General features: G+C 39.0%; 10 protein-coding genes and 2 pseudogenes across 36 annotated transcripts in view; 8 read left to right on the forward strand and 4 right to left on the reverse strand.

Annotated features, from left to right (window-relative positions):
- Positions 1-109,104: 109,104 nt before the first annotated feature.
- LOC131693459 (MAP/microtubule affinity-regulating kinase 3-like) lies at positions 109,105-320,211 on the forward strand. 19 transcript variants are annotated; one of them, XM_058981277.1, is made up of 18 exons: positions 109,105-110,169; positions 188,513-189,821; positions 215,488-215,700; positions 226,745-226,965; positions 227,035-227,316; positions 227,381-227,574; positions 234,813-234,925; positions 246,801-246,981; positions 247,361-247,586; positions 247,670-247,794; positions 247,861-248,035; positions 248,870-249,025; positions 270,709-270,761; positions 271,046-271,160; positions 300,192-300,227; positions 301,324-301,476; positions 301,572-301,690; positions 316,134-320,211. In XM_058981277.1, exons 2-18 carry the CDS (start codon positions 188,658-188,660, stop codon positions 316,190-316,192), a joined length of 3,585 nt encoding a protein of 1,194 aa, XP_058837260.1. In that variant the 5' UTR covers positions 109,105-110,169; positions 188,513-188,657; the 3' UTR covers positions 316,193-320,211. The 19 variants fall into 19 exon arrangements, with proteins under 19 accessions (XP_058837260.1, XP_058837258.1, XP_058837259.1 ...); XM_058981275.1 differs by having other exon boundaries at positions 109,107-110,169; positions 247,667-247,794; XM_058981276.1 differs by having other exon boundaries at positions 109,107-110,169; positions 247,667-247,794; positions 301,327-301,476.
- A 21,642-nt stretch (positions 320,212-341,853) lies between these two features.
- Positions 341,854-358,858, forward strand: LOC131690305 (limbic system-associated membrane protein). Of its 3 annotated transcripts, none has more exons than XM_058975971.1 (7): positions 341,855-342,488; positions 351,072-351,275; positions 351,866-352,075; positions 357,485-357,603; positions 357,670-357,814; positions 357,873-358,514; positions 358,594-358,858. In XM_058975971.1, exons 2-7 carry the CDS (start codon positions 351,080-351,082, stop codon positions 358,824-358,826), a joined length of 1,545 nt encoding a protein of 514 aa, XP_058831954.1. In that variant the 5' UTR covers positions 341,855-342,488; positions 351,072-351,079; the 3' UTR covers positions 358,827-358,858. The 3 variants fall into 3 exon arrangements, with proteins under 3 accessions (XP_058831956.1, XP_058831954.1, XP_058831955.1); XM_058975972.1 differs by having other exon boundaries at positions 342,481-342,612; XM_058975973.1 differs by lacking the exon at positions 351,866-352,075 and having other exon boundaries at positions 341,854-342,488.
- Positions 358,859-369,856: 10,998 nt separating this feature from the next.
- LOC131690944 (ell-associated factor Eaf) lies at positions 369,857-373,039 on the reverse strand. The gene is made up of 7 exons (XM_058977032.1): positions 372,733-373,039; positions 372,224-372,670; positions 372,016-372,157; positions 371,749-371,946; positions 371,225-371,690; positions 371,052-371,163; positions 369,857-370,784 (listed from the first exon to the last, which is right to left on the reverse strand). The coding sequence occupies exons 2-7, from the start codon at positions 372,423-372,425 to the stop codon at positions 370,666-370,668; spliced, it is 1,239 nt and encodes a 412-aa protein (XP_058833015.1). The 5' UTR covers positions 372,426-372,670; positions 372,733-373,039; the 3' UTR covers positions 369,857-370,665.
- A 15,720-nt stretch (positions 373,040-388,759) lies between these two features.
- On the reverse strand, positions 388,760-392,319 carry LOC131689019 (RNA polymerase-associated protein Rtf1). 2 transcript variants are annotated; one of them, XM_058973745.1, is made up of 5 exons: positions 392,128-392,319; positions 391,796-392,073; positions 390,001-391,725; positions 389,516-389,942; positions 388,760-389,451 (listed from the first exon to the last, which is right to left on the reverse strand). In XM_058973745.1, the coding sequence occupies exons 2-5, from the start codon at positions 391,871-391,873 to the stop codon at positions 389,342-389,344; spliced, it is 2,340 nt and encodes a 779-aa protein (XP_058829728.1). In that variant the 5' UTR covers positions 391,874-392,073; positions 392,128-392,319; the 3' UTR covers positions 388,760-389,341. The 2 variants fall into 2 exon arrangements, with proteins under 2 accessions (XP_058829728.1, XP_058829727.1); XM_058973744.1 differs by having other exon boundaries at positions 391,796-391,971; positions 392,128-392,318.
- A 5,366-nt stretch (positions 392,320-397,685) lies between these two features.
- LOC131688972 (sodium-dependent phosphate transporter 2-like) lies at positions 397,686-399,487 on the forward strand (annotated as a pseudogene).
- Positions 399,488-399,757: 270 nt separating this feature from the next.
- On the reverse strand, positions 399,758-400,499 carry LOC131687127 (enoyl-CoA delta isomerase 1, mitochondrial-like; annotated as a pseudogene).
- Positions 400,500-402,478: 1,979 nt separating this feature from the next.
- On the forward strand, positions 402,479-419,543 carry LOC131688973 (deubiquitinase DESI2). Of its 2 annotated transcripts, none has more exons than XM_058973666.1 (6): positions 402,479-402,910; positions 403,112-403,546; positions 417,270-417,436; positions 417,502-417,643; positions 417,705-417,793; positions 417,850-419,543. In XM_058973666.1, exons 2-6 carry the CDS (start codon positions 403,412-403,414, stop codon positions 417,926-417,928), a joined length of 612 nt encoding a protein of 203 aa, XP_058829649.1. In that variant the 5' UTR covers positions 402,479-402,910; positions 403,112-403,411; the 3' UTR covers positions 417,929-419,543. The 2 variants fall into 2 exon arrangements, with proteins under 2 accessions (XP_058829649.1, XP_058829650.1); XM_058973667.1 differs by having other exon boundaries at positions 403,453-403,546.
- A 7,632-nt stretch (positions 419,544-427,175) lies between these two features.
- Positions 427,176-468,451, forward strand: LOC131689417 (cofilin/actin-depolymerizing factor homolog). 4 transcript variants are annotated; one of them, XM_058974489.1, is made up of 5 exons: positions 427,176-427,439; positions 427,760-427,807; positions 458,454-458,644; positions 458,722-458,827; positions 467,610-468,451. In XM_058974489.1, exons 2-5 carry the CDS (start codon positions 427,805-427,807, stop codon positions 467,754-467,756), a joined length of 447 nt encoding a protein of 148 aa, XP_058830472.1. In that variant the 5' UTR covers positions 427,176-427,439; positions 427,760-427,804; the 3' UTR covers positions 467,757-468,451. The 4 variants fall into 4 exon arrangements, with proteins under 4 accessions (XP_058830472.1, XP_058830470.1, XP_058830471.1 ...); XM_058974487.1 differs by having other exon boundaries at positions 427,176-427,364; XM_058974488.1 differs by having other exon boundaries at positions 427,176-427,313.
- Positions 468,452-470,030: 1,579 nt separating this feature from the next.
- LOC131687128 (uncharacterized) lies at positions 470,031-471,660 on the forward strand. The gene is made up of 4 exons (XM_058971178.1): positions 470,031-470,044; positions 470,197-470,392; positions 470,446-470,462; positions 471,195-471,660. Exons 1-4 carry the CDS (start codon positions 470,031-470,033, stop codon positions 471,658-471,660), a joined length of 693 nt encoding a protein of 230 aa, XP_058827161.1.
- Positions 471,661-472,095: 435 nt separating this feature from the next.
- LOC131690623 (putative nuclease HARBI1) lies at positions 472,096-476,104 on the reverse strand. 2 transcript variants are annotated; one of them, XM_058976540.1, is made up of 4 exons: positions 475,347-476,104; positions 472,769-472,935; positions 472,567-472,711; positions 472,096-472,504 (listed from the first exon to the last, which is right to left on the reverse strand). In XM_058976540.1, the coding sequence occupies exons 2-4, from the start codon at positions 472,907-472,909 to the stop codon at positions 472,122-472,124; spliced, it is 669 nt and encodes a 222-aa protein (XP_058832523.1). In that variant the 5' UTR covers positions 472,910-472,935; positions 475,347-476,104; the 3' UTR covers positions 472,096-472,121. The 2 variants fall into 2 exon arrangements, with proteins under 2 accessions (XP_058832523.1, XP_058832524.1); XM_058976541.1 differs by lacking the exon at positions 475,347-476,104 and adding an exon at positions 473,276-474,000 and having other exon boundaries at positions 472,769-473,210.
- A 6,617-nt stretch (positions 476,105-482,721) lies between these two features.
- On the forward strand, positions 482,722-493,510 carry LOC131690865 (craniofacial development protein 2-like). Its single transcript, XM_058976938.1, has 2 exons — positions 482,722-482,771; positions 492,626-493,510. Exon 2 carries the CDS (start codon positions 492,637-492,639, stop codon positions 493,456-493,458), a length of 822 nt encoding a protein of 273 aa, XP_058832921.1. The 5' UTR covers positions 482,722-482,771; positions 492,626-492,636; the 3' UTR covers positions 493,459-493,510.
- A 6,470-nt stretch (positions 493,511-499,980) lies between these two features.
- The window catches only part of LOC131689555 (heterogeneous nuclear ribonucleoprotein L), an 803,699-nt gene continuing 726,963 nt past the window's right edge, over positions 499,981-576,716 (forward strand). Inside the window, exon 1 of the mRNA XM_058974744.1 lies at positions 499,981-501,228. Coding sequence (XP_058830727.1) covers positions 501,118-501,228 — 111 coding nt within the window. The 5' untranslated portion in view covers positions 499,981-501,117. The remainder of the gene's footprint in view (positions 501,229-576,716) is intronic.

The raw sequence follows: 576,716 nt of genomic DNA on the forward strand, positions 1-576,716 counted from the left end.
GTTCCTCTACCATACACTGAAAATGTCCGCGCGCGATCGTTCGAGAATACACGTGAATGTGCGAATGGCCACACGAATCTAAAATCAGATTTATGCACGCAAAGTTGGAGACACGCTTGCATTCAAATGCTCGAGCCTTTAGCGATCACAGTTAGTAAACGCCCACGCTAACCCAGACAGATATGCACTCCTGGACTCAAACGCTAAAAACCACACCTTCCACGCATACACCACCCAGGACTGAACATTAGATTCATACATACAAAGCAACAAGTAATCATTACAGGTATTCGTCTGGCAACCGGGGGAAGTACATCTCAAACGCAGAACTTATCATTTCAATGATGGCCTTGGATCTGCGTTGCCTGTGTTCAAGGCACCATAGCTTTGTCCGTCAGGTCAAGGATGTATGAAACCCGCTAGCCACCACCCTCGGCCCTAGCTGCCCATAAAGGGATAAAAAAAGAAGTACTTTAGAGTGTTTTGTTTACACTGTATTCTTATAGCTTTCAGTTTTTCGAAAATTATTGCCGATATATTGAAATCTGCGTGTGTTATAACAAATACGGTCGTGGAATGCATGGCTGTTTAACCCTCCGGAAGTCGCGCTTATGGCCCACAGAACTAGCACCCGCTGGTGTCCTAAGACGATTTCGCTAGATTTTAAAAGCAGCGTGAACTCACTGCACTAGCGCGACTGCCGGAAGGTTAAAACAAATGAAGTTCAACGCGGCCACCGCGATTGCGGGAGACTTTTCTGGAAGTTCAATACTAACAATTAAGCGGATAAAAAAGAAGTCGATTATTTTTGCCCTCTACACAAGACGCCCCCCTTAATTCTACTTCCTCCCTTTTCCTTTCCTTCCAATTAGGGATGAGGAGAAGACACGACAAGGCACAAATCCCCGACTATACACAGGGAACGCTCTATTTGATCCAATATATTCTGATTCCTGATACCAATGCGCTAGCTTCACTGCCTTATAGCGTTAAAAAAAGGTATTAGTTTCTTCCCGGCGTCATCCTCATCTGATGCCCTGAAACTGCCAATAATCACAACGTAGTTAGAATTTATTTTCCGAAATTTTTACTGTATTATCGGTTCTTTTTTATCTTTTATTAGCTCAATTAAAGTATATGTTCGATAAGATCATTTCATCTAAACATTGATATTATTGTAAACACGCTCAACTTCTGTCCATATGGTACATTTTTTGTATATTTTCAATTAATTAAAATAATAAAGATTCAATAGAGTTATCTAAATATAAGGACCTTTATTTTTACCATTTTTTGTTAACGACCTATTGAGTCAATTTGTCAACTGTTGTTACGGCATACAAGTTTACTGGCGATTTAACCCTTTGTCTGCTACCGTAGGAGTCAGTATCTTTTGGCATTAGAAATGCGAATCACCTGAGTCTACGGCATGTCCAGACAAGCGTAAAGTAACTTGTTACTTCATGCTGTCGGAACCGACAAAAAGTTAAGTCACAGTAAACTTCCACACTAAGCATTTGCGACGTTGGAACTCATTGAATGAGCGATTACGAATCGGTCCGGAAGTCTATCATTGATCCTAGAAGCCTAGGTATATGCCTTCAGCTGGACCAATTAAGAGGATACGCTCATACCTATTAGACAATACGTCTCATGGCGACATGACCGGGAACCCTATCGATATAAGGGATCCCAATCTTTGCCAGAGTTTTAATCGCACACTGAAAATTTGATATCAGACTCATGATTCGCGCGACCATTCAGGAACATACGCAAATATGTTACAAAATCACGTCAGCGAACAAACGTTAGAGCCCCTCGCGATTTTCCAAGCAACCTACGCCCACGAACTCACAAACATGATTACACCCCGGTGATAAGGTGAACGTCTCAGCACTTCATAAACTTACCAACGCGATCTCAAGCGTCAACCTATAAACTCCTGCGCTCGCGCCATCATGAGTCGGGATCGTCCGGAAGTCTCTATCCTCGGTACCAACAGTCTAGGTCCATATTAATAAAAAAAATAAAATTGAAAAATTAAGAAAAATAACTCCCATATCCACTAGACAAAACTCACTCACTGTCAAAATGTGATCCGTACACTGAAAACTAAATGAATGACGGTCCGCGAATATGTGAATGTCCGCGGATTTGTGAATGAATTTATACAAGCGAAGTCACATACAAGCGAGCACACGCGACAAACATGTCGACATATGAACGCTTCGCGATTATCCACGCACAGCTATGCCCGCGATCGCGCATGCGTGGTAACACTCCGGTAATTATGTGAACGTTTTAGTACATACGAAGTTACAAACGCGGACTCAAACGCGAACCTGCAAACGCGCGAGATCATGAATCGGTCACGTTTGGAAATCTTTACTCTTCATTCTAGCAAGTTAGGTCCATATATCCAGTTGGACCAATCAAAAAATCAAGCTCATATACACTAGACCACACGTTCTACTGTGACATGACTGGAAACTCTAGTGATATTGAAGAACCCACTTTCTTCTAGAATCTGAACCGTGCACAAAAACATAAGTATTAGATTCACGGTCCGCGCTCGATTATCCAAGAACAAACGTGAATATGCGAAAAGCATACGGTTATAGAATGGAATTCATACACGCGAAGTTACATACACGTTAGCACACGCGACATACAAACGCACACGCGTTCGAACACGTTAACGTACAAATGCTCGAGCTCTTCGCGATGATACACGCGATCGCGAGTCCCTTCGCCCGCACATACCTGAACCGTACAATTGGCCTAAAGCTGTGTTTTAGTGGGTGCCATTCGCCTGTCTAGTCTGCAAATTGTAGTATGTGATTCTGACTGGGAGCCCTTCCGAAAACCTAGCTCTACAGCTCCAGTAGGACAACTCTCGAAAAAAGCAAACAATTAAGTCAATTAAATCTCCAAAATTACAATTTTTGGTGTTTGATGGTTAATTTTGATTATTTTCCTTTAAAAGCAATATACTATATACTCAGATACAAATTACTCATTTATTGTTTAAATGGTTAGGCATCTATGGAAAGTTTGTAGGGAATATTTCCAAATTCGTAAAATGCCTCTTTTAAAAGAAATGTTTTAAAATTAAACAAAAGTATATCGAGATACCCCCTAAAAAGTTTTTTGCTCTAGCTTTTTGCCTTTCTCTTATAGAAATGTTATGCAATCGGTCGAAATTTCGACTTTTTAACCGAAGCCCGCAGGGTCGATTCTCTTGTACCATTCGACTCAATTCGTCGAGATCGAAAAATGTTTGTATGTGTGTGCGTGTGTGTATGTATCCGGTTCCAGAGTGACAGGTTGAAGAGTACGATCACACAGCAAATTCCTATATAAACTGGTTCCACCACGATATCAAAACGATGCAAAACTGCATGCATATATTTTTAGATTAGCCAGTCTAGATAAATAATGATTAACCAAAGTCGCTTTGCCCACATTAATTAGCCAGCTACGACGATTCTTGATTCCATATACCTAAGCAGAAACTGAAAAATATTGAAAGGGGAGAGTAAAGGAAAATTTCAAAATTGAATTTGTGTTTTTGATGCCAAATGTCTTTAAAATGCATGGAACGTCGAGATTTGATGTAATTTCGAAAAAATAGCGAAAATTGACTTTTTTGGACACTAAACATTTCTTTGACTTTTTGGACACTCTGAACATGGACAACATAATCCCGGCCATTTTTTTTCACTAATACAGATTTTCTGTTTAACAGGGGCGTACCTATGGGTATGTAGTGGGGTTGCCCCCCATTACACATTACCCTTCCCTAAACCCCCTCCTCCCCCTTAATGAATCGTAGTTTGGACAAATGAGAAAGGCACAATTCCTCCACTAGGTGGATTAAAAAGCTTTTTTCTCGATATCAATAGCAATCAACTTTACAATGTCAATCTCTTTGTGCATTCTCGTTAAATGTCCAGCCTACCGCAGTCTGCCGTACTTTATCAGTCTGCCGATATCAGCATGTTCATACAAAAAGAGCTGTGTGTGTCTGTGTGTCAAATCATGTCACTCAATGTCCTCAGAGATGGCTGAATCAGTGCACAAACTTAGGTGCAAATGAACGATACAACACTCCCATGAAGTTGAATGCTACTGAAGTTTTAGTTGATCTGACTTCCGATTCCGGAGTTACAGATCTCTGAGTGTGGTCACACTGGAATTTCCTATATAAACTGGCAACACTATGATATCTGAATGATGTAATACATATTGAACTCCGTTCAACCATTCTTTGATTTGCGGAAGTAGATCGCGAATGATCAATCAAAGTGGCTTTGACAACCCTGGCGTTTCTTTATGCTTCCGGGGAGCTCACCCAGTTACTAAGATTATGTCGTATCTATTTTCCAGTAAACTCTGAACTTAGTTATACAAACTTGATTTCAAATGAATGATAAATATAATACTCCCATTGATTGCTATTGAATTTCATTCAGTTCTGGCTTTTGGTTCCGGAGTTACAGGTTGGTTATCACACAGGCATTTATCATATAAACCGATACAATCGGGTTCTGGACATATTCCAAAACTAAAGTCACTTCGGTGATGACTGAACCAATTTTCACTAACATTAATCTCAAATGGAAGAAGGCATAATATGCGGTTGGGTGTCGCACCTCCTGTCCACTCTCCCTCTCGTTCCTCTCACACCTCCCCCACATTCTCAGCCCACCCCCTTCGTTCCTCTCACCTCCCCCCCCCCCCTTCTTAGTTCATCCACACACCCGCATTCCCATCATCCACCCCGTATACCAAAATAAGCTTGATGATTCCCGACTAACAATTAAGCGGATAAAAAAGAAGTCGATTATTTTTGCCCTCTACACAAGACGCCCCCCTTAATTCTACTTCCTCCCTTTTCCTTTCCTTCCAATTAGGGATGAGGAGAAGACACGACAAGGCACAAATCCCCGACTATACACAGGGAACGCTCTATTTGATCCAATATATTCTGATTCCTGATACCAATGCGCTAGCTTCACTGCCTTATAGCGTTAAAAAAAGGTATTAGTTTCTTCCCGGCGTCATCCTCATCTGATGCCCTGAAACTGCCAATAATCACAACGTAGTTAGAATTTATTTTCCGAAATTTTTACTGTATTATCGGTTCTTTTTTATCTTTTATTAGCTCAATTAAAGTATATGTTCGATAAGATCATTTCATCTAAACATTGATATTATTGTAAACACGCTCAACTTCTGTCCATATGGTACATTTTTTGTATATTTTCAATTAATTAAAATAATAAAGATTCAATAGAGTTATCTAAATATAAGGACCTTTATTTTTACCATTTTTTGTTAACGACCTATTGAGTCAATTTGTCAACTGTTGTTACGGCATACAAGTTTACTGGCGATTTAACCCTTTGTCTGCTACCGTAGGAGTCAGTATCTTTTGGCATTAGAAATGCGAATCACCTGAGTCTACGGCATGTCCAGACAAGCGTAAAGTAACTTGTTACTTCATGCTGTCGGAACCGACAAAAAGTTAAGTCACAGTAAACTTCCACACTAAGCATTTGCGACGTTGGAACTCATTGAATGAGCGATTACGAATCGGTCCGGAAGTCTATCATTGATCCTAGAAGCCTAGGTATATGCCTTCAGCTGGACCAATTAAGAGGATACGCTCATACCTATTAGACAATACGTCTCATGGCGACATGACCGGGAACCCTATCGATATAAGGGATCCCAATCTTTGCCAGAGTTTTAATCGCACACTGAAAATTTGATATCAGACTCATGATTCGCGCGACCATTCAGGAACATACGCAAATATGTTACAAAATCACGTCAGCGAACAAACGTTAGAGCCCCTCGCGATTTTCCAAGCAACCTACGCCCACGAACTCACAAACATGATTACACCCCGGTGATAAGGTGAACGTCTCAGCACTTCATAAACTTACCAACGCGATCTCAAGCGTCAACCTATAAACTCCTGCGCTCGCGCCATCATGAGTCGGGATCGTCCGGAAGTCTCTATCCTCGGTACCAACAGTCTAGGTCCATATTAATAAAAAAAATAAAATTGAAAAATTAAGAAAAATAACTCCCATATCCACTAGACAAAACTCACTCACTGTCAAAATGTGATCCGTACACTGAAAACTAAATGAATGACGGTCCGCGAATATGTGAATGTCCGCGGATTTGTGAATGAATTTATACAAGCGAAGTCACATACAAGCGAGCACACGCGACAAACATGTCGACATATGAACGCTTCGCGATTATCCACGCACAGCTATGCCCGCGATCGCGCATGCGTGGTAACACTCCGGTAATTATGTGAACGTTTTAGTACATACGAAGTTACAAACGCGGACTCAAACGCGAACCTGCAAACGCGCGAGATCATGAATCGGTCACGTTTGGAAATCTTTACTCTTCATTCTAGCAAGTTAGGTCCATATATCCAGTTGGACCAATCAAAAAATCAAGCTCATATACACTAGACCACACGTTCTACTGTGACATGACTGGAAACTCTAGTGATATTGAAGAACCCACTTTCTTCTAGAATCTGAACCGTGCACAAAAACATAAGTATTAGATTCACGGTCCGCGCTCGATTATCCAAGAACAAACGTGAATATGCGAAAAGCATACGGTTATAGAATGGAATTCATACACGCGAAGTTACATACACGTTAGCACACGCGACATACAAACGCACACGCGTTCGAACACGTTAACGTACAAATGCTCGAGCTCTTCGCGATGATACACGCGATCGCGAGTCCCTTCGCCCGCACATACCTGAACCGTACAATTGGCCTAAAGCTGTGTTTTAGTGGGTGCCATTCGCCTGTCTAGTCTGCAAATTGTAGTATGTGATTCTGACTGGGAGCCCTTCCGAAAACCTAGCTCTACAGCTCCAGTAGGACAACTCTCGAAAAAAGCAAACAATTAAGTCAATTAAATCTCCAAAATTACAATTTTTGGTGTTTGATGGTTAATTTTGATTATTTTCCTTTAAAAGCAATATACTATATACTCAGATACAAATTACTCATTTATTGTTTAAATGGTTAGGCATCTATGGAAAGTTTGTAGGGAATATTTCCAAATTCGTAAAATGCCTCTTTTAAAAGAAATGTTTTAAAATTAAACAAAAGTATATCGAGATACCCCCTAAAAAGTTTTTTGCTCTAGCTTTTTGCCTTTCTCTTATAGAAATGTTATGCAATCGGTCGAAATTTCGACTTTTTAACCGAAGCCCGCAGGGTCGATTCTCTTGTACCATTCGACTCAATTCGTCGAGATCGAAAAATGTTTGTATGTGTGTGCGTGTGTGTATGTATCCGGTTCCAGAGTGACAGGTTGAAGAGTACGATCACACAGCAAATTCCTATATAAACTGGTTCCACCACGATATCAAAACGATGCAAAACTGCATGCATATATTTTTAGATTAGCCAGTCTAGATAAATAATGATTAACCAAAGTCGCTTTGCCCACATTAATTAGCCAGCTACGACGATTCTTGATTCCATATACCTAAGCAGAAACTGAAAAATATTGAAAGGGGAGAGTAAAGGAAAATTTCAAAATTGAATTTGTGTTTTTGATGCCAAATGTCTTTAAAATGCATGGAACGTCGAGATTTGATGTAATTTCGAAAAAATAGCGAAAATTGACTTTTTTGGACACTAAACATTTCTTTGACTTTTTGGACACTCTGAACATGGACAACATAATCCCGGCCATTTTTTTTCACTAATACAGATTTTCTGTTTAACAGGGGCGTACCTATGGGTATGTAGTGGGGTTGCCCCCCATTACACATTACCCTTCCCTAAACCCCCTCCTCCCCCTTAATGAATCGTAGTTTGGACAAATGAGAAAGGCACAATTCCTCCACTAGGTGGATTAAAAAGCTTTTTTCTCGATATCAATAGCAATCAACTTTACAATGTCAATCTCTTTGTGCATTCTCGTTAAATGTCCAGCCTACCGCAGTCTGCCGTACTTTATCAGTCTGCCGATATCAGCATGTTCATACAAAAAGAGCTGTGTGTGTCTGTGTGTCAAATCATGTCACTCAATGTCCTCAGAGATGGCTGAATCAGTGCACAAACTTAGGTGCAAATGAACGATACAACACTCCCATGAAGTTGAATGCTACTGAAGTTTTAGTTGATCTGACTTCCGATTCCGGAGTTACAGATCTCTGAGTGTGGTCACACTGGAATTTCCTATATAAACTGGCAACACTATGATATCTGAATGATGTAATACATATTGAACTCCGTTCAACCATTCTTTGATTTGCGGAAGTAGATCGCGAATGATCAATCAAAGTGGCTTTGACAACCCTGGCGTTTCTTTATGCTTCCGGGGAGCTCACCCAGTTACTAAGATTATGTCGTATCTATTTTCCAGTAAACTCTGAACTTAGTTATACAAACTTGATTTCAAATGAATGATAAATATAATACTCCCATTGATTGCTATTGAATTTCATTCAGTTCTGGCTTTTGGTTCCGGAGTTACAGGTTGGTTATCACACAGGCATTTATCATATAAACCGATACAATCGGGTTCTGGACATATTCCAAAACTAAAGTCACTTCGGTGATGACTGAACCAATTTTCACTAACATTAATCTCAAATGGAAGAAGGCATAATATGCGGTTGGGTGTCGCACCTCCTGTCCACTCTCCCTCTCGTTCCTCTCACACCTCCCCCACATTCTCAGCCCACCCCCTTCGTTCCTCTCACCTCCCCCCCCCCCCCCTTCTTAGTTCATCCACACACCCGCATTCCCATCATCCACCCCGTATACCAAAATAAGCTTGATGATTCCCGACGCATCCTACCTTCCCCAATTATCCCTCCCTCTTCCTCCGCCACCTCGCATTTCAAAATATGTTAACATGAAGACAACATAGTTTGGATAAATGAGAAAGGCACTATTGCACCACAAGGTGGTTTAAAACAGGTTTTTTTTGTTAAGCACTCAATTTTCGAAATAATTTTGATAAGGATTGATGTAGAGGAGAGTGGGGATACAGTAAGCTGTGGCATGACATCCAAAATGAAAACCATTCATAGTGGTTCCCCTATCCCCTGGTTCACCTATCCCCACTTTAACGACAAAAACTTATTTATTTTTGAAAGCTTCAAACATAGTTTGACGCTATCGCAAATTCGAGTGAGGGTAGGTTATCGAAAGGGCCAATAAGAAAAATAATAAAAGCGGCCAAATCATCAGGATGTGACGTAGTATACTTAGTGGTTCACCTATCCTCGTGTAAGTTATAATAATTTTGTAACTATAGCCGATTTACCAATAAATCTTAAATGTCACAAGAATTCATTTGTCTTCTTTTGATCTACGTTTTAATCAACATATGTTTCGCAGTTTTTTAATTTTGTTGCTTAATTTTTTTACAAGATAGATGTAACATGGTGCTAAAACCAATTATCTTTGCCGTGCTTCTTGATTCCAAGAATCAACATCAGTAATGCGTGCAACAATATTCGCCTGTCTAATACTCATAAACACGAAAGTAATCTAATAACAATAGGTGTTATTTCAGAAAGCATCTAACAAGCGATATTCATGAAAGTAACTTATACCAATAAAACACAATCCCGCGTTCCATTAGCAAGCTTTCGATTCAACCTGCCAGCATAAATTCCCATTCAACGCTTAAGGGATTACTTAACCAGTAAAGTTACGATCTATAAGTATACATATATTGCATGAGCCACCCTTTTCAGTGTGCACTAATGATGACGCGTCGGTACTGATTGACTGACTTTAGCTACTGGACAGGCAACATGGCAACTACTTCGTTTCAAGAAAAAGTAATAACCGTAGTAGTTACTGCTAAAGCAACGACGTCAGTAACACGTTTTCGTACTTTTGTTTGTGTTCGAAAGCACTTTTGATGTTTTGTTATGCGAAAGGCTAACGTGGAAAGAAACCTTTTAATTAGGAACCATGGCATCATTCAAGGATACGCGGACATGAAAATTTCAAGCTATGAACTGGAATAGCGTTTGGTCTCGCTGAAATAGCTTCTGACAGAGAGCTTGGTTTAAGAAATTAAGTTAGAATTATTTCGAATCGTCCAACCGAACCAGAATAAGGACTTTGTCTCTAACAGATTTTTTTCTGGATTATTCGCAATTTAACAACTCATACCATTTTGAAATTTGAAATATCTGGGCACTATAAAAAATAAACCAGTTGGCACCCGTCAACGGTGCCCTTGAACCGACTGACATGGTAACATCGTGCAAGTACACCATTATGTAATTTAATCGGAACTAATCCCTTACGTGCCACCTGCTGTGCATCGAACTGTGGATTTATCAGTTCCAACGCACGCATTGCAAGGCAGCCAGCAGTCGGCCAGTGCAACGCAACAACAACAACAGCAACGGAAAGGGGTACGGCGTTACAGTTTCATATTGCGCTGATGTTGTTCGATAGAAGTAAAACAACGGCGTGCAATAATATTCAATAAAATCCAGCATAGCATAGACTGACTGGGGCTGCATTTAGAGCGTTAATCGCCGGCCTGCCTCGCAAAGGTTAGCAGCGTGTAAATTTAGAGCACCCGTAGCCAAGGCAAATGAAAACAACACACCGGGACCAACATAAATACCTCCAGCACTTGGCGGTGAATGGTGATGGTTGTATTGTAGGCTGCGGTAACGATTGCCGTAAAATATTAAATTTATCTGATTTTAAAGCTTCAATCGTTAGTATAACTAACGTATCAGAAATCGCCATAAATTGATTCAGATGGAACTTTTTTACGGATTTTGGGAGCATTATATTTTTGTTAGTAAAATCAGAACAACATATATTTATTAAGGGGGTCACTCTGAAATGTTTACCGAATATTAAAAAAAAAAATATTGAAATCGAACCAACACTTTTATGAAAAGTCTTACTCGACAGTAGTTTCAACATCAACGTAATCAATGACGTTTCAAGGTCGCCAATTTTTTTGTGCTGGTCTTCAAAATAAAAATAAAAATTTTATTTCTATTACTTTGCAATTTTTTCCCCCAAAAACAGCTTAATTTCGGCTCTCGAGAGGTCAATATAAATGAATGTTTGTTTTACACCGTTTTCTAATGGCAGCTCATTGCTGGAACTTTTGCGTAAACACTCATCATTATCCGTTTTAATTCATACAGTTGCATTATTCTTTCTCAAGATACACTTCTCAACCAAACAGAATCGGATTGAGCTTAAGGTTTTTATTGAGATGTGTTCCTGATTTATTGTTTCCAAAGAGACTAAAAGTTCGCTTTATAGTCAGCAGCTATACATTGCTTGCCGAACAAGATACATTTTTGGTAACTTATTGTTTTTATTGTTATTCTAGTTTCTGGTGCCACTTTCAGTTCATATGCGTGGTACAAATCTGGTTTATTAATTTGCACAGTGTGTTTTCAGAATATTACGACATAATCGAAATTTATCCAAAATATTTTTCGGTGAGTGAAGTAACTTATTTCAATTTTCTCTAGAAGTCTGACAAAGTATGTTATAACATTGTTACAATGAAACGTCAGCGCCTGGAGATGCTGTTGTTTTTGACACATCGATTACCAACCTCACTCATAACAACTCAATCTTTTGGTGAAAATGTGCAATTTTGGTGCGCTTTTGTGTTAAATTAATAATTCTAGTGCATCCTAAAAAATCCGGGTTTAATTTTGAATGGAAAAGATTTATTAGTGTGTGTTTACAATATTGTAAGAAAAAATAGTGAAACTAGTATTTGGTAATTGATCATTATTTGAAGCATCGGAAAAGGTTTGACTGCACCTGACAATATTCAAAGCCAGGGTTTTTTTTCTTTTTGCACGGAGGTTTATCGAGCATGAAAATACTAAGTTGCGGATGATTGAAGAGTGTTAAAAAATACTCTTATCTTGTGGTCCTACTACCCAATTCTCAAACGATTATAGATATCAGACTAGCTCACAGTTTTAGCAACGCTCCCACGGCCGGCTGTTTGGTGTTCAAATTGCTGTAGTTTAGGGAAAAAATAAATCACTCTCGATGGCCGGCTATCCAGAGTTTAAACGCAAGAAAAACATAACTAAATATCTCCTTGCTCTGAGTATACGTGTTCTAGTCGCACTGCCTGCTTGTGGCGTATCCTAGACCTATACCTGTCGTTCAATCCAACTCCGAAATACCTATGGAGCGCTGAGTCGTTGGTTTTCCTTAAGTATGTATTGGATCAAAATTTCCTACTCTATCCATAGTATCGGTGAAAATGGTCGTGGCCGACAATGACGATGCTCATGCTATGAATTTGCTGGACTTAAAAGAGATAAAGTGCATTCCCGATCATTTATCTCACAAGCAAAATGAGTTGAACTACCTATAGGCAACATGATAATCGTTAGTATGCAATCTACGAATAGCTCCATGCTTCCCAACGCATTGATTATCATCATCACTTATTAACCCTCCGAAAGTCGCGCATATGGCCCACTGAACGAGCAACCGCTGGTACCCTAAGACGATTTTGCTAGATTTCCAGAGCAGCGTGCATCCAGTGCACTAGCGCGACTGCCGGAAGGTTAAATGATCCGCCTACGTTATAAATTACTTTAAGTGTTCCTCAAGGAAGTCACTAAAGATTACACATATTTATTTTATTTATCAATGATATTGGTTGCATAAGTCCTACAATTTGCTAACTAATCCTAACCCTTTCATGCTCAACATTTTTTAGCGTACATAGGATTCCACAACTATTATTCCTTAAACCTGTTGAGGTAAAAAACACAAATCTTGAGACGATTTTTCCAAAACGGCCCCTTCTATACTAAAAAAAAATCCTTTAAAGATTCATAACATTGCACAGTGGTCCAGAATGCAAATTTTGCAGGAACTTTAAGTTTTTTTGTGCTTTAACAATACAGCGTTATTAAGTCCAAGGACTTAACTTTCCCAAAGGATAGTTTTCATAGTTTGTAAGTCCCTCCTTTTTGTTAAAACATAAATTAGGGTGGATCTAATTTTACCAAAATCAAACAATTTAACTGCTTAATCATTCTAGATAGAACCATACTACTTTCAGCTAAATTACATACCGACTCATTTCAGAAAAGTTTGCTGAAGATATGTAAGCTCTAGATGTCAACCTTTTCATTTTTGCAAGAACTTAAAAATCAAGGCTTAGGGTGTTTCCTAGAAAAAAACTGTTTTATTCATATAACTATGATTTATATTGAAGTAAGCATTAGACAACTTTAAGATCGTTTCAGGGCGAAAAAATTTGTATCATGACATGCCTAACACATACCTAAATTTCCTAGTCTTTCAGAAGATTGAAGAAAATCGAATTTTAATAAACTTCATCAAAGACACTGAAACTCTATGCCTTGTACTTTTTATTTTATAAGATATCTACCAAAAAATGCAGTGTTTCTTTAAAAATGATTTTTTATATAACTTATATAGTTTTGGTTTTTTCCTAAAATAAACTTTTTTACTAAATATAAACTATTATTTGAGCGAATATTGCAAGATATAAAAAATATCATCATTGCCATTTTTGGTGTGCATACTAACACAATTGATTGTATATTTTGTCATATACACTCACAATATCTCCCATTCCAAACGTACAAACGCTCGTTTCCTTCGCGATAACACAAACCCTGCCGCAAACGCGAACATGCAATCATCTACTTATATTCAAGCAAACCCACCGCTCGCGCGATCATGAATCGGTCACATCCGGAAGTCTACCCTCGGTTAAGGAAAGCCTAGACTCATACCTTCAGTTGGATCAATCAAACAATGACGATCATACTCACTAGACAAAACGTTCCATGGCGACATGACCGGAAACTCTAGTGATTTGGGGAAACTGACTCTTCTAGCATCTAGCACTAAAAATTAAGCATCAGTCTTACGCGCGCAATCATTCAAGAATATATGCGAATATGCGAATGGCCACACGATTATAGCATCGAATTTATGCACGCGAAGTTACACACACGCTAGCGCAAGCGACAAACATATTAACATACAAACACTCGAGCCCTTCGCGATCACACTATTCACGCCAACAGACAGATAAACACTCCTGGATTCGAACGCTAAAACTCACACCTTCCACGCACACACCACCACAGGACTCATAATTAGGCTTTACATACAATGTCACACGCAATAATTACAGGTTTTCGTCTGGCAACCGGAGGAAGTACATCTCAAACGCAAAACTTATCATTTCAATGATGGCCTTGGATCTGCGTTGCCTGTGTTCAAGGCACCATAGCTTCGTCCGTCAGGTCAAGGTTGTGTGAAACCTGCTGACCACCACCCTCGGCCCTAGTTGCCCTTAAAGGGAAAAATGTTGTTTAGTTTTAGTAAATAGTCAAAATTTCTGTTAAATTCACATTCTGGTCCACTGTGGATTGATATGAAAAATTAGACGAACGAATGGAATCATTCAAGGATACGGCAAATAAATTACAAAGAATTTGAAAGAGGAAATTGAAATCCGTCCAAAACTTTTTCGGCAAACCTAGCCATCGCAGCGACGTTGCCATGATTTCGAGATAATCGTGTTTAAAGTTTCAAGTATATGCCACGGCCTCCTAAGAGAGCAAGATGAAAAATGCTATAACTTTGCATCTACTTGATAATACTCCCTTCTCTTCATACATACATACAAGGTAAACATTGATTACCTTTTTATATTTTTATACTATTTCGTAAACGATCAGCGCGAGATATCATGAGATTCTTGACATCAACATGATTAGCGTTGATCGCAGAGCAGTGGAAGAGGCAATTGCGTCTTGTAAAAAGGGAGGCTTTGAAAATCGGACTGACTATAAACTCTGAAAAGACAAAGTTCATAATAGATAATGGAGAGCTAGTCAATCGGAACGATGCGGTACTGTACGAGATTATCGACGAATTCATACATCTTGGTACACTAGTGTAAGAATGATGTTATTCGTAAGGTTAAAGGGCGTGCTGCGGCTGCGAAGAGGACATTCTGTGTTGTGAGTAATCAGCTAAAGAGCTGTTGCCTAGGGAAGCACATAAAAATTGCACTGTAAAAATCACTGTAAGGGAGGTCAAATAAATTAAAAAGTAATAAATAATAAAAAGATAAACAGCAATTTTAAAGGAACTTGTTTTAAAGCGTTTTTCACAAATTGCCGAAAGTATCCAAATACTATGAACACAGAGCTTTCATGTATTCGACATAGTTGTTTGTAATAGAATTATTCGCAGTATTGCACCAAGTATGTGACTGAGTTTGTTTGAATAGTTCATTTTTTCGTAATTACTTTTAGGAGGATTAATCACCGAAACTTTTCCATCAGAAGATGCATTGTTTACTGTTGGCAAAATTCGTGGAAGATAAAAGCCTTTAAAGTTGGAAGGTTTCTGGACCATAAAAACTCCTATACCTCGAATATACCTACACTTTTCTTCTCTTTAGAAATTCATAAATTGAGAGCGGAACCTTGTAACCAAATTCAATTTCGCCAATCAGCACATTAATGTACGGCACAATGAGTTAAGTGCGTCTTGTGAGTCCTTCGAGTTAACTATAATTTCAGTAATCAACTTATTAAAATTTAGACAGCAGCTGCAAACGTCCAACCAAACCATATAATTGTGTGCCAATTTACAGCTCACCTGTATTCGATTTTCAATCCTCCCATATAAGGTTTGAGATTTTCCTAACCCGGGAAAAGCGACGAAAAACCTTAAGATTAAAACTTCTACAACGAAACCGAGCCTCCGGCACACACACTTTTCAAACAACAATCAGTAATCGGGGACAAGTTGCAATAGTATTTGATTTCTCGCTTCTGTTATTAAAACAAAACAGCCAACCCTGCGTGACTTCCAGACATCGTTTCTTTAATTCGTGCCGTGTGGACAAAGAAGGTCGACAGCCAAACCAGCGATTGGTGCTTCCAAATCGTACGGTAGCTCACCGGCACCTGATGCCAGTGGCGCTTTGTAACCGTTCCAAGTTAGGCTTCTAACTAGCACACATCAACACAAATCCAATACTTGAAGCAAGGCTTGTTTTTGGCTCAACAGCCAAGTTTTGCCCATGGCCGAAAACGGTAGGCTCAAATATAATGAGTGTGAATGTTTGATGAAGGAAGTCAAAACAAAAATATATTGATTCCGGATGTTTTACGCCGGATCTGAACGTGGCCAAGTAAGCTTGAATAAAAGATGTCGACCTACGAACCCTTAGCTAGCACAGTCTAGTTTCTGAATTTAATAAATAAAATTCAGGTAACTGTAGCAAAGCAAAAATTCTCTGCCGCCTTTAGTGTTATACTTTTATGTTCTAATAAATTAACATCGACGAGAACTAAAATGTTTGTGTCAGTGGAATATTTAAACACAGCTCATGGACTCTAACGCCGTTTCAATCTTACGAGTAATCTGATTTGGTCCAGATCTCGACCGAGCTGCTGTCGTCGTGAGAAATTTATTTCACACACATACGACCTAACACTTTTTTTTCCTATGGTCAATCATTAACACCGGCTAACAGAGGATTCTCACTGGAAGCCATCTAAAGGCCGAATAGGAACGCGTGGGTCGTAGAAACCACTGAATTGGCTTGCTTTACCTGCGCGCCGTTCCTATGAAACACAAAGACCGGTTTGTAATGGGAACCGATGGGACAAGGTCTCGGTGATGCTGCCGATGCCGTTTGCTGTTGTAGGCAAGGTAACAACTATACCCGCGGGCTGCGGTAGTTGCAATGGTGCAGCAGTCAGCCGCCGGAACGAGTCATTACACTTCGTAGGTGTTAGGTTTCTTTGCGTATGCGCTAATATAGAATGCGTAGCTTAGGCGGTTTCAGTTTTTTTTTTGTCTTGACCAATTCAAATGTACTGTTATTGGTTCTGAGTTCAGGGTTGACCACCGCGGTTTGATTTGGTTCGTGTGTGTTTGTTAGAGTGATGATTTGTTTAACAGTCTGCCTGCATTGACTTCCTATCACCGACTCCAGAGAGGTGACTCCACCATCTGGACCCTAGATATCAACCCATGGAGCGGGAATAACGGATTTATTTCCCTTCTGAAGGAAGACGTGACCTAAGATTTTTCACCATAAAAAAAATCTCAAAGACCTCGGCTGGAACATGTACCAGATCCACAGGGTCGTTTAATTCGGAGTTTTTCTAGGTACCGCCTTAGATCCCCCAATATGTTATACAGTGTCGTGAGGGTATATACACTCAGGTTTTTTTCAAGATTTTTTCCGTGCCCGGAGGGCCGAGTTTTATATATCAATCGACTCAGCTCGACGATTTGGGACAATGTCTGTGTGGTTATGTAACGGACAAATTCTCATTCGTGTTTCTCAGCAATGGCTGAACCGATCTTATCCAAACAAATTTTAAATGAAAGACCTATCACACAGATAGAACGCTATTGAATGGTTTTTGATTCTGATGTTTAGTTTCCAAGATATGAATGTTTGAAGGTGTAAAAATCGCGTTTTTTACAGTTTTTTGAAATTTGCTGCCGAAATTGACGACGTAGCTAAACAATTGATATATTTTTAGAAAGCTTATACGAATACCTTTCAAACGAAATATAGATTGTTGAGTGTTATCAGAAGAGATATTTAGCATTAAATTCGGACAAAAGATTTTTATCATTTCCCATAGCCAGAAATAAGACCAAAACATTCAATGTATTATTAGCGCCAAAACGGCTCATTTTAGGTCAATAGTATCTTCGGAGAATTTAAAGCATCCAATATTCCCTTTTTTGGAATTGTGATTTTACTGATTAATCCCCTTAAGAGTGAGAAAAACGAATTTCGTATTTCATTTTTCTATCTACAACCGCTAGAATAACCACCGAACAATTCCAAGTTGTCTAGATGGAACTTGATCACTTATCGGTGCAAAAATTTTCATTTGCTCGAACCTTCTGACTTATGACCATCGGATCGATCTGAAACATATTTCGGCAAATGAAAAGCGAAAACTCCAAGCAGTGGTGTAGCCAAGAGGATGCTTTGGGGTTTAACCACACCTTCCCCCATCACAAAAAAATAAATTGGATTGAAGTTAAAAATTTATTGAAGCTGTGTGATTTAATTCAATATTACAATGATAATTATCTGATCAGTACATTGATAACCTAATGTTTGAAACATCATGACGATCTTTGAAAAATTGTGGGAATGCGATCCTGATCTGTAACTGATCTATTGGTCTTGATCTCACAGTTGTTTAATAACATCAATATCAAATACTTGCCTAAAACATTAAATAGAAACTCATTCCAGAGTTCTGAAATCAATCATAATCATAATCATAATTTCCTATCATATTGAGTTCAGTTTTGAAGGGGTGTACTGTAATATGGATTAGGGTCTTTTTTAAATAGGAAGCGAAACTGGAATTGCTTTAATGTCTATGAAGCTTAGAACTGCTCACCGAAAAATTGCATAATTCCCAACATTTACTGAAAATGTTTTTATTTTGGGAATGCGTCGAGTTGAGATGAAAACGTTATAGAATTAATAACGAGAAAACCACCTTCCAAAAGTAGGTGAATTTATGAAAAATGGCGTTTTCCGTTACGCCAATTTCGCAGGTTTAGTATCTTCGATGAATGCTATAAACGTTAAACAGCACATCATTTGATAAAATAATTTTGGCGTTATATCCTTCAAGAAGTATTTATGTCGAATTTACTTCTCAAACATATTTAGTTCCAGACTTAATGTCTTCAGCAAAATTTTGGGGAGTGCTGTTACAAACCACTTTGTTGAAGACATGAAGGCTACATGTGTTCAAGGTATTAACATGTTTTAGGCAATTTCTATTTAATTTTAAATTAAATTATTATGATTTTACTGTTTATGATAAATCTCTTCTATTGTTTATAAACGATAAAATTTACATTTTATTCAAAGCTTGAGTTTGTGAAGCTCACAATAGAAAGTTATTTTAGAAAAAAACTAGATTAAGGAACACTTCGTAAACATCATTTTATAACTCGATATACTCCATATACGTAGTATTCATGCCTACAAAAATATTTGATATAGTCCAAAATTTTCCCATTTGGGAATTTGCATACAAAAAAGTTGTTTTAAATGAAAGTCTCAACAAATTCGCTAAAGACAGGAACTCTGTTACAATTTTTTGAAAAACTGATTCTCCATAATTTTACAACTTCAAAGCTGGCGGTTTCGTAATTATGCCATTTGGGCAGTAAGTTAGATTTTCACCAAATCCCCACCAAACCGAATTTCTGACTACGCCGCTGACTCCAAGTAAGTAGAAACAAAGTCGTTCTACATTCGTCCACGAGAAACTTCTTCGAATACTGCCTATCTATTATAATACATTGAAGACCCGATTTTATCGGCCTCATACGAAAATATGTTAGATGGGCTCTAGCAGACAAACAAGGCTGAACTTGAGTAAATCCTTTCTTGACCATGTTTTCCTTATCTTAAAGATGCAAATATGCAAAAACAAAAAAATCATTTTTTTTTTAATTTTTGCGCTAGAGGACTATATTAAATAATAAGAAATAGTTATTAGACTACATCAAGGGAAGGGAAGAATATTTTATCAGCTTCAGTTTATTATGAAGAAAAAATATGTCGCGATTTAGTCAATGTCCCCATTTTGAGATGATAAAAACGGGTCTTTACTGTACTTATTATTCACAGTAATAGGTACATCCCATTTTCTGAGGATATTTTCTTTCAATTGCATCGAACTACACCAATTTTTAGATAGTTTACAAGTTTATTTTATCGATTTTTTCCAAAATTCGGCGAACCTATTCCCATTCTTGCGAAAGTTTATGTTAAAAGGGTATCCTAAATTAATTGGTATACTTAAGGGTTTATATGTTGCAGATCGAGAAAATTCATAAATTTTTAGCTTTTACTACACAATATTACAAAACTGTTCCTAATAAGATTATGTAAATTATAAAGTATTTTTAATAGAAGTGACGGAAGGTTATCGAAAAGTTTCGTGAAAAAGAAAATTCCAGTAATTTTGATGCCATGTTGAAATCCAAGGTGGCGACTTCCTATTTATCGACATTCGCTATAACCCAGTCAATATGAGTATTTTCAGAATGGTCTTGACGAATTGGAAACAAAGGTCGATGTTTGAAGCCATGTTGAATTCCAAGATGGCGACTTTCGGTTTAGCCGCTATAACCCAGTCAATATGGGTATTTTCGGAATGTTCTTAACGAGTTGGTTCCAAAAATTGATTTTAGGCGCCATTTTGGAATCCAAGATGACGACTTCCGGTTTAGCGAAATTCGCTATAACCCAATCAATATGGATATTTTCGGAATGGTCTTGACTAGTAGATGCCAAAAATTGCTTTTTAACGCCATTTTAAAATCCAAGATGGCGACTTTCGGTTTAGCGAAGTTCGGTATAACCCAATCAATATGGGTATTTTCGGAATGTTCTTGACGAGTAGAAGACAAAGGTCGACTATTGACGCCATGTTGAATTCCAAGATGGCGACTTCCAGGTTAGCCACATTCACTATAACCCAGTCAATATGGGTATTATCAGAATGTTCTTAACGAGTAGGTTCCAAAAATTGATTTTTGACGTTATTTTGGAATCCAAGATGGCGATTTCCAGTTTAGCGAAATTCGCTATAACCCAATCAATATGGGTAGTTTTGGAAGTTGAAGTTGTAGTACAAATAGTCTTCATTAAACAGTTAAATTTACTTGAATTACAGCAATGTGTTTAATTTGAGTCAATTCAAACCCCCAACACACACCACATACGTCTCTTTCTTCTCTCGCATCCATTCTCACCACACTCTTCTGGATGAACACATAAAAATATTTTGCATTTCGCTGGTTTATGACTAGATCTTATATTCGAGGATGTTTTGGATGATCGCCCTGATTTTTCATGCGGGAATTTCAGTGAACCGGAAGTTGCCATCTACAATTTCAAAATGATGTCAAACATCAACAATTTGTCTCCTACTCATCAAAAGCATTTCGAAAATACTCATATTGAGGACTGGTGGTATCCAACGGGGAAAAACGATCGAAAATGGTGAGTGAAGCTAAGCAATCATGTGAAAAAAAATTCCACCCCAGAGGCGAGATTCGAACTCGCAACCTTTGAGACTCCGGCCCAATGCACTAACCCTTATGCTATCCCTGGGTATGGCGACATCCCAGAAAGAACATATGATTATCCCACTGGCGACGGTGATCGTACTCTGCCTGCAAAGCGAGAATCACACACAACGGCAGCTGATCACCCCAACACATTTGATCTATTTAATTTCCCCGCTAGATACCAAGGCCCGGGTTTTTATTATCGTGTGATGTCTAATTTTTAGTTCATTACCCATCGCACTTCGGTGGGCGACAGAGCTAATGAAGACTGTTGATTTCTGGTCCCTTGCCCAGTGAACAGAGGTATGACGGGAGCGAACCCGCCCGTTCGAATTAAACTAATAATTCATATTGATTGAGTTGTAGAGAATCTCACTAAGCCGTAAGTCGCCATCTTAGATTTCAAAATGGCGTCAAAATTCAATTTTTCACTGTCAACCTTGTACGGAAGATGCAGATTTATTTATTTATTTCTGGCACCTTCTCTTCAAGACCATTCCGAAAATACCCATATCGCATGGGTAGCGAAGTTCGTTAAATCAGAAGTTGCCATCTTGGATTTCAAAATAGCGTCAAAAGTCAATTTCTGGCACCTACTCCTCCCGAATATTCCGCAAATCCCCTTATTGATTGGGTTATAGCGAGTTTAACTAAATCGGAAGTTGCCATCTTGTATTTCAACATGACATCAAACATAAATTTCTGGCACCTACTCGTTAAGATTATTCCGCAGATATCCATACCGCATGGGTTACCGGATATCGCCATCTTGGATTTCAAAATGGCGTTAAACATAAATTTCTGGCACCTACTGGTCAAGACCATTCCGAAAATATTGTTAATGTGTGGGCCATAAGGAGTCCAGAGCCGTCTCTTCCATCTTTCCGAAAATCTACTAAGTCTTTTGCCTTCAAAAGGCCAAAATTCTTCTAAGTTCTTTACATTTAAAAGAATTTAGAATTTTTGTTCAGTAAAAAGTCAAAGTCTTTTGCATTCAAAAAGACAGGATCCGCGCAAAAAAAACTTTCTTTTGTTGAGGATTTTTTAAGCGGATTTTCCAATCAACGCGGTTTTTTTACGCGTTTTGTTACGCGGTACACATCCCCCGCGTAAATAAAGCCTGGGTGTACTATATAGGGCCTCTTGCCGTAACAAGTGTCGGACTAATATTCCTATCCTTTTCTGGTTGCGATCTACATTCCGTCCTGGTCGGCGTCAACATTGATCAATAATGAAGTTGGGATTACCAACAGTTGTACATACCGTAAACCGGGGTGACTTTGATCATCGGGGTGACTTTGAAGACTCGAAACTTTTTTCGTAGATCGCTTATTAAACCAGAATAGTCTACCGAATCATTTTAATTTGAAATGATTTTTACGCTAAACTTTTGAAATACTGATTTGTTATACTTTTTGAGTATATTGTTCGGTTTTAGGGTACAAAAACTACAAAAAACCGAAATTTGACTTTATCTTATTTTTACGAAGCTTCGTAACGTGTCTATTTTTTATAAAACAAATAAATCTCAGATTTGAGCAAGAGTAATAAATTACAAGCAAGTTTTTATTTTCCTTTACATTGGGATGTGCCAAATGTAATTTTAAAAGTTTGTTTATTTTAAATACATTTTTGTCAAGCTAGTTGGCAATTATTTCTAATTATTTTAAGCTAAAATTCGCAACATTTTTTTATTGTTCAATATTCCAACGTGTTAAAATGGATGAAACTTTTTGTACATTGATAAAGCACTGAAATAAATTTTTTTTTAGCAGTTTTAAATTAAGTTTTTAAAAAAAGTTCAGAATCTTTTATGCTAGTTGGACACAAATTATACGAATTTTGGTTACTCGAATTTTACAGTACATTGAAATACGTTTTATAATACCAATTAACATCTTTTTAACAATGAGTATCTTTTCAGAATTAGTTTAAACAAACATTTGAATGAAAAACATTGAAATCAATAACTTAATGTGGGTGAACATGCAGGTTATCAAAGTCACCCCGGACTACGAAAACGGACATTTTTGGAAAAATAGCTGTAAGCGGACTATTTTAGGTAAAATCATCCAATCTTGTTCTCCCTACATCAGTACATGGTTTAAAAATATTAAACTTGAAAAAAAATGTGTTGCGTTTAAAAATATGTAATGATTACTTCGAAAAGTGATCAATGTCACCCCGGTTTACGGTACATTGAAGGATGATTTGTTACTCAGAGGAATTATCATCTATTGATTCTGTATGCAATTTTAGTTTGTTCCGATCAATAACGCATCTTTAATCAGGGGTGGTCCCCTAGTATCAATTTAGGTTTTAAGGTAGTTTTATAGCCACTCGTAAAACTTAGATTGCACTTGTAGTGTGCTATAAAACTTCAATTGTTACTTCGGTCGCGCAAGCTCGAACTAAAAAAGATTTCATATGTTTATTCAAAAAAATATGTAAAACAATTTATTTGAACATGGTGATCATATTCGTTGCCATTTTCCCAATTGACCCCACATCCGCTGTAATCGTAGATTAAATCCTTCACTTGGTGTTCCTCATTGTACGTTACACCTGTTCCTCATCAGAATGCATATAAGATCATAAATCAATCATCCAACGCAAAACATGGTTTCCTACTGTGATCCCACGCTGTCCCCACCCACCACCAACGAGCAGGATCGGTTGCTTTGGTCACCATTCACCAGCTGTCAACGGTTATTGTTTGCTCTGACAATTTCACTGTTTTGTGTTGCCAGGCAAAATAAATGGCAGTATCGTACCAAGTGGCTCATATCCTGTGGAGGTTGAAATAATTTGTCAAACGGTGAGTGATGTTTAGCGAACACCACCACAGCTGAACAATAAGTCACTGTGGCCCTCTGTATGTTGCTCGCAGCACCTTGCTGATCGGAAATCGAATATCATACATTTGGTTTTCGAAGGGGAATCAAAGACGTAAGACAGCACACACACACGTCGTATGTAAGTGCCCAACGACGATGACGACCGGCATTTGTTCTAGAGGCAACCTCAAAACTCACCCAGCCAGCAAGCTCAGACCAATCAGATGACTCATAGTTCTCACTGATTTTTAGTCATACAAAAGTGAATGTTAGTAAACAGTCGGGCACCAGTTGAGGAAGGATTATTGACGGCCGCCGGCGACAGGTGAACCGTAACCGAACGTGAAGCAATTGAGTAGGACGAAAAAATATCAATTTTGGAATAAATTATCCGTTTGATGTTGGAACGACAACTACCGAAGGATATGAGCAGATAGGAAATCACTGAACAAACAAAACAGCGGATGTTGTTCAAAAAAAAGACTGCGTTATTTTTAGTGTTCATTTTTGTATACGCGAAATTTGGGGAATCTTAATCATCTATTTTCTGAACGTAGTGTTTCTGTGTAACTTTAGCAACAATCTCGCGTCGTATTTGAAGTTGAATGTTTATTACTCGGGCTGTGAAGCACTCAACGCAGTCTGCCTTATTTTGGAATGATAAAGGGAACACACTTTGAATTATTTGTCATCGTTAGCCGCCGAGCCGTTCGAGCTCAGATTGGCTTCCATGTACCGCCAATGAACATCAATCTACCCGGATATACATCGCATCCAAGAACGCACAAAATATGTTATACTAATTCATAGCCCAATGCTGTCACGTGAGACCAAAATTAATTACCAATTATGTAATCCACTAAGCTGGAAGGATTCAACGACCTTCGGAAACAGTCCGTCGCATCGCCATCCTAGGAAATTCAATCCCGTTACGCTGAGTATCGTCGGAAGGCGGAACATCCTCTCCTTGCCTTTAATTGGATGCTAGCGAGCAAACAGACCCTAGTCCTTCACACCCCCAAGACAAAGTGAAATGAACTCATCCATCTTCAATGCCACCAAATTCATGTTTGTTGTAGCTGTTCCAAACAAACAGTAGGAGAGTTCAAATTATCAATCCAGTACCGCCGCCTTACTTCGCCTTTGCCAAAAGCTGCCCCACCCACAGAAAACAATCCACGGAGCTGATCGAAGAGCCTACTGTCGTCTCCTTGAGGAAGTAGAAGTAGACGATTAAAATATCTGGCGAATATCCCTGCCGTAGTTGTCAACCCCTTTGTCTAACCGTACCAACCGTCCCGGAAACAGAATGCCGCCGGAGTTTTGTTTGCGCAGCAAGTCGCTGTCGCCGTCGTCGTTGTCATCGTATCGTGAGTGGGTAAATGGAAAATCAATATTTTCCAGCGAAATGGTTCGTCCCAGCACTCACACACATACACACACGCACACTCGTAGTCACCGAGTAGCTTTACATTATAAATAGATGCGGGTTTTGAGGCGTTGAGAGCATCGTGTGAAGTTGTGAGGAAAACTGTTTCCAATTGCGGTGTATTCTCTCAACAGTTCACTAATGCCGAACAGGTGGGAATTTTGCGTGTTACCAAATTAGGACGTTTGTTGTAATACTCTCTCACCCGTCGTTCAGTATTTCGGCATTGATTAAATATTTCGCTAAGTCTGATATTTTTGTAAATGTATTGCTTTTCGAAAGTCAAACATGAATGGGCGGGTTTTAGCTATCTCTAGTTTCAAAACAGCTTTAAACAGACCAATCTACTGAATTGATAATTTTCGACAGACTTCAACGGGTCTCTAGCGAAATTCAGTATTTTTGATGAATTTCCGGAAAAACAAAAGTTCGCCGTTGTAAAAAAGAATTTAAATACATATTAGTACCGTGACTTTGCATTCTACGCTGCTATGATTTTGGTGATCTGAATTTTCGCTCTAAGACTACACACTGTAGAATAATTTCAATCCAAGAAATTATTTTGAAATTGGGTTGACTTGATTTCATTATGCTAGTCATTTAAGGTCATTTGGCATGTTTGTCATTACATGATTTACGTGCTGATCACATTGGGGATCATAACGAAGCGGACATCAAAGTTTGGCATATCATTTTTTAACCGTGTGACTAAAAAGCTCTGTAAATTTGTGCCAAACTAGTTTGAATTGTATTATTTCTATTTGGCAAGTTTCTGAATAGTTCTACCAGTCATGTCCACGAAGAAATTGTGTACCTTTACAATAGAAGCCCAAAAGCTTCGATTGATCGGTTAGAAGCTTGGAATCACAGTCTGTTTCCAACCACCGACGGTAACCGTCACGATTATCAGTCTATTTTCCACTTCTGTCAGTGTGTGAAGCGAACGTCCTTGTCACCGAGTCGTATGTTAATATTTTTGCATAGAAAAATTACAGAATGTTATTGAAATGATAAATTATAATGTATAAAAGTTTTTATAAATTCCTTTCACGCGAAGTTCTAAAAAAATCGAAAAAGAAGTGTTTTTTCACGCTGAAAAACTCTAAACTAGGAGGTCACAATGTTGAATTTTTTTTATAAAAGAGGAAATTTTTTACAGCTATCTTAAAACTAGAAATACAATGCTATATACAACAGTGGGATACAATAGTTTGTTTGAATTTTTTTTTTGCAGCTATTTTAAAACCAGGAATCCAGTTTAATATACAAAAGAGGGACATAAATTTATTTCACGAAAAATTTTACAGCTAAAACTAAGAATTCAGTTTGATATATGAGAAGGGGAACAAGTTTTTATGAGAAATTTAACAACAATCTTTAAACTAAGAATACAATTCGATATACAAGGTGGGAAATTTTAGTTTTTTATGACAAAATACAGCTCTCTTAAAACTAGGAATACATAATGAAGTTTTGGTTTATTTCCAACATCGGTGTTGCAGGAGGTCTATCAGGGACAGAAGAGAGTAGTCAGACATGGGGACAGGTAAAGAAGACCAAACTTTTTTAGTTTTCAGGCAAACGGGAGATCAGCGACATAACGTAGAGCCTCAGGCTAGCCAGACGTCAAAACCCGGATTGATGGGAGGGATTCATCGGACCTGCGGAGAATCGGGTCGCTCTCGCTTCGAATTTAGTGGTAAGCGCGACGACGGTCACATAGTGGCACTTTGGTGCTGATCGGCTCTACAAGGCAGGACAGGGAACTTCTAAAAACGAGAAATAAAAGAAAGGGGCTAAATTGGGATATTTATAGTTTTGATGAAAATATAAATAAGGGACATTTGGGAGAGATCGCGATTTGCCAGCATATCACGAACTGGAACATTGGGTGGTCTACCTCGGGCCCGAAGGGAATATTTCAACTGAGACCTGGCGTCACAATACCCGGCGCATATCCAGACAACGTGCTCGATGTCGTGATAGCCATCGTCACAAGCGCACAGACTACTCTCCGCAAGCCCAATACACTGGAAATGCGCATCCAACGTGTAGTGGTTGGACATAAGCCGAGACATTACACGAATGAAATCCCGACCCACATCCATCCCCCTGAACCAAGGCTTCGTTGATAGCTTCGGGATAATCGAATGTAGCCATCGAAGTTGCCCATTGCTCTACGAGGTTTGTCAACTGTTGAGTGTCCTCTGACGACATATACTAAAAAATTTGTCGAAGCAGATTGGTCTTTCGTATGTCACCATCTAATGCGCCCACCTTTGCTAAAGAGTCGGCCTTTTCATTGCCCGGGATAGAGCAATGAGAGAGAACCCAAACAAAGGTAATCTGGTAAAAAATTTCAGATAACTTACACAAGAACTCCCGCTTCTTCCCCAGAAAATCCGGGAAATGCAGATTTGATCCGTCAGTGTAAAACATTTTGTCACAGTCGACTTCTCGGAATTCATTATAAAATATATTGGGGATCACTTGCGGACGTACACTGCTGGTCACTAAAATAGGTGTGAGATAAAAATACATGAAATTTTGCGTTTTCTCTAAAAATATTTCTATATTCAAATATTTTATAGTTAGGCACAGTCGTAAATATGAAAAAGAACACTTTTATTTGTAAATTAAATGTTATGCTTTATCGTAACTCTTTCTTCTCTATGAAATCCAAAAAAAGACCTGGTTAATGAAATAGGTGTATTGTAATCCATTGCATTAAAATTTTTCAAATCCAATGATTTTAAGACTTCAACATTTTTAGCAACTAGTAACCTGTGTAAGCTCCCTTATTCAACCAAATTTTATCCATTTGTCTTGACATTGAGTCATTCAAACGCTGATAAGTTTCCGTTGGTATAGGGTAGCATTCCTTTTAAGCTGCTTCCCACAAACGATCCTTATTTGTGAAATTTCGATCGAATAACTTCTTTTTAAGTACATTCCGTAAATTTTCTACGGGATTGATGACAGGAGATTGGCATGGTCCGAAATTGTAGTCACTTTACTATCCCGAAATCATTCCTTTACATACTTCGATGTGTGTTTTTGGTCAATATCTTGCAGAAACTGTCATGTAAAGGCACGTTATCTTTGGCATAGGACTGCATGACATCCTTTAGGATGTCCATCCTTTAGCCATGCATTCGAATCTTGCCATTATAGTGGCGTTGCGAAGAATAGGACCTGCGCAATTCCACGAGAAGCAAGCTCCAAACTTCATTGTTCTCGCCTCCGTGCTTTACCATATTTTGCGTGTGGCGCAGATCAAACTGTTTGCACTTTGGACGTTTAACGTTTCGTTGTGCATCGGAGGAAAACAGGTTTACCTTTGATTCGTCCCTTCGAAGGATATGTCGCCATTTTTTGATTCCTTTTGAACCAGGCCTATTAACGCTGTTGAAAAGCAAATTGCTTTTTTCTTCAAAGGCTTCGAAATAGTGGAACCTTCTTAGAAATTCTTTCTGGAAGATTGGAATGTTACGGTCTACAGCGAACTGTTCTCGGACCTGCCACTTTTCCAATTTGTGCTGAATTGGTTTTGGATGACGCGAATGGATCAGATTTCGCTAAAATTGCAATACGATGGTCAGCTGCTGTAGATGTTTTCTTGGGTTTTTTGCGTGTTTCCTTTTTTCAAAGATTTTAAGGCATTTGTAACGAAGTTTTCGGAACGCCGCAGTGTATTCGCGATTTATTTATACGTCTTATCTTCTTGAACAAAATTTCTTAGCACTGTACTTCGTTCCACTTGAGTACAGTGAGATGCTCGACCCATTCTATAACAAATCTTTGACTTATTCAACATTTGAATACATTTATTAACACGCAGAATTCAAACTTCACCAAATAAAACGTATAATGGAATCATGTGAAATAATAACACGTTAATATATTTCACACACCTATTATATTGACCACACGAAAAAGCCTGCGGTAGTCTTGTTTTGCATCTTGACAAAGATTGCAAATATAATCTGCGCCAACAACCCACTAGTAACTTGACAGATCCCAAGGCTTCTGTGTGCGGTAGGTGTGATTGAGACTGCTGCAACTTGGTATGCGTAATTGAGAGAAAAACAAAATAATCTATCACACACCTATTTTATTGGCCAGCAGTATATGGTCCGGAATTCCCCGAATCTCTTCCTTCGTGGATGTGTCGAAGAATACAGTAGAATTATAAGTATCTTTGAGATGGACACGGTTGGGATTATACGGAGAAGGATTGATGCTCTGTGCCATGTAGTCCAAGTACAAGGACAAAAATCGGGTTTGAGAGTTAAGCTCGACGAGCCTTTCGAAGTTTTTAATCACCAACGGGTTCAAAATGTCGCATCAGATGAGCAATCGATATGAGAGTTCCCAAAGTCGATTTTTGGCGGGAAAACGCCCGCCAGCACTTCGAGACTCATCGTATGGGTCGAATGCATGCAACCCCAGGGCAATGCGCAAGCAACGATACTGCATCACCGACAATATCCGTTGTTTGGTATAACCTGATCAGGTCTCCTGGGTGGGCACCCCAGCATGTTCCAGTTATTGTCCGGAGAAAATTGATCATTTGTTTGCATTTCTGTTTCAGATACCTAATGTGACATCCCCAGGTCCCTTTAGAGTCGAACCAGACCCCGAGATATTTAAATTTATTTATTTATTTTCGTCAAGCATATGTAGACTACATATACTTGACGAAATTACAATATTTGCTTATATACTATACATTATATCTACGATTAAGCTCAAATTTAATTTGTTTTCTGGGCATGGAAAGGTCGATTATTGCACAATTTTCATTATAATTCTATTGATGGGGCTATTTTAGCATAGTTTGTCCTAAAAGATTGTTCTTGGAATAAATTACGAGTTCTTAGTTGACGGCTTGGTACATAAAATTTGCGAGAGTAATGATGCGGATTGTACACGTTGAGAAATAATGTCGTTGATAAAGCAAAGCATGGCACATTCGCGGCGTTCTTTGAGTGTTTGTATATTAATGAGCATACAACGTGATTTATAGGATGGAAAAGGAAATGTTGTCCAGTTTAGTTTACGAAGTGCATACAACAGTACATAAACATTGTTTTTGGACTGATTCGATGCGTTCTTCGTACAGGGCAGTGTACTGTGGTGGTTCCATACTACGCTGCAATATTCCAAACTTGGCCTGACATATGTATTGCATAATGATTTCATTGTGTAGGGGTGTTCAAAATTATAACTGAAGCTTTTAATAAAGCCCAGCATACTATTTGCTTTATTTATTATTGTATTGTAATGTTCAACAAATGTGAGCTTGGAGTCTAAGATTACGCCTAAGTCACGTACAATTTTGCAGTTTTATACTAGTTTGTTGCCTAAGTGTTTTTCTGCTGAATATTATTGTGTTACATTTCTTTACGTTAAGTTGGAGTAGACTTTTGCTACACCATGTGTGGAATAGGTTGATTTCGTTTTGGAATACTTCAGCGTCTTTGACATTTCTTATATCCATGAAAAGTTTCATGTCGTCTGCATATATAAGCACTTTTAGATGTTTGAGTATAAAGGTAATGTCATTTACGTACAAAATAAAAAGAAGAGGGCCTAAGTGGGAACCCTGGGGTACGCCAGAGGTGACACGAATTGGTTCAGAGAGTATATTCTGAAAGCGAACTGTTTGTTCGCGTTCCGTTAAATATGATTCGAGCCATTGTGAAGACCTGATTGATCGTTACACCCATTAATAAAAGCTGGAGTTGCGCCGGCTCACGCTTGCTAGAAAAAACCAACTCAGTTTTCTCTGTGGAGAACTCGATACCCAGCTGAAGAGCCCAAGCAGACAAATTGTCTAAGGTATCTTGTAATAGTCCTTGCAAATTGGCACCTTTGGGCCCTGTAACAGAGACCACCCCGTCAATGTCATTCACGTAAAAATTGAAGAGCAAGGGAACTTAGACATGAGCCTTGGGGAAGACCCATGTAGCTATATCGCAATGTTGTTAAATCGCCATGCGATAAGTGCTTTTCAGACAACAGGTTTAGCAAAAAGTTATTTAAAATCGGTGAAAGATCATGCTGCTGCAGCTTATCTGACAGAATGTTGATAGAAACTGAGTCGAAAGCCCCCTTAATATCCAAGAAGACTGATGTCATCTGCTCTTTGTTAGCATAGGCCAATTGGATTTCTGTAGAAAGCAGCGCAAGGCAATTGTTCGCTCCTTTGCCTTTGCGGAAACCAAATTGTGTATCTGACAGTAAGCCATTTGCATCGATCCAATTGTCGAGGTGAAACAAGATCATTGTCTCGAACAACTTCCGAATATAGGACAGTATTGCAATCGGTCGATACGAGTTGTGGTCGGAGGCTGGTTTTCTTGGTTTTTGGGTGGCGATGACCTTCACTTGCCTCCAGTCATGAGGGATAATGTTACTCTCAAGAAACTTGTTAAATAAGTTCAACAAGCGTCTTTTTGCAGTGTCAGGCAGATTCTTCAGTAAGTTGAATTTGATTCTGTCTAACCCTGGGGCGTTATTGTTGCATGACAAGAGAGCAAGTGAGAACTCCACCATCGAAAAGGGTGTTTTGTTCGCGGTGTCGTGAGGAAACGCGGTACGGTACGTTTTCTGTACTGGAACAGAGTTCTTGATCTTCTTGGCGAAAGCGAATATCCAGCGGTATATAGAGAAGAGTAGATAAAATTTGAATGAAATTAGTACTCTTTTGAACGATGCTGGGTAATACAGCAAAAAGAAAGTTTTTTTTCTGTCAGATATATTTGTTTCTTCTTTTTTATTTCTTCACTCATTCTGGAGTATGCTTGAGGTAATCTTAAATCAATATGCTTTCTCGTTAGCATCTTGTGGGATACATTTGGCCTAAATTCAAACTTTATATTTGACCAAACTCGATAAGATATTCAGTCATTTGATTTGATTTCCATTGAGAATCCTGATTTACAGTTTCATGAAGGATAGAAAAATAATTCGATGATATTTATGTTTAGTTTTGTTAACTTTTGGGATTCGCTATACACTGAACAGAAATCGCAGTAGTAAATGAGAAATGAAGGTTTTATTTATTGTACGAAGATGGCGATCTCAATATAAAAGTAGATATAGAATAGAAAGTATCACCTTCACCCGAAAGACGTGTTGCTGTTATTGTCTCCAGATTCTAAACTGAACTGGGAACTCTGTCTTCTTGATATGTGGTCTTTGCTCTCTCATATTATGAGGGAAATCTTTAATAAAAAGACTTGTATTACTTTTAGAATTTGAGAATTATTTGGTCCAGCACGGTATTTTCATGTTCTTTTTCTGTTCTGATCCGTGTTCAGCGAGTAACGACTCTGGAATTTCTTCTTATAGGAAATTGTGAAACATGGTTTTGTTCCTTTTTTCTAAGATTATGGGAAGTGTGTTCGATTTGGAAATGAGGCGTTATTTGACAGCAGGCAAAACTCTGCATCTAAAAATTCTGATGAAATGAATCTACTCCAAAGATAACAAACATGGATTTTAGTAACTTTCTCGGGTGATTTTACATTATAGCTTTCTACAAAGTTGTAGACAATGAGATTGTTCATCAGATTCACACATTTAGTATTTTTTGAATGTCTATAGTACCAATTAGTAGCAAAAATTCGAATTAGTTTCATTAAAAAACATAAGTTTTCAATCAAAAAAACTTTAAAATAAAAAGATGTTCTAGACCTCCCGACGGATTATTTTGCCCTTGGTTTCAAATGAAAGGGAAAAGACCATTCTTTCAAAGTTTTACAGATGCCGAATTTTTTTGAATAAATTTGTTCGACAAAGACACCGTGATCCATCACCTGAGATAACATCTGCTTCACTTAGAATCCGGACATTTCATTTATTTAGTGGTCGGCTGTTTAACAGCGATCAATTTTATTTCTCTTCTTCCATCTAGTACACATTTTTTATTACTGCACGTATCGAGACGAAATTTCCCTAATGAAAGACGCGTATTTTCCTAACAAATACATGTTTTGGTAGCGATCAAAACATTAAGAATCCGACCACTAGAGGCGCTGCTACAGAATAAATAAATTGCCCGGATTCTAAGTGAAGTAGACTTTAGTAATTAAAGAACTAGAGAGTCCCTCATCAAATTGTATCACGGAAAAAACGCTGTAGAAAATTACCTGCACGGAAAACCGATTCATCACAATTTCAACTAAAAAATTAGTTGAGTTTTTGGTTTCGTCTAGTTAATATTTGGGCGAACTAAATTTTTGTTGCAAACAATAATCCAACGTTGTTGGTTTGATGCTGTCAGTTTCAGTCTGGACACGAACGTTTCATCCTAGCACAAAACTTAAAAAGCTAAAACACAAAACTTGAAAAGCTACATGAGCTAAAGCTTGAAACGCTTGTCTCAGATTCTAACGCTTGTTTTAGTCCAGACACAATTGCATATGCCGTTACACTACCTTTTCAGCCAAGACACAAACGACTAGAATTCAACTAATCTCATTGTTGAATTAAACTGCTTCATCGTAAAATACAACATAGGATATTTCAAACGTTTTGTTTCACCGACCGACGGATGAAAGGTATGGAATTAAATTGTTGAAAAATTCCGTATGTCAGTAATTCACACGTAAATATAATACAGAGTTATGTTTCTCATAATGTTATCTTTTTATAAACTGCAATCTTAAATGAGACGAAATAGCCAAAGGTATTTAAGGATTGTTGGAAATTGATTGATTTGAATTTTAGAATAAAGGTATATTTTTTTCTATTTAGTCACAAACACTATCCAGCACTACAAAAAAAACTTCATACTTATTCCACATCTAGTTAGGAATCTCAAACGATGAAAAATAATTATCATATTACATATTACATTGGTTAATAATTGAAATGTTACTATATAATCGACTAAATCCGAAATAGAATGATTTTGACAATTTTCGACAATACTTTCAATTTTCAGTGCACATGTATTGAAAAAAATGTCAATAAAAATCATCCCTTTATTGAAATGTTTTTAAAGAAAAACTAGGTAAAACCAAAATGAGGTCAGTTGAATTTCTGTTTTTTTGTGTACTGGTTCAGGTAGTTGCGTCCAGGATAAAACAAGCTTTCCAAGCTGAGACAACTACCTACGTGCTTAACCGTTATGCCCAGCGTGTATGAACATAGTTGCTGTCGCTACCTTGATGTATTTCAGTAAGGTGTGCATCTTAGCTACTTGCTGTCATTTCGTATGATGTGCGTCTTGAATCAAAATCAATAATAATTTTCAATAACTATTATTTGAGAATTTCTCAAAATTAAGAGAAAATTTAGTTACGTTATTCATTTTTCTGTTGAAATCAACTAATTAGGAAAACAAAAATTTGTTTTGTTATTTTCTTCATCGAATGGCTTTCAGTGTGATGGACCGATCTTCTTCAAACTTTCAGACAAAATATAACCCATTAGTAAGCTTTTGACCTATTTTTTCATTCAACTTCAATACTATGATTGTACGCTCGCACCTTACGCTTAGCTCCACTCATTAGGTTCTGTACATCATCTGGCTGCTGCTTCTTCTATACGGAAGCCCACTTTTTCGTCGTGTTTTGCTCAGATTTGTCAGCCTTGGGATGTCTTCGTACTGCCTACTTCATAATTGGCCAATATTTTTCGATGAGTCTTAGTTCCGGTGCGTTGACAGGTTTCATATCGTTATAGGTACAAAAGTGACCCCGTTGGCTTCGTGCCAGTCCAGGACAACTTTTGAATTATGGCGGCCAGAAGATCATAGGTGTTGCTTCAACAGAAAAAGCAGACACTTCTGTAGACATCCCTTGAGGTAGATCTCCCCGTTTACAGTCCCGGTAGTCACAAACGGCGCACTCCGTTTACCACATGAGCAGATCGCTTGCCAAATCATCTATTTAGTGGCAAATTTTTAAAGTTTCTGCTTCCTTACTTCTTCCGGAACATCAAACTACTGCTGGGCGGTGACGAACAGTAGCCCCGGAAGCTGCCGGAAGTCCGCCTTAACGTAAGTCTCATCATCCACGATGAGACAATGAGGCTTCGTCAGCATCTAGAAGTACAGTTTCCAGCCCGTTCCCACCGTATTTTGTCGAAATCCAATAACTGTAGAAAATCATGGCAGTCGATTCGTGATTGAAGTAGATCGGCGATAAAAGATGTTTTGGAAACCCACGACGAATGGATAGGAAATCGATATCGATGAGGATGCAGCGATCAGGGTAGGACGGGAGATTTTGCGGGTCTCTTCATGGAAGTCGCCGAAGTGTGAATCGGACAAATTTGCGTTGGACAGCTTCGATGCGTTGAATATCGTTTTGGTAACAAGGTGCTCAAACAAACAGCTGCATATTCAAGCGTAGAACGAACCAAAGCACAATATAACGCCTTTAAACAGTGTACAGCAACGAACACTTTTGTAACGCGAAAAATAAATCCTAAAAGTTTGGAAGCTTTGGAAATAGTGTATTCTATGTGTTCCTTAAAATTCAGTTTTGAATCTAGCAGAACTCCCATGTCCTACGAACGATTCACGTTGAAGATTGCTCTGAGAAATATTGTAGTCGAATTTGATCATGGAATGTTTGGGAGTGAAAGAGATGACTGAGCATTTAGAAGCATTCAGTTGCATCCTGTTGACCTGACACCAATTTATGAATATATCTAACTGAGTCTGTAAGAATTCAGCATCAACGGATGTTTTAATGAGGTGAAATAGTTTAAAGTAGTCGGCAAATGATAATTTCATACGTTTTATCGAGAGATTCAATTTGTTGAAGTTGAGCAAGAATATAAAAGGTCCAAAATGACTACCCTGAGGAACCCCAGAGCTGGCAGCAAATGGAGAGGTCATGCAGTCCTCCGATTTCCAATTTTGTGGCCTTCCGTGACAACCCTGCATAAATGCTCCCATTCAATTTTATTATTTTTCGATCTGTTTTTCGTTGAATATTACCGAATATCTTGAAAAATTACATGAATATGAAGTCTAATTGAACTAGGTCCCAGATATTATGAAAAGAGAACTCTGTAACTGTAGCTCGAGTTGGTAATTTATAGCTCATTTTCAAATATAATAATTCATTAATCATATTTTCATTCATAATTCCAAATTCGTCATGACCAACTAAACTCACATACACTAACGCGTTTTTAATATTGTCTCAATTACAGATCCGATCAACATCTACAGAGCCCACCCTGTTAGGCGCCCCGGCAGCACAACCAGCAGCTTCAGACCAAATGAGTTCTTCAAGAGGTGCGAGCGCCAGGCATTGCCCACGCTAATGCCACGACGCTATTGCGATTACCGTGCGGCTCTTTGAAAGTTCACCACCGCATATTGCACTACGATTAGTACTAGCTGTTCAACGGTGCTCCTCTTTCGACGTGATCGTGACTCAGGCTCCTCTCCAAAGTGTCCCGGAAATGCAACCGTCAAGTGTGTCGATCCAAACTTGACTACCAAGTGCGTGTGCGTGTGTGTGTTGGTACTCATGTGGGAGTGTGTCATTGCACCCTTGTAGAGAGCTTTGCGTGAACAAAGCAGAAGAAAGCCAAAGCCTTCAAATTGGGTAGCATTTCCTGCGGAAATCAAGAGCATATGAGTGGTGCGTTCGAATGGACCGGGGGATCTTTTACTGGTTGCAAACAATAAGATCGTGTGACCCCGAAAAAAAAGAAAAGAAGTGAGAAACGGAAAGTGTGTACGCTTGGCGTGATTAACCGGAAAACTAGCCGGCATTAGGTGATTAAAATCAATTTCAGCTCACCGCTGTCCCAATTTTGGGGCACCCGGGTATGAGCGAATTTGCTGTCTGGTGAAAAGTACCTACCCATAAGAAAAAAGTTGCGAATAGTGTCCGGAGCAAATAGTACCACCTTACAGCACAAACGGTAGCTTGTGAGTCGTGCCGCCGCAGTTTATCTTTTCCCGGTGGTGTCAAGCGCTGCGCAGGCAGAGAACCAGGTCAAACTGACGGACGTCAAGATTGCTGCCGTGTCAGCCAGTGTCAGCGCTAACAGCAGCACGATGTCGGCCACGATGAGAACTACACTGCAAACGGTTCCCGAGTCGCTGCCGGCCGACCATGTCACCAATGCCGCTGCACCGGTTCAAGGCTCCCAGACCCAAACCGAGGTCAAGTCCCATTCGCATGCCAACGCGGCCACCGCCGTCAAAAACCGTTCGTCCTCGAGCAAGGTAAGTGATCCAAAATGTGGCTGTACACAGGGAAATGACCGTTTGCTCTCTCATCTTGGTGAATGGATCCATTCCGTTCCGTCCGTCAATTGTTACGCGTGAATCACGTGTGTTGTTTTAGATTCGGGGTGGTCCGTCCTTGGTGGGAGCGGTTGCGGTTCATTGTGTTTTCGTTGGGTTGTGCGAAAAAAAATGCTGTCGAATACTGTGACTATTTTTACATTTCCCCATGGATTATGCCTACATTATCCGTTTGCTTATCGATCAGTGGAGCTGCATCCATTGATTGGAACTTGGTTCATGGAATTGTGTACGGTTTTGATTGTGTAATGTGATAAATAATCCGATAATCCTATTGGATTTCATTTGCTTACTGTGAAACAATAGCTCGCTTATTTATCGTGTTTCACAGCCAGCCGCGGTGCACTATTTTTAATCACCTGTGCAAAGTCACGTATCATACAATCACAAAAAAAAGTTGTTTTCTCTACCATGCTTCCTCTGACGCAAAATAGCATGACCCAGTTCGGATATCGGACAGTCACGATATTCCCACCGGCGATGGAACGATAAACGAGCAGGTAGAATAAGTTGAGCGATTATCCTTATTTGTGACTGGGTAATTTAATTTATTTGTTCGATGTTTATGTATTTACTTATTTGTTGGATATGGTGGTCCTTCTGATTTGTATGTAAGCCCATTTTGCTTGCTATTTCTACTAATAAGATAATTAATATTTTATGAATTCGTTCACATATGCACCGTGCAAACAATTGCCAGCTTATCGTTCTTAACTCAGAGAAATTGGTCGATCGATATTTCTTTAGTTCCTACATCGGTTGTCATCCTCGAGGCTCTACCATCAAGTTAAATTCATCCCAACTTTCCTGCTACTCAAGGACGCTTCATCCCCTCTGTGACCAGCAACACCGCCTTGTACGGGGGGAGTGCTTCCTAGAAATCCTATAATATAGCATAATCCTAGAAGTGCAACCGGTGAACTGGAAATGTCCGTTCACTCATTTCAAGCACCCATCCGTTCATCCATCCATCCATATTTTAGTTCAGATAGCAAACCGTTGTCGGTCGATTGCCTTGCTTCCTATTTGCGACTCTAGCATCGTAGCCCGAAGGAGTATGTACTTGCGTTTGCAACTTATCTCGCTTCCCATTCCGCTACCCCGCATTGAATCGTCGGCAGGCTGTTGTTTCGTTCCAATTATGTGAAGAAAGTTTTCCGAAACTTTTTCGAAACTGAACGTAACGGATTGTTTGAATGGTGACAACTTCGAATCCGAAGGATATTAAATTCCGAAAACAATTCAACCTAATATGGTATATGGAACAAATGAACACACGAGTAACGCAACATCTAACCAATACATGGGATCGATAAATTAAACCCCTCCGGAGAACTGCTACCGGGGGGGGGGGGGGGGGGGGGGGGGGTTCAACTTGTTATTCGTTGAGATATTCATGAATGGTCGTATCGATGCATGGTGGGGGAGGTGGTTCGGTCCAGCTTTCCTAATGGCTTGCTGCTACTGTTGTTGGTAACTCAATATCAAGTTTGCTATAGCTGACATCTTGAGACTAAGAGTGATGCAGCGGAACAGGGAAGGTGTAAACTTTAATTGAATTCCCTCGATAAATGTCAGATCTGGACACGCGAATGATGGATGCTTGTTGATTGATGGTAGTAGAATATTTAGGAATGAATGATTTGTGCTGAAAGGCTTTGAAAAAACTATTTAGAAACATGCGTACAAGAAATGATGCACGTGTTAAATTAACAGCAAATACTAATGATAACTGTGAAAGGGAGCACGACTTAATCAGTTCGTTTGCGTTGCGTTAGCTTGACGGTGCCAATTTTTTTGTTTGCATTTTACATTTTTTAAAGCTAGAAAATTACAATCTAAAATTATCTTTATATTAAATCAAAGAGAAACAATTTTACAGCTATTTTAAACTAGGAATATGTTTACTTTACTTAGACGTAATTTATAACACAATATGATACAAAAATTGTGTTCTGTTATAACCTTGTTATTTCATTCTGATCGGGAACTGTCGGAATAAACATGTTTAATTGAATCAAACAGCATTTGAATAATTCTATAATTCCTTGTTTCGTTATACTCCACAGTGGGACGAAATAAAAAAAAACCGGGCATATATTGCTGAACAAAAATAAAATAATGTTACCACCAGCTATCTGCAATCTCTGGTATCTCTTTAAAGTTAGTGTAAAATTGCATCCCCTTAAAGTTAGTGTGAGAAATCTCAAAATTCGGTCATACACCCTAAAACAAAGAGATGTCGGCTTTCTCGATCACTGTCCGAATGGCGTCCACTTGCGCTTCCGGAATCCGAACGGGTTTTTCGACAACCCGTTACTGCTTTCCGTAAATATTGTCAGCCTGTTAAGGACAACCCTTCCCAATGCATATTGGTTTATACGACGAGATATCTTCGGGTGACTTACTTTGTTTAGGCAGTAGCATTAACTTCTGTATCTTTCATTTGTCAGGGAAGTGGCCATCATCTAGAAGCTTTTGAAAACACTTTCTAGTCCCGGCACATGCATAACCTTTAAACCCTTTGCCAATTCTCGTGGGAAACTTGTATCACTCTGGCATTGTCCCGCTCTACCTTGCCATACGGTATAATCGGCTGTATCATTGGATCGTGCTCCGAAGAAAAAACCCTTCTACGATAACTTTCAGTTTATTAAGGAACATTACCAGGGGCGTCCAAAGGGTTTTTACGGCAAACAATCAGTCGACTGTCAGAGTAAAAATAAATCCGTTTACCACAAATGTCCTGTTAATGGGTCGATTGTACGCCACACCGAATCATGAAAATTTCTGCTAAGAATACTGTGCAATATATACCTAGCAAATGAAATTGGTCTAATCTCATTTCGGGACAGTAGACACCAGTGAGTGTAAGGTCACTGGGAGCAAGTATGTACTCATCCCAAGTAACCATTCGAGGCCACAAACTTGTGATGCTGGTGCACAAGAAGGTGCTTCTCGTTTCAGAGTTCACATATTGTGGTTGTTGTCGTGAACGCACCAATCATCGCCATCAGAACCATCCTCTAAAGATGGTTTAAGGGACGATCCATAAATGACGTAGCATTTTGTGAGTGATTTTTAACACCCCCCTCGTAGCATCTCGTCACAAACCTCTAAATACCCCCTGGTAATTACGTAGCTTGATGGTAATTCTCTCCCCTTGTTCCGTAAAATTGAAAAATATAAAAACGATGTTAGTTATTCCCCTTTAAAAAAGTTACGTAGCATGACATGACCCCCTGTCGTCACACATCATCACAAAATACAAAACTCCCCCTCCCCCATAAAATACTGCGTCATTTATGGATGATCCCTAACTTTGACAGAATTGTATGACTTTCATCCTGCCACCACACAATTACCAATGTTTAATGTTAGATATTACAATTTTCCAGAATTGTAATATCTAACATTAAACATGAATTATAACAAAAATTAATTTTGAATTTACTGTCACTTAGTCCGGTCTGACCTAACACCGACCAATTGTTGAGTAGATCCACTGAATCTATTCAGGTTTGAGTCCTCATCCAGCAGCAACCCAATTAAGTTTTGGTCAAGAATTACCACAAACGTACTTGATCTGACACAATAATTTCAGAGTCAAAGAACTGCAAGTGTCACCTGTAATCTTCTATTACGTGAAAAACATAAGGTTTGCTTCAGCAAATAAAAACTGTGTTAATGCAAATACCGATGATCATTATGTGATAATCATCGGCGAAACCATATGTCGGAAATCCAAGCTCATAAAGTTTTCTCAATCAGCCATGGGCTGCAAGGTTCCATAATACTGGTGACAGCACACCACCTTGAGGACATCCGCAGACAATCAGTTTCCTAAGCTGTACTCCTCTTACCGATAAGCACAGATGTGGATTCGAAAGATACATAGTCAATTTGAAAAGAAAGAAGAAGAAAGGCCAGACCGATCCTTTGCCCTCATAGGTAAAACGGACACCTGCTTGGAGTGCTCATGTCCTCTGGAATGATTACCAGAGGAGCAAAACTTGCGCTCATTTCATCGATTCGTTCATCACAAGCCCAAGAATCAGAAATACGTGGAGAAAACTCAGGGGAAGTCGGCGGTGATGGCTCCCTACAGTCCGGGAAGTGTGGGTTGAAAAGACAACTGAGCATTTCATCTTCACCAGAGTACTATTCATCAAGAGCAGTTCTAATCGAACTGACATGTAAGTCTATCGATATTGGAAGCAACTTATTTAATCCATTAGCTTCGTTGACACTTGTGCAGAGGCGTTTCCAACCACTTCGCTCAAAGGATCGAAGGACATTTCTGTAAGTTTTGCGGGCCGACTTAAATGGCTCAGTAGCGCCTCTGCATCTGCGATTCCAAGCTCTTCTGTATAACTTTCCGAGTCTAACAAGTTCGGCATTCCGCCAATGGGTTCCTCTAGAAGTTCGCATAACTAGACGTGGACAAGTCTTTTGATATGCTGCTACTATGAGTGAGTTTGTTTTATCCACGACCTGTTTGCCTACTCATACGTAATACTGTCGGAGCAGAGAGTTACATCTAACAGCTCTTTCCTACCAGGTTGTGCAAATTTTAAGCGTTTTATTTTACATTGAGTATTTGCAGACCTGTACTGCTTAAATATTCTGTCCATTCAGTGTCGTTCAAATTGATATCTGAGTTATTTGAAATTATGTGATAGGCATGTGTAATCATTGGAAGGGCACAGTTCATTATGCAACAAATATGCCGAACAGTGGATTTATTTCCTGTTTATGATATTCACTGTGAAAGACCAAATATTGCGAGTTGTGATGTCGGATATAAAAGATGATATCGAATGGTTTTAGTAGCTTTTCAACATAGATGTTTCCTTTATGGAAATAAGGTTTCTGAACCAAAGCTATGAAGACTTTTTCTTTCTGCATAAGGCAGAACAAATAGATTCATAGTTAGGGACGATCCATAAATGACGTAGCATTTTTTGAGTGATTTTTAGCACCCCCTCCCCCATCGTAGCATCTCGTAACAAACCTCTTAATACCCCCTGGTAATTACGTAGCTTTATGGTAATTGTCCCCCCTTGTTCCGTAAAATTGAAAAAAACGATGTTAGTTATTCCCCTTTAAAAAAGCTACGTAGCATGATATGACCCCCTATCCCCCTCTCGCCACACATCATCACAAAATACAAAACTTCCCTCTCCCCCATATAATGCCACGTCATTTATGGATGATCCCTTAGGGTACATTTAAACTGAAAATTAATGTGTGCTACTTACTTCACATCTACTGTTTTCAGTCGCCTCTTACGACATGGGAGCAGTTCATCGATTCTTGGCTTAGATACTTCAATCTGTCAGGTACCACACAGCCTCTAAGTTGGTTTTGTTCGGAAAAAGATAATACACTATTAGCCCTCCTCCTAGTGTACCACAACCACCTACAGCCTCTAAATAAATTATTATTATTATTATTATTTATTGGGCTTTAACCACACAGGGTCATTCGCCGTCAGAAAGGAGATAGTTGTAATACATATCACTGATTTAGTTTTTCTTCTTTGAGATCAATTGGCTATTGAATTGATGAGGTGTTGAGCTCCGGAATGGAGGCAGCTTGCCAGGGCCGAGGGAGAGCCTCCCCAGCTGCAGCGCCCGGTTTTGGCATGTCAGTGGACCCACTGAACGATGGTGGTGGGTGACTTGCTTATTTGCGGTTAGACGAGAGACCTCCCCAGCATCCGGTTTGGATGTGGCGGGAGGCCCGTTGAGCGTTCCTGATTGATGAGTTGGCAGATTGTCGCTGTCGAAGGGCCGCTGGAGAACCTCCTCAGCACCCGGTCCGGGTGTGGCGAAGGGCCCCACTGGGCGTTAATAGCAATTGGGCTGATGAATTGCGGTTGTAGAAGGGCCGCGGGAGAACCTCCCCAGCACCCGGTCCGGGCGGTGGCTGAGGGCCCACTGGGCGGTGGTGGTAGTTGGGTTGACGGGTTGCCATTGTAGAAGGGCCGCGAGAGAACCTCCCCAGCACCCGGTCCAAGTGTGGCGGAGGGCCCGCAGGGCGGTGGTAGTAATAGTGCTGACGGATTGCAGTTGTAGAAGGGCCGCGGGAGAACCTCCCCAGCACCCGGTCCTGGCGGTGGCGGAGGGCCCGCTGGGCGGTGGTGGTAGTTGGGCTGACGGGTTGCCATTGTAGAAGGGCCGCGGGAGAACCTCCCCAGCACCCGGTCCGAGTGTGGCGGAGGGCCCGCAGGGCGGTGGTAGTAATAGTGCTGACGGATTGCAGTTGTAGAAGGGCCGCGGGAGAACCTCCCCAGCACCCGGTCCGAGTGTGGCGGAGGGCCCGCTGGACGGTGGTAGTAATTGGGCTGGCAGATTGCGGTTGTAGGAGAGCCGCGGGAAAACCTCCCCAGCACCCGGTCCGGGCGGTGGCGGAGGGCCCGCTGGGCGGTGGTAGTAGTTGGGCTGACGGGTTGCCATTGTAGAAGGGCCGCGGGAGAACCTCCCCAGCACCCGGTCCGGGTGTGGCGGAGGGCCCGCTGGGCGGTGGTAGTAGTTGGTCTGACGGATTGCGGTTGTAGAAGGGCCGCGGGAGAACCTCCCCGGCACCCGGTCCGGGTGTGGCGGAGGGCCCGCTGAGCAGTAGTGGTAGTGGTTGCAGTAGAGGATGGTGTGGAGTTGGCCGGTTCGCGGTCTGTCTCAGATGGATTCGAAAAGATTGGCATCTTTCAGGAAGGCAAGTAGTGCCTCTTCGTGCACTGGGTCGTTTGCCAGTGTTTCTCGAATCGAGGAGGGCAAGTTGTGATGTCGTCGTAGGTTGTCGAACTCCCTGCAGTTTATTAGTAGATGCTCCACCGTGAGTCTAGTGCTGCAAGATGTACATATTGGAGGATCGACGCGGGTAATGGTGTGGGCATGGGTGAGCCTCGTATGACCCACGCGGAGGCGGGATAGCGCTCTTTGTTCGACTCGGTTTTCGCGGTCTGTCCACTTTTCGAGGTCTCCCTTTACCTTTTGAGGGTAGCCTCGGAGAGTCCTCCAGTGAGTGATGAAGTGCTCAGAGGTCTTCGCCTTGAATTCCCTGATGATGTCGGATGACGGTACCTCATTAGAGAACAGGGCGCGAGAGCGCCGGCCGAGCGCGGCCAAGTGGTCAGCATCCTCGTTACCGCGGATTCCGCTGTGTCCGGGTACCCAGCATATGGTAGTTAATGAGTCACAGGATTGTTCTATGGCTTGGACATAGGGGTGCTTGGACTCCCCTGATTCCAGCGCTTTGATGACTGAGAGGGAATCGGAGAAGATCACTGTGGGTGTGTCTTCAGGTTTGTTGGTCACCGCAATGACGATGGCGGCGGCTTCCGCGGAGAACACGGAACACACGGAGAGTAGACGACGGGCAAGGCCCGCTCCGATTCCGCTCACACCCGCGCCCACCTCCTCGCCAAGTTTCGAGCCGTCGGTGTAGATGTGCAGATGGTTTGAGTATTTTTGATCGACCATCTGTAGGAATTTGGCTCTGGCAGCCCGGGGAGGATCTCCTGCTCTGGTGGATACAGCCAGACTGATGTCTATGTTTGGGCCGCGCTCGTGCCATGCGCGGTTGTTGACCCGATGTAGCTGGGCGACTGTGGGAAGAGGGGCATTGGCAAACATGGTGTGTATGCTCTTAGCTGTCTGTAGTAGATGGCATTCATCGCCCGATGTTTTTTCTAGGAACCCCATGGCTCGTCTTAGAACGGCTACTGCCACTGCCCACCGACAGGGAAGGACGCCGGTTTCCACGCAGGCAGCTTCGGCGGGGGTGCTTGGCAGCAGGTTTGAGGCTGATCTGATTGCTCCGTGATACAGCGGTGCGAGGGTATCGATTAAACCCTCCCAGTTACGACTGGTTATTTCAAGGCCATAGAACAGACGACTGTGGATGAGGGCCTGGCTGATGTTAAGTGCGCTTTGCCTGTTCCACCTTGGGTGTCTCGAGCTGATGGTGCGGACAAGACGTTTCCTGCTTTCGCAATCCTTTTTCACCCGTCGAAAGTGTGGAAGGAAAGTCATCTTACGGTCGATTATCACGCCAAGGATTTTTGGCTCTTTACGGAATGGTATTACTGTTCCGGCGAGTTTGACCGGCCGGTCGGTGGCTAAGTGGTAAGAGTTGCAACAGTGTGAAATAGCGCATTTTGGGGCGGAGATGCTGAAACCGACCGAGTTGGCCCACCGACCAACGGCGTTTACGGCAGCCTGCAGCTTCAGTCTGGTGCGGCCGGTCGTTTTCCCGATCGCTACAAGAATCACGTCGTCTGCGTAGATGAATACGAATATGCCTTTCGGGAGCGTGGCAAAGAGGGAGTTCATGCTGACTAGGAATAGTGTAACTGCCAGCGCCGATCCTTGGGGTACCCCGTTTGCCTCCCAAAATAGGTCCGATTGGTTTCCACCGATACCCACCCTGAAGCTTCGATCACTAAGGTATTGTTTTATGAAGCAGCCGAGGTTTCCGCGGATGCCCCATTGATGTAGCTGGCGAAGCACTCCTTCGCGCCATACCGTGTTGTATGCTTTGGCGAGATCAAGGATGGCAATGTCCGCATGAAGGTCGTTGGCTATGGCGTCGCTTAAAGTTTCGCCGAGGCAGCCTAAATGAACGCTTGTACCGAGTCCCTTTCGGAAAGCGAACTGCCGACGATCAAGAAGATCTTGTTCCTCGAGGAGGGTTAACAGGCGTCTGTTCACCATTTTTTCCATCGTTTTCCCAATGCAGGGGAGGAGACTGATGGGTCGGAAGTCATTCGGGCTTCTGGTTCCTTCGCATTTCTTCGGGATGGGGATCATGAGGGCGGTTCTCCAGTTGTCTGGTAGAGGCTCGCCTCCCCAGATCCTGTTGAATCCGTCTAGTAGCGCTCGCTTGGCAACTGGAGGTAGATGTCTTAACAGGGGATAACCGACGTCGTCGAGTCCGGCAGAGTTGCCTTTTGCTGTGCTTAGTGCAGTGGCAAGTTCCACCCCGGAGAAAGGTATGTTGTAATTTTGACTCGCATCTGGCGTGAAGATTGTAGGAGTAGCTTCTGTGGCCGTCTTCGTTTTGAGAAAGGAGGGTGGGAGGGAAGAGTCCCCCGAGATCAATGCGAAGTGCTTCCCGATTTCGTTTGCAATTTCGGAAGGTTCAACTGTCGTGGTACCATTGAGCGATAGTGCAAAACCGTTTTGTCTTCTTTTGCCACTAAGGGCATTTACCCTTCTCCACAGTTCCGCGGTCGACGATTCGGAACTTATCCCGCCCAGGAAGGCTGTCCAGCTGGCCTCCTTGGCTTTCGCGATGGCTTGCCTGGCCTGATTCCTAAAATGTCGAAAAACCGCCGATCGCTCATCCCATTGATGATGGTCAGGGGGAGTATTTTTAAGAGCTCGAAGAGCTTTTCGTCGTTCTTTAATTGCCTTAGCTACTTCTGGGTTCCACCAGTGAACCGACCGGTTTGGTGGTGCTCCGCTAGTTCGCGGGATGCATGATTTTGCGGCCTGAGTGATAACTTCTACGAGTTCCTCTGGGGAGTAATTGCGGTCTCGATCGAGGGCGTCCGAAATGTTGTCTTCGTAGGTGGGCCAATCCGCTCGATCGTAGATCCAACGGCGGCGTCGCGACGTTAATGGGGGCAATCGACCATGAGAGATTGTGATAGGAAGATGATCACTGTTCCCGATGTCGGCTAGGACCGACCATCCGCAGGCTCCGGCGATGGAGCTAGAGCATATAGTTAAGTCTATGGCGGGTGTGGCTCGGCCCCGGAGAAAGGTTATACTGCCATCGTTTAGCGTCACGGCATCGCTATCTTCAACTGCGTCGATAATGGCGTTGCCACGATGGCAACACCTTTTTGATCCCCACACTGTGTGATGCGCGTTGAAGTCACCCATTAGTATGAACGGGGTCTGCAGTTGCTTGAACAGATTCCGCAATTTGTTTCCGACGTCTTTTACTTCTTGGGGGATATATATGGATGCCACCGTGCATTTTATGGGAAAGTTGATCTTTCTGGCGACGACGATCAGGTCGGTGTCCAGTTTTACCAGCTCGGACGGAAGGTCAGCTCTGGTTCCTAGGCCGACCGTCTGGTAGATGTTCGATCCTTTAGCTGAATCCCAGGTGTAACGGTGCCCGAACCACGGTGATGGATCCGTGTCACCTTTTATGTGTGTCTCTTGGATAGCGAGACAGATGGGCGCTGAGCGAGCAATCATGTGTTGGAGGTCACCTAGGTTTGTTCTCAGGCCGTTGGTGTTCCACTGGATGGCCAAGGTGTAGTTTGTTCGTACGGGTAGAGGGTCAGAGCTATGGTTGGGACCACGATTCCTCGCCGGTCGACTACTGGGTCTTGTCGAAGTTGGTAGAACGGGCGGTGGGGGGACCGCCGGTGTTTTGCTTATCGGGAGCGTTTGGCCTGTTTGTGCTTTTGTGGAAAGGGTAGAGGCGACAGCAATTGGGATCTGGTGAGTTATAGTATGGTGGGAACTTACCCGGGAGGGACCCGGGTTCCCCGCGCCGGCAACCGTCGGGGACTCTTCGGATGTCTCCGGCACTTCCCGAGTCGGGGGCGGCGCGGGGAGGTGGGCTTTTTTGATGCACGATGAGCAAGTTGTGTTGTAGGTGGATTGAAGTCTGTTGCTTTCTTTGGTAACGCTGGCGTTCTGCAATGATGCGGCTGATTTTGTACCGTGGGACTCTGTAGAGGAGAAGAGTGCGACAGATGGATCCGTTCGGGTTATGGGGTTGGTAGAGCTTACCCGAGGAAGCCCCGGGTTCCCCGCGCCGGCAACCGTCGGGGACTCATCGGATGTTTCCGGCACCTCCCGAGTCGGGGGCGGCGCGAGGAGGGGGGCTTTTTTGATGTATGCGTTTTTGTTGTTATTGCTGATCTGGTGTGAATCCAAACAAACGGATTCTGCTGACGAACTAGTGGAACAGGTGTTGATGTTCCGTTGCGGCTCGTTCGAATCGCTGTTCCCGTAGTGAAACCGTACTGGGTGCCACGAGCATCCGGCTATAGGGCTTGGGTGGCGGGGATAACGGTTGATGTTGCTGTGGTCTAGGGTTTTGGGGGTGGAGTCCAAGTTGTTGAGTTCTTTGTGTGCTATTGATCGTGTTGGCGTGTCGGGCGAGTGATTGTAGTTCAGGGTATCGATGGTTGACGGCTGGGTGCCGTCTGGTAGGTGTTGGCTGGAAGGGTTTAGGGGCAGTCGGTTGTTTGCTGTTGCATTTAGTCTAAAAGTACTTGCCTGGGTAAAACCCGGGCCCGCGTCAACAGCCGCCGGGGGTGCATCGGGAGGACCCGGAACGTCCCCGGTCGGGGTCGACGCGGGAGGGTTGTTTGTTTTGTTTCGGCTGTTGAATTTAATTGCTTTTGTTGTTTGCTGACTGCCGGGTTAGGCGTTTGCGAGCTGTTGTGTTTATTCCGAGATGGTGAATGGGTTGTCAGGGTCCGATGAGGGTACCTGATTTAGGTTATTCAGTGATGCTGTTGAGCTGGAGCGGGACCAAGACATTGCGGAGTCATTGTTGGGTGTTAGCAGAGTCATGTCGGGAGTTGCTTTGGAGTTGGGGCTTCTGGATTTATCAGTGCCACTTTTTCGGGAGTCTTTTTCTTTTTGGCGATTGGATCTTCTAGGTTCGGACAGGCTGAATGGGCCGATAGAAGTACCCGCTACGGAGGTTGGTTCAATAAACTTGCCCTTTTTGGCTTTCGTTCCCGTAAAAGCGTTTTCGTTGGTGTTCTCCGAGAAGTGAGCGGACTGATGTTTGTAGAGCTCGGTTACAGCTTGTCGGAGTTTGGCTATTTCGGCGGAGGCTGCTTGCAGCTGTTTGGCCTGCTTGGCACAGTGTTCCTTAAGAATATTGATTACCTGGTCTTTATTGTCTTCCGCGCTTTGAGCTTTGCTTTCCTTCAGGGTTGCTAGTTCTTTTTGTAGCTGGGCTATGATTGTGTCCTTTTCGTCGTCCTTGGTGTTTCCTTTGATGGTACTGGCATAGGTTGGGATTTGCGATCGTTTGGTTATTAGGGCTCTGGCTTCGGGATAAGTGATGTTGTTGTCGATTTTTGCTTTGGTGATCATTTCCTCCTCAATGAATTTGGGACACTCCCGGCTACGTGTCGGGTGTCCTTGTCCGCAGTTGATACAGAGGCTTGGGTTGACACAGGGGTTTTCCTTTGATGTTTCGTGTTGTTGGCTGCAGTTCAGGCAGGCGGCGGGGTTGGGGCAGAAACGACTGCCGTGCCCGAAGTGCCCGCACTTGAAGCACATCATCGGCAGTGGGTAGTACGGGCGAATACTGGTGCGCAGTAGACCAATATACACGTGCTCCGGAAGGATGGAACCAGAGAATGATAGGATAACCAGTGGTGTGTTGGTCGGTTTTTTGTCGACCATTTTTGTAATTCTCCGAACGTTCGTGACCCCCTGAGTCTTCAGCTCTTCCAGAAGTCTAGCTTCTTCTACGTCTTTTGTGTCGGGATCGTAGATAACGCCTTGTACTATGTTGAGTGTTGGGTGGGGGATGATCTCCACCTTTTGGCCGCCTATTAGCTGGTTCATTTTCTGTAGTGCTATATAGGTTTTCTTGGATCGGGTTCTCAATACGTATCTGTATCCCTTTGCCTCTTTTGTTGCGCTCACCAGGTTTCTGGGGTCAGTCTCCAGCACTGCCTGTACCGATTTCAGGATAAGAAAGGGATCGGCGGGGAGACGTTGTTCCGTGTTTCCTGGCTCGTCGATTGCCCTTAATAGTAGGGTCTGTTGGTCGATTATGTCCCCGGAGTTCATGTAGCCGGGGAGAGATCGACTAAGGGGTGGTTCCCCGCCCCAATCGGGGGGAGGAGGGCGCGGCATTTTGTTATTGTTGGTGGGGTTCGTCACAAAACTCTCGTACAAGTCACTACACACGCGAGTACCGGTTCGACTCGAGGGTTCGCAGCTTCACACTCATACAAATCGCCGACGGTCGGCAATTTAATGGGGGCGCAAGTTTTTAACTAAGTTTGAAAATTCGATTTGGTGGAGACGCAAGTTTTTCACTTAGTTTGAATATTTGGTTTGGTGGAGGCGCGGTCGCGTTTATCGATTTGTAGTTGAAGTTTCGGTGGAGGCGCGAGTTGTTTACCTACTTGTGAGTCTGCGCTCCTGTTACCTGGTACAACTTTCGATGTCCAATTTTCTCGCGGAAATGCCGTAGTAGGCTTGGAATTTTGCTAAATTGGGTCGGGAGTGACCCTTTGGCGGCTCCGCGGCCCCTTGGGGTGGGACGGACCCGTAGGGAAGCGACTTTCGCTGCACTTGATATTCGCACTACTGATCGGGAGAATTAACACTGCACTCGCGAGAACTATCGCTGGGAGAGCGAAATACGATTGGAGCCGGATGGCTGAGGCCGAGATTGAAAGAAAGATCCGGGTGGCGTAGGCCGAGCACTTATTTTCCAGGCAATCACGGGCCAGAACGAGAAAAAGGTAAACTCAACCGATCACTCCGAGTGATTGGTACGATCTGTCTAAATAAATTACCTTAACCAAATAAATGAAATCAATGAAGCAAATGCTATAAATAAAACTAATAAAACGAATAGAATGAATAAGGTAAATTAAATAAAATGAAGAAAAGAAATAAAATAAGTAGAACAAATAAAATGGATAACGTAAATAACAATAAATAAAATACATTAAATAAATTTACAAACTTTATGGTATCCTTCCTCCTTCCCTAAATTGTCAACATGGCCTATGAATGGCTCATAATATGAAAAAAAATAATAAAAACAATGAAATTAAATAACTTATAATAAAAAAATGGTTGAAACTATCAGAAATGAGAAGACGGACATCAGGCCGATATATTTGGTCAAACGGAGAGTTGGCGTAACAACACATTCGGCTAACCGACTTATTCAAAAAAATCGTTAAAAAAACATATGGGAGTAAATATTTGACGAAAAGTATGATGTAACGCAAAAATTACCCAAAATTTACTCCCCCTCCCCCATGCAACAGATAGTCACAAATTTCTTAATCCCCCAACCTTATTACGTAATAAATCCTTTAAAAATGTTCTTTTTTGTAGTGAAAACTGTTACGTTACGTTCTAACTTATTCCCCCTCCCCCATATGTCACAACATGTCACAATTTATTGCGTACCCCCCCCCCCCCCTAACGTAATTTATAGGTGATCCCATACAGTGTGGCCTGGACAAAACCTCTATTTTATGTTGGCCACTTCATAATTTAACATTTTTTATTTTTTTCATATTTGTAAATAGGTTGAGTAGAGTTTCCTCAAAATATTAAGTCTTGAGGAAGAGAATTCGATTTTTTGCAGCAGTTGAATAGTGAAATAAATATGAATTCAGAAGAAAAATACACTGTTATTCAAATAAGTATATCTTTTTAGTTAAAAGTCCGATTAAGCTCAAACGAGTTTCATTTCAAAGGTTAAGCTACCGTTCGATTTGACCAAAATAGGCCGTCCTTCTTCTGCAGACACGCACAATAAATGATAAATCGTGCATTAAATTAGGCATCATATTATTAGAAGTGGTAGGGCAATTTTGAAACAGTTTGGAATGATCGTTTGTAGTATTTTGAGTATTTCCTTTCTTGATCATATTTTTTTGTCTTAGAGATCCGAAATATGCAAAAATTAAAATATTATTTTTTAAATTTTGCGCTACCCTTAAGGAACATTTACACTAAATAATCAGAAAAGCTAATAATGGCTATTTCTAGGGACTAAAGAATAATATTTTAAGAGCTTTGATTTATTAAAAAGAAAGAAAAATATTTGTACCGGTTTTCAATTTTGTCAATGTCCCCGTTTTATCAGCCAAAAATTCACCAAGGGGCTGACAAAAACGTGTCTTTACTGTATATGATACTTGAAATTTATTGTTCTTTCCGGATTGTCTTGTTTTGTCCCGTTTTGCCCCGAAATATGAAAAATGTTGCTTTTTATGATAAGTCCAAAGGAGACGCAGTGTTTGATTACCTAGTATCTGTCATGTAAATTATGTATATCTCTCAAGTTTATCAAAAATTGAAAAAAACGGGTACGTTATTGAAAGTTCATTCCACTAATTTTTTTTTAAATATATTTTCAGATATATTGCACTTAATATTCGTAAATGTTGATTTTTGAGCCACCCTACACGTCAAAATATTGAGTGACCAAATAATTTAAAAAACTTCAAATATGAATCCCGCGTCACAAAATTTTTGTGGTGGTATCCAACGAGGAAACGGATCACACACACACAATTTCTGTTCCAACCAACACATGTGTGTGCTTTCTTTTTTTAGAGGCAGTGCACTGTCGCTATTGCAATAATTATGTTGTTTCTGAAGTCAAAACTCGCAAACAGAGACACTTACGAGCGCTTCGCGGGGAGGGAAGAATCTCTTCCAACAGCAATAATATACAGATAAATGATAATACATTTTGCCATACGTTTTTGAACATACCTGCTGGTTTGTGTTGAGAAGGACGCGAATAACTCTTATAGGATCTTCTGAGATTTGTTTCAAGTGAGCTAGGCTGGCTTCTCACTTTCCCTCGTTTAGTCATCTATTCGTTGGATATCCTGATGCCCCCAGAGCTCTCAACCAGAGCTTAAAAAAATTGACATCGTTGCCTGAACTTGAAAGAAAACAAAATTCAATTCACGCCCGCAGCGATGAATGAAATTTTTGGTTCGTTTCAATCGTCATTCGTTCGGCCGACGCAGCGCTTTCAGGTACGGACATGTTCGGTTTCAGAAGCAAAGTGAATTTTATTTCTATTCTAGCTCTGAGAGGGATTATTGATCAAAAGTGCAGCAAATATAGATTACGCAGTTCCCTTATGCTCGAAAATGTAGAAGATGCTAACTTCTGCCTTGAAACTGTCCACATAATAACAAATGAATGCTTTGGTTGGTGAATGAATTTATATTTCCTCTGCACTCAAGCATTCGATTCTGCATGAAATTTCAGTCAGCTGGAAAGTAAATGAATGAGGGAGGCGTTGAATCTGAATGTCGGTTTCGGTAAATGCAAGCAGAAATAGGTAACTGATTTTGAAATTTCGTAACACTGCTCTCAACACTTATATAGTGAATCTATAATATATATGGTGTAATATAAACTGTATATCATGTATTGTTTACTATTAATTAGTGATTTTTACAGATTTGATTCTATGCGTGTAGGGCTTTATCGATACTGTTGACGCGCCCTAGTTACTGCTAGGGCAAATTGAGACAGTTGATTTGGTTTAGCAAGCCAATGTAAAATGCACCATGCTGTTTTTCTGCTTAGTGAAGAAAACTTATGTAAAAACTATTTTATCACTACTAATCAAAAAATTGTTTAAAACCACATTTGCGTGTTAAGGGCGCAAAACCTATAACTAAATTACTTATAGAATTTGCGTTTCGACATCGTCTCATCAAAATCCGACATTAACTTAGTGACAGGACTAAACTAGCGCTGTATTCGATGTTTCGATTTCACTAGTTCTCATCAGTCTAAACTGAGCTCCTTGTATTGCGCGATCGTGTTTTCGTTTTTTGGAAATAGCGTCAATCCGGCGCAGGCTTAGTCCTGTCACTAAGTTAGTATCGGGTTCTGATGAAACGAAGTGGAACTGCAAATTCCATAGCTTAATTAGCTTTTAATCAAATAATTGGTGATCGAGAGAGAACCAGTTTTTTCAGTTTGTGTTTATATTATAACGCAAAATTTAAAAATATTTTCGCGTTATCATTGAAAAAATGAAAATTAAGCGAGAGAGGGAGACATTTGAAACGAATGCGGTGTACATCATAGCTCAAAAGCTGCTTGATCAACCTTTTGAAATTTGACGCAGTTCTTCTTCATATGAATACGCAGGGCACTACGGAAGATTTTTTATTTATTTAAATATCAAATATGCCGATTTTTTCTGTCAAAAACCTTTTTTTTTTTTGGTGAAATGAGACAATTTTAATTCGAGGCGCTCAGCGTATTTGCAATGAAAATTTATGGTTAATATTTTTGAAATGTTGCATTATCATACCGAAAATAAATAGATATAGGGGAACCCGGGACTATTTGGACCTACCTGATCAAATCGCCCTTTTAGGTGGATAGATGTAAAACGAATTTCTCGCTCAAAGGTCCCAATTGTTAGTTTGAAACCTCAGCTACATTTTGGAACCATAAAAGATTTATTTGCATCACTGGGCGACGATTTGATTTTACAATGTAGGGGTAATTCGGATCTCCTTACGGGGCAATTCAGGTAGTCATTTTTTTTTTTCCTTTTTTACGAGGCAATTATGTTTACTTATGAAATATTTATTGGAGAAACTCCTTAAGAAGCAAAAATAAAATAAACTGTTAAAAAAATTAATCTGGGTAGTCACGTCTGACGATTGGGGCGTGTGCATTTGTGTGCGCTGCCGCAAGCCGCTGTACGGTGGTTGACGGAATAGGGGGTCCGAATAGCTCCGTACGCTCATTTTGCACAAAAGTGGTGAGTGTCTTGAAAATATCTGTGTTTTAACTCAAACAAAAAAATTCCATAAAATAGGATTCTCAAGCTTTCCAAAACATTTATCTGTTATTTTTTCACTTTTATTTATTGCTTTAATCACGGTTTTACCATTATTATGATTTTTGTTTTGAGGATGGCAAAAAAAATGAAACAGGTTGTATCTCCTTTCTAAAAAAAACTGAACAAAGAGATTCATTTGTTAAGATTAATGTTTTGAAATAGCGGTTCCACGAATATGTACGACAGTCAGAAAGACAGAAAGATTTTCTGAGAAATCAGTAGGGGTCCGAAGTACCCCCACTGTTTAAATAGCCCTGGGTCCTCCTACTAAAAATATAATCGCACTAAAAACTAAAAAAAAATTCGTTAATATACTATATGTTTGATGTAAAGTGTGATATGATATGAGGCCACCATCAATTCAAGGTTTTACCAATGGGTACAGATAGACTTGCTGTAGCCCTAAAATGGTTTATCAAGTCACCTTAACATTATTGTTGTTTCTAGAATCAAAAGTGATTTTACGGATCTGCAAACAGAAACACTTACGAGCACTGCGCAGAGAGAGAAGAATTTCTTCCAACAGTAATAATACCCCGTCAAACGATAAAACATTTTGCAATACGTTCCTAAACCTTGCAATCTCCGCAGATACAATGATCGTTTTAACGCGCCGTAGTGATCGTTCATGCATAATAATTGATGGCACGGGAAAGAGAGGGGGAAATGCAGTGTACATCATGACTCAAAAGCTACTTGATCAATCTTTTGAAATTTTACACAAGTCATCTTTATATGAATACCCAGATAACCACAAGAACTTTTTAAAAAAATTTTTAGATATGAATAAACCAATTTTACTATCAAGAACCACTTGCTACGAAAGATTGAAACAAAACAAATTCGAGACAAGAGATGCACTGTGTCACTGCTCAATTTTTAATATTTTGCAATGAAAACTTCGGATTATGTTTTTGCATTATTATACAGAAAATAAACTTTTATCCTAACACACGCTGTTTCGCCAAAATATTTTTTTAAATATACCTTATTTTTACCGAATTTATCTTACCCCTTAAACAAGTTAAATATGTTGTTACGCACCTGAGCTAATTATATCGAGCTTCTGCGTTAACTCTGTAGGTTTTATCGATTAAGCAACTTACCTAACAGGAAACCCCAGACTCAGTGACAATCCCATATGCATCAATATTGAAAAATATATTGGTTCTGATATCTATAACTGTCTGTGGTTTATTTTATTTATTTCGTTTATTTGATAGACACAAATGCGTTAGATTGGCGGTGCCAAATTCTTTTGTTTTTACCTTTAGGATATCTTAAAAAAATATTTTTTTATAAAAGAGAATTTTTTTTACAGCTATCTTAAGACTAGAAAGAAGATTCTATAGAAACTGTCTGTGGTTGAACCATTTTGATAAACAAACGCCGAATAGTTCATCCAATATATAAATCAGATAGCGGAAAATATACTCGTATTTTTCTGGCAATTGCCCAATGTCGTAAAATCTCCGACGCACGCAGTCAACTGTCGTCAACCCCACTGTGTTGTCAGTTTCAAACTATTCTGGCATCACAGGACAGGGTGCAGAGGTGCATCGGGAAAATTGGGTACACTCTTACATGCGGCTACTATCCGGAGCACTTCCATTGAATTTCTTCCCACCAGACAAACACTCTCGCACACCCATACACTGCTCTGTCACTTTCAGTAGTTGTGGCAGCAAACAATCGGCAGAGTAGGTAGAAGCTGTGGGGCGGCGGCTCTTGTGACCTGGATCATTTTCGAAACTGCACACACGCAGTTCATCGCTGGTGGCAGCATCAACAGCAGCAGCAGCAGGAAAACCCATACACCATTATATAACAGCGCACCAATTTCGGCCGTGCGGAAGTAGTGGAAAGTAGGTGCTCAAGAGAAAAAGCTTAAGAGAGACAGCCAACTTTCCATGTTATTATGCAGCCAGCCGCCGTCGCCCGCCGCCTGGCAGAGCTACCGTTCGTGTTTTGTTTGACGGAAAATAGTGGAAATTTACTCAGCACCACCCAACTCCACTCCATAGGCAAGCGGGGTAAACTGGCAGTGAGCTCTGAAATGAGATGGTAATTCGGTTATGTTAGTTTGAGAATTTCCACTACTGATTCAGAATTCGGTAAAATTTTCGGTTCTTATTTCCAAATTAACAGTTTACCTGGGGGAGCGGTCCATTAGATAACTCCCGGGTGTCCGAACGATTATGAAATCGTACAAGAAATGACGTCAAATTCGTTACCTAAACGGAATGAAAGTGCTGGTTGTATCCCGGTAAAATAGTACTGCTATCTGCTTGGCAGCCTGTTGCTGCTCAGGTGGTACAGCTATGCCGGGATGATTGGCTCGATGGAAAAGCATCCAGACTGTCGTCGGTGCAGTAACGTTTCACAATTTATGTGCCCAACATACATTTTTCATGATGGAAGTAGAAAAACATTTACGGTGTGCATTTTAAAACGCCTAATGCCTGAGAAAGTGCTGTGGACAAAGAATCAAGTGGGTTTTCAAATATCCCGCCATGAACGCATACTTGCAAACATAAATCGTGTCATTCCTGGACAAGAGTCCTCCATTTTCCGTGCTGTTCCTGCAAGGGATTAGTGTCGGCTTCGGTGGGCTTCCACCGTCTCGCAGAACTCTGACGACGACGAGTGTGTAATTATGATACCTTTTCCAGAGCACTTAGACTGCAAGGATGAAGCTTCGCCTAATGGAAGCAGGTATCTGGCTTAGATAATGGAAAATGTTCGCTTGGACATTTTTTGTTTCTGGACTAGAGATGTTATCCAAACAAAATTTTCCTGTTGAATTATTCCTTGACACAACACCATTTTGAAATTTTGTTAAATTTGTGGAAAGCCTTTCAACGGAATACTCTGAAGAGTACTGCTTTTCCCAGCTGTACTTAGCTCCAAAGTTACTTCCGGTAATTAAGCTTCCTAGTTCTGTTCAACAACTTTTAGGTTGAGGGATTCTTTCTCTCGTCTGACACAAATGTTCCCCTTCCCATCATTGTACCGCCTGAGATACGGAATGAACATTGCTTACTCTCTTGTCTGTTTGTATGTATGTAAATAAAGGACATCAGCAGCACAAGCTGTAGCCTAGACAATTTAACCAAGGAAACATGTACAAATACTAAACAGACAATCCTAGTTGGGAGTCGGCTCGGGTGAATTTCAACATTCTCATGCTGGTACTCGTGACGCAAAATTGTGTAGAACGAAGCCAAGGAAATATATCGTTAAGGTGTAACTGCGAATCCGAAGAAGAAAACCTACTTACTATGTCATCTTACAATGTTTAACTTTGAAAACACTCGCTGTTATGTGTAACAACAACGATTGCGACGACGACGACGCCAGTGATGATGATGATGATGACAATGACGCAACAATAAAACCCACCTCTGTTCAACAGAGCAGCACCGAAAGGGCGTGTTGTGCCCCGGTGGGGCAAAATTAGAAATTCAATGGAATCCAAACACACATCTTTGCCCATCTATCTTGTGGGTGTTCTTTCTTCTTTTAATTAAGAATGCTTAAATTGCGGGAAAGTTGTATTTTTGGGTACGCTCGCTATAGAAAGAGGCGGGGAGATGCTTTCATAATTTACTCAGCGATGCAAGAGCGGTGTCTGGGAGAGGTTGAAGCCCCGGGTAAAAGTTGAATAATCACTGTTATTGAAGAGAATTTAATTAGTAGGGCAAGGTGAGGAAAGTTGAGTAGGAGCTCGGTGGGTTAACGGAACAATTGTAAGAAGTTAACCTTTATACCGATTATATAGAAACTTTGGGGAAATAAAGTTTGAAGTGTTGGGTCATGACTGGCTATTTTAGTATCGTTTTATTAAAGTTTACGGACGTATGTTTATTTTCTCTCAATCAATACGTCCTTTATCTATGACGAGTTTTCTACTGAATTGGATAGGGAATCTGTAGGAATGAAAGGCATAGAAGCTTTGGGAGTATGCTTGTCCATCGACCGATCACATTTGTCACTGTAAGTGCTTTCTGAACGAACGGATCGCTTGACAAATCACATAGTTTTGTAATTAATTTTTGAAGACGATTTTTTATCATCTAATCTCTCACATCAATCTTGAATAGTAGCATAATAAGCCCAGAAGTGCTTCAAATTACACACTTATTTTTATACATTAGCTGCAGTTTCTATATTAATTCTAGTCAGATTGACACTGCAAATGACGCAGACTTCTCTCGAACAAACGCGCTTCTTATAATCGCTTAAAACCTATACCACAATGCACTATGGTGCTTATTAGAAAGACAAAAACGTTTACACCCAATTAGTGTCCAAGAAATATTACGGGTATGTCAACGAGTAAATAAATAAAATTGAAGCGATCATAAACACAGAAACCTCTCTGAGCAAACGATTGTGTATTAACAAATTCAAAGCTTCAACTACTGCCAGTTTGGAGCATGGAAACGATTTTTATATAAACACTGTCTAAAACATTGTAAAAAGTTTGACACTTATGTATGGACGTATGGCAGTTTGATTTTCGTACGCACAAGAGGTTTCCTGAGCGTAACTAGTACATTGCGCACAGCTGATGGACGATGGAATAGTCACATGCGCAATACTCGAGCTCCGTTTGTTCTTGATTACATCGTTATCATCATCATCATCGTCGTGGCTAAAAAAATCCAGGTTGCTCGATCTTTACAGGGTGCGCCAGGTGGATGTATCCTTTTTCAACGTTGAACAACTCCGCCATTTTTCAACCGATTTTCAGAAGTAAACAAGTTTTTCTACGATATTTTATGCCATTTATTATAAACCAGTCTTAGAATACAACGTCGATAAAATGACCACCCCCATTTGATACACAAAAAACAGCTCTTTTGCGAGCATTTTGCATGACATTGCACATCATTTCGGGCTTAATCGCAACAATTTCAGCTGGTATATTAGCTTTGAGTTCGTCAAGGTTCTTAGGTTTGCTAGAATAAACTTTTCTTTTCAAGTAACCGCACAGAAAAAAATCTGGTACCGTTAAATCCGGAGAACGAGAAGGCCATTCCAAATCACCATTTTTTGAGCTAACGCGTCCTGGGAATTTGCTCTGCAAGAACTTGATAGTAGCGGTTGCGGTGTGGCAAGAAACCCCGTCTTGTTGAAAATAGAAGTTTTTCAGACCTTTTTTCTGCATTTGTGGACAGACAAAGTGCGCTAAAATCCAGCGGTAGCGTGCGCCGTTGATGGTCTCTCTCTCTCTTTGAAAAAATAAAGACCGATTATTGTTTTGGAGCACATCCCGGCGTCGTCCGTCATTAAAAAAATTTCAGCGCGTTCTTTTGGTGTAAATCGATTCAAAGCCAAATGACGTTTCAGAATTGTGTTTATATGTCAAAATCGGCTGGAAAATGGCGAAGTTGATCAATGTTGAAATAGGATACATCCAGATGGCGCACCCTGTACTAACTACACAACATGCTCGACCTTGAGTCGGCATCCCGTGTGCACGTCGACGCATGCGCATCTTCCTCGATTACACATAACCAGTGCACACAAAAGTAACTGGGGTCGAATCAAGGCTAAAATCATTTACTGCTGTTATTGGCGTTATTCTACCTTAATCTTTATCAGTGTGACCCAACAATCAGGATACTCCGAATTATAACCGAATGTATACTAGATTTCCAGCTTACTCGATCTTAGGCCGCCAGTCTGCTTGAACGCCCACCTCACGCTCATCTTCCTCGAATCATATCTATGAACTTTTTAGGGGGTTGTGTGGTGTGTGAATCCACGAGAATTTGTCAACGGGGCAACACGGAGCAAGTTTAGTACGCAAGCTGACTACGTAAACCACGGAAGCTACAGAACCTACAGCTGACTACATAAACCATAAAAAGTCCTATTCGCAGTCGCATCCCACCTTTTTACTTCGCGACTAACTTCGTTATCACATGCCACTAGTGTTCCAAGATATACGAATTGGTAGACAACCTCGGATCGTATCCCATTGATTTCGCTACTTGGAACCAACACCGTGCTGACTACCTTGCCCTCTACCGGTTACCGTGTCTTTATTTTGTCAGAGTCTATAGTTAATCTGATTCTCGCAAGCATCCCTTTTAGTAGCAAAACTGACTCTCCCACTGTTCGGCGATCAACGCCGATGATGTTTATGTCATCTACGAAGGTAGTGATATCTCGCTGTGATGTGGCTTAGTTTTTTTGTTCATCAGATCTTCTTACCGCACCTTCGAACGCTATGGTTGAACACTAAAGAGTACATCCCCCTGCTTCAATCCATCTAGCATCACAACCGAGTCGGATATCTCTCGGGCTATTTTGACGCTTGATTTTGGTCCATACAGCACCATACGGATCAGCTTCATCTTGTCTGAATTTTGTCTGAAAGCCATGTTCTATCTGCCCCAGTTCGTTTCGTTTCACTGAATCGTACACCGCCTTGAAATGCACAAATAGTTAGTGTGCAAGGGTGTACTTCTTAAAATTTATCCAGCCTTTGGTCCGTCATTGATCATCTTTCTCAAACCAAACCACTTTGTTACTCGCCTACAATGGATTCAGCAAACGGGCGCAGTTTGCTAAACAGAACACATTGTGGGGCGGCATTAAGGATCGTTATACCTTGATAGTTATTACACTCGAGTTTGAGGTCCTTCTTAAAGATAGGTCATATGAGCACATCCACCAATCCGACGACAGTCCTTCTTCCACCCAGATCATCCCGCTAATGCAGTGGATTGCCTTAATATGAACTAAAATAGCAACAATCAGTAGCGTCTGGCTCAGATGGTACATTCCCCATGTTGATCGGAGATTTGTGCCTTGTCAAGAATCGTCTTTTCATCATTTCCTGATGGGAAGGATTGAGGAAGTGGTAAGGTTAGGGGTAAGGAACATAAAGACACAGAACAATTAAAACAGAGCATTCTGCACCCCCGGAGAGATGCTGAACGATCTGCAGGTGCCTACAATAGCAGGAATTAAACTTCCAACCCCGGGAGGGATTTAGGATTTTTATTCAAACAGTGAGCGGATATATCAACACCCCCGAGGGGATATTGTCATTCAAATACGGCTAAAACTATAGCTATTTACCATACTGGGTTAGGAACAATATCATATCCTTCAGTTTCAGCTTTCTGTACATGGGTTTTTCTAAGTATAGAGAACCAAACGAATCCAGATATGTAATTGCATTACTACAGGGCAGTTGCATATCAAATGATATCGGATTCACATAGACCACATGAATAACACTCGGCACGCAGAATAGTAGCCATGTGATAATTGAGTTGGCAATGCCCAGTCAGTGCCATGACTAGAATACTGCTGTTGTGCTTGGAAGAATGCAACAAATTGTTTGACATTTTCGGACTCACATCCGGCTGAAAAGTCTGTTTGAACGCAAGTTTGCAAGCTACGCCAAAGGTTGGTATGTTCGGATGCAGCCCAAGAGCGAATCTTGTGCTTTATTCAACTTATCGACAGTGGTAGAACTGGTTCTGGACCAACGAAGTCAGTAGCAGCGCACGCTCTCGCCAATTCGTCTGCCCAATCATTTCCAATAATACTGGAATGACTGGATATCCATAGAAGGTAGATAGCATTTGAAATGCTAAGTTCTTCGATTTGAGTTCGACATGCGATTACTAATTTCGATCTAGAATCTGCCGAACTAAGTGCTTTCAGGGCAGCCTGGCTGTAAGAGTAAAAATAGATTATTTTATCGCTAATTTCCTGTTGAAGTGCTGATTGTACGCCAGACAGAATCGCAAAGATTTCTGCTTTAAATACGGTACAGCATCTACCAAGCGAATGAGATTGGTTTAATCTCATTTCATGACAATTGACACCAGCACCGGACCGGCTCGGCCCTCCAACAAAGAACCGTCAGTATAACAAACTACGTATTCTTCAAGTGGTCTCTCCATCCAGCCAGACAGCCATGCCTCGCGAAGAGGAATTCTCACATTGAAAGTTTGAAAAGGAACACTACATGTGAGTGTAAGATAACTGGGAGCAAGTGTATACTCATCCCAAGTAACCATTTGGGGCCATAGTCTTGTGTGGTTAGTTGCACGATAGTCTTGTGTGGCTAGTTGCACTATTCCAGAGCCCGAATTAAGTGTTCCATTAATTCGGTGCCTCTCAAACTGATATCTGAGCTGCCCCAAATTATGCGGTGGGCATTTGCATCACTGCCGATAATGAGAGGAAACCCATTTCTGCCACAGTATGATACAACCCTTTTGAAATCATCAGAAGGTTATGGTTCATTATGCGGCAAATATGCCGAGCAATAGACGTATTTCTTGTTTATATTGTCAACAGTCATATTTTCCGTGACAGCACACATATCGCGAGTTGTGAGGTCGGATATAAGACATGCATCAATAGCACTATTTGCAAGTACACATGCACGAGGCAGTTCACGTGGATTTGTCATTTGGATCTTGGTTGAACCCGCCGAACGCCAGACGGCCTGGTTTTGTCCGGAGAAAGTTATCAACCTCCTAGCGAACCACAGTCGGTACATCATACATCATTGGAGTCTTCAAAAAAGTTATGTGTTTCAGTAATAAGAGATGGCGTTTGGTCACGGATTTCTTACAATAATATTTTATTGCGTCTATCACCAACGTTTCGAAAATCTATGCCTTCATCTTCTGGGCAAAAAACACGAACAATATTATCTTAGTCAAGTTGTGCTAATGCTATTGTTCGTGTTTTTGCCCAGAAGATGAAGGCATAGACCTTCGAAACGTTGGTGATAGACGCAATAAAATATTATTGTAAGAAATCCGTGACCAAACGCCATCTGTTATGCGTTTTGACGATATCTAAAGCTTTCTGAACATACTAATCTAGAAAAAATTAAGATGCAGAAGACAAAGTTAAAAAAAACTGATTTAAAGGTGCAACGTACATATCTCTTAATGAAAAATTTATAGATGGCGGATATATTCATCAAAGTTTGTTCAAAATAAATTGCTCTACAAGATTCCGTTCAAAAAAGATTTTTTTGTTGTTGAGCTAAAAAAAACTTAAATGACATTTAAGCAAAATGAATGTGCTTATCCTAAAAGATGTAGGATGTAATGCTCCCAGATCCAGATACTTCTCTGTGTCCAAGCGGTAAATCTGAGCCTGCTTCGGGCTCAGACAAGATCCGTTGAATGGGGATGGCGCAGATCTGGAATCTGGTTTGGATCTGGATCGAAATCAGGTAAATAGAACCGAATGCTAGAACTCGGTTCCAAGCTTCATAACGATTTAGAGAATCTTATTTGAACCGTTCGACCTGCTGATTCAGGCACAAGGAACGATCGAATTGTCCCACAATCGAATAAAGCCAAAGGCGACAGATACTAAGAAACTGTATAGTTATGTGGCCCACATGAATTCATGTACAGCTTTCTTAGTTAATCACCGATTTATTATCTTTTCTGTAATAGAAGTTTTTTTTTATTGAAATGTGTAATTCCACGTGTAGTTGTACAGGTTGAAATGGTCTTGAAATAAACCACACGGAAAACATTCGTTCATAAATTCATGAACGATTTCGTGAACTGAACGATTTACGAAAATTGTGACCAAGTTCCTGAATTTATGAATAATAAACCTCGTACTCATGAAACTATTTGTGTTTTCTAAAAACCAGTTCGCCCCGAATATGTGCATGGCTTTACATTAGAATGTTTGGTTGCGTTACTGTTGTTGTTCCCTGGACATGTTTAGTTTTTATTGTGATTCTTGTTCATGATATGGGAAAACACAGTCGACAGTCAAACGTTGTTCATGATTTCCAGAGTTTATTCGCGATTCTTCTGAATTCTCATGACGTTAGCGGGAATAATATTCATGATTTCAAGATCTTAGTCGCGATGTTCGTAATTTCCGTAATTCCGTGATATTTTTGTCATGAGTAGAGTGATTCATGTTCATGATTTTAGGATCTTTGTCACGATTTAAAATATTTTTGTCGCGAGTTGTGTGATTTATGTTCATGATTTCAGGATCCTAGTCGCGATTTTTGTAACTTCTGTTCTTGTTTTCGTGATATTTTAGTCATGAATAGAGCAGTTTATGTTCATGATTTCAGGATCTTAGTCACGATTTTAGATATTTTTGTCACTAGTTGTGGGATTTGTGTGTTCATGATTTCAGGAACTTAGTCACGATTTTCGTGATTTCTGTTCATGTTATCATGATACTTTATTTGAGCGCTCACTTTCAAAGAGTAATGTAACTAATGTTCATGATATCAGCAGTTTTATCATGGTATTCGTAAATTCTCTTCGCCTTATCGTGATCTATTATATTTTGGTTACTAAATAGTTTTTTTTACTCGGAATAACGTGACAATATGATCTGGATCATTAAAAGAAGACTCATTCGCGATATCTGGTTCTGTGAACTTTATCACGCACACTATTTGGGGTTCTCAGTACAGTTTTGTTTTCTGTCCGGACATCACAATGAACCTTATCAAATGAATAATCCTGTTAGAGGTTTTAAAAGTTTTTTTTTATATCTACTGCTCGTACCTATTACTGGTCGCTAGCAGCTAGGTATTTCATAAAAAAAGCATGGAACAAAAATGATTCTATGAATAATAATCCAATTTTTGTGAAAGAGTTCACGTAAAAATTTCATTACCATGTTGTATGAAATTGTATATGATTAGAGATATCTTCTAAATATCACAAGCGTGAAAATAGATACTAGATAGATCGTAAACAATGTACTAGGAATCATGAACCAGTTCACGAATACATCAATAATATTTTATGATTTCGTGAACTTTTTCACGAAAACGAATGATATGTTGTGACTATAATGCTAGAGGTATCATGAACCAGTTCACTAATACATGAATAATATTTCATGATTTCGTGAACTATTTCACGAGCACAGAAATTGGATCGTAACTAATTTATTAGGAATCATGAACCAGCTCACGAATACATAAATAAAATTTTATGATTTCGTGAGCTTTTTCACGAAAACGAATGATAAGTTGTGACTATAATGCTAGAGGTAGCATGAACCAGTTCACTAATACATGAATAATATTTCATGATTTCGTGAACTATTTCACGAGCACAGAAATTGGATCGTAACTAATTTATTAGGAATCATGAACCAGCTCACTAATACATAAATAATATTTTATGATTTCGTGAGCTTTTTCACGAAAACGAATGATAAGTTGTGACTATTATACTAGGTATGAACCGGTTCACGAATACATGAATAATATTTCATGATGTCGTGAACTATTTTACGAGCACGGAAGTTGGATCTTAACTAGTATTTTAGGAATTATGATCCAGTTCATGAATGCATGAATAATATTTTATGATTTTATGAACCATTTCACGAGCATGGATACTGGATCGTGACTAATATATTAGGGATCATGAATTAGTTCACGAGGATTGAATGGATTCATGAAAAAATTCCGAATTTCGTGAAATAGTTCACGGAAAAATAGCCATAATATTTTGATTTTGTGAACTTTTGTTCCTAAAACTATGAAAAAATCATGAGTCAACCTTTGGTTTTATGAATAATGTTCATAAAGTTGTGAACTAGTTCTTGGCGGAAACCGTGACTGAAATTCACAAAATGAAAACAAATATTTCCAGAAATTAAAGCATTATGCGGGCGGTACCAAAGGGAAATTGAACATAATTATAAAAGCCATGATTTTTGGTCATGGTCCTATTTTCGTAACGTAAAAACGTACGGACGCTTGTCCCATTTTTCTCAGTCTCCACATGCGACACAATAGCACAATTTGATCTTGAGATCGATTGCCTTGATTGATAGCTTGCAGTGTTTGATAGTTATGGATCGGGATAATAAACTGAAATCGATTTATTTATTTACCTACCAAGTGACACAAGACAACATTTGATTGATCTTATTCTTCATTGGATGGCATTAATGGTCGCAGGTTGATTTATCTCCGTCTTATTTGAAAATGTCGTAAGGTACCTATGTGTTTACAATAGAACATATCTTCACATCTTGCAGCCCTGACATCAACCGCGAATGCTCATTTCATTTGATTTTGCTCTGCTGCTGCATCTTTTCGAGGTTATTAGGATGAATTGTGCCACTGTTCGAGAAAAGCAGAATATATATTGACTGTCAACGTTAAGCGTGGTAAGAATTAACTACCCACACTACAAGCTACTGTTGGTAAAAAATTTTCTTAATCGTTTGTGCCGAACCAATTCGCCAAAAATCAACAAAATTCGGTTGCACAATTTTAAGTGCCACAAAATAACAACTCAACGTCATCTTTCTGCACCTAATCTTCCGCGCATTTTGGCTGATGGGTAGCCACTTTGGATCACTTAGCAGCTACAACGAAATTTTCCACTTTTACCTCGCACGCACATTCATTTGCACATTCAATCTGTTTGATCCCCGACAGCTCCCTTCCTCGTGCCGCGTCTTCTGTCTGCTTGCTTTCCAGCCGAAGGACGGTCCCGTCCGTGTATGTTGTTATTTTTTCGCCTGGTGAAAAGTTCACGGCACTTTCCTCCGCCTAGTGTTGGCTGTTTAGTATTTATTGCCAGCCATTACGCGTCCGAGGTGTAAACAAGCTCAATCCGATGACGTCACAGTCCGCTTTCCGTGTGCGCAAGCTCTCGTCTTCAACCCCGACGGTTCTGTCTGTGTGCACGTGCTGTGTTTTTCCTCATCCCAAATCGTGCTGTCAGTTTAAAAATAGTTTGCACTGATGGGTCCGCTGTTTTTTTTTGCGATGCCGAAGCTGGGAACAGGTTGAAGATGGGCATGATGTAGACATCAGGATGGCAGGGCCATTTTATAGACGATTTCCTGAGTTTAAGAAAGGAACTGTAGTTTTGCAGGGAGAATGTATACCCTCAATAACAATTTTCAGTGCAAAAAACTATTATCGCCTAGCCGTTTCACCAAAGTGGCAAAATTTGCACAATCAATTGCAGCATTTTACCAACCAATTCACGCGCATGCTCCAGTTATTCCATTGATTGCATTCGCAAACATATGTACACACATATGTATCTCAAGCAACACATGCTCGACGTGTCTATAGCAAAGACCGCCAACAAGCGACTGTTGTTATCGCATCAACTGCAAGCTCACAGCAAACCGGGCACCGCTGTATCGTACATTGTCAGTGCTTAAACGGGGCAATTAAAAATCATACGTACCTCCAATCCGATTTAGAAAGCTCCTGCGAAACGGACAGATGTGATGATTGATGGTAAATTAAAGCGGCTGAAGAAAATTCCATGAAAGCTTGGAAATCTGTATGCTGTCACTTTCACCTCGCACTTCGCAACGGTCCTGCGCCGAAAATACGCGCGACCCTACTGTAATCGTGCAGCAATCGTTGAACAACCGAAACGAGTATCAATATTTACAAACTGTTTCGTCATTTAGCACCGTTTATTGCTTCATTCGTCCGATCGTTGCCGGCGAAAGGTACCGCCTAGCATCATATTATTGATGGCTCAGGTCAGCCGCTATAGCACCAATTCCATTAGCATTCAATGTGTATACACATGCGAATGAGAGCTGCCATGGCTACGGACAAATACATGCAGCAACCGATCTCACAGCATACGATTCCACGAGAATGATTCATCATCCCTAACAATGACCCGCCGTCGGTAAGGCATTAGCTCATCCCTGTCGACGAGGTTTATGACTTGCCCTGGAGCCATAGGTAGGTAGTAAAAAATAACAGTGACCCCTACTGAACAACGTAATCGGAGAAAAAGACATCAAATCACCAACACAGCGAGCCGATCGCGCTGTGTGAGGATCAATGTAGCCTTCTGATCGTTCTCTCTCGCCTCGACGAACGAACGCGATGATTCACTTTTATTTGCTCCACCGAACCATTCGACATGCTGTCAGTTGATCCACAACCACTTTGCCCGGCGCGCTCGCTTGACCGGCGAAAGTTGTCGCACACAGCATCGCGCATTAGTGTGATCTTTTTTTCTACAGGTATTTTTTCTTCTTTTGAATGAATTGCATTGCGACGCTTTCTAATGCGAGGAGATGTTTCGAATGCCAGCGTTCGAGGAGAAACTGACCCATCACCGCTTCGCGTTTGATTTATGCGAGATGAAACTGTCATCTGCAGCAATCAGTCACTTCTTGTGATTGGTCGGCGGTCGATCGGTCAACCAACAGCTGGCTTGTGCCGAAGGGGGCTCCGTTCGTTCCGCCGTGATGGAACTGATAACATCATAATTGACGGCTGGCTGGTTGCAATGTTTTAACTAGCGCGCGGCAAAGCGTGCAATTATCGAAAACTGGAAATGAAAAGTGACAGCAGTCTGGTTGTAGTGATGTAATCCTGCAGATATAATGACAGCGTAGCTGTCGATTCTGTTGTATATGGTGGTGGATGTCAGGTAGATAATTAATTGATGTTTGCAGTTATCTTTACGGCGATGGAAACACCTGGCTATGTTCGATCGGAGCGATAGTAGTTATTAGCAAAGGATTCGACATCCGCAGACAATGCATTACTAAGTTGGACTGATTGTTACGGTAGCGGCAAATTTATAATTATTTATGGTTTATAATTATTTATGGTTTGTAAAATAAGGCAAAGTAATTTTTGACATGCTGTTTATTGCATTCAGAGTGAATTGCAAAGAGGACGATGATAGTTTACTTTCACACTGAAATTATTTCATAAAATTCAGCACTCTTCTTGAAAACAAAGAGCTTATCTACGAATGAAGACTTCAAAAAGCAACAAATACAGAGCATTTTTCATTTAAAAGTATAATATAATGGACAACCTAAGTCAAAAAATAAATCATTCCTTTAATTTACACTCCAAAACTAAAAAAAATTGTTGGAATACGTTATGAAGTTTGTATTCTGATCAATAATCAATAAATGATTGATAAAAAAAAATACAATCATCTTTAAATGCTTTATTGATATCGTATTGCACGTTCGAGGGCTATGTTGAACAGTAAAATAGAGAGTGCATCGGTCTGCTTGAGTTTTACTCATCCGGTGTCACACGAATCAGCTTAATCAGTTTAGTTATAATGCCTTGTTCAAGCATTATCTGCTACCGTTCGTTTCGTTTCATTGAATCGTACACCGTCTTGAAATTCACAAAAAGATGGCAAGCCCACAAATTTTATTCCCGGTATTTATCCAGAAGTTTTAGCTAGGTTAACATCTCCGGCGTTATTCGCCCTTCTCAAAACCCTTTTTGGTAGGTATTTATCAACAAAGTGTTCAAACTATTTGTTTTCAGCCGCTAAGTTGTGCAGTTTTAGAATGAGTTCGACTAAAACGCTCGGCATTTTTGATTGACGCTCTCCATTAGATAATACAGTCGTTTTCGGTACGTTTTCTTTGGTTTTGTTCACTTTCTAATCATGTTTTTTCTTCCTTCACCTCTCTTTTGGTCTTTCGCAGTTCGCGCTTCATCATGGCCCACTAGGTTTCGATCAAAATAACTCAGTGGGGTCATGCCTTTCGGCACAAAACCAACAAAACTGGCCACTTATCACTTTTGCACGGTTTTGAAATTGTCGCATCACGCCAAATCAGACCAAAACAAAGGTTTTTCATCATGCTATCTCAAAAACAGCGAACCCTGGAACCTTCGGAGGACATTTGCTTGAGCTTGGGCTTGAAAGATCACTCGTGGTTGCTACTCATTCTTCAATATACAACTCCTGGAAATCCCAAGTTGTTTATTGATCAATACCGGAGCCGTCGAGGCCCGAATGTAGATCTCAGTAGGAATGTTAGTCCGACGCTTTTTTTCACTAGAGTCCGTATATACTACTGCGCGCACCATAAGTGTCACAGAAGGAAGGAAATTAGTAGTAAAGATAGGATCCGAAATTGTGCTGGAGATCGCGCGCGATTCCAGATTGTAGGAGTCCCTGGGCTCGCGACCATTAAGAGGCTAATTATGTGATTAAATTTCGTTTTAGGAATATCGTATTGGCGCATAACGAGACAATGCCATAGATAATATTTAATTCGAATATTATTTTTACTTAGCTTAGCTTAGGTTGAGTGCCCGTAGTTGCACTTCGTGATTGACCTGTGCATTTTGAATGACTCGACATTTTCATAAAATGGTCAATAACGACACCGGCCACGTCCAATGTTGTTCTATCGGGGAAAGAATGGAATGTTAGTTCAATACTCGCTGTTAATAGAGACCGAGACTACCTCTGCATCTCCACGAGCATCATGGAAAAAGAATTGCGTTAGTAGGAGAGGGAAAAGATCGGGCGATGTCTTGGTAGACAATACGATCTTAGCAATAAGCACGAAATTCGAGAGCGTTCAATTTCCGAAATTTTTTATCGAACGACTTGAACTCCGGACAGCCGGCTATCGGAAGTGTTGCTTCTTATTTATACTTCAACGACCGTTTCCACCTTTTTAGTTCGGGTTTTTAGCATTAGTTTTTTAATTCTTGTTTAGCTTGAGCTTGTGCGACTGGTCCTACTAACAAAAGGAAGAGTTAACCGCGAAAAATTTAATTGAAGGTCGTGAACAAAATGAAGCTATAACAGGAAGCTATCGAATTTATTCATGAAGAGCCAATGAAAAAAATTGAGCGGCCAAAAATAGGTTAAAATAAAATACACTAGTAGATCACGCGCACGTCGTTTGTTCCTTTTCCATGTCAGCATACAACCACAGATTCCACCGGTTCGTCAACAATGCCGCTTCCTCTCGAAACGAAACTGAGCTAGGCTCCAACCCCAACCGCTGTCAAAATATAGGAACTGACAGCGGTTGATGCCAAAACCGGACCCAGCCCCGGGCTAAAACAAAAACGGCATAAGGCAGGTTGTACCTCGGTTGGTGCCAGGGGGGAAGTAAGGGATAGGAGTTCTGTATCAGAGGTGAATGGCGGCATAGTGGGGGCTCATGTTGTACAATAATACAGCTTTTCCAACCATAATTCGAATATTATTTTTACAGAAGACAAACTAGTAAAAGGAAAAACAACAAAAAAAAATCGAATAGAAGAAAAAGAGTGGAAAACAAACCGGAGATACAACTGATAAATATCGATTATGTTCGGCACGGCTATGAAAAAATTTTTGAGCGGTATAAAATTAACTGAACTGAAAACCTTACATTATTATTATCCTAGATAATCAATTACCTCCAAAAAAAGCGAAGCGCGTAGGGTTATTACGAATAGACATTCAGTTAGCGCTCAACCTCCGAGCCAAGCAGACATATATTGTATCGCTAGTATTCGGAAGTCGTGCACAGGCTTTTTTACAAACTTTTCTCTCGCTCAAGCGGCTTTCGGGCATCGCCGGCCCCTATTCGAGTGAAATCCGCGATCAGTGTCGAAATGAGACGTCGCGAAAACACGTTTCGCATTGACTATGCGCATCTACCACGAAAGCCGTTGTGTATCGAGGAGGCCGGGAGGGCTGGTGTGAGCCTTTTTTCTGTTCTGTTCTATTTACCAGCTCACAACCAACAATCAACCAATAACAAATAGGTAATTGAGAAAGGATGTGCTTAGTGTGGTGGTTGGTTATTCAAGTATTAGTAGTGTTTGAAGTACTAATGTATATTTTTCATGTGATGATCATATCTTCAGCTGTTCCTGTCTAATCTATTACGTGTCTCATCTATTGTCTTTTATTTCTTCTTTTCGAGTCCTATACTGCCACTCTACACCAGCCTTCAGCTGGGTCAGCAAAGCTGGTGATAATGTACGTCTTAACAGTCACACATTCTCAAAATCGATCTCAAGCGGGAACCTACAAAAATGCCCTCGCGCACGCGATCACGAATCGGTCACGTCCGGAAGTCTATCCTTGATCTTAGAAGCCTAGATCCATGCATTCAGCTGGACCAATTAAGAGGATACGCTCGTACCTATTAGACAACACGTCTCATGGCGACATGACCGGGAACCTTAGCGATATAAGGGAACCCACTCTCTGCTGGAAACTGAACCGTACACCGAAAATTTAATACCAGACTCACGGCTCGCGCACCCATTCAAGAACACAAGCAAATATGTTACAAAATCATGTCAGCATACAACCGTTAGAGTCCCTCGCGATTATTCAAGCAACCTACGCCCACGAACTCACAAACATGATTACGCCCCGGTGATTGGTTGATTAGCGATTTACAGAAATCCGGCTATACGACATTTTGTTTGTGAACAACTGCGCAATTTGAGGTTAACAGTGCAATAGGAGTTTCATCTAAGTGTGACAACTGCTCGTTTAAGCAGTATAATGGACACCTGAATTTAGTAGAAAAACTATTCGAGCAAATGTTATTTTTTGGGCAAAATTAAACCCATTGTAGAATTCATAGCAAAAAAAACACATCTGAATAATTCAAGGAACCTAGACACAATCTTTTGGTGGAAAAACTTTAAAATAATTGAGATATTTTCTAAAAAGCTATATTAACTTTACCTGAACGATAAAAAGTAAACTTTTTCCGAAAATAAACCATTTGTCCCTTGTATTGAGTGCTGCTTTAAACCGCGAACTCCGCAAATCATCAGATGTTTGATCGTATATGAATAAACAGAAGGGTGGAGGAAGCTTTCTCATAGCTCATATTCATATTTTACTCAAGGCATCATTGTGTATCGGAAACATATCCATCTGTATCGAAAACACTTAAAGGAAATTAGTCTTATACTACACTATTCAGGTTATATTGGTCATTAGGGCACCACAAAACAAAATATTTTTGATTCTCAAAGGCTCGCCAATCTATTGAAGTGAATTTTAATGTTTTATGATAAACCGAAACCACCATCTTCAATTCCAATGGAGTCTAGCCTTCTGCTTATTACCACGTTTCAAATGAACCCTATGTTGTACTACAACATTTTTAGTTGTCATATTGGACTTCAAAATGGCTCCAATCATCAATTTCCGTCTCATACATGCCAACCCCTCTCTTGTGACTTTCATATTGATGTAAATTTTAATGTTAGATGGTAACTGGAAACTGCCCTCTTGGATTCAAAGAAGAGTTCCAATCATCAATTTTTGATTACCTTTCATGGTAACCGAAAGCAGTCATTTTGGATTTCAAAATGATTCTGATAATCGATTTCCGGCATGTACTTACCGACGCCTTTCAACTAAACCACTATTGATGTAAATCTGTGTGTTTTATGGTATCCGGCAGCAGTTATGTTGGATCTCAAAATGAATACAATTGCATATTTCCTACTTTTACTAAGTTTGGGAGCACGGATTTTCGAATTACGCGATTTTTTAAACGGGTTTCCAGTAAACGTGTAGTTTTACGCGGTACGTATTCGCTCTGGTCTGGTTGATTACAGAGTAAGGGGATGGTCTCATAAGCCAATCGTCATATATTCGTGCCCCAGCCAGAAAGGATTCTTAGTAATCTGTGGGATTAGCTTTAACCCTGCAATTGTCCGGTACACTTACAATCGCCTGCGAAATTTGTCGAAGCAATGGGTCAAGCAACGGAATGTAGTACCAAGGCTTTGACTTGCTTTAAGTGGCTGTGTAGGTATAGACTAGACTAGAAAGGATCTGTTGTGAATATGTCTGTCCATTTCTTCCTGGCAAACTCGTTCATCCACCGGTTCCAGTGTACTTCATTTTAACTTCGTTACTATATCGCACTCGAGTGGTTATCCAATATTTGATCACCAACTAGACCGAATTTTTACTGCCAGTATGATTGTTGCACTGGTACTGCAGTTGTGTTGTACGCTATGAATAACCGAATTCTGTCAAAATAGAAGGTCAATTTCTGTAATGGGATCTAGCACCAATGTTTTGCTTTACACACTAACTCTCGGCAAACTGACTATATTTTACAACCCGCTTTCCTCGATTCCCCCTGCACCAATTTAACCTAAACTAAGTCACTAACTTTACAGCAACAAGCTGTGAGTCATGCTTACCATCTAGCTAGAAAAAAAAATCAGATTCGGTTCGTCAGTACCAACCTACCTATACACACAAGTACACGCAAACGTTGATCACAAGCAGCAACCTAGCAAGAGTTGGTCTCCCGACGAACGCTTCGCGGCACTAACAGCCGTGCAGCCTGATATCGGTCTCTGGTGGTGCTGTGTTTGCCAAGTGCGCGCCTACTCAACCGTTACAGGCTTCACCGCGCGCGGGCTGTCATATTTGCGTGTACAGTTGTACATCTACTTACTTGCACGTACACACGCAGAAGACAGGTAGGTGGTAGGGAAGGAAAAACTCGTTTTCTCCGCCTTACCGTTTACCCGGTGCCACGGGTATGTTTCTTAGATGATGCAGTTCAGAGACAGACAGACAGACAGCTTACAGCAAACATGCATACCGAGTGTGAGTGTTGAGTGAGGTGATATGCTGGGTGTCGTATGTAACTCGGGCGAGAACTCACTCTCTTCGCTAGCTCTGGGGTAAATACAACTCGAGCTATAAAGCTCTCACAAAAAGAAAAAGGGTGCTGCCACTCGAACAAAGTTTTCCTTTTCGGAAGTATACTCTCAGGCGAATGCTGTCAGTTCGTTGTGCAACTCTGCTCATCGATTTTTTAGTTTCGTCGATTGCTGGTCTGCTTGGTCGTCTGTCGGACTGTGGAATGCTGTCAGTAATGATGGTCTGTGTTTGTATATCGCCTCAGGCGCAGCTGATGGGTACCTCCTCTCTCTCTCTGTTTATTTTTGATAAGCGAAATTTCTCCACTTCGGTTGGAAGAAGATTATTTGACGAACGAAGGTTGAAAATTCATCAAAATTTTAGGAAATTTGGAATTAAATTATATTTTTCGATAAACGTCAGTCTTAGTTAAGCTAGAGCTACGCCTCTTTTTCAGATACATGGATGTTAAAGTGAACCACAAATTGACGAGCTACTAGAATACCTACACATCGGGTTGGTGCTTAAATATATTAATACAGTTTTTATCAGCCCCTTGGCGAATTTTAAGCTGATAAAACGGGGACATTGTCAAAATCGGCACATATATTTTTCTGTCTTTTTAAGAAACCGAAGCTATTAAAGTATTCTTCTTTGGTCCTTAGATATAGCCTCACATCCTTTCCTGATTATTTACTTTAAGTTCCCGTTAAGGGGGTCTGACAGCGCAAAACTAAAGAAAAAATTATATTTTTTTGAATTTTTCGAATCTCTAAGATAAGAAATATATGCTCGAGAAAGGATTTACTAGAATTCAATTTAGTTCGTCTGCCCATCAAACCATTAACTGTCAATATTCATATGAAGCTGATAAAATCGGGGGCTGATAAAATCGGGTGCTTATAAAATCGGGTCTCCACTGTATATAAAATATCTAAAATACAGAAAAACAAAATACATGAAATATATGAAACACAGAAAATAATAAAAATAGGCATTATACATAAAATACACAAAAAATAAAATTCCATGGAATACATTAAATGCATAAATACATAATATATAAATTACATGAAGTATTTAAAATACACAATATACATAAAATACACAAAAAACTCAAATTACATGAAATACATCAAATACATGAAAATAAAATATAAACTTTTTGTTTTGTTTTGACTATAGCGGTTTTTACCTTTTTGACAATTCGCCTCTTTTTCGGGTTAGAAAAAATTCTATCTATGTGCGGGATTGGGAATTGAGCCCAGGTGAGCCATGTTTAAGACAATCGACTTATACAAACTTGCTCATTTCCAAATACGCGAAATACCTAATGTACTTAAAATACACAAATCAGATTGAATTTTTTTATTTCAATTGTAGAGGTTAAGATCATTCGCCTCTTCGGGTTAGAAAAATCTCTTGGGAAAATTTCTAACCCCATGTGCGGGGTCTGGACTCGAACCCAGGTGCGCTGCGTACAAGGCAATCGATTTACCAATACGCAACGTCCACTCCCCAACAGATAGAATACATAAAATACGTAAAATACTTAAAATTCATAGAAATAATAAATAAATTACACATAAATCTATCTCTATTAAATTACTAAAACTAGTCCAATTGAAAACAAATAACGAAGTAAGTGCTATTAATAAAATGAATGAAATAAAATATGGCGAAGATCCGGAAATAGGAAATTTGCCAATAATAATTTGCTTCCGACTGGTTTTATTTCACATGTTTATCTAGAAGCACATAAACTTAACCCTAAAAAAACAACTTCAAATATTGTTATTCTATTGTAGTTGAAATTTTTCGATGACAAATGAGATCATCACCAAAAATGGTATATGCTGAATCAGAATGTGTCTTCATACATATCAGTTATCCATTCGGTTCGTAGTAACCTCGTTTAGAGGTATCATCCTCTGACTCGTAAGTTCATAAACTACTGAGCAAATGTAGAGCAAGAAAATGCTTGTTGTTTCGGATTTTCTGCGTGACATATTTGCGAATGTGCTTATCGAAGTGTTCAAGCTTGTTTATACCATACTAACTGCCTCCTTTTCCAAGCCCTGGCTACAGAGCCAAAAGATACTGATTCAGTCAAATTAATAAATTAATCAATCATTAATTTCACTTTACTGCAATGAACACATGAAAGTGTGACTTGTTATCGTATTATACCCCCGCATGCTGTCAGTTGGCAACAACCTATTCGGATCGTTTTCGCACCACCCCTAGCCATCACACCACATAGACAGTATGTTGGTTCGTTCAATTGAAGCTAATTGAATTACAATTGCATTGGTAATTCTAGGGTACACCTTTTGTAGTTTGCCCAGGCACACTTTCTTCCAACGTGCTTGGAACTTTCTTTCCCAGTCTATTGTCAGGGAGCACGTACCATGTTTGCCCATCCCTGCGAAATGCAGTGATGTACGTCAACCGACGAACAAGATAGTCAGTCGGCTAACGGTTCTAATACTACTGCTTTGCTTTGTCGTTTAGTGTCGTACCATTCCATGAATTTCAATTAGCGCAAACATTGTCGATGCCAGCCCACTTCTGTGCATGCTGTCAGTGTGAGTTAGTAACGTACCTGCTCGTCTTATGTCATGGTGCTGTAAGTTACGATATATCTACTGAAGAATAAACAGTTTTTATTGTAGCTCCAAAATATTTGCTTTCTGCGGCTCTGAACCCTCTCCATCCACGCCATCCGCGGTTACCCTTTCTAACCACCGGTAAGTGGTTAAGATTTATGGTTTTTTTGGTAAATGTTAGTGCAAACTGGTGACAACCCCACGCTTGCTGAAAATCATACCAAAAACTGTACCAAACAAGTTCAGTTCAGCCCAACTGATCTCAATCCCTTATCAGCTCGAACGGAGATAATCGGATTTTTATGAGAGGCTGATCGGCTGACAACATCCACTTGTCACATGTTGATAGCGGTGTCAGATTTACATATACGAGGGTGTCTAACTGTACTTTGCAATGCAAGAGTAAAGTAGTGATTATTTTCACTAAATGCTAGGAAAAACACCCCTATTCCGGTGTTCGATCGGGTGGCTCTTTCTAGAAGATCGAACTAGTTGTCTCTTGGAAACCTCGAACTTCTTGAAAAAAATAAGTGATATCAAGACAAACATACATTGTTCGATAAAAAAAAACCTGAGACCGCATATTGTTCTTCGACATGTGGACGATAAATGGCTTTTTATAATTGTATCTAGTACGCCAGGATCATTTTTATGAGCATTTGAAGTTGTTTTGTGCTATCAATCAAAAAAACGAATCAATTTGCTAATTATGGTGTACATTTGAAAGCTGCATTGAATGCCGTGATATTTAGAAACCGTCACCTTTGGAGGTTTAGTATTCTTCACAGCATAATACAGCACATCTTCTGATAAAGTAGTGATCGATCTTACTAGTAATTACGATAAATTACACATTAAAAGAATAAGATATAGACTTGGTGTCTTCATCAAAGTTATTGAGGCTGTTATTCGAAGTAACTTTGTTGAATGCATGCAAGTTTTGTGTATGCAGTATAGATATACATAGAAGAACATATGGATGACATTTTTGTAAATCCTTTTTTTTAATAATAACTTGAATAAAAAAGTGTATTTTATTGTTCTAAATAACCTTGCAGAAGGCCAAACAAATTTAAGAGTGATCATAAACAGTAAGATTACAACAGTTTTCTTAAAAGGTTTTTTTCGGACATAACCTTACCCCGAAACCCCGAATACAAAAAGCATTCAGGTGTTTCAACAAAATTATTTGCAATAAAATTCCTAACAACTTTATTGAAGACACCAGCTTTCTATTTTTTTTCGGAGGAGTAAATCCTCCTTGAGTACTTCTAGGAGGATCAATTACCTGATCTATGTTATTAGAACACTTTTTAAATGTAGGTATAAACTGATGAAAATATTTGAAGAAAAATGTATTTGCAGTTTTCACGGAATTGACAGAAAAATTTAAACTGATAGAAATTCAATTAAAGTTTCAAGAAACTTCATACAGAATTATTCGAACTTTTTAACAAATTAAGAGAATGAAAATATACGCTGATAAAATACCTCGATCAAACTTACACCAAATTTAAATCAAAATTTACTAAAAAAGGTACTTGAATACAAAAAGTTGACAAAATTTCACGCTATATCATCTACAATTTTTTATGCATGATTTTACAAATCGTCGCTGTTGTGCTATCTTATGACAAGCGCCATTTTGCACATTTCGAGAAAAACAATTTTTAAAGTTTGAGATTGAATATCTTGAAACTTATAAATAGTGTAAACAATTCAAAGAATACAATAGATGCTGCTATCTGTCCTGTATTAATCTCTTAAATATTACGTAGATCGGTTGACTATGTTGCGAGTTTTTACTATAAATGTAAACAAAAGTCGCACTCACACGTGTCATAGGTGTGTATTGATGACAAAATTTGTATGGCGTGTCTTAATCGTGCATGGAAAATTTTCCATAGAAAAAAATCATCAATTATAAACTTTTATTCATATCTTTGGCTTCATTTGGACTATACACAATCGGTGAGATGCATTTTGAAGGAAATGAGTCAGGGAATCTAGAAAAAATAATTATTTTTGCATACAGTGTTGCCAAGTATGCTATATTTCCAGTTTAAAACTTAAATTGCATTTTTCTCACAATTCTTGCATTTTTTGTTTTGAAAATGATTATGCCATTGTGTTTCTGAGATAGTTTCACATATAAAAACATCTTATACATCAAGATAATTTGAGCTAATTCCCAGACACAGTCATTTGAAGCAAAAAAATAAAAATTTCTCAGCACGTTTCTCGCTATATCTCAGTAACCAAGCAGAATGTCAAAATTCTGTAAACGCCACTTTGTAGAGATTTTTTAGACAAGTAATGTGGCATATCTAACTCAATTCACCCCAAAATGGCGTTTGTCATAAGATAGCACAACAGCGACGAAATGAGATATGATTTTTACTGTTTCATGGCCAGCTTTTTTCTAGCGCATATAAAGCTTCAATACTATTTTTCCGTAAGTCGGTTGGAGCCAGGTAACACGAATATCCTGTTTTGATCAAGATATGTTCTTCTCTCGCATTGCTACACACAGAAAAATAATGTTGGTAGAAATAAGAGTTTTTCACTCTTAACAAAAAACAACCAACGCATACTCTTAGTTTAAAAATAAAACTTTTGTTTTGAGTACTATTCTTCATTTGCCTAAAAGGAAAACTTTTACTTTGACTATTATTCTAGATTAATTTAAAAGTTTTACTTTCAACCTAATAGTTGGCGTTGGTTGTTTTTTGCTAAGAGCGGAACACTCTTACTTTTACCAATATTTTTTTTCTGTGTGTACTACTTGCAACTTTCAAAATCAAAATTCTTGACGCTCAATACAATTCCCCTAGAATATTCACAGTAGTCTAAATGCATGAAAAGCTTGGTTTTATCAGTTTTCATTTATATTTTACGACAATGTTTTACCAAAACTTTATTTTCCACCGTTAATTAAAACTGCCTATCTGATAATCTAAAACCAAAATATTTGCATTTTATTCTAATATTCGATTATATATCTGATAAAATAGTTCACAAAATGTATACTAAGATAAAACGCCCAGGTAATAAAAAAGAATGCGCATAATAGAATACGGACGCTCGAACTTTTCACGATAATATAAACCTGGGAACAAACGCAACCATTCATGCATAATTACGCCCACAATCTCGCAATCATTAAAACACTCCGGCAATTGAGTCAACGTGTTGGCACCTGCGAACGCTCATACCCTCGGTTCTAGCAACCTAGGTCCAAGCCTTCAGTTGGATAAATTCATAGTGTTCTTAGCTAAAGTCGTGCGATCTATTAATTACTCCTAAATCGTTAAATTTAGGTCAATGACGTCTTCGGAAGAATTTGGGACATTAAAAGCCCTTTTTATTAGGTGTTGTAATTTTAATTATTAATCTCCCTAAAAGTGAGATATTTTCCTACTTCCTGACAAGTACATATATATTAGGATTATGTCTTCAGCAAAGTTGTTATTGTGCCTTTGCAAACAACTTCGTTGAAGACACAAAATTTGTATCTTTAATTGTCTGTTGTTTGTGGATGACCCCTTAAAAGCCAATTCAGATTTGCTCACAAAAACAAATAAGGCTCATTAATTTGAGTATTAAGAGTTACAAGGATCAGCTCTAAAACTGAAGTTATTGCAATTAGTCTGATTAGATTCCGATGGACCAGTGCTGCCAGGGACAGTTTACGTTGACGGCGGAAAATGTGTTTGTCATATATCTTCGTTATGGTGCAATATTTCTGAAAACTAATAAACTTATCAATTTAGGCTGTCGTTGGCTACGTTTTCCTCGTAATTGGACTGTTGTCATTATTCTAGGAGAATTGTATTGAGCATTAGAAGGTGAAAATTGATCAGCTTCTAGCACTGCCGTGGAAGCACCTATCTTTATGAAAATAGGCTTTTCGTGTTTCTTGACCCCACCGTCTTCAAGAAAAAATAGTTTTGAAACGCTACATGCACTAGAAAAAATTTTGGCATGAAAGGGTTAATATAGCTATTTATATACCATCCGGACAAGTTCGGTATGTTCCAAGAAAAGGATTAAATAATCAAAATCGACAACTTTCTGCATTACAACATTGGCTTACTTGGTGTATTTCCGAAGTTATCCGGAAATTTTTGACAAACTTAGTGATTCAAGTGGAAAATGCTTGTTCACATTGTAACGACTGAGTTTACGTCAATAGTGTCTTCTGAATATTTCTCAAAATTAGCATGATTTTTCATTTGCTGCTATGCTTCTAGTAATTAAATGAGATTTTTCCATTAGTTCTTTTTGTGGAAGACATAAGCTGACATTGCTTTCACGAATATCTTTGCTAAATGTATTGCCTTTTCTTTAAATGTTTTAGAAGGTATAAGTCGTTATATTTTGAAGGCTCCTAAAACTTTTTTGAATATCTTTCCAAATATTCTTACATGTTTTACATATGCGATGAATCGTCGAAACACATTACGTTCTTCGTCGCATTTTTTATCACAAGTATTTTCAAAGGTTGGACATTTAAAAACAAACAATAGTTTTTTAAATCGTCCTTAACTTTACTGACAAATGAAATTATGGTATTGATATAGTTCTGTTAGTCGCTGCTATAGCTTTTGTCTACCCAAAAGTTTTTACTATTGGAACATTCGCTCATTTTATCAAAACTTAACAAGTCGCAAAAGATATATTATTGATGATCTCTTTTGGAAAGAGAACTATCCTGACAATACGAATAACTTTCAGAAACCTGCTGAAGCTCTATCTACGATATTTGTGTTTTAAAAATAGTTTTGTAGGGGTCATTCTCAAAGAACGGCCTATAACATCTAGTGTACTATAAATAGAGATTTTCCGTCTTCTGTAAAGTTGTTAGCGAAAACAAACTTCAATATTTCGCGAAAACAAACTCTACATTATTTCAGAAGACTACAACTTTTTTTTCATACCTTAAAAACTTGCAACAAATATCTCGCATCGAGGGGGATTAATCAATGTAACTATGTCAGCAAAATGGAGGTCTTAGATCAATATAAAACACCCTAAAAGACAACATTGTGGTATACTTTAACATTTTCGCGTGAATAATTTATCACGCATTTTTGGGAAAAGCACTGTGCCATTTCAAGAAAAAATAACGTTCATATACACTAGAAAGCAAGTTTTAGGGCGCCATTGCTGGCTACTTTTTTCGTTTCATATACAAACAAATTATTCAATTTTCTGCTTGTCACGTAAGTGCCAATACCTTATTAAAGACTTTTTTGTGGTATCCAAAGGGGTATCTAGTGGGGAAATTAAATAGATCAAATGTGTTTGGTAGTAGTTACGGTTGGGTGTGATATCGCTTTAGAGGCAGGTTACGATCACTGTCCCTAATGTGATAATCATTCTTGGGACGTCATCATATCCCACAGATAGCGAGAAGGTTTGTGCATTGGGTCGGTGTCCCAAGGGTTGCAGGTTCGAATCCTGCCTCTGGGAGATGTTTTTTCACATAATTGCTTTTGTTTAACTAACCATTTCAATCTGTTTCCCCGTTGGCTATTATTTAAAAGCTGTTTCATGTACCCCTTTCCAAATATTGATCTCCATCATGAGGCCCTTTCTGAAATTTGCTTAGTCCCATTACACTGCCGTAAAAGACAAAACAATTTTCAAAAAGATTAGCACCCTGTTCCTGTACATTCTCACCCTGCATTTTAAATCTTTACACACTGAAATAATATGTAACAAGAAATATCCAACGAGAAGGTTAGGAAAACTACTTCTAAATCATACGATTTAGAATTCATCCCTTGAATAGTCTAATTCGCCTCTCGGAGTGAAAACCCCCGGCAGAATCACGGCCCGCGAACATTCAAAAGCTCATGTGAGTTTGTAAACAGCCGCAACGTTATACAAACAAATTTATTTACGGGACAAACGAACGCTCATACGATCAATCCGGTAATATAGAAACGGTGATTAACTCATCGAGTGAGCCCTTTCGAATTTATAAACGCGGTTTCAAGCTCCAACAGACAAGGAAAAATATGTCATAAATTCATAAAAAAAATCAAGATTTCATCAAATGAATCGTTTTCGAAAGTCGTGAACAAGGTTCTTGAATTATGAGTAATCAAACCTGTATTCATGAAACTAGTTATGTTTCCACAAAACTAATCCACCATTATCATTTGGGCATACACTGATTTATACTAACTATACCGACTAAAAGAACCGAAAATTGAGCGTTGTTCATGATTTCAGTAGGTTAGTCAAGATTTTCGTAATTTCCATGTAAATCTAACGATAACATATTTGGTCATGAGTTTACTATCATGTTTTTCTGGCAGAGTAATATGATTACATTCATGATTTCAGAACCTTAGTTACGATTTTCGTATTTTCTCTTCATGTTTTCGCGATATTTTATTCATGAACTCACGATTGTTTTGTTCGCATAGAGTTATGTGATTCATGTTTATGATTTTAGAAGCTTAGTCGCGATTTTCGTAATTTCTATGTACGTTTTCGTGACACTTTATTCATGATTTTACTATCGCATTTTTACGCAGAGGATATTGTATGATGCGAGTATAGACCTTATGGTTTTGTGAACTATATTACGGCCATGATTTGTGACTCTTTAATGTACTTTGGGAGCTCAGCGCAGTTTACGTTTTCTTTCCGAGCATTGCGCTGATCCTTATTAAATTAATAATGAGGTCCTAATAGTTTTTCTATATGTATTGCTCGTTCCTATAACCGGTCGCTAGCTGCTAGATACAATATTTCACACAACAAAATCTATGAATAATATTCTACATTTTTTGAAATAGCTTAGGTGAAAATTTCAAGACCATGTGCAGAGTTTCATAAAAGAGGTAATAAAGATATCTTCTAATTTTCACAAGCACACGATCCTGAACATTCAAATATGAACTATGTTATGATTTTATGAACTGTTTCCCGAGTACGACTAGTCGTGACTAATATTCTAGGAATAATGAACCAGTTCACGAATCCTTGAATCATTTTTATGGGTTTATGAATTAGTACACGAATACGAATGATGAATTGTGATGAATATACTTGGAATCATGAACCAGTTTACAAAGCATGATCCATGAATAATATTTTGAGTTTCGTGAAATAGTTAACGAGAAAATATGCAGACTGTTTTGATTTTGTGAACTAATTCACATCCAGTTGTTATAAATCACGTGTCATGTTCACATCGTACAGTTGGACCGTAAACATTGCTCCTAACCTTGCATTATGCATAAATACGTTAGGCATATGGACGCTTATCATAACGTACGTTAGGCATAATGGACATTTAACATAAATACAGTAGGAATAATGGACGTTAGGTATAATATACGTTAAGTATAACGGACGTTCGACATAATGGACATTAGGCATAAATTATCACGTTGATGTATCACTTAGCGGAACTTATTGTTAGGCGGTGATGACCTCGGGTGGTAAGAGCGTGAGAGCTTGAACTTTTTGCCTTTCTCATATAGAAAGGTTATGCAATCACTCTGAAAAACGTCAACCTAATCCCGGCCCGGAGGGCCGAGTGTCATATCCCATTCGATTCAGTTCGTCGAGATCGGAAAAAGTCTGTATGTGTGTGTATGCGTGTGTATGTGTGTGTGTATGTATGTGCGTATGTGTCAAATAATGTCACTCATTTTTCTCAGAGATGGCTGGACCGATTTGCCCAAACTTACTCTCAAATGAAAGGTGCAACCTTCCCGTCGGCTGCTATTGAATTTTGGATCGATCGGAATTCTGGTTCCGGAATTATGGGTTTCAGAGTGCGGCCATACAGAAATTTCTCATATAAACTATAGGAAAAATTAAAAATAGAATATTTATTTTTGATGCTAAATGTGTTCAAGGTGCATGAAACGTCGAGATTTGATGCAAACTCGAAAAAAATTTGACGACGATTCACTTTTTTGGATTTTGGCACATTTTTGCCTTTCTTATATAGAAAGGTTATGCAATCACTCTGAAAAACGTCAACTTAATTTTTTTTTCGACTCGCATAAGGTTTCTGGATTCTAACAGGGGCGTAGTTGATGGTTTCTGGAGAGGGGTTCCACCCCCCCCCCTCATCTAGTGTTCACTCCCCTCCTTTAAAAATCTCCTTAAATCACCCCTCAGACCACCACCCCATCCAGCCCTCATACCCCTACCTTTCAACCCCATCATCTTTAAACCACCACTATATCACAAAGCATACCAATTTAAGCTGGGGAGTCGTTCGTTCATGGGACTTTCGCCCTCCTGACATACCTACCCCCGCATGACAAAATGAGTTAGCAAGCAGATAACATTGATCTAATGCTGATTAGGCTAATGGAGTATGATATTTTTTTGTTTCAAGTGTTTCACCGTCGACAAGTAGCTCATCAAGTTCGTGGCTGGCATGCCATTGTGTATTAGTGCAAAGTGTACTAAGAATGTAATGGATATTTCCACAATTATGTTGAACATAAAAAGCCTCCGTGCCATAGTTTAGAGAAATGAGAAAGGCACAATTGCACCGCTAGGTGGATTAAAACAGGTTTTTTGCCTTTCTCATATAAAGAAAGGCTATGCAATCACTGTAAAAATCGACTTTTTAACCGAGGCCCGGAGGGCCGAGTATCATACACCATTCGATTCAGTTCGTCGAGATCGGTAAATGTCTGTGTGTGTGTATGTATGTGTGTGTGTATGTGTGTGTGTATGTGTGTGTGTGTCATTTAAACTCACACACTTTTCTCAGAGATGGCTGAACCGATTTTCGCAAACTTAGTTTCATTTGAAAGGTATAACGCTCCCATAAGCTGCTATTGAATTTTTAGTAGATCCGACTTGCGGTTCCGGAGTTACGGGTTGAAGAGTGCGGTCACACAGCAAATTCCCATATAAACTGGTACCACCATAATGTTCAAATGATGTAAAACATATTAAAATTGATGTAACATTACTCTAGTTTGCGGGTCTGGATCACTAATGATCAATCAAAGCAGCTTTGACCACATTGGCCACCTATGACGGTTCATGACGCCCTCGGGGAACCCGCCAAGTTCCTAAGCTAATATCACACCCATTCCACAACGAATTCTCTACCGATTTTTACGAACTTAATTTCAAATGAAAGATACAGTAATGCCATTGACTGCTGCTGAATTTCATTCGGTTCTGACTCTTGCTTCCGGAGTTACAGGGGTGTTAGTAAGGATACACTGGAATTTCCCATATAAATCGGTACAATCGTAATACCTCAGAGGCTAAAAACTATTGAAATGGTCACCAAATTACTTCTAATCGTAGATCTAGATCACTGATTGCCAATCAAACATTCTTTGAATATATTGTCCACTATCGACGATTCCGGAAGTCCGGAATTCCGGGCATATTCCACAATTAAAGTCACATCGGTTCATCGGTGACGACTCAACCAAGTCTCAAATGGAAGGCAAAATATGCAGTTGAGTATTGCGTAGCCGCCCCTTCCGCCCCCCCCCCCCTCCCCACCTTGCCCTTACACCTCCCTCCTTCATCACTCCCCTCTTCTTGGATCACCCTCACGCCCAGATTTCCTTCATCCACCCCGTATACCGAAATAAGATGAAGGATTTCTGACGCATCCTCCACACCCACTCTACTAAACCCCCATTCGCTACACGTTCAAACGCATTCCACCAACCTTTGCAAATTATAATCACATGAAGATAACATTGAACTCATGCTTATTAAGCTAATTAAATACTATTCTTTTGCCTTTCTTATATAGAAAGGTTATGCAATTGCTCCAAAAACCGACTTTCTAACCGAGGCCCGGAGGGCCGAGTCTCATATAACATTCGACTCAGTTCGCCGAGATCGCAAAATATCTGTGTGTATGTATGCGTGTATGTATGTATGTGTGTATGTGTATGTGTGTATGTATGTGTGTGTATGTGCGGATTTGTTAACAAAATGTCCACATCGGTTACTCGGAGATGGCTGAACCGATTTTTACAAACTAAGATTCAAATGAAAGGTATAATATTCCCATAGGTTGCTATTGAATTTCATTTTCAACCGACATCTTGTTCCGAATTACGAGTTGAAGAGTATGGTTACAAAACAAAATTTGTTGATTTTTCCAAATCGGTTTCTCGGAATTTTCTGAACCGATTTTGACAAACTTAATTTTAAATGAAAGGTCCATCAGCTGCTGTTGAATTTTGTGTGGATCCGAGTTCTGGTTCCTGAATTACAGGGTGATACGTACGATCACGCAGCAAATCCCGATTCTAACGAATTCTGCGATGAATGTAAAAAGGTGATTTTTTTTTTCCAAAATGTAAACACAACTGTTGAATTTGTAGATCTAGGTCCCCAACAGTCATTCAAAGTCTCTTTGGCCACACTGGCCACCATCGACGGATCCGGAAGCATCCAAAGTCAGAATAACGGTTATATTGGTTTCTCGAAAATGGCTAGATTTGCTCAACTTAGTCTCAAATGAAAGGTGTTGCGTCCCCAGAAACTGATATTAAATTCCATCTCCATCCGACTTCCAGCACCGGAGTTACGGGTTGTGGAGGTCGATCACATAGAAAACTCCGATTCAAACCGATACCGCGATGAATGCAAAAAGGTGCTCTTATATATACTTACCAAGTGTAATAAGAATGAAAGACATTTCCATAAAGTTATATTGTACGAACCAGCTATTAAATCATAGTTTGGAGAAATGAGAAAGGCACAATTGCACCTCTAGGTGGATTAAAACAGGTTTTTAAGTTACAGAATTACACTGGAAGCTGATCAAACTCAATCAATATTTTTTAATTTTGAGTATTGTCATTCACCTCTTTTCGGATTAGACAAATCTCTTATGGAAAAATCTCTAAACCTGTGTACGGGGTTGGGAATCGAACCCAGGTGAGCTGCGTACAAGGTAATCGATTTACCAACTACGCTATGCTCGCTCCCCTCGATCAATATTGTATTCTGCTGTGCACACTTGAAAAAACCTTGCTTAAATAACAGAAGTAGATGCTTGGCATCCGGCAGCTTGCGTTAATTTCTCGACGTACAACCGATAAATTGCACATGACTAAAGTAAGCTCAACAATCTTGTTTAAAATCAATTTCATTTGTATTAAGGTAGGAATGACGCACATTAAAATTTCATGAAAGAAAGAATGATGCATTTGCTGCTTTTATATTGATTATCTCCCATATTATTCAGTTCAATGATTATATTCCTGAGGGCATCAAAGACAGAATTACGTGAACTATCTGCTACGAGTGATAGTTTTTTCTGTACTGTGACGAGTTACCTAAACAAAAAGGTATCGTCACAAACGTGACATCCGTATCCTAATGCTGATGCTATTCATAACACTGCAAGTTTCCATGGGTTCCAAAACTTAATGTTTGTTAATTAGTTTGCTTTATTTTTAAATATTTAAACACAATTGAATTGATACTATATCTAATAGTCTTGAAATGTGCTTGAATAAGAACTGTCAACTTAAATGAAGAAAGCATTCCTCACCCATGGAAATAGAAAAAAAATCTGCGCTTGTATGGAATAAAGATTTCGCATGGTATTTTTCATTTTGAAGTCTCGTTAAAATGATACGAAGGTATGCAACTGTATACAACAAAGCGTAGTTTTTCTCTAACCCGAAAAAACGAGCATAAGGTTAAAATCTCTACAACAAGGAAAGTCTTATGATTACTTTTATTTTTTGTAAAGTATGTTTACCGTCTATTATGCCTAACGTCTATTATGCCTAAAGTATTTATGCCTAACGTACTTATGCCCAATGTATTTATACCTAACATCGCGCAGCCCCTAACTTTATAGTTTATGAGTAATGTTTCCAAAGTTGTGAACTAGTACGCTGCAATTGGTTTTAAGCAGTGTTTTGGCCGGCGGTATTTCCCGTCTCGTCTGCATATGTAATGAGTGATTCTAACAGATAGTTCTTTCGAGAGGCTACAGCTCCAGTTGAACCATTCAAAAAAAAACGTCCTTAGTCTATTTATACATACGTTTCTAACCGGTTCATTTTGCAAGGAATTTGTAAGCGATTTGTGGTCTCAGATTCACACTTGAAATTGTTACGAATTTTAGTTTACGCCATTTATGGAAGCATTAATTGCATTTCGAATAATATTTTACTGTTCGAATGAGTATATAACTACTACTAGCCACTGGTGGCAACAAAAATATTTCGGATCCGGATTTTGTACAGTCGTTTACAAAAGACATTTATTACATATTAAAATAAAAGACGTTTGTTCTATAGAAACTGTCTGGTATCTTCTGTAATGTTGATGTGCCCACGACAACCGCGCGTCGCGATAGCGTTCACCCTACAACATCCCCTGGTCGTAAACAATGTGCTAATCACAATCACCAGGCCGTGGTTCGTTATCAGCGCAATTTCACCGCCGGACAAGACAGCCGTCTGCAGTAGATCCTTCTATTTCCAAGCTATTCCCTGGGCTACTGCCGGCGGATGGTGTTTAGCTAAGCGTCCGGCAGTTCTACCCTGAAGCTAGTGCTGGATTTGATCGTCAACTGTCAGCGTAGCCGCGCCAGGTACCGGGTAAATCTCGTCTTAGGCTGTATAACACATTTTAATCACAGTCGAAGAACGACCGAAGGTGCAAAATTGCCTTATCAGAAGCTATCTACTCTTGACGTATGTTAGTTAAACAGCTAGCAGCCGGTTCGGTTGGGTGATGCCAAAAATAGCTGCTACATGAAAGCTTATTATTTTGTCATACCTTCAGTGCATGGTTTTTCCCATTGTTCTATAATTTAACTGTGGACAGTCGGTCGCAGACTCAGATGGGTGGGAAATGGTACACGTGCTCTATGCGAGCAACAAAGCCGAGGCCGTGCTTCATTTCATTGACTATAATTTACAATTAGATAGTGAATATCGGAAAACGTGCGAGGAATTCGTAGTCTCTGTTGGCCAGGTAGTTTACTCCCGTGACGAAAAATTAGGTGATATATTTCGTTATAGAAATCGTCTCCAAGTAATAAATGAAGATTTACACATTTGTAACAACAGCCACGATAGTAGAGTGCCGAAGAAGGTTAAAGGAAAAACCCTCGCCTTGATTTGCTGCTGTCAGAAAACGACCATCAGCCAGCACTCACTTCGGCACAGACCTTCACCCAAATCAATAAATCTTCATTAGATCCGTTCCTCCCGTTTTGGCAATCGCACTATCAGAGGCTGACATTGACTTGTGTTCATTCGTCCGTTTCTGTATTCGCCCCAGCCTACAGTGAGAACCGGAAGAAGGTAGTTGAGTGGGGTGTTTATCATACTAAACCCGCCTGTAGTACCCCCCTCCCCCCGTAAACAGTAGGTAATCAGTGCGCACTGAATATGTTTCGCACAGTCAAGGTGCACGCGCGCAACCTTCTCCGGTTGGGTTGTGCGCGTACCTACCTACTCTAAATACATGCCAACCGTCAGACGTTGCATGTTAGCTGTAGTTGGAGGACCTGACTGCTAGAGGTCACATTGGGCAGCAGCTGCGATGCGGCCTCTCCGGTGTGGCTTATCATATCACCTTGTCCGTCGCTGGTGACAGATATTCCGTCCGCTTGGGGCAATGTTCCGTAGATACCAGGAAATGATATTTAAGAAACTTTGAGCATCCAATTGTGCTGCAAAGTGCTGTTCATTTTCGCACACGCTCGATTACTATAATTATTCACCGAAATTAGTCGCATGATTTTAGGTTTTAAACACGACAATTTATTCAGACTATGCATAGTTTTCAGACCTCGAAAAGACATATCAGTTCTTGGGATGGAACTGTGTAAACTCATGACATTGAACTATAGATATTATTTAGGACATGTTTTTACCCGAAAGTCGCATAACTTTGAACCTAGCACTGCAAAAACGGCAACATAAACAAGTGACCACGATCCTTGTTGTTGTCGGTTGACCGAGCGATTGCGGGTGTGTCAAATTTCACGCTTCTCTAGAGCAACACGACGACGTCAGCCCCCCAGCCATTGGGGGAGGCGTTTGTTACGCATTATAAATTAAATTATAAATTGCGAGTCATATATTTCCTGTTAAATGGAGCTGCAGTGGGATTGTACTTGTTATGCCTGTTTGAAACCCGTTGATGTGGCAGAAAAAGTGCATGCCATCCGGAATTGTTGTTTGGTCTGGACAGTGGAATTGTGATTTGAAGGCGAAGGTAGTATCTGGGAAATGTTTTTTTCAGGTTGGGAAAAAGCAACAGATTTAAGAGTCATACCCGCAAAGAGGAGTACTCATCAGCGTATGTAAGTCATATCGCGGTAGCCCAATATTCATTGGAAACTGAACAGCTAACTATAACAAAGCAAATAATTTATTTGTTCTTTGATTTTTTTTGTGTAAGTGCCAATACCTTATGCAAGACTTTGTTGGTGGTATCCAAAGGGAGAAACAGATCGAAATGGTGAGTTAATCGAAAGCGATTATGTGAAAAAAGTCCACTGCTCAAAATCCTTATGCTATCCCTGGGCTACGATGTTATTACTGGGATGTCATCATAGCCCAGGGATATGGCGCAGTGGACTGGAGTCCCAAGGGTTGTAGGTTCGAATCTTGCCTCTGGGGGGAATTTTTTCTCATAATCGCTTTCGTTTAACTCACCATTTGATCTGTTTTCCCCGTTGGATACCACCAAAAAGGTCATATAATAAAGCACCTGGTTTGGGTTTTACTCTTATTTTCTAGGCTATAGAATAGTAAGGAACACAGAAAAAGTTAGAATAAGAATATTTCTCCTTATGTCCCACAAAGGGATAATTAATAATATCCAAATGAGAATTTCATTGCAGTACTTGAGTATATATTTGCCCTTGATTTTCTAAACCAAAGTTTGAGTAGCTCACGAAAAATTCCAATTGTCTTGAAAAGTGTTCAGATGGTTTTAACATGGCAGCACTCAAGCTTATTTCTTGGGCAACTTTTTGTCTGGTGCATTCTTCTTTGACTTCGGACAATAGGGCACTTCACATGTGGCCTTCATTAGCAGAGGTTTGCGGGAATTCGCTCTTCACAGACAGTTTTCTGGTGTAGTACCATCTTTACGAATGGGGATACTGGGTTAGGGTCACCTATCTACCTGTTCTGGTACCTGGTATCGTTTTTGCCACGTACAATATGAGAGGCTGAGAGCAACAGTGGGTTTAAAATTCGCTGCGAGCAAAAACGGTATACATTTTATGAAGAACGAAACCGTTTTAAGTATCAGTAAGAACAGAAATGGGATAAAACCTTAGCGCAATAATTGTGTTGAACAGATACATATACCACTTTTGCCCTGAGAGGAGAAATATTCCATATTTATTCCAAGAATGGTTTCAGAAATTATTTATCACAAATCGGTGTATGCCGTCACCAATATAGGTGTCATTTGAAAGGCGGTGATCAGAAAACATCGGAAATGGATAAAATCCAAGATGGCGACTTCTGGTTACTAGAGAATAGAGAAAACCATCATCAATATGAGTGTCATTTGAAAGGGGGTGTTCAGTAGGCACCAGAAATTCATGATCAACGCCATTTTGAAATTTGTGATGGCGACTGCCGGTTACCACAAAACAATGAAAACCATCATCAATATGAGTGTCATTTAGAAAGGGGCGATCAGTAGAAAACGGAAATAAATGATAAAGCCCGTTTTGAAATCCAAGATGGCATTTTCTGAATACCACAAAATGGTGAAAATTATCATCTGTGTGGGTGTCATCGAAAGGGGCGGTCAGCAGACATCGGTAATTGATGATTAACGCCTTTTTGAAATCCAAAATGGTGACTTACTGTTACCAGATAATACAGTGAACCATCATCAATGTGGGTGTTATTTGAAAGGGGGTGATCAGACAGTAGACATCAATAATTGATGTTTAACGTCGTTTTGAAATACAAGATGATGACTTCCGTTTTCCACAAAACACTGAACATTATCATCGATATGGGTGTCACTTGAAATGGGGTGGTCAGTAAACACCATATATTCATGAATAACGCTATTTTGAAACCCAAAATGACGACTTCCGGTTACCAGAAAATGGAGCGAATCATTATCAATATGGGTGTCAGCTGAAAGTGTGGTCAGTAGGTATTGGTAATTAATGATTAGCGCCATTTTGAAATCTAAGAGGTTAGCATTAAATTGTGGTGAGCATTATCACTATGGGTGTCATTTTGAAGGGGGTGATCAGTAGTAGTAGTATTGATATACGTTGAAATATGTAGTTTAATAACTGAATACATAAATGGGTATGACTGAAGTAAAAAAGCAAAGCCGTGTCACTACATTCCGTAGCAGAAGTTGACCTTTTTCGACAGACTTCGCAACCTATACTTAGTATTCTTATATGACTAGTGCTGCGATCCTCCTCACATTAAGTATCTTTCCTAATTAGGACTCGAACATACAACGATATTAATTATGATGTGAATATATAACACCATTTGAATATAGAACATAACCCAAGTAACAATTAAAGTTTTATGGTACGCTACAAGTGCAATCTAAGCTTTATGGGTGGCCATAAATCTACTATAAAACCTCAATTGGTACTATGGATATGCTTATTTTCAATTATTACAGATTTTTGAAAATATTCATCCAAATTTGTTCTTTATTCTTCGCCACTGTCACCACTTGCACAATCAATCTTTATTTTCATTGGCTTTTACCTGGTTACCGAAAGTCGCCATCTTGGATTTCAAAATGGCGTTGAGCGTCAATTTCCAATTTCTACAGACCACCCCCTTCCCAATGACACTGTTTTGTTGTAACCGGGTTTCAAAATGCCGTAATCATCAATTTCCTGTCTACTGACCACTCTCCATCAAATGGCACCCACATTGACGATAGTTTTTTTCTGTTTTCTGGTAACCCGAAGTCGCTATACTGGATTTCAAACTAGTGTTATTCATCAATTTCTGTTGTCTACTAGACGCCCCTTTCAAATGACAATCATATGATGATGGTTCTTTCTATTTTCTGGTAACCAGAAGTCGTCATCTTGGATTGCAAAAATCGTCAATTTCCGAACCCCCTTTCAAATGACAACCATGCTTATAATCGTTTTTACTGTTTTTTGGTACTCGGAAGTCGCCATCTTGGATTTTAAAATGGTGTTAATCATCAATTTCCAATGTCTACTGACCACTTCCTATCAAATGACCCCCATATTGATGATGGTTTTCACTGTTTTGTGGTAACTGGAGGTCGCCATTTCGAATTTGAAAATGATCAATTTCCGATGTCTACCACCCCCTTTCATAGGACACCCATATCGTTGATGATTTTCACTGTTTTGTTGTAACCGGGAGTCGTCATCTTGGATTTCAAAACGACTCTAATGATCATTTTCTATGTCCACTGACCACCGCCTTTCAAATGACATCCATATTTATGATGGTCTTTCCTATGTTCTGGTAACCCGAAATCGCTATTCTGGATTTCAATATGGCGTTAATCTTTAATTTCTTATGTCTACTGACAACCCCTTCCAAATGACAACCATATTGATCATGGTTTTCTCTATTTTATGGTAACCGTAAGTCGCCATATTGAATTTCAAAATAGCGTTGATCATCAATTTTGTTTACTGACCACTCCTTCCAAATGACACCAATATTGAAGAGTTTTCACTGTTTTGAAGGTCCCCAGAATTCGTCATCTTGCAATATGGGGATAATCGTCAATTTCCGATGTCTATTGACCATCCCTTTTCAAATGACACTCAAATTGATGATAATTTTCACTGTTTTGAGGCTCTCGGTCGTCGCCATTTTGAATTTCTAAACGGCGATAATCATCAATTTTCGATGTCTACTGACCGCCCCCTTTCGAATGAACCCCATATTAATGATGGTTTTCACTATTTTGTGGTTAACGGAGAATTGGATTTCAACATGGTCTTTAATCATCAATTTCCGATGTCAAATGCGACCCCTTTTCAAATGACACCCAATTGATGACGGATCTTTCTATTTTTCGAGAACCGGAAGTCACCATGTGGAATTTCAAAACGAAGGTAATAGTCGATTTCCATATCTGCTGACAACCCCCTTTCATATGACACCCATATTGATGATGGTTTTCACTGTTTTGTAATCGCCAACTTGGATGTCGAAATTACGTAATCAATTTCTGATATCTACTGACCACCTTCTTTCAAATAACACCCTTATTGATGCTGGTTCTCACTATTTTCACCTAATATCGCCATCTTGAATTTAAAAAATTACGTTAATCATTCATTTCCGATGTCTACTGACCATCCTCTTTCAAATGACACTCATATTGTTGATGGTTTTCTCTAGTTTCTGGTAACCGAAAGTCGCTATCTGGCGCTAATCTTCGATTGCCGATGTCTACTGACCACCGCCTTTTAAATGACAATTATGTTGATGATGGTTTTCACTGTTTTGTCTTGAATTTCACTTTGGCGTCAATAAACAATTTTTCTCAGTCACTGACCTATACTCCATACATATATCCCATATCTCACAATTTAATTTAATTTAATTTACTGAAATTTCATCACCCACAGGTACGAATTAAAAAATTTTCTAACCCCTGTTATGAACCTGTGTATTATTTTCTTATCGTAAAAGAAGTAATATTCTATATTTTCTTGCCCTGAAAAGGCAGTTTCTTCAATTTGACCCACTTTGCTTGAAGTTGTTATAAATATACCGTTTCTAACAATATTTTGACACACTTTTTCTCTAACAATATTTTAACCCACTCCCACTCTCATATACAGTATCGACCCTGTTTGCCAAGAGCTGATTCCGTGCTACTGAAACCCCTCAGTACAAGGGAAAATATCAGAGTAAAAAATGTTCAAAAGTGATTTTTTTGTTAAGTTTCAATCTAGCTTCTGATAACGTCGAGAAGAGAATCAAGAATTCTACTTTGCTGCTTATCCACTACACAAACAGTTAGTATCGTTCCCCGTCTGCTCAATAAAATGAGAAAACCACCGAAGTGAAAAGTGCCTCTACCGCAAGAATTACAATTAGGACTGACTATACAAACTCGTATCAGGCCAAACGTGTGCTAGGTGGAAAGTAACTGTTCCAAGAAGATCAAAACGAAACTACATCATGGGCATACTGATAACGTTCAGCAGTTTAGCCGCGGCATCGAATACAACAACGTGCACGGCTGACGTTAAAATGAGTTTTTCCTTGCATATTCGTAGATTCGAGTAATTTTTACACCTAGTTTTGAAAGCTAGTTTAATACTACTTCGTTCATTCACTTCTTCAATTCTTATTCAAATTCAATAAGTTGAGTACTCAGTCAGTATATGCACAAGTTAAAAAAAACATTATCCAATTTCGGAATTCGTAACAAATAAGTCCGCATGGATTAGTCTGCTAAATAGACTGGAAAATGGCGGTATTTCGCGACTTTCAAGAAGTGTTTTTTAAGAAGCAGTTTTTGTATTGTTTGCTGAAGCCTAAATTTAATACAAAATTGGTGAATATTATTCCGACAGATTTGATTCAAATGTTCAGTCCAATTAAAGGTACATTACAAAGCAGTACTGAAAAAGTTGTCAGACAGTTTATTTCTTTCATACCTAGATAACGCGAAACAAATGATTCTTAGAAAAAACGATATTTTGGACTATGGGAAGCGTCCATTCTCAATTTCAATCTTCAGTCACATTTAAAATTTCTCAATAGTTTACTATTCAAATATGCCCCGACGAAAGTGCATAAGCAAGCAACTCAACACACTACCATATCGTTCAAAACAACAACAGCAGAACCCAATCAAATAAATAGCCTCCCTCTTCAAAGCCTTTGTCAATGGTTTGAATAACGTTTGCATAAAAATTTTCGCTCGATGCCCTCTACATATCGATAATCAACTCTAATACAGCTCTAATAGCGAAACCAACACCACCCCCATCGTAAACAATCATCAATCTGACCGCGAGCGAGAATATGCCCATTGTTCGTTCACAGACAGTACTGAGAGTGAGCACCGAGAACGCTCACGCGGACGGAAAGCAGGGCAGCGGAACCGAACGAAACGCGGGGTCCATTCTATTTCGATTTGGCTCAATTTAGTAGGTGTACATGTCATCCCGTCCCGTACCGACGACGGATTCATGTTTCAATTCCGACCAATTTATGGAATGTGTGTCTGCTAGCTGGAAATAAAATGAGCGACTACATACACACCGCGCAAATAGGCTCAAATTAGCATACCGTTGATTAGACCCGTCAATTGGTTGAGCCGCGGACGGAACAAGAGATAGAGCAAGAAGAGACTGCTTTTGTTCGCTTCTATGCGAAGCGAACGGCGCCGTTGCGAGCATGTGCGAGAGAGCTGAGCGGGCCAAGCGCAAATTATTTCGCTCCCGGATTCCTCAGCAAAGAGCTCGATTTTATTATTGTGCCTTTCGAATGAGAGTAGATAACCATGGTGGATAAATCTTGAGCGTTTTTTCAAAACGTCATATCTGCAATGAGTTACTCTCTTTGTTTACTTTCTCTTCTGTTAATAATTCGGTCACTTTAACATTTATCCCTCAGCTCTTTGCATAATATGCTAGCTAAAACCACCATCATTCGATCTGTACTGTAAAATAAGTGAAAAGTGTTATAGTGACGCCGTAAAAATCGAAAGAGAAAGTATAAACAGAGAGTAACTCATTGCAGATATGACGTTTTGAAAAAACGCTCAAGAAATAAAATTGTGTGCATCCGCTATCGCACACCCTGTTTGAGAACGTTTGCATAGCTGCAATACTGGTAGAAGTGCCGTTGGAAACTCGTTGGTACATCTTACACTAACACCCACCTTATTCGTGCTAAACGGACAGAAATACACGAGTAATGTGGTCGTTTGTAAAAGGTGTACACGGCGAGTCGATGGAAGATTTTTGACGATGAACAACATCTATCTTTTGCGGCATTTTTTTGAGTTTTGTTTAACCATTTTAGTATTACTGTATTATACTGACATTCAGCTCTTTGAGGATCCTAATAAAAATGTTATGGTGGTCTTTTATCAAAAATCTTCAATATGCGTAAACATTGTGTGAATTTGCTTAAATATTTCTCAATGAACAAATTTGTAAGTTCATTTCAAAAATGAATAGTTAACAATAGTTAACTAATCCCCAGACCTCCTGCACGTCCAAGTGCATTAGATCTATCTCTGTGCTCGACATCACTTCGGTTAGATTGCACGTGGAAGGTTGTACCTGATCCTCACGGTAGCGATCATTTGCCAATCGTTGTTTCAGTTAACAGTGAATTAGGCCTTACGAATTCAATCAATGTTCCTTATGACTTAACACGAAATATTGATTGGAAAACATACGAAACATTAATTTCCACTTCTCTTGCTTCGACAGAAGAGCTACCCCCTACCGAAGAATATGAATTCCTAGCGAGTTTAATTATTGGAGCAGCAGAACAAGCCCAAACGAAATGCAATCCTGGAATGACAATAAATAGACGGCCCCCTAATCCTTGGTGGGACAAAGAGTGCTCTGATGCATATGAAGCTAAACAAGTTGCCTACAAAGAAATTATGAAACAGAAAGGGGGTATACGTGAGAACTTTGAAAATTATTTCATTTTGCAAAACAAATTTGACAGTATACGTCGTGCCAAAAAGTCTAGTTATTGGAGACGCTTCGTTGATGGCTTGTCAAGAGAAACATCAATGAGTACTCTTTGGAACACAGCCAGAAGAATGAGGAATCGAAACGTGACTAATGAAAGCGAAGATTTTTCGAATCGTTGGATATTTAATTTTGCCAAGAAAATTTGTCCAGATTCTGCTCCTGCGCAGAAAATCATTCGCGATGCTCCCACAAGTAACAATTTCATAGATTCGCCTTTGACAATGATGGAATTTTCAATTGCACTCCTCTCATGCAACAATAATGCTCCGGGACTAGACAGAATTAAATACAACTTGGTGAAGAATCTGCCTGACCTAGCAAAAAGACGCTTGTTGAATTTATTCAACAAGTTTCTTGAGCAGAATATTGTCCCGCGTGACTGGAGACAAGTGAGAGTTATCGCCATTCCAAAACCGGGAAAACCAGCCTCCGATCATAACTCGTATCGACCGATTGCAATGCTATCCTGCATCAGGAAATTGTTGGAAAAAATTATCCTACGACGTCTCGACAATTGGGTTGAGGCGAACGGCTTGCTCTCAGATACCCAGTTTGGTTTACGGAGAGGAAAGGGAACGAATGATTGCCTGGCGCTACTTTCGTCAGAAATCCAACTCGCTTACGCAAAAAAAGAACAAATGGCGTCTGTGTTCTTAGACATAAAAGGAGCATTCGACTCAGTCTCCATTGATGTTCTCTCGGAGAAGCTACATCAATGTGGTCATTCACCGATATTAAATAATTATTTATACAATTTATTGTCAGAAAAGCACATGCATTTTTCATATGGCGATTTGGCGACACTCAGAATAAGTTACATGGGCCTCCCACAAGGCTCTTGTCTAAGCCCCCTTCTCTATAATTTTTACGTGAATGACATTGATAATTGTATTGTCAGCCCATGCACTCTAAGACAACTTGCAGATGATGGGGTGGTTTCTGCCACAGGACCAAAAGCTATAAATTTACAACAACCATTGCAAGGTAGCTTGGATAATTTATCAATTTGGGCTTTAAAACTGGGCATCGATTTCTCTACAGAGAAAACAGAGTTGGTCGTTTTCTCAAGGAAGCGTGATCCGGCTCAGCTTCAGCTTCAGTTGGTAGAACGATAGCCCAAGTCCTGACTTTTAAATACCTTGGAATTTGGTTCGATTCTAAAGGCACATGGGGAGGCCACATTAGGTATCTAATAACGAAATGCCAACAAAGGATAAATTTTCTGCGAACAATAACTGGATCATGGTGGGGTTCTCATCCAAGTGACATGATAAGATTGTATCAAACAACAATACTTTCAGTAATGGAATATGGGTGCATCTGTTTCCGCTCAGCTGCGAACACTCACATTATTAAACTGGAACGGATACAGTATCGTTGTTTACGAATTGCCCTAGGTTGCATGCAGTCGACCCATACGATGAGTCTTGAAGTACTAGCGGGAGTTCTTCCTTTAAAAGACCGATTGTGGGATCTCTCCTCTCGTTTACTTATTCGATGTGAGGTTATGAACCCACTGGTAATTGAAAATTTCGAAAGACTTGTTGAGCTTCAACCCCAAACCAGATTCATGACAGTGTATTTCAATCACATGTCACAAGAAATAACGCCTGCTAGGTATGTTTCCACATACGTCAATATACTAGATACTCCTGAATCCACTTTATTCTTCGACACGTCCATGCAAGCAGAGATTCGTGGAATTCCGGATCATCTACGCTCGCGGGAGATCCCTAAAATATTCACAAGTAAATATCAACACATAGACTGCCTTAAAATGTTTTACACTGATGGGTCACGAATCAATGAGGCCACTGGTTTCGGTATTTTCAACAATAATTTTTCAATTTCTCTCAAACTTGCAGAACCCGCCTCTGTTTATATAGCGGAACTAGCAGCAGTTCACTAGTTTGCAAATAATTAATATTTTACCCCCGAACCATTACTTTGTCCTCACTGATAGTCTCAGCACAATTGCAGCTCTACGCTCAAAGAGGATTGATAATCAAGATCAATTCTTTTTGGGGAAGATACGAGAATCTCTGAGTAACCTAACAAGAAAATGTTATAAATTTACCCTGGTGTGGCTCCCCGCCCATTGCTCTATTGCGGGCAATGAGAAAGCTGATAATTTAGCCAAGATTGGTGCACTAGATGGTGAAATATATGAAAGACCCATCGCTTACAATGAATTTTATAGCGCTTCTCGACAGAGGGCACTTGCTAGTTGGCAAACATCTTGGGACAATGGAGATATGGGACGATGGCTACACTCAATTATCCCTAAAGTATCAACGAAGGCATGGTTCAAAGGATTGGATGTAAGTCGGGACTACATCCGTGTGATGTCAAGGCTCATGTCCAATCATTATACTTTAGATGCGCATCTCCGTCGTATTGGGCTCGCTGAGGGTAATCATTGTGCTTGTGGAGAGGGTTACCATGACATTGAGCATGTTGTTTGGTCCTGCACTGAATATCGTGAAGCCAGATCACAATTAGTAGATTCTTTACAAGCCCGAGGAAGACCATTCCATGTTCCTGTTAGAGATATCCTGGCGTATCGCGATCCTCTATACATGGAACTTATCTATCATTTTCTAAAAACAGCATCTGTCAAAATTTAATTAAATTCATCTCCTCATACTCTCATCTAAGGCTAATCATTCACCAATTAAAGTGTCCTAGAATATTCAGTTTTTAAATTTAAACAATAACAGAAAAAAAGTAAATAAATACACCCGAAAATACTAGATCATTATGAAATATAACAATGTAAGGAAAAAAGCAAACAATAAAGTGATTTCAGTGTTAGTTTTAGACAAATTACTAGTATAGTTAAAATTAGTCTTAAGGATTTTTGTAACGTGCTATGTAAAAAAATAAACTGGCGTAAAAAGCTTTTGCAAATGCCGTGTCAAATAAACGTATGAAAAAAAAAATAGTTAACTAGTTAACAATAGTTAACAGATGGTAATGGTAGTAATGGAATATCTTTCTCATAAGTTCATATTCATATTATACCCAACATATCATCGGTACCGTATATTTTAATTCAAAGCTTCTAGTGAAAATTTGACTTCTATTACAAGGTTATATTGGTCAAGACGCAAAATTATCAGTTGCTTTTTCATAATGTAAATATATAAAAACCAAATGTCGTGAAATAGAAGACAAATAATGTCACGGTACTTACCAGCAGCTACAATTTCTCACGCGCTCTTTCCTTCGCTCTTGCTATTATCCTTTTCATTTCTAATTTGAGTCATAACATCTGCTACTAATCTGTAATAACTCAATGCCCAATCTAATCTAATATAAAACGATTGGGGAAGACAAAATCAAATCTTTGTCTTCAGCTGTTTCCGTAGAAATCGTTTGTGCATGTCCCTGTTGAGTAGAGACTTTTACTGAGACAAATTTAATATTACACCCTACTTGACGAAGACACTATTTGTAGTCGTGAGAAAAATTGCAAAAAATATGATGAAATTAAAACTAATTTATGTTCAAACTATGGTTAGCATGAAGATGATGAGACATTCTCCTGAAATGTTTGCCATTTGACTCAAAATAATTTTTTTCTTAAAAAAATCTGCTACCAAAAAGTCATCATTTAAATGTTAAACAAATTGGTCGTTCTAGTTTCCTGTTAATTATTTATGGTCCGTCAGTCGGAACTCCCGATAAACTTTACCGACGCAGTCTAGAAAAGACGAAACGAAAATAAAATTGGGTAAACGAATAGAACAGACACACTGGAAATTTCATTGTAAATTTATTTTGCCACTTCAGATGCTGGTAAACCAACCTTCGAATTATTGCGTTTCCACAAACATTTCAGGATCTTTCAATGCGATGGTCTTCGAATTAAGCTTTTTTGTGTTTTCATTTACTTTATTTTATTCAAGAAATTCATTGCTTCAGTTTATTCAAGTTATGCATATTATTCGTTTAGTTTTATGATTTATTCATTTTATTATATTGATTTAGTATTAAATTTATTCATTCTGTTCATTTTATTATTTTATTTGTTTTATTGTTTTGAAAATTTGTTCATTTTATTTGGTTTATTATTTTTATTATTGATGAATTAATCATTAATTTTCATCTAATTTTATTTTTTTATTTTAATTACAGAGGTTTTAACCTTAGGGTCATTCGCCTCTTTTCGGTTTAGAGAAATCTCTTTAGGAAAAATTTCTAACCCTATGTGCGGGGCTGAGAATCGAACCCAGGTGTGCTGCGTACAATGCAATTGATTTACCAACTACGCTTTACCCGACTCCCTATCTAATTTTATTCACTTCAATAATTTAAAAAATATTAATTTTAAGTATTTTTTAAAATTTTTATCGTTTTATTATTTTTTCATTTCATTCAATTTCATCATTTTATCCGTTTTCCGTTTAATTTTATAGTTTTCTGCTCATTATATTACTTACCATTATTTTATCCATAGTAATCATTTTAATATTTTTTGTACATATTTAAAATGTTGATCATTTTATAAATATCATTTATTTTTCTAACTTGATAAGATCAATTGAATTGATTATTGCGATATTACGCATTATTTCAATTTACTTTGCTTATTTACGTTTTCTGGGCTCTAGCAAACGAACCAAGTCAAATTCCTGGAAATCCTGTCTTAAAAATATATTGCTTATCGTAAAAATATAAAATATGCAAAAACGAAAATTTTGTGTTGTATTTGCTTTGCAAGACATTTATACTAAATAATAAAGACTTTGTCTAGGAACTAAAAAAAACTACACTGAGGACCTGATCTTATCAGCCTCCGGTTTTATCAGCCTCTGATTTTGCCTACCCTCGATTTTATCAGGTGTTTGACCCGATAATCCTACGTACAACGCTGGAGAAAGCAATTTCCAATATACTGTGAAAATTTCAAAACGATAAAAATGATTTGTTCGTTTTACATTTCCGGTCAGCTCGAAAAAAGTGGTTTCGAGCAGAGCGTAGTTAAAGTTTCCAGTACACTTGAGGTTTACATAAGAGGCCTTGAGGTGGAATTGAAAATTTGAGCATTTATATATTGTTTTCTTCTTCCATTTTTGGGGATAACATTTTTAACGTCCTAAATCGCATGTTAGGCTAATTAAATAAGCGCATGTTAGGCTAAATTAAATAATGATAATAAAATTCGTCTTTTTAAATATTCTGCAGGGGTGTCAACCCCTTAACTCATCTTGCTTGTGAGATAAATTATCGGGAATGAATTTTATCTCTATTGAAGTCAGTAAACCAATGGCATGAGAATCGTCATTACCGGACACGACCACCTCCACCTTTCGATTCTTAGGATAGGGTAGGAAATGTTGATGTAATACCTACTTAAGGAAGGCCACCGACTCAGCGACGCTACCATAGATATTACGGAGTTGGATTGAAGGAAGGTATAGGTCTGGGATTCGCAACAAGCAGGCGATGCGACAAAAAACGCATGTTTTATGCTGTGGGAGTCCTCAGTGCAAATACTCAGAGAAAAAATATATTTAGCCATGTTTTTCTTGTATTTAAACTCTGAATAGCTGGCCATCGAAAGCCATTAACCTTTTCCCTAAACTACAGCAATTTGAACTTCGAACAGCCTGTCGTGGGAGTATTGCTAAAACTATGAGCTAGTCTGATATCTACAATCGTTTGAGAATTGCGTAGTAGGACCACAAAATGATCTTAGCTATATGCACGAAAGTCGTTCGTGATCGATTTACGACAATTTTAATCGCGCAACTTGAACTCCGGACAGTCGGCCATCCGGAGTGTTTGCTTCTTATTTATAATGGGAGTGTTGTTTCTACTTTATACTTAGCGGGTGCGACCGCCCTTGGTTATTGATCTGAACTTACTGATATTACTGAAACCGTCACGGTAAATAACGAGAAAATACCACAATTGAAATTTCGTTTTTCAAATATTTTTACGAAAGAAAAACTAGCAAAGAGAAAAATATTAATCAAGGGTTGTATAAGAAAACCTAGAAATAATTTTGAGCTGCCCAAAATAACCATTAACTGTACCGCAAGATTCACTCTGCATGACGGATGCAGCAGCAGATTCACGCTCGCGTCGTTTTGCTTCCTTCCCTGTCAGCATCCTAACCGATCATTACTAATGTCACTCCCGCTCGAAACGAAACTGAGACAGGCTCCAATCTGTCAAGCATCAATTTTTATATTACTAATTGTATTATTTAACTTTTTTAATTGAGAAAAATTATTTTGATTTTTTTTGTTGTTTTTTTTTTATTTTATTCATTTAGTTTAATTGATAATTTTATCAATATATGGATTTCATATCACCTTTATAAATTTTTTGTGACGATCTTTTTATAAATATTACTGATTTTATTCGTTTTATTCATGTTTCGTTCTTTTTCTTATTGTCTTTGTATGCTCATTTTATTTATTCCATTTATTCATATTACTGATTTAATTTATTTTGTTTATACTGATATTGCTCATTTTATTGGTTTGCACGTTTTATCCATTTTATGTTTTGATCTATGTGATTATTTGATGAATTTGATTTTAGTTGTTCATTATACTTATTTTATTAATTCGTTTTTTTTTAATTTTTGCAATTTCTTTGTAACAAATTTTAGTAGAGTTTTTAGACTAAATTCCAGTGTACGCCAATTGAAACCAAAACGTCGAATTGAAAATTCTTCTTAATGGTATTTTATTTTATTTATAAACTGTCTACAATATATTAACTGTGTACTTAACGAATCGTTATGTTTTCCACGGTGATGATGTCTTTTTCTTTTAACCTTTGTATGATTCAAGAAAGATACTTTTGGAGCCTTCCAGCTCTTGTCGCGCATCATACGTTTGGTATCAGAGCCAACTTTTTCGATTTGACGCGCTTGTTGTACGTTTGAAGGATTACCCTTTTTCGGAACAAGTGGTGTATTCAACAATCATCGTTTTTTTCGCATAAAAACAATTTGAAAGACGCGATTTTCTCACCTGATATTTTTTGATGACTTGTTTTAATTTCGGCAAGCAGTTATTAACGTCTGCATCGACCACCTTAATTTTGTTTGGACGTACCAGAGATATTTGAAAACCCTTTTCAAGAATGGTGACTCACTAAACTTCCACTTTAAAACTTCTTTAAACTTCTCACTTTAAACTTCCAGCTAGAATTTTGATTTGTTGTATTTAATATCGTCTGGTGTTGCTTCAATCTTGTCAGCGTAGTAGCCATCGATTGCGCTTAATTTATGGTACGAAAATGTAAAGCACAGTTCACCATCCAAAAATGATGAATTTCAGATTTGTCAAGTGTTTACGGTGAAGTGTACGGAAGCAAATTGTTATTTTTTCAAAGTTGTATATTTTGGTGCTCACTAAAGTCTGATAAACTACGTAATTTTTTCAAAATACAGTGGGCAGCTTCAAATAACAAATTTGCGTGTTGATTGTGCAAACTTGTTTTGGCACATTTCTGGTATTTAGCTTTGGTGGATTGAATTTCTTATTATTTTCCGGATTTTTGTCATTACAACAATCTTTCAAAACATTTAAAATAGTTGCACTTGAGTTTCACATTTCGTTCGCCAACAACTTCGCAATTTAAAATTATCAGTGCACTGCCCATAAAAGCATAAAAGTCCCATATTGAAAAACACCAAGCTGAGAAAAACGCTGTTGAAGATTTATATTTTCATTGAGCTTTATGGATGGGACCATGTTTTGATATTTTTTCGATATTTTCTAAACAAACCTGGTAATCTTATTTGTGCATTGTGATTCAGTGGTGATACAGAATACAATCCAACAACTCATTTTCGACAAAAATCCATATGGGACTCTTATGCTTTTATGGGCAGTGCAGTATGTGTACAGTTAAGCGTGACAAGTGCATTGGTAGATATTTTGGTGTATGTTTATGCAGTAGAATGAACGTCTGAATTTAGTCTAAATACTTGCCGAACTCATGTTATTCACGTTATTCATTTTGTTAATTCTATAGTTTATTAATTTGTTAACTACATTTATTTAATTGAGATATACTCTTTTCATTTTATTGAGTTATACCGACAAGACAGCAAACCTGTTTCGCATCGGCATAACAGAACTTCTACTCAAACGGGACATCACACGTTTGACCAGTCGTTTGATTCCAAACACAAATTGTGTTTCCGTTTTGGGATTTAGCGTCAAACCGGCGCTAAATTATTCCGGCAATAAGTTATTCTCGGTTTCTAATGAGACGAAGTCGAAACGCTCCCATGACTTCATTAATATCAATAAGTTTTGCATTGAAAATCCATCATTTCACTCACCGTACCTAGAACCGCCATAACAACTCAAACCGCCTTCAAACATCTCACTTCACCATTCGACCAGAGCAACCGCGTATTTTGTTTTGCATTTCTCCCCTGTTCACATTCACCACTGCTGTGAGAAGTGGAACGAAACGAATTCGACTGACAGGTATGGAGAGTTGCCTACCAAGGCGAAAAGTTTGGCGGTTGCCTCGAGCTTTGACTTGACCCTACCGGCTCCAGCCAGAGTGTTATTTAAATGGCTTTGTTTTGCCACGAATCGATTCCACCCCATCGATCGATACTCACCACTGAAAATTCCACTGTCATTTCGGTGGGTGGTGAATTCAAAAACGCACTGATCTATACTCTGTAGGAGATCAACCCTGCTGCATACGGGTAGTTAAATGAAAGAGAAACGAGTCGGGCACAGCAAAAGTAAAAATTTGTATCTCTCGCTTGAATGAGAAAAAATGTTTGAATGACTGTGCTGCTGTTGCTGGTTGAAACTGAACAGCTAGCACTAATAACAACAACGACAACAACAACACAGAGCGGGGTATCAGCAGCAGCAACAGCAACAGAAAGAGCGAGAGTGAGCGGAACTGTGTGTGTTGAGTTGAGTAGATGATGTGATGTAGGAACAGAGGAAACAGAGGCCGAGCGGGGAGTGTAGTGTAGTGTAACGAGCGGTCGGTCGAACCAGGCCCAAAACAGCAACAACTCAGCATGTACGGCATTCTGCCCTCGGTAGGCCTCGGAAGCGGGCGCGCGCACTCGTTCGTAGTACTCGTCGGTTTCAGCTTCAGCAAGAACTTACGGACGTGGTTCCGTCGTGTCGAAAGGCCTGCTCTGGCCCGAAAATCGCGAGTTTTCTCCGTTCAGAGCGTCACAGTGCGACGACGGTGCTAGCTAGGACGACGGCGCCTGTGTTTGCTAGTGCATCCCGTAACGTGAAGGAGGATAACGTTGTCGCGGGGGTGTAGAAAATCGTGAACTACGGAACGGAACGGTCGTCTCTCGGTGGTGCCTTAGTGAACCGTTGAACGAGGAACGCCGATTCTGGAGCAAGATTGCGTAACAGTTTCCGCCAAACGGTGTCAATTCGAAATCTACCAAATTTTACAGTAGTTGTTCAGGGAGATCAATAGTTACGTGAATTTTATAGTCTTATCTGTGATCCAAACCTAGCGAGGAAGATATTTTTTTTCTACGAACAAACTGATTATATATTATATATGCATCAACATTTCCACTCAGTGTCATAAAAATTTATCTGAACGTGAAGCGAGAAGAGATATTGTACGACACACACAGTCTATTTTTGGTGCGGTTTGTTATTCCAAAGCGTAGGCCTGGCTCCAGACCGTGTGTATCACCTTGATTCGCGCAATCACCAACGATCCCAGTGCTGCCGGTGTGGTAGTGAGTGCATGCCGTTTGATCGTGTGCGCGATCGAGTGGGTTCAATCTAATTTACAATCGTTCCGAAGATATATCTACACCGCAATCATCAACGAAGAAGTGATCGTCGTTCGACGAAAAACGCGAAGATCAAGTGCGAGTGCTCTCGAATGTCGGACTAGGAATCGTAGAGGTGCGACGTTCGAAACCCAAGTGTGCCTCGTTCCAGTGCTACCTGTAAAAGAGTGCTAGTGTCTCTGTGTGTGCGCTCCGACGCGTCTGTGTGTGTAGTGCTAATTAGAACAAATTAAATCAAAATCGGCTAAAGTTTAAAGCTAGTGTTCATATTCCACGAGTCAGCCCGATTCCACCGAAAACATCAATCAAGTGAATAACCATTTGCGTTTTAAGTACGGTGCACCTGATTCCAGCCAGCCTCCCTGTCGGAGTTCCAATAACAACAAACAAAGCAATCTTTCCAATCCAAAGACGAAACCCAATCGGGGACCACATTCCAGCAGCATGACAGCTGGACCTTTTAAGTTGACCCGGAGCGACGACGATTCGGGCAGTCACCGAACCGAACCCGACTATTGCATTGGTAAAACCGGTTTCTGGTACCTACTGATACAAACAAGAAAGAAAAAAATTGCGCGGCCCCGTGTCGGACGTTTCCAATAAAAATAAGACAACAACAACAACCAAGAGACATCAACCAAATTTAAGACTATCATTATCCAATCTTCTCTCCTTTGATACCCGTTTGGGAACATAAAGAGAGGGTCAGCTATCAGCATATTATCATCGTCATAGCACGTTCAGCTCATGCGACATTGCGGGTTGCTGCAGCAGTTTTGTCGGACTAACTAACCTTGGCTGGCGTATGGCTGCCAATAGGAAAAAAAATTGTACAACAACACAAAAAAGTCGTTGAATTATTCAATCTAAATCGATACCTCGTGTTTTCGACTCCTCTGCTGGTGGTTTGTCGAGCGAAGCGAAGGAGTGAGTTTCCAAAAAATCATCACATCCAACGTTGTGACCGATTTGGATACGAGCCATTCCGAGTTGCGGAGATTTTGGATCTTTTTTTTTTGGTCTTCGGAGCCATTATTGGTTGGAACTGAATTGTGATGGTGGGGGAATCACAATCATTCAAGATGTCGTATGTTTTTTTTTCTCGCGTAGTCGAATGACTAAATGTTTGCAATAAAGTGGCCCCAAAAGGTGGTAATATTTATTCAAACGTGAAGTCATCGCTGTCGTCGTTTTTTTCCCATCGATGAATCGATTTGAAGCTACTGCTTGGTTTAATTAAGATTTTTCTTGCAATCTAAATGCTATTTTACATTATGTTCTATGAAAGTTGTTTTACATCCGTTTTTTTTCATTTATATTATAATTACTAAATTCTCCCTCCCAAATGGGCATAATATGTGGCCTGGTTCGAAAAAAGGTTGGTGGGTATTACCAGAGACATAAGTAGAGTGAAGTAGAGTACACTATAAGTTGTTGATTCGAAAGCGGATAGTTTTACCAAATTAGTTATGGAATTTGGGTTTCAAATTTGTCTCATCTGAGTCCGACACTAACTTAGTGATAGGACTAAGCTAGCTCCATAAAAAACACGATTTGTGATTCTGAGCAAACCCCTAGTCCTGCGTGATGTCCCTCAAGGAAAGGAGTTAATTTTAAGCTGATGAGAACTAGTGAAATCGAAGCATTTGGTTTAACAGATGCACTATGCTATTTTTCACCTTACTGGAGCCAATTTAACTAAAAACTTGAGCTTGTGCGACCACCGCTGGCTGCTACTCCGTTATCGATCTGGACTAGCTGAAGTTGCACAGGGAATCAGTAGATAATTATGCTTGGGAATAGCGAAACATTTTTCAATGCACTATATCTTTCAATGTGCAACTCCTGATAATCCTAAAATATTTTATTAATCAATACCGACGCCGGCCAGACCCGAACGTAGATCGCGGAAGGAAAAGGAAGGAATGTTAGTCCGATACTTACTTTTGCTAGAGGCCGTATATACTACTGCGCACTCCACAAGTATCACGGGAGGAAGAGATATTTGTTAGCAAGTATAGAAGTTGGATTTTACATCTTCTTTACCGACGCCAGAGAAGTGACTCCACTATCTGGACTAGATATCATCTCATCTCAACTCATGGATCGGGGACTAACGGTTTTACTTCCCTTCCGAAGGAAGACGTGATAACAGATTTTTTTCACCTCAGAAAAATCTCAACGACCTCGGTCGGGATTGAACCCAGTCCAACTGGAATGAGTGGCGGTCACGCTTACCACTCAACAACCGGCGCTGTCACTATTTATTTTTCCTCCACTAATGAGAAAATTGTTTAAAACCACAGTTGCGCGTGCAGTGCTCAAAACCTATAACTAAACTGTCTATAATCGCAAGCCAGTCCCATGTAGATAGGGAATTCCGTAGAACATGGGACTTACTTGCTATTATGGGCAGTAAATTAGTTATGGAATTTGCATTTCGACTTTGTTTCATAAGAATCCGAGACTAGCTTAGTTATGTCACTAAGTTAGTGTCAGATTCTGATGAGAAGATGTCGAAAAGCAAATTCCATAACTAATTTAGTTGCATATTTTGGAACCTTGACGCGCAAATGTGGTTTTAAACGTTTTTTTCTCTTAAGTGGAGAAAAATAGTTTTTACCTAAATTTTCACCACAGAGGAGAAAAATTACACAGTGAATTTTTATCATCTTCTGGAACATCGTTGATGGTGGTTTGCATATAACCATTACAAAAATCATAACAATTTGCTAGGGTTTTAATGAGCCGTAGTAGCGGTCAATTTTTGTAACAGCCCTTATTTTGATAATAGTCGTTTATGTATGCCGTTCATTAAACAAACGTCCGACACATTGGACTAACGTAGGATGAATTATTCTTACTGGGCAGATAGCGTAAATGACTATTGATAAGGCCAAAACAAGGGCTATTGACCTATATGAGAAGGTCGTCATCATGACCAGAGCTTGAAAAAATTGGCATCCCTGCGTGAACTTGAAAGAAAGCAAAATCCAATTCATGTCCGCCGCAATGAATTAAATGTTTGGTTCGTTTTCCTCGTCATTCGTTCTCGCGACACAGCGCATTCAGATTCGGTTTCAAAAGCAAACTGAATTTTGTTTCTATTCTACCTATGAGAGGGATTATTGAGCAAAAGTGCACCAGATATAAATTACGCAGTTTACTTATGCTCGAAAATGTAGAAGATGCCAACTTCTGCCTTCAAACTGTCCACATAATATCAAATGAATGCTTTGGTTGGCGAAGAAATTTATATTTCCTCTGCACACAAGCATTCGATTCTGCATGAAATTTCAGTCAGTTGGAAACTAAATGAATGAGGGAGGCGGAGAATCTGAATGTTGGTGTCGGTAAATTCAAGCAGAAATAAGTAACTGATTTTGAAATTTCGCAGCGCTGATCATGACACTTAAAAGCTGGATATTAGATACCATTTGGGAAAATTGCTTCTAGCCACTAAGAAACATGACTGTGGGAGTAGGACCCTTGAAGTCGCATACGAAGGTAGCACTTTCTTTTGTTGGCGAATGAAATGTTTTACCAACATCAGTTATCCTTTTCAGGACCAACATATAAGAGTCCAAATATTTTTTTTTTGCACTCGAATTAACAACCTAAAGAGCATTTTACTTAAGTACAGTTTCTAACATTACAGTGCCAAAAGAAATTTCATTAGTACTGTATCTATTACGCATACGTCGTCTGGTTGTGCCCCAAAGAGTGCTCGATCGATGTTTTTCTCGTCAACCCGTCGACGAATCGCTGCCAGTAGCCGCATTTTTAGCTTCCATCAAGCTTTTCATTTGCGTTTCTCACGTCACGGACGACTTTTTGCATATACGTTTTAGCACTCTTTGTTCTACCGTTCGCGGGTGTACCCGCTGGGTACTCAAGCCAGCCAGAAATTTCTAGTCTTCCTCTAGAGGTAGTTCTTGTTGTGATAGTGTGATTTAGGATATAGTCGACACGTGCCTCTTCCTATCAGTGATTCTTCGTCTGTGGTCATACGAAACGTTGATTGTTTCCGATTGTTCAGAGCTATTAGAGATTGAAATTATGATAGGCGGATCTGAGATTAACGTCAACGTCCAATTTAACTGTGACGAGATCGAACAAAGGGACAGATCTAATTCACTTGTGGTGTAGGAATTCGTGCCATTTCGCCCTTAGTGAAGATGTACTGGCCCAACCAATCAATAAGCATTAAAAAGTAGCCTTATATCTGCTTTAGATTTGCATATAGAGCAAATCTTTAAGAGCCGGTGAGCACTTTATGCTGCTTTAATGCTGATATAATGCCAGACAAAGTGAAGTATTGTACTATTATAGTGAAGAGGTTGATAGTCCGTTTTTTTCATTGCTAATGCTACAATTTTAACACTGTCAAAGTTGAAAACTTTTTATCAGCACTCATACTATATAAAAGCTTCTTTTGGCTGTCATTTTCGCAATGTTTTTGTAGCGCTTTCTTGTCTTCCTTTTCACCATGATGAACAAAAAAGGATGAAAAATAAAATACTGTTTAGAACTAATTGACACCCTTTTAAGGTTCAACTAAGAAAGTCACAAAAAGCGGCCGTGTTTGAAAACTACTTTTTCGCTATCCTTTTCACAATCTTCATGAAAATTCATCACTGTATTCGAAGAATTTTTAGAATACTACTGATTGATTTTCGTAAAGATTGTTCCAATAGTGCGCAAAAAATGCTTTTTTTTTGTTTTCAAGGATGGCCGCTTATCCAGACCTTATCAGTTGGATCTTAATGGTATGTAAATAATATTTTGAACTATAACGGAATTTGGATCTCTCATGATATGAATAATATTTTTAAAAATTTCCTTTAGTAAGTCTCGAACATAGGTAGCTAACTAACCTCGTCATTCACAGCAAGCGAGCTGCTTTTGCTGCCGAGACTACATTGTATATGTTCGACTCCAATGGAATATGCAGAATATGATTCTCGAGAGAAGGTGCGTAACGAATAAACCCACAGCATTACATAAGCATTATAATGGCTTTATATTTGTTCTATAATGACTCTAAAGATCCTTGAAGCATGTATGCATTATATCTGCTTCATGAATGTATATTGAGTTGGGGATAATGCTACATTTTGTCTGTGTGAGTGTGTCTTTATACTTTTGCGAAGCTAATATAGAGCTTGGTTACATTGTAAATTGCATTGTAAACTAAACCAGGCTTTGTATGTAATATTAGTGCAAATGTATTGCCAATTAAAATTTTAAAAGAATTGGCTTTTGAAATAATGCTTCTACAATTCCACTGTTAAAAATTGATCAAATGCCTGACTTACTTCGGTTTTTGTAGCTGAACCTGACAATCTCGGGCCTTTGCGAGGAAGTTTGGGGAAACTTCTCGCTCGCAGTAGCAGATGTGCCTTCCATGGGGCAGATATTAAATATGGTCGGTGGTTGCAGCATTTGTGCAAAAAAGCGCTTGGAACGCTCCTTAAGGAAACGTTTCAGTTGTTCCTCGCGCAATTCGTACACGAGGTATGTCCTCCTCCTCCGCATTTGTCACCCCGTGCTTCGTTACTACAATGGGTAACTGTATGTCATAATTGTTTGCAACAGGCAAACCGGTAGCTGCGTCTACTCGATCCAAGAGGAGAATGTTTGGCAAAGCTAACCCGGCGTAGATCACACGAAACGAGGCCGGTGGAAAGTCGTTTTCTTATTCTCCACTGTTTTTGCTGAACGCAATTGCTTGCAATACAGAATTTTTAACTGACTGAAGCATGCAGTCTTTGAAAGTCTTAACCCCAAACTTAATCAGATCTTTGCATGTCAGCCCCATTTGGATAATTACTCCATCAATTTCAACTGCCTTTGCAGCTACCTAGATGCTATACTCCTGAGTAAAATGCTTGCAGCAAGCAATCTTGTTTGCCTGTTTATGGTCACTCAAGTCACTCTCCGTTTTTCGCCGATCCTTCGTTAGACGTGATTAGCTCAATATGTTTTAGAAAAAGATATGAATACGCAATTATATATTACACGGCGCTACAAAATAAAAAAAATGAATGAACTTTTAAAGTGGTCTGATAAAGGTTGTAGATCTCGTCAAATACAACACAAAAGCACGTTTGATCAATTTAATATACCCTCAAAATCATGATTTATAGTAAAGAAACCATTTTTCAGGATTTTCAGCACGAAAAATTTTATACGCGGTCATTTTTAAACAGATTTTACATTCTCTAAGTGTTTTGGAAAGAAGAGGAAATGACCTTTCTAACGGTATGCTATGTTATGTATTTTTGTTAAAAGTACTATGCGGTTTTGAGTCAACAATGTGAAAAAACCCATTATTTGGCGATATGAAAATTGCTTTACATTTTTATTAAAAAGCGTCTTTATTTAAATAGAAAATTAGGGAAGACATTTAATTCCGCATCCAACGACCTACTTTGTGATCAAAATCGATTGGAAAATGGCAGAGTTTTTAATTTTTTCCAAATTAGACATTTAGGCGCATGAACTTTTAAGGGGATAGTCTCATATAAAATTTTTTAAAAATAGATTATTTTTTGCTCGATTACGTATACATTCCAAAGTATGCGTGTGAACTTTGAGCTTGAAATTTGAAAAAATTACGGAAGATACAATTATAGCATCTTATAGTGCGAGACAATACCTCACCAACACCTTAAGAGTTCATGCGAGCAAGTTACTAATTCGGAAAAGAAATGGCTACTTTTGAACCGATTTGGATGATAAATAGGTCGTTTAATGCGTAATTGAATGCTCTCTTTAAAATTTTATTGAAACAAAAACGGTTCTTTAGAAGAATGTTGAGTAATTTTCATAATTTTCATGAAAAAATCGCAAAATTATGATAGTTTTTATATTGTTGACCCAAAACCGCAAAGTATCTTTGACAAAAGAACATAACATTGCATATGGTTGAAAAGGGCATTGCTTCTTTCCAAAACACCTAAAAAATTTGAAATCGGTTGAAAAAAGACCGCGTAAAATTTGTTTGCCGAAAGTCCAGAAAAATAATTTTTTTTGCCATAAATCAAGATTTTGAGGGCATACAACATTTTTCAAACATTGTCTTGTGTTGCATTTGGTGAGATCTACAACCTATACTAGGTCACATGAAAAGTACAAAATTACTGCAGTACCGTGTTATTAAAAATGAGTTTATTGTCTTTCAAAATATTATTACAAATCAATACACTCTTAAAGGCGTTTAAACCAATTTGAGATACTTATTATGCTCAGTAGTCTCGAATCGTGTATTTTAACCGTCTCTTTCGGCGCCTGCTGTTTACTTTTGGGCCCATATGCGTAGATCTACGATTTGTCACCTGATGTATGCCCTCAACGTGGAATACTGTCACTTCTCCTGTGGTTGGAAGGGATTCCATGAGAAACCGGCCTACCGCAAAATATGACCATCGTCGATTTGAACGAAACTTTGCAGGTGTGTTCGCTGTATGAATCTCCATGATATTCTCTAGCAATTGGAATATTTTGATACAAGAGTAATTTTTCAAAAGGGCGTAAACGTTTCTACGTGCATGAAATTTTGTTCGATTACTATATTTTATACAGCAAAACTCTGAGAACAAGTTACAGGGAATGAATACTTCTGTCCGAAAAAAATATACACTGAAAAAAATGTGGCATTTTTCAAAAAAACAAAAATTTATGATAAAAATTTAAATTGCGAAAAAACCCATTTTTTGATTTTTTTTATATTTAGTTACGAAAAACCTAAAGAGAAAATAAACATTTTGATTGTGATTGCATGATGGAGAAAAATCGGTAAAAAAGTTTTTCTAACAATAACTTCGTACATGTTTTTAAATTTCATACTAATTGACACACAAAATTATAATTTTATTACAGAATATAATTCAAAGCACCATTTAAAATCAAAATGCATTTAACAAAAATCTTCCAAAATGCGATAGTTTTCGAGATATTTGAAATTTTGCTACTTCGAAAACAATTAATTCGTGTAATTATGCTCTTTTTAAAAGTTATTCGCGTTACCCCATCAAAAAATGTCAAAAATTTAATGTTTATCGTTTTAAAGACGTAAAAGCAACCTTTTTAGTGTATTTGGATCATGGAGAAGCTTTCAATAAAAAAGTTTTCCTAACAACAACTTTTGACATTTTTTTATAATTCTTACTATTTGCAGTCAAAAATACAATTTTCTTTTTGAATATGATTCTAAACGCCATTTTAAATCGAAATGCTCTTAACAAAAATTTTCTAAAATGTAGTAGTTCTCGTGATATTTTAACTTTTGTTTTAACAACACAATTATTTTGTTTTATTACGACCTTTTCATAAGTTAGTCGCGTTTCTCCATCAACAATAATAGGTTTTTCAAAAGGCCCGTAAACTTTAGTGCAACTTTCTCTTTGACATCAAGGCGATATTATAAACCATTTGAAAGTTAAACGATAAACATTAAATTTTTGACATTTTTTGATGGGGTAACGCAAATAACTTTTAAAAAGAGCATAATTACACGAATTAATTGTTTTTGAAGGTGCAAAATTTCAAATATCTCGGAAATTATCACATTTTGGAAGATTTTTGTTAAATGCATTTTGATTTTAAATGGTGCTTAGAATTATATTCTGTAATAGAATTACAATTTTGTATGTCTATTAGTATGAAATTTAAAAACATGTTCGAAGTTATTGTTAGGAAAACTTTTTTACCGATTTTTTCTCCATCGTGCAATCACATTCAAAATTTTTCTTTTCTCTTTAGGTTTTTGGTAACAAAATATAAAAAATTTTAAAAAATGGGTTTTTTCGCAATTTAAATTTTTATCATAAATTTTTGTTTTTTTGAAAAATGACGCAACATTTTTTTCAGTGTATATTTTTTTCAGACAGAAGTATTCATTCCCTGTAACTAGTTCTCAGATAGTTTTGCTGTATAAAATACAGTAACCGAACAAAAAAATTTTGAAATTCATACACGTAGAAACGTTTACGCCCTTTTGAAAAGTTGCTCTTGAGTCAAAATAATCTTATTACCTGAAGAAAATATTTAGTCTTGCATGACGGTGAAACGTGTAAAGTTTCATTGGAATCTAAGATGGTCGGTCACGATTTTAAAGATTTTCGGACGGATCTTCGTGGAATTCCTCTGTTATTGGTGACATACTCCTCATCGAACTGGAAGGTCTGGGATTCGGAGTAACGGATTACACAGATGACGTTGTCGTCACTGTTAGCGGTAATGATGAATTCTACGATTTCGGATTGTGCTCGAGCTATTTTAACCCACTAACCGCGAGAGAAACGAAAAAAGTATGACTGTTTTTCATCACCCCTAATGGAAGCATTATCGAATTTGTCGCGGAAGTACAATATCTTGGAATAATAGTTACAGCTGTGGGATCAGAATATTAAGTTACCTTAAGGATTTTTTGTGCAAAATTTATGGAAACGTAATTTCAAATTATATGATCATTTCTGGCTGAGAATATTTGGTATTTTTTATATTCGAAATAGCAATCGTAAAAAGCTTTCAACGTCCACAATATAACTTATAACAGGCAGTGCAATTGGCCATACTCTCAATTAAAAATAGTTCAACCACAACATCCAAAACAAATGAGCGAAATCAAAGCAAAAAATTTATCACCCATTATCGTAAACGACTCTCGCTGTCAGTTTTTCATCTCTTCTTTTCTAAGTGCCGTAAAAAGCATCAAATTGAAGCCCCAGATATGACAGCCACTACGTCCCAAGTGAACTTATAGGCTAATCAAATGCATAACGAGCGCCGGCATGAAAACACGGAAAACTAACAACTGGACTGACCTCAATTGGCGTTCCGAGCCGTCGCATTGCGTATCATCATTATGAGGCACCATATGTTAGAAGCCTATGACCGTTACGTGTCCCTGGGGAATTTTCTGTTCTCGGATGAATATCCAATCGAAAAATTGAACTTTGAATTATTCATTGGCAAGTGCTGACCCAAAAACACGAAACTGACACTTGGCGATTTATCGGTTCATATCATAACTACACACTGCAACCAGCAACATTTAGAGAAAATAAATTATACCTGCATTCAGGAACAGTTCAAAATCAGCGAAAAAATTTCGTTGCCGGAGTTGCTAATAGAAACCGGTTCCAGCCAGATCCGAACTCAAATTTTCAATTCAAATCCAACCGAATTTAGCATAAATGTCGTCCGCCTTTCGGTCGACCTCCAATCCACCGACGTGAACTATAAAAGCGGTCCAAACAGTCTTTATTCGCAATTGCACGAGCCATTTCTCGTCTTCGCTCTATTCTTACCGGTCCGCCCGTTCAGCAAAGGAGAAGAATTGACCGTAATCAATATAAACAAGCACTAATTGAATAATGAAAAACAGGGACGAATGTATGGCTTTTAAATTGGCAGAATTTACCCTATTGCCGATGCCGTCGCCGTCGCCTGCAGTAACCCACTGCTACACTGTGTTCCGGTTTGCCCAGTTCGAAACTAACCCGCCCAGCAACTCCGACATCGAGCGATGGCCGATGGACCTGGGGAAGTTTCCGTGCCACGACAAATGCTTCATTGGCGGAGTTAAGCATCCATGAACGCACACCGCATGAGCCCCGCAAGGTCGTCGGCAACGTGCCGTGCGGTCATCTAATTGAAGTTACAGTGATGATTCAATTAGTACATACAGTACATTCCTACACAAAGGAGGGACACAAGTCAGACGTGTCAGGCGTTATGCTTGTATTGCATATCTCCGACGCGGTGACAACTGAGTAAAGCAAACAACAGGTTCACATCCGCGTACTAGGGCTAGCTCTAGAGTAGTCGCTAGAGTGACATTAGTTGCGGAACTGATTGAACTCTGGTTGGCAAGTGGTTTAAATTTTTCACCCTTCGGACGGTTGTTGGCTTGCCACTTCCAGTCAGCACCTATAATTGGATTATGTTTCAACTTCAGCTCGAAGGTGGGCGGCATACTCTGTATTGCACGCTTGTGGCTTCCCCGCTAGTGCAGCGACAGCCTTTTGTCGGAGTGGGGTTGCGGCGGGATGTGAAGGTCGAATTGGATACGTTTCTCGCAGTTTATTACAAATCACTGCCAAGCGAATTGATGTTTTGATCTGTCCGGATTAGAAGCGATCATTCATTGTTTTCCACCCGACCTGAACCACGATAATCAATGACTAATCGGTTGTTTTTATTCGCACTCAAACAGGTTTTCACGAGTGGCATGAAATTTGCTTCAATACGTTTTAAAGACTCATTTTAAATTAGCAGTCTTGACTCATTTAATATGGCAAAAGTTTATGTCAAACAATGAACAATGTGTTTTAGGCCAATAGCAATACAAATCGAGCAGCTGCTCGAAATCCTACTTTCGTTATGTTTCGATTAACTACCACAAATAAATCTGAAATACCAAAAGCTACTAGCGACCAGCAGCTAGACCAGACACAACCGTGCTTACAGCAAATTATTCACCCGACCACACCAGTCCTCATTGCGGAACTTAATTCCCACCCGATCCGTTTGTTATTCGATTGCTGATTGGCTTTGAGCGCGGCAGCAATTTCTTTCTTCCCGCTACAAAGTAGAACAAACCGCAACATTAAAGCTCTACTGCGCCCGGAAATGACCTAGAGGGAGAAAGAGAACAAGTTTTATCACCGACTGACCGGGTCCACCATTCGATCAAGTCGCGGAACCGCGAACTAACCCACTCCCGACCCACCGGTAGCAGCGGTAATGGTTACTGTTGTTTTCCGTACTCCTAGCTTCTAGTGAGCGCGCTTTCACACATGCAGCACAAATACGCGAACAGTAATAATAGAATCGTATTAACTAGGTTTTTTTTATTGCCCCCCAGAGCTCCCTGTTCTAGTCAGCTGGTTAGTTATTCTATGCTAGTAAAACTAGCAGCCGCCGGTTCCCAACCTGCACCGTTGTCAACGGGCAGAATGTCGATAAATCAAGAACCGGTTGCTGCAGCAGCGCAGCGGCGGTACCGTGTTGGTCAGCTGTGAACCACGTAGAGAATTCAAAAATCGTACAACACACTTGCATCAGTAGAAGATTTACGGGCAGGGCTAATAGGTGTGGAGTAGTAGTGTGTAACCGTACCTCAACCCCAGCCAAGCCAAGCTCGGCCCGGGCCGAGGTCCGTTTTGATTCACTTTCTATTCTTGTGCAGTCAGTTCGAACGAAAGTGCCAGATAAATTACGCGCTTTTGAAATGGATTGGTTGGAGGCGTTCGAGGGCACCTCGTGGTGGTTGGGAGGGGGAATCTCATTTGGAGACAGTGTTTAGTGAGTGCATTGCGTGGATTTACTACGTTATAGTCGGTGTGTGTGTACATACAATTTACATACGGGTAATGAAACATTTGTATCTCTCTAGCATAACACAATCGGCGAATGAATGTGGTAATTATTTTGTCATTTCAAGCTAATGCTGACTCTAGCTTTTCGTTGTCGATATTCAGACTTTCGACTGTCAAACCGATTAGGTATGCAAATTTGTCCATTGTCCAGCTGACAGGCAAATCTTTGCAGGTTCAGTATACCTTGAGAAAAAGGCTTGGACCAGGAAGGAATTCGTCAGCACGTTCGAAAAACACTTTCACATGCTGCGATCAATTCATTTGGCATGTGCAATGCCTTGTTCGAGAATTTTATAGCGATTGTCTCATGTAGTGGCTGAATTGTTGGCATGACTGACTATTTGATTGCGATCCTATCACTCTCCGATCGGTTTACGTACTCCTAGTCAACCATTGTTCAATATGATCGACGGCGCTCCGCATGGTAGTCACCTAGGCCCGCATATTTTCATATTATTTATAAATGATCTATGTATTTGAATCAAGTCTAGAAAATTAATTTTCGCTGATAGTTTAAATGTTTTCCATTCTATCGGCTCTGCCATGCTCCAAGAAAGCATCTCTAGACTGTTCAACGTAATGAAAGTTAAAATTCATGATTGAATAGTGATAAGCTGCGGACGTTTACTAACTCCAAATCTCTGTGAATTTTGTATATAGCTTTTAAAGAGGAAGAATTGCAAGATCGCTCTTTACTAGCAAGTCAAACTTTATGATCACGTCCGGAAGCCTTACCTCGGTCCAAACAGTCTGGACTAATGTCTTCAGTTGAACCAATCAAGCACTAAACAACACGTTCCATGGTGACATGACCTGGAACTCTAGTGATATGGGGAAACGGACTCTCTTCTACCATCTGTACGTACCATACACTAAAAATTAAGCATCAGATTCACGGTTCGCGCGCGATCAGACAAGAATACACACTACATCATTATAAAGTCGAAATTATACACGCGAAGTCACATACACGTGACGAACACGTTAATATACAAATGCTTGAGCCCTACGCGACCATCCACAGCACCACGCGATCTCGTAAACATGATAACATCCCGGTGATAAAGTGTATGTCTCAGCTCCTATAAATTTTCAAACGCGGTCTCAAGCGTGAACCTAAAAACTCCTGTGGTCGCAGGATCATGAATCGGTCACTTCCGGATGTTTCTATCCTTGATATAAGCAGACTAGGTCCATGCCTTCAATTGGACCAATTAAAAAAAGAAAGCTCTCGTATCCACTGGACACCGTATTACATGGCGACATGAGCGAGGACTCTAGTAATTTGGGGTGACTTACTCCCTGTCAAAATGTGAATTGTTGTACACCGAAAACTAACTATCAGAATGAAGGTCCGCGTGACCATCCAAGAGCGCACGCGTATATAGGAATGGCCACCCGGTTACGAAATCCAGTTTTGTACATGCGAAGTCACTTGACCGCGAGCACACGTGACAAACACGTTAACATACGAACGCTTAAGCCCTTCGCGATTGACAACGCACACCTACGGTCGCGATCGCACAAACCTTATAACACCCCGGTAATAAGGAGAACGTTTTAGCACTTACGAAGTTTCAAACGCTGTCTCAAACGCGAACCTACAAACGTCCGTTTTCGTATAGGGCACCTTCTTTTATTTGGAAATCTAGGCCACTTTGAAATCAATAACTGCTAAGTGGTGCGACTTTCGTCGATTTGAACAGATGGTAAATGTATAAAACCCTATTAACAACAGCAAATCAAAGCGAGAATGGCAGTAAATCCGATCAGGTTAATCGCATTTCCTTTCTTGCTTTTCTGAAAATTGGTTCCGACCTTTATGACGTTTGCCTACTATTCTCTAATGCATATCAGGGCTCCTTGCTTTCCTGTAAACTATGGAGTTTTGCTGAATTTTCCGATCACCAATAATTACAAATTGCCCCATTTGAAGCAGTTCTCCAAGTCTAAAACTGTCTAAAAGCGACAAGAACAAAAGGCTCCATCTGGCCACCACTGAGTCGATTCCTAGACCCGCTAGGAGTGTCTGTTCCAATTTGACGTGTTTGAAATGTGTATGAGATTTTTCGACAATTAAATGGAGAAAACCCAGTAACTCGCATTTTCACCGCTATGTGGCAGTGTATGCATCGGTTTGTCATTACAAGTGAAAATAAGAAAGATAATTTTATTACCTACAACTTTGTCGAAGACTGCAAATCAATCCAAATTCCTTAGAGGTTATTGAACTTTTAATGATGTGAGTCGTTTCCCACGAACATTATTTTTTTGGGGAAATAATGGTAGGGCTTGGCTGAAGAGGATATTTTAAAGAATTTTGGTCAATGATTTGAGTCATCTTTTGACTAGAAAATTTCAGTTCTACATTTCACCTCATTGAGGGCGCCAATACTAACTTTTCAACGGAGAGAGAAATTAGGTGTCTTCTACAAAGTTGTAGAATAAGTCTTTTTCAATAATTCGTGTGAACATCTCTCTTCATTTAAACGTGTTTGTTGACGCCCTCTGTGCGATGAAACGTAGTATTGAAATTTTCTAGTCAAACATAGGTCACAACATTGCTCTTTCAAAGCTGCCTCGATTGGAATTCCCTCCTTGATTAACTGGATGGTCGCAAACCTATATGGTTCATCGACGCGCTTGCGTCAGAATTGGTTCACGTTTTAGCTTGCTTAAAATGCCAACCGGAGTCCCTCAAGGAAGTTACCTAGGGCGGTCAATTTTCGTTTTATTCATTAACGACCTCGTATCGATGTATCAAATCTGAAAAACTATTATACGTCGATGATTTTGGCAATCTTCGTTCTATTCTTGGAATTATCGCTGCTGCCCTTTAAGATGTCACATTTGATATTGAACAATGGTTCCTTTTATTGTGAAATTCGGCTGAACATGAATTATGAACGACGCATATTTTTACTTGTTCTTTAACGTTAAGTCATGTGAATTGTGACGCTCCTTTTATGTGCAGCATAAAAGTTCATCGTTTTGTTGGTAATGGAAAGCATAGATCGCATCTACAAATTCCTTGCCAGATCAACACTTTCTTCGCGAATTTCTTTGCGAAAACTTGAAATTGCTGGGTCAGATAAAGTAGACTGATCCCAAGTTGGTATCAGTTACTAACGAGGTGTGCTGGAAATACTGACATTCACTGAGTGAATATTTTGAACATGACTCCTATCATTAGTCTTCCCAAATTAACATCGAACGCCATATTCGCTCTGGTTCTGTGCTCATCTTAAACCTCTAACACAAACACGAACACGCTAATGCGCACAAAAACACGTGCACATGTTCGCGTGCACAACTTGACCTCATGTACATACGCAGTGTTCGTACACATAAACTCTTGATACTATTGTTTTCTCACTCATAATCACTAGCGTTGACTCGTCCTGTGTTGTGCTTATGTTTCTTCTGTACGAAATTTTGTACGCAGGTGCAAAAAAAGGTAACCCAAAACATTCCGTTGAGGCACTATGCTATATTTAGGTAAACACTATTTCTCCATTAAGGAGAAAAATGTTTAAAACTATCTTTGTGCGTGAAAAGCACAAAACCTATAACTGAATTAGTTATGAAATTTGCGTTTCGAGTTCGATTGACTTGATTGACGCTAGCTCCAAAAAAACGAAAACACTACTTGTGTTTCTGAGCAAACTTCTAGTCTTGCGTGATGTGTTACAAGAGAATTGTGATTAAGCTGATGAGAATTCATGCTAAGCCAAACCAAGTTTCGATTTCATTAATTCTATAACAAAAACTTCAGTTTGGTTTTCGCAGGTACAGTGTGCCTGCCAAACAAGAAATTACGATGCGAATTTCGACATTGTGATCCAATGTCAATCGATCCTTGAATCTTTCAAGTTCTCTTGAGATGGTTTAATTTGAGATTTTCAGCAATTCTAAAGTCAAAGCACGATGGAGGAATTGCCGGATTTTCTATGTGTGTGCAGAATTCTTTTTCCAGTGGCTCCAATTAATTCTTGACCAAAACAAATCACACAATTACGATATTTACAGAATGCACGAACGGGAATAGCCTTGAATCTGCTGTTTGCTCATAAATAGCGTTAGTGAGCGTATGAAGCTACCAGTGGCTAATTTTGTGCAACAAAATGACCATTTCCTTTTCAGATTTCGTGATTACTACTCCGTGATTGACCAGAACTAGCGGAATTGCACAGAAAATCAACGAATGGGGCCTCGGAATAGCTATCAATTTTCAATGTGCTCGTTTCAAGAGTTCCTCACTTTGAAATGCCAATAGCTGCACCGGCCACCTCCTTACAAACATCGGGGAAGGAAAGGAATGTTAGGGTAACAAACGTTGGTATGGAGATCATGTATACCACTTCGTTTCCATGTTTGTCACGGGAACGAGTTTTTACTAATAGAATGGGCTAAAGAGTTAAACGTGATACGATCTTTGCAACTCTCAGAAGAGTTATCTTGTATCCATTGCTCAGGGCAGCCGGCTACCTAGAATTTATGATACATTTATCGTTCTTCGAATTTATTTGGAAATGCTCGGTTAGTAACACAAAATAGCTCCAGCTTCGTACAGTCGAGAGTGGTGTTGCTTATGTTCAATTGAATCAAATGGCATGTGAACGATTTTATTATTCCTTGTTTCTTTATTTCGGCGAAACACGAAATTCCGCGTGGCTGGCGACGCGCGGCCATGGACCGAGTGGAATGGAGGAATTTTTTGTATACGGCACAAGCCACTTCGGCCTTAATCTGTCAATAAATAAATAAACAAAATTCCAAGAATAATACAATATAATGAAAAGCGATTACCTTCACTGTCTCGAGACATTTGGCGAAATAGACCTATGTAATTGAATAATTCAGATTACAAGTGTTGCTCAACGTGTGTAAACTGAAATGAACGTGTGTGTTCAACGTGTGTAAACTGAAATGAAATGACAATTACGTACCTATTGGTTTTTTTTTCTCGGCGAACGATCGAATTAGGTTCCGATTTTTATGTAATCATTATTCGCGTGCGTTATGTTAACTGAAGCGCATTTTTAACGGTATGCAATAAGCAGTACTGAAATACCGGAAACGACTAACTTTATATGTCGCATATACAACCGATGACATGCGACCGGGTTTTGTGCCAATTAATATCACAAGACTGGAACGAAAAGAAACTAACAACATTTTGTTCTATCATATTCTATATTCGTGCTATCAGCTGCATATTGGTAACTGGTTTTCGATTTTTCTCGTGAATTGTCAAATCTCAACGCCCAAACATGATTCACCAGTCATCAATCCACGCAGACAAGACCATGCGTATTTCCCACGCACATTACGTGCCAGGTGGATTAGTTCCCTAGTTGGTCAAGTAAACACTAAACAAACAAAGAAATTAGTTTGCTCAATCCAAAGAAATGTCAGCTCGGATACGTGTTCCCTTACAATGCCATCAAGTCAAAGAACATTTAAAATTCATTACAAGAAAATATGTATAATTCTCATTGTAATAAAATGAAGACTACCGCGTTATTTGCATGAAAATAAGATCGAAAAAAATTAAAGCTTCCGCAGCTTTGACCTATGGCCATAAAGGAAACTTCTTGGTTAGAAAACTACTTAACTCCGTGTTCGTAGCTTTCAACAAAAATGGCATGAGAAATCCTCGCGAAATGCCTTGTGCATGTATACTTGCGAACAATGCTATTGACGCTTGCCGATAACATCAATAGGATAGACGTCTGTTGTTCGGTATATTCGCCGCACAATGAATCGCACCCTTCTGATGATTTCAAAAGGGTTGTATCATACTGTGGTAAAAATGGGGTTCCACTCATGATCGACAGTGATGCGAATGCCCACCTCATAATTTGGAGCAGCTATTATATCAATCTGAGAGGCACTAAATCGATAGAATACTTAAGCAGTACAGACCTACGTATTCTCGATAGAGAAAATCGCCCAACATTTGCACGGCTGGTAGGGAAAATATGTTGTTAAATATAACTCTCCAAATTTAAGTTTGATATAACTCTCCAATGTAAGCTCCAAATGATTTGGATGCGGTCATGGATAAATCAAACTCACTCATAGTAAAAGCATACACGAGGCTTGCTCACTTGGAGTTATGCGTACTTCATGAGGAACTCCTTGGTGGAATGCCTAAATTGCTAGACTCAAAAAGGTATGTGGATACTTGTTTGATGAAACTGAAATATTCAATTGTCTTTCTGATACAAACTTTTCAGGTTGTACGGAGTCATCACAGACTACTGCTCCTGAGTTCTTTTCAGGTAGTTTTAATCCATGACCATTTGCTTGTAGAAATGCGATAACCGAAGCGATTAAATGGGCACTTGAAAATTTTGCTCTGTGTAAGTCAACGGGAAATATGGATAAAGCACAAGATTCGTAGCACATTGGCGTAGCTCGCAAACTTGTGTTCAAAACAAAAACTTTTCTAAATTAGTTATGGAATTTGTGTTTCGACTTCGTCTCATCAGAATCCGACACTAATTTAGTGATATGACTGCGTCGGATTGACGCTGGCTCCAAAAAAACGGAGACAAATGTGTTCCTGAGCAAATGCCTAGTCAAGCGAGATGTCCCGCAAGAAAAAGAGCTCATCTTATGCTGATGAAAACTAATGAAATCGAAATATTTATGTTCCATTGTTCTCCACTAATGAGAAATAGCGCATCTTGCATTGGCTTGCTAAGCCAAATCACATGTTTCGATTTCATTAGTTTTCATCAGCTTAAAATGAGCTCCTTTTCTTGCGGGACATCACGCTTTACTAAGAGTTTGCTCAGGAACACAACTTGTGTCTCCGTTTTTTAGAACCAGTGTCAATTCGGCACTAGCTTAGTCCTGTCACTAAGTTAGTGTCGGATTCTGATGGGACAAAGTCAAAATGCAAATTACATAACTTAATTATAGGTTTTGTGTTCTTCACACGCGAAGATGGTTTTAAACAATTCTACCTAAATTGTTCTCCACTGGGGAGCAATATAGCATAGTGAAAAACTTCTGCTGGATGTGAGTTCGAAAAGGGCAAAAAATTTGTTTCATTTTCCGAGCACAATTGCAGTATTCTTGTCAGGCAGTGACTGGACATTGTAAACTTAATTATCACATGGATAGTATTCAGCGTGCTGAGTATTATTCGTGCGATCTTTGTGATTCCGATTACGGACCCTCATATCATTTGATGTGTAACTGCCCTGCAGTAATGCAATTGCGTATCCGAATGTTTGGTTCTTCTTACCTAGATGAATCTATGTACAGGGAGCTAAAACTCAAGGATGTTTTATTCTTGTTAGCCAAGTGTAGTTAAGAACTTTAGACTTTATCAGTAGGGTAGGAAGTGAAGAATCCAGGCTTTTTACTGTTTTGTTTTGTGAATGTATTGTATTGCCATTTCCATTTCTCTACCTCTTTCTTTCGTCTCCCTTTCCCTTCCTATCAGGAAAGTGATGAGACCATAGGTCCAAATCCCCGAATAACATGAGGAATGTGTCATTCGAGTTAATATATTCTGATTCCTGATGCTACTCATCGTGTGTTCGAGCCCCAGCAAGTCAGAATTATTAATAGGTGACCTGGAATTATCCTGGGCACTAAAAAGCGGCGGCGAAATATGAATATTGATTTCGTAGTCTGTCGAAATAGAAGGTCAACTTCCGCAACGAAATACCAAAGCTGCTAAAAATTATATCTTACACTCCAGATTGGCAAAGCAGCACAGAAGCATATCATTTCTACAAACCCTTTCGGTCACAATTATGCAGTAAAATGGAAAATATCGTAACAGTAAAAATGATTAATAGCACGTAATAAACCTATTTTTAGTAGTCTGTGTAATAACGCTAGCAAAGCGTGTATTACTTACCATTGTAAATTCAGTAATTGTAAATGTGATGGCTTTGGTGTGGTTTAATTGTTAAAAAAATGTAAAAGTTGAACATCATTTTTATTAGCGAATGTCTGCTTTGTGCGATAATCATGTTCTTTCTGGGACGTCATCATAACCCAGGGATAGCACAAGGTTTAGTACATTGGGCCGAAGTCTCAAAGGTTGCGGGTTCGAATCCTGCCACTGCACAGTATTTTAAAACGTCGTTTTCGGGCTCAAAATTAATAGCGTCTAAACCGTTGACTTTAGAGGTATAGTTTGTTCGGATAAGTTGTTGTTCTTATGATTGCGCATCCACAGAAGTATACCGTTCAGTGATTAATTCACCTATAAGTGATATACGAAATTTATTTTCCGAACTAATTAAGATAGAGACTTTGTGTCTTCGGCAAAGTTGTAGCAAATTCCATTACAAAAGAAATTGCTGAAGACATCATATATCTAGCTTTAATAGTTTACGAGTTATGGAACATATTATATGGAAGACCCCTTAAAATTAGTTTTTTCATGATAACTTTTTTAGACGTTCTCGTATCTTCTTGAAATCTTTTACAAAGTTGTTTGCGGTATCGAAACACATATTTTTGCTGAACGTAGTAAATTCCTATCTGTTGAATTTAAAAAGATATTCCAAATTTTACGATTTTTTTGGGGTAACTTCCACGTTAAATAATTCGTTAAAGAGCAAAAAGGTGCAAACAACATCATAACATACTGAAAGTAATAGCTTTTTGCTTCCATATAGTGGCCCGATTGTTAGTCGACGCGATTCTCCCCGAGTGTTATGTTCAATACAATATGCCATCGCAGTGGTATAAAATGAAATATTCTAAAACGCTATTAATTTTGAGCACGAAAACGACGTTTTAAAACACTGTGCACTGGGGGAATTTTTTCACATAATTGCTTTCGCTTCACTCACCATTTCGATCAGTTTTCCCCGTTGGATATTACCAAAACAGCGAAGTCTGCATATCAAAAAGACTGGCAACTCTGTCCAGAATCTGGAGACAGTAACAACAACGCCACTTGCGGATAAAGGTGGTACTGCCGATAGTGATGTACACACACATATACACTTTTACATTAAGCTTCCTATCTTCATACAATAGAGGTGCTGTAACCTCTGTCGCTTCTCGTTTGTATGGGGGAAGGAAAGAGATATCAGTCTTCTTAATATGTAGTCTTCGAAAACAGTCTATAAAAGGTATTGGCACTTATGTCAAAATCCAAATAAATGAATTATTTGATCCAATTTTAGCTATGACTTCCAATCAAACTGTTAACTCCAAGCAGTTGCTTAGCAGTGTTAAACTGCCGTTAAAACCCCCTCTTTTCATACATTCTAACTGTTCCACTTCGACAGCTACGCCGCGCTGTACTACCCTTGAGAACTGACATCACCGCTCATATCCTCAATTTAACCGGGCCAAGCTCGAGTGATGGTTATTTGCAAAAGTGCGCAAAAACTAGCCGAAGGTCAGATGCGCCTCCTGCCGACCGACTCTTCGGCTAAACAACGCCCAATCAGTTTGATGCTTCGAACCATATCAAACTGACAGCAGCAACCGTCGGCTGGGTTGCTCACTCGGTTGGGAGGCAGTCAGCTGGAAACATAACAACAGGCCAATAAATTGCAATTCAAAACTGCTGCCCCCCAAACGAATGCAAGAAAGGCGAACGCTCAAACGGAGCCTAGTCGCGCACGAAAGGAAGTTAGGCCTGTCCGTTTTACACATCATATCAATCTATCTATTCGTAGCAAAAATACAGAAATAAACACTGTACGATAGGGGCAAAATGACGTTTGAAAAAAGTGATTCTTTCGAACTCTGGTCGTCACCGTGGCCGCCGTGCCAGTGTCAATTAGGAAAATGGCAAAATTGGCAATTTTTGTTTCCAGTACAGCTGACCGACCGAGCGACCGACGGTCGACTGCGGAGAATTTGCCAACCAACGACCTAACGTCAAGGTAGACTGCCTTGAGTAGGCCGAAAATGGACGGTTGCCGATTTTGCCCCGCAGCAGCAACCCAACACCGGATGGTTTAATCAAATTCTCATCATAACCGTTGCCGCCTTGCTTGGTGTTAGGTTAAGTCTCGGCTAGGCAGCGAGGCAGCGGAAACGAGTAGAACCGATGGGAATTGGGGGGGGGAATGGTTCTTCTAAGAGTCAATTTGGAAACATTCTGAAAAATCCGGTTGGTGGACGGTGACGATGTAGGGGAGTTTTGGTTATGATAGGCGATAGAACGGTCACAGGTTGGATGAGAACGTCTCAAATACGCGAGTTAGGAATCGCTTCTCTGCTTTTTTTAAAAATTATTGAAACAAATTGTGTTTTAGTATTCTGTTTTGTGAAGGTGGTTTGTTCCACTCCAACCCAACAACACTTCTCGAGTTTTTTGTTTGTTCCGAACAATATTTTAAACCTGTTTTCTTTTCTTCGTTAAATAGTGAAATCACCCCAATTAGAAGTTAAAAACTTTTTCTGTCTGCATCATTAACAATATTTCACATACTATTTCATTGTTTACACGTGCAACGCACCAGACAAGCTTGTAACTCATTAACTCCGACACCTAGTTTACCCTACGGCGGTAGACAATACGGTACGATCATCATCCATATTAAGCCGGCTTGCACAACACAAACCACACCGCGAGTTCAGCTTTGCCGATCGCACATAAATCACGGTGGATAGTTTGGACTCACATGGTCGGATACGACCAAGTCCTCCTCACCGATATTTTGCACCATCCGTTGAAGCCGACACCCCTGAAGCGAACTCGCTATTTTCCAACTACGAGATTCTCGTTTTTTTTTTTGCTCTCTTGCTATTCGGGCGCCCAAAGTGCAATGTTTGATTAGAGAGCAACCCCCTCCGAGAAAGCAAAAAAAGCGGGCGAGAGATAGAGGGCGAGATAGCGAGGGAAAGCAAAAACAACAAACGGGACCAACCGCCCGATGTCGGGTTTGTTTATATATGCACATCATAAAAGTACGTTCACACGCGAAAGTAATATTTCCCGCGAGTAGCGTTTGTTTTTTTTAAGGCCTGCCGTTAGACCGCTGCTACTGGTACATCGGGTAGCTACAAAACGTGAGCCATCTGTTCGATGTTGCAGCAGCAGAGGATCGAAGACCTTGACCATTAGACCATTGTAGATGATGCGGGTGGGGTATCGGAACGGCCGCAAATTCCAACCAGATTGCGTTTGTTTATTTTTCCATCCCTGGGGTAGCTTAGAAGCACACAGTCGTCGCCGCCGCCACTGCGGTGTGTCCAGCTGCTCGGCAGATGATACACAATTAGCCATGTCTCAAATTGTCGGTCCGAATGGATGTTTTCCGCGTGATGGCAACCTGCCAACCGTACACGGAAGCCGTACTTATCAGTGCACACGCGATCTCATATCTCGGCTCATATTTTATGCTGCCAATCATTATACGTTACTTCGTTGAGTTAGGGGTCCAGCACGATGTTACGTAACAAGTTCGGTTTCCTACCTTCGCCGGTGACAGGAGTTAATTTTTCGCTTCGTTTAGGACATTTCCTTCTAAGGAAAGCAATATGTTACCGGATTATTTTGTATTGTTTGCTGGATCGACAGAGTTGAGTCCGAATAAATCGGACATTCCAGTTGTCCAGGGTGGACAACTGGAATGTTTTATTTCTACTGATGGACTGTTGCCATCAAGGCAATCATGCAAATTTACTGGACGGGCATTCGGTCCTCGAATAGTCTACTTTGTGAGCCCCATCGTCACTACTGAGTAGCATTCAACAATTGAAATTAATCAATAGTATAGCTATTGATTACTCAGTTCACTTACAACCTCTGTTCGAGATGGCCGCAATAAATGATTGCACCAAGTGACTATAGAAATCCATAACAAATAATCCTTATTCAAGGCGTAATAGTCAATGATGTTTACAGAGATGGTTGAAATTGATAAAAACTGAACCTGCTGTAGTAGTCTCCGATTAAGAAAACTCTAAATCAAATGAAAATAGCATGTACTATCCCTACCTTCGTTACCTCTATTCAAGGTACTCCCGTTGCTCAAATCACGTAATGTACATATGAAAAACAGATTGCTAAAAATATTGTTCGATGAGCGGTTGCTTAAAAAATCCGACCATTGTCGGTAGGGAATCTAATAAACTTTACGATAAAATATTTTGCTGGAAAAAGCGTACTTAAAATCAACTTATTTTTTGGTTGCATGGTTCATGTACCGACCCTTTTTGGCAAGAGCCCTCAGTACCAGTACTCAAATATTTTGTTGTTTTTTAAACGTCCAAAATAATGATATTTATTGATCTGAATTTAAATGTTTAACGATCAACAAAGCACATTTTAGCGGAATTTTTTTTCCAATGGGGCACTTTCTTTGATGCTGAAGTTTTGCGCACCCTTAAAATCAATTACTTTTTGGCTGCGCCAATTTCTTCGAATTCGACAGCTGGTAGATACTAGAATTTTTAGACGGCTTCCTACTGGCTCATTCCACGTCTTTCTACTGCCTTTTCCACACTCACCGTTAGAATGTACTCATGCGTCAACCAAATTCAAACTAATTATGCACTAAATCGGTGTTAGAAAAAAATTAAACAGCTAATTAAAAACAGACTCTCAAACGTCAAGACGTCACAAACTAATTATGTCGGCACACTAACAGAACTCCGCTTATGAAACATTCTCAACAGAATTATGTTTGTCACTATTTTCCGTTCTTTGTAAAAACTTAAATTTAACCCTTAATTGTGCAATATTGTTTTAAAACAACATTGCAAAAAACATCTCAAAATTATCATAGTAGCGTAATAAATCTGTGAGACCATTTTCAGAAAATTTGAAAAAAAAAAAAGTTGGTTTGCGCCTTTAAGAGTTAATACAAGATCGTTGTAATTATATTCGAACAAATAGTTAAAATATTTATGCGATGGAAGTTATAACTTTTGTACTTATAACGCAAGATTCTACGTCGATATTTTGAAATAGGCCCCTATATTAGAAAGTTATGCAACCATTGCGAAAATGGAGCCGGAATAATATCAGCCGCGTATGCACATTTGGCGTACTACCTATATGGATCTCTTTCATCGTTCCATAAGCAAAAATCGGGGAATTGTCCAATCCACGTTAAATCGTGTTTTGAAATGGTAAAATTAACGTTTGACCTTAGATCGAAAGAAAAAAAAAAGTGGTAAATATGGGACTCCCAATACTGTGGAGGATCACAAGCGGCTAGTTGAAGCTTTCAAGAGGAATCCCAACAGTTTAGTGAAAGACTAAAAAACTAGTTTTAAGTAGAGCCTTTGTGAAAGATGCAAAAAATGCAAAGGACGTACAATTTTGGTAAGTACAATGTCATAAAGGCGCCAACTCGCTATGGCCGGCAGAATAAAGTAGGAAAATCAAGTGCGCTGAAGCTCTATACTCAGTTATTGACGAAACCGCATAGTCTCTTCGGTGATGATGAGGCTTATATGAAAGCAGATGTCCAGCAGCTTCCTGGCATCCTTTTCTTCGCTATCTGTCATAAGTTCTACGTCCCCGAGGAGTTCAGAAAGCAGAAGATGTATAAATTTACCAAAAAAAAAAAATACATGGTTTGGCAGGCAAGTTGCTCATGTGGAAAGCTTGCTTGAACGTATTCGAACGGGTTCTGGTAGCTAAAAAACAAAGCATAGACTAAGATGTTTCTTGATGTATAACACATCACAATTTGTCCAATTGTTACGTCATAATCATAAAAATTCTAAGAAAAAACACGCAGCACCCTGTTCGTGATAACCGCAACGGCCAATGGGCAGAATTACTTGAAAGAATGCCTCCAAAAGCGTTTACCTCTACCTCGGAGGTCTCACCATGGCCCTACGCTTTTCTGGCCGGGTTAAGCTTCATTCTATTACTCGAAAGATGTTCTGGAGTACTATAAAACTAGGAAGGTCAATTTCGTACCGAAGGATCTTAATCCCCCAAACGCGTCGGAATTGCGGCAAATTGAGAAATACTGGGACATCCTGCATTAGGCTTTCCAAAAGCAACCTAACGAAGTGAAGTCGGTAGCAGAAACGTGAAAAAAATGGATTCGGGGGCAAATGCTCACGGTACAAGACGTACCATATAAGGACCATACTAAGATCCGCTACAGTTTCCGCACAAAAGCATATTGGCCCAAACGTTGTACAAGACTTTATGAACAGTGTTAAGAATTAAAGGATGTGCATTTGGATATGACTATGAGATTTAATAAAAAGAACATGGAAAAGGGTTAACAATGCCTTAGGGGGAATTTTTTTCACTTAACTCACTATTTCGATCTGTTTTCCCCGCTGGATACCATCTACAATTCTTCACAATCTGGTTTATTCTATCCCAGACAGCTCGAAAACGATCGGTCGAATGGGTGAATTTCTACGAAGCATTTCTTGTGATATAATTTGATTCCGTACACCCTTTATGTCCGCATAGAAGAGTAGGTTTTCGCTTCGTAACTTGCGAGTTTTCAACTACTCGCTGCAAAGGCATGTAAAAACAGTCTCACAGCACACATAACTGAACTAGCAGCTCTCTCTCTCCGCTTAAATGCTCACTATTTCTCAAAAGTGAAGCAATCATTACATTTGTCGTATGTAAGTTTGTTATCCCTTCAAATTTTACCTCCTATCGCAATATAGCTCTTGAGCTTGAGCTTGTGCGACCACCACCCCTGGCTGCTACTCCGTTATCGATCGCGGCTAGCTGAAGTTGCACAGGGAATCAGTAGATAATTATGCTTGGGATTAGTGAAACATATTTCAATGTGCAACTTTTGGTAATCCTAAAGTGTTTCTGATCAATACCGGCGCCGGCCAGGCCCGAACGTAGATCGCGGAAGGAAAGGAATTGTTAGTCCGATACTTGCGCACTCCACAAGTATCACGGGAGGAGGATATTTTTGTTAGTAGAGTATAGAAGTTGGATATACTTCTTCTTTACCGACGCCAGAGATGTGACTCCACTACCTGGACTAGATATCGATCCACCAATTTCATGGACCGGGGACCAACGGCTTTACTTCTCCTCCGAAGGAAGACGTGACCACAGATTTTTTCACCTCAGAAAAATCTCAACGACCTTCGGCTGGAATTGAACCCAGGCCAACTGGAATGAGTGGCGGTCACGCTTACCACTCAACCACCGGCGCCGTCATTACCTCCTATCGCAATATAGCCCATATGAACTGTATGTCACTATTAAATGCCCTGTCTATAAGCACTGTTCTGTGTGCAGCGCAGGTTGGATACTCGGAGACAAATAGTAACAACTTTATTGTCACGATTTGTGTTTACTTTTACTGCACCATTCTACTAATAGGTATGACATTAGGCTTCCGTTAGTACCTATTTCTGGTGACGCTGGCATTTCTCGTCAAGTATTAACTGTAATCTACACAGATTATTTATCCAAATTTTTGCACAGTTCCAAAAATACCAACATTCATTTTAATTCAGTAACGGTAATTTGGTACCAAAAATGAGTCGGTATTCCGGTACCACCGATACCATAACCCTACTCCATACGACAAATTCTTTCGTGACGTTTACAACGATTCTTCATTCGACAAATATGTTATAACTTTATCAAATGAACGCCTGCATTAAAACTTATTACATATTCGGAAAGTAGACAAAATTTCACGAAAGATTCAATCAACATAAAGTGAATATACTAGAATTTGATGATTTGACTTTTATTGAAATATGTTGAAAGTTCTAATTTGTGACACGTTGTAACGTCACGTTGCATTATCGGTCACAAAACAATCCTCTTCCAGTATATTCAGTTAACGTTGATTGAATCTTTCGTGAAATTTTGTCTACTTTCTGAATATGTAATAAGTTTTAATGTAGGCGTTTATTTGATAAAGTTATAACATATTTGTCGAATGAAGATTAGCAAATCGTTGTAACGTCACGAAAGAATGTGCCATGTATTTCTGAATTTTGCATTTTTTGTTCGAACATTACATTAGTTTACAGTTAAATGTATCCTGAACATTTTTATACGAATTCCGTAGTAAAAAAATTCGCTGAAATCGAAAATGCGATCGAATTTTTTTTTTGTACGGACGGATTTTGCAAAATTGTGAAAAAGTGAATTTTCGTAATTTAAAAAAATGTGTCTCCAATTCATCGCAAATATTTCCAGTTCTACTTTACCGATTTTGATAAACCTCATTTCAAATTAGCGGTAATTAGAATACGCATTGATTGCTCATATTGCATTTTTGGTCACAGTTCCAGTTTGATCGCCATTTAATCATTTATTTGAAAAAAATGTCATTTCCCGCAAATTTCTGGATTGTTTTTCTGTTTTACTGGAGAATATAAAAACCATTTTTTTAGTTTAATTCACGGGTGTTGAAGTTCAATCTATCACGAATTAAATGCGGTGTGGTTGATTGAAATTGGTGAAATTATATAGACGTTATAAGTGTTTCAGCGAACTGTACAATGACTTAATTGTTTCTCAGGTACTTAGTGTCATAATTTCCTATGAATATTATGCAATGTAAAGTACAAATGTTGGCAATGAATAAATACCTTTTCTTGATACCATTTACGGAAACTTTTCACTTATAATTGATAGTGACAGAAAAAACTTTTTAGCGTTTCGTATTTTCGTCGTCAGTAACTAACACCAACTTAATGCTAGTTAGATAAGTCCAGACTAGCACCACATTGGCGCCAATTAGACACTGAATTCCAAAAAGTCACACGCCTTGGGTGAACGCTAAACGATACTTTATGTTAGATCTTGTGTCCTTATGCACAAAATTTTGGTCTTGTCCAAAAATTTTCCCGTTTGGGCACTTTGCATAGTACCAGGCGTTTGATTCTTATACCAAAACATGGTTTCAGTTCACATTTCTTGTCGGCTAACATAACTTCTGTGATTACTATCGAGACATCACTCGGTGCCAGCCAGTGTGACTTTTTGGATTTTAGTGTCTAACTAGTTCCCATTTGGTGCAAGTCTGGATTCATCTAACTAGCTCTAAGTTTGTGTTAGTTACTGACGACGAGAATCCGAAACACTAAAAACCATACTTTTGCTCCATATGGTACCTACAGACCTTGCGCACTTTTATCCTCGGGAAGGCATGGCATTCGTTTTGTTCTGTTGTTTGTGGCTTCTTGGGTAACTCGTCACAGATTTGTTAGCGACTTGCAAGAATACCTGCCTTCAATAAAATATTATGAGTAACTTTTTCGCAATTTTTTGTCTCAGAGAACAGGTCCTTAAAATGTATTTTCTGCGGTCGCATTTGATTGGTTTTTTTTCCGGAAAATCTTGTAGTGAACATGGTGAGCACTCTGAGCAGTAAATAAAAACCATGGGAAGACCATACCAATGCCTTTCAAATAAGGAACCGAATTATATTACGTTACATATCCCGGCAAAGCTCCCAAGTAGTCATAAGTAATGAGTCAATGAACTATATTGGTTACAAATTAGCACTAGCGTTGTATAAAAACCCTATAACAGCATTTACAATGCAATCAAGCCTTCTATTAGCATTATGAATGATTAACAGTACAAGAAATTTATTGCATAATTGGCATATATACGTATATAAAGCTGATATAACGCATACAAGCGACATGGCACTTTAATCCTTTTAGTATAATATATGCATTTTGTGCTATTTTAGAGCCAATATAAAGGCAATATATTGCTAATGATTTGTTAGTGATGTATCTCCTCTTTAGAATAATATTGCACTCATACATATCCAACACAGACTTAGTAGCAAAAATAGCGCACTTACCGTAAAGGACAATGCAACGTTTCTCAGTGTGTACTGTAATAGCACAATATTTGCATTATATCAGCATTAAATCGGCATGTAAGGCTTAACGGCTCTTGAAGACTGCGTTCTATGCACATCTAAAGAAGTTTGAAGGCTTCGTAATGCTTATTGGAAGCTTGGGCTGTATCAGCCTGCTGCTCGTTAGCAAAATGGCAATCCCATCTCGAGGCTCAGTATTATAGCGCTGGTAAAACGACATGCAGAATCTTCAAGTAACAATCCTGGGTAATGAAAATGAAAATATTATGGAATAACAATTGACATTATCATAACACTGAAAAAAAAAACTGTTTGTGCATTGTACAAAAATACTTGTTACTTTTGTATACCTTTTCCGTTTTAGATGAGTGATGGGTCTCATACTTTTTGTAATCGAACATATTTCATCATTCGCGGTAAAAATATTTTTTTTAAATTGCATGTCATTGAGAAATTAACAGTAAAAAAATCAAGTAATTTGTTGAAATTTGCCATTATTTTTATATAAATGTATTAATAACGAACAAACAGTAACTGGGATTAAGAAATGGTCTATGACTAATCGAGGGGTAATAAACTTACCGGCAGTTTTATATAAAAATTATCAAAATCGCCAATGTATAACAGTAAATATTTATGATGTAGTGAAGATACATATGCTTGAATAGCGAAAAAAAATTTTTTACGATGTCGCAAAATTTGTTTAATAAATTGTTTTCCGACAACATTTTCGATTTTAGCGAACCGTTTTATTAAGAAATGATAAAAAATATTGAGGATATGACAATTTTTGGAAATTTGTGTTTCCCATCCATAAAATAAATGACCCCACCCATGATAGGTGCGTCGTTTCGGCTGTGCCATGCTATGCTGAGTATTAATTTTCCGTGAAAATGTTTTATTTAAAAGTATTGTCGAGTCAATATTCGCATGATGACCAACTTTTATACTTAAGCCGTTTTTGAACGATATTAGATTTTCCCTCAATTGAAAAACGTAATTCATGATAATACAGTTAATCAGAATTAGCAATCGAATATTTTTCAAAATAAACTTTGAAATTCTGCCCTTTGAATTTTAAACAATGGAACAAACCATTCAAATTCAGTCGAAATGGTTTGTTCACCAGTGGGAACGAAGGAATACCTCCAAAAACGTCGAATAGATATGTAAAGTCTCGTTCCGTGATCGAATTTCAGCTTCCTCCATTTTGACAAGAAATTATTTCTCGTTTATGGAATTGATGCTTGACAATTCGGCAAATCATCTTATCATGGTTGTTATATCTGATATCTGGTGATGCGGCTGTTTGTCATCTGGGACATCGCATTTCACTAGCAGCCATCCATTCCGAAATAGAGGCAGCTTCGAGCCGCTCCTGACAAATAGAACAGACTTTAGCGCATTACAAATCACTCAGATTGCATAATGGTTTTTTGCCAAAGTAGTGAAATCTGTTAATTACTCCTAAATCGTTAAATTTGGGTCAATGATATCTTCGGAGGAATTTGTAGACAACAGTCCATTTCATATGGTGTTGATATTTTAACGATTAATCTCCCTAAAAGTGAGATATAATTAACAAGTTTCTTGCAAGTATATATATTAAAATTATGTCTTCTTCAAAGTTGTAGAGCAAGATTTGGTCAACAACTTTGCGGAAGACACAAAGTCTTCATATTTAATATCTTCAACATTATTACTTGTTGCTTGTAGATGAATTCTTAAAAGCCAATTCAGTAATAACCTTTTTTAAAATGTTGAATGATCAAAATGGACAACTTTCAATATTGAAAAATTGACTGGTCTCATGTAATTTCGAATCCGATAATTTTTGAAAAATATAGTGTTTCAAATAGTGATTGATTGTTTATGTTGAAACGGCTGAGTTTACGTCAATAGTATTTTCGGGATACTTATCAAAAATAGTAGAGTCTGTCATTTGTTGCAATGTTTTTAGTGATGAATCCTCCTAAAAGCTAGATTTGTCAATAATATTTTTATTTGGCAGTAGAAATGATCTGATGTCTTTGGAAAAGTTGTTGAGATTATCTTCTTTAAACGTTATATTTGGATGACATCCTAATATATTTTTGTAAATATCTTTTAAATTGTTATTCCTGTGAGTTTTAATTCTTTGAAGTTCTTTCAATCGTTAAAATACACAATTTTCTCTAGTATTTTCGTAGATATTGAAATTTTTTTAAAAGCCAGTTTTTTTCAAATAATCTATAACTCTGTTAGAGACAACGAGAGACAAGTGAAATCCATTGAGTTTTATAGGGTTGATGTAGCACTTCTAATTGCAACTAGAGCGGCCTCTTCAAAAGCTATTATTTATGAAACTTTCGCTATTTTTTCAAAAATTACCTTATATCTTCCAAGTCGCCAGAGATAAATCAATGGTCTTTTATGAAAAGAAGAACTTTTTGGAACATTGTGAGCTTTATCTATGATATTCAAGAAGCTAAGTTACATAAAATTTGTACTATAAATAGAGATTTTTGGTCTTCAGCATAGATGTTCGCAAAAATAAGTTCTTTAACGTTTCTGAAGATTTCATCTTGCTTTTCATATAAAAAAAAATGTAAGAAATATCTCACTTCAAGAGAGGTTAGTCACTATAACTATATCATCAAAAAGAAGGTCTTGGATCGTGATAAAACATCCCAGAAGACATAATTGTTCTACACTTTACCGTTTTCGCCTGAATAATTTTTCGCACGTTTTTGGCGAAGAAACCACTGTGGATTGTGACAAATGTCAAAATGAGCTCAGACGTCAAATTTAACATCATTTGTTTGGACCATTTTTGACCCCCGCCCGCTTCGATTGAAATTTTTACCATTACCACTATGGGAAAATATGATGGAAAATATATTAAATTCTATAAAATTTTAAGAAGCGCACGGAAAATTATAGTTCATACTTTTTTAAGTAAAATAATCGTTGTTTATTACAAAAGGACTGAAACGTCGATTCCTAACCTGAAAGACAATAGTAAAATTAGAGTGGTCATTGTGGTTAGGGTGTTTAAGATAGTTACTTTTGGTTTTATGAAATTAGTTTTGAAACAATTTGAAGTAACTTTGCTAAACAATGAAGATCTTTGATCGTTCCTATTTTATGATTTTTTTTGGACTGTTTAAGTTAGGGTGGTTCTTGAAAAATCTGTTTTCTATTATTATCTTTTTATGTGCTAATGTCTCGCAAATTTATTGTTCTTGAAACTTTAAGAACAAAAACCCCAAAACCTTACCTTAAATATTTAATAAACCATAACATTCGAAACGTTATAGATAAACAACTAGTTTATTTAGCAAAGTAGCTTCAATTTGAAGGTTTTATAACATTGCATAGGTTGATTTGAAATATCCAAAAAAGCTAAGGACCACCATAATTCCATTAAAAAATTTGCCAAAAATACCAAACAAGTTTTCGTAAAACACCAAATAGCTAAAACCAACGGTTTGGGCACAAACAGTTTTGTTTATCAAAATTCGGCTTTCGGATCAATGGATGGTCCAAAAGAAAAAAAAAATATCGGTTGAAACGCGTCTAGCCTATTGTCAAACAATGCAACAGAGATTAATGTGTTGGAGATCATTCATGATACTCAGATGTTAGCGAATGGCAAGCGAGCGATCCAATTCCCATCAGTTTATTGAAAAAAAAAAACTGTGGCTGCGTTTCTATTGTTTTATTTCTATTATTGTAGGGGAACTGGGGGGAAGCCCGACACCCTGGGTAAGCCCGACACCCCACGACTTTTCCCAGATATCAAATTTTAAATCATACAATAATGACAGGATATTATTAGTACGATTATTTTTGGCATTTCGATACATATCGATGCCATATGGGTTCATAAACGTCAACAAAATAAACAAAACAAGCGAAAGCAAAGTTGATGCGCTTTTGGATGTTATTTTTAGTTGATACCTTTTAAGGTTTTAATAACACAAAAGCTTTGAAAATGAACAGTTTTTTTGTCACACATTCTATTCTACTCTCCATATCGTTATTTGTATGTATTGAAGATAAGTTTGAGTATTTCAATACTGTTAATTGAGCATTTAACAAAAATGGGCGCTGTTGGGGTGAGACCGACAGTTTTTGGGTGGGGTAAGACCGACACGGTGTTTAAATAATTGGGTTCGTTTTTGATTCGATATAAACGACTGGGTATATTTGTTGTGTTCAATTATACTATAATTACGTCATGTTAATAATTGAAATACACGGAAACTATATTTTTTGCATTTATTTATCAGTATTGTCTCAAGCCGACCAAAAAAATTAAAAATTAATTGAACGTGATTCATAATAATATTACAAAAAGAAACGAAAAGTATAATCTAATATGAGATTTTGAAATGATATTGATGAAAAAATTTCATTGACCGTCGGATTGTTGATCAACAATGTTCCGAAAAATCACAACACGAACCGGATAGCTTACTACGAAGCGTGCGTCACTTCTAAGTGAATGAGTCCTAGTAACAGCGTATATAATCTGCTTGCAGAACAGCTCTTCCTCGTTAGAATGGCTATACAAGTGGCAATAAAGCTCGAAAGAATTACTTGAGAAAACCTGTACCATAATATAAACCATGCGTTAAACATGATTTATTCATAACACCACGCATTCGAATGCTCTTCCTCTTGCTACGCGATGAAACTACAGAAAGTATGCGTTTGCATCACACATACTCATATACACATAATTGCACGTTATCACACATACACAATACATTTTTAATGGAAAAAATTGGACAAAAAGAAAGTTCAAAAGGGGGTCGCTCTTGCCCCTTTGGGGTGTCGGTCTTACCCGCAGCGTTTTTAAAATGACATTTTTCTCCATTTTTTGGCAACCAATAATTTTTAATGATTTCAATTTTTTGAAACGCTGAAAAAATTATATTTTGTTAAGAACCACCTAAACAAGGATTATGCACAGAATATACAATTTTAGGAATTTTGTGGAATTTTAGAAAAATTATTGCGCTTAAGGTGTCGGACTTGCCCCGCGTTCCCCTACCATATGAACCATTTTGCTGTAGAGGCTGATCGACTAGTAGCTTTTTCGCGTATTATCAACTCTATCTCTGAAAGCACTGCAAGCTAGTGCTGTGTCACAAGGAATTCACTTGGAACCGCTGTAATTTTCTCTGTACAATAATGATGGTGTACTTCATTATGTCTGTTTCATATTGTCGTAGCTATATTTCTGATTTAATTCTTGTTTTGAATTGATATCGAATCTTTTCTTCAGATTGCTAGATGCGACTTCGAAGTATGATCTAGGTCTTATGTAACAAATATTAGAATCTTTGTCGGCCAGTTTCCTCAACTGTCCGGAACGTCGCCGTTGTCAAAGTTCAAGCTCGAAAAACGTTCAGGAAATCAGAAATTCTATTTATCACTTAAGACTTTTCCATCGACCAACACATCTCTGCATTGCACTACACTACTCAGCAAACATTAAGTTACATAAAATTTGTACTATAAATAGAGATTTTTGGTCTTCAGTAAACATGTTCGCAACAACAAGTTCTTTAACGTTTCTGAAGATTTCATCTTGCTTTTCATATAAAAAAATGCAAGAAATATCTAACTTCAAGAGGGATTAATCACTACAACTATATCACCAAAATGAAGGTCTTGGATCGTGATAAAATAACCCAGAAGACATAATTGCTGCGCACTTTACCGTTTTCTCCTGAATAATTTTTCGCACGTTTTTGGCGAAGAAACCACTGTGGATTGTGACCAATGTCAAAATGAGTTCAGACGTCAAATTTAACATCATTTGGACCATTTTTGACCCCCGCCCGCTTCGATTGAAATGTTTGCCATTACCACTATGGGAAAATATGATGGAAAATATATTAAATTCTATAAAATTTTAAGTAGCGCACGGAAAATTATAGGTCATACTTTTTTAAGTAAAATAATCGTTGCTTATTACAAAAGGACTGAAACGTCGATTCCTAACCTGAAAGACAATAGTAAAATTTGAGTGGTCCTTGTGGTTAGGGTGATTGAGATATCTACTTTTGGTTATGTGAAATTAGTCTATACAATGTCCCAAAAAGTTTTGAAACAATTTGAATTAACTTTGCTAAACAATGAAGATCTCTGATGGTTCCTATTTTATGATTTTGTTTTTTCAATATTTAAGTTAGGGTGGTTCTTGAAAAAAATGTTTTCTATTATTATTATTTTACGCGCAAATTTCTCGCAAATTCATTGTTCTTGTAACTTCTAGGACTTTTATTGACGGTTACAATCAATTATCACAACAAAATCCCCAAAACCTTACCTTAAATATTTAATAAATCATAACATTCGAACCGTTATAGATAGACAACTAGTTTATTCAGCAAAGTAGCTTGACTTTGAAGGTTTTATAACATTGCGCAGGTTGATTTCAAATATCTAAAAATGCTAAGGACCACCAGATTTCAATTTAAAAATTTACTAAAAATACCAAACAAGTTTTCGGAAAACACCAAATAGCTAAAAGCAACGGTTTGGCCACAAACAGTTTTGTTTATCAAAATTCGGCTTTCGGGTCAGTGCAATGGGTGGTTCAAAAGAAAAAAAAATTATGGGTCGAATCGCGTCTAGCCTACTGTCAAACAATGCAACAGAGATTAATGTGTTGGAGATCATTCATGATACTCAGCGGAACGGGGGCGGTTGTACCATATGAACTATTTTGCTGTAGAGGCTGATCGACTAGTAGATTTTTCGCGTATTATCAACTTTATCTCTGAAAGCACTGCAAGCTAGTGTTGTGCCACAAGGAATTCACTTGGAACCGCTGTAATTTTCTCTGTACAATAATGATGTTGTACTTCATTATGTCTGTTCCATATTGTCGTAGCTATATTTCTGATTTAATTCTTGTTTTGTATTGATATCGAATCTTTTCTTCAGATTCCTAGGTGCGAATTCGAAGTATGATCTAGGTCTTATGTAACAAATATTAAAATCTTTGTCGACCAGTTCCCTCAACTGTCCGGAACGTCGCCGTTGTCAAAGTTCAAGCTCGAAAAACGTTCAGGAAAAACAGAAATTCTATTTATCACCTAAGACATTTCCATCGTCCAACACATCTCTGCATTGCACTACACTACTCAGCAAACATTACCCAAGAGATGCAGAAATTCCTTGGCGCATACTTTTCCCACGTGCAACCGCGTCTCACAGCATGTGGATCGCCTCCCCGCTCTGCCGGCCCTCAGTTATGTTTACCCTCTGCACTCGTCGTTTGCCATCGGACAAAGTAGAGGTAGTACTGCAGCTGTGTTTACATAACATGTCGACCCACTGCAGCATGCGGACTGCGCATAGGTTACTCCCAACACCAAACCACCCCCTCCCCCCGGGACTCGCGTGCGCTAACAAGATATGCTGCTTATAAAAGTGATACACTGCTAGCGATAATCATAAAAGTTACGTCTCCTCTTGTGCCGCCATTCTATTCATAATCGTTTGCACATTCTTACCGAGTGTTCACTCAAGTTGAGCTACGGCGCAAAACTGCATCCGAGCATCATCGCCAAGAACTGACGTAGATTATGTATGTCACTGTTTGTTGTTGTTGTTGTTGATGGTGGTGGTAGTGCTACTGCTAGTCACGATTTTCGTTGACCGATTTCTTGCGAATGCAAACCTCGTATTTCTGCACACACAAACACCCATTACCACCTACTTCTTTTCCCGGTATCGTCTAGTGCGCAGGTTGCTGCAGACTAGAAGCAGTGTGCGGATTACGATCTTACGACGGTTCGGTTCGTATCGGAGAAGGAAATCCACTCTTTAATGATGATGACTATTATTATTGTTATGACTAGTACCACTATTCGACCCGCTAGGCTCTCTGGAGTGACTGACTGTTGATAGTCCTGCGAGGTATGAGTCAGAAAATGCAAGCTGATTTGCCGTTTTCTAGCAAATAGAGAACTTGTGTATGTGAGTGAGTGAGAGAGAAGGAAAGAGGGGTGGTAGTGTGTGATTTCACTGCAATTTTTTATACGATGAACGCAAACTTTTCGCTGTTTCACGGCAGCTGCATGCGCGGGATAGAAGGTGGAACATAATTAGCTTAACCGACCTACCTGCATCACTTCGCTGCGTTTCGCTTTTTGCAACGGCCTGCAATGGCGCGTAATTTAGTCGTGACGGTTTACACGCTTCATGACATTGTCGGTTGGTTTGGGGTGGTTCGGCGCATGTCATCTGGATTATAACGGGTATAATAAGATTTAGCCTAAACTGTTGAAAATTTCGAAGAAAAGCAATCAGTAAAATAATAAATAGTAAAATAATGCTCAAAAACAAATTCGAACAGTTGCTCCAATTTAATTTTTTATATCTTGAACCTAACGATTGAGTATTATTCTAGATAAATAACTACTCCCTTTGATCCGACTCCAAAAATGTAAATACCCCACGTAAACGCGATTTTACTCCCGACAAATATACTGGCACGAGTAAATTGGTCGTTAGTACATTCAACTGTAGACCCTTATCCTGAAACCATCATAACAACCAATTACAGACTTGTGGCGTTTATTACAGCACAAGCAAGCAGCGGTGACGCTTTTTCTAAACCCCACAAATCACACGGAACCATGGCCACCGACGACGCAAATAATCGTGTATGAATTCAGTGCTCGATTGTAGCTCCACCGACGACGCAAATAATCGTGTATGAATTCCACCGACGACGCAAATAATCGTGTATGAATTCAGTGCTCGATTGTAGCTCACGATAAAACCTTACGGTTCACGGAAACACATTCCCCCAACATTTTTTTTTATTCTTACCGACAGTCTTGAAATAGTTAAAGCCTCCCAGAATATAGCCCCCGGCAGTGGAAAAGTTTTCTTCTACGCCGTGCTAAGGAGGTGTGGGTAATCATTCCCTTCTTTCACATCCAACCGCTTCTTTGAGCTGGGGGGTAAGGGTTGTTAAAAGTCACCCGGGGAAAATTTTCCGCGCCCAATACAAACATGCCACCGGATTCTGGCGGTAGGTAGTCGGTAGTAGGGGGAGGTGTAGCTACGACAAGGACAACCAAGACTAAACTTTGGCCTTACAGCGAGCAATTAGACAGCCCGCGAGGGCCGCTGCAACGCCACATACCTCAGGAATAAAACGAACGGATCTTTGCTGTCGATTGCAGTCATGCGAAGGTTTTGTTTTTTTTCGCGAACCGTGTACTTTGCGCGGCAAACTGTGCTACCGTTTGTGTGCTTTATTGGTCTAAATTGGCGCGATATGTAAATTTCAATTAAAGATTACAAAGGGCAATTTAAAAATAGCCTGTAGGGAAAGTAATTTTCTCTGAGAAAGCCGTCAATAGGTGAAATGCAAGGTATCGAATAATAAATCATGCTAAATGTGGATGGTAACAAAACTTACCGTAAGCGAAAAATAATAAGCAGAGAAACAACACACGGCGGAAATTGCCAGTGCATGTGTATCAAATAAAATAAAAAAAGCGAATTTCAATAAAATTTATTATTATTGCCTTCGTGTCTATGTTGTTTATCATAAACAACTTTTATGTATAGGCTTAACTATTAGTTTCTACATTTTTTCTTACAGAAACTAGGATGGCCAATAACTGGGGCTATTACCTTTTCGTTGAGCACTAACAATTATTATTATTAACCGTACAGCTTATTGCAATTGGTATGTTTGGTTTCCGCTTGAGCAGTGATGCCAGGGACAGTTGCAGCTAAGTGCGACAGAATAAATTACTGTTTTATGGTAACAAAACAATAAATTATTATATAAACACCTTGTTACGAAATAACTATGAAAACTGACTGAAACAAATCAATTATAGCTGGCTTAAGTTACCATCTTCATACATATAAGCTAATCCAAATGGGCTAGTGAAACGGTAATGAGCGTCGAAGCAATGATAGTGAGTAGCTTTTAGCACTGAAATCATCTATTTTGACCAAACGGGGGTTTTTTGATGATTTTGAGCCCCAGATTTGAAATCATCTATTTTAACCAAAACGGGGTTTTTTTTTTTTATGATTTTGAGTTCCAGATTTTTTTTTTAGGCTGGTTTATTGCCGATCCTTGTTTTTTTAATTAACCCTGATCTTTTTTTAATACGCACCATTTTGTGATTTTTATCAAGTTTTATAACAATAAATTTCAACTAAACAACACAACCAATGGCGACATGACCAGGAACTTACTTTTTTCTAGCATTCAGCCCGTTAACATACAAACGCTTAAAGCCTTCGCGATGATCCACGCTTGCGGTCTCGCGAATATGTAAACACCCCGGTTATTAAATAAATATTTTAGCACTAATAAACTTACAAACGCGCTCTCAAGTGGGTACCTACAAACGCCCATGTTCGCGCGATAATGCACCGGCTACGTCCAGAAATCTTTACCTTCAGTCTTAACAGTCTTGGTCCATGCTTTCAGTTAGACCAATAAAAAATGACGCTAATATTTACTAGACAACACGTTCCATGGCGACATGACGGGGAACTCTAGTGATAAGAGGAAACTTGCTCTCTTCTGGAATCCGAACCATACAGTAAAAATTAAGTATCGGTTCCATGGTCCGCACGCGATCATTAACAAATACTCGCGAAAATGTGAATGATCACATGGTTATAAAATCGAATTTATACACGTAAAGTTACATACTCGCTAGCATAAGCGACAAACTCGTTAAGATACCAACGCTTGAGCCTCTCGCGATCATCCACGTGCACATACGCTCGCGAATCCCCGAACAGGATAACACCGTGGTGATTAGGTGAACGTTTTAGTACTTTTAATTTACAAACGGGGCTTCAAGAATGGACGCGTTTGCACGAGGATGAATCGGTTAGGTCCAGAAGTCACTACTCTTGACCCTAGCCGCCTAAATCCATACTTTCAGTTGGACCAATAAAAAATAACGCCCATATCCACTAAATAACAAGTGCCATGGCGACATGACCGGGAACTCTAGTGAAATGGAAAAACTCACTCTCTTCTAGCATCTGAACCATACACTAAAAATCAAGTATCAGATTCACGGTCCGCGCGATCATCCAAGGACACACGCGATTATGCGAATGGACACATGGTTATAAAATCGAATTTATTCACGCGCTAGCAAACACGACACTCAAATGTCCACGCGACATACAAACGCCCAAGCGACATGTAAACGACCACGCGATATATAAACACTAGATTGCCCAGAAATTTTTGTGAAATAACGGTTAGGTTTGGCTTAAAAGTACGTTTAGAAGAATTATAGTGAATAATGCAAGTCGTGTTTTAGTTAGAAAAAACTTTAGTTCAACTTGTTACTGCATAGAGGGCGCCAACGCTAAGATTTCAACGAAGAGAGATAGAAATTAGGTGTTTTCTACGAAGTTGTAGAACAAGTATTTTTCAGCAATTCTTCTGAACATACCGATATCCTATCTTCTTTGTAAAATTAGTATTGGCGCCCTCAATGCCGCAATAGGTGGAGCAAAAATTTTCTAACCAAAAAATGACGTAATATTTACTAAAATATTTCTAAACTAAACCTAACCATTATTTCACAAAAATGCATAGTTCATGGGGACCGAGTACATACTGATACATAACCATTAGGGTGTCCCAAAATGACATCATGTTAAAAAAAGTCATCGGGCTAACTTCTTAAATGAAAGTTTAGGGTATTTGGAGCACTTTCTTCTTCGGAGTGAATTTGCTAAAATGTTCCCTACTGGTGGCGAATTTTGATTTTTTGGAAAATGGCCGATTTTGGGTAAAATTTCAAATGCATGAAGTGCTCCTGAACGACCTTAGATTTTCTTTAGCATTTTTTTTTATTTTCTGAAGGTCCTAATGGAGAAGTTTGGATAGTTATTTTGTACAAATTTTGAATTGTAAGAGCGGCAGAGTCATTAAAACTTAGTAAAAAGTGAAATTTTTTATGTTTTTCAATACTTTTTCTTCAAAACTGGGTATCTACAAAATTTTAAAGTATAGAAAACACTCTATACAGTTGAGCTAAATACAGGGGCCTAATTTTGCAGAAGAAAGTATATAGCTACAGCCAATGGGGTATGAGTTATTTAAGTTTTTGTTAAATAATCTTTTGACATCTTATGATATTCATCAAAAATAACACTGTTCTACAAAATAAAACAACTTAAGTGTGCTTAGTCCGCATATTATTTTTCGGAAAATAGAAGGAAAATGATGAAAAATGGCGTTTTTCGCTCGTCTCTATTACATCAGAATCGGTTTTTATGAGAATTTGACGATTTTTTTTAAATTATTTTGTATACTAATAACCACATAGCGGGTTTGAAAATCACTAAAATTAAAAAAAAAAATGTCGAGTTAATGGAAAGTTATGGCGTATATTTGAAGGCTGAATTGATTGGCGTATTCACATTTTGTAAATAAGGTCTTATTTCCATGTTTACTTTAAAGAAGAGAAAAATGCAGAAGAGGTAGGTGAGTGTTGAAAAACTGATATTTACTGTTTAGATCACATAATTCCGAAATAGTCAAATTTGGGGCAAATATCCTCGAAAATGTTTTACAACAGAATACAGCGCATCTCCTGACACAATTATTTTGTTGAAGATGCCTCCTAGAGGTAATTATGGAGAATTAACTCTTCATAAAATAATTAGAGACTTGGGGTCATTAGCAAAGTTATCATTATTTTTATAATTTAAGTTACAAAAAAATAATCAGATGCTCATTAAACCTCGTCCTGACATACTAAAGACGTACAGAAAACGTCATTTTTCACCATTTTCTTTCTACTTTCCGAAAAACAATGTGTGATTTACTTTTTGGAACAGCATTATTTTTGATGAATTGCTAAAAATGTCAAAGGTTATCTAACAAAAACTTAAATAACTCATACCCCATAGCCGTAGCTATACACTTTCTTCTGCAAAATTACGCCCCTGTATTCGGCTCTACTGTATAAAGTGTTTTCTATATTTTTAAAATTTTTGTAGATACCCAGAAAAAAAACTGAAAAACGCCAAAAATTGCACTTTTTACTAAGTTTTAATGGCTCTGCCGCTCTTATAATTCAAAATTTGTACAAACCAACTAACCAAACTTCTCCATTTGGATCTCCAGAAAAATAAAAAATTCTGAAAAAAAATCTAAGACAGTTCAGGACCACTTCAACAGGCATAAATTTGAAATTTTATCCAAAATCGGCCATTTTTCAAAACATCAAAATTCGCACCAGTAGGAAGCGTTTTAACAAATTCACTCCGAAGAATAAAGTGATGCTAACACCCTAACCCTTAATTTAAGAAGTGAGCCCGATGACTTTTTTAACATGATGTCATTTTGGGACACCCTAATAACCATGCGCTGCTAGGCTCCATGCATAGCTGACTCAGACATCACTTCGTTAAAAGTTTAATAATTTCTTCTATCAAAGCCGGATTGACTCGTAGTCTTCGACAGAGTTGACGATTTTTCGAGGATTTTTTTTGTCCGAAAGTCCACCACTTTGTTTATAATTTTATTTTTTTGGAAAAAGGATGGGTCAAGGACTAGATAATTTAATATGCTCCAAGATTCTTTTTTAATTTTTAACTTCGGATGAACGTGCGAGCGCCAATCCGTTTCATCTATTTTTTGCATGGGTAACTCCAAAGAGCCGGAGGGGAACTCCTTCACCCATCTAATCTTCAGTTTAATTTAAAATACATGCTGACTTAGCGGTAAACTATAACAAATCGACATCTGATGTGAATAGAAATTCTGTTAGTTAAAAACTGACTTTGATCTGATAGATATTGCAACTAGGAGAATTGTTATTCTTTGTCTAACAATGAAACTAAGAGTTGTGCGAATGTGCTTTGTCCGCCCAAATCCATCGGCTATTATCCTTAGCAGTGACGCATTTTACGCTCAGACAACATCGTGTACCTATGCAAGTGAGCTAGATGCTAGATGTCTACGGGAAAATAGCCCCAATATGAACCTTTATATCTGTGCTATGGCTCATTGGAAAATCAGTTAAGCTAACACCTACTACGTCTCGAGACGAAGTTGTGTGCATGAGGTGACTAAACCATAGGCAGAAAACTTTTTCACTATCGCCGCCCAGTAGGATTTGGAAGGTACATACACATTGAATCATTTCAATTTGTGCTGGAGGATTCAGTTAGTTACTCATTTTGTATCACTTCTACACTTATTTGCTGACTGGAAATATCTGTCGGAGGCAGGGTCGCCGCACAGTAGGCCTGTCGGCAGAAATCATTTCTACGTACATTCGTCCGTTGATGGTCCCAGATGTAAATGACTGAGTCATTTTGCCACATCCGCGGATCGCTTCTTTATTTCTTTTGAAGTTTGGTAAAGCCCACTGGAGCTAGGTTTCATTCAAACTCTCCAGCAGGCATAAAACCTCCTCATCTTTTGTATCAATAGATTACAAACACCCTCGAAATGATACATTTCACAACTAATTTTTACAACTGACACCAACACTACATATTTGCTATCATATAACTAACATATGGACGAAAGCTAACTTGTCAAGGAATTAATACTTGGGGACGGACATAGTGTAGTTGGTAAATCGATTACCTTGTACGGAGCTCACCTGGGTTCGATTCTCAACCCCGCATATAGGGTTAAACATTTTTCCAAAGAGATTTCACTAACTCGAAAAGAGGTCCCTAAGATTAAAACTTCTATAATTAAAAAAGGAATCAACAAACAGTCACTTTGTAACGTTACGGGAAAGATGAAAGTCAAAACAACGAAACATCGCGATGCATCGGTTGAATAGACTACATATACTGGCGAAAAGCCGTAAACGAATTCTCTTGTAATACGAAAAATAAAACCTTTGGAAATTGTGTATTATACGTGTTCGTTAAAATCCATAAATTTTGAATCTAGCGGAACTCGCCAAGTCCTTCACGGATGATTTTCGTTGTAGAACAGGCTACAAAATATTATAGTTGAAGTTGATTATTGAATACTTGTGGCTGAAAGAGATGATTGAGCATTCGGAAGAATTCACTTGGATGCTGTTGACTTGGCACCAATCCATTAATATTTCCAACTGACATTGTAAGAATTCAGCATCGGTGGATGTTTCAATAAGGTGGAATAGCTTAAAATCCTCGGAAAATGATAGTTTCATACATTTTATCGAAGGGATTAAGTCGGTGAGATAAAGTAAAAATATGGCAGGGCCAAGATGACTACCTTGAGGAACTCCAGCGTTGGCGACCTCTCCATTGTGCAATCTTCGATTTTTACAACCACTATGCATTCTGATGGATATGAGTGACGGGCTTCCTTTCTTCACTCGTTGACGTGGTCCCAGAAACTGTTGGGGTTGGTTTTGAGCTTGTGCTGGATGCGGTTTTGGAAGGTACAGTGAAGTTGTAGTCGATACGGCCTTGAACGGCACGTTTGTTTCGATTATTTTGGTATAAGTAATCGAAACAACCGTGATGATATGATGTGCCATGAAATATGTTTGGTGATTTTTTTTTATAGTTCAACATTTTCATTAAGGAGCGTCTTTGTTTTAATGAAGAACTAGAGAGATTCAATTTCTCATCCAACGACCTATTAGTATCAAAATCGGTTAAAAAGTGGAAGTTGTTTTTTTTTCCTATTTAGAAACTTGCTCTTTCGAACTTTTAAGAGAACGGTCTCACCAAAAGTCTAGTCTAGTATACACATACACAGCCAATACATGTAGGGATCCTGGAAAATTGCAGACGTTCGTCCACAATTTTTCTTGTCATTATTAATGTTTGTGGCACATATTGAATATGACACAAGCATTAAAGCGGCCAGGCCAACTGTGCAGCGTACAAAATAAAGATGATTCAAAATTATACGGCAATCAAATTATTCATTCAATGAATAATTTAGTTAACGGGTTATTTTGAACCTTGTATAAGGAAGAAACGTGGACAACCGTACAAAACCGTTTCCATTTGATGGGGGTTTGATAATTCGTTGGGAGTGACTTTGCTAAGAGGGTTAATAAGAGGACGGTCTCACCCAAAGTTTTCAAACAATCGATTATTTTTTGCTCGATTACGTCTACATTCAAAAGTATGTGTATGAACTTTGAAGTTAAAGTTGGATAAAATAACGAAAGATATAATTCGGTAGTGCGCGACAATGCTTCATTAATCCTCAAGAGTTTATACGATCAAATTTTTAATTTGGAAAAAAAACTACAAGGGGCAGCCCTATGGGGTTGCACGAGCTGTAGACGTAGGACTATACTACTTAATGTAAAAATTTATTTTCTTAGTATACTTATAGTAATAATAAATCAAACATATTTCTTGAGTATGGTTTAATCACAACCAATCAACATCGAATATTACATATTGAATCAAACCTTCTTGGTTATTAGGTCATTTCATTTGTAGTAGGTGATCGAATCCGATTAAACTTATTTAAGAAGATCTGAAGAAAGAAAACTGTGACCGAACTTATATCTGGAACTAAATTTTTATAGAATAAGATTAGCTTGTAAAAACTTTTCGATTGTGTGTGCTAAAAAACCCGTAACATGTATAGACCAAGCATTCTAGTTATATTTTGCCATTATTGTAACTTTCCTAAAGTACGCATACAAATATAGCGAATGCAGTGGTCTTAATCATACATCGAAACTAGAATCGGAAACAATTTTATATATGCACAAGATATGTTTTTGCAACGGTTTTTCAAGTGGCAGTGTATTCATTCATAAATAGGCTTTGTAGTATGTACCTATTAGTGGAATCAAAATACTATAGGCTGAGTGGAAATGAATCACGTGATGGGGAAATGAATCCATGAATTGTTCGAACGTAAATAATAAACTTTCGTTGTGCAAATTAGTAACAAATTAGATCTATCTACCTACACCTTTGCCTCAAACAATAAACCCAAGCGCACATCAACGCTGATGATGATGGGTAGAGCGAAAGAGACAACTAATACCACGACACTATGTTAACCGTGTTTGCAAATGAAGCTCGCATGTACAAACTATTTTGTGTACGAATAAAAGTGTGCTGGAAACGAGCACAACACAAAAGATAGCATAGTGTTCACATTCACTGGGTAGCGTACCACCACAGGCAGTGGAACGGACTTCTAACTCAGCTACACTGGCTGTGAAAATACACAGCGCAGTGATCTGCTTCGTCTGCTGTTCAACCGGCAACTAAGCTGGTGCGGCGAAATCCGTCCGTTTAAATAGTCGATGATGACGTCATTCATAGAAGCGTAGCGCGCTAGGTACACAAATCCGTCGTGCTGGACTAGGGAAGCGCTATCTTCTGTGTGTAAATGCGCGATATTTTGACTAGGTTGTTCATTATTGAAATTTTTAATGCCATGATATCAAAAATCTTTGCGTTTATCTATTGGAATGTATTCTTAGAAGTATTTAGGGCGATATGCGCAAAAAATTTGAAAATTTATCGTGAGATGGCTGAATTATATGCGTTTAAAATTGGACCACTTTTCGTTACATACCATTTTTATAGAATTTGCAACGTGCACCTCTATATCGAAAACAAAGACGTAGTCCTACGTCAAAATAATAACTGCCATTTGTCAACCAATTTTGATGATGAATAACACTTAAAAAATTGAAAATAGGTTAAATAGTGACCGCATACAGTTAAACGTGCCGGAAGTATTGAAAATAGGTTTTTTTGCTATTAATCAATATTTGGAGGGCATACAAAAATTTTTATACTGCATTATTTTGTGTTGCATGTGATGAGATCTAAAACTTATACTAGGTCATTCGAAAAGTACAAAATCACTATAGCACAGTGTTATAGTAACATTAAGAATGTAATTATTATGCTGAATAATATGGATTGAAATGGTTCTTGAATCAGCAATATCGGCATATATGTTGAACGAAAAAATATAAAATCAACCATTCTTTATTTCATGAGCTGTTCTTCAAGGTAAATATTTTCTTTTCGGACAATTGCAACATGCATGTGTGTTATCCAAACCTAAATACAAACGAAATTTATCACATTTTTCACAATTTCTGCAATTATATTGTTTATGGGGTTCAAATTGAAGACGTTTATATGCATTAGGCCAAACAGCATTCGGCCAGTTAACCGGACACTCAGCGTTTCTGTTCGTACAGTTTATTTTATCTCTTTTTAAAGTTCAAATATTCGAAGGACCACAGTGGGTTTTGTGATGTCACTGAGACGATGTACGTGGCATGCTACTACGTATGGACGATCTCCAATAGCGGGTCTGTTGCTATACACCTATTGGCATTGAAGTCTCGTGTCGCTCCTCTAAAAACTCTGAAAAAGAAGAAACAGTGCCGGACAATTGCACACTAGGAGCTTTCGTCACCTTTACCTCTTTCCCATCTCATGATAGCCCCAACTTTTATCAACACAAACTCGATGCTTCTTGTGTGCTTGTTAGCCTTATCACCGTCGCGATGGAAAGTATTCATTGTGAACCGAGTCTCAGAAAACCTATGTATAACGAAAAGTGGAATCTGGAATCACCTATCAGGAGTAGAGAATCCAGCTGATATTATTTCTCGTGGTACATACCCAGCTGCCGTACCAACCACTATAGTTTGCTGGACCTCACTAATGCTTTTCGGAGCATGGTAACTGACCGGGAACCCTGTAAATATGTAAATACAGCATCGATAGATCCATACTGGAAGAAATTATTTGTATATTCCGGATGGGTTTGACGAGTAAATGCCGCAAATCGATGCAATAAATCGCAAATAAAGTAGCTGAATCGGAAACACCGTCTCAAGAAAAAAAAATGGCGTCAGGCATCGATTTCTGTCATCTACTCGTTAGTCCGAATCCAAAATAGCTACAAATAGATAACGTTAATTGATGTCTGACGTAAATACAGAAAAATTTTCCGAACCGAAAATTGCCATTTTGGATTGTCAAATGGCGTCTGCCATCGATTTCTCACAACGTCTCATCAACACCAACATTTATTAGTAATAATTAGTACTGTACGGCACGCATTCAAACTTATTTTTACGAAGTTGGTGCATAAAATAAGGTTTGTTATTTCGAATTTCCTTTAAAAAAATTGCGTGAATCGTTCATTACATAGAAATGAGTTAGTAAACGGAGGTTTCAGTGTACCGCGAAAAATAAAGTGAATTTCGACGGCAAGCTATTGCTAAATACACCCAACTTCACTAAATCCCGCTCAATTCAAAAGTGCTTGGCAAATATTAAGTCTAGGAAAACTTGAAAGACCACACAGTTGGCGGCAGACGATGGCTGAAATTCCAAAGAAAGTCCGCGAGTTCATCCGAATGCGTCGGTGTTGTTTGATATTTTTTCGATAATACTGTCAAGATTTCCAGGATGTGGTCCATTACTGACTATATATGGGTTATATTATAATGGAATGTCATAGAACAGTTAAGCTACTGCTTCTCTGCTTCTTTGAGCAAATACTTCTGCAAGCTTTTTCAGCAAAATAAAATGTTGATCCTGGTTGGCCAGCTTCCAACGTAATTGTGCACGATCGAAAAAGTACATACATTCAAGCTCTCACCACCCGAAGTTCCTCCGGAGATTCACTGTCACTCGCACAATTTTCTATATTGTGCAATGAAATTTTAGGAAAATGTTGGTCACGTGTTGCGGTATTACATAGATTTTTTTTTGCTTTTGCGATACTATATTGCTAAGTTAGTTTTAGTAAAAAGTTAATATTCCTGAAAAATTGCATTTCGAACCAATGTGCAGTACAGACAGTTTGTCGTTAAGCAATTTTTCAAAAATCCGTATACAGACTCAATGAATTGGAACCCGAAGCCTTAGATCATCTTTACGACTGTGCTAGAGTAAAAGTTTCTGCTTAGGGGTGTTAAAATAATGAATTCCACCTAAAAGGATCCGCAATTACACACCGGATTCGGACCAATATTTTACAACCTACCTTATTTCGAACAATCGAACTGATGCCAGTTCTATTCATGGCTCCGCCTTGTACGGGGGCGTAGGGCCAAAATCGTCACGTGTTGGAAGCAACGTGCGCTCTCAGCGGTTTCAGGTCATTCATGCACGCAGAGGTGGTACCTCATCGTCATCTTTAATCACATCATCGACGGCATCGTTGTTGCAAAGAAAAGGTTTATATAGCAACAGCAATTAGCCTATATCAAGCAAGTGGGAAAATAGTGCATTTACATATATAATTTCCCACCATCGGATTTGGAAAAGCGAACTGCGGCGTGGAAAGCTTCTTTGTAGATTGCCATTTTACAGCAATTACAACAATAATAAGTTCTACTGCGCTAAGTATAGGTACTGAAATGACTAACCGACTGACTAAGCGAACAAAAAACACACACAAACAGCACAGAAGCCGCCGCCGATCATCGATTCAAAGCCGCTGTTGCGATTTTACCGTACCGGACTCGCCCGCCCAAGGTAGCAAATAATTCTACATTTTCCGAACAATTTATCTAATGAAAAATGCATTGAATGTACTATGACTACGACGACTTATGGCCAGGGGGCGGCAGTGTTTTGGTGTAGCAATCCCGCGCAAAACTTGGCTGACTGATCGATTGCGTCAAAACTGGTTGCTTCTACTAGTCGAACGGACGCCGTGTGAATTCTTGGCAGTGGAGGAGGGTGGCCATAAGGCACTATTATTATCACCGGCACCGCGACTATTATTACATTATTACCGTTGTGTAGATCAGGTGTAAAGGCGCAAACGATACTACATACCTGCAAACTATGATGACGATAGTTTCAGCGAAATCTCGATCTAATCGCGACGAGAGGAAAAAACCCGATGAGCGATTATAATGGCGTGTAAATTTGTTTCCTATGAATTCGAGCAAATATTCATGAAAAGGGAAGGGGTTGTGATGTCGGATTGATTCCACAATGAAAGGAGCAATTGAGGGGGTTGTATTTGCTGACCTCGGTTATATAATAGAATAATAGAAAATTCGAGCAGCTGCTCGAATTTTTTTAAAACTTTCAGTTTACGCTTTAGTTCGTGTCTTTAAATTAAACAAAGACATTTCCGACATAAAATCTTACATTCCACCGTCCATTGTGATCATTTGATATAAAAGATGAAACCATATCGCACCACAATCCGCACATGCTCTCGGCATCAATTTGCAGGCAAATTTGTTTCCATTACCGCAAATTCACCGCGCGAACACCCGGTTTTTGTCGACCGAGGATCGGTGGTATTTTGCACGATTCCGCTGCTGCGGCTCCGATATAATTTATGCAATTCGTGCTCGTTGACGACAATCATTCATCGTACGACTCTCGGGCTTCAGGCGGCCAATTTCGACGACCGCTGCTGGCTGACGGCTTGGGTTGGCTTGGAGATGGATGCTTAACGGACGGACGTCGTCGAAGATCGCAGCGGATGGCGATGAAAACAACAGCTCGGCCCGATTGTGACGTGCGATTTCTTCATATAAACTTTATCCAATCATTTACCGGGTGGGTCTCCTGTTTCGCTTGCTCTCACGGCCGGTGATGCTCGGCGATGCTGGAGATGGGACGATAGTGAGATGCAAATAATTAGAGCAAACAGAGCACACATCCGTATACGTGATAATGCGAATTCGCCGCTGCTCACTTACTGCTCACTCTTTCGGAATAAATCTCGCAGTGCCCGCATGTGATCACGTTGTGTGCTCTGCTGAGCGGAGCTATTTATGGGATCGAAAGATAACACGGGTGTAACTACGAAGCTCTTAGGTCTCTAATGAGCAAATAGTTGCCATATTCGTTTGCGCAATTTATTGCCGTACTGCCTGGTTAAAGGAGGCTGCGATGGTGGTCTGTGGGATTCGAAAGATAGCACAGCGAACTGAATGTGTTAGCCGTGCAGTGAAGCAAAGCCATGAGCGAAAATCAGTGTGTTGATTCTCGTTTTTCGGGGGTTGCAGCATGAGTTCAACAACCACTGGGCAGCTTCTTTTTATTTGATAGCTTTTGTTTAACGTACGTCCTTTTTACTGTGACTTTACAGCGAAAAGAAAATATCAAAACCGCTTCCGTTCCGTTCTGATTCCTTTGTTAGTCGAGCCGCAATCACGAGCTGATTTTAGAGGATTCATGTTCAGAAGCAGTTTCCGGAATAAAAGATTATTACACGTTCTCAGTTGGCTGGCTTGATTCTCGGTAAAGCGTTTCTTTAATCCGAAGAGAAACGGTTCGTTAAACTTTCGGAATGTTTATCGATAGTCTCTCTTCCGGTTCATTTCTAATTTCTTGGAATAAAATCAGTGCTGGAACGGCAGCTCGGTTGATTTTATCTTGCAACTGAGTTGTTTTTCATTGAAAAACGATTGAAATCAATTTCTGTAAAAAAAATGTTTCATCTAGAGCTTTCAATCCGGTAATTTATTCGCCGAGCATTGCGGGGTTTTTGCATACGAGAATCCCGGGAACGTATGTTTTCTTATTCCCGGGATTCGCAAATTGACTTTTTTCTTAAAACCGTTCAAAAGAAATAAAATTTACATGTGTAATACAGATTTTGTTTGCCTATTATTCGGCTGGGAGATGCGAACAATCTTAGATGCAGTACAAAGTGGGTTCAAAAATCCAAGAAAAGTGACGACATAAGAAAATTGCACTCTTCAAGGGAAAAGATGGATGTTAATGTCAGAGACATAACCGCACTGTAGTAGAATACACATAGGATTACACTGTCCAACACACGATCGGGGAGCAGAACGAAAAAAAGCGAAAGTTTGCAGTCCCAGGAAACACCTGGCGAAGAAATTTTTGAAAAAATTGGAACGGGGCTTCACAAATTAAAATTTGTATGGAGAACTAGGGGTGTTCAAGAGGGAAGATATCAATGAAAACGATCATCTTAAATTTTCGCATAAAGTCTTACATAAAATGCTTATTACATCGAAAAAGAAATCTATGCATTTTTTAGCTCAATTGGACATCATTAAGGGGGTGTACCGTTTGAATATTGATATCATAATATTAGAAAAAATCTAAACATATTTGACATATTTCACCAAAAATTGATTTTTTTGTCGAAATATGTCTAAAAACCGATTTAATCCACCTAGCAGTGAGATGAGACATTTCTTACACATTTCACTATTGGATTAGTTTGCAGAGAGAGAAGTAGGCACCCAACTAGAGGTGGGATGAAAACAGTTTCTAGTCTTGCACGAATAAAATCTCGAATAAACTGAATAAATTATAGAAATCAACAAAGCGACCGAAATAAAAAAGTAAAGCAAAAAATGAAATAATAGGTTTTTAAATTCATAAAATAAGAATCAAATGAATCAAATGAATGAAATGAATCAAATAAATCAAATTAATCAAATGAATCAAGTGAATCAAATGAATCAAATGAATCAAATGAATCAAATGAATTAAATGAATCAAATGATTCAAATGATTCAAATGATTCAAATGATTCAAATGATTCAAATGATTCAAATGATTCAAATGATTCAAATGATTCAAATGATTCAAATGAATCAAATGAATCAAATAAATCAAATGAATCAAATGAATCAAATGAATCAAATGAATCAAATGAATCAAATGAATCAAATGAATCAAATGCATCAAATGAATCAAATGAATCAAATGAATCAAATGAATCAAATGAATCAAATCAATCAAATGAATCAAATCAATCAAATGAATCAAATGAATCAAATGAATCAAATGAATCAAATGAATCAAATGAATCAAATGAATCAAATGAATCAAATGAATCAAATGAATCAAATGTATCAAATGAATCAAATGTATCAAATGAATCAAATGAATCAAATGAATCAAATGAATCAAATGAATCAAATGAATCAAATAAATCAAATATATCAAATGAATCAAGTGATTCATATGAATTAAATGAATCACATGAATCACACGAATCAAATGAATCAAATAAATCAAATGAATCGAATGAATCAAATGAATCAAATGAATCAAATGAATCAAATGAATCAAATGAATCACATGAATCAAATGAATCAATTTAATCAAATGAATCAAATTGATTTAATTCATCCATTGAATACAATGAATCAAATTAATGAAATGGATCAAATGAATAAAAAGAATGGATGAACAAAATGAACAAAGTAAAAAATAAATGAAATGCATATATAAAACAAACGAATCAAATAAACGAAATGAACTGAAGTGATAAAATGAATAAAATGAAGGAAATGAGCAGAAAAAAATGCATCGATTAAAATGAAAAATTAAAGAATGGTAAAAGGTTATAAATTTATAAAAAGAAATAAATTGAATCAAATAAATTATTTGGATGAAGTGATTAAAACTGAAAAAGTAGTCATATTATTAAAATGAAGAAACTGAACAAAATGAATAAACTGGAAAAAATGAATTAAATGCATACAATGAAAACAATGAATAAAATAAGTTAAATGAATGATATGAGTAAAATGCACACAACTGATCAGAGTGAATCCAAAGAATGAAACGAATAAAATAAGTAAAATGAACGCAGATGAACAAAACGAATAAAAAGATGCTGAATGAAATAATTAATTGAAATGAAATGGTCATAAATTTGAAGCTAAAAACAGTTTTGAATAAAGAAAATGAATAAACCGGATTGTACGAATTTGAGAACCATTGCATCAGAAAGTTTTGAAATGTTTTTGAAAATACTATCTTCTGAGAAAAGGCTAATAAATATGCAATTGACTTTCTAGGGCTTCCATCTTTTTTTGGTTTTATTCTTTTTGTTTTCATGCTTCTTTACTTGACGCGTCGTTTTAAGATTATCTGGTGTTTCTACTTTATTGTTGGACCTTAATTAGTTATCAGGAACCTGGAACGTTCAATTTGCTTTGGAACTCGAAGTTTACTTTTTGGTAACATATTCCCGAAAAAAAGATTTATGTATTGAATAGAATTTACTGGCCCAGTATTTTAACGCGCAATTGAATATAGCAAAGTTAGACAATGTCACACGTGCTTTCAAGTCCCTTGAACAGAGAACGACAGGAAGAATGCGATTCGTGAATGAGACAGGTAGATATTTCAAAGTTTTTATTTGCATTGAAGTAAATAGTGTGAAATGTCTAGGCTATGTCGATAGCATAAAAGCCATGCATTCAGTTGATTGCAATGCAGTCTCTTTCCATTCATCCTTATAGCTTTCATATTGTTTCGTTCGGAATTCTCGTGCAGGAAATATGGATAAATAAGTCCTATACAGACCAATACTGTGAAAAAAATGTTTCAAACTACTCAGTATATCCAGATATGGACGACGATATATTAGAAGACACATTGTAGTTGCACCCTCCATCGAGAGTGGATACATTGGGAGACTTCTTTTCCTGGATCTAATTTGTGGATATTTTTGGTCTTTGATCCGTTATTTCTCATGAAAGTTCGTACCAATATAACGAATATGCAGCTGATACAACTCATGGTTTATTCGCCTGTGCCACGTTCCGTCTTCCATCTGCACTCCACCATAGATGGTACGCAACACCTTTCGTTCGAAAACTCCAAGGGCGCGTTGGTCCTCAACGAACATAGTTCAGGTCTCGTGGCCGCAGAGGACCACCGATCTAATCAGCGTCTTGTAGATAATCAACTTCGTGCGGCGGCGAATTTTGTTCGACCGAAGCGTCCTCCGGAGTCCAAAGTAGGCACGATTTCCCGCCAAGATCCGTCTCTGAATTTCTCTGCTGTTATCATTGTCATCGGTTATCAGTGAGCCCAAATACATGAATTCGTCGACCATCTCGATTTCGTCACCGTCAATCCGAACTCGGGTGGGAGGTTCACATTGTCGTCTCTAGAACCTCTTCCTCTCATGTATTTTGTCTTCGAAACGTTGATGGCAAGTCCAATCCTGCTGGCTTCAGCTTTCAGTCTTTGAGCATATGTTTCATTCAAAATTCAATAGAGATACGAATAGTTCAAATATCGCACGTGGAATGTCTCTTTTGGAAATTTTCATGTCAAACTTTCATATTACCCAGTTAAGCCAAATATTTTTCTGATATAGCCATGAATTTCCTTAATTATAGTGTAGATAAAGGCTTTGAATACAATTGAATTACGGTTGAGTTGATGTAGCAGCAGACAAAAAATAGTTTCAAACCTTCGCAATTACAATTAATAAATATTTCAGATTGGCAGAAGATCTTATCACACAACTTAGAAATGCATACAGAAATGGCTGGATAGATGCGATAGAAGAGAAACATAGAGAGAGAGAGAGAGAGAGAGAGAGAGAGAGAGAGAGAGAGAGATGGGGGGGCGTGTGAGGAATGGCAAATGTTGATTAATGCAGTGACATTATTTTTATAGGTATATTATTATGATATATTGATTTCTTATATTTTTATCATAAATAATGTAAGTAGTAATTTTTGCGCCATAACCAGTATAACCTAAGTCTTGCAAAAGAGCTAAATTTTGGCTAGATTTTTGGGCTTCAAACATACTTACTACTTTACTTTCGGTGACGCCACGAGTATAATTATTTGAGAAATCTTTTATCTCACTATTAGGTGAATTACTTGTTGATCTGTTTATTGATATACCATCCAACATTTACCTCATGATTGAACGCAATGCCTAATCCAAGGGATAAATACTAGAACTCACTGTTTCTTTATCAACACAGTATTTTGTCTTTGAAAAGAACTTATATATTGATTTTTAAAGAAATAGTTAATTTATTATAAAGGTAATTCACAAAATGTTCTCAACATCGAATTCCTTGAATCACGTAGATGTGTTTTCATACCCCGATATTCAAAATCGGCTTAGTTTTGCCCCTAAAACACCAGTAAAGCAATACTCTGTATGAAAAATTTTCATTTTTAGATAGTGGAAATTGGTAAGCGAGGACTAAAAATACAAAATGTTTAATATCTCCGCCGCTCGTGAACGGATTTTAACAATCTATAGCTTGTTAGAAAGGTATTTTTACAAGCTTTCTATTTATGTGCGGTTTGTGGGACAATTGTATATTGTTCGGAAATTATTTGCGAAAAACCTGCTGTTTTTTGACAAAATCGTCCATATCTCAGAAAGTAAACAACATATCGAAAATCAAAAATAATAGTGTCAAATGGCAACGTTAGGCCTTTCATTTGAAACTAGTTTCATTAAGATCGGTTCAGCCATTGCTGAGATAATTACATGTCATTTTGTACATACATACATACACACATACACACACACACATACAGACATTGTCTCAATTTGTCGAGCTGAGTCGATTGGTATATGAGACTCGGCCCTCCGGGCCTCGGAAAAAGTTTTCAAAGTTTGAGCGAATCCTATACATTTCTTTTGTAAGAAATGTAAAACATTGCGACACATCAGCATTTAGTGTCAAAACAAACGAAAACCGCTAAAAACAAGTTCAATTTTTTTAGTTCCAAGGACATAGAAATTTAAAAAAAATCCGAGGATCAAATTTTTTTGTAGTGCTTTATGATTTAAAAAAAAATCCCAGCAAACTGGGCTTTGGAGTAGAGCAAATAAAAAGATGACAAGGATATAGTGTTCCAACTACATCAACGTGTAAAAATTTTTGAAAAAAAAAAAATGGAACGGGACTCCACAGTTTAAAACCGAAGTTTTGTGAAATTGAAAACATAAAATAACATCTTTTAGGTGAAAATCTTTGATCGAATTTTCCCAACGAACTGGGCTTGGGAGCAGAACAAATAAAAAAATGGCAGGGCTTTAGGGTTCCAACTGACAATCGAACCATCCTTCGATCTATAGGAGCACCCCTAGATTTGATAAACTGTCAAAAAGTTTAATTTTCCTTTGATTATATCTCCAGTACTATTTACTCCAGAATCAATTGAAGGGAGGATTTTTGGAGGAAATTGTCCTGGAATCCTGACAAAAAATATTAATTTTTAGTGGCAGTGCTGCCAAATATGTTATTCTAATAAATAAAATTTAATAATATTTTTCTCTTATTGCATATATTTTAATTATGAAAATTCAGATGCCATCGTGTTCCTCACAGATTTTTACATAAAAATACGTTAAACCTCAATATTATATGAATGGATCCCGAGATACAACGTTTGGAAACCAAAAATTTCTATTTTCTCATACAACATCGCAAGCACACTGCATTTTTGGTTTGGCTCTAGCAGGTTAGGGTCGTTTTTTACCATTAATAAATTACGTACCACGAAAATCGCCAAAAATTGTCTCTCCCCTCCACCGATGTAAAAAAATGTCCCAAAGTTATTCTTCCTTCCCCTTTAGTAAATAACAAATTATTTAAAAATTTATTTTTTGTTCAGTAAAAATATTAGTTCTCATCAGCTTAAAATGCTAAGCCACACCGAATGTTTCGATTTATTAGTTCTCATCAGCTTAAAATGAGCTCATTTTCTTGCGGGACATTACGCTTGAGCGGGGTTTTGCCCAGGAACACAAATTGTGTCTCCGTTTTTTTTACAGCTAGCGTCAATCCGGCGCTAGCTTAATCCTGTCACTAAGTTAGTGTCGGATTCTGATGAGACGAAGTCGAAACGCAAATTCCATAATTAATTTAGTAAAAACATGCTACGTAATATTTTAGCTTACTCCCTCTCCCCCATATATCACAACACGTCACATTTTGTCGTACCCTCTCCCACTCTTAATGTGTTACGTAATTTATGAATGGTCCCATTATGAAAATTTGAATTCTAACCTATTGAATTGGAATTGTATGTGGCGAAATGGAAGTTTTTTTCCTTCAAAGCATTGTATCTCGGGATCAGATCAAATTATATTGAGATTATAGGTGTATTTTCTTGAAACATTTTTGAGGAATATGTCGGCATTATAATTTTTGAAATAAAATATATGTGTTGCCAGAAAAAAATTGATAATTTTTAACTGAAAAAAATTCGTATTTACCAGCGCTGTCCTTTAAAGTTTTTTTTCCTAGATTGCTTGAACAATTTCCTTTGAAAAACATTTCGCTGATTGATTCTAGGCTTGCTAGTATTGGAGGTATAATCAAATAAAAATGAAGGTTTTTGGTAATTTGTCAAAACGGGGGGTGCTGTCATGGACCGAGGGGCGATTGACACTACACAAATATTTGAATTTTATTTATGAGGCCAAGATAAATAATTCCTCCAAAATTGGAACAAATGTGTCTTTTAGTCAATTTAAAGTTTGCATTATTGTTTTATTACTTCATACGGAATGACATTTTTTTCCTTATTGAGATCCTATCAGATTATTGTAGAAATTACAGAAATTACATAACTTTCCTGAATACACAAGATATTATATGACACCAATTTTGGAATTAACTCAATGCACAGTGGTATCCGACTCGAAAAAGGGGGTTAGAGACATTTTTTGTCTTTTTCTTAAGGAGGGAGTATTGGCATTCTAGAAACACATTTTTTCATTCAGTTAATTTGGAGTAACTTTGCTGAAGATACCATTTACATATTTAAATGGGTCCTATATATGTATGTGTTAGGATATTTAAATCAGATTTTTTGACGATTTCTCCAAACAGTGAATTTCTATTATACAGGTTTATTATCAAAAGTTTCAAGCATCAGAGAGTTACAATTTTTTTTCCTAAATATTCCTAAGGTGTCAGTTTTAGGATTGAACCGAATATTTTATACGGAATCTTTAGAAAACAAAGAAATGAAGAACAAAGTAATTTTTCATCTACTTATAAACTTATGATCTACAATTTTATCGAAGACTGCTACTCAATCCAATATCAAACCTTCTTACCTTTATTTTGCTTAGTCCAGAAATAGAAAAAAGGGCCTGCTCGTGCATTTTACTGTGCAACTTTCTTTTGTATACGTAGTTCAAGTTTGCGTAAAAAAGTTAAAAGTTCAATAACTTCGAAACGAGTATATTTACATACAGTCTTCAACAATATTGTGTGTTTTAATGCCACTAAATTTGTCTTAAAAAATTTTGGGGCGAAAAGTCACAATGAAAAAAACTATATCAAAAAAACTAAAGTTAAGGGGGTTGCCTTAGAAAACACTTTATAAATCTCTAACCCTTAGTCCTATAAGTTCAAGTTTTCGTAGTAAAACTTTTTATTACGAAAATTTCGCAAACTTTGTCGAAGACAGCAACTCTCTATCTCGTCGGTATAAAAAGTTACTTTTTTTAGTTCGATCATAGTAAGCCAGGCCTAATTTTATTTATGGTCAGATTGTTGTGAATATTAATACGAACAATTCCTCCAAAGACAGCCTGTGAATATATTCGACGGTTTGGCCTCTAGTGGATGAAGTTTCCATTTTTTGCGTTGCCTACCACTGTGCCATAGGTCTACCCAAGTAACCAGTTACTAATCATTATAACGTAGCCTTATTTCTGCTTTAGATCTGCCTATAGATCAATCTTTAAGAGTCGTTAACTGTCTTTGATCGCAAATCATTCTCATAAAGATAGGAAATCCCACAGAAAACGGGACAAATATGCGATCATGGGCAGTTAAGCCCTATATTCAGATTTAATGCTGATATAAAACCAGAAACTATGAAATATTGTTCTACTATTGTGCCGACATTGACGGCCCGCTACCGCTATTATAGAGCACCAATATAGAACTGTCGAAATGAAAAGCCTGTTATCGGCCCTACCCATGCTTTTAGACAGCTTCAATTGGGCGTCAACTTTCGCAATAACTTTGCAACACTTTTCTGTGTTTTCGTTTCAGTATGATAAACAAAAATGAAGAGAGATTGGAATGACGCTTAGAACTGCAATTGACACTCTTCTAATGATATGAGATAACTTGTATTGTAATCTCAATGAAACTTGGTTTTCACCTGATATCAATAATGTTTTACGAAAATTACTTTGAGTGAGTCTCAAATATTGGCACCTTACCTCGTCATTCATGTCATGTGCGCAGCTTTTACTATCTATGATGTATTGGATGCGTATCGAATGCATTGAATAATAATATACTCAATAGAAGATGCATAAGGAATAATACCACAGCATTACAATAGCATTATATTGGTTTTAAATTTGTTCTGTAACAGCACCAAATGCATATGGGTCATTCCACGCGAAGTGATCAAAAAAAGATGCAAACTTGAAATCGACCTTCACGGATTTGAACAAAATTTGGAGGAATTGTTCATCTAGGGCCAATATATAAAAACCCAAATTTTTGTGTCAATTGAATCACCCCTCGGGTCATGGGAGCACCCCCCCTTTTTGGCAAATTGCCAAAACCCTTGATTTTCTTTTGATCATATCTCCCGTTCTATTTACTCCAGAATCAAACCACAAGATGGCTTTTGAAGAAAATTGTTCAAGAAGTCTATAAAAAATATTATTTTTTGCCGACAGTGTTGCCAACTATGCAATTTTTTCAGTTAAATATTAAAAGTTAATTTTTCTCAAAATACGTATACTTTAATTTTGAAAATTTTAATGCCATCGCGTTCCTCAGACATTTTTACATAAAAAACACTTATCGTCCCAATATAATATGAGCGCATCCTGAGATATACCGTTTTGAAGGGAAAAACTCCGATTTTCTCATATAAAAATTCATTTTTATTGGCCAAAATTGTAAAAATCTTCAAACTGTCATAAAAATCGACCCTGATCTGCTAGAAGCAAACCAAATACGTAGTTTTTCATCATTTCTCGTCTACTTCACGAAAAATTATGTTTGAACTTAGAATACTCAAGTTGGTTTTTTAGTGTTGTGCGCTTGCGGTTTTATATGGGAAATTGCGGTTTTTTCTCTTCAAAACGGTGTATCTCAGGATGCGCTCATATTATATTGGGATGATAAGTGTTTTTTATGTAAAAATGTCTGAGGAACGCGATGGCATTAAAATTTTCAAAATTAAAATATACGTATTTTGAGAAAAATTGGCTTTTAATATTTAACTGAAAAAATTGCATAGTTGGCAACACTGTCGGCAAAAAATAATATTTTTCATAGACTCCTTGAACAATTTTCTTCAAAAGCCATCTTGTGGTTTGATTCTAGAGTAAATAGAACTGGAGATATGATCAAAAGAAAATCAAGGGTTTTGGTAATTTGCCAAAACGGGGGGTGCTCTCATGACCCGAGGGGTGGTTCAATTGTCACAAAAATTTGGGTTTTTATATATTGGCCCTAGATGAACAATTCCTCTAAATTTTATTCAAATCCGTGGAGGTCGATTACACGTGCCTTGAACACTTCGCATGGAATGACCCATATGTAAAGCATACATACTTCAAAGATCCTTAAGGCTTGTATACATTATAGCAACGTATATTTCGCTGCTGATGCTTTATTTCGCCTTTGCTGTTATGCATTTATAATGCTAATGCAGAGCTCGATAGCATTGTAAATGCTAAAATGCTGTTTACAATATTAGCGCTCATTTATAACCAATAGAGCGCAATGGCTTATCTTTCGTAGCTTATTATAGATTGTCGGAAATGCCCATACAAACTTTAATGACTTTGGTTCGGAGCTAGGCCAGATCGATTTGGCTTCAAATAGGACCAAAAACTTCTGGTTTACATTATGAATCTTTCCATAGATGAGCCAAACCAACATTTCAATTTTTTTCTTGGCAGTCTGATGTACAGCTATAATACCGATCATAACCACACTAATTCTCCTGGACGACTTGTATGTAAACACATCAATACGTTACTGTGCCCGGTTACTGTACACATCAAACGCGATAACGCCAGCGGTGGTGGTTACGTAAAATGTCACATCGCTGGAGCGACTTCTACGGACCGTTTTCCGCATTGACACTAACTACAGGCACAGTTACCCGAGCGGCACGTTGTTGTTTGGATCTTTCCTCGGCGTAGCAGTAGTAATTGCTCGCATCCATCGAAGGTCATGTGTATGTGATTAACTCTGTTCTACCGCATGCGGCAGCTGCACTTTGACGCATCTCTCTGTTAAAGTGCACAATCACAAAGATCGATCCAATCGATAACTAACGTAGAATAAATAATTGAAATACTTTTTTTGAATTCCATTATCCACTTCCTGCGAGCGTTGGCTAGTATAGTAAAGTCCCTACCCGGCTGAGCTGTATATGACTAATGTGCGCTTTGTGTGACAGCCCTTGCATTAAACTGGCAACCTACGAGAATGACAACACGTCATGCGCTCTGACCTGCCTTGCCTCTTTCCCCTGACCGCCAGCCATATTATGGTTTGAAAACCGGAAACTGCAACTATCGACCCAATGCTGCTGACTCGGCCGTTTTGTTGGTATCTTAAGCACCGGGTAAGGTAGTGTGGTGCCTTTACCGTCGCGCCTAATGCTAAGTGAAATTAAAAAATCGAGGTACTTTTAGGCTAGGAAAGATCAAAGGCATTTGCTAGAGAGAAAGGAAAAATACAAAGAGATTATGTAAAGTTGTGTGTTTATGTAGATGGGCCCGGTTGCAACGTAACTCTTCTAAAGATGAAGATTTTTTCACTTTTTTCACCCGTCACCTTCAGTATTGCCTTAACACTCAAAACCGCCTGAGGGGGCTCTAAGCAGTTGCACTATCACACGTGAAGCGGTGCTTTTTCTTCATATCAACTTCTGCATTACGAGACAGGAAATCGATAACGATTCAAAATTGAAGGATTGTTTTATAAGTTCGTTACTGTTGGGTTTGAGTTGATGGTTGACGGTTTATCGGTTCACCTTGGCAGTATGGAATACGTACCCAGTTGATTGGTAGTGGATAGTGCCTAAATCGCGTTTCTTGCTTGTTTCTTTTTTTATTTTCATTGTGTAACTCAATTTTTATTGATACCTTGTTGGCTACGAAATCAAATCCAAAAACCGGATTTTAAACCGTGCCAAAATGACTATTAATATTTACTTGGAATCGAACTACATTCACATCGCCAGATGATGTCAGCTTCGGGCGCTTGTTCGAAAAAGATTCACATGCGTCATCGAAACAAGTTCTCCGCCTTTCAAACGATCACAATCGTGTCACCAAAAACGAATCTAGCCAGCGCCAGATCCACAGTGCTGATATTTACCATATTGTTCTGCCTCCGTAGGCAGAATATTAAATTAAAACTCATGAATACACGTTTTCGCCAAACAGGGATCACTGACACTGGCGGCCATATCTTTTGTCCACAATGGCATTTTGATGTGTGCTCTTCCCGTCACGAGTTGCTTGAATTCCCGGCAAACGGTTTTATTTTTTTCATTTGCGTATAATTAAATGTAAACAAAGCCTTAAACACAACACCTAGTTGGAATGTTTATTTCCATTCTACGATATCACTGCCCGCGTCGAATGAAGGTAAATTTTCTCCTCAACGCGTGTGTGTATACTAGAATGGCACGACCCCAAAATCAACCGTGAGCTATCTATCGCTGGTTGAATTAGTGCTAACTGGCCCATTTCCACGAATGCATACCGTCCATAGACCGACCACACCAACCCGGTAAACTTTCCAAAGGTGGGCAGTTGGACTAACTGAACACACATGCTCACAACATCATCGGTATCGCTATCCGATTACACCGTCATCGTCGACGGTGAAGGTATTATCTGTGAAAAGAAAAAAAAAAACGCGCGCGCTTTTGTTCGGCGACTTTTTCTTTTTCTTCCCGCCCCTTTCGCTAGATGCGTGTCATGAATAAATTAAAACTCTTGTCACAAGTCGTGTTTTGCGATCGACGACTGTACGCAAAACTTTCCCAAAAGGGTTTTTTCAGTGGGACTGGACTGGGCTGATAGATTTTTGCTGGCTATTCAACACACTGTAACGCCTTCGGAAAGAAGCGCCACGAACGATATATGAAGTATCGGGCCCTCAGTGACTTTGGTGGCGCTTTCTTTATTTGACATTAAATCCTCAAATGAATAGCTGCTCTTATTTTTAATATAGATTTTTTTACGGTAAAGTTTCAAAATCTATTCCATTTTGTACTGACAAACCATTCACTTACATTCCAGGCACCACGGTGACAATTTGCACTTGCACAGAAATGTTAAGAGTAAACATTATAGAGAACATTCAACTCGGTATTACCATGTTGATGTCTGTGTTGGAGATATTTTGTATCAACGAACAGAACATGTGTTAAGGATGAGATTTCACGTCAACTCCTCTATGGAACCGGCAGTACCTTCTCAAAATCTAATGAAACTCGGTAGCCGTCTTTGTATAGAGTAATGAGGCAATGTTCACCCTATTTTTGTTTTCATCCTACCCTTTTAAAGTTGTAAGTTGGAGCAGCGTTCTTTGTTCAACGCTTTGGTTCAAAATATAAGGTGGAAATTAGGGCGCTCGAAACATGCTCAAACATGACTGTTGATACCAATTTATAGGCATTCTATCGATTGCAGGTCAAGTGATAAACAAACCAGTGCAAGACCCTCCCTATTAGGGCCAAAATAGACTCATAACCGTAATTAGTGGGCCATATATGAAAAGAGATTGACATTTTAGAGTGTAAAGAATAAAAAAAATATTAAAACATAAATAATTTATTCCCGCCCTGAAAAAAATTGCCCAAAAAAATATTTAGTATAAAATAAGTTCCGGTGAAAATTAAAAATTTACTCGAGTTCAATTGTCGTTTTTGATTTATTGCGAAATGACCGTATAAAGGAAAAAATCACCACAAACACCAAATACTCATGTACGTCAGTCCATCTTTTATTTTTTACATCTTAAAACGAAATTTCAGACACTTTCCTAAAAACTGTCCATGGTTATTAGTGCCAAGTTAATGTGATGTTGTTTCATTTTCATGAATTCAAATGAAGCTCGAATACCGCTTGGACGCACCCGTTTCGTTTATTACTAGTTGCTACACAGTATTGCATTTCCTGCTTTTCCAAGACACAGTTTCCGAAATTGCGATGGTACTGGCTATCGGTTATGAGGTACTTGATGCAGCTTTTGAACTTGAACCCATTGCTGCCTAAACAGCAGCCATAGATTTGATAACCGCGTTTCTGGTTCAGGCAGTGATGTTGCAGTCTGCGTTAGAATTTATTTAAATGGATGATTTGTTCATGTGTCCTCCGTAATGGATTCCACTTCTCTGAAATACGTCAGGAATCTTTTACGATTCATCTGAGAAAGCTTAGAAAAGAGGCCATCATAGAAAACGAAAACAACAGTTTTTTCTCACACCGTTGAAAAAATCTGAGAAATCGTTTTCAAAGATGGGCGCTTTTTGGGCGTTCTCAGTTGAACCTTAATGGGAGTAAGTGGTGCCAGATCATGTAGCTGTACTTCGATTTTCCCATATTGTCCCCGTATTCATGGGGATCATGATTTTGACATTGTCACATACAAGCACGTGTTTTAAATTGTTATGCAAAATTAATAATTTCGCCTAGGAAGTGTGGAGTGTAGTTGTGGAACGAGTAGTTGCTAAGATGTCGATAGTATCCATTTCATGAAGCAGAAAATATCGGACGAGACATCATCAGAATCGGACAAAGATTGAAATAAATTATGCTTAAATTAACATAATTAAACGTAAGAATTTTTACCAACACTAAATCAAACTGTTTCTTTTTAAATTATCGTTTGCTCTATCTTTTGTAGATAAATCGATTCAGTATCCCAAAATAACCCAAGTAAAATAAAATCTGCTTGAATATATCACATGTGATGTGATATGATATGAAGCCACAATCAATTCAAGACTTATGAAGCAGTCATACGGGCAAAAATACGAGCCATGACGAAAACAAAATTATACGTAGTTTGATTAGTGAAGTTATTTTTGCTTATCAATTTACGCCAAAAATGAATTCAACGTTCCAAAGTTATTCAAAATCAGCTTATTTAAATCGTTAGGACATAACAATCATTTTGAAGGACCCGAATAAAGTGGAAATTAACTCTTTTGAATAACAAACATAAATGCGGCATACCAAATTTAACAAAAAAAAAGTGGCTTAACGACAAAATAATCATTTTTAACGAGTGTTTTTTTCTAATATGTTTTAATACCAAAAAGGAATGCAGTGCACAAACAATACTACCAAAAAATATTAGACGTTACGACAAAATAGTTATTTTTAGGCCAACCTAATGAGAGAGGATTTTTTCTCATATGTTTTAATATTAAAAACAAATTCAGCGCACAAACATTACAATTAAACAATTTTTTTAAACGATTACATCAAAATAATTATTTTTGAGTCACCCTAATGAGTGATAATTTATTTTTTCCTGGCTTATATCAAAAACGAATTTCGTGCACAACAGTTAGTTTTAAAATAATTTATGAACCGTTTCGACAAAAAAAACTATTTTTGAGCCACCCTAATTAACAGTAAATGTTTATTTGTAATGTATTTTGATATCAAAAATTAATTGAGCGTACCAAAATTACATAAACCCGTTTTATTTGAACTAATACTACAAAGTTTTTTGACTATAGTCCACGCTTTGCTCTAAGCCGGGCCACTGTGCGATGTTTATCTTCTTGCTTATGCAATACGTTCATCTCGATAATTCGCCACGGCATGAATAAAAGTAACAGTTTGCTTTGTACACAAGATAAAAGTAACTTAGTATTCCTAGTTCCACAATTCCTTGTACGCTTGTTCCGGTGACACAACGATGAAAATCAAAATATTGTTCAGCAGATTTTTTGAATGGTTATATGATTTGATTTAACTTTTAGTAAACAGTAAAGTTAAATAGTTAAATAGAAAACAAAATCAGCAATTGAATTACCTAAAAATTAAATTTTGTGTCAGATTTTATTTGTATTCCACATTAATATGGACTTTGTAAGTACCTCGCACAATGAAAATTGGTTCGAAATAACCAATCAGTAACTGACCACAGGGAAGTATTATGAGGAGGCTGATTTTCCTATCTACATTACCGGCATTACAGTAATTTACAAGCAAGTAATTTTGAGATATTTTTTTTGAACATGAAAATTCAACAGTACGATAACTAAATTTATTTTGACTTTTAAACAGGAATTTCAAGCCTAACGGCCTTCGGTCTAATGAACCATTGACCATGAATTTTTCCATAGTGTCAATGTCAAAAACGTCAAGCGAAGTAGGCGGCAGTCTAAAATTGTCCAAATGCTGTAAAATATGGCATCTTATCTTACTTTGCCATTCGTTACGTGGTAAGGAGGAGGGGGAGTTGTGCTTACTTATAGTACTACATTCTACTGAAGATTCTAACATTTGATTCCCCTTATCACCGGATAGATTTCTGGAGACGATGACATTTTCATTCTCGTTAAGTGACGTGATCGATATATTTACGATCTGGTTGATGTTCATGTTAAACGTTTACTTTCGATTGTAGTTACGCTTTTCTAAGTTGGACTTAACACAGATTTCTGATAGGTGCAGGTTTCGCACATAGCAATTTGATTTTTGTATGTATTCAGAGTTTTCTGAGCATATGGAGGGTTCAGTCCATAAGTGATGAATGAAGGAAAAGCTTTGATTGAATGCCTCCACAAGATTCGAACAACGCTCATGCTACCTAAAAATGTATTTCTCTAGTTGTACTTTTAAACATAAATTATTTTACCCAGTTGTATTAAAGTGTTTATGCAGTCTTGTGTTAATGTGCGCATAGCGAGATCATGTAGTCGTATTTCTGTTTTGTAGTCGTAGATGTATACGGGGTACTAATATTTTACGAAACGATGGCTTTACGACGTTCCGTGCAAGATTTGATTATGGTTCGTGAACATGATGTGCGTCTTCTGCTTCAATATATCCTCCACTTTGCGTAGTGTTGTTAACTGTGGTCAGGGAATGACGTAGCGTGGTTGGTGAGACGTTCACTTTGTATGAAGTCGATTTGAGTTTGATCCACAATAGGGTTAGATGGTTTAACTTGAAAAGAAGGTGAATAACCCTTAGAGTAAAACGTCTTTAATTAAAAACAAATACTAGGTTCTTAAACGACATTTATGAACTTCATTAGTATATGTTTTGTTGATTAATTTTGTTCTGTCGATAAATTCATTTCTGACTAGGTAAACTAGAGACATTTTTCCGGGATAGGTTTGAAGTGCAGTGAAATATGAGTAATGCAATTTTTTGTTAGATAAGTTTGCAATGATCGAACTAATTTCCTGATTTATCTCACGGTATTTTTAAGGAAGTCGAATTGTATTCAGAACATGTTCCATGCAATTTTATTCTAGGTTTTCTATCACAAAACGAACAAGTTACCATCTGTTCCAAATTACACTTCACCCTGTGATTTATTGGGTCACTCAACAGTGCTAAACAAGGCAATAAATAAAAGTCCCAGCTGATGCAATTCGGCCAGTGCTCCAACAATTCATCATCCACATTGCAGTCCGCGTACAATCCCTTGCACTGCAAAATGTCAGCAAATGATCCATTTACTGCGCGGGGGTTAATTTGTATTCCGTGCTGACACGCAAGAAATTATGCACGAATCATGTTAATCTGTTGGCCCCTGTTTGTGTGTGTCTTGCTCTTATCTGACCGAAACGACCGTCTCGGTTATTTGCGTGGTACCACCGGTTGACATTTGATTGGGGTGTCCATGAACGGCAACTAACCGGTGCTGCTGGCCGAAACCGTTAACTGTGCGACTGTCACGAGTTTCGCCGAAAAATTCCATTCCCCTACATCATCATTATATTTACTACCAGTGCGGCTGGGCTGATTGATTGATTTTGAAGTTTTCAATTGTTTCACCCGCGTTTACTTGCAGCTTACGCAGAGTTATGTCTCGTTATGGGGCGACTGTGTTCGTGTGTGTGTGTGTGGGTGTTGGCAGTTGAAAAAGGAAAACTTTCAAGGCGTTGCTTCTTTTCTGTACAACTGCACCGGTCTTGGAGTGAGGGGATACCGTTGATTTATTTATTTTATTATAACTATTACTCAACGATGTTTTCTTGTTAAGCGTAGACCCAACTCCTTGTGTGTGCTCTTTCGGCTCAAACTGGTGTTAAATGAAAATGAGAGCACCATCATAAAAGCAAGTGCCGCGAGAGCACGCGGCATTTAACGTGCAAAGTGTTACCCGCCGGTGGTAAGTGGTGCTTGCGCTGACGCAACATGAGTGTTTTGATCTGGTTGCGTGATTCCCGACTTTCGATAATTCGCGAAAAGTTTGGTGAACATTAAAGGTGCAGTAGACGGGAAAATAGAGAAGCAGTCGAGCGAGTTGGTTTCTTCTTCAACCAAATATTGAGAGATTGTTCTTTCAAATCTATTTCAATTTAAAAATTATTTACCATCAATCGTGTGAATATTTAATTTTTATTTGAATTCATTTAATGTTGAAATCTTTTAAAAAATAGTGCTTTAATGATGACGTCTGTGTTAGAGAAGCGAACGAACCATGTAATGAAATCTATACAGGAATTTTGAGTTGCGTCATTAATCGTTTTTCTTTCCAACTCAATCACTTGATTATGTGTTCCGTTACCTATAATGGTAAACAAATTACACGTTAGAGTTCCCGATCGCTAAATTACCACACTGTGAATGACATATGGAAATTACCATACGGCAAGTCATCGTTGCTGAACGCTAATTTGAGCCGGGTTAGAGAACATATCTTACCCAACTCGTGCTTAGCATCTTGAGCAAGAGCTGAATAGTCATTCAACGATTGCAGTTGGCAATAAAACCATAGAGTTGTAGTGACGTGTTCCACCGTCCACCAGGATCAATCGATCGAAAGAGCCCCCTTTACTGCTAGAACGCAAGGCGGACAAGTGCTGCAGGCTGCAACCGCTCGACTCAATGCAATCCAGCAACCTACGAGCAACGGGTCGTTGCAAGGTCACCCATTATTTACCGCGCTCTTTTTTTTTTGCTGCTCGTTTTCACTGACTGTGAGCGTAAGCCCTCCTCTTCATGCCTTGTATAGATATGTGAACCTTATTTTTCCATTATTCGATTTCTTCTCGCATCGTAACCAACAAGCCGCCGGCCAACGGTTGGAATTTACTGCGGGTAGTCTACCTGGCAAGAAACGTAAACCCGTTTGGCAGGTTTTACGCGCCTCGCACCGACCGACCGCCTGCCATTTGTGGGCTATTAAAACCCACCCTCTGTGGCTGTTGCCCACTAACCTCCAATTCACCGTCGACGAACGAAGACGGGATTGAGCCCAGCATGTGCGAAGGTGTTTAGGATCGTTTGTGGGTGCGCGCTAGCGCCAGGGAGCACAGGAAAGAGGGAGTAGTTGTTCTAAAACGTGATTCGCGCACTCTCCTACAAAGGAGAGAAGAAGCTCGCTCCAGTCAGTACCTACTGGCAAATTCTTGCCAGATTATGTCTTCGAGGGGTCGTTTTTCATTCATACCGCTCTGCTGGTTTGATGCCCGCTGAGAACGAAAAGTTATTCTTTCAATGCCGCGTTTGCTGTTTCGGTTGGTTTATTTTTGGAGTTGCTCCTTTGGTTAGCTCGCTCTGCGACCTGGGTGCTAATGAGTGCTGTTGGTCTAATTTGATAAAAACTTTGGCCGGATGGTGGGCGGTTGTGGTTTCAGTTTAATGGCGGTCTGTTTGGTGTTAGTGTTCCCGGAAGATGTGGCATACGGAATAGGTCTTAGATGCGGATTCTATTTGCGAGGGCATTTATGAGGTGATCCTAGGGTGATTAAATTTGCGGAGCTTGTCGGAGCTGGTATTTAAATGCACAAAAAGCGGTCTCTGACTGCATACACTAATATTCCCTGTCCAAGAGATGTGCAGTTTAAACATAATTGTTTTTTTTTTCTCGCATTTTCGGAATCCTTGAACTGTTCTGAATTCATAATGCGAAACTTCAGTAAACTTCATAATTTGAAACTTACCAGTTAAATTGAAAATGCAAAAAAGTAATTATTGGCCTACGACTTCTAACTCACATGAGCTGTTCCGACAGCTAGGATACACAATTGAATAATCATAACGACTGTCTCAGGTTCGAATAGTGCTTCCCGTTATTTTCAGGAAGTGATACTCAAGATGTAGAACCATGCATCTGGAATCAAAGCTCCACGGCCACGAATCGTTGAATTCAGAGTCAATGATCCAGGGTGTCCTATTTGGGACTTCGCGGTTCTTCTGAGATCCCCAGTCAAATGGTTCAGTTTAAAAACCTGGAATCACAAAACCAAAGACTTCGACAAATCATATTCCATTTCCTGCCTTGGGATCAGTGGTTTCGAGCACCTGAAGTCCCAATTGGCAGACCAAATATGCTCATGATTTCTAGGATACCTACATGAACCATACCCGTTGTCTAATGTTCAAACAGACATTTCCGTAAACCGCGTGAATGTAATCCAAGACTTTTAATCCTTGGAACCAAAGTGCACAATCTGGATCTATCGCGGGTTTTCCAAAAAAAAAAATCGAGGTAGAAGCCCAGAGTGTGACACATAGGGCACTAATCTTACAGGAATTCTCATCCATAAGGTTTAAAATCGAGAGTATACTTAAGATTTCAGATAAACCTATTCCTTTTCATCCCCGGTTTTGAATCTTAGATGTCCAAAATCGTGGTTATGAACTCAATTTCGCATTTTCATAAAATAGTGTCTACTACCGTCGTCAATCGTTAAAATCTACTTTCGCGCTCGTGTCGTTGTGCTTGCTAATAATAATAGTGTTGCTATTTTTATTAATGAAAATGGTTTCTTGTTAATTTATTTTATGCCTGAAACATTTTGTATCTTAAATCTACTATATTGACGAAAGGCACCGTTTTTCCATGTCATGGAATCCATTTTCCGAAAAAAAAATTAGATTATAGTTTGGGTGCTGTCGTCGTATTTTTGTTAGTTTATCAACCACGTATACGGCATATGTGTGGTAGATACTTGTTCTACTTTTCCGCACAATTTCTGTTCAATTTAATCATTTTTACTCTTAACGACAATAATTTTATTTGTCATAAGTAATGACAATATTTTCCTATAAATATAGCAACACTGCCAAACATCATCCCGCTATCCCTGCAGTAACATTGCGTATGGTGCAAAAAGTCAGAATCAACTATTCTGATGTAAAATTGGTTGATCCCGCTAATGATTAGCGCTGTTCATTTTAAATATATTATTCAAGTTGTAGAGCATATTTTCTGATAATGAAACTAAGTATTCAAAAAAAATCACTCCTTGATATTTTACAACTCAAAAGTTTACATTCTACGACTGTTTCAAGTGCTTTTTAACAACTCGTTACGGGAAAAAATCCGGCCATAAATTAAAAAAAAATATTACAATTTTCAAAAATCCTGGCTATGTTCCCAACATTATAAATTCTAAAAATCGTATTCATGAAACTATTTGTGTTTGCACAAAACCAGTTTGTACCAAAAAAATTACGTGGCGCTACATTTCAATGTTTGGTTTGGTTACTGTGGTTGTTTCCTGGACATGTCTAGTTTTTGTTATCATTCTTTTACATAATTTGGGGATACACTGGTCTGTATAAAATAGATCAACCAAAAGAACCAACAGTTAATCGATGTTCATGATTTTAGGAGATTAGTCGCGATTTTCGTAATTTCTCCTCGCGTTACCGTGATTATTATTCATAAGTTTATAAATGGATTTTCTTTGCGAAGTTGGGATATTTTAATCACAAGTAGAGTGATTTATATTCATGATTTTAGGATGTTAGTCAAGATTTTATGATCTTAGTCGCGATTTTTTGAAATTTTAGTCATGAGTAGTGTGATTGTGATCTTGATTTCAGGATCTTAGTCACGATTTTCGTTATCTATTTACGCGTTATCGCGATATTTTATTCTTGATTTTTTATATACTTTCGAGTTTTACTTGTGCAGTAATGTGATTGCAGTTTTATCTTGATTTCTTTCGCATTATCGCGAATTTCTTGGTTACTATCGGTTTTTCTACTCGAAGCAACGTGACAATATGAACTTGATCATAAAAGTATGACTGATTCGCGGTTTTTTGTTCTGTGAACTGCATCACGAACACGATTTGTGGCTCTATAATGTAGTTTTGAAGCTTAACACAACTATACGATATTTCATGAAAAAATACAAAATTTGTTAAATAGTTCACGTGAAAATTTCATAACCTTGTACATAGTTGCATGAAATTGAAAATGATTAATCGTGATGATCGTGAATCATGTACCAAAAATCATGAATCAGTTCTCAAATCCATGAGTAATAATTCATGATTTTGTGAAATATTTGATGAGCTCGAGAATGGTATGTTGTGATTGATACTAGGTATCATGAACCAGTTCTCGAATATATGAATAATATTTTATGATGTTGTGAACCATTTCATGGGAACGCCTAGTCAGCCATGACTATTATACTAGGAATCATGAACCAGTTCACGTTTCTGTGAAAAATGTACAAGGAATCGTAAATCAGTTCACGTATACAAGTATACTATGCATTTGTGATCTGTTCCGTGAGCAGGAACATTGAATCTATATGTTATATATTAGGAATCATGCACTAGTTCACGATGGTTTCATGAATAATATTCCGAGTTTCGTGAAATAGTTCACGAGATGTTTTGATTTTGTAGACTAATTCACAACCACCAAAACCAGGTCATGTTCAAGATATAATAAATCATGAATCAGTTCACGTCGTGTAGTCGGACTCTGAATGATGTTCCTAAATTTATGAATAAAATCACCAGTCAACTTATTCATAGTATCCAATTATTCATAAAACCAAAAGTTGATTCGTGCTTTTATGTTCATGAAGTTGTGAACTAGTTCACATCCGATTTAGTAATGATATGGCTGAAGTGACTGAAGTTCATAAAACAAAAACAAATATCTACTAATAAGAGCGTCATGTAGGCGTCACTGAAGAGAAATTGAACATAATTATAAAACTCATGATTTTTGTTCAAGTTTCAGTTACTGTTCAGACTGCCTTGTTCTCTACCATGTTCTTTGTCTTACAAAAGTTTATCAGTTCGATTCTCCAGTCTCTCTTTTAAAAGGCACAACTTGCTCTTTCACTACGCCGCGATCAACGCCAATGATAGCGATGTCCTCCGTGACGTCCACATACATGAGCGCTGTTTACTGCATAGCTGTGCTTCAATACATGTAACGTCACAAAGTTGTCGAATGGCTCTCTTGCTGCTTTGACGCTTGATTTTTACCCATCCATCCGTCATACGAGTCAGCTTAGTCCTGTTTGTAGGAAATCCATACTCAAGTATTATCTACCATAGTTCGTTTCGTTTCACTGAATCGTACGCTCCTTAAACTACGCCAATAGATGGTGAGCCCGCAAGCTGTTTTCCCGAAATATATCCAGAATTTTTCGCAGGATAAACAAATAAGCTGTCATTGATCGTCCCTTTCGAAACCTGCCTCGGTATTCGTCAACAAAGGGTTCAGTCTGATAAACAGAACACGGGAGAGTGCCTTATAGGCGACATTGAGGATCGTTATTTCTCAATAGATATTACACTTGAGACTATGCCTTTCTTGTAGATGAGGCGACTGAGCCCATCTAACCCGTCGAAAATCATTTCTCCTTGTGCTCAGAATTGTACCGATCACTCAATGGATTGATTCGTTCAGTCGGTCATTTTTGATTTTAAAAGAGTGACCATGAGTGTGTCCTCTCCAGTGGCCTTACTGTTTTCAGTCCTCAAATAGCCTTTCGCATTTTACCTAGCGAGGGAGGACTAGTACATCATTCTCAACCCTTATTTGTGTGTTTGGCTGTTAGATAATTACTTCTCCTTCGGTCCGGTTTCCAATCCAGTTCAGTACTTCTCGCTCCGGTCGTTTACAATAAGCGGTACCGGGGTGTTTCCTTCGCACTTTATCAATTGTTTTGAAGAACATTCTAGCACGGCACCCCTCTACCTCCGCGAGCGCCCTTTTGTCTTACCAACATTTCTTACGTCAATGAAATTTTTTTTTTTTTTATTTAGGGATATATTCATGCCTCGTGAACTGATTCGTGATTCCTAGTATATTAGTCACCATTCGTGCTCGTGAAATACTTCACGATTTCATATATACATATACATGGATTCGTGAACTGGTTCATGATTTATGGTATATTAGTCGCGACTCGCCATTAGTCCGCAAATTCCTAAAATTTGTATGTATTCGTGAACTGCTTCATAATGACTAGTACATTAGACATGATATAGCATTCGTGCTCGTGAAATAGATCACAAAATCGTTAAACCTCATTGATGGCTTCGAATGCTTATTTATGAGTCCTACTATATTAGTCACGACTCAGCTTCTGAAATCATGAACATGGATCATGTTACTTCACGCGAATGTTCAATGGTGAATTCATGAATTCAATAACCCGAAGAAAAATTACACGAATCATTACTAGTAACTTGTTGAACAAATACCACGATAACGATTACGAAAATCATGCTTAACCTCCTAAAATCATGAACATCATTGAATTTTCGGGTCTTTTTGTTGATATAGTTAACCCTTTCATGCCCATGTGGTTTATAAACAACAACGTTTTTAAACAACTATATCTTTTGGTTTAGGTAAGATTTGCTCACAAATACAAGTAAGGCTAATAACTGGGACTATAACCTTTCATTTGAGCACTAATACTATCCGTATAACTGAAGTTATTTCAATAAATCGTATTGGCTGCCAGAGGCAGTTTCAGTTAGCCGTGTAAAATGATATTATGATATATCTTCGTTGTCTTACAATATTATTGAAAACTGATGACACCTATCAATTTTCACTGTCTTCAGCAAAACTTTTCCATGCAATTGGGCTATTGTAAAAAAAATTCTAGGGAAATTGTATTGTGCACCGGAATGTAAAACCTGAGCAGCTTCTAGCACTTCCAGAAAAAACACATATCTTGATCAAAATAGGTTTTTCGTGTATTTTGATCTCAAAAGACTTAAGCAAAAATAGTTCTGGAACCCTTCATTCGCTAGAAAAAAGTTGGACATGAAAGGGTTAAAATAAATCAGTGTATATGTAAATCATGAACTATAATCATAAAAAAATTACATTCAGGACATAACCACCCTACCAAACTTATAACACCGTGTACTTTTCGCGTGAACTAGTGTTGTGGCAACACAAACATTTTTATGAATACGAGGTTTATCATTCACGATTTCAGGAGCTTGGTCACGATTTGCGTAAACGGTTAGTTTTTCGTATTTTTTTCATGAATTTATGAAAAATTTTCGTATTCGCTAATTAAATAGTATCTGTTATGGAAAATCGGATCCCATTCGCTTATCAATTATCAAAAACAAAATCTTCAAAGATGCGAAGATCCAAGAGTTTGAGCAAAATTAGTTTCGAAGATCATAAAATACAAGTATCCAAAAATCCAATCCAATGAGCCAAAGATCCCAAGATGGGATCATTCCAAAGATAAAAACTGTTTTTAAAATAGCAAGCTCAATGGGGCCCGACAAAATAGAGGGATCCAGTGGTCCTAAAATTCAATGGTTCAAAGCTCCAGAGATCATTTGAACCAGAAATTTTGCGCTTCCAGAATCTGAAAATTAAAATATTCAATGCTTCAAAGAGTTCAAAGCCCCAAGCTCCAAAATCTGATCCATTCATCCAAAGTACATAATTCGAAAGAAACGAATGGCATAATGATCTAAACATACAAAAATTAGCGACAAAATTCAAAAATATCAAGATCCGTTGATCTGCAAATTGGGAAGTAAAAAGATCCAAGATACAATGTTTCGATAATCGAAGGGTTAAAGAATTATGTGTTGCACTATCATTTAACACGTTTTAATTATATCAACCAGTTAACAACACGGTAAAAAGGCCGTAAAATATACGTCTGGATTGATTAATTCAATCACATTATTTGTTCATGGTTTGTGTGACGTTCTGAACAATCTGAAATTGGAACAAATCACGAACAATATTCTGCGAAACCCCGAAAAAAGTGCACGTGGTGCGAATAGTAATAAAAGCTGAAATATGCAGTATTATGGAAAAACTCCACCGGTACTGATGTGCTTTCGAAAATAATCACTCTAGCGATACATTTTTTCGCATTGCAGTAGCGTACTAGCAAGAAGACGTCAAAACAGTGAATCATTTATAAATATGCTAGTCCTACATAAAGCATTCCGTAAAAGTGTTGTTGGATTCGCGTGTTGTTACTTTTGCTGCAACTGCAAAGTTTCCTCCCATTCCCAATAATGGTACTTCCACAAACTGCTGCAAGCTTGCAACCTTTCTCTGTCGACTGATGCACCGACCATAACGTTCGACGGAGAGAGTGAAAACAATTATTTAAACGATGTTTCCGTGACCGACTTTTGTACGACGTTTTGAACATATGACACGTTTGACCTTTTACCGACGATTTATCTGAATTTTTACACATTCCCCCGTCTGGTACAAATCTGGATAGAACACGCGGAAAGATTGCTTGCAACCTGGCTGAATCGGGTGCATCGCGTGAGTGTCTGAACCATCGACCCATAATTCTAACAAGTGTTGTTCCTTGTCTAGCACGCAACAATGATTCAAAGCAACGCCACCTAATAGTGTAAAAGTGTTTGTTTGTTGACTCCAACGAAGCAATCAGTGCGGAACCCAATTCGAGTGTTATTCTACGGCCGCGGTACGGAGTTTCCCCCATCCTGGGCGGTAAAATATGTACGAAGTGGCAACCCTTGCGGGCAACAAACTAGACGCAGCGTACACAATCGAAAGCCTTTCGAACATCATGGGTCAGATTTCGAGTAGTACTACGGCGGCCAACAGTGGTCACCATCATGGCGGTACGGCCGTCACTCGCAACGGGAAGAAAATCTATCATCGCCACTCGTCGGTTCAGCCGGCGCTGGCCAACATTAAACTGCTGAAGAAGGAAAGTTCCTTCAATGCCAAGGATTACCACATCAAAGATCCGCTGTACAAAGCCCGGACCGAAGGTAAAAACATCGACCAACTGCTGCAGGTGGCCAACGGTCAGAACCCGATGGGACCGACAGTTAGTGCAGCGACCACTCTGAGCAACGATCTGAATCTCAGCCGGGATGGAACAATCAAGGACTCTAGCACTGTGTTCAGTTCGACCAGCAGTAAAGAGTTCTTCAAATCGGGCGAAGCCTACCACAAGACTGATGTATGTTACTACAGAACGCAGGACAATGGTTACCACAAGTTACCATCCGACTCGTACCACAAGATGACCGAAGGGTGCTACGTCAAGCTACCGAACGGTAGCTTCCGAAAACTAGACGATAAGATAAACAACTCCCCGGATGCCAATGCCGTGCTCGGCAGCGAAAAGTCGGACCACAGCAGTAACACTGCCACCGGTCGGAGTGACGATTCCGGTGTACAGTATCGGATCAAGAACCCGATGATGAAGTTTCTCAAACGTTCCAAATCCCACACACCCGCCACCATCGCACAGCTGCAGAAGGAGAAGGAAAAGAATCGCCTTAGTACAACAATCCAATCGCCGACCACCGCCGCCGCCACCATGGACGCTGGACGTCCACCGGTGTCCCACCAGCAACAGCAGCAGGTTCTGCCGTCGCATCAATCTCACCACCAGCAACTGCACCAGCAGCAGCAACAACATCAAAATCATCACCACAATGATCAACCGAAATCTCAACATTCCAGTGGTGCATCCCATCAGTCGCACGCCGGGCATCACCAGCCGCAGCAACCGCAACCGAACCAGAACCGCCGGGTCATGGTAACCATGATCGACGGTGGGCTGCCGGTTGTGGCCAAGAGTAAACCCATCCACGATAAGCCAAAAAGTGCCAAAGCCCGGGTCCAGGATGCCGGCCGAGATAAGGTAAATGTTTTGTTTTACTATCGATGATATAATTTTTAATTTTCAAGCTGAACGGGAAATAAGAATTTTGGTAACGGGGGGATGTAGATGGTGTAAGAAAAGGTTACCCAACCAAAAACCATTGGACGCGGAAATGTTTTATAATCAACCGTGTATGAGTTGTGATGACGTCATAGCTTCGGGTATAAATACCTAAATTTCTTTTTCATACATCGAGAATATATATCTTTTATGACATTCCACGAACGATGAAAGACGTGAATTTCCGGAGCAGACACGGAGAAGAGCCTCCGGAACGTGGCCAATCTCCGTCCCAACGTACACATCAAAATAGAATTCGCCAACGTATTAGCGCAGACTGGATTAAATTTCAAAGTCAGCTTGCCAACGGGAGGGCCCCCCCATCTAACTTAATCCATTAAATTTGAAATGGAAACTACTCCTCATCTGGTGCCAGAAAGAGTAGCGTGGGTAGGGTAGGTAGGTCGTTCCGTCTCGTCCACTCGCTTCCATCCTCATGCTCCGAAAAGGGAAGAGGAGAAATCATTCATCACCTCTTATAGCTGTTTTTTATTCAAACCAACTGGCTCTGTTGGTTTTCTGTTATCGGCGAAATTCTCGTCAAGTGAAGTGGTTGGTTGTTCGGTGGTAGATACCTACCGGGCGAAAGTAAAATGAGTCTGATGACCATTCCATCACCGACACTACCGGCCGACCCCATTGAATAGGGTGAAGTAGGTATGTGTCTGCCTGCAGGGCAAATTTCCAACGACGAAAACGAAACTCTTTTCGGCCCCTAAAGTTAGTTGATGGCAGTACGTTGAACTTATACTGAGAGCTAGCTGATTGCAGTCATTTCCATTTCGGGAGGCGGTGGCTTAGTGATACGGCTTTTGGACTCTGGTCAATTTGTCGATTGAACAATCACTGGTTTGGTTGTTTATTCGACATACTTTACATCAACTGGAAAGCTTGCTTTGGTAGTATTGAGTGGTTTTTGATTTGTGAGTTCCCAGTTAGAGATTTTGAAGCTAAGATGAGAATGCTTCCTTAGGTATAAAGTGTAGTGAAATTGCGTGAAGGTTAGGACCTTACAATCCACTAAATCCAAAAATATTGTGAATCATTGTAATTTAAAAGACAAAATTAAAACAACCAGCTTTTATTGTGAAAATATCTCTAAAAATACCAAAACTAGTTTTTGACTTAGATGCATTTGAAGGCAGTGATTTGCCATAATCGTTGAACTAAAAAGTTATTCTTTAACTAGGAACTGAGCGATTTTTTGTGAGGATGGAAAGCTTCTATAGTTTCGGTTCAAGAGTCTATTTTCGTAAAGTTTCATTTCTACATTGGAAAGTTACTGAAACTCGCAAACAAAATCGACATGATAACCCCACGTAAAATGCCTCGTGCATGTATACTTGTAAATAGTGCTAAGGAGATATATCTTATATCTGAGCTCACTACTAGTGGTGTTTGTGCTATTACAGCCAATACGACTGTGAATAACATAAACAAGAAAAGCGACTTGTTCGACGTATTTGTCGCCTAATCAATCGTCATCTCCTGCTGGTTTCAAAAGAGTTATATTATACTGTAGTCGAAATGGATTTCCACTCATTGTCGGCAGTGCTGCAAACACCCATTGCACCATTTATGGACCCTCCGATATGAAACTGAGAGGCACTGAATTGATCGAATACTTAAGTAGTACGAATTTGCACATACTCAGAATGGAACATCGCCTAACATTTGTACGGTCTGAGAGAGAAGTAGTGCTAGATGTAACTCTCTGCTCCGACAGAATGGCACATGAGTTGGCTTGTTCGATGATAAAATTTTACCACTTAAAATTGGATGTGCTTCTAGAGAAATCCCTTCATGGAATATAGAACATCCCTTCATGGAATATTGAAAGCGTCAGAAAATTTTGCAGTAAGGCTTGTGAGATTGTTAAATCAGAAACGGATGAGAGGTATACATGAAGACTCGCCAATCCTACAGTTCTCCGAGCGGGGCAATTAGAGGAGCATTGAGGATGAATTACCGAACTTTTTAACCGACTGCCTCTAGGCCCTTTATCTGTCTGTTCGGGAAGTTTGGATTCTTGCGTATTAGCTAGTAGAATCATGACGACCAAATCGACGAAAGGGGTGGTTGAGCGTTTTGCTTCGTTTAAGTCACCGTTTCAAGACTATTCCAGTGCAGCTCCAAAGAGGCGATGAACACTTTTATCCAGCTATTCTCAACTTTTTTTGCTACTCTTACTTCTTGCAACAGGATATATTCCAGAAGCGTGGCAAAAAAAAATTAATATATTCTCTTGTTACCTATGAGGAGATAAAGAGTTCCGGATCGATCAGACTAACCTCGTTATTTCTCAAAGCAGTGGATCGTATAAACGACCCCACTACTCTTTTACCTAATGTTGTCTATAATATTAAAATGGTTTTCTTCACATAAAAACAATCCAACTTAGAAGTTTTCCTTGATATTTAGAGCACTTGTGAGAACGTATCTCACGAATCAGTTTTAACAGCAGCACAGGATCATTGAGCACCTTCATATAGTACCAACTGAACATACGCAATGCTTAGCAAGCGTCACCTGTACTAATCATTAATCCCTTCATGCTCGTGTTGTTTACGAACAACGTTTTTATACAGCTAGAACTAAAATGGTTGTTAATAAAGAACAACGTTTTTATGGAGCTAGAACTGAAGTTATTGTAATTAGACTGGTAACAGTGGGAAATGAAATTTTGATACAACTTCGCTGTCTTGTTATATTTTTGAAAATTTAATAGGCCTATCAATTTAAACTGTCTTTAAACTAACTTTTCCATGAAATTGCACAATTGTAAACATTCTACGAGATTTGTGTAAAGCTTCGTAAGGTAAATATCGAGTAGCTTCTTGCACTGCGAAAATAGCATCTATCATTATCAAAGCGGGATTTCTCGTGTTTCTTGACCTCATAATTTTAAAGAAACATAGTTTTTCAGCTGCGAATGCGCTAGAAAAACTAGATATGAAAGGAGTAAGGTAAGTAGAGAGTGTGTGAGTGTCTGCGGAAGTCCTCAAAGTGGTGTGCTGTCATCACTTTTATGGAAAATCTGGTCACCTATGATTTGGTTAAAAAATTTCATGAGCTTCGATTACCGATATATTGTTTAGCTGATGGTTATCAAAAAATGTTGTCCATTAACAATGAATAAAACGTAAGTAACACTAAGGAACACCTTCAACCTTGATTTCATGTAACGTGAAACATACAATAGATGAAGCGCACATGTCTTCAGCAAACTTTCCTCAAATTAATCATTTTACAACATCATCGATCTAAAACGATTAGAAAGTCAATTTTAAGTCTAAGGAAAATCAGAACCATCCTAACTGTTTTCTTTTAAATGTTGTCTTGCTGGAGCTGGGTTCTCGGAAGAGGAATCACTCATTACAATTGCAAACGAGACGGGAAACGTCACAGACTAAAACAATGCTTACCGCCAATTGCAGCGGGCCGTGATTCTTATTGTGATATTGAGTGTACAGTTCAGATGTGCGGGCGTTCGGGACCTTACGATCGCGTAGGAATAAGCGTATATTTGTTCACGCTTGAGAGCACATTGATCAGATTATAAGTGCAGTAGTGTTCACTAAAACATCGTTTGTTTTAGCGAAATCTTGAACGTAGTTGTGTGTAGATGATCGCGATTGCATGTTCGTTTTAGTGTATCATCGAGAGGGGCTCGAACGTTTGTATGTTAATGTGTTCGATCGATGGATTGTTCACATGCCGCGTGTGTTAGCGTGTATGTAACTACACGTGTATGAATTCGCATATTCGCGTATGTTCTTGAATGATCACGCGGACTGTGAATCTGATACTTATTTTTCAGTGTGTGATTCAAATGCTTGAAGAGAGTGAGTTCTCCGGGTTCCTCAAGGGGTGAATTAGCCTAATGTAGGGGGTGAATTATGCGGGGTAAATTTTACTTGTTATTTTAACATTCCCGTAGGAAACCTTTACATATTGGTTCATTGAGTCAAGAATAAAAATCCTGCCTGAGAGAGTACAGGATCAGAGTTCAAATACTATGGCGTTCATTCAATTGAAAATGTTTTTTTTTTTCATTTTCTGACAGGGTGGTTAGCAATTTTCACCAAAGGGAAACATGATAAGGATCAATATTTGGAGAGGAGTACATGGAACGAAAAAGGTTGAAAACCACTGATCTATAGGATATGTTAGTAGAACTCCGCTAACTGTTGTTTATAAAAGCCATATAATCCTAAGTTTAGTTTAAGTAAAAAGTCAAAATTCTTGTAAAATTTGCATTCTGGATCACTGCACTGTAGCATCTTCGTGCTATATTGGCAGCTTGCCAAACCTGGTCAGAACTTTTCTAATTATTTGTGGCTCTTAATGAAGGGTGTTATACGTACACTACCTTTCATTAAGATTCACAAATAATTATATACTTTTCTCCAGGCTCCTTTTGCTTTACAGCCTCGAGTTTAAATGGTGACAAAAACTTGAATTGGAGTCTACTTTTGTAAATTCTGTATTTATCAGTGAAAACAATGTTCAATTTTCCGGGAACATCACCCAGTTTCATCTTCCATGAGAAATCATCCTTTGTATGTAGTTCGTAAAAAATCGTTTGAACAACTTCTTATCCGTTTTATTCATTTTATTTATTTTATATTTTTTATCATTTATTTTATTTAACCATGTTGTAAAATGTTGAAAAAATGTTTTTACAGCTGCTGCATTTTGCTTCGTATTTGCGAATGACTTCTCCGGTGTCCTCGTCGACGCCAGAGTGTTGAATTGAAGTTGTGAATTCCGGCTCAGGTGGTTACTTAGCTGTGCGACGATCACGTTTGCGCTTCGGAGCAATTTTTGACATTAAAAATGTCTTACTCCACTATCTGGGGCTGGGTGTCATTCTAAAATCTAAACTATCTCCCATGTAACGAAACTATGTAAGGTTTGCACGCTTATAACTCCGATATTACTAGATGGATTTCAATCATTCATACACCACCCGATTCAGAAACACCTAACTTAAATATTGGTAATAATTTAATATCTCCCCAATAAAAGTAGACTTTTGGAAATTGGTAAAATTAAAAAGTTCACGAAAAACGGGAAAATTACCATTCGTGAGGCAGATTTCTCAGACACAGCCGTCAAGAGAGGGCAGATTAGTTGCTCAATGAAACACGAAAAGTCATAAATAGAAGCAACGCATGTCCGTTTAAATCAGTTGTTGCTCTTATCCCATACGAGAAACATCGTCTCCGGGTGATGCAATAAGCGCTATCGATTTTCGGTAACGTTGGCATTTGCACACACTCGCACCTAAGTGACTAAACCATATACGGTTAGTTTATAAATAGAGGTGACGCGTACCCGTTTGAATCAGTTTTTGTTCTTATGTCGAACGGTAAGATCATGGCTGCAGCGTCTGGGCACTACAATAAGCGGTAGACGCTATGCATTTTCGGCAGCGATGGCCGTGTGCGGATTTTTCGGGTACCAGCACGGTGTCACAGAATGATTTGCAAAGTGGGTGGGTGGGGTGGTTTGGATTTAATTCAATACGGTGTGTGCTGCTTAAGAGTGTTGCGTTTGATAAAAATATATTTATCTTTATGCATGCGTGTGCGTTGTAACTTGTTAATACATGTTTACGGCGCTTTGTAGCTGCGTAGGGTAAAGAGCCTATTGGTTTTCATGTTTCATATTTCGGTTATGTTTTTTTATCAGTAAGGCATCTGACAACGTGCTTCTGTAGTTATTGCACTGTTCAGCAGCGTAGTATTTTATATAGGAGAGTACACTCGGGTTTTTTTACGCGGGTTTTGAAATTTACGCGGTTTTCATTAACGCGTTTTTTTTTAATTTACGCGGTTTTAATTTACACGGCCTGTATCCCCTGCGTGAAAAATCTGAGTGTAATTACATCGGAAACAATCACATTCCCAGCAGAACTTTTTGTTTTCTAATTTCAAACACTTTTGTTTCGTACTGCACACAACGGAAAATTTTAAAGCAGAACTTACCGTCCCAGCAGCAGTTTAAGCGGGTGTCCTTTTTCGTTTCAAATTCAAGCCATGTCTTAAGCGTTACTGGACTTAAAATTGTTTTCCCAGTTTATCCAGTCAGAATATCTGTCCTACCCTATGTATTTAAAACACAGTTCTAATTGCGTTTTAATGTATACAACAAATAGAACGGTTGAGTATACTAATTTAAATTTTAAAATAAATCTGTTTTAAATTATGAAACAAACCGCTGTACTGAAGATATAATTATGTCAGTCCTATTACCACATAAAACACCTATATAACATAAAACGCTGCAGAATTGGTTTAATAATACAATGTTTACACTACAGAGTTATAACACGTTTTAATAATTAGCAACAAGAAAAATGTCACCAAGATAGCATAAAAACCCGTTTTAACTGGTAGTGCGAACGTTGCATAACAATGTAATTTATCAAATAATTTCATTTTTTCCACCACTAATCGATCAAGAAATACTTAAACTTAAGATTGTTTATTTAAGTTCATTAGTACATTATTGAAAATTTAAATGGAAAATGAAATTTCATATTTCATGGAGAGTCTGTATATTTCCGTTGGCGGGCGTGGGCTTCCTCATCACAGATCTCAATATGGAACTTTTCTTTTGAATATATTTTCTGGACAGACCAGCCTATTTTTACTAGATGGATCAGCCAAACAATGCCAATCACCTTGATTAATTAATAGATTACCGTTAAAAGACCTTCAATAAATTATGTTTTGATGGGGAGGACCCTAATAAACATCTTATAATTCAATAGCCTAACGACCTGTTCAGGGTATCATCCAAACAATATGTGGAATCGTTGGACTATATGGGTTAAAGTTCGAGTATAATATTTTTTTATTAGGGGATATATAGCAAATTGTAACATATGAAAACAGGCGAGTGAACAAGAACGTGAGTCGATATGTGTGATAGATAAAATTCATTTGCACGCTCTTGAAAAAAGCTACATTTTTAATGTCACCGTGGTCGTGTCCTGTACACAACCCTTTCATTTTTTTGATTCTTTTTCTTTTTCGATCAAGTTTTTTTTTCTATTATCTTCTTCAACAACAGCTTAAATTATTACATTGTTAATTCACGCAAAATATCTGAAGCACTTCTATTGATGACGAACGCTTTCCTTTCACACGAGCAATGTTTTGAAGGTAACCTTGAATTGTTTAGAGGTTGATCGAATACTAGCGCCATCTTGAACAGATGCTATTGCGTTCCTTATGTCCTCTTCACTTTATTTTGGCGTTTTTCACACAAAATTACGCACAATTTTTCTGTCAAAATAATTTACATTATAGAAGTGACCTAAACTGCCCCCAAACGGCTGATCTGTCGGGTCCCTAAGCGTATGTTTCTTGTTGATGTCCGTATTTTTTTCAAAAACAAACATCGAAAAATCTACAAAAACTAGTATTCAGCATTATTTTTACGGAAGAAAAACCTTACTTGATATATATTTTTTTACTTTGATTAAATGTACTGTTCTGAGGACGAAGACAATGCGTTTTCGCAGAACAACACGCGAAAACATAAACGACGCTGTAATGTTTTAGTTACAGCGTCGTTTATGTTTTCGCGTGTTGTTCTGCGAAAACGCATTGTCTTCATCCTCAGTAGGGGAAAGAGGGTAACAGTGGAACTATGAAAACGTATTGTTTTCATAGTTCCACTGTTACCCTCTTTCCCCTACAGTATATGTATTTATCAAAGAAAAAAAAATCAAGTAAGTTTTTTCCTCCGTGAAAATAATGCTGAATACTAGTTTTGTGTTGATTTTTCGATATGTCCACGGTAACAGCCAAAATTACAGTCGTCCACTATGTTCTCTACCGTGTTTCTAATTCACCTAAAATGAGCGAACTCTGCAATAACACACTTATTTGACCTCATTCTACTACACGCAATACCCTTTTTCGATTTGTCAATTTTGTTTTCTGGTAAATTTAGCTTTTTAATAATTTTATTTAGTTAACTACTTTATAAGCATTAATCATTATAATAATTTCATTCGTTTTTGTTACTTCACTTTCAATTTGTCATATATTTATTTCATTCATTTTAGTTCGTTCGTTCGTTTTATTCAATTTATAAATTTAGTTGTTTTATTACTATTTGTATTATTTTATCCGTCTCATTCAAAATATTCATAGAATGACTGAATATTTCATACATATCATTCATAAAATTCATTTTGCTATTTCATGAATTCCGTCCAATAATAGTAGTGATTTAATTATTTTTATTATTTTATTGACTTTATTTTCTTAATGAATACATTTTAGTCGTTTTATTAGATTTTTCATTCGTTAAATTTGTTTTACAATATTGTTCAAATTAACAATTTTGTTGATTTTTTCTTTTATTCGTTCCATTTTCTTTATTTTTTCTAATTCTTTAAGTTTCTTTCATTTTAGGTTTTTAACTATTTATTTATCAAGTTCTGTGATTTTATTTGTGGTATTTATTTTATTTATTTTCTTGTTATAATTCGTTTTATTTAATCCTTAAGTGGCGCTCATGACGTCAATTAATTTTGTCCTGGCTATCCTTGGTGGGTACAGTGATAGTTTATGTTTACTTTTGAGCGTTTATTTGTTTGATCATTCATTTTATTAAATTTATAAATTTGGTTTTATTGTTTTATGCATTTGTCCAGGTCATTTATTTTATTCGTTATACACACATTATTTGTAATGCCTGTTTCAAAAATGTTGTCCAAAGGTAGTTTTCATTTCATTCTTTGTATTTATTTTTTAGCTTTATCCATGTTATTCAATCTATTCATCAGCCATTTTATTCGTTTTCTTTACTCTATTAATTTGATTTTTGCTGTTCAATTCATTCAACATATTCAATTCAATTATGTTATTTCTTTTTATTCGTTTAATTTATATTTTCATTTGTTCATAAATTTGTATTGTTTTATTAATTAATTTAATTCATTTTACTTGCTTTGGTAATTTTTTAATGTTCTCATGTTTATTTTCATAACTTTATTAGTTTTGGTCATTCTAACTATTGTAATAATTACAGTCACGGAATCCATTGTACTCATTTTATTCATTTTTTCAATTCAATGCATTTCATTAATTATATTTATTTTCTTCAGTTTCAGCATTTTACCCTATTCATTTAATTTATTCAACTAATTTTGTGTGTTTGATTGATCCTTTTATTCTTATTTTTATTTAACTAATTATTTTCCTTCGTTTAATTTGTTTTATTATTTTATCCATTAAATTAATTCGATATTTTTTTTATTCTTTCATTAATTTGGTTCATTTTATTTATTTTTCTCCAATTTCTTTTTTATTCATTTTATTTATTCGAAGACAAGGTGCGCTTCTAAGCACTGTAACTTTCGATCTATTGATCGGATCTCTATGAAAATTTAGCAAAAAATTCTCAAGGAGTTGTACTTTCAGATGAAGCAATAATTGTTTTTTTAGATTTTTTGAAAAATAAAATGGTGTGTAACCCCTTAATTCTCCAAGCAATAAAACAGTAAGAGAGTTGTCTATCCGAGCTACGCAAACTTATCTCAAGAAGTTCGGATAGCTCCGTAGGATAAACTTTTGTTTCTTTATCAGTCGGCTTCATTACCTCCGGCCTAATGTCCCTTCGGGTTACTATTCTAGTCATCTGCAGGTGGACACCTTTCTGACCTCGGTACGGCTTCTTTAAACTTCAGTTATGAATAAGGAGGGCAAATGCAGCGGTAACAGTTTTGTGAAAATTGAGAAAAACCCTCATGATTTAAAGAAGGAAAAATACACAATTGATTTTACCGACTCTCAATAATCACAGAAATGTACAATCGATTTATATATAAACAAAAACACGTTGACGCAATGAAATATAATAATAAATCTACAAAAAATAAAAATGGATGATGGGTCTATTTTTATGCTATGTCTAATTTTTTTTCTAAAATGCCTATAAATTCGTATTCGTATTTTTGCATCGCTCGAACCAATATAGTATCAAAAAAATCTAAAAATGATAAAACACTCGTGTTTAAGCCCAACCAAAACTCGAATCAAGTACCCCAATTTTCACCATATGATTTGAACCAATCAATTGAACACATATGACAGACACTGCTCTAACCAATGTTGATTCAGACGACTAGGGTGATAATGGGAATAGGGTATGCTCAGTACCCTATCCTTACTGTCAAAAGATCGTTTGTATCAGGATTTTTTCGTGGGCAACCTTCAATTTCTCAGATTATCTTTAAATTTAATTTCTCTATTGTTTTCTGGTGGTTCACATATGCTTCAAATATCGGCCCGAATGCATCTGTTAACTAATCAATTATTTATCAGGACTGTTGTTGTTATGAAAACAGCTATGCCAATGTGTCAGTTTATTTCCGCTGCCTAAATCTGATTTATTTCGGTATGTTTATCGCTCGCTCTTCCAAGCGGACGAACCATTTCCAGCCATAAAACCTGTATGTATTATTATACTTTCATCTGCATATTTTCCCCCCACTCTGGATCAAAAATACCAACGACGCCCCAAAGCAACCTATTGTAACATTATTTGCACAACAGCAACCACCTCCCTCTTAAACATACCGAGTGAAACCGTACACCGGCCATTGTCAGCACAGACAAGGGGAAGGCCTGTCATGTCTCATCATTATCGTCATCATCTCACAGCGCAACACACGCACACGCACTCGGATGCTCGTACCAAACCAACTTCGCAAACAGTCGTCAGTCAATCCGTCAACCTCCAAAACGGAAATGTTTGCCCTCCCTCCCATTGCGAATATTCGACACCGTGAGTGCCCATCCATCGATTCCCCATCCCCCTTTCCCCGTCGTCCGTCCGCGCGTCGGTGACAAATGAGATGACTAATGCATCGTTTCTCTAGTCGGTCCCATTCAACCTTGAGGCGAAGTGATTGACCGACCCGGAGAGGCCAAATTCATTCGAAACGACCCGATAATTGCCAAGACCTCTTCTATTACGAGGGGCGTTATTTTCCTCTATCGCAATACAACTACCACCATCAGGAGCGGTAGCACCGATTTCTGTTACCTATTCTGTGGCCGCCCACGAAACAGGCGATGTGTTTTTATCAAAAGTATGCTAGTGTACTGCTGTTGATGATAGTGTTGTTTATATGGATTCTACCGTTTGCTGTAATCGATAGCGATAGCGCAATCTTATTGATAACAGTTCCCTACTTGCTGTCGGGTGGTTTGCGAAATTCTGTCCGTCGATACCCGATTAGTTGAGCACCGAATTGCACCTCTGACGAACACACGTGTTGTAAATTGTCGTTGTGGCATGGCCGGTGAGTTTTAGTAAGAAACCTTGTGACGTCAAGAACGCGGCGCGTATCATGGTTTCGGAAGGTAGAATTTCACGGCGTGTTAGGTTTCCCGAATAGGAACTCGGATGCGCTTTTGGGCAAGAACAAATAAGACCGAGTGGCTTGCGTGCGTGGTGCTCAGCAGTTACCTACACCATCTAGTAGACTATTTAGCCTTCTGCTCGACAGATAACAGATCTCTGTGTGAATGTGTGAGAGCAAGTGAAGCTCCGCCGTTTGGGCGACGCGCAGGTGAATGAGATCACACTTTGCAGACGTTGTGTGTACTGTTGTCGGTGAAGAGTGCGAAAGAGAACGCGTGTGTGCTAATAATTTCAATTTAAAAGGAAAATATTTAATTGTTCCGAGTTGCGTTGAATCACATGACGTTAGCGGATCAGTCCCTGCGACCGCGAGAAACTCGTTATACCCAACTGGGGTAGCGTCTATTTTTCGCGATCAACGGTTACTATGTGAGATCGAACGGATCGAGTATTGAAACCAAATTTTCCTTTTGAAAGTTCTCAACTATTACTGCAGCAATCGTGTGGATCATAAAGTGCATTCGGCGTAGAGTTTTGACTGTTGTACAGCTTCGTGTTCTCGTAAGGTTATTACTGTTGTGGCAAACGTTATAATCTTATCTGGCCGTTTGTTGCAGCGCGATAAGATATCGTCTGCTGTTACCTGCTAGAGCAAAAGTTTGTACTGGAGGTTTCCAACGGCAGCTGGAATAAGACCTCAGCATCGCTTTGTGTTGTCCTTTTGTCACATTTCATCAAAAGCTTATGTGTTCAATGTTCCGTGTACTCATATCGGGTCATCAACGCCAGAGTATCAACGAATCAACGCACCGGTTATGGACATCAGCAGCAAACCTTCATCGGGTCAGTGGTAATATATCAAGTGAAAGCGCTGCGTGACTAATCCAGCCACTAATCTCTTCGTTCTTTCTGTTGATCCTATTTACAGCTGACGAACATTGCTGTCTAAGCTAAGGCGTCGCCGTGGACCGCACACATCGCAACAGCCTAAACAAACATTTAGTGATTGTGATTTGTGCAAGAAGTGCTTAGCTGCCAGACAAGCTAGCTTGTTACATTCAAGTGTAATTGAAGAAAGACTTTAATCGCGTTATTTACGACCACGTCCAACAGCCAGCCATGAATCCCAGGGAGTTTGAACGCAACGAGCCTAATCGGCGCAGCATTCGGTTGAAGCCGAACAAGTTGGAGGTTGTGACCTTAAGCGAACTTCCATCCGTCACCAAGCGCATCACACCGATGATCGGTTCACCACAACCAGCTCGTGTTCTTGCCCGGAACATCCGCAATGAACAGAATACACGCGGCCAGATCGACATACGCGATGGTTACAGTCTCAAACTGAGTGACATAACCAGAGTGGCGTCCGCAGACAAACCGGACGATTCAGATCCAGCTCAATGCGAGGACCGGTCACTGTCTGTGCTGCAAAACCTAGAGCGTCAGATTAACACCATGGAGTTCGATACACGCATGAACGCAGACCGAACTACCGATCTCAAGGAAACCAAAAAGGAGCGTCCCGTTCACTACGGCGAGCTTCCTAGTCTGTTGAACAGCGGCATCAGCGATGTGGCCGGAAACGGTTTCGGTTATATGGAACGTGCCGGAAGCGACAGCGACGATGAACTGACTCCAAGTTCATTCAAGCGAGGTGAAGACTCCCGTTGCTCAACCGGAGGTGCCGTCACTTCAAACTCGCTAGCATACGCCCGTAGAATGAAGACCGCCCGCCCCGTCAACCGAACGGTATCGGACACGAAAAACGCCGAAAACAGTGCCAAATTGATTCGCCAGAAGAAACCACCGGCACCGCGACCTCCTCCAATGATCATTCCGACCAGTACGACGACTCCCCACGTCACCGGAATGATTCCGAAGGAACCACCACTACCGGCAACGGCCATCGGTTCGTCTAACAGTTCGACAACTTCCTCCACCGGAAGTGGTTCGATGGCTAAGGCGGCGACGGCGGTAGCAACCAGTACGCCCAAGTCCGCCCTAGCATCACCCATTAGTAGTGTGAAAAATTCGACCGAGAAAAAGATCAGCTCCGAGATTTTGAAGCACATCATCAATCCGCAAAAGTCTCAGGTAATGTGTTCTAGGTATCTAGTAACCCGTCGTCGTGTCCCCAGATGTCACCAAATGTTAGTTATCGTGTAATACATCGGTATTTGCAGGTGAATGAGCCTTTGAATGGGCAGCTGTGATTGATTACTGTATGGAACTGATTGCAGGGATGGGCTTTCAAATGCAAAGGTCGCGTAAGATGTTGATTGTCAATCGAATGAATGCGAATGTTTGACTTTTTGCGATGCTAATTTAGCAAGTTGTTATGAACATTTCCCAGCTGTTGTTGAACCTGGGTTGTCTCATGGCGGAATCTAAACCAGAATTTACATAGATATAATGAACGCGATAAGAGACCTGTTTGCTGATAACCGACGCCTGCTACTGGTGGGCGGTTAGCTCCGGCTTATCTGAATCACGGGGCAGCAGTTTTAATAATAAGTTCTTAAGCCACTGTTTTCAGGCGTACCCCACCTTCAGCTCGGATAGTCTCCAGTTTTCAATCCATAATAAGGAGATTTTTTGTTATCTTCTGACAGCCGAATCGGTCTTGGTAGGGTGAACTCGACGCGCGTTCTGAGCACAGCAAAAATGATACAGTTCTTACTACGGTCGCCTTGACCTGTTTCAGATTATGTTATCGCGAAAATCGAACGTACCTCTTCGGTGGAACCTTGCCTTCTTTTTTTAGGGTAATGGGAAAATTTGAAATTCTCGTTCAGTTTAAATCTATGCAACAAATTGCAAGATTGATCGTAGCGAGGAACAATCTACGTTTTTCTAATTCACAAAATCGATTAAATTGTAAAGAGATAGATTCAATCAAGCTCTACAAAACAATTCAGTCTGATAACTTGTGCTGATAACGCCATCTTCTATTGATCCCGCTCATCACCTGGGTCTCACCTTCTTCAGTCACAGTTTTAGCAAAGCTCACCAATTATTCATCCGACTAATGTCGCTGGTGACTGCTCCTTTTATCTGAAGTTCCTGCTCCATTTCTCTATTGGCCGGAACTGTTAACAATTTAGTGAATGCAGATCTTTGGCAGTAATCTTGGCTCCTTTGTCGTGATGTTGCCATCAAGACGTACTACAACGGTATAGCCCGTCGTATAGGTAGTTCACTAAATCTGGTCAAAACATTACTGGATCTTCATGGGACTTTATGAAATGCAAAATTCGTTTTTTAGATTTATTTTTTTGTATACTTCCGAATTCATAGTCTTATTCGCTACTAAAACGTTAGTTTTCATGCAACAGAAACGGATTCCTTGCCAAATCATATTTTTTTTCGCGAACGCCAGGAACCGTTCCGCGAGCAAAAGTCTTGTAAAATTGGAGTCCCGAAATTGGTTTGAAACTGGTTTTTGCATAAATTTCAGCATTTGGTCGTACTGCTGAAGGGCCCGGGTTCTGGCCACTGGGCCCGGTAACATGTGTAGCCTTCTCGGATTATTTTTTTTGCTAGGAGAACCTTTGCCACTGCGACCACTATTCAGGTTATCTTTGTGGCTGTCCCTGTTTGCTCTACATGTTACAAATTGCTCAAATCCAATGTAGTTGGAAGCGAGTTGTTTGTTTGTCCACATGTGTCGTCCCAATCGGGTAGTACATTATTAATGTAGCTAAGGATCCGTTTGGGACATATATGCCAGACCTCGTGAGGCGTCATCAGATGCCTTCCGAAGTATCGCTCACTTCCGCAATGGCAGAGATTCGCCGCACACTATAGCGGGTTGCACCAAGTTTTTTCGCCAAATCAGTTTCCGAGATATTTGCGAGCGGTTGTGAGAGTTTTGTTCAACTTATTTCTTTCCTATTCCTGTATGATTCATATTTCACAAACACGTTAGTTTAAAAGTGCGAAAAAAATTACCGAGTGGAACTGATTACAATCAACAAAATGCTTCAAAAAGCTTACATATTCATCTACTATCGCCAAAACTAAGTGCCTCATTTCTGAATGATATACACACTTAATTTTTTTCTGCCGAATCTCAGCTTTTTTGCATCTTTTGCCGAAATCTCAACAGCTGAGATCTCAGTATACAATTTCTTTTTTGCTGAGATATCAGTAAAAGTGACGTTTCATAACTGAGACTCGGAAAATATTTCGCCGAAAATTAGTAAACAAATGTTACTTCGCTGAGATATTAGTTACCAAATTTGCTGAATACACGGCTGTTGAGAAATTACTGAACTGAATTGAGTGTGTAGTTTTTAGTATTGTTATCGTTATTTAGCAATTTAAGTATGAAAGTATTCAAGTTAAGATCCTCGCGATTGAGGTCTTAACGATCTACCACTGAATATTTTAGTTTATTAGACAATTAACATCAATATATTTGCATTTCGGCTTCGTCCCTTCAGTATCTGGCAATGAGTTTTCATCAGTTTGACGCTAATCTTAAACTAGAAATACTATTATGTTCACAACTCTTTACTTGCGGGACATCACAAGTAAGCCGTTGTTTATAGTGTGTTTATTTTATGGTTTGCGACAATCTAGTGCTAAGTCAGTTCAAAATTCTGATAAGACGAAGTCGATATGCAAATCCCTCGTCTGACAAGGAATTAGGTTTCGTGTTCTTCGTACATAAAATGGTTTGACTGCAATGTTCTTATTAGGGAGAAATGTACAATGCAGTTTATACCACACGGATGAATTTCTTTTCTAGTATTAAATACCGTTTGACGATAGTACAGTTAACCTAGTTTTGGTCCTGTTTTTGTGACCCAGCCGCATAGAACTGTTATTGCTCAGACCACGTTACGTACGTATGAAAATCATATTAACATTTGTCCATTTTGTAAACCGACAAGCCCTGGGTGATAGCTTTTAAAAAATCGAAACCAATACACTGACATTCATATTTTTAGCTAAATATGTGAAGGACACTCACTATTTGAACCGAACAAACGGGATTAAAAAAGTTCCAAAGTTAGTGAGCTCATTCGGTAAAGTATACTCATTTCGATTGATCACTAATATCAGCAATAATGTATTTCACTGAACGAATGCACATATTAGTTGTAGTCTGACCTACTAGAATAGTTCGTTTTTGAAAGAACTAGTCATTCAAAATTGATGGAAATGTCGAGATAAAAAACATTACCTCAGTTTAGTATAGTTTTTTGAGTTTCTAAAATCTTTCGGAATCTCGTAAGGCATTTTTGAGTGCAATCTTTATGAATTTTCATGGTGTTAGAAAAAACAATAATTATTAACGGTTGTCCCTTGGATCCCGTGCTTGTGGCGCACGGGCTACTTTTTAAGTGGTAGGAAAAAAAATTGATTCTTCGCCAACTGCCTTTTGAGGGTCGTTCATTTCCGTTTCGCTATTGAACATGTCCTTGTCATCATCATGGTTACTGTCTTGATAGTCGCGATCAGATGTTGTGCCTTGCTTTTTGCTCTTACGGATCACGAGTGTGAGCCCACCGTCCTCGATAGTAGCTTCCTCGCTGGTGGTACTGGCTGTTGATGTAGAGGCACTTGATGCAGCTTTTGAAATTTTCTTTATTGCTTGAACATACATTTGGCAACCGTTTATGGCATTGGAGAGCGCATCTTGAAATTTTTTTCCGTAGATGAGCTTTCTTCAGTAATTTCTGAGCAGGGTTGTTTGTAATGTGCCGTCTGTTCACAGAACTGGCATGTATTAATTTGTCATCGATATATGCAAAGAATTTTGTGTAATTTTACTAGACTGTACTGCAGGGTGAAGTAGGAGGAAATGGGTTGGTCGAGTCATATTTCCATCACAAAACATTACAAGAAATTCCTAGCAAGTAGTTTCTCCTTGGGTCCTTCGTAATCCCACTTCACCAGATTTCGACTGGAATCTTTTAATGGCTATTTTGCAAATAACCGGTGGCAAATTATATTTTCAAACCGAAATGTTCCTATCGTACATATTCAAGAGTATCTTGATTTTGGGGTTGTCCACACAGCCACGTGTTTTCAGTTATTATGAACAATGAATCTTTTCTGCTGAGCAAATTTATTGGACATTATCAGCCTTGAATACCTGACATGGTCTAACTGCGACTTCCGAAAGGCTCAGCTCCATTTTTTATTTTCAGCAAATTTTCCACTTCACTAATGCTCAGTTTTATACGAAAATACCGGATTAGCCACAAGTCATTGGCCGGAGCATGAATTCTTGTTTATGCGTCTCACTTATTTTGATAGATCACCGCAGTAAGAATAAAAGCAACAGTTTTCTCATTTTTCTTCAGATAAGATGAGAGTAACTGTTTTTGTCGTACGCTTCACGCTGGCTTGAGTCTAAGTAGAAAGTAGATTGAGTATCGTGACCGTTTGTTGGTGTTCAATGGGTCAATAAGTTTCTTTATAATCTTTTTTTGACAATTACAAGGAATCTTGAAAGTGAAATGTGGAGAAAAGCGAAAAACCCGAGCGGATAACTGAGTGGTATTGCCCACGATCACGTTCGTCGGTGGCTTTTTGGCACACCTATACGTTTGACTCTATATCGTCTAAAATATTTGTTCATATTCTTAGATATTACCTATTGATTTAAGCATAAAAAACCTTTTTTCAGTTAATGTAATGTAAATCAAATCAAAGTGCTAACGCGATTAGATGCGCAATAATGCTTCATGAAATTTTGCTGAAAATACTGCATCGTGAAAACAATCATTTATATCCCAATCTTGGCATTAGAACAATTTTGGTGTATTCTAATCTGTTTTCATCCAACGGTCACAAAACAAACGGAGAAATATACAACTAACCAGCCGCATTGAATACATGTGCACTATGTTATACAAATCCACACCAAAGTTTCGTCATAAAAAAAAAATTGCTCCGATGTTAGAGATTTTATCGGGATGGTCTTCAATTATTATTATGAGTTTTCTTTGCTACGTTGATTTCAGGAGCCGTAAAATTTAAATGGAGCGCTTATTGAAGGATGGAAAGTGTATCGATGAATATGTACTTCATACAATTCAATTCCACCATATACGAAATGTTGTACAGATAGGATTCAAGAGTACGCTCGGAACAGAAACCTTTGTTTTACGTAACAACATGAAAGACATTGTTGAGTGTGACAATGTTAGAATCAAAATTCCCGTGTACGATGACGACCGCACGATCTGTTTGCTGAAATACTCGATGCTAGTATTCGCAAATTTATGTTGCAATATGGACAAGTTTTCTCCCTAAAATGGATACCTGGAGGATTTCTTCCCAGATATTCTCAACGGTATTCGGGTGGTACGAATGCGCCCGAATGTGACCTTGAAACCTGAATCCGCCTAGTCTCAGACCAAGTTGTGTACTTACGATAATCAGTCTCCCACGTGTCAATACTGTAAACAATCTAAATAGTACGGAAAACTCTGCGCGTGACTACCTCAGACAGAAGTAGTAAGCACAAAAAACAAATACTGAAACTACGGCATAAACTGTTTTTCAACCAGTAATATCAGCTGAACTATCAGTAAACGCTAAATAAGCGATGTCGTCTTCCAGCGGTTTAGATAAAACCAGAAATCGGCACTGCCAACGCGAAGGTAGGAAACAGAGAAGAGCATTTCATGACCGTAATTCGCAAATCTAAAAAACAAATTAAAACTGTCGCCGAATGCTAGATTCGAACCAAAGTCAGCAGCTAAGGATGCTAGATTATTTTGTTATTAATATTTTGTAAAAAAAAATCAAAGACTCAGGGCCCTGTTGAACTTATACATCGAACCGTGTTAATTTAAAAAAAAAAAGGTCTTAAGAAAAGTTATGTTATCCACTATTGTCTGAAACTTTGTAGAAACAAAACCTTCGTGATAGAATTTCATTGCATGGAAAAACGACGAAACACTGATTTTAGGGTAATTCTACCAACATATAAATATTTATCGCCCGTATAAGTATAAACTGCCTATGATCGCAAAACAGTTCCATAAAAATAGGAAATCCCTTAGAAAAAGAGACAAATATGCGATCATGAGCAGAATAGATAAATGGTATCTTCAGCAAAGTTATTCCAAATTTACTGCAATTCAAAGTTTCAAATGAAAAAAAATACTATTATTGTTAATTAATAGAAGAATGGGACTAAATGGAAACTAAATCCAGGGAGCTTATAACATTTTCTTGAAGTTTATTGACTTCTCGTTTACGACTAAAGTCTGTAGATTTTCTCGCAGTTCTGTCCTACGAACTTAAAGTCCTTAAAGTTTTGAACTTAACTGATATTCGTTAGATTTTAATAAGTTTGTAAGACCTTTTGGAGTTTGTAGAATAACAGTAAGCTTCAGGGAATTTAGTTCAAATTCGTAATAATTTCTATGAAGTTCGTAGAACTTTCTTAAAACTTGTAAAATTTAGCCTCAAGTTTGCAGAACTTCCTATGCTTCCATAGACTATTGTGGAGGGTTCTAGGACTTCTCAGAAATTCTTAAGATCTTTCACAAGCTCGTTCAATATTTATGAGCTCGGAAAATATTTCTGCAGTTTTGAGTTTTTTTAGAGTATGCCTGAAGTGCACATACACTATCTATTGGAGTTTATAGACAATTTCTGAAGCGTGAGGATTTCCCTGTATTCCATACGATCTTCTTAAGCTCGTGGTATCACACTCCCTTATGTTTAAAGGGCTTCTTTAAAGACTTAGACTCTCCTGAATATTGTAAGACTATCCTCGGTAAAGGATAGCCTTACTAATTTTTAAAGAACGTACGTGAAGCTTGTATGATTCTCATGATATTTAACTTCCCTGATGTTCGTAGGATTTACCAGACATTAAAAAAAATTACTGGAGCTCACAAACGAGCTACATCGTACTACTTTAACTTTTGTTATGATATCCTTCCCGTAACTCTAAAATTCTTAGAAAATCATTTTATTAAATTTATTATTTTTATTTGGCACAGCTCAATGTACTAGCTTCACTTATTCTGTTGATTCTTTTTTCGCTGCGGGGAAACATTTGCTGCGTCATCTAATGACGCGTGATAGTCCTACATTCACTACAGTTGTCTTACGCGTTTTCCGTCTCTACCGTTGTCTTACGCGTCCAGGTCCAGGTCTTACGCGTTCATGTCGTCGGTACCACTGTTGTCTTGGTTGTTACGGTTGAATGTTTTTGAGTATTTCTTTTTCTTGCGTGTCGCTATCATGTATCCATCTACAGCGTTAGATTTTTTGCTGGCTGGTATTGGCTGTTGGTTTTGAGATACTGAGCGCAGTCATACTCATGGTTTGGTTTTCATAGCAGTTGATGAATGTCTTCTAACAGTCTCAGCACAGAGTTTTTCGAACTGTACCAGCTTGTTACTGGCAAATTTTGTCTTCCCAGAGTAGGTGGACGGCGTTAGCTGATTACGGGGAATGCTATCGAGCTTGCCTCAGTGTTGTCAGTTGCATTTTCACCACACGAAAGCGGTTGGAAGGAGTTTTCCCAAGTATCATTTGTATTTGGGATTACCTCTTCACCGTTTTGGTGGTACACGGTGCCAGATCGTACAGCCGTACTTCGACTGAAACGTCGTCCGTACATACGGAGATCTTGTTTCTAATGTTGCCATATTCGACGAATACAGTCTTCTGCCTCAGCTAACTTATTGAACGTTATTAGAGCTGCATTGGTGCACGGCTTGGGATATAGGGTCCGGCACTCGAAGTGTAACTAACTTCTGACCGTTTCCGCAGCTGTCACACTGGCATCAGCTGTCTATAAATTGGCTGAATGACAGTTCAGAGTATTTTTTACAAGCGCACGAAATCATTTTGCCCAAAGTGAACGCATAAAAAGTGATCTGTGGTGGAATTCAAAAGAAGACCGCTTGGTCGAAAGCCTTTGAATTCCGAACAATTCGTACACTATCAAAACGATAGGGTTTACTTGACCCACCATTCATATGAGAATTTGAGTCATCGATTGGCCATCAGGAGGCAGCACCCGCCACAAATAATGTTTTGGGTTGCTGTAACCGTAGATGGGCGATTTCGAATCCTTTCCATCGAGCTTGGCGTCAAAATAAATGCGATTTATTGTGGGGAAAGTGTTCTAGAGGCTGCTTTGAAGCCGTAGGCAGACAAACATTTAAATCGCAAACCATGGACGTGTCAACAAAACTCGGAACAGTCTCACAAAGCACGAGTGAGCCAGGAATGGTTGAAAATCAACATTCCGTACTTCATTTCGACCACATAATGGCTCTCGAATCCAATGGATTGTTCTCTCTGGACCATTTTGGAGAACAAGGTCCGAAGTAAAAAATACACCAGCCTCGAGACGTTGAAGAAAGCTACTGTCCTTGAGGGGGCCAAAATACCGACAAGTCACATTCGGACAGCTTGCTATTCATTTTTTGACCATCTCAAGGCCATAGTCGAGGTAAAAAGTGGTCATATGGAGCATAAGTGGATTATTTCTGAATATTTGATTATTTTTACACATTTTGCTCCTTTAAGTAAATGAAAATAATTTTCCAAACCGAATTTATGGCCTTTTCAATTGGTTACACTTCGACTGCCGGACCCTGTATTTCTGGTGGATGTTTCTCGCGGATCATAGGTCTTACGCCTGTCTGTTTTAAAGTAAAGTGACCAGTTATACTCGAGATGAATGTGAGACGCGTTTTCGACGCGAGTTTTCCAGATATTTACACAACTTTTGTTAGATTAAGAACGTTTTGTAAAGTTTTTTAAATTCAGGACTGTTTCGTCAAATTCGGAACGTTGTAGCACTTTAATTTAAAATCAGTCATAGTGATATTATTTTACCTTTTTTGTGGTACAAATTTTCACTACACAGCGAGGAACCGTGACCCTATACTGATTGTACAGTGGATAAGCAACAAAGCAGTAGAATGAGTTGCTTGCTTGATTTATTTAAAGCTACATCGATGCTGCTGTTTTGGACAAGATGAGAAGGTTTGGCTTCTGTTTTGTACAAGATGACAGGGTAGACTTCTTTGGCTTCTGTTTTGGACAAGATGAGAAGGTAGACTGATAGAATATTCTTGATTACACGTACGGACTGTCAAGATATACATATATTCCAAAAAGTTTGAACCTAATGATAACCAATATGGTCTTTCCGATGATACCACCAGATGAGGGTCGTATTCGCTCCTTTTCAGAACCATTAAACATTTTAGAAAAAAAAAATTTGAATTCTAATATACTCCAGATCACAAAATCAAAGAAAGCTGTGTTAGTGAAAAACAACCTGCGATAAAGCAGGTATACCCTAAAATGTCTATTTGGCAGTTTTAAATAGGCTACGGAAATTATAAAGTGCATCAGAAAGTAAACATTAAGCGGGTCCTAGCAGTACGAGGAGTGCACCTATTTTGAGCAAAACAATGTTTTGCTCAAAATGGGTGTCACCATGTTTTGCTCAAAATTTTGTCAATAATTTTAAGAAGAAATCGTCAATGAATTCAAAACGCCCTTAACCCTCAAAAAGGCAAATGGTTTCAGAGGCTCGGCTAGTTACAGTTCTCTAGTTTCAATGATCTTGTAATTTGAAATACAAATGATCGAGTATTTTCGGCCTTTCGATTCTCTCACTGATAAAACGACAAAAAAGGTTTTTGATTTCATTGGGTCTTAGTAGCCATGCTTCTTGAAGTCACAATTTTAGCTTGCCTTTTTGAGGGTTAAAAAACTTGGCCATGAAAGGCCTAATATTTTTATATCTTAAATATAAAAATGCATCCACTGAACTATTTTTTTTTATTTTATTTTTTAACCCTTGATTTACTTATTTATTTGTTAATTTATTTATTAGAACTGATAAGCTGGAATTTGCTAGGATACAATTTTCTTTTCTGGTCTATTTGGTGAGCATTTCAAAAATCGCTTAAAACTTTTTAAACTAAGTCGTTAAATGTTTAACAAGAAAAAAATATTTCTACTCCTTATGAAATTGATATACAATTTTACTACGACAACGTTAATTCGAACCCTAAATCACCCCAGATCCTGGTGGCCCGGTAGAAAACTAAAGAACCCGCTTTCTCTAGTAGCTTTCCAGTTAGAAAGCGCTCATTATCTCACGTTCAGGACTGATAAGCGCTCTTCACACTAAGTGCGTCACGGCTTTCGCTGCTACGGTGTGCCTCGGGCTGCGTTGGTTTGTTTGTGTTTAGCCTTGTACAAACTGACTGGCAGCAAGCTGACGACGTCCTGCTCCTGTCAACGGACGGAGAGAAGATTATTTTGCTTACATGACATGACCACGCGCTAAATAGTTTGCATATTAAAATACACTTTCGTGGTAGCATCTCGTTAAAATGTCAGGTGTCGCAACAGGTGAGTGTGGGATCGGTGCCGGGATTGAAGGGCTGTCAATTTTCCCATTGAGGGGGGTGGAGCAGGCGCAGGGATCGATCGATGTGATAGACTGTTTCTGCGAGGTGGTATTATGGTTGTTTGTTGTTCGTCTGATAATGAATATTTTACTGCCTGTTCAAGGGTTGATTACGGTCGGCTATAGTGTGCGCTTTAGGGCCGTTTCTGTTGTTCAGGTATTCCAAGGGTGTATGGTCTGGGTAGTTTTCCATGATTCACACTCACGAACAGACAAATAATAAACAAATGTGTACTTTGCAGCGGTGTACAAACTACAATCCTAAGCTTACGATGTGACGATCAACGTGACAATGTTTATTCTTTGATGAACCTACAAAGTGTTGAACTGCATTAGTTACAGAACCGCTGCGACGTAACAATCCTAGCTAAATTAAAACCAATTATTGACTGGAAAGAATTGAGCTCTTGAACTACTCCATCAGCATCGCATATGCTTCAGGTTAATTACGCATGCTCTTCTTCTGGTGCGCCGCTCAATTTAATGGCCAAAACAAAATTTCTCTCAGCCCCCTCCTCCTTCCCTCCAGCTTCCAATTTTCATACCGTTTCAGGTTATTTAATCGGCTACCAATTCATATACACAGAAGCAAAAGCTGTTAGGCCGCATGTTCTGGGTTTTGTTGGATAATACTTCACCTCATCTAGTAGGGTTCAAGGAGAAATATAGATAGAAGTGGGAAGCAAACAAAACAATCTATTTGCAATGTCAAGACCAGTTCCTTCCGCGCTGCATGCTTAAAACTGAAACAGACCCGGGCGTGTTTGTTTACAAATTGAAAGTTGTATCATTTCTTAATTCGGGGGTCTGACGAAACCAACCACCACAATTGAATTGATTTGGTTCTCGTTAGTATTTGTCGTTGCACAAGATAAATTATAGTCGGTTTGGATTGTGTCGACGTCGGGCAAAACAATTTGATCAGAAGCAGACATCTATACCAGACACGTTATTTTTTGTGTGGTTTTTAATTGACCTTTCCATATTCCAATAATCTATCACAGACACGATGTTTATATTTTTCCCCATTTCCGTCCGTTCACAATCCACCCACTTACGCATCAACATAACCGATTAGTTCCTGCAATTTTTGCACCCCGTATAGCACCAACTCACCGCCGCCGTTAAGTGAGCGTATTTATAGTCCGACCAGTAATTTGTCGGTGCCTATTATTAAAAGCATACATCCTCTCTCAAGACGATCCCCGATCTACTATACTCAGATTCACAAATCCACTTCGTCTATACCTATACCACATCGTAAATATTTAGAGCGAGAACCGTTCGCTGGGCAACACTTCACACTTTCAAAATCTGCAACTCACCGCCCCTCACGGTATGGCGGTACGCATCTTGGCCCCTTTCAAAAAAAAAATCGGCAGTCTAGCCTTAAGGTAACACCACCGGAGGTTAAGAACGGTTTACGCAAACGTAAATGTGCAATATTTACATCGCATCGGCTCAAACGGTTCGTTATAAAAATAGCTCTTTCTGATCTTGTCCGCCAACACAAGTTGTCTGCAACACCCCCTGACTCTACAGACGTTACGACGGGTGACGCAATGAACCTCCAAAACAACACCTCGGAACCAGTCGGGATGGATCTTGAAGCGGATCGCGAGAGCAGTTACCCCATTCAAGATGACAAATTTATGTGTTTTTCCTCTAGGATGCCTTTGCCCCCCGAGGAAAAACTTCCTCATCTGACTAATAAGCTGACAATGATTAACCTATGAATTTTCCTCTTTGTTTCGCTTCCAGGGTTCACCGAACATGCAGATGCGCGGAACCGGCGCCCGGTGGCGACCGGCCGAGGAACACATCGGCAAATACAAACTGCTGAAAACGATTGGCAAGGGAAACTTCGCCAAGGTGAAACTGGCGAAGCATGTGCCCACCTCGAAGGAGGTGGCCATCAAGATCATCGACAAGACACAGCTGAACGCGTCGTCCCTGCAGAAGCTCTATCGGGAGGTGAGTGTTTTTTGGTTGATTTTTGTTGTATAGTAGATGCCTATTGGACGTTACACGATGATCGTTGTGTTCAAAACTGTACAAATTGAACAAGGTATTTTGTAATAGCCCCAAATTGCGAGCTGTGGATTCTGTGACAGATTCCACGCCACCACCAGCAGTTTGTCTCAGATAGCGTTGAAAGACATTTTTCAAAGTCATACACATAAAAATCGTAGAAAAAAATATAGGCCCTGTGAAAGATCTAGGTTATTAATTCAAAATATTTCGGAATCACCATAATTCTGTAATTCATGTGCTTTTCTCATCAGAAATTATACAAATAGATGCACAAAATTGACAAGAAAATGTGCTGATGACGATGTTATTTGCTCGATGGAAACATATGGCAGTTTTTTTTTATTTCGATTATAGAGGTTTTAACCTTGAATTTTTGACTAAACAATCATATCTCCTCCGATCATTGCGGAAATCAAATTGACTACAGCTATACTACGGTACTGCACTTTACGCTGCATTTAGCGTACGCACTATTACAACATACGTACCATCGAATCACTAAATTAACTTTCAAAATAATTGTTTTTATCCTTAATATCTCTTGAAAATTTATAAAAATAAAATTCGTTTTTTCATCAGTTCGGAGTGCTGCTTGTATGCCTACTCCGCACGGGTAGCTCACTCAGCATTCATATGCACACTAGAGTGGGACATGGTTATATGAAAAAAATAAAACTTGGCTCCGAGTAACTTTTTGGGTCCAATTCAGCTCCCAGAACAACTCTGCAAATTTTTAGCTCGATCGGTGAAACTATATTTTTGCGCCCACGGTTTAAAGTTTACATGGAATTTATGGGAAAATTGTCTTTTGCAAATTAATTCTTCCAAGAGTCGCCCGTTATCTCCTAAAAATAAACAGATGTCTGATTTTTATAGGAAATTTGTCAAGGAAACAAAGTCTAGAAGACTGCAAAACGATCTGATGCTTGTGGAAAAAGTTAACAAGCAAAAACCGTTTGAAGCCCTGAAGATTGATGAAAATTTCACTTTTCATAGCATCACTGCTTCTGGCGGTCTTATCATATACAAAAATTTTAACTTTCTCTTATTATGTACAAAAGAAGCCTCAATTAATCCCTTAAAACCATGCGAACTGGCCAAATAGTATAGATAAATGATTTAGATACGTTAAGAGAGGATTAAAACAAAATTGCGTATAATTGGACAACCAAAAGCAGTGGTGCTAGAAAAAATGAATATTTTATCAATCGTCAGAGCATCAATCGGATCCTGCTTAATAACTTTTTTCGCAAGCATCAGATCGTTTCATGGTTTTCGAGACTTTGTTTCTTTGTTAAATTTCCTATACAAGTCACATAACGATTTATTTTTAGGAGGTAATGGGCGACTCCTGGAGGAATTATTTTGTAAAAGTTAATTTTCCCATACAAAATCCCATGTATACTTTAAACAGTGGACGCAAAAACATAGTTTCACCGATCGAGCTAAGAATTTGCACAGTTGTTCTAGGACCAAAATGGTACCTAAAAAGTTGCTCGGAACTGGAATCTATTTTTTGTCCCACCCTAATGTACACCCGTTATGTCAAGAGTCACAGACGGTGGTATATTCTCGGCGTTTATATTCACACCCTTATGGTTGCCATCGCTCAGCGTTTTGGTAATACCTGGGTAAAGTATTATTACATAACGGCGGATAGGAAAAAAGGATAGTCCCACTATCTTGATTGCTTGCAAATAACAAGGAAAACATAGTATTTCAGTTTCTTCTAGTTCTTTGACATTTATAGCCCTTTTCAGAAATTGGTAGGGCTTCCCGTTAATTCATTTAAAATCTCCGAGAACGATAAGACGATTCTATGAAATTAGTAAGATTTCCCTAAAATACTTAAGATGTTCTTGAACTTGGTAGGATCTCCTTGAACTTCGTATAAATTTTCTGATGTTTTTATGATTTTTTGCAGATTGTGCACTCGCATCATTTAACTGCTATATCCCCAACCCATATTTCAATAAAAATATTAAATTTAAAAAAAATGATTCTCGGCCGCATTTGAACGAAACTTGAAGTGTTTTATTTTGGAATCGGTTACAAAATCTGTCTAGTTTTAAGAACCGAAATCATCTTCCTGAAATGACCGTAGTTCCGAATATATTGTCGCAAATACTGGGGTAAGATCCCTTTCCAAAAAAGGAAAAACTTTTATATCGGTTTCGAAAGTTTTGTGACGCATAAAATGTTATGATTTTGTGAAACAAATTCATTGGAATTCGTTCTGAGGATTTTTGTTGGTACTTTCGAAAGCATTATTTCTACGGGTTTTTATCGGTTCTAAAATCCGTGTCGAACTTCTACTTCAAGACCATTCTTCGGGAGCGTGGTTCCTCCAGTATACAGAATTCTTTTTGACCGGTGCTAAAATCCGTCAGTGCAACCAAGAGCCATTTGTAAAATTTTAGTTGCGAAGACCATGTTGCCGGTTTATAGTGCAAGCGGCCATTCTCCGGGGTGTTCGGGGTACCAGGCTCCGGCAAAAAGGACACTTTTTGATTGATTCAAAAAGCCGTCTACATTCCGGAGAATGGTCAATAGGGCATCGCAATTTTTTTCTAAATCTCAAAGGCCAACCCCTTTTTATATTGTACCAAATATCAAAGTTAACTCAGATGCCAAATTTCACATCATTTGGACAATTTTAGTCCCCCGCCCACTTCGCTTGAACTTTTTGACATTGGCACTATGAAGAAAACATATATTGAATGCTATTTTTCATGTTGTAACGACATTTAATTAGCAAGGGGGTGCGAAATATTTTTCGATATTAGGAACCATAGTACTCAATTAAGAGCAAGGTGTTGAAGGAAGAAAGTTTAGAAAAGCATGGAATAGGATCATGTGAGCAAGCTTAGAGTTTCTCGGCGACATAACCTTTTGTCTTCTACATGCAGGAGTCAGGATATTTTGACATTAAATGCGAATCGCCTGCGGCACGTCCGGACCAGCGTAAAGTCACATAGTGACTTAGGCTGTCAAAAACGGTTTATAAATAAAATTTTATAGAAGAATAATAGATACAGATATATGCGCAAGAAAATGATTTAATTTGATATGAATGACAAAATGCCCTAGAACCATAACTTCTTGTATTCTGATGAAGGTCGTAAAGATTCCGTTCGATTTCTAAGATTTTTTCACAAACTGCGAAAAATGCATAATTTGCAGCATAAAGCAGAATAGCTATTAAGAATAAAAAAAATTGGACGAAATGCCCTAGAACTTAAGTTTCCCCTTTTTTGGGAAACGAGGATAAATTCATTACAATGATAAGAATTTTTCCTTTAAAAAAAGTATGAATTATAATTTTTCGAGCGCTTTTTTTCTAATTCGATTATAGAGGTTTTAACCTTTAGGTCATTCGCCTCTTCGGAATAGATAAATCTCCTATGAAAAATTTCTAACCCTATGTGCGGGGTCGGGACTCGAACCTAGGTGCGCTGCGTATAAGGCAATCGATTTACCAACTACGCTACACTCACCCCTTTTCGAGTGCTACTTCAAAAGTTATAGCATTTATTTTTTCCCTCATATTTCCCCATAGTGCCAATGTCAAAAACTTCAAGCGAATTGGGCGGGTCTAGTATTGTAAAAATGATGTGAAATGTGGGGGAGGTGGTTCTTTGAGATTTCAAAATGAGTGTTTTTTGCAGTACACTAATGGCCAATTGCACTAAAAACCGTCAAGATGTTCTTCAGTGCACATCTTTTGCAAAATCATGAAGTTTGACTTGTCGCAAGACTGTTTTTCTAAGATCCGGTCAAAAAGTATCCTCTTTACCGGAGGAACCAGGCTCCAAGAATACCCTGGAGAATGGCTATTGCCATCAAAACAGCCCTCGTTGCCGGAAGAACTTGAAATATCTCGGAGAGTGTTATGGCAGTTTTATAGCCACCTATAAAATTTAGGTTGCATTTGTAGCATTCTATGAAACTTCAATTGTTACTTGGATTGGGTCAAGAAATCATGAAGATTGACATGTCGCAAGACTTGTTGTAATACCGATATAAAAGTTTGTCCTTTTCTGAAAGAGAGGTTATCCCTGTACTCGCCACAATATATCCGGAATAGGGTTCGTAGTACCGACTCTTTTTGGTGAGAACCGGTACTACGGTACTGAAGCCCTCAGTACCGGTAGTACCGGTAAAGTACCGGTGCTCGAATATTTTTTTAAAAAATTCGAAAAAAGCTTCAAACTGAAACTTAATACTCAAACTGATTAGCTTATTCTCACGTGATTGATTTGTGCTGATCAAAAACATGTTTATAGTTTTTAGTTGCTTCGGAATGACATGACTCATTTCAGCAGAAGATATTTGTCGTATGCGGTACGTTCTTTTATTTTGAAATCTAGGCCCCTTTGAAATCAATAACTGCTAAGCGGTGCGACTTCCATCGACTTCAACATATGGTAAATGTAAGAAACCCTATTAACATTAGTAAATCAAAGCGAGAATGGCAGTGAATCCGAGCTGGTTGCTCGCATTGTCTCTCTTGCTTTTCTGTAAATTGGTTTCGACCTTTACGTCGTTTGCCTATTATTCTCTAATGCATCCCAAGGCTCCTTGCTTTCCTGTAAACTATGGAGTCTTGCAAAATTTTCCGATCGCCAATAATTGCAAATCACCCCATTTGAAGCAGTTCACCAAGTTTAAAATTGTTAGCTACTAAATCGTTGTTCGTTCTTTTATAGATAAAGGTATAAGAGCAAACCAAATACAGACATGGCTTTGACCATGTTTTTGTCGAAATTAAATTTTAATAATCTTGTACTCCTTTTCCAAAATATTCCCATCTAGCGTAAGAGACGTAAAAATTTGCTATGATTTTTTATTAGCGACATTCTGTTTGGTTTCCATTATTCACTGGACGGTGCGTAATAAGACTAAGGTCAATGTCATGACTGTATTTGATTTGCTCTTAAACCTTTATCTATAAAGCTTCTAGAATTATTATGATGATGGCTCCACATCATTCCCCCACAAACGTTAGCTCAAAAATGGGTCGGTATTCCCGGGATTTTCGGTACCAATATTACTGATACCACAACCCTAATCCGGAACAACGGCAATTTCCGAGCATATGGTCGCGGTTCCTAAAGCAGTGATCGATTCCAAAGAAACCGCTTGAAGTTTTGTTCCAATGCGGTCGAGAATAATTATTTTGAAAATCGATGATTTCATTGAAATAGTGGTAGGGGGCGTAAGAGTTAAAACCTCAACAGGATGATAGCCACCATTGTCGGCCGATCCCATCTCGATCGTTCACGGGGAAGGGTAAATGATAGGGTGGACGTGACTACTTCATGAAGGGACGAAAGTTCATCAGACTGTTCCATGTGTGTCGCAAAGTTTGAGATTGAGAAGGATGTACTCCAAGCAAGCTATGTAACTTGTAAATCATAGTTTGTTATCTAATGATTTAATTAGTCTTCGATTATGGAGTCACTCGGACAAGAAAAGATCTTGTTTAGTTCTTGAAGTTTTTTTAACTCTGGGCAGCCGGCTACCGAGAGTAACCTATGTTTTCCAAACAATGCACAGTGGTCCAGAATGCAAATTTATTAAGAATTTTATGTTTTACTGAAACAAAGAACTTAGCCGTATTATTTCTCTGGGAAAATTTTTATTTACTGAAACAAAGAACTTAGCCGTATTATGTCTCTGGGAAATTTTTTTGTCAGCCTTTTTTTAAACAATAGTTAGGGTGGTTCTAATTTTGCCAAGATCAAATTAACTTTCAAATCATTCTAGATAGAGATACTAGATACTACTTCCCGAGAAGTTGTAAAGAGACAAATTTTAGAGAAAATTGTTGACATGAAGCTCTATGTGTCATACTTTTCTTTTTACTATAAAATTCAAAATCAAGGTTTAGGGTGCTTATTCGTGTCTCTTAGAATAACTGTTTTATTCATGTAACTTTTGCGGTATTGATTTAGAACTGAAAATCTGCATGTTTGAAATTTCTTTTTAATAGTAGATGAGGTGGTTCTAAATTTATTGAAAACAGAAAATTCACTTTTTAATTGTTCGAGATAGTTTCACAGTTTTTCAGAAAATTGATGAAAATTAAATTTTGTCAAACTTTGTCGAAGATGGAACTCAATGTCTTGTACTTTTCATTTTACTAGAAATGCACAAGAAATAGGGTACTGCGACTAGGCCCGGAGGGCAGAGTCTAGCATACCAATCGACTCAGTTTGACAAATTGAGACAAAGTCTGTATGTTTTTTTAGTAAGGTTTAAAGGATTCAAAGTGTATTGGCACTGTGTGGGACTCACAACTCACGTTCGTGCCTAACCACTAAAACACTCGTCCTTCTTCCCTCTTCCCTACGAAACTACATCAAAGTATTACTTCGTGGGGGCTCGTTGTGCTTTCGTCGCACCTCTTTCTTCTGATCTATCACGGAGCCTTACTTGATTTATGAAATGGCTCAACCTTTGAATTTTGATTTAACTCTCGACTCCTCTCTTGCTTCTTGTCTTCATCTATTACATCACTATCGTCCCCGTGATTCGTATAGATGCTGATTCCATGAGCCATTTAGCTCCTGTTTCCGTGAGTTATTCAGCTTCCGGCCTCAGCACGATGTACACGGATAGTCGCCGACAGTGAACTCACCATACTCCGACCGATAGTTCCCCGACGATGAAATTTCTCCAGACACCGATACTAGCTCTCAAGGAATTAGCTCCCAACTCTATTGAGATCTACTCGGATATTATCCAGCGGTGAACCACTCTACTCCGACTGAGAGTTCCCCGGCAGCGAAATTTCGCTCGAGAGTGATGTCTGTTTTGTGATCCAATTATATCTCATTTTTGTCACGATTTAATCGCAGATTTCACGGCGATGGATTTATCCTACTATGAATTCCCCGGCGATAGATTTCTCCTGATACCGATATTCGTTTTCGTAAGCCAGTTAGCTTCTTCCCAATCTACTCGATCTAGTCCCCGGTGATAGACCTAACTTATTCAACGGGCCAGCTGGCACCCCAACGACACACTAATTATTCGACGCGATCTACTCGCACTAATCCCCGGCGGTGGATCTAGCCTACTCACGAGCAAAAGGTTGGTGTCGAGGTCGGTCCGGCGATTCAGTGAAGCCTGACGTCCGGTTCACTGGCGCCCCACACCCGAAACTCGGTGCTACGTCGTCAATTGATCCCCGGCGGTGGACCTAGTCTACACCGTCGGAGAGTTCCTTGGCGGCGAAATTTCTCCCAAAAACCCGATTTGTGGTTTCACGGCGGCTTTCTAGTCGACGGCGCTACTTTGTTGGTCTTTTCCCTATTTCTCTGCAGCTCGGAGAGTATACTCGTAACCACCTTGTTGACAGCATCCTAGCGTACCCATACCGACACATTTGGGATGAGTCGATAGGTCCACTTTTCTTTCTCTGCGTTGTCCCACTCTTGCTGCCACTTAGCCAACGAGTCCGTTCTGAGCAGTCTTCTTGCATTCCGTGTATTCCTCCGCTGGTATCATTCCACGTCCTCAGCCAGGGTGATGCCGGTCGGAATCCTCCCGGCAATTATGCATATCACCTCCGACGATATCGTCCTGTAGGCGCTCGCGACACGAACAGTTTTTATGCGAAACGTGCTTGTCAACTGCATATTGAAGATGATCTTTGCCAATATGTTAGTTGTCCTCGCAGCCTTCTCACATGCATAGTCGACATAGCTGTTGGTTTTTAACCGATCGTTGACTAGCCCACCCAGGTGTCTCAGCGCACGCATCGATGGAATGGATTGTCCCCTAACGCTGATCACGACACGGTGTCGGTGGCCAGCTAGTTGTATCGTGCTTCGGGAAGAGACCCTCAACCAGTATCTTTAGCTTACGAGGGTACATTTCAACTGGCTTCAACAGGTCCTTCGTCTTCGCCATCACAGCTCGGTACGCGTCCCCAGGGATTGGCGTCTACTCTTCGACACAGCTTCTAGTGGCAATTTGATTTGCTGAGCTTGTTCCCCCTTTTTAATGCGGCCCTAGCACAACCTTGTGCTCTTTTTTTTCTCCGATCCTGCTCTCTGAGCCCACCTTCTGATTCTGAGACAAACAGTACGTAGCGTACGTTCCACCAGTAAGCTGGATGCAGTCTATTGCCTTGCTCCAGTTTTCGGCAGGCATTGTGGCGTCACAAGCCGTCACAAACCTTCTCGTTCGATCAGCAGCATCAACGTTCTCGGTCTCACTGTCCGGCCGAAGTGCCTCAACGAAGTGGTCCTTGTTGAAGGTTTTCGTCTTCCACTTTAGCTCGCCGGTCGTTCTTCTCCATCTTGCAGCAGGGTTCCGTTGGTCGCCTGGTTGTCGCTATGGGTATACTTCGCACAATCTCCACTCCATGTTCGCCGTCAGTGACGGATTCCAGAATGTGACGTCGATGATAGATTCCCTCGCGTGTCTCTGTAATGTGCTTCATTGCACAATCGTACGTCTAACTTCATGAGAGCTGCCTGCATGATACATCATCTTGTGTTGGTTACTATAATGCCACTTCACAGCCCAAGCATTGAAGTCACCACCAATGACTACCAGCTTTCGACCGATCAACTGCTCAGTTAACTGTTCCACCATTAGGCTGAACTGCTCCGCTATCCACCTTGGAAGTGCGTCACAGATGCACATGAAGACGCCGTTGATCTTGGCGATCACGAAAATGGCTCGACCTTTCATCCATTTAGTTCCCGACATTCCTCTTGCATTCCGGTTATTACCCAGCGGTAAGTTACTAAGTAAGTCATTTAGTTCTGGTTCCTGTGAGCCGTTTAAGCTCTTGTTTTCATGAGCTATTTGGCTTATCTTTCAGTGATCCATTTCGCTTCTGATACCATTTAGCTCCGGTTTCCGTGAGCCATTTAGTTCCGAACTTTGTCGCAATCGACTCCAATAGTCCCCGATGGTAAACTCAGCTTAATCCGACTGAGAGTTCCCCGGCAGCGGAAATTCCCTCGAAATTGATACCCGTTCCCTTGAGCAATTCAGCTACCAGGCGGTGAAACTACTCTACTATGACTGAGATTTTCCTGGCGGCGGAATTTCTCTCGGTACCGATGTCCGTTTCGTGAATCAATTAGCTCTCAGTGTTGTCACGATACAAGTGAGCCATTTAACTTCCCGCATCGTCGCGATCTTCTCGATGAAGTCCTCGGCGGTAGACCTAGCCTCCATAACAAGACAACTGGTAAGGATCAACGTTTGGCGCCAAGTTTCACTACAAGGAAATATTCTCAGAAGATAACTTTTGCGAAAAAAAAACTGAATTATATTTAATGTAATGAGGATATTTTTGTCGATCATATACAATTTTTCAAATTTCAATCAAATATTCCGGGAGGGGGGAGGGCGAACAACCCTGCCCCGCTATTGTGTCACTGGATCCGCCCCTGTTTCTTTTCCATTACAGTTTATGGGAAATTAATCACCAAAATCATTTTTTCAATTGATTCGTTGTATTATGTTATGAAACTTCCACGAAGACACTAAACCCTCAAAGTTTACGGTTTCGAAATTATGTGATTTTGACTGTATAAAACTGGTTGCGAATATTTATCTCAGTGTGGTGCGGATTGTTCCTATTTCAATGAAACGCGGAACGTAAAACAGAAACGACTATAATATTTTTGATGCTGTTGCTTTGAACGATAGCACACAATAACTTGAAATTTGAAACAGGTGACCGAAAATACACCATGACTAGTGCTGCCAGCGAATGGCACCTTTCTCCGATTAATTACTATCATTTATACAATTGTACTAGCGTTAGATGCGATTTGTAAGCAGATTTCTTCACATTTAATTGATAACTGTGATTTTGAAACTTGCTGGCGATGTGCATTGATTGACGCTGATAGACAACAAATCTAGCCAAACATGTCAAATGGTCCTAAGTGCAAATGACAGTTTCTCTTTGTTTACTTTCTCTTTCGCTAATAACTCGGCACTTTATACGTTTGTTACTTAACTCTCAGCAGCATAAGCTAGTCGAAATCAGAATTTTTCGATATATTCTGAAACAATATTGAATAGTTTTAAGATGACGCCGTAATAATTGAAAGAGAAAGTAAACAAAGAGAAGCTTGCGCTTAGGACCATTTGACATGTTTGTCGAGAAATTCGTGAAAAAATTATGGTGTGTCCATGGCAGCGTTATTCGCTTACTAACCCCATCTATGAACAATGAGTGGATTTGAGCTTATACATTTACTGTAGCAGCTAGGAAATGATCCGCTTTTATGTTGTTTGTAGAGGTTTAATCCTTAGGTCCTGGTCTATGATGATGAAAATTGGTATTGGGACTCATAAAATTTGGAGAGTCCCAAGCCAGGGCTCCTATATATACAAATAGACTTGATGATGGTATCTAGGCACAAAAATAACAGAATCCCGACCCGGGCGTACATAAAAAATTCCCGGGAATATGCAACCGACCACATGACTATACAAATGAATTTATACTAGTTATATACACGCTAGCATATGCGACATACAAACGCTCATGCCATTTATGATAATACGAATTTTTTCGTGTAGTTTGGATGATTAAATACCTGTCAAAAAAGTTTCGCTCCATTCATTTTTTCAATAGGTACCACTTCGTAATATTACAAGATACATTATATTGAAGGCGTTCTTCCGTAATAGTTTTCGTTTTCCTTGGTCCGATTCAAATCCAAGTTCAACCGTTGCACTCTTGTAATGACAAACAAATTAATTGTAATGACTTTCATCGTAACTATCCTCTTTTGCGCTCAATGCAGTGCTCAGTTCATGAATAATAGAACTCAACAAAGGGGATGATTACATTTTCTCTGATCCACCCATCCCTGCTAGTTTCAATCACTGCCTTCCTTTACCCGAGGCGAGGTTCATCGTGCCTTGGAAAGGTTTTTTTTCCTGCATGCTCTCATTTGTTTACTCAACAATTAATTCCGTTTCCACATTACACTAGGTGCGAATAATGAAACTGCTGGACCACCCGAACATCGTCAAGCTATTCCAGGTGATCGAAACCGAAAAGACGCTGTACTTGGTCATGGAGTATGCATCCGGTGGGGAAGTATTCGATTACCTGGTGCTACACGGTCGTATGAAGGAAAAAGAGGCGCGGGCCAAGTTCCGTCAGATCGTTTCCGCCGTTCAGTACTGCCACCAAAAGCGAATCATACACAGGTAAGACCAATGCTGAAACAAAAATTTCTCGAAAATAGTACGCATATTTATTTTTCTATCCTTCTACAGAGATTTGAAGGCAGAGAACCTGCTGCTCGATAGCGAAATGAACATCAAGATAGCCGATTTTGGTTTCTCGAACCAATTCACCCCCGGTTCCAAGTTGGATACGTTCTGTGGATCACCACCGTACGCAGCACCGGAGCTGTTCCAAGGCCGAAAGTACGATGGTCCCGAGGTGGACGTGTGGTCGCTTGGCGTCATCCTGTACACACTGGTCAGTGGGTCCTTGCCGTTCGACGGTGCCACACTGCGAGAACTGAGGGAACGTGTGCTACGGGGAAAATATAGGTACGCAAATAGATAACTTCCTGAACAGCAACTGATATGCTAATTGTGTTTCATCTACTTCCAGAATTCCCTTCTACATGTCCACCGATTGCGAAAACCTGCTGAAGAAATTTCTCGTGCTCAACCCGGCTAAGCGGGCCAGTCTCGAGTCCATCATGAAGGACAAATGGATGAACATGGGCTACGACGAAGATGAGCTGATACCGTACGTCGAACCTAAGCCCGATCTGAAAGATCAGAAACGGATAGGTAAGACGGGTACTGTATTCCCCACTAATACTTTCACTTGCTGGCGTAAATCCGTTGTGTTTTTGTTGTTTTTTTTTTGACTCGTGTACTTATCACTCTACTTCTCTCTATACATATTTACACGAATTCGAATTGTTCGCCCTTCCCCCATACAATGTTTTGTCTAGTTTACATATACCTATTCTCAGGTGTTTCGTTCATCTTCCATGAAATTGTCCATTTCAGTTTCTTACTTTGATTTAGTCTTGCTTGTGTGGAACTGTGGAGTATTAGTTTGCTGTTTATGTTCATTTTATATTTCGCCAAACGATCTCAGTTAGACTGTGTAGCGTATCCGACTCGACCATTTGTGTCAATTTTATGCCCCAATTCTATTGCTATTTTGACCTTCCTTATTCGGTATCAAGTTATCATTTAGGCATCTTCCTTCATTTCACCCTTGGCGCATTGAAACAAGATACATTTCCATTCACTCAGCAATCAGTCACTCCCATTTTCGCTAACATAACCTTTTTTCCACTCGGAAAACGGCACAAGTATCGTTCATAATGGAATTACGTTTCGCATTTTTTCCACTCAACATTTTCCTACAAAAACGTCATTTCCCGTTTCATTTGCCAGAAAGCTTTTGTTCCTACACATTGAAAAGGGTATGAAAAGGGTTTTTGCTCCATCAGAAGCAACGGTTCAAGCATCACCGGTTCTTTGCATCCACTATCATCACCCCTTAACAGAAGGGCATTTAATGCTTCGTATCAAATCGAGTCATTCTTCCAGATAAGAGCGCACCGCCATCAACACCACCAAAACCATTCATCCATGCAAAACGAAAATGTTTCAGTCTAGGTTCCATCCTGCACAACTCTTCCCTACTGTGTTGTACTTCTCCAAATAGTGACACGCGCGAGGAGGACAACATCTGCCATCATCCGTTCTAGTAGTACGACTGCAGCAGCAACCACTACTACTAGCTCTACTACTGCTATCGCAACTACTAGTACTAGTGTCTCTGAGCGCCACCTGCTCGTCTAGGCGGCGCTACCCACCACCCGCGCGCTGGCCCAAGGATCCGTACTGTAATCTGTCTCTATACCTTTTACTATACCTATTTAAATTGGTTTTTTCTTTCGATTATTGATTTCCTGCATTCTTTACTATACAATCACACTCGTTTTTTATACCCTTGTTCTTTCTTTTATTAAATTTTCCGCACCTACAGCGAATTATGATAATTATTTGCCCATAGTCTGTTTCGTTTCCTGTTCAGTTGGTTCCCCTGGTTTGCTTTGGATTGTTTTCACCTTCCTTCAAAATTTCCTCCCTGTGTTTCTCTTTTTAGGCGTTGATTCGTTAAATTGTGCTAGTTCTCAGTTGCGTTACACTACTGTTTCTGCGTATGTTATTTGGTTGGAATGCAGTTACGTTACTGTTTTGCTCGCCTCCCCCGTAGAATAGTACGTTTCATTCAATGTTCTACTGGGTACTGGGTGTGTGTGTGATTGAGTGTAATTTTCGGTTACGAGAACATTTGGGGTAAGCGAATGGATTGCTGTTCGCGAGGTTTATTGAAAATTTGTGGAAAAAGCTGTCATTATTATTAAGCATTATTGATCTGAGACCGAACTACAATTATGATGATCTTCTCGGATAGGACACAATAAGTACGATAGAAAGTACGATACAGTATATTACAATACAATACAATACAATACAATACAATACAATACAATAAAATACAATAAAATACAATACAATACAATACAATACAATACAATACAATACAATACAATACAATACAATACAATACAATACAATACAATACAATACAATACAATACAATACAATACAATACAATACAATACAATACAATACAATACAATACAATACAATACAATACAATACAATACAATACAATACAATACAATACAACGCAATACAACGCAATGCAATGCAATCCAATACAATACAATACAGAGTGCGCCATCTGGATGTATCCTATTTCAACATTAAACAACTACTCCATTTTTCAGCCGATAAACACAATTCTGAAACATCATTTAGTGCCATTTTAGCTACGAGTCGATTTACACCAAAAAAACGCGCTGAAATCTTAGCGCTTTACATTGTGATCCAAAACAATCATCGGTCCTTCTTTTTTCAAAGAGGGAGAGACCATTTAATCGACATTGTACTCTAAACCTGGTTTATAATAAATGGCATAAAATATTGTTAAAAATCTTGTTTACTTGTGAAAATCTGCTGAAAATGGCGGAGTTGTTCAATGTTGGAAAAAGATACATCCAGCTGGCGCACCATGCACAACACAATATAAGGCAATACAATGCAATGCAATACAATGCAGTACAATAGAATACAATACAATACAACACAACACAACACAACAGGACACATACCAAACACATCACAACACAACACAACACAACAACACAGCATAGCACAACACAGCATAACACAACACGATACAACACGATACAGTACAATACAATACAATACGATACAAAATAGAACAATATATGACAAACACAATAAATTGGTGTAAAATAAACATGTAGTCTGATCGCTTTTATAACAATTCTTCGAGAACAGTCCCCAAGAAATGTTTTCTGCCAAAATTCTAGAATTAATTATTGCTTTTGCATATTTATGTTTGAATCTATTTTATGATGAAACATTGTCCTATTTAAGCGAAGAATTTCTCATATGTTGTCTCATATTATTCGGGTATTTTACCTTCTTTTAAACATGAACGTTTCTTTCGAAACTTTCTTCTAAGTAGTTCCTTTCTTATAGTGACTGTAATGAAGCCACAAAGAAGCGACGAAACGATGATCAGCTCATTGTTGTAAAATTTATGAGGAATGTCTAAAATAGTGTAAGGTTTGATTCCACGAGCACCAATAAGACTTCAGCAGCAAATCTAGATCCAAAGGTGAAGTAATTAAATGAAATTGATTGATTGTATTAGCTCTCACAAATATTATTCTTCAAAATAATGCTACTCAGCCGCGTTCCAACCAAACTTGATATGGTTTTTGGAAACGATCACAAAGATTGTTTAATTATAGGAACAGGAACATCTTTCCGGAAATGACCGCAGTTTCGGATATATTGTTGGGAGTACTGGGGCTACACCTCTTTTTCTGAAAAGCGAAAAGCATACCGGTTTTTAAACTAGTCTTGCGAAGCATAAAACTACGATTTTTTAGAACAAATGCATTGGAAAACATTTTGAGGGATTCTGGTCTTATTGGGCACACCCCGGTAACCTTGTTCTTCCGGCAAAGTTTGACAGGTTATAAAAGCATGTCAGCATGTCAAACATCATGATTTTGCAAAATAAAAGTGCTCTGGGGCACATTTTGAAGGTTTTTGGTCGAATTCGCCACACCTCGCCACTTTCATGCTGTTTGACACGCGAGACAAAACGGATTTTAAAATCAACTGAAAAGAGTTCTCTTTTCCAGTGGAACCAAATTCAAGTAAAAGTTCTGGTTGTGTCCAATCCGAAGAAAATAGCTAGAAATTAATCCAATGTAATCGGTTAAAAAAGACCCTTTTCTGGTGAGCCAGGTTCCCGAAATAGCCCGAGGTGTGCCCGATTCGACCAAAAACCCTCAAAATGTCTTCCAGTGCACTTGTTTTGTGAAATCATGAAGTTTGACATGCCGCAAGACGGGTTTTGTAATCGGTTGAAAAGTGTCCTCTTTGTCTGAAGAACCAGGTTACCAGAATAGGCTGGAGTGTGGCAAATTCAACCAAAAACTCGAGTCTCCAGTGCACTTGTTTTGCAAAATCATGAAGTTTAATTTGCCATAAGACGGGGTTTATAACTGGTCATAACTGGTCGAAAAGTGTCCTCTTTGACTGAAGAACGAGGTTCCCGGAATATCCCGAAGTGTGGCCAATTCAACCAAAAATCCTCAATATGTTCTCCACTGATTTTGCAAAATCATGAAATTGGACATACCGCAATACGGGTTTTATAACCGGTCAAAAAATGTCCTCTTTGTCTGAGGAACCAGGTTCCCGGAAGACGCTGGGGTGTGGCCAAATCAACCAAAAACTCGAGATGTCCTCTAGTGCACTGGTTTTGCAAATCATAAAGTTTGGCATGCCATAAGATGGGTTTTATAACCGACCGAAAAGTGTCCTCTTTGCCCGAGGAACCAGCTTCCCGGAATACCCTGAGGTGTATCAAACTCAACCAAAAACCAAATGTCCTCCAGTGCACTTATTTTGTAAAATCATGAAGTTTGACATGCCGCACGATTGGTTTTGCAATCGGTCGAGAAGTGTCCTCTTTGCTGGAGAAACCAGGTTGGTGGAATACCACGGGGCGTGGCCAATTGAACCAAAAACCCTTAAAATGGCTTCCAATGCACTTGTTTTGTAAGATCATGAAATTTGACATACCGCAAGACGGGTTTTATAACCAGTCGAAAAGTGTCCTCTTTATCTGAGGCACCAGGTTCCCGGAATACTCCGAGGTGTGGCCAATCAAAAACCCCAAGAAAGTTTTCTGTTTCTTTTAAAAAAACGGAATAAATTTTTTTCGCTTTTCGGAAAAGGAGGTCCTCTTGGTACACCCATCAATACGGTCATTCCCGGAAAGATGCCTCAGTTCCTAAAACTAGACAAATTTTGTGATCCTTTCCAAAAAAACCGCATCGAGTATGGTTGAAACGCTAGTGAGTACTATTATTTTGAAATTAAATATTCACAGTAAAATGGAGGTTGGGGACGTAAGAGTTAATATGGCGCAGGCGACCCTTCATTAATATAAGGCTACCAAAATCATCACTCCACTAGTTCGAAAGTCGTTAGATAATGGACTTGTATTTTCAAAAAGTCTATACAAGAATTGCAAAAATGTAACTAAAGGGCAGTTCATGTTTTAACTGCCTAAGCTCGACTCCTACCAGCAGAAGACAAAAGATTAGCCCTGAGATTTCGGGCCTGTTTCTAATGACCCTGCCACTTCTAGTGTTCCGATCTGTATAGTTCACATCCTTAGTCTCACATGAGTAATAAGGCTCAAAAATTTTATGACATTCCCTATTTAGCAATTTCTAGCTAATTGAATGTCGTTAAAAAGTAAAAAAAGAGGAATGTAACTACATACTAGTCGAAATAAAAGATTGAAAAAAGAACAGCTCATGTTTAAAAGAAGGCTACATCTCCAATAAAATATATTCACTCGAAAGGTGGAAGGTAATTATGGACAATGTATTATAAATTGTCTCATCTCTTTTTCGATGCACAAAAAGTAAATTTCTTAATTTATATATCCTCAAAGTTTTGTTAAAATGAATAAGGCCTTACAATTCAGCCATCAAATTTAACCATTTACCATTAGGAATTCTGTCTTTCTGATTGGCCTCAGTCTAAATAAAAATATAGCCTTTCGAAATTCAACTATCTAAAAATTGGCTTTTTCAGCTCGTTGAATTCGACCTTATACAAGGTTTGCCTTAAAATTTTCGGTCCTACCATCTCAACCGGGTCCCATTGTGTCAAATGGAATGCTGCCTTTGAGTCTGTTTTTGAGCATTCTGACAATAATAACTGCGATTATATTTCAAGATATGATTTCGGGATAATAGTTATTCCTAGGCAACGAGCATTTAAATTAGTTATGGAATTAGCGTTTCGGCTTCATCTCATCAGAATCCGACATTAACTTAGTGACAGGACTGAACTAGCGCCGGATTGATGCTTGCTCCAAAATCGGAAATACTCTTTGTGTTCCTAAGCGAACCCCTAGTTAAGTGTGATGTCTCTCATGAAAAGGAGTTCATTTTTAAGCTGATGAGAATTGGTGAAATCGAAACATTTGGTTTGGCTTAGCAAGCCGATGTAAAAACTAACTTTTCTCTACTAAAGAGATAATTCCCAAGTAGCAACCTTTGTTGCGGCAACTTATTCACAACCAGTTGGCAACCAAAAACCCATACATTTTTTGTTTCAATTAATTATGAAGTGGTTTTCCGAACTAAAATTGCTGCTAGGGTTGTTTAAAATCATATTGCTCGTTAAGGGCACAAAACCCATAATAAATTAGTAATGGAATTTACGTTTCAACTCCGTCTCATCAGAATCCGACACTAACTTAGTGACAGGACTACGCTAGCACCGGACTGAAGCTCGCTCCAAAAACGGAAACTCTAATTGTGTTCCTGAGCAAACCCCTAGTTGCGGTACATCGCGCTTATTCAGGGGTTTGCTCAAGAACAAAATTAGTGTCCTCGTTTCTGCAGCTAGCATCAGTCCGGCGCTAGCTTAGTCCTGTCACTAAGTTAGTGTTGGTTTCTGATGAGACGATGTCGAAACGCCAATTGTATAACCAATTTATCATATGCATTCTCATTAACAATAGCAAATTTAAATGGAAGTCGAATTCGATCCAACTGCACTCGTTCGAAAAATCAATCCAACATAATGCAGAATAAGAAGATTAAAGTACAGTGTCAAAAATAGAGTTCTCATATTATTGCCTTGTGGTAGGCGTAGCCAGTCGTTGCCATTAGAACGATTCCTTGAAGGTGTACTTTTTACTGAATTGTGGTTTCTCCTTTCTGTCAACCTGCCCATTCCAATATTATTTGAGCAATAATGGTCTAACAATTGTTTTACATATCCAGTGAAATTGATTGAGTTTAATTTCTCATTACTCTAATGTGTTCATTTGAATTGCCTCACGTTGTCGCAAGGCTGTCATTGTTAAATAATACATGTGTATTACTGAATGATTTACACGTTAAATTCTATTAAACTCGGTATCGTAGTAATGTTCTAAAGTAATGGGAAGTGTCCTAAAACAATCCAACAAAATCTTTGACCACCATTGTTCTCGTAACCGAAAATTCCACAAATCGCAAAGTCTTATTACTATCTCGACATTTTACTCATTGTACCAACAAACCATAAAAAACAGTTATCAATTCCCGTTCGTTATAGTTCCATGTAATAACCATAAGGGGTTTGTTCATTGTTTGTTTGTAATCTCCGTTACAACGCGGTGTATCCGAATTTACCTAGCAACAAAATCGTTCTAAAATGTTTATTTTTGTTCTCTTTTCATTTCTTATTAATCGTCACAACCACAACCACCAATCATCATAATCACCAACACCACCAACAACAACAACCGAACCGAATCGAACCGAACTCAAAAATCAATCCATCGATCCGTCGCGTCACCTGTGAATTATCTGTGACGAGTGTAGAAGCGCTAGTTGCAATGGGCTACAATAGGCAAGATATAGAAGAATCATTGACATTCACACGATACGATGACGTTTTTGCAACTTACCTACTACTCGGAAGAAAGAGCACGGACGTAAGTTTTTTAATCCTTCCCCCTTTAATCCCAGAAGCAAACATGTGTTTTTCATTTGTTGTTTTTTAATTATTTTAATTCATTTATCGTATTATTGCCAAACGTTAGTGTGACGGTTGGTTGTTTAGTTCTAATTTCGAATTCTCTGCTACCGATCGGACTGCAGCGACTGTATTTCGAAATTGTACATAATCAACAAGTAGTTATTTTGTAAATAAACAGTATAGTTTTGAGTATTTAATTATCATTCAGTTCATTGCTTAAAACGCTAATTCGCACCGATTTGTAGTGATTTTGAAATTAGAATTAAATTCGAGTTTATTTATTTGTTTAGAGCGGCTGTTGAACGATTATTTTCCAGTGGTTAAACTGAACAGATAGTCGATTGTTTCGTATATATTACTAATGTCGTTTTCAATTGGAAACCTAGAAACTAACCCAGGTCAGTTGCTTCAACAAACGTTTTTAATGGAACTGAGCTGCTGGGTTCTCGCATAACAGAGGTGGTGTGAGCGAACCCGAAATATTTTTCAGGCTAGAACCCAACCCGGTTTTCAGTTTAGTGGCGTAAAATCTAGGTTAGAAGCTGGCTTAAAACAAACGGTTTGACAGCAGTTAGGTCCTAAACTGAGTTAGTTTCTGCCTCAAGCGAAAACGACAATAGTTAAGATTACTTTTTTGGTCATAACCAATTAAATCTAAATATCGTAAACGTTTATTTCGTGATCCCATGTTTCAGTCATTTGTGACAGTCAAGAGTATGGTTAAAGCTAGTTAAAGCGGTGAACTTCGAAGTTGGTGAAGTGATGTAGGCAATTTTCGATTTAAATCTTAAATACTCTTTAGACAACTTTAAGATTGTTTTAGCGCAGATAATTTATTTCAAGTCATCAAATATATACTAGAAAAGCTCCTATTAGCTCCTTTTCGTCAAAAATGGCCTTTTTTGAAATTCTAATATTACTCATTAGGCCAAACTAAAGTTTAATATAAATCTGAAAATTTTCTTTTGAATGGTTAGAGATGGAATTTCGCAGTTCTTCAGAAAAGCGAAAAAAGCGACATACAAACGCCCACACGATCGAACACGTTAATTTACAAACGCCTGAACCCTTCGCGATAATACACAAAGACGAACATGCAATCGTGAAACACAAGAACACCCCAATGATTCAATGAACACTATTGCAGTTATAAATCTGAGCAACACAGTCTCGAGCGAGCACAAATACATCCTCATTTCCACGCGATCGTAAAGTTCCTACGTCCGCACATCCGAACCGTACACTCAATATCACAAGCAGAATCAAGGCCTGCTGAAGCTGGCCTTAGGGAGTGTTTTAGTGGGTGACATTTCCCGTCTCGTCTGCAATTGTAGTAAGTGATTCTGACGGGGAGCCCTTCCGAGAACCCAACTGGTTCCCGAGAATCTGGAGGTGCAAATCGTATCAATTTGATTTCAATAAATTCCTAGCAATATAGGTAATAAAATTCTTGAAGTTTTATCAGAAATCCGTTTTTATCGTGGCGGAACCATATGATGAATTGATCTTGAAACAATCAATCACGATCCCAAGGGAACCTGCTTAAGAATAACCGTTCCGCGGTCAAATCACTAAATGGTCCCGTCTTCTAAGCCAATTCCAAAAAAAAAATGATACCGATATTGCTTAAATTCCATGGAAATTCGCAAGTACTGTAACTTATCTCCGGAATCTTTCTTTTCTGGGAACCAGATGAATTAATCCGGTTCTTTTTCTCCGAGTTCAAAAATAGAAGAGTTTCTGAATCCAAAATACCCAGAAGGGTCCAAATATGTTAAAATATACCATGGTTATTAGGAGAACTGTGTACCCTCGACTTGTTGAGAAATCTTGAAATTTACCTGCTCACCTTGAAATTAACGATATTACAAATTTCTTCATCGCTACTTATAGCTTGATCCAGTTAACACATACCAACACTGTTCACAAAATCACACCTGCACCGTCTGACCACGCATCTACATGTTACTCACTCGTTCGATTCAACTAGTAAAAACCGAAAGAGGCGCAATAATATCATGCGCAACTATGGCCGGCGGAATACGTGGGTAGTATGGGTAGTACTACCTATTCGAAAATTGCCGAGGGGGGAATTACCCATTCGAAAGTTTGGAACAAACCACAATCTGAAATTAACCACGTAGTGTTTCGCGCACAAAATGCATGCGTCTGAAATTCTCGATGTACAATAATTTTTTGACAAACAGAAAATCACTGTCCGGACATCATGACAAAAAAGTTTTCCAGCCGGTCCATCTCCAATACACAAGAATTCACTCTCAAACTTCAAAATTCAGGTAAAATCAAAGACGATGAGATTATGGTCTCCTTTGACGTAACCGCACTATTCCCAAGTGTCCCTGTAAAAGATTCAATTAACCTACTAGAGGATTGGTTATTACAACAAAATAACAACAGTCTATGGAAAAGCAAAGTAAGATCTTATATCCAGCTTACTCGCCTTTGCATGGAAGAAAATTATTTCACATTCCGGGGTGTCTTCTATAAACAAACCACGGGTGCTCCGATGGGTAACCCACTCTCTCCATTTCTTTGTGAACTTTTTATGGCAAACTTAGAAGAATGTTTAAAAGAAAAAGGTGAGCTACCAGAACGCTGGTGGCGATACGTTGACGATATCTTCTGTATTATCAAACGTAAAAATTTATCCCGGATGTTGAACACCATTAACAACATCCATAAAAATATCAATTTTACACATGAAGAAGAGAAAGATAACAATTTGCCCTTCTTGGATGTGCTTGTAAAAAGAGAGGGGGGGTCCTTGACTTTCGAAATATATAGGAAACCTACAAATACTGAGAGAATTATACCAAATACTTCAAACCATTCACATCAGCATAAAATGGCCGCTTTTCACCACATGGTCCATAGAATGCTTACTCTACCATTAGGGGAAGAAGCAAAAACTAAAGAAACTGAATTCATCTTCAAAACAGGTATGCTCAACGGGTATCCAGAGCAAACCATCCAATCAATAATTAATAAAAAATCTAGAATACTTCATAAGCAAAACCTCACAACCTTAACTCCAACAACTGAAAATTTGAAAAGGATAGCAGTAGATTTCAATCAGAATACAGCTTATCCACTTAGGAAAAAATTAAAAAAGTTTGGTGTAGATCTAGTTTTCAGTAGTAAAAATTACCAGCTAAAATCAATACTTGGATCCACAAAGGATCCGATAGAAACACTGAGCAAATCGGGGATATACAAAATATCATGTTCACATTGTGATAAAGTTTATATTGGACAAACCAGGAGAACATTAGAAATTCGATTCAAAGAGCATATTGCGGAAATAGCAAAAGCTTCTAAAGAATCTGCTAAAGATTTACCATTCCACTTCAAATCCAAGGTAGTGGAACACGCTTTTTCAGAAAAACATAACTTAACTATAGAAGATATTAAAATTCAGCGTCAAGTCTCTAATCCTTGGAAATTAGACGTAGCTGAAAGCCTGGAAATTTTCAAACATTCGTCTCCTTTCTTATTAAATCGAGACCAAGGTAACGGATATTCATGGCTCTTCGAAATTTTACCTACATGCAAAAAACGGTCAGCTTCATGCACCTAGGTACCCACCGACCACAGCCTACCCGCTTCCCTAGATAAAACGACTTTACAATCCCGTAATTTCCTATAGACTGATACAAACACTGAAGAAGATTACAAGTAGTAATCGAAATACCGGTATCTGTTAAATAGTGAAGTGCAAGTGCATCTAACTATAAAAACATAGTGGAATTAAATGGAAGAAAATCTTTGAAACATTATCATGAACCGGGTCGCCTCCTCGGATCCGCCGGGAGCACTTGGGATCAGATTTCTAGGTAGCTGTTAGCATATCAACCAAAAAAGAAGAGATAACTAAATTCGGATATCTATCGGGGGTTTAAAAATATGTGTATGAGAGACATACATAATAGGATAACTGGCGCTAGAACACTAGGCGCACGACCAGACAACATGTTTAATGTTGCGATAACCGTCACCACAACCGCAGAGACCGTTCTCACCGACCCCAATACTCCAAAGATGCGCATTCAACGTACCATGATTGGACATGACCCAATATATCACCCAAAGGAATTCACGACCTTTATCCACCCTCTTTAACCAAAGTTTGCTGCTACCTTTCGGATTCCGAAACTTTCATTCCCCACGAAATTTGATAAATTTCAAGCGTCCCCTGACAAGATATACTGAAAAATTCGTTGAAGCTACGCGATCTTTCATGAACATCTCCTTCTAGATGGTCATACTGAAATTGTCGCGAATATCATACATTAAGATAGACCGGTTATCATCGTTAAGACAAGCCCATCCCGAGCAAACGAAAAGCCCATAATACCCCCATGGTCATGGGGTTTGACATGGGTGTTTGAAATGGGTTCAAACCATGAAAATACCATCACCATGGTCCGGTAGATCCCATATAAAATACCATATGTTGGTGTATTTATGGGTTATTGAGACCATTTTATGGTATCTTGATGGTTGTGAATTTTGTCACGGACCATATTTAAGGTCTTTTCAAGGGGCTTTGTGGTGTTTGAACCCATGAGTATTTGCTCGGGATGGCATACCGTGGAAGTGGAAGTCACCTAGAACCAGTAGAGGTGCGATGAGTATGGAAACAATATCAATAAGTCTGCCTTTTCTACGGATTTGACAAGCGACAACTTCAATACCTGGTACCGAACAAAGGCTAATCCGATTAAAATAATAGCACATTTTGTTCCCTAAAACGCTCCTACGTCGTGTTTTTGCGGCTCGGACGAATAATGTTAAAATTGTTGAAGATCTACGTCGAAAGTTTACTAGGTTTTCTGTAGTGTAAATATATTGTGTAAAACTTAGGAAAATAATAGGAGTGACGCACTCACTTCGGTTTTGTAACAGCACCCATTAAGGGACACTTTCAGGCGTTTACGAGGAATCTCAGGAGAGGAAATGATTCTCCTGTTTCGAAAATTTATAGGTACATTACAAGTTGTTCCCTCAATGGGATTGTCAGAATCTCACTCTTTAGTGAGCATAGAAATTAGTTGTGGCCGGTGCGTAGGTCTCTTTAGAATTTCTTCTCGGAGTGGACCTCCGAAGGATGCTTCAATGTTTCCCCGTCTAATTCATATGTGGGATATGTTCAAAAGAACAATGTTTGGAAGAAAAAAAGGCAAAAGGCTCGAAATGAGTCAAATTGAAAATAAGTTGTTTTCTTATACTCCTCGATTGTTGCTTAACGCAATTGCTTGCATGCCAGAATTTTCACTGACTGCAGCGAAGGGTTCTAGAAGGAGCCAATACCATATTTCGCAATAAGGGCCCCTCCCGGAGACTACACCATCAATCTCTACTTCCCGAGCGGGTACGTATACAAATACTTATTCGCACACGCCCGAGTGTTATTTAGTTAGATCACCCGATATGGTCTTGAAGTAGACCGTCCAAGGGCTGGTTGTATTAGATGGATACGGTTTGTATTGAAAAGGAGACCTATCGGCATTATTTTTGTAATCGGAGAAATATTCAAATCGTTCTCTGTCGGTCGTCGGAGATACCTCCCCATTAGTCAATATTATCATGCGGGCTTCAATATCCATCAAAGAAGGTTCTATCACAGGGAATGCAACGAAATTGAAAAGAATGGAGTGATTGGTACTTAGCTGTACAAATGTCCTATGTAGTATCAGCAATCAATAAACACATTGATGTTTCCAAATGTATACAAGCTATTGTCAGGGAGTTTTCATTTTCACTTACATACGCCATGTCTAAACTTTCATCAATACGAGTAGAAATTACTCCGAATCTTACTACCCACTCGGCAAAAAGTATTCTACCGGCCCTGTGCGAAACTCTATATGCACAAAGAATATTCAGATTGCCTTCTTATCGCTCCGTCTGACAGCACATATGATACTTATTCGACTAGCGTACGATGAATGAAACACAACAATACATGCCCACTTATATGTGGGCGACGAAAAATCTGATGGCCTTTTCCTTACCTACGCCATCCGCATGTTAGAGTTCACACGTTGCTCGTTCGCAACGAATGGTACAAACCAGGCCTGCGGAACTTTTATATATAACCTCCCAGTCGAATGAATGAGTCGCTTAGGCACTTCACATTAGAGTGACAATTCCTTATAATACCAGCAGTGTCTGCTCCAAATTTGAGCCAAATCGAAGTTTGTATAAGATCTTTCGACAATTTACGTGGAGAAATCCCATTAACTTGCATTTTCACCGCTAGGTGGCACTGTGTGCATCATTTCATCATTGCAAGTGAAAATAAGAAAGATATCTATATTATGGTGAACATAAAAAAGATAATTCTTACTATGTTTTAATTGTCGCAAGGTACTACTATATTGACTTTGTTGGCTTTTTTCGGCAAATTTAAGACTAAGTGAAACGAAAGCAATGAAATTGAAAGACGAATAGGTGTTCTAGAGCGAATCAGTTATAAACTTAGAACGGAACACTAGGACTAGGCGGGCTCATATGGACATGATCGAAAGGAAATGTTAAGAATCATTTGCCTTCTGCTGGTAGGAGTTGGGTTTTCAAAAATACTCCCCATTCATGGCTCTGCCTGATATTGGCTTGGAGATTCCTTTTTTTTACGGTGCATTTGGAAAAAATCAGTTTTTGATTAATTTATAGATAGATTTATACATTGTGTAATTCAGTACGATGAAAGTTACTGACGTTCAAAAACCCCATCCTGATTCTTCCGAATTTTTTTGTTTTTGCTAAATATTTTTTTCAAGTTGATAGTTTTCGAACTTTTGAAGCTTAATAAATTGAACATTTTTCAATTACCGATAACTCGGAAACGATTCGATATATGGAAAAAATATTAAATAAAAAAAAGTTGCGTTTTAAAATGAGCTTACCAAAAAGGTTCACAAAAAATTATTTTTTGTTATATAACTTATTAAATTTGCAATTATTTGCAATCAAACTGAATTTTTTTAAAGTTGGACCAAATTTTTTTTACATATTTTTTTATTAATTGTTAAAAGATTATATACAAATTTAGGAGTGGATATCAAAATACTTGCGAGATATTGCAATTGTAAACTTAAAACAAGGCAATTTTAGGGGGTGGGCGTAGTGTAGTTGGTAAATCGATTGCCTTGTGCTGCACCTGGGTTCGAGTCCCGACCCCGCACATAAGGTTAAAAAAATTTATAAGAGACTTTTGTAATCCGAAGAGCCGAATGACCTTAAGGTTAAAACCTCTATAATCGAAATAAAAAAGGCAATTTTACACTAAACGCCCAATAATAAATCTTTTATAATTAAAATATCTTGTAAAATACTTTAAGTTCCATTCTGAAATTTTCAAATAATCTTCTTAATATACTTATGTTACCAAAAAAAATTGTTTTTAGGGCGATTTAAAAAAATTGCTTCTAACACTTGGATACCACCAAAAAAGTCTTGAATTTGTAGAATGCGAGTCATTCCACGTCAGATTTAAAACTACAATTTTAGTTCCCTCCAAGTTTTTTAGCATTTTTTAGCTAAAAGTTATTGACACGAATTTTAGGCTTTGGCTGAATTTAAAGTTTTTCAAGTTATGAGTTTTGGAACTTTATAAAATATTTAATTAAATTTCAGAAATTAAATAAAATTGAACATTTTTCAATCCTTGATAACTTAGAAACTATTTGATAAGTGGAAAAAGCATTAAATACTAAAAGTTGCGTATGCGCATGATCTCACCGGATTTTTTTTAAATATTTGTTTTTGTTATGTAATTTATGTTTTCTGCAAATATTAGAAGCAAATAATTTTTTAGGGTCACGCCGAAGAAAAAACGAAAAAGAAAAAAGGCTTTTCAAATAATTTATAATAATATCGAGAAGATTGTGTGAAAATTTCAGAATGGAACTCGAAGTATTTTACCAGATATTTCAATTATAACAGGCCTATAACTGGGCGTTTAGTGTAAAATTACCTTGTTTTAAGTTTACTATTGCAATATCTCGCAAAGTATTTTGATATCCACTCCCAAATTTTTTATACAATCTTTTTAACATGATTCTTAACATTTTAAGAAAAAAATATGCAAAAAAAAAATTTGGTCCAACTTTAAAAAAATTCAATTTGTTTCAAATAATTGCAAATTTTATAAGTTATATAACAAAAAATAATTGTTTGCAAAATTTTTTCGGTAAGCTCATTTGAAAACACAACTTTTTTTATTTAATGTTTTTTTTTCCATTTATCGAATCGTTTCCGGGTTATCAATGATTGAAAAATGTTCAATTTATTAAACTTCAAAAGTTCAAAAACTAATAACTTGAAAAAAATATCATGTTCAGCAAAAACAAAGAAATGCGTGTCAAATATTTCTAGCTAAAGAATGCAAGAAAAAATTTTGGAAGGAATAAAAATTTTGGTTGTAAATCTGACGTGGAATGACCCATATACGCTTCTCATAATATTACCATATCTAAGAAATAATTGAGGGTCCGAATTGGCCCACTTCCCCTAATTATTTTTTTGCGAATTGCCTCGAACATTTCTATTAAAAATCTTGATCTTCTTTGAAATGTCAAAAACAATACTTAACTAACTGTTTTCGGGATCTTATTTGAAATCACAAAATGACGGCGTATACTTTGATACCTACCTTTTGCCTTTCTCATATAGAAAGGTTATGCAATCACTCTGAAAAACGTCAACCTAATCCCGGCCCGGAGGGCCGAGTGTCATATCCCATTCGACTCAGTTCGTCGAGATCGGAAAAAGTCTGTATGTGTGTATGTATGTGTGTGTATGTGTGTGTATGTGTGTGTGTATGTGTGTGTATGTATGTGCGTTGTGTCAAATAATGTCACTCATTTTTCTCAGAGATGGCTGGACCGATTTGCCCAAACTTAGTCTCAAATGAAAGGTGCAACCTTCCCATCGGCTGCTATTGAATTTTGGATCGATCGGAATTCTGGTTCCGGAATTACGGGTTTCAGAGTGCGGCTACACAGAAATTTCTCATATAAACTATAGGAAAAATTAAAAATAGAATTTTTATTTTTGATGCTAAATGTGTTCAAGGTGCATGAAACGTCGAGATTTGATGCAAACTCGAAAAAAAAATTTGACGACGATTCACTTTTTTGGATTTTGGCACATTTTTGCCTTTCTCATATAGAAAGGTTATGCAATCACTCTGAAAAACGTCAACTTAATCCCGGCAAATTTTTTTTCGACTCTCATAAGGTTTCTGGATTTTAATAGGGGCATAGTTGATGGTTTACGGAGAGGGGTTAAACCCCCCCCCCCCCTCTACTGTTCACTCCCCTCCTTTAAAAATCTCTTTAAATCACCCCTCAGACCACCACCCCTTCCAGTCCTCATACCCCTCCCTTTCAACCCCATCATCTTTAAACCACCACTATATCATAAAGCATACCAATTTAAGCTGGGGAGTCGTTCGTTCATGGGACTTTCGCCCTCCTCACATACCCACCCCCGCATGACAAAATGAGTTAGCAAGCAGATAACATTGAACTAATGCTGATTAGGCTAATGGAGTATGATATTTTTTGTTTCAAGTGTTCCACCGTTGACACGTAGCTCATCAAGTTCGTGGCTGGCATGCCATTGTGTATAAGTGCAAAGTGTACTAAGAATGTAATGGACATTTCCACAACTATGTTGAACATAAAAAGCTTCCGTGCCATAGTTTAGAGAAATGAGAAAGGCACAATTGCACCGCTAGGTGGATTAAAACAGGTTTTTTATTATTGAACCATCAAAATATAGAAAAATCAGTTGCCATGAAATTCATTTAAATTTAAAACTCATGTAAGACTTCAAAGAACAGTTCTACGAACTTCAAGATATTTGAATGATTTTCCAATAACTCAGCAATGTTTTTGATTTGAAAGTGATTTCAAGAAGTTCAAATATGTCCTTCGAATTTCCCTAGAAATTTAGGGGATTGGTATTAAATTTTAGGAATTTATACGAAATTTAGTCCTACAATATTCAGAGAAGTTTTACTACATTCTACAAACCACAAGAAACTGTACGAAACTGAGGAAATGTTTTTTTTTTACTCCAGCATCCCTTTACATAACTTAACTACCCTAATTGGACCGTTTATCACTAATACGTGAAAGAATATAGCGCTAAATATTATGTTTGAAAGCTTTCCTTCAATATTGGGCATAAGTAATAATGTTTTGAAAATTAGCGCAGGCTGTTCGAGCTCATATTGTCTTCGAAAATATGAGACGAAAAATGCACAGATGTGATGTGTGAATAATACGCATAACAATCCCATATGCATTGGAAATCTATACCCAGTGATAGTGTCCCCATTTCCCGTATCTGTTCGATTAACAGCAAGCTTTCCTTCTAGTATAATTTTGTGAGATTCTCTCATAAAATAAAACAGAATAAACAACAGCGTTCGATCAGCTGACTTCTGACGTTTCGCTGCTACGGTAGTTCTTTTGGCCGCCATTTTGTCAAGGCTCGGAGGCAAATGACTCATGAGATTAAAGACGACATAAAGAAACAAACAAGTGAAGCTGTGCAACTCTAACTTCTCGCCAAAATAGTACATCATTCTTCTTTTTGGTATTATTGCTGTCTGCCAGTGCGCCTACATATGCAACAATTTCCTCTAAACGATGAAAATTCTCAAAACATCGATCAAAACAGGCACTCTGTAAAACAATAGTTTTGAAATTATGGAAAACGATAGGCCTTAACTTTTATTACGATTTGTACTCTAGAAATGGTTTCCTTATTGAATTTCCTTAAAATCTACAATTAAAATTCAGAAAAAATATGGCGAACAAAATAACTATACCAAATGAACTTAAAACAAATGCCAATAAATACTCAATGAAATAATGCATGTATTATAATCTTCCAATCCGCATTCTAAGTTATATTCTATTACAATCGTTTTTAAATTTGAATGGTTGGCCTCCTACGTACTCGCAGATGCAACAAAGCATCTTTCTCTGAACATAAAATCTGCATCAATAAAATCACACAATGCATCGTCGTGCGGACGTAACGCTTCACAAACATTTGTCCTGTCAATTAATAAACGTACCAGCACAGCGCTGTAGAAATTGTGCGACACGTGCATAATATAGTTTTCTGCCCAGTCCCAGCAAATAATGAACAATTTCTAAGCATCTAGCAAGAAAATACTTATACCACAGCCAGCCGCACCACCGTGGATGAATTGATCTAATAAATCAAACAAGTGGCTTACACACAGCTAGCGGCTGTTGGCAAACTGATATTCAGTTACTAAGTGTTAAATTGAATATTTGCGTGCTACGAATTTGAACTCGAGGTTATGCACATGAAGTGGACAGAATATATATTTGGTTCAAATGTAAATCCAATTGGGCTTCTTTGCCATGCTGCACCATGGTAGACGGCTTCATTGTTTATTTGCAGAGACTTCCACTGAAACCTTTTTCTTTATCTGTTTCGTGATCAGAAACAGTAGTTTTAACTAGTTACGCGATACACTAGTTAAATAAGATATCTTTATAAACATTTTCTAATAAATTTTAAATAAGCTCAAATGAATCCCGTGGCCCTGGGATATGCTGGTCTTGTTTCAGTTATTAAAACAAATCTGCTAATAATAATCGTTCAACAGTTCGTCCCGATATTGTTACATTATATAATTCAGTTATTGATTTCTATAGGCACATAGGTGAAAACCACGGCCAAAGGTCGCATACTAATTTATTTTCTACCATTTTTTTTCTCTTTGTCCCCTCAACATCTGACCAATCAACGTGCAGCCCGAGTCAGACGGCTCCCGGTCCGGATCGTCACTGTCACTACGTAATATAGCTGGGAACGAGGGTGCCGCCGCCGGTAACTCCCAAGTGCAGAGCCCCACACATCGAGGCGTGCACCGAAGTATATCGGCATCCAGTACAAAACCGAGCAGACGAGCTTCGAGTGGCGGTGAAACCTTACGTAAGTAATGCAAGCAGCGCTTGACCACGCACATAACGGCTAGCTCTCCGCTGTGATTATGGCAGCTGTAGATGCTCTCTGTAGCTAACACCAACACCCTTACTAAACCCGATAAGGAAACAAACGATTGGAAAACTTTCGATGTTGTACATATCGTGCAAGCGAGTGAAGGTTTTGGCGGCCCTCCGAACGTGGTGCAAAACTGTTCACAAGCGTAACGCTTCGCTCCGCTCTCCAGCTAACAGCATCCCATGTCCCGAATCCTCCCCGATGGCAACAAAAAGCAAAAGAGACAAAAACAGACCCCTAGTACCCCGATTACTAACCCCTTCTCCCTCACGCTGCACCGGGCTTGATGGTATATTCGGGAAAAATTTAGAGATTTTCCAACGCTTCATTACAGGTGTGGGACCGGCGGCCGCGGTTGCCGCAGCTGCAGCAGCAGCCGGCGCCACAGGGGGCGCAGGTGGTGGCAACATACCCGGGGCTACTGCTGCCGGTGCCACGGCTGGCACCGGTGGAGGTGTTGCTGCGGTCAACAATACCGCCAGCACCAACAATCACAGCTCAGGAGCCAGCAGCGGCACCTCAGAACGAACATCAGTGTAAGTGTTGCAGTGTTGTAACTACGTGGGGTAAAATTGTGTTTCAATTTTAATGTGAAATTCCTTCCGCTTTTCCACAGTAGCAGTAATTTCAAGCGACAGAATACTATAGACTCCGCTACCATCAAGGAGAACACGGCTCGACTAGCTGCACAAAACCAGAGGCCCGCATCGAGCATAACCAAACCGATTACATCGGCGGATAATTGTGAGTAAAATTTTTGTTCCTTCTAACTAAGCAGCCGTCTGAACTGATTTTCTCATTGTCCTCCAGCATCGATCTCCAGCCCGGTCAAGCCTCGTACCACCGGAACTACCAGCGGCAAGTTCGATCCGAGCAATGGCTCTCGAACGGTTGGTCCCAGCGCCGGCATGATGCCGAGACGGTCTACCACACTGTACGAGAAGACATCGTCAACGGAAAAGACAAACTCCACCGCGGACTCAACGTAAGTACTATTATCTACTGTCCGGAGAACAACTGCTCCATTTAGCTCTAGTGTATAATAAGGGGGAGGTTTATATCATCAACGAAATCCCTTTAGTATAGCCCTCCGCTCGCGATCCAACGATCATGTTATCGCAACTGCTAGGAATTTATTTTGTATGTACTTGTTTAATGTTAAGTTAGTTCATAAGGAACATTGTCACGATTTTCTTACACCATTCGTGGTTTTGTGAAATATTCGATTTTGTTGAATAGTAACAAAATTTTCGTTTGGTTTTTTTTCTCTTTTGTCGGATTTTTATTCGATTCTAAATCTTAGAAGTAGATGCGTATATTCAGAATAGATTAGCGATCTATTTATTAAGTGTTTCCCTTTTCTAGTTTCTCATTCAAGAAACAATCTGTACAGAAAGTAGTTTCATTCAATTTTACATTATCTTTATAAATAATCGATGTTGTTACCGACATTTTCTAGCTAATTCGCAATTTGTTTGTTCAACTATTCGTTTTAGTTGATCGATAAAAACACTAGTCAATCATCACACAGTGTGTACTCAAATGAAGCATAATTTTCCAACAAATTTTCTCTTTTTTCTCTCCCCTTTTTATCTCTTTTCTCTATTAAACCACCCACCCAAACCATAAACTCAAATACCGCGTAAACCGCAAAACCCCTCGTTTGAACATCGACGCCGCACAAATTCACGAACTTTGCCACGGTTATGACAAATCGCACAACTCAAAATAAAAATCCAATAAAAACCGCGAATGCGCACACCCACATTCAAACGGAACCACAACAAAAATCGAAACACATGCACACGTACACGCACAGCTTCATTGGTCCGATACCGGAATTTACGCGTGGCAGCTCGGCCGGAGCGACAACCGGTGGCAAAGGTCACGTGAAGAGTGCGTCCGTATCGAGCCCGGGACCGTCGGCCGACAGTAGTGTCAGCAGCGCCGCCACAACCGATCCCCTCCGTCAAAGGTATTGCTTGCGAGGCCCGCGAGTGCCGACCCAATTTATCTCTCTCTTTTGTACATTCACTCTCTTTCTCTGACTGTCTCTGTCTCTCTATCTTCTCTCATTCCTTTGTTTGTGTTTTTTGATTTTTCTTTCCGTTTCCGTTTTTCGTCCTCTCCATATTATCGCTCTCTCATTCGTATTGTTTTCGCTGTTTCGTTCATGTATTGGCTTTGTTCTAAACATGCTGATACTTTCCCGGTAATTTGAGTAGTTTGTATCTGTAGATTGAGAGACGAAGGCGTGGGTTTTTTTTATTGATTTCACATTGTTTCATTAATGAGTGCTGCGTGCATAGTTTAGCTTCGTAGTGATTCTTTTCATATAAAATTTAATTGTACATATTTTCCAATACATCGATTTTTCTACTTCATATCATGTCAGATCATTAGTGCATTCAGTAAATTACGAAAAAAAGTAGAATCGTTTGCGTTTGTTTTTAATTTGATCTTTGAATGAGTAACAACCATATTTCCATAAATTCATTTTATTAACTTGTTTACAAGTTTTAAAGCCAGAACAACGGCGGTGTTGCCCTGTTGGCAACTAGATTTCAACAAATCAATGGATACTTATATTATTTTTGCTTGGATCGAAAACTGGGATAGGTTCCTACCCCTACTGTTGTATCAGATCATATGTTTTGACAGCAGTTGGGGTTAGAATCTGACTCAGTTTCGCATAAGACAAAAAAGATATTAGAAAATTATCTTTCGGTAGACTTCAAATCTTCAGCTTCATCACATGAGTTATTCTATGCGAAGTGTCCATTAAATCAACCTTCACAGATTTGAACCAAAAAAGAGTGTCCAACATAAAATTGCAAAATCGTAGAAAAGCGCTGTAGAAAATTGTCTAATGACCAATAAAATATAATCCATTGGTAAGCTTTTGACATATTTATTTCATTCAACTTCAATACCATAACCGTACGCTCATACCTTACGCTTAGTTCCACTCAATAGGTTATGTACAACATCTGGCTGCAGCTTCTTCTATACGGAAACCCACTTTTTCTTCATGTCTTCCTTAGATTTGATCTCCTTGGGATGCTTCCGTAGTACCTGTTTCATAATTACCTAGTATTTTTTGATGGGCTTTACTCTCAGTACGTGGGGGGGAGGGTTCATGTCCGTTGGCTTCGTACCACTCCAGGACAACATTTGAATAGTGGCGCGAAGTTAGATCCGGCCAGAAGATCGTAGGGTCCCTCATGTTGCTACAACAGAGGAAGCAGATGCTTCTGTAGACACTCATTGAGGTAGATCTCCCCGCTTACAGTACCGGTAGTCACGAACAGCGCAGTCCGTTTGCCACATGAGCAGATCGCTTGCCAAATCATGCATTTATTGGCAATTTTTGAAAGTTACTGCTTCCTTACATCCTCCGGAACATCAAACTTGTGCTGGGCGGTGAAGAACAGTAGCCCCGGAAGCTGCCGGAATCCGTCTTGACGTAAAGTCTCATTGTCCATGATGAGACAATGAGGTTTCATCAGCATCTGAGTGTGCAGTTTCCGGGTCCGTGATTTTCCCACCGTATTTTGCCGTTCGTCACGATTTGGAACCTTCTGAACTTTGCACGTATGCAGTCCCTCTCGGTCCGTGGCTCTCTGAACGAAAGACAGATTCAACTTTTTGGCCACATCTCGGATCAAAGCACTATACGCTTGTTATCCTGAGTACTAATGGAGAATCAATTCTGACCGCATTTCTCCTTTCGTTCAATACTCAGAGTTTGGTGGTTACGTTTAATAACACGACTCACCGTTGCACAGTGGTTTAAAACGCGAAAAACGTGATCGTTTTGAATAACTTCGAAATGGTTAGTTATAGCGATATACTATCTTCGGAAGAATTTATGACAATGAGACGCTTCATCTTTATAAGTCAAAAGTTTGATGATTAATCCTCCTATAAGTGAGATTCAAAATTTATTTCTTATATAATTAAAGATAGCAAATTGGTATATTCTGCAAAGTTGTAGTAAATTCTTCTACAAGAAACTTTACTGAAGGTGGTAATAGTCTATCTTTAATATTCTTTGAGATATTGAGCATTATTAGAGGAAATACCGAAAATATCAATTTTTTATTATAACTTCTTTCCAAGATTTTTTGGAAGTTCAAAATGTTCTATAAAACTATCACAATTGTTGAATACAAAATTTCGGTAAAGGAAGCAACTTAATATGTTGAGCAGATTCTGAGATATTCACGATTTTTAGTCGAAAAATGGCCTACTTTGCACTCAAATAATTCATGAACGGGCAAAAACGGGCAAACCACTCTATATGTATTTGAAAGTACAAGAAAGATGCTGCAAGATTCTGTATGAATCACTTGTATCCGGTTGTATCCATAGCTCTGGTAGCTGGATTTAAAGAATATCATTTATTAGTCTAAAATATTGATACGAAACATATTCGGTAAAACTGTTGAGATAAAGTGGTGGTACCTTCGGCAAAGTGTCGGGGAATATTCTTCTTAGAAACATTGCCGAAGACACCAGTTTGCCACCTTTACTAGTTTCTTAGATATGGTGCAATATTTATGGAAAGCCTACTAAAAGCGATTCATTCGGTAATCGTGCATGCTTTGATTACTTGTTTAGCATTGTCACTATATAGCGTTACATATTCGGTGAACTGAAGAGTGGGACTATGTTCGGCATTCTATGTGGAATGTTCTCACAAGAGACATTGTCGAAGACAGCAGCTTTCTGTCTTGACTGGTTTTTAGATACAGTGCATTGTTCGGTGGTACAGAGAGTAATGCGTTGTCTTATGAGCCATATAGTCGAATCCTAACAAGAAACGATTTTAAGTATAAGTAGGTTGTGTATTAGCTCTGAAATCGGTTGCAAAGTTTGTCAACACAGAAGGTCAAGTTCCACAATAGAATGTAGTACCAGGGCTTGGAACATTAATATAAGCAAACCGTTTACGTTTGCTATGAACGACTTGACAGTTGAATTTGTATTGTTATATGAAAGAAAGCCTTTTAAAAATTTGTTTATTGTCCACCATCGCGATTACTGCAAATACAAATCATTCGATCCAATAAACAACAACTGACGTAACGCTATACAGTGACAATGCTAAACAAGTAATCAAAGCATGCGCGATTACCGAATGAATCGCTTTTAGTAGGCTTTCCATAAATATTGCACCATATCTAAGAAACTAGTAAAGGTGGCAAACTGGTGTCTTCGGCAATGTTTCTAAGAAGAATATTCCCCGACACTTTGCCGAAGGTACCACCACTTTATCTCAACAGTTTTACCGAATATGTTTCGTATCAATATTTTAGACTAATAAATGATATTCTTTAAATCCAGCTACCAGAGCTATGGATACAACCGGATACAAGTGATTCATACAGAATCTTGCAGCATCTTTCTTGTACTTTCAAATACATATAGAGTGGTTTGCCCGTTTTTGCCCGTTCATGAATTATTTGAGTGCAAAGTAGGCCATTTTTCGACTAAAAATCGTGAATATCTCAGAATCTGCTCAACATATTAAGTTGCTTCCTTTACCGAAATTTTGTATTTCATCAATTGTGATAGTTTTGTAGAACATTTTGAACTTCCAAAAAATCTTGGAAAGAAGTTATAATGAAAAAATTGATTTTTTCGGTATTTCCTCTAATAATGCTTTATATCTCAAAGACTATTAAAGATAGACTATTACTACCTTCAGTAAAGTTTCTTGTAGAAGAATTTACTACAACTTTGCAGAATACACCAATTCGCTATCTCTAATTATATGAGAAATAAATTTTGAATCTCACTTATAGAAGGATTAATCATCAAACTTTTGACTTATAAAGATGGAGCGTCTCATTGTCATAAATTCTTCCGAAGATAGTAAATCGCTATAACTAACCATTTCGAAGTTATTCAAAACGATCACGTTTTTCGCGTTTTGGACCACTGTGCGTTGACTGCACGTTTCCGAGATGTTTTCCGATGTCCCGATGAGAGAGCTGCGGATTTTCCAGGTGCTTGTGCAAAAGCAATTCGTGACGTTGCTTTTCGGGTGCGCCATTTTTTCCAATTTTCGAAACAGACACCGATAAAAATACAGTGTAAACAGTACACTCTAAACTACTTCTATCCAAATTTGCAACAGAAATTTTCTACAGCGTTTTTTCCGTGATGCAATTTGATGTGGAACACCCTTCAATTGGTTAGCATATATCGATGAAATTGACAAGGCTTCAAGTGCAACTAATGTCATTGAACGACTTTTTGTACGGATATTTGTGTCAGAATTTCATCTGTTTCACCATTCAATTAGTTTTCCCGTTATCGGCGAGAAATCGAGCTGGAACCCTGGAAGTCTGACCCCTTAGGAAGCTCCCTAAGAGCAAGGAATCGACATACAGCAATTCAAAGCGATGATATCACAGTTAAAGCCGCACTGGTTGGCCTGCTTAAGCTGACCAACTCTGACCAAATAATTCGTAAATTATGTCGAATAATTATCCTTCGTTATTGAACGATGTATGGATCTTTTCTTCAGAGTTTGCTGCAAGCAGGTTTCTCGCACCTAGCATCCTAATGTAAGATTCAGTTCCAGCTAAGTTTCTCGCCGCCATACTTCAAGCAGCCTAAGTATAGTAATCAAAACACTAAGCCTTTATATTTTTATAACTTCGCTAATGTGCCATGAAATTTTTATATTGAATATCAGCTCTATGCTTCACTATTAGATGCTCATTGTTTCGTTTTCATTTAAACATTCATTTTAAAAAAATGCACAGCGCTTCTTTTCTCACTCACATTCTGTTGTCGTTCATCATTTCTCGCAACAAAACAACGCAAGATCAAACCGTTAACCTTTTTTTCTTCTCTTCATTCTCTCTTCGATTTTTGCGAATGAATCTCTTTTCTCCTGAAAATTGGTACCGGTTGTGGCCGACTATATCGCCTATTACGAATCGCAAATACCTTACCATTTCATCCGCGCGGCAACCAATACTTTTACCTGCGGACGTGCGTGTACAACAAATATGGAACGCACACACGATCGCATACGACGCGCTCCGTTTCTCTGTTGTTGTTGAAAAACGAAACCAACACAACCATCACCACAACCACCACCAACACCACTAAAAAACAAAAATAAACAATACCAAAACGTAAACAATCGACCAATCGAATCATCGGTGAGTCAAACTGTCTTGCCTTCATGGAGCGTCACGTTTTCTCGTTAGGTTTTTTCGCTGCTTTTGTTACGCTGTTCGTTTCTTCGATCACTACAAAAAAAAACTTTCGCTCTACATAGTTGAAGATTTTGCATTTTTGTTGTGCTACCAACTCTGTTATCTGCAAACGTTCTGTTTGGAAATATTTTGTTGGGTTTGATTGTCCGTTTTTCTTTTCATCCGTTCGTTTGGAATGTGGCATGCCTGTTTCAGTATAAAATGTTTGATGTTTTCTGGAGTATAAAACTAAACCTTTTACCAAGAAAAGTCGATTCGCGATTAGAAGCATGTCGAATAGGGTCACCCACTGTTACTGCGCGAAAGCGTTCGGATGATAAATTCACAATCGGTAAGGGGGGACGGCTGCAAGCTATTCGAGATGTATACTGTACATAATCACACCGCTTCTCTGCATGGATTTCGATTGTTTTCCTCTGTTCATCGGTCAAGAAAATCGCTTTACTTGGGTTCTTGCATTCAAGAATTTATTTCCGTTTTTTTTGTATTTTGTTCATATAATTATTTTATAGACCGGCCGACAATGTCGTGAATCATCGACATTAAATTCAATCAAGGGCCCTATATTAGTGACGTCAGTTAATGCGTAATAAATAGGATTATTTTACTCTATTTCTGTTACCATCCTAATTCGGAGGTGTTAGTTAGTGTAGTGTCTGCCATCTTAGTTCACTGTAATGGCTTAAACGATATGGTGAACATTGAATCCGACATTTGTATAGGCGTGATTAAATATCAAAATAACTTTCAGGATTACAAGTTGCGGTATTCGATTTAGTTGCCAAGAGTGTATTCCATTTCACTACGGTTTTTTCTCTGACATAACCAACTCAAATTATTTTCGTTATTTATAGCTTTTTCACATTTCGCGGAATTATATACAAAATTGATGTTATATTTCACATCGGAAAAATGCGGTTCGTTCATGTTTCAAAAATTCGGAATCTACACATGCCTAAAAATTTGAAATGGGACTGCAAAATTAAAACCTTAGATGTAATTTTCACCAAAACAGGCCATTTTCCTGAACCACGCTATTGGTGTTTCTTCCTTTCTTTCAATTGTACAGACCCAGGTTAACTCTTAGTCACAAAACGTGTGTTACCTTTATTATCGTTGCCTTGCTGGCACTCGTCAAAAACATGACAAAACAAATCTATCGTACTTTGTTGTCGGATTTCTTGGTAATGGAGTGTATATGTTGACACTTTCGTTAATTTCCACAAAAATTAAGAACTATTCTCCGGTGAAAAGGGAAGTAATCAGTTAAATTTCGTCGAAAAATTACGCTCATCTTATTCTGGAAAAGTTGGACATCGGATAAGATTTCTTTCACGTGAATGAGTAAGAATTACGATGCCTGAGCCCTATGTATTGTGTTGGCAGCCCTGGAGAAATGGTCGATATGATGGTGGTGCGATAGGCACAGGGTTGTTAATGCGCTGAATTCAACGTTATCGTTTCAACACGATATCGTTGAATCGCTAATTTTTTCGTTGAATTCAACGGCGTTGATTTTGGCGTTAATTTCATCGTTCATCGTCAACGCACTTCGATGAATGTAACGATAACGTTAACGACAATTTTGCGTTGATTTCTGTTTTGAGCACTTATAGAATGGTGCTTATGCTATCTAGTAGATGTGTATATAATACATACTGTCTTCGAATAAATGATTTTTCGTACAGAGTATGCCAACTTAAACTTTTAATTTGAAAATTTCTCTACTTCTATTAAAGTCGAAAGGCTGAACCGCCTTAACGCATGGACACACCGGGCCGTAATTATGTTAGATATAAAAATTAAGTCTGCATCTTGATTTTTTTGGTCTACCAGACTACCAAATGGATCCAAACACGAGTACAACTAAAATATTTCTAAAGAAATCTTATTAAAGAGGCCATATCACCAATGAAATACGGGTGAGGCTTGCAAAACGAAATAATTTTATCAAATAGACCTAAACTCGTCTAAGCCATTTGTATTGTCGCCTGAAAATATAAGCACCAGAGCGTTCCTTTTGACTGTTATTTTTTAAATTGGTCGGTGTTAAGTCAGACCGAACTAAGTGACAATATATTTATTTCAAGAAAAACGAGTTTAAAGTTTGAATCGCAGTATCCTTTACATTATAATTGGAAATTGATTTTTGCCGTAATTCTTGTTTAATGTTACATATTTCAAATGTTATGTTGTGAGCTTGAATAGTGAAGAGAAGCAAAATAAATGCTCGATAATTTTTTTACGGTCACGATCACTTTCATTCGGAACTGTCGAATTTCGATGATACCTGAAGAAGAATTTTACGACATGAAATTTTTTCGACAAATACGAGATAAAACCGATGCCAAGTTTCTTCAGAGTGAATTGGTAAGCTTTAGTACGTGGTGTGATCTAAACAGAATGGTTTTAAACCCGAGTAAATGCTCAATCGTTACGTTTACGCGGAAACGCAATCCGATTCAGTTTAACTACCATTTCTTCGACTCCAGTATTCCAGGACACTCACGTCAAGGATCTCGGAGTTATCATGGATTCGCCACTAACTTTCAAACTACATACATCATCCATTGTGGATAAGGCATCAATACAGCTTGGGCTCATTTTCCGAATTGCGAAAAATTTTAAGGACGTATACTGTTTAAAATCACTCTATTGCGCGCTGGTTCGCTCTACACTAGAATATTGTTCTGCTGTTTGGAACCCCTACTACCAAAATGGCGTTGACAGAATCGAGGCCGTCCAAAGCCGGTTCATACGCTTTTCACACCGACATAACCAACAATTAACTTCAAAATCTGTACGTTAAATAAAATTAAAAATATTCCTTCTTACAGAAATACATATAAATTTGAACTTCATGTGAATAAATTATGCAATTTCTCTGACGAAAAAAATACTTTAAATAGAATTCAACGCGAAAATTTCCGATAACGCTAACGTTGAATTCAACGAAGTTCGTTGATGATGACGATGAAATTAACGTAAAAATCATCGTCGATAATAGCGCCAAATTCATCGTTATCGGCGGTAAAGTTGAATTCAACGTTAACAACCCTGGATAGGCAGCAGACTGCCTATTTCAAGCTGCTTTTCTGGAAACCACTTTGCTATCTTCCGTACCAGCAACAAAATACGGGAGGATAATAGGATAGGCCTATCCATATATAAGCCAACATTCATTCTCATCAATGGCACAGTGGGGAAAAATGGACACAAAAAGCGAAAAAAAGGATTGAATTGAAAAAGATGGATTACGTTTACCAGCAAAAGTGTTTTTTATGTAAATTAGTCTGAAAAATTGATAGTATTTGGAACGACCGCATGGTACGCTATCATTCCCGTTTTGCCCCAATCCCCCCATTTCGTTTGAGTTTATGTTCAAGACTTGATTTTTGGTTCTGGTTTTTTTACTCGGTTTCTACGAGGTTTTTTTTCGAGAATTTTGCAATTAACGCGGGTTTTCTACGCGGATTTTCTAATTAACGCGGTTTTTGCAAAAATATTCAAAGTCCTCTTCGAAAATTTTCCAATTAACGCGGTTTTTGTAAAGTCCTTTTACATGTAAAGAACTTAGAAGAATTTTGGAAGTTTTTTTTTGCGCGGATTTCGCAATTAACACGGTTTTCCTTCCAGTCCTTATGAATGCAAACGACTTCGAAGATTTTCGGAAAGAGTGAAGAGACGGGTCTGGAAGACTCCTTATGGCCCGCATCTCAACAACACATTGGTATTTTCGGAATGGTCTTGATAAGTAGGTGCCAGAAATAGATTTTTGATGCCATTTTGAAATCCAAGAGGGCGACTTCTGGTTTAGCGAAATTCTCTATAACCCAATAAATATGGGTATTTTCGGTGTGGTCTTGATGAGGTGCCATAAATTTATGCTTGACACTGTGTTGAAATCCAAGATGGCGACGTCCGGTTTAACGAAATTCTCCATAACACAATTAATATGGGTGTTTTCGGAATGGCATTGACGAGCAGGTGCCAGAAATTGATTTTTGACGGTATTTTGAGATCCAAGATGGCGACTTCCGGTTTAGCGAACATCTTTATAACCCAATCAATATAGATATTTTCGGAATGATCTTGACGAGTAAGAGAAGAATGTCGATGTTTCACGTAATTTTGAAATTCAAGATGGTGACTTCAGGTTGACCGAAATTCTCTATGAACTAATTAAAAATGAATTTTTCAATTGATGCGGTACCTCCCGCATGAAAAACCTAGGTGATCATCCTGAACTTCCTCGAATTTTAGATCTTATCATAAACCAGCGACGCGCAAAATGTGTTTCATCCAGTAGAGTTCTGCGAGAACGGAAGTGAGAAGAGAATGAGAACGATATGCAGCAGCAGGAATTAAAAATCGTCTCGCACAAGTGAAACAGTCAATTCTACTAACAAGCCGATCGGTGCCCATCGCACAAGCAGTCCATTTCATATCAGTGCACAAACAATATTGTATTGTTATCCCCGGCTGCGGAGTGAAATGAGTTTGCCAAATGAAACAAAAGTGCCCGTGCTACGGGATAACACGATTTCGATCAACTTTAATAAAACTCGCGTTAGACCCACAGTTCAGGAAGTGGAGCAATTAGTTAAAGTTAAAATGGAGCTGAAGTTACGTACATTCAGCTACATCACGTTAAAAACTGTGTTTTGATCACGTTTAGAAGTTTATCACAGGCAGAAAACTTCATTGAAAAGAACAACATGCAACGTGAGGTCGAGTTTAATAACACCAGAATCAAAATCCCGGTGCATATGGAAAACGACATGGTGGAAGTACGTATCCATGATTTGGCCCCGCGCACTAAGAAAGACTACATCAAACAAATCATGTCGCAATATGGAGAAGTAGAATCTATTACGAATGCCACCTGGAGAAATTTTTTCACCGGCAACGGCGTTCGTATTGTGAGTGACTAAACCAATACCTTCTTAAATGACTATCGAATGCAAATCACCGAAGGATGGCGTGACCTATAAGCAAACAACACTTATCACATATCCCGGGCAGACCCCAACATGCCAATTCTGTAACCATACAGCCCACTACGGAAAAACATGCGCCGAAGCAACTAGTCAAAACTCATCTACTACAGCCAACTCTAACAAGCAGCCACCGACACCTTCAGATAAACCAAAAACAACGATCTAATTAACCAATAAGGCAGGTACAATGACCACGACAACCGCTTCCAAACCAACAACTAGCATCGCCAATAAAGAAGCAAATACCGATGAAGACGGATTTACAACAGCGACCCGTAAGAACAAGAAACAAATAAGAACCTCTGATCGTGAACAGCAAGAAAGCAGTACCGATGATGACATGGACGGGAACAATAACGCGAGAGAAGGCAGACTGAATGACCCCCAAGCGGCTTCACCGCCAAGGAAAAGGATCTCAACACGTAGCAGCAAACTGCATCAACAAGATCTGGAAGACCGACATTCTTGGCATTTTTTTCATTTTTACGTATTGTAAAAAATTAAAAGACCACGGCTCAGTTGTGCTAACGCATTGAGCCGTTTCAAATAAATCTTTAGAATCTAAAAAAACTGTTCAATTAAAACTATTTGTTCTACAACTTCATATTTATACATATCATACTGTTACCAAATCAAATCTTAATTCAATTCTTCTGAGAAAATATGTAAACGATCTTGTTGCATATCGCTATCGTAAATAAGGCGGACTCGTTTGCGTTTCAGCAGGTTGCCATGTGCCATTGGCTCCTCGTTTTCAAGCTATAAATCATCGAAAACTTTCTTTCTAGCGTTTATAACTAGCTCTGTATAACGAAGTAAACAGTATTTTTGATCGTTACGAAAAGAAACACTGCTCGTTCGACGCAGGTATCGTGAGTCAAAAGGAAATTCTCATCGCACTCTTCTAGATGAGCATGTAAAAATATTTTGCATTTCGTTGGTTTATGTAAGATCTTATATTCGAGGAAGTTTTGGAAGATCACCGAGGTTTTTTATACGGGAGATACCGCGCCAATCGGAAAAAAATCATATTGATTAGTTCATAGAGAATTTCGCTAAACCGGAAGTTGCTTTCTTGGATTTCAAAATGGGTTCAATTTCTGGCACCTACTCGTCAAGCCCATTACGAAATACCCATATTAATTGGGTTATTGAGAATTTCATTCAACCGGATGTCGCCATCTTGGATTTCAAAATGGCGTCAAATATCAATTTCTGGTACTTACTTGTCAAGACAATTCCGAAAATACCCATATTAATTAGGTTATAGAGAATTTCGTAAAAGCGGAAGTCGCCATCTTGGATTTCAAAGTGCACCTACTTCCTCAAGACCATTCCGAAAATACATTTATTATTTGGGTTATATTTTTCGCTAAACCGGAAGTCGCCATCTTGGATTTCAAAATGGCGTCAAATATCAATTTCTGATACCTGCTCATCAAGACCATTCCGAAAATACCCATATTTCACTAAACTGGAAGTCGCCATGTTGGATTTCAAAATGGCGTCAAAAACCAATTTCTGGCACCGGCTCGTCAAGACCATTCCGAAAATACTCATACCGTTGAGGTGCGGGCCACAAGGAGTTCTCCGGATCCTTCTCTTCCATCTTTCCGAAAATCTTCCAAGTCTTTTGCATTCAAAACGGCTTTGAATATTTTTACTAAAGCCGTAATAATTACGAAATCCGCGCAAAAAAACTTTTAAGTCTTTTGCTGTGGGTCTGCGTAAAATAGGATTTTGAATTTAACGCGGTTTTTTTTATGCGGATTTTCCAATTAAAGCGGTAAAAAAGCCTGGTTGTAACTCGGAAGAATGTTGAATACGCTTGAACAAAATTAGTATTTCTTACGTAAAAAACCCATAGAATCGATTGAAGATAATTAGATTAATCTCACTAAACGTAAACACTTATTTTACCCCAATTCTTCGCACAACTAAAGTTTGAAGTTAATCCTGACTTTATATTTCAGTAAAAGGCTTTATGCGGCTGAACAAAAGTTGTAATTCCTAGGTATAAAAGTCGTTCGAATATAGTTAGACTGACCGCCCGAAAAATGTGTACTCGTTTTACCCCAATTCCTCCTATAACTAAAGTATAGAGTTAGATCTGGCTCTACATTTCAGAAAGAGGTTAACTTTGGTAATGAAAAGTTGTAAATCTTATGTGAAAAATACGGGGAATCGATTGAAGATAGTTTGAATGATGGGACAAAACATGCAAACCTGTTTCAACCCAAATTCCCCCAATAATTCAACTGTGAAGTTAAGCTGGCTATACCTCTCGGAACGAGGCTGAATGCGGTTGATGAAAAGTTGTAATTCTTATATACCAAATTCCGAGGAATAGATTGGAGATAATTAGAATGACAGCATCAAACGTATATTCCAAAACATAACTCGTATTATGTACTAGAATTCTTTTGAACATAGTATTGAGCTAAATCTGGCTACTATTTCACAAAAATGTGTAGTTCGTGGGAATCGAGTCCTGATACACAACCATGTACTGCTAGATCCCATGCAAACCTGACTCAGACATCACTTCATTAAAAGTATAAGGGGCCATGCATAAATGACGTAGCATTTTGGGGGGTAGGGAGGGTATACCAAATTTGTGACGAAGTGTGACGAGGGGGAGGGTAGGGTCAGAAGTTGTGCGACGTAGCATTAAGTTTAAAACCCATTGTTTAGAGAAAACAATTTAATGATCCTCCATTCCCTAGAGAAATGAATTTAACTTCACACAAGTTACTTTTGATGCGGCTTTTCATGAGATAAATTTTACGATTCGCGGAATTACAAGATCGCAAAAATACGAAAAGATTTTGTATGCGGATTTAACTTGCTACATTAGTTAGCCAATGTTGCTAACTAGTAGACTTAGTTTGGAAGCTGAATTAAATTTTCACTTCGAATTCAACCAAACAAAATTTAGTAATTTAGATGAACGAATGATTCTTAGAATCATTGGCAGCTGCACGATTGTGAAATGAGAGAACTTGTTTTCATGCTCCCCTTGAAAAATAAAATTCAAAACAAAACTATCAACACTATATTTGTCATGAAATGGGCTTATTTTGCACGCAATTTGTTTTTATAATGAAAATGTTGGTAAAAGTTGTCAAACATTTTGAAAGGACATGTATTTAAAATAATTGAAAAACATATGTAATTATTTTCATCTCCCGGGCGCTTTGCATGGGACGAGGGGGAGGGGGTAGGTAAATGCTACGTTTTTTACGAGGGGGAGGTTAGAATTTTGTGACCAAATGCTACGAGGGGGGAGGGAGGGGTCAAAAATCGCCGAAAAAAAGCTACGTCATTTGTGTACGGCCCCTAATAACTTCTTTTTAACAAAGCCGGATTGACTAGCAGTCTTCGACAAAGTTGTAGACAGTTAAATTATCTTTCTTATTTTCATTTGCAGTGATAATACGGTGCATACAGTGCCACCTATCGACGAAAAAGCGAGGTAGTGGGTTTTCTACATGTAAATTGTCGAAAAATCCCATACAAACTCCAGGCACATTGGTCCGGTAGCTAGACTTATCCGATTTGCGTGAAATTTGGCGCAAGTACTCCTTGTGGGACTAGAAATCGACTCAGAGGTGGGCCGATTGAGTTTTCGAAAAAAAAATTCTGGGCAGTCTAATGTAGACTCTTTCCGAAATATATTGCCATGTTAAATTTTCCTCTTAAGATTGGGAAAAATGGGGTTACCGGATTCTCACATTCCGTGCGGTCATTATATCTATCTTCACTCATTTCTCTGGATTTTTTTTGCATAAGAAACACTACTTTTGAACAGCGGCATTAGGCCTGCTTCCGAGATGTGGAGTAAAATTAAACTAAAAACCCAACATTTGGGGTGAAACGGATTAAAACGTTTTATGCAGACATTCCTACTATCTTCTAGAGAATCTTTGGATTTTTTTGCACCAGAAACGTTAGCTATGGTAGTCCGCATTTAGTGTTCTTCCAAGTTACATAGCCGAAATAAAAAAAAAAGACTAACAATATGGGAATTAGGGCAAAACAGGCAAGATAACGTACATTGCGGTAATTTCAAATACATCGATTCCCCAGACATTTTTACATAACCGACCATTTGATGACCGAACTTAGTATTCTAACACGCTAATGAATTATCAAATTAAATAAGAAATATACAAATCATATGCGACATATGTTCATTCAAGTTCATTCTAGTCTTCATTTTAATGTTTACCCAGTTCCAGCTTCCAGTTTCGAATATTATTCCCAGTGTTGAAGTGATTGTTTGAAATCGCCTATATGAAAAAAACCAAATCTGGAATTTTCCTTGGTGTGCAGCCTGGATCCCAGAAACGGGGCTGGATTATTTTAGTCTCCCCTAGATTAACAAGTTAAAAAGTTAGTCTACATTTGATTCGTCAAACATGTCTTATAATGACTGGGATCTAAATAACCATGACTTACTAGAAGCAAACTTGAAACGCTCAAACCCCTTCCTAGCATCACTTACGCTATCGGTATCTAAAGAAACGAGAACCCACAATTGATTCATAAACTCATAATAACATGAAGGTAGGATAACTGCTTTGTTATTCATGGAAGCCGGATCAATTTTCCCATTACTAATGCAGCAGTGTGCCGAGCTAGCTTTCTATCTTTAGCCTACCCGATAAACTGTGTAATTAACTAAAAATAGTAGCCACGAACCTGAGGCTTCTCTTGCTCTTTTGATAGAAAAAAACCAACGAAGTATGGCTCACTTGATTCGTAAGACGGTTTATTGTAATGCCATGAGTACGTAAGAAGGTACTTTTTTTAGCTTCGCATTACTCATCGGTGCGACGGCGCACAGTGGCTGGAGGCTGGCCAAAAACTCAAAAATTTATTTTTGAAATATTGATATTTTATATTTTTCCTAAATTGCTCATGTATTGAATGACGTATATTCAAAATTTTATGATCACTGGATAAGAACACGATTTTTAATATGAGTCTAAACGTAGCAAAGTCCGGACTTTTTAATGATTTTCATTTCCGAAACCACTATTGCTCTGTTCACTTCAAATGCATGTTGCTCTTTTAATTTTGGTCCGATTTTAGTACAACTAGTTTCATTGTATAGAGGAATGAAAGAACTAGGTTAGTGAATAAAATACATTCGGCAAATTTGCCTGGAACTATGACTTTTTAGTTTAAATATATTTGAGGTGATCAGATCAAAAATACTTTTTTCACTAATGTATTCTGTACATTCTATGGGAAATAACCTCTACTTTTCGAATATCACGGTCTCGTTCTGCGCCCAGGTGCGCAAAATGTTTTAAGGAGATTTTGAAGCTTTGTTGCTGATATGGAGGCGCATGGTGTTTTGTTTAAAATAGTAAGACAATCTACAGTAAACCAACACGTTATACAATGGATTTAAAGTAGTGTTCTTCATTTTTTATGATATTGCTGACATTGGTGAACAGTAACGGAAAATCTATCATGAAAACGGAATCATAGTTATAAGAAAAGTTCAATGACACTGTATGGAAAAATGCATTTAATATTTTACGACTTTTGACATCAAAAATGAGCTCAGCATCTCAAAATTTGCTTAAATTGTGATTTTCAGCCAAATTAGGTAACATTTGAGGTTTTGTCCGACTTTTGTTTGAAGACTCGCCACTGTGCGGCGTTTGGTCTGCAATAGGATGTTTAATAGGTACAGAATTATCAATTCTGTTGTTATTTTAGATTAACTTTATACATTTTATACACAGTGTTATGGATGAGTCAATCTTATAGTTCCTGGTTCTATAATATAATTGAAGAGAATCCTACGATAGACGTATCCAAGAGGAATTTAAAACAAACACAAATTAATAAAAAGATGGGTGGGTAATGTCAGAGACATAACCGGAGTGAAGTAGAATACACTTTAGACCGGTAAATTCTGCTCTGGAATAAGCAATTTCTATGCGACTTTGTCGACTTTAGCACATTCATAGTTTATTTGGAGTATTTTTGGAATTATCAAGTTGACAATTTGCAACATTCTTTGAAAATATTGTTGAACTTTTATGAATGAACGCACGCAAACGAGCGTTTGACCGTCGTCCTACTACCAGCATCAGAGAAGTCGCAGATCAGCATTTTTCGCTACATGGCCTGTACCAAACAAACAAAGAATTATGTTCGGCACTATGCTTGATATTCAAGCATTCCACACGACGTTTTGCATCTTGTGGGATGATTTAATATCATATCATTCAGAAAATCGACATTTTGTAACTAAATACAACTTCTAATCATTCGGTTCAAAATCAATGTTTTGCTTTCATGGCAGTGATGCTGGCTGTACAGAGACGTCGTCCTTCACAATGAGCTGGTTGGCAACGAAGGCCGTGTAAAAGTGCCCCAGTCACGGTTGGCGTTATGAAGCCTCATCGCTACCGAACAGAAACAGTCGCCCTGCGAAAAATTCACAGCTATCAGAAATCGAGCGGGCCTAAATTGTGACCCAAAATAAACCACAAACCAACAAGTTCTTTTCAGGACCAGCCAATTATAAAGTATTATTATTATAAATGAAATTTTCCATTGCCTTACAACCTCCCTCCCCCTTTCCACCCGGCTTGAATAACTATCAATCTTGATGATGCTGTGCGGCGGGGGCACTAGTTTTTATTATAGTGGAAAATTTAGGTTTGCGCGTTTTTCCCAAAAGTTTTTTAGCTGTGCGTTTTCAAGGAAGTTGTAGTTGAATTCAAAATAAAATAGTTTATTTCTATTGTCAGAGATGGACCTTCCAACGAAAACTAGTCTGGCTCGCTCTGAATCGAATTGTATGGACCAACCACTGCTTTCACAAAATCTGTTATTTTCAGTAATTGAACATTCTACACAACTAGTCACAACTATTTCCAATCAGCGCAAAAATCGAAGATTTTCATTCAGTACAATAGCAGATTTTCACTTTTAGAAAAACAGGCAACATTCTGGCCGAAACGGAGCACCTATATCGAAACGTTAGAAAACGTTCGATTTTTGTAAATTGAATCATTACACTAACCTGTCTACAAATCACACAAATAACTTTTTTATTTTGTGCCATTCTACTTGAAAGCGACGGTATTGTTCACAAGTGGCTCACTTACCATCCAACGCCCTTGGCAAGCCACTTTCTGATGCTTGTAATAACTAAATTTCAATTTCATTCTTTGCGGATAAATTGATGGCCCTGAAAAGGGCCTTTTGTTTGGGCAGTGTTCGGAATTTACTTGAAGCTGGTGTATATGGTACTAGTTTTGGTGCCATCGAAGACGGCGTGATTGACTAACTTTCTAGCAGCAGCAAACGGACGACGGTTTGAATTTTGCGGGAGATGCTGCAAACAAACTGCTGCATGCTGATGCTGCAAACGAACTGATCGTGAACAACAGCATGCTAAGTTTTTATACCTGACTACAGCACAATGTAAGCTCGTCCTTTTTGTGTTGTCCTCAATATGTGTTTTTGGTAGCTCCACCCCTTCGTTGGTCGACCACATATTTTTGATAAAGAACAAAATTGAAATTGTGTTTTCAATACGGAGGTTATCAAACACTCAGGGTAAAAAGAGTAATGTAATACGGCACCTTGGTAAAATGTTTGAGAATTGAAACCTTTTTTGAATGCGTCTAGTAAACACGAAACTGTAAACAAACAAACAAATGATAACTTTTTCTTTTGTGAAATACGTGAAATCGACGATATTGTTCACAAGTAGCTCACTTGCCATCGAACGCTCTTGGCAAGCTACTTTCGGATGCTTGTAATAACAAAACTTCAATTCGATTCTTTGTTGATAAATGGCCCGTACCAAACAAACCGCTCGTAAGTCCACCAGAGGAAAGCCTCCCCGCAAACAGTAAGCAACGTAGGTCGTGTAAAAGTACCCCAGTCACGGTTGGCGTTAGGAAGCCTCATCACTACTGAACAGAAACTGTCGCCCTGCGAGAAATTCACAGCTATCAGCAATCGAGCAGGCCTAAATTGTGACCCAAAATAAACCACAAACCAACAAGTTCTTTTCAGGACCAGCCAATTATATTCCAGTAAGATATAAATGAAATTTTCGTTTTCCATTGCCTTACAACCTCTTTCCTCCCGGCTTGAATTACTATCAATCTTGATGCTGTGCGGCGGGGCACAGGCAGTTTCCATTATAGTGGAAAATTTAGGTCTGCGCGTTTTTCCCAAAAGTTTTTTAACTGTGCTGTTTTCAAGGAAGTTGTAGTTGAATTCAAAATAAAATAGTTTACTTCTATTGTCAGAGGTGGACCTTCCAACGAAAACTAGTCTGGCTCGCTTAGAATCGAATTGTATGGACCAACCACTGCTTTCACAAAATCCGTTATTTTCAGTAATTGTACATTCTACAGAATTAGTCACAACTATTTCCAATCAGCGCAAAAATCCAAGGTTTTCATTCAATACAACAGCAGATTTTCACGTTTGAAAAAACAGGCAGCATCTGGCCGAAAATTTTGAAACGGAGCACTTATATCGAAACGTTAGAAAACGTTCGATTTGTGTAAATTGAATCATTACACTAAACTGTCTATAAATCACAAATACCTTTTGATTTTCTGCCATTCTCGTGAAAGCGACGGTATTGTTCACAAGTGGCTCACTTATCATCCAACGCTCTTGACAAGCTGATGCTTGTAATAACAAAACTTCAATTTCATTCTTTGTCGATAAATTGATGGCCTTGAAAAGGGCCTTTTGTTTGGGCAGTGTTCGAAATTTACTTGGTGCTGGTGTATATGGTAACAGTTTTGGTTTCATCGAAGACGGCGTGCTTGGCCAACTCTTCTGACAGCAGCAAACGGACGGCGGTTTGAATTTTGCGGGCGATGCTGCAAACGAACTGCTGTATGCTGATGCTGGAAACGAACTGAGCGTGAGCAACAGCATGCTGAGTTTTTATACCTGACTACAGCACAATGTAAGCTCGTCCTTTTTTGTGTTTTCCTCAATATGTGTTCTTCGTAGCTCCACACCTTTGTTGGCCGACCACATATTTTTGATAAAGAACAAAATTGAAATTGTGTTTCCACTACGGAGATTATCGAACACTCAGGGTAAAGAGAGTAATGTAATACGGCACCTTGGTAAAATGTTTGAGAATTGAAACCTTTTTTGAATGCGCCTAGTAAAAATGTTTTCCACTTCACTCCAGTTTGTTTCTGACCATATTTGCAATTTGCGTACTGAAATAAATCATAATTTAGGGTTTAACATAAATTGCTCTCCAGGGAGAAACAGTCCATGAAACAGAAAATGCAAACTTATTCTTTGAAATGATTTTGGTGGCCCTGAAAAGGGCCTTTTTTATAATGATACAAGTGAGTTCTACCTTTTCAACTTTCAAATCCACACAAAATGCGTCCCTGCCGCTTCAGAGTATAGACGACATTCATTGCCGTTTTGCGCTTGGCGTGTTCAGTGTAGGTCACGGCATCTCGGATGACATTTTCTTGCACACCATCATCATTCGTAGATTAAATCGAAGATGCATTTTACACCACCACGACGAGCCAGACGCCGAATGGCGGATTTGGTGATTCCCTGTATTTTATCACGAAGAACCTTGCGATGACGCTTGGTACGGGAACGCAAACATGATACCGCTCATTGTACCGTTCGGACGAGTATGTTGCTCGTGTGGTAAGCGAACACCCACTGATACAAAACAAGCTCGCGTGACCTGTATATATAACATTCCCGTATGTAATGAAACGCTTACATGCTCCTTTTTGACGGCTCTGCGTGGGATATGCTGGCAAATTGCGCATTTTCCTCGCTGTTTTCTGAAAATCCTTGTTTTGGTTTATTTATAGTAGTCGCAGTAATTCCGAAATTTAATACGAAATACGTGCACAAATTTCCGATCAGATAGTGCAAAAATATTGCGATTTCGTCCAGTAGAACGGAAGATATTCGCATTTTAAATCTGGGAAAATTTCTCAACTGAAATTTTTGAAACGGGACCCCATATTGAAACGTTAGAAGTATTCTACTTCAAAATTTGAAGTACGATGGATTTAAAAAAAGTTCTAAAGTTGAGCATACGGAATTTAGGCCTATGTTGTAAATTATTCTTTATGTAAATTGCTTAATTCCTTATGAATTTACCTAATGTCCAACTCATGCTGCAAAGAATATAAAATATCCGATTCAATCAAAATTCAGTTAATAGATTAATATAGAAAGTTTATGTCACTATTTAATGGACGATTTTAAAAGCGGGCAGTTTGGTTTAATTCTGAAGCAGTTACAGGATCAAGCTAAAACGACATTAATGTGTTGGTGTTTGTACGCGAAAAAACGGCAAAATAATTGAACTAATTAAAAATTACAACACTATGTTTGAAATAGGGTATCGTAGGGACGATATATTGAGATAAGAAGCAGCTGAATATCATTAAAAAATGACATCTTTGTAATACATATATTTTTTTTATTTTTCTTGATGTTTAATGTTTATTTGTTTCACGGCTTGAAGCATTTAATTGTACCTATAGTTTACATGTTATTCGCTTTTCCCTGATCCTTTGCTTGTTATTTTTTCTGGCATTTAGAATGTTTTGCTTCGTTAGATTTCGTTGAACTTTGAACATAGATTTCACTTTTATACTACATATTTATGTACCAATCAATTACACCTGAAAACATCCTTCAAATACCAACCAACAAAATCCTAACAAAGATGCGAAACACTGATCGTTGGCACTACCGAACGAACCGATTCTTCGGTACAAACGATCAGTTGTAAACGCATCTATTTCGATTGCTAGTTATCCAACAAATTTATTTTAAAGGCAATTTCTCGATGCATTCCCAGTTCATATGGACGAATAAATGTTTTCCCTATAAACCTAAATCAACCCCAGATGTGGACTCTGGATTAAGTAGAAGCGTTTACCTTTTTTATTATCTTACTCAAATTTTTGAAAGTTAAAAAAGATTCGGTTGCTGGTTCACGTTTTGTTTAACTTTTTCCATTTATCCGAAGGTTCCTAGACTTGTTTGGAATTGTTATTGTTAAGAGATGAGGGTTCCTTACCTAAGTATTTAATTTGTTTGTAAGTTAGTTAAGTTTTCAAAAAAAATCCATCAATCGATTTGTTTTAAACTATATATGTCATTTCTTTTTCTTCTTTCTTTTCCGTTTTTTCCCTCGGTAAACCACAAACAAAAAATGAAAACCTACCAACCCATCATGAACCTGTGCCTTCACATCACCAACCAACCCACCAACAATCGAAAAAAAATCCCCGACCAACCAAATGTCAATATAATGTACCCACACATCAACACATACACAAACTCAATTACATCAGCATGGTGAATCGCAATAGTCTTACACCAGCCGTTAATTCTTCCAGACAACCGGTTGCATTTCCCAGGAATGTTCCATCGCGATCGACTTTCCACTCGGGTAAGTGTGTACTCCTAGTGTTCTAATGCATCCGCGGTGCTCTGTTGTCCAGTAGTAGTAGCAGTTCAACTGAACCGCGCTACGAGAGTTGTAATCTTCGGCAAACATTTGCATCCATCTCTTCACCTATACATAATGTGATTCTGTCATTCTCTAACTATATCACTATTGTTAGTTGTGTTGTAGTGAAGTGCAACCGAATGCAGTGGACAGATGAAGTTAGAAAAACCCATTTCTTTGCGAAAAATACTAATATATTTTTTTATTTAACAACAAAAATATAGGCCAAACCAGATCCAGAAACAGTACGGCATACTCCGGAGCCGGAGGCAACGTCGGCGACTCGCCACACACTGGCAAGACTTTCCTGCAAAGACTTACTACCAGATTCAGCAAACGGTAAGTAGTCCCTTGTTCGTTTGATTTGAACTCTTTTTCCTTCCTTCTTTGACTAACGCGTCCGAAAGACGAAAAAAAAAATACTACGCAAACAGCTTCGAATCACTCATCTTCTTTTTCGGCAATTTTCCTGGTTGTGTTTTATGTTTGTATATTAACTAAACTCGCTATTTTAACTTGTCCCAGTTTGTGTTATATTTTGGCTATCCTATCAAAGCACTACTTACCACTACTACTACTACTACCACTCATTTTCCTAACTTTCATCTAACACTCCCAACCCTACCCCCTTCACACACACTTCGTCCGACTGTGTACATCGACACACTATTGTTTCTTGTTTTGTTCCTGGTTCGCGTGTTCAACTTGTTCAACGTTTGTTACATTCTGACTGTGTGAATTTGTGCTATCAAGTGACACTCTTTAGAGTTATGTTAGTAGAAGTAATGCCTGGTGATGTTAAGGACCAAAAAATATTAGTACAGTTGACAAAATGGTTAGAGTCGTATACACCATACCGTTTTAGGTAAAAAACATTGGAATTTGTCACATATGACTAGAACCGTTTCTATGTAGATTCGCCAACCAGTACTCCGTGTCTCGCATTTTCTACGCTTAGGCTTAGGTTAAATACAGTTGCACTGTGCACCTTAGGGTTTCAAATTGAATTTAAACCCAAATTGTAATCTTGTGATAAAATGACTCTCTTCTACCATCTGGTACCATACACTAAAACTTAAGCATCAGATACACCGTCCGCGCGCGATCATTTAAGAATACACGCCACGTGATTATAAAATCGAAATCACGCGAAGTTAGACGTGACAAACACGTTAACATACAAATGCTTCAACCCTACACGGCTGTCCACGGCACCTACACCCGTGATCTCGCACACATGATAACATCCCGCTGATAAGGTGAACGTCTCATCGCTTATAAATTTGCAAATGCCGTCTCAATCGTACACTTAAAAACTCCCGCGCTCGCACAATCATGAGTCACTTCCGGAAGTTTCTATCCTTGGTATCAGCAGACTGCCTTCAATTGGACCAATTAAAAAAAAGAAAGCTCTCATATCCACTGGACAACATGGCGACATGACCGGGAGCCCTAGTGATGTGGGGTAACTCACTATCTGTCAGAATGTGAATTGTACACCGAAAACTAAATATCAGAATGACGGCCCGCGTGGCCATCCAAGAACGCGCGCGAATATGTGAATGGTCACACGGTTACAAAATCTAATTTTGTACACGCGAAGTCACATGCACGCGAGCTCACGCAACAAACACGTTAACATACGAACGCTTAAGCCCTTCGCGATCAACAACGCACGCTTACGCCCGCAATCGCGCGAATTTGATAAAACCCCGGTAATAAGATGAACGTCTCAAACGCGGTCTCAAACGCGAACCTACAAACGTCCGTGTTCGCGCGATCATGAATCGGCCACGTCCGGAAATCATTACCCTCCGTCCTAGCAACATAGGTCCATACATTTAGTTGGACCGCTCAAGAAATAAAGCTCATATCCACTAGACAACACGTTCCATGGCGACATGACCGGGAACTCTAGTGATATGGAAGATCTCACTTTCTTTTAGCATCTGAACCGTACAATTAAGTGTTAGATTCACGATCCGCGCACGATAATCCAAGAACACACGCGAATATACGAAAAGCACACGGTTAGAAAATAGAAGTTATAATCGCGAAATTACATACATGTTAGCACACGTGATTAGACACGTTAGCGTACAAATGCTCGCGCGCCTCGCGATGATACACGCGATCGCGAAGTCTACACCCGCACATATCTGAACCGTTCAATGAACATCACATTCAGCATCACGGCCTGTTACAATTGGCCTTAGGCAGTGTTTTAGTGGACGACGTTGCCTGTCTTATCTGCAATTGTAGTGTAGTGATTCTAACGAGAGCCCTTCCGAGAACCTAGCTCTACAGCTTCAGCAGGACAACTCTCGAAAAAAATGTGATACTAGACGGATCACTGTTATGAAAATTCGCATCAACCGGAAAGCACAGAATAACAATAAAACTAACAGACATTTGCTGTGTCCCAATGTCGAAGTTACTAAATTGCATTGCACAGGGAACGGATGTCTTGCACGCTCGATCACAAATTATTGTTCCTGTATGCATCAGAGGATCAATCCACAGCGTTATAAAATTTATGACTTGCACTCGTTTCATTTATATTGTGTATAGCATGGCAAATAAATGTGTAGAGGAATTTTTAACTATTATACTTAACAGAGATAAAATGCTTTCTCGTCAGGGTCATTAACCCAACAAACAATGTAGCTGGATAATAGCTTAAACAGCCTTTGTTCAATTTGTTCTCTCGTATTAAAGGCTTGTTCAACTTTCTTTGTTTATTGGGTAATAGAAAGTGTAAGAAGAAATGAATAACAGAAAAACCTGTATTTTACGCCGTCAAATGATCAGATAACTAGATCTGCTTGCATGAAGAAAAAAACATAACTTCTATTTTACGTGTAATCCCAGATGATTTTTTTCTGATTTGTGGGGGCAAGATCTAAGAAAAAATTCGTTGAGGATGTAATTGTTATTGTAATCGTAATTTTTAACATCCGAAGAATGCCCTGGCCAGGCAAGATACTGTACCTGGACATAGAAACTTTAGTTACGACTAATTTCTCTTTAGTTAAGCTACAAATTTAGTACTTAACATGGCGACCTTTGTTGTCCACTTATGTTATGGTTGAAATAATGTACAAAGTAGGCTTAGGGCCAAGTTCTTTCTGGAGGTGCCCTGGGGTTGGCGTTGAGCACTGGTTTGGGACTCTTTCCAACTTAGAGTGTCCCATGCCAGGACTCCCGAAGATTATAATATACCAGATGATCGTAGTTCATTCCAATCATCCACGCACACCTACGTTCGCGACTCTGGTGATAAAGTGAACCGTCTGGCTTGTATAAGTTTACAAATACGGTCTCAAACGTGGACTTACAATCGCCCGTGTTCGTGCCATCATGAGCTAATCACGTCCGGAAATCTCTACATTCGGTCCTAACAACCTAGGCACATGCATTAAGATGAACCAATCAACAAATAACGCTCATATCCACTAGAAAACGCATTCCATGGCGACATGACCGCGATCTCTAGTGATACTAGGGAACTCACTCTCTTCTAGTATCTAAACCGCACACTGAAAATTCACAGTCCGCGCCATCATTCAAGAGCACACACGAATATGCAAATGGAAACACAGTCACAAAATCGAATTTATACACGCGTAGCCACATACGCGCTAGCACACGCGACAAACACGCCTACATACAAAAGCTTGAGCCCTTCGCGATCATCAAAGCACACCTACACCCGCGATCTCACAAACTTGATAACACTCTGTTGACAAAGTGAATGTTTTATAACACTCGTAAATTTACAAACGCGATCTCTTACGTGAACCTATAAGCGCCAGTGTCCGCGCGATCATGATTGGTTACATCCGGAAGTACTACCCTCGGTCCTAGCAACATTGGTCCATGCATTCAGTTGGACCAATAAAAAAAATAACGCTCATATTCACTAGACAACACGTTCCATGGTGACATGACCGAGAACTCTAGTACGAGGGAAATCACTCGCTTTAAGTATCTGAACCGCACACTGTATAATATTCACAGTTCGCGCCATCGTTTAAAAGCACACGCGAATATGCAAATGACCCCACGGTTACAAAATTGAATTTATACACGCGAAAAACACGGTCACATACAAAAACTAGAACCCTTCGCAATCATCAACGGACACCTACACCCGCGATCTAGCAAATTCATAAATTTACAAACATGAAACTACAAACGCCCGTGTTCGTGCGATCGTGAATCGGTCACGTCGAAAATCGAAATTAAACACGCGAAGTCGCGCGCAACATATAAAAGCCGACGCAATCGAACATGTCATCATACAAACGTTCGAGCCTCTCGCCATAATACACAAAAGCGAACATGCAAATGGGATCATCTACGCACAATTACGTCCAAGATAAAGTTTGCTGCTGGCGAGATCATTGGAGTAAATTTGAGGGGTTTTGGATTTGATAGAAAATGAGGCCAACTTAACAAAACAAAGATAATACAAGTTCCTTATTGTAATCATTTAAATGCAAATAGATGTTATAAATATCTAAGACCTCTACCGGTATTTGCTAGACCGTGATCATGAAACTGTTGGGAACATGTGATGGCATCATCACAGTTCCTCGATGGCGGAGTTATTAACGCACCCTACTAGAGACTGGGAGATCGCAGGTTCGATTCCTGCTTGAGGACATATCTTTTCTCAGTGTTTCAAATAAAGGTGAATTTTCACCGTTTCTTCATTCTCACCGTTCCGGTCATTCTTTCTCTGTCTGTTTCCCAGTGGACACGTTCATAAAAATCTTTGAAAAAGGAAAAAACAAAGACTCACGTCCAAACAAGGAAATCGGGAAAAGAAAATATAGTGTAAAACAAACTGAGGTTACAACTAAACAACTATCGATTGTTTTACCACGATAATATGAAATAAATTTGAGCGGCCCAATATAAGCATGACGCACATACTGGTAATTTTATGCGCGTGTATTTTATTATTATTCTAACATGACTTCCGGTCTTTTTGCATAAAACCGAGGTTTTGTGATTTGGAACATTTGTTGAAGGTGAAAAGGCAGCTTCGGTTTTCGGAAGTCACCTTTATTCAACTCAAGCATGTCGGGCACGCGGTGCTGATAATGTTCAACAAATTGACCCGAGCTAAAAGATTCATTTTGCAGAACAACTTAAAATACTTGTTAGTTTTGACAACGCAAAAACAAGATCCCAGTATTTATTGTTTGTAAACAACTTTTTATTTATTGTTTATAAACAATTTCTTTTAAATGTTGACCATAACTGCGCGTGAGCAGGTCCTTACAAGTGATCTTATTTATAAAAACGCGTTCAAGCATTTCGAGCGGTATGTGACTAATTACTCGAATAATGTTGGCTTCCAGTGCTTCAATCGTTGCAGGCTCATCCACATAGACATTTGACTTCACAAAGCCCCATAGAAAAAAGTCTATAGGTGCGATATCGTCCGATCTAGGTGGCCAACTGACAAGTCCACGGGGAGAAATCAAACGTTCACCAAATTTCTCACGCAATAATTTCACTGTTGTATTACTTGTGTATCACGTGGTGCCGTTTTATTGGAACCAAATGTTGTCAAGACTCTACTGGCTTCAAGTTCAGGCAGTTACCAGTCTATTGACATGCTTTTAAGCTAAAATTATCGTAAAATACGCCATGCTGTTGCATACGACAAGCCAAGTTGATGAGAACACTCTCGGCCATCGCCGCTATGCTTTCTTCACTGCGTACTGGATGTGGTCCATTTGGTCGCTTATCATCCAATAACGTGAACTGCGACTCTAACTTTTCGATTGTATGGCGAATGGTGGACTCAGTTGACCGATTTTGTCGACCATAGTATGGTCGTAGTGCAAAAAAGATCTCTGCGTGCAATGGCAAAATGCGCGTACGGGATCGGACAGACATACTATTGATCGTTTTTATTTTAATTTTAATTTTCATCCTAAAAATATAAAATATATAACAGACTTACGGCTTCGTGAAGCTAACGCCTTGAGCCGGGTCAAAAAACTAATTAAAAAAAGAATAGGAAGGAGCAGGAACCCAGTGGATCGATTCTTGGCTTCTGCCGCCGGAGGCCACATGGTCTGGAAGAAAACAATACAGTGAAGATTCTTGGTGAGTTTTAGGCTGATAAAACCGGGATATTGATAAAATCGGGACATATATTTTTCTTTTTTTTTAGAAACTGAAGCTCTTTAAATATTCTTCTTTAGTCCCTAGATGTAGCCTCATCACCTTTCCTGATTATTTAGCTTAAACTTCGTTATAGGGAGTCTGACAGCGCAAAATTAAAAAAAAATGAAAAGGATTTTTTTTGTATATTTCGTATCTCTAAGATAAGAAAAATATGCTTAAGAAAGGATCAACTCGAGTTCAATTTGGTTCATATGCTAGAGCCCATCAAATTACCAACTATCAATTTTCATATGAAGCTGATAAAATCGGTTCAAAAAGCTGATAAAATCGGGGCCTGATAAAATCGGGTCTTCACTGTATTGATATCAACTTCCACACAAGTCTCTACAACCAGGAAAAAATAAAACTCAAGGAGAAAAAGTCGAGTAAAGGGAAACCTTGATCTAGAATTCATGACACTCGCTGATATTCGAGGAGCCCAAGTAACAATTGTAGTTTTATAGTACGCTACAAGGGTAATTTAAGTTGTATAAGTTGCTATAAAACTGCCATAAAATCTGAATTGTTACTAGGGAGCATACCGTAAACATTCAATACCGAAACTGGTTGGCAACGAAGCTATCTAGAGGCTACTTTTGTTTTCGGTCGAGACAAAAATGAAACGCCTTGTGGCCACTCGGATGTCCCAACGAAAAAGGACATACAGAGAAGAAGGTAAAAAAGTGAGTTTTTCTGAAGAGAAGAACAAGAGTGGTGAAGTAGAGGAAAAGAAATGGCGCCTAGGAGGAAGTATTTAGTACAAAAATGGACAACAAGCGGTTGCTAAACCTGTCAAACGTGACGTTCCTACCAACGGAATGCAAAACATAGCTTTGCTTCTAGTTCCAAAAATGGCAAAATTTTCATTTTTCAATTCGCAACTTAAAATTGCTTGCCAAATACAATATTTTTATAGGGTCATATGCGGGCATAAACTATAGTGTAGGAGTTGGGTCAAAATTAGGATAGGGTAATGTTTCATTTTACATTGTGATTGAATCGTGATTTGTTTGCAAGCTTTCATAATTGGCTTTTGCCTAATATTTTACTTAGCATTAAGAACGGGAACAACCTGTACTTTAAAGCACTTCGACCCTGTTTTTTCTCCACTTTTTGTAACTTAGCAAACAAAACGTTCAGATCATGGGAACGTCATCAGTTAATTCTACACGGTTTGGTAATTCTGCATATTAAACATTAAAAAAACTGGTGTATACGACCCTAAACTAACTGCAGTGAATTATATTTTATAATGTAAAAATTAAACCCGCCAAAAAATTGTAAGTATAGAGCAAAGTAAAACTGATGCAAGTACTACACCGTTTCACGTAGGTCGTTGTCGGCTGAACGTGCTTTAGCTATGTTCCTATTGTCACTCTACCCTAATTTTAACATATGATATATTTTAAGAACACATTTTTATAATGGACAATATTTCAACAACAATAATTTTTTTGTTCTTTGACTTAGTAAAAGAACAAATTAACAACAAATTAGAAAAAAAATCTTGCGTTGCACTCTACAGTTATTTAGGCTTGTATGTTTGTGTCATATCTTCTTGTGTTTTGTGGCAACACTTCTCGCTTCCTGGCATGCCAAATTTCGCTCGAAATTTAATGGGAACCCATGAAAGAAGAAACTTCTACATTTAGGCGGTCGGATATTTAGTGTTATGTAAAGCTAGCGGAAGCTTTCTTTTAGGCGATAAGGTGCAGGTCTATCTTTATCTCTGTATGTAAAACTTTCCGATTTCTTGTACATGTTTTAATTGTTTTTGTTGATTCGTTTGAACTTTATTTTTCTATCTTCTTGTAAATACACTTGATATTACCCTAGACCAGCACCGTTTGATTTTACATTTCGTTTTTGCGTTTTTTTCTTTATTTCCTTTTACATTCGCTCTAGGTTTAGGGTGTTTAGTTCTAAGGAAACAGATAAAGATTGATTGTGCACAACGTGCACAGCTCTAAGGACAGAACTGAAACTTCCCGATATTATTGGGTATAGCGAAAAGTTTTTCGCCTGCGACGAGGTATTCAGAAAAATAGCATTAACCTGTGAGAATCGGAATCATTGAAGTTTTATATTTGGCCGCCAGAAACAGACGAATGTTAGTGCGCTAGGTTTTAGTTTAGCATTAGGTTGAGTATTCGCCTCGGCCATATTTTCTCTATCAAAATCAGAGAAAACAATCAAAGTACCATTTGTCAATTTTATACACGGAAAGGAAATTGAATCGTTTTATAAAAGTATGTAAATTGAACGAAAAATGAAATCAAAAATTTATAGAAAATTATTGAGTTGAAGTATCTTTAGTGCATGCATCAAATTTGGTACTATGCAGAATTTGAGGAAGTTATGTAATCATGGGCATTACATTGTCAAACACCAACCAACGCTTTGTATATGATAGTATAATATGTGCAATAAGACGAATAGTAGTAATAACCAGTACCAAATGTTTATCCTGAAATGTGTTTTTTTTTCTGCAACGATCCGAGTCATCCTCGTCACCAGTAGATGGCAGTCCCTAGGCTGATAGGAAATATGTGCACATTTTTGCTGCTTATCATTGTCTCTGTCACTATATGGACGCAAGTTGCATAAATCCCGTGCATGTTAATTGTCCTCATCCGGCCCTCATTTTTACATAAAACTTTAACGCAATAAATTCCATCTGTATTATAACCATTTGTTCTAATTACATACCTTCTTCGTCGCATATAACCCTGCCTTCCCTTGCATCTATCATTCTTCCACATATGTCACCTCTATACATATATTGATTATGCTCGCTAACTAGAGTAGAAAACAAATAACAAACACCCAAAACCGATTTGACATATCCATTTACCCCCGTCTCCAAGATTGAAAGGGTTGCACAATGATTCCTGTTGTTACCATAAATTATACGTAAATACCTATTAGTGACTGTATTTTCCAATATTTTTTTTTGTTTGTTTATTACGCTGTCGTGTATTTTATACCGTTAGAATCAGTTTCGTTTGTAGCTTGTTTGAAAACATTCCACTGACTATGGAAACTAGTTTCTATTGGTTCTGAAACAATGGATTAATTATGTATGGTAACTTAAGACTGTAGAAGAGATCTAGTTAATTTACAATGTTACAGACGTCATCTGTAACATTGTAAATTAACTAGTTATCGATATGAGCTGTTCCGAATACCATTTATGTTTTGTTTTACTTGAGTCTTGCTATTTACACTCTTTATTATTTAATATGGTAATGCTGTAAGTCTAAATGCATTTTGAAGCTGGTTCCAAAGTTCAGGCAAAAAAATATTTTTTTTTCAAAAGATGAATTGTTCAATAGGATATATACCATTTTGATTACAAAGACCGATTTCTTCCGGACTAGTAACTTCAATTCTTCGAAAAGCATAAAATGGGTATCAAACGGACACTGCTGTATTTACCTACCACCCTCCAACTAATTTATTGAGTGCAATTGTCATTATTCCAGCATTCAGTTTTTTTTTTATTTGACACAACAGTTTGTTTATTCTTCTGTCTGAGAAAGTATGAGAATGAAGGTGAAAGCAATGCACTGCCAGCGAAAAATATAAACATATAAAAATCAGGTAGTCGAAGGATTGTGGTTTAGATTTCGTTTCAGAATCTGGCTATGACTTAGTACCAGATTGACGCTAATCCAAAATTGGAAACACTATATGTGTTTAAAACTAAACTATAATATTAAAATCGTTAAAATTTATGTTGGAAATGAACCAAGTTTCACGCGATGTCAATACATTACAGGTCAAATAATTTACTGAAAAATCAAAAGAATCGATTTTAGAGATGATTCTTCTTATATTATGAAATAGTTCTTAAATTACCTTATTAAATGGGTTCGCCATTGAAGGATAGGATCGCTGCTCGTAGGGTCATTTAGTAGTTCGTCGCTGTTGTGCTATCTTATGAAAAAGGCCATTAAGGGGTAATCTGAGTGCCACTTCACTTGTCTAAAAAATCTACAAAGTGGAGTTTTTAGATTTTGACATTCTGCTTTGTTATTGAGACATAGCGAGAAACATGCTGAGAACTTTTTTTTATTTTTTGTTTCAAATGACTGTGTCTGGGGATTGGCTCAAGTTATCTTGATGTATAAGATGTTTTTATGTGTAAAACTATCTGAGAAACACAATGGCATAATCATTTTCAAAGCACAAAAACTCGAACTGTGAGAAAAATTCAGTTTGGGTTTTAATGTCTGTATTGTAAATTTCGAATATGCAATGTACGTTATCTGCTCGGATACCTGTCTTGCATTTATCGCTACAACTAAATTTAATTTTTTTCGCGAAAATACATAGAAAGCTCAATCTAAAAGTAGCTTTGTGTGTGTATATTACTGTATAAAATACCACCTTTTACTATCTCTAGATTTTGGGCAAAATTGTCAGTCTTCTTGATATGTTATCTTTGTTAAAATTCTATAATGTATGAACAGGAAACCACAAAAAGATGTTGCGAAATACAAACAGCTTCAGGTTGAATGCCTTCTCGTTAGCCTTCGTTTAAACATTAATGCAATAGATATAGTCAGGGGTTTGCGTTTCGACTTCGTCTAACTACTCCACCAGGCAGGCGCTAGTCCAATCTACCGATAGAAAAGTAGTTCTTTTTGCTGCTGAGACATATTGAAATCGACATTGTCTCATCAGTATCTGGCACTGTCTTACTGATGCTATGTCAGTGTCCATTGTTTCAGTGAATTCAAGGTTTACAACAGTTACATGTATCATCAATACGTACCTCTAGCTAAAGTTATCTGACTTCACTACAAAAAGGCGACTAGGTGTCAAGTTTAAACTGAACCAGAACCCAACCCGAGAACTCTCACAACTCGAACCCGATATTAATTAGTAATTCATAAATTACTTAACGCAAAAATTGCACAAAATTGACTCCCCCCTCTCCCATGTATTGTTACATGCCACAAATTTATCTATCCCCCCTCCCCTATTACGTAACAAAGAAAAAAAATTCTTCAGTAAAAACAAGATACTTAACGTTCTAGCTCACTCCCTCTACCCTATTTGTACAATATGTCACAAATTGTCGAACCCCCCTAAACGCGTTACGTAATTTATGAATGGTCCTTTAATAAAAGAGCAGAATACATTCTCAATCGCTCTCACTTTTACATCTTCGTATCCATAGTTTCGTCTTTGTAGCAAAAACTGAATTCGTTTGTCTGCAGTTGCGAATTCCTTGCCCGAAGTTTGAACTTGCTGGAAATTAGTCCTAGGAGCTAAAATCCATGTTTACACCTGTCACGACTTTCTCAGTACCTCGCTTTGCAATCTTTGAGATCGTTTTGCAACTACCAGAGTCAGCTTCAGCATTCAGTTTGATTGTTTTCTAGCACGAATTGAATGATTGCTTTGTCGTCTGCAATGACCTGTTTTCGTCGTTTTACTAACCAAAGCCCGAAGATTTCGTATAAGATCTCGTAATGATAGTTCAGTTTATTTGTACACCGGATCGTTGAATCGCACCTTAGAAGATGCAGCCCCTGATTCAATCCATCTAACATCAGAAACGAGTTGGAAGTCTTTGTGGCTATTCTGACGCTTGATTTTATCCCATCCAACGTCATACGAATCAGCTTAATCGGTCCTACCGAAAAGTCATACTGATGTATTTTTGCCAGTTCGTTTCATTTCACTGAATCGTACACTGCATTAAAGTCCACAAACAGATGATGAGTCCACAAGAAATTTATTCAGTCCTTCTATCCCTGTGCATTGGTATTCGCCAACATAGGATTCAGCCAACGAATTCAGTCTGCTAAACTGAGTAACTTATAAGCGGTATTGAATATCGTTGAATTTCAATAGTTATTTTACTCGAACCTATGGCTTATCTTGTTATCCATCCAGCCAATCCAAAGGAATTTATTTTGCCACTAAATAATGCAGTGTATTACTTCGTATAACCGGCTACACCTGTCTCCTAGAAGATCGGTCGAGATTCCGTCCTTCCCAACGACCATACTATTTTTCAGTTCTTGAATATCCTTTCGCACTTCGTTTAGTATGGGTGGATCCACAGCTTGAATATCATGCTCAGTCGTTATTCTATTTGTGTACTCTGTTAAAAAATCCTTTTTCATGACAGCCATCACTGTATGGTCTGTTATCTAATCCCGGTTATCAGTGCCAGTGGCGCTTTTTCTGCTCGTTGGGCGAGAATCCGAGTAAATTCTTATGGGGTAAAACACCATACAACCCCTTTAAAAGACCACCATTATGGTCCGTGCCAAATTCCACAACCATCAAAACTCCATGAAAAGGTCTGTGTTTGGTCATACCGGACTAAGCGACAATGCATTGATTTCAAGATAAACGTGTTTAAAGTTTGAATCCATCATTTACATTATAATTGGAAAATATTTTTTGCCATCACACAATTATTTTGGCTACAGAAACTAGTTGGGATGAAATTGTTAGAAGTGAGAAAGTTTTCGGGAACAGCTACAATGTGTTTAGAGCTGACCGTGACATTGATATGTCGGGAGGTGGAGCTTTAATAGCAATGCCATCAAAATTTAACGCAGTAATCATTACTACAAGGAAATTCAAAGAATTTGAGCATGTGTGGGTTAAAAATACTACCTGGCAGGTGAAACACATATATTTACCTCTGTGTACTCCCCCCAAATAATGCCCGCAAAGCCACATATGAAAAGTTTTTTCTTATTATCGAAGACATTATAACCAGGGTCCCCTCAGAGGTAAAAGTTCATATTTATGGTAACTTTAATCAACGAAGCATTAACTTCTTTCCAGCCACTGAAAATGAAAGCATATTACTTCCAGTCGTTGGTGAAAACGAAACTCTACAGGCTATATTTAATAAAACTACAAGTTTAGGACTTAACCAAATTAATCAACGTCGAACCAGTCATTCCGTTGATTTCCAAGTGTGGCCGTTTTTGTTAGTGGTGTAGCTCGGGCTATCCTTTCCAATAACTGTACGAGAGATTTCGTTTCTTCCGATTTGAGCATTTACATCGTCGATGATGAGTTTTATACGTTATGTTTTAGGCCCTCTCTGTAGGTCCTGTTTAGACGCTTTTAGAACTCATTTTTCACATTATCGAAATGTAATTTATAGACTCTGTTAGCGCCGCAGGGCACGACCGACTGAACCTACACGATGACCTGTAGGAAAGTGCGAAACGTGGATTGGGTACGAGCAACCAACCAAAAGGGATTGAAGTTAACGTTGGTATTGTTGTTTGGTCAAATAGTGACAGGAGACAGGAAACTGTGTAATATAATATATAAGGCAAATGATTAAGCTAGAGTGTGGCAGGCCATTATACAGTGCGGACATTATAACTACACCATAATTTGGAGACTAAGGTGAGGTGATTAAAAATATATTTAAATTAACAGTTCTGATATGCTGTTTGTATAGGAGTAGGAAAAAAGGAAAGGATTGATAGGTCGAGGAAACTGTTGTTGGCATTAATTGAGGAGAGGTTAACAGGTGGGAAGGAAACTATTGCTGTAAGTGAATTATCTTTAAAAATTTGGAAACAACTAAATAAATTTAATATTCTAGTTTGAGCTACAGTCAACATAAAAGGCGTTGCTACAAAACAGTTTTTTGGAAAACCACTTATCCGAACAATCTCAAAAGCAATATGAGTGCTGGGAAAAATTCGGACCATAACCTCGAAACCACTGGTTACAACTGCGGTGCTTGTAATCGACCAGACCATGCCGACGGAATGATGGTTTCGTGTGACAATTGCTCTACCTGGTTTCATTTTAGTTGCGTTGGCGTGAAAGAAGATGTTCACAATACTACATGGCACTGCAAAAAGTGCACGGATCGGAAAATTCTTGTGCAAGGGATCGAGGATATACCGTCAGAGTCTGTCATCGACCTGGGACTGGATAGTCCGGACGATGCCTGGAAAGCGCATGAAAGGGATCAAGAAAAAGCCGAATTAAAGCACAAGCGGGAATTGGAACAGATGCGCGAAATCCAGCGGCGGAATTTCCAGCGACAGCTACAACGAGAAAATGAGAAACGGATGGTGCAGTTGGAACTTGAGCGTGAAATGTTGGAGATGAAGAGGGCCGCTGAGGAGGAATTCCAGAAAAAAAGAAGTTCGATGTGGTTGGAATATCGTCAAGAACCCATTGCGAACGAACACGGAGAATTTGTAAGCACAGTTGCCGGGTGGACCCAATGCAACGTTGTAAAAGAAGTAGCGTGGAAGGATAAGCAACAAGATCCAACAAAACAAAAGCTAGAGGAAAATGTCCCTAGTGATTTTCGAGGAGCATATCCAAAAATCTCCACGCCGAACTCGAGCAAACAGCGCGGGGAATCTACCGGAAATAATCAACTGCTTAGAAAACCTGATCTGCATACGAAATCTCGAAATCGTGATGATTCGCCCTCGAAAGAAAGCTCCGCTTCAAAGATTTCCCACAGAAGCGCCAGTAATTCACGCCGAAGCTTAATTTATGAATCCGACGATTGTGGAAGCGATTGTGAAAGAATTCCACAGTGGGATGGTGATCTCACCAAGACACAGTTGGCGGCTCGGAAAGGGTCGTTTCAGAAGCTTCCCATCTTCACTGGTAAGCCAGAAGAGTGGCCGCTTTTTATAAGCAGCTTCCAAAATGGAAATCAAGCTTGCAACTGGTCAGACTTGGAGAACCTTGGTCGCCTACAAGAGAGCATTAAAGGCCCTGCATTAGATGCGGTACGCAGTAGGCTTCTACTTCCGGAATCGGTTCCTCAGGTGATCGAGACGCTCCGTCTATTATATGGGAGACCTGAACAACTTCTTCATACACTACTGTCGAAAGCAAGAAGAGCGGATCCGCCGCGTATCGAACGATTGTCATCGTTTATATCATTTGGTATGATTGTGCAACAGCTTTGTGACCACTTGGTGGCTGCAGGGCTTCGGAGCCATTTGATAAATCCAATGCTCATCCAAGAGCTAGTCGAAAAGCTGCCGTCGAGCACTAAGCTGGAATGGGTACGTTATAAGCGGCAACAGCCAGAAGTAACCCTCAAAACATTCTCGGATTTTCTATCGCAAATCGTTTCCGAGGCTAGTGAAGTTACGCTCTTTACTGAATCGTTTTCGGAACTAGGTAACAGATCCGGAAAAGTTGGAAATGATCGAAAACGGAAGGAAAAGGAAGCCTATGTACACACGCACATTGGAATTTCAGAGCCGCCTTTGAATCAACGCAGCTCAGATACAGATACGATTCAGAAGTTTGAATCACGCGAATCGAACCGGAAACCTTGTCGGATTTGTAATCGAATCGATCATCGTGTTCGATACTGTGAAGATTTCGGAAAATTAACGTTTCAGGAGAGAATGAAAGCGGTCGAGAAGTGGAAGCATTGTCAACTGTGCCTTAATGAGCATGGCCAATCACGCTGCCGATTTAAAATTCAATGCAATGTGGGTAATTGTAGAGATAAGCATCATCCTTTACTCCATCCGCCAAACCGCGCCATCCCATTGCGAACGGCGGAGTGCAATGCTCACAATGCTCAGTCACAGCAGCCAGTTATCTTCCGAATGGTTCCAATTAGTCTGCACAACGGAAATCACTCGTTGAATGCAATCGCTTTCTTGGATGAAGGGTCGTCATACTCGCTAATTGAAAGGCGGGTGGCAAATGAACTCAAGTTAGACGGAGTGTCACAGCCAATTCTTGTAAAATGGACGGCGGGAATGACTCGGCTTGAACGGGAATCCAAATGTTTACATCTTTCCATATCCAATACGAATTCTGCTGAACGGTTTATGCTTCGGAATGTCCATACTGTCGAACAGTTGCAGTTGCCTGAACAGAAATTGCAGTTTGCTGATATAGCGGCACGGTATCAACATTTGAGAGGACTGCCCGTGACTGACTATCGCCATGGTGCGCCAAGAATACTAATCGGTTTAAAACACCTTCATGTGTACGCACCTCTAGAATCACGCATCGGAAATCCAGGTGAGCCGATAGCAGTTCGAACGAGACTCGGCTGGACGGTTTACGGTCCGCAAAGCGAGGATGATGCGACGGACGGATTTACGGCTCATCACGCAGTAGGGCCTACGTCAGACCAAGATCTGCACGATCTGATAAGAAGTCACTATACCCTGGAAGAATCTGGCATCAGTGTAACAGTTCTACCCGAGTCTGCAGACGATCGGCGAGCCAGAAATATTCTTGATAACACTACCGTTCGTGTTGGCGATCGATTCAAAACCGGACTGTTATGGAGAATCGATGACCCCCAGTTGCCTGACAGTTTCCCGATGGCATTGAGAAGGATGAAGAACCTGGAAAACAAGCTCTCGAAGAATCCAGAAATGAAGCAGATCGTTGAAAAGCAAATTGACGATTACTTGCGAAAAGGGTACTGCCATAAAGCTACATCAAATGATCTGGCAAGCAAGAACAACGGCAAAGTATGGTACCTTCCTCTAAATGTCGTGTTAAATCCGAAAAAACCAAACAAAATACGGTTGGTGTGGGATGCTTCTGCGACCGTCCAAGGTACGTCACTCAATTCAGTACTGCTGAAGGGACCGGATATGCTAGCGAGTTTACCCGCTGTGATCAGCCGCTTCCGAGAGCGACGGGTTGCCTTTGGTGGTGACATTAAGGAGATGTACCACCAATTGATGATACAGGAAAGCGATAAGCAGGCGCAGAGGTTTTTATTTCGCCAAGATCCCGCCAGCCAACCAGACACCTATGTCATGGACGTGGCGACGTTTGGGTCAACCAGCTCACCGTGTTCTGCCCAATACGTCAAAAATCGAAACGCACAGGATTATTCAGAGCAGTTTCCAGATGCTGTTGAAGCTATTGTTAATGGCCACTACGTCGACGACTATTTCGACAGCACAGACACGATTGCAGAAGCGGTAAAGCGAGCGACCGAGGTGAAACACATACACTCTAAAGCAGGATTCCAGATACGCAATTGGGTATCCAACTCGGAAGAGTTTTTGAACCACATGGGTGAGCCGAGAGAGGAACAAGTAATTCATTTCAATACCGACAAAACTAACAGCACAGAAAGAGTTTTGGGTATGTCCTGGAACCCCACTGATGACGTATTTGTATTCTCCACAAAGTTACGCGATGATCTAGAGCCATTTGTCTCGGGTAAGCGCAGACCCACCAAACGGAAGGTATTAAGTTGCGTGATGAGCCTGTTCGACCCCCTAGGCTTATTGGCGCCGTTCACTATATTCGGCAAAATGATTATACAGGATCTTTGGCGGAGTGGGTGTTGCTGGGACGACGAAATAAATAGATGACGAAACTGCTGTTAAATGGAATCGTTGGACGTCACTGATGCCGCAAATCGAAGCTCTGAAAATTCCGCGTTGCTACTTTCCCGATACGTCGACGGAGAACTACGAATCACTCCAGCTACACATCTTCACCGATGCAAGTGAAAACGCTTATGGGTGCGTTGCATATTTTCGAGCAGTCATCAACGGTCAACCGAAATGTGCTCTCGTAGCGGCCAAGTCCAAAGTAGCTCCTTTGCAGTATATGTCAATTCCGCGACTAGAGCTGCAAGCTGTAGTTTTGGGTGCTAGGCTATCCAATATGGTTAAGGATAACCATTCCCTGAAAATTGATAAGCGAATTCTATGGACGGATTCTACAACTGTACTGTCATGGATTCGCTCCGACCATAAAATATACAGGCAGTACGTGGCACACAGAATCGGAGAAGTGATGAGTCTGGCGAGCGTTGATGAATGGCGTCGGATTCCCACCAAATTAAATATAGCAGACACTTTGACGAAGTGGGGCAGTGGCCCTCCTCTAACCAATCAGGGGCAATGGGTAGTTGGTCCAAATATTCTTCTACAATTTGAAGAGCAATGGCCGAATTTCGAATTACCAGCACTAAACGTCCGGGAAGAGCTTAGAGTATGTCATCTGTACCATGAAATCGAGTTTCTAGAACCGTTGGTTGACACGAAAAGGATTTCCAAGTGGCCAATTCTGGTTCGAAGTGTGGCGTGTGTATATCGGTTTATTACTAACTGCCGGAAAAAGGGAAGCAAATCGCCGATTCAAACGTTTTTAGCATCAGCGAATCAAGCAAGGTTGATCAAGCGAACCATTCCAGCCATCGTAGCGTCATTAACTCGCGAGGAGTACAGAAAAGCAGAAATCCAGGTTTTTAAAATAGCGCAACAAGACGCGTACGAAGATGAACTTAAAGTTTTGCTTAAGAACAAGGAGCTGCTGCCAGGAAAATTGCTATCGATTGATCAAAACAGTGAATTATATCAGTTGTCGCCGTTGCTGGACGAGGATCAAGCCATACGGATGGAAGGAAGATCGGCTTACGCAGATTTCATGCCCTTTGATTTGCGGTTTCCCATAGTACTCCCAAAAGGCCACGATGTCACCAAGAAGCTACTGAACTATTATCACCAAAAGTTTGGGCACTGTAACCGAGAGACAGTGGTAAACGAATTTCGTCAACGATTTTACGTTTCTCAGCTTAGAGCAGTGGTGTGGCAGGTGATTAAGGATTGTACGTGGTGCAAAGTTCATAAATGTCGTCCGTCAGTCCCAAGAATGGCTCCGCTACCCATTCAGCGCCTTACACCAAACCTACGGCCGTTTATATATGTTGGAGTGGATTATTTCGGCCCAATCAGTGTTTCTGTTGGCAGGCGGTCAGAAAAAAGATGGGTTGCGTTATTTACGTGCATGACGACGAGAGCGATTCACATGGAAGTTGCACACAGCCTTAGCAGCCCAGCTTGCATCATGGCCATCAGGAGGTTTATCTGTCGCAGAGGACTACCGCTGGAAATATTTTCTGACAACGGTACCAACTTCCAAGCTGCCAGTAAGGAGATAGCCGGAGAGTTTCAGAAAATTCACAGGCAATGTGCAGAAACCTTCACAGATGCAAGAACACAGTGGAGCTTCAATCCACCATCAGCCCCTCACATGGGTGGATGCTGGGAGCGGCTAGTGAGGTCAGCAAAGGAAGCGTTAAAAGTAGTAGACGACGGCAGGAAGCTTACTGATGAAATTCTGCTGACAGTGTTGGCAGAGGCCGAAGACATCATCAACTCAAGACCGTTGACATACGTTCCTCAGAAATCAGCCGACTCAGAAGCACTTACACCCAAACATTTTTTGCGAGGTTATCCTCCAGGAGAGCACCCGATGGGCATTCGATCGACTGATCCTGCTTCAGCTTTGCGAGACGACTACAAGCGGTCCCAGCTATTGGCCGATGTTCTGTGGCAGAGATGGCTGAAGGAGTACATCCCTGGGGTCAACCGGCGTCCCAAATGGCACGAAGAACGACAACCAATCGAAGTAGGTGAGCTGGTGTACATCGTTGATGGTGGCAAGAGAAGAGCATGGACTCGAGGAATTGTAGATAAGGTGATGCGAGGCAAAGATGGACGGATTCGGCAGGCGATGGTTCGAACGGCCTCAGGTGTTTTTCGTCGTCCTGTAGCCAAACTTGCGGCACTGGAGCTGCAGAGTAAATCTGGTAGAACCGAGAATTCTGAACCAGTGTTACGGGCGGGGGAAATGTTAGCGCCGCAGGGCACGACCGACTGAACCTACACGATGACCTGTAGGAAAGTGCGAAACGTGGATTGGGTACGAGCAACCAACCAAAAGGGATTGAAGTTAACGTTGGTATTGTTGTTTGGTCAAATAGTGACAGGAGACAGGAAACTGTGTAATATAATATATAAGGCAAATGATTAAGCTAGAGTGTGGCAGGCCATTATACAGTGCGGACATTATAACTACACCATAATTTGGAGACTAAGGTGAGGTGATTAAAAATATATTTAAATTAACAGTTCTGATATGCTGTTTGTATAGGAGTAGGAAAAAAGGAAAGGATTGATAGGTCGAGGAAACTGTTGTTGGCATTAATTGAGGAGAGGTTAACAGGTGGGAAGGAAACTATTGCTGTAAGTGAATTATCTTTAAAAATTTGGAAACAACTAAATAAATTTAATATTCTAGTTTGAGCTACAGTCAACATAAAAGGCATTGCTACAAAACAGTTTTTTGGAAAACCACTTATCCGAACAGACCCGTTTGCATTGATCAAGCTATAGTTCGTCGCTGTTGTGCTATCTTATGACAAGCGCCATTTTGCACATTTCGAGAAAAACGATTTTTAAAGTTTGAGATTGCGTATCTTGAATCTTATAAATGGAATAAACAATTCAAAGAAGACAATTGATGCTTTTATCTATTCTGTATTAATATCTCAAATATTTCGAGGATCGGTTGACTATGTTGTGAATTTTCACTATAAATGTAAACAAAAGTCGCACTCACACGTGTCATAGGTGTGTATTGATGACAAAATTTGTATGGCGTGTCATATTCGTGCATGGAAAACTTTCCATAGAAAAAAATTATCAATTTTTAATTTTTATTCATATCTTTGGCTTCATTTGGTCTATAAACAAACGGTGAGATGCATTTTGAAGGAAATGAGTCAGGGAATCTAGAAAAAATAGTTATTTTTGGTTACAGTGTTGCCAGATATGCTATATTTCCAGTTTAAAACTAAGATTGCTTTTTTCTCACAATTCGAGCATTTTTGTTTTGAAAATGATTATTCCATTGTGTTTCTCAGATAGTTTTACATATAAAAACATCTTATACATAAAGATAATTTGAGCGAATCCCCAGACACAGTCATTTGAAGCAAAAAATTAAAAATTTCTCAGCACTTTTCTCGCTATATCTCAGTAACCAAGCAGAATGTCAAAATTCTGTAAACGCCACTTTGTAGAGATTTTTTAGACAAGTAATGTGGCATATGTAACTCAATTTACCCCAAAATGGCGTTTGTCATAAGATAGCACAACAGCGACGAGTTGAAGAACATGCTTTTTATTCTCAGCACGCAGAGCTCACTCACCGATGTCTATCCAATGACTCGTTGATGCTGCTTACTAAGTGCTATTAACTCCACTTCTCAATAGCCTGTGTTGCGTCATCGAATTTCCTGAGAAGAAACAAACATTACATTCAATTTTCGCACCTTTTGAGCAGGGCGGCTTTTGCAGGTTTCTGACTTCTAGGGGAAGATGGGTAAAACGCATCCCCTGGGCAAAATGCACCCCTTGCTTATTTCGAAACAGCTGAAAATTTCTAGAAAAGGGTAACACCAGTCGGAAGTCCGCAATAGTAAACATACATTATCAAAGTTTGAGCAATAGCAGCTTGAGAAATAAACAAAAAACAACAACGCGCTCTTCTCATGCAATAATTGTAGCTCGGGCAACAAGGATTTTCAGCTTTTATAAATGATGTTTTGCTATTAGTTCTATTTATACCGCTGTTCATTATTCTGTTGCACTACATATGAAAAATGCTCTAAATAATTCACTTTTTGCTAAATTTAATTCGCTGCTCCATCGGGGGCAAAATGCCCTCTTCTTTGAGTTTGCTGGTTTTTAATTGAAAACAGAAAAATCGTTCTGAAAATCTACTAATTGCATAACCTAAGGCTATTTAATGGCACACTTGTGAAATCCCGCCAGAAAATAAACCTACTTGCTTGTTCGCTGAGCATTCTGCCTCGTTGTTGTGGTGCATTCTGCCCCGTTGTTGTAGTGCATTATGCCCCGTTGGTGTGATGCATTTTACTCCCGCACAGGTGCATTTTGCCCCGCTTATTTTTTAAAAGATAATTTTCAATGATTTTGAAGAATTGAATTATTTTTACGTTTTTGAATATTTTGCAAAGCGTTATGCGATTACAGAGGAAAATGTTGGCTAAACGATATCATTAATTAAATTCTCCCAATTGATGTTCTATAGCTGAGTTATGATCATATTTCCTTAGGGGGTGCGTTTTACCCTATCTTCCCCTAAATACCAAGTTTCCGTTAAAATTGTCGTACACTTTCCTGATGTTTCCATGATTTTTCAGGGTTCTTGGTTTAAGACTCGATACGCCGTCTCATCAGAGCTGCAATGTCTGGCCTCGTAATGGGGTTGCAATTTAGAATCTAGCTGACGAAGTACTGCATCCTTGAGCCGCTTGTTCAAGGACAGACGTTATTTTTAGCTGCTCCTAACATGAATAACAAACGATTCTCGAGTGTATCTTCTGACCTCGCACAAAGCAGAAGCAAAAAATATTGCTACGCTATAGACACCAGTGAAGCAAGCAAGCGCTTTGTTCTATATTCAGTGTACGAACAGTATTGTATTGCCCCCAGCTGTGCAGTGAAATGAGTCTGGCGTAGGAAACAAAAGTACCCGTGCTACGGGATAACATAATTTCGATTGACTTTAATAAAAGCCCTGTTAGACCCACAGTTCAGGAGGTGAAGCAACTATTTAAAATTAAAATGGCGCTGAATCTCGCGGGGGTTATGTACATTCAGCTACACCACGTCAAAAACTGTGTTTTGATTACGTTTAGAAGTTAGCACAAGCTGAAACCTTCATTGCAATGAATAACATGCAACACGAATTTAATAACACCAGAATCAAGGTCCCGTGTATATGGGAAACGACATGGTGGACGTTCGTATTCAACCGCACTAAGGAAGATTACATCAAACGAATTATGTCGCAATACGGAGAATCCATTACGCATGACACTTGGAGAGATTTTTTCACAGGTATTCTCAACGGCGGTCGTATTGTAAGGACTAAACCAATACTTTCTTACCTAACTATCGACTGCAAATCACCGAAGGAAGCGTAACCTATAAGCAAACAACGCTGATCACATATCATGGGCAGATCCCAATATGCCAATTCTGTAACCAGATAGCCCACTACGGAGAAATATGCGTCGAAGCAACTAGTCGAAACTCAACTACTACTGCCAACTCTAACAGGCAGCCACCGACACTTTCAGATAAACCAAACACCACGACCCAATTAACCAATAATACAGGTACAACAACCGCGACAACTGCTCCCATGCCAACAACTAGCATCATCAATAAAGAAACAAATACCGATGAAGACGAATTTACAACAGCGACCCGTAAGAACAAGCAACAAATAAGAACCTTTGACCGTGAACAGCAAGAAAGCAATACCGATGATGACATGGACGTGGACGATAACGCGGGAGAAAGCAGACTGAATGACTCTCAAGCTGCGCCGGATAATTCATCTAATGTTTCACCGCCAAGCAAAAGGATCTCCACACGCAGCAGCAAACTGCATCAACAAGATCTGGAAGACAGATATTTCTAGTATTTTTAATTTTTATTTATTATAAAATCTTAAAAGATCCACGGCTCAGTTGTGCTAACGCATTGAGCCGTGTTAAACCTTAAGAAAAAAACGATTTTCGATCTTCCGCTTCCCTGTCAGCATATGATCAAGTGTGATTGTTGGTCATATGCTCTCAAGGTAGAGATATTTCGAATTTTGTCTGTTTACCAGCTTGGGAGTGGCTCTCTCGGACCCTAGCTGGCACCACTAAGAAGTAGGGGAAAGGGTACTGGTAATGATCACATAGCAGGCCCTCATGTTGCAAGATGATACAGCTTTGCTAATCAAATGGATGCGTTCCTAAATCCAAAACATTCAAAAGTATTTAAAAATCTAGAAGTTACCACAACTTTAACTATTTTAAATTCTCGGGTTCGTGGAAAGCTTATGGTCCGTATCAGAGCATTCTAAATGTTACCCTTGTAATGGCACATCTTATTTCGATATATTATTTTAAACGCTCACATATATTGATGCAGAACGCGAATAAATTTAGCTCTATTCCAAGACCCAGAATTAATTTTCCAGCCATTCTTCGCATTGCGGGGAGATGTTTTGTGATTCTTTTTTTTAAAGTTCACGAAATGTCTCTAGAAATGGTCAACCAATTTGTGCATAAAGGGTACAGTGCTTAATTTAGATAAAGTCGGGTTTTGTGTTTCGAATTTATCTCCTCAATAACTAGCACCAACATGGAACCAGGTAGACTACAAACCCCCAGTCCTAATTAAGTGATTAGTGCCAATTTGGTAATAGTTAGGAATTATCGTCTAACTGGTCCCATGTTGGTACTAGTTACTGACTGGATGAATTCGAAACACTATATCCAAATGATGCATGGTTAGTTATGCAAAAACCGGAGTGTTTTTTCAATTGATATATTTTTCGAAACGAGTTTGTTTTTTTCGATCATTTCTAGTTTAATCTTTTTATGGGAGTAAGTTGAACATTAAGGTTTTTTTTTTGATTTATAGTTATGATTATAGTAAAATCGAGCTTTATTCCGTTTGTTTATTTCCCGGGACTCTTATTGCGACCTCATAAAACTAATGATTAATAAATGTTGTGTTTTAAAATCTTATATAAAGTATTATTGGTCTAAAAAACATTTTTAAGATAGTTATTTGATGGTATAATCTAAAAATTATGCTGTTTAAATTTCTTAGGATGAGTTCTACTTCAATACTACGGTACACTTTCCCTATCATCCAATTTTTATTTTTCCCTTTTTTCTAGTAATACTTCAATCATTGTGCATACTACCCTTGCTTCAATCACGCTTTCCGTTGCTTATATGGTATAGCTACGTATCGGACATTTCTCCTCAGAAAAAATGACAAACTATTTCAATATTTTGTAACGACAGTGAACAATCGAGCGAATTCCAATAGCGTAGAAAATTGCTCAGGAACAATACTTGAAGAAAACATTGTGCATCCTCTCACTCTTGCTATCAAATGCTACAAGAATCAAAATTTTACACACACAAATTTCGGCCGTCAAAAAAAACCCAACCAAAATTTGCTCATGTCATCCAATCAAACTAGTACCATAGCAGCAAAATCAATGCCTACTGTATATGTAATTCCGTGCCGAAATCAAAGTAGTAGCAGCGGACATGTTTTTAGTCTCATAACCAGCGCTGAAAAAAGTCGCCTTAGCAGCCAAAATTCAACAAATCACTCTCTCTTTATTTTTTATCGTTTCTCTTTCTAATCCATCACAGCTGTTCTACATTCCACCAATGACTAAACAAATAAAAAAATTCTTTCAATACACACCACCAACCAAATCGCATTCGTTTATTCTGATTGCAAAATTTCTTTTTTTCTTCTCCCATTTTTCTAGGCTGAATCATGAGACTAAATAAGTAAACAAACAAAGATACAATACAAATGAGATCCCCATATCCGCTACTGAATACACACACGAATATACAAGTGGGACATATTTTAGCAAATCTTATCCTAATCGTAGTAGTCATACGAGAGAAAGTAATCAAAACGACCGTGATAGGGTGTGTGTTTGTAGACTTTGAAAAAGTTTGTTTTTTGTATTGTGTAAAATACAAACAAAATATTATCCACACCGTTGAAAGCAGCCGAGAGATACGGAACACGGGGCTTGAAGTTTGTAGCTCTTAGGTTTATATTTGAAAGTGACGTAAAAATCTTTCGCCTTATATTTGGGTTCCATCGACTGATTTTTGCTTGTGCGAAATAAGCAAGAAAAAAAATGTATTTCACTGATTAGATAGAATATTTGAATTTGTACGCTAGCTCAGTCTGTTGCAGAACAGCCGGCAAGTTCTAAGTCTATTACGCGGTAATACTGTTGGAACTTGTGGAAATTATGCTACAGGCAGTTTCTCTAAACATTGGCCAAGGAGAGATTAGTATTTTCAATTGTAGCTTTTATTTGCATAAAACTCTCTAATGGAATCATTACGTTGTAAACAAAATTATATAAAGTGAGAGGATGTACAAAAAAACACACACACAATCTAATTAATGTATGTACTTACGTTTCGGTAATCATAGGCAATTCACAAAAAAAATAGGCGCTAGTGAACTACGCTCGAATTGTTCTCAAAAATTGTCGATTTGCGATGCGGGCGACATCTGTTTGTCAGTGATTTCATAAATGAGATTGACGTTTCGAAATTTCGTCACAGCCATCGCGCATAGTATAAAACAGTTTTTTTTTCGAATGATTTCTAGTCTAGTCGTCATCGGAATAGTTCAAACGAGTGGAACAATGCAAGTCAATTCGCCTTCGCGTAACTGTCCTCCTATCCTCTACTGTCTTTGTTTCATTTTTCTCGATCCGATATTCTGTTGCATTACAGATGATTAGGACACCAATTTGCAGACACTTCATTTTCCCTTTTACTTTTATTCGTATTTTTCTCTTCATTTTCTTTCTTTTTTCTTTTAGTTTCAAAATTAAAAACAATCGTGAGACCGGCGGTGAGATAGACGCCCGAGTGTGATAGGCATAAAGTGAATGCAATGTAACACACACACAAACACACATAATTTGTTAGCGTTTAGAACAGCTTGACGAAACGATTTGAAAAACACACACACACACACACACACAATTGCAGACGATGTTTATTATTTAATCGACACACCAATATAATCAAACGAGGAAAATGAGTTAAGGAACATCCTAAGTTGCCTAGGAATACCGAGTTTATGAATAGATTTATCGTCAATGGTATTTTTCAGTTCGTTTTTAAGGTTAATGTTAGAAAAAAAAAATTGAGAGCTTTTAGTGAAAATTTTAGTATTATACCATATAAATTATTACTTATATGTTTTCATCCCGTTGCGAAAAATAAGGGTAGGATTATAGACAGCAGAGCGAGCCCTCTCACAACTGAGGAGAGGTAAAGGCAATCTAATCTATTGATTTTAACTAATCACTAGCTATTTACGTTTGCTTCGCCAAACCAATGCGTCCACGCACTGTGAGGCGGCTCTCACAATCGAGCATAGAAGAGAGTGGACCATTCCAAAAAGACAACTTTTTGTGTAGAGATCTTCTATCGCAACATCTGAATGTTATTTGATCCTCTGTGTAGGTGTTAGGCCCGACAAGTAACTGTGAAAGGCAACTTTAATAATACGCTAGCGAATTAACCTTTATCCATTGTAAATTTTAAAAGCAATAAAACCTGGAAAGCTATACTTTCGCTAAAAAAAACGATGAAATATGTACCGATTCTAAACAACAGAATGACACTTCCCCTTCAGCTGAACGCCACGCCACTGTACGGACCGATCAAGCAACTCAAACTCAACTAGATATTTGGTTTATCAGTGAATAGTTTTCTTTTCTGCAGGGTGGATGCTTTTGAAAACTCATAGGGGAATTGTGGGAAAAACCGACACTGTGGGTAAAACCGACACCCCACAACTTTTCCTAGAAATCAAATTTTTATTCATTTCATAATGATACAATATTATTAGTACGTTTATTTAGAGCATTTGAAGAAAAATTGGATTTACGTTAGTGCGCCGAATGTCATAAAAATTAACAAAACATTCGACAGCAGCGTTCATACTCGTCTGGATGTAAAATTTCGTTGGTAGATTTTAAGGTTTTAACCGAACGAAAGCTTTTCAAATCACTCCATTTTTCAGTACCTATTATTATCGGCCTGTCCTATGATCAACTAGGTGCATTGAAGACGAGTTTGAAAAATTCAATATTTTTAATTGCTTTTATAAAAAAATGTGCGCTGTTGGGGTAAAACCGACACCCTATGGTTAGGGTAAAACCGACACGCTGTTAAGATGGTTGTGTATACTTGCGATTCATTCCACAATGCTGGGGATCTTTGTGACACTTCAATTAGCCTATTAGAACACTATAGTATTAGCAGAAATACACAGAAATACTTTTATTGTGTTTATTTCTTGTAAGTCTCTTTAAAAATCAAAAATTGGAATTTTTGCTTATCTGATTCTAACGAAGCTTTTGCTATTTCTGCAAAAAGGTCATCAAACCGAATTTCTAGTGTTCTTTTGGTTTGTCATAGACGAATTTTATCACAATGAGACAATGGTATTATGTATACTCCAATAGATCTTTGATGATCAGAGTCCGAAAAATCAAATCTGAAAACGATAGTTTTACTAAGAAGTGTGTGTGTGTCACTTATAAGTGAATGAATCCAATTAGCAGAACGTAGAACGCTTGAAAATCTTCTCTTATGAAATAAAATGACACTGGAGGTTGCAATGATGTGCGCAAGGATTATTTGGAAATACTCATATCAATAAATAATCCTATAGCATAAAATACTCTTATTTATAGTACTACGCTTTCGAACTTTCTTCCCCTCACTACATGATGAAGCAATAAAAAGCACATATTTGCATCATACATACTCACACTTTATTAATCACGCATATATCTCATTTTTAATAAAGATAAAGATTTTAATAAAGTGGAGAGAAAATAAATTAAAGGGGGTGTCGATCTTACCCCTATGGGGTGTCGGTTTTACCCGCAGTGCTTACAAAAAGTCACTTTGTTTTCCAAGTTTTACAACCAATTTTTTTTAATGAAATTAATTTTTTGAAGCGCTGAAAAAATTAAGTCTTGTTAAGAATTTTCTGAAGAAGCATTTTGCATAAAAATTATAATTTTATTGGTTTTGTGGCAACTTAGAAAAAGTGTTAAGCTTAAGGTGTCGGTTTTAACCATAATTCCCCTACTGGAAATTGTTTAAATTATGGTTTTAGTTTTGGTTTTCACTGCATTGCGTTTTTATTATTTTTTTGCTTCTTTTCACTGGAAAGTCACGATTGCACACAAACATAACAGTTCGAGCACACTTACCCACACAACCCGGTCTGTCCTGTCATCTGCAAGTAGCTACTTACTCCTAGCGATCAATGGTTCATGTAAATAACTTTGCTTTATCATGTACTAAACACCTATTCTAACCAACAGCAACCTTGAGTGTTTGGTAGTGTCGAATTTGTGTGATGGGTTACGGTTTTTTTCTCTTTTTTTCGTAGCAAAATATGTACTACAACAATCCCTCTATTGCGCGCGAGTTAAAAAACCAACCAATAGGAATTAATTTTTTTGTTAACCAACAAACTGATCTGCCGCTACATTTCGCTACAAAAATAACCGAAAACGCTGTAGTATCAAGAGACAAATATTCCCCTCTATCTTCGCTCCGAATCTAGTTCACGTTAGTCACTTTAGTCTAACCTTAGTTTATACTATCCAACCTTTGTTCTGATTGTTCTTTCCGTACTTTTAATTTCTCTAACCCCTGTGTTCTTTTTCCGTTTTCGTTTCGTCGTTAACCGATATTTGCGTTTTTCTTTTATTTTCCGTTCGTTTTAGGCCCAACGAAGGCCAACCAAATACTTCATCAAATAGGTAAATATGATTAATTGAAAACTATTTGTAACTCCATCACTTTTTTACAATTAGTTTTTTTCTTCGGAACTTGCAAGTTTCCTCTTATTTTGAACACATCTCTTCACACACACTCAAACATCTATTTGAAGGTTAAAATCTTAGAGATATGTAGAAACACACACACACATACACTAGTTGTTACCGACAGCAGTACAAGACAGCTAGACACAATCACATGTAGAGGGAGTTATCTGTACACAATCGAAGTAGTCGGTTCTCTCTGCGCGCCATCTGTTTTCGCCAAACCGAAACTGAAGTAGTGGAAGCGAAAGTTATTTACATGAATTCATACAGCGGACGCCAAAAGTTTCAATTTATGTTCTGTTGTCTCTGAATGTCGTTTCTGAATGTCGTCTCTCCGCGTTAATGTTAATTGTAACACGTTTCTACCTCTAAAATGCTTTGTGTGCATCCTGCATCGCCATACGTTGGTTGTGTTTGTTTGTTGCATGTAGTTATAAATGTTGTGTGCGCCTTTCCCATTCAAATATCGACCAAAGAGAGAATCCAGTACACATTCAAGCATTTTTTCGAACTAAAAATGCACGCTTTTTTACTCTAGTGGGCTGGTTGTACTTTCTCAGCCTACTATTTTTCTATTATCCACGAATCCTAGGTAAGTTAACTCCCTCTATTTGATCGTTTAGTTTATTGTTCAGTTCTGCAAAAGAAGTTAAAATTTTCGAACAACAACACAGAATAAAAAAGACCCCTCACGAGTACCGAAAATCATATAAGATCACTTGTTAGCGTAGAGTTAGGGCCATTGAGTGCTAATTGCAAAAATTACCTTTCTTTTCTATTTCTCTCCCATTCTTTTATTGCGCTCCACTGCGAAATTTTCAAAAAAAAACTCAAAACCGAACGAATCCTTGTCACAAACGTTCACATGTTCACGTGTGCCAACATCAACCTTCATCACACCCATGCTTGAAAATTGCCAATTTGTAAAAATCTATAAAAAATGAACCACCGTTCTCATAATGGGGTAAATGAACCAAAAAAAAACACCGTCACCCGAAACCACCACCCCTTGGACTACAACTATATTAAGCAGTGGCTCGAACGCGGAGGAACCAGTGAAACCACGCGTGCTACGTTTCACCTGGTCGATGAAGACCACATCCCCGAGGCTACCGGACGAGATTATGGCGGAGATACGGTCTGTGCTGGATAAGAACAATTGTGATTACGAGCAGCGGGAGAGGTAAGAGTTGGTTTTGCCATTGTGTTTGCCTACATAAAAAATATGTGCGTTGCAAAGTCGCTCGTGTACTTATTCTGTGACATCTACCATTTTAGGTTTGTTCTACTGTGCGTGCACGGTGACCCCAATACGGATTCGTTGGTGCAATGGGAGATTGAAGTCTGCAAGCTGCCGCGGCTGTCCCTCAACGGTGTGCGGTTCAAGAGAATATCAGGTAGGAATTGCTGGATTTTGCTTAGTTTTAGTCCTATTCTGGGGTTTCGTCTCATCAGTAGTTTCGATTTCATTAGTTCTCATAAACTTATTCAGAACTCATTCTCTTGCGGGACTTCACGCAGGACTAGAAGTTTGTTCAGAAACACAAATGGAGTTTTCTTTTTTTGGAGATAGCGCCAATGTAGACGGGCTTTCGGCAACTCATGGGGACTCAAACCCTAGTACATTCAGTGGATCTATACAACAATTGTTAGACGGGTGGCTTACGGGTGCCTTGTTTGAAGAAACAAGAACTTTTTTGTGCATGCCGTCTAAAAGTTACTGGGCCCTGGAACAGTGGCCCAATAGATCGTGCAACTAGCCACACAAAACTGTGGCCCCAAATGGTTACTTGGGATGAGTATACACTTGCCCCCACTGACCTTACACTCACATGTAGTTTTCCTTTTAGAACTTTCAATGTGAGAATTCCTCTTCGCAAGGAATGGCTCTCTGGCTGGATGAAGCGACAACTTGAAGAATACGTAGTGTGTTATACTGACGGTTCTTTGTTGGTGGGTTGAGCCGGTACAGGTGTCTATTGTCGTGAAATGGTTGATATTGCACCATATTCCAAGCAGAAATCTTTGCGATTCTGTGTGGCGTACAATCGGCACGTCAACAGGGAATTTGCGGTAAAACAATCTATTTTTGCTCTGACAGTCAGGCTGCCCTGAAAGCACTTAGTTCGGCAGATTCGAGATCGAAATTAGTAGTCGCATGTCGAACTAAAATCGAAGAACTTAGCATATCAAATGCTATCTACCTTCTATGAGTACCCGGTCATTCCGGTATTACTGGAAATGAATGGGCCGAAGAATTGGCGCTGCGACTGACTTTGTTGGTCCAGAAGCAGTACTACCACTTTCGATAAGTCTGATAAAGCACAGGATTCGCTTTTAGGCTGCCGAACATGCCAACTATATCGTACGGGCTTAATATCGTATGGGCTTAATATCGCACGGGCTTAATTTTTGTCGTCTGCTAATTAGGGTTAATTGTTATGTGTCGTTATTTTGCTTCCCCCTACATTAGCACTTCCCCAATCCTTCCCATAAGGGAGATGATGAAAAAACGATTCATGGCATGGCACAAATCTCCGATCAACATGGAGAACGCGCCATTTGAGCCAGACGCTACTGAATCCTGACTAATGCTTGAAGTTCAGCTCACTAGTAGTTCAAATCGCCTGCGAGAAAGCCTAAAGCTCGTTATCGCATTGAATAAGAAACTTTAGTATGTCTCTGAGTTTCAGTCGTCCAAACACGGTGCCATTTATGTAAGGACGTTTGAAAACTCGAAATCACAATTGTGCTCTTGCTGGGCAATTGCAAATCAGATGATATGAGGTTGCGTAGTCGGATTCACAAAGATCACATGAAAATGACTCACATGAAAAAAAACCTGGTCAGAAAGATATGTTTCGAAATCACACGGCACAATTGTTTTAGGATTGCTTTTGTTTGACAACACGTTTGCAGATTTCTCCAAAAATTGCGGTGCTCGGATGAAGTCCAGGACTGGATTTTTCTCTTACCCAACTTGTTGAAATTGGTAGAGCGGGTTCAGCACCAACGAAAGTAATTGATACATTTGCCTTGGTCAATTCGTCAGCCCATTCATTTCCAGTAATACCGGAATGTCCGGGCACACAGACAAGGTAAATCGTGTTGTTCTTCGATCAGGGTTCGGTATGCAATCACTAGCTTGGACCGTGATTTGTCCGAGCTAAGGGCCGTGATTTCAACCTGACTATCGGAGCAGTAGTTTTTTTTTTACTTTGCCGGATAAGCTCTGTTGAAGAACCGATTGTAGCCCGCACATAATGGCGAAGACTTCTGCTTGGAATACAGTATAGTATCTACCTAGCGAGTGAAATTGCTCCAATCTCATTTCATGACAGTAGACACCAGCACCAGCACGTCCCTCCATCAGAGAACCGTGAGTGTAACAGATCACTTGCGTTTGTTGTTGTCTCTCCATGTAGCCACACAATCACCCCTCTCGAAAGGGAATCTTCACATGGTATGTCCTGTATAGAAAACTACATGCGAGTGTAATTTCGCTGGGAGCGCGAATATCTTCACCCCATTTAACCATTTGTGACCACAGTCGTGTATGACTGCTAGCAAGATCAACATGGTTACTGTTCCCAAGACCATCATCAAATCAGCTCCAAATCAGCAAAAAAAACAAAATCTATATATCGAAAGTTGCGAATAACTCCAGCAATCAAAACGTAATTAAATTTGTTCACCGCACGCAGCTGTGGCCGAAGTTATAAGCATTTGAAGCTGGAATACATTTTACTGTAAGCGTTTGGAGCTGTAGTGCATTTTGCTCTTAATTCACTTTGGAAATTTGGAATCCGCAGAACAAGTACAAACTATTTAACGATCAAAACGCAATAAGTTTTTAAACGCATGGTAAACTCTTATTCCATACTACGGCACGTTCGAGTAATTCTTGTGTATGGTAAAAAACGAACCTAATCAGTATCAAAAGAGAAAGATTCTGAAATGAGAACAAAGTGAGATTTTGGAAAATATGCGAGCGTTTTTTCAAATCATTTTACAATGTTTCATAAGAGCTTAAAATGAAGAAACTGATCACAAAAATTAAAAAAAATATTATATAACAATATTATCTCATATGAACTTATTTCTAATCCATTGGACATGAAAACAAAAGAATTGCAATATGGTCGTAAAAATAATCAAAAAAAAATTTACTCTGAATCAAACTGATTCAGCATCCGATTCTTTGTCAGACATGTCTGACCACTCGTTAACATTGAATTGCATTGACGGATTTCATGTAACCCTGAATGACCTCCTCGTACTCGGAATCTCGTTTTGGTTTTTTAGATTTTTGAACTATAAATGGATCGCTCCAAGAAAGTGCAGCCACCAACACATCCTGAATGTTTGCTTTAGGAGATACCTTTCACGATTAGATATTATTAGATCAACAAAGCAATTGTCATGTCATTGTAAACTAACTTTTCGTGATCCATATATCCGATTCATCTTGTGCCTAAACACTTACAAAAATTGAAATTTACATGCGACGTAAACAATATTGCGAGTGCGACGTATTTTGCTGTCTAATATTGGATTTTTACATGTTCATGTGAAATAAAATATTGTGTCTCTTTTGATGTAGAACACGGTTGAATGGAGATGGAGAATTGTGAACCAAGCGAATTTTTACATGTTCTTGAATATTCAAAGGAATTGTGACAGTCCTTTTATGTGCATATTGCGAGATGTAAATATTTTTAAGTGTGTACGATGCGCCAATTCTCCCGCCTCTTCAGAATAATATGCTAAAGGTGAGGGCTGAAAAAATATTACATCCATAATGACTGTTTTTTGTTTGGGAGGCATTTCGTGCAGATACACATGAATATAATATTTGCGTTTTGATTGCTGGAGTTTTTCAAACCTTTCGATATATAGTTTTTAGTATTTTTGCTGCGGCTTCTGATTGGGAGCCTCAGATTTGATGAAAACCGGTAATGTTCCGGATCTTCAAAGCTTCATATCTCCGGTCACAAGGGCGTGCGGTGAACAAATTTGATTACATCGTGATCGCTGAAGTTTTTCGAAATTTTAAGGGCATAATTATTTGTACTTTTTCATTAGATTCTGGATTAGGCCTCTGATTTGATGAAAACCGGTAATGTTCCGGATATTCAAAGCCCCATACTTCCGGCAACAGTTACGTGCGGTAAACAAATTAGGTTGCATTTTATTTCCTAAAAAATTCCGCAACTTTTGGTGAATATATTGTCATACTTTTTCAGCGGTTTCCAATTAATTGCCTTTTTGGTCGGATTTCTTCCACTGTGCACTGAGTTAGAGACTCGCGTAACACAGTAAAGGAAAAAATTAAGCAAACTGCAAAAACTAGCTTGTATTGCAACAACTGGGGTAATTCGAAGCACATCTTCCGTGGCTCTAAATGCTCTTCTAAATCTTCTACCGCTCCATCAGTTCGTGGAATTATAGGCAGGAAAAAGTTCCTTTCAATTGATTCGATCTACAAAAATTGTAGAAGGAGATTTGATAGGACATCAAATAAATGAGCGATCTCTGCAATAACGTAGCCCCCATATCTATTTGACCCCATTCTACTCTATATAAAATTCAATGTTGGTATGTATGCTGTTTATGGACTACCAAATGGCTTAACCGAGTGTCGTAAAAAAATTTACCTAGTAGTCGTTTGTTATGGGGCGTGTTTATGTGTCATTAGTTGGGGATTATCTGCCCGCCAGATGGAGCTTCGGAACAAATCGTTTTTTACTCCTATTTCGTTGAAAGTCGCAGCAGCCGTAATACATTTTTTATTCATGTTAAGTAAAAAACCTTCAAAATAATTTTGATCAAATTTTTGTATTGGATGCTCCACTGTGCCTCGGTACGAAACTGCACCTTGATTTAGGAACTCTTGATTTCAGACGCATGCTCTACGACATGGTAGTAGGAACCCAGTGACTCAATTCTTGGCCAGATGCCACGACTGTACGTCTGTGAAACTTGATAATCGAAATCCTGACGCGAGAGACTCACCGAATCCCCAATCAACAAAAATCCGGTAAATAATGCTGAATTTCGGCAAAATAATTTCGCTGTGTAGACAACGTTTCGCTACGTAATTCAGAATACAAGGGAGCTCCCCCGGCACTTCTAAGGCTCGGTTAGCCATTGAGAATATTTTAAACCCTCTCAAAAATTTTAACCATCGCATGACACTATGGAATTGGGGTTCCCTGTTTGATGGATTTTTACCACTGGAACAGCTGATCTGTAGCGTAATTTTTTGGATTATAGAGGTTTTAATCTCAGGGTCAATCGTCTCTTTTTCGGTTTAGAAAAAATTCTTTAGAAAAATCTTTAACCCTATGTGCGGGGTTGAGAATCGAACCCAGGTGAGCTGCGTACAAGGCAATTATCTTACCAATCACAATACATACGCGAACGGAGGTCTTAGTGGAATGTACGTAATGTTTCAAAGTTTTTCTTCCATTTAATTCCACTCCAACATAGTGGAATTAAATGGAAGAAAATCTTTGAAGCATTACCAATCACGCTATGCCTGCCCCTCCGTAGTGTAATTCTTAGCCGATTGGAACAACCACTACCGACTCTATACGGTTTATCTAGGCGGCTCGAAAATGAAGCTGACATTTATGGGGAACTAAGGGTTTCAGCGTGAAAAAACACTTCTTTTTTGCGGATTTTTTAGAAGTTTGTGTGAAGCGAATTGATCAAAACTTTTGTTCATTATAATGTATCATTTCAATAGCATTCTGCAATTTTTCTATGTAAAAATATCGACAAGCGACTCGGTGACGAAGCTTTTTGTAGAACGTCTCTGGAGAAAAAAAACATGATTTGTGGTGTTAGCTGCCATTCAAAAGCTACTTAACCGATTTATTTCATACTTTGCATACACATTCTACGTAAAAATACCCAACCCCTACGTTGAGTTTTCGCCACCGTAACTGTAACAGTTCTGAGTGAAAATATAGACAAACCAGCAAAAGGAAAAGTAACATCACTCTACTCAGACATGACCATGCGTCCTCCTCACGCACACCTAATGTCCCTTGGATTAATTCCATACTTGGTCAAACAAGCACCAAATAAATATAGAAATTAATCTGCTCAGTCCAGAGCCCGATTTGCATCGCCCGGCGAATACGTCTTCCCTTATAATACCATAAAAACGAGAATTTAACATTCGGAATACCAAGGGGGTCAAAAAATGGGAACGCTTACTTTGACCGGTCATATCTCAACTGCTACCTAATCGATCTTAAATCTGTCTCACCACTGGAAAGGTATGTAAACACATCGCATCGAAAAAATAGAATAATAGGGTTTTCTACCGTAAGCTATAGTGCAAAAAGTAAAACAAAGTCAGCGATGAAAAAAATGGGAGCGCTACTTTAATTGGCCATATTTTAGCTGTTTGTTCACCGATTTCAATTTTTTCTTCAGCATTCGATAGTAATATCCTTTGTACAAACGGTGATCAAAAAGTGAATGTAAACAAATTTGTATATCTCAAGTAACTGTAAAAACAGTAATAGAAAGTCAGTACAGACAATATGAGTTTTTCAGTTCAAACAATCGTATCTCAGCCGTTTGTCCACCAATTTCAGTTTTCCTTACACCTATAATATTCTTAGAGCTTCTAGAATTGTAATGTATGCAATATATAGTAGATTTTCAAAAGTTTTAGGCGGAAATACTTTTTAAAAGTTTTAGGCGGTATGATTTTCACAATGCACGTGGCACATGTTTGTTTAAAATTTTTTGGGTCTTTAGTTTTACGGTTTGAAATGTTTACATGTTCACTGAATAATTCTGCGTATTGCATATAGATATTATTATATCAAAATGTTCGTACAAACATGGAGAAACGTAATATTGTATGTAAGTTACAAAATAATAGTGTGTAGGAAAAAAATCAGTAAAAATGAAGAAGTTCAGAATTTTTAAAATATTCGTCATATAACTTTGATGTTTTTTTTTATACACAAATTGATTGTAATTGATGGCAGCTACAATTTCCTATATTTTCTCAAGAAATAGACAAAAGTACGTAGAACTACAGAAATTTCATTTAATTGGCACATAACTTGGAATTCAAAGCGACGACTTATACTTCTTTATACACCAATCGATTGTAATTGGATTTCGTTTACAATTTCTGAACGATCAATTTTTATATTTTCTCAAAAATAAGACAAAAATACGTAGAAGTACAGAAATTTAATAACTTCGAATTCAAAGCGTTGACTTGTACCCTTTCACGTACCAATCGATTGCAATTGATTTCAGCAAACAATTTCTTAAAGAGCAAATTCTTATATTTTCTCAGAAAATAGACATAAATTCGTAGAAGCACGGGATTTTTTTAGTTTGCAACTTCGAGTTCAAAGCGATTACCTATATTTCTTTACATACCGATCGGTTGTAATTGATTTCGGCTATAATGTCCGAAAATACAGATTTTTGTATCTATTGCATACATTACAAATCCAGAAGCCCTAAGAATTTTATTGGTGTAAGAAAAATTGAAAATGGTTGACAAACGGCCGAGATACGATTATTTGAACTGAAAAGTTCATTTTGTCTGTACTGACTTTCAATTTTTGTTTTTATAATTACAAATTTGTTTTCCATCACTTTTTTTTCCCTCTCGCAGGTTGATGGGATTGACGGTATTGTAAACATCATCAAGCCACAATATATTCAATAGAGTTATCTAAATATAAGGACCTTCGCTCTTTTTAGTTTTTATTTGCACCAAGTTCTACTACTAGAGGTTAATTAGTTCTCATGTTAATAATCCACCAAACATTATGACTACTGAGGATTTGATTTATATAAGAAGCCCGCTTCAAGATGTTGATTACAATACGCCTCGATAGTGGTGTGTCGAGGAGGCCGGGAGGGCTGATATGAGCCTTTTGTATGTTCTATACCTTTCCTCTATTCACCAGCTCATAACCAACAATCAACCAGTAACAAATAGATAATTGAGAAAGGATGTGCTATGTGTGGTGATTGGCTATTCAAGTATTAGTAGTGTTTGAAGTACTAATGTATGTCTCATGTGATGATCATAACTTCAGCTGTATCTTGTACCTATCTAATCTATTACGTCTCTCATATATTGTCTTTTATTTCTTCTTTTCGAGTCCTATACTGCCATTCTACACCCGCCTTCAGCTGAATCAACAACGATGGTGATAGTGAACGTCTTAACACTCACTCATTCTCAAACGCGGTCTCAGCGGGAACCTACAAAAATGCCATCGTGCACGCGATTACGAATCGGTCATGTCCGAAAGTCTATCCTTGATCCTAGAAGCCTAGGTCCATGTCTTCAGCTGGACCAATTAAGAAAATACGCCCATACCTATTAGACAACACGTCTCATGGCGACATGACCGGGAACCCTATCGATATAAACGATCTCACTCTCTGCCAGAATTCAAACCGCGCACTGAAAATTTAATATCAGACTCACGGTTCGCGCAACCATTCAAGAACATACGTTACAAAATCACGTCAGCGCACAAACGTTAGAGCCCCTCGCGATTTTCCAAGCAACATACGAACTCGCAAACATGATTACACCCCGGTGATAAGGTGAAAATCTCAGCACTCATAAACTTACCAACACGATCTCAAGTGTCAACCTACAAACTCCCGCGCTCGCGCCATCATGAATCGGGATCGTCCGGAAGTATCTATCCTCGGTACAACAATCTAGGTCCTTGTTAATTATTAAAAAAATAATAAAATTGAAAAATAACTACCATATCCACTAGACAAAACGTTCCATGGCGACATGACCGGAAACTCTAGTGATATGGGGTAACTCTCTCCCTGTCAGAATGTGATCCGTACACCGAAAACTAAAGATCAGAATGACGGTCCGCGAATATATGAATCGCCGCAGGGTTTCAAAATCGAATTTATACACGCGAAGTCACATACACGCGAGCACACGCGACAAACACGTCAACATACGAACGCTTAAGCCCTTCGCGATCATCTACGCACACCTATGCCCGCGATCGCGTAAACTTGATAACACTGCGGCAATTGTGTGAACGTTTTAGTACTTACGAAGTTACAAACGCGATCTCAAACGCCAACCCGCAAATGCGCGATCATGAATCGGTCACGTCCGGAAATCTTTAACCTTCATTCTAGCAATTTAGGTCCATACATTCAGTTGGACCAATCAAAAAAAAAAATAAAGCTCATATCCACTAGACCACGCGTTCTACGACGACATGATTGGGAACTCTAATGATATGGAAGAACCCACTTCCTTCTGGAATCTGAACCGTACACAAAAAATTAAGTATCAGATTCACGGTCCGCGCGCGATTATTCTAGAACACACGCGAATATGCGAAAGGCACACGGTTATGAAATAGAATTTATGCACGCGAAGTTACACGTTAGCACACGCGACATACAAACGCATACGCGATCGAGCACATTAACGCACAAATGTTCGAGCCCTTCGCGATGATACACGCGATTCCGAGTCCCTACGCCCGCACATGCCTGAACCGTACAATGAATATCACATTCAGAATCACGGCCCGCTACAATTGGCCTATTGCAGTGTTTTATTGAGCGACATTGCCTGTCTCGTCTGCAATTTGTAGTATGTGATTCTGACGGGGAGCCCTTCCGAGAACCTAGCTCTACAGCTCCAGTAGGACAACTCTCGAAAAAAAAAAAAATTGTTTTCCATCACTTTTTGGTAATTGTTTTTGTAAAAGATATACCTATTCAATGATGAAGACAAATTTGAAATCGGTGAACAAACAGTTAAGATATGGCCAGTCAAGGTAGTGTTCCCATTGTTTTCTTCACTGACTTTGTTTTACTTATTTCACTATAACTTACCGGAAACCACCCCTGTTATTTTTTTCAGTGCAATGTGTTTACAAAAGACATACATTTCCAGTGGTGAATCAGATTTAAAATATATTAGGTAACAGCTGAGAAATGACCGGTCAAAGCAGTCGTTCCCATTTTTTGGACTCCCTTGGTAGTCCGCGTATCTTTTTACCCCCTTGGTATTCCGAGTGTTAAAATGGCATACGATAAAATATGAAAATCATAAAATGCAGACTACTACTTATCTGCAACAAAATAAGAGCTGAAAAATAGTTGCATAACCAAAGTGAGTAACTGCACCGTTGACAAAAATGGGTAAAAAGGGCCGCGAACGACAAAAGCTGATCACCACCGAAGCGAACAGTTGGGCAGGTTACACACTGATGGAATCAGTACAAATCGTCCTATTTCCAACAGACAAATGTGTGTATTAAGTTGGTGATGGTCGTAGCAGATTAGTGACCGAATCTGTACGACGAAGATGAAGTTCGAATCTTAGGATTTTACTAAACCATCAGCGGCAAAGACCAAAGGAATGGGGTATGTTATTTTACACGGAGAAATATTCTAAAGAACACTTAGAGAAACTTGGATATTCACGTTCTCGTATCATACAATCTCAACAACCTTCGAAGGACCAAATTGTGATGGTAAAATTAGTGGAAGATTGTGCATCATCACCGGTTCCAAACATTAGACAAAACAGGTAACTGAATCATGCAAGAATTCAACAAACGAAGAATGACACGTTGGAGATAACCAGAATGCAAATTATGTAGAGAATGTGATTACTGTTGCCTTTCTGAAAGTCAAAAGTGTCTAACTAAATTGAAGCAGTAATACACAAGGTGATCGGATTCAACTGAAAACAAGTATCGGGATTAGTTAAATGGGTTCAAGAAACATCATATATTTGATTGCAGAATTATGGCGGACCGCTCCTTAATACTGTCGACGGAGTATGTCTAGGTCTACAAACTACGCTCATTTGCTTCCGACAAGAACGACCGAGGATGATATTCAAGCAACGTTCCGTTAATTATCAACAAGGGGACTGATTATCAAGATATGTATTCCAACAACGCGTACGATTCCGTGAAACAAAACAAATCACGGTAGATGGTATTTTTTGTGTATTTCCAAAACTGGACTGTGATGATGTACTGTACGTTCACACTGCAAATTAATTTCAGGATTATCTGACCCATAACTACAATCGCGCATGGTCTGCAAAGAAATAAATATCCATTTTCAAAGAGATTCACTAACCAGAGAAAAGGCAAGGCCCGTAATACTTCGACCATGGCTAAAAGTTTTAAGTCTCTTCAGTCAACATCGGCCTTCGGCACGAAGAGATACCTCAACGCAGGGACGCCTCTTGTCGTTAGTCGCCTCTTACGACATGGTAGTAGGTACCCAGTGAGTCTACTCTTTGCTCAAATACTTCGAGAGATTTCAGCTCGCTTCAGTCTGATTTTTAATCTCAGTGTAAAAAAAACAAGCCAGTCAAAACGTTGCACACTGCCACCGGAGGAATTTTTCATTTTGATTCGATTGTTTCGGATATAGTGGACGCGTAGCTCTTTGAATCAAAGGGCATACTAATGAGGTAGAGTACAACGATAAATCTAACGCACTGGGCCGCGCTGGTAGGCATTCGTGTCATTTCCACTGTATTCATACTGAAATTGTCGCGAATATCATGCAGTAAGATAGATCGGTTATCAGCATGAAGACAACCCCATGACATGCCGTGGGAGTTGAAATCTTCTCGAACCAGTTGAGGTGCGATGTATATGGAAAGAATATCAATAAATCTTTACCTATAATTCGGATTTAACAAGCGACTACTTCAATACCTAGTATCGAGCAAAGACCGATTGAAATAGTAGCACGTTTTGATCACCAAAACGCTCCCCAATTTTATTTTCGGCTATGGCGAATAATGCTAAAATTGAGGAAGATCTACGTCGGAAGTAAACCTAGAAAAATAATATAACTGAAATATAGAGACACTTGAAGTTTTGGATGTCCCATGTGGACTTTCCGAGACCAGGAACCAATGTCTTGATCCTCTCCGCATGTTCCACACCGTGACTTATTTCTACAATGGGTTCTTCAGTTCATGCCCCGGGTTACAAAAAAACGAACAAGTAGACGGGGCCCGTTCAAAATAACAAATTTTTGAAGAACAAATCCGGCGATAGACTCGAAATGAGGCTGGTGGAAAATAAGTTTTCTAATACTCCTCGATTTTTACTGAACACAATTGCTTGCATACCAGAATTTACACTGACTGAAGCACAGGGATCTGGAAGGAGCCACCCCCTATTTCGCAATCAAGGCCCTTCTTGGAGACAACACCATCAATCTCTACTTCCCGGACGGGTACGCAGACAAAATACTTTTTCGTACACGGTCGAGTGTTGTTTAGTTAGGTCACGCGATTTATCGATGACGTGAAATGGCTTGTCTTTGGTTCGGAAGTAGACCATTATTATTATTATATTAGATATAATGTGTATTATATCTAATATTTAGATATTGTATTAGATATAATGTGTATCAAAAATGAGACTTATACTACGTTCACACTGCGAGTTAAAACGTGTTTTAACGCTATCTTGATGAAATTTTTCTTGTTGCTAATTATTGTAACATGTTTTTACTCTGTAGTGTGAACATAGTCTTATTGGTATTATTTTTGCCATCGGAGAAATAGTCAAATCGGAGTGGATGTCGGTCGCCGGAGACACCCATCCACTCACGCTCAGCTAGCTTCAAAGCACAGTCAGAAAAAAGCCGACTCGGAGTAGTGCTGGGGTATTTCAGTCGTAGTTAAATTGATTTTTTTTTCTATCACGAACGTCAACAGCAAGGTAGCGACTGCACAAAACATTAACAGTCCATCCCGTCATGTACGGAAAGCAAGATATATAGTTTGGATCCACGTATCCGATCCGAGAGTCCGGATCCAGACTCTTGGTTCCGGACTCTCGGATGGGCCTGGTTCAAGTCCTGACCTAGTAAGAGGGGAAAGGGGATGTGCTAGATCCAGGGACTGGTCCATTATCGGGTATGTGTCCAGATTCGGAAACTAGTCCAGATCCGGAAACTGATCCAGATCCGGAAGGTCCAAATTTGGCAACTGGTCCAGATCGGGAGCTGTGTCGGATCCGGAAACTAGGCCGGATCCGAAAACTACCTAAAATTTTTCTTTCACTATCCAAGTTACCCTATAAAAAATCGTGATTCCGCCTATTTCTGCCAAAAATGAAGCAGGTTCCGGCCTGAATTTGGGTAGAAATCCGCCAGAACTCCGGCTGGTTACTAATACTATTATAGAAATCGACCGAATTATCCTACATCGTCATTCCACCGGTTACTACCTTTGCGGTAATATGAGTTTAATACCGCAATTTGCAATTGCGTGGTCTGTTACTAAAAAGTCAATAGAATCTTACCCAAAAGTAATAGAAACATGCCCGTTGGATTTTGGGTGAGTATTCAACAAACACATTTTCGCGGAGTCGTCCGACAAACAGCCCTGTTAACAAAGACTGTTTCCAAATAACCACCAGATCGTGTGTATTTTGTTTTTCTCCTCACAGTAGATTAAAATTACGTAGTATAAAAATACGGTGAGCAATTAAACACGATTAGATTAAAAATAATCATTCGAAAACAATGTTTTTTTTATTAAAATTTTACCTTGCAACTTATGTTTATAAAAATATGCCATATCGTCGCTGTTGTGCTATCTTATGACAAACGCCATTTTGGGGTAAACTGAGTTAGATATGCAACATTACTAATCTAAAAATTCTCTACAAAACGGCGTTTTCAGAATTTTGAAATTTTGCTTGGTTACTGAGTTATAGTGAAAAAAGTGATGAGAAATTGTCAGTTTTTTGCTTCAAATCACTGTATCTTGGGATTCGCTTAAGTAATGTAGAAGTTTTAGATGTTTTTATATGTAAAAATATCTGAGGAACACAATGGCATAATCATTTTTAAAATAAAAATACATGTATTGCGAGAAATATGCAGTTTTACTTTTAAATTGGCAATATTTCATGTTTGGCAACACTGTAATTAAAAATTACTATTTTTTCTAGATTGCTTGCTCAATTTCCTTCAAAATGCATCTCATCGATTGTTTCTAGGCCGAATAAAGCCGAAGATATTAATAAAAGTTAATAATTGATGCTTTTTTTCTATGGAAAATTTTCCATGCACAATTATGACACGCCATACAAATTTTGCCATCAATACACACCTACGACACGTGTGAGTGCGACTTTTGTTTACATTTATAGTGAAAACTCGCAACATAGTCAACCGAACTTCATGTTATTTGAGAGTTTAATACAGAATAGATTGAAGCATTAATTGTCTTCTTTGAATTGTTTTTACCATTTATAAGTTTCAAGATATTCAATCTCAAACTTTAAAAATCGTTTTTCTCGAAATGTGCTAAATGGCGCTTGTCATAAGATAGCACAACAGCGACGATATTTCAAAATTTGTAGGACCTACAAAGTTTGTATCTTCAGAAGATATACTTATAATTACCCAACCCACTACTTCGTTGTACAAACCATCTTTCTATCTAGTTCCATTAAATTAACAGCGCCGCCCTAGCGACTGAATTTCGAACTAATATGGAACGATCAAATAAAGCGCTAGATGCTGTGCAACAACTTTGCCAAAGAAATCATTACTATATCGAAAGATATGGAAAAAGGCATACGAATTGTGCGTTACTCCCTTTTGGACGCCAGGTAATTCGATTCTATAAAAAAAATTGTTAACTTCGAAATGTGGAAGTTTTTCCCGTTTCCATTAAGAAAGGAAAAATGTGGGTTAGCACCTCTTGGACGCCAGTCATTCATATATTGAAACCTGTGAGCTATATTGTTTTTTGAAGTGCAACTTTCTATTCCTCCACAGGCACCAGCATCGGCTTCAAGAACATTGCCTCGAAGATCGCGTACGATCTACGCCTGTGACTCGATACAAAATCGGAAGAGTACCAACCGGTCGGCAGCGATGCCCCGGATGGTAGTGATAGGGACGATGGAGATGACAGCGGTGGAGGCGGCGACCCAGGATACGGTGGCACTGGCAACAACGGCAACAACTACTACACCAACAAGAACAACAGTAACAACAACGGTAGCAGCGGACATGGTGGTGACTCGACAGTATCAGGTGGTAATGGAGGTAATGAAACGGAACCCGGTGTTGACGATGGCCATCGGAAAGTTTCGCTCGGTATCGAAACCGTGACTAACACTGCCAGCTTGGTAACCGGTTATGGCGTTGATTTCAGTACTACGAATGCTAGTACTTTTACACAAACGACAAAAGCGACAAGGACGGTCCTATCGAACGACACGTACGGCCCGCGTGTAATCCACTATCAACCGGATATGTGGGAATGCAGCTCGAAGACAGGGGAAAAGGGCACCACCACTACAGGTGCGGCGGAAGGGGGTGAGATAGTGGGATATAACAACATATTCGCATCGTTGCTAAGAACTACTACACTTTAAGGTGGTAACCAATGTTTGCATGTAATAGAGTGTTGTTCATGTTATTGTGCGAAAAAAAAGATTAAGCTCGTTGAAGGTACATAAATCTTATTGAGGTGGAATCCAGTTTTTTATACCAGTTGTTCAAGATTGTAGACACATTACACATAATAAACGTAAACATTTAAAAATTCGAACTAAAAACAAACCCGTTACAGATAGTATTCTCGTTAAAGACTAACACAAATATTTAAAGCTACTGATCAAGTATTCTAAAGGTCAAACAAAATTGAACAGTGTGTTGGAATGATTAAAAATTTACTCTTCGATTGAGCAGTAGGCGAAGGACTAGGATTTTTCTTAAAGTACTGTCAGCGCGACCGATTTTTTGACTTTAGTCAATCTTCTTTGGCTTTGAATTCCCGTGAAGTCAAAGGGCTGCTTCTTCCGTCGTTTAAAACAACATTTTACTGGAACTAGCCATGTAGAAGAGCTGTATTTAGTGGTCTTCTATGATTTTAAGCCGGTGTAATTCTAGTAAGCAACTAGATTTCTGAAGAATTTTTACTATCAATAACACATAAAAGACTATAAAGGCTGCTGCTCAAAACACACAAAATGTTACGAAAACATATAGTAAAACGGTAGTTGCACAGTACACAGTTTCAATGTTACATACTTTATACTAATTGACTGCAAGGAATAAAAGCATTAACAGAAATTGCCTTTCAACAACAGCAAACGAACAAAAACTACCACTACCGTCTACAATTGTTTCCACTTGGCTGACCATCTCCTCGCTGGCGAGTCAAAAAGTGAAGAAAATCTGCATGAAATACGTTCCCATTTCTACACACACAAAAAAACATACGACTGATATTATCCGAAGGTTTAAAAGTACTACAGATTGCAAACTGTAACTGCAGGAAAACCACTTCATAGTTCAGCGCAACGGCGGTATGTTTAGTGCCGGAATGATTATTTTCCCCTTTTGTCACGAGAAGTTAGGCCGAATTCACACGTTTTTATCATCTAACACCCCGCTGTTTAGCCAAAGTAAAACAAAAACACAACGTAGTTAGTGCCGCTAGATGTCATCTTTGCGTCATCGTTTTCCCATCTCCAGGAAATAGGGAAGAACAGTTAGTGTCCGTAGCAACTAGAGTAAGGTTAGATTTTTTTTTCTTCTAGTGTGACCGAAAAGGTGTGAATGATGGCTGTTTGAGAATGTGTGCTGTGATAGTGCGAAAGGATGATAAGAGTTCCTGTTCCGGGGGACGTACAGTTTATGAGCTATTAATATATACAACAGAACATAAAAACAGAGATCATTTCTTCAGACTAGAGTAGCTATGAAAATGATAGTTTGTAATAGTTTCCCTTCTCATTCAGTGTAAATTTTTTCTCATCCGCCCATCACGTGCTCATGTACCGCTGGGAGAACGTGGCTTAGCGTAGAAAGTGTGCTATCAACGACAGAAAGGAAATTGAAACCACGATATTTGGCAGCAGAACGGATCTGAATCAATTTCTGATGATATAACGGTTTTGAGAAATAATGTAGTTCTAAGTTCACATGACACTTTATTCCGTATGGTTGAAGGTAGGTTGGACCATTTTATTATCTGTGCTCATTTTCGTAGATTGCCAAACTCTGTTGTTTGGTGGAGTTCAGTATGTCCCAGCCAGTTTTGACACGAATAAGCATTTAGGGAATTTTTTACCTTCGTTTATCAAATTAGAGCAAGAGTTTGTAGAAAAAAGTATAGAAAAGCGATTCCGGTAGCCAATCAAACACTTCAAACTGTCCGGGCATACCGCAAAAAAGTGCTTTGTAGTTGGTTAAAATTCCACACCATCCCAGTACCTGCAGTAGAAGACAAAGGGTTAGGTCGTCGAGAAACTTTACGTTTTCTCATAAAACCCTATTCCACGCATTCTTATATTTTTTCTTCAAACCCTTCCTCTACTTTGAATTGAATCTTTAAATCAACCTTCCATATCTTCCAGTCCTTGCTAATTGAATGACGTTAGAACACATACAAAAGGAAAAATTACACATAGACAGTAAAAAGAAAAAAAGTTAATGCATTTAACGATAAATTTTGCTCAGGTTTCAACTGGATAAACATGTTTCATCTGGTTTAGTAGTTTTGTGTTATTTGAAACAGGTTTCGTCCCTTAAACTCCAATCAACTTTCGAATGAGGTTCTTATACCGAAATGAGGAGCTGCTTGTTGATGTGATCTTTTTCCATTCGTGGTGATGTTTTCAAATGTTCTTCATCAGCCAAATATCTCCAATTGCAATGTTCCGTTTCTATAAACACTAGATAATTGATAGTACTACACAATATACATTTTAGAATACCAAAAGAAGCCACGTTTTCTTTCAGCAGTATATAGCATCATAAAACTCTTATATTTTGCTTATTGAACATCATCTGCAATCCACGTAACTAACACACAATCAGAAGTCATCTTCCAAATATTCTTTTTTTGTTCTACAGTCCTATTCCGAAGTTGCGTTAGTTGTATGGATTACATCTGAAGGTTAATTTCTGTTTATTAAAATATCATCATTAGGAAAAATAATTCAAATAACGTTTACATAAAAAACCAGTCATCAGTCATCAACGGCAAGTCACTCATTAGCTCACACACACAAAGAAGAGTAAGAATGTATGTAAATCTCATTAATCGTTAGGATGATAAAAATCAAAACTAAGGGCAAAAAGTTTGATTTGTGAGAAAATTATACAATTTATGAATTAAAAAATCTGGAAAAAAATGAAGAAAAGTCTGTATTCGAAGGAACAGCTGCTAAAAGCTTACTATTTATTTTTTAAAGTAATAACTAAAGTGAAACACAAATCAGATCTGTACATTGAGCGAACGTTGTTGAAAACAGTAGAAACAAAAAGCACTTATCGTAACGCTATGCAACAAGTATAATTAACAAATAACGTGGGAAAATTAAATAACTAACTAATATCTCCCCTGAACGTAAAACACAAAGTGATAAAACATCCCCCGTACGATGAGAAAAAATCATGAAACTTATGCATAAAACAAGCGAAAATAGAATATTACATAATTATTATTGAAAACAAAAAAATATATATAAAAAACTAGTTATTGTTAGACTACAAAAGGACAACCATTTAAACGTAGAAAAGTTCACGAACGTATAGACACAGCCCCTGCAAGCCAATAAGTATACATTTTCCGCATCCCCTCACATACACAACTATTCAGACAGAGTAATTGAAATAGACGTGTTCGTGTGTAAACAGATGGTTCCCCAGTTAGAGCTCCAAATATTACGAAGTCTTTCGTCAGTTTACTTACGAAGATCTTCGATTGAAAACACAATACATGGTCGATTTTTTTATTTGTAAGCAGGCAATAAGCATTTTGACAGATTCATACATGTAATTAGGGTTAATTCGGAACGATCCGTTACTCACCAAGCACAGATTTTACCTTATTTTTTTTTTTTAAAAAAAAGGAATATTTTTCTCCTTCTAATGATGCGTAATCGACGGGTAACTGTAATCCGAAATTTCTCTTCTACATGTGACTGTCAAAATGACAATTTTCCATTTCCAAAAAAGCGTGAAATTTCACCTCAAATACCCTTCGCTATAAACAGAACTATTTTCCCATGTCACAGTTGGATTAACCACCGTCTCACTCTGAATGAAGCAACTAAACCCACAATAAAACTACAAACCATTCTGTTCTCTGATAAATGAACGACCATAAGCAAGTCTTATTTGTATATAGTCAAACACTAAAGAGGGGGAGACTTGCTTGAAATATGGAGAAATTTGAAATGAAAAGCAAATTCTTAGGTGTAATACGTTTTAAGTGTGAACCAACCCTTCTTTCAGTTTTAAGTAACTATGTAATGGCGGCAGATTTGAATAAGAAAAATTACAAAACAATGAGAGAAAGAAGAAAATACCATTCATCAGCTTTTAGAGGAACATGCTTCTGTCCAGTTAGGTTTAACGTTTTGCAATACCTCTCTGTTTGGTTTTTGCCTAAATTCATTGCACTTTTATGACGAATTCACTCCCCTTCCTAGTTACTAAGCCGGAAGGCCCAGATGGCGAGAATGCAATTATTAATTTCAATTCACTCATGTAACCTGATTTTTGCCGTGTTTTTGTTGCCTTTTAAATTCACCCAGCTTGAGCCAACGAAGGAAAAAAGTATTTTTATAGCTACCTACCAAGCTTTGTTCTTAGGCAGTGCAATTTGCGTGGCGAACGCAAAAAAAATACAAATCGCGTTTGCCCGTGAAACCGAAGCAAACAATTACTAGCGAAGACGAAAATCGAACTACAGAAAAAAGAGCGGTAAAACATTGTGGTGATGGCTAATCCTTTTTTATGATTATAATGATTATGATTTTCTTTTTCTCAAATCGTAAATAAAGTGAAAAATGTTTCAAGTAAAAAAAAGAGAAGTGTTTGATTATGTCGATTGGGGAGCTTAAAAGAAACCCAAATCAAAACCGGATGAGTTCTAGATCATCTTGACTCGTTGAAACGACCGGAGCAGCTCTACAGAAGGGCTGTACAATACCGAGCAGGAAATATTTGTGAGCTGCACATGGTTGGTAAATTGTGATTCAATTAGCTTACAGGCGTTGTCGTTACAGGCTACTAGCAGGCCATTACTTTCATTTCCGATGGTTGGAAAGTAGCATACACAACGACCAAATTTCGAAACACCCGACCGAAGCTTTCTCGTGAATGGTTACCGCTGATTTCATGCAGTGAACCGTTAATCTTGAACAGAAAAATTGTGATTTTAGTCAAATATTTTTGTTCAACCTTGTCTTCAACTCATTTCGGGAGACTGCCTATCAACGCCGGGAGGGGAGACGATTATATCCGAAAATATCCCTTGTCGCTGTCATACCAATCAGAAGCATTGAAACCACATTCGTACAGTGACTCTCAGACCGTGTAGACGTTTTTGCCTTTCTCCTATAGAAAGGTTATGCAATCACTCTGAACATTGATGGCGTAATCCCAGGCCGGAGGACGGTCTGTCATATACCATTCGACTCAGTTTGTCGAATTAGGAAAATGTCTGTATATGTGTGAGTATGTATGTTTTTTTTCTATAGTAAGGTTAAAAAATCTTCAAAAGCCTGGCCTGTAGTGTATTGGCGCTGTGTGGGACTCACGTTCGTGCCTAACCACTAAAAACATTCCTTACTTTTTACGCCCTTCTTCTCCACGGAACTACGTCATCGTATTACTTCGTGGGGGGGGGATTCGTTGCGCTTTCGTCACACCTCTTTTTGCTGCTCTATCTCGGAGCCTCGCTTGGTTTATGGAGTGGCACGACCTATGAGCTTTGATTAACTTCTCGATTCCTCTCCTGCTTCTTGTCTCCATCCATTACGTCGCCGTTTATTTCTTGTCCCTGTGGTGAGCCGTTTAGGTGCTGATTCCCTGAGTCATTCAGCTCCCGGCCTTCTCACAATCCGCTTGGATAGTGCTCAACGGTGAACTCATCCTACTCCGACCGATAGTTCCCCGACGTTGGACGGAGGAGTATGTATGTATGTGTATGTATGCATGTATGTGACCAAAAATATGCACATCGGTTACTCGGAGATGGCTGAATCGATTTCATCAAACTTAGTCTCAAATGAAAGGTACAACGTTCCCATAGGCTGCTATTGAATTTCATTAAATTCCGAATTTCGGTTCCGGAGTTACGGGTATAAGAGTGCGGACACACAGCAAATTCACATTTTTGCCTTTCTCCTATAGAAAGGTTGTGCAATCACTCTGAACATCGTCAGCGCAATCCGCAATTTTTTTGACTTACATAGGTTTTCTGTGTTTTAACAGGGGCGTAGTTAGGGGGATATGGTGAGGAGCATCCCCTACATCACTCACCACCCTTCCTCAAACCGCCCTTCCCTTATCATGTACTCCTCTACCCGAATAAAATTTTCTAGTTCTTTCAGAATAAATTTTTCTAGTGGGTCTGAAAAACCAGTAAAAGAAATTGGTTTGAAATGATTTTGAGTTGAGAAACTAATTTATTCTTAACAAGTTGAAAATTTTTAACCGGGTCCAAACCCCCGAACCTTCCTCCTGGATCCGCCGCTGGTTTCAAGTGTTTCAGCGTCGACACATAACAACTCAAGTTCGTAGCTGTCGATTCATTGTACGTATGTGTAAATCGCACTGAATACGTAAGACATTTCCACCATTATATTATACATAACCAGCCATGGAATCGTAGTTTGGATAAATAACAAAGGCACAATTGTACCACCAGGTGGATTAAAACGGGTTTTTTCATTCTGTGTAGTGTAGCGCAGTAAAGCAAAACTTGCTAATCCGCTTTCAAGGTTGTACCTCTTCGAGGTTTTGGATTTTTTTGTATGTGTGCGTTAACAATTGTACGAAAAGCAGTAGCAGTGTGTTTCATATTGTAAGCTACTTGGATACCGTTATAAATAAAATATAAGTACCGCTATTATATTAAGTTTTCTTTCCTGGTCTTCCTACTAAAGTGCACACGGCCAACAAGCCCGTGCAAGAATGAATTTCTCTGAGAATGGCTCGTCTCAAGGCGAGATGCATATCGAAATAAAATCTACTCTCCGGTATATCCATGCTCGGCCACCGGGCCTTACGTGATCTTCTACCAGGTCAAAGACAAAAAAGTGTTTGAATTTATTGCAGATTTCTCGAGTTCTGACGGATCGATATTCGGCCGTGACAAGAAAATTCCCTTTACGAAGAAGTACAGAGTATATGTACTAACAAATCGGGTTGAAGTCTGCGGGGTTGTCTCCGATTTGAGTTTCAATTGCGAGAATCTGCGAACACATGGTGTTGGCTGTTTTAAAGATCTCATGCTCCAGCCAGTGCAAATACTGGAGTGCAAACGTTTGCATTCAGCATTAGTCGCAGTTGACAGAAAGAGGACATATGTTAACTCAGGCGCCTATCGGGTGGCCTTCGCAGGTCTGCTCTACCCAACTACCTCCCTTTTGATAAGGTTTGCCAGGGGCCATGAACTGTACTAATTGCACACGATTGGGTCACAGGGCTGTTGAAAAGTGTCTCCAAAGTGGAGAAAATCCACTTGATCCCCCGACATGTCCCGTGTACAAACAGCACGAGGAAAAACTGAAGCGTTCCCTTCAGGGATGCTCCAAGCTCCAGGTATCTCTTCATGTGTCTCTTTAAAGTCCTCTAAAAATAACTACACGAAAAATCACTGGTGCGAAACCGAAGCAAGACCTGGTCTCAGAAACCTGAGCTCAGAAAAGGTGTTCCCAGAACTTTCCGGGACATCAAAAACCGCAAGTGTTCCCATGTCTCAGTCAGAGAAAAAAAACCAGCGCTGGATTAATAATAATATGACATTGCGGATCGCAATTTTACAGCTTTAAATATGTCTGACCCTTTTAAAAGCATCCTGATAAACTTTCTCCCGCAGTGAAATTCTTGCTGCAGTTGACTGCAAAATGGCCCCTCCTTTCCGTGATTGTATCCTTCGATGGCTAATTCATCGAACGAGGTCTTGCTGCAGTTGACTGCAAAATGGCCCCTCCTTTCCGTGATTGTATCCTTCGATGGCTAATTCATCGAACGAGGTCACGGATCTTATCACTGTTCTACAGTAGAATTGCAGGAACATTATCCTGAAAATCGATTCTTTTAAAATTTTGCTAAATATCATGCATTACGCGAAACATGGTTTACTTCGGAAATAGATCTCAACTTTCACTTATTTTTCGCTTGGATCGAGACGACTCTTACGGAGGAGTACTTTTGGGGATCAAAAACTGCTATTATTTTAATCGAATCGTCCTGCTCTCGACACTAGGCATTGAAGTTGTTGCTTGCCAAACTACAATTAAAGATAAAAACTTTTGCATTGCTTCCACCTACATTCCCATTAATGCCTCAGTTGGGTACCGACTTGCGATATTGCGGAACTCCTCTCCGCACCATGGCTAGTTTTAGGTGACTATAACTCCCACGGAACGGCATGGGGTTGCCTTCATGATGATAATCTATAAATCTCACTCCATGAGCTTTGCGATAACTTCATTGTGACCATTTTGACCCCCCAGCGCATTCAGACGCCTTAAACTTGTCCCGCTGCTCGACGTGACACGTGGTTAGATTGCATGTGGAAGGTAATTCCTGATCTCCACGGTAGCGACCATCTACCAATCGTAATTACTATTGCTAACGGTTCAGGACCATCGAATACAATCAATGTTTCGCACGACCTCACACGAAATATTGATTGGAAGAGCTAGGCGATAGCCGGTACAAACGAGTCCACACAAGAAAAGTACGCGTTCCTGGCTGGCTTGATTTTTGACACCGCGATTCAAGCTGAGATTAAACGCGAACTCTCGCGGATGGCCTGCCAACCCATGGTGGGACAAAGAGTGCTCAGACGTATACACGGAGAAGGCCGCCGCGTATAAGACCTTTCGGGAAGACATAGCCTGCTAGTTATCGACAGTACGCGAAATTAGACACACGAATGAAGAGTTTGATGAAAGCTAAGAAACGGAGTTAGTCGCGCCAGTTCGTTGACGGACTAACGAGAGAAACTTCGATGAGCAATCCTTGGGGCAAGGCCCGGCGTACGCGAAACCGAAACAGTACTAACGAGAGCGTGAAATATTCAAACCGAATTCCGCCCAGAACATAATATCCATCGTACCGCGTCCCCTCACGATAGCGCGAACGAAACGATGGTGCAGCTTTCATAAACTCTCATGATATGTAGCAATAAAACCCCAGGGCCAGACAGAATCAAATTCAACTTGTTGAAGAATCTGCCAGGCTATGCCAGGAGGCGCTGGTTGAATTTATTTAAGAAGTTTTTGGAAGGTAACATTGTTCCACACGATTGGAGGAAAGTAAGAGCCATCGCCATCCAAAAACCATGAAAACCAGCCTCCGATCACAACTCGTATAGACCGATTGAAATGCCCTCCTGTATTCGGAAACTGTTCGAGAAAATGATCCTGTTTCGCCTCGACAACTGGGTCGAAGCGAGTGGCTTACTGTTAGATACACAATTTGGTTTCCGCAAAGGTAAAGGGGCGAATTATTGTCTTGCGTTGCTTTCAACAGAAATTTCAAAATAGAGGGACGGGCATAGCGTAGTTGGCAACTCGATTGCCTTGTACGCAGCTCACCAACCCCGCACATAGGGTTAGAGATTTTGCCAAAGAGATTTCTCTAAGGTTAAAACCTCTATAATATAAAAAAGAAGTTATTATAGCCGGTTCCGACAGCATAAAGTACAAAGTTAGTTTACGCTCGTCCGGACATGTCGCAGACTCAGGTGGTTCGCATTTCCAATGCCAAAAGATCATGACTCCTGCGGTAGCAGACAAAGGGTTAAGTCGCCGGGAAACTCTAAGATTGCTCATATGACCCTATTCCTCGCTTTTCTAAACCTTTTTCCTTCAACTGCTTGCTCTCCCTTGATGACTCTTAATATTGAAAAATATACTTCACCTTCCAAGGCAGCTTGCCGATGACGGTGTATAACACCGTGTATTCTATTACAGGTCCTAAAGCTATAAATTTGCAAGATACCTTGGACAATTTGTCTGCTTAGGCCCTCCAGCTGAGTATCGAGTTCTCCACGGAGAAAACTAAGCTGGTCGTATTTTTACGGAAGCGTGCACTAGCGCAACTACAGCTTCAATTAATGGGTCAAACTATTGCTCAGGGTTCAACATTCAAATATTTCGGGGTTTGGTTCGACTCTAAAGGTATCTGGGGATGTCACATTATGTATCTGAAACAGAAGTGCCAACAAAGGATCAACTTTCTCCGTACAATAACCGGAGATATGGTGGGGTGCCCACCCAGGAGACCTAATCAGGCTGTATCAAACAGCGATACTATCAGTGATGGAGTACGGGTGTTTCTGCTTTCGCTCCGTTGCGAGCATACATTTCATCAAACTAGAGAGAATCCAGTATCGCTGTTTGCGAATTGCCTTGGGTTGCATGCACTCGACCCATACGATGAGTTTAGAAGTGCAGGCGACCGTCCTTCCGCTAAAAAATCGTTGTTGGGACCTCTCATATCGATTGCTCATTCGATGCGATATTTTGAACCCATTGCACAGTGGGGCAGGAACGATAATTGGCAGGACCCTCTAGCGCTTTGGGAGTTTTTTAGTGGCTATGTTCGGCAAAGTATCTTGGTTTTATCTGTGCCTTATTTTGAAGATGTAAATTAGTTTAGATTTTCACCACATAGATAGCGCTGCGATGTCCTAGAGGTTTGGTGTCTTCTGCAAAGTTTTGGAACGTTCAAAACAACGATAATTTGTTGAAGATAGTTAAGCTCTATATCTTCAAGTAACAAAGTTATAGCGATTATTATAAAATTCCACTGAAATTCACGTTTTTATGTAATATTTGCTTCATTTTCATTAAATTTATCACTCACAATATTACAATTCTATGTTACTTGAAGATATAGAGCTTAACTGCCTTCGACAACTTTTTGAACATTCTACAACTTTGCAGAAGACACAAAACCTCCAAAACGAAATTTACATCTTCAAAATAAGCCGCAGATAAAACCAAGATACTTTGCTGAACATAGCAACTAAAAAAATGCACTCCCGCGCTATAGGTTTTGCCTTGCTAGTTCTCGTTCCTGCCCCACTGTGCATAGGAAATTACAAATTGCGAAAGGCTTGTCGAGCTTAATTCTTAGACCCGATTCATGTGCTTCGATTACATGGTACAGAACATCAATTGGTCGGTGTTAGGTCAGACCGGACTAAGTGGCAATGAATTGATTTCGAGAAAAATGTGTTTAAAGTTTGAATCGCAGCATCCTTCACATTATAATTGGAAAATAATTTTTGCCATAATTCTTGTTTATTGTTTCATATTTCAAATCTGATAAAAGTGGAATGTAGCTGAAGAAATTCTTTATCCAGTGCTATCATTAACTCATTTTTTGATATTTTGCGATTTGGTCCGGTCTGACTTAACACCGACCAATTCATCTTCGTATAACGTTAACCGTGCTCATCTCTCAGATACTTCTGATCCAACTGTATTATTCGACACATCCATGAAGGAAGAGATTTGTGGAATCCCGGATCACATTCGCCCACAAGTGGTCCCAAATATTTTCTATAATAAATACCATCAAGTCGACTGCAGTAAAATGTTCTACACTGACGAATCAATTCTTGACAGGTCGGCTTCGATATCTTCAACGAAAATCTTGCTGCCTCATTCAAACTCAATGATCCTGCTTCAATTTACGACGAAGAATTAGCTGCCATTCAGTATACTCTCGGGATCATTGACACCCTGCCCGCAGACCATTACTTCATCGTTTCGGACAGTCTCAGCTTCATTGAGGTCATCCGTGCGGCGAAGCCTGGAAAGCACTCACCGTATTTTCTGGGGAAAATGCGGGAATATCTGAGTGCTTTATCTGAAAAATCTTACCAGATTACCTTGATTTAGGTTTCGTCACATTGCTCTATTGCGGACAATGAGAAGACGGACTCTTTAGCCAAAGTGGGCGCATTAGAAGGCGACACTTACGAAACACCAATTTGCTCCAATGAATTTTTCAGTATCTCTCGTCAGAGGACGCTCGATAGTTGGCAAACTTCTTGGAGCAATGGGCATCTGGGACGGTGGCTACATTCCATTATCCCGAAGGTATCAACGAATGCTTGGTTTAAGGGCTTGGATGTGAACCGGGACTTTATTCGTACGATGTCAAGGCTCACGTCCAACCATTACACCTTTGATGCGCATCTCCGTCGTATAGGGTTTGCTGACAATAACCGTTGTGTTTGTGAGAACGGCTATCACGACATCGAGCATATTGTTTGGCTGTGTGCAGAGTACTGTGTTGCCAGGTCCCAACTAATAGATTCCCTTTGGGCCCGAGGTAGATCACCCTACGTGCCAGTCCGGGACGTTCTGGCAAGCCATGACCACCCCTACATTTTTCTTATCTATATCTTTTTGAAAGCTATTGATGGCCAAACCCAATACATTTTCCTCTTTTTCATTCACAGTAGAACCCCGTCAACCTCTCCCTGTATCTACAATATGGCATTGCTTCACGAGTCTACGATGCATACTTTTCATCCATTCAAAATATCATGACATACCTCACAAGAACATCCTGACAGCATCGGAGTGCCAATAATTATCCGAAATATCAACCCTCCCCTGCTACAAAATTAATTGCGAATTATAATATAAAGAATGCGGCGATTAAAACTTTAAAATCGTTTTTATCGAATTCAATCCAACGTCACTTAGTCCGGTCTGACTTAACACCGACCAATTAATCCGCCATTCCAGGTGCATACATGAGCCCTTCGTCTTCTTCAAACCATTGGCTCTACGGGATTCGCTGTTGTTAGTTAGCAATGATCGCTGCTCTTGCGACGCTGCTTAAACGTTGTTCAGCCTACTTGATTCGGTAGTTTATTTGTTCATATTTGATATTTCAACCGACTTAAATAGTCTTATTGAAAACTTAATGTGAATTTACACCATACAAAATTTAGCAACATTTTTTTTTTTTTTTTTTTTTTTTTTTATTTCAATTATAGAGGTTTTAACCTTAAGGTCATTCGCCTCTTCGGGTTAGAAAAATCTCTTAGGAAAAATTTCTAACCCTATGTGCGGGGTCGGGACTCGAACCCAGGTGCACTGCGTACAAGGCAATCGATTTACCAATACGCTACGCCCACTCCCTTAGCAACATTTACAATCAAAACGATACAAAAACAAAAATTGAAAACCAAAAAATGTCACGAATATTCAAAATTACATAGCTTGTTTAAAATCTATTATTAGATTTTAAACAAAAAAGAATGTCTTAATCGGCAGCCACGATTCGGTGCGACAGAGGAGAATCCATTCGTACACTTGGGTTCCATGGTCCATCATTGCGAAATTCCCTAAATTCTCTACATCGCACTCCACGAGGCCATGTGCTCTTGCTTCGCTTTTTTTCAAGCTTGCGTTCAATTCCACCTTGAACGAGACGTAGTTTAGCGTTGTGACGTCCTGCCAACTCGAAACAAGCTTTTTGACTTTTGGAGAATCATTTACATTTAAGCAGTCTAATACAAGAGCTTAAATTTTTTGTTCACTGACGTCGTTTTTAATGTTTGTCAAAAAAAGTGTAAAACTATGTTTCATCGTTTTATCGTGAGATACTGTTTCCGAACTGGATTGAATTTTTGTAGAACATAGGCGAGGAATTTCGTTAACACTTTCGTTGCTTTCCGAAGATAGGCGATTCACTAGATTAACCACGGTAGTATTCAGTGACGCGACACTCTGCTTCAAGCATTCTATATCACTTTCATGCTGCTTTTCTCGCAATTTATGGGCTAACTCAACTGAGTTAACGGAATTGCGGAATCTTACGTCTTCCAATAGATCGCAGCAATTGTCGCACATCCATATAACGTTTGACCCACTACAGGCAGATACTTCTTCTTTCGTTAGACTGGTGCAGAGTTTGTGAAAGTAACGAATGCCAGCACAGAATCTTTCGCAAACAGCTGGGTCTGATCTCCAATTGCTTTTTTGCATTTTCCATACGGTTTATTTGCTAGGTGGTTCATGAAGCTGTTCGAAGCTGTTTGGACGAAGATTACCACATCGATGAAGTGCTACTTTATTTGCGCTGTTTACATTCCTTGAGCTTGAGCTTGTGCGACCACCCTTGGCTACTACTCCGGTATCGATCTGGACTAGCTGATGTTGCACAGGGAATCAGTAGATAATTATGCATGGGATTAGCGAAACATCTTTCAATGTGCAACTCCTGGTAATCCTAAAGTGTTTATTGATCAATATTGGCGGCGGCCAGGCCAGAACGTAGATCGCGGAAGGAAAGGGAAGGAATTGTTAGTCCGATACTCGTTTTTGCTAGAGGCCGTATATACTACTGCGCAATCCACAAGTATCACGGGAGGAGGATATTTGTTAGTAAGTATAGAAGTTGGATTCTACTTCTTCTTTACCGACGCCAGAGAGGTGGACTCCACTATCTGGAATAGATATCGATCCGTCAACTCATGGACCGGGGACCAACGGCTTTTACTTCCCTTCCGAAGGAAGACGTGACCACAGATTCTTTCACCTCAGAAAAATCTCAACAACCTCGGCTGGAATTGAACCCAGGCCAACTGGAATGAGCGGCGGTCACGCTTACCACTCAACCACCGGCGCCGTCTTTATTTACGCTGTTTACATTCCTCCAGAAAAACGTCTTGACTGCAATATTATGCAGCTCCATCTAGACTCTATAGAATGTATTTCTTCTCAGGCAAATACAAACGATGCGATGATAGTGCTTGGTGATTTCAACCAACCAGGACTTATGCGGGGTAGCCTCTGAGCGTGGATACGCTTACCATAACCCGTCATCCAACCACAAATCTTGTTTTTTGGACCTCTTCTTCGTAAATGGGATTGCTCTGCCTGAGTGTTCTGTGAGTGAAGCTTCTAATGTGATCGTTCCTATCATCCCGCTTTAGAAATAACAATTTCTACCAGTAGCACCGTGCAATACGAAAAAGCCTTAGTTGCGGATCGTCGTAATTTTCGCAAAACAGATCTAGCTGCATTGCGCCGCTCCCTGTTGTTGATCGACTGGAGTGTATTAGGTATCAGGTATCAGAATATATTGCCTCAAATGGCACGTTCCCCGTATGTAGTCGGGGATTTGTGCCTTGCCGTGCCTTTTCATCATTACCTGAGCGGAAGGAAAGGAGAAGGAGCAGGGAGGAAGTACAATTGAAAGGGTGGGAAAAATGACAACACAAACATAAAACCAAACAGCAGGTAAGTTAAACTCACAAGTATTTTAAATCGCCTGCGAGTAAGCCTAAAGCTCTTTACCACATTGGATAAGAAACTTTAGTATGTCTCTGAGTTTCAGTCGTCCAGACATGATATCTTCTATGTAAGGACGGCCGAAAACTCGAAATCGCAATTGCGCTGCTGCTGGACAGTTGCATATCAGATGATATGAGGTTCCGTAGTCGGATTCACAAAGATCACATGAAAAGGACTCAGCGCGCTGAATAGTTGCCATGTGATAATTGAGTTTGCAGTGGCCGGTTAAAGCCCTGGTCAGCATGCCGCAGTGGAGCTTCGAAAAATGTAGGAGATTTTTCGAAGCCACTGGGCACGGTTGTTCTAGAAATACCTTTGTTTGGCGACACGTTTGTAGATTACTCCAATAATTGCGGTTCTCAGACGAAGCCCAGGACCGTATTTTTTCCCTTATCCAACTTGTCGAAATTAGCAGGGCGGGCTCAGGACCAACGAAGTCAATCGCTGAACCTGCCCTGGCTAATTCATCAGCCCATTCATTTCCAGTAATACCGCAATGTCCGGGCACCCAGACAAGGTAGATAGTGTTGACAATGCTTAGTTCTTCGATTTGGGTTTGGCACGCGATCACTAGCTTGGACCGGGATTTGTCTGAGCTAAGGGCCTTGATTGCAGCCTGACTATCGGAGCAGATGTTTATAACTCAGTTGAAGGGCCGATTGCACCCCGCACATAATCGCAAAGATTTCTGCTTGGAATACAGTACAGTATCTACCTAGTGAGTGAGATTGTTCCAATCTCATTTCACGACAGTAGACACCAGCACCAGCACGTCCCTCCATCAGAGAACCGTTAGTGTAACAGACCACTTGCGTTTGTTGTTGTCTTTCCATAAAGCCAGACAACCACTCCTCTCGAGAGGGAATCTTCACATGGAATGTCCTGTAAGGAAAACTACAAGTGAGTGTAATATCGCTGGGAGCGCGAATAGCTTCACCCCATGTAACCATTTGTGACCACAATCGTGTATGACTGGTAGCAAGATCAACATGATTACTGTTCCAAAGCCCAGTAACCTGCAGCCTGTAAGCACATGTTAGTGCTTTTTGTTTAAGGTGTATGTGTAATGGCTTGATGTTTAGCAGGGCCTCAAGGGCAGCAGTTGGAGTAGTCGTGAAAGCACCGGTCAACGCCATGAGCACCATTCTTTGCAGATGGTTTAGCTTCAACTGGACCATCACCACCTCTCCCTTCTGCCACCACACAAGGCACCCGTATGACAGTATTGGACGTACAATTGTCGTGTAAATCCAATAGATGTATTTAGGTTTGAGACACCAGGCCTTTCCAAAAGTTCATCTGCATTGTCCAAAGGCCATGCACGCTTTCTTGACTCTGAACTCAATGTGAGCTGACCAGTTCAATGTGGAATCCAATATAACTCCAACGTACTTGACTTGATCCGCACACAGCAGCTCAGAGTCAAAGAACTGTAAGGAACGAACCCCGGTTGTTATTCGCTTCTTCGTGAAAAGAACCATTGAGGTTTTGTTTGGATTAACTGTTAATTTAACGTGTTGACACCACTGTTCGACAGCTCTTAATGCTTGTTGCATTAAGTCGAAGATTGTTCCGATGCTCAGTCCAGTAATTAAAAGCTCATTGAGCTTTTTCAACAAGCCGTCGGCAACCAGGTTCCATAGCAAAGGCTTTCGATTTTGAGAGAATTTTATTTAATCTGCTTGCCTCGTTAAGACTGGACATATTTGTGCATAGGTTTCTCCAACCAGCCCGCTCAGCAGATCTAAGGGTGCTTACAGAGTGGCGGCGAGAAGCTGAGCTGGGGCTGGTACTGACATTAGAGTGCGAGAAACCTGCTTGCAGCATATTAAATGGAGCCTGTCAGAGTGAAAGCGGGCAGTCGGCGCCGATCCGCTCGGCTTTCACTCTGACATCATCCCTTTGGTTTGCAGCAAGCAGGTTTCTCGCATCTCGCATTCTAATGTCAGCATCAGCGCCAGCTCAGCTTCTCGCCGCCACTCTGTAAGCACCCTAAGACATTTTTTATGCGTTTTGCGAGCTGACGCCGATTCCAAGCTGTTCTCATATCATTTTTCTTCTTATTAAGATCAGCCCTCCACCACGGGGTTCCCCTAAAAGTTCTTACAGTACGCAGAGGACAAGCCTCCTCGTAGGATGTTACTATGAATGTGTTTGTTGTAATTACAGCTAGATCGTCGATTTGTTCTATTGTTAGGAGATAACCGTGGAATTTTGTAGCTAGGTTCTCCGTGTATAGATCTCAGTTTGTAGATTTTGGGTTGCGATATGTCGCTATGTTTAAGGTGACATTCAGATGATCGAAAAAAATGAATTTATGGTCAGATAGAGAAGGTTCGGTTTCATTTAGAACCTGCCAGTTGCTTAGCTGGGAATGGGATTGCTCTGCCTGAGTGTTCTGTGAGTGAAGCTTCTAATGTGATCGTTCCTTTGGATAACTATCATCCCGCTTTAGAAATAACAATTTCTACCAGTAGCACCGTGCAATACGAAGAAGCCTTAGTTGCGGATCGTCGTAATTTTCGCAAAACTGATCTAGCTGCATTGCGCCGCTCCCTGTTGTTGATCGACTGGAGTGTACTACTTGGTCATGTGGATGTAGAAGCTGCACTTGACCTTTACAACCGACTACTGCTGTGTTGAAATATCCGTGCCTAAATGCCAACCTCCTAGAAAGCCTCCATGGTCTAACGCCATGCTTCGGAATCTAAAACGTACTCGTGCCAAAGCTCTTCGATCGTACACTAATCGACGATGTCCTTTTGTCAAGCGCTTCTTTGTAATAACCAGTAATGAGTATCGTAGTTACAATAAACTGCTGTACAAACGATATGTGAACCGCATTCAACACAACTTACGAAGAAATCCGAAAGGCTTTTGGTCTTTCGTTAACACGAAAAGAAAAGAAACTGGCCTCCAATCTAAGATGGTTTACAATGACGAAATAGCAACTACGACTGCGGAAAAATGCCCACTATTTGCCAGTTACTTCTCGGGTGTTTTCACGACCGATGTGCCATCTGTTATCGAGCTCGAAAATGCGGTTCGTGATGTTCCTGTTGACGCTGTGGACATGGATGTATTCACAATTTCAGAACAATCGGTTCTCTCTGCAATTTGGAAAACTAAATCGTCGTTTGCTCCAGGACTAAGTGCTATACCCTCTGCTACACTGAAAAAATGTTCCGATATTTTAGCGATCCTACTGGCACACCTTTTCAATATGTCGCTTCAACAGCAAAAATTTCCTAATGAATTGAAGTGTTCGGTGATTTTCCCGGTGTTCTAAAAAGGTGACCAGTGCAATATCGAAAACTACCGTGGTACAACTTCATTGCGAGTCGAGTCGAAGGTTTTCGAATCGCTCATCAACGAGGCGCTGTTTTCAGCTTGCCGGCATTACATTAGCACTTGTTAGCACGGCTTTTCGCCGGTAGATCGGTTGAGACGAACCTAGTCTCTTTCACGTCCTTCTGCACAGAACAAATGTCCAAACAACTGCAGGTGGACACGATCTACACTGATCTTAAGGCTGCGTTTGACACTATTAACCATGAAATACTGTTAACGAAACTTGCTAAACTTGGATGCACTGCCCGATTCTGCCGTTGGCTGCGATCATACCTTATTCACCGTGAAGTCGTTGTCCAAATTGGTGACAATGTATCTGAATCCTTTTCCAACCATTCCGGAGTTCCTCAAGGTAGTACGCTTGGTCCGTTACTGTTTACACTGTTCGTGAATGATCTGGTTTTCATCTTGATGCGTGGAGGAAAACTGTTCTTTGCTGACGACTTGAAAATATTTCTAGTTATAAATAAAGAAGCCGATTGCTACAGTATTTCGTTGATACCTTCTACAGTTGGTGTAAAAGAAACATGATGGTTCTTAGTGTTGCTAAATTCTTGTTATCAGCTTTCATCGAACGAGGAACATGTTCACTTTCAACTACAACATCGCTGGAACTCAGCTGCAACGCGTTGACCATGTAAAAGATTTGGGCGTCATCCTAGATGAAAGGCTAACGTACCGTTGTCGATTATAAGAACTACACACCTTAAAAGACCGTAGGCACGCCTCGCAAGCCACCTTCGTATCTAAGCTTCTTCTGGCTGAATATGATATTCCCGATCTCCTATCGCAAATTAACCTGTACGCACCAACCCGTGTCCTTCGTCCTCGAACACTGCTACAGACTGAAATGCGCAACACTAACTACGCTGCCAATAGCCCGATATTAGCAATGGTGCGTCGCTTCAACGATTTTACCGACATCTTCGACTTCGTCGTTAGTTCTGCACAGTTTCGGAACCGTTTGTTGTCACTTTAGGTTAATTATGTATGGTTTAGTCATAGTTATAGTTCATTAAGACTCAGTGTCAGTTGGACTGAAATTGTTTAAATACAAATACAAATGACGACGTTTTATTACTTTGGTATTTTACAGCACAAAGAGATGAAGCAATGGTAAATGCCGCAGTCGGATTTCGGCGGCGAGAGATGAAATGGATTAACTTCGATCTTAAAACCATGGCTGTAGCACTATAACTTAGTCGATTATTTTAGACGAAGCAAAAGGTTTTTCCGCCAGAAACAACAACAATGGGACAGTTCGAAGCAACACACAAACGATGTTCATGGTTTCAGCGTAGTTGTAGGCTGTCAGACCAACGGAAATGCCCAATCAAAAATGTCAGGATCATTAGGAACAGGCTTAAAATCTTACGGGCAATCTTTCGTCTTCTCATGTTAATGAGGGACAGGTTTGTCTTTGCCTTGAGATATGTTGGCAGACTTGAGCGATTCGTGGCAACTCTACCTAAGCTCGACTCCTGCCAGCAGAAGACAAAAGATTAGTCCGTAAGATTTAAGGCCTGTTCCTAATGACTCTGCCTCTTCTAGTTTTTCGATCTGTATATCGCACATCCTTGCTCTCACTTGAGTATTATGGCTATGAATTGAGTATTATGGCTATGAACTTTCCCTATTTAGTAGTCTCTAGTTAATTTAATATAGTTAAAAGTTTTAAAACGAAAAATGTGACTACATACTAGTCGAAATAAAAATCGTAAAAAATAGAGTTAGGGCAGAAAAACCAGAACAAATCGAACGATTTTCTCGAGTTCCTAGAGCACCAGGACAGTCAGTTCAGAACCAGAACATGTCATGGGAATCCGAGATGCATCGTCACACTTTTTCTTCGGGAAATTTATATTGAATTTGGTTCTGCTTTTGTCACCCTACACATTGTAATATAGCAGGCTTCCAAAAGAGTTGTAATTGTATTCATGGCTCATCTAACTCACAGCTGACGAACGGATACTTCAACTGTTTGCCTTATATTAACAATACATCGACGCTTTTTTGGCTGATGAAGCGTCATGCTGGTCCTTAGGGTTTCGATGGAAACAAATAGAACGAATGAATAAATCGACAGTAATGTGCATCAATATGCACTGCAGACATAACGTGAACAGAAGGGTTTTAGGAAGTTAGTCTACTTGAAATGTACACATAGATCACGTGACAAAGGAAACACTATCCATTTCAAATAAACCAGAGCGTCGCGGTTATGATAGAATGAGAATCTCTATAGCGGACCTTACGCGATCAGAAATATTGACAATAAATTTAATATACTGATGATGTAAAGGCATATTGAAAACATTTATCCTGCGAAATTCAAATTAAATTGACGTATTTTTATTGACAATATTCTTGTCTCGTGTAGGGTTCGCTTATGACAAAACCCGTCTCCAGTAAAATAGCACAAGCACAATGTGGCAATTTTGCAGAAACATCATTCGACATCGAGCGCAGAAGATATTAAGCGTTTAATGATTTAATTGATGCTTCTTGATAATATTTTCTAAGTTTCTGTGTGTTTTATTTTTCCCTTTTTATCCTGCAGAATTCTAAGAAATGCGCCAAGCTGGAATTTCTGGTCTCGGGTCAGGTCCAGGTTTTGAAAGAAGCACCAACGATGATATCGTTTGTCAGCAAAGCGACGTCTATAAATTCTAATTGCACTTCAGCACGTACCGTCTTGATTGTAATTTTGAAAATCCCACAAAGTTTGAACACGAAACCAAAATTACGCAACGAAATTCCCCCTATCGCCTTATAATTGGGTTTTACTCTATTCATCGTGGTGCATTGTTTATATCGATTCGAATGCTAAGTAAATGCATTACGTCCGAAAATTGCATGTGAACGGTTTGCATTTCCCATCGCAAAGTTTTATCCTCTTACAGCATTGCAATTCCCATACAGTGGGGTAATAAAATAATGGCAAAGACGCCTTTCAACGACGGATGACGGAGGTCTTAATAAATCTAATTAAAAATGTATAATTTCATTTGATCGTGTATCGCTGCCGTTCAGATCACCGCTCTCTTCGGTCTAATTGATCAATTTATTAATTTACGAAACGATCGAATCGCCGTCGAGTTCTGTGGGAACCTGTTGTGGCATACTGGCTAAACTATCGGAGGGTTTAAGCGAACGAATGCGCGCAACGAATTTGTTCCGAAAGTGTCGATATTTTGCGTGGGTCTGCATTCGGTTACACACATTTTGACCCAAACTGCATTGGACGACAAAAAACGTGCCGAGCGACAAAAAACCCTCATGATCTATATTACCGAATGTATATGTAGTGATGAAAATAAGCGGGTAGCACTTGTTAGGTTATTGTTATTTATGAGCTCATTAGTTAAAACTCTTCAGTCCATAAAAAGCATAAAATCGTCCAAAAAACGGCCGTTGGTTGTTAGGTTGTGCCAATTAGTGGTATGCACTGATGTTCAGAGTAACTATCTCTATGAATGCATGTGTTTGAATTTTCCTTTTGTCGCCATCGCGTATTGATATCCAAGAAAACAACATCCGTCAGAGTACAAAAAGTCACATAAATTATTCAACAATCGGCCGAAAATAACTCATGGCATATTATCACCATATATACGAATGAATAAGTTGAAATTGAATCTCTGGGGATAGCTGGACGCGTTCGCGGAGTGTTGATGGTAAATCCGAGATTAGTACAGGCGGGAAACGGTGCTTTGTGTGACAAATTGAATTATACGAACCAATTGTAATTCAATTAAAGCATGAGGCATACTCACATTTTCAGGGTAACCCCAGGCGGCGCGGTTGTCAAAATATAACTATTTATTCGAACGTTGTGAAATTCTCAACGTGCAAATCATCGACATTGAGAGGGATTAGGATGTCGCCCAGATTGATCTACATAACGTCTCCAAAACCCGACATGACTACCTTTTTATGCTGCCAATTTCCCCGTTCGTACAATTTGTTCTGCTCCTAATGCATATGTCAAAATATAGCTGGATAAAACCACAAACTAATAGACATAATTTTTGAAAACAATTCGTCGCCGGCTGTAACGGTCATTTTTCATATTATTTTAGTTGGACCGTTGCCGCATATGCGATGATAGCGCCACTGACATAAGCGCAAGTATTTTGGGACTGTAAACTGTGTATAAAATCTAGAGCAGTGATAAAATAATCCGAACGATGCTTTGTGAAGAAATTTTTTCATGGTGTTATGTCTGAGATAATAGGGGAGACTGAGGAGACTTGATCCCCTTTTTTATTTTTCAGTCCAACTCCGTGGAATGATAAAAAACTATGTATTTTTTTGTAGTTTTATATTGTTTCTATAGGGATGACTAATAATCATAAAAAAATTACATGGAAATATTATACTGGACATGAGCTATGAGCATTTCTGGAAAATTCTTAGATTAGTGGAGACTCGATCCCTAATTTGGGGACACTTGATTCCTTTATGAAAACGTGCTTAAAAGAGCATGTAGGGTAATAAGCCTATTTTTGCCCTGTTTCTACTATCATCCTACCCATCTGAAGCCTGGTTAGAGCAGCGTCTGCCATCTTTGCTCAACGCATTGACTCAAATGGTATTGCGATAATGGAGGTACTCGATTAGAGATTTTGCTGCGCTCAAACAGAAGATTTTCACCATTCTCAAGACAATTTTGTTATTATATTGGCTCTTAATAAGAGGCGAATGACCTTAACGTTAAAACCTCTATAATCGAAATAAAAAAATGGACCCTAATAAAAAATCAAAGACGCTGAAATAATAAAATTATTGTAACAATAATTTGGTACCCTTCTTAATAGGGCAAAAACGGATACATTACCCCATTCAATTTTATAAATGGATTGTAGTATTGATTAAATTGTTATGATTAGATTTTGTTATTTTTGTTACTACATATTACGCATCTCTCACCTGATTTTTTTACGAATTCCCCAAATCTCCGTGCAATTATTTGAAAGCTGTCTTTATTATGGTTGAGGAACGTCAAATGTGGGATGAATGGTTGCTACGTATACTGTAGTAAACAATTACAGTTATGTTTCTTTACGATGAAGCGTTCATTTTTGACATTTTTTATGACAACAATGACTTTAATTGTTCTGGTGTGAATTTGGTTATTTTCAGTGGTGTGTATGAAGCATGGCGAAGGGGATCAAATCTCCACAAAATTGAAGGGATCAAGTGAACCCATAGCATCTATTTCATCAAACTTTAGCAAAAATATAGTTGAACAAAAGAATCAGCTCACTCATAACGTATTCATATAATTGACATTCTCCTGTAATTCTGTATGCAAAAGTAGAGTATGTAGTGGGTGATTTTATCAATTTTATAAAAGTTTGAAAATTTGAAAAATAAATCTTCTTCAGTTCTTCTGAGACTTTTTTTTAAATCGGTAAAAATTCGGTTACACAAAAGTCCAATTTCTTTTTTCTGTGTTAATGAAATTTATGTTTAGATAAAACTACGCAACTTTATAGTATATTCGATTAATGTATTCTGATCCGCCTTTGAGTTACAATGATGGGATCAAGTCTCCTCAGTCTCCCCTACTATAGCCCAAAGGAATCTTGAAATTTCCGAAAACTAGGATTCAAGCAAATCCACCAAAACAATCTCTCTATTAAATTGTTGAACGAAAGTGAATTGTATTCTCAATAACCGTAGAAAATTCGAACGGAAATCGAGTTCGTTTGAACAACATTCGTTGTTCTACCATGCGGTAGACTTGGGTGCAACGCCCAACTCCTACTTAGCAGAAGGCAAAGGATTCTTCATAACTGATTCGTTCAAGAATACCTATCCATCTTTCAATTTCATTGCTTTCGTTTCTATTAGTCATAAATTTACCGAAAATAGCCAACAAAATCGATACAGTATAACATTGCGACAATTAAAACATAGTAACAAAAATAGAAGACTGATGAAATCGTGTCTTCACTATATTATGGAATCTTCACCTTCCTACATAAGTCGAGATAGATTCATAGTTGCTGTACGTTTATATTGCAGATTGATATTGTGCTACTCTAATCAGTTACCCAAAAAATACGACGAATGGCATCAAAGACCGAAACAAAACAAAAATGTATTGCAGTCACAATAAAACGAGGAGAAAAAGAATTTAAATTTAGCAGGGCACAAAAGTGGATGCGTGTAAAACATCCAAAATGTTCAAATCGACTGGAAATTGGCATAAATATTAGGACTTCAATTTTGTGGGTAGTTGTGTACTCTGCCGGCCTGATCAGCGGTAACAAGTTCAACTCTTTTCAGCCAGGTCTTACGTTCCGTCAATTTTATCCTACGTAAAGCTATGATGAGTGTTGTACTAAGATGTCATTGTATTCAATTTACAGATGTGGAAGAAATATTAGAATTTCATCGTTTGAAATCTGAAAAGGTATCCGGATATCCTGTTGGACATGGAATCACACATCTTGTTTGAGAGTAAACTCAGGTAATTTGACTGTATAATTGAACGCATTAAAAGTTGCATATTCTCGTTATCCCAACTGCTCCATATTTTAAATTCTTATATAAAAACGCAGTCACACACACTTGACAAATGGATAATAATCACGTCTCATGAAGCACGAATCCGCGAGAATTCTAACAATCCCATTCTCACATTACCGAGCTATTCTGATACTTTTGCGATCGTTCCAAAATCCAGTCTAACCATCAGTACCATCAACAGAGCTGATGATGGTCATCAGCCTTCACCCCGTGCCTAACCATTGTATGGCGCCCTTCAGCCAGCTAGCCACTCGCTTCAATGCCGTAATGCGCGCCGGTTGACGAAGATGAATGAAAGCTCCGGGCCGGCGGTCAGTATCCATTTGGCGACCACGCTGTCAACACACGCTGATCCGGCTCTTCTCTCTTACTAAAAAAGAATTGCAGCAACTATCCGGCAGGATCGTACAAAGTGCTCAGTGGAAACATAGACCCGTGTGATTTATGCCAACCAACCAACGGTCGAAGGGCATTGGGAAGCGGGTGCCATCATCGAAATATTTGATGTATTTTTTTTGTAACCGATCTCCGTACGTGTCTTTTTACCAAACTGAAACATAAAGGCACAAAAGAACAGTTCGACCAAAAGAGAACTGATCCAATTTGGAAAGCCATACAGGAATTAAGCGGTTGCGTGATTTTTGTGAAGTGAACCCCTATAGTTTAGTCGCATAGGAAGTGAGAGAGCTACCAGGAACGACGTGTTAAATTGGGATAATTGTGTGTGAAATTGTTATGGTTATCGATAATCGAGTCTATGATCCAAGTACAACGTAATATGGTGAATAGTGTGACGCAGAAGAAAAATATTGTGGATTTAAAAGTTAAGTTAGTGTATAAACGCATTAGAACTCATGAGATGCTGTAAACATATGTATCACAGTCAACTCAAGACTAACCGGAAATATTTTGATATACTCTTAAAAAAGTAAGTTGCTTTTAATTATTCTTTTTTCATGAAGTTTGAAGCTGTTAAAGGAGTATCTGACAACTTTATTATGTATGTGAATATTAAAAAAGAATCCAGATTTTTTTGTTGAACAAAACCTTGTGTAAGTAATCGATATTTTGGCTTGGATTTTATTCTGAATTTAGTGTAGTTGCAAGATAATGATTTGCGCCAGATTTTTATTACTATTTTTAAATGCCCTTATAAAGACACATCTTAGGCCATAAACAGTTGAATATTGTTGAAAATTGGTTGTTTCACTTATAAAATTTGTCTTGAAAATCCGATTTTGATTTGAAATACGACTGATTTGACTCTTTTTTAAAGAAAACCTAGTCTTACAACTGCACTGAGAAGCAAAAATATGCAGAGTATGCATATTTTCTATCTCCGTATTTTTTATTCTGCTGTGATTTTTATGCATTTTCTAGTATATACTTCGGATATGCGTTCAATGAGTGGATAGACTGAAAAAGCTCAATGCATGAAATTGACAGCTTTAGAAACGAGAGTCAGATACAAAAATACTACGACAGAATCCGCCAGGTAGCTTCTATTTAAAAAACAAAATTAAGGAATTGTGTACAGGACACTACCACGATGCAATTAACCCTCTGCGGCTAATTTTTTTTGTTTTGCTTAAAAAAGCTATTGTAAATTGTTCTTGTTATGAAAAAAAACTGAAAAATATATTGCCAGCTCACGAAAGCTACGGATTTTTCATTAAACCCTCAAAAATGTACAACACTGCCATTTGACGAACCGAGATTTAATTGATAATAACTTTTATTTACACATCACAAGAGAATTTCACAGCTACAGAGGAGTACTAGAAGTTAGCAACATAAAAATATTTTTTTCATTTTCTCCCAAAATTTAAAAAAGCATGAACATTTTTTAGCTTTAGCCTTTAGTCTTTTAGCCTTTTAGCACTGCCTTCCACAAAATAGTTTTTTTCTCATTTCCATGATACATGAGAACTAAACAATCCTAAACTAAATAAAGAAGTAATAGTGGAATATTTTTTTAATGATATAAACTCTTTTCAATGGAATTCTTGATTAATAAAAAATACACTTAGTTGCTAAATTAGACAATATCCTCTCACAAAGTGAGTTTTATTGGATTCTGAAATGATTATGACTTTCATTGGTTTAGTTTTCGATAAAAATACACTAAAAATCAGTTTGGAAAGTTTTTTTCAAATAACTGTTTTTCCTTGAAAATGCCCAACTTGAATTTTTGACGATAGGTAGGGAACATAATTACCTATCTTGGAATAAAATTTCATGCAAATCAAAGATGTTTTTTGTAAATCGACTTTAAATTTTCAAAATCGATTTTTTTTGTGTAGATCTCGATGAAGAATTTTTTCAATACTTTTATTTAAAAAATTGACTAATTTAGTAAAAATCACTTCTATAACACTTTTTTGTAGGATTTGTCATTTTTAGACTATAGCCAAAGTTCTCATGTACAGAAAGTTTCATTAAAATCCGAGAGGGTGCTGCCAACATTTGTTCGAGTTGGCGCGAAATTCGCCAGAAACTTTATTGCTTCAGCAATAATGTGCAACTGCAATTGTTCTAAAAACCTCTAGAACAAAGTATTTGCAAGAAATTAATACATAAAAAGATATTAATAGAAAACCAGTTTTACAAAAGCCACCCTACCTTAAATATTGCGCATATTTGCTGTAACACACGTAGATTTCAATCTATCGGCAAGAATTTTCGAAAAACTGACAGCGATAAAAATACAGTGTAAACAATAGATTTAAAAACTGCTTCTACCCTAATGTTCAAGACAAAATATCCAATGGGTTATTTTCTTCAGTGTTTTTTTTCCGTGATGCAATATGATGTGGGACACCTTGCGTTTTTCTCGAAACCGCGTTTTTTAAATTGGCAAACACGATAACTCAAAAACTTGATTTTTTATGAGGATGCACAATATGTGTAGCCTGTCGATGAACCACAGAAAACTGAATAAAAAAAATTTCTCCCATTATTTGGAAGAAAAGTGAGCGAATTTTACTGTAAAATATGAAATTTTTCGGTTTTCTTGAAACCATTTTCCGAAACTTGATTTTTTCTATTTTGTTTGGTTCATCGAGTAACTACAAGTCTAAGCTTTACAAATCTTATTGAATTTCCTATGTAAGACAATTTCATCAAGAGTTATCGTGTTCGCCGCGGCGCTCCTTGACGTGGAAATGGTTGGACGTCTACTTTGGGAACGCTCGTATGTGTGGCTCTGCGTGACTGATTTGTTTTTCGTGCACAATGAATGTATAAGTAAATCTTAACATTGCACAAAAGATTTATTGTTGCCTTGTCTTCAAAATCGTAACACAAAATAACTTTCGATTTGAGCACTTTACACCAGACCCCCCCCCCCCTTCTTAACCTTCTTTAGGTGTTAACTGTTAGTAACAAATGAGGTGTCGCTTACACCTTAACCCGGATTTATAGCTCATTTTTAAGAGTTTCAATTTTCAGTTCCTTCAAATATTACCGTTTTTGACCTAGTTGGCTAGCGGGAATCAGTGCTGAATGGGGTCATGTTTAGCATACATAGATATATGCGCAACCATCTTCATAAATCTCAGGCTTATTGACAGAATACTAATAATGAACACAAACGAAACAAAAATGAGAATGTATATATCGAATTTGTACATGATACGACCGCTCTTGGATGTTCCAAGTTACGACTCCGATGCCGATTCCGGCAGTATAATAGTATTTCTTATGATATAGAACAAGCAACATGACCACACAATGAAACTGATCCCAAAAATGTGTAATATGCTTAAAAGCTTAAAAAATCCCTCTAAAATTTATACTTTGACTGAACTAATGACCCTGAATTCCGAATCCGATCCGAAACATCCGTATAACCCTATAACTAGAACTTCTGTTTTTTCGAAAATATTTGTTGCATTGGCATAAATTATTAGTTATGACTAGAAAATGGACCACATAATGACTGTCCGGAAGATCTGGAACCTACGTGCAGCTGGAGAATTAATCAACATTGTCCTCTGAGATATTTTCAAGGTATATCATTCGAATGAATTCGTATTTATGACTGGAACAGGGACCCATTGACCTTTCGGATGATCAGGTATAGAACTGGCCAGTTCACAAATATGAATTCTTTGCAATAATGATTATGAAGAAAAAACTTTCGAGAACATTTCCAGAGCCATCTTCCGAAAGGTTACTCCGGATCTTCCGAAAGGTCCCATGTACGAATTTATGCGAATGATATTTCCAAAAATATTTTTGAATAAATCTCAGAGCTCGATGAGCCATTATGAAGCCAAAACAAACATGTGTAGGTCATAAATACGAACTCATCCAAATGAGAATTCAAAAAACACTAAAACTACCTGGTTCTACGACCAGTTTTATTAAGTGATCAGTTCGGCGAATGTTCCGGATTTTTTATGACCAACATGGTCGATTTTTCACGTGGAACTACGAATTTATGCCAATGCAACGTGAACAACTGTTTTCGAAAAAACTTTAGAATTCTAGATTCATGAATTAGCCAGTTTTACGGATGTTCTGGATCTGCCAGATGATTTTCACGTAGAATCCAGGGTTAGTATTTGAATCAGAGCATCAATACCATTTCAGATGGGATTTTATATAAGCTTTCAAGAATGTTACAAAACTTTGGGATCAGTTTCATTCATTGACCATATAGTCGCTCGCTCGTTCAGTATTATGAGAAAACTGTTGTACCGCAGGAATCGGCATCAGAATCGTAATGCGAACCATCTAAAATTGGTCGTAGCGCATACAAAACTGATACGTACATTCTCATTTTTCTTTCGTTTGTGTTTATTATTAGTATTCTGTCAATAAACCTGTGATTTATGTTGGAGGTTGTATGCCAAACACGGCCCCATTAGGCACCGATTTCCACTAGCCAATCAGTTCAAAAACTGCAATATTTCCCAGAAAATGAAAATTGAAACTCTAACTAACAATTTGAGTACAAGTACAAAGATTTGGCTGAAAATGTGTCCTAAAACTGAGTTCGAAATCCGGGTCGATATGACCCGCTAACACCTTATTCGTAATTTTTTTTGTACAGCCCTCCAGGAACGTCCGAAAATTTTGGGCTCTATTAAAAGAGGAAAATCAGGAAATTCTAAACTTCTAGGTACAAAACATAAAAAGTTATCGCATTTTGAAAGTTCATTTTGGGTCATATTGACCCCAGCACTTAAAGAAGGTTAAAACCGTAATTCCGGAACTGTAAGTCGGATCAACTAAAAATCAATAGCAGCTTATGGGAGCGTTTTACTGCTTATTTGAAACTAATTTAACTAAGAGTCAAATAGGATATGACACTTAGCCGAACGGGCCGGGATTAGCTTGCCGATTTTCAGAGTGATTGCATAACCTCTCTATATGAGAAAGGCAAAAAATGGCGGAATTATAAACCATCTCGCACACTCGATTTCGCCCGTAATTGGTACCTGAAACAAAAAGCGAAATACTTCCTTATTCAGAAGGCTTTTCTGCTCAGGATAGATATAACAATAGATACAGTTTATACTTCTTCGACTACTACTTACGAAGATCAATTATCGCCTCTGACCTTTATGTTGTGATATGCATGTTTCGTGCTAGACTGTCCAATATAACCGTTCTCAGGGGTTAGAGAGCCGTATGACTAAACATTCAGCGATTGTCGGGTGGAAAAAAGCACTTTGAATTGCTGCTAAACGAACACACAAACAGAATGAGGATTGGGGATGATGTACAAGCTGTTCATCCACCCATGCTTGACGAAGTGTGTAAGTCTTTCCGAAAGCTGTAGAAACGGTAAGGCAGTTGAGAAGGATGGAATCCCGGCTGAACTTGTAAAAATCGTGAGTGACCGGCTGTACGAAACGAAACAATCCGCTGCGTGATCAGATTGATTTTGGTGGAAGAACAAATGCCTTCGGATTCCTTGGATGGCCTCTTATGCTCCATCTTTAAGAAGGGTCACCAACTCGAGTGTAATAACTATCGAGGCATAACAATCCTCTATGCAATCTATAAAGTACTGCGGAATACTTTACCGGCGAATTCCAAAGCGGGTTTCGAGAAGGACGATCATGCTGGATTAAATGTTTACCTTCTAGATATATTCCGGGAATACAACTTGCGGACTCATCACTTCTTTGGCGACGTAACATGTTTCAACAAAAAAAACTAAAAGCAATGACCTTTATAAATAGTTCCCAGACCCTAAAAAGATCAGAGAAACTTAGTTTGACGACGAACAAGCATTGTCCAATGTGCACCCCTCGGATAGAAATCTACAATAGCTTTTATCCTAATAACAATCATAAAACAATAGATATTATGGTTATTACTGTACAACATTGTTCGACGTAGAATTCACGCAGTAGATTTACAAGAAAACTTCCTGTAACAAGTAATTTTACTGTCCAGCGAAAAACTTATACAGTAAATTCACATTAAATGTTTATGAGCAAAAATGTATGGAAAAAGCCGACTTTTTAATGTGAAGACCTTCCCTTTTCTTACTCTAAAAGTCGATTTTACATTGAAATTTACTGTAGAAACGTTGATGTTTATTATTTTTGTATTGTAACGAACCTTTAAACTTTACTGTAAATTATTGTAAAATTACTGTACTGTCACAGTAAAAATTATGGTGTTGTTACTGTACATTTGTATTCGGGCTATATTCGTGATAGTTCATATTAAGGTTCTTTGGGGGCCTTAGATTGACGGCGATCAAGAATTGTTCAATGTACACCTAGATTCGCAATAGCTCTATGATAGAACAAATGTTCAAAAATATGGTCGAACTATTTAATTTAATCAAAAAACCCTATGGTTGAATAGTATTTTGATTGATTTCGTATAGCTTTCAAATGGTTTACAATATCATCTTGATGTCAAAGAGAAAGTTACAGGAAATATTATGGACCTTTTGAAAATATTATTGTTGATGGAAAAACGCAAATAACTTCTGAAAAGGTCGTAATAAAACAAAAGAATTATGTTGTTAAAACAAAATTTGAAATATCTCGAGAACTACCACATTTCAGAAACTTTTTGTTATGGGCATTTTGATTTAAAATAGCGTTTAAAATCATATTCAAAAAGAAAATTGTATTTTTGATTAATAGTAAAAATTATAAAAATATGTCAAAAGTTGTTGCTAGGAAAAAAATATTGAAAGCTTCTCCATGATCTAAATAAACTGAAAAAGTTTCTTTTACGTAAGACATTAGATTTTCGACATTTTATAATTGGGCAACGCGAATAACTTTTAAAAAGAGCATAATCACACGAATTAACTGTTTTTGTTGGAACAAAATTCCAAATATTTTGAAAACTATCGCATCTTGGAAGATTTTTGTTAAATACATTTTGATTTAAAATGAGAGTTAGAATTGTATTCTGTAATAAACTTCCAGTTTTGTATGTCAATTAGCATGAAATTTAACAACATGTGTAAAGTTATTGCTAGAAAAACTTTTTTACCGATAAGTTCTCCATCATACAATCATATTCAAAATGTTTCTCTTCTCTTGAGGTTTTTATTGACAAAATATAAAAAATTAGAAAAAATGGGTTCTTTTACAATTTAAATTTTTAACACAAAATTTCGTTTATGTGAAAAACGACACAAATTTTTTTTCAGTGTATATTTTTTTTTGCACATGAATATTCATTCTCTCAAACTCGTCCTCAAAAAGTTTTGCTGTATAAAACACAGTAATCGAACAAAAAAAAAATAAAATTAATTCACGTAGAAATGTTCACGCTCTTTTAAAAAATTGCTCTTGAGTTAAAATAATTTTACTGATTGTGAAAAATGTTTAGTCTTCCATGCCGATGAAATGTGTAAAGTTTCATAGGAATCCAAGATGGTCGATCAGAATTTTAATTATTTTCGGACGGATCTTCGTGGAATTCCTCAGTTCAAATTGATTTTTTTTTGAAATATGTTGCAAACTGAAGAACTTAAGGATAGATCAGTTTAGTTTCATAATACAGCAGTTCTTCATTTACGAAAAAACTGCCGTATATAATTCTTTTCAGATACCAAAAAGCAAAAAAGATTTTCAATTTTCTTAACTTTATTCACAGATAACAGACGTTTAGGCTAGTACAAAATTTAAACCTATAAACTTTCAAATCGATATACTACTGCCATCCACTCAACTGTTTGAAAGCGGTCTCATGTCGTGGATTGCAGCGCTACTTACAAACGTTTAATAAACTCATTCCCAGTCAAAAAGTTGCTGGCTAACGGGGGGCTATTTGCCAACTCGCATGCGCTAATTGCCCTTCAATTTGCCAGCAAATTGCTGGCAATTAGGGGGCTATTTCAAATGCAACATGTGGGCGACTCGCCGCCGTGATTTTTTTGCCGCTTTACCCGCCCTGAATCGCCCCCAAATTGCCCATGGAACGCGCCATTTAATCGCCCTTAATTGGCTAATATGAAAATCACAAATAATACTTATTTTCGGATTCATTATCTACTCACATTAACGTATCAGTACAGGTTATCACCGCCAAACTACAGGAAAAATCAATGGTGAAATTGGTATTGCACATCAAAACTTACCTCAATCTGACTTTCATTAAGACTTTAGGTCAGAGACCTTGTTCCACTATACTTACGCACGATTCCACAATTTCCCACATTCGTTGGCTAAATGAAGTGCACTAGACAAACAAAATACAATCGAGAACACGACAATTGTTTAAAAAACAATTTTAAGCTTAAGCCAGACATGAACCGCCATGTTTGAAAAACACAAAAAACAACCAAGTCCATTTCAGCCGCCAGAAAATTTGACTAAATGTTGAAATTGCCTTTAAATCGCATTCGCAAATTGCATTTGTTCCTATGGGCAATTAGCACAGGCGAGTTGAGTGAAACGTCAGACTGTTTAAATCGCCTGACCATGTTCGTCCGCATTTTTTTTTGACCGGGTTTTCGTTGCGCGCTTTGTTCGAAATGGCAGTTGTGGGTACTTAAATACGTTTTATTATGAGCCTAAACGTCTGTTCTCTGTGGTTTATCTCGTATATGAACCTAGAAATTTCGGAGAAAATCGGCAGGTTATATGAAACTTCCGTAATTTTTTTTAATGAAATTGCATTTTGGGATGGAATGCGGACTTTAAGTTGCAGCATTTATTCAAATGGCAGCAGACTTAAAGTGTATTCCTATACATATTAGGTTTCTGTCCTTGTAGTTGATCGTACAAATTCTGTGTCAGGCCGTAAACACATTATTATTTGTATCCTTTGCTGATCTCCAGAACGATTTCATCCACATTGACGTCATCCTACTCTGTATTTCTAGGCTTACTGTTGAAGTGCATATTATTCGCAGTTTGCACCCTATGAAATGAAACCCGATCAGTGCAGACCTTGACGATTAGTTGTTTGAATTAACGGAATGTGCGAAAAATCATCATCCATCATCAGTATCACACATTATTAAATTTCAACACCATATGATAGTTAATACGTTTCTTCTGTCTTCGGTTTTCAGCGAACATCATGATTGGCACGATGATCTCAGCTAATAGCAGAAATACATTTGCATTTCTCACTTATTACTTCTTGGTTCCTACAATCTCAGCGATGCTCCAATTTTCCTTGGCGCATGGTCAACATCAACAGCAATTTAGAAGTGTGCCCACAACGGTCAAGACGTATGAGAACGAAACAGTTCTACTACCATGCTATCACAACTGTAAGTCGGTTAAATTTATTGACATATGACAAAACCGAATATGTACCTACCTACAAATTAAGACGCACTCTCCTCACATGCGGTTAATATGAAATGACATATTCCATTGCTCGCTTCCATCGTGGTTAGATCAAAGTGCACTATGGACGTACCAAAAATCGTACAAGTGTCAAATATCCCATGGTGCATCACATTCAACATAACCGAATCAAGTGCTCTCATCAAATTTGATGACTTGATTTGGCTTTGGCTCTGGTGTTTTGGTTCCAAAATATGTCAGTGTGTGTGCTCCAGGCGTTATTAAATAATACGCTTGTTGAAATTCTTTTCTAAACGCACGAATGAAAAAGCACTTTCCTTAACTCAATTATCCTCCACCGGCTGCCACAGTCACTCTTCGTGTTGTGTACTTAACTTACACGCAACCATCCAACGCTCGGTTGGAACCAATTCAATGCCACAATAAGACCATACTAAACATTTGACAATAGCCGACTGATTTAGATTTATGCCAATAACTTACTGCCTCCGGCTTTGCCCATTTGTCTACCACAAATCACATAAACAATTTTGTTCATTCCATTCTCAAGCTCCCTACAGATACGTACGATGGTCTCGCGATGATCTGTTGCTGGCCGATTCGAGGTATCCGGATTTGACGCCACCACCAAGAGTACAGTTGTGGAAAAATGGCAGCCTCGAGGTCAATCAGGTACAGATGGACGATACCGGAGACTACACGTGTGAAATTACGACCGAGGGCGGTAAGGCCATCCAGCAGCATGCGATCGAGGTGCAGTGTAAGTTATGATTAATAGATACAGAATAAGATTAGTCAATGTCCGCGGAGTTTTATAATATTTACGAGCACCATTCGTCAAATCGTCAACGTCAAGAGAGCTTCAATAGAGGTAGAATATGGTGTCGTTGTTGCTATACATTAGATAATTGTTGATCATCACGACAATCTAATATTCAATAACCGTATCCGTGTCCGCCTGGATTTCCTGAACTTTTTTCGCTTCCAGTAGATCCAGAATCCGGAGCAGTAGGGATTCGATCGGATTCAGATGCACATCGCGAACTGTTCGTTGGTTTTGTATGAATAAGTTTGAGTTTTTTACTCTCTTCCGGAATAATTAACAAAGAAACCGAGCTCGCTCCATATTCTGTCAGTTTAATGCCAAAATAATAACCTAATAAATACGAAAACTTTTCTAAGATGAAAGAAAATGAATGTGCGACCAACGAAATCATTCGTAATATACACAAACACTTATTAAAAGAAACGAAACATTACGTTTCATGCACGAAAAATAGCTTCGTTATCAACGATTACATTCGTGCAATGTACACCAAATATGTAAAATTTACTAACAGCGGCCATTTCTGCAGTTCATGAAATGAACAAAACCTGCTGTTTACAATGCACGAAAATGCTTTGTTGCAGAAAAAGGCGAATGAATTCGTGCATTGCACGATCATTTTCATAATATTTACGAATTCATATTTTCAGTGTAAAGTTAAATTTTGGGTGTACTCGTGTTGTTCTAGATGTTACCTACTGCAAGAAAACTTCAATTAGCTGAACAACTTGAAAGATACTTAAGTCAACACGATTTATTACCATACAATACCATAGACTCGATTATAAAAATCATCTCACATCTCTCTGTGTATGCGGCTACCTCTATAGATTCCTTCCGGAGTGTCCATTGCTCCACGTACACTCAATGCTCAAGTCACACTATTTACGAACGAATATGAAATCGCCACATGGCACTACTGTACAGTGGTGTGGGGCCACATGATCGTTCCCCGACAGCGGAATTTCTCTCGTTATCGTATGTTTGTTTCGTGAGCCAATTTTTGTCACTATATAGTCGGATAGTCCATGTTGGCGAATCTACCCTACTGTGATTTCCCCGGCGGTAGATTTCTCCCGATGTTCGTTTCCGTGAGCCATTTAGCTCCCGCTACGTTTTGGTCTACTTGATCTAGTCCCCGGCGGTGGACCTAGCCTACACATCGGGCCAGCCAGTAGGTGCTGAGGTCCATCCAGCGATTCCGGGTGGAGCATAGCTTCCGATTCACTGGCGCTCCAACGACTCACTGCTAGCTATTCGACGTGGTCTACTCGGCCCAATCCCCGGCGGTGGAGCTGGCCTACTCACGAGCTACCGGTAGGGTTACAATGTCAGTCCGATGATTCCGGTGAAGCCTGACGTCAGGTCCGCGGCCTAGTATAGACCGACGAAGAGTTCCCCGGCGGCGGAATTTCTCTCGAATCCCGATTTGTGGTTTCACCGCCTTCTAGCCAATTGCGCTACGTTGTTGCTCCCTTCGCTACTTCCTCTGCAGCTCAGAGAGTATACTCGTAACCACTCTGTTGACAGCGTCCCAAGTATGCTCGTCGTGGCACATCTCTTCGACGATATTGTTAACAGTCACATCAAGCATAGCCCCACGAACTTCTTCGAACCTAGGGCATTCGAAGACCACGTGTTGCGGTGTCTCCTGCACAGTCGCATACTCCGGGCAAAGGGGTGACAAAGCATGTCCAAACCGATGCAAGTACTTCCAGAAGCATCCGTGCCCGGACAAAAACTGCGTCAAATGGAAGTTCGCCTCTCCATGCTTCCTATGCACCCAAGCCGACACATTTGGGATGAGTCGGTGGGTCCATCTGCCTTTCTCCGCGATGTCTCACTTCTGCTGCCATTTGGCTAACGAGTCCGCTCGGACCAGTCTCCTAGCGTTACGTGCATTTCTCCGCTGGTAGCATTCCCGTGTCTCACCGTTAGTCGTCCGCGAAACCCACGATTTTCACTTTCCTAGGCAGCAGCAGCGTTAAGACCCCATCGTACATCCCATTCCAAAGAGTTGGACCAAGAATGGAGCCCTGAGGAACGCCCGCTGTGACTCGCATTGACTTCTGCCCTTCGTTCATCTCGTACAGCAGCACTCTGCTCTGCAAGTAGCTCTTCAGGATCGGCATGGATAGTCGGGATCCCTCATTCTATGCAGCGCTGAAGCGATGGCTTCCCAGCTGGCACTGTTGAACGCGTTCTTTACATCTATCGTGACCACAGCGCATTATCGATATCCTCGATCTGACTTCTTAGCACTCTTGAGCACTGTCCGAATTGCATCCACTGTCGATACTCCTTTACGGAAACCGAACTGCATCATGGACAATCCGCACTCACCTTCCATGAATTTCGTCAACCTGTTAAGAATGATCCTTTCTAGGAGTTTTCCGAGTGTATCCAGCAGGCATATGTGCCTGTACGAGGCCGGATCGATATGTGGCTTCCCTGAGTTTGGCAGCAACATCAGCTTCCGGACCTTCCACATTTCGGGGAAGTTACCTTCATTTAGGCACTTCTGCAGCACTATCCCGAACATGCCCGGATATGCTAGGATCGCAGCTTTCAGTACCACGTTTGGTATTCCATCCGGACCAGGGACTTTCTTTGATTTTAGGCGCTTCGATGCTTCTGCTAGCTTGTTGTTAGTCACTTGCCGATCCGTGTTTGTTCCTTCTTCTTCGCCGTATGGTGTTGGTGGTAATACAGTTGGATCGTGCTTCGGGAAAAGACCCTCGACGATTATCTTCAGCTTGCTCGGACACATTTTGGTTGGCGTCATCGGGCCCTTCATTTTGGCCATCTCGACTCCGTATGCGTCACCCCAGGGATTGGCGTCTACTTCTCGGCCTTGTGGCAATCTGACTTGCAAAGTTTGATATTCCGTTTTAAAGCGGCCCTAGCTTCCCGAAACGCTGCCTTACGCTCTTCTCTATCTGGTTCCGACATTGCTCTTTGAGCCCGCCTTCTGGCTATGAAACAAGCAGCGCGTAGCGTACTAAGCGTCTCGTTCCATCAGTAAGCTGGACGCCGTTTGTTGCGTGGTTCCAGCTTTCGCGGCATTGTGGCGTCACAAGCCGCCACAATCCTTCTTGTTAGGTCAGCCGCATCCACGTTCTCAGTCCCGCCGTTCGACCGAAGTGTCTCAACAAAGAGGCTTTCGTCTTCCACTTTCGTTCGCCGGTCATCCTTCTCCGTACTGACCGATACGGTAGCGAATCGCCTGGTGGTCACTATGCGTATACGTTTCGCATACTCTCCAATCCATTTTCGCCATTAATGAGGGACTACAGAATGTGACGTCGATGATAGCCTCCCTCCCATCTCTCCGAAATGTGCTAACAGAGCCTTCATTGCACAATCGTACGTCTAACTTCGCTAGAGCTTCCTGCAGGATACACCCTCTTGTGTTGGTTAGTGTACTGCCCCATTCCATAGCCCAGGCGTTTGAAGTCACTACCAATGACTACCGGCTTCCGACCGATCAACTGCTCAGTTAACTGCTCCAGCATTAGGATAAACTGCTCTACTGTCCACCTTGGAGGAGCGTTGCAGCCACACACGAAGACGCCGTTGATTTTGGCTATCACGAAATCCTCATATGAGCGTTCTACCACTTCTTGGATGGGGAATCTGTCCGCAACTTGTATCACAGCGGCTCCTGATCTATCCGCCACCCAGTTACCGTTATCAGAGGTGACTTGATAAGGCTCTGCAATCAAGGCGATATCACACATAGTTTCTATCGCAGACCGCCACAACAGTTGCTGTGCGGTGTCACAGTGATTCAGATTTATCTGGGTTATCTCCATTGCCGTTGGCCTGCAATCGCTTTCTTGTAAGGTCACCCGTCTGATGGTCGTTCCCGTCCTCTTGGGTGCAAAGCAAGCACTTTGACCTCGGCGTGCAGTCTCTCGCATTTCCAGCACATCCCGAATCTATCCCCTGCCAAATGTCCAAAGCCCAAACACTTGAAATATTTCTCCGCTTGTTTATTCACTCAAGGGGCGGCTCTCAATGGGCATCTTGGCCATCCAACCGTAACTTTGACTACCTCCAACGCCTTATCGACAGCGGTTACCGGTGAACGAGCCATCGCTGTCTGAGTTCCTCCGTATTTCTTTTTTAGCCGGATCGTCATGTGCACCTCCCCCAGGTTACACTGCTGCTTCAGTGCACCTTTCAGCTCGTCTTCCGTCATGATTTCATCAAGGTCTAATCACCATATCCGGGTTTAAGGCTTTAACTTCTGCCTTTTTACCCATTGATTTGGTGATAGTCTCCTGCAAGGTCGAGCTGCTAGTCGTGGAATCCTTCTTCAACTCGAAGAGCATCTCGCCTTTTCGGGGTGCGATAGATTCTCACCATGTTTTCCGCCAAATCCTTCAGCTCCGGGTCCTCATTGACCTTCTCGAGTAGCACTGTATACGTCGTCGCGTCATTGGCTTTGACGAGTACGGTTTCTCCCTTTGGCACCTTTTGACGAGCCGGAGGTTTTCTTTCTCTCTTATGCTTCACTATTCGCTCTTCCTTCTGCTTTTGCTGTTTCCAGTGTTTCTCCTTCCGGCCTACGACGGCACTCCAACTTTCTCCCTGTTGCGTGACGTCCTTTCCATCTGCAACAACAACGTCTTCGAGTGTCTGCCTCTTGGACCCGCCTAGTCTTCCTTCTTCTGGCGAGGTTCTTATCCTCTTTGGTATCGTGGAAACTGGCGTGTTTTCCACTTCAATCTGATTCGGGCAGGCTAGGAAGATAGTAGCCAATGCTCGCTCAGCTACATCAGCCCTCGCCGTTTCCGTGTCATACACGTTGACGGCAGCCTTTCTGGATCCTTAATGTCCTTATGGACATTGTCTCACGTCCACAAACTTGTGGAGTTCCTCCACCAAGCATCACAACTTTTGGTTTCTGTGGGGGGTAACTCATCCCGCTCTGCTCTGGCCCCCTCTCTGAATAACTTTAGCTGCTGCTGGTGGTGGTGACATCACCAAATCACCTCTGGCAAACGAATTTGCGGCGCCTGCTCCGTATGCGAGAGTATCAATGTGTTTCTCCATTTTATTGCGTGTATGTATATATGTTTGTATCAAATGAACTCACTCATTTTTCTCAGAGATGGCTAAGCCGATTTTTATATTCAAATGAAAGGGGGAGGGGGTCGCTATTGAATTTTTTTTTTGGATTGGAGTTCTGATTCCAAAGTTACGGGTTGAAGAGTGCGGTCACACATCAAATTCCCCAATAAATTGGTACCAGTATAATGGCCAAATGATTCAGTAGTATTAAGACAGATCTTGTTCTTTATAATTAAACTAAATATGCAAATCTTTTCTTTACAGATCCTCCAACGATATCCATGTACCCATCGGACAAGATCGAGGTAAAAGTTGGTCATATATTGGAAATTATCTGCGACACGACTGGAGTACCACAGCCATATATTACGTGGAATTTCAAGGTAAAATCCAACATTAGGAGTCCAGCAGAACTAAAAATATGATTTCCACATTCCATAATCTATTAGAATGACAACACCAGTGCCACCTTTGAAAATAGCCGAAAAATAAGCGTCCTGATAGAAGATAAAGATTTCGCTGGTCCCATTGAATGTCTCGCTACGAATGGCGTTGGTGAACCAGCCAGCGCAGTTCTGGATGTTTTTGTTGACTGTAAGTTCATATTGGCGTAATTCATGGTGTAATCATAACATCCATTTCCATTTCACAGTTGTTCCGGAAATCATTGTTAAAACAACGCCCGTCCACACAAAAAACGGCCAAAGCGCACAACTGGAATGTGTCGTCACATCTGCCCCTACCGCTTCCGTCCACTGGTTCCACAATGGGCTACCACTACCGTCAGATCGTCGTTTCTCCAAGCAGGACAACATCGTCGCAACGCCGCAATATCACACCGTATATCGGCACGTGCTGCACATTCGCAACATTCGAGACGCCGATCTCGGTCAGTACGAGTGTAAAGCGGAAAACAAGATAGGGATAAAAGGTACCCACATTGAACTGACGGGACGTCCAATGCCAGCATCCTTTAAACCGTCCGCCGAGATGTCCTCTCCAACTACGCACAACTTGATCTGGCAAGTGGAAAGCTTTTCGACGATCATCGAATACAAACTGAAATTTCGAATGATACCATCGGGGAACATCACACCCAACAGGCGCTATCCAAATCTGGCCTGGAGTGAGTTGATCATACCTTCAGATGGTTCTGCCGGTCCTCTGCACAGTACCGGCTATACGTTGCAGGGACTACAGGCGACCAGTGTGTATGAGGTTACGGTTTCAGCCAGAAATAGGTATGGCTGGAGCGATTCTAGCAACATACTAAGATTTGCAACAGGTGGTGAGAGTGAGTATGGGTAAACCCGGAGTGAATCATGTTTGTTTTTTTTTTCATTCTCTTTTTTCTTTTATTTTGATTATTCCAGTTGAATTGGAAGATCCGGGATATCAAACGACGGAGACAATCGACTACTCTGATGAGAGTGAAGACCCCAACATAACGGATAACGTTATTACCAGAGACTTTTATGATTATAGTAGTTTTCAAACTAGTGAATCGAGAACGATTGGAGCTGGTGCGGGATTGCGGTGTGAAGCGGTGCTTGTCCTAGTGACTCTGATCATAGTGTACTACATCAGTAACGTGGTTAAGAAATAAAAGTGCCACTGTACATTTTGATGTTTTTCCAATTCATCCATTTTTATCTCATATTCGAAACACCTCTAGACGGTAGCTTGACGGCCCTGTTCCGGGATAATCCATAATCACCCATAACGATGACAGATTTCATCGGGTTTCGTTCGGCCTACCAATGTCGGTTAGTTGAAAAAAAATCACAAGAATCGCTTCTGAGTTGTATCCCAAGAAAACTATATAACTAGTCCAAGTAAAAATTAAATGATTTACTGAAATAGCAGCTTTAAAAACACTATCAAAATAATTCAACTGAAAATTAATTGATTGCAATAGATCACAAACAAGTTTGTTAGTTCTTATCGATTGTCTAAAAAGAGGTTATACTGTATCGATTTTGTTGGTTATTTTCGGCAAATTTGAGACTAAGAGAAACGAAAGCAATAAAATTGAAAGAAGGATGTATTCTAGAGCGAATCAGTTATAAACTTAGAACGGAAAACTAGGACTAGGCAGGCTCATATGGACATGATCGAAAGGAAATGTGAAGAATTCTTTGCCTTCTGCTAAGTAGGAGTTGGGCGTTGCACCCAAGTCTTATTATTTGGTTTAAGAGAAGAAGCTCTTGGCTTATGCGGAAACACAATCAATTGTGTTTTTGCCGCATTAGTGGAAATTTTCCATTTTTTCAGGCAATCATTGAAAATATTCAAGCTTCGTTGCAGTCGACTGCAGATAATACAAAGACTCCTACCAGTGGCTGAGATGCTATTGTCGCGCTTATAATAAAATCTCACATTGCGGGCGTCTGAAAGGCGCATCAAATATAGCCGCAGTTGCTCCGCAAGCAGATTTCAGTGGAGCTTTATTTTTCTGCCAGCTGTGTGCTTTTCGAAAGCTTCAAGGAAAAAGCTGCCTATACATTTATATAGGCGGCTGTCACGCGCCTATCTCAATAGAGCTTTCATATAATCGCATATCGAGCGATTATCCTGCAAGGCACAATAGTATCATCGCAGAAAAGTGACTTTTTACAGCCTGTAGCTAGATTTGGAAGATCGGAGGTAAAAATATTGTATAGGATTGGTGCGACGCTTGATCCTTGAGGGACGCCTGCTTTAACGGGTAGCTTATTAGATTTACAATTCTGATAAGAAACCTGTAGGGTACGGTTAGTAAGATAATTTTTAATTATCTTTATTATGTAAACATTTTGGCAATTAATCCTTTGTGCCAAACACTTTCGAAAGCTTTTTCGATGTCTAGAAGAGCAACTCCAGTGGAATTTCCCACTGAGATATTTGCCTTTATCATGTTAGTTACTCTCACAAGTTGATGAGTAGTTGAATGTCCAATACGAAATCCAAACTGCTCAGGAAGAAAAATAGAATTCTCATTGATATGTGACATCATTCTAGTTAGGATGATTTTTTCAAATAATTTACAAATAGAAGAGAGTAAACTAATTGGTCGATAGCTAGATGCTTCTGCTAGATTTTTATCTGGCTTCAAAATAGGAATAACCTTGGCATTTTTCTATCTTTCAGGGAAGTATGCTAATTCAAAACATTTGTTGAATATTTTGACCAAGTATCTCATGGTGATTTCTGGAAGGTTTTTAAGAAGAATGTTGAAAATTCCATCATAACCTGGAGCTTTCATATTTTTTAACTTTTTCATGATGGATTTGACCTCATCATAGTTTGTTTCAACACTATCGTCTAGAGACAATACTTGATTTGAAACGTTTCCATATTGTTGTAAGATTTCGGTTTCAATAGGACTCACAACGTTGAGATTAAAATTATGGACGCTTTCAAACCGCTGAGCAAGTTTTTGAGCTTTTTCTTCGTTTGTAAGAAGTATGTGGTCACCTTCCTTCAAAGCTGTAATTGGTTTCTTAAGAACCTTAGAAAGTTTCTGTACCTTTCTAGATAAATCTGTACTTGTGGCATCACTGCGTAGGACCATTCGGGAACAAAATTGAATAATAATCAGCAGAGCAATCATTAAAAAGTAGTTTACCGTTGGAATTGCTTTGAGCATTATTCCAGGCTCGGTGTTTGGCGTTAAAATCACCGATTATGAAGAATTTCGACCGATTTCTTGTAAGTTTTTGTAAGTCTCCTTTCAAGAAATTAATTTGCTCGCCAGTGCACTAAAAAGGCAAATAGGCTGCAGCAATAAAAATGATACCAAGATCAGTTTCAACTTCGATAACCAAACTCTCGACATCTTGGTGTCAAGAGGCGGTGTAACGGAATGTTTGATCCTGCGATTAACCGCTATTGCGATTCCTCCGCCGAATCCAACAATTCGATCAAATCGATGAATAACAAAATTAGAGTTACTCTTCAATTTAATATTTGGTTTTAAAAAAGTTTAGGTCACAACGACTATATGCACATTATGTATGCTCAAGAAGTTGAAAAAATCGTCTTCGCCCGTTTTTAACGAACGAGCATTCCAATTTAATAAATTTAAATGATTATTTAAAGTCACTGTTAAACTTTAATTTCATTACAATTTTGTTAGCAAATTCCCACCCCGCTTGAAAAGCTTCAAACATGGAGGTAGAATTTAACATAGCAATCATCATAGGTAACATAGAGTCTTGCAAGTATTTTAATTTTTCTTCCGTTACGCTACCTAGATCCATTGGACTAAAGGAAGCGTTGGGTGCCAACAAGTTTGTAGCCGTTATTTTGACCTTGTGACCTGCCACTGAAGCATAAGATGACACACCATTGTAGGATGGTGTGACGGAGGTAGAAGAAGTTGTTAATCTATTTTGAATCGGATTAACACGTTTGGACGTGTTTTCTCGAAGTGTACCGGAAGAAGTAGGTACATTTTTTATTTGTTGTTTTTGTTGTCTAGAACGAGAATTTATAATTTTTTTCTCGAACTGGACAACCCCAGAAAGTTGATTTATGGTTTTCGCTACAATTAGCGCATTTGAAACTTTTTGTGTTTTTTTTCACCGGACGTGTTTTCTCGAAGTGTACCTGAAGAAGTAGGTACATTTTTTATTTGTTGTTTTTGTTGTCTAGAACGAGAATTTATAATTTTTTTCTCGAACTGGACAACCCCAGAAAGTTGATTTATGGTTTTCGCTACAATTAGCGCATTTGAAACTTTTTGTGTTTTTTTTCACCGGACGTGTTTTCTCGAAGTGTACCTGAAGAAGTAGGTACATTTTTTATTTGTTGTTTTTGTTGTCTAGAACGAGAATTTATAATTTTTTTCTCGAACTGGACAACCCCAGAAAGTTGATTTATGGTTTTCGCTACAATTAGCGCATTTGAAACTTTTTGTGTTTTTTTTCACTAGTATCACTAGTATCTTTCGTGTGCGATTTATCACCACAGATCATACATTTGGAATCCAAATGAAAATTTTTTGTGCCGTGCCCAAAGCCTTGGCATCTACGACACTGGGTCAGATTTTGAATTCTGCCCCCATGTCGTCTATAATGTTCCCACTTTACTCGCACGTGGAACATAAAACGTGCTTTTCAAATACTTTCAAGTTATTAACCTCATTACGGTTAAAATGAATTAAATAAAGCGTACTGGCGTGTTATCGCCGCTAGCCTTTCTCTTCATAAGAATAACTAGTGAAGGAGAAAAGCCAAGTAAATTTTTCAATTCGTTGGATATTTCATCCAAACTTTGACCTTGAGGTAGCCCTTTCAAGACAGCCTTAAATGGGCTATCGGTCTTGAAATCATATGAATAAAATTTATATAACTTCTCCGTAAGATACTGGAGTAGACGTTTGTGGCCAATCAATTCCTCCGCTGTAACTCGACATTTTCCTCTTCGGCCAATCTGAAAAGAGACTTTCACGTCCGGAAGGAACGTCGAAAGCTCAGTTCGAATGGCTTTGAAGTCGGAGATCATCAGTGTTATAGGCGGAGGTGATTGAGTTTCCTTCTCATTGGCATTATGCACAATGCGAGGAAATTTAGAAATTTCATCAGCTTCACATTCGGATAAAACATCGAATGAGTTGCTGCAGTGAATTGAATTTTCGGGTGGAGAAGATACCCTTTTCCGTTTAGCTTTAATTTTTGGCACACGGCCTTTCTGAGAGGACCCAGGCATGTTGGAAGAATTAAATATTTCTTTAGGCTGAAATGTTCTTGAAAAATGTTTTAGTCTTGAAAAAGACTGATTGAGTAGAAAAAGTAAGTAGTCTTGAGAAAAACTAATCATCGAAAAAATATAGGTAGTCTTGAGAAAGACTGATCGAGCGAAAATATAGGTAGCCTTGAGAAAGACTTGCTGTTGAAAAACTCTAGGTAAACCAGGAGCTATCAAGATTTGTGACCGGTTCGAACGATGGTTCAAGCCGGTATGGTAAGTTTATAACTCGCTCTAGAATACCTATCCATCTTTTAATTTCATTGCTTTCGTTTCTCTTAGTCTCAAATTTGCAGAAAATAACCAACAAAATCGATACAGTAGAACCTTGCGGCAATTAAAACATTGTAACAAAAAGATTATTTTCTATTTTACATCACTGACTGTTAAGTAGTAGTTAAGTAGCTCAAAGTGACTCAATACGAAAGTAGATATCAGTTGGCAGCATAGGCGGCTCGGGATTGGCGACTGGTGAACAGAGTCTGAAATTCTCATACCTATTCAACGAACGACGAAATTCAGAGAATTCATCTTCATCCTTTCCTTGCCTCTTTCGTCGCTAAATGCGTGAAATAATAAAACAATAAAGGCGATGTCCCCTCCTCTCGATTCTACGAAAACGAGTAGCAGCAGCAGCGACTTTCGTTTTCCTATGACAATCCGAAATTTCAATTTCGTTTTGATGCATGCTCAGTAATTTGCGATTCTCATTCATTAAATGAAATTGATGCAATGTGCATCTAATAACGCAACTAGAACATAGTTAAAATGAGAAATATACACACCGATCAGACTTCCGTCTTATAATACCATCATTAGCTCGCAAATCTACAGAATCGAGCATCGACAAATAAACATCATTACTCATGTATTTTCGTTTCCCCAGCAGTAAGCTCAATATCGAAGTTACCGATATAATTCTGAATCTCAAAGCGAAAACGAGCGTACGGGGAGAATAATGAAAACGCTCTGCTACATGCTTGCTTTGTCCTAGCCCGTTGTCTCATTTTCGATTTCGCAAAGTGCTAGTGGTATGGAAAGAAGCTTCGTTCTTTCGTCAGTTTCGCCTGATTTTGGCAAATAAAAAACACCATCCTTGAATGAAATCACTATTTTCCATAATTCGTTTATTCGATACGGCTCATTGCGGTATCTCAACGGAGCCGAGGGTCTTTTATATATTTACAAAATATAACTAAAACAAAACCAAATGTTATTGAGTGTTCGCCGGATTTCGCACGTGCTACTTTCTATAGCTTCTTTCGCGGCTTTTCTCTTATCATTCACGTAAAGATGGAAAATACCTTCTTTAAATAGAAAGAGTGAAAGGGAGTTCCATTTCAAAGCACAGTAGTACTTACCTAATAGGGATCTTTAGGGGTGTGCGGGTTAAGGCATATTCTGATACAGATTAGTACCGTGAGTTAATATCTCAGTCCTTTTTCAATTTTTTGGCCCGAAACTATTGAAAAAAACATTTTTTAGTTTGTTTCCTTTTAGGACAATAACACATCCAAACCCATGCGACTTGCACGACCCTATAGGTTGCCTTATCAGATCTACCATAGTTTGCAGATGAAACTTGGGATGGCAGGTTGCTAGCGGATTGACAAAGTACCAGATCATGCTGTGTGGGGTGCTGTCCCAGTTAACAATGAGGCGAACGAGATATTTGCAGATACGTCATTTAGTAGGACAACTGTCAGTTTGCTGGTTGAATTTAATTTGTTTTTTTTTTAATTTAAAAATCATAAAAGAATAATTAAGGTTTAAGAATGATATGAGTGTACTCATAAGGACACCCGCTACCAATACATATGAAAAACTGGCGCAATTTTTCCAAATTGAAGATCCCTATTCGTTTAGAAACGAATTGGTCAGTTCACCTAAAGCAGGTTGCCAAATTCAAGGGACCAATTTTTAGGCGAACGGATGACAATGAACTGACCCACCATCCTACAAACTATCCTGGATGTTCTCTTAATTTGGAACTGAACGAAGAGCGACTAGAAAAATTCCTCTCACTCTATATTTCTGTAATTTCATCATAAACAACTGGTCACCCTTCAACGGACCTGTGTAACAATTCAGCTGGCAAACGCTCGACGAGAGTTTTCGCTCCGAAATTATACGGCATGTGTCTTCCTGCCTTTCCAGATCAGACTGTTTCGACAATCATTCGTTGTATACAATTTAAAATTCAACGGAAAAATGGTTCATGTGATATAGTTCTTTTTACAGAACTAATCTTCTCATCACAAGAACATCATTAGCTCTATACTGTCGTTTTCTATATGCACAGGAATTTTAATTCCAATACTGTATTCAGTTACGTAATTTAAGTTGTTCTGCAAAACGAATATTTCTGCTTGGTCTAGTATTAGTAGCCTTTGCATTCCATTGATTTTAGGCAGATTCCTCGTTCAACATGCAGATGCGCGAGAAATTAAAAAGTTTGAGCTCATCTCTTCAAGCTTTTAAAAACCTTTTATTGTTTGTAACCAGTTTTTCTCGGTCTATTTATTTCAAAGTTTTATACAAACATGTTGCCGAGTTATTCCTCAAGTAGGAGGAGAAAACAAAAATAACTGTAAACAATTACTCGAAAAACCTTCATAGTCAACTCTGAAACTAACAATAAGGTTAGATTGTTCTGAATGCACTGTGGCTTGAGTGATTAAAAAGTACAAGGAAACTTTCACTGCTGCCATCCATGCTAGTCAACTGTGGTTGAAGGTCATTCGGAAAATCAAACCTGATCTCAATACCTTGAATTATGGTTTGGCGAAAAAACCGATGTACAACGAGGTACTGACTCGATGGATGTGTCTTCAGCGACGATGAAGTCTGAGGGGATTTCAAACAAATCGGGTCTCAAACTCTACAAGGTTCCTAGAAGATGCAAGTTTGTTTTCGTAGGTAAGTTCACGAAAAAATGATTTGGCGAGGGATCTGTTCCTTCAGCAAGAAAACCAACTTTTTTGTGACTGATTAGACTATGAATGTGGAAGTATTTCAAAGAGCGGGCATCAATAAACGGATTTCACGCTTCATTAATTTTCATGATGATCTAGTTACGTTTTCTAGTCAGCTGCCATAACAGCAAGAACGTGTTACCAGGCCCATGCGCAGAAGGCAGGGCCTTGAAGGCAGGGTTTTGATTTTTTACGTTTCTTATAAAAGAAAGGTGCAAAAATTCTTAAACACTGAAGATCCTGCGTACCAATCGATTCAGCTCAACAACTTTAGTCAATGTCAGTTATCGAGAAGGATTTTTCAACTAACATAGTATCGGATTCTTACTGCAGTGGTTTGTAGTAGTTAAGCCTACTGACTAAACCTAAACCTCATGTTTACCCTAATCTTCATACCCCGGGTCCATCGTTAGGTATTACTACAGGATGGATTGTGTCAGTTTGCTTTCTGACCTCGTAGTAGTTGCTACGTACCGTTAGCTCGAAGCAATGTACACAATGACTGCCGCCAGGCATCATTTCAATGATGTACAGGCGCGCCAGTTTTATACATACAATGATCACAGACTACAGAAAAAACAGTACGTTCTTTCTTTCGGAGCTAAATAAACGAATTTTAAAGCGATGGGGTGGTTGGGTGCGATAGACCGCACTCTCTTGCTCTTTCAATTATGTGTGGCGTTCTCAAATAAATTCACAACGGCGCGCGCTCCAGATTAGATAGTTTTCTTCTAGCAAACGGTAGTGTGGCTGCGATTGACGATTTGAAGGAGATTATTTTGGTTTGTTGAACACTGATATAAGTTTCTGTTGATGGTTTGATACTGGAAGCAAACTGGGAAATGTGAAACCGGATTTTTATTTTACTTATTTTGTTTGCGAATTTCACTGCTCTACAAGTGAAATGTTCCGTTAAAAGTAATGTCCTGGTACTACATTTGTTGTCGGTTATTATCATACGTGACAATTACAGGGTTATTGCGAAGAAACCTGGTTGATTAAGGTTAGAATATATTATTTTTATAGGACATTCGCTGAACTCTCTAATGCTGACATTCCACGCGCAAATGCCTTTCTACTGGCTTTTAACTGTGGAGTGAGTTTAACTTCCAGTGAGTCCAAATAGTATTTGTTATCCGATTTGGCCTTTAATTTATTTTATTTGTGCATGGCATGCTTTAAAGTAACCTATTTCTAAAATAAAGCAGCTAGACGAATGCCTTTTGATCCCACTATACATATGTGTAATGAAATATTCAATAATGTGAGTAGTAAAAGTAGTACTATCCACTTGAAAAATAATTACCCACTGGAAACTTGAGAACAAACCTAGCAGTTGAATTTTGCCACACATGTGTCTCGGGCGAACGTTTGCAAGTTTCGAGGTAGGACCTTGTAGGTAATTCATATATATTAATAACAGAAATACTTGATAGCTGATTTTAATGCAACCATTCAGAAGATAGTAAAAATTACAGCATTCGAATTACCAGCTTAAGTGTATTCTACTTCACTTTAGGTTATGTCTCTAAACATACCTACCCATCTTTTTTTCAAATCCATCTTTGCGCAACTCGTTCCTATTTATATGCTAGCTCGTGCTGAGAATTTCTTGGCGGCGGTATTTCTCTCGATGTCGATTCCCGTTTCGTGAGCCGTATAGCTCGCAACCACTCCGACGGAGACGGCAGTGAAATCTCTCCTGACAACGATATCCCGATTTTCTTCGACTTCATGTGGTTCGTTCGTGTTTTTCCTTTCCATATTATCCCGTTGCTAGTTCGCTGATCGACATTTGCTGTGTCTATTCACAACTATTGATAATATCGCAACTTTTCGACACAGGAACCGATCCGGAGATGCTGATCAGTTTGACTTACATCCCTTTCCAGTCACCTTCGCAATATTTCTTCCTTGAATTCGCTTGCACTGTCACACACCCTTAAGGAAAATTTAAGCTAAATAATTAGGAAAGGTTATGAGGATCCCACTCAACTAGCTTAGCGGATATAAAGGCGGTAGATTGTTCATTTATTCCACTTTTTGAATCAGGATTGTCATTGGTAAATGGCAGCACCTACACCACCTACAATTCCCTGTCTTAAAATGCAGCAGCCACCAGTGGGATGGGAGTGAATGGTTATGTTACAAGTGCAACTATCATAAATGGTAAAATTCAATTACTCAACAGATCTTCCATACTTAACCTTTCGATGGGTGAGCTGAATCGTGCGACACTAGCAGTACATATTTTGAAAATGTATTATACAGCTTTGCGGAATCGAATATTGCTGGAGGTGTCAGTTATGTGTGCGAATTGTTGTAATTTATACTGAGTACCGTTATCTTTTTGTCCATTCTAGCTAGATAATCTCATGCATTGTTGAGTTTTCGCATATCATGAAGCCCTAATAAATCCTAGAATGTGATTTTTATGTAATCTGTCGCATTTTTGTTTTCCTCCGGTTAATTGTCCGCTTCTCCAAGGAAAAAAATGTTAACTAATATGATACAGAAACGAAAAAGATGAATGCTATGAATAAATAAGTATATTTTTGCCACTCAGTGTGGTTCAACGGATATGAAACAGGAATATGGTCAGTCATATTTTGTGATATAAACACTTGAATATTAAGTACTTAGGACTGGTGGTATCCAACGGGGAAAAACGATCGGAAATGGTGAGTGAAGCTAAGCAATCGTGTGAAAAAAAAATTCCCCACCCAGAGGCGAGACTCGAACTCGCAACCTTTGAGACTCCGGCCCAATGCACTAACCCTTATGCTATCCCTGGGGGTATGGTAACATCCCAGAAAGAACATATGATTATCAACACTGGCGACGGTGATCGTACCCTGCCTGCAAAGCGAGGAATCACACACAACGGCAGCTGATCATTTGACCTATTTAATTTCCATGACATGACACTTAAGCCAAAAGACCAAAAAAATTGAATTATTAGTTTAATTCGAACGGGCGGGTTCGCTCCCGTCATACCTCTGTTCACTGGGCAAGGGACCAGAAATCGACAGTCTTCATTAGCTCTGTCACCCACCGAAGTACGATGGGTAATGAACTAAAAATTAGACATCAGACGATTATAAAAACCCGGGCCTTGGTATCTAGCGGGGAAATTAAATAGGTCAAATGTGTTGGGGTGATCAGCTGCCGTTGTGTGTGATTCCTCGCTTTGCAGGCAGGGTACGATCACCGTCGCCAGTGTTGATAATCATATGTTCTTTCTGGGATGTTACCATACCCCCAGGGATAGCATAAGGGTTAGTGCATTGGGCCGGAGTCTCAAAGGTTGCGAGTTCGAGTCTCGCCTCTGGGTGGGGAATTTTTTTCACACGATTGCTTAGCTTCACTCACCATTTCCGATCGTTTTTCCCCGTTGGATACCACCAGTCCTAAATAAGGTATTGGCACTTAAGCCAAAAGACCAAAAAAAAATTGAATTATTAGATTAAGTACTTATATTACATTATATATTAGAGTTTAGTGACCGGAAACAGTCGACGAATTATGACTATGTAAACTAAAATGACTTTAATGACGTACCTGCATGTTTCCATTTCAAAACCTTCGATTGATCTCCTTGACAGTGACTGCCATCGGCTCAGGAACATTTGCACGTCATGCATTCACTGACTCGCAATCGACATGTGTCTCGACCAAAATGGCACAACACGACACGCCCATTCCCCTTACTGAGCGAAAGGGGAGGGAAGATCAGCATTTCGATTATCAGCCTTATATAATTTCGGCCTTATGGTTTCGTCCAGGAATCTGACTATGAGCACGGCAGTTCATTCAGTGAGCCATTTGTTCAATCTCCGAAGGTTTAATAACAAAGTAATTTTTCTGTTGAGGCTTTTGTATTTGTAAGACTTTCTTTTGAGTCCCGAAAAAATAACTTTATCAAAGTTAATTCAAATCAACTAACATATTTTTATTTACTGGTTTATGGTAATTTTCATTAATAATTATGGTAAGTAATTAATTTAGCATAGACAACATCATTTTCATTTACACATTCGCTAATAGCCCTTTCTGCTCACACAAACGACGTGAAAATATAAATATTCTGTCTTTTTCCTTAGTGTCTTGAGCACAAGTTGTCATTTACTGTGCTACTGCAGTTTCAGCAATGCAATTGTCTGAGACGCAAGAATTAAGCACTTCTCCGAGAAAACAAACTATTACCCTGCCTCGACGTTGAGAAGAATTAAACAATTTATGAACTTGATTGAGGTGTTTGTTTCTAACAATTAGTATACAAATGAAAACTAGTCGTAAATAACGCAGAAACGTATCTGAACTAATAGACAAAAAAACCGATTGTAAAATAAAAACTAAAATAAAATAACATATAAATGAAACGATTCCTCTCCCGACAGATTGAGAAAAAATTCGCAAAAAGGAAATAGAAACACCGTCTGCCTCTGAACGTGCTGTCTCATTTTTTTTGTTATGCTTTATTTGGCAGCGCCTTATCATACAAAACTAGGGTGGATAAAACCGTTTACTACATACTTCCTGCAGTCTTAGACACGTGACGTGACACCAACTGACAATCGCTGCTTTTCTGTAGCATCTTGACTTTCCTTTTTGCTTTGCGATATATTGGTATATTTTCATCTTCAATATAAATAGTGCCCCTACAAAAATAGTTCCAGGATGACCTGTGATATATCTGTGCAGTTTGCTGCTGCGCTTACGGATCACATCAAACCCTTTCTAATCCGAATCTGAGTTGGATTCCGATAGGCACAGGTCCTCCGTCAGCAGATGTGTAGGAAGCGAACGAGCATTGTTGGTCGGCTCCGGTCGCGTTGAACCTAGATCGAAAAACAAGCCTATCATGGGTGCGTGGCAAACCAATGGAGAGAGAGACCGATTCCCAACCACGTGTTAGAGAACACACACACACACCCACGTAAAAGATACAAAAGACAGTGATGGGATTTTGCAGGTAGGTGCAAGTAGTAAGATAAAAAGAAAAGAGGAAATAGTTTTTTTAGTATGTAGTAAGTGCGATTTAAAATAAACTAGCGATAGAGAATAAATATCTAAAGCAAAATATCGTTAAATCAGCTTCGAAAAAGTCCACCGCCAAACCTTACCTTTAACCGTAGAATCATTGTTATCCTCAGTAGTACTGTCCGACTCGGACCCACTGTCACTATCGCTAGAACCACTTGAATCGGAGCTCGAAGAGCTGAGCAAACCAGTAGACTGTAATCACGTGCAACATTACAACCAAGATTTTCAAAACAATCTAAACAAATCAACTTACAAATTCATTATTCCGAGGCGGTGAGGCATGTGACCTCGACGGTAGACTAACTTCTACATTTGTGTCCCCGTGGTGATTGTTGTACGGGTTGTGGTGATTAATGCTATTGTTACCAAGTCCCACCATGGATCCACCATGGGAGCTTCCTCCGTGATTGCTGACGCTGTTCTGGTGACTGTTCTGATTATTACTGTTACTGCTGCTGGTACTGCCGCTACCGGTATGATGATTAACCTCCCTATTACTCATAGTTCCGCCAATTGAACCACTGCTGCTGCTACTTCCTCCGCTGGTGTTATGAGTGTTGCCAACGTGGTGCATTTGCTGCTGTTCGTGCCTTTGCATCTGTGCTTGAGATTGAGACGGGGGCAAAGACGACGAAGGCACTGACATAAAGTCGCTTCCATCATCCAGACCGATGATCGGGATACTTGGCAAGGTCTGTTGAGTGTTGTTTGCATTCCAGCTGTAAAGCAAATACGATTTGGGGCTAATTTTCAACATTGATTTTGATAGTTTCTTACACAGGAGCAGCCAAAGGACTCTTGTTTGGATGGTAGGAAGGCGAGTTCTGTAATGGCGAATGTTTTGGCACGAAGCTAATTGGGTTATTTTTCCGAGAACCGGTCGTAATCTTGGTTTTCGAACTAAGCCGCGCCGTTGAATTTTCAACTTTTAGTTGAGGTGGCGGTGGTGGTGGCTGGACAGCTTTGCTTTCGGCCCTGAAAAACGTAAGTGAAAGAAACGGTTTCCAACATTTTTGAGAATCAGTCATCAAGGCCATGGCTTACCTAGTTTTCTTCACTTGGACATTACTGTTAAGCTTCTCAAGAGTTATTTCGCCCGTTACCCGGTCGATGATAATGACACACTCTTTCCTGGTGTAGTCTCGCTGATTACCCTTAAATACAGTATTTGGTACTCCGGAACCATCTGTAGAGTAAATGAAAATAAACGTCACAGTATATTGCCATTTGCGTATTCCTTTTAATCACTTACCAAGATGCGGCACGGTTACGGTGACCTGCTTGTTGGCACTGACTTCGAGGGTTGCTGGTTTGCTCACATCTACGCTAGCCGGTTTAAAGTCGTATTTTAATGTGTGCAGTACGGTTCTTGGAGAGGGACTGGTAAATGTCGATCCCAGCTTCAATTCTCGAACATCCGAGTCGATGTTTAATCTATTGTCAATTTTCCTCATCTCGTCTATTGTAGATTTCAGGAAAAATATATAAAGACAAAACTCTAAATTCTGGCCATTATAACTAAACAAGAACCAGAACGTGGTTATAACGCAAGTGTCTTGTTGCTTCGAATGACGTCTGTAGATGACAACCAAAAAAATGACCACCCGGATCTCCGACAATAATCGAACTTTTTTGCCACTGCTCACCCAAATGAAGGAAGCAACAGGAGGGGGAAATCGAACGAGAACAACACAGACTCCTAGTATAGAGGAAAAAAAGGTTTAACTTAAATGTCACGACACCACTACTTCCGGAACTCACTGCAGTCAGTTCCGAGCTGCTGAGGATGCACGAGAATTCACGGTACAACAGCAAACATCTGCCATCTATTTACTGCTCCAATGCCTTTGGAGATGTCTGTCTGGTTACAATTACTTTGCTTTCCTGGGACTTTTCTCAGAGATTGCTGACATGACACATCGATACGTTTCAAGCGGCACAAGCTACTGCGTGACTTTCGAAATTCAATATCACAGTTCAACGACCATGTTGGGAGAGCATTCCTTCAAACATTAACTAATGTTAATGTTCATCTTCTGGAACAAAGCTATGATCGTTTCAGAGGTGGGACGGTATCCATAGCATTCCGGAATAACTGAAAAATCACAACGCTGTTTCAATACTTTTCACAAATCGTTTCGAAACATTACGAAACACACAAAAAGAGAAAGGAATTAGTTTGACATTTATGCTCATATTTATGTTGCGATCTCTGTGTGCAGCTGCTTGACAGCCAAAGAGGAATCCAAAACATATTGGCCAAAACAAATGAATGTATAGGTAGCGGCAAACTGAAAATAACGAGTTTGAAAATTGACGTTGGTTGGAATGCGAAAATTTATGAAATTTTATATCGAGATTATACAGCGCAAATTCGTCAAAACTGAAAGTCAAAAAATGATTGACGTCATCGATTTCAAGGGGCTCATTGGTTGATTTCTGTGGCGATCTAGAGAAAAAAAACATACTTTGAAATCCAATGGAGGTATATTTTTTAAATTCATATTCCGAAATGCTGTTAGTGAAATAAACGTGTTAGGTGTTGCGCTTCTTCCATTCAGCATCAATTAGTTTGTGTCGTTTTGTGTTAGTTGCTAAATTCTTGTAGGTCATCTCTAATGTATTCAATCACATTATCTAATTATTTTTTAGCTAGTGGTAACGTTGTATCACAGATAACAGACGTTTAGGCTCGATTTGAATCGTGTATAAATACCCGCTACTGAAATTGCAAATAAATCAGACGTCTGAAACACGTTTGGTAAACGTTTGTAGATGGCGCAGTGATCGATACAATGCAGTTAGAGTGCAACTGTCAAACACGTGTAGCAAGTAGTTGCGCAGATGGCAATAGTGAAACACGGATTTCCAACGTTTATCAATTTGAAAGACTTTTTCCCGCGGCATATCCATTTCCTGTTTTATGTGAAGGAACTATTCAAAAAAGAAATTAATCGCAAAAAGAACACTACTAATATACTTTATTACAAAAATCAACATTAAACCAAATACAAATTTGTATTTGTTTAAACCGAGAGGAAACAGCAAACTTTTGTGAACCGCCAAATATTGCTGTTTGTTTTTGTCGAAAGAAATCAATCAGCGTTTCCCGCTGATAATTTTGCCAGCTGTCAGTGGACCCAATTAACGGATACGATTCGCTGGTAAGTTGGGGCGCAGTCGTTACCCAACTAACGAATTTGCATGTACTATAAAAATTTTTGGCGGAAATTGGCCGTAAAAATTGCGAAAAGTGATACTTTCGTAAGATATAGTGAAACATACAAGGGACAGCAATTCTGTGCTTAGTTCTATAGACTATTCACATAAGAGCACTAGAGTGTGGCCAAGACGCGTTTGACGTATCCAAACGAGCAGAAATCTGACGTATTTCTATTGTGAATACGTCAATTTTCATTTTCGTTTGGATACGTCATGGCCTCATGGCCACACTTTAACTAGAGTGCTCTAATTCACCTTCGTTGGTATTGTGTCGTTTTTACGTTTGGGAGGTAAACAAATCGTTTACGCGGCGAAAGGCTTTTTTTTCTCGTTGGGTGAGATAAATTTCTTTAATTGCCGTAGTCCAGAGGTGGTACTCCAATAGGGATCTTTAGGGGTGTGCGGGTTAAGGCATATTCTGATGCAGATTAGTACCGTGAGTTAATATCTCAGTCCTTTTTCAATTTTTAGGCCCGAAACTATTGAAAAAACATTTTTTGGTTTATTTTCTTTTAGGACAATAACACATCCAAACCCATGCGACTTGCACGACTCTATAGGTTGCCTTATCAGATCTACCATAGTTTGCAGATAAAACTTTGGGATGGCAGGCTGCTAGCGGATTGCAAAAGTACCAGATCATGCTGTGTGGGATGATGTCCCGGTTAACAATGAGGCGAACGAGATATTTGCAGATACGTCATTTAGTAGGACAACTGTCAGTTTGTTGGTTGAATTTAATTTATTTTTTTTTAATTTAAAAATCAGAAATGAATAATTAAGGTTTGAGAATGATATGAGTGTACTCGTAAGTACACCTGCTATCAATACATTTGTAAAACTGAGGCAATATTTCCAAATTAAAGATCCCTATTGTTCTTTACAGCTGTGATTTCCTACTTTCCAATTCCATTTTGAGGGCACTCGATGAGAGTCGCGAGAATAGTTCCGACAAAATTAATGAAAGACCTACTTGCTAAAGCAGGCCTTTCACTAATTTTTTTATTTCCTGCAACTCTACAATGGCCTGAAACCCAGTATTGACATGAATTTCCTCCCCCAAATGTCGGAGTGCAAAAATAAACTGTCATACTAGTTTGGAGCGACGTGAAGGACCCCTTAATGTATTGAGCGCAGACTGATTATCTGAGAATATGCAGGTATTTGCATACCGGTATTCTTTCTTCAGACGCACGAAAGTGCATTTTAGAATGGCATATATTTCTGCTTAAAACGCTGTCGGTCACCATCCCATGAGAATGTGCGTTTATTTCTGGTTTAGTAATACCAGATCCCGTCAAATGGTTTTGACTCATCTGTGTAGAAAATTACTGAGCCTGGACGGAGATCAGGACCACCCCCGGTTGCCAGACGAATACCTGTAATTATTGCGTGTGACTTTGAATGCATGAATCTGATTGTGAGTCTTATGGTGGTATGTGCGTGGAAGGTGAAAGTTTTAGCGTTCGAGTCCAGGGGTGCATATCTGTCTGGGTTAGCGTGGGTATAATTATTACAACACAACAACTAATAGGCTTCTACCCCTACACCTCTATTAACTAGCCTGCGCAAGATGCCGAAGTCGACCGATAAATCGACACACAATCACCCCCATTGGGAGCCGTGTCCACAAACATTGCCATTAAGCTGTCGAACCATGTTTGCAAACACAGCCCACAGAATAAAGCAATCCACGGCGACCCACCAATCGGCCACACCAACGCGCACAGGCTAATGGTTGAGCATTAGTTGGGGCTGGCGCAGAGTATGAAAAATACAAAACATAAAAAAGGCCCATAAGCCCTCTCGGTCTCCTCGATGCGCCACTATCGAGGCGTAATGCAATAACCATCTTAAAGCAATTGTCAGAGATTCATTAGCACTGATGAATGCAAAATGCTTGATGTTTGCAATACCGTAAAACCACTCAACCTAGGGGAGGGCAATGATGAGGCTATTTATAGGAAAACCTGGGAAGCCCTGTTAAGGGGGGCCTCTGGTGTAGTGAGAAAAAAATTGACTTCTTTTTTATCCGTTTAATTGCTAGTATTGAGCCTCTAGAATAGTCTCCTGCAATCTCGGAGGGCACGCTGAACTTCTTTTGTATTAAGCAGCCATGCATTCCTTGCGCGTATTTGCTATAACACACGCAGATTTCAATCTATCGGCAACAATATGTTTGTTCCAGTACAAGAGACTTACTCCGGAGTAAACAAGAACAAGAAATACTAACTCCTGTTCACTCCGGTTTGCTACCAGAAGAAGAAAAAGAGAGGAAGAGAGTACAGGAACAATTTTATCCAGAGTACTTCCAGTTTCTCCTGGTACTGAAACGAACCTAATTTTCGAAAAACTGACTGCGATAAAAATACAATGTAAACAATACACTCTAAACTACATCTATCCAAATTTTCAAGAGAAAATACCCAATGAGTTATTTTCTGCAGTTTTTTCAGTAATGCAATTTGATGTGTGACACCCTTTAATGGCGTTTTTTCTCGAAGTCACGTTTTTCAAGTTGGCGATAACTCAAAAACTAATCGACGAATTGACTTGATTTTTTTTAAGAGAATGCACAATATGTGTAGCCTGTCGATGAACCACATAAAACTGAATAAAAAATTGTGTTCTATATAATTTTGAAGAAAAGTGAGCAAATTTTACAGTAAAATATGAGATTTTTCGGTTTTCATGAAACCATTTTCCGAAACTCGAAGTTTTTCTATTGATTTTTGGTTCATTGAGTAACTACAAGTCTAAGCTTTACAAATCTTGTTGAATTTTATGTGTCAGACAATTTTATCAAGAGTTATCGCGTTTGCCGCGGCGCTCCTCGACGTGGAAATGGTTGGACGTCTTCTCTTGGAACGCTCGTATGTGTGTCTCTGCGTGACACAAAATATTTTTTTCGTGCGCAATGAATGTATAAATATCTTAACATTACACAAAAGATCCATTGTTGCCATGTCTTCAAAAGCGTTAAACAAATGGTACACACAGAATTTTATGTATGCATCGATAGTATACTTTTCTATCTGCCTCTCGTTTCTTCTGCTGTAAATTTTATGCATTGGACATATTCGGTCTATCCACTCATTGAATGCTTACAAGAAGTATATGCATGGAACTGCATAAAAATCACATCAAAAGAAAAGAGACGGGAATAGAAAGTATGCTAACTATGCATATTTTTGTTTCTCAGCGTATAATGAGAAATAAAAATATGCATAGTTAGAATACATTCCATTCACGTCTCTTTTCTTCTGCTGTTATTTTTATGCACCGCGAAGAAGTGTCACGTCTTAATTAGCTAATCAGGTCACCCGAGATAAATTTGAAAAGACATACAATTTTGTCGTCCTGTGTGATTCCAATTCAAAATCCTCACTCAGTGGAGAGAAAGGTCTTTGAAACAGCTAACCCCTTCACCACACGCATGACCAACTCAAATCGGTGACCACACCGTCGGTCTCAACTATATGAACGCGGTAGTCCCAGGTATGGGAAAAATACATTCGAAATTCTTTCATCTGTATTCATCTTCTGATACATCTCATGCTACCAACCGTTGTGTTTGTCTCACGAAGTAAACGCCAGGAAGTATACACTGAGCTTGTCGCAAAGCTCATTAGCGATAGCAGCTGTGCGGCACTCAATTGACTCCCGTTCGTTCTAAGTCGGAGAGCCTCTCATTCTCTCAATATTTTCTAAGAATGATGTTTGGATGCGAGTGAATCAGATTGGAATATTATTGTTTTGGTTTGCGAGCCACTCGATGAGTCTAATCTTGATTCAATCATCATATCCAATCATTGAATTGTTCAATCGGTTCTCTATCCTTTGTAGAGGTAATATATGGGTAGAAGTTCAAAGGTAAAATAGCTCAAGATGCAGGATATTTAATTTTTACATACGGAAGCTTATCGTTTAACGGCTAGCGTGACCTACAAGTTACTTTATTTCTTCTGTATCATGTTGAAGTACTTATTACTATTTCAGTAGGGGAACCGGGGCAAGTCCGACACCCTAAGCGCAATCATTTTTCTAAAATACCACGAAGCTACAAAAATTGTATTTTCTGTGCATAATCCTTGTTTAGATGGTTCTTAACAAGATATAATTTTTTCAGTGTTTCAAAAAATTGGATTTATTAAAAATTATTGGCAAGAAGTGGCAAGAGCGACACCCTTGTTAGCTTTCTTTTTGTCCAATTTTTTCATTAAAAATGTGTTGTGTATGTGTGATAAAGTGTAATTATGTGTATATGTGTATGTGTGATGCAAATGCATGCTTTCTGGAATATCATCGCGTAGCAAGAGGAAAGGCATACGAATGTGTGGTGTTAATAAATAATGTTCAACACTTGGTTTTCCCTATTAATCTTTTCTAGCTTTATTACCGCTTGTGAAGCCATTCTAAGAAGTAAGATCCGTTCTGCAAGAAGAATATATCCCCTGTTACTAAGATTCATTCACTTAGAAATAACATACCCTTTTGTAGTGAGCTATCCGGTTCGTGTTATGATTTTTCGGAACTCTATTGACCAACAATCCGGCAGAATAGATTAGAATGTGCGGCAAAATACTGGTAATTTTCAAAGCTTTTGTGCTGTTAAAACCTTAAAATGTTTCAACTAAAAATAACATCCAAGTGTTGATTCGCATATTTTGTTTATTTTGTGACATTGGATGAATCTATATGGCATATATGTGTCTCGAAATACTCAAAATAATCGAACTAATGATATCCTGTTATTATTGTATGATTTAAAATTTGATATCTGGGAAAAGTTATGGGGAGTCGAACTTACCCACGGTGTCGGACTTGCCCCCGATTCCCCTATTCATTAATCTGTCTATCTTTTGTGCAGTTAAAATATTATCGTTACAGTTGAAAACTGGAAAATCCTATTAGCGACATTTTTTTTTTTCTCTTTTGTTCAATGCTAAGTCACGACGTCGGGAGTAGTGTGTTCCATTGCTAAAAACCAGAGAAAATACGATTGTGTCTGGTTGGATTTTCCAGTTTTCATGACGCACATGACATTCAAGGTTATAAAGTTCAAAAATAGTGCACGAGGTGTTATAACGACCAAATGGTAAATTTAAAAAAAATGCATCAAAACATCTAAAATGATCCCAACGGAACATATCTGTAAATACTATTAAATCCTAGTCAAACCAGCCACAATCAGTTTTAAATGAAGCAATGAGCCGCGATCGGTTGTTTTATTTGATTCGAAATTTTGACAGAAACCTCAAGCCAGCTTAAATTCTGAATGTGCTTTACTGGAATGAAACCAGCTTCTTCGGTAACTACCGATCGAGATAAACCCCATATAGTTTAAAAACTCTTAAAACCCTTAATAAATAAACGTATAAACACCCTTAATTGCTAAATTGGACAATATCTTTTGACAAACTGAGTTTTATTGGATTCTGAGATGATTATAACTTTCATTGGTTTAGTTTTCGATAAAAATACACTAAAAAAATCAGTTTGGACAAGGAAAAGTTTGTTTCAAATAACTTTTTTTCTTGAAAGTGCCCAACTAATGACTAATTTTGCGAAAATAACTCCTACAACATTTTTTGTAGGATTTATCATTTTTAGACAATAGCCATTTGAAAAAAATTGGTTAAAAAAGTTTGACCCTCTCAAAAGCTTGTCTAGATCATTTTTGGAAAAACAAAGTATGCAAAGTGGCTTTTTGTGACAAATTTCTCATGTACAGAAAGTTTCATTAAAATCTGAGAGGGTGCTGCCAACATTTGTTCGAGTTGGCCCGAAATTCGTCATATTATAAATGGATATGTCATAAAAGATGGATGAACCTGACCATTAAAACGTTTCTGTTGGAAAAGCCTTTGCACTCCGTAACACAATTAAAACTACTTTTAGAAAAATACTAAAACAAGGTGGTCTAATTCTTAAGGCTCAATATCATCAATATCAAGTATATGATGTAGAGCTTTTTTATCTCGGCTTGCTTTTTTCATTGTAGGACTTATCGACACTCCAAAACAAGGTTATTGGATGCGTGGTAAGCAGTTTTTGAACACACCCTTTTATTTTTACGAGCACTACATTCATTTGCTTTCACACATAAATAACGAGCATAATCCATAACAATAAATCAAGGAGTTAACATGATTTTGCGAAAAAAAAATTGGCGTGAAGTAGCCCCCTTGTGGGGGTGACTTTACGCCAATTTTAGCACTTTAGATTTCACGTTCATTCTTGATTTTCCAAAAGTTCTTTTCAATGACTGTGGAGGTACTTCTGCCATATGTAAAACATCGAACAGTTTCAAATTTGAAGTTGCGTGATCGTAGTTCTTGAGTGTAATGTACAAAACGTTCTATGTTTGGCATAAAGTAATCACCGATGACGGTATTTCAAAACCCACTCGTCAAACTCGTTCCAAAAACAAAGATAATTACAAAAATATTGATATCCGTTATTATCCCGACGAACTAGTTATGAAAAAAAAGTTCAACAGACGTATTTTTGGAGTCAACACGTTTTTATGTTGGATACACACTTAAATTTATTTAGCGCAGCTCTGTCTACAAATCAATATAATCTTAACAATAGCAAAGCAAACTTTAAAATCGTTTTTACACTTAATTTATTATAATAAACAGCTATGCGATTGCTACTACGAAGGGTGAGGAAATTACGCTCCGTAGCGGTATAATGAATTTGTTTATATAAACATCGCGTTAGCCTTTTAAAAGAATTAATTTTAAATTTAACAATTTCTATCGCTTTCCGAATGCGACGATACTATCTCAAATCATTCCCAAAAGCGCCGTCGAGTCCTTGCCTATGTAGCAATGATTATTATAGAAGTCATATGTCACAGACACAGTATTCAAACTGTACTATATTTTCATGTAATTTCCCGGCTTATAATCACCAAAAGGCTTCCAAGCCGAACAAGAAGTTTAAAGAAAAATCTTATGCCTACAGCTCTGCGTAAACGATATATACAGCGCCTCATACTGATTATTGGAATTACATACAAGGAACCCTCTGAATGAGTCAACAAATGCATTCGATGAGTGAGCGAATTTTGATTCATTCAGAATTGAAGTCCTGCCTGTTTGCTGACGTTCGGTTCGTTTCAAGTATTTTTTAACCACTCACTTACATAGTGCGTTCGCTGACCGTTCGGAGTGCACAAACATGGTGGTGGAGAGAGGATTCATCGCATTCTCTCATGGTTCGTTGCTCCATGCTCACTATGATGATATGCGGCTGAACCAAGGATGAATGGCTATCAGATGCAATCAAACGAATGAGTGAATTTTCCCATGCCTGGGTAGTCCTTCATAAATCACTTGTCGTTAGTAGTGTCATTTGCTTGCTTTAGACAGGATATCACAATTCTATGCTTCTAGGGGCAAACTTTATAGTCATGTACCACGGCTGAATATTTCAGCCTCAGTTATTTTGAAATCTAGCCGCTTTCAAACACTTAGTTTTGCAAATATACATTATAAGATTTGCGACTGAAATTTACACGAAATGAGCTTTGGTCGAATCATTTGGAAAACCGGTTTCTGATGTTTTTAAAAGTAAACTGATTTGACAAATTCTCCCGGTCCGTCAGTCGCCTTCAAATACCTAACATCGAGTGGTATTGCAGACAAATGTGCAGTTAAATTATTTTTTTTAAATTTCACAAAATGGTAGTGTCTCTGTTGGAGAACTAACTACTTATATTTTTTATTTTCTGTATCACATTCGGAATATTTTCTCAAAACTAGTTTTCCCTTTTTTATTATGAAAGATGCTTAGAAAATAAAATTTATTCGTGCGTTAATTTTGCTCAATTTTCCATCGATATATTTCGACTTTTGTGCACGTTGTGTAAAGATATAATACGCCTGGAGTACGTCTGCAAAGGACGCTGAAATCTTGAGTTGCGTTATAAACAAAACAAAGATAAGTCATAAAAAAGTCGGGATTAGTGTAAGTACCATTTCCAAATACACACTTAATTATTGTTCGAATGTCGAACTGAAAATGAAAGCCAGTGTAAAGGACTCTGCATCAATGAAAGACCAATTGCTTTCAATGAATTTTATAGCGCCTCTCGTCAGAGGACGCTTACTAGCTGGCAAACATCATGAGACAATGGAAATCTGGGACGGTGGTTGCACTCAATTATCGCTGAAGTGTCAACGAAGGCATGGTTCAAAGGGTTGGATGTAAGTCGAAACTTCATTCGTGTGATGTCTAGGGTCATGTCCAACCATTATACCACTAACAGACATAACACTCAAAAACAAAGCTTCGCCCGCTTTAACGGTCATTTTAAATATATTTGTAGTTGGGACTGGGGCCACATTTGAAATTATGGCGCCACTGACATAAGAACAAGCATGTGGGGGATAGACCACTAGTGAAAAATTGTTCCCAAACCTGAGGGGTAACCCACCAGTAAATAAGTGTTTGGGACTGTGAATAAAAGGTGGAGCTAGTGTTCTGGCAAAATTGTCGGATCGATGTTTTTTGAGGGAATTCCCTCATAGTGTTATGTCTGTTAGTCTGTGATTATACGTTGAATGCGCATCTCCGCCGTATTGGGCTCGCAGAAGATAATCCATGTGTTTGCGGCGAGGGATACCAAAACATTGAACATGTTGTTTGGTCTTGCACTGATTATCGTGAAGCCAGATTCCAATGAATAGATTCCTTACGAAACCGAAGAAAACCACATGAACCATATTTATCATTTCCTAATAACAATAAATGGTCAAATATAATTGTCCCCGCTATATTCCTAGTTTTCTTTTCCTTGCCTTTAGTTCAGTTAGATCAAAAAATATAAATGAAGAAAAGAAAATAAACAAAGACTACAGAAAAACTATCAATAGGTTTACAATGAAATTCAATAAAATAGAGTATAAATAAAAATGTTTGCAAAGGATGATTATGCTGAGTGGTAGTATTAGGAAGTAAATTTCTATTATTACGTGATAGTCTTAAGAACTTTTGGCCCTTACTACCCGAATAGAAATGTACAGTAGCAAAACCATGATTTTCACTGTGACAGTACAGTAATTTTACAATAATTTACAGTAAGTTTTAGTGTCATGCTACAATACAAAAACAATAAACTTTAATGTTTTTACAGTAAATTTCAATGTAAAATAGACTTTTACAGTGAACAAGGGTGGTGGTGTATCTTAACAATAAAAAAATCAATTTTTCTCCATACATTTTTTTTTCTCGAAAACAGTAAAATTTAATGTGAATGCACTGTATCAGTTTTTTTGCTGAACAGTGAAATTTATTGTTACATGAAATTTGATTGTAAATCTACTGTAAGAACTTGGCATCGAACAATGTTGAAACAGTAATAACTATAATATTTATTGTTTTATGATTGTTTGTAGGGTAAATTCTATTGTAAAATTCTATCCGGGTAGGGCCCTTATTACCGTTCTCACTCACGCGTTCACTTTCACTTCACCTACACGTCACTTCACTTGTTTCTACCTATTACCGTTGTCACCTACAGTGAAGTGATTAAAATGAACACCGTGAAGTGAGAGCGACAGTGAGGTGATGTTCGGAATATCCTTAGTCGAAAAATTTACACTTTCGGTGTATTTTTTTCGCCATCATTTTCAAAGGTGAATTGCAGTCACGTAAATCGAAGTTACTTCAAAATAGGTGTTTTTCATTGCTTTTTATGCTGATTAGCAAGGAAAAGACTTTTTGAAGGAAAATTTGTTTGCAGTTGTAAAGTTTAATGCACGGGGGTCTGCGAATGTGTCAAAATGGAAAATTTCTCAACCTTATGGAAATGAGTTTTATATTAAAAAACAAGTTGTTGGCACTTGAAAATCAATAATTTTGGGCATTTACAATGCACGTAAGGGTTCGCCAATGTGCCAAAATGGAATGTTTTTCAGCTTTCTGGGAATGAGTTTTATATTAAAAGGCAAGTTGGCAATTGAAAATCAATTGTTTTGGACATATTGAATGCACATGCGGCTGCCAATGTGCCAAAATCGAATATTTCCCAAGTTTAGGGGAATGAGTTTTATATTGATGGGTAAGTTGTCATATGATAATCAATAGTTATGGCCATTTGCAATGTATCCGCCAATGTGTCAAAATAGAAACTTTTTCATGCGGTAGCAGTAATATTAGGTTAAAGAATGATGGTTTTGTAACTCAAAATTTTCAGTCCTTTGAAAGTCTTTTTTATGATTGTTTCATTAACAATTTAGTGTCAATAGATATCAATTAAACAATGTTATTGTTGACACATCATGAAACGAATAGACTATATTCGTTTTTCACAATCTGTCACTACTTTTTAGCATACCTCCCAAAATAGTGGAAATCTCTTAAGGAAATATATTCGATCAATTGCAAAAACACATGTCAACCAATGGAACAGCGAAAACTATGGTGGGAAACGTTTTGCTTTCAAAATATGAACCTAACTGATGATTATGGTAGTTCTACTTAGGAATTATGAATGGCATCACAGATCTTTTGGCTTGCTAGAAGTATTTTGGCTTCAATGCTCGCTTTATATGTCCTAGCATTGTTTTTTTTCGTTGTATCAAGACAACACAACTCGTTCACTCAAGAGATTGGCACTTGTTACAATCGTGTTACGCTATATCTCAGTAGTCAAGCCGAATATACCGATAAGCCAATAACATAGCATATCCACAGTTTATAAAGAACAGTTGCGCAAAGACTGAAGCAAATCTACCTATCGAACACTCAAAATGTCTACCTATCGGACACGAAGAATAACAATGCTAGAATGCGTGGGGAGTATCGTTATTATGTGAATATAATTATGTGAAAAAAATCAATGATGTAATATTAACATTATTTCAAATCAGGAATATTAAAGATATAATTATGAAAAAAATATATGTGCACTAATATTTAAATTTGGCACTATTTTAAACACCGGAACAGCTCTGGGTAGATTTAAGAATCTTTCACCGACAGTGGAAATATGAAGGTATTTCTCATAATTAAAGCACAGACTAACAGACATAACACTATGAGAGAATTCCCTCAAAAAACATCGATCCGACAATTTTCCCAGAACACTAGCTCCACCTTTTATTCACAGTCCCAAACACTTATTTACTGGTGGGTTACCCCTCAGGTTTGGGAACAATTTTTCACTAGTGGTCTATCCCCCACATGCTTGTTCATATGTCAGTGGCGCCATAATTTCAAGTGTGGCCACAGTCCCAACTACAAATATATTTAAAATGACCGTTAAAGCAGGCGAAGCTTTGTTTTTGAGTGTTATGTCTGTTAGTCTGTGGTTAAAGTGTAGATAAAATTTTGACAAATTTATGTATGCATTCCACTTATATATATATATATATATATATATATATATATATATATATATATATATATATATATATATATATATATATATATATATATATATATATATATATATATATATATATATATATATATATATATATATATATATATATATATATATATATATATATATATATATATATATATATATATATATATATATATATATATATATATATGTACTTATTAAAATTTATCTTACATTGCAAATTCGATTGTTTTTTGTCACTCCCAAGCGGCAAAAATCAATACATTTCGTTCTTAGTTCGGATCAGTTGGGAACCGGAAAATCTTAAATTCTTTATACGATGTTATTTATCGTACTAATTTTTACAAAATAAAACTAAACACTTAATTCCAAATTTTTAAATGAACAAAATTAACTTCTAACTGAAGCGTTCGGGTGAAGTCATTTGAAATTCAACTAAAAATAAGAGGTTGCCAAAATTTAAAAAAGACCTATGATTGATCTAATATTGCCAATCCTCTTTATGCAACTCTACCATTAAAAACTCTGAGCATATCTAACTCAGATTACTCCAAAATGGAGAATGTCATAAGAGAGTAAAATATGTGCATTGAAAATTACCAAAACTATGTACATTAAAAATGATGATTTGCCGTGGAAATGACAAAAGTGTTCAATGGTTGCCTTTCAATATAAAATTATTCTCATAAGGTTAAAAAAATTTCCATTTTGATTCATCGACGGACCATCCTGTGCATTGGTAATGTCCAAAACTCTTTATTTAAAACAGCCAACAACCTGCCGTTCAATGTAGAACTCATTCCCATAAAGTTGATTTTTTTTCATTTTTGGCACATTGGCGAACCCCCATGTGCATTGCAAATGACCATAACCGTTGATTTTCAACTTCCAACAACATTTCCTTCAATATGAAACTGATCGTTGTTTCATCGGCGAACCCCCATCTAGAGGTGTGCGCCGCTCCGCGGATTTCAGGTAAAACGCCGGCGTCACGCCAGTGCGCTTACTATTTTTACCTAAAATCGTTGGCGCGGCACGGCGACCCCTGTGCATTGCAAATGTCCAAAACTATTGATTTTCAAGTACCAACAACTTGCCTTTTAATATAAAACTAATTCCCAGAAAGTTGAAAAATTTTCCATTTTGATTCATCGACGGACCCCCCTGAGCATTGAAAATGTACAAAACCATTAATTTTCATCTGCCAACAGCTATTCCTTCAAAATAAAGCTCTTTCCCAAAAAGAAACACTTTGAATCACTTTGGCTCGTGGACACCCCTCTACATATTTAAAATGTTAGAAAACATATAATGATAATTGATATACGAAGAAAATCAAATCCAAATGATCACCGACCCCCAACAATTTTGCTGCAGACACAACCCTTCTAAATTACCATAATTTTGAGATACTGAAATAAAAAAATGTATGCTCACCAGCGCCACCTAGTGGGTGATATCCAATTTAATCATTGTATTATCAAACAGCTGTTGTCGTCCTTAGAAACTTTACAGAAAACGTAATTTTTGTACTGGAAGTTGTATTCTTCCTACCTTCGCCCAGTGGCTGAATTCTGAAATTACCTATTCGCCGTCCGATGGCACTCAACCCGTTGAGTGCAAGCTCACTAGCGCCGCCTGGCGAATCTATTTCAATTCTATTTGTCCATAATCGGGTAGCCCTTGACTAAAGGGACTAGAATAACAAAGAGACGACATGTTCAGTTTGGAATTCGAATTCAGCTATAAGCTTCTACAGATGAAGGGTCCTCCTCTAGAACTTTACCGAAAACACGATCTTTCTACGTTATTACCGTTTTGAGATATATCATATTCTATAATGTGCTGTAAGCTTGTACGCTCACTAACGCCACATAGTGAGAGTATCCCAAACTAATCTGTCACCATCTGATAGTCTTTGATTTCTCGAGTAACTTTACTGAAGACAGTACCCGCCTAAATAATATCGTTTTTGAAATAAAGAATGTTTTTAACATTAGTTGAACATTTGCATTCGCATTGGTGCCATCTGGTGGGACAATTCCGAGTTATTATTTCCACCATCCAGAAGCTCTTGACTTTCTGGATAAATCATCCTGAGACATATCCTTTCAAAATAGTCAGTGTTTCAATATATTTCATGTTAAACCTATTCACGACGAGAGGTTCGAATTATTTACTCTCTTCTAAAGCACCCCTGGCGGCACAGTTCTTAACTAATTGGATATTCAATTACTCTAAATTATAGGTCTAAGTAAGCACGACAACTTTGCCAAAGAAAGTATGGTGGTAAATGTTGACGCAGATGAAATATACGGCCACAGCCCCAATTAGTTCAAATCCCACAAGCTATGGGATTCCTACTACGCCCCCAGTTATCCGCGTTATTCCGACTGTAGTCACACGTCTACGGCTGCCTGGGAAAACAGGTAGCATGGAAATTCATCACCGCTTAGAGAAATAAAAAAATCTCTGCAGAATCGGAATTGTACATCCCAAGCCAAAAACAGGTCGCAAATAAATATCAACTAATCAAGTAAACCGGCTTCCCCTAGCTACTTCAGGATTCCTCAAACTAAAATCTACAAATCACACAAATTTTCTCTTGTTTGTCTATTTCTGGTTAAACAGCATAAAATATTTCAAAGTAATAATAAAAAAAAAACAAAACAAAATTTAAATTTTAAACTCTTCATTTTAAAAGACTGCAAATGATGGTGGAAAAAATACACGGGAAGTGTCATTTTTTTCGACAAAGTGATCGTGACGTGACGTCCATAATAACACCGAGCTCATTCAAGTTGTCACTTCGAATGAACTCTACACATTTTATCACGAAGGTGTTGATCACTTCACTTCGTTTACACCGTGAAGTGATACTCGTAATAAGGGCCAGTTTCAATCAATTCGCTTCACCTAAATTTCTAAAAAAATCGCGTTTTTTTTTCTCGCGCTGAAACCCTTATCACCTCCCCCTATCACCGTCCACCACTACCTCCAACCAAACAACATTCTGTCTAAACCATTCCCTCGTACAAGTGGTAAAAGCTAGCTGCACTTAGAATGATTTAGTCAATGGTCTCAAGGATATGTAAATATAAACTTATGAGAAAAACTAGTAAAAATTCTAAACCTATTTAAAAGAATGGAAATTTCGTTTTGGAAAATCAAAAAAATAAATCGAGACACCCAATTTGAATTGTAACAATTCACGTGTTTTATTTGATCATTCAGTAAGAAGCTTTCTTATAATGCGCTCACAACGGTTTGCAGTATTAATTTGATTACCCTACATAACTATAATCATCGGCATCGTAAAAAAAGGATGATACAAATAAATTAAATTAGAAGACGGTCTAAGTATACTTATGCGCTTGGATTACCATTACTATTACAGTTTTGTTCACTCAATTCTAATTTTCGTCATGTGGTAATTGAAAATGAGCATAGGTATTCAATAATTGCTAACAGAACAAAATCCAACTGAAGCTAGGATATTTTTGTTGGAAGGCAAAATCAAAATATACACACACAACCGAACGAGCTTCCAGTTTCATTTAAAACAACGGACAATTGATATTGTTACCCAGATGAATTCTACATACAATTTAACCTAAATAGCTCAGGATACTGCCATGTGTGTGTGTTTGTTTGAGTGTGAATGTAGTTGCTTTCCAGCAAGCGTTCTAATATAGCACTTCCTTCGGTTGCTAAATACAGCTACATGTTTACTAGTAATTGCAAACGGCGCAACAAGCCTTTTTATATTAATCCCCGCTTTTTCTTGTAGTCTTCCAGATTGAGCGAGCGCTTCGGACCTGTCTCCTTAACCTGTTTCTCCACCGGTTTCGGAAGAACATTAACCGAACTGACTGTAAACATATGAAGTAAGGTTACTGGCTGAAAATTGATTCTCAAGGGAACAGTTCAACTTACTTGGTAAAGGAACATCCAAATCGATCTCGAAATCATGCAACGAGTAAAGGTTGTTGTCCGCACTCGAAGAAGCCTTCTTTTCATCTGGTTTCTTCTTTTGACCGGGTGGTGGTGGAGCAGGCATTTGAATGGACGGGGTTTCGTCCCGCTTGTCCGAAGCTTTGAACGACATCCTAGGCTGCGTCTGGCGACGCGTAAATGGATCCTCGATCTTGATGCCCCGGGAAGCACGAACCTCTTCCATGATGGCCTTCTCAGCATCCTCCACATTACGTTTTCGATTGCGATCATTAATGTAAGAGATTAAACTAATACTGCTGCTGCGTTTCTTGTCTAGTGTGCTGGCACGCTCCTCTAATTCCTGAATTTGGATGTTCAGGTCCCGTGCCAGTTCGTCCTCGCCGCGCAACTGGGCTGCATCTCGTTCCTAAGAAAAGGGAATTTTAAGTTCATCCATTTTAAATGACCATCCTATGGAAGCTCACCTTCATCAGCAGAGTTTTCTTCATTGCATAATTCGTAGGATGAGGTCGGAAGCGGTTCTTCTCCTCGATAATCTTATCGATATCCGCATCCTTGAACTCATACGTTACCGCGTCCTTGATTTCCCTCTGCTTTTTATCGATCATTTCCGCCTGCGGTAATGGCGTTCCGGTCGCCTCACATACACTGAGCCATTTTTGATATTCGCTGTCCGTAAAGTCCTGATTGGAGATAAACTCTAACCGGAAGACGCGCTCCTGGCTGCCATGCTTCAGCCGGAAACCCTTGTTAGTACGACCCTTGCCGAGGTGATAGATTTTGGCCGTCTCGACGACCCCAACGATTTCCGCCACCCGATAGACCGGTCTACCATTGTTATTGCCGATGTTGATCCGAACGAAACAGTTCAGCACGACCTGATCAAACATGGGCAAGGGGAGAAAGCGCTCGATTTTATGACGCGAGATTCTTAGTTTATTCAGTTCATCGCGAGTACTGATGGCGGTTGGTTTTTTACTGGAACTAGAGCTGGAAGTACTCTTCTTTTCCCCTTTTGCGTCACCTTCGGTTTCACTATCCGATGAGGAACGACTATCGCTTGCGCTCCCACTGCTGGATCCAGATCGGGATTGACGACCAGTGGATTTCTTTTCCTCTTCACTCTCACTACCGGAATCATCCGAGTAGATATCGGAAGCTTTCAGCTTCTGTGATGACTTCCCTCCGGGAACATCGTCCAGTTCATCTTTGTCCTCAGTGTCTGCCTTGCGTTGAGCTTCCCGTTTTGCCTCTTCCTCCTCTCGTTTGGCTTTACCTTCACGTTTTGCTTTCAGCATCGCCATGGCATTGCTTCGCTTATCATCAGTCCGATTCGCTTCCACGTTCTTCTTGCGTTCCTTCGATCGTTCTTTTGGATCAAAGTAATCGGAAGCCCCCGAAGCGTCATCCATTTCTCTGGATTTGTCTGGTGACGAGATTGGACTTTCCTCGCCTGCTTCCGGTTCAGGAGCTATTTTTTCTTGTTGTTGCACTGGAGCGGGGACAACTTCGGGCTCTGGCGTAGGTACCTTAACTTTCTTCTTCTCCTCGTGCTCTTTTTGTTCGGCCAACTTCTTCTTTCTGTCCTTCTTCTTTTTCTTTTTCGGCGGCTGCGACTCCTTGTCCTTTGCCCGCTCCGCTTTTTTGGCCAGCTTCAGCTTTCGTTCGATTTCCCAACGAGTCTTCATGACATCACGTCTTTCGATACGCTTGAAAATTTCAGTCTCCCGTTCCTTTTCCGATAGGCCATTCAATCTTGCCCGATCGGCATCATCTCCCATCAGATTATCGTCGTACCCGTCATCGAATTCAGACTCTCCGCTGCTACTGCTGCTTCCGCTTTCGTCATCACTGTCGTCACCAGAACCTGATCGGGACTCGTCGTCGGAGGAAAGTTGGCCCTCTTCCAGTTCCGATTTTTCTGCCTCTTCTTCCTCATCGGATGGCTTACGCTTCTGACCACCGCGGACCGCAGACACTTGTTTCTTTGGGTCCTCATCCTCTGGTTCCGACTCCGCTTCTCCCTCTTCGGGCTCAGATTCCGAAGACGAAGATGGCTTTGCGTTGCGCTTCTTACGCTGCGGTGCTGATTCTGACTCGGAATCATTCTCCGAATCTGATTCAGATGATTTTTCGGGTGAATTGGATGCCAGGCGAGTTTTCTTCTTTTTAGCCAACGACAGAAGTTCCTTTGGAGAAGAATTTATCGATAAATTTACTATCTCTCCAATTTACCAACCATACAAATTAAATACTCACCGAATCCAAATCAGATCCGGATTCAGAGTCACTGCTGCTTTCCGAATCGATCAGCGGCTGGGTCTTCCTTTTCACCATCTTGATTTAGACCCGAAACTTATGCTTTTCTTGGCACTGAAACTGAACCTACACGGAACCACTTAATGCTTCTTAAATTCGGTGATTTCCAAATGTAACTGTAAAAAGTCGTACAAATCACAAATTTTACCATCAAAATTGATTTTCTGCGTTTTGCGTTTCCCAAAAAAAGATGGCAAGCGTCATTAGTCGTCTAAATTCTAGAACGGTGTAGCAAACGTCACCAGCCAGAAGGCTTTGAAATTCAAACTCACCGTACGTCCAGCAGCAGCAACTAAAACCCACCAAACACGCACAGGACCACCGGAGAACACTTCCGGTTTGTCTGGGGATATGAAAAATTCGGAAAATAGGAATATTCCGGAAGAAATTTCCACCAAAAATCTTTCCAAGCTGATAGTGGCCTTTCCTCGAGCAGTGAAACGAGAATGACAAACAACGAAAGTTTTTGTGAGTGAAATTTCCGCGATTTTGTCGAAAGGAAATTTGAACGGGGAAAAGGCTTTTAGCCCTTGCAGCAGAAACTTCCCTCTGTAAATGTCGTACACACTTAAATTCCGTTACCTACCAGTAGGTAATTTTAATCTGCTGTCCGTAGTACGTACACGTCACATGACACAAATACTACATCACCATCTGAGAGAAAATAATAAACAAAGCACTATGCTATATTTCACTCTAAGGGCCAATTTCTTCACCCTCGCTTAGCGCTTAAGCCAGGTTTAAACGTACTGGTGAACATGGTTTAAAAGTTGAGCGAGGGTGAAGAAGCAAAAAAAAATTGGGTAATCACCAAAATTTCTCACCAGGACGAAAATTTTTGGTAAAACCAGTCTTTGCACTTAAAGGGCACAAATCCTTACTTATAACATAAGTGCGTTTCGACTTCGTCTCATCAGAAACCGAAACTAACTTTTTGTCGGAATAGATTAGCGCCGGCTTGACGCCAATCCCTTAAACTAAAACACACATTGTGTTTCAACCGAACGACAGGTCAAACGTGATATCCCGTACGAGCAAAAGTTCTGTTTATGCCGATAAGACACATTGAAGCTGAAGCTTGTTTTGGCTTAGCAGGCCTATGCGAAAGCATTATGCTATATTTCACCCTAAGGAGAAAAAATGGGTAAACACCAAGGGGTGAGTCGCTTAAGCTACCAGTACACTGTTTGTCATAACGTGAAATATTTGATGAAGCAAAATTTGATAAAATAAACGTGTTTGACAAACAAATTTGACAAGGCCAGTACACGAGATCAACTGTTTAACAAACTTTTTTCATTAAATATTTGCATTTATGCGTTACCGGACGTTACGCCTAATATTGTTTGACAAACATAATAAAACAAGTTTGATGGATCAGTACACTGTTTGTCAAATATAGCAGAGATGCCAGGTACTTTTTTCAAATGTCTGCAACAATAATTTTAAATGTCTGGGAAGAACAAAAATGTCAGGAAAGCTAGTGTAACCAAAAGCCTTTATATTCAAAAATCTGCAAATATCTGCAACAAAACTAAAAAATCTGCAAATATCTGCAACCAAACTAGAAAATCTGCAAATATCTGCGTCATCGAAAAAATCTGCAGCTTAAATTAAAAGTCTGCGAATTTGCAGACTTGTCTGCAAATCTGGCATCTCTGAAATATAGTCAAACCGGCGTATACGTCAAACAAATCGCAATGCGAAAAAAAATTTGTGCTGTTTGAACTTCACGAATTTTCAAGAGTGCAAACACATGAAATATTTGTGTTAGCGCAGGGATGCCAAATGATTTTCTAGAAAATTCGTTTTATTTTTATAAATGGTCGAAGCAACTATATCGCACTCCTTTGTTCGTGATTATGCAGAGTGTGATCAAATACAAATTAAATACGCCAAGGTCCCATACAAAAGGGTAATCATTTTATCACTCACGACGCAATCAAATTCGTCTACCATTCGTGTTGATAGGTCGAATTGTAGAATAAAAATTAATTTGGAAGCGCTGTTCGATCAAAGCATGCTGTTCATATATGATTGAAATTTTTATTTTATTTGTTTTCATTTTATAGAGTACTTGGCAATCTGTAACTGCATTTGTGTGTTCAACGATTTGTTTTCTTCCACCAGTCACAGGTGGAGGGAAACAAATCGAAAATAGCTTTTCGGTCGGATTTTTTTATGATGGAACCTGACCAACTGGTATAGACTTATCCAGCGGCATTGGTACTGTGCCGTTTTGACGTTTGGATTGGGAGGAAAATAGACCACTCCTGGGCTTATGGGGAGGGCGGTAGTATAAAATTGCGAGATCTTGGTGTGCGTATTTCAAATGTCGATATCTACACAGTACGTCTCCTGAATAAGTTTTACAGCGACACAGAGCATTTCAACACCATTATAAATACTTCAGGCGAGCTATTTCGAACGTTTAAATTGGCTGAGTTTTATATATGTCAGCTGGAGGAAATCAAAACCCCAATTAGTGTGTGTGTGAAAGGAATTGCATAGAACGCTACAGCGACAAGGTCTACCCCAAAACAGTTTAGGTAGACTTCAATTGGACAAGTACGGCGTATTTTGCTATCCTGAATGAGCAAAGCACGTTTGTCAAACTTCTCCATCAACAAGTTTGACAAATTTCTCCATTAACAAGTTTGACAAACTTCTCCATCGACATGTTTGACAAATTGCAGCGTTACGCTGTTTGAAGTTTTGATAAACTGGTCAGTACACTGTTTGACAAATAGACAAATAATCGCTTTGACAAACACGAATGAAAAATTTGGCAAACTGTGTTTGATCAAATATTTGAAGAGCCAGTACACAGCAGTTCAAATTTATTTCACGAAAGACAATGGTCCAACTAGCTGAGGTCCAACTAAAAAGCTGTCTAGTTAAAAAATGTCACACCAGCGATTCACGACGGTATAATCAAATACAAATTAAATACGCCAAGGTTCCATACAAAAGGGTGATCATTTCTTGACTCACCGAAAACTAGATTTAAAGAACCCTATGCATGATTTTTGGTTGACAAGTCGCAAGTACTAAAGAACACTACGAAATGGCAACACGTTTTGATAGATCCGATCAAAGCATGTCGTTGTTAGGTCTATTTTTTTGACAACACATGTTTACATTTTTGTGAAAATTTTGGTTCCATTCTATGAAACTGCTGCCGGCAGCCAGCATAAGTTGTAGGTGAACTCGATGCAAGTCATAAGGTAACATTTTTTTTCTGTGAAACTTCCAGCAAAACATGACAGCAATAACATAACCGTACTTTTATTTTAGTAGATATTGATGGGGCAGTCAGGCCGACCACTCCACTTTGCATTAATAGGCATACCAAAACCATTTTGTTACTGTGACCGTTATTCCTTCGACCTAGCGAATGCTGCTCAAGAAGTTCAATGCTGTGTTCACAGATTATCCCGTTGAACTTGGGTTCACCGATCTGCAAAATATCGCGTATTCATCGACATTCTATTTAATCTGGTACATGCAATCTAGCTTATTTGAGAAAAATATGGACGATGAATTGAGAACACAGCGAGAACTTACATTAATGATTAGGCTACTGGACAAGTCGATCAAAAATGGTGCTGGCGAATGGATATTTACCCATTTGTCATGATGATCGAAGCTGCGGTGTAGTGGCTCTTCCACGTTGAAATCGAACACGTGAATCCAGTGTCTGCCTAAATAAACGAACGCGTCGAATTGTCGTTGGAATTACACACAAAGTATCTGTGCTGGCAGTTACTTCGTTCAATCCGGCTTTCATTTAATTTGTTATTTTAGAGATTTTTGTCTATTTTACAGCATAAAGAATTTAGAATTCGTTGACAGATTATTGTGAAGAAAATCAGTTTATAAGATAGTAGCTGAACGAACTTCCTTTTCAGACGTGTTTAGTCCGAGACACCGACAGAACACGTCTGATAAGTACGATCTTACGAAAATACCTTTAACCAGCTGCGGTCGCATTTCGTCCTGTGCACAGCCCAGTATAGTCTACAAAAGTAAGAATCAATAATTGTAGTTGCTAGTACTACTCAGAATAGTTGTCTCACTATTACATATGATAGTTATATAAATTTGACTTTGATTGCCGTGGGAACACCCATTCAAAGTATTGCCCTGCAATCTGGTTAAGTGAGATAAATGTTTACACTTTAAAATAAGTGGAACAGCAGCCTTTTGCATATTCTAGAGACTATCTTCTATATCCACAGATGTGCATTCAGCTTGTTGATTGCTTGATTTTTTTTGCTTGCCGAGATAGTCCGATTAACATTTCCATTGTAAAAATGAAAAGAACCATTCCAATTATTTTCAAACTACGAGCACATTTGACCGGTTCACCGGTAAAATGTAAAAAAAATGCAAAAATCTCGACCCGAGCGTTTAGGTATTAATGACTAATGAATACAGCGTCATATTGTAAATTTATACAAGGAAACTTTGAGTTTATTTTTTATTCCAAATATATTTAAAATATCGAAGTAATGGAAAAAAAACCTTATCGAGGTTTAAAAATCACTCGGTTTTTAAATAGCTAATACAAGATAAAATAACCCAAGCCATGGTTGTAGATTATAGCCGGCACAATTTGCGGTTGACTTTTAGTAAAACTAAATAACTGACGTTAAAAGGTCAATAAAGACTATTCTTATATGACACTCTCCAACCCGGAGAAGAAAATAAAGTACTAAAAGATACAAATGCAAATTTATCAGTAAATGCTATAGGTCAGATCCATTATAGTTCAGAGACATTCAAGGTCACTAGCAGCCAGATAACTGCAAACAGCCTCGTTGGATAATACTCTTTTGCGCTTCCTGATGCTCTTTATGAAGTTCCGCTTTGTTGCTCAGGTACGTTTGGGGCAGCTATAACTCAGCGTTGAGCAGAAGATCCAGAGCCTGGGTTAGACGATTTATTGTCTATACTAGTACTATTATTCCCGAAGATGGATCATCTACCATAGGTAAGGTAGGGCATCAAATCAAGACTGAGGTAGTTATCGACTCCAGTATCTGGCCGGAAACTCATCGACAAAATGATAACATGCAACCTGTTCTTATAGTATAGTATAGTTACGGGATCAGTCGAACGAAGTAGTAAGACAATTCCATTCACCAAAATCATTTATGGATAGCCCTAGCAGTCAAAAGAATGCCCACTAATTAATTAAACTCTTTTCGGTAGAATACCCTTCATTTGATTTCGGTTATGACTTCGCATGTGGTTGATGTGATGCGGTAGTTTGAGGCATATCGGCATATAACCACAAGAGGTACCGCACTTTGATTCCGATCTCACCATAGATCTCCCTGCGAATGCAAAGCTAATAAAATTTCGATTATCTATCTTATCAGTTTTACTTACTTCAAGTTCACATTCGATTCCGTTGCATTTTTTCTGATTACCAAAACAATAAACAGTTTCCATGGTTTTCCCAGTTTTCAGCAATGCCAGTTTTCTAGAAAATTCATCAAGGTACACTGTCACTTTGACACTGTACCTTTCAAGGTACAGGGTTGTGTAAAACGTGTCCTCGAAAAATTGCAAGAGCATTCCGTATTAACATATTTGTATTTGGTATAATCAACGACACGACGAGACACTTCAATACCAAAACTGTATCACGAATATGACTACCCCTCAGTGACTCAGGTAACTGGTACTGTCAAATTTGATAGTTGAATAAAAAATTCATGAAACCAGCAACACTGATGAGTCTGTTATTATTTTTTGCAAACAACTTATGGTTACCGTTGAAATCCCTGGTTACGCTTTCGTATTTTTGCATCCTTTGTACCTCTGTCGATTCATGACCAACTAGCGGAATCCAAAAGGTTTCGAAATTACAAGTAGGTATTTCATTTTCTTCCAGTAAAATTGGGACGTAGGTATTTCAACTTCATCATTCTTTCTAGTGTCATATCAAGTTACATGTAATAGCTGTGCCGTGCAGCGAAATAATCCTCGATTTAGATCTTCCACTCAGACCTTATGATCTGGACAAGGTTCGAGCAAATACAAATATGTTAATACGGAATGCTCTGATGATTTTTCGAGGACTCGTTTTAAGCTACCCTGTACCTGGAAAGGTACAGTGTCAAAGTGACAGTGTACTTTGATGAATTATCATTGGAACTGGCAACGCAGAACGCCAAGCTGTTTATTATGGTATCCTAGTGATATTTCTGTTATTCGTTTTTTATTTACGTGAATTTAAAATTTTTCATTCGTCACGCTGTTATTCGTTTGAATTTCCTGATCTGCTTCTGAATCCTTTTAAAATGGCTATATTTGTGGTTTCGTGATTATGTGCAAAATGGTTTACTAACTACTTTTCCCGATAGATATGATTTAAAAAAAAATCTAATCGTACACAATTTCAGTATTCAGAAGCTATGTCGAACGTGAGTTGGTGGAATACAAATATGAAACGGTGGAATATGGTGAATATTCAATTCCATAAATTAAAGATCCAATCCATGGACGTCGAAATGTACAAAGGCACCGAGGTTAAGTTGATGTTGGGTTGCCTATCAGCGCTGGCCAGTTCCGCCCTGTGGCTGCTGGTAGCAACCTTCTTCAATCTGTCGATTTCCATAGCATAGCATCGTAGGTTCGACTATTGGTTTCAGTCTCGTCGTTCGTGGAATACACTCGGAACGATCGTCGGTTCATTTCACCCGTGCTCAACGGTATGATAAGCGTGATGTTGTTCTGGTTCATTCGAAGATTCATTTTGAATGCCAGAAACCCGTTCAAGGCTAGGCTGTTATCATTGCCGCTGTTTGACGAAGCCACACTGGTAGTTAACGTATTCAGTATTGTGCACGATGGACCGAAGCTTCTCTACATGGATAACATCCCGACATGGATGGCGGTAGTTATTAGTGTTTCCATAGGACTGTTGGTTGCTGTACTCGTGCAGCTTTTTGTCGTTCATTGGCAGAAGAAGAAAATTCTGAATCGAGACAAAGTCAAACGCACTGAGTTCACTGTCGATGATTCGGATTGTGCTTCGTCGTCAAACGGAAGTCCGCGGCAAACAAAACGTCCACTTTTCATGTTAGGCGATGGAAAAACTCTACCAGCTATTACCGAAACGACTGAGCTGGTAGCACTGTCCTCTTCGCACCAGCACAACGGATTGATTAAGAACAAACCAAATCCATTCAGGATCGATCCGAAACTTGTGAAGAAAGCAGAAAACCTACTTTCAGCTTGGATAACACCGATCTGACGACAACCAGCCTAAATTACATCGATGAGTATCAGACAACGATTAATGGGATTGGACGCGTCGCCCTGAACTCGTACATCACCGGATTCAACTACGCAAAACAACGGAGTAAAAGACCAATCGAACACCATCCTGAATGGGAAATCTCTACTAGCCCCAAGAAGGGGAATACTCTTTCGATAGCCGATTACACACTGGCGACGCCAAATATTGTTTTGAACAGTACCGGCAAAGATCTCAGGAAAGAATATGGGAAGGAATATCATATACTAATCAATACGACCCTGTCTCCGAATTCGAGTAAAGTTCCTTTAATTAGTGTTAGGGAAGTTTCGGAAGAGAGCAGACACAATCCAATGTAGGAGGAAAATGAAGAAGTGTCGTGTGTTTTCGTTCCTGCAAATACTGACTGCGACGTTCGGAAGTTTTGCTCACGGTAGTAATGATGTACCCAACGTGATAGGACCACTCATTGCTCTCTTTATGATCTATCGGAAAGGCTCAGTATTGCAAAAGTCTGAAACTTCGCTACTGTACATTCTTTAGTTTTTTTATATTTTCAATAAACATACTTTTTGCTACATATCTGCAAAATAATCAAAAAATATTACAAATACTCCTAAATGTGCAACATTTACCCGACTTTTTCAAAGCTTCAGGATAAACTCAAGGCCTTGCTGCACTTTCGGTTGACTTACAGCATACACAAACAAATACACGTCCTGTGAACTGTTGTCCTCCAATTCCATAATGTCCTTGCTTCTAAGAGCCTGTTTAGTCAACGATCTTGCATGTGGAGAAATTTTCGCGAACCTGTCCAGAAAACTAACTGCCTTCGCCAATGCTTCCTCATTCGCAACTTTGTCAATCAATCTAATTTTGCACGCTTCGTCAGAAATAAAAAGCATACCCGGTCATGGCGAGTTCAGCGTTGCTCCGCAATATTGTATTTCGCATCGAAGGCTAGAACCACGGGCAATGCCGATCGTGTAGTTTGGTCGACACATCATTCGGTACTCACAGCATAACGAAAGCAGGCTACCACCTTCTGGTGCATGGCCATTGATCACAGCAATGGTTGGATACAGCTTGAACTAAACATCCTGCAAAGTAAACCCAGATTGTTTACAGTCTTTCAGAGTATTGTTTATACAATTCCTTAATATCTAATCTGACACTGTTTTGGAGGACGAAGATTCTGAGATAGCAATCAGCAGCTCGAGATTAATCCTGTTCATCGGAAGGGGTGAGAGTTATGGTGGCATAGCCAGTTTTATGGTCACCCTCGGTCATAACTAGCTTGTCTGGAGCATCACAAGAGGAGCACTTTTTCGGCACACTTTTTATTGATAAAATACGATTAACCAATCGTACCTACGAGAACGGGGCGAAAATATTGTGAACCTGAGAATAAATATACGACCACTGACTTATGATATTTAAATTCTAACTCACATTTAGAGAATCGATATGTTACCAAAGCGATGCAGCACGAAAATCTTAACAAAATCAAGCCGTATCAGAATTTCTATCTATCTGATCACAATAAAAAAAATTACAAACTATAGAAGCAAATTATGTTGTCAAATGAAAACATAGAACTGCATGCTTTGATTGAGATATATCAAAACGCGTTGCCATTTTTATTGATTTTTCAATACATGCAACTGTCAAGCAGATATGAAGAATTGGGTTCTTTAAATCAAGTTTTCGGTGAGCCAAAAACTGATGACCAGTTTGTATGGGACCTTGGCGTATTTAATTTGTATTTGGTTCGAGTAAACCAGGAGCGTCGCGTTAAGGGCGTTGCCTAGAAACGGCGAAAATAAAGAAAAAGAGCCGTAAAGAGCTGAGGACGAATCGGTATCGGAAACGATTTGATGAATGTGGAGATTTAAAAAAATTGACCATCATATAAAAAGTGTATGTGGATTAAGCTACTAGGGCTGTGAACCTTTAAATTTCGACAAAAACAAATATAACATAGGGACGCTCGACCCATCGTTGTAATTGTAAAAATAAGCTGAACAGCGCGTTCCGGCTCATGGTCAGGCGTGTCGCGAGCGCTTGTGGAATCATGTCGTGGAAGGCATATGCGTCATAGTCGGGATTATCCCTATCTTCATTACCATAGAGTAATTAAATTCATTGCGAATACGGGGTACGAAAGATTGCGAGAGCTGACTCGATGGCCAAGTAGTAACAGAATTGGGATAATGCGGAGAACATAAGATGGACCCACCGGCTATTTCCGAATGTGTGTTTGTGGGTGAACAAAAATGACGAAGAGATAGACTTCCACTTAACGTATTCCTATCAGGTCACGCCTGCTTCAGGAAATACCTACATCAGTTCGGTCACGCCCCTCACCCTATTGTCTGGATTGTGAGTGAGTGGAGGAAGCGCACCGGAGCACGTGATCTTTGACTACCCCAAATTTGAGGAAGCACGAAGCGAGTTACCGGCTTTGAGCACAGAGAATGTCGCACTACAGATGTGTAAAGTGTCGTTGGTATAATGTTTATTTCGTTTCAGTATGTACATGCTTAGTGGAAGCAGGGAGACGCTGTCTAGCAGGTATTTCGTACACAACATCAGCTGGACCGGACCTGATTATCACGGTTAATCAGCAATAAATAATATCTTTTACAAATATATCAACGAGTAATACACGAGACATGCGAAACCGCTTACCCTATATTCTCTTTTTAGGGTGAAGTAACCAAAAAAACGGGGTCCAAAGTGATGGACTGAGGCGAGATGTTGGGTACGCGCAACATCTGGTTGCAGTTGAAAATCGAAGAATTGACTTGCGCCTTTCGTTTTTTCCCCATTTGCAGAGTGGGCAACTAAAGCGCATCTTGTGTACATGTTAGAGAATCAACTTGCGCATCAACTACACGCTCTAGTTCCGCACACTGAAAATAGGAGAAAAATCGAAAGGCGCAAGTTCGCACTATTTCGATTTTCAACTGCAACCAGAATATGTGATTTGACAACCACAGCCTACCCAATGAGGTTGATACTAAGGTGTGGCAATGCTATTGCTCTCTCGCTCGATCTCTGTAAAGCACGTGGACAGCAGATATATGGAAAATATATGGAGCTGAACTTTATTACGTAATACAGTTACAGAAATTGAGCGAGAGAGCAATACAGCCAACGTTGATGTACAGCATTGCCTCATCTTAGTATCCAGTACATTGCAGTCTACCCCTGAATGGAAGACCTTACCTGTGTAAAATAAAATGAGCGTGTGGGCTAAAAAGGCCTTGTTAGAATATGCCCAACGGAAGCCTTTTGGAAAAAATTCCCTTAATCTGACAGCTGTCCAAAAGTTCGATTGCACTAACACATTCGCATATTAAAAAAAACCCTGAGAGAGACAGGGAGGACGAAAATTTTTGTGTGCTGAAAATTGTAAATTCGGAACCGAAGACGCCAGATTTTTAGTTTTAAGTGTCCCTAATTGTGTCCAGAAGTACCTAAGAATCTCGCCAGCATATGATTCCATAGCAAATCGTTGAAGGAGTATGAATTATTGCCGTAGAAACATTGACAATAGCAACAATAGTTAATATTCACGCACTCCATATCAATGAAAGAAAGTATTACGACGACGAAGAAGACGAAAATTAAAATCAAAGCAACCGCGGTTGGTGCACGTACTATCCAGCAAACATCCAGAGTACGAACGGGGAAGTGGCCACAATCTTCATTTTTGGCACCAGGTGGTTGGCTGGTTGAGTATCATTTCTAAACTCAAAAGATTCATATTCCTGCTGGTAAGTTTTTATTTTCTTTCGTATGTGTGTAGACTAATAATTTAGAAACTTGGAGATGGAATGTTTATCAGGCAAAAAAGAATATTGTAATGTTTTGACGGCTAGGATCCGGAACACGTTCAATTTCTTGTAGGTCTAGATGCCATCACATAAATATTTTCCCATTTTCTTTATAAATATCGTATCTCCTATTTCTTTTAGTTGCAACCTCTTTCTGTCGAACCCACCATCATTCAATGTACGTATTGAGCTAGAATCATCAACAAAAAAGCTCCTCTTGCATCACAACCTGTCGCTCTTGGTTTCGACTTAGTTACCAGATATCGTCAGTCATTCATTCACTCAGCCAGTCAACTTTAGAAGGAACTGTACGAAATTTGCCAGCATCAGTGTTCTATCATTTGCACGCACACACAACCTAAACCAACCGCAGTTTTCACATCATCCCATTGATATTCTTGAACGCTGCTGGATTACTCCCCGTTTTCGTTGGATGTTGTGATGTTCTCAAACGGGCTTCCCTGCAATCTGCCCTTCCCCAGCTGTCTCGGGGTGCCAAAGGATAGCGGAAGCGACGAACTGCTACCGACAGCGATGGGAAGCCGCGAACCGGTCATACTCAACGTGTACGACATGGTAAGTTGTTGATTATTTGTGTTAATTGTACTTGTTACTTGACCACATGCCGGGCAACCGGGATACCGAAACAGCTAACAATCGTCCAAGGCATCTGCGTTTTGTTGCTCGTGCATACCAAGATCAATTAACTCAAACCCACTGAGGACGGTTTAATGTGTATAGGAATCTCGCCCATCAGTTACGATGATGATAATGAATGAAATGAATGAGTCATCAGCGGCCCTTGCGCCAAGCATTAGTGTGGTGTTATTGGCTGTAAAACTTTGAGTGAGGCAGGGCGACGATCATGTTCTTGTTGCTTTGTTCGTTCTTTATGGGACCGCGTATTCCGACCGTTGCGATAAAGTGTTGCCCTAATGTATATGAAGACCAAGCGAGCTTTTGTTTACTTTATCGTGGGGTCAACGACGCTGTGGTCAGAGATTTTTTTGCTGTTGTTGGACTGGGTGTTTAACGTTCGGTTTCTGCCCACATTGTAATAAAACATTTTTCACCGTTGGTTTGTGGTTAGAGATGCAATCTAAGTGTATTTGAAGACGGAAATTTATGGCATTTTCATTTTCACATGGTGCTACGTTGGTGTAGTGTAAAAATGAGATTTCATCCGAGTTTGAATGAGTGTATCGCCGGAACCACTGATGAAGTGTAGAATGTCACTAGCTTTGTGAACGATATTAATATACTTTGAGATGAGATTAGCTGTGTCTAAGTGGAATATGTGAATTTATATGTCGAGAAAATAATATAAGGGAGGAACTGGAGAGAGTATAATTTATGTCTTAGGATAAACATACGTTGCTGATTGTTGTTTATTTACGACGCGATGTGTTATATGCCGGCGGATGATGATGTTTGAACACTTAGGTACAAACATACATAACAGTATGTATGTTCTGGGCCTTCTTTTTTAAAATTCGTTTTTCGTTCACTTTTCAAGAGGTCAAATTGCCTCTACGATGTACCTTGTACGCACCATACTTTCTGTAATTGAGAAACTTGGAACAATTTGTTGAAAAATATGCAAGAATTTTTTTTATTTTCATGGCAGCGTTTGTACAGCTATTGACTGTGACGGACAAAACAATACGACCATTATAAAATTACAGGATTCATCATTTTTTCACATATTAAATATCGAGTCAGTTTTGTACATATCAAAAAACATAACCTAAAACACCTAACAGTGAGATAAGATCTTTCGTACATATATCACTGTTGGATTACTCATTAAGTTGCAGAAGTCATGCAAAGTGGGTACCCAACTAAAGGTGGGATGAAAACAGTTTCGAGTCCTGCACAAAAGAATCCTCGCACAAACAGAAATCAATAAAACAAATGGCATTAAAAAACGAATAATGTAATCGAATTCTTAAATAATAACTTAAATAAACCAAATTAGTTCCGTTCATTTAAAATTAGAAAAAGCTAAAAAAAAATAAATTAACAAATTGAATGAAACAATAAAGGGGGAAGGGGGGGGGGAGTTGCTTCTCTGACCTTCCGGCCATCTCATCACATGATTTGGCATTCTTAGTATGTATAACAAAAATAAAGATCTGGCGCAAAAATCCTGTCAATCCTATATTTCATTGGATTATCTGCTCTAAAAATATTACCAAGGACCGTTCATAAATGATAATGCTTAGTGACAGTTGGGGAAAAGCCATGAATTACCGAGAAAAAACTAAAAAATTGAGACGCACTAGTGGAGCGGGGTTAATAAAACCAACAACAATTTTTAGACTTTTATGCGAGACATTGTTTATGAATGGACCCCAAACAAGCAATATTCCATAACGAATCGTGATATTCGATGATAGAGCAGTCGATGATAACATCGGTGATAGAGTAGTGGGATTAAGGCCAAGTTCCCTTGGGTCGTGCAAAACTGAGAAGCAAAATCAATTTCGGCACAGAGAACAGACTTCCATCTCAAGCGTAAAAGTTGAGTAAGAGGCGCATCCAAACGTAATTGGAATGTTACCACCAAAGGTGGTTCTGTCGTCGTTCCGTTTGGTGCGTGAGTTTTACTGAATTGATATCCAAGTGATCGTTATAATTATGGGAGATGCTAGTATGGTGGTTGTAATGACCCATCAAATAGTTGTTCAAATAACAAAATAAGCTTGTCGTCGCACCGAAGGCCAGACATAGCGGTCGGTGATGAGTCGAGTCGTTGCACGTACTCCAGGGTCTGAAGCGCCGTGCAACTTAGTGATCATCTGTTTTCAAAAACTTCAGGACAAACGGTCGAATAGCGTCTGTAGAGATATCGCAGTAGATAGGTACAGATGACAGCGGGGTGCTATCAGCTTCAGTGTTGTGTTTGCTGGCGGATCCAATGAGTTTGGGACCGGTTTTTTGTTGGTTTGTTAAGACATCGAAATCAATAGCATCATTTGTTTGTGTGATAGCTGGACATACCGGATGTCCGTTGTGTATCAGGTCCGATGAGAGGGAAAGGCAGCCAGGGCAATTGCCCTGGGGCCCGGGTCGTATTTACGTTTTTACCCGGAAAATGGGCGAGCAAAAGTAATTTCTTTGTGATCGTTCGCCTTACTAAATTGTTATATGATGAAAGCGTAAAAAATAGAAAAACTTTTTTTGATAGTTGACATTTATTAAAGCCAACGTTCTTAAGGAAGTTGTCTAATTTGTGTACAAGTTTCAAAAACGAGTTTTATTGCATGAAACGACGGGATACACACAAAATATTGAGAAGCCAATTCAAAGTATTTTCGAAGAAAGCAATAGAGCGTCAATCAGCAATACGAGTGCACGGACAAACGCATTCGTCCTCTTCTACGTTCGCTTCTTTGCTGGTGGTGCCGGTTGTTGGCTTGGAGACACTGGGCGTGATTGTTTTTGGGTGAATATTTGTTCCTGTCAGATCCGTAGATATTGGTTTTGCAGCCGTTTGTGGTTTGGCATAAGATAACGATATGTTGTTTACGGTTGTAGTAGGTGGGCTTTTCATAGCTGTCGCTTTTGCACAAAGTTTTTTATGGTGCAGCGTCTTTTTGTAGAATTCGCGCATATGAATCTACCATGAAACGTCCCATTTTTGGTTGATCCGCATAAAATGGTTACGTATGAAAAAGTTGATTTGTACGGAAGTATTTCCACCTCAATAAAAACGTTAGAGACACCCGGGAAAATGCGAAGTTACACCTCTTATGGAAACCACTTCTCCGTATCTTGACATAAATTTGTTAATCACAATGTCAGGGGCGTGTGGATATAATTCGAATAAGCACATCTCTCTAAAGCACTTGCCTATACGGGGATAATGTTGTTAAGGTGGCACCTTTCGTTGATGTGCTGCACATTGTTCCGCGAAATAAATGACTGTGCTTCTTAATGTTTGATATGGTGCATCTGCAGGGCGATAACTTCTTCCGGATTGAGCACAATCTGCACATTTAGTAATTGTTTCATTTCCCGAGTAGCTGGTCTTACAAAAATCAATAGCAACACAATTCGTCTGCACACGTTTTTGCCGTGTATCTATAGCGGAGCGATTTTTAGTTTCTACTCTGGGCGAGATGAGAAGGTACACTGACCTTATTTAACCGGTGTTTAAAATGGATATTTTTTGTATTTTTATAGCACGTTCTTTCTTTTTCTTCTAAAGTGTATTGTGTTGAGATAGAACGGTGATTTTGGGCCTCGCCAAAGATGCGTGTGATGTCTATAATTATAATGTACGAAATAAACTAATCAAATCAGTTCAGTTCATCCAACAGCAGCAGTTCTCGGTTGCCACTGTACTTGCATTTGTCTAATTTGCGTCTTATTATTACGTTCTGTGTCTATATTGTTGTCGGGTCCTACATATTCTTACAGCATATCAAAACCGGCTTCTACGTTAGACATATCACATTGTTTATTAATTAAACCTGCATAAAATCTACGATTAGAAACGGTTTTCTTGGATTCAATATGAGATAAACTTACATAAATTGAAAATCTTTTTGATTTAATCATTTTAAAAGAGAATTTCGAACTGCTACCTTCTCATTTTGCTTACAACAAAGGCTAAAAACTGCTCCATTGCTACCAGCAAATAAATCAATCCGTGTGTCGCTTTGTCTGCACAGTAGAAGCATAATATAGTGTTCCAACCCACTATGTCGAAAAAAATGAGTGACAATTACAAGCAGAAAGTGGCCTATTGTGATCAAACTGTATTCCTGTTTACTTTTCGACACGTTCATTAAGTGGTGTATTGTTAAAAGTACAAATTGAGCTAAAGATGGCCAATGTTTACACCATACAATTTCACCATGTTATGATTATGGTCCAGATCATCAATAAAGCGTGTTTGTTTTGCGAAACGAAACATATCCGCTCACCGTTAAAATAAAAATTCTGAAACCCTCCGGAGGTTGGAAGTATTATTCTTAATACTGTAGCACCTGCAGAACGTTCAGTGGGTACATTATTGAAAGTTTTTTTTCTTTTGCTGTGTCGATAAAGAAGGGAAGTTATTTTTAAAAAGCACGGCTTTATGTTAACATTGCTGACAGCCATTAAGGTGCTTCTGAACTAGAGATGGTCGAGTTTCAATTTTTTCGAACCCGAACCCGAGAGCTTGAAAATTGGAAAACCCGAACCCGAACCGAGCCCGAAATTATAAAATTTAAAAAACCCGACCCGAGCCCGAACATTTTTAAATTGAAAACCCCGAACCCGAGAATGAAAATTTTCTAAAACCCGAACCCGACCCGAACCTTAGAGTTTAAAAATTTGAAAACCCGACCCGAAGCAGAAAATTTAAAATTTGAGAACCCGATCCGAACTCTACTGGTTAATACGGAAAATCAACTAAAGATCCCGAAGATTTTTAATTTTAGGCACCAGAGCTGGATCCATAGCTCATCTAAGAATTATAGAATCACTCGAACCTGAAGTAGCACCATACACGTCCAGTAATATCTACCTATGGCACAACGAATTACTGGCGAGTAGAATTTGCATTTCTATTTACTATTATTGAGCGTCGAATTTGTAACGTTCTGAGAAACTTATAAATCGTCGATATCTTAACCGGAAAGCAGTATAAATCGGCGGTTAACTCATGGGAAGAGCTTAAAAAAGTTGACATCGCTGCATGAACTTGAAAGAAAACGAAATTCAATTCATGCCCGCTGCGATGAATGAAATTTTTGGTTCGTTTCCATCGTCATTCGTTCTCCCGTCCGTAGGTACGGACATGTTCGGTTTCGGAAGCAAAGTGAATTTTATTTCTATGCTGGCTCTGAGAGGGATTATCGATCAAAAGTGCACCAGATATAGATTACGCAGTTCACTTATGCTCGAAATCGTAGAAGATGCTAACTTCTGGCTTCAAACTGTCGACATAATAACAAATGAATGCTTGGGTTGGTGAATGAATTTATATTTCCTGTGCACTCAAGCATTCTATTCTGCATGAAATGAATTTATATTTCCTGTGCACTCAAGCATTCTATTCTGCATGAAATTTTGCCAGTTTCAAACAACCATGCCCGTCGTACTTTATCAAAAATTTCTTATTTTTTATCGAAAACCATTGCTGCAAGAAGAGTTTTGTATAATTTATTAAGCTAAGCTATGGCAATTAGCAATTCGTTTTTGACAGTTTACACGACGTCACCCGCGTTATTGGTCGAACCACTCAACTTGTGTCGAAAGGTGTAAATCAAGATTTTCTGACGCATTCTTGATGTAGCATTAGGACGATCGTCTATGATGGGGTATATAATCTCTTTTATGCTTTAGATCAGCGGCTCTCAACCTTTTTCGTACCAAGGACCTCTTAGAAATTACGCTGGGTTGTTGCGGACCCCCACGGATAAACATCGATATTGTATGCTACAAATATATTATTGTTTCCGCGCGAAGGAAACGGAAACGAAACGATTGGCAGCTGGCACCTAGAGACGTCCTTTCGTGGAATTGGTTCTTTTACTGAGATAAACTTCTTCAGACTTTAGGCTAGTGCTCTACGATATGAGAGCCGGCGCTTCTAAAGTGGAATTGTTTTACATCAATATAAGAACAGTTCTTTTAGCGCTGAGATAGACGTTGAAATCAAAATAGACTAGTATCTCACTGCAAGTGGAGACCTATATTACTATTACGGATTTCAGAACGGTTTTCGCAGCGAAAGAACCTTTAAAACCGTATAGGGAGAATTTCGGTGTGTATACCACGACGCATCGATTAAGACTAACCGAAAAATTCTAACTTTATTAACAATCTTTGGCCTTATATACTAGTTCCTAGCCTAACCAAATAGACCTCTTGCATTGATTACATTATTTGATAGGCAAACATTTCCCGTATGCATCTCATGCTCTGGTTCTATTTTTAATTCTGTTTTCTTCACCCACGCATGGCTGAGGGCTAGCGCATGGTTTGTGTTTGTTTATACTTTATTTGAGACGTTGCACATTGCAACGTTTGACTCGTCGCGCGGTAACAATTATATTCAGTTTGTTAGGAAACAAATCTTGAAATTTCCTTATGCACTCGGAAAAAATATTTTATTTCGCGGACCCCCAGCAACGACTTCACGGCCCCCTGTGGGTCCGTGGACCACGAGTTGAAAATCACTGCTTTAGATAGTACGGTATGCGCGCCACTAGAGATGGAGTTCCCAGATCAATTCTAAACTTCTACAAATTCGCTAATGACTTGAACAAATTTTTGCGATCAATTCTTTAAGATCGTGGATATGTATATATTCTCATGAAGGAATCCGAATCATGCAACAGCCCAGCCCTGGGACAATCTGACAGAAAGTGCATGAATTTTCTCGATCTTAAGGAATAGATCGCAAAAAATATTGTGTCCTTTTGTTCGGATTTATAGAAGTTTAAAGTAAAAAGCGTGTTTGTAACGTATGTTATGAACACCGTCAGTGCATCTAGATTTATCTCGGTGTAGATCTAACGTGTCTTTCATTTGCTCTCAGCCTACCTGGTAACACTTGCTAAATGTACGACGGCCAAAAACTTTCAATCAGAGACTCGGCACCTGGGGAGATGTTGGTTCAAATCCAAAGTTTTTCGTTATTTATAACCTCGATTTATTTTATTTTAAGTTTTTTTTATTAAAAGTGGAACCTACCATGTTTTCTGTTTAAGTTTAATGGAACGAAGACAAACTCTAAAAAAAAAATTTTGAGATATAACTGTTTGAATGACCTGCATCTTAAAAAATAAATAAGATGATGTACCTGTTACTCAATTTGAGCCGTCATGATGCCATCAAAGTACACCAAATTTGTGAGTTCAATATATGGTCAAGGCTTCTGTCTGTCACGTTACATTTTTACGCATATTTCATAAGATAAGTCAGCAAAAACAATAAAACCATATTCTATCACAACTGCACATTATTAACATCACTAAACCGCACATTTTTTCTACAGAAAGTTTTTTTCTATCATGAACCGTTTTCACTTTATTGTCATTTTGATACGTCTGTCACGTTACACAGTTCGCAGTTAGTTTGGAGCTTGCCCGACTAAATAGAAAAAGTCTGTTCCGTTGGCCCCCACATTTGCATGAAAACAGCTTTAGGTTGAAGCTTAGAAAGCAAGGAAGAGTTTGAAATATAGTTTTCCTGAAGAAAAACTTTGTTTTCGATTTTATGGAGTATTCTCAATGATCTGTCACGTTACAGTTCTGCATTTTCATTGAAGCAAGGATATCAAGACAATCGTACACAAATCATCCTTAATCTAGGAACTGAGTATTAACGGGAAATTTCATGTTTATTTTGAAAAACATATTGGTTTTGATGAACAAACGTGAACAACTTTTGAAAAGGTCGTAATTTCACGAAGTAACATATTATGTCGAAAAAAAATCCAGAATAACTCGAAAACATCTGCATTTTGAAGGATAATTTTACGTGAGCATTTTGAATTGAAAACCCATTTTGAAATACATTCTATAACTAAATTATTCAAGGAAAAAAATTTAAATAAAAATTCAAAATAAAAGAATTTTTAAAATATGTCAAAACTTTTTATTGTTATTTGCTCTACGATGCAATTATATTTTAAAATTTTTATATTTGCAATTAAATTTTAAACGTGTTATGTTTTTTTGCATTTGGTGTTAATGAGTAATTTATTACAAGGGCGTATTTTCACTACTACATATCTTTGTTGAAAAAACAATCAAAATATTTCGAATTTTTTTTCTTAAGAGCATTTCGCTTTGAAATTATATTTAGTATTAATATTGTATAAGAAATTATATTTATGACTGGCAAATACTAAGAAATTTAGAAGAATACTTGAAGTTAAAAATGTTTTCTTACTAATAACTTCCTAATAGTGCAATTATGGTTTCATCAGTTTACAGGCTTTCGTTAACAAAAAAAACATTGTTTTTCTGAAATTGTATTTTAATTTTTTTTTGTTTTTTAACAATGTATTTGTATTTTTAACACTTTTTTGGTTTTTTTTTGAAAAATTTCACCAAAAAATATTCACACAGAACAATTAATTCCCTAGAACTCGCTATCATATAGTTTTGCTGCACAAATGGCGATTTTCGAACAATATATATTGAGAGTAGTGCATTCAAGACCTCATACGCCCTGTTTAAATATAACTCTTGAATAAAAATTGTTTGATTAATATTGAAAAATACTTAGTCTTCCATATACATGAAACGTAAAAGGTTTCATCAGAATCAAAGATGGTCACCAATATTGACGCAATTGAATCAAACTTGATAGAATTGCTTTACAGCAGAAAAAATCTGTCACGTTACTTAAGATAAACTGTGTTTTCTTAAAAATTAATAAAATTTTAAAGTTTTCACAATACAGTTTCAAAAAGTAGACTCAAAGTAGTAAGAAAAAATGCAGGTTTGACATTGTATGCATGCTGTTGGTGTGGTCCACAAAACTTTTTTGAATTTTGGATCTGTCACGTTACAAGTTATTTGGTTTCCATTACTTCATAACTGAAAATAAGCAGTAATCCATATTCATCAAAAATTTTCAAGCAATATAATCAAATTTAAATTAGACTACGATAGAAAAATGTGGTTGCAAGCAAAATGTAGAAAATATGGATTTTGTTTACCTTTTTATCTCCTTACGGTCTTTTAGTCATTTTCAGGTCATGCAAGTAGCATCAACAAACTTTCATAAATGACAGACATGAAATTTTTTTCAAACAATTTGACGCAATGATAAAAAATAATTTCGCCTGTGGTTGCCATTTTCGGAGCCTTGACCATATGGGAATAATCAAATTGTCCTCGAGCTGCAACTGCCTTTGTAGTCAATGGTTTAAAAGCATCTCGTATAATCAACGGTGTAAAAGCATCGTGCTGGATCTAAATTCAATTATCATTTTCATTCATCTTTCTGTTAACAATATACATAGTTAAATATTAATGTACAACCTTAATTCAATCTGTATTAAAAATACTGCTATTCAAAGGACACTTTTGAAAACTTTTCGAATGTTTGCGACTGTCATCTATTCGTATCACGAAGTTAGGTTAATCACTACAAAAAGAGACTGGGTGTTCTGTATAGACGTAAACAGCGTCAAGAATTGTTTGGGTTTGATTTGTTCAAAATCCGACCCGAGTCAAAAAATTCCAAATTTGAAAATCCCTAACCCGACTCCAAAGATTAAAATTTCAAAAGCCCAGACCCGACCTGAACCCGAGAATTTCAAATTTGAAAACCCGACCTGAACCCGAGAAGTTTAAATCTACAGAACCCGAACCCGATCATTTCTATTCTGAACTAGCTCTATTCTACCACACTATTTCGCCTTTTCCGACACTAAGTGTGCTTTAATGATCTCTATAGAACAGTGAAGCCGTAAAGAATATGTTTTGTATGCGAATATATAACATATCTAAAACCATTAAATAAAGCTTCGTAGTCTCTTGGGTATATTCCTTACCCCTAACCTCACCACTTCCCCAATCCTTCACATCAGGGAAATCATGACAAGACGATTCATGGCAAGGCACAAATCTCCGATCAACATGGGGATCGTACAATTCTTGAGTACCCGCAAATTGAAAAACTCGCAGCTATGGCAATTTCACCTGATTTGGATACCACGGAATAAGAAGCTGTCGAAATTCACCTGTCTGGCACGCTATCTGTGGATGTGACAATATGGGTCAACCGGAGACTAATAGAAACCACGGACTCACGAGTTTCCCATGCCTAAAGAGGTACTAACTCATACTTAACTAGAGGGCCCGGCAGTAATACAAGCCTTGGGTCCGGCGCGGTTCTCGACGGCGCTGATTCACTTCGATGTTTCGATGCTACCATCGTACAAAAGAGTTGTCCCCTTTTTGCTTCTCTCACATAGGGGAAAGTGAGGCAATATCGCCATGTGGGGCGAGTTGAGAACCCCCGTTTTCAAAGAATCTATGAACAATTTTCGACTTTTTTGTTTGCACGTATGCTCCGTCAATCACTATCAGATGATGTAATACTTCAAGTGCAAACTAAAACAAATCTTTAATAACAAAAAATATAAAAACCTGACGGGATGTCAAAGAACTGAAAATGTTATAAGATTCAAGTTATATGATATAAGCATTCGCATGACGTATGTGCGCGGTAATTGAAAAATGCATGCATCTCCGTGTTATTTAACGTCTATCTAGCTATTTCAAACATAAGAATAATTTAACAAGACTTTATAGTTTCCACAAAAAATTTGCGAAAATGGCTTTATAGTATGGGGCAAAACGAGCACCACGCAAATCTTATATGAGTTTATGCATTAAATCCCGTAAAGTTATCCCTATGTAAACGTTTTATACCTGAAGTTACTGCAAACGATACATGGCCTGTGTTAAGCCAAAGCGGACCAAGCGCCATTTTGAGATACTTTATCTAAAATCGCTTTAACATCCAATGTAACACCAGGAACTCTAATATCTATTGTGTTTGGGAGCTCAAATAGCAAATGAAAGCAAGCGTTCTTTGACTTTCTACGTAAATGATAAGTTATCGAAAAATGAATTTTGGTACGAAAAATACACGAAAAAAATTATGGCACTTAGTTCGGTTTGGCTTAACGCAGGCCAAATAATATTTTGCTCGAGAAAATTACACGCAAAGTTATTATTAAAACAAAATGGACATTTGTATCTCACAGTTCCGAAAATACTGTTAAAAAACTAAAAGATGAACTTCATTGCCAACTAAATGTCAGTAAATCAATGGAAAATATGATTCTTATTAAGTGTAAGTGAAATAAATTTTAAATTTTGTGATAAAATGCCATTTTTGCAACATGATCATATTGCCCCTTAATATTGCTCATATTGCCCCACAAGGGTTTTACCAAGCCAAGAAAATCTATCATTACAAACAACGATTATTTTCAAAGATTTTGAATTTTCTACAGCACGTTAATTAACTGCATGTGAAGAATATGTTGTATTCTACCAATAGAGGGCAATTTGGGATTATTTGTATGTTTTGATGCAGATATATTTGCCTTCAACCTTAGGGTGCTCATATTGCCTCACTTTCCCCTACTTGTTTGTGCTCCATGGCGGTAGTGGAACGATTTCTTGGTTCACTCAGTGAGGGCGGTCGTTGTCCTGCCAACTGATTTTCAGATAGGGCACGTGATCATACTCGCCATAATCACCAGAAAAGGTTTGCTCCAGACGCCTGGTAAGGGCATCAACAAGGTTTTCGAGGCTAAGAATAGTAGGCTCGTCTTTCGAACGGATAACGGCAAACCTCGTTTTTAGGTGCCTTCGTTATCTTGTTAGCGATTTTTGCTTGATGACGAAGACCATAGTTCGGTAAAGCGGATTCGGCGAAAGTTACGCGAAACGAGTCCTATAGACAGTATTTCCCATCATCGATTGACAATGATTGCAATTTCTTGCACTACAATATCTTCACTGATTGAAGGTCAGAGTTTCTAAAACGGTCGTCTCCGTCCTTCATCAGAACATCGACTGTTAGACTCGCATCACTGACTACACCATCGATCTCCACATCGCGGGGACGAATATTCCATCGTGAACGGGTTACTACTAGCGATATCGTTGGCCTGTTTCAGACCATCTACGGCTACACGCTGTTTATCTGACTGGAGCTTTTTACGGCCGAGTACTGTTTTGTCAACTCCCGCACTATAGTTATACTGTTCAGTGGTTCATTTTTGGGCCGGAAGTATACCACTCAAAGACCAGTCGAATCTTCCTGGTACACTCGATGGCGAGTAGTATTAAGTACAATTAACGGAGGGAAAAGAGAGGAGTGGCATAGGTGCTTCCATTTCGTTTGTGGTTATCTCTCCTAGACTTACGAGTAGTCCTGAATATTTCGCTAAGTCTTCAGTGTTAATAAATTACTGCGGGAGCAATATGCTCGACCGCACTATTTAACGTAAACCAAAATTAAAAAAATCAAAAACAATAAATCAATAAGTAAAAACAATATTCTTCACCAGTTGGTTTGTGACAAGCTGGTAGATGAATTGATCGTTCGCTTCTTTTATCCGTCACCCGCGTGACCTTCACGCAATGGAGAGTTGGGATGAGGTTTTTCGTCGAAACAAAGCCGTCTTTCAGGAAAAGAGTTGTGTTTAATACTGCACTAATATGCGTATAAGTGCACTGCTTGATATAATATAATGTTTATACTCTAACCCTTGCTGGAATAAATACCTTCGCCGATATCACCTAACTCGGGGCGAAGACTACATATTAAGAAGACTGATATCTCTTTTCTTCCCTCATACAAACGAGAAGTGACAGAGGTTGCAGCGCCTCCATTGGAGGAAAGTAGGAAGCTTAATGTAAAAGTGTGTATGTGTGTGTACATCACTATGGAAAGTACTACCTTTACCCGCGAGTGGCATTGCTGTTACTGTCTCCAGGTTCTGGACAGAGTTGCTAGTCTTCTTGGTATGCAGTCTTCATTCGGGGTAAAGCTAAACTAACTAACGCGCGTGCGTAATGAACGAGCGTTCGGTTACGAATGACCGTGCCTTCTACGAATTTGCGGTGGTCTGTACTTCAAATGAACAAGTAAGTCTTTACAAACTTGCAACAATTATTGGGCATGCATGATAGAAATTCGATTGAAAAAATCAAAAGCGTAATATTTTTGCTAAGCTACCGAAGACTTCCGAAGAAGTTCTGTAGATTCCACGAGTCCGTAGAAGGAAAAAAACACAAATATGTAGACCCACGGGAAAATCCGTAGGGTTGGCTACCCTCAACGCGAGAGAAGACAGACCGAACAACCCCTATCATGCGGTGGGCAACGCAGCTAATGCTTCACCGTCCCAAGGAAAAGATTCTCAACACGCAACAACAAACTGCGTCAACGAGATAATAGAAATTAATCTTAGTTGTTTTTATTTTTACATATTGTAAAAGCATAACTCACAGTTCAGTTATGCTAACGCATTGAGCAATGTTTTTGAGGAAACATTACAAGTATTCCACTTCAAAACCAACAATGCATTAAGCTACATACTGCCGTGATACGCATAACAGTCCCATTTGCTATGGATTTCCTATGCAGGTGGGACTGTTATGCATATCACGGCAGCATATTGTATCAGCATACACACAGATCTCTGCTGTTGCGTGGATGTAGCTCGGTTTAAGCACAAAACGGTTTAGATTTGACCCGCTCTTTTTAACGACTGAACAAACTGCACTCTAAAGATTTTCTTCTTCTTCTTCAGTACTGGATTAACGAATACACGACCTCGATTGGGCTGGGTGTGTTCCATTCGGGTGTCGAGGCGTTTGGGACTGAGTTTGCCTACGGTGGCCACCCGTTCCCGTTTACCGGTGTATTCGAGATATCACCACGGGATCACAACGAGCTGGGTGATCAATTTCGGTTTCGGTGAGTTCACTGCTACTGCTTTTCCAAATAGATACCGTTAATATACCGTTGATTCGTATTTCAAGGCAAAGCATACAAATCGGTTGTACAGACTTTACCGAGGAGGAAGTTCGCCGGATAGTGGAAGAGCTGGGGAACCAGTTTCGTGGCGATCGGTATCATCTAATGAACAACAATTGCAACCATTTCTCCGGGTCACTAACACAGGTAAATGGACGCCTCACTGGGTTTTCTCATTCAGCTACTTAATGAAACTGATCATTTTTAGATTCTCTGCGGGCAGGAGATTCCAAGTTGGGTGAATCGATTGGCTCATTTCAGCTCCTGTGTACCTTTCCTGCAGCGTTGTTTACCGAAGTATATCTAACAGTTTATGCCAGTTGTTTGGAAACTTATGCACCAATCTATTTCAGGGAATGGCTAACACCCAATGCCTTACAACAGTCGATAACAGCCATACAGGACCGGGACGAGGATTCCAGTCCTTTTTGAGAATAGCTTTTAGTTAGGAATAGTAATACCATAGCCGCCGCGCCACGTGATTCCGACGTCGGGGTAAACAGTAAAGCAACAGCGCAGGCTAACATGGAACTTCCATTGATTAGAGGCAGTGGAGTAGCAGAGACCACCACTAATAACTCGGTATACAGAAACCGAAAGAAATGAAAATGAGGCCCACAACTTCCTGATAAGGCGAGTAGCTGCGAGTGTGAAGAGTTTTTTCTGTTTATTTTTACAACTCAGCTAGGAGAGTTTATGTTTGTGTATTTGTTTTCTGTCCAAAACCCTTCTCAATGAACCAAAAAGAAGAAAAAATCTATATCCATAAATATATTATTATGAAACGTTTAAATATTTGAACAGATTGTGACTCGTTGCAAGTTTTTTTTTCGTCAACTGATATTAAAGAAACTCAGCTTTTAGCTTTTCCTATAGAGAAATAAGAAAGGTAAAAACGAACGGGTTAAAAGTATTCGTTTCACATTTAATTCAATATAACAAACTGTAAACTAACAACAAATATAGAGTAAGTAAAAGTAAACAAAGTAAACGAACATCTAATAAACGTTTTAAAAAAATCTATATGGATCTAAAACAGAGAAATTAGTTTAATTAACAAAATGGTTTAATTACAATGTTTGAACGGCAACTAAAACCCTATCTGATGTAAGCAAACCCGTTGTTGGTATTAAAGATGCAGGCAGACGAAAAGGGTATCAAACATAGAGTTTATTCAACAACAAACGGAGAGTGAATATACACATAGTTAAAGAAAGTGACAATGAACAACATCCAAATAACACTTGTACAGTAATCCCCTTATACTCTTATTAAAAGTGACGTTGACAAACAAACACGTGTTGAAGAATCTAGGCTATGGAAAATCGGAAAGAAGTTTTTTTGAGGTTGGGACCTATTGAACGGATTCCAGGGAGCTACCATGAAAATACGTTCGTTGTGACTACAATCGTATTTATTTGCTCTTTTGAAACTAGAATTAACTGTACTATCATTAAATAAACGAAAAGTATTTAGAGAGATGCAAGGGAGAAGTAGTTTTTATCGGAAGTCGCGTAGAATAATTATTCGGCACCTGTGTCATTTGAGCAGGGACCTATTTTACTTTGTTGTTTAGAAAGCAAAATAGAATCTTTTTTTAATGAAAACTTTTTGTATAATTTTTCGTACATATCGTACGTTGAATTGCCCAACTTTTTGTCATATTCCTGAAATAACAAGAAAAGGAAAAAATGTATCATGAACAAAACTACAATTTCTATCAGTAAAGCGCTCACAATATAGATATTTCCTAAACTTTATTTTTCTACACAGAACAAGCAACCGACCGATATTATATTCTTACTCGGTTAAATATGAAGATGCGGAAGTAATTCTGATCCATAGTATTAACACAACTACTGCAAAGTTCAAAGTTGCGTTTCAGGAAAAAAAACACGTGTGAACCAAGCAGGTTTTAATTTCTATGAAATAATCATAACCCTCACCAACCAACCACAACAAGAACAACAATGCCATTTTCTCGAACTTCTGTTTTTTATGACTGAAAAAGTTAATGAATTAAATAAAGATATTATTGACGAACTGATGGGACTGTATTTCAATCAAATCGATCCGGAAACGCCGAACTTAAAGGATGTCATTCTAACACCCTGTCGTACCATGAACATCGACAAGTTTGCACCCGTGTACAAAATTTCGTGCACGCGTTCAACCTCAAACATGCTTTTGCCTTTGTGTACAGGTTCGCATCGAACACCGAACCTGTTATATATTTTAAAATACATTGTCTACATTGTGCTCGTAATACCCATTTCATCTATTTCGGCATTAGATTCATTTCATTGGTTTGATGTATTTTGTTAAGTGGAGTATGGAAGGCGTATCAACTGTTACCATAATGCACCATAACATTTCTAACTTTTTGTTTCCTTCATTGCATCCATTATATTCACCTTATTAATAGGCAATATCGTCATTATCTCAATGTTGTTCATCATTTCACCATCACCATTGCATTACTCAAACAGTTACCTTCTATCATTGGAATGAGATTCTCTGTTCTATTGTATTATATCGCATTATATTGTATTATATTATACTATGCTTTATTGTGTTATAATATATTATATTGTATTGTGTTGTGATGTATTATGTTGTATTATATTGTATTGTATCGTATTGTATTGCATTGTTTTATATTATGTTATACTGAGTTATATTGTACACTCAGGTTTTCCATCAACGCGGATTCTTTAAGTTACGCATTTTTCATTTTCGCAGATTTTTCAATCTATGCGGTTTTCATTTCTGCGGCCTGTATCGCCCGTGTAAAGAAAACCTGAGTGTATTGTATTGTGTTATATTGTATTTGGTATTATGTTGTGCTGTATTATGTAATATTGTATTACATTGTATTGTGTTATATTATATTATGTTATATAGTTATAAAAAATGTATTTTTTTGTTTTGTATTGTATTGTATTTTATTGTGTTATGTTACATTGTATTATACGGTATTATATTATATTATATTATATTATATTATATTATATTATATTATATTATATTATATTATATTATATTATATTATATTATATTATATTATATTATATTATATTATATTATATTATATTATATTATATTATATTATATTATATTATATTATATTATATTATATTATATTATATTATATTATATTATATTATATTATATTATTCATTCCTTACAGCTTTTATTATTTTTTCAATTAGGTATGAACGGAATATCCATTATATTTATCGATATTGAGCTATTTGTCTACTGTGCTATATTACATATTATACAATAAATGTAATGTACGATTGTATACTATTCCCCCGAAAATCATTCCCCAGAAAGCCATTCCCCAGAATTCCAACCCACAGAATACCATCCCCCAGAATATACTATTCCCCAGAAAGTCGTTTCCCAGAATGTACCATTCCCCAGAATTCCATCCCCCAGAATGCACCATTTCCCAGAAAGTCATTCCCCAGAAGTTTTATTTTTTATTTGATCTTTTTAACGTGCTACAGTCGTGATTCGCTGGTCGGTCCAACTAACGAATCAAATTCTTTAGTTGGACATAGACTGTGGCCCAACCAACGAATCACTACTGTTCCCACTTCCATCAAACGACATTCTTCGCTTTCGATTCGTGCACATTTGAAATGATTTGCATTGTGTTGAAACCTGAAGTTAGGATGACATTATTTGCTAATTCATGTTGTGTTGAATATTGCGATAAAGACAAAATAAAACACTGAAGTGTTTTTTCCCCAGAAAGAACTATTGTCCCGGAAACATGTAGAACAAATTTCAAAATCTAATACAGGTGTGTTGTGAGAGACATTTGGCAACAATAATAGTAAGCGGTAGGGCCCCTTGCTAGGATTAAAAAAAATGAAACTGTTATGTAAGCACTGAGAATGTAAGTAAGGTTATATGGTGAAACCAAAACGAAGTAATTGAAATGATGAGGTATTAGGCTGCTGAGTATGAGCTACCGAAAGCGGTGGCTCCTCGCAAGTAAGCCAGTTATCCATTCGCTTACCCGATTTACTCAAACATAGGAATTGATTCCTTCTTTCAAATATGAGCAGTTCATTGAATTTTCATGCCAAATGACACTCTTGCACGCAGGCTTGTGATCAACTTTTGAGCAAGACTATCCTGTTCGGCATAAAGTCTTTTGGCACAACATCTGACATAAGACATTATATAGTAGTTGGACATTTGACCTAACAGTCGTGTAGCATAAGCACATACAAACACACATAACACTATGATTAATTCATTGAAAATATCGATCGAAGGTTGGGGTGTTTCCGCCAAACACTACACGGTTCCAACCACTCATTTACAAATTAGTTAACCCTCATACCCCGGAACTTTTTTTACTAGTGGTCTATCCCGTATATTTGCGCATATATCAGTGGCGCCATATATGGATTATAATCGTAAATGCGATCACTGTCCCAACTAAAAATATATTCAAAATGACCACTAACATTGGCGAAGAATTGTTGTCGAGTATGATATCTGTTAGTCTGTGGTATAAGAACCATTTGGCATAAGTCACGAAAATATTTTCGAATATATTTTGGGTAGATCGTACATTTGCATAGGAAACATTTCCAATTCAAATGAAAGATAAACCTCGACAAACATATGATTACGCCGTTAAAGCCAACTGTCAAGATTCATTTTTAGCGGAAATTCCGGACAAACCATTACTCTCCAACCAAAGATGTTGGTAGTAAACAAAAGAGAAAGGTTTTCTCTTTCATTTAAAGCTGTGAACTGTGTGTGGCCTATAACGGTTTGTCAGGAATTTCCTTTCAAAGAGAATTTTGACAGTTGGATTTTACGCCGTAATCGTATGTTTGTAGAGAAATGCTCTAAAAACACACCAAACCGTTTGTCAAAATGAGCATTCATTTCGACTTTAATACAGATTCAAAGAATGTTCAAAAGAAGGAATCAGCACCTATGATTGAATAAACCGGTCAGAGGAAAATATCACAAATTTGCGTGCAAGAATTTTTTGGCATACAAAATCAAAAAAACTGCTCATGATTGAAAGAAGGAACCAATCCCTATGATCGAGTAAACCGGTTGTACGAGTGGATAACATGTTTGCTTGCGAGGGGCGGCCACATTCGGCGACATGTCCTCAGCAGCTGTACACCGCACTAGTTCCTTGAATTTGGTAATGCGCAAACCTTAGACTTCATCACAAAAAAACATTAACTTTTCTGGGGAATGGGGCATTCTGGGGTATGACTTTCTGGGGAATGGAGCATTCTGGATAATGGCTTTCTAGGGAGTGGTATATTCTGGGCAATGTTTTTCTGGGGAACGGTACATTCTGGGGGATGGAATTCTGGGGATTGGCTTTCTGGGAAATGGCTTTCTGGGGAATGGTATACAACCGTAATGTACTATATAACATTGAAAACTGGGAGGGGCTGGGAGCACCAGGGTATCATATAAATTGAGGACTAGACGAAGGAACGTGGAAAGCCAGCCTAAGTCACTTGAAGAAAACTTGTTTTCTTCAAAAGGTCTGATATGAGTTTGACGCACCATTCTCAAAACAAACCATCAGGTGGGTAAAGCAGGCATAGCGAAATTTTTTATCTTTTGACTAGAGTATTTTTGTTGGAAGGGACTCTTTCGTACAAGCGGGTGCGTGCAATAGCTTCTGCTTACGGACCCGCTCAAACCTTTTGATTTCCCTTCATTAACAGCAATAATGCGAAGGTTTCACAATAAACTATTTCGGGGCTACCGTAAGTCTACCCGCATCCATTGGAAAAACCTTGAGCTGATGGAGGCTTAAAATCACATCACATCACAGGTTCGCATCGAACACCGAACCCAAGCGAACGATGTGCAAACTTAGGTTTAAACATCGTGTCGGTACACCGTGTGCGCACATAAGAAAGGCACACACAAAACAGAATGAGTCAATGCTAGTGATGATGGGCGAGAGAAAGAGAAAACTAGTATCAAGAACCTGTGTGTACGAACACCGCGTATGCACATGGGGTTCGGTTGTGCAGACGAACATGTGCTCGTGTTTTGGTACGCATTAGCGCGTTCGAGTTTGCACACGAAATGATGGTGTATGATGAGCACAGAACTAGAGCGAACATGGTGTTCGATGTTCATTTGGAAAGACTGGTTTATATATGTGGTCGCACTCTTATAATTGTGACTTCAAGAAGCATCACTCCTAACACCCAACGTAATCGTAAGCCTCTTTTTTGTCGTTTTATCAGTGAGAGAATCGAAGCCCCGAGAACATTTGTATTTCAAATTACAAGTTAATTGAAACTAGAAAACAGTAACTAGCCGGGCCTCTGAAATCCCTTGCCTTTTTGTAGGTTAAAGCCGTAACTCTGGAAACGGATTCAAATTGACATAAAATTCAATAGCAGCAAAAAAATTCGGCATTCCACAATATCTAGTCGTTTCATGCATTTTGGAGATATTTGACATCGAAAGTACGATGCTTCGATTTCCGAAACTTCATGTGGTCCCATTAAGAAAAAAAAATTGTTCCGGCTTATGTGGGACTTTCATATGTGACCGGAGGGTTCGGTCTATATTTCCGGAACCACGAACCGTACGAAATTTTATAGACGTGTATGGCGATTATATACCTTCCATTTGAGACTAAGTTGTGAAGATCGTCCCAACCATCCCCGATAAACTGATATGAGTTTATTAATTTTTATAGGTGGCGATTCTTCCGGGGCACTTCCGGAACTGTTTATGTTGGTCAATGCGGTCGACGAAACTTCGGTTGGCCGTCAGTGACCTAGAACGGCTAATGCAAGTTGTTTGACACAAAGATATATGCATTTTAGCGAAATTTTTACCTTTTCGCCTTCATCGAGGTATCATTTTGAGTCGGAATTTGCTATGTGACCGCATGCCACAACCCGCAACACCGGAACCGTAAGTCGGATCAGAATTAAATTTAATAGCAGTTTACGGGGTAGTAAAAGCTTTCATTTAAGTTTGGTTTAATCGGTCTAGCCATCTCCGAAAAACCGATGTAATTATTATTCTTGGATACTTCCGCCTGGGCTTCCGGATCCGTCGATGGTGGTCAATGTGGCCAAAGAGACTTTGAATGACTTTTTGAAAAAATTTCACCTTTATACATTAATCGCAGTATCTGTTGAAATCGGGATTTTCTGCGTGATCGTACTCATCATCCTGTAATTCAGGAACTAGAGGTCCAATCCACACAAAATTCAATAGCAGCCGATGGCAACGTTATACCTTTCATTTAAGACTAAGTTTGTGATAATCGGTTCAGAAAATTCCGAGAAACCGATGTGGACAAATTATAACAAAATTTTCTATGTAACCGTACTCCTCAACTCGTAACTCCGGAACCGGAAATCAGAATTAAATGAAATTCAATAGCAGCCGATGGGAGCCTTGTACCTTCCATTCGTGACTAAGTTTGTGAAAATCGGTTCAGCCACCTCCGAGAAAACGATGTGGACATTTTGTTAATATATACATACACATACATACATACACACACAGATATTTTCCGATCTCGACGAACTGAGTCGAATGGTATATGATACTCGGCCCTCCGTTAGAAAGTCGTTTTTTGGAGCAATTGCATAACCTTTCTATATGAGAAAGGCAAAATCTGGAACTTTCGCTGAAATCGTGATTTTCGTGGCTGATTTGGTCATAGAAGGCTCGATCGTTTTTTCAAGACATGTTTGGGAATTTCGAACATGGTGACCAGTACTAAGAGCTTATCGAGTTGAATCGAAGCTTTTATACTTTTGTTGTGATCAGGATCTGATTTGATGATGGAGTTATGTTGGCTTTGCTCGACAATAGACTAGTCTCGGTTATTGCTGCGATAGTGGCAATAACGGAGTTAGTTCGTTGAGTGTGGAGCTTGGTGACTTCTTCTGATATAACAAGATATCGGGTTCAATTCCTGATCAATCCAGGATATTCCCGGAAAGGAATATCGCTAGATTACCTTGGCTTAATGGTAGGCAACTTTCAATGAAGGGGCCTGATGTGGATGATATAACTCGACTGGGCTCTGCACTGCCACTAGGCTCGTCACTTCTCGCCTTAGCAGATGGTAGTACCGATGTCTTGGTCAGACGGGAGGAGTCATACAGAGAATTATCAGAAATGAAAGCTATTGGGTCCAATTCCCGATTCTATCAAGCATCTTCCCGGAATGAAAATTTTCTTAATGGACCCTGGTTGTTGGCGGAATATTCGAAATGTATCTGGTTACGTTCTTTTGAAGGAGAGGCTATGTCTGCTAATTGAACCAGTTCGTTTTTTATTAACTGGTCTTGTCATGAGTTAAAATATTAATTATCTTCTAGATAAATCGCTCAGCTCACACCTTTGTGGGGGTATGAGGTGGGACCATCATCATTTAAGTTGCGCCGAACGTTTAGACACTAATATTCGACTCAAATAACAGAATTTTTTTGCCAATTGTTGATGTACTGCTGTGATTCGGATACATATTCGGAGCTCCCGGCAGTCAAAACATATTATCATGGCCCAGAATAAAGTAAGAAAGATACAACCAATAAATGAGTACTTACGGAAACATTGTATGAGCTGCTTATTTTTCTCCTTTTGTTCTATTTCCAGTATTCCCCCAATATCAAGTCGCGATTACTATCCCTCAATAACAAAAACGAACGGGATCTGCAAAACAATTTTCAACTTTCCAAATGACAGTTCATTTTCATGAATTCACCAAATTTCGGTAATTGAGCGTTAGTTTTACAATCCGTTCGTTAATTTTTTTTTCCGTATTCTAGAATAATCCGGTTTTTCCGTATGCACTTTTATTTACAGAATTTGGTAAAACAGATTGTATCTAACATACTGTTCGGTAATTTTTAACGAAACTTCTGTAAAATAACTCATGGTTACCGAAACATCTGCTATTTTTTTCTGTTTACCGAAATATTCCGTCAAAAAAATTACCGAACAGCGAAATCAAATCTGAGTGTGATACACTATTCGTCCAAGGTCACTCAAATTTGAGCGAGCAACAAAATCTCAAATTTGAGTTATTCTACATAAGTGCGTTTTCCATTTTGACATGTGAAGGCGGGTTAGTGAATATTGCTTGTGGCACTAAAAACTGGATTCTAACCGCACTGCGCACTTACCATTCTTCCATTAAATTCTTCTCATAGACCGGTTAGTTCGACTGGTCTGTCTATGAAAGTACCATCTCTATCACTTGAAATACATGTTTTTTGACAGCTCGCAGTTTTGAGATCACTCGCACTTTAAAAGTGCGGAGTTCAGGTTGGTGGGAAGTGCGCAATATCTTTCAAAAAGTTCAATCCCGCCGCTCTCACAGCGACCAGGGTTGCCATTATTTTTCAAACAATACCTGTCAGACCAACAAAATGTCTGGCAAAATCTGTCACTTAATAGCGACCTCAGTCATCGAAATTTATCAATCGATTTTGATAAATTTGTGAAAATATGCCCCAAATTTCTAGAATGTTTGTGCAAACACTTCTATAATTTAAAAATCTGGCAGAATGAGATGTTTGTCTTTTTGTCTGGAAGCAGCAAAAAACAAGCTGTTTCAGATAAATCTGACATAATGGCATCCCTGACCGTCACTCGATCCGAGCTCTCTCGTCAATTCAGTCATCCTCAGCCAGTCAGTTTTCGTGAGCCGACAGAACAAGTTCAGTTTTCAGACTCGTCCACTGGGATAGCGGTCCGCGCGTGTTTGCCTGTCTCTTCCCTCCCAAGGTTCGCCACAGGAAGAAAAAGGAAAAAAAACGTACGTCCAGCACACACAAACCTCGCGACAAGTATCCTCGCACACAGTCGGGTTAGTTTTTAGTCACACTTGAGTGGATTTGAAAAGTGTTGGTTGTATACGTACACGGGGAAGGAGGAAGAAAAAGTGAGCTTACGAACACCGCAAAGCACCTCGTCGGTCACAAACGGGCGGTTTGAAACTTTTTATGGATATTAGCTAATTCTTTGATAGTTCAAAAAGAATCAAAATTAATTAATGTTGATAGTGTTTATGAAAGTGTTATCAGTTGATCAGCCTTTTTGCGGCGAACTGCTATAGATACGGCTTTTTCCCCTTTTCCGTGTCACCCAATATCGTACTGAACAGTAACAGCCAGCGCCCCCTGACGAACCGCAGTGCGATTTTAACATAAAAGCTTAGAAACATTTTGAAGCTGAAGCCAGCATTTTCATTTTCTTTTGCAGTTTTTTTGGTGTTGCAAGTGAGAACCAGATAACGTTTGTGCAAAAATGGTATGTAGAGTTTTATGATTTTCATCTGTTATCTGAAAATTCTATTGAGTTTCCGGCTGCGTATACATCAATCATTCGCCTCATGTTTCCAAAACTGTGACTAGAAAAGTGGAGTTCACTTTTTCTACTGTCCACTTGCACGTATCGAACGCTGTGTAAACGAAAAAAATAGAAAAGATTAGCAATTTTCCGTGCGAAAAACCGCATGCCGGCAATAAATTTTATTTCGGCAGACGGTAAGAGGTAGGCGAAAAAAATTGCCGATCAGTTTTCTCTACTCCCCTACTTTGAACATGTGTGAGATTTGTGTGCCTTGGTGTGCGTTTGTTAGTTGAGTATGCAACGTAAGCACACATACCATCAGCCAAGTTGGAGTTTTGGAATGAGCATTCCACCGGGGGGTACACCGATGGTAGTGAATGATTTTTCCTTCGTTCTCGTAGCTCGCACGCGGATTATTCGTGAATTGAGTCATGCCATCGATAGAGTACAGCTTACTTTCTGAATGTAATATATTATTTACGAAAATGTAAATAGGGTGTTGAGCTCATTTGCGCCATGTTTCTATTATCGCCCTATCCATTTGAAGTCGTTGGTTAGAGCAGTGTCTGCCATCTTTGTTCAACGCATTGAGTCAAATGGTAGCGCAACAATAGGGGCACTCGATTCGAGTTTTCGTTGCGCTCAAACACGAAAATTTTACTGTTTTCAGCGCATTTGTGTTATTATATTGATTCTTATCAACGAAGCAAAGCGGTTGATGTAAATTTTTATGCATTCCGTTGATTGTAGGGCGAGAAATTAGCGAATTAGTGAGGCACCTTGCTTAGTATGGTGAAAATAGGCACTTTACCCTAGGTCTTTGGTTGACACTATCGGTCTTACTCTTATTTAACAATAGTCTTATCCACGATGACGTCATCAGTTTTAACTTTGACAGTAGCTGCGGGTGGAACTGTGTTCGATGTTTTTCTTCTTCTTGTGTTGTATTTATTTTTGTTTGAAAATTGACAATCACTGTTTGTTTACCAAACTGTATTTGGATAGTTGTTGTGATTTTTATTTAAAATGACTCATGACTGTGTAGTAGGTAACTGTAAGTCGACTGGAAAGACGTTGAAAGTTCGTTTGTGTTAATTCCTGCTGTAGGTAAAGCAGCGGAACTGTGATACTCATCGATTGGGTACTCTCACATAAGCTGTTTAGATTCTGAGAGCAACAATGTCCCTGAAAACATGAAAATGTACAATCTTCGTGTGGAAGATTGTAGTGATAGAAAAAAGCGGATTTCATGATAATGCAATACATGCCAGCTCTAAGAGCAGTACACATTATTATTGTGCTAGGGGCTTTTCCGGAGATCTGAAAAAATCATCGAACTAGAAAAAAGGTACATCGCTATGCATGAAAATCGCAACTCTCCACCAAATTATCAAAAAATTAGTTCAGACAGATTCCCGATGCGGTCAGCTGCATCCGGGCGCTTTTCTTCTTCATGTAAATAGTTGTACCTGTATGAAAATTTATAGTATATCCTTACAGTGGAAATATGAAAAGTAACTTTAGGTTTAGTGCCGATTTCTTCACCCACACTGAACTTTTAAAAATAATGCGTGGGTAAAGAAATCGGACCTTAGTTTATTTAGTCACTATTTTTGAGTAATTATTCTCTAGCATGAATCTGAGTATGTTTAATAAGATTTGTTTTCATTTCAGATGAAACACCAAATGTAGAGAATTCAAAACGGATCATTCCGAGTCCATTCCGATGAAAATCGCGAGTGTCGATTATTAAAACAACGATATCGTTTGCAATTGGCACGGTTGCAACAACGTGTTGAATTTCTAGAAACGATACTACGGTAATTAAAACGACGGTTTGATTGGCTGAAAAATGACTGACATTTGGAAATTTTCAACGTATTTACAATTTTGTAGAAAGTAGCCAAACCTTACTGTGTAATGACAAAGACTGAAGTCTTCGTAATGATATTGCAAAATCTTCTAAGTAACGTTTTATTTGATGAATATTACTCAGTGTGTGCTACAACAATTTCGAAGTATTTTTACCGAACAGTATTCGCAATGTACGAGTGCTTAAAGTATGCAATCGAAATCGTATCAAAAGATACAATCGATAATCATACGCCTCGATCGTTCAAATAACAGTATGGAGATAGAAAGATATTTATTATTGGCAGTTTCGAAATTAGTATAGAGAGACGGTAGAATCCTAAAGCTAGATCATCAAAGCGATCACAAACTTATGCAAACTACAACATTTCTAATCGGCCCAGCAGCAAGTGGAACGCTTATGTTCATCTGTTGCCGAATTTCTCGATATTCTCGAATGCAGCTGATATAGTTCTTGCTGACAAAGGATTTTATATCCCCAATATAATCACATCATAAGAAACTACTTCCTTAGTAAAGGGACTAAATTAAATCCGTTAAATATTGATAGAGGTGAACGAATCACGTCGCTTAGAGATCACGTGAATAATTGGAGTTCTGAAATTCAAATTTACTTCTAGGAACAATTCGACTCTTGGAGATGGAATTAATGCCGTTGATTTGGTTGTATGTTTGGCTTGTATTTTAGGTTTTTTTTATTCCTTGAACATTACCATCGCAATAAAGCGTCGAAGACTTCTAATGGGATTTTTGATTGATGTGCACCGGTGTAGTGGAGTGCACTGGTTTTGCACTTTCTAGCAGAAGTGTCAATGGAACATACCCAGTTTTCTACACTTCTGCTAGAAAGTGCAAAAATGGTGCAAACCCAGTGCACTCTATTACACCAGTGTCAATCAATCGAAAATCCCATAAGTGTAGCAAGTACGTTTCGATAACAACCCAGTAAAGTTTAGCCGGAATCCTACCTGTTTCTAACTCGCACTCCGGCTCCAGTGTCCCTGGTGCCGGAATACTATTTAGAACCAGGTTCATTTTTCGGTACAAATTACTGGGAAATACTATGAAGCTCCAGATCAAACCATTCAGCAGTTTATTCGGAATCCTAAATGGATTCAGTATGGCATCCAGCTCAAATGCAACAATCAACTCCAAAACTGGGATAAATCCTCAAGAAAATACATGAAATGTTTATTGCCAGCTGGTAGGGCAATTCAGAGGTTCTTTTTTCACTATCCAGAAAACCTTGACTTACTGGACACAACTTTCCGGAGACACTATCTTCCAAAATGTTCAGTCTCGCATCAAATCAAACCATTTTAACCCGTAAGGTTTAGATTATTGCAATGTAGCTGAAAACCATACAGAACCCATTCAGGATTCCGATCACCGGGTGCCATTGAACTTTGAACCCATTGAACGATAAGTGACATTTATAACTAATTTTTTTCAAATCCGTCTGTCCGTCGACTATGCATGCAAATTTGCCAAGGAGCAGATTATAGCATTCAAATGGGAGCAAGCAACACCATGGCAGTTTGAGGTCGGGATATTTTCTCGTTCATCCGCATTGAATAGATCGCTTGAACAAAGAATTTTCGAATGTTTTCTATAACTATAGAACTAGCAAGTGAAACTATTTTATTGGTTAAATTTACTTTTCCCACAACCACCTATTTTCCTCTACTATCATGTCTTCGACTGTATGTACAAACCAGTTTAATTTTTATTGTAGCGATCCAAACTACGTTTTTTATTATATTGTTAGTATACGACGAAAGTTCATTAAAAAGTCAACAACAAGTCAGTCGTCACAGATATTGATAGCTCGCATAGTCGAAATACAACATAGTATGGATCAATGTTTCTAATAACTTTTGTTTTATTGATGTACCATGATGTATCAATCGATAAATAAACTTCTGGTTAGCTATTGTTAGATTTTACACATCGGAGGACAAAGAACCGTAATATTAATTTCACCCACAAATAACAAAATGCTCTAAATAAAAACTCTGACCAAAGCTACTCTTCGTTGAATTGATATTCAGTGCAAACTAGCAGATTGTCGTATTTAATAAGATTACAAAATTTTATTAAATTACGAAAAATTACTACAAATCGTATTAACCAAATGTAAACAATCGAACAAAACGTTGGTCGCAGTGTAAAATGTACGCAACAAGCAAAAACAACAGCTGTCATTCCACCCTCAGCAAACGTCAAAACGGCCTAGAAGTTGAAATCGTGGATTGGACTATGGAGTAATCCCGCTGGGTGCTCCAGTTCATCCAGAACAAGTATAGCGGGCAAGGTTATTGAATGGAAACTTGAATTACTAGTCTCGAGATTTGCGCAATGTCATATAATGGATTGATTGCTTCAACTTTCCCATACTGCTCGAACATACTCATGAATATTGCGAACCATCGCAATCCACACATTTTCAACCGGGTTGAGGTTCGGAGCAAACATCACTCGCGGCAACCGATCAAACCAACCAGAAGTCATTTGGCTAATGATTCAGATAGGGTTACTGGTCCCTAATTCACCCCAGCTCCTCTATTCATCCCACCCATTTGAACACATTAGTTAGAGCAGTATCTGCTATCTCTATTCAACGCATTAGCTCAAACGGTAGGACGAATAAGGGCACGTTGTGCACGACTTTTTACTTCGCACAAACCCGAGCATTTTACATTTTCCAAGCAAAAATTTTAGCTGAACTGCTTCTTAGGAATGTAGCAAAGATGATGATACCTATTTAAGCGCAATCGAGTTACTCTAAGTCGAGTTATCAACGAAATAGTGTGACGTTCTAACTAATGAGATGAATAAGGGCTACACCATGTACATTGATACCTGTGTTGCGCAAAAGTGTGCATATTTTTTAAAAGTAGGTTAAAAGTACACATTTGCGTCAAACCGTTAGGAATACTTCTGTGCAGTTATTGATTATACCCAATGGGATAAGTGCACCAATGATTCCCAGGTAATTCGAAGTAAACATGCACTTTTATTACACTTTTAATGAGTGTGTGCATTTGAATGTCAGTCCAAATTGATTTGAAATTCACACTACTTAAAAAATAGTCATCTAGTTCTTTGTAAGTAAGGCTGGCTCAGGAAAGATCAATCTTGGATCGTTCTGAGCAATCTAATAACGAAAATATTTATTTCAAGTCAGTTGTAGACCGGTTTGTTACAAGTTGAGATACGTTAATGAGCAGCGAAATAAAACCGGCTTACCCTCGGTGGGGAATTCGAGGATGATTCGTAAAGTATTTGCAAAATGTTCGCCATTAAATTTTCCATCATTTACTGTCGCCGAAACCTTATCGGCAGACCAAATTGCCACCGCTACCAGTTGTGTACCTCGACTTGAACGTTCATCGTCTGACCTTCAAGTGAGCAATTTAAAATTATCTCAGCTGCATCCAAGCTAAAATCATCGTTTTCTCCTGGTTCGGAAGCTATTCCGCATGTGCTCTGGAAAAATACATTTCCGGCCTAGCTGAATTACTTAGCCGATTATTACAAATGTTCGCTTTTGTTTTTGAAGTTCATAAGAAAAGCGACAAGAACGTCGAAAAATATCGTGGGATTTCCGCACTATACGCGCTGTCTTTAAACTATTCAAGTTAGTAGTGATAGAACTTGATTCATGACTAGCCGATCGACTATGACGAATCTATTGTCGTTTACTTCCTTCATTTCTAAAGGATTCGATGATGATTTACAACCCGATGCAAATTACATCGATCTGTCCGCCGATTTTGACAACATGAACATCTGCAAATTTCCAATTCGGGAGGAACATGTGAAAAGGGCATATGAACAAAATATAAACAAATGAGCTTTTTATATATCCTACAACTACCATTAAGACTCAATAGAACAGTGACACTATATTCAAAAAACCAATTATAACTCCTAAAATTTCATGATTTGCAAAAGGGCACAAGAAAAACCAATGCCAAATGGTAGTGAAGTGATGATAGGCCATTATTTATGGGGGACATAACATCAGCTCAAAGCGAATGCCGTTGATATACCCTTTGCCGCAATATTTCAGATTATTTTTTTTAAATTGTCGCTTGTAGCGAATCGGTGTTCATAAACGGAGTGTATTTGGATCATGGATAAGCTTTCAATAAAAAAGTTTTTCTAACAACTTTTGACATATTTTTATAATTCATACTATTTGCTGTAAAAAATACAATTTTCTTTTTGAATATGATTTTAAACGCTATTTTAAATCAAAAAATTTCTGAAATGTAGTAGTTCTAGAGATATTTCAAATTTTGCCTTAAAAACACAATTCTTTTGTTTTCTTACGACCTTTTCAGAAGCTATTCGCGTTTCTAAATCAACAATAATAAGTTTTTCAAAAGGCCCATCACATTTCCTGTAACTTTCTCTTTGACATCAAGGTGATATTGTAAACCATTTGAAAGCTATACGAAAACAACCAAAATATGATCGCGCTATTCAGTTTAATCCAGAGGCGACGCGTCGGTACGTTCAACCTGTTCATTGAACAGGTAAGCAAAATCTGACGATCCGAATTTTCAGTTAAAATAAATAAACAGCAGCAGCGCGCAAATTAATTTAAATGATAGTAACAATCTTCAAACCTTGAAGCTCAACAATTTGATCCGAACGATAATCCAACCTAGCATACCGAGCGGATAAATTTCAAAAAAAATTCTATCTTCTCTTCACCGGTTCAACCTCAAACATGTACGCATCTCGTACTCTCACCGCATGCTCTGGATAGAACAACTGCATGAGCGACGGCTGGAACAGCAGCGTGAGTGTCATGGGCGCCGGCTTTTTGTATTTCCTTTTGCACCGGTTCAAGTCAAATATTGAACAACTACATTGGTGCGATATTCATATGGGCGTCAGAGTTGTGTGCAAACGAGAGCGATTTATAACTTTTGAGCGCGTGTCGCCGTGCCGTGCGTTCATAACAGTCGGTCGAACGCTTGTTTTTTTGGTAGCCTGAACAAATGTTGCTGTACTTGGGGCATATTGGTTTATGGCGCGTATGTATTCCGTTGGTTTAACGATAATAATGAACCATCTACGTTTGCTTCAAAGAAATCTTTTGCTCTTTGAATTAACATGTTGATAACTTGTCTACTGAGAGTGTAAAATGGACATAAATTCAAATCAGGGGTTGTTCGAATGATTTGTAAATATTGTATTAATGAACGGATTGATGTTGAATATCTCATGCCTACGATATTTTACGAGAAAAATATTTTTCCGGGTTTCAATATACATGATTGTTTTGCTTAAATTTCAGTTCGAAAATCTTTTTAAATTCTTCGCATCTCGGATATGTTACTTTTTACTCTTTTAAGCATTCTACCTGATGATTGTTTAACAATTTACCGGTGGATTTTGACAACAAATTTGTTTTGCTCAGCTCTTGCGAACAGAAAAACCTGTCGACTAACATCTTTCATTGGCGCTATGATGTTGGATGGAATCGACGATTTTGTCGGACGTCGAATCCACCCGAGTAACGTCAGAAGAGATAATTGCAAAATAATCAGCTGATCTAAAAATGTCCCATGGAGTCGAATTAGTTTTAGAGATGACTGTGACGTTTTGAGGGCTTTTGTGGTATATTGAGCAGGTTGACGGTGGAACCACGCGTCGCCTCTGGTTTAATCATAAGACCCTATGGTTGAATAGTATTTTGATTGTTTTCGTATAGCTTTCAAATGGTTTACAATATCACCTTGATGTCAAAGAGAAAGTTACAGGAAATGTCATGGGCCTTTTGAAAAAGGTTTTATTGTTGACTTAGAAACGCGAATAACTTCTGAAAAGGTCGTAATAAAACAAAAGAATTATGTTAAAACAAAATTTGCAATATCTCGAGAACTACTACATTTCAGAAATTTTTTGTTATTAGCCTTTTGATTTTAAATAGAATATATTCAAAAAGAAAATTGTATTTTTGACTGCAAATAGTATGAATTATAAAAATATGTCAAAAGTTGTTTGGAATTTTTTTATTGAATGCTTCTCCATGATGCAAATACACTGAAAAAGTTTTTTTGACGTAGGACTTACGTCTTTCTTTACTATACTGGGTGTCATTTCAAAATTTTCAAAGCGGATGCGTTACGTACACTTTGAACCTTAATAACTTTTCTCCTACTAAAGGAATTACTAATATTGTTTCATAAATCGAAAGGAAAACGTTCAACGCTTGCTATTGATACCTTGTTTGCTATGTAAAACTTGTTTAAAAAGTTCAAAAACTACTTTTAATGCGAATCAACATTAATGCTAGAACCTATAAATATGGGTGTCACAGTTTTTCTTAAAGCCAGACATGTCTAAGCCACAGAGCAGAACACACGTACGTGTGCTGCTCAACGAGAAGCTGCATTTGGACTATCAACCAAATCATAGCTACTGCCTTATTGCTGCCAACCAAGAACTGTCGTCGCCCTGCGTGAAATTCATCGCTCTCAGAAGTGGACAGAGTTACTAATTCACAAGCTGCTCTTCCAGTGCCTGGTCCGTGAGATTGCACAGCATTTCAAAACCGATCTACTCTTCCGGAGCTCGGCCGTAATGGCCCTCTAAGAAGCCAGCGAGGCCTGCCTGGTTAGTTTGTTAGAAGATACCAATCTGTGCGCTATCCATACCAAGCGAATAATCATCATGCCGAGCGGGAAACGGCGAAATAATATTCACAACAAACGGTTCTAATTAGGACCACAAAATCGTTCTCAGAAGAATTACAATTGAAATTTCCATTTCGTGCTTTGGAAAATAACTTCCCTCTTATCGGGTTAGTTATTTTCTATAATAATATCCGAAAAATGTACGATAAAACTAATAAACTGACCAATTGGACGGAAACAAGAAAATACCTACAAAAATTTGAGTCAGAAAAGTGACATTGACGGAAAAATGCTTCGATCGTGTCTAAGTGTTTGGCAGCTGAAGTTGCCGATTTGTTTTCCAACGTCAATTATTTGCGCTGTGCTGAACGGAACAAACAGATATTTGCGCGATTCGTTGGAAAATAATCAAAACAATTGTGTAGTAGATTCCGTAGATTTTACCGTAAATTTTGATAGATTTTGTAAAAGCATTAATTAGCCTGCTTTGATTGGTGTTTTTTGCAAATTTTTCAAGAACATTAGTGAATGTGGCAACCCTGCTACTAAGCGAAAGCCACACCAAAAAGAATGATGAAAATATTTCCATTTGTCGCACAAAAGGATGGACTTCCATTTGCACTAAGAAGTTTATAAAAGAGATCGCATTGCGATATACAATGCTCATTCGATGTGAGCTGCGAAAGGGGAATGTTCGTGTATGTACGCAGCAGAAGCGAATTCGGTCAAGGTTCGAGTTGTTAGAAAGGATTCTCGTCTGGTATCACCAAAAATAGTTATCTGAAAACCGTTCTTATTAGGATGAAAACATAATAGAGAAAGAATTGAATTAGAAAGTTCCACTTAATAACTTGGATTGAGTTTGCCCCTGTTAATTCTTCTGCACATGTACCAGTGATTCATATAAGCAAATGTTTATCAAATTAATCTACAAACCCGAAGGTTTTTGCAAGTCCTAGAAAATCAGTGAATGTGGCAATCTCATTCGACATGAAATTTCCAGTAAACATTCATTCAAAATTGGCATTGGCTCAAATTATCCATGAATGTCATATGATATGCCCAAGTTTAGTCCTACGTCAACACCGCGGTTATGTCCCGGACATTACCCACTCCTAGTTTTACGTCTTTAAAACGATAAACATTAGATTTTTCACATTTTATAATTGGGTAACGCGAATAACTTTTAAAAAGAGCATAATCGCACGAATTAACTGTTTTTGTTGGAAAAAAAATCCAAATATCTCGAAAACTCCCTCCCCAAGGTTTAGGGGTTTGACGGTATTGCAAACATCTTCAAGCATATTGCGTGCATCAGTCCTACAGAACCTCTGACAGACAATTGCTTTAAGATGGTTATTGCATTACGCCTCGATAGTGGTGCATCGAGGAGACCGAGAGGGCTATGCGCCTTTTTTATGTTCTATGCTTCTTCATACTCTGCACCTGCGCATACCGACGCTAAACCACTGGTCTGTGCGCGATGGCGTGGCCGACTGGCGGGTCGACGTGGATTGACTTTTGCTGTCTGCCGTGTTTGCAAATATTGTTCTATTAGCGGTATTCGTGGACGGGGCTCACAGTGGGAGTCATTGTGTGTCCATTTATCGGTCGACTTCGTCATCGTGCATATACCAATTAAATTATTTTAATAACTAAATTAATTTAATAAAGTAGAATAAGTAGAAACCTATTAGTAAAAGCTTTGTAATAATCGTAGTTTTTCGTACTAGTGCACAATTGTTATGTGCTAGTCGTATGTCTATCTATGTATGTATTCGTCTGAGTATTTGTGACAATTTAATCAGGGAATGGATGCAGAACTTGCGTATATGATAGAATAATTGCTAACACTTCTGGTGATCAATTTGAGCATTTGGTTCTATTCATTCGGGAAAGTCGGGTTGGATAAATTAGTGTACAATGAATTTACCGACGCACGTGAGTCATCCATTCCCGGCCAGCATAGCATGATTAAAGTCTAACAGCCTGCTATTGTCGTTAATGATAAATATACAACATTTGCTGCATTTAGACGAGTTGGATTGCATGTTACATGTGTTTTTCTATTCTACTTCATTAGTCTGTTTCTTTTGTACATCTTGCTTGCAGTTTGCTTTTCTATTATTTATGTATACCAAAATAGTATTGTTCAATTTATACACTTCTAATCAAGCTCTTTGCGTCTTTTTTTCTTTATTCGGCATGTTATGATTCCTTTTATTAGTATATCTCTACTATAAGCTATCTATACTCATATAGGTACAAACGCTCGTGGCCTTCGCGATAACACAAACCTGGCCACAAACACGACCATGCAATTGCAATAATCCACACATACCTACGCCCGCGATTTCGTCTGCATGAAAAACCCCCGGTAGTTAAGTAAAGTAGCATCTTTAAACTTCCAAACGCGGTCTCAAACAGTAACCCAACACTCGCGCGATCATGAAACGGTCACGTCCGGAAGTCTTACCTCGGTCCTTGCAGTCTGGACTACTGTCTTCAGTTGAACCATTCAAAAAAGTTTCGCCCATTTTCACAAAACAACACGTTCCATAGTGACATGACCTGGAACTCCAGTGATATGGGGAAACGGACTACCATCTGTACCATACACTAAAAATTAAGCATCAGATTCACGGTCCGCGCGCGATCAAACAAGAATACAGGCTACATCATCATAAAATCGAAATTATACACGCGAAGTCATATACACGTGACAAACACGTTAATATACAAACGAGCCCTTTCACGACCATCCACGGCACCTACACCCACGATCTCGTGAACATGATAACATCCCGGTGATAAAGTGAATGTCTCAGCTCCTATAAATTTTCAAACGCGGTCTCAAGCGTGAACCTAAAAACTCCCGCGGTCGCACGATCATGAGTCGGTCACTTCCGGATGTTTCTATCCTTGATATCAGCAGACTAGGTTCATGAATTCAATTGGTTCAATTAAAAAAGAAAGCTCTCATATCCACTTGACACCACGTTACATGGCGACATGACCGAGGACTCTAGTGATATGGGGTAACTTACTCCCTGTCAGAATGTGAATTGTACACCGAAAACTATCAGAATGAAGGTCCGCGTGACCATCTAAGAATGCACGCGTATATAGGAATGGCACAGGGTTACAAAATCCAGTCTTGTACACGCGAAGTCACATGAACGCGAGCACACGTGACAAACGCGTTAACATACGAACGCTTAAGCCCTTCGCGATTAACAACGCATTCCTAAGTTCGCGATCGCACAAACTTAATAACACGCCGGTAATAAGGAGAACGTTTTAGCACTTACGAAGTTTCAAACGCTGTCTCAAACGCGAACCTTCAAACGTCCGTTTTCGCGCGCTCATGAATCGGTCAAGTCCGGAAACCATTACTCTCTGTCCTAATAACTCATATCCACTAGACAACACGTTCCATGGCGGCATCACCGGGAACTCCAGTGATATGGAAGATCTCATTCCCTTGTAGCATTTTAGCCGTACACCAAAAATAATGTATTAGATCCGCGCGAATATCCAGGAGCACGCGAATATGCGAAAGGCACACGCTTATAAAATAGAATTTATACACGCGAAGTTACATACACGTTAGCACACGCGACATACAAACGCACACGCGATCGAACATGTTAACGCACAAATGCTCGAGCTCTTCGTGATGATACACGCGATCGCGAGTCCCTACGCTCGCATATACCTGAACCGTACAAAGAATATCACATTCAGAATCACGGCCCGCTACAATTGGCCTAAAGCAGTGTTTTAGTGGGCGACATTGCCTGTCTCGTCTACAAATTGTAGTATGTGATTCTGACAGGGAGCCCTTCCGAGAACCTAGCTCTACAGCTCCAGTAGGACAACTGTCGAAAAAAAAATTATATTTGTCGAGAATTGACCCAGTTCCAATCATCTAATACAACGAATGTTATTAACGAACAAAATTTTTAATTTCGGCTCCCTTCGAAAAATTTGAACGGGCTCCAGACTCCTATGCTGCCGTACTACGCATAAAGGTCCTATGTGTATAGAAAATCCCATAGACATTTATGCCCATAGCGGCAGTATATTGAACAAAAAAACTGCTTTTAATCATCGTCATATTGAAAGTGTGTTGACACTTTCTCGAAAAATTACATCGATTCGCCCCTCCATGGCTCGACGGTTGTTTTACCGTAAAAATAGATAGCAAGAAACGATGCTACAGCTATGGTTCTACCAATACAGGGCCGGCAACACAACGTACGATTGAGTACGCCGCTAGTAGTACCACATTACCGATGGTAATAAATTGACTGACGGGTATAATGAATGTCGAATGCAATGGACAGACAGCCACGGAAGAAAAGATATAAGCGAAAGCGAGAAGATACTGATTTCGGTCGGGGCCGTGTGCGGCCATTGCTATTTTCCTCTCCCCTTTTTGGTGCTGACTATAACCACCCACTTGTGTAAGTTTTATTCCTTCCGAGTTTGTCGGAATCATACGAAGCGGGCACCTACTGGATATAGGAACTCCCAGACCCGATTTACCCGACCGTCTGTACCGCGTGCGATCACGATCACCCCGAGCGTTTCTGTTGAAAATAGAAAAGCCTCCCACATGGTCGGACAAAATCCCTGGAATTGGTGCGAATTAGAATGAAACATTGTACCGTAAAAATAATCGGTCCATTTTTGGGGCTTGGATTTCTCCGATTCCGCAATAAACAAATACAACGGTATATTATTGGAAAAAAAAACTCCACCCTTGTCATCAGTTTTCGATCATTGCTGCGCTGGCATAGGAAACTTCCAGTCAAGCCGTATCGCAGAAAAACCCGACTCTGTTTCCAGGTTTTCCGATGATTTGCCATAACTACCTGCCCTGATTATCCTTTGGCAATGTCAATAATAATCTTGCGTGTTGTGCAGCTGCATCATTTGCCGGTTTGCGGCTACCACGGCAGTGTAAGGAATTACCATATATGGTCAAAGTAGAAAAAGAGATACGTTTTCGTGAATTCAATTACTCATACCCTCACTCCGGTGGACAGTTTGTGTGCCGCGCGGTACCGCCACTGTCCCTGTGTTTGTACGATCGCAGACGAAGTCGGCGGCACGGCGACGGATTCAAAGCCCTCAAACTGATGAAAATTGACAGACGGATGAGAGTGTAGTTGTGCCGCTGCGCACCACACGGTCAAATGGTATGTAGGCATGCATTGCTGCTGATACGGCAAAAGCCGGCTTTCCTCCAGCATGCACTGTACTGGATGTTGGTAAGTGCAATGAAAAATATCGAAAATGAAAGGAAACGTAAGGTTCGAAACAAAGAAATTTGATTATCGTACTCGGATGTGATAAGGTAAATGAATCGTTTTATTATTGTTAAAACGGCGAGACCACGAAAAACAGATGTCTCATATTTTCAGTTCGGTTTTGTGTGTGAGTGTTACTACAGTTATTTACGTATGCATTCTCAATAATAATATGAAACGTATGAAACTTTAAAGGGGTTCGAGAAACCAAAACATAAAACTGAATTGACACTTCTTGGTCTTGACACAAAAAGGATATTGAATCTGAATGAAAGACATGTCATATTATGTCCTTCGATAATTATCATAAAATTACTCATTGAGGTTTAGACCGTTTTTAATGCATTTCGGAAAAAAGGTAATAAAACCAACCTATCAAGCCTATCAAATTTATCTACCATTAATAATTCTCTCGTATTACACTACCCATGATCGCAAATCAGTCCCATAAAGATAGGAAATCCCTTCGAAAACGGGACAAATATGCAATCATGGGCAGTATACCTGTTGACGAAAATTCACAACATTTAGCTACGTTAAAATTTACGACTGTGAAGACCTAATTGGCAATACACCCGTCAGTAACTCGTGATCAGAAACACAGGTTTTGACATGTAACAAAGAAGATTACATTCATCTGCCCTGCCAGTAACGGGTCGTCCGGCTTTGTTGCTCTTCTCATTAATTACTCATAACACGTGATATTCAGAAGCTGTTGAAACGGAACGGAAAACAATTAACTAGTACGAATTTGGTGAAAATCAAATTGAAAAGGAAAGAAATTTAGTCAATGAAAACATGAAAATTCATGCTATCATTTATTTGTCCATTTACAGTTAAAACATAATAGGTATAACACAACTTGCAACTTAATCCACATTATAGTCCGGTGACGTGTTGTCTGTACTGCCGACATACCCATACCTGTCCCTTTTATATAGGAAATCCTGTAGAACATGGAACTAATCTGCGTACAGCGGAGTAGCTTTTGTCAAATTCATGCGCATATTTTCTCGGTCACATTTGTATCATTTTAAAGATGGATAACATGCATAAATTTAAAAAATGAATAAATCTTCCTAAGTTTGTCAGCGTCCCGATATTGTCAACCTGAAATACATCGTGCCATCATTGTACATAATTACGTTTGTGACCCCAATGTGTCACAAAGCAAGACAGGAATAGAATATTGGATTGAATTCAGCGCCGTGATCATTACTCCGCGTTGGCGTTTATTTGTATACTCTTTCTAAGAATTTTGCGAAAGATAGGGAATTTCCACGATCTTAAGGAATTAATCCTAAAAATATTGTGGGTTCCGTTCAAGCCATTAGCGGATTTGTAGACGTTTGGAGTTGTTCCGAGAACTTACTTGGAAAAGTCGAAGTATCTACTGGAGCGCATATTGTTCTATCTGAATCATAAAAAATTATTTTACCCATCTAGACGAGCGTCCTCACGCTAATGATGTGACATGAAGAACGCGGACATTGATTGAACATAGCTCATCAGCATGTTTTACCGCCGACGCCGGTAAAACATGATGATGAGTTATGTTCTATCAACGACCATACGGTAGATTTGGGTGCAACGCCCACCTCCTACTTAGCAGAAGGCAAAGGATTCTTCACATTTTCTTTTCGATCATGTTCATATGAACCTGCCTAGCCCTAGTTTTTTTTTCTATGTTGCCAACTGATTCGCTCTAGAATACCTATCCGTCTTTCAATTTCATTGCTTCCGTTTCTCTTTGTCTTAAATATGTCGAAAATAGCCAACAATATCGATGTAGTAGAATCTTGCGGCAATTAAATGTGGACAAGAATCAGTCACGTTCGGAAGGCTCTATCTTTGGTCTAAGCAGCCTAGGGTCCATGCGTTCAATCTTGTTCAGAAAAAACTAGCTCATATACACTAGAAACTTAATCAAACTGGTCAACATACAAACGCTCAAGTTCTGAGCGATAATACAGCTATGATCAAAAAATCAAACACGCAATTGCGTCCGAACGGAGAAGCGATTTTGTGATAAGAAGAATATTTTAACATCTATAATTTTTAAAAGCGGTCTCAAGTGCGATTATATCAATGCGCATTTCCTCGCGATCATTACTCGGTTACATCGGGATTGGTTCTAGCAACTTAGGTCCATGCTTCTTCAGCAATCTATGTCATACTCTCAAAATAAACATCAGATCCGCGTTTCGCGCAAACATTCCAGAACTCACGCAAATGAGCAAATCACTCCGGTTCTACAATCGAATTTTTACACGAAAAGGTATAAACTCATTAGCCCCTCTCGCAGGTTGATGGGATTGATGGTATTGTAAACATCATCAAGCCACAATATATTCAATAGAGTTATCTAAATATAAGGACCTTCGCTCTTTTTAGTTTTTATTTGCACCAAGTTCTACTACTAGAGGTTAATTAGTTCTCATGTTAATAATCCACCAAACATTATGACTACTGAGGATTTGATTTATATAAGAAGCCCGCTTCAAGATGTTGATTACAATACGCCTCGATAGTGGTGTGTCGAGGAGGCCGGGAGGGCTGATATGAGCCTTTTGTATGTTCTATACCTTTCCTCTATTCACCAGCTCATAACCAACAATCAACCAGTAACAAATAGATAATTGAGAAAGGATGTGCTATGTGTGGTGATTGGCTATTCAAGTATTAGTAGTGTTTGAAGTACTAATGTATGTCTCATGTGATGATCATAACTTCAGCTGTATCTTGTACCTATCTAATCTATTACGTCTCTCATATATTGTCTTTTATTTCTTCTTTTCGAGTCCTATACTGCCATTCTACACCCGCCTTCAGCTGAATCAACAACGATGGTGATAGTGAACGTCTTAACACTCACACATTCTCAAACGCGGTCTCAGCGGGAACCTACAAAAATGCCATCGTGCACGCGATTACGAATCGGTCACGTCCGAAAGTCTATCCTTGATCCTAGAAGCCTAGGTCCATGCCTTCAGCTGGACCAATTAAGAAAATACGCCCATACCTATTAGACAACACGTCTCATGGCGACATGACCGGGAACCCTATCGATATAAACGATCCCACTCTCTGCCAGAATTCAAACCGCGCACTGAAAATTTAATATCAGACTCACGGTTCGCGCAACCATTCACGTTACAAAATCACGTCAGCGCACAAACGTTAGAGCCCCTCGCGATTTTCCAAGCAGCCTACGAACTCGCAAACATGATTACACCCCGGTGATAAGGTGAAAATCTCAGCACTCATAAACTTACCAACACGATCTCAAGTGTCAACCTACAAACTCCCGCGCTCGCGCCATCATGAATCGGGATCGTCCGGAAGTATCTATCCTCGGTACAAACAATCTAGGTCCTTGTTAATTATTAAAAAAATAATAAAATTGAAAAATAACTACCATATCCACTAGACAAAACGTTCCATGGCGACATGACCGGAAACTCTAGTGATATGGGGTAACTCTCTCCCTGTCAGAATGTGATCCGTACACCGAAAACTAAAGATCAGAATGACGGTCCGCGAATATATAAATCGCCGCAGGGTTTCAAAATCGAATTTATACACGCGAAGTCACATACACGCGAGCACACGGGACAAACACGTCAACATACGAACGCTTAAGCCCTTCGCGATCATCTACGCACACCTATGCCCGCGATCGCGTAAACTTGATAACACTGCGGCAATTGTGTGAACGTTTTAGTACTTACGAAGTTACAAACGCGATCTCAAACGCCAACCCGCAAATGCGCGATCATGAATCGGTCACGTCCGGAAATCTTTAACCTTTATTCTAGCAATTTAGGTCCATACATTCAGTTGGACCAATCAAAAAAAAAATAAAGCTCATATCCACTAGACCACGCGTTCTACGACGACATGATTGGGATCTCTAATGATATGGAAGAGCCCACTTCCGTCAGGAATCTGAACCGCACACAAAAAATTAAGTATCAGATTCACGGTCCGCGCGCGATCATTCTAGAACACACGCGAATATGCGAAAGGCACACGGTTATGAAATAGAATTTATGCACGCGAAGTTACACGTTAGCGCACGCGACATACAAACGCACACGCGATCGAGCACATTAACGTACAAATATTCGAGCCCTTCGCGATGATACACGCGATTCCGAGTCCCTACGCCCGCACATGCCTGAACCGTACAAAGAATATCACATTCAGAATCACGGCCCGCTACAATTGGCCTATTGCAGTGTTTTATTGGGCGACATTGCCTGTCTCGTCTGCAAATTGTAGTATGTGATTCTGACGGGGAGCCCTTCCGAGAACCTAGCTCTACAGCTCCAGTAGGACAACTCTCGAAAAAAAAAAAAAAGAAAAGGTATAAACTCATTAGCCCATATAACATACAAACTCCCACACGATCAAACACGTTAACACACAATCGCTCATCCTCGCACAACCAGGCTCGCAATATCGCAAACATAAAAACGCGATGATTAAATAAACATGTTAACACTTGTAAAGGTAGAAACGCAGTCTAAACCGCGATCCTACAAACGCCTATGTTCGGAAGTTCCTACTGATCCTCGGTCCTAGTTGCCTAGGTACAGGCCTTCGGTTGGCCCAATTCAATAAAACATTTAAAATGTTTTCATTTTAAACATACTAATATACACTAAAACGTGCTACGATAAAAAATTGGTCATACAAGAATGTGTGTAAATCGGTCCATTTTTTTCTTAAAAAATCAAATCATGTTTCTTTTGGATGTTCAATTCAAGCAGAATTAACAAACAATGTACACTCAAGCTTCCTTTTTACGCGAATGCAAAATGTCGGGTCTTTAATTTGACGCCTTTCATCAATTTTTGCACGGGGTGGGCATAGCGTAGTTAGTAAACCGATTGTCTTGTACGCAGCTCACTTGGGTTCGACTCCAATCCTGCACATAGGGTTTGAGATTTTTTATAAAGAGATTTTCCCACCCAAAGGACCAAAGGAGTGTCATTACCCTTCTTAGCAAAGTCACTCCCAACGATTTATTATATCCCCTTCAAACTGAAACGGTCGGTACGGTTGTCCTCGTTTCTTCCTTCTTTAGGATTCAAAACAATTCGTTAAATTATTAATTAAATGAATAATTGCCGTCTATTTTTAAAACATCTTAAAACCCAACTCTGCACAGTAGCCCTGGTCGTTTTAATATTTGCGACATATGAAAATATGCTTTAAATATTAATATTGACAAAAAAACACTACAGTATAACTGCAGTGTTTTCCAGGATGCTTTTCAATACTGGCTGTGTAAGGGTTAGAATAGAATAGAATATTTTCTTAACCCGAAAAGAGGCGAATGATCATAAGGTTAAAACCTGCATAATCAAAATAAAAAAAAGTTTTGCACGGCCTCCTTGATCACATTCTTTGTCGCTTAATGATTGCCCAATATTTTTCTATTGGGCGGAGCTGGCATGTTGGGAGAATTCATGGTCATCACCTGGAAGTTGTTCGCGGCATGCCACTCTATGACCCTTTTCCGTAATGCTAAGATGCCAAATCCTGCCAAAACAGAATGGAACATTTGTGTTGGGATGACGTTATTCCAGGCACCCCAGCAAAAAAAAATTCATTTGTTGATACAGGTTGCGTTGCAAATGTCGTGCTTTAAGTCGCAGGAACGCACGGCCTGTCACGAAATATTTCTTTGCGAATTTCAACAGCTTAATGTGTCTGAGAATCTCTGCCACAATTCCTCTTCCAGTCGACGTATAATATTCCTGTCAAAGAGGCTGTTTAAAGTCTGCCTTGGCGTAGGTTTCGTCATCCTGTACCACGCAATCAAACTTCGTCACCATCTTCATGTACCGCTTCCGCAATCATTCCACAACTGGTGAAAATGGCATCGGAAACAGTAGGCATGATGTTACACATACATCTTTAAAATGAGGGGTGTGTCGGTTTTTTTAATGCTCGATGATAAAAACGTCAAGCTGAAGTTGATCAATGTTTGGTCCTAACACCTTTTATACAAAACGTTCTATGGCGACATGACCGGGAACTCTGGTGTTATGGAAAAATTCGCTCTCTTCTAGCATCTGAACCACTCACTGAAAATTAGGTGTCAGATCTACGGACTGCGCGATCATTCAAAGTCACATGCGAATATGCGGATGACCACACGGTTACAAAACCAAATTTATACACGCGAAGTAACACGCTAGCACACGCAAAATACAAACGCCCACACGATTGAACACGTTAACATACAAGCGCTCGAGATCTTTGCGACGATACACAAAGGAGGTCATGTAATAGCGATCATAACGCACAACTACACATTTTGCAAACACAACGCGGCCTCAAGCGCGAACAAATAAACAGTCATTCCCACGCGATCGCGAAATCCCGACGCCCGCACATCTGAACCGTACACTCAATAGCACAATCAGAAAAAGGCTTAAAGCAGTGTTCTAGTGAGTGATATTTTTTTTTGATATTTTCTGTCTACAATTGTAGAGAGTGATTCCTACAAGAAGCCCTTCCGAGAGCCGAGCTCTACAGCTCCAGTTACACCACTCAAAAAGTGACTCTTATATCCAAAATCGGTCTAAAGTTTGTAGTAGAATTTTGTTTGAAGTTCTTTGTCGTTTCACGAAAACTGATAAGAGTCTCTTGAATCTTGTACAACTTTCTCCGAAATTGTTCGAGATTTTCCCTAAAGGTGAAAAAATGTTCAATCTGGTTTCCATTTTGTCCTGAAAATAAAGGGATACTCCCTTTGTAACGTTGAATTTAACGCCAAAAAAATGTTTTGTGATTAAAACCCGAGACCAAAAAACCAAGTAGGACTTTACTGGTTTACTTGGGTGATCCGGTGCAAAATTGTAACCGACCAAGTGGAAATCCGAACGATTTTGGTTCCGAGGTGGAAATCGATGGGGTACGAGGTTTTCGACGAATTTATATGTCTTGGAACCCTAGTGACGTGTGATAACGATGTTAGCCGCGAGTTAAAAAGGTGTGTTGCGAATAGGACCTTCTATGGTTTTGCGTGGTAAGCTTAAGTACCGTAGCCTACAGAGATGCACTCATCTTGCCTATACAAACCGCTGATACTCCCTGTTGCTTTGTAGGCATGGGCATTGAAGGAAGCAGATTATCGAGTTATAATTGTGTTTGAGAGAAGAATTCTGCGTTTAATATTCAGTGTTATAGTAGAGAATGAAGAATGGCTGTACGAAGTATACAAATATGCTAACATAGGAAGACTGATAAAAAACGGCAGATTACAGTGATCTGGACATGTAGCGTTAGTACCGTGAGAGCGATCAGCTAAATGATGCTCAATTAGAAGCTGGAAGAGGATGTCGAGGAGGTCCAATAACCAGAAAATCTAAAATACATGACGTCATAATACGGAGTACCCCAATTCTTGACAAACATGATTATGGATTAAAAGTTAACTGTCAAAATTCTCTTTGAAAGGAAATTTCGGCAAACATAGTTCACAGCAGTTAATGAAAGAGAAAGCTTTTCTCTTTTGTTTACTAGCTACATCTTTGATTGGTGAGTAACGTTTTGTCCAGAATTTCCAGTCAAAGAGAATTTTAACAGTTGGCTTTTAAACCGTAATCATATACTTGTCGAGGATTGTTCTTCTACATGGTGATGATCCCCTAAATTAAAAAGATTTCACTGTACTTCCTGAGGCCAGCATTAACTGAATTTTTGCCAAGCTTTGCAAATAATTGAATTAATTGAAAAAACATGTAGGTGTACCCTCATATCGTAGATCGTGGTTGTTTATTTTTTTCAATTTGAGCAAATTGTTTATGACAATTTTAAATACAAAAAGCGTAAATCCAAGAAGTGCAACTATAGGATGCCTACGGACAGTTACTAAAACGACGTTACTATATCTGTTGAAAATGCTTCCGACACAGCATCTCAACGCATATCCCAGCAAAAGCGAACGACTTCTGACTTCATCCCACCGCATGCTTCGTTCATCAAAACAGGCTACCGCATTGTGCGAGTGAGTTGTTCCAAAAATAAGTTTAAACTGACGAACAGAAGAAGGTTAAGTTTTGTGTACCATCTTTGTTTTATGCTAACCGAGCACGCGCCACTGGTTGGCTTGTCCGATCAGGTTGGTTCCCGGTATCGAGGGTAGTTCATTTTAGTCATTTAAGTTATACATTCCACTTGCAATGAACCGATTTTAGGTGCCAAATCTGCTTATGTAAGCTACTTTGAATAATTTATTATTTGCAACTTTCCAGAACTATGTTTGACTGAGTAACAAGATTTCAAGAAGAGATGTGAAGGAAAATTTCAAACCAGACAACCTGACGTTTCAATTATTGCTGACATCCTCATTTGAGTTGCTTGCATAGCTCCGTATTTCTTATTGGATCCACTTGAAAAGAGCCATCGGAGGTTATTTCCTTAAACGGCAAACTTGGAGTGTGGATACGACTGACTCGAATCAGGTTATTTTGTACAACATGCTGCCTACTTGTTTGTTGCTCTTAGCCATGGTGCAGATAACTTTGCATCCAAATTTAGTCAACTATAACAATTGGTATTTAAACTGTGGTGACTAACCCGTAGTTGTTGGAAAAACGAAAATACAGCAAGTCATGCAACAATTTGTTCATCGCTATCATTAGAGAATCAGAGCGATACGTACTGCTAAATATTCCGTCGAATCGTAATCATATCGGACGGTTTCGTTTGACTTGTAATTACAGCGAAGTAAGCAGCAGCAGCGCAGCATTGTGAGTCACAGTCATCGACAGGTGTGATGCAAGCAGGAATCACAATCACATTCGTACACTGAAAAAAATCTAAACGTTAATTCTATTTGCTTCAAAACGCTTAAAATTCATATGAAGAAGAAATGCTATTGTTATCACGCGCACACATAGCTTCAATGTGTCAACTGTATAAACTATGTATGCACACACATAAGTTATATGTGCATATTGTTATAGAGTGGGGTTTTATGTGTCTAATAGTTATGAAATGTGAATGTAAGATTAATATTTCTTGTAAATACACACATTAGGTTTATGTGCCAGCAAATAGTGTCTATATGCCTCCGTTAATTGCAAAAATCTATGTGTAAAATCAATAGGCATAACGTTTACTTTTTTTTGAGTGTACCTTATAGTAGATATCAGCAATATAATAACAAGCATGACCGTACAAGTCGATATCACACATCGCCACCACAGGCAACGAAGTTGAACGACAAGAGTCTTGCCATTTACTTCGAAAGAGTCGATCGCCAAATTTGGTGGAATGCTTGCCGAAGAAGAAAAAAAAATGTGCGTGTGCGACAGAGCAATTTTAGCGTACGTGCCAAAATACCGCATGTATTGACCAAAGACCTTCTACCTATTACATATGTAGCTACCGGCACACGAATGGCGTGTCGGTGCCGGTTTTTCTGTTTTCAATCTGGCGGTGCCACCGTGAACAAGTGAGCGCATTCATGAATGACGTTTACGGTATAACCGCCTAGGCTGCTACCAACCTTCACCGCCCCCAACAACGAAAAACTGCTAGTTGGTGGTAGTGTTGGCTAGCGAAAATGCACCTCCGATGGTGGTGGTAGAACCATCCCCTATCTGTATAGGTGTATAGGGAAAGTACACACACATAGGAAATAACGTCTTTACGTACGTATGAATCACCTCTTCAGCCGGATAATTTCCCGTCACGAATCGACGTTTGAATGCAATTGTTGCCGCCGCTTTCGCGGTCGGTCTCGGTAATACAAATGTCTGAAGCTGCGATTCGTGAGATAGCGGCACCATACTTCCGGAAGGTTTCACGTCTAGCTAACTTCCGCTGTTCTTGGAAAGATTAAACTGTCTCGTACCGGGTGCATACAGTCACGAAATCGATTCATTTGTAATTCCGAATTTGCCGCTATCACACGGACGAAAAAAGGCCGCAGAAAAGGAGCTCGTTTTGTGGGATGTGAAACAGGGAGAAAGTTCATTGAACTTAACGGGGGATTCCACGTGCCGCAGGAAGATGCACATCCAACCGCACCCTCAACGAGAGATCGTGAGAATGTACGAGAAAAGGCAATGTAGGGGAAGGGAGGGGAGGTGGTGTGGTGATTGTGCCTCACGAAGGAAACGACACTGCGCAAATTGACCTTGTCATGCGATTGGGAAAAGACACGCGACGACCGATGGCGATGGAGTCATTCAAGCGCTGATCCGGTGAAGACACTTATCCTGGTATATTAACAATGAAAACTGGTAGTGTCGTGTTTAAATTTTAACATTTCAGAACGCATGGCGTGTCTTCAGATTGAATTAGCTCTGAAAACTGCATACCGGCTTAAACCTTCGTTCGAACCGGTCACAATTTTTCAATAGCAACAGTCTTTCTCAAGGCTACCTATGTTTTCGCTCGATCAGTCTTTCTCAAGACTACCTATATTTTTTCGATAATTAGTCTTTCTCAAGACTACCTACTTTTTCTACTCAATCAGTCTTTTTCAAGACTAAAACAATTTTCAAGAACAATTCAGCCTAAAGAAATATTTAATTCTTCCAATATGCCTTGGTCCTCCCAGAAAGGCCGTGTGCCAAATATTAAAAATAAACGAAAAAGGGTGGCTTCACCACCCGATAATTCAATTAATTGCAGTAACTCATTCGATGTTTTATCCGAATGTAACATAACGAAAATTGTAAATTTCCTCGCATTGTGCAATGCCAATGAGAAGATAAAGCAATCACCTCCGCCGATAACAGAGATGATCTCCGACTTCAAGGCCTTACGAACTGAGCTTTCGACGTTCCTTCCGGACGTGAAAGTCTCTTTTCTGATTGGCCGAAGAGGAGAATGTCAAGTTACAGCGGAGGAATTGATTTGTCACAAACGACTACTCCAGTATCTTACGGAGAAGTTATATAAATTTTATTCATACGATTTCAAGACAAACAGACCATTCAAGGCTGTCTTGAAAGGGCTACCACAAGGTCAAAGTTTGTATGAAATATCCAACGAATTGAAAAATTTACTTGGCTTTTCTCCTTCACAAGTTATTCTTATGAAAAGAAAGGCTAATGGCGATAACACGCCAGTACGCTCTGGAATTATCCAGGAGCTTTATTTAATTCGTTTTAACCGTAATGAGGTTAATAATTTGAAAGTATTTGAAAAAGCACGTTTTATGTTCCACGTGCGAGTAAAATGGGAACATTATAGACGACATGGGGGGCAGAATTCAAAATCTGACCCAGTGTCGTAGATGCCAAGGCTTTCGGCACGGCACAAAAAGTTGTCATTTGGATTTCAAATGTATGATCTGTGGTGATAAATCGCACACGAAAAATACTTGTCCGGTGAAATAAAAAACCACAAAAAGTTTCAAATGCGCTAATTGTAGCGAAAATCATAAATCGAATTTCTGGGGTTGTCCTTCTCGAGGAAAAATTATAAATTCTCGTTCTGGACAACAAAAAAAAAACAAATAAAAAATGTACCTGCTTCTTCATGTACACTTCAAGAAAAACACGTCCAAACGTGTTAATCCGATTCAAAATAGATTCACAACTTCTTCTACCTCCATCACACCATCCTACAATGGTGTGTCACCTTATGCTTCAGTGGCAGGTAACAAGGCCAAAATAACGGCTACCGTTACCGCGCCTACAAACTCGTTTGCACCCAACGCTTCCTTTTGTCCAATGGATCTAGGTAGCGTAACGGAAGAAAAATTAAAATACATGCAAGAGTCTATGTTACCTATGATGATTGCTATGTTAAATTCTACCTCCATGTTTGAAGCTTTTCAAAGCGGGGTGGGAATTTGCTAAAAAAATTGTAATGAAATTAAAGTTTAACAATGACTTTAAATAATCATTTAAATTTATTAAATTAGAATGCTCGTTCATTAAAAACGTGCGAAGACGATTTTTTCAACTTCTTGTGGATACATAATGTGCATATAGCCGTTGTGATCGAAACTTTTTTAAAACCAAATATTAAATTGAAGAGTAACTCTAATTTTGTTATTCATCGATTTGATCGAATTGTTGGATTCGGCGGAGGAATCGTAGTAGCGGTTAATCGCAGGATCAAACATTCCGTTACGCCGTCTCTTGACACCAAGGCGATCGAGAGTTTGGGTATCGAAGTTGAAACTGATCTTGGTATCATTTTTATTGCTGCAGTCTATTTACCTTTTCAGTGCACTGGCGAGCAAATTAATTTCATGAAAGGAGACTTACAAAAACTTACAAGAAATCGGTCGAAATTCTTCATAAGTTGAAAGCGTTCATAATTTTAATCTCAACGTTGTGAGTCCTATTGAGACCAAAGTCTTACAAAAATATGAAAACGTTTCAAATCGAGTATTGTCTCTAGACGATATTGTTGAAACAAACTATGATGAGATCAAATCCATCATCAAAAAGTTAAAAAATATTAAAGCTGCAGGTTACGATGGAATTTTCAACTTTCTTCTTAAAAACCTTCCCGAAATCACCATGAGATACTTGGTCAAAATATTCAACAAATGTTTTGAATTAGCATACTTCCCTGAAAGATGGAAAAATGCCAAGGTTATTCCTATTTTGAAGCCAGATAAAAACCCAGCAGAAGCATCTAGCTATCGACCAATTAGTTTACTCTCTTCTATTAGTAAATTATTTGAAAAAATCATCCTAACTAGAATGATGTCACATATCAATGAGAATTCTGTTTTTCTTCCTGAACAGTTTGGATTTCGTATTGGACATTCAACTACTCATCAACTTGTGAGAGTAACTAACATGATAAAGGGAAATATCTAAGAGGGCTATTCCACTGGAGTTGCTCTTCTAGACATCGAAAATGCTTTCGACAGTGTTTGGCACAAAGGATTGATTGCCAAAATGCGGGAATTCAATTTTCCAATTTACATAATAAAGATAATTAAAAATTATCTTACTAACTGTACCCTACAGGTTTCTTATCAGAATTGTAAATCTAATAAGCTACCCGTAAAAGCAGGTGTCCCGCAAGGGTCAAGCGTCGCACCAATCCTATACAATATTTTTACCACTGATCTTCCAAATCTACCCGCAGGCTGTAAAAAATCACTTTTCTGTGATGATACTAGCATCTCAGCCACTGGTAGGAGTCTTCGTATTATCTGCAGTCGACTGCAACGAAACTTGAATATTTTCAATGATTACCTGAAAAAAATGGAAAATTTCTGCTAATGCGGCAAAAACACAATTGATTGTGTTTCCGCATAAGCCAAGAGCTTCTTCCCTTAAACCAAACAATAACCATATTATTAAATTTAATGGTTTGAATTTAACAGATCAAGTTATATACTTGGGTTTGATTTACGATAAAAAACTCACTTTTATGAATTTCCGGGATATTTTTTGGAACTTCAGGCACTTTTGTTGAACGCTAACAATTTTCTGAAACCTTCAGGAAAGTTATACTTAAATCAGAGCGATCTATCGCACTTCAAGAAAGTTCGTTTTTGGCGCTAACTTAATCCTGTCACTAAGTTTGCGTCGGATTCTGATGAAGCGAAGTCGAAACGCCATAACTAATTTAGTTAGGTTTTGTGTCCTTAACATGCAAATGCGGTTTTTAAACAATTTTATCCTTAGTGGAGAAAAAATATTTTTTACCCAATTTTGTCCCCACTAAGGAGAAATAGTGTCGCAGCCGATGGGGATGTACCGGCGGCCACTGTGAATGAGGTTAACGAGGCTATTCATCGGCTCAAGAACAACAAGGCAGCTGGTAAGGATGGTCTAGGAGCGGAACTCTTCAAGGTGGGTCCGGAGAAACTGACGGAATGCATGCACCGAATAATCGAAAGAATCTGCAACAGAGAACAGCTACCGGAGGAAAGGAAGGAAGGGGTCATCACCCCGATATACAAGAAAGGCGACAAATTGGATTGTGAAAACTATAGTGACAAATGCCGCTTACAAAGTGCTATCCCTGATTCTGTTCCGGCGCCTATCACCGCTGGTAAATGGATTTGTCGGGAGTTATCAGACCGGTTTCATCAACGGCAGGTCAACAAACGACCAAATCTTTACTATACGGCAAATCCTCCAAAAATGTCGTAAATACCAGGTCCCGACACATCACCTGTTCATCGGCTTTAAAGCAGTAAATGACACGGTGGACCGTGTAGTGCTAAGGAAAATGATGGACGAGAACGGCCTCCCTTGGAAGCTGACAAGACTGATTAAGGCTACGATGGATGGTGGAAGGTGTTGTGTCAAAATTTCTGTATACCCGACAGAAGCGCGAAGCAGCACGAGTAGGACTGAAGATAAATGTATCTAAGACGAAGTACATGCTGGCTGGTGGAACCGATCGCGATAGGGAACGCTTGGGCAGTAGTATTACGATCGACGGCGACGAGTTGGAGGTGGTGGACGAGTTCATCTATCTAGGCTCATTGGTGACTGCGGATAACAACACCAGCCCGGAGATCAGAACGCGTATGATCTCTGGAAGTCGTGCTTACTATGGGTTCCACAAAACTTTGAGATCCAGGAAGCTTCACCACCGCTCGAAATGCGCCATGTACAACACACTGATTAGACCGGTGGTTCTCTACGAGCACGAAACGTGGAAAATGCTCGAGGAGGATCTGCAAGCACTCGAAGTCTTCGAAAAAAGGGTGCTGAGAACGATCTTCGGTGGTGTGCAGGAGGATGGCGTGTTGAGAAGGATGAACCACGAACTTGCACGACTCTATTATGAGCCAAGTATCCGGAACGTAGTTCAAGCTGGAAGGGTACGGTGGGCGGGGCATTTTGTGAGGATGACGGACAACAACCCCACCAAGTTGGTTTTCACCTCTAACCCGTTAGGTACAAGACGAAGAGGAGCGCAGCGTTCCCAGTGGCTGGACCAAGTGGAGCAGAACCTGGCGAGTATCGGGCACCTGAGAGGTTGGAGACAAGCAGCAACTGACCGAGTGACGTGGCGGAATATTGTGGAACAGATTAAGTCAGGATAATATGATGAATAATCAGGAAATATAATATAATATAAGGAGAAATATAGCATAGTGCATCTTACATTGGCTTGCTGAACCAAACCAAATGTTTTGATTTCACTAGTTCTCATGAACTTAAAAATAAACTCCTTTTCTTGCGGGGCATCAAGCAGAACTAGGGGAACTGCTTTAGTTGAGCTTAGTTAATCCAGCGCTAGCTTAGTTCCTAAGTTAGCGTCGGATTCTGATGAGACGAAATCGAAACGCAACCTCCATTACTAATTTAGCTATAGGTTTTGTGCCCTTCACGCGTAAAGGTGGTTTTAAACAATGCTCTCCTTAGTGGAGAGAAAATAGTTTTTTACCTAAATTTTTCTCCACTAAGGAGAAGTATATCATAGTGGAAGCAAATTGTCCCACATCACATCGTTAAATATTACGTTAAAATTTTATCATTACTTCCAATCAACGTTAGATTTCTGCATGTGAAGAATATATTGCCTCCTATCAAAAAGGGACAATTTAAAAATATTTGTTCTATTTGTTAACTTTCATGTTGCCTCTTTCCTGCTCGTAGATGTACTGTGTTAGTTCTTCTACCTACTGACCGACTGATTCGTATTAAAATGTGATAATTTATCTTCGATTTAGGCATATTAAATCACAACCTGTAGCAAAACCGGTTGTACTCAATAATTCTTCAGCTTTCAAAGTATGCGCACATTCACTGACGGCGCAAATTTGGCTCACTCATTTGGATAGTGGCTCCCAAAAAGCAACATCGATCTACATTAGAGCATAAATTGAGCGTAACGTTTCCTACACCTCTTTCTATATCTGCAATTTCTAAACTTAATCCTATTCAGAGAAACGGTTAGCTGGCTTATGTTCCAAAATTCAACCTATAATTGACAATGCGCTTGAACATAAAGTTAAAAATAGCCACGAACGCGCGTTTCGGGGGAATCAATTCACTCCTGCAGCTACGGCAAGTGCAACGTGTGTAGGTTCGTTCCACCCTCACTTGATTTGAGAAGTGATGTCTTAATACGCCTTTGTCGTGGCGCTTAATGTCGTAGTTAAGAGAGTCTCGCGTAAATCGTCTGCATCAAGCCAGCCATTGATCTACGGTTGGTATACGACATACATTTTATTACATTGTGTGGCTGTTCATTGTTTACACTACAATTCGGCCAACGCGTTGAAAATAGATTGTTTGGGTAGTGTTCAATTGAGAAAATCATACCCGGGTGATTCCGATCTTGACCTAATGAATTACGTATGGCTTTAGAATTCGTTTTTCTTCGAAGGAACTTGTAATCCTAAGTCGCTAATTGAAATGGCGAATCCAACAAACACCGGATTATCTGCGTACACGTGTTGTTATGTGTCCACAATTAGCAACACCTGTCTATATAAGGAAAATCGTTTCTCACGCTCGCTCTAGGCGAAGCAATTCACATGCAACCGCTAATTCGGTCCTGTTGACAGAACAAAAAATCAAGAAAAAACAAGAACCGCATGCTGACATTTCCATGCACGCTGTGGGGCCCCTGGGTTGTAATGTGGAAAGTTGAACCACAAGAAACATCGTGTCTCTCTAAAATAAGCTATATTTAGCTCCTCCGAAAACGATTTCATGTGTGTTGAAGCGAATCCAAGTGAAAGACGCAGCCGGTCTCTCCAATCCCAATCCCGGATCACGTAACCTAACCATGTGCCCTAATGTTTTTTGTTGTTTTTTTTTCAACTCTCGTTCTGCGTAGGCCTCAGGAGTGACCGTATCGGATGTGTGCAAAACGACGTACGAGGAAATCAAAAAAGACAAAAAACATCGCTATGTCATATTCTACATCCGAGACGAGAAACAGATCGACGTGGAAGTGATCGGAGACCGTAACGCCGAGTACGACCAATTCCTCGAGGACATCCAGAAGGGTGGACCGGGCGAGTGCCGGTAAGGACGATACTCAAATGCACAATCGAATTATCGAGCTATAACCAGGCTGCTAACAACGCACTTTTTGTTTTCAGATATGGACTGTTCGACTTTGAGTATATGCACCAGTGCCAAGGCACCTCGGAAAGTTCCAAGAAGCAGAAGCTGTTCCTCATGTCCTGGTGTCCAGATACCGCTAAGGTGAGTGAGGCTATTGTTTTGTGCGGGATGGTGAGGATGGGACTCCTCATAGAATAGCAAACGTTTTTGTTGTACAATTTTTAGCGACAAGGTCCAACCTCAAATTTTCGCGGTATAATTTAACTTGATATTTTCGTCTCTAATCTACAGCTGTGGAATATCTAATTCTTCCACAAACAATCACATAACTTATACTAATACCGTCATGCAGAGCTACTTTGGATATGTGGGGCTACTTTGCACACTTTAGTTTTTTCAATATATACTAAAAGACGCGCTTTTATTAGTTTTATTATACCTTTGGCATTTGTGGATCCATGTCTTTTAACCATGATGCATATGCCTTTTGTCATTTTTCTTAGCACTGTTAACCAAAACAAAAAAAAAACACTTGAAGGGTCAATAAAAGTGATTGGAGGCTCGTAAAATAAGACTGCTCAACGAAACAGAAAATCTTAAGTGTACCGAGACCACATACTGTTTTTCAGAAAGAAGAAGAAAAAAGATTAAAAATGGCGTTTTCCGTTTGTTTCTAGTACGCCAGGAGAGCATTTGAAGGTTTTTGTGTTATGAAAAATGGCGTTTTCCGTTTGTTTCTAGTACGTCAGGATCGGTTTTCATGAGCATTTGAAGATGTTTGTGTCTTTAACAAAGTTGTTTTAATATCATTATCAACAACTTTACCGAAGATACCAAGCCTCTAAATAATGTTTTGAGTTTATTTACCAAAATTATTTTTTTCAAGAGATGCTCTGTATTATGTTGTATAATTTCTTTGAAGACATTGAACCCCAAAGTTGGTGGTTGCGAAATAATGTGATATTGGTCGTGAAAAAACTGGTTTCGAACCTTTATTTTGAAATTGACATAAATAGTGCATAACTTGAGAGCGTGGCCTTGTGTACTAATACGCCATCTATTTACCACTCAAATATACGTCATAAATAGCCCCTTATTTTACTCTTTTTTATTTTGCGAAATTTTCAATCCCGCCGTGTAGCTATTTTTATTATTGATGATACAGATAATCTTTAAATGCTTCTAAAAACCTATTCTAACATACTAGAAATAAACTGATATTGCCGTTTTTCTGACAAGTAACGTTGTAATTGTTAAATTAAAATGAATCCCTTATTTTAGAAAATGCGATAAATGCGTGATGCTTTACTGTTGAAAAAGCCTCTGATATCAGTATACATTAATGATATTTCAGTGAAAGTAAATAAAACTGGTTAATTTTTATTTTATATCGAATTCAAGAAGTGTGCAAAGTAGCCCCCAACTAGTCCACAAAAAATATTTTTGAACGCTATATGAACAACTTTTTTATGTGTGAACCAATTCTGCGCATATTTGGCATAAATACTACATACACGATGCCGATAAATCTGTGCTGATATAAAATCTGATATGCTGATATAAATCCATCGATTATTAAAGCAGTTATAATTCGTCAAAATTGAAAAATTGATAGAAAGTGCGCAAAGATACCCCGCACGACGGTATTTCAAAATACTGAAAGAATATGGAAAAAATAATTGGTGATCGTTGCGTGATTTGAAATCGCGAAAGTATCGTGCTTCTATACTGCATTGTTATCGAAATTTCTATCATGGTGAAAAGTTGGGTCCCTGCCTAGTTAGGAAGAAAAAGATAAACTGCGTAAACGATTCTATCAGATTTGCCCGAATGATATTTACCCGAATGCACAATGTGCATTCATTTCGATTTCAGTACAGATTCATAGAAATGTTTGAAAAAAGGAATCAACCCACAAGTTAGTGCAGGGGACGAGTGGATCACTGGTTTACTTGCAAGGGCTAGTATACAGATTTAAAGAATTGTTCATGTTTGAAAGAAGCAATCAACCCCTAAATGTGAGTTAACCGGGGAAACGAGTGGTTCTACAGTTTGTTTGTGAACTTATTTCGCATAAAGATTCAAAGAGCTGCTCATGGTTGAAAGAAGGAAGTTACCGCTAGGTTTGAGTAAACCGGGCAAACAAGTTATTTGGTAAATAGACTTCAATAACTTATAAAAAACCTTTATTTTTGAGTAAACCGGACTACCGAGCTTGCGAGAGCTGTTTCACAGGATTTCGGATTAGAAACTGAGCGGCACTAGATCCACGTTCACCGCCGTTTATTCGTAAAACAATTCCATACGTTTTTACTGACATGGAACGAGGGTAAATCCAAACCGATTGCGCGCACATAGGTAGTTTAATTTGATCTGTCTATCAGCTACGGATAAATCTGATGCCAGACTGGGGAGAGTTTGATCTATCGGGATAGCGACTGAGAGAGAATCGCACTGTTGCACGGGTAGACGAGCGAGGCTGTGAAGAGACGATAATTACATTGTAGGGTGAATATACCGGTTTTCGAACATACCGGCCGCCTTGAAATCTCCTCGATTTCAGTCGACATCAATTTTAGTCCTTCCATCTCATTCGGCTCTGTTGTGCATGCTGATCGGTACTGGTACTACGATGGTTGGATTTTCTACTTCATCTGTTGCTGACTACGCTTTACCGGTGTACCGACCTTTATCGAAGGCATCAACTTGGAGTGCATGATTTTGACGGAATGATGACTAGCTGTTTCTGTTTTGTTGAATTCTTCTGTTAACGGAAGGGTTGTTGACCTTCGTCGGAGCCCTTAGTATTTGCTGTTGACGATTACCGCGGATAGATGGTGGATGTTGAAGATAGAGTTGGCAGTTGGCACTGTTACAGCTGACTTTTAGTTATATCCGAGCAGATAGGCTAGATGGACGGATAGGTACAGACATGCCTCTCAATACTAATTGCTAGCATCCAGTTAGCGGCGAGAAAACTCATTCTCCTTCGCATAATGACATTGAGATGTGCAGAAGTCGACCGCCAACTCGCGAAAATTTGTGGACAAAGGTTCAGCCTTCGATAAGTCTGTGGGAAACCTTCGATATACCGGACACGGAGACAGAGCCTTGTGTGAACTCTTGTAGTCAACTGGTTTGCAACAGAACAAGGAAACTGCTTGCTGATTACAGGTTTAAGCATATAAAACTCGCCCGGAAATAATCCACCCGAAAGCAGTATTTTGTAATGCAGGCCCTTCTGGTGGAATGTTCGACCTTCCGACAGTAAATCGAAGAAATGGTCGGCCCCAATAATCAGATCGATGTGTCCCGGTTCACAGAACTGTGGATCAGCAAGTATGATATCTCCGGGAAATCTCCACTGAGTAGTGCCGACACTTCGAGTAGAATTCCATGACTGTTGAACCTCCAATACCTTGAACTGACAGTTTTCTTGGAGTATACCGGAAATTCAGCTCCTGACAGAAGCTCTTCGTCATAAAGCGAAACTGGCAACACGAAACTAATAGTCTTGCATTACCATATTGATCTTGAACCTGAACGATGGCGGTAGATAGAAGAACATCATGTGTAAGTGCTCGTGTACTGGCAGGAAGGGCTACGGTATTGTAGTTTGCGCTTGCTTGGCTTGTGGTGGGCAGAGGTTGAACGGACCTGTTTTGCGAGTATGTCACGGGGAGAGATTGGGTAGATGCTTGAACTGTATTAGCATGTGTTGATTGGTATTGCCCCAATGGTTAGGTATATGGTTGCTGCTGGTTGGATGCAGTGGGTGTGCTATGCGATTGTGGGATGGAGGATTGGAATTCCGAGCTTGATGGTTCCGACGATTCCGGGTGTAGCAACGAATGATGTTTTCCTTGACAGTGATGACACGTACCTCTAGTGCATATATGAGCATAGTGTCCCGACGACAGACAGTTCAGACACAGATTGAATCTTTTTACTAGATCACTGTGCTCAGCCACCTTCATCCTCAAAAACTTCTTGCACCGAAACGCGGAGTGATTTCGCCACAAAATAGACATTGAGCAAAATATTGGATTACGGAATGACTAACTCCTACTCTAGCTCTCGTTTCGTCAACTGATGATGATTGAGCGGGTGAAATGTATTGCAGAACTGAACAATGGTTTCGCAGGTAGATCATCAGATTTTGGTAACTGGGTACATCCTTCGAGTTATGATGTGTCTCCCAATGGCGCAACATACAGGCATCCAGGCGAGAGCAGATCATATAGACCAGTATGGTACTCCAACCGGACGTGTTTTCTCCCACCTTGTCCAGCATCAGAAGATTTTTCTCAAAATGTCCAATCAGTTTGTTCAGTGCTTCATAGCTCTCTTTTTTCATAGTCTCTGCTGCGAATAACGAATCCAAATGGGCCTTGACTATAAGCTTCGTGTTCTCGTAACGCTTTTCCAACATGCACCAGGCCACATCGTAGTTCACGGCTTACATTTCCACCGAATTAATCTCATGCAGTGCTTCTCCAGTAAGCGATGACTTGAGGTAGGTGAATCTATCCATGGTAGTAAACTGTAAGTTGTCGTGAATCAGACTCCTGAACGTGTCACGAAAGATAACCCACTCCTTAACGTTTCCACTGAAGGATGGCAAGCGAATCTCCGGTAGCTTTACCCTGGAAATACCAGCAGATGGAGTTTGCGTTATTAAGTGATGGGCAGCTCTTGCATCTCCGGAAATATCATTCTTCCAGAGAGCAAGCGCACTCTTCAGAACACAGTACTGGTCTTTCATCTCCATAATTATCCGTGCATTCTCATCGTCTATATCCTGAGCTAACGATTCCAGTCGTTCGTTTCGTTCTTCTTCTGATTCCTTCGTATCTGCTAAATCCGTGACGTCGTCTGTCAATAATTCTATCTTTCGTCGAACCACGTGAAGCTCTCCGAATGCAACTTCCAACTTCTGTAGACGAATTTCTAGCTGACCTGCATGCTTTTCCTCGTCAAAATTAACCAAAAACTGTTGAATGGCATCGAAAGTCTTCCGAATGTTTCGATCCTGCTTCTTCAGGTCACGCAGCTCTGTTACCATGGTAGAAAATCACAACAATGATCCACCAAGTCAATGACACTGCATTCAATGGACACAGTAACGAGGGGAACCACACAAAAAAAACAGGCAACAGAAATGACTATACAGTCAAAATTTCAGCGATATTCACTCTTCGAAACTATTCTCAAATTCGCGTTACTTAGGCACATTCAAAACAATCAAAACAGCAACATCAATAACCACACTGTCTATATTGCGGGGTCGACGTCCGCTAATAGCATGTCACTGATCTAGTGCGTTTATTTCTTCGATTTCAGCTCAACCTTTCGAGAATTTGCCACCACTTGTCACTGGTATTTTACTCGGTTCAATAGTCCTCGAGATCCGGTTCGAAGGACCAAAATGTTTCACCGGATTTCGGATTATAAACTGAGCTGCACTAGATCCACGTTCACCGCCATTTATTCGTAAAACAATTCCAGACGTTTTTACTGACTTGCTTTGTTAGCATGGAACGAGGGTAAATCCAAACTGATTGCGCGCACATAGGTAGTTTAATTTGATCTGTCTATCAGCTACGGATAAATCTGATGCCAGACTGGGGAGAGTGTGATCTATCGGGATAGCGACTACCGGTTTTCGAACAAGAGCTATTTGACCATACAGATTCTAAGAACTGCTCATGTTTGAAAGAAGGAATAAACTCCTAAGTTTGAGTAAACTGTGCAAATGAGTGGATAACCAGTTTACTTGCGAGGGCTATTTAGTATTTAAAGAACATGTTTGAAAGAAGGAATCAACTCTTATGTTTCTAGCAAGCGGCTTTTGATGCAAATGCCGCGAACAAATGTTGTTCCAAAAACAACGGAGCAGGTGGTGTGGATTTTTTCGCTCAGTCGACAGCAATCGGTAAATCAGAGCAATCCGATACAATACCCAGATTTAGTGACAGGAATGATGTGGGTTACATGAATGACTATGACGAAGGTATGCTCAAAACTGTTTTCTGGGCATCAAACTTCTTTTGAGATTTAGCCGGTGGTGGTTTAACCGATGGAGATGATGATGTCGCTAACAGTTTTCCGAACGCGTAATGGCGGTGTTGATATAGAGTATGATGAAGATGGGCGCGTGGTGATATTAGGTTTTTAATGGCACTGATATGAGCAACACGGTGCGATATGCAATTCTTCGTTTGTAAAACCCCCAAAAATCGATTCACTATCCGACATTTTATGAACTGACCAAAGCAACGAAAGATGGGAGAATGCCTACAGAAGCCTGCTTGATTGTTGAACACTAGTACACTCAGGTTTTTTTGCGCGGTATTTTTTATGCTGTTTTTATTTACGCGGATTTTTGAATTTACGCGGTATCCATTAAGGAGGTTCCCATTAAAGCGGGTTCTTAAATTTGCACGGTCTTCATTTAAGGGGTTATATACAAAGTTGGAACTCAAAAAAGCGAAAATATATTATTGAATATTCTGAAAGTACATACTTTTGAAAATATCTGTGCGAAATTTCATCCAGATCGGAGCACCAGATTTCAAACTACAGCCGTTCGCAGCACGCAGGTTCTTCCACTAGTGAAGTTAACACAAAACTTTAAACGAAATTATCCCTGAACTATGTTTTTTTGAAAAGTACCGCTGCGGTGAACGTGATATCTCAAAAACTATTAATCCGATCTTCATATTTTTTTTAATTGTTTAATATTCTCGTGTAACGTAACCACCCTTGAATAATTTTTTTAATTAAATCTGTTTTTTCGAACTTCGATAGTACTACTAACGAACTGTCTTTAGCTTTTTCAAATAAAATTTGCATAAAACCCTTTTAAAAATCGCTAACTTAGCTCACTTTTTCGCCACAGCTTTGTATATAACCCCTTAGGGACCATTCATAAATTACGTAACGCGAAAATTGCCCAAAATTGACTTCCCTCTCCCCCCATGTAACAAATTGTCACAAATTTCTTTATACCCCCCCCCCCCCCTCCCCTATTGCGTAACAAATTCCTTGAAAAAAATAATTTCTTCGGTGAAAACATGTTACGTAACGATCTAGCTTACTCCCCCTCCCCCTATGTCACAATATGCAACAACTTGTCGAACCCCCTCCCCCCCTAAAAACGTTACGTAATTTATGAATGGTCCCTTAAGCGGATTTTGAAATTTACGCGGTTTTCATTTGAACGGATTTTGAAATTAACGCGGCCTGTATCCCCCGCGTAAAAAAAACCTGAGTGTATTGTGTAGTATTCTTTTCCTTTTGTTGGAATTGAAACAATAGTAAACAGTAAAATATCATATGTATTCGGGTTAAGGACATTCGGGCAAGTGGTCTATTCGGGTTTCTGGCATTCGGGTAAATGGTCCATTCTGGTTAATGACATTCGGGTAAATCGGGCGCTTTCGGGCGAGCGTCATTGGAGTAAATGACTTTCGGGTGAATGTGATAGAATCGCAGTAATGTAGCTCTCGTTTGCACTAGAACTAGACTGCGTATAATCGCAAGTCAGTCCCATATAGATAAGGAATCCCATAGAACATGGGACTGACTTGCGATTATGGGCAGTAGACGCTTGTCCCAAATTTTCAAAAATAGTAGATGTATCTCAAGTAGAAGTCAAATGCGGTAGCAACACTTGAAATCCAATTATAGCGATGTGGCGACCGTATTTGGTTCTGAAAGGTAGTTGCAGAAGAGTGCTATTCGGTAGAGTTTGAATGCGGACCTGAATATCCAGGTGCTTTTGAGTTTTAGAGCTATCAACTTTGGCAGACAGTGAATTAGTGATGTATAGGGTATGAGAGCAGTCCTTCTGGATGCTGAGAGTGTCGAAAGTCGACGTTCATTGACTGACAACGGTATTCGAAAATTGGCAGTTCCTTTTCGTCATGAAAGATGTCAAATAGCAAAGCATATGAACCGGTGTTGGACGGCCTCGATTCTGTCAACCCTGTTCTGGTAGTTGGTAGTACGGGTTACAAACAACAGTGTTGAGCGGACCAAAAACGTTTTTTTTCATGTGTGAATCACGATTAAAGATAGGAACGTTTACACACATTATTCCTAATGGGCCAAGTGTCCTTTGTATTACGTGGTGTTAATTCAGTGAGACTTTCGTTATTCGATAACTTTTAGAGTGGACATATGAGTATTTTCGGCGCTATAAATTATTCAATCGAATCTTGCACGAGCGAAAATTACCGCTGCGCTCTTCGCTTACACACGGGTTTGGCTGTAAGAGCTTCTACATGTCAGCGCGTGCGAAGTGCGTGGAGGGACTTTTCGTGCGCACAATATGTACTTTTTTAAGTATAGAGGTTTTAACCCTAAGGTCGTTCGACTCTTCAGGTTAGAAAAGTCTCCTAAGATAAATGTCTAACACTACGCACGGGATTGGGACTTGAACCCAGGTGAGCTGCGTGCAAGGCAATCGATTTAACAACTACGGTATATCCTCCCCGAATATGTATACTCTTCAGTGCATATTAATAAATAAATATTATATGGAAAAGCATACGCAATTATACTTCTGTATTCTGCTAAAATTGCCATTTATGTTGGATTGTTAATCTCACCCGGTTAGACCGATTACATCAGTTTCTGATTTTTTTTGACATTGAGTGCAGGAATATTTTGTTTAGTTTACAATATTTTTAAGTCTACAGTTTCTATAAATGATGCTCTGTGGAGGGGACATTTCTACACTTGACGAATAACGTTCGGGCATAAACTAGAACTTCTCCTGAGAACTCCATTGTCGTACATTTGATATAACCGGTATTCCCTTCAATTTGATCGTCCAAATACTTCGACTGTTCTTATGTCATGATTCATGAACTAGCTTTTAATTGATATATATGTTTTCCCTAACCTTTCCTTCCAGGTCAAGAAGAAGATGTTGTACTCCAGCTCCTTCGATGCGCTGAAGAAGTCACTTGTCGGCGTCCAGAAGTACATTCAGGCTACCGATCTCTCTGAAGCATCACGAGAAGCTGTCGAAGAGAAGCTGCGCGCCACTGATCGTCAATAAGATTATCCTCACTTAAGATTACGCACACTACAACAACAACTACAACTACAATCCAACACGACATACAGTTACACAAACACATACAAACAAAATATACACTCAGCGTCAGAATGCAGTAGCAAGAGAAAATGGATTACATCAGAACAGCAAGCAAGCAACAAAACCATTCAAACAATACTATGAGAAATTAAAATAAACGCTAATTAAAGATAAATTGCAATTAAAAGTAAACTGTAATGGATTACAAGCAAACGTCGCCTGTCACAAACCTTCTCGATTGATTTTTCTTTTTCCACCACCTTTGGTAAGGAAAATCGATCGCGAACAGTAGCATCAACAACTCAGTCAGCTGGTTTGGGATAGCGGCGCAACACAGAGGAAGAAGCTAAGGACGACATAGTCCAGGGATGTCTAGCAGGGAAAGTCAGAAATATCAGGAAGCGCGCCTATCCTCCACAGGGGCCAAGAGAGGGAGCGTTTCTTAGTAAGGCATTTATTTAAGCGTGTGTTTATTACCTCTCTGTGCCGCCCCTTCAAGATCCGCTCCTTTCCCCCCTTATTCATTCATTGTGTGTGCGATCATCGAATCAGGAAGCAAAAGAATTAATAAATACAGAAAAATTCAAAAAACGAACAATCGTATTACAGTTATGATTAATTTAAATTAAAACAATAAAATACTAATGAAGATAACAGATGTTGTTTTTCCTTTTTACTTACGACGACTTAGTTAACTTTTCGCAGCAAGCCTAGAGCTAGGTAGGTGTAATTTTTTGAGCTGTTTGCTCTCATGTATTTTTGTCTGCTCAGTAAAATCTGCTTGACTTCAGTCTTTTTTTGGATGTATGTTTGGCATCAGCTTCCCTATGTTACGCGTCACAATATCGATGTAATCAGAAATAGACATGAGAACTCAGTACCTTGCCCACTCATACATTCGAGGGATTTAAAAGCTGACCATTCTAGTACATCACTCAACCTTATGAGTAAGTAGATAATGTGCAAACATTTCGCTAATCCAACTCAGTTCCAAGTCGGTTCATATGTAATTAATAGCAGTTAAGGGCCCTAAACATGACTCAGTTTCGTCTTCAGCAAAAATCACGTAGGTGTCGGTCAACTTTTTTTTCCAAACGAATGGGAGAAAATACTATTAAGCTTCGTTTAGTTTGGTTAGGGGCCATCCACATATCACGTGGACAATTTAGTGGACGGTAGGGCTTACGAAAAAGTCCTTGTTTGTTCATGGGGAGGCTGGTGGAGCTATGGGAAATGCCCACGTTGAATTTTGAATGATAAAATTTTTGTTCTTTTTAAGTAAGTAAAACAGCTAATGTATCATCATTGTAACTGATGTACTGTAGTCAACGTTAGAACGATTTTTTTCTAAGCCTTTCTGCATCATAGTAGTCAACACATTGGAAAATTTGCTCTTGGATTTGCCAATTCCTTTTTTTTTTTTTATAAAATTACTAGAAAAAAAAATCATCGAGCCCACTTGATATCTTTGGGAGGGGGTAGACGAACAGGGATTGTCCACGGGAGGCGCCGAAACAATGGTTTTTTGTCAGTGTGGTACATGATGTAAAAATTTTTGTCATGGCGGTAAGCTCCAATCAGGTTTATACAACCTTCTGGTATTCGCCTTGACTCTAAATAAGGAAATTCCGTGATGTCTCTTGTTGGACCGATTATTGCTGTTGTGAATGCATGCCAGTTTGCTTTTCACTTTGAGCAAACAAACCATCGAAGAACAGACCTACCCGACTTAAAACGCAGAATTCTATTATTGGCTATGACGTGTTCTATTAGGTTCTTAAAAAAAATTCAAAAATATTTTTATACTTTTTTCGATCCCTTAAGGTAACTTTAAAAGTTTGGAATCAAAAATCCTTTTCTTATAGAAAATATTCCGTATTTTAAAAATTTGAGTTAAATGATGTAATTTTTTTGAATAGACATATCTACTCGACTAATACGGCCCTATTCTGCGCGGCGAGTGAGGTGACTCGCGGCGAGTCACTTGAGTCGCGCGATTCTGACAGGCGAATGCAGTGAGAGAAGTCACTTCGGATGAACACCGATGAACTCTCACCTTATTCTTGCAGTCGCAACTGAGTGACTAAAGTCGATGCACCGTGACTTTTAGAGTCGATACCTGTAAGCCAAGTGACAGATGCGAGGTAGTACGAAAATTCAAATCGTTTGCGTTTCCGGTAATTACGAAAACAAAATCCGGTCGGTTTTCTCGGTTGCGATAGTGCTTAAAGAAGGATGGAGACAAAACGGTGAGTTATTTAAACCATTATCCCTTTTATTACAATTTGAGACGAGTGTTGAATTCGTTCGCCAGAATTTTTTTTTATATTTTTAATCAAATTTCGCGTTTGTCGTAAATTAGATGAGGAAAATTGATGAAACATTTTCCATTCTTTTCAAGGTTGAAAGTTACGAACAGAAAACAGTTCGAGTGCTTAGTGAAGCATATGGAGAAGCAACCTGCAGTGGCTAAGGGTCAAAAATTTGCAGAGGCAGCTTGTTTTTCAAAGGCCAAGTATAATGAGGTGTGGAACCGCATAAGCAGGGAGCTAAACAGCCTCGGTCCACCGACTCGTTCAATGATGGAGTGGCAAAAGGTAAGCATGCATAAATATTTATTGTGTGATACTAATGGTAGTTTTTATTGCAGGTATGGACAGATTTTAAGCTTAACCCATTATAACCCAGGGGTTTGAAAAAGTGAGCCAAATGCAGTGATATCTTCAATTCCACCAAAAAATGTATCAAGGATTATGGGAAAAACAAAACCACCGCTTAAAATGGTTTTGAGAATGAAAATATCTCGTGCAAAAAAATTCGAGCGTTTAAATAAAAACAACAAATTTTAAGTTGTTTGACATATTTCTTCGGATTTTCTGATAGACAACACTTCTTTTACACCTGTAGGAACGTTTTGTCACATAATGGAATTATTAGCACGATTTCCAACAATAAAATTCAATTAAATGTATTGCTTACTTTTCAGCCGCCATTTTCCCCAACTATACATGGTTCAAAAATGTAAACAAAATTATAAAAAATGGCAGTTGTCTTGTTTCACAATGAAATATGAGGTGCAATGATCCCATTAGTGCAATAATAAAGCAGTTAGATGCCAAAATTCTGTAGTAAATACGCGTAAAACGATGGATAGTTCTGCGTATGAAATTTCATACGCTAGGATATAATGGGTTAAAACGAAACGCAAACTGTCCCACAACCGCATTGAATCGCGAGCCACAGGAGGAGTAAAAAATAAAATGATGCAGTTCTCATCTTGTAAGGAGTCGGTGATCGCTCTTTTGTCATTAGATACTGCTGTGAACACTACAGGTAATTATTACATAAAATTTCATTATAGTGCAATTTGAAGAGTGCTCAATTTTTTATAACAGGCAGCGTATATGGCCTTGAACCGATTGCGAGCACATCGACGTCTTTGGGAGGACCTACGGAACAGAGCACTGTATCACCTGAATCATCCGATGAAGAAAATCTTCCGGTAGTCAACGACCACGATCGAGAGTTTGCATCTCATCCGAATGAAAATGTGATGATTGAAGAGGAAATCGGCGAAGACATCCAGACGCAGGAAACAATAACGCAACGTCGCGAACATAGGACGGATAAGCGAGAAGGATTTTTGAAGGCGCAGACGGAATACTTAAAGGATATTAAAGACAATGTTAAGGATATAGCCAGATATTCCAGAAAATGTTATTATTTGGAGGAGAAGCGATTGAAGCTGGAAAAAGAAAGAAATTTAATGAAAGAAAAGCAGCACGCGGAGTACATCCAGTACAAAATGGCTGTGCTCGACTATAAAAAGAGGAAATTAGAGTTGATGGAACAAGCGAACATTTGAGGGAAACGCAAATATTAAATAAAAGAAAACGTATGATGAACTTAAAATGAAATAAAAAATATTGAAATAATTTATAAAAACACAAAATTTTGTTTTAAACTTGTGTAAGTTTGAGTCGTAGTGGTGTGTGATTGTATTATGTGTGCGTATACAATCGTGTGTGTGTGTGATGCATGTGTGCAAATGTGGATGCGTCTGCGTGTTGTGTCAATTCTCTATCTGTGTGTTGGAAGTATGGTTTTCGGGAGCAGTATATGTACGATCGGAAAAGTCATATTTCACACTCCGACACAGATTTAAAAACCTTGTATGCTGTTGATTGATTGATTATTGGTCCTTGGTCGAAGAGTTTTTGATTAATGTTGAATTAATGAATTTACTCTACAAATTAGTTCAGACATTTTTCTTTATTTAACTAACCTAATATAAGTTCGGTTATTTGACGGAATACGCAATGACTTTTATATAATCGACATCATAATTGTTCTTCTAATATCATCGGCAGACATGTGACTTTCATCTTCCACTACAGGATCAACATGTTCGTCATTCTCAATGGGCTGCCAATCTTCACCATCTAGTGGCACATTAAATCGAAGCCTCAAATTATGTAATGCACAGCACACATTTACAATCTTTGCAGCCTTTTCCGGTTTGTAATGTAACTGTCGAGCACCTAAGCTACATCGAAATACATTTTTCAATACTCCGATTGCTCGTTCGATAGTCATTCTTGCTTTTGAATGTATTTCATTGAATTTAGTCTGATTTTCCGAACTTGGAGTTCTTGTAGTAGATCGAAAAGGGGTGATCAGATAGGGCTTCAACGGATATCCGGCGTCGCCTGTAATCGAAATTTTATTGTGAATTAGTAATTATATATTATACATTAGCGCGTATTTCTACCTAACAGCCAGGTATTTTGTTCGCCGTTTTGGTACATCTCATGCAACATTGTATCCAGAGGACTACTGTTCCATATGAAGGAATCATGATTAGAACCAGGATGGTTTGCATCTACGTAGCGGATTCTCAGTTTATGATCACATACCTTTTCAAATAGGAGTGAACTTTTTATGATTGTTATTTAAAACTTACAAGAACTTACCAGCATAACATTCAAACTATGAAAGCCTTTTCTGTTGTAGTAAAGATGTTGAATGTTCGAGTTAGGCGTAACAATTTTCACATGAGTGCCGTCGACACACCCTATTACTCCCGGAAATCCAGTTTTTTCGTAGAATGCCATTTTAATTTCATTTCTTTCTGCTTCATCTGTGGGAAATTTTATTGCGGTATGACAAATTTCGGTTTCAAATATGTCAATTATAGAAGACAACGATCTTGATAGCGTGGGTTGTGCCATCCCTACGAACATATCGTTTCCCACTCCTTTTTGGTAGCTACCTTCAGCAAAGAACCGCAATGCGGCTGATAACTTGGTGATTGGTAACACCGAAGCAGATCCAACGGTGCCACCCAATTTGCTTTCAACAATATTTAGCAAGTAGCTAAACAGATCCTTAGAAATCCGGAAATACTTAATAAAACTGGAATTAATTGAAAAACGAAGGAATGGATATCGACCCTATACGAAAGATTAATAGAGACTTACGCGTCGTGAGGCAAATCTAAAGGATTACTCTTATCTCGTATTTTTCGTCGTTCTAAGCGCACCACTGAACGTTCCAAAGAATCATCATCACTATCTTCATTCTCGTCATCACTGTACCAAAACTCGAAACAACTCATAATTCTGGATTGTATTACGGCAATAAGACCAATCTCGTAGGATATCAAAATTTCAAATTGTCCGATTTTTTCTAATTCAAGAGAAACATTTGAATATGTCCTAACTTCAAAACGTAAACATTGAGAGAATAGAAAATGAAATTCATTTTTATTCTTGTTTATTTGACACAGCTCCATGCGTTAGCATAACTGAGCCGTGGGTCTTTTAAGATTTTTACAACGCGTGAAAATTAAAATTAACGTTCAACTGTCCATCAAGTTGACGCAGCTTGCTGCTGCCTGTTGAGATCATCTTCCTTGGAACAAACATAAAGTGCGTTGTCTGCCGCAACTCGGGGGTCATTCGGTCCGTCTTCTCTGGCATTTTAGTTCACGTCCATGCCAGTTTAGTGGTTTCAAGTAGTTATTCGAAGCAAAAGATTCCGCTTGACTAATGTTTTTGAACATAATCAGTACCGCATGACGTAGATGGTGGAATTGAATAGCATTAATTTCTGCTACGTTGAGCTTCATGTTAATCTTCAACATTTACTCCACTTCATGAATCGATGGTCTTACTGGACATTTCGAGAAGTCAACAGTAACACAGCTTGTCTGCAACGGAGTATACACTGGCTTTGCATTGTCACTTATTGTTTGTTCACGTTTCATACACTAGATAGAAAGAATCAATTTTATCTTTTGTAAGTAGACAAAGCGGTGCGAGGGTAAATTTAATTATTTGCGCAGCTGTAGCAGCGAAGCGAGCTCTAGTTTTCTATATATATATATATATATATATATATATATATATATATATATATATATATATATATATATATATATATATATATATATATATATATATATATATATATATATATATATATATATATATATATATATATATATATATATATATATATATATATATATATATATATATATATATATATATATATATATATATATATATATATATATATATATATATATATATATATATATATATTAGGGTGGGGCAAAATGATCGTTTTTTCAGCACAGCACTTTTTTGGTTCCTTTTGGAGTCCCAAATAACTGTGCAAAATTTGGGATCGATTGGTGTTGACCCGGCGTAGCGCATTGCGTTTGAAATTTGTATGGAGTTTAGTATGGGAAAACCTACTTTTTTGCATTTTTAATTCTACAGACTACATTTCTTCCTGTAGTATGCCAACAAATAGATAGAAGTGTAGTCCAGGATATGCTGAACAACTTTGCCGAAGGATGTATGGTGTTAGAATGTCTCTAGACCAAGTTATAGCTGTTCAAAGTTCGATACATCGAATTAAATGCCAAAAATCATTTTTATTGCCAACACTGCGGGTGTACCAATGATATTTCATATAGCATTCCAAAATAACATCATATATTTTAGATATACCACATTGGTATGTTTGTATGAATTATTCAAAAGCCTTAGCTCAATTTCATGAGCGTAGGTAGTTGAGCAGAGCAATAGAGTGTAGTGAGGGGTGAGGAAGGGGGGGGGGGCTTTAATATGTAGAAATTCGAACTGAAATATTGTCGAGTTGGAATGTTCAGATGATTTTTCTTTCAAAACATTTACACAATGCCCTACGCATAATAGTAACGATGAAACAAAACATACTGTATCCCTTTGCCTTGAGGCCCTTGACTTTTAGCAATAGAAGTTACGTTACAGACTGAATCAACTGATGTCGAGTTGATATGTCAGAGGATTGCATTGATTATATTTCGGTTTAATATGCATTATGATTTGATAGCATGCTCATTTTGATGCTGTTCGATGATGTGGTTATGATTACGTTTTTCTATATAACAATGCCCCACCCTAATATATATGTGTGTGTGTATATATAGGGGGACTCGGGGTAATTTGGACCTACTACAAATCGCCCTTTTAGGTGGATATATGTGAAAAAAGTTACCGGTTAAAAGTCATCCCGACTGTTCTTCATGGATTATCTCAAGATATTTCGTCATATTCTCCAATTTCACCAATATCAGCTTCCAAATTTTGTTGATTAGTGTAGCAAGAACAGCGTGTGTGTTAATCCGATGTATTGCTCAGTGATCTCATTCTCACGACTGGGGTTTTACTGGTTCGATATTGTCACCATGGTTCTTGATCATCAAGAATACGTCAGACCAAGGAGCTTTTATTCTCAGGTGATACGATCCTCGAAATCGCCGATCAGCCATGTTGGTTCTAGAAACGACAGCTAACAACATTGTTTACTACATCCCCATGCATGTTTGCTTGGATTTTAGTATGTAAAGTTGTTCGCCGTCATTTTTCTACTCTGCAGCTTGCTGCACGCTTACCTCACTCCTCACCTAGTTACTGCCAATGACGAATCACCTTATAACTCTAAGCACTTTGCGTCAGACAACCACAATTCACCCCTCGATACCAATTTGCTTTTACCAAGCCCTAACGCGAGTGGTGTCGTGAAAATTCCAAGTGTATATGATCCAAGACTACATATCTTGGATCCGTCCTCCAGACTAGTCTGCATCCCGTACATAACTAGACTCACTGTACTCTATTCACCCATACGCGGAATGAAAAACCATCCTATTAAACTGAAACTATCTTAATTAATGCTCATCCTCAATCAAATAGCTTTGTGCCTCTCTCAAGTGAAAACTAAGATTATCCAGACTGACTGAATATTCGATGTAATTCGTTCCTACTATATTTAGCAATTTTTTTATTTCTTTATATTAATTAATATCAAACTACAAAAAAATGGAAAGTGTTATAGTAAAGAATGGTAGCTAACACCCTTATCATAACAAAGAATTTCTAGATTTAAGTTAAAGATCACTCGGAAAATCGATGCCATTTGAAATCGTCTAAAACCATGTCGGTAATCGCTAAGCATACAGATAACACAGTAACTTTACGAATTCTATACCACATTACAGATGAAATAATAGTTCTATTAATCAACCGAGCCTTTCTACCAATTCTTAGCAAAAACGCCAATTTAGTGACCATTAAGCACATGTTGCGTATTTTGCGTCTGTTGGTTCCCGTAGTACAGGAACAACCTATTTTAATCCCTACGACAATCGCGTCATTATCTATATACACGATCATAATCTATCTCATGAATTAACTCATATTCAAACTCGGATTAATATGAGGTTCATCTAATGAAAGTATTTTTGATCCAAGTAATTCTAAAAACTTTGATATCATATGGTTTTACCAGAATCGCAAACACAATGTAAGAACAACGGCATTATAAATTTATCAATTCTAAGCTCAGGGCATAATGTTAGCACTGATATGGTGTTTAATCAGGGAATATCTGTAGTAGGAACTGTTTTGAATCCTCTGTTGCAAGGTTACGTAGGACAGGATCGATTTTTTAATCATCGACAAGATACGACAGGGGTTGTAAACGTAGTCCGGTTTGCCGTGGCATCCGCAGCTCTTCGTTAAAAGAGAAATAAATATCGGTTTGCCTATCATCAAATAACTGCTAGCTACCAGTGAGCTGACTGCGAAATCAATGCTACCGTAGGGCAAATTTTTGTCTTCTGTATTGCTTATATGTACCTAGTTTTTTCAACCTACAACTTGAGAGGCATGCTTCCTGTTTTTTTGAGTTTTTCCCAAAAACATGATAAATGACAGTGTATAATGCTGGACCAAGTTTCTATATTTTCAAGAAAAAAAAATAAAATGTGTCGAAAAAATTATATAACATTGCTATCATTGTCAACTAGATACAAGATCCGTTCGATCGTTTAGATCAGTAGCCAAGTAAAATTTAACAGTTGATGATTGATTACACTGGAGCATCGAAAATGTGTGAAGTGGTGACTTTATGACTCTGCCACTGACGTATCGTCAGACTTAATTTAATAATTTGCAGCTCCTCGAACAGCGCCTCTTCGTTAGACGCCTGAAGTAATCCATGGTTACAATATTCCACACCGGACGACGCTCCATTAGAATTTTCCCAAACTAGTCGAGTTCCATCGCACACAAATCGCACAAAGAATTTTCTAATCAACGATGTATAGTTTTAATTGGAATAGTCCATCTGCCGTCAGAACAAGTTCTTCGCACTTTCTAGATTCCACAAAACAAAGCTGTGTTCGGAAAAGCTTTAAAGAAACTTTTTCCATGCAACAACCAGCTCAAACAACCTACTGTTTGTAAAATCAATTTAGATGTGGGCCTGGAATGTTTAAAATAGACAGCCAATCTTATATAATGATCGAATGTTGTCAAATAAATTTACCTCATTGGTACCACTCTAGTCTGTTTCGTTCTAAATCCAAAATAAAGCGCTTCCATCAACCGTAATACCGTTTTTTGCCCTGGCAATCGATAAAATAAAATCAAATTTAACTTACGTTAGAGAAAATGCAAATATTTTTCTTAGAAAAAAAGAAAAACACACTTCTGACAGGTCCCAAAATGAACACCAAGTCACTTGTGATTCATTTTGTCACTCACCCTGAAATGAACCTCTCACGTCACCCGACTCGACTCGTAGAATAGGGTGACAAGAGTCATGTGACAGTGAAGTGAGTTTTGGCGTCTCACCTCACTCGCCGCGCAGAATAGGGCCGATAGTTTCTTTTAAAGTACTTAGATCTCACTTTATTCCTTATGAAGTAGTAAAATCATTTTACTTTAATGGGACCATTGGAATAGTTATTATTAAAACTCGCACGACATTGAACGTATGAACTAATGTTGGGGAGACGACCAAGATTTTATGGGGAGACTTTACCAAGTGGCAACAAGCTGAAGAAAGATATTAAATTTCTGATATTTACTATGCTGTGGTACCTACTGTTAATGTTAATCACATCACACAAAAATCCTACCTAAAACATCAGTCTATATCTTTTAGTACTAGCTAGCAGTAATATGGCTAATTTCGTAACGCGTGAACATGCAATGTAAGCAGTACAGATTATCCTTGAAAGGAAATACATTTAAAAATCGAAATTTTTGAAACGCAACCCTTTTATATTTTTACTGCTCCCTACGGATCTCGACAATATGAAAAAAAGGATTACAATATGTTTTATGTCATAATTTTTTGTCCTGATTTTTCAATATTCTTTTGGTCTAGTCTCCCCAGGCCTTGGTCAAATCTCCTCGCAGTGTAGTGAGGAGACTTGACCAAAACAAAACGTTCACAGAAAAACTTATAACTTTTGCAAAAAGGAATTTCAAAAAATTATGAACACGCACGATACCTTTGCACATCATATCTCAGTTTTGAAGGATTGAAAACGTTTTTAGAGATTTATGCAGGTTTAGCTGAAAACCTGGTCAAGTATCCCCATGTTCCCCTACTAGAAACAACACCGTGTGCATTCATACACACTTAGAAAACATGAAAATTACATTTGACGTAAACAACATTACGACGTATTTTGCTGTCTAATAATGGAATTTTATATGTTTTAACATGTGAAATAAAATATTGTCACTTTTAATGTAAAACTCGGATGGATGGAGATGGAGAATGTAAAATTAAGTAAATTTCGACGCTCATTCTATGTGCATCTTGCGAGAAACGGTGAAAATTCATCTTTTTATTGGAAACACTGAGAAAAAATATGCCCTCAAGCAGAAATCGAACCTGCGATTTCCCAGTCGCACTCCGCCATCGAGGGACAGTGATGATGTCATCACAGATTTCCAATAGTATCGTGATCGCCGCCACAGTCTGCAATACCCACCAATTACCTATTGACCTCCAATGTCTCCTATAGCAAATCGTCACCTCTCCCTCTCCTCGATCGTGCCAAATCTCTCTCGTTATCTATTTTTAGGTCCAGTGGACTGCGCTTAGGCTTGAGATATTATCACTGTTTGCATCCTTCTTAACTAGCTCAGTCGCCGCCAGACTTTGGCAGTGAATAGAGATATTTTGCGTGCGGTAAATAACGATATAATAATTTGAGGTATTGAAGTACCCCATAGAAAATTTGACAGTTGTGAAATTTCCCACTCGACCGACTAAATCAAACTGTTAAACTCCCATCACGCTCATTGATAACTCAAATTTGAGTTGCCAGCCACTCAATTTCATAAAAAGTGCACGTAGTCAAAAATTGAGTTTTCCTAGTTTATTCAGTTTTGAGTTTGGGACATAAATGTCAAATTTGAGTACATTTTACTCAAAAGGCAAATTCGGAAAATAATCATTCCGCATTTTTAATAAAGCTGCAAAAATATGAATTGGTATTTCAAATGTAATTTACCTGATCCTCCAGTCCGTTGTCCAGGCGTTTACGATGTCCGGAAATTTAATCTGAGGGTCTTTTTCTGCATCTATTTCATGCCGATCGGCATCTTGTGGAAACTGCAGAAACTAAAGAAACATAACTGAGAGTTAGAATTGAAAACAAGCGAAACTCAATCAAACTTACCTTCTAGTTTTATGAACAATCAGTGTCTTAAATTGCAAACTCTTTTTTAGTTTAAGTCGACGCCTGATTCCACACACTTTTTTGAGAGTAAGTAGTTTTTTCACTCAGAAGTTTGAACATTTAATGATTACTCCAGGGATGAGTTAGTTCTACTCAAATTAAAACTCATTTTTTGACATCTTGCTATTACTTTTGAAATTGAGTGCTCTGAACTCAAATTTTGAGTAGTTTTGAATGAGCGTGATAAGAGTCGATGCAACAATCGACCGAATGATTGGTGACACAGTCGGCCGATTGTGCCGACGCAAGCCGATTTAGTCGGTGGGAAAATCGGGAGGATTATCTATGAGGCCATGTTAAACTCCCATAAGAGTCGGTGCAACAATCGACCGATTAGTTGGTTGCATAGTTGGTCGATTGTGCCGACGTAAGTCGATTTAGTCGGTGGGAAATCGGGAGGATTTTCTATGGGGTAGATAATCGGAAAAACATTATCTAAAAAGAGAAAGAAAAGGAATCCAAAAAATGCTCCGAAGCACAAAAGTGATCATCGCACAGCTAAGTAACTACGTTAACCGGCATGCACAACTTCAATTCCACACTCAGGTGACGACGAAGATATTTGCATGTACAAAAACCAGACGCAGCTGCTGAAAAACATGTGTTTTCGACATTTCGTTTCTGCGGTTTCACATCATTAACAACTTCTTCATTTTCTTACCTCAATGACGTCAATGGGTTGCATGAATTATATGTGTTATTAATTTTTAATAAACTGCAGTATTCATACTCTTCAAATAACAGTTGAACCGCTGATTTTTACTTTCCAATGCTCAATACAATTTTTCTAGAATATTTACAAAAGTTCACTTGCGTGGAAAACGTAGCCAAAAACAGTCTTAATTGGTAAGTTTTATCACTTTTTATGAATATTGTAACATAACGAAGATATATGAAAAATTCATTTTCCATCGTCAACATAAACTGTCCCTGGCAGCAGTGCTCCATCGGAATCCAATCAGAATTGCAATAACTTCAGTTCTAGAGCTGATCCTTGTAACTATTAATACTCAAATGAAAGGAAATAGACACATTTATTAGCCTTACTTGTTTTTGTGAGAAAATCTTGCATCAAACAAAAGTTATAGCTGTTTAAAAACGTTGTTGTCCACAAACAACAAGGGCATGAATGGGTAAACCTCGATATGTCTGTTCTCTGTGTTATTGAATTCAGCTTAAAAAAACTTTTAGCCAGGCATAAAATCACGGGCCCTATTCTCACAGTCACGTCGCCTAGTGACTAGAACAAAATTTCCTTCTAGTGACTAGGTGACGTGACTGTGAGAATAGGGCCCCACTATTGCCTAAACGTTGCCAGATGTATAACCTTTCCAACGAATGCTTGTTTGTAACAATCAGTGCAAAAGCATCATCGCGCGAGCTCGCCAAAAAACTGACATACTTGACCCCACTCTACTCTACAATCCTTCGTGGAACACAACCAATCGCTCTATTGTGGTATCACTGAAAATTAGCAAAAAATGCGAAAAACAAGATAACGACAAGACTGCGATACGGCCATTTTTAAGATTTAACCTTTTCAATTCCGCAATGTTACAAAACAGAACAAATTGATCGATATATGAACAGTTTTCGAACGACTATTGGTCTTGAACCAAGAAAAAAGCTTAAGAGGATGCAAAGGAATCCTGTGGGGTATAACAAAAGCTCACTTATGGGGTATCAATAAATTAAATGGGTACCATATAGATAGTAACAAATACTTTCCAATTTTCGAGCAACAGGTAGTGAAGGGGTAAATAAATCCATGAACTGTTAATTCATGACCATCCGATTTCTGACCAACAAAGCCTCTATTTTGCCTGATGTTTGTTCTAAACTTTGCGGTTGGAGCCATCAGGTGTAGGGGTGACAGAAGCTGGTTGGTCGAAGGGGCAGGTTGGCCGAGTACCTTTTATTAAATTTTGGTGGGGTATTAGGTCGCGCAAATATTTTTTTCTGCAAAGTAATACATATGTGTAACGCGAATCAATTTACATCCGATTTCCAAAAATGTGGTACCGCTGGAAAGGCTATTAAAATCCCAACAAAATGGTATAACGGTTTCCAATGTAAGCTTACTTTTGTTTTTGTAAATCGTAATTGTTCTCAAAAACATGCATTGGGATAGGCTGGCCGAATTTTGTGCGGGGCTGGTTGGCCGAGTTGTCCAGCCTTTAGCGTAGAGCAACGTGCACCTTGATATACGTTTTTTGAGTGAAATAGGATATTTACCATAATAGATCTAAATACTGGTCGCAGTGGTTCGTCTCCTAAAAAAATGCTAATATTGATGATAATGAGTAAAATATACATTAGAAATAAGTTATAACAATAAATTAAAATTGTTGACAAAAAGAAAGAAGAGCCCTGGTCTCCCCTATATATTTTCAATTCTTTTGCTATTTTGGTTCGATTCCATCGCATGCTAATCTTCGGTGAAAAGTACATTAATGTTCACATTTTTGTAAAAATCTTGTAAATTTTAGCTAACGTCACTTTTGCACAAAAACGGCAATTTCATTGTACTGTTTTATGCAATTCTGATATATGTATGGCGTAGGCCCTATAAGCCACCCCTTAAAAAACCCACATAACGAACAATACAGAAGAGAATACGACCCAGAACAATCGGCAACGACCCAGGCGACGAATAAAGGATCACGATTGGAAACTCGGAACATGGAACTGCAGATCGCTCGGCTTCGCAGGATGTGACAGGATAATCTACGACGAGCTACACCCCCGGAACTTCGATATCGTGGCGCTGCAGGAACTTTGCTGGACGGGACAGAAGGTGTGGAAAATCGGGCATCGAACTGCTACCTTCTACCAGAGCTGTGGTACAACCAACGAGCTGGGAACCGGCTTCATATGTAAGTTGGGGTTTGCCCACTACTCGGGTTCTGGTTTGCCCGGCGAACCCTTCTTTTCAGGGCGGCCTAGGTGCCTCTACAGAATTTCGGATTTTCGTAACAACAAAAAAAGTAAACAAACAAATTAAATTTACCAATTTTTATTCCACCGATTCCCTTCACTGCATACTACGCTGCTTCGGTTGTAACTGCTGGCGGACTGGCGGGCGGGTTTCTCCGTACGGCCGGGACAACAACGGCCTGGTCTGTCTACTGGTATCCCAGCTGGCTGCTCCGGCAGCGGTCCTTGGCGTTTAGCTAGGGAGGTGAGCTTGGCTCCTTTGTTGGAACCTCCCTAGCGACGTTGGCGACGAATCGCCGGATCGTCTACTCGCCGTAAACGATCCCGGAAGTTACCGCAGTAAACTTCCCAGGGGGAACCTTTGTCCGCCCTGCTTCGTTCTCCTTGGCTATTAGCTATAGAGGAGAGCTTGGCTCGTTCGACTTATCCTCTATAGCGAGAACGGTCGGTGTACGGTTCCTTGGATTTTAGCCGGGGACGCGAGAATGCTCCTTTACGGTTAGCTGTCCCACTTCGGCGAACCAACACCACTCACTTCACTAGTGCCCGAACCACGGGCCGGCACTATTCGACGGTTTTATATCGCCGTCGCACGCGCGCACTGAATTCTTTCTTCTAGTGGCGGGGAACTGTCCCGAAAAAAAGAGAACACTTATCTCGACGTCTGTTTGAAGCCGTGGTCCGTCACTTTCTGTCCTATCTCGATCGCCGCCTTTTTCACTCCACCAAACAACCACAAAAAAACACACCGCCGCATAGCTGTCATCGCCATGGTACAGCATAGTTAGCAATCACTTTTACAGCGAGAGGAGAGCGGAGACCTACCTAAACCCTATGTTTCTTATATACAAATGTTCAACAAAAATTACTACACCTATCTGCACAAACAAAACCGTTCACAAACGAGAAAATGAACAAAAATTTACAACTTTAGTGTGAACGGTACAAAACAGCGGTGAGCATAAATTTTCGTAAACAATACACTCTACGGAGAGAGTACGCACGAAAGGGTATATTTCCACCCAGTGCTAAATTGTTACCCTGACGGGTTACAATCTCGCCCACACCGGGTGGAAAAAAAATTGACAACAATTTTTTTTTCTAAACTAACACCTAACACCGATACAATAATAATGAACGAAATGAATAAATAAATAAATAAACAAAGAAAAACTAACTACACCTAATTATTTCTTCCGCAATTTATCAATAATTCATGAAAAGGAAACTAATCGACCGGCGGTCCTCACCGGTGAAATGTTTGTCTGTGTTGGGTCTGATAATACTGACAGCATACGCGAAGCGAGAGGTTGTCAGCCATTGTCATTACTCGGTTATGGGTTGAACCCTAAATCCAATCCGAAAACAAGATCGGTAACAACTCGATATTTTCCAAAATTTCTGCAAGTGACATTGACAATTTTCAATGTTTCAACTTGCAGGGGAACGGTTGTCGGCATTATATTGTTCTTTTTCATCGACTGTCCAGAAATGTCTTTCGTGTTCTTACGGTACCAGTACTACACGCCTGTGTTGGGGTTTCTATCCAAATACATTCATACAATTGCCTCATTCATTCATCCTCAATCAGTGGCCTACTCGATCATTCACATTCCGATAATCACTTCGAATTTACCCCAAAACAATTTTATCTGATCATTCACACATGCATTCATTCACTGTGTTCGATTCCACACTCATACATTCACACATACAAGACCGCTTAACACGTCATCATTTCTCCCACTCGCAGACATTCCGGACAAAATGTTTGTATATTCGTCCCTTTTCGCCTCAAAACGCTTCGTACATGGCAAAAGAAACGTTTGAGAGGGACCAAAGAATGTCTTTCGCATAATTTAAACAGATCAAAATGATTCCCGCTGGAATCAAACGAACCACCCCAGGTTTAACCACAAACCCAAAATTATGCGAAATGAAATTTTATTCGATTCGAAATCGAAGACGCGAGGTGCTTTTTTACCCCATTCGCTCTTCCACTCACACTACTCTGATCCAAATCGGGCTACACCTGCATGATGCAGAGCATTGATGCGAACATCGGGGAAAGTGTCAAATCGATGATCCATTCGATATGATGAATGAATCATCAAAATCGTAAATAAAAACAAAACAGTTCGCGAAATCGGCGTTCGCACTGTTTTTATTCGCGATTTTATACCGTTTCCGCGAGTCTTCGGTATTTATTGCGGTCGGGAATTAGACGCGTGTATTTATTTGTGTCCCTATCGAAGAAGGGATAAGTGAATAAGCTTTTTTTGTGTCCCAAACAAGGGAAAATAACAGGATTTAGTGCACCCGTAGGTGCGAGTGTTTCCCACGAAGAGGGATTTTGGAAAAATTTTCATGTTGCCGAACACGGCAGAAAGTGTATTTAGATGCGTTCGGGGACCACGGTGTAACATTTGTGTTTATTGAAGTGGATAATTCTATCCTTCCGTAGCCAAGACGGGTCCCCGACCATGCATTAAGTGAGATAATTTGATTACCTCACTGCGTGAGTGGGGCGCTAAAGAACTTTGTTTCTGTTAGCCGAACACGGCAGGTAGTGTGTTTAGATGCGTCCGGTGCCCGGGAGAACGGTACGGTATAAGATTAGTGGTTTTTTTTTGTGGAGTATTCCACCCCACCGTAGTCGTCACCGGGGCCGGAGCATATATTTCGAGCGAGTGTTTGTTTACCACACTGCGCGAGTGTGGCTCAAAATAAGTGCATGAAGCTAATGAAGAAGCTTCCCGCGGCAGAGTTGGTCTTCCACAATAAAAATAGAGAAGACGGAGAAATGTTTCTTTTTTTTTATTCGGACTAAAGTTCGTGTTGTTACCGTCGGGAACTGACGGCTGCTTTTGGAAAACTCCCAAGTGAGTAATTCATATAAAAGCATACCGTCAGTCCACAGACGGCACGGAAAAGTTTTTATGCTGATTTAAGGAGATTTGCTGGCCAAACTCCGAGGTTTTTACCTGCTAAATCCACCAGCTCGTAGGAGGATACACCCTTTTTTGAGACAATTTTAGCCGGTAAGTATTGTGATCCAAGTTTAGCATTGTACGACTCGAGTGCATTCGACAACTTCATGTTTCGACGGTACACCATTTGTCCCGTTTCAAAAGGTTTGGAGAACTTTCGATGACGCAAGTTGTACTGATGTCGAATGCCCTCGCTTGCCTTTGCCAAATTTTTGACCACAATCTCCCGGATTTTGTCTATCTGTTGGTGTCTTGTTTCTAGGTCACCCTCACCGGAAATCCTGCTGAAGTCATCGGCAGATGCCATTTCACACCCGTGTATAATGAAATGAGGACTAAACCCAGTGGAGGAATGAACGGTAGTATTTAGGATGCGCTCCACATCGGTGATGTGTACATCCCAGTTGCGCTGCTCGGTTCGAGCATATGCCCGGATTGCGGTGTTTATCGAGCGATTTGTTCGCTCCACTGGGTTAGCCTGCGAATGATAGCGGGAGTTCAGCCAATGTTTGACGTTGGTTTCTTTTATGAATTGACTGAACTCCTTCGAGGTGAAAGTGGAGGCATTGTCGCTTAGCAGAATTTCCGGGCTACCATGGCGATTGAACCACTGTTCGCGTAGTATCGTACAGAGTGATGTACTAGCGATTTTGCGAACGGGGGTTAACATGACGTACTTGCTGAAGACGTCGAGGACGACAAGCAAGTGTTGATTGCCACGTTTGCTTTTTGGAAGAGGACCAATATAGTCCACAGAAACCATTCGCCATGGTGCATTAGTCGCACGCGACTGACCCATTTCGGGCTGGACTGGGACGAAAGGAGCTTTGATTTCCTTGCACGTCCCACATTCTCGAATAAACTTTCGTACTTCAGATCCCATACGAGGCCAGTAATATCGTAACTGCACTTCGTGGATCGTTTTATCGTATCCCACGTGAAGCAAATTTTCGTGGGTACGTTGAATCAAATCTTGACGGAACTCGGGTGCTGGGACGAGTTTCCAACTGAACCGCGAGTCGCACGGAACAACTTTCGAGTTTACATACTTGAAAAGTTGACCATTTTCTACTTTGAAGTCGGCATAGTCGTCAGGATTTTGGATAACTTTGGACTTCATGGAACAGTACCAGTCTGAGGTGGACAAAGCGGAAACGGCTGCTACGGCCCGGGATAACGCATCTGGAACGACATTGTCCTTGCCTTTCCGGTGCTCAATAGACATGTCGTAGAGTTGCAATTCTAAACTCCAACGACTCAAACGTGAACTGGTTCTCCATTTAGTCTTCAGTATCCATGTAATCGCTGACGAATCAGTGACCAGTCGAAAATGATAACCTTCCAAGTAACCTCGAAAGTGTTCAACCGCCATTATCACCGCCAGACCTTCCTTTTCAGTTGCATGATAGTTCCTTTGGGGAGTGGTCAGTTTGTGCGAAAAGTAAGCAACTACTTTCTCACCCTCGGGATACTCCTGCACCAGAACAGCAGCGACTGCTACGTCACTAGCGTCTGTCTGAAGAATGAATTCTTTGGAGAAGTCTGGTGGGACTAAAACTGGAGGAGTGACTAGAAGTTCCTTAATTTTAAGGAACGCGAGTTCTGCCTCGGAGTTCCAAACTAAGCTCTTGGTTTTCGTTTTGAGCAGATCGGTCAAGGGAGCAGTGACCTCACTGAACCGATCAATGAAACGGCGGTAATAACCGCACATCCCGAGGAAACGACGAAGTTTCGTCACGGTAACCGGTCTCTCGTAGTCGAGAATCGGCTGAATTTTGTCAGGATTGACCTTGAGTCCGTCCCGATTCAACAAATAACCAAGAAACTTTAGTTCGGGGACTCCAAAACGGGATTTTTCCAAATTGATGGTTAGATTGGCTCTTGCTAGACAATCGGCCACTGCTTTGAGCAACTGTATGTGATGCTCGAACGTTTCGCTTACCACGATGATGTCATCTAGGTAGACGAAAACGTAAGGTTCCCATTTACCTCGTCCTAGAACCTGGTCCATCAGTCGCGCCAGAGTAGCGGGGCTGTTGACGAGACCAAATGGTAGACGGGTAAATTGGAACATACCCCTGCCGGGAACACTGAAAGCGGTATATTTGCGACTATCCTTAGCCAGGGGTACCTGGAGAAAGGCCTCCTTCAAGTCTATGGTAGACAGGTACTTCGCCTTGGGTAAGCCGCCCAATATTCGCCCAGGGTGGGGCAGAGGGTATGCATCCCGTACAGTACGCTCATTGAGAGGCCTAGCGTCTAGACAAAGGCGGATTGAGTCGTCTGGTTTCGTGACCGCCACAATATTAAGCGACCAATTCGAATCAGACTCCTCGATAATTCCCATAGACCGCCATCGGTCAACCTCTTCCCAGACCTTTGACAGTTTCGTTGGGCTCATGTGATAAGGATATCGGCAAACGGGTGCCGCACCTTGGAATTCATCTTTGATGACAATCCTGTGCTCTGTGAATGAGGTTGGGCTTAGCTTTCCGGGCTCTACTGCCTGGAAACACTTCTTTACTTCTTCTACGCGCGCTAACTGTTCCGAAGTGAGTATCGACTCACGCGGTACTTCATCTTCTTCGTCGTCTTCCGATTCCTGACCTGAGTTCAACAGAGCACAGTTTTGTATCTCAGGAGAAATCCCAAAGGCGCGCCAAAAGTCCATACCTAGAATGGAGTTGACGGTCAGATGCTCTACTACAAGAGTGCATAGGACCTTTGTCAAATTTTGAAAAGTATACGGGAGATACGCTTGTCCAATGATTGGTAAGGATTGACCATTTGCAGAACGTAGTTCGAATGGTCGTTCCAACCTTTTCAAGGGACTTTTCGAAAACTTTCGGTATAGCTTTTTAGTTATAATTGTGGCGTTACTACCACTGTCGAGCAAGGCTTTGAAGGATTTGCCGTACACAGCGACAATTGCAAATGGACGGTTATCGAACGGGTCGTCAAGGACGATGGTTTCGACAGACAACGAATTATCATAGTCCTCATCACGAGCCGGTCGAAAACTGTCGTAAATCTGGGGATGGATTGTTAGTTGTTCTTTGGAGCGCTGCTTTACTGCCAACTGCGACTTCAGTTGGTTCTGATCCCGGTTTTTAGGCAGTAAGGGCAACGAGAAACATCAAATCCTTTAAAACCACACACGATGCAGAAGACCCGATTTGGTTTCCGGCATTCCTCAAATTCATGTCCTTTGTCTCCACAATTGTAGCAGACGCCGAGCACGGGAGGACGATGCTTTTCCACCAAATACTCCAGGCACATTATAGGTTTCTGCGGTGGTTCGATCGGTTTTTGATTGTTTCCTTCGAGATTCTTGCCGTCCTGATTCCCTTACTGTTTCTTTTTCTGGTTGTCAGGAGGCTTGCTTGAATCAAGACCTGCCGGTTTGGCATTCTTGTTCCAAAACGTTTTGGATTTTGCGTTGCCGTTATTCTGTCCACCTCCCTTTTGGTTTTGATTATTTTGTTTTTGTTTGTTTTGTGGTGGATTATCAGAATAAGCAGCAACTTCCCGAGAAGAACCGAAAACTTTCTGATAAATCGGCGTCTTGGAGGCGTCGATCGATTTACCAAGACTCATCAATTCTGAGAGCGTGTTCACTGGCCTTAGAATTAACATTTGTTTATAATCGGCTTTTAGGTTCCGCTTCAGCACGTCGAGCTTTTCGCTCGGTGCCATTGGAACCGTCATAGCACGAAATATTTTTTCCATTTCCAGGAAATATTCCTGGAAAGATTCGTTACGCATCTGCCGGCGCTGGAGAGCCTTCATTTTGAGCGTAGCATCAAGTTCAGGATGTACGAAATTTACCTTGAGCTCGCAAACAAGATGGTTCCAGTTAAACAACCGGTTTTGCGCACGCATAGCCTGATACCAGGTCAAAGCATTGCCAGTGAACAGATGCATCGCAGAATTGAAAAGTTCTTCTTCGCACATTTGTTCACACGCAGCGTAATTTGCTACGGTGTCCAAAAACTCATTAAGTCCAGTTCCTTCATCAGTTCCAGCATACTTCCGAATCTTCCAATCAGCGACGCGTTGCGGGTTTCGCGAGTAATTCCTGGGGGCCACCATAGATCCGTTTCCCGCATGGGTGGATATTGAAAAGTTCGGATATGATGGTCCCGCCAGCTGTTCGGTCAATTCAGGAACGTAAGGCTGGTTCTGAGTTTGGTACGGGGCTGTGAATCCAGTATTCTGTTTCGGTTTCTCGATAGGAAGTGATGGACATAGATTTTGTTGACCCGAGAATCCTCGCTTCAACACAAATTGATCGGGACTGGGCGCCAGTGTTGGGTGAAGAATCTCTGGTTCATCAAATGAATCGGGTACGTCCATCAAACGCAAATCTTCCAGATCGGTCTGCAGATCCATCTCGGGTGCACTTTCCTTCTTATGTACCAGTGCCCGAAGTTCACTGACGGATTCACGAAGTGAGACAACTTCTTGAACCGTCTTTCTTAAAACTGACGAAATGGTTGTCAGTGAAGCAATCCCACCCATTAGCGTTTCAGTAGCTTTTGAAAAAGCATCAGACCCCTGAGACGCTAGGGCTCTATTATCGTCGGATTGCTGTCGCAATTGTCGAATCTCGTCCCTCATCTCGCACAAGACACGCAACAGGTCGTCCCCTACGAGCTGTTTAGGAAGAGATCCTTGGTTATCGGAAGGATTGGATCCCTGTGGAATTGCAGGTACGTCTGTACTCAGCAAATCTCCCAAAATCTCTCCATCCTCCCCTTCTTGGTTGTCGGGAGGAAGTGCTGCCTGTTCGTCACTGAAATGACTGGAATAAACTGCTAGAACTTCCTCCAGCAACCCCGAAATTTCTTGGTTGACCTCCCCTGCCGCATAATTTCGGATAACCTGGAGCCTAGACCCCAAATGAAGCAACCGTGTTCGGTAAATCTCCTTGTTTGGGCACCGGTACTGGAGATCTTCCTTGATTGTTAGTAGTTTACCAAGGCAGATCTCCTTTTCTTCACCCACGTCACCCCGAAAATTACGGACTAATTCCCTCCGAGTCGACCGCTCATGCGACAAAATTCCCCGAAGACGCCGCTGCCGCTGGACACCCGAAAGATCCGAATCAGAAGAGATAAAAATGCTTCGAGATAGCAACTCAAAATCCAGCTCATCGAAATGCAAATGATCGACGCGCATGAACACAAACGCTTGGTTGAATTTCTCCAACGCCATCATAACTTGCGCTATATTGGAAGAAATCACCAAGACACAAAGCATGTAAGTACTGGTACGGTAAAATTTCTGATTTTTCGCCAACTAACGATTCCCTTAAAATTTCAGGAAATCAAGCTGCTCCAAAAATGTCTCAAACCGGATTGAGAATTCAAGGCGATTGGCAACCGCAACCGAATAAATGACAACAACCTTCAAACTACTCGTCCGGCAGACCAAACACAAACAACGCAATCCACAAATTCGGACAAAAAAGGAAAATGCAAAAATCAAAAAAAAAATATATACCAAAAAATGTAAATAAATAATAAATATACGACCGCGGAACAATATTGCGGAAGAAACCTCACCGACTGTTCTACGAAAATCCTAGATTTAGTAGAAGCACCCCACACTCCGGAAGAAAAAAATATTTTCCAAAATAGGAAAATATTTTTTTCAGTGTGTTTTGCGCTGTGCGCCAAATGTAAGTTGGGGTTTGCCCACTACTCGGGTTCTGGTTTGCCCGGCGAACCCTTCTTTTCAGGGCGGCCTAGGTGCCTCTACAGAATTTCGGATTTTCGTAACAACAAAAAAAGTAAACAAACAAATAAAATTTACCAATTTTTATTCCACCGATTCCCTTCACTGCATACTACGCTGCTTCGGTTGTAACTGCTGGCGGACTGGCGGGCGGGTTTCTCCGTACGGCCGGGACAACAACGGCCTGGTCTGTCTACTGGTATCCCAGCTGGCTGCTCCGGCAGCGGTCCTTGGCGTTTAGCTAGGGAGGTGAGCTTGGCTCCTTTGTTGGAACCTCCCTAGCGACGTTGGCGACGAATCGCCGGATCGTCTACTCGCCGTAAACGATCCCGGAAGTTACCGCAGTAAACTTCCCAGGGGGAACCTTTGTCCGCCCTGCTTCGTTCTCCTTGGCTATTAGCTATAGAGGAGAGCTTGGCTCGTTCGACTTATCCTCTATAGCGAGAACGGTCGGTGTACGGTTCCTTGGATTTTAGCCGGGGACGCGAGAATGCTCCTTTACGGTTAGCTGTCCCACTTCGGCGAACCAACACCACTCACTTCACTAGTGCCCGAACCACGGGCCGGCACTATTCGACGGTTTTAGATCGCCGTCGCACGCGCGCACTGAATTCTTTCTTCTAGTGGCGGGGAACTGTCCCGAAAAAAAGAGAACACTTATCTCGACGTCTGTTTGAAGCCGTGGTCCGTCACTTTCTGTCCTATCTCGATCGCCGCCTTTTTCACTCCACCAAACAACCACAAAAAAACACACCGCCGCATAGCTGTCATCGCCATGGTACAGCATAGTTAGCAATCACTTTTACAGCGAGAGGAGAGCGGAGACCTACCTAAACCCTATGTTTCTTATATACAAATGTTCAACAAAAATTACTACACCTATCTGCACAAACAAAACCGTTCACAAACGAGAAAATGAACAAAAATTTACAACTTTAGTGTGAACGGTACAAAACAGCGGTGAGCATAAATTTTCGTAAACAATACACTCTACGGAGAGAGTACGCACGAAAGGGTATATTTCCACCCAGTGCTAAATTGTTACCCTGACGGGTTACACATAGTACTGGGCAAGATGCGCCAACGTGTGATCGGGTGGCAGCCGATCAACGCAAGGATGTGCAAGTTGAGGATCAAAGGCCGTTTCTTCAACTACAGCATCATGAACGTGCACTGCCCACACGAAGGGAGACCCGACGACGAGAAAGAAGCGTTCTACATGCAGCTGGAGCAGACATACGACGGTTGCCCTCTGCGAGACGTGAAAATTGTCATCGGCGACATGAACGCACAGGTAGGAAGGGAGGAAATGTACAGACCGGTGATCGGGCCTAACAGTCTGCATTCCGTATCAAATGACAACGGCCAACGATGTGTGAACTTCGCAGCCTCTCGTGGAATGGTAATCCGAAGCACCTTCTTCCCTCGCAAAGATATCCACAAAGTCACCTGGAGATCACCGGACCAAGTAACAAAAAATCAAATCGACCACGTTCTAATCGACGGTAGATTCTTCTCGGACATCACAAACGTCCGCACTTATCGCAGTGCGAATATAGATTCGGACCACCACCTGGTTGCAGTATGCTTACGCTCAAAACTTTCGACAGTGCATAGCTCTCGTCGAAGCCGAACGCCGCGGCTAAACATCGAGCGGCTACAAGATGGCAGAGTGGCTCAAGAATACGCGCAGCAGCTGGAAGTGGCACTGCCAACGGAAGAGCAGCTAGGCGCAGTTGTCCTTGAAGATGGCTGGAGAGATATCCGATCCGCCATAGGTAGCACCGCAGCCACTGCACTAGGTACGGTGGGCCCGGACCGAAGAAGCGACTGGTACGACGGCGAATGCGAGCAGTTAGTCGAAGAGAAGAATGCAGCATGGGCGAGAATGCTGTAACACCGCACGAGGGCGAACGAGGCGCGATATAAACAGGCACGGAACAGGCAGAACTCGGTTTTCCGGACCAAAAAGCGCCAGCAGGAAGACCGAGATCGCGAAGCGATGGAGCAGCTGTACCGCGCTAAAGACACACGGAAATTCTACGAGAAGTTGAACCGCTCGCGCAGGGGCCACGTACCACAGGCCTACATGTGCAGAGATACAAACGGGAATCTTCTCACGGACCAGTGTGAGGTGATCCAGAGGTGGCGGCAGCATTACGAAGAACACCTGAACGGCGATGCAGCAGACGACGAGAATGGCACGGTAACGCACCTGGGAGCACGCGCGGAAGACATTACACTACCGGCTCCGGATCTCCAAGAAATCCAGGAGGAGATTAGCCGGCTCAAAAATAATAAAGCCGCTGGGGTTGACCAAATACCAAGCGAGCTACTAAAACACGGTGGCGAGCCACTGGCTAAAGCGCTGCACTGGGTGATTACCAAGATTTGGGAGGAGGAGATTTTACCGGAGGAGTGGATGGAAGGTGTCGTGTGTCCTATCTACAAAAAGGGCGACAAGCTGGATTGCTGTAATTACCGAGCAATCACCCTGCTGAACGCCGCCTACAAGGTACTCTCCCAAATACTATGCCGACGACTATCACCAATTGCAAGAGAGTTCGTGGGGCAGTACCAGGCGGGTTTCATGAGCGAACGATCTACCACGGACCAGGTGTTCGCTCTTCGTCAAGTACTGCAGAAATGCCGCGAGTACAATGTGCCCACACATCATTTGTTCATCGACTTCAAAGCCGCATACGACACTATCGATCGAGATCAGCTATGGCAGATTATGCACGAGTACGGATTCCCGGACAAACTGACGCGATTAGTGAAGGCGACGATGGATCGGGTGATGTGCGTAGTACGTGTCTCAGGGACGCTCTCGAGTCCCTTCGAATCACGCAGAGGGTTACGGCAAGGTGATGGTCTCTCGTGTCTGTTATTCAACATCGCGCTGGAAGGTGTAATAAGAAGAGCAGGGATCGACACGAGTGGTACGATTTTCACAAAGTCCGTTCAGCTACTTGGCTTCGCCGATGACGTTGATATTATTGCACGAAACTTTGAGAAGATGGAGGAAGCCTACATCAGACTGAAAAGAGAAGCCAAGCGCGTCGGACTTGCCATCAACACGTCGAAGACAAAGTATATGATAGGAAGAGGTTCACGAGAAGAGAATGAGAACCGCCCGCTTCGAGTTTGCATCGGTGGCGACGAAATCGAGGTGGTTGAAGAGTTCGTGTACTTGGGCTCACTGGTGACCGCCGACAATGATACCAGCAGAGAGATTCGTAGACGCATCGTGGCAGGAAATCGTGCTTACTTTGGCCTCCGCAAGACACTTCGGTCGAACAGAGTTCGCCGTCGTACGAAGTTGACCATCTACAAGACGCTGATTAGACCGGTAGTTCTCTATGGGCACGAGACCTGGACCATGCTCGTGGAGGACCAACGCGCACTTGGTGTCTTCGAACGGAAAGTGCTGCGTACCATCTACGGTGGAGTGCAGATGGAAGACGGCACATGGAGACGGCGAATGAACCATGAGTTGCATCAGCTGTTGGGGGAGCCGCCCATCTGTCATACCGCGAAAATCAGACGACTACGGTGGGCCGGGCACGTAGCCAGAATGTCGTACAATAGCCCGGTGAAAACGGTTCTCAATTGCAATCCGACCGGTACAAGAAGACGTGGCGCGCAGCGAGCACGATGGATCGACCAGGTGGAAGACGATTTGCGGACCCTTCGCAGATTGCGTGGCTGGCGACGCGCGGCCATGGACCGAGTGGAATGGAGGAATCTTTTGTATACGGCACAGGCCACTTCGGCCTTAAACTGTTAATAAATAAATAAATGATATATGTATAACAAACCAACAGTAAAGTGTGTATTCCGTGGGGTATGTGGGAGGGCCTTCATTGCATTTTTATTAATTTTCCCAAGCTAAATTTCAAGTCTGGGATTACTATAATTTTTTTTGTTGTTATCGTAAATTAGAACACTCTGAATTAGTTTTGGAATCATTTAGGCAATCAATATTCAGGCTACTTGGAAGCGGTTGTGGGCCCTAGTGAATCCAAAATGCCTCCCATATCTAAAATATTTGTACCTGAATATATCTGCCATGCGACACTTTAAAAATGAGCAAGGGATTATTCATAAATTACGTAACGCTTTTTGGTGGGGGAAGGGGTTCGACAAGTTGTGACATAGCGCGGAGGGGAAGTAAGCAAGATCGTTACGTAACATGTTTTCACCAAAACAAAAACTTTTTTTCAAGGAATTTGTTATCTAACAGGGGAGGGGGGGATGAAGAGATTTGTGACAATTTGTTACATGGGGGGAGGGGGAAGTCAATTTTTGCGTAAGGTAATTTATGAATGGTCCCCAATGTATACACGTAAAGCTATCTGGTCCCAGGGGGAAACTTTTCGGCCCATTCTGGCGACAAATTTTCCAGAACAGGCTATATGTATTCCCGGATTCCAATTCATCCGACAAAAATTTTAAGTGAGTATTACCACAGAGAACAGACATCTATGATCGAACAAAAATATTTAAAAAACGTGTGTAATTTGAATTAATATACGATAAACGCTAGCGCCGCCAAACCAACCTCTCCCAACTATCCGTCAAATCCATTCCAGAACCGGTTCGAAATCCTGAATGGATTCAGTATGGAATCTTGCTCAAAGCAAACAACCGATTCCGACTCTATCGGTTCATGCATTTGAGCTGGAATTCATACTGGAAGTCCGAACCGGTTCCGGACTAGTTTGACTGGGTAGAGGAATAACCGCTGTCAATTCAGTCGAACTCAGCCACAAAAAAACAGGACGACAGTAGCGAACCTGAATATCCCAACTACCTTTGAAATCGTTAGAGATTTTTGCACAAGTTGAATGCTGAAAATGGACGTTTGTTCTCTGTGGTATTACTGTTACGCGGCACATTAAATTACATTAAGGGGTTATATACAAAGTTGTGGTGAAAAGTGAGCTAAGTTCGTAACTTTTAAAGCATTTTATACAAATTTTATTTGAAAAAGCCAAATACTGTTCGTTGGTAGCACTGTCGAAGATAGAAAAAAAACTAAAATTTAAAAAAAATATTCGCGGTCGTCGGAGTTATGAGCCGTCCCCCGAACAAGGCGGTTCAAGTTTGGCTTAAGCTTAAAATTTTTTTTTTTAAACAATTGGCGTGTTCTCGCTTGTATTTTGTTTGTCTAGTGCACTTGGAAATTGTGGAATCCTGTGTACGCATAGTGGAACAAGATCTCTGACCTAGAGTCTTAACGAAAGTCACATTATGGTAAGTTTTGGTGTGCAATACCAATTTCACCATTGATTCTTCCTATAGTTTGGTGGTGATTACCTAGTATACTGATAAGTTTATGTGAGTGGATAATGAATCCGAAAATAAGTATTATTTGTAATTTTCATATTGGGCAATTAAGGGCGATTAAATGGTGCGTTCCCTGGGCGATTTGGGCGCGATTAAAGGGCAGGTAGGGCGGCAAAAAAATGACGGCCAAATATTGCGTTTGAAAATCGCCCAAATGTTGCGTTTGAAATAGCTTCCTAATTACCTGCAATTTGTTGGCAAATTGAAGGGCAATTAGCGCATCCGAGTTGGCAAATTGCCCCCCGTTAGCCAGCAACTTGCCCTTTTTTACTGGGATAGTTTTTGAGATATCACGTTCACTGTAACGGTACTTTTCAAAAAACTTCATTCCGAGATAATTGCGTTTAAATTTTTGTGTTAACTTCATTCGCGGAAGAACCAGCTCGCTGCAAACGTCCGTAATTTAAAATCTAGTGCTCCGATCTGGATGAAATTTCGCACAGATATTTTCAAAAGCGTGTACTTTCAGAATATTCGATATTTTTTCGACTTTTTGAGTTCCAACTTTGTATATAAGGTGATGGTGGTGCATGAGGTGATCGTTTGAGGGGAGCTTAGGGGCTTTCAGGGGAGGTCGCTTGATGGGAGGCACTTGATGGGAGGGGTTTCGCGAAGGGCGGTGTGTAATGTGGGGAAGGGGCAACATCTCACCACATACCCCTAGCTACGCGCCTGTTAAAATACAGAAAACCTATATAAGTAAAACAAATTAGGTTCTTTTTTCGAGTGATTGCATATCCTTTCTTTCAGAGATTTTCAGAGTGATTGCATATCCTTTCTATATGAGAAAGGCAAAAATGTGCCTAAGGCCAAAAAAGTCAATTTTCGTGAAAATTGTTTGTTTCGAGATTACATCGAATCTCGACGTTTCATGCATTTATAATAAAATACAAATTTGACTTTGAAATTTTCTTTTACTCCCCTCTTTGAGAATTTTTCATTTACGTTTATATGGTAATTTGCAGTGTGGCCGCACTCTTCAACCTGTAACTCCGGAATCGGAAATTCAATCAATAAAAAATTCAATAGCAGTACCTGTACCTGTACCTTTCCGGGATTACGTTTTTTCTGCACGGTCATTTTTCAACCGATATTCAATTCTCTAAGTGTTTTAGAAAGAAGAAGAAATTATTTTTCCAACGATATGCTATATTATGTTCTTTGGTAAAATCACTATGAGGTTTTGGGACAACAATATGAAAGTAACGATTATTTTACGATTTTTCCATTAAAAATATGAAAATTGCTCAGCATTTTTATTAGAAAGTGTCTTTGATTTAATAGAAATTTAGAGAGAATGGCATTTAATTCCGCATCCAACGATCTATTTATGGATCAAAATCGGTTGAAAAATGGCAGAGTTGATTTTTTTTCAAATTAGAAACTAGCTCGCATGAACTTTTAAGGGGACGGCGAGGGGCAAGCACTAGCATGTTTGAGTGCGTCGTATTGAAAACAACAACATATTTTGAATGTAATCAAAGTAATTAACGAAAGTATTTAAAAATACTTCTGTTGTACTTAATGTCGATGTGCAAGTACTTAAAGTATTTAAAGTACATATTGGCGGTTATTAAACTAATTTGCGTATTTAAAGTACGAATGCGTTGTACTTAAAATTAAGTACGACTTTTAGCACTGCGTCATATTGAAGATTTAGTACTTGCCCCTCGCAGTTATTCTTCTCTCCAGAAAACTCGGCTGAAACAAAAACAAAATTGCTGCCGAAAGTTCCGTAAAACCGTTTTTATTTGCCATAAATCAAGATTTTGAGGGTATACAACATTTTTCATACATTATGTTGTGTAGTATTTAATGAAATCTACAACATACTAGGTCATTTGAAAAATACAAAATCCTCTCACGTGGAACATCAAATTCTGTGATCTGTGAAGATTGCAATTATATTTGGAAACATACAGTGTTTCACTTAACGACCCGCTGCGGTAATTGCTTTATCGATTGTAGGCCGTGTAATTAATGAAATAGTGTGGCACCCTACCTAATATGGTCAAAATAGGTACTTTATATTAATCAATGGTTTAAATGGATTGCGGTATTGATTAGGTTGTTTTATTGTTATTTTTGTTACTAAATATCACACAGACTTTTTTATCGAATTTCCAAAAAAACTCGATCAATTATTTGAAAGTAGTTTGTTGTTATGGTTGAGGAACGTCAAATGTGGGATGCATGGTTGCTACTTATACTGTTGTAAACAATTACAGATAAGTTTCTGTACGATAAAGCCACCATTTTCGACCGTGTAACCAGTGTAACCGTGTTATATTTGTAATTTCATTAGTGTTAACAAGAACCTGGTAGTGAAAACTTTTTTTCAGGTCTGTAACTATGGGTTCATCCGTAATGTCTTTACCTCCTTAAGCATACGTTCCCCGAGAAATGATTAAAATGATTATCGTAAATTTTACGATTTCCAAAACGGCTGGTTCCCTATAAATAAATAATATTTATTACATATTATGTACTTGTCAGACGATTGCTACGCAAACGACCGCAAATTTGTGTCAACTAGAAGAACTCGTTTTACCTTAATTTTTTTTTTCATTGTGTATTGTGAATCGACACAACGAGACAGCGAGTTTCTTCCGTCTTCCCACAGGTGGAGTTCGTGTTAGGAAATTCTGACATCTGTTCATTGAAGTTTATTTTTGACGTTAGTACATTTCCTCTCTGTTTATATCCTATAATCAACGGCTGTCTTTTATCGATCGTCCAAAGCGTTTATGCAATACGCACACATACCTGTCCGTCTGTCAGCTTGTTGCTAGTTGGTTCTCTTTCATTCTCCGGCGTCTCTCCCAAGTTGCTACACTTGCGCAAAACGCACCTCTAGTGTCCCGGCATGGTGCACCTGAGTCTGAACGGAATGGAAATAACTGGTTGAACCTGCGCGCAAGCGAGACAACCCTATCGTTGCGAGCTGTCATTTTTTAGACGCCGTGAGAGTTTTCGTAGTTTTCTCTTTGGAGTTTGACGATACCGAAAATCGTCGCCGCGATTGGTGACTCGTGAGCGAGGCTGATTTGGTATCGCACTCTACTTTCAGTTTCACCTAGGCCGTGGTCGGATAGTCGGTAGTCAAAGTCAGTCAGTATCCGATTCTCCGGAGACCGAGTCAGAAGTAGAAATTTCTAAGGTGCTTACTCTAGTTTCCTCGATCGGGGTCGTTCTAGTAAAGAGAGTGCTATTACTGCCTGTGTGTACTACACCCGTTGTATTTAGTAGTTGGGAAAATTTGTCGCCAAAATCGCAGTCTTTTTCGCTATCGAAACATAAGGAAGAAAAAATCGCATTTACCGACGTCTTTTTAGTCTGCGCCTACTTGTTTGTCACTGCAGACATTCGATGATCTGCAGCACGTCGCTCCCGTGAAAGATCAACTCTTCCGGTTCCGGTGCGTTTAGTTCTGAATTAATCAGCGTTGGCATAAGTGTTTCTACGGATTTCAGCGTTCCAGGACAGGCTATAGTGGACGGTTTATCCCCTCGTACTCTTGTGTATTTCGATTCGTGGAGAGTGTGCCCGTAGCTGTCATAGCAACGCTTTCCGCGCTCCACCATTTCCGTGGCGTTGACTCTCCGGCCAGACGAGTGTGTGTTGAGAAGAAAATAAAAAAAATAGAATAATCTGCCAGCCACGACTGTTGTCAAGTGTGTGCGTGAAACACGGACGGACGGTACACGGCAAAGCAAAAAGAGCAAAACCTTCATGTTTTATATTTTTTCTTTCTGCTCGTTCGGTTTGCAATCTCCGTCGCTCGAATACGAGTAGAAAATCGTAATCGAGGAAAAATCAGTGCGACGGTAAGAAAAATACAAACTTAATATAAAAGCAAATAAAAATATATACAAGGGCTAAGTAGCGAGTAAAAGAAGAAAGTCGCGTGAGAGAAGTGGTGTCCCATCAAGCTGTAGCGAAAAAATAAGTGAAAACACAAGTTGCAAGTGAAGAAGTAGTGCATAGAAAAGCTGCTAAAAGTGATACGCCTAGCAGCGAAGCAAAAGGAAAAGGGTTTTTTCAAGTTTCGCATTAGAGGAGCAGCAGTCGCTAATTTATTTTTTTGTCGGCATTGTGAGTGCGTGATTCCGCGAGTGCTTATCAGTAATAGTTCCGCGAGTTCTGTCGGTAGGCCGCTAGTGAAAAATTTCCCTTGCCAATCGTAACTAAACAAAGCAAATCAATGATCATGGCGTTCAATGGAAACGGTGCCGGCGGTGGCCAGGACGGGCCGCACAACAAACGCCTCTGCACCGGTCAGGAAATGATCGAGACGGTTCCGCTGAATAGTCGGGTAAGTGCAAGTGCGGGTTCCAAAGGGGTTGTGACACTCCAGTTGATGGGGTATCTTCAAAATTCCTGGAGCATTCTTGTATGAGTTGTGCTTTTTGTCCTACAACCTTACGATACTATCAGTAGCAGTGGGTGGAAAAACATGGAAACGCATTAAACAAAAGAAGATGGTGGAATCTGGGGAGAATATCGAAGTATCGAATCTTCTAGCCTTGGGGGAGGCAGAAGGGCAGGATTCTACGAGTTCTTGCCTTGGAGTGGGGGAGGAATGATACATTCATTGAGAAAATACTATTCTCTTCCACTGGACTGGAGGCAGCGCTTTTTTATCAATACTGCACGCACCAAGCACAATAATTATTGTTTATTGCGGTGTCGTTTGACTAGAACGGAGTAAAGAGCATGGGGAGAGAAAAATAGTTGTAGGTACGATTTTCTTTTCCGTCTCGCTATTGCATTTTCACTTTTCGGTGGTGTTCGTGAGAGCTTTTAGTGTGGAAAACGACAGGACGAAAAAGCGCTGGGAGGTTTTCCAGCGTTGCCAAGATTACTGAACGACAGGAGACGACCGATAGTGGGTGGTTGTAATGTGGATGAAATTGCATCACGTTTTTGTTTTTACTAGTGTAGAATAGAAAAAAGATGTCTTGGCCATTTTGGAAAACACACATTGGTGTGTACCAAGCTTTTTTGGTATTAATTTGAAGTAAGTAATGAGTTGACTGGAAACTGCTTCGTTTACGTGCACATTTGAGATTTTGTCTGCCTCAGGTTTTACCATCTTTTTGAACCATGGGCTGTAGCAGTCGAACCAAGTAGAATTCGAGTAAATCCTTTCTTGGGTATATTTCTCTTATCTTAGAGATCCGAAATATGCAAAAATAAAAATCCTATTTTTTTTTTAATTTTGCACCCTCAGGCTCCCTTAACCCTTTGCGACGCAGTGGGAAGTATACGTCCCACGTACTTCTCGTACTAGTTTTTATTGGATTTCTAGTTAGCGTTGACATCTAAATTCGAATTCTTGCTTCTAATCAACTCTTAGGGATGTAAGGAGTACAACTAGCACAAAGAATTATGTGAATTTGTTAATTACTTATTAGTTATAAAAAAATAAAATGTTGTTTGCAAGTATGCAGAGTTTTTCGTAGGGCAGTTTTTTCGAAAAAAAAAAACATCAAAATATGCAAAAATGGAGTTTATTATTATGTTGGTCTAAAGAAGATTCTGAGAGACAGGGATAACTTCTCAACTAGCATGCATATAGATTATGTGGTTTTTGAGGCCGCTGATTACGATTCTGATAACAGAATTTGAAAATTCAAAATGGCAGTTACACAATGGCAACAATTTTTTACGAAATTGGCAAATTTTTAACAGTCAGTATAAAACTGAATTTATGGGAGTTTTTGGGACACACAGTCGCCTTACTGGATCCGCCATTTAGAATTTTATATTTTCAATGTCAGAATCAGCATCAGCGACCCCAAAAACCCCCCTGTAAGACGTTTTAGGCCAATATAAAAAAAATGAAATTTAGCCAAGCACGGTCGCCATATTGAATCCGCCATTTTGAATTTTACATTTTCGACGTCAGAATCATAATCAGCGACCTCGAAAACCTATAGAATGCTAAAAATAACAGTATTAACAATGAACAAAAGCGTCGCAAGGTTTAAACCATTCGTTGCTCGCATGCCAAACGAGGAACATCTTGACTATAACGTCCGGACGGTACAATAAGCGGTAAGTGCTATGGATTTTCTGCAGTGATGTCATTACTAGCACACAATTAAGGGATTGCAGCACCGTAGAGCACGAAAAATAGGAATATTTCAAGAATTTTGCGCAACAATGGGTGGTGAATCGAGATCTTGTAAAATGGGATTAGTTGTGAAGCACAAAAATATTTTTTTTTCGGGTTATTTTGACACACGATGGCGGTTGTGCTGCATGTTCCCGTAGACACGTTTTTTTTTGAAAGGATCCGGAAATCTATATCTGACACTTTTTCACCAGGAGCTTAAGGTTCAAGTTACCTTTTTTGAGCATGTGTTAGTTTTGAACGCTGGGTAGTATAGGTAGAAAAAATTGTGTTCAGCTTTGCCACCGGATTATCCATTTAAACCTTTTCAAAACTCTAAAAGAAGAATATCAGCCGATTTATTAGATCACAACGATTCAAATCATACAAAATAGCTGCTGGAAAAACTATCGGTTTCGCTAAATGGTGCTTTTGAAATAGTGGCTTTTGACAAAGTACAGGCATTCCCTGTACTTTGTCAAAATCTGCTTGTAGAATTTTCTGACGCATGGTCTGTTCAGTAGGTTCTGCTTCATCGTGCTGTTCGGTTGCTTAGAGGCACGGAATGAACGATACTACGGTTGGCATGGTATTTTTTTTCGGTGGTGGCATCCCTATCCGAGAGTCCTTGCTTTCTCTTGATCGAAATCAGCTGCTTTCAGTTTAGCTGCCATGCCATTTGTTAAAACCTCCCAGGCCACTTACCTAATCAAATGAATAACGATGCTCGAGGATTTAATAGTTTTCTCTAATTTACTGTTCCTTTCTACGACTGGTACCAACTGTGCAATATGTATAGCATGATAAAACAACGAACGAATACAAAAACATGCAAACGCTCGGGTCCTTCGCGATAGTAAAAATCTGGTCTCAAAAGCGATCATTCACATTTATACCTGCTCCCACGATCTCGCAATCAGAACGTCCCGATAACTAATTGAATGTGTTAGAATTTATAAACGCGGTCTCAAGCATTCAAATATGCACGTTCTCGCGCGATCATGAATCGCATTGGTCCGGGAGCTTCCACTTTGAATAAGAAACTTATATACACTAGATAACATGTCTTAAGGAAAGTGGTAACGTAGTGGTACGAAAAATTCAAAAATTGAGCTAAAATGAAACTTCTGTAGCTACCTTGTAAAATTTCAAAATGATTGGTCCAGTAGATTTTGAGTTATGACGTGCACAGCAAAACAATTTTTCGACGAGGTGCTTCCGGAGATTCACTGTCACTCGTTCAATTTTCAGTATTTTGCAATTGTTGTAGCATTAAAGTATGTAAATTGATAAAAAAAACTGTCATTCTCTGTATCGCCACCATAAATTTTTAGAAAAAAATTCTTTTTTACTGAGTTAACTTAGCCACCCCTAAGGGGGCGCCTGGTGTGAAGTGCTCAAACTGAAAGTAATTTTGTTTTACGATTATGAAGGCAAGGCAGCAATGGATCTTTTGTGTAATGTTAAGATCTATTTATGCATTCATCGTGTACGAAAAAAATATTTTCAGTCACGCAGAGCCACATATGGGGTGATGAGCCCATTTGCGCCATGTTTCTATTATCACCCTACCCCATTTGAATCCGTTGGTTAGAGCAGTGTCTGCCATCTTTGTTCAACGCATTGAGTCAAATGATAGCACAACAATAGGGGCACTCGATTCGAGTTTTCGTTGCGCTCAAACACGAGAATTTCACTGTTTCAGTGCATTTCTGTTATTGTATTGGTTCTTAACAACGAAGCAAAGCTGTTGACGTCAATTTTTACGTATTTCATTGATTGTAGGGCGAGAAATTAACGAATTAGTGAGGCACCTTGCTTAGTATGGTGAAAATAGGCACTTCACCCTATATGCGTTCTAAGAGTAGACGTACAGCCAGTTCCACGTCGAGGAGCGCCGCGGCGAACACGAACACGAATTCTTGATAAAATTGTCTGACACAGGAAATTCGAGAAGTTTTGTAAAGCTTGGACTTGTAGTTACTCGATAAACCAAATAAAAATATAGAAAAAGCTTGAGTTTTTGGGTCAAATTCGCTTCAAAATAATAGGGAGAAACGAATATATTCAGTTTTCTGTGGTTAATCAACATATTGTGTACTCTCATAAAAAAGAAAGTCAATTCGTTGATTAGTTTTTGAGTCATCGTGTTCGCCAATTTGAAAAACGCGGTTTCGAGAAAAATGCTATTAAAGGGTGTCCCACATCAAATTGCATCACGAAAAAAACGCTGTGGAAAATGACCTATTTGGCATTTTCTCCTAAAAATTTGTGTAGAAGTAGTTTAGAGTGCATTGTTTATATTTTATATTTTTATCGCTGTCAGTTTTTCAAAAATTGTTGCCAATAGATTGAAATCTGTGTTATAGTAAATACGCGCGAGGAATGCATGGCTGTTTAAAACAAGAGAAGTCCAGAGTGGCCACCGAGATCGCGAGAGACTATTCTAGAGGTTCAATACTAACGATTAAGCGGATAAAAAAGAAGTCGATTTTTTACACACTACACCAGACGCTCCCCTTGAGGCGCCATAGTTGGGGCTCCAACAAAGCCCACTCGAATATGCAAAAGGCTGATTGGCTATATAAATGTGTTCTAACGCGCGAAGTAATAACCTCGCAAGCATACGCGACATAAAACACTAACACGGTAACATAGAAACATTTGTGCTCCTTACGATAATACCAACCGCTCGAATCTACGCCCGCGATACCGCATACATAAAACATTCCGATGAACAAGTCAATAATTTGGCGCTCACGAATTTATAAACGCAGCCTCAAATGCAATGATACCAACGCTCGTTCTCACAAGATCATGAATCGGTTACGTCCGGAAGCCGTTGCCCTTGGTCCTAGCAGTCTAGGTGCATACCTTAAGTTGCAATTTCCTCAAAAATAAAAATATATGTTGCTCAACGATGGACAACAAGCTTCAGGGCGACATTGCCGGAAACTTTGGTGATACTATCTCTTCTAGCATCTGAACCGTACTTGCAAAATTAAGCATCGGACTCGCGGTCCGAGGAACATTCGCATACGACATACAAAAGCTCACGTGATCGAACACGTTAACATACAAACGCTCGAATCATCTACTGACATCTACGACGACAGCGATCTCTCAAACATGCGTCTGCACGGTGATTAAGTGAATGTTTTAGCACTAATTAATTTAAAAACGCAGTCACAAGCCCGAACATACAAACGCTCATTTCCACGCGATCATGAAGTTTCCGCGCCCCCAAATCTGAACCGTACACTCAATATCACAACCAGAATCACGGCCTGCTGCAATTGGCCTGTAGCAGTGTTTTAGTGGGTGACAGTGGTTTCCGTCCCGTCTGCAATTGTAATGAGATGTTTTTTAATCTAGTTTTATTTACGCGACTTTAAAAAAATTGTTTTCATTCGTTACGCAGTTGTAGTGCGAGATTCGGACAGGAAGCCCTTTCGTGAATCTATCTCTACAGTTCCGGTTGGATCATCCTCAAATAAAACAAGTATTTCTTTTCATGTGATTCTCTCATTTATCAACTAATGATTTGATCCACCGGAGAGGCATTTGGTAACACATGGCTTACATGTATCTTTTTCCGCGCACACTTGTATTATCCCTTGCTCCTCTTTGCGCATCATTAAATGCTGCAGTCGGTTGTGCTCACCAATCATGTATGAAATTGATAGCTACTGTGTCGGTGTTCGTTCTTTTGTAGATAAAAAAATATCAGCTAACTAATAGAATACGTGACTAGTGCAGCAAACTAAATCTAGGGATATATTATGAATAGCGACAACCAATCAGAGCGTTGGTTCGCAAAAGTTTAATAAAATTAAGGATTTTTATGAACGTGTCCACTGAAAAACAGACAGAGAAAGAATGACCGGAAGCGATGAGAATAGAAAAACGGTGAAAATTCACCTTTTTATTGGAAACACTGAGAAAAGATATGTCCTCAAGCAGGAATCGAACCTGCGATATCCCAGTCTCCAGTTGGGTGCTTTAACCACTCCGTCATCGAGGAACTGTGATGATGCCATCACATATTCCCAGCAGTATTGTGATCACCGCCACAGCCTCCAATACCTCCTAATTGACCCACCGACCCCCAATGTCTCCTATAAGCAGATCGTCACCTCTCCCTCTCATCGATCGGGCCAAATCTCTCTCTCGTTATCTATTTTTAAGTCCAGTGGACTGCGCTCATGGCTTGAGATATTTATTATCACTGTTTGCCCCCTTAGCTAACTCAGTTGCCGCCAGACTTTGGCAGTGGGTAGAGCTATGGAGAGGCATGTTGATGTCGCGCTCAAAACCTATCGGCAGATGCTAACTACGGATCCAGCAGTTAATGGAATTTATATATTCCTTGTATTCCGTTCATAAAAATCCTCGAAAAAGGAAAAAAAGACACGTCAAAACAAGGAAAATATTTATTAAATTAAATTTTCCGCTACAGATACTACTACAATTTTGATGCAATATATGTGGAGTTACATTCAACAATTAGTGCAAAAAAGAGTGATATTGACGTTCAACTTATGATCGATTTCCAGCCAAACGCAAAGACTATCTTTTGCTTCAAATCTCTGAATACATTTGTTCACTTTAAGTTATTCGATATGATGTCCCGAACAGAAACGAACTAAATAAAATAACGTGAACCATTGTCACGAATATGACATACCGAGATAATTGGGATAACCACCAAATGTTTGATAAATAATGGAACGTATTTTGGATCGTAAACTGGGTTCACGGAACCTAGAATTTGTTTTATTATTTATTAATTTATCACCGACGGTTTTCGATGTAATTTTCATAATTATTCTTTGTTGCAAGATGGATACCATAATTAAGCTAATTTCAAACTGGCAACACTTTATAGCACAAACACTTGCTCTCTGCCATTCTGAAATCTCTGCGAAGCTTCCCAACGCGAAGCTTCAAATCGCGACCATCTATTATGTAAATATCACTTCAAGCAGGACGCGAAAAGGGTACTCCAGAAGTAGGTATGATGTACATCAAACGTTCCAGTTTTCTTTTTACCCCGTTCACTACTCGACATCACCCTTTCGGTAGATGTAGGTTATGGGAAAGGTGTGTGCGGACATCAAACCGTTAGCAACAAACACCCCCACACAGCCATATCATCCGCGCGAAACAGAAGCAACTACGATTATTGCAGGTCTCGAATGACACAAACGACAGACAGCAGGAACACTTGTGATTCTGTTGACAGATCTAACGATGTGGTGACGGTGGCGGGCGTCAGCAGCGGCGGCTATCATAATGGCGAATGTTGTCGATTCGGTTCGCTGCATTGTCTTATCCCGGACCGAGAGTCCGGGCCGTGCCGACTGACGGATGGATTGAAGGATTACGGCTGTTGACAGAAGGGTTGGTTTGGGTTTCTGTCTGTGTAAACTGCACCTTGTGAGCCGGTGGACATTTTCGCCAACATCGCTTTTTGATGCAGTGTGCATACAGGGATCGATTAGCAACACAAGGGTGTTTTGTTTTGACTCTCCGGAAAGCGTTTATCTCGAGGGTGTCTCGAGAGCTTTCGAGGAAGAGTTGGATGAGATAGAGCGACAGGAATAACGTCAGTTTATTTAGGCGTATACTGTGTGCACATTATTCCTCGTTTGATCTTGAATAAACATGTGTGTATTGAAAATCGACTGATCTGTCTGTTTTGTATATACAAGGGTGTCTGACTTGATACTATCAATCCACTCTAATCGTTCGTAAAAACAATATAATAATAAAGCGATGGAGGTGGTTTGAGAAAAAGTGAAATATGAGGGAGATGGAGTAATCTGAAACGTGTTTACCGAGTAGTAATATACAAATGAATATTTCGTTACGCGTTTACCACGAGCAAAGATAAAGGAAATTGTGTCAATTAGATTAATAGGGGTAAATCGTTGGCATTTTATGTGACATAATGTTTGGATAACACGCTTAAAAAATAAAATAATTAATATTGAACGATGCGATACGTCAAATGAAGCCTCTTAATTTACTCCTTTCTATTCGAATCATTTCGTTGCATAGAAATAGTATGTGTTGCTCAACCTCATCAGTTCAAATAATTGGATAACTCTGACGAAAAAAAATGTTGTGTAATAGTTCTAAGTACGCAACAAAAAAGCTTGCGTTCCCAAAAAGTAACCTCCAATGCTGATGGTTATACTTCCGTCATTTCCTGTTAAGGACAATCGATAATGTTGGTAATCCGATTTCCTAAATCAAGTCAATGCTCTTCCCCATCGTCAAGTCATGGCTTTTTTTCTACCCCCAACTAGATTCACTGAGCTGTGCCGCCTGTGACTCTTTCGCTATTGAAGTTTGTATGTATCTATGTATGTATTGTCAGCGGGAAAGTAACAAAAGTGAATGGCGATCTCTTCCTCGTGTATGGTCGATTATCCTTGCGTTTGCTTTCCCCTTCTCATCGTTAGCGTCGTTCGATGGGCAGTAACCAAAGACCAGCAAACGGTAAACATTTGGGCGATGAAGCTCCTGGAAGAAACGCGCACAAAAATCAATAAACATACACACACTTTGCGGTCTTCTTCGATGGTTTTACTTTTGGTTTCGGCTTCCATAAGTTCGTCGGTTGTTTTTTTATCACCATCGGTAGTAGATTTGGTTAAGCATATGTAAACATGGTAACTTGTATTTTTCTACGGCAGCTAAAAGACTGTTTACTTTCTTTTTTACTCAGTGGGGAAAATCAGCCTGCCACTAATAGTATCTAATGAAGGTGAAGGTGATACCTAGCAGGACGAATTGAAACCGGTTTTTCTAGTCAGTTTTGGCCTGCGACTTTCCGTGCAAAAACGTCAATGCCATGTTAGATTCGAGCACAACTAGTTTCATTTCGAAGGGAATTAAAAAAATGTGTTTATGAGCTTTTTGTTCGCCAGATTTGATTCGAGCTATTATTTTTTTTTCAAATATATCTTAAGAGGACTGAATACAAATTTTTTCTCATAAATGTAACCCGTACATCAGGTGAAACAGTTCGAAACGGGCGCATACTATACGTTCTATGGGATGTCATCTTAACTTTTTGAATTTCAACGCCTCGTTTTGCTTCTTTTTACCACAAGGGGTTTAAAAATGACATTTTTGAATTTTTACTGGTATGTAGACGCATGGTGATTAGAGCAAAATAATATCTGAATCGAGCAGTTTTATCTAATTTTTATGTTGTTTTTGATTTCCCTCATCGTTAAAAAAAGATCTGCCCAATAATGAAATTTCACTGAAAAGAAAGGTTTGATAACATTTCACTTTTCAAAAATAATCGATAAAGTATCTCAGGAAATTGATCCTCTGGAACTGCTGACTAGGGTTTCCTTCCTGGTTAACTGGATGGTAGCAATCCTATCTGTCTGTTCGATGTGCTTTCGTTAGAATTGGTTTAACGCGTTCTAGCTTGCTTGATACGCTAACCGAAGTCCCTCAAGGAAGTCATCTAGGACCGTTGAATTTCATTTTATTAATAAACTACATCTGCACGTATAAAATCTGGAAAACTATTCATCGCCGATCTCACATCTGTTTGAGTTTAATGTCACCTAATCTATTCATAAGTTAGCTATCAGGATTTTTTAATAATTTAAAATTTAGACGGTAAGTTCTATTTTTATGTAGTCTGTGCGCTATACACCAAAGATCAGTATAAATAAATAAACGAACAAAAAATTGTCTAAAAAAACTCATTTATGATATTTTTCGACACAAAAAATGAACTCAGCACCCCAAAATTAGCAAAAATATGTTTTGGATGGATTAAGTAACATTTTTGGTTTTGACGGACTTGTTCGAAGACCCGTCACTGTGCGTCGCTACTGCCGATTTCGTCTTTTCGTTTACTTGACGCGGTTGGATGCGTGAGCTAAACGGAGCCATGCGTGTTATTAACCCATTATATCCTAGCGTATGAAATTTCATATGCAGAATTATCCATCGTTTAACGCGTATTTACTGCAGAATTTTGGCATCTAACTGCTTTATTATTGCACTAATGGGATCATTACACCTCATATTTCATTGTGAAACAAGACAACTGACATTTTTCATAATTTTGTTTACATTTTTGAACCGTGTATAGTTGGGGCAAATGGCGGCTGAAAAGTAAGCAGTACATTTAATTGAATTTTATTGTTGGAATTCGTGCTAATAATCCCATTATGTGACAAAACGTTCCTACAGGTGTAAAAGAAGTGTTGTCTATCAGAAAATCCGGAAATATGTCAAACAACTTAAAATTTGTTGTTTTTATTTAAGCGTACGAAATTTTTGGCACAAGATATTTTAATTCTCAAAACCATTTCAAGCGGTGATTTTGTTTTTTCCATAATCTGATACATTTTTGGGTAGAATTGAAGATATCGCTGCATTTGGCACACTTTTTAAAACCCTGGGTTATAATGGGTTAATTTACAATAAATAAATATAGCAGTCTACCTTCTCATCACTCACTCGCTTGTTATTCATTCTATTGAGCCCGGCTGCACGAATAGTATAGTATCATTGCCTTCAGCAGCGAAGTGAAATGAGCCGCCCACAGGAAAAAGTGTCCTTTTTATGGGATTATACAAATTCGTTTGATTGAGAAAACTTGCGTTAGACCTACACTACCCATGATCAAATATTTGTCCCATTTTCTATGGGATTTCCTATCTTTACGGGACTAACTTGCGATCATAGACAGTACAATGCAGGAGGTGACAATACCTACATACTGCTACATCACGTAAAAAAATGTGTTCTGATAATGGTTAGAACTTCAGCCCAGGCAGCAAACTTTTTTGCGATGAACATCGTGCAACACGACTTCGAATACAATAGCATCATTATGTGGACGATGATAGGGGTGATGTTCGTACACGCGACCTAGCATCGCGCACTAAACCAGATTTAATGAAACGACTTATGTCGAAATACGGAGAAGTGAATTCTGGGTCGGGATGATTCACCCATAACTAGGCCTACGATCCCGCAGTCATAAAAGAGGTCCCGGCGATTAAGGGGTTATATATGTTGAGGTCGGCCAAAAAATGGAATTTTTTTTATTCTTCCATCGTAAAGCTCAGGATGTTAAGAATGTTACCTCAAATTTTTATAGAGATCGGAGCAGTGGACCCAAAGTTACAGCGTTTTTCATCTTGCTCCCTTATGAAGGTGTTGCTTATACTTGAAGTTTTTAACGTGACAATTATCTTTCTCCGGACAAAACCAGCCTAGAGGCCGCGTGGCATCCGGTGGGTTTGAAGTATGTCAGTTATGGAAATAACAGTCAAATTCATTCGCAAAGGTGGCCGCGTCACTTATGAGGACGCAAAGAGCTTTAGACCGATCAGTCTGACCTCCTTCCTTCTCAAATCAGTGGAACGTTTAATCGACCACTACATTCGGGATGGTAGCTTGGGCGAGCACCCGCTGCATGCAATGCAACATGCATATCAGCGGGGGAAGTCTATTACCACCCTGTTACACAATGTTGTCTACAACGTTGATAAAGCTTTTTCACAAAAGCAATCAAGTTTAGGAGTTTTTCTCGATATTGAAGGTGCTTTTGACAACGTGTCTTTCGAATCCATTTTGGAAACAGCACGAGATCATGGAGTACCTTCATATATCACGAACTGGATACACGCAACGCTTAGCAACCGACATCTGTGCTCATCGTTAAGACAAGTAGAGATGAGGAAACTGAGTGTCTGCGGATGTCCTCAAGGTGGTGTAACTAGCCACACAAGACTGTGGCCCCAAATGGTTACTTGGGATGAATATACACTTGCTCCCAGTGACCTTACACTCACATGTAGTTTTCCTTTTAAAACTTTCAATGTGAGAATTCCTCTTCGTGAGGAATGGCTGTCTGGCTGGATGGAGCGACAACTTGAATAATACGTAGTTTGTTATACGGACGGTTCTTTGTTGGAGAGCCGAGCCGGTGCTGGTGTCTATTGTCATGGGATGAGATTAAACCAATCTCATTCGCTTGGTAGATACTGTACCGTATTCCAAGCAGAAATCTTTGCGATTCTGTGTGGCGTACAATCCGCACTTCAACAGGGAATTTGCGGTAAAAGAATCTATTTTTTGCTCTGACAGTCAGGCTGCCCTGAAAGCACTTAGTTCGGCAGATTCGAGATCGAAATTAGTAATCGCATGTCGAACTCAAATCGAAGAACTTAGCCTTTCAAATGCTATCTACCTTCTATGGGTACCCGGTCATTCCGGTATTACTGGAAATGAATGGGCGGACGAATTGGCTAGAGCTGGCGCTGCGACTGATTTCGTTGGTCCAGAACCAGTTCTACCACCGTCAATAAGTTGGATAAAGCACAAGATTCGCTCTTGGGCTGCATTCGAACATGCCAACCATTGGCGTAGCTTGCAAACTTGCGTTCAAACAAAGGCTTTTCTGCCGGATGTGAATCCGAAAATGTCAAGAAATTTGTTGCATTTTTCCAAGCACAACTGCAGTATTCTGGTCAGGGCACTGACTGGACATTGCAAACTCAATTATCACATGGCTACTATTCAGCGCGCTGAGTATTATTCATGTGATTTTTGTGAATCCGATTACGGAACATCATATCATTTGATATGCTATTGCCCTGTATTAATGCAATTGCGCATCCGGTTTTTTGGTTCTCCATACATAGATGAACCTATGTACAGAGAGCTGAAATTTAAGGATATGCTTTTGTTCCTAACCCAGTGTGGTAAAGAGCTATAGTTTTTTTTAGCCGTATTTGAATGACAATATCTCTTCGGGGGTGTTGTTCTGTTATCTCAATATCCCCTAGGGGGTGTTGATATATCCGCTCACTGTTTGGGTAGAGGTTCTAAATCCCTCCGGGGGTTGGAAGTTTTATTCCTGCTGTTGTAACACCTGCAGATCGTTCAGCATCACTCCGGGGGTGCAGAATGCTCTGTTTTAATTGTTCTGTGTCGTTGTTTTCCTTACCCCTAACCTTACCACTTCCCCAATCCTTCCCATCAGGAAAATGATGAAAAGACGATTCTTGGCAAGGCACAAATCTCCGATCAATATGGGGAACGTGCCATTTGAGCCAGACGCTACTGATTGCTGATTCCTGAACTTGCGATCATAGACAGTACAATGCAGGAGGTGACAATACCTACTAGAGTGGGACATGGTTATATGAAAAAAATAAAATTTGGCTCCGAGTAACATTTTGGGTTCCATTTAGCTCCCAGAACAACTCTGCAAATTTTTATGATGATGATGATGATGGTCCCACCTCATACCCCCACAAAGGTGTGAGCTGAACGAGTTATCTAGAAGATAATTAATATTTTAAATCATGACAAGACCAGTTAACAAAAAAACGGACTGGTTCAATTTACAGACATAGCCTTTCCTTCAAAAGAACGTAACCAGATATATTTCGAATATTCCATCAACAACAGTTCGATCGCTGAAACTATATTTTTGCGCCCACGGTTAAAGTTTACATGGGATTTCATATGGGAAAATCGTCTTTTGCAAATTAATTCTTCCAAGAGTCGAACGTTACCTCCCAAAAATAAATAAATGTCTGACTTTTATAGGAAATTTGTCAAGGAAATAAAGTCTAGAAGACTGCGAAACGATCTGATGCTTGTGGAAAAAGTTATTAGGCAAAAACCGATTGATACCCTGAAGATTAATGAAAATTTCACTTTTCATAGCATCACTGCTTTTGACGATCGAATTATATGCAAAGTTTTTAATTTTCTCTTATTATGTACAAAAGAATTTATCCCTCAGAACTCTTGTGAAGTGACCAGACATTATAGATAAATGATTTAGACACATTAAGAGAAGATTAAAACAGAATTGCGTATAATTGGACAACCAAAAGCAGTGGTGCTAGAAAAAATGAATATTTTATCAATCGTCAGAGCATCATTCGGTTTCTGCTTAATAACTTTTGTCTCAAGCGTCAGATCGTTTCGTGGTTTTCGAGACATTGTTTCTTTGTTAAATTTCCTATGAAAGCCACATAACGATTTATTTTTAGGAAGCAATGGGCGACTCCTGGAGGAATTATTTTGTGAAAGTTAATTTTCCCATACAAAATCCTATGTAAATTTTACACAGTGGGCGCAAAAATATAGTTGCAGGGATCGAGCTAAGAATTTGCACAGTTGTTCTAGGGCCCAAATGGTACTCAAAAAGTTGCTCGGAGCTGGAATCTTATTTTTGCCCCACCCCAATACCTACATACTGCTACATCACGTAAAAAAATGTGTTCTGATAATGGTTAGAACTTCAGCCCAGGCAGCAAACTTTTTTGCGATGAACATCGTGCAACACGACTTCGAATACAATAGCATCATTATGTGGACGATGATAGGGGTGATGTTCGTACACGCGACCTAGCATCGCGCACTAAACCAGATTGATTGAAACGACTTATGTCGAAATACGGAGAAGTGAATTCTGGGTCGGGATGATTCACCCATACCTAGGCCTATGATCCCGCAGTCATAAAAGAGGTCCCGGCGATTAAGGGGTTATATATGTTGAGGTCGGCCAAAAAATCGATTTTTTTAATTCTTCCATCGTAAAGCTCAGGATGTTAAGAATGTTACCTCAAATTTTTATAGAGATCGGAGCAGTGGACCCAAAGTTATAGCGTTTTTCATCTTGCTCCCTTATGAAGGTGTTGCTTATACTTGAAGCTTTAAACGTGATTATCCCGAAATCATGTTTCCCAAAAGCGTCTTTGCGGTGACTACGATATCCGGAAAAGTTTTCAACCGATCTCAAAACTTTTTTTTACTTGTTCGTAATTGCCGTGTCCTTGAACGATTCCATTTTTTCGTCAAAGTTTTCATATTAGGGTGGGTGCTCCTATAGTTGAGGTGTACCTATAGTTGCAGTAGTGGGTTATACGCCTAATTAAGGTACCAACCATCAACAAATATTTTTTTATCGATTCATCGCACTAAAATTATGCGACAATAAAACTGTTATCCTTGAAATTTGCTCAAATAGCTATAGAAAAAATTGATTTTCTATGGATTTTGAGCTCCCTTGCACCTATAGTTGATCTAATGTACCCATAGTTGCAAATCCCATAAGAAATCAATGGGATTTACAGCAATAGGAACCGAAATTAGCGACTGCATCACTATTGGTACATGTGTTCCTATAGTGGTACAAGCGGTTTGGAATGCATAAATTGGTTATTAAACCATCTTTATATTTTTCCTATGAAGTAGGGAAAGCTTTTCCTATGAAGTAGGGAAAGCTTTTGTTTAATGTATCAACATTGCCCATAGGTCTATTCATCGATTTTTTAGCAAAAGTTTTCCTTAAGTATGCGACTATTGGTACATCCACCCTATTGTTATGAATTCTTTAATAACTTTTTCAGGTGAAAATAGCGAGTTTTTTGGAAAAATCGTCCCCGTTTCTAAAAAGAAGAATTTTTAATCGATCGTTCAAGGCCACCACAGGTATATATACTAATGAATTTTTTTTAGTTTGATGGTTTCTTTTAAGTTGTTGGACTGGAATCGTAGTCACGGCAAACCTCTTTGAAAAAACGCGTTTTGCGGAAATTGCTATAGCTTCGACAATTATTTATATTTTTTTATTTTCTGGATTTTGCAAATTGGACATTGTACTACGCTAAACATATAACAAGCATTTCATAAAAATATAGCTACATACCTTTATACAAATTCAAACTTTTACCTTTTTTCCCGCATCTCAACATATGTAACCCCTTAAGTTAGCGTGGTCGCACTTACGAATTTATGAACGCGGTTTCATGTGCCTACAGACAAAGGCCCGCTCTCGCGCGATATTTAATCGTTCTCGTCCGGGAGCTCCCAGTCTAAAATACTATATTATATACACTAGACAACAAGTCTCAGGGCGCCATAGTAGGACACTCCAGTGAGATGGGAGAGTTCGCTTTCTTCCTTAATCGGAACCGTACACTTAAAATAAAACGTCAGAATGACAGCCCGCGTGAACATTAAAAAGTCTAATATGCTAATGGCTACACGGTTACATAAACGAATTGAAACACGCGAAGTTATTGCTGTTATAAGCGACATTAAAACACCACGCGATCAAACACGTAGACATAGAAACGCTCGTGTCCTTCGCGATAATATAGATCTGGCCACGCATGTGAGCTTGCAATCGCAATCATCTGTACATATCTACGTCATGAATCGGTCACGCACGGAAGCCCCTACCTTTGGTCCTAGCAGCCTAGGTCCATGCGTTCAGTCTTAAGAAAATAAATTCATATACATTAGAAATATCAGGGTGCCATGACCGGATATTCTAGCTATATGGGAGAACTAACTCCCCTCTATATCTGAATCTTTCACTCAAAATCGCGATTTGCGCGTACATTCAAAAGTCCACACGAATGTGCAAGTGGTAACGTATGCAGAATGAAATTTGAACAACGCTTCCTGTATTAAAACAAAAATGCAACCCTGCGCTAGGCACCTTACTAAATGTCATACTGTAGGCACACTTATTTTAAGCAATTTTTGGTAATTTCGACCCTAGATACCATGTGAACAAAATGGCAGCGAACGCCCAATCTGTTAACTAGCTATTATTCAAAAAAAAAGTTGGCTCATTGGAGGATTATGGCATACCTTTTGCACAAAAGGCTGATATCCCTCCAAATGTACCACAACTGCATCTAAATGAGGATTTCTGGAATAATTTGAAGCAGAGGGTAAATGCCAATAATTTTCAACCTAAAGCTAAGATATACGATAATCAAAATTAAAAAAGAAATTGAGAATATGACAACATAATTTTTTTCGACTGTCATAAAGCTTCTCGAATGGGCTCAAATTTTTTTCTACATTAAGTTAATAAGCTGACAAATGTTTTCATACAGAGAAAACATTTAATAAAGGAAATTCTGCAAAAAAATTGCCTTTTGTCCAATTTTTATTCTGCATACGTTATCACAGTTAGATAAAAAAAATTATACACGCGAAGCTACATATACGCGACACATACGCCCACGCGATAAAACCATACAAACACTCAAATCCTCCACGATAATACAACATTGGCCACAAACGCGGACATGTAGTCGCGACTATACACGTAAACCTATGCCCGCGATTTCGCGTACATAAAAACGCCCCTCTGGTCGAATGAACGTTTGAACAGCTACGAATTCATAAACGCATTCTCAAATGCGATTACACAAACGTGCGTTTCCACGCAATTATAAATCAGTCACGTTCAGAAGCCCTATCCTCGATGCTAGTAGCCTAGGTCCATATCTTCAATTAGATCATTCTAAAAGAACACCCCTATGAACTAGACAACAAGTTTCAGTGTCACATGCCGGGAACTCTAGTCATATGGGAGAACTCACTATCTTCTCACATCTGAATCTATAAATTAAACATCAGACCCGCGGTCCGCGCGCTCGTTCAAAAACCGACGCGAATATGCAAATGGTTACACGATTATGCGATTGAGTTTATACACGTGAAGTCACATACACGCTAACACACGTGACATTCGAACGCCCATGCGATCAAGCACGTTACCATACAAACGCTCGATTCGTTCGCGACCATCCACCGTGATATCGCAAACATGAAAAAACCCGTTGATTAAGTCACAGTCTTAATTACCAACATATAAACGCTCGTTCCTACGCGATCATGGCGCCTACACTCCCCCACATCTGAACCGTACACTCAATATCACAATCAAAATCATGGCCCGCTACAATTGACCTTAAACAACGTTTTAGTGGGTGACATTTCCCATCTCGTCTGCCATTGTGGTGAATGAGTCTGACAGGGAGCTCCTCCGAGAACCAAGCTCAAAGCTGCAGGTGGACCACTCTTAAAAAGTATGCCATCGACCCAAATTTAACGATTTCGACAGAAAACTACTATACGATGACGGCATCTACTTGCAGAATAAGTTATGTATTGGATTTGCGCATTGCGTTTAAAGTTTTCACGGGAATTAGCACGGGGAAATGTCCTTCATTATATGTCCGCTCATACAGATCGTTATTTCACTCAAATTGAAAATCCAATGTTATATAATGCTTGTCTAGGATGTGGTCTTAGACGAAAACTGTTTGTTATTTGCTAGGATTTTTTATAAGAATGTTTTTAAGATTTTAAAACAAACTGACCAAGGAAAAATACGTTAACCAAAAAACAGAAAATTTACCTTGAACAATTCCTTTGTTCCAAATCTGTTTAGGAATACGTTCGACCTTATTCGATTTTGACAAAATTTGCACACGTCTTCGATATGAAAGATGATGTATTGTTCGCCGGTTTAGACTCTTTACTCACGTTTGAAAAAGGCTTGAAAAATACATCATTATGCTGTACATTTTTCTAAATACCTAAAAAAGGGCAAAACCGTGAAAAACGTGAAAGTAAGGAAATATATAAATACATCATCTTTCCTATCAAACACATGTGCCAGATTTCTTCAAATTCAATAAAAGGCATGCCTCATTTAGGCTATTTCTGCCAGATTTCAATTGTAATTGCTCTTTTACATTTTATGTTCGTCAAGAACGATGCTAAAACTCATTAAATAACGCAAAAAAAACCTGACCTGTTCAAAATTCATCGATTAAAAATCACAATATCCAAACTCCTTAGACACAACAATGCGCATTTTTCTGCAAATTCGATACCCAATTGGCCGGTTCCAGAAACCTCGATCAAGTCAATGCTAGAATATAATATTCGTAGTAAATTAAACATATTTCATTTTATTTTCAGTTTCGACGTGTACGATGCTAAAAATCATTAGGAGGGTCTTCTCATCCATCGATTTTTTAGGTTCAATCGTTAGAATTATTATCAGAGAATATTCTTGCAAAATTTCAGAGTTTAGCTGATTAACATCTCATGTCTGTAAGTTTCCATCAACCCATCAACTTATTTGTTTTTATATTCTACAAAAAACTTAAAGGTCGTGTTTTGCAAAATTCCACATACCAAACTAAAAATTGTGTTTAAAAGGTCTCATTTTATAATTTAACTAACGCATTTATTGCTCAAAAGGCCGAAAAATGAGTACTTTTTTAAAAAATGACTGAAAAATTTCAATTTTCTACCACAATAATAGTCTATCTTGTGCAAAAAAGCTTTCCCAATAACTTCTCACTGTATTTCACCTTGCTACAGGTAAAAATTACGGAATTAATCTTGCACGGAGTTTCAGTTGTCCGATGCGAGCTGCTGTGGAATATTGATGGATTGGTTATAAATTCATCATTTTCATTTATTTTGACATCCAGAAAACTTTTTTGTTATGTTCAAAATACGCAAAAGATCATTTGTTTCTCTTGTTGGTTTAATGTTTAAAATTCAAAAAACACCTTTTTTATGAGTTTCTGATAAGGAGACTCCCTTAAATAACGTAAAAACCTTGACCTATATCAGTAATCAAAGAGCATTACATTAGGGCAAACGGTAATACATAAGGTCTTAAATCCACGGATTAAAAATCACGATATCTAAACTCCTTAGACACAACAATGCGCATTTTTCCGCACATTCGATACTCAATTGATCGGTTCCAGAAACATCGATCAAGCCAATGCGGAAATTTATTATAAATGGTAAATTATACGTTGTATCAGCTAGATTTGTGTTGCTACACATATGGCCCAATGTCATTTTCGTGCATATTAGCCCGGCCTACAGCGAGGCTACTAGAACAAGTCCAAAATAATCTGAAAAGCCTTTGCATTTGCTAAACAAATAAAACTTTAAATACGTCAAATGAAATACAAACAGAGATCCCGCTAGGTCTTCAATGGAATAAAGATAACTCCTTTGTACATGTATGTACTAAAATGTGTTGCCCAATAAAGGATTAAAACAATATTAAATAAGTCAAAGCATCATGGGGCCAGCTAGAAAACATAACAGCAGAATCTCGCCAAACACAAAGCTCTGTTTCATATAGCAAAACACCACACCAAACCGGTGCTACCGCCCCGAAGGCCGGTTCCTCTATTTTCCTCTTTAGCACAGCATTCACCCGTGTACCACCAACCAACAGTGAAAGGGACACTAGCCAAACTTGTTTTTTTTTATTCGTGAAATTTTCATCAAAACATCAATAACAAGGCGCAACAGAAAGAAAGACCAACCATCCACGAAGCGAGCGATCCTTTCTCGTCTTTTGTAATCAAATCGACCCATATTTGTTCGCAGTCGACTGGTGTGGTGGTTGGCCCCTGTGAAGAATGAAAAGCAAAAGTACACATAATAAAAAGAAGCTACACACTGAACCGTTGTTGTTGCGTTGCTGCGCTCGAAATCTGAATCTGAACCCAGGTCCAGAACAGCAATGACCCGGCCAAAGTTTTGTGTGCATGCGGGACGGATCAGATGTTTTAATGATGCTTTCCAAATTTTGACATATTTGCTCCACATTCGCGTGCATGTGTGTTTGCCTTACGTACGCCACGAACGGAACAGTTTTTGTTTCCATGTGGTTTCGTGCTCATTTGTTGGTTTAAACATATCATTTTTTGCAGTCTTTCTACTGTTGCTCTTGCCATTTTTTTTACTGATTTATTTGCTCCCGTATCTTTTCTGGTTGGCGGCCGGTTTCTGTCGTTGCGTCGCGTCGATTGACTGTCGTTTTTTTGCTGCCAGCGATGGAGGTGCATACAGCATAGGGACAGGAGATAGGACGTCCTTCGGTTGTGCGGTGAAGCCGTTGTTATCATCTGATGATGGTGGTTGGCTCCACTTTCGCCGGGAGCGCTCTACTTTATCAGATTTTTCGATGCTGGAATTGTATGTCTATATGGGTGACCTGACCATGGGTGGATGTGTGTTCGCAAGTGTTTCTGTCGACGTGTGCTCTTCTTGGCTTGGAGAGCGGTGTTCGATGAGTGATTTTCAGCGAATGCAAGCAAAATCACCCGGTTGGAAGAACCCCTCCGGACCAGTTAGTGCGAGAGGGAAGAGAAGCTTTTTGTTATTAATTTATGCAAGTAGCTACGGAGATAACACGCACGGCTTGCCGAACGGAGGAGAATTATGGGATCAGGGAGCAGGCGCTGCCGCTTTTGCTTTTTTATGCCACATCTTGTAGAAAGGATCGAGGTCGCGTGACGAAAGGGGAAAATGAAATGCTGTTGCCGGTGTGGTTAAGCTGGAGGGGGACGGTGGACGGTGTCATTGATCCGGTTCATGGTTGTTCTTCGGTGCGTGGCATTTAAAAATGGCCGGTCTGCCGGGTTTCTTTGTTTGTTTGTTTTGTTTGCTGTCTCTGGTTTGTTTGTGTGTCATTCTCGACTAAGGTTGAATCGTTTCGTATTAGCGCTTGGTGCGAGTAGCTGTTGAGCTTGTTTACCATCTCTTGGTAGTGGTTTTATTGGCACACATTTCATGTTGATATTATTTTTCAGATTGATGAAGTATTTTGGTAATTTATTCTGACTTGTTGATTTCACGCTGCTATTTGTCATACTTTGTGTATACTGTAGGGGACGTCCCGTTGTTCGCTCTATGATAGCGCAACCTATGTGGAAAAGTTTAGGCTTGAAAAACTCGAAAACTAATAATACTTAATAACGTCACAATTTTGTTATCGAATGCTTATTGATGGCCATAGAAGAATTCTAACATTGATATTTGCTATAATTTTCTGTTATTTTATCTACTAACGAGACCAGATTTATAACACAACTTACTACGAAATATGCTATCTATTATAATTCTGTTATTACATTCTGATCGAAGTGATCAAATTTTAGTGGAGGCGAGTCAAACCTTACACATCATGGAATGAAGCAGGTCGAAATGAATTTAATTTTTACTGGGTTATTTTGACTACTGAAAAAGTATTATCCATAACCCTGAAACAAATAATTATACATTCTTCTTATGAGTGGTATATGGTTTTTATAAAGAAAATATAAATATCCATTTCCAGTTCAGTGGAATTTGAAGAAATTTGAAGTGTTTTGTTGTTTTTATTCGGAAAACACTTATCCGCGACAGCGCAGCAGTAACTTAAGAGATAACTGAAGTAGTTATGGCAGGTTCGCTAATCTTACGAGTGTTTTTCTCGGGAGTTATTTGGTTGAAAGCGCAACCATTGTGGCACTGCAAAAAAACTTTTTTTTTAAAATTCTCAAAGGCTGAGAAGGGGGGTCATATTGTGCTAAATGTCAAAGTAAGCTCGGATGCCCAATTTCACATTATTTGGGCAATTCTAGACTCCCGGCCACCTCGCTTGAAATTTTTGAAAATAAGGAGGAAAATATATTAAATGCTATAACTGTTGAAGTAGCTATCAGAAAATTACAATATATTATTTTACAAATATATATTTATGTTTCTGAATTTTATCGGAAATGAATCTATTTTTATTTTGTTCCTAAGGATTTTTCAGCAAGGCACAGTTTATTAAAATTGAGTGAAGAATGATAGAGATATATGCTCGAGAAAATGATAAAATTTAATATGCATGACTAAAGGACCTTTAACCCCAACTTCTCGTATTCGGACAAAGTTCAAAATGGTTCTGTTCGTTTTCTGAGATTTCTTTTACATTAGAAAAACTGGAAAATATGCATGATTTGCATCACGGAGCAAAAAAAAAAAATATTAAAAATAGGGGATTTTGGGGACAAAATGACCCAGTTCCCGTATTTTTCTAGAAGCACAAATACCTCCATTCAAATATTTCCTTTAAAAAAATGTATAAATTGTAATTTTCTGATGGCTTCAAAAGTTATATACACTGAAGTCTTTTTATGCGGTTTTTTATGCGGATTTTCAAAGTTATGCGGTTTTTTATGCGAATTTTCAAAGTTATGCGATTCTTTTTATGCAGCTTCCTTTTAATTTCTAGGGAATCACCTGAAGCGACTTTTATCGAAAGATAGATCCTAGTGAATGCACATGCTTAAACAAAAGACATAAAATGTTCATATTTTTATTTTAGGTTATAAATTACTAGTCTTTTGGTTAAGGATATGAGAAGCATTCTTGATGCAGTGAAAATAAAAACAGAAAATGACTGAATACCTTTTTACCTTTCTCATAATAAAACTTATGCAATCGGTCGGAATTTCGACTTCAACTGAGGCCCGCAGAGCCGAATCTCTTATACCATTCGACTCAGTTCGGCGAGATCGGAAAAAAGTCGCTGAGCGTGTATTTTTTTACTTGGTGATAAAGCTTTTACGCCGACCCGGCACACGTTCAGTAGTTAGACCATACTACCGATTTCGTCCATCGTGTCCCAGAGTGAGGGACTCTGAACAGAGAAGATAACTCTGAACCCTATTCTTCTAAACTCCACCAAGAAGTCCGAAATTTGCCTGATACCCCCGATTCCATTTAAAATGACTACTTTGGGGGGAGGCGTGCTAATGCACTTCACTTGATTCCAGGTCTAGCTGGTCGTGCTAGATTTCGCTTGTCTCGTAACCGCCATATCGGTCCTGCACGACATGATATTCCACATGCCCTTTTTCTCTACGTTGACCAGTTGGATGCCGTGGTCGATCTGGCGATTCCGGTTGGAGGGTGGCATCAAGTTCACTGGTGCCCCAACGGAGGATAACACCCCGGTGACTAAGTGAACGATTTAGCACTTATAAATTCACTAACGCGGCATTAACAGTGAACCTCCACATGCCCGTTTTCTCGGCACCATTCATGGGTTTCGTCGGAAACCCCTATTCTCGGCCTCAATAGCATAAGTCCAATGCTTACACGTTCCATGGCGACATAAAAATCGAATTTATACACACGAAGTCACATACACGTGACAAACATACAAATGCTTGAGCCCTTCTCGATCAAGCTGCACCCGCGCTCTCGCAGACATGATAACAGCTTGGTGATAATGTGAACGTCTCAGCACTAAGCATTCAAAGACGGTCTCAAGCGTGAACCTACAGTCCCCCGCATTCGTGCGATCATGAATCGGTCACGTCCGCAAGTCTATCCTCGATTCCGGAAGTTTAGGTCCATGCCTTCAATTGAATTAATTAGAAATAAAGCTCTCATATCCACTGGACAACACGTTCCATGGTGACATGACTGGGAACTCTAGTGATATGGAAGAACCCACATTCTTCTAGAATCTGAACCGTGCACGAAAAATTAAGTATCAGATTAACGGTCCGCGCTCGATCATTCTAGAACGAATATGCGAAAGGCACACGGTTTTAATAAAGAATTAATACACGCGAAGTTACATACAAGGCACAAATCCCCGACTACGTCCGGGGAACGTGCCATTTGAGCCAATATATTCTGATTCCTGATTCTACATACACGTTAGCACACGCGACATACAAACGCACGCGCGATCGAACTCGTTAACGTACAAATGCTCGAGTTCTTCGCGATGATACACGCGACCGGGAAGTCCCTACAACCGCACATACCTGAACCGTACAATGAATATCACATTCAGAATCACGGCCTGCTACAATTGACTTAAAGCAGTGTTTTAGTAGGCGCCATTTCCTGTCTCGTCTGCAATTGTAGTGTGTGATTCTGACGGGGAGCCCTTCCGAGAACCTAACTCTAAAGCTCCAGTAGGACAACTCTCGAAAAAAAGAAATTATGTTCGTGATATATCGATCGTGAACTAATTCTCTGCAAATACACATCGTTTTATGAATACGTGGTTGATTAGTCATGATTGAAGCAGCTTGATCATGATTTTCGGAAACGATTCACTTTACGAAACCGTATTTTTTCGTGATTTTATATCTTCCCCCGTTAAAATTTCTTTTTTCTTCAATAGAGATCATAAATATCTGCCTGGCGTATGCATGGCAGACATCTAGTTTGAGATTGTAACTAAATTTCTCAAAATCTATCCCGTAATACAGAGCAGAATTACAGTAGAGTGAAAGAAAACCCTGGAAGGTTTTGTATTGGAATGTCTTTTTCTACCTACTTGAATGTTTCTTCCGACTGTTGTTGGATTTGTAAGAATTACTCAAATCTAAATCGAAATATTTCGAAACGGAACATTGGCGCAGAAATAGTAAAAAAATCCCCAGCCAATTGTTGGTGTTTGATTGGAGAGCGTTGGCATGTCGTCCTTCCAGTTTGTATTCAATTGCAACCGGAGTTTTATCTAGATTTCAATTACAATTATTTGACATCAGCCGTACTCAACTTCTAAGTAACTTGAGATTTGGAAATGTTGAACAATTCTGAAACGAAGTTCTAGTTTCATGCATTTGTCAATACAGGAAATTCAATCCTCTAATATTTAGCCAACAAACAATAACTAGTGGACTTCCCGTAATTCACACTACTACACCAAATCTATCTTATTTGCATAAATGGAGTACTTTTAATGGATTCCTCTTTAATCCGTTAGACAAACTAATATTTCATCAAATGAATCAAAGTGTTGACCTATGCATGGTTTTTCTTCTCTCTTCTAACTCTGATATGCGATTTACACAGATTATGCTTTAAGTAATAGCTGCCCAATTCCACTCTGCCACTAAATCTAACTGCATTCAATCTGTCCTGATCATGCTATCACAACCGAAAAGCCCAATCCCCAGCAGTGGGAATTTGCATAAGCCTGCAATGAAAATGCGTATCGCATCGAATCCAATTCATTCCATATCTCACTCTTTTCTGTGGCCGTTTCGTTATCAATTAACTTGATACTACCCATGGGCTTCGTCGTGTATCGTGCCCCGTAAAAAAACCCGCCTGTTGAACGTAAGCCTTGGATTGTGGCCGATGGCACGCCATATAAGCGATATTTCACATATGATATGAACCCAGGGAGGCAAACAATATGTGCCGTTTTTTTCTGAATTATAAATCCTGTGCACACAAAACGTGGTACGATATGCGCACTCAATGCTCACCGAGAGAGCCCCAATCGGTCGGCTGAACCATAAACGCACTGATACCGGAGCATACCATGTGCTCATCCTCCAACTCCGGTCGAACAGAAGCATCCTCGGATCGGTCTCGTGGAGTGCGGTAACCGACTGACCGGCCTACTAACGAAAAACGATTCGCTTGGGCAATTAGTATATGGCTATAAATATTTCACATTCATTATCACTCTGCTTTTGCCTTTGCGAGTTTCTCCGGCTTACAAAGGAGCGCTCTATTCTGTTCGTTCGATTGCTCCGTGGCGCCTCCTAAAGAGTGGTTAGTGATTGCCCCAACTGTGCACTTCCATCGATGGCTTGCCGGGTTTCGAATGGGTTAGCTTTTGGCCCGGGAAATATGCCATTTAGTGCGATTTAACAAACAGATGTAGAAGGAATTTTTACCTCTGGCCCGAGTCCTCTACTCGCTTCCCAAACGCGTCATTTTCGAAATAACTATTTATGTGTAGGTACATAGGCGCGTTGAAAGATTGATGGCATGCGAAGCGGTGCTCCGCCATTCGCATCGTGGTGGGAGGAATTTGGAGCTGTCGATTTCGGTTTGGAGCACTGATTTGTTCGAGAATAGGAAATAAAAACACATGCAACAGTGAGGAACCCATTTTAGATTTGAACCGACAGAAAAAAAAACTCGCGCGCTCTCATTTTTTTTTGCGCCTACCTCTAACGTACGCGCAATCGCCGCCACCACGGTTACATAAATTAACGGTTCATTATTGGACTGTTTGTTGTTTTGCTTCTGACTAAGTCAATTGGCGGTGCTTCGTCGGTGAAGATTCATGCGGTTCTAATTATACCCCACCGCGTTTGGAGAAACGTCTCGGGGGAACGCGAGCGCTTCGTTTCGTGAATTTGGGGACATGTTTCTTTGTACAATTTTATTGGACGGAATTCTTGTAAAATTGTTCATAATAATTTACAATGTTTTCAATATTAGCAAACATTTATAGCCCCACTGCACAATAGGGAGAACGCTTCAAAATTGGTATGAGAATTTCGTTCTCATTCCTCTGCAGGTTTTTTTTCCTGGTTGTTACAATCCTTACCTTGGTTGCAATTCCTATTACAAAAAGAAAACAAAATTTAATAAATGCATGTTTTGAATTCATTACTACACGGAACACTCCGAATTCACAATGTCGAGATTAGCACAAAAGCGGTTGGCTTCGAAATTGAAGTTCATATATAAATAGTATAACAAAGAAATGAGTTTTCAAACATTTTATTTCATGAATCAAATTCATGAGGTATATATGAACGTCGCAAGAACAAAATATGCTTGGTAAACCCGCTTTAAATATATTAGAATGTATAAATCGGATATAAACTTCAATCGTAAAAATTGGACTGGGGCTGTTTTATGTGAGTCGTTCTTAAACACAAGTTTTGTCTAAACGACTCTTAATCTTGAATGTGATAATATACGGATTGTCCTGTGTAAGAATAGTCGATTTTTCACCGGTTTTTATTCCGGAGAATAAAAATATATGTGCTATAAAAAATGTTCTGTTCTTGAGACTTATATGTAAATTTGTTGTAGATCTTTTGGGTGTCCGACTAAATATTGGACAGTTGTGAAACTGTTAATGAACAGAAGTGAAAAGATTGTTATATGTTAAACAACGTCATTCATTCAGTTGTTCTCAAACCACACAAAACTCCGTCATGATAAACATGACGAAATATAAGGTCAAATTTAATGGAGTGACGTTTAAATTTCAAAGATTATTTAAAAGTTTAGATTATTTTGCGATTATGCCATATTTTGGTTTAAAATTCGAAGGGCTTTTTCTTCACAATATATGTATTATCATTTTGATAATTCTAATTCCGAAAAAATCTCTTTTTTGGAGAAATTTCGGTCAAGTTACACGACATAGCAAACTCAGTTCGCCCCAATAAGACGTTTAACCACACATTTATTGAAAAGCATCAGTACACGCAAAATAATAAACGCACTAGCATACGCGTCATACAAACATTCACACGATAAAAATACACAAACGCTCGATTATTCCGCGATAATACAAACCCGGTGGAATCATTCACGCTTAACTACTCCCTACGCCGTGTTCGCGTTACATATTTATAAGGGCGTCTCAAGCGCCAACATACAAGCATCCACTCTTGTGCGATTCGTACTCGACTCTAAAATGCAGGACGTATTTCATATCTTCAATCTTCATCTCAAAAAAACTTATATACACGTTGTTGGGAATTCTAGTGATGTGAGAGAACTCACTCTCTTCTAGCATGTGAGCTGTACACTCAAATATCTGACTCGCGATTCCAAGCAACAATGCGACTAAGCAATTGTCCATACGATTATTCAATTTGATTTATACGCGCAATGTTACACATTAGCACACGTGACATACAAACGCCCACGCCATTAATCGTTATGTGTCCGACGCGGTACCCGGGTACCTTTTTGCCTTTCTCATATAAAGAAAGGCTATGCAATCACTGTAAAAATCGACTTTTTAACCGAGGCCCGGAGGGCCGAGTGTCATACACCATTCGATTCAGTTCGTCGAGATCGGCAAATGTCTGTGTGTGTGTATGTATGTGTGTGTGTATGTGTGTGTGTATGTGTGTGTGTGTGTCATTTAAACTCACACAATTTTCTCAGAGATGGCTGAACCGATTTTCGCAAACTTAGTTTCATCTGAAAGGTATAACGCTCCCATAAGCTGCTATTGAATTTTTAGTTGATCCGACTTCCGGTTCCGGAGTTACGGGTTGAAGAGTGCGGTCACACAGCAAATTCCCATATAAACTGGTACCACCATGATGTTCAAATGATGTAAAACATATTAAAATTGATGTAACATTACTCTAGTTTGCGGGTCTGGATCACTAATGATCAATCAAAGCAGCTTTGACCACATTGGCCACCTATGACAGTTCATGACGCCCCCGGGGAACCCGCCAAGTTCCTAAGCTAATATCACACCCATTCCCCAACGAATTCTCTACCGATTTTTACAAACTTGATTTCAAATGAAAGATACAGTAATGCCATTGACTGCTGCTGAATTTCATTCTGTTCTGACTCTTGCTTCCGGAGTTACAGGGGAGTGCTTACTAACAGCATACACTGGAATTTCCTATATAAATCGGTACAATCGTAATGTCTCAGAGGCTAAAAACTATTGAAATGGTCACCAAATTACTTCTAATCGCAGATCTAGATCACTGATTGCCAATCAAACATTCTTTGAATATATTGTCCACTGTGGACGATTCCGGAAGTCCGGAATTCCGGGCATATTCCACAATTAAAGTCACATCGGTTCTTCGGTGATGACTGAACCGATTTTCTCAAACCAAGTCTCAAATGAAAGGCAAAATATGCAGTTGAGTATTGCGTTGCCGACCCTCCCCCCCGCGCCTTGCCCTTACACCTCCCTCCTTCATCACTCCCCTCCCCTTGGACCACCCTCACACCCGCATTTCCTTCATCCACCCCGTATACCGAAATAAGATGAAGGATTTCTGACGCATGCTCCACTCCCACTCTACTAACCCCCTATTCCCTCAAACCCATACCACCAACATTTCAAAATATAATCACATGAAGATAACATTGAACTCATGCTGATTAAGCTAATTAAATATTATTCTTTTGCCTTTCTCATATAGAAAGGTTATGCAATTGCTCCAAAAACCTCCAAACTGTCTAATCGAGGCCCGGAGGGCCGAGTCTCATATAACATTCGACTCAGTTCGCCGAGATCGCAAAATATCTGTGTGTATGTATGTGTGTATGAATGTGTGTATGTATGTATGTATGTATGTATGTATGTATGTATGTATGTATGCATGTATGTGTGTGTATGTGCGGATTTGTTAACAAAATGTCCACATCGGTTTCTCGGAGATGGCTGAACCGATTTTTACAAACTAAGATTCAAATGAAAGGTATAATATTCCCATAGGTTGCTATTGAATTTCATTTTCAACCGACATCTTGTTCCGGATTACGAGTTGAAGAGTATGGTTACAAAACAAAATTTGTTGATTTGTCCACATCGGTTTCTCGGAATTTTCTGAACCGATTTTGACAAACTTGATTTTAAATGAAAGGTCCATCAGCTGCTGTTGAATTTTGTGTGGATACGAGTTCTGGTTCCTGAATTACAGGGTGATACATACGATCACGCAGCAAATCCCGATTCTAACGAATTCTGCGATGAATGTAAAAAGGTGAAATTTTTTCCAAAATGTAAACACAATTGTTGAATTCGTAGATCTAGGTCACCAACAGTCATTCAAAGTCTCTTTGGCCACACTGGCCACCATCGACGGATCCGGAAGCATCTAAATTCAGAATAACGGTTATATTGGTTTCTCGAAAATGGCTAGACCGATTTGATCAACTTAGTCTCAAATGAAAGGTGTTGCGTCCCCGGAAACTGATATTAAATTCCATCTCCATCCGACTTCCGGCTCCGGAGTTACGGGTTGTGGAGTGCGATCACATAGAAAACTCCGATTCAAACCGATACCGCGATGAATGCAAAAAGGTGCTCTTATATATACTTACCAAGTGTAATAAGAATGAAAGACATTTCCATAATGTTATATTGTACGAACCAGCTATTAAATCATAGTTTGGAGAAATGAGAAAGGCACAATTGCACCTCTAGGTGGATTAAAACAAGTTTTTTTATTTATGACGCTTGCCATGATCACGATGGAAGTCAAACAGATTAACTAAAATCTCAAAGCACAGGAAATTTAATTAGTGTAGGACCTTAGCGTACCTTAACGATTAGTTGAATAAATAATAATTTTTTCCTGCATTCGGGAACGTTTTTCCTAAAAAATCGATATTTTAAGATTGAAAGATTGTATTAAAAAATTCTCACCTATTAAACAAAAATTAATGCAAAAACAAGGAATCGTTAAGGTACGAGAAAATATATTTACGAACAATTCAAAGCGCTGTAACTTTTGATCTGTTGCTCGGATCTTTCTGAATATTTTTGAAAATGTTCTTAAGGAGTTGTACTTTCAGGTAAAGTAAGAATTCTCGACAAACATGATTATGGCTTAAAAGCCAACTGTCAAAATTTTGTTTGAAAGGAATTTTTCGATTTTTTGAAAAATAACAAGGTATGTAACCCCTGAAGCGGTTATACCAGTGTGAAAATCCTTTTTTTCTTCTTCTTTTTTTTGGTCTACAGTTTAGCTGATGTTTTACTTGTATCTAGCGAATGGTTATTAAAATATTCCAATTGGAGAGGCACCAAGCTCTCGCAGAACGTTTGTTACCTAAACTATTTTATCTCTGCATATGCGTTGAACGGGTGGATAAAGGCTGGCGAATACTTTACGATGTAGTGTTAGCAATAGAGAGTGAGAGAAACATTTTTATTTTGAATAAATATCATTCGTCTCCATGCTGACAGAGCACCAAGAATGGTTTAGACGCTAATTTTACAATTCGGAAGTTTACTATCGTACAACACTTTTTGTGCACTGGTTAAAGAACAAGGCGATAGTTGAAATTGGTGATATATCTATAGCGGAGCGATTTTTAGCTTCTGTTCTGTGCGAGATGAGAAGGTAGCCCAATTAAATGCGATGATATAACTTGTTGATGCTCGGTGATGTACTGTACATATTGCTGTTATCGAAACATTTTTGAAACCTTTAAGTAACCATAATATTGCCGTTCATTGAATTGCTTAAATTGTTGGTCTTGGCAGAAGTGTTGCAATAGATCTCAATTGCATAGTTGAAATATTTAGTCGTATTTTTCCTTCAGAGACTGGTTGATGTCCACTAGAAAGACTAATTATCTTGCACTGGGTTACGACTAGGGGACAAGAAGTCACAAAACAAAATTTTCTTGTCATTTCCTGCATCTTTTAAACTGTCTAATTTGTTGCATTAAATTAATTCTAATTATTCTTCTTATGTATTCATCATAAATCTGATTGCTTCTCTTTCTAGTAGTTAGAGTAGGGTACGCGCGTTTTAGTTTTGTACTCTTAATTATTTGTTTACGAAACATGTTGGGGCTTCTCCTTTTGCTAGTTTGTTTTATGTAGAAATAATATTATAATCAAGAGGAGCGGGGCGGTGTTGGTAAGGTAATTTATGTGAAAAAAATTATCGTTCTTAAAAGAAATTGTTTTGGCGATACAAAGATAGTTATGCAGTTTTTGAACAAAATTTTCCTAAATTTTTGTTGCAATATATTCAAAATTGGATGAGTGACAGTGAATCTACAGGAAGTACACCGGAAAAAATACGGTGCGCAGCATAACCTGGCTTCCTGGGCCATTAGTTTTAAAGTTGTGTAGTTCTTCCTCACATCATTTCCAAGTAACTACGGGAGCATTTTACAAAATTGTCGATAACTTTTTTTACATTAACATTTTTGACTACGAAAAATTCAAAAATCGAGTAAAAAATAAAGCTCGTATCATTAGTTGGGGAATCGTGTTAAAAAGAAGTGTGCAAAATTTCTACACGAATGATCCAGTAGATTATGATTTATGATGTACACAGCAAAATAAGTTTTCGACGAGGCGCTTCCTGTCGTGATGTCCCGCAAGAAAAGGAGTTCTGATTAAGCCGATGGAAATTAATGAAGACGAAGCTTGGTTTGGCTTAGCAAGTCAATGCAATATTTGCGCGAGGCTATATTTCTCCTTAGTATTCGTTCTTCTGTCACTAAGTTAGTGTCCGATTCTGATGAGACGAAATCGAAACGCAAATTCCATAACTAACTTAGTTATAGGTTTTGTGTCTTAACGCGCGCATTAGCCTTCCGGAAGTCGACCTAGTGCACTGAGTGCACGCTGCTCTGAAAATCTAGCGAAATCGTCTTAGCGAACCAGCGTTCAGTAAGCCATTTGCGCGACTTCCGGAGGGTTCAAGCCTCGAAAAACAGGTATGGTTGAAAACGAAAAAGCGGTTTATTGCGCTATGCTTCACACAATCTTCATGAAAATTAATCGATAGAATGATGGGTTTTCATGAACATTTTGTCGATGGCCTGGAAAAAACTGAAACTTTTGTTTTCAAAGATGGCCCCTTTTCGAGGCTTTATTAGTCGAACTTGTATTGTTTATTCTGGTTTTAACCTCGATGGCTAATTTGCCCTTGTCAGTTGATCTTAAGAAAGCCAATAAACCAATGCCAGCTCTAAAAGAAGTTCGCATACTTTCCCCCAAAGCCCGAAAACTTACTCAACTGTTTAAGACTGTCTACAATCGCGAGACCAATTGAAAACAACGTTTCATAAAAATATTTGCATTTATCAAATGAAAATTTTCGCAAGATAAACTTATTGAAACAATCTTCGTTAAGATTAAATCAATCGTATAATTGTTAAAATTATGAAAGATCTATGTTATGGCGAAATTTTTTGACAGTCTGTTCAAAAACCTTCAATAAATAAAACTAGCATGCAGCATACTTTTTTGTTTTGACCTGGTGCTACACAAGTGTGGTGCAAAAAATAGATAGACTGATTACGCCCAAGTTTGAATGAGCACCGACTACACCGGTGTAGTGCACTGTCATAAACGAAAATGTTATAATATAATTTTCTCTATGAAGCAATGTAACAACCCCCAGCAGAAGTATATAGTTCTCTTTTAATTGGTTTATGTAAACTGAAAAGCGCAATGAAATAACGTTAATGTGTAAAAAGTTTGATTTGCATTGCAAATGCACTAGATATGTCGTGTAGATATAATGTTTTCAGATTAGTTTGTACTACTTCTTTGCATAATAATGCAGGTTAGAAATCAAATAAATGTCCATATTTGAAAAAGTACTTCGAATTTTTATATCAGTCTAGAAAGACAGATTTAGAATAAAGTCAATCTTTCCATTGCCCACTACATTCGACCGTTACTGGAAGAACACACAACCACCAATCCATCTATGGATTATGAAAAAATGTGATCATAAAGTAAGCAAATAGTCACACTAATAAATTTTTAATTTATTACCAATTACTTGAAGTGTAACATTCGAGCTGCCGCTACGCTATTGTTCAAATACTTTAACACCCAGAGCTATCAATTGGCCGTTATCTTGGCGCTCGTAATTTCTAACCTGCGGGGAAGATAAGCGTCCCGTCAGTCTGCACCTTCGGGCTGTTGTGGCATGTCTTTGCGACTTGATTCTATGTAGGACATCGGCGATTTATTTAATAACTAATAATGGCGAAGTCACGGTGGGGCGTTTGAGGGGGGAAAATGCGGCTAAAATTGATAAAAAAAAACTGGCGTCGAACAAGTCTTACGTTACACAGAATCGATGCGCGGAACACAACTGACAAAAACAACAACACCAACGAAAAAGACAGTTCGATTGGTGTTGAACATGCTTGTTGCAACCACCGATGAACCATAGAAACAAGGTGGAAATTTACTGATAACAGCAGTCCGTCGGCGGCAGTTATGAGCTCTATCTTACATTACTGTATTACCTGATTGCGGTTGTGAACATCGCAGAGCGACAAGCAGCACGTGGCCAATTTGGGTACGGTGATTGTACGTGTCCTAATGGGTCATCGGATTTCCGTGTAGCTCACTGGCGTTGCTTACTATCTTCGAGGGGGATCGATTCTATACTTTGGTATCAGCTTAACTTACTAGAAGTAACGATATTATAGTAGCTAATGGATGGGTGGAGAAGTAGCAAGAGAGGACATAATTTCCGATACAAACTCTGATCCCAGATTCATATCATTATGTGGACCCAGTGAAATAGTTATCAGGAGGGGAGGAGTCGATGTAACCTGGATGTGTTGGTATATCGTTTGGCAATTAATTACCTTTTAATGAAGATGGATGGAAGCGTGGAAGAATATAATAATAAATAGCGTCGAAGTTATATTTTGGCGACATCCATGTGTGGGTGGTGGTGTAGCTTCAACAGTGGGAAGGCTAAAGTGGAGGATTAATGCCTACAGTGGAAGAAATGTTTCCGCTATTTGTCACTAATTGATGTTCTCAGTTGGGGATCGATGCATAAGAGGATTTTGGGGATTCCAAACTGCTTTTTAATTGCTGAAGTGAATTAGTTTGCTACACATTTCCCAAGTTTTTCGCTTATTGCTTTCTGTTAAATTATATCACTCTCGTTCGTTATTTACTTTTAATAGACGTCGGTTAGGAATATAATTCTCTGACTTGCCCACGTGTAGTTATCGAAGCTGAAATAAAAGGAAGCTAGTTGATCATTCCGATGTAAATTAAAATTGCGATAAAAATTGCGGATACCTTACTCACACACACACACACACACACACACACACACACAAGTCCGTCCCATACCAAGTACCCGACCTTGATACTTCTGAAACCATTCCGTACATATTAAGTTGGAACGCATTCAGTGGCCGATCAACTCGCAAACTTGTTTTTGCGTCGAGATTTTTCAATTCAGAAATAAGAATAAGTTCATTTAAAGAAATCACGCCCAGCAAAAAGAGACCACTTCGGAGCGGTGACTTCGCCGCCTGCATTGTCTGCGAACTAATCGAAGGTTGACTTCACCGAGCGTAAGAAAAAAACCGGTCGCCAGAGATGACTAGTTTCTTCTGCTTGTTATATTCCCGTCGCTACATTCGCCACATTCCGAACCAACTCCCGGTTGACGGTTGATCCGCTTCAGACAGAGTCTACCCAAAACGGATTGAGGGAACGCTTTAAATAGTGCTAATTTAAGAATTTTGCTTTCAACAACGGCTAAAAGACAGGCAGTACTGAATACAATTAGATGAAATTGAAACCCCTACGTCTTCGAGGGAGTTCAAGTCGATTAACTGAAAACAGATTTGACCGAATGCCGTCTGGCCGAGTTGGCCATTAAGCAGAATGGCGTTCGACAGAATGCTATTTGCATGTTTGTTTTGGATCGAAAATATCAGGACGAAGAAACATTTGGCCGAATTTCAAATGACTGAATGCGATTCAATTGAATTTCAAAATTTTATTTTATTTGTTCGTTATATTAAATTCATTGAATCGGTTCGCTAAATCTGTGAGAACATCAAGTTCCCTATCAGATGAAAGAAAGAATGATCCTTTTGATTCGTATAACTTATTTTAGCCCAATCGATAATACGTTTCTTAAAACCAAATAATTGTTTGTTGCACAATAGACTACAACCAGAACAGCAAAACTCAAATAATCTTGCAATAAGATATTCTATCAATTCTACCATCTATGTAGAACAGCTCGTGTTAAAAAGAAGGAAAGATGTAATTAGAAACACAATACTGCTTCATTAGATGTATAATTGATTAGCATTAGGATTTAAATTATTAAAATTGGTGATTGAAGCAAAAAAGAAAACCATTCTCAAATTATCATCTTAAAATCATTTGTTTCTGTGGTAATTTGTGGATTATTGACTACATTCCGGTTCTTGGCATAATTTTCTATTTCAACAGGCATCGTAACTGATTCTCGCGTATATGTCAACTTAGGGGCCAAGGGAATAAATCTACTGTCTCCTCCAAAGCGTGGTTCCAACACATTATCTTGACTAGCTGATGTAAGTCAAATAAATTTTAAAGGTAACACAAAATAGGACAACGTGCATATTGAATGTATTTTTTGTTTGTTTTACCCTCGGTGGGTCATACGCTGGGCCTAACATTTTTATGTTGATAATTATTATAGCGTTCGCTTTAGACAAACTATTGTTATAAACAATATGTTAGTCTACTTTCACGAAAACCGTGTCAAATACATATATCGGATAAAAATCAACATTGTTTACTGAAATTGTCATCCATCAGTCATAGGCCAGTGTAGAAAACTACGATACATGGTAGAATAAACTTGAGCTGAATTAATAAGAATCATTAGAGCTTACGAATGCTTCGACTTTAATATGTGCACAAAGATTCGAGCTGTCATTTTCAAGCCAGCATCTTGAGCATATCTTTTGTGTAATAATTACTGAGGCATAACGACCCTCAGTTCCGTATATAAGATTCTTTGCTCCCGTGTTCTGTTTAGCAGGCTGCGTCAGTTGGACGAATAGCGATGGACCTAATGTTTACTCTGCGAGAAATTCTGGATACATTGCGGGAGTACAGCTCAGCTTATCTCTGTATATTTCAAGACAGCGTACGATTCAGTAAAACGAAGGGAAACGTTGCGGATTATGTTTGTAAATGAATTTATGACGATACTGATTAAGTGTATTCGTATAACGCTGGCTGCGTCAGAATCGAACGTCAGAATAGCCACATAGCTTCGCGGACAACATCGACATCATTGGAGTCGATCGCAGAGCAATGGAAGAGGCGTTTATTCCTCCTTCAAAAAAAGTTGTAAGAATCGATCTGACTATAACTCTGCCAAATCATATTACTTTTTCGCTAGTACGGAACGAGGCAGACTGATGGGTATTGGTTCCGAGGTAGGAATGTATGGGGATAGAATACGAGGTGGTCGACGAGTTCATATACCATGGAACACTATTGATATATGGTGTTTGCGTAGTCAACTAAAGTTCCGTAGCCTACGGACGTCCACAAAACTTGTTCTATATAAATCACTGATACTCCCTGTTGCTCTGTACGAGTATCAATCGTGTTCCTCGAAGGAGATAGGCTATCGAGTACTTGGGTGAAGAGTTCTGCACTCAATACTTGGCTGTGCAATGGAGAATGCCACTAATGAATGAACCACGAGCTGAACCAAGTGTACAAACATGCTACGGCTAAAGTTGTGTTCAAAAGAGAACCTGAAGGAGGTCATTGACTTCAGGCGGACTCAGCACTCGCTGGCTATATGCGAACAAGAAATATACGTCGGCATCGGCCATACAAGCAGACTGCCAACTGCCGGCCTAACATTCGGCACACCCGATTTGCTTGGTCACAATGACTGTGATGATGATTGTTGAAGTCGATTAATACGAGATTTGAGTCAATCTTAGCCTTATCATCCCAACAGCATACAATCGGTGCCACCAAACAGGTTTAACAAGTATTTGCTTGATAAAAATTATTTGAAAACGAAACTAAATGTATCGAAAATGGTCCGTCACACTCCGGCCATGAAAAATAGTGTTTTGTTATTCACTTCAGAATTGATGAAATGAAAGAGGGCGGGTATAGCGTAGTTGGTAAATCGATTGCCTTGTACGAAGCTCACCGATTCCCAACCCCGCACATAGGGTTAGAAATTTTTCTAACTCGAAAAAGAGGCGAATGAACCTAACTGAAAGTATACCCAATCGAACTCTACGGTAAGAATAAATATTGTACTATTGTTTTGTAGAAACCAACTATGGAAAGGTATAGAAAGGACAGCTCATGTTAAAAAGAAGGAAAACATCCACAAAATGTTTGAAATAAAGGCAAATAAATCATATTACATACTAACTAGATCATATTTTTATGTTTCTCTGCAAGGGCTCGGCGATTCCGAAAGCACTACACTGCCATCATAAGCCTGTCATCGTATATTTGAGCCTCAATCAGGAGGAATTCTCAGTGTCAGTAGAATCATACGTAACACTATTCATGTTATGTTCTGTGCACTAAGAATCGGCCTCCCCACACACTGAGTGGCTATCACCGACGCTAGAGAAGTGATTCCATCATCAGAACCCTAGAAATCGACAACAGATTTTTTGCCGCAGAAAATTTCAATAGCTTCGGTTGAAGATACTTCCTGGTGTGAGAAGTGGTCAGGCTTACCACTCAACCATCGTCAGTACCACGGCTTTGCTTTGCTTTTTTTGTAAGTGTTATCTAGTAGGCTCAGATAATCGTTTCGAAATAATGACCAATAACGATTTTTTCGAGTTCTACTGGAGCTGTAGAGCATGGGTCTCGGAAGGGCTCACCATCAGAATCGCTTACTACAATTGCAGACGAGACGGGAAATGTCACCCACTAATCACTGCTTAAGGCCAACTACAGTGCACAGTGGATCCACTCCATACAAAAGCTGGACAAAACCTCAAAAGTAGTTTAAAATGTCTGAAAATATCATTTTGGGGTAATTTTGGTGCGCTGGACTCGATTTTGATTAAATTAGGACGCTAGAACGGAAAGTAGACAGTCTAGGGTGGTTCCAAAACTTTTTTTTTAGATTTCGCAAAAGTGAATTTTGACAACTTCTCAAAACAGATACTTCGTAAGTGAACAGAAACATTTTGATTTCCTTTTTTTCATTAGTAGCGAGTTAGCTAGGGTGGTTCCAATTTATCGAAATCTGGTGAATAAAAAATTATGTAATTTATACATTTGTTTGTAGATCTTCAGTCCAATCTGAAAACCATCGAAAAAAAATCTCTTCATAGCTCTTTAAGAGGTAATCCTCATGTACTGTTTTATAAACGTATGCGTTAAGAATAGTTATAAAAAGTAGCATATCTTACGGTGTTTGATAGAATGCCCTAAAATTTTGGTTTTATTGGTTTATTTATTTATTGTTATCGCCAAAGCTGTTAAAAGATGACAGATATATTTGATTTTGATGAAGATCTCAAATCATGCCCTACTATGGTCTATTCACAGTCGCTCATACTGCAGCTAAGCCTCTCAATGCTTTTCCATTGATTTTCAATTCTAATGATGATATGAATAGCTCTCTGTGGGTACTGACTTGGTTTTTCGTACGAAAATATCCTGAGCATACTTTGCACTGTATGTGTATGCTTTGAAATAGAGACGTGAGCGTTTTTGCATGAAACTCTCGTCAATTTGGAAGTGAATTATTGAGGATTTTTTGAATTGTTGATTGTGATAGATTCAATAGGGAGTTTGCACTTGAAAATAAATGTTGCATTACAGGTCAATAACTAAAAATCGGGAAAAAAACGAACACTTCCCACACTCACGCGTTTACCTTTCATCGGCCACCAGTAAAGCTAACGACCAATACCTACCAAAGAGATAAGATTCATGGAAAGATATAATAATAGTTGCAGTTAGTTTGCCTTGTTGGCTTCTATATATTTGAATTTTTCTATACTGCAGATAACTGTGAAAATGTAGAAACACGAGTCATAGTTGCAAGACGGTTAAGGCACACTTATATTTGTATCAAGGAAATCGCTCCAAACCCTGAATTTACAAGCAGAGTTCAGAAAAAGAAATCACCGGTGAATAATAATCCAAACTTCTTGAAATCAAGAAATACCATGCGTCTCCATGAAAAAACTAATTTTACAAATGTCCAAATATCAACCTTCGGCGCAAAATGGCGCAAGAGTGCACTATGATTTTTGAAAACTAGATAAAATTCTACGTTAGTTGTACTAGATGAGATCCTTCAACACGCTTTCACCGATAAAGAGATGACACTCTGAATGTAAATAAGTCTGCGTTAAACAACATAGTTATATTGATTTTATTAGTAACTTTTTAAATACTCATTATTTCTCAAATCGAAATACACCATTGAATTCTTGAGATGATTTTCTATTCGAAAATATGTGTTGTTAAATTATCATTGTAGTACCTATTAAAGCGAGCTGAATTAGAATGAACAAAAACTTTTTGTCACTCAAATTCTTGCAGATTTTCAAGACCTTGTACGGTTCAAAAAAATGTAGCACTTATATTTTTCATTCGATTGACTCAAAAATTTGGCGAATACAGCTTTAGGTTATGTACATTTAGGAAAAAAATAAAAAATGTATGAAAATCGACAATAAATTTTGGAGGTTTTGACCGGCCCGGCCCCACTGTGCAGTGGGGCGTGATTTTGAATGTGATATTAATTGTACAGTTCAAATATGTGCGGCTGCAGAGACGATCTTGTGTACTATCGCGAAGCGCTCGAGCATTTGTACTTTAACGTGTTCGATCGCGTGTGCGTTTGTATGTCGTGTGTGCTAGCGTGTATGTAAATTCGCGGGTATAAATTCTATTTTTTTAAACGGTGGGCCCATTCGCTTATTCGCGTGTGCTCTTTGATGATTGCGCGAGGGCCGTGAATCTGTGGATCTGTGTTATCTAGTCATTGTTTTATTGGTTTTATTGAAGGTATGGAACTTGGGCTGCTAGGGCCGAGAGTAGGGACTTTGTAGGTTCACTCTCTAGACCGCATTTGTAAATTTATAAATGCTAAAACGTTCACTTAGTCATCGGGGCGTTACCCTGTTTGTGAGATTGCGGTGTGCTTGGATGATCGCGAAGTGCTCAAGAAATTGTATGTTAACGTGTGTGCTAGCATGTATGTATCGTTGCGTGCATAAATCCAATTTAAAAAAAAAATTCGCATATTTGCGAGTATTCGTGAACAATTGCGTGGATTGTGAATATTATACTTAATTTTTAGTGAATGGTTTTGATGCTAAAAAGCATAAGTTTCCCCATATCACTAGAGTTCCCGGTCATGTTGCCATGGAACGTGGTGTTTTGTAAATATAAGCGTCATATTTTATCTGACTGAAGGCATGGTAGAGATTTACGGTTGTGACCGATGCATTATCGCGCGAACATGGGCGTTTGCACGGTCCCTCTTGAGACCGAGTTTATAAGTTAATTAGTGCTAAAACATTCACTTAATCATCGGGGTGTTTTCATATTTACGAGACGGTGGGCTTTGGTGTGCGATAGTGATCGCGAAGGTTTCAAGCGATTGTATGTTAACGTGCTGAATGCTACAAGAGAGTGAGATTCCCCATATCACTAGGGTTCCAGGTCATGTCGCCATGGGCGTGTTGTTTAGTGGATATGATCGTCATTTTTTTATTAGTTCAACTGAAGGTATGGACTTATGCTACTAGAGCCTAGAGGTGGTAGGGACTTTCGGGCTTGACCAATTAATGATCACGCGAACACATATGTTTGTGGGTCCACACTTGAGACCGTGTTATGAGTTTATAAGTGCTAAAACGTTCACTTAATCACCATCGATTACAGGCTGCGTAATTCATGAAATAGTGAGGCACCCTCCTTAATAAGATGCAAATAGACGCTCTACCTTACTTGAATTGATGGTTACAAACATGCATGTTGCAATTTTTCAATAAGAAAATATTTGACTTGAAGAACAGCTGATGAAATGAAGAATGGTCAATTTTATTATTGTTCATTCATCGAATATCGAATATGGGTACTTCTACAATGATTTCTCTCCATATTAAAGGGCGAACACGAAATTATTGCGACACATTCAACAGGGCATAACTTTTTTACCATTGGGTAAAAATCAACCAAATTTTGCACACTTTCTGATTGATGTGTATTGTTTACATGCTGTCAAACTCGAAGTCGTGTTTTTCGATTCAACGAAAATGGAGGTGAACCAACGCGAGTCGAGAGAACAAATTCTTTCCAAACGCCTGGAATTTCCTGACCTGTCGCACCGGCAGTTGGGAAAAATGTTGAACATTCACCATTCAACCGTCTCCAGAGTGTTGAAGCGGTTCCAGGAGCGGTTGACGTTGGACCACGGCAAAGGAGCTGGAAGAAAACCGGAACCGGATAACAAAAAGACGGAGGGAAAGGTGAAGCGAATGATTAAAGCAAATCCCAACGTCTCAAGCCGTCATTTGGCTAAAAAGATTGGCATGTCGCAGAGCTACGTCCAGAATGCAAAGAAGAGAGCTGGACTACATACATACAAGGTACAGAACTTCCCAAACCGCGATGAGCGGCAACAATCGACAGCTAAAACTCGGGCACGGAAGCTCTACGAGAAGATGCTGACAAAATATGGCTGCTGTGTAATGGACGACGAAACGTATATAAAAGCCGATTTTAAGAAAATTCCGGGGTTGGAGTTTTTCACCGGCAAGAGCAAGTTCTATGTGGATGACAAATTTAAGAAGAAGAAAATGTCGAAGTTCGCCTCCAAATATCTCATTTGGCAGGCCATCTGCTCTTGCGGACTGAGGAGTGAGCCTTTCGTGACAAAGGGCATAGTAAATGGCGAGATCTGCAAATCTGAGTGCCTCGAGAAGCGCCTTTTGCCGTTCTTGCAGCAGCACGACGAAGCTCCGCTATTTTGGCCAGATTTGGCATCATGCCACTATTCTAAAAGTGTCCTGGAGTGGTATGAGGCCAATTCTGTCCATTTTGATCCAAAGGACATGAATCCGCCAAACTGTCCGGAGCTACGCCCGGTTGAGCAGTACTGGGCAATGATGAAGCGGGAACTTCAGAAGAGCAAGAACACAGTTAAAGACGAGCAGGACATGTTAAGAAAATGGAAAAAAACTGAGAAACTGGTACCGGATGACACTGTAAAGACTTTGATGGAGGGCATCAAGCGAAAATGCTTTCAATTTTACACTCAAGGCTCCATCGATTAACTTTTCTTTTGATTTTTGAAGTAAATATATGTATAAAACTACCCTAAAATTTTGGTTTGATTTTAAACATTATAAGAAAATTGGCATGACATTTTCGGTGTCGCAATAATTTCGTGTTCGCCCTTTATTAAGCTCAATAATTATTACTTTTTTGCCACTACGCAAACTATCTGATGCGAGAAAGAGAGAGAAAGAGAATCTTCCGTGCGAAATTACGTGTTGCCGAAACAAACAAGGTACCGTCGCGAACGTATCATCCGTAGCCCAATACTAAACCTACCCAAGACACATAAACACAGTTTTCATACGTTTTAAAAATAAATTGTTGTTCGTAGCCAAACCAGCTTAAAATTGAAAGCTCTAAAATAAATACATGATCAAAATTTTTGTTGAGGATTATTGTGCTTTATACATCAACATTTGGTTGGAGTTCGGTAATATTGGATATTCTAACCAAAACTGTTCGCTTCAATGAAGATCTGTCCAGTCCTACTTTTGCAATAACCTGAAAAGGAAATAATTCTACAATCTCTCGTTAAAGTTAGCGGGAGGATGGTGTAACATAGCATAGATTTTTTACCCCGAAAGACGAACCTAAACTATGCTCATCGTTTATTATGTCTAACGTACATTATGGCAAACGTCGCGCACTGGTTGTTAACAGCTGCTCGTGTTTCCCGGTCAAAAGGGGTTTTTTCCCTAGCAAATTCAAGTTTAGTTTCTCGAATAAATTCACCCGAAAACTGATGATTCGGCAAGGAATTTGCAGCAACGTACCTGGAGAAATGTACCCAACCTTCATCAAAGCTGACAAACGTCCAGATTTGACAACCAGCCACTTCAGTCGGTTGGTACCACAACAATAAGGTGAACTTTGTCCACAAGGATATCAAAGAAGAATTCCAAAGAAACTTATCGAGTTTATCGGAATAACTGTAGATGTTTTTATGACAGTACAATAAAATATCTTTTGACACAATTAAACTTTTTTGAAATCAATACCAAGAATGACTCGGTTTTACATGTTCGGATTCTAAGTAAATCAGACTTCATTAGACTATTTCGAACAAAACTATTAAACACAAAGCACGAGAGTCATCTGTTTCAGTTCCCCCTGCAAATGGGACATTTTACTATTTCTGACTCCCGAGAATTGTACAAATAAAATTAACACTCGTACCTCTGATCTTGATCTTTATCATCCGCTTTGATCCTACAGAATTTAGTTTTGTCTGAATGTCCTCAAATATCTAATATTATGTCACGAAACACGTAGATCCAACGAAAAGAGGCTTTTATATGGATCCATTCTGCTATAATGTTGTCAACCGCGATATCCCCAATCTTCCGAATTTTTGGTCAAGCCATTCATTGTTTTCCGATCAATCCAATCTGAACACAAAATATGTATTTGCTTTTCACGCACGCGTTCACAACTCATTGGCAGCTACCAGCATTGGCAAGTTTGGATATGTCATTTTCACCCTGTTTATGACCGTGACCATCAATCAGTCCAAGCCAAGTTGTGTGCGGTTGATTTATGACTGACCAGCATTATACGATTGTGTAGTGCACACACATAAACCAAACCAGAGGGTCGTCGGAAAGTTTCTCTACCGAACTAAGCTATCAAAATCCCCGACCATGTACCCGAACGGGCATGTAGCGGGACTTCCAGCCACACGGCTTTTTGAGGTCAACCGGGACGCGTATACGAACAGTCAGTGTCGTGTCGGGAATCGGAACGGAAACGGTTGACGTAACATTACGTTTTGTTTTTCTTGAGACGAGTGTGGTCAATGGGTATAGCTGGCTGTTGCTTTGTGGTTTCGCTTTCCAAAGCAAAGCGCAGAGGTAATTTTATTGTTTGGAGTGAAACACCTGGTCACGTCGCGGTTTCAAACGTGTGTAGTTGATGCCAGTAACAGTGTCGTGGGTAAAGTTGAGAGGTGTTAAATTATTCCTCGCATGGTTGCACTGCTTGTTGACTGCTACCTTCTGGGACTCAGAATTAGTTCAAGCAAATACCCAACAAGACTCGTTCAACCACGCTCGCCACCCGATATAATTATTATGACCAAACATAAATAATGTCGCATTCGCCTTGCCAAATTGGGACGTTCACCTTCACCACCCGCCCACAAACAGCTACCAAAAACCGCGCTTCGTTAATGAGAAAACTTTCCTGCTTTTCCGCAACAAAAACTGCCATCTGCCTAACGAAATTTCCGAAAACCTAACCAGATTGGAGATCGTTCCCGATAGAAGCGCACGTTCGAATGTTCCGTGTCAAAAAAGGCAAACCGACCGAGAACTGAAGCGACATTTAAACAAGCCAACTTTTCATTCCACCATAGTATAAGCACGCCACCCACTCCCTATTTAGCGCTACAATGGCAGTCGTGTCATCCACTACGTATAGACCAACCACCAAGCTAGGAACTGGTAGTTTCCCAAAGTTCCAACTTACAAGCTATCAACTAGTAGCGACGATGAATTTTCCGTAGGCGGCCCAAGTTGTATGCACGCTATGTACACGCACATTTTTCGATCACCCTTCTCTCCCCATGCCTAGTTTTGGATGGGAGAGCTTTAGGTGTACTTTGTTCGGAAACAAATTCGGGAGCTTTGCATAAAATAATATTTTTCGAATAATTTCCTTTGCTACTGCGTTCCTTTTCCGTGACTAACGGGATGTTCGACTCGGGTACAAGATTCGACTACATAACATTACCGTAGGGTTGAAAGCTACGCTTTTCGGTTTGGCTGTAGCTTACTTGTTTTTAGTAGCTTTCTGCACGGAAGCATTTTGAGTCCTTAGCTGTTTTCGTTAAATGCCCAGGTTCAGTCTCACTTAAATTCGCACCATGAATTAACAAGTATCGAATTTTATGAAACGCCAGTCTCGGTTAGTGTACTACTAATGAGAAAACAAGCTGCCCTTCATAACCTTCGACAGCAATAAAATGGTACCCAAATTTTCATTGACCTTTTTGTAGCAACAAAATAGGTATTTATTAACGCAATAAGCTACATACCTTTCGAATGATTTATGGTTCCTTGCGAAGAGCATGGTGCCAACTAATTCCAGTACCAAAAGTACACTAATTTAATTTCAGTCCGCGGGTGGTTGAGATCATGTGAATATTCTCATAAACTGTTAGCTAGCAGTTCTAATTCCATGCCAGGTCCCACATGGAATCTATTTTTCATTCAGTCCGTTTAGATATGGTTATACACGGCTAGTATAACCGCCGTAATTTCGTATACAGTGCCCGGAGTTGTCGACCGAAACTTTTTTTTCTTTTAACAAATTACTCCCCTGATCATTTCTCTATTGTTGACTGTTAGTTGAAACATTTGAATTCGTAGGTTTAGTAGCATTTAAGTGCGCGAAATTTGGCATAATTACGTTTGGCATACATAGGCTAATTGTGCCCTAACTCATCTTAGCTCCTGTATTTATCTACTGCAATGGTAAGATGAATAAGGGTGCGTTGCACTCGACTTTTCGGTTCTCTCAAACTCTCAAACATTTTGCAAACATGATTCCTGATGTTAGTGCTTCATAGGAAGCAAGGAATCTGATACCTATTTAAGCGCAATCCAATCACTGTAAGCCGAGTTACAATCGAATTAGTGTGACTAATGAGATGAATGAGGGCTCATCTATTCTACGTTATGCACAAATATGTTTGGCATAATATACGTATAATTTAAAAAAACCTGTTTTAGTCCACCTAGTGGTTCAGTATTGCAAACATCATCAATCATATTTGTGCATCAATTTTAAAGAGCCTCTGACTCTGCTTTAAAGTGGTTATTGCCTTACGTCTTGATAGTGGTGCATCGATGAAACTGAGAAGGCTTTTATTCGTTATGTTTTTTTTTTTTTTTCATAATTTGCACCAGCTCAAACTAACGACCAACCATTAACCTCTGCACGGTGGCGTGGCCGATGTGGATTAATTTTCACAGTGGGTCGTGTTTGAAAACATTGTTCTAAAGCTGGGAGTGGGCGTAGCGTATTGGTAAATCGATTGCCTTGTACGCAGCGCACCTGGGTTCGAGTCCCGACCCCGCACATAGGGTTAGAAATTTTTCCTAAGAGATTTTTCTAACCCGAAGAGGCGAATGACCTTAAGGTTAAAACCTCTATAATTGAAATAAAAAAAAATTGTTCTAAAGCTTAATGGCAGTGTTGGTGGACACGGCTGGCCGTGGGAGCCATCGTGTGTCGATTTATTGGTCTACTTTGTTATCGTACATAGACTAATTAAAGAAATGAGAAAGCAGGTGCCTATTAGTGTTGGTGTAGTAATAACTCTAGTTTTTATTACTACATAGTGTTCAATTGTTATGTGCTAGTCGTATGTCTATCTGTGTATGTGTTCGTCTGAGTATATGTGACAGCTGGGTCAGGGAATGGATGCTGAACTGGCGTAAATGATAGAATAGTGAGTAATCCTTCCTAGGATTCGTTGGTCACTTCCGGTGTTCAATTCGAGCATTAAATTTCGGGAAGATTGGATTGGATAAATTAAGGTTTGATTAATTTACCGGCACACGTGAATCGACAATTCTCGGTCAGCAGTGCATGAAAAAAATCAATCTAACAGAATGCAATTGTCGTTAATTGTAAATGAGTATCATTTCCTGGCATTTAGACGATTTCAAGTAGTTTAATTGCATGTTCTTTTCTTCAATTTCTTTAGTCTGTTTTTGTTGTACTTCTAGTAGTTTGCCTTTACACTACTCATGTATTCAACCCATTAACACAATTAATTGCATATTCGCTCATATACGTGCAAACGCTCATGACCTTCGCGATAACACAAACCTGCCCACAAAAGCGAACATGCAATTGCAATCATCTACACATATTTACACCAGCGATTTCGCCAACATTAAATCACCCCGGTAATTAAGTGAACGTTTTAGCACCAATAAACAAATGCATCTGAAGCATTAACCCACCACTCGAGCGATCATGAATCGGTCACGTTCGGAAGTCAATCCTCGGTCCTAGCAGCCTAGACTCATGCCTTCAGTAGGACCAACCAAAAAAGTGACGCTCATATTCATGGCGACATGACCGGGAACTGTACTGCCCATAACAGCATAAGAGTCCCATGTTGAAAAACAGCAAGCAGAGAAAAACGCTGTTCAAGATTGTCCCATCCATTGAGCCAAATGGATGGGACAACCATGTTTTGGTATTTTTTTGGATATTTTCTGAACAAACCCGGTAATCTTATTTGTACAGTGTGTTTCAGTGGTGATACAGAGTACAATGCAACGGATAACTCATTTTCGATAAAAATCCACATGGGACTCTTATGCGTTTATGGGCAGTGTAGTGATATGGGAAAACTGACTCTCTTCTAACATGTGTATCACACACTAGGAATTTAGCATCCGCGTCCGCGCGCGATCATTCAAAAACACACGTGAATATGCGAATGACTACACGATTATAAGCTCGAATTTATCCACGCGAAGTTATATACACACTGGCAGACAATATAGAAACGCTCGAGCTTCGTCCACGCACAACTACGTCCGCAATAACGCAAATATGACAGCGCCCCGGTAATTAGGTGAACGTTTCAGCACTTATAAACTCATAAAAGCGGTCTCAAATGCGGTCCTACAAATACAAGTGTTCGCGCGAGCATGAATCGGTCACTTTCGAACGCATTCCATGGCGACATGACCATAGTGATATGGACAATCTCACTATCTTCAAGCATTCAGCACGTTTACATACAAACACTTAAGACCTACGCGATCATCCACGCACATCAAAACCCGCGGACTCACAAACATAAAAACAACCCGATGATTAAAGGAATTTTTTAACACTAATAAACTTTTAAACGCAGTCTCAAGCGGGAGCCAACAAACGCCCATGTTTGCTCGAAAATGCGTCAGTCACGTCCAGAAGTCTCCAGCTTTGGTCTTAGCAGCCCAGGTCCATGTCTTCAGTTGAACAAAAACAGACGCTCATATTCAACAACAACAACACGTTCTATGTCGACATGATAGGGAACTCTAGTGATGAAATGGAGTTTATGCACGAGAAGTTACATACACGCTAGTGCAAACGACAAACATGTTAACATACAAACGCTCGAGTCCTTCGTGATCGTCCACACCCACAACGCTCCGATGGCTATGTAAGCCTTCTTGCACTTATAAATTTATAAACAAAGTCTCTAGAATGAACCTACAAACACCCGTGTTCGTGCGATCACGAATCGGTTACGTTCGGAAGTCCTTACTCTTTGCCCTAGGAAGCAACGTTCATGTCTTCAGTTGGATCAAACAAATGACGCTCATATCCATTTGATAACACGTACCATAGCCACATGACCGGGAACTCTAGTGATATGGTAGAACTCATTCTCTTCTAGCATATGAACCGTACACTGAAAATTAAATATCATATGCACGGTTCGCGTGCGATCATCCAAGAACACACGCGAATATGTGAATGGATACACGGTTATAAAATCGAATTTATATGCGCGAAGTCACATACACCCGACAAACACGTTAGCATATCAATGTTTCAGCCTTTCGCGATCTACCACACAACCTACACACACGATCTCGCAAACATAACATCCGGGTTATAAGGTGAACGTCTCAGCACCAGGGATGCCAACGGTACCGATAAACTACATTTTTTTTCGATATATTTACATTTGCACAAGCCGTACAGCCCGCTACAGCGACGCATCACTACAGCTCTTGCCAGAACAGTAGCCAAATCGAGTACATTTTCCCGTACAGCAGTAGAATACATTTTTGTTTTGCTGCTGTACTCCGACTGCTCGGTGAGAGTGTGGCGTAGTAAAGTTTGTTCTCTCGCTTTGTACATTTTTCTCTGCATAGTCAAAGGGAGAGTCCCGCACACGAAAGCGTTGATGCCGGCCGTGGCGTAAATGAGCCGTATTCATTGTAGTCATTTTTGAATAAAAATATTAAAAAGATTGAAAATATTAAAAAATGTAAAATAAGGAAAGAGAAGCTGTACCGCTCGCGTCTGGTGGCTGTATTGGGGACAGTAGTTTTCTGTCATGTTACTGCTTTACACACAGGCAGCCGTACAGCGCTGGGCGTCCTGCACTAGCGAATGACAGTAGCATCGAGAGAGAAATGAGAATGTAGGCAGAAAAATTACAGCCGTGGAAAAGGTAGGCATTTTGCATGGAAAAGGTAGGCATTTTGCATCCTTGCTCAGCACTAACTAAATTTTCAAGCGCGGTCTCAAGCGTGAACCTACAATCTTCCATTCTCGCGCGATCATTAATTGGTCACGTCCAGAAATTATTATCCTCCGTGCTAGCGACTTAGGTCCACACATTTAGTTGGACTAATCAAAAAATAAAGCTTATCCCCACCAGACAACACGTTCCATGGCGACATGACCAGAAACTCTGGTGATATGAAAGATCTCACTTTCTTCTAGTATTTGAACCGTACACCCGGAGGCGGATACAGGGGGAGGGTCTTGGGGGTCCGGACCCCCCCCCCCCCCCGGAAAATTTTTAACTTCTTGAGAAATTTTAAAATAGTTTCTATTTTAAATTCATTCTAAGTTCCAAACCATTCCAAACTAGATTCGATTACTAAAACTGATTTTAATTAAATGAGGGTATTACATATTACGTATTGTACAATGAACATTTCAAAGTCGAAATTTTGGACCCCCTCCAAAAATTTTTTCTGGATCCGCTCCTGCGTACACCGAAAATTAAGTATTAGATTCACAGTCCGCGCCCGATCATCAAAGAGAACATGCGAATATGCGAAAGGCACACGGTTATAAAATAGAATTTCTACACGGAAAGTTACGTACACGTTAGCACACGCAACATACGCGATCGAACACGTTAACGTACAAACGCTCGAGCGCTTCGCGATGATTCACGCGATCGTGAAGTCTCTACACCCGCACGTATCTGAATCACGGCCCGCTGCAATTGGCCTCAAGTAGTGTTTTAGTGGGTGACATTTTCCGTCTCGTTTGCAATTGTAGTAGTATATGTGATTCTGACGGGGCGCCTTTCCGAGAAACTAGCTCTACAGCTCTCGTAGGACAGGTCTCGAAAAAATATATCTGTAAATGTCATCCTCGAGAATGAGTATCTTCTGACTTGCATCTAACTCCTGAACATTTATCTTAGCTTTTATTCGGTGCGAGTCATACTGATAATTAACATCTTCATATTTTGTGTAATTTCTGCATCAAATGATTTTTTTTAATGTACATATGTATCTACTGATTTAAGCATGTTCAGAGCAACTACATCGAATTAGTTGACGAGAACTATACGTTCCCGGTAGTCGTAGTCATTCAAAATGACTTAAACATCAATTTTCGTCATCCCCATTGATTCAAAAAGCTTTCGATAGTTAAAGGGTAATTAGCCTATTTTTGCCTTGTGTCTATTATCGCCCTACCCATTCGAAGCCGTTGGCTAGAGCAGCATCTGCCATCATTGTTCATCGTATTGAGTCGAATGGAAGCGCAACAATAGGGGCACTCGATTCGAGTTTTCATTGCGCATAAACACGAGCATTACACCGTTTGCGGAGCTTTCGTGTTATCTTGTTTCTTAACTACAAAACAAAGCAGTTGATACAAATTTGTACGCAATCCATCGATTCTAGGTAGAGTAATTAATGAATTAGTTAGGCACCCTGTTTAATATGGTGATAATAGGCATTTTACCCAATATGCTGAAGTCTTCTTAGATTACGTCACAAATCATACCCATGTTGATGATGGTTTTCACTGTTTGATGGTAATCAAAACCGCCATTTGGGATTACAAAATGATCTACGAACCAGCCCTTTTCAAAACGTTAAAAAACAGTAACCCTTGTATTGGTTACTGTTTTTTAACGTTTTGTATCAATCTGAAGCCGTCATCAAGGATTTAAAAGTGGCCTCAATAATTATTTTTGGTTATCTACTGATCAGCCCGTTCCGAGTGATTCCCATTTTGATGGTTTCACTGTTACCCGAAACCATCATCTTAGATTTCAAAATTGCTTCATTCACCAATATCCGTCATCTACTGACCAGTTCTTTTAAATGAAATACCCATATTGATTATGGTTTTCACTGTTTTATAGTTACCTGAAGCCTCTATTTTGGGTTCCAAATGGCTTCAATCATCAATTGCCGTCATCTCCTGACCACCCCGCGAATGACAGCCGCATTGATGATGGTTTTTACTTTTTTGTGGGTACCGGAACCTCCATCATGGATTTGAAATTGGTTCAATCAGCAATTTCCGGCACCTGCCGATCACTCCTTTTCAAATAATGCCCCATTCAAATGGCACCTATATTGTGGTTTCCACTGTGTTGTGGTAACTGGAAGCCTTAATGACCTCAATCACCAATTTCCGTTATCATGCCCCTTTCAAATGAATAATAATACCGTCATTTTGGATTTCAAATTGCCTAAATAATCAATTTTCGTTATCTATCACCGTGGACTGTTTACCTGAATCTCCTTTGACTGGTGGTCACTGGATCAAATGAAAGCGGTAAACGAAGAAGGTTGAATGGTTGAATGATCGCAGTTCATCAACTTATTTAAATGCGACTATTTGCAGATAAAAATAATATTTTCTTATTCAATGTGATGCTAAGTACCATTTCAAATCAGAACGCTCATAACAAAAAATGTCAAAAATGCAGTAGTTTTCAAGAGATTTTAAGTTTTCTGTCAACAAAAACAATTTTATTAATTCACGAATTAATTGTTTTAGTTGAAGCAGAATTTCCAATGTCCCAAAAAACATTACATATATAAAAGATTTTAGTTAAATGCATTTTGATTTGAAATGACATTATATTTTTATAATGAAATTATAGTTTTCTCTGTAAAGTTTCATGAAATTTAAAAACATTAAACATGTTTTACCAGAAATACTTTTTTACTGATAGTTTCTCCATAATGCAATAACATTTAGAGCGTGGGTCTGTTGCCTTTCATTAATTCATTTGAGTGCTAACAGTTATAAAAATTACCGGTTGAAATGAAGTTATTACGATTAGTCGGATTGGAGTCCGCTGGTTCCGTGTTGCCGTGTCGCTGTCTTGAAATATTATTGAAAACTGACAAAAGCTAATAAATTAAAACCGCCTTTGACAATCTTTTAATGCAGTTGGACTATTGTTGAAATTCTAGCTGACGTGTATTAAGCATCGGAAGGTAAAAATTGGGCAGCTTCCAACACTGCGAGTGATGAATCAATGTTGATCAAAATAAGTTTTTGTGTTTCATCATACCATGAAACATGAAATATGTTTTGTAACCATATGTATTCGCACCAAAAAACTTAGGCATGGAAGGTTTTAAAACTGTTCTTGTTTCAAAGTTATCTGATTGCCAGAGTAAATCGTAGAGATTCATAAACTGAACACAACTGTAAAGTTTTGTTTAACGAATCGGCGATGGTCTTATTTTATGCACGGCCACTTTCTCATTCACTCTCACTCCCCCATTTGTTCGTCATACCGATTTAATTGCTATCAACTGGTAATTGTTTTTCGGTCCTTCTTGCGAATGGTCAATCCTCATACAACAGTGAACAGTCCACTGACACAAGACCATGCGTTTTCCCCACGCACATTAATGCCCTTTTGATTAGTACCCTAGTTGGTCAAATAAATACTAAACCAGCAATGAAATTAGTTTGCTCCGTACAAAAAATATCAGTCTTGTTGCGACACCGGGCCAGTGCGTATTGTCTTACAATGCCATCAAATCAACGACCATTGAATGACAGAAAATGTGCATGAGAAAGATAAAATGAAGAGTACTGTTTATGCGCAATAAAATAAGATCGGAAAAAGATAGTCACATAATAATTAAACTGGTTTGTTTTCAAAGTTACGCATAAACATATGAAAACTTGGTGAAAAGGACGCTGACCAATATAATTGCCCACTGTCCCAAAATTTCGTTTCGGACATCAAGTATTTCCAACAATGTATTTATTTATTTTTGCCTTTCTCATATAGAAAGGTTATGCAATCACTCTGAAAAACGTCAACCTAATCCCGGCCCGGAGGGCCGAGTGTCATATCCCATTCGACTCAGTTCGTCGAGATCGGAAAAAGTCTGTATGTGTGTGTGTATGTGTGTGTATGTATGTATGTGCGTATGTGTCAAATAATGTCACTCATTTTTCTCAGAGATGGCTGGACCGATTTGCCCAAACTTAGTCTCAAATGAAAGGTGCAACCTTCCCATCGGCTGCTATTGAATTTTGGATCGATCGGAATTCTGGTTCCGGAATTACGGGTTTCAGAGTGCGGCCACACAGAAATTTCTCATATAAACTATAGGAAAAATTAAAAATAGAATTTTTATTTTTGATGCTAAATGTGTTCAAGGTGCATGAAACGTCGAGATTTGATGCAAACTCGAAAATAAATTTGACGACGATTCACTTTTTTGGATTTTGGCACATTTTTGCCTTTCTCATATAGAAAGGTTATGCAATCACTCTGAAAAACGTCAACCTAATCCCGGCAAATTTTTTTTTCGACTCGCATAAGGTTTCTGGATTTTAACAGGGGCGTAGTTGATGGTTTACGGAGAGGGGTTACACCCCCCCCCCCTCTACTGTTCACTCCCCTCCTTTAAAAATCTCCTTAAATCAGCCCTCAGACCACCACCAGCTCTCATACCCCTCCCTTTCAACTCCATCATCTTTAAACCACCACTATATCACAAAGCATACCAATTTAAGCTGGGGAGTCGTTCGTTCATGGGACTTTCGTCCTCCTCACATACCCACCCCCGCATGACAAAATGAGTTAGCAAGCAGATAACATTGATCTAATGCTGATTAGGCTAATGGAGTATGATATTTCTAGAGAAAATTTTCAATAGGACGTAAGTAACATTGAGAGCCTCTCTTTGATTACTTTCTCTTTCGTTTATTACGACGTCATTACAACACTTTGTACTAATTTTCCAGTACATATCGAAAGCCGACGGTTTTTACTACAATATTATGCAAAGAGTAGAGTAGTAAATGTTGAAATGGCCGAATAATGAACAGAAGAGAAAGACCTCAAAGAGAATCTCTCATTATTACTTACGTCCTATTGAAAATTTTCTCTAGATTTTTTTTGTTTCAAGTGTTTCACCGTCGACACGTAGCTCATCAAGTTCGTGGCTGGCATGCCATTGTGTGTAAGTGCAAAGTGTACTAAGAATGTAATGGACATTTCCACAAGTATGTTGAACATAAAAAGCCTCCGTGCCATAGTTTAGAGAAATGAGAAAGGCACAATTGCACCGCTAGGTGGATTAAAACAGGTTTTTTAATCATATTTGTGTTCCGTCGTCCTCTATCCGCACTCAGTGTCTATTACCAACATCAGAGAGGCGACTCCATCATCGGCACCCTACATTTAAATTCATCAACACATGGACCTAGACTAATGGCTTCACCTCCCTTTCGAAGGTAGACATGAGAAGAAACATTTCACCTCAGATATCCATATGACCTCGACTGGGATTGAACCCAGACTCACTGAGGTGAGCAGCTTACCATTCAACTGCCAACGTCGTCATCGAATTGTTTATGATAAATTCCAGTACTTGCGAATCTGACAGTAGTGCATCTACCTACACATAGCCTTATAGTTCAATTGTCCAAAAGCAAGAAAAAATAGTTGTACCGTGCATTAATACCGATCAATTTTGATCGTTCCGCCGACGCTCGATTCTAAAGTCGTCGAAACGGAGTTTAAAACCTCCTTCATACAATACCTTGAAACTAAGACCAGAACAAAGTGCATCTTGAGCCTCAACCCACCCAAAGCCTAAGAGAACGAATTCTCTACTCTATAGTACCAGTTCCGTGCGAGTAGAAACTTTGTGTGCATCCGGCGGCTATCCACTTGATGAAAGCCACGCGTTTGGCTGCACATAATACAGTTAGTTGTTGAGTACATAAAAAAGCGAGATCCGGGAAAATGAAATTAGCAAAAATTGTAGCCCGTATTTTCGTCCTGCCCGGGGGTTAGTGCCATGCCGTGCCGTGTCAGTATGGGTAAGCGAGCAGGGCGCAAGTTGAGCCCGGAGCGAGAATACAATTTTCAAACGTTAGAAGCTGTTGAAGTTCAACTCTGACGACTGGTTAGAAAGCAAATAGCGAGGCGTGGTGGGGTAAAAAACACTAAAAAGTCAACCCAAACAAGGTTAAGTTTTGCAGAAGAGTTGGTCATGCCGGACACGATGTTCAGGATAGTGCATTTTTTTTTGAGTTGCTACGGTAATGTCATTTTTGGTGGCGGAAAACTTTTCGGTCGTAGAAGGGATTCTAAGGAAAAAAGATTTTTGTAGGATGTGGTGTTTGGTAATTTTATTTTTCACGAGATGTTTTTGTTTGTTGCTTTGTGTGCTAGGCGCGTGGGCTATTCAATCGTTTCGCTGCTTTTAATATTGTTGAGCTGCTTTTTAATGTGTTGTTTTATTTCTTTTTTCGTTACAGGTAAGCCTCAATGCTTCGTTATATTGTTATGAAATTGATGCGAACACTTCGTTGCGTAAGTTTATAGAAAGTTTCAAAAGCCCTACTAGCATTTGCCCAGAAAAATCCGCCAACTCCGTTCATATTTCATCAAGGATATTGTATCGTTCCTAGCGGAAAGTCGTTGGAAAATTTCAATCACCACCGAACGACCGAACCTTTCACATTCTGATCGAGAAAAGTTGCACATAGCATCTGGCCAAATCAATCGCTAGCAGCAGAAGCATTCATCTGTGCAATATGCATCGTAAGTGGTCCGTTTAATTGACTACTTGACTTGACTACTCGTCGTTAGTTTGCATCTCGCCTGGCTTCGGATGTCAGATCTGGAACAGCACTCCTTCAATATGCTGATTGCTTTTCCGAACGCGTGTACCTGCCAGCCAAGTATGCACAGAGCTAGCTACAAACGGAGAGCCAAAAAGGCAAAAAACACACATCTTCACTTCAAACTAAAGCGCTGGACTCTCGGTGTTAGAGAGCGCTGCAGTAGCAGCTGGCTCCGGCGTAAAACTGCACAGCACTACATCATTTTAATGTTGTACATATATTTCCCTTTTATTGGTTAGATAATATTTATAAATTATTTTATTTTCTCTTTGGTTTGGCGTGTGTGTTTTGCCGCTCATCCGACGATCGAACAAGATGTGCCTGTTCGGTCGTTCAGTGATTTTGTGCATGTGTATACAGATGCACAACTGTAAATGAAATACACACGAGCAACCGAATGTATTTGAGTAATCGACAGAAGAAGCCCGTAGTCTTGGTCTTCCGCTTCCCAAAGCCGAGTGTGTTCTGCTTGGAACCGATCCGAAGTGGGTGGCTGGCGCTTTGTCCGACTGTTCCGTTAATGGTCTCGGATGCAAGTTTGGAACGGAGTGCATCAGCAGCGCAGCGCGTAAGATAAAATGAATGCGCTTGCTAGTGGAAAGTGTTGGCAGATCTGGTGGTTGTGCATCAGATGCATCATAGGCATCGTCATCATCATAAGCATCAATATCATCATAAGCGTCAATTGCATTGACATCACCACCTTCTCGCGGTCATTGGTTTTGCGGTGAGGTTCTACAGGGTTGTAATGTTCTTCATTGTTATTGGGATTCTAGGATTTTTTTATTCAGCTTTCATCTGTTTTGTTACTCGATGTTTCGATTCTGAAAATCTTCGAGTCAATAGAGCCTGGTTCTAAAATCCGACTCTGACATTTAATCGGTTGTTTGTATCACTCTTTAACCCCTTCATGCCCATGTTGTTTGTGGACAACAACGTTTTTAAACAGCTATAACTATTTATTGAGGCAAGATTCGCTAACAAAAACAAGTAAGGCTAATAAATGTGACTATTACCTTTCATTTGAGTATTAACAGTTACTAGGATCAGCTCTAGAACTAACGTTACTGACGTTAGTCTGATTGTATTCCGGTGGAGCAGTGCTGCCAGGGACACTTTACGTTGACGACGGAAAATGACTTTTCGATATATCTTCGTTATGTTGCAATATTATTAAAGACTGTTAAAACTTATCAGTTTAGACTGTTCCTGGCTACGTTTTCCACGCAATTAGACTATTGTAAATATTCTAGGAGAATTGTATTGAGCATTAGAAGGTAAAAATCGGTCAGCTTCTAGCCCTGCGAGGGAAGCACCTATCTGTATGAAAAAAAGACTTTTCGTGTTTCTTGACTCCACCGTTTTCAAGGAAAAATGTGCACTAGCAAAAAGTTGGACATGAAAGGGTTAAAAGCTTTTGTAAAGAAATATTTACACAGATGTTCGACACTTTTTTCACTTTTTCGTTCATTGGGTGGAAGAGAATATCATTGAGGATATGCTTCCACCAGTGCTTAATTTTCTACAGTTTCTCGATCCATAGATTCTTGAAATTTCGCAGTTGTGCTCTATCCACTTCCTGATTACACGAAATTTTTTGACCATTTGTGCTCGTGGAACAGTTGACAAAATTATACGATATTATGTATTCGTGTACTGGTTAATGAATCCTAGTATAATAGTCAGGATTTATCATTCGTACTCGTGAAATAGTACACAAATCATCGTGATCTGGTTCATGATTCCAAGAACAGTAATCATAACTGATCATTTGTGCTCGTAAAAGAATTCCCAAAATCATGAAATATTCACCGTAAACAGGTTCATGATTACTAGTATAATAGTCACGATTGACTATGCATGCCCGTGAAATAAATCAGAAAATAATAAAATATTATACATGTATTCGTGAACGGGTTCATGAATCCTACTATAATACAGTTTCGACCTGTTTTTATAAACTCCCGATTTTATACACCCCCGTTTTTATGCACCCTCTATTTTATATTTTTTTTGTACCAAATTTTATCAACCTCCTGTAAATTCGTACTTTTATACCAGCAATTCAGGTCTCAAATCTTAGAATTTTGTTCAAACAAGATGATGTGTCCTGCGTTGTTAGGAAGCAGTCAAAATGTAGGTTAGTTTAGCCAATTTTAATCCTATTTAAGGTAATTGATGAACTAGAATCACATGATGCTTGAATTTTCAAAAAATTAAGGATGTGTGTTTTCATGATAAACTAACACACTTTCACATATTAACCGTGGAAAACATAACAATTGGAAGAGATGCTGTATGTAGTAAGTATTGAATATTTAGTATGTAATATACTGTTTTTATTATGTTGTAGTTCATGCCAAACTGCAAACCACATTTAAACCAAAGACTATTTTGGTGGATTGTCTGTAAACACCGGTCCGGAGGACACAATTCAGCGCATTTTTGTCTTAGAAACTCTCTGTTCTCTAGTTTATCTACTCCTATGAAACGATCTCTTGTCAGCGCGCTTGAGTCATCACTACACAAACTTCGATTTGATTCAGCTATTGTCTTATTCTCGTTCTCTGTTGCTATCTCCTATGTCATCCAAGCGAATTGATCTATTCATTCGTAAGTAGGAACACACCAACCAGTCCGAACCAACGAGAATGGGTCATACCAGTCGAAAGCCACAGACCCAGGCTCAAACCGCCCATCTCCATAAAAAAATGCGTGTGCCGGTTCCAAACTCTTTGATATCCGATACGGCATATTGTTTGATGACGAAAAAGCCTAAAAAATTTCAAACCTGTTTGTCCCATTGTTGAAAGTGTCTAATTAATCAAAGAATAATTTCGTCGTCGCACTTTTAAGGAGATTAACTGTTAAATTCGTTGACCAGAATACACTGCCATTCATAATGAGTCTATTTGTAAAATTTCAGATCGATCCTATGCCTGGAAGTTGGATTAGACGACTGTTGGACGGCTCAATTAAATACGATTTTTTTGCACTGGTTAGGCATTAGGTTTAAGTTTTTGCAAATTAACAACTTGAGATTATTCTCAGGTTGCTTCTAATTATGGAGGATGGACAAAAGAAGTTAAAAAACATCCCTTATTTTATCAACTTCCTCGTTTTATCAACCAAAATTTTTCGGTTGGTTGATAAAAACGGGTCATTACTGTAGTTAGGATTTACCATTCGTGCTCGTGAAAAAGTTCACAAAATCATCAAATATTATTCATGTTATCGTGAACTGGTTCATGATGGTTAATATATTACTCACGATCCAATAGCCGCACCTGTGAAATAGTTCACAAAATCATGAAATATTATTCATGCATTCGTAAACTGGTTCATAATACCTAGTATAATAGTCACTACTTACCATACGTGTTCGTGAAATAGTTCACGAAATCATAAAATATTCATGTTTTCGTGAACTGGTTCATGATTTCTAGCACAATAGTCACGTCTGATCATTCGTGCTCGCAAATAGTTCTTGTGAAATATTGTTCGTGTATTCGTTAACTGGTTAAATTTTTTATTGACTTCGTTTATTTGATAAGGCACGTTTGCGTTAGCTGAAAGGTGCAATTTTATTCTTTGTTTTACATTTTGAATTTCTTAAAACTATTTAAATATTATTTTGTTTTTATATAATTTTACAGCCAACTTATTCATATACAAGAGGGGAAATATAATATTCTTAAGATTAGGGGGGAGGCGTGTGATATTTGTATTGTGGGTCCCGTGATTGACTCAGTCGACAGAGATGTTTCATGTCAGCTTGAAGTCGCATCAAACCGTCGTTGGTGTACGATACAGACGGAAGAGGGCACTTTTGAGAATGATAAGAGAAATATTAGAGGCAGTTAAATCTGTATATTGACGGGTTTTAGGAAGCTGTATACGAGGGACATATAGAGAAGATCGCGACTTGCCAGTACATCTCGAACCGGGACATTGGGTGATCTTCCTCGCGCCCGAAGGGAATCCAATAGTTGAGATCTGACAGAACAGTAGTCGGCGCATGCCCAGACAATATGTTCGATGTCGTGATAAGCGTTGCCACGAGCGCAGATACCGCTATTTGCGAGCTCAATAAGTCGGAGATGAGCGTCTAGCATGTAGTGATTGGACATAAGCCGAGACATCACACAAATGAAGTCTCGATCCACATCCATTCCTCCGAATGAAGGCTTCGTTGATTCCTTCGGGATGATAGAATGTAGCCACCGTCCTAATTCACCATTACTCCAAGATATCCGCCAACTTTCTAGCGTCCTCTGACGAGAGATATTAACTGGTTCATGATTCCTAGTACAACATCTATTGATACACACAATGTGATATTTAGAAGATATCCATATTTTTTCAATTTCGTGCAACGTAGTAATGACATTTTCATGTGAACTATTTTACAAAATGTGGAGTATTATTTTTTTTATGAAATATCCAGTTGCTAGCGATCAGTAATAAGGTTCAGTGTGATGTCTGGACAGAAATCTGAAACTGAGCTGAGCATCGTATTAGTTATATAGTTCACAGAACAAGATATCGCGAATCAGTCACATTTTTATGGTAGTTCATATTATCACGTTACTCCGGGTAAAACACCGATAGTACCCAAAAAGTAGCAAATCGCGATAAGGCGAAGAGAAATTACGAACACCATGATAAAACCGCTGATATCATGGACATGAGTTACATCACTCCGCGTGTCAAATTCGAATGTAAGCTCAAGATTAAAATATCACGATAACGTGAACAGAAATTACGAAAAGCGTGACTAAGATCTGAAAGAAATCATGAGCATAAACCACAATTCGTGACAAAAATATAATAAATCGTGGCTAAGATCCGGAAATCATAAAAATAAATAAACGTAAATATCTACTCGTCACTAACATATCACGACAACGTGAATAGAAAATATGAAAATCATGACAAAGTTAATGAAATCATGAACATAGGTCATTATACTCGTGATTAAAATATCAAAAATCGTTACTAAGATCCTGACATCATTAACATGAATCACTCTACTTATAACTAAAGTATCACGATAACGTGAATAGAAATTACGAAAATAGCGACTAAGATCCTAAAATCATAAACATAAATCCCTCTAATCTGACAGAAAAAAACTTGTTTTAATCCACCTAGAGGTGCAATTGTGCCTTTCTCATTTCTCCAAACTATGATTTAATAGCTGGTTCGTACAATATAACATTATGGAAATGTCTTTCATTCTTATTACACTTGGTAAGTATATATAAGAGCACCTTTTTGCATTCATCGCGGTATCGGTTTGAATCGGAGTTTTCTATGTGATCGCACTCCACAACCCGTAACTCCGGAGCCGGAAGTCGGATGGAGATGGAATTTAATATCAGTTTCCGGGGACGCAACACCTTTCATTTGAGACTAAGTTGATCAAATCGGTCTAGCCATTTTCGAGAAACCAATATAACCGTTATTCTGAATTTAGATGCTTCCGGATCCGTCGATGGTGGCCAGTGTGGCCAAAGAGACTTTGAATGACTGTTGGTGACCTAGATCTACGAATTCAACAATTGTGTTTACATTTTGGAAAAAATTTCACCTTTTTACATTCATCGCAGAATTCGTTAGAATCGGGATTTGCTGCGTGATCGTATGTATCACCCTGTAATTCAGGAACCAGAACTCGGATCCACACAAAATTCAACAGCAGCTGATGGACCTTTCATTTAAAATCAAGTTTGTCAAAATCGGTTCAGAAAATTCCGAGAAACCGATGTGGACAAATCAACAAATTTTGTTTTGTAACCATACTCTTCAACTCGTAATCCGGAACAAGATGTCGGTTGAAAATGAAATTCAATAGCAACCTATGGGAATATTATACCTTTCATTTGAATCTTAGTTTGTAAAAATCGGTTCAGCCATCTCCGAGAAACCGATGTGGACATTTTGTTAACAAATCCGCACATACACACACATACATGCATACATACATACATACATACATACATACATACATACATACACACATTCATACACACATACATACACACAGATATTTTGCGATCTCGGCGAACTGAGTCGAATGTTATATGAGACTCGGCCCTCCGGGCCTCGATTAGAAAGTTTGGAGGTTTTTGGAGCAATTGCATAACCTTTCTATATGAGAAAGGCAAAAGAATAATATTTAATTAGCTTAATCAGCATGAGTTCAATGTTATCTTCATGTGATTATATTTTGAAATGTTGGTGGTATGGGTTTGAGAGAATAGGGGGTTAGTAGAGTGTGAGTGGAGCATGCGTCAGAAATCCTTCATCTTATTTCGGTATACGGGGTGGATGAAGGAAATGCGGGTGTGAGGGTGGTCCAAGGGGAGGGGAGTGATGAAGGAGGGAGGTGTAAGGGCAAGGCGCGGGGGGGAGGGTCGGCAACGCAATACTCAACTGCATATTTTGCCTTTCATTTGAGACTTGGTTTGAGAAAATCGGTTCAGTCATCACCGAAGAACCGATGTGACTTTAATTGTGGAATATGCCCGGAATTCCGGACTTCCGGAATCGTCCACAGTGGACAATATATTCAAAGAATGTTTGATTGGCAGTCAGTGATCTAGATCTGCGATTAGAAGTAATTTGGTGACCATTTCAATAGTTTTTAGCCTCTGAGACATTACGATTGTACCGATTTATATAGGAAATTCCAGTGTATGCTGTTAGTAAGCACTCCCCTGTAACTCCGGAAGCAAGAGTCAGAACAGAATGAAATTCAGCAGCAGTCAATGGCATTACTGTATCTTTCATTTGAAATCAAGTTTGTAAAAATCGGTAGAGAATTCGTTGGGGAATGGGTGTGATATTAGCTTAGGAACTTGGCGGGTTCCCCGGGGGCGTCATGAACTGTCATAGGTGGCCAATGTGGTCAAAGCTGCTTTGATTGATCATTAGTGATCCAGACCCGCAAACTAGAGTAATGTTACATCAATTTTAATATGTTTTACATCATTTGAACATCATGGTGGTACCAGTTTATATGGGAATTTGCTGTGTGACCGCACTCTTCAACCCGTAACTCCGGAACCGGAAGTCGGATCAACTAAAAATTCAATAGCAGCTTATGGGAGCGTTATACCTTTCAGATGAAACTAAGTTTGCGAAAATCGGTTCAGCCATCTCTGAGAAAATTGTGTGAGTTTAAATGACACACACACACATACACACACACATACACACACACATACATACACACACAGACATTTGCCGATCTCGACGAACTGAATCGAATGGTGTATGACACTCGGCCCTCCGGGCCTCGGTTAAAAAGTCGATTTTTACAGTGATTGCATAGCCTTTCTTTATATGAGAAAGGCAAAAACCGATGTAAACTAATGAATAAAAAGCACGGTAACGTGATAAGAAATCACAAAAAGGGCGAATAAGCTTCTGAAATCATGAACATCGTTTGACTGTCGGCCGTGTATTTCCGTGTACAACAAAAACTAAACATGTCCTACGGGGACCAACAACAGTAACCCTACCAAACATTCGAATGTAACGCCATGTATACTTTCGGGTCGAACTAGTTTTTTGAGGCACAAATAGTTTCACGAATGCGATTATTACGCATAATTTCAGGAACTTGGTCACGGTTCTCGTATATCACGAAATCTTGATGTTTTTTTCTCGAAATTATAAACGGATTTTTTCCGTGTATTGTAACAAAAGTATCATTTACACTGTAACAGTACAGCAATTTCATAATAATTTACAGTAAAATATAATGCTACGCAATAATGTTTCTATGACAAAATCAATTAACATTATCTAAATTGATGTTGATTACATAAATTCTATACATATTTTACATGCGATCAATTAGTGCCTGTCTCAATCGGAAATATGTCCACATTCAACTCTGTTAAATTTGGTATAACAGTGCACTTGATGAGCAGTCCTGCTACCACCTGCCAGCGCGTTTCTGCTCAAAACGCGCTCCGATCTAATGCTAGTTTTCTCCGCGAGCGGCGCATCCTCTCACAAATGATTTAAACTAACATGTTGTTATTTCGCGCTGCAGTGTTCGACTTTTTGTACTCATTTACACGTTTCTGCATTGGATGCTGCTGTTACTGCTGCTACTACTGATGCCCGTCGTTCGTCATAGTCGCATTCGAAATAACCCGATGCCCGACAGACGAAGAAGAATGTTTTCCTTTTCATACGGCGAGCGGTGGCGCGACAAGCAAGCCGGCCGGTCTGCCCCGACTCGGTCTGCAGTGCGCTCGTTCGTTCAGTGCCACTTGGCCCCCTCGGAGGAATTTGATCTGAGTGCAGCAGCGGTCAGAATTAAATGGAGGCAGAAATTAGTAACTGTCAGAAACGAGTCACTATTTTTGCACTTAACTGAACGCCTCTGACTCGCTGTAGCGCAAAACGTGAAATGGGATTGCGCCCGTGTACCGCGAGCGAATCGGCGCACAGGGCAGGCAATCGACGATGGTGATGTTAAATAATTTAAATTTTCTCTATTCATTTGTCTAGTGACGAGTAGATTTGCACTCTCTGATCGACGTCATGAGTTATGTCCGAACAACGTTGCACTGAGGTCTGCGGAAATGGCTCCTCAAAAGACGCGAGTGTGCGTATGCCGCGACCGGCTGGCAGTTGGTTATCGACCTACATGATGAAAGTCCGCGGGCGACAACCCGCTGATTAGCATGCTTCAATTATCCCGAGGGGTGAGATGGAAGAGGGAGAGGCGGGTTTTGAATGATCAATCAGGCGGTATCAATGGGGGGATACCTCGAGCAGTTGATTGTGCGCAATTGGATTATAAAAGACGCTCTGCTGATAAGCGAGCGAGCTCCGGGCAGATAAGATAACGTCATTTGCTGTGAAGAGGAGGGGGCACATCGATGCTAAAATGAAGCTTGCATGTGTTAAATATCGACACCGAATGTGTGCTAAACTGATTAAAAACTTGCTCTTTTGCCTTGCTGCACGCGTATCGAGCTAAATAATGGGTGGTGCATAAAGTGGGGCATAAGACCTCGATTTTATGGTAGCAATCTTGTGTGGGGGTTTTACTTAATCCTTACATTGTATTTAATTGCACTTTGGATGGTTCTTTTTTAACTTCGATTACGGCGAAGAATGAAGATTTATGAAGTTCAGCGGTTTTTACGTGTAACAGAATCCACCCGAGACATAATCATGTATCCAGTATTTAGTTAATATTTTACTTTTCAACCATCAATTTATCATATGAATTCCACTTCAGAAATTTGAGCCCAGATATACGATGGGGTGTGTAATGCGATTTACAATGTCTTTGTAGTAGGTCGACTTTTTGAATAATGGAGTTTTCGTGAACTTATGCAAGTATTTTTGCGTCGGTGGCCCTCCGTTAAGAATGTATGACGTCAATATTTCTCACTTTTGCCTAAATATTGGAGATGACGACTCGGGATGATGATTGTTGAGTAATTGATTTATTGCACTCAACAGCAAAAATGCCCATTTCCGATTTTGTTCACTCAAGAATTGTTAGTGCGATTTTTAGTATGAAAAAATGATGTTAATTAGCTCACATTTGTTTTTTTTTGCCAAAAACGTGCGATTTATTCATGCGACAATGGCAAAGTATGCATCGATGAAGTCTTTTGAGATGTTTATGTGCCTTCCAAGACTTTTATTCTGGTGATATAGGTTCAGTGATTAATCCACCCTAAAGATTCTCGCCACAGAGCAGAGCTTGTTTTAGTTTTTTATGGAAGATGAAAATAATTGAATTCACATGTTTTGGAAAAGCGTGGTTTCGGTTTTATTGTATAATTTTCGAAAGTAGATGCAAATATTAGTACAATATCAACACAACAAAACTCGATGCGTGTTATTTATCTCCTGCATGATACCTAAAAAATGCCCAATAAATTTAAAAAACAATCAAGAATAGGGATCTCTGATGTGAAAAAAATGTGTCAGTTTTTCATATATATTGATCGTGGGTGTCCTTACGAGTACACTCATTACACTTATTGAACCTTAAATATTCTTTTCTAGCTTTTAAATTAAAAAAACTAAATTAAATTTAGCCAACAAACTGATAGTTGTCCTACTAAACTGCCCATAAAAGCTTAAGAGTCCCATATGGATTTTTGTCGAAAATGAGTTAGCTGTTGGATTGTATTCTGTATCACCACTGAATCACAATGCACAAATAAGATTACCAGGTTTATTTAAAAAATATCGAAAAAATACAAAAACATGGTTGTCCCATCCATAAGACTCAATGAAAATGTAAAATTTCAACCGCGTTTTTCTCGGCTTGCCGTTTTTCAATATGGGACTCTTATGCTTTTATGGGCAGTAAATGACTTATCTGCACCCAACACAGCATGATCTGGTACTTTTGCAATCCGCTAGCAGCTTGCAATCCCAAGTTTCATCAGCAAGCTATGGTAGATCTGATGAGGCAATTTATGGAGTCGTGAAAGTCGCATGGGTTTGGATGTGTTATTGTCCTAAAAGGAAACAAACTAAAAAAATATTTTTTCAATAGTTTTGGGCCTAAAAATAGAAAAAGGATTGAGATATTACCTCGTAACCCACACATCCCTAAAGATCCCTATAATAATGAAGTTGTGTATTTCGACGATACGAACAACATCCTTCAATGCAGATATCGTAGAAGTGATACTTGAACGCTAAAGTTCGATTTTTGTGTTTCGAATTCATCTCATCAGTAATCAGTACCAACTTGGGGCCAGTTAGACAATAAATCCAAACTAGCACCAAATTCCTCGAAGATGCTAAATCGATTGATGACATCTTCGTACTAGGGGATTTCAATCTCCCCGGCATTTCGTGGAAATCTTCTTGCAATGGATTACTTTACCCGGATTCCGACCACTCCATTCTTCACTTAGGGACTATGAGGTTTCTTGACAACTAGTTCAGCCACGTTACTATAAATTAATCATTTTTCCAACGAGAATGTCCGTCACCTTGATCTTTGTTTTGTCAGCGATCTCCTCTAGTGAAACCAGTAGTAAATCATTCTCCATTTTTATGAACGTGTCCCCTAGAAAACAGACAGAGAAAGAATGACCGAACGGTAAGTATGACGAAACCTTTTTATAGGAAACACTGAGAAAAGATATGTCTTCAAGCAGGAATCGAGCCTGCGTTCTCCCAATCTCTAGTTAACTACTCTAGCATCGAGGAATTGTGATGATGTCATCACATATTCCCAACAGTATCGTGATCACCGCCACAGCCTCCAATATCTCCCAATCAGAGGTTAAAATATTCGCTCATTCTCACGGTAAGCAGTTTATCGCACAGCTTTTTCATCCTTAGTAGGCACGGACCCAACTTTTCAGCTTACAAGAAATTGCGAGAATTTGCTGACAATGCAGTATGGAAGCGTGATAATTTCGCAGCTTCGAACCTCGTGATAAATTAAGTACAAGAAAAACTATTAATATATTACATTATAGAATTTATTTCCCCACATTATTGCAGTATTTTCATTCTAAGGATCTGTATCTACTCATTTTTGTGATTTTTTGCGAAACCATTAGTTATTCGGCAGTTTTACATTAGGCGCGAAAATATCATCTCATATTATACCGCGAAAAGATGAGATCCATTGCTGTCTTGTCGAGAAAAGTTGGAGAGCAAACAATGTTATATCGTATGTTTGCTTTTTTATTGCTGGTCGAAGTAGGTGAAATATCGCCTTATTCTGTTCACGAATGCGAAAATTGTAAACTCTGCTCCCAATTGATCTATCGATCCCCAATGTCTCCTATAAGCAGATCGTCACCTCTCCCTCTCATCGACCGGCCCAAATCTCTCGTTATCTATTTTTAGGTCCAGTGGACTGCGCTCAGGCTTGGGACATTTATTATCACTGTTTGTCCCCTTAGTTAGCTCAGTCGCCGCCATAAAAAATCCTTGAAAAAAGAAAAAAACAAAGACGCGTCAAAACAAGGATTACATACTCCATTGATCTCCACGATCGATCGCACTGTGGAACACGATTTCAATGTTTCTCCAGTTCTCTCGTCTCTTACGACTTCCACAAAGCTGACCATCGCAGTATCGCAGACCTTTTCTCCAATCTCCATTGGCGTAATATTCTGCACCCCGAAGATGTTGATACCGCAGTTGAAATATTTTCTAACGTCAACCAATCAGCCCTTCTTGGCAAACGAGTACGATGCCACGACTGAAGTCTATCAAGAGAGCTGCTCTACGGAGGTTTCCCAAGTATCGCATAATCGTACTTAGAAACTATAACACCAAGTCTTAACCATGCTTATAAACGAACTAGCCAAGATTGTTTCCTGCGATATCAGCAAAACATTCAAAGTAATCTCAAGTCGTACCCCAAACATTTTTGGAAATATGTGAATGAGCAGCGCAAGGAATCTGGACTGTCGTCGTCTATGGCATTTAATGGCAGCACTGTTACCTTATTCTAAGATATGTGTAGATTTTTCTCGTAGAAATTCTCGAATGCTTTCACAGATGAGGCTTGAACAATTGATCAAATTGAACTCGCTGTTAGTCATGTTCCGGTCTTGGGCCAAGCTCTGAGCGCCGTAGATGTCAATGAACCGATGATTACTGGAGCTTGCTATCGGCTGAAATCGTGTTTCAATCTGGGAGCGGTCGGTTTCCTTTCAGTACTTCTGAAAAGGCAGTGACTTCGCTCCTTCACAATTTTGGGGCTTGTATTGCCAGCGGCATTTTTCCATCTTGCTGGAACTCCGCGAACATATTTCCAGTTCATAAAAAAGGGAAAGTAATGAGAAGTCAACAATTAACTTCGAACTTGTTCGAACTATTGATTATGGAACCTCTTCAGGCTCACTGCAAGCAGTTCCTAAGTGACTATCATCATGGCTTCACGTCTGGTCTTTTGACGGCGACTAAACTGCTATACCTAACATCCGACATAAAGATGAATACGGAACGTCGCGCTCAAACCGATGTTATTTATACAGACCTATCTGTCGCTCTTGACAAATTAAACCATGATATAACAATCGTTAAAATAGAATGATTTGGAATCAACAGTAGTTTATTGCAGTTTTTCGATCCTACCTTACAGATCGAGAAATAGTGGTTGTCAATGAAGATTGCCAGGCATCCGCATTTATTTCAATGTCAAACTTACCCCAAGGAAGCGACTTGGGACCGCTGATGTTTCTGCTTTACTTCAACGACGTCTGTCGAATTTCGATGACTTCGTGCCTGTTTTTTGCAGACGATCTGAAGAGGTTTCTTCTCATCCGCTCTACTGAACATTGTAGACTACTTCAAAAACAGTATGGAACCTGCGCTGTTTGGTGTAGCTCAAAACGCATGTGTTTTGTTTTAACTGTCGTCTTCTGGATATAGAAATTGAACGCGTTAGTCATGTGAAGGAGTGATATTATGTTCGTAATTTACGTTTAAACAGCATGTGTCCTACACAGTTAGCAAAACATCTTGAGATGCAACCTGTAAAGCATAGTTTATTATGTAGTTGCTTAGTTAGTCTTCGAGTACACGATCACTCGATAAAGAAAAGATCTTGTTTAGATTTTGAGGTATTTCTTTAAACTCTGGGTAGCCGGCTACCGAGAGTATTCTTTAATTTCTAAACAGCCTGCCATAGGAGTATCGCCCAGAAAAGTTAATCTTTTCTACGTAATTTACCGGATCATTATTTTGGCAACAATTTTAGGACGATTTTGTTATTTCTTTTGTACGATATATTTTTTTTTTTTGGTTGAAAACCACCGAGTGACAAATATAGACAAATAGTTATGATAGACCGAAATATTTTAAATCAAGGAAAATATATCCTATTCTTCATATCGGATTGCTTGTACAATATGCGTATAAAAGCGATAATAATGACAATTGAAAGCAAATATAAGATACTGATGCACGGGCTTGTTAGCAATACCGGAACTTGTCAGATTAAAGTCGTATTGTGATTGATCTCAGATCAACTGTTCATTTTTATGGCATCGCGTTCGCACCTTCTCATTCTGCTGCTACCGGTACCGACTGATAGCACATCTCACCGTTTGATGACGAGTGTTCAAATATTGTCGTCGGCATAAAATTGCGTCTTCCGACCAATGGATTTTGTGTCAATAGTGCAAATTATGTCAGTTGTGGATTTACATTCCATCGTTGTCTCATGAGTATCTGGCAGATCGACTTACCCGCACAGATGCTAAATCCAAAACGGTACATTCATTGCATGCACACTCACACAATTGTTTGCGAATCATTTTGCGATCCACCAGAGAATCACACAATTTCAGAGTGCTTCCTACTTCTACCCAAGGCAGATCGAAGCGAACGATAATAAGAAAAACACATGGAAAAATATTCTCTCCTACCTGACCAAGCAGTATAAAAAGCGTAATTATAACACAGAGAACGCTTTGCACATATCATGGATAAATTAATGGCACCTTTTCATAGAGTCCGAAATCATAACGTACGTACGTACGTGGTACGTCATAATGTCCGGAACATTATGACGCACAAGGCTGAAACCAATAATGTGTAAAAAGATTCGAAGTCATATTTGACCTTATGACCCATCTTGATATTGGGATATTATGACGCAGTGGTGCCAGAAAGATATTATGACGCACATCCGTTTTCGGATGTTATGACGCACCCGTTGTGATTCATAATGTCCTGGACATTACAACGCATCAATTGTATGTCTTGGACACTGTGACGTACCCATAGTGTCGGATAGTATGACGCACAGGTACTGTGTCATAACGTCGCAGGTCATAACGGCCTAAAATAGTGAGTGTCATAATGTCTGGGATATTATGACGTACAAGAATGTCATAAGATCCCAGTGCAAGAATGTTATAACATCCGAAATCATTCTTGTGTACCAATGTCCGAAAGTCGTCCTGCGTCCGGGATCTTCTGACACACACTGATATTGGGATGCTATGACACAGTGGTGGTATTGAGTGATTACGTCGCACTCATTGTCTCCGATATTTTAACGCAAAGTGTCCAAGATCATACAGCATTGGGACAATATGACGAAGTCCTTATAAGCGCGTAAAAGTTTCCATGAAATTTACTGCAACATAAAATCCGAAAAATGCGTGACCTCGGACGTTATGACACAGTGCCCAAATTAATACGCTCGACGGTTGCAAAATTTGCGGCTGCTTATCAGCCAATAATGACTGAAATCTATGTCAAGTACCTCGCAATCAACAGCCTGTACCTTCAGTCAGGAAGCTACTACCAAGGACTAATAGTCCAAACTCGTGACCCGTAAGAGAAAGAAGCAAGTAAGAACATCGGATCGCGAATGTCATGGCCATAATCACGGCGATGACATAGAACCGTGTGTATGCTAGTAAGAGCGAAATGAGCGACCCCCAAAAGGCAGTTGGCAAGGATACAAATGTTTCTCCGACGCGTCGCGTCTTCACGCGCAATGGTAAGTTGTGCACACGTTATCTGATGGATAATCATTGCTTCAAATTTTATAATTTGTTAATATGTAAAAAACTTTGTCACAAAAATCCACTTTGCATACTTTGTTTTTTTCCAAAAATGATCTAGACTGTCTTTTGAACAGGGTCAAACTTTTTTTACCACGTTTTTTTTTAAATAGCTATTGTCCAAAAATGACAAATACTACAAAAAAAGTTGCAGGAGTGATTTTTACAAAATTAGTTACATTTTTGAATCAAAATATTGAAAAATTTCTTCATTGAATCGTGCACTGAAAAAATCGATTTTCATGATCTAAAGTCGATTTACAAAAAAGCCCCATCTTTGATTTGAATGAAATTTTGTTTCAAGATAGGTAATTTTGTTCCCTACCTACCAAAAATTCACGTTGGGAACTTTCAAGGAAAAAAGTTGTTTGAAAAAAATTTTCCTTGTCCAAACTGAATATTTTTTGAGTGCATTTTTATCGAAAACTAAACCAATGAAAGTCATGATCATCTCAGAATTTAATGTCCCAACTGCTAGTTGCCTGACACTTGCAAAAAGTTTCAGTAACGAATTTTATATATAGTCACAACAAACTTGAATGAGGGCAAATGTCATGTACCATCATCGATATATGCGAGATTTGACTAAACACCACTTGGCTGTGTACGAAGGAGTATCTTGTCTATGTACCCGCCTGGGAAGTAGAAATTGATGGTGTAGTCTCCAACAGGGGCCCTAATTGCGAAATATGGAGTTCGTTCCTTCAAGAACTCTTTGCTTCGTGCAGTGAAAATTCTGGTTCGCAAGCAATTGCGTCCAGGAAAAATCAAGGAGTACATGAAAACAACTTATTTTCCATCAGCCTCATTTCGAACCTTTGCCGAATCTGCTCTTCCAAACTTTTGGACGGGGCTATCTACCTGTTCGTCTTTTTGCGCCGCGAGGCATTAACTGCCGTCGTTGCAAACAATTAGGCCTACAGCGACTTATTGTAAAAACAAGGCGCGCTATGGAAAATGCGAAATGAAAAGTTTTCCTACTGTGAAGAGACTCCGAATGATCTCTCGACATATACCGCATATAAATTATATGGGGACAAAATGAAACATTATTTTAAGGAACGCTCCGATAAGAAATGCAAAAGAGCGCTACGCCACCGACAACGACTAATTTCTATGGTCCCTTCAAATAGCGAGAGTCTGATCATTCCATTGTGGGGATATCTTCTAGTGTTCCTATAAATTTCCGAAAGAGGAATATCAGTTTTAGCCAGTAGAAGGTGATATTTATGCAAAATCGCGTAGCTTCAACGAGTTTTTAAAAATTTCCTATCATAGGACGCTCAAAAAATTGGCAAATCTCGTGGACCGATGGGAGTTCAGGTATCCCAAAGGTATCAACAAACCTTGGTCCAAGAGAATGGATGAGGGTCATGACTTCATTCGGGTGACATCTCGGGTCATGTAGAATGCCCATCTCCGGCGCATTGGGGTCGTGGAGAGCGGTCTCTGCGCTTGTGGTGGAGGTAATCGCGATATTAAACATGTTGTCTGGTCGTGCGCTAAGTGTTCTAGTACCAGATCTCCGTTAACCGAATCCCTTCGGCCTCGTTGCAGTCCACTCCGAGATGATATATCAAATTCGTTACTGATACTTTTTGCATGTATCAGGCAACTAGCAGTTGGGAAATTGGATTCTGAGACGATTATGACTTTCATTGGTTTAGTTTTCGATAAAAATACACTGAAAAAAAATTCTGTTTGGGCAAGGAAGTTTTTTTTCAAATAACTTTTTTCCTTGATAGTGCCCAACTTGAATTTTTGACGGTAACATAATTACCTATCTTGGAACAAAATTTCATCCAAATCAAAGATGTTTTTTGTAAATCGACTTTAAATTTTTAAAATCGATTTTGTTCAGGGTTCAATTTTTTCAATATTTTGATTCCAAAATTTGACTAATTTTGTGAAAATCACTCCTACAACATTTTTTGTAGGATTTGTCATTTTTAGACTGAAAAAATTGGTAAAAAATTGACCCTTTGCAAAAGACAGTCTAGTTCATTTTTGGAAAAACAAAGTATGCAGTGTGGCTTTTTGTGACAAAGTTCTCATGTACAGAAAGTTTCATTAAAATCTGAGAGGGTGTTGCTAACTTTTGTTGAAGTTGGCGCAAAATTCGTCAATTATGTGAAAAACAATGCGCGGATGAAGTCCCACAAATAGAGAACTCTGAGCATCGTTCTAACTGCTGAATGGTCTATAATGAAGCAAATTATGGCACAAGAGAAACCTTTCCAATGGTATACTGTTATATGGTGTTCTATAAGACATAATATGCATTGTTAGGAACAATATACGAATTGGCATTTCTTGGGATTTTTTTCGTGTAAAATATGCAAATGGTTCAATATTTTCCAAAGGCACTTCTTAGTTCTATTGATAATTGACAAACTCTATTTGCTCAAAATTCTGCAATTTAAATTGTCATTTTTTTGGCTTTGTGGATTCATTCATAATTCATTCATTGTTTGTCTTTCTCGTAAATAAAGAAAGGATATGCTATCACGTTGGATCACTTCAAAAATGAACCATTCAACCAAGGTCCGGAGGGCCGAGTGTCATATACCATTAGATTCAGTGAATGTGAACTTTTCGACTGTAAGGACTGAATATATGAATGGAGTTTTTTTGGGGCTTCGTTATGCCCCCGGGTACATTTCAAGTTCCCAAGTTAATGTCACACCTATTTCTCATCGAATTCTTGACCGATTTCCACAAACTTGTTTTTAAATGAAAGTACACCCATTGACTGCTATTGACTTTTATTCCTATCTGACTTTTGGTTCCGGAATTACAGGTTGGTTACTGCGGTCAGACGAATTTTCCATAGAAACTTGTACCAACCGTTACAGCTTAGAAGTTCAAATCTATTGAAATAGGCTTAAAATTTCTTCGATTTAGAGTTCTAGATCACTGATGGCCAATTGGACATTCTTCGAATATGTTGTCCACTATAGGTAATTCCGGAAGTTCCGGGTTCCGGATTTAAT

The sequence above is a fragment of the Topomyia yanbarensis genome, chromosome 3 (assembly GCF_030247195.1).
Source record: "Topomyia yanbarensis strain Yona2022 chromosome 3, ASM3024719v1, whole genome shotgun sequence".
Classification (NCBI taxonomy): Eukaryota; Metazoa; Arthropoda; class Insecta; order Diptera; family Culicidae; genus Topomyia; species Topomyia yanbarensis.

What these genes read in the sequence shown, in the direction of transcription:
- LOC131689417 (XM_058974489.1), top strand. An exon ending in GGTGGACCGGGCGAGTGCCG is followed by an intron (nt 458,645 to 458,721) that starts GTAAGGACGATA and finishes TTTTGTTTTCAG; the next exon opens with ATATGGACTGTTCGACTTTG. An exon ending in GGTGTCCAGATACCGCTAAG is followed by an intron (nt 458,828 to 467,609) that starts GTGAGTGAGGCT and finishes CTTTCCTTCCAG; the next exon opens with GTCAAGAAGAAGATGTTGTA.
- LOC131693459 (XM_058981275.1), top strand. Translation starts at nt 188,658, where the DNA reads ATGTACGAAGTGGCAACCCTTGCGGGCAACAAACTAGACGCAGCGTAC. An exon ending in TGCAGAAGCTCTATCGGGAG is followed by an intron (nt 215,701 to 226,744) that starts GTGAGTGTTTTT and finishes ACATTACACTAG; the next exon opens with GTGCGAATAATGAAACTGCT. An exon ending in AACTCCACCGCGGACTCAAC is followed by an intron (nt 248,036 to 248,869) that starts GTAAGTACTATT and finishes GTACACGCACAG; the next exon opens with CTTCATTGGTCCGATACCGG.
- LOC131690944 (XM_058977032.1), bottom strand. Translation starts at nt 372,425, where the DNA reads ATGAGGAAAATTGACAATAGATTAAACATCGACTCGGATGTTCGAGAA. An exon ending in CGTAACCGTGCCGCATCTTG is followed by an intron (nt 372,158 to 372,223) that starts GTAAGTGATTAA and finishes TTTACTCTACAG; the next exon opens with ATGGTTCCGGAGTACCAAAT. An exon ending in CAATGATTCTACGGTTAAAG is followed by an intron (nt 370,785 to 371,051) that starts GTAAGGTTTGGC and finishes CACCCATGATAG; the next exon opens with GCTTGTTTTTCGATCTAGGT.
- LOC131690623 (XM_058976541.1), bottom strand. Translation starts at nt 473,589, where the DNA reads ATGGAGCTGTGTCAAATAAACAAGAATAAAAATGAATTTCATTTTCTA. An exon ending in TTAGATTTGCCTCACGACGC is followed by an intron (nt 473,211 to 473,275) that starts GTAAGTCTCTAT and finishes AATTAATTCCAG; the next exon opens with TTTTATTAAGTATTTCCGGA. An exon ending in ACAAAATACCTGGCTGTTAG is followed by an intron (nt 472,505 to 472,566) that starts GTAGAAATACGC and finishes TTTCGATTACAG; the next exon opens with GCGACGCCGGATATCCGTTG.
- LOC131689019 (XM_058973745.1), bottom strand. Translation starts at nt 391,873, where the DNA reads ATGGTGAAAAGGAAGACCCAGCCGCTGATCGATTCGGAAAGCAGCAGT. An exon ending in CCGGATCTGATTTGGATTCG is followed by an intron (nt 391,726 to 391,795) that starts GTGAGTATTTAA and finishes TCTTCTCCAAAG; the next exon opens with GAACTTCTGTCGTTGGCTAA. An exon ending in TTTGGATGTTCCTTTACCAA is followed by an intron (nt 389,452 to 389,515) that starts GTAAGTTGAACT and finishes ATATGTTTACAG; the next exon opens with TCAGTTCGGTTAATGTTCTT.
- LOC131688973 (XM_058973666.1), top strand. Translation starts at nt 403,412, where the DNA reads ATGTTCTCAAACGGGCTTCCCTGCAATCTGCCCTTCCCCAGCTGTCTC. An exon ending in GGTGATCAATTTCGGTTTCG is followed by an intron (nt 417,437 to 417,501) that starts GTGAGTTCACTG and finishes TCGTATTTCAAG; the next exon opens with GCAAAGCATACAAATCGGTT. An exon ending in TCTCCGGGTCACTAACACAG is followed by an intron (nt 417,644 to 417,704) that starts GTAAATGGACGC and finishes GATCATTTTTAG; the next exon opens with ATTCTCTGCGGGCAGGAGAT.
- LOC131690865 (XM_058976938.1), top strand. Translation starts at nt 492,637, where the DNA reads ATGCGCCAACGTGTGATCGGGTGGCAGCCGATCAACGCAAGGATGTGC.
- LOC131690305 (XM_058975971.1), top strand. Translation starts at nt 351,080, where the DNA reads ATGATTGGCACGATGATCTCAGCTAATAGCAGAAATACATTTGCATTT. An exon ending in GCATGCGATCGAGGTGCAGT is followed by an intron (nt 352,076 to 357,484) that starts GTAAGTTATGAT and finishes TTTTCTTTACAG; the next exon opens with ATCCTCCAACGATATCCATG. An exon ending in TCTGGATGTTTTTGTTGACT is followed by an intron (nt 357,815 to 357,872) that starts GTAAGTTCATAT and finishes TCCATTTCACAG; the next exon opens with TTGTTCCGGAAATCATTGTT.